Genomic DNA, 475,912 nt, shown 5'->3' with positions numbered 1-475,912 from the left:
CATGTCACTTCCCTTAAGGTGTTCTTTTTATGTGGGAAACCAAGGGAAGAGGTGTTGGGAATTCCTCCTGAATTTTGTAACTCGTGGCTCTACCCTGTTGACAAAGGGTCTTTAATCTATGCAACTCTGTTCTGGGGAGGGAGGGTTAGTGAATTAAGGGGGAAATTGGAACCTGTCCTATTTGTGATATGACTCTTAACAAATTGCTGAACTATGGTGCCTCTTCTTTTCCTGTGAAATGGGTGGGATGTATACCTACCTCATAGGACAGGGGGGGGAAAAACTCATCCACGTGTGTATAATACAGCCTTGTTCTCTTCAAGTCCATTCAAGAAGTTCTTTTGTTCTGTTTATGGCATTTCTGCACCTGAAGTCTCTGTGCATTGTAAGGCTATAATCTTAACTCTAAAGAACGGGTGTCTGTATTACTGGTTTTCAGAGAACAGTTGTCTTTTTCCCCACCACGTGTTAGTTATTGATGAACTGTGTAACTTTATCAGCAGTATTCTGTTGCTGGCAGATAGCTAATGGAAAGATGTATCAAAATATTCATGCAGGAACCATCTCCTTGCTTGTTTGGTGTGCTAGGCTTCCCACTGTAGATTGAGAGGAACTGATACTGAAGTAGTCTTATCAAAGTAGCCTGAATCTCAGAATAGAGAGACGTATTTGTTCTTGGGTAGATGAGTCGTTTATCAATGTAACAATTCTTAAACCCCTTGATCTCCGACTCCTCTAGAATGCTTCTGTACAGTAAGCATGTGGTATTGTGAACACCTGCTCTTGCATTCAGTTGAATGTCTATAGCTGAATAGGAAAGTACATAGGTTCTTAATGTGTTTGCACAAAGCTGAGCAATTGTTAAAGGTCTGATTTTTATCACACTGTTTTATGACTTAACACTGGAATAAAGTTATTTTCCTCTTTGCACAGTTTTAGTGGTATGTATGTTGGCTTGCCTTACTTCATTTGTTGGAAAAATATGAAATAACACCTAATACAGAGATGAGGTAAATACACTGAAACCTTGGTGCTTCTCCAAACTGAGGTTCTTTGTATACCGTGTATATTTTGCTTCTTTTTATATCCTGACATACACACCTACGCCTAAAAAGTTGCTGAACATTGTGCATCTGAGTTGCAAGATTAGCTTTACCTAGAAGCGACACATTTTATATGAACCCCAGTTACTTCAGTCCAAATGCATTGAGTAGCTTATTGTTTTGATGCTAATGCTGCTCTGCCTCCTCCCCCTTTAAAATAATCCTTGCTTGTGTAGGGGCTCTAAAAGTTTACACATTCCAGGTACTGCTGTCTGTCTTTCACTGTCAGCAGACCAAATCATTCCATGTCCTCTCGCCATCCTCGTTTTCCTCCCTAGTGAAACACAATTGCTTAAATAGATGTTCTTACCTCTTTTGGGTGAACAGGGCTGAGCAGGGACCATGGGGAAGGACTTACTCAAGGGATATTTCAATTGTTACTTGACATGTGAGCCATTGCTTACTGGGATTGTTCCTTTATTGTAGTCAGTCCCAAGAAAGCTGGTTTATGCAATGAATTTAGCTTCAAGATGTTAATTTCTGTCACTCACAAGTTGCTTTGTTCCTCTGCTATTGTTGACCATCGTGTAGGATGTGCTAAGGCACAGTGCACACACTGTGCCCCAGTGCTCTCTAGTCAATGGAAAAATCCAAAAATAGTTCCCGAGTCCTTGTTTCTCCCTCCCAGTGCTGTTTTCCCAGCATAGTCCTGAATGCCAGAGCTGGCAGCTCCTGGAGACTTGAGGCAGTGTGGCTGTACAGTGATCCCTCACGGTGGGACTGTGTGTCTGTTCTGGGACGTGCCCAAGGTACAGCTGACCTGGGCCAGCCTTTACCTGTGTCTCCACATGCTTTCAGGAGCTAGCAGTTGACTGTAGGTTTACCTGTGTGCTTAAGGTATAACCCTCTAAGGGACATTCTCCGAGGGCTGTGTATGCAGGCTGGGTTTGAAACACTGCTGCTTTTTTTTTTCTCCCATCTACCAAATCATGCATATAGACTGCCATACTTAAATGCTGTATCGAGTGGTGGTTCTTGCTCTTTCCAAGGTGCAAAGCTTTGGGAAGAAACAACTCTCTATAACCAGAAAGTTTATCCCCCCCCTCCCCCTTTTTTTTTAATAGAACATGTGCCAGAGCAGCATGTGGGGTCCCTGTAGTTCACAGCTTCTTCAGCACAGGGCAACCAGAAGCAAAAGCAAACCTTACAGTGTGCTCTCTTGTTGATCTAACACATTTCTTTGGGCAACCAACCAAGAATGTGGTTGTTTTCAGCAGCATTCAGGGATCTCAGCAAGTCTCCGCAGTTGCTGAGACAGTGAAGGCATGGAGGGAGCCAGCAAGCAGCTACAGGAGAGGGAAACCAGCCCAGAAGCTCGGTGGAGCGATGAGGGCTGTCTGGGAGCGGGGATGCCTGAGGGAAGGTGGGCTGGGGTGCCTGCAGGGCTGGGGGTGCAGATTTGACAAGGTGGAAAGGAAGAACCCAAAACTCAGGTGTGAACAACTGATTTTTATTGTCCAGCTTCTAAAACAAAGGACAGAGAGGCACAGGGTGAGCAGTACCCACAAGCCCAATTCTTTCTACATTTGAATGTATTTTCTGTCTTTGTCCCAGCTTCCTTGTTTCTGAAATCCATTCTAGCAGGTCGCAGTAGTTTCTCAACAGTGGATTTACTGGGCTGTCCCTCTCGTTCCAGTCACATCCTACAGAGTCTGCTAAGGTTGTACTTAAAGAAAAAGCAACAAGATTCTCTCCTAAACTCTTACAGAGGTGGCGTAATTCTCCAGTTTTCTGAGTAAATTTCATGTGTTTTTTTGGGGGTAATGATAAGTTTTTGTAATAAAAATACTTCCAAGAAGTATCTTTATACCTTTTCCCTTCCAGGGAGCAACGGATAAATCAGGAATCCCCTCTTGCTGCCCGATAGATGGTGACCAGTCCCATCTCTTGCTCCTTTATAGCTAGAAACAGCCCTGGTAAAAAAATAACATTGCATTCATGTAGCAAGCAGGAAAGTTTCAAAGCACCATGGTTACAGCAGCCTTCCTAATGCCAAGGGTGAGCAGCAGCTGCCTGTTTCTTTCCTACCCCCTCCTGAGATCTTTTTTCCCCATGCTGCTTGACTGAGGCCTGATTCAGGGGAGCAAGGGGCCCCCTTACATGTCTGGCCCCCCCCCCCAGATTTAAGCAGGGCACTGAGGTGCCGGGGCTGCAGAGCTGCTGCCAGAAAATGACAGCTGATGGCCCTAAGCAAAGCAGAGATATACGATATCATTCATTAACCCACTTCCCAGAGCTCACTGTGGGATGCCACTAAATGATTTACAAGCAGTGCTGGGCTGTTTCTTGGGGAAGGATAATGCTCTAAACTGGCCAGGGAGAAGATAGAGCAGTTTGCTTCCTCCACAACTCCAAGCATCGCAAGAAGCACCCCACACATGCAACCTTTCCTCAAGGCCAGGTGTTCCCCACAGCATTGGAGAGGTGGGATAGAGGGGGGGGGTCAGGCTCCGTGCTGGGGCATTGGCCATGTCCACGGGGCTGGGAGGGTCAGCTCCAGGAGCAGCCTCCCCTGGACATCCTCATCCTCTCCAAATGGCTCTCAAAACACCCTTCCCACCAGTGTGCTTCTCTCCACCTGTGGGGAAAAAAAAAAAAAAAAAAAAACACCAGATTTTTTTTTCTTTCTCTCCCTCCCCCCAATGAAGACTCCAGGAGCTGAGCTCCAAGCACAGCCAGCAGCCATCATCGTGGGCAGGACACAGGGTCTTCACAGGGCTTTAGGAGAGCCCAGGCCCCTCTGGCTGGAGCAGGACCCTCATGTGCATGGCAGAGACGCACCAGCTTCCAAGTGCAGGTGGTGGGTACTTCTGCACATAGTCATAGTTGTACTTTATGGTACTTCTGCACTTCCAAGTGCAGGTGATGGTGCAGGGGATGGGTACTTCTTGTGACTGCTGCCTTCTTGTCCATTAACACACCCTCTATAACTAAGAGCACTCACACAACACAAGCCCATCAACGTTTCACAAGCAGTAAGCAGTCCTGAGTGTTACCTTCTCGTGCCCTGGGTCGGTGCTGGCCACCTCTGCTCCCTCCAGCCAGTGTCAGGCACCTAGGTGAAATACCTGGAGGCCCCCCTGGAAGTCCTCTCTTCAGCGGCGCAGGTGGCAAAGGCCACCTCCTCATCCTCTTCATCCAGCTGGAGGCTGCCAGAGGACAGTCGCACCCGGGCCATGGGTGACCGCAGCACCCGGCCATACAGGGAGCTGTAGTCGGCAGCCAGGAGGTCAGAGTCAGAGTCACTGGACTCAGTGCTGCTGCCCACGTAGCGCTCAGCCGAGCGCCGTGGCCCCGGCGCCAGCCCGTGCTGGGCTGGCACGTGCCGAAAGACACCTGCTTTCCTGCTGCTCAGCGTGGGGCACGGCCCCAGGGGCCTGAACTCGGAGCCGTAGGGGAAGCGGATGGTTTTCATGTCTGACTGGCTCCAAGAACGCTTGGGAGGCTGCTCCTGAAGGCCATAATCGAAGGAGCGAGCCAGCGACCTGCTCGTCCCCGCCAGGGCCACACTCGTGCCCGCTGCCGTGCACGCAGCCTCGCGGTGAAACTCCCCATCCTGGGTCCTGCTCGGGCTCTGCCGGGGGGGTTTTGCAGCTGCGGGGCTGCATCCACTGGCTGTGTCCTCGGCAGGCACCAGTGCATGGCATGGGGGCTGCGTGGGCCTGTCCAAGTAGAAGTGGACCTGCGGGGCTGCGGCGGCCACGGGTGGGGGGCACGGCACATCCGTGTACACCAGCGGCCGGGCGCTCACCTCCTGCATGTTGCCCACTGAGGTGCTTTTACTGTTCCCGGCGAACTGGTGGTGAGGTCGAAAGGAGGTTAAGGGATTCCTGGCACTGAAGAAGTCGGCGGGCTCCCATGCTCGCTCCAGCTCCAGCTCGGCGTAGAGCAGGGGGAAGGCAGACGAGCTTTTGGAGTGGGGCAGGAAGGTGGGGGACCCTTGGGGCTTGGAGCGCTCCAGCTCGGCGGCGAATGTCACCTCCACGGCTGAGCTCCGGCGCCGGCTGTCCAGCGTGGGCTCGGAGGCGTGCACCCCGTTGGCATGGTAGGAGCCCCGGCTGCCGTAGGCCAGGTTCAGCTCCTCCACCTGAGCAAGGGCAGAGGGTGGGTTTGTGGGTGGGTGCCCAGTCCACTGGCAAGCAGAGAGGCAACGCAGGGCAAGCAGGGCCAGCAGTGAGCCCCCAGAGCTGAGGGGCAGGCTTGGACTCCAGCTGGGCTCTGCCAACTGGGGCTGCAATGCCAAGAGCCCCCCAGCTCCTGCGCTACCTCTTGCTGATGCCGAGGGGACGTACCTGCTTGGAGACGTCTGTCAGGAGGTCCGGGGAGGAGCGACACTGCCTCTCATCGTAGCGGGACGCGTAGTGCTTCCTGCAAGGCCAAGAGCATGGGTGGGTGCGTGGCCAGGAGGATCCCGTCCCCCACCACCACCCCTGCACTGCCCCCCCATCCCCATGCTCCCTGGTACCTCTCAAAGGGCAGGCTCTTCATCTTCGCCTTCCTCCCATGCTCCAGCAGCTGCCTCTGTGTCCTCCCGCTGCAGCAAGGGGAGAAAGGCGTGAACATCGCTATCAGCCCCAGCCCCGGACACCCCTGCATCCCAGTGGAGGTGAGGGGATGCAGCAGGACTGCGGCAGCAGTCTCTCCAGGAAAAGTGGCTGTCAGGCATCATCCCTTCGCATCCAGCCAAGGCCAACATAAAGGGGCAGCTCAGAGCCCTCCCCACGCCCTTCCTGGCCCCAGCAGTTTGTTTTTCCCCTGGGACTTTTACCTGTAGCGGAAACTGGAGCCCTTGCTGCACAGAAGGGCTTTGGGCTTTGACTTGGGCTCTTCAGACAGCCTGAAGAAGGCATGGTACTCCACGCACGTCTTCCAGAAAGCCTTGCAGGTGTCCCGGCTTGCCATAGTGAACTCCAGTGTGTCCTTGCACAGCTCCTGCATGGCCAGAGACAAGGGTCAGGGGCGCTGGGCCAGGCTCTGCCGTCTGCCCTCCTGACCCCCCAAAGGATCACACTGGGCTGCTGGCAGCTCCAGGCAGAGCAGCATCACCCTGCTGGGGACACAGGGGTGGCACATGCCATGTTTGGGGTGGGAAGGAGAATCACTCATGAGCAGCAGAAATGGATGTTATTCAAAATCGGGGACTTTGCGTGGCTGATCCTCAGTCCACAGCTGCCTGCTCCTGAGCCTGGCAGCTGCCCGCAGTGCAGTACTTACAGAGATATTTGCATGGAGCTTGATGAGAAAATGCTTCCTTTTGAAACTCAGTTTGCGAATTTTGGACCAGTTGAACGTGTTGATCTTTGTATTGCCCTGCAAGGATGGACACAGCGGTTACAGCAGGATGGGGCAAGTGAGGATTGCAGAAATACAATGGGCCAAGACCTGAGCTTGTAGGACACTACACAAGACCCCGACATGGCTCTCACTGCTGCAGAGGTCTGGGGAAGGGGTGCCGGGATTTGGTGGTTGACCATCAGTTGGTCCCAAAAGTGGGAATTGAGGTTCAGGGCTTAACTCTGCCTCCTGAAGCTATTTGTAAAATTCCAGGATCCAAAGACAACCCTCACAGAGGACAGAGTCCCATCTGTCCCAGCTCAAACATCACATGAGTTAATGCAGAATCAGCCCTCCCAAAAGAAGTAAGACCCTTCCCTCCTTTGCTGGGAAGTGTAGCAGAGCTCAGCTCACTCCCATGCCTTTAGACCCAGCTTAAGCAGGCTGCAAGCGTACCTTACCCCTCGTTATCATTACACATCAATATAGACGCAGACACACAACACTGGTGTTACGGCAGGTCCACATAAAATTGCGTTACTCCGTGCTGTGACACTGAGACCCTCTCAGCTTTCTGGGAGAGCCCAGATTTTAATGGGCTTACAGATGTTCTAATCATGTGTGAGGGGTGTTTATGGCTCTGAATAAATAACCAGGTCTGGCAGCACTGATTACGAACAGCAGACACACAGTTAGGATTTTTTTTTTTTTTTTCAATGCTCTGGCAAGATGTTCCCAGGTTGAAATTAGCTGGTGTGGGAGGCAAGCGCTGCTTCATGCCAGCTGTGAGGAAGTCTGTATTTATTCTGCAGCTACGCTGTGATTACAGCATTATGTGATTGCACAGACGTGAGGCAGCTATTTTTTACTGGAAGATTATATGGTGATCACATGTGATGCGGCCGTGTAACCTGTGGTGCTTAAAAGGCCGCGTTCGCAGTGACAAGAGACAGAGCAGGCATGGTGGCACGCAACCGGCACTGATGGGGATGGTGGGGCTGAGCCCTGCAGCCATGCCCCGGAGCATCACCTCCACACCCGAGCTCTCCTTCTTGTAGGATTTGGGAGGGTTTGGAGCACACAGAGGGGAGAAGGGTCCCCCCAAATTGGATGATGTCCCTGGGGAATTGCCACCCCCGCCTGGGTGCTGGCAGCCCACCCCGAGCCCCAGGCTCACCCGCAGGACCATCACCCCCATGTGCGTCACGGCCAGGTTGATCTGCATCCCCTCGCCATCGCTGGCGGGGTGTGGGCGAATCCCGTACATCTCCAGCTTCCTGGCCACGTCCAGCAGCTGAACATCTGACTCGGCCGGCGTCTTCCCGCTGGAGACACAAACGCACCGGGAAGCAACAAGAGTGAGAAGGCAACTGCTGAAATGGGCTGAAAAAATGCTGTTACGGATGTGAACACACTGGCATCACACCCACAGAATCACAGATCACATAATGGTTGGGGTTGGAAGGGAGCACTGGAGATCATCTAGTCCAACCCCCTGCCAAAGCAGATTCCCCTAGAGGATGTTGCACAGGGTTGCGTCCAGACAGGTTTTGAATATCTCCGGAGAAGGAGACTCCCCACCCTCCCTGGGCAGCCTGTTCCAGTGCTCTGGCACCCCCAAAGTAAAGAAGTTTTTCCTCATATTCAGATGGAACTTCCCGTGTCTCAGTTTGTGCCCGTTGCCCCTTGTCCTGTCGCTGGACACCACTGGGAAGAGTCTGGCCCCATCCCCTTGACACCCGCCCCTAAGGTATTTGTAAGCATTGATAAGATCCCCCTCAGTCTTCTCCAAGCTAAACAGACCCAGCTCCCTCAGCCTTTCCTCATAAGAGAGATGCTTCAGTCCTCCGATCATCTTCGTAGCCCTCCGCTGGACTCTCTCCACCCCACTGCTGGCCCTGCCTGCTAATTGGGACGGCCCTGTCAGCAGGTGCCCATCGGGTGCTTTGGGTGGGTGGCTGTGGCACGGAGCAGCCCTTACCTGTGTCTCCGATGGTAGCGCGTGATCTTGTTGTCCAGGTACTCCTGGTTGGGCAGGTACCTGTGTGTCGCCAGGTGCTGCTGGTCTGTCTCCTCATGGAAGTCACCCAGCTCGGCTACGGGGGACATGGGGAGAGCGGGGTCACTTGCAGGGGGAACCCCTGGCTACACACCAAAGTAAAGCCCCGTTGGTGTCCCCCATCCCCAGGGAGGGGGCACCGGCCCCGCGGGCACTCGCCTGCCCTTACACTGCAGCAGGTGGGAGACGAGCAGCGCCGCGCTCTTGTCACTGCAGGGCAGCTGCCCCAGTGCCAGGTCCTTCTTGATCTGGAGGGTGAAGAGGTACCTGTGGAGGGGGACAGGAGTGTGCCCTGGGAGTGCTGGGCTTAGCAGAGAGCCTGGTGCCAGGCTGAGCCCCGAGGGCTCTGCTGGGGGGGTGATGGCTGCCCCCCCACCTCTCCCTGCACTTGCCCATGTTTCAACCCAAGGGATGCAGGTCTGCAAGGTCACAGGAGGAGCACGCAGCCCCTGCAGAAGGCTGCAGCTGGGCACCACCATGACCGGTATGCCCCTGCCACTGAAACGCCCATTAGTAGGTTTCAGAGTTAACATTCCTTTATGTTTTGGAGGGCATTTGCATCTCTCAGGGTGAATGTTCTGCAGAAGCACTGTCTTAGTTTTATTCTTAGTCCTGTTTGCAATGCTTTCTCTAAAACATAAAAGCTAACAATGTCATTTTTAAAAATAAAATGAAGGTTCTTTCAGAACACAGCTTGAGGCAGGAGCTAGACAGAGCGAAGTCAGACTTGGTGCCCAACTGCTAACACATTTGGCAGTAAGTAAATTGCAGCCTCTTAAGATGGCTGATCCTTAAGTGGATTTTGTTTAAAAACAGAGGTCCAAGAAAAGATACTGTCTTAGTTTTTGATTTGTAAAGTACAGAGCTCTTTCAAGACTTAGAATGACTGCTGCTAGCAGACAGGTTTGGGTGGATGAAGATAAGGAATAAATTGCATGCTTCTCAATTGCAAAAACATAGGGCTGTGTGGTAAGACAGGAATAGAACAGGTACTGTACCTGGTCAGCTCTTCTCTCAGATGGCCGGGGTCCACTGGGAAAAATTTCACCATAAATTTGAAAAGAACCTCCTTAGGATCTTAAAACACAACATCTTCATAAGTTTTCTTTTACGTGTCTATTGAGAACATTTACAACTCTCTTCACACATGCTGCCTCCTTACAGAGCAAATTACTCTGGGCCCTTACAAATCAGGACTGAGCATCAGGGCCTCCATCCTGCCCCCACGAACAGCCTGCCCAGACCCCCAGTGTTACCAATAGAAGCAAACAGGCAGTTGGACGCCTAAATAATACTAAAGGAAAAAATGCCCCAGCATTTATTTAAAGTGCAAAGACCCCTGCCAGGAGGTGGGGTTTCTGTGGAGCGGTGCTAGGTGTGTTTGTCTGGAGCATGGCCAGAGCCCCGGTGCAGTTGCCATCAGCAGGGCTGTACATTAGACACAGCCCTGCAAGCACTTGGGATGCAACAGCTCCGTAGGAGGGTGTTTGGGCAAAGCTTTTTGTGGGATGAGTGAAAGCAAGTGGACAAGCCCAAACCAAAGAGCATGAGGAAGGGAGGCAATTCTGTAGGCAACGACTGTCCCAGGACACCATGGGATAGCTCAGGAGCTCCTGGAGGGACAGGGTCCTGAAAGAGCAGGCCAGAAGGGACATGAAAGAAGAAACTGATGCCTGAACTAATCCCACTTCTGATGCACCTAGAAAGGGGAGGCTCTTTATCAGGCTTTCCCCTTACAGGGATATTCATGCAAATGCTGTACTGCAGCCTCCCCATGACAAATACTGGAGGGTGGTGGCCTCATGCCCTTGACCACCTCCTGGTCATCACGTATTTGGGGAAAATATTTTTTTGGTTCATTGTGGGTGTGGAAACAGGCATAGGCTGAAAGGGGCACTGCATTAGCACTGGTCGTGGCCACAGCAGGGGATGCTGAGCCTGAATTCAGGTCAGGCCCCGCAGCATCACCGGGCAGTGGCATGGGGGAATGCTGGGGGCTGGAGGGGGGTGGCAGAGCCTGCGAGGCACACACCTAACCCTGCTTCACGCAGGGCTCACTACGAGTGCAAAGGTGAAAGGAGGGCAGGCAGGGAGTGGTGCCGGCCACTCTGCCAGCACGGCAACGCACGCTCACGCACGCACGCACGCAGCCGCCCCTGCTCCTCTGCCAAGCTGTCAGGTTCTTAACAGCTCAAGCCTGAAATGGTGCAGACACCAGATTGCAAAGGCAGCGGTATTTCTACAGGCTTTTATACGGACTGTGGTGTCTTTGCAAACAATCCTACCCAGCCTCATGCTATAAAATGAGCTCAGGTAAATGCTGGAAACCAGAGCCCCCATCCCTAAGAAATAAGGGCTGCACAAATGTGCCTGCACTAGTCTGTCACTGGCAGTGATTTAGAAGAATTTTATTCTTGAAATACTTACTTTTGACTTGCTTTGTTATGGGTTTTAGTAGTTCCAACCAGACCTGAAATAAGGCAATAAAGAAGTGGGTGAATAAAGAGCACAAGAGACAGGGGGAATGAAAGCAGCAGCATGCTAGAATGCAACACACAAATGTTGGCCAGCTCGGCTACTGGGACAAGGTGTCCTGCTGAGGCCACCCCACACCTCATGGATGTCTACGGATAAACCCCATGGGCTGTGGCTATCACCAGGGCTTTGACACCTGGCTTGTAGCTCCCCTCTTAACTCCCATTTTCAGGGGGTTTTTGGTGTCTTGGCAAACCTTTCTGTTAAAACTTTCCATCTGGTATTTCAGGGAGGTGCCAGCAAGCCCCGAGCCGTGCGGGCAGTTGCCGCAAGGATGTGGCATGGTGCAGCACCGGGGTCCTGCGCCGCGACCCGCACTCACGTGGTTCCCAGACTGGCTGCGAAACTCCAGCCCGAAGTACTCCTTCTCCACGAGGTTGAGGTGGCTGCAGGTGAGGTTGAACAGCCCTTTTCCACAGGATTTTTGCTAGCAAACAAACAAACACACCATGGAAAGCAGCAGGTTAGGCAATGCCAGCAGCAGTGACGGGATTTCAGTGAGCTGGGGGGAGAAGGTTTGGCTCCCTGCCTTCAGGAAGCTGTGGGATTTTCCTGATTTCTGGTGCATGTGGGACAGGACAACAGCACATTGCATGCCCCTTACCTCTGCTTTTAGAAATCAGATTCCTTCTCATCACGTCTCTCCTTTATTAAGGAGTGTAAACCAGAATGGAAAGGCAGAGGAAAGAAATCCTACTTTTGCCTCACCTTTTGCAACCATCACCGTCCAGGCGGCTCTATCCTTGACAAACCAGTGAGCGATCCCCGGGATGAGCACCTGCCTGACCCAGGGATGGCCATGGCAAACGTGCTTGATTAAGAGCAAATGGGAGCACACCTCAAACCTGCACAGCAAGCCCGTGTGCCCTGACAGCTGACAACTGGATTTCCAGGGACGAGCTACTATTATGGTTAATGGTAATTAATAACAACAGGACCCTGCGGAGATCCTGTGCCTTGGGCCCTGGGTCATCCATGTCCTTTAGCAACATTAATTAAGTGGCACTGCATGCTGATAAGGGAGGCCAGGCTGTAGTTACCCCCAGCGAACAGAAACACTTGGAGGATGTTTTGCTTGACTTGTTACCATGCTGTGTCACACGGCTTGGAAACAACTCAGGAGGCCCCTGACTTTGGAAAATGCTCCAGAAAGCACCAGAAATGAACCTGGCAGTGACCTACCCCAGCAAAAACCCTGCTACTCCTTTATCAGTTCATGAAAAGGAGACCAAAAATGAGTGTGGGTTAGTGCAAAAGCAAGCTGGAGCAGAGAGGCCAGGTTATACAGCTGCTAAATGATGGCATTTCGGGTTATGGGAGGCTGCAGCTCCCCATGCTAGCGGCTGCTCCTGGCAGGGACGGGAGGGACCCCAGCTGCTGGCAGTGATGCACACTAATAACCACCTTTCACGGCTTCTCCTGGGAAGAAATTGCTGGCTCCATGCTGAAAGGCTGCTGAAAAGTGATAGCTTAATAACAGCATTCACTCTGCAGCACTCCCGGTTCTCCTCGAAATTACTGGATCACAAGGGTAATTAAAACAATTATAAATGTTGATTTCCAAGCTAGAATTTTCTAGCATGAAAGGCCTTGGCCTTTGTCAGGCAGCCAGGAAAGACAAGCATTTCTTACTGGATTATTACCCACCACATGTCTGCTGGGAGCGACCTGCTCTCCTCCAAGCCCAGCACTGCCCAGGGCAGTGGAGACGAGTGGCTCCATCCCCAGAAAAAAACCTGCTCACTGGGAGACGCAGCCCTGTGCTGCAGGGGATGGTTTGAAAAGAGAAGCCTTCCTCTGGCAAAGTGGTGCTTGCAGATGCCCCATCCTGGGTTTGTGGGCTACCGAGGCCCCGACCCACGCTGCTGCACGCACCAGGGTACGGCTGTGCTCTGGACAGCATCAGGCAAGAGCAGGGGGCTGTGCCGGAGGAGCACAGCGCGAGGCAGGAGCATGACATTTGGAGCTGGGCACCCCACGTCTGACCCTAAATGTGCCTTCGATGACGTTGCAGAGACGGGTTAACACCCACAGGCAGAAACCCCTGGGGAGAAGATGGTGGAAAGGAGATGCTGCACTCACCCCTCCTCTCCATGGTAGAAGCAGCTGGGCCTATAAGCAGGGTAAGAAAGCAAGAGGCACATCTAGAGGCAGACAGCAATGTGCGTGACATATGGGGACATACACACCCATCCCCAAAGGATGCTCTGGCAGCACTTACGCTCCCACAGCAAAGCCACATTTCTGCAGTGCTCCCCATAGCACAGGCAGCTGCACCCGGGTCTGTGGATTAGGGGGGAGTGACAGCTTGTGGGATTTGGGGTGATCTTTCCCCACCACCTCAGGAGATGTCCCCTGGTCAGTGTCTTCTGCATGGCCACAGCTGGCATGCAATGCCATGCTCCAAAAGCCACCAGCCACGACGCTCCCCGTGCCCTCACTGGACCAGCTCGTGTGCAGCCAGCTCTGCACAGCTCCTCTCAGTGAATTCCCACCTTTATTCATCATAAGGGACATGAGACCACGTGAGACTTTGTCCTTCACTCAGCCCCAGCAATTAGTTGTTCTGAGCTTGGTTGCTTTGCCTGCCTTTTCGTTCTTGTTTTCCTTCCTGCTGAATCTTGCCCTGTAGCAAGTTCCACTAGCAGAGATGCCCAGGGTTTGTCTACCCAGGCTGTGAGGTGGTTCGCCCTTTCTGTGATGCTCTGGGAGGGCTCCTGAGGCTGCCCAGGCTCAGGGCTGTGGTGTTGAAACCCTTTCCAGAGAGAAGAGGAGTGACTTTATGGGCAAGAGCACATGCCAGGTCATAGCTTTAGGTATCCAGAGGGGGAAGGAAGAAGGGAGGCAGCTTTGCAATATCTCCTCTCAGTGCAAGAGAGCCATTACACACTGACCTCTGACTGTTCCTGTGCCTGGGCAGAGGATCCCAGTGTCCTCCCAGTGCAAGGTGCAGGGCTAGCTAGCACGGCCGGCAGCATCCCACAGAGGCCCCGTCCGTGCCACGGCTCAACCCCAGGGTGTTCAGCACAGAGGAGGACATGCGGAGATGTGCCAGGCCCCTGCCTTCCCCTGCCCTGGGGGCTCGGACCTGGCTGGTCAATGCCATCCCAGGAATACCTCCAGCGCCCAGCCGAAGGAAATCCCAGGAGCTCAGCTGCTGCGGGAGGATGCTGGGTCCTGGCTGTCAGAGAGGATGCGAATGGAGGCAGAAGCCTTCCCCGGGGGGAACTCATTCCCATGCAAAGCTGTGCTGGAAATCAGACCTCGCTGCACATGCCAGCGGCTGTGACACCCGCGTGAGGCAGGTATAGATGTACAGGCAGCGTGCGGGCTGGAGCGGGAATCAGACCCGCCGTGTTCTCTCGCTTTTGTCTTTTTCCCTCCCATTATACTGAAGTACTGCACATTCAAAAGAGCTTACAAAGTCAGGAGGGGTTTAGGAAGAGTTGCTTGAAATATCTGCTCAAAACCTAGCCCAGAGCAGTCCTTTTATAATGGAGAAGTCACTAATTCAGCTACTCATTTATCGTACCCATACAGCATCAAATGCATGAAATGCCTAAAAGGGGTTTCCAATACCGTTCCCTACTAAAAAGGAAATGACCAGGAGTTCCTCTAATGGAAGCTATTTGCTGCAATAACATGTCGTGCAGAGCTATAGTGCTGTAAGTGTTTTGGGCAAAAAAGAAAGCAGAGATGAAAAAAAAATACAGCAATATTGTACCAGCAGCATCTTTCAAATTGTTTCTCACTATGCCTTGAGCTAATCAATATGGAAAAAAAGCATTTTTAAGTTACCAGTCTCATTTTTAAGCTGACTCCAGGTCCAGGTTATATTAATAAAACTAAATCAAACAACTTCCATACTGTGCCAAGTGATGGAATTGCTTTACAGTCCTCTTTTGTGCAAAATTGTTATTGCAAAGCAAGCAGTATGTCTGAGCTGGAGCAGTTCTCAGGGTGTGCTATAAAACCAGAGAACAGGACTGGCTAAGAAACGTAACAGAACTTGAAAAAAACAATTTTATATAAAGCACTCTGGTCCCATAGGAGATGCAGGTAAGTGCTAGAAAAAAAATCTACTTGGATTATCTAATTCAATTAGCTACTGTGATTATCAAATCCTAACCAAAAGTAAATGCTCAATCACACTTGTAAAAAGTATAACTCATAGCCAAGATACATCTAGTTTCAGTTATATATATATATATATATATAAATTTAACACCATAGACACCAACACTTAATATTTAAAACCCATTTCAGCAGTCAATATTCAGAGCTAGCATTTATTAAATATGAGTTATTAATGACAGTGTGTTGTGGGACACTGTCATGCAGAAAATAAGATACAGTGAGTTTTTTTGCTCAGCTGCTCTCAAAACCACAGTTTTCTTTTTCAGCTGAATGCTCAGGAGGAGATGCATGCAGATGTTTCTCACCAGGGGTAGTTTGGTTAAATATCCTATTTTTATTCTGTTCCCAGATTTTTCTTCCTTGTTGAATGCTTACACTGGCAGCTAGACAAATGAGAGAAGAACTTGACACTTGTCAAGAGCATCACTTCATATTAGCTGATTTCCAAAAGATGACACCAGATAAGTAAAAGCCATTCCTCCTTCTTTATAAATAATGCCAATAAGAAGGGAGAGCAGGAGTGTGTTGGTGCTGAAAGACACTCAGCAATCAGAACTACAACCTCTTGGTTTGGATTTGAGGGTTTTTTTGCTTTGTCTTTTTATTTGTGTTTTTTTTTAAAGCTGAAAACCAGAAGCTATCAGAGACCATGCAATCCTTCAGAGCAGCAACGACTTCAATAATTAGCCAAAAAAAAACCCAAAACAATAAGAATATGATACCCACTTACATCAACTACAAAGATCTTCTGGGAGTCATCCAGAAACTGGACTTTCAGGTGCAGCATCCTCGAGCTGAGCGTGTGGCAGGCGCGGGAGTCCTAGCGATGTGAGCGGCGTGCCAGGGAAGGAGCCCTGACTCCTCTTGCACACATGATTTCCCTCTCAGCTGGATGGAGAAGGCTGCAGGCACAGCTGTGGAGCGGAGGCTGGAGCAAAGGAACTGAATGCCTAAAAAACAAGTTAAAAAAAAAATACTGATACCTCCCCTGGTTTAAATATCACCGCTGCATTAAAGGATATTTCCCCCCTGTGAATTATGGGTGTATTAATAGGGGAAAGGCTGGGCAGCAGCTCTGTGAGAGTGGCACTGATGGGACTGAGATAAACACAGAGTGTTTGCAGCTGGTGGTGAGCAATGCGAGGGCAAAGGGAGCCCACGCTTCGCACCGCAGGGTCGGGGAAGGAAAGCTGAGCGGCTCTCCTGCCGAAGTCACCGAGCATCGCCTGTTCTTTGCTCTGGTTAAGGTGCACGAAAACACCCGCTGGCCGGCAGCCCTGTGCTCGACCAGTGTGGCGAGTCTCGCGCTTGCTCTGTGAGGTGGGCAGATAAGCTGTTGTCTGCAGAGCAGATGTGTTCGGGCTGGGCAAATGGGCTGATGTACCTCATCGGAGACTGGGAAATGCTTCCAACTGAGCTTGAAACCAGGTGGAGTGCTTCCCAGGGAGGCAGAGGAGGACCTGCTGCTAATTGCCGGCTCATGCCCTGATTTGGCAGCTTGCTGAAGTCTTTCAGTCTCACAAGCCTTTGAGAGAATCTGTTTCCCATTTCACACCTGAAAAGCTCACATTCCCCACAGAATGGCTGGGGTTGGAAGGGACCTCTGGAGATCATCTAGTCCAACCCCCTGCCAAAGCAGGTTCCCCTAGAGCACATTGCACAGGGTTGTGTCCAGGCGGGTTTTGAACATCTCAGAGAAGGAGACTCCACAACCTCCCTGGGCAGCCTGTTCCAGTGCTCTGGCACCCCCAAAGTAAAGAATTTTTTCCTCATATTCAGAAGGAACTTCCCATGTTTCAGTTTGTGCCTGTTGCCCCTTGTCCTGTCTCTGGGCACCACTGAGAAGAGTCTGGTTCCATCCTCTTGACACCTGCCTCTAAGGTGTTTGTAAGCATTGATAAGATCCCCCCTCAGTCTTCTCTTCTCCAGGCTAACCAGACCCAGCTCCCTCAGCCTTTCCTCATAAGAGAGATGCTCCAGTCCTCTGATCGTCTTTGTAGCCCTCCGCTAGACTCTCTCCAGTAGTACCTTATCTTTCTTGAACTGGGGAACCCAGAACTGGACACAGATGGCCCACACATATGCACGCACATGGCTGTGCTGCCGTATCCCAGACGGGCAGCTAACACAGGACCAGCGAGGAACTAACTTATCCTGCAAGCACCAGAGCCAGCTGCCCACCCTCCAAATCCCCCGGGGCTCAGCCCAGGCTGCCTGGTACAGCCTCCCTGCAGCATGGTGGGTGCCTGGGGCTTGCACTCGTGCTGCGTCTCTGCCCCAGCTACTGTGGGGACACGATGAGCTGCCTGACCTCTCTGGCCGCTCTCGTCTGGCAGAGCCCCCCCATCACTGAGCATTCGGATGAAGGCAGCGTTTGGGCTGGAGGCCCCTCTCGCAGAAATAAATGCACTGGGTAGTGCCAAAAGTGCTGTGCTGTCATAGGGCATCGTTACTGCTGCTGCTGGAAAAAGCCACAACCATACACGATCCTGTGGGACCCAGAGCGATGGAAACACATCCCAGCAAACTGAAAAAGCCACATTAAGCGCTGCAGAGATTTTGCTCGCTGCTCCCTTCCCGGTTTCCACTAAAACATCCCCATAAGTCACTCTAGGCCATTTGCTGTGGTCACTCTTACGCTTCCCAAATATTTCTGGGGACGTCAGGACAGAGACGGTCAGGATACACACTTCGCTTGCCACCTGGGCTGCAGAGAGGGAAAACGTAGAACTTAGCTGTAGACAAACTTATTAGTCTTCTATTGACCAGGACAAAAAAAAAAAAAAAAAAATTAAAGCAAATCTGCTTTTCCATGTGAATCTGCTCCACAAAGCAGCTGAGCTCATCTTCTGCCAGCGGCCGGGAGGGGCTGGCTGCACCGGGTGTGCAGGCACCGCTTCCGAGAACCAAACTTCCAGTGCTGCCCTTGGCCCGGGGTCTGAGCTCTTTGTGTCACGGGAGAAGGGCGGCGTCACATACATACAAACCATCTGGGGGGGGCTGAGGGCACTTTCTCTCTGCGGTTTTAAATGTTCCTGCTGTCAAATACTGATGGGCATCAAGAAGAGCAGCACTCCTGTGAGCGGCTCATGCATTGCATGCACAGATCTGCCACAGTGACACTGGGAGCACTGGACTGGCAGGAAGGATACATGGGGGTGCAATGGAGGAGCCCCTAAATCCCAGAAGAAGTCAAGCCTCCCTGCTACAGGCTTTCCTGATACGCCGAGGGCACCGACCCTGGGCTCCATGGATCCTATCAGAAGCCGAGCACTGGCCAAGCCAGGTTGTGGGTTGGAAGAAAAGGTTGTTTGGTTTTTTTTCACTACTGTGGCATGAAGGAAGGAGACTGTGTTGGGTTTATAGAATCCTAGCATGGTTTGAGTTGGAAGGGACCTTAAAGATCATCTATTTCCAACCCCCCTGCCACAGGCAGGGACATCTTTCTTCTAGACCAGGTTGCTCGAAGCCCCATCCAACCTGGCCTTGAACACTGCCAGGGAGGGGGCATCCACAGCTTCTCTGGGCAACCTGGGCCAGTGTCTCACCACCCTCACAGGAAAGAATTTCTTCCTAATGTCTAATCTAAATCTACCCTCTTTCAGTTTAAAACCATTTCCCCCTTGTCCTATCACTCCATGTCCTTGTAAAAAGTCCCTCTCCAGCGTTCCTGTAGCCCCTTCAGGTACTGGAGCCTTCTCTTCTCCAGGCTGAACAGCCCCAACTCTCTCAGCCTCATAGGAGAGGTGCTCCAGTCCTCTGATCATCTTTATGGCCCTTCTCTGGACTCACTCCAACAGCTCCATGTCCTTCTTATGTTGGGGGTCCCAGAGCTGGATGCAGTACTTTAGCCAGGCCCCTAGCCACCCTATAGAGGCATTCGTGCAGACACTGTGGAGTCAGAAGAAGCAAACCAGGTAAATGAGGACGTTTTTTGGGTAGGAGAGTAGGGGATGGCCAGAAGAAATGTGGGACAAGCAAAGCCCACCTGGGACATGAGAATTATTGCTGAGAGCAGAGGAGATCCACCACCTCAGAAGACAAGAGACCCATTTTACTCCCAGCCATCTCCTTCATTCTTCTGGAGGTGACTTTGGGGCCAGCTGGAGCAGGATACATGAGGAACACCAGTGCTCCAGGAGCAATCCTGGCTCCCAGCCTGAGCCAGTGCTGACCTCCAGCCAGGCATGTATGTCCTCCTTATCTGCAGGGGCAAGGAATGATGTGAAAATGGTAAGGCCGAGCACAGCCATACCAGCAGGCAGGGAGGGGACCCCGAGCAGCAGCACCAGAGCACAGTGGGGTCTGACCAGCAGCGTGTTGGAGCAAGTACTGCTTCAGGGCTGTGTGCTCAGCCAGCTCATCCCTTGACTTTTAATACTCTGGACACTGCTACCACCATCCGGCATTGCACCAGCTCTCCCAGGAAGGACTTGTCCACTGAGTGCACCCAACCCCCTACTAGGCTGGATGGTGTTGCCTTGAATCAGGGTTGTCTTCAACCTCTCAAGCCCCCTGGTGTTTGTCAGGATGGACTGAGCAGAGCACGAAACAAGAAGCCTCCTTCCTCCCAAACCCTGTTGCCCCTTTTCAAGGTGAATTTTTACACTGGTCTTTAGGGTTTGCTCGTTTGTTCCCCTGTTGGCCCCAGAAGCAGTACCATGCAGGACGTCCGACAGAGAGCTGAGTCACTGTGGTTACGCTCCACAGAGCCTCCCGAAATGGTGAGCCACCAGCACCGGGCAGCGAGCGAGTTCAGCTGCCTTCCTGCAAAAGGGCTCACTTTGGGCTCTGGGGGTGGGCAAGGAAATGCCCCAAACCTCCCCAGTCCCTCCCTGAGCCACTCCTGAGAGAGGAGCAGGCTCTGAGCAAACTCCAGCAGAGAAGAGATGGAACATGCTCCCCCCACATCACTGCAGCTCTGCGCATGGCTGTACCATGTGCTTTGTCATGCTTATCTTCAAATTCAGTTTACGAAATTTCAGCTTACGTACTAGTTGCTTTAAATTTTTTGTAAAATATGCCTCAAAAAAGGTATTTGCAAAAAACAAAGCTGGAAAGAACTGTGTTTGTTTGGCTTAAAGAGAGAACAACAAAGGACTCCTGATACACACAGCAGCCACTCCAGAAGGATATATAGGCTGTGCTCCCAAGCTATGGGGGCAACAAAGAAATTGCTGGAAGTTGCAGAGATGATCTGAGTGTAGGTCCTAGGAAAGACCTTAAACTCTGAGGCAGGAGAAATACTGGAGCAGGCTGGAAAAGCCAGGGGTGACTCAGACACACGTCTGTTATGGACGGTCCAGGCACACTTGGTCCTGCCTTTAAACCTTTAACAATAACTATCATTTTTCATTGACTTCACAAGTCATATTATATCTTGAGCACATCTCAACAGTCACAGTTGACTAACCGAGTCCTGCCCTATTAAAAACTTCTGCCCCAGAACCATTCTATTTATTGAATATAATAAACAACAATACGTTTGCATTTCCATCAAATTTTACTTGCCAAACATCAGCTAAATAGTCCGACATCACTGTGCTGTAACTCACCACTCATAAGCAAGTGCTGGGAAAATGGAAATTACTGCATTTTTAATTTTGTGGTTTAGGTGGGTTTTGCCCATTAGCTTCCAACTGCAGAATCAGGCTTCTCTGACCAGCACTTTGTTTTGATAACAGAAGGTGACATTACACAGCAACATCTTTTCTCCAGTTTGTCCCAACCTACCCAAGAACAACCTACCGTGGTGCCTCCTCACCTCGCTAACGTTCCTGCTGAGACCTGTACTTACGGCAATGCAACATCACAGGTATTATCCACTGAAAGCAGCTCCACAGACACCCTGGTGTTCATCAGCATTGATAACTTGTCTGCAAAACTGGATGAGACGAACGGAGGGGAGCAGCTTCTGCGCATGAACATGGCCAGGAGAAGTGAAGGTGAACACCCCTAGCATCAGACTGGAAATTAAGACAAGTTTAAAGAAGAATTGCACTGTCTGACAGTCTCACACCGGTGGTTCCAGTGCAGGTGATGACACAATTACACAATGATTTATATCAGCGTTCAGCTCGTAAGGACTACAAGATAAACAGGGACAGGGGTTCCGGGAGCGGTTTGGGTGCTGTGCAGGCAGCTCTCCTGCAGGCAGGCACCCCAGTAAAACCAGCAGACCCCAGCTCAGTACAACTTGCAGGCACATGTGTGGGAGCGGTGTGCCCCTGACGTGGTGAGAAGCACGGTGCCATTTCAGCTGCAGGACCTGGCTACAATAATAATACAAAAAGAAGTAGGTTTAGCTGAATTTAAGCACTAAGCCAAATTAAAAGTCAGTCGCCTGACTCGCCCTGATTTATTTGTTTTTTAGTAACAGTTTCTGATGCTCAAGGAAGCAGAGTCATATCAAATCTTATTCTTGTGATTATATTTTTATTTTGGCTTCAGCATCTGAGGTAAATGGCTCTTTTTACCTCCCTGTAATAACAGAGTAGGAAACCATAAATAGCCTCGATTATGCACAAAAGTCTCCCAAATACGATTGCAAATGCAATTCCAAACCCGACAGACAAATTAACTGGAAGTGCAAAACTTTCTTTGAAGTCCTATTAAGATATACTCACGCCACGCTAGCGAAGTCCTGAAATATATAATTTATTTCCATTTCTCTCCTGTTTTCAACCTGTGCATAACCGTGTTTGACTCCCAGGGACAGAGCACAGCCCCGCTCTGAGGACTCTTGCCAGGACGAAGCAGATCTTGGCTGCCCGGCTCCCTCTCGTGGTGCTTGTCCCCAACGACAAACACAGGTGACAGTTTGCAGGGATGAGCAGCTCAGTACAGCAATAACACACTATTGTGCATCGATGTCTCTTGTTGACTTCCCTTCCTTTTTCAGGTTTATATGCTATCTAAAAATTATGGCCAGGCACTGAAGAAAGCAGTTTGCTGTAAGCAAATGATAGCACAAGCTATAAAAGAAACCTAAATAACAGCCTGACTCTGGTATTATCCAGAAGACATTATCTCATTTTTAATCTGTCAATTGCGCTCTCTTGTTGGCACAGCTATATAAAAAGCACCCAGTGATGTTTAATTCAAACATCATTTCGAAGACACGAGAAAGCAATTTATACAGAAAAAGAAAGCCTCATGAATGTAGCAAGCCAAAGGAGCACTGATACTTCCAAAGACTCCAGCACCTCTTAGTGTTCAGTCATTTCTAGCTAGGGAGATGCATCTCACTACATCTACATAGCAGTACAACGGGCAGGACTTGCATATGCTGTCCTTAATTCGTTACAAGTATGAGCTGTTCCTGGTCCCCTTGGACATCCCCACGCCAACTAGATAAAAGCAGTGTAAGCATACCTGCAATCCAGCAGGACCTGCAATTCAACAGTCCTGCGATGAGGTCTCCAGGTGCCCAAGCTCTCTGTCTTCACAAGCGCTGTCAGGAAGTCAAACCAATCAACCCCCTCCCTAAGGCTCTCCAGGAGTTGTGTGCAGATCTTTCCTAGGTTATGGCCCAAGACAAAAATCAGAGACCCTATGTACCACACCACAGACATCTGGCAACGGAGAGTTACGAGACTAGAAGCAGCAGCAACTCTTCAGAAGGGAATTAAAGGCCAGGATGGTGAAAACCTTTGCTGAGCATCATCAGGAAGGATCCTACAGCCAAAGGCTTCATCTGAGGAAGCTGCTAACTTGAGTCTGCAATGCCGGGTGAAGAGACTGAATCCTAATGGAAAGGATGGAGTCCTAAGGAACTATATTGCTTATTTTCATGACAGATGTGGTTTCCCTCTTGGCTCAAGACAACTAGCTCTGGTTGAGTAAGCTTTGATTACATCTAGACAAAGAAATGCACTTGTTCTCTGGGTGCCTCCAGGCCAATGGATTAGACTCATCTCACTATACGGATCTTGATCCTGAGTTTTGTTAATGTGTTTCCCTCCCAGGTAGCCTCTCTTCCCCTACTCCCTTCTTTTCCTTTTATTCTTCCTCAAAAGACCCTTATCACACTTCGGTCCTATCAAGGCCTGCCAAATTCCAAGTATATAGCTCAAAGCAGAGCTAAGGTTGTGTCAAAGCCGTTCTCCATAGCAGGCAGTGGAGGACAATCGAGTAGCATGCATCTGAGGCTGGGAGCTTGGTACATAGTAATCAAAGGTAATCCCTGTCTCATGGTTCCTCTTCCAGGGTCTTCTGGCAGATGGTGGTAGCTATGAGACAGACATGTTTCAAAGAACAGGAAGTATTCCTACATCATGACTGGCCCAAGGTTTCAGGGGTAAAAACCTGAAATTCATAAAACCTTTCTAAATTATTAATTTGGGCCCTGAGATGAAATAATTCGGATGGCCTGAGATACTGTGCTGACAGCTAAGAGAGAAACAACTCAGATAGTTGAAAGGAACACAGCTGGACTCCAAAATACTTCTAACCACAATCTGACACTGGACAGGCCTGAAGCTAAAATGTTTCTTCTAACCTATTAAAAAATATATCTGCATTACTGAGATTAGACATAGGGCGTCTGGCAAGTCTGTGCTAACTCCTGGAACATTGAATGGAAACCAATGCCAGGATCAGTAATGTGACTGCAGCCACAGAGACACGAGGCTGCAAGGGACCTCAAGAGACCACATGACAACCCAACATAGAGAGGCAGGAACTGTACATGCCACACACGCTCCTTCCTCCAGCAGTGGTTATCCAATGTCACCTTTGAAAATTTGCCACCAGTTCCACATAACTGCAGCTTGCAGCAGTCCAGCTGTGCTCTGTGAGCAGCTTTCTCTTTTCCAACATAAACCAGCTCTGCTGAAAATTCAGTTTATTTCTTGTTTTCCCATGGCAGCCATGCTGTTGCAGATTACACGACCATTATTAATTTGCTTTTAAGAAAAAGGGTCTAAGGTCTATTACAGCAGTAGGATGAATCCCAAGCTGATGATTAATCATCCTATCTGTCAGTTCCCAAATAACAAATAGCCCTTAAGGAATGTCACAAACAGCAAATACATTTTCTCTTTTCTGTGCTGACCAGATAATTTAAATCTAATATCAAGGCAGATCTTCTGAGGACATAAAACTGGATGAAATAGTAAGCCTAGAAGCAGGAAAAAAAAGAATAAAAATTAACTTGAAGAGCCAGAAATTTCCCAGGAAGCTGATTGTTTGGTTTACTGAGTTGCAGTCATTATCAGTTATACCTTTTAAGTAGAAGCAAAAGAAGTCTAAGTCTGAACCAGTTACATTATAGTATCACAAACGTATGAACGATACTAACGCTTTTCATATATCTGAGAAATGTTTAACTTTGGTTTTTTTAGGTTCTAGCCCACTTATTTATTCACATGCATGAAGTCTGATTTCAAAATTATTCTGTGGTGCTGGTGCATCTGATTCCAGGTAAGTCCAAGCACGTCCCCATCTTTAACACAGCCTTCCACATTATGCCCCAGGAGGGAAGTGCTACGATTACCATTTTTCTTCCAAGGCAAGAACAATTGAGGTCACCCAGTAACTGGCAGCATCCCCGAGTCTCAAGTCCCACGCAAGCCTCATCACTGGAAATACGATTTGGAGGAAGTAAGTCGCTGTTAGAAAGCTGTCACAGCACACTCAGGCAGAACCAGCAGAACACCACGGAGCACAGACACATCACGAACCAAACATAAACAGCAAAGCCTGCTCATCAGTGAATATTTTGCAGGTTCCTGCAACATGAGAGACTCTTCTCCATCAATTATTGCAGTTACAGCAATTATTGCTCCAGACCTTCTGGAGTGACTTGAAGAGAACATCAGCTTAGAAAGAGAGCACCAGAGGCAAGTAAATTGATTGCATACTAAATACACTGTTTCCATGGAGAACAACAAATTTCATCCCCTACAATCTTGTAATCGAACTGTACCATCGCTGCCAGCCAAGCTGTCCTAAGCTCAATGCTGCCCTCAGCAGAGCCAACAAACTACTACAGGGGGGAAATGACCTCTGAATTGAACAACGCTGCTGCTGATTTACAGCTGAAAGTCTGTCTCCTCTGCTCCTCGCAGCTGTGTTGACCAGGCAGAGATAAAAGTGGCTACTTAAAAAAAAAACAAAAGCCACGTTATTTCACTCTGAGTGCAGAGCACAGGGCCACCTCATCTCTTGACAGAGCTCACCCGCAGCTACAGTAGCTCCACACACACTTCCTCCAGCTGCTGAGTAAGTGCGCAGTGACTCACCAAACTGAAGCACCCACCAGCAAACCAAGCTACCAGGGCTGCTGACTTTCCACACGAGGTAACTTAAACAGATCAACCTATACTGTTTTAGAACCCATATCTCATTTTAATTAAGACTAGACACTTCCACCTAGCTTCAAACTGTAATTACAGCCGAGCCTATGAGGGCAGATGACAGCGTACTGCACACACGAGGTGTGGCCGGTGCTTCACTCTCCACCCACGCAGGGTATCTCGTGTGCTTCCTCCTAGGTCTGTCCCCACTGCAGGGTTCACACAGTGTGTGGTTCACACCTGAGCGCAGCCAGCCAGGCTGCAAGGCCCACCTCTGCCCTCCTGAGCAACTCATTTACATGTTGCCCATGCAACATGGGGGAGCAGGGTGGGGAAGTGACCTCTAGTGCTGTGGTTAGCTCCTGCTCTCCAAACACACTGCGGGGACATACCTGTCCTCTGGCTGCACAGGGGAAGTGAGACACTGGGGAGATTTCTGCACGGCTTGTGCACTTTTATAGCAGGAACTGTGAAACCAAAGAAAAAGCTGTCTCTGAAACCCTATCTATACAACCAGCCTGAGTTTAAAGCAACATGACGCTATCACACCTATTTTACAAAGGACACTACTCAACCATTTGTGCAGCAGCACTGTTCGCTCTCAGCACCGAGGCTTTTGAAAGATAATGGCCTTAAACATAAATCTTGTGTGCTTCCTTAAAACCCCCAACCCAGACTACGTTGTACTGTCACTTGGAAACAAACCAGTGGCGTAGTCACAGGGACTCCCTGGCTGTACTTGCATTCACTTCCCAGCCTCTCAGTGGGAAGAGGAAGGAGCTCGCTTAGTTACACTGAGGGCTACAAGGAATCAGGAATATTATTGCTCAATTACGATTTCTTTTAAACCGCGTGAGAAATCCGACTCAGACAGTGATCAACCCACTGTTACATCTCAAAACAGACCAGTCCTAATGTGTCAGCCACCACCCTCACTGACACTAGTGAGAACAGGGCGTGCTTCACTCCCAGCCTCCTGGGGAGGAGGTTAAGGGAAGTGTGTATTTCATCAAAGATCACTTAGAAGTGCAGTCTGCCCTTCTTTGTCATTTTCCTCTCGAGAAGGCAACTACTCCTCCATCTCAGCGAAAGAAGTGTGAGCAGGAAGAAGAAACAGCATAGAAACCTACCATCAAGATAAGGCCAACGCTGTTTTAGCTGGAGGAGGGGTAAGCATGCTAGGTGGTTTTGCCTATTGACACATCACTGAGGACTGCAGGTACTAAGGTAGCAAGTTTTTCTAAAGTTTAAATCACATTTTACATTAACAGATGGTTTTAGTTACAAATGCATTATTAAAGGTCAGTACCAAGACTGTAAGTTCTGAGGAAGATGCACTTTTTGTTATAGGGCCCAAACGACAATCACTGACTTTGCAAACTCAAGGCTTTTACTGAGCATTTAAGATAATTGTTATCAAGTTGCTTTGGGTACGCTCAGCTGGAAGGTTTTCTAGAAAAATCTTCTGCTTCTCCTGAGGCAGAGCTCCAAGAGCGCTTACTTTGCTAGTGTGGTGGAAAGATGCCAGTTCTGGATTACTGTGGTGGAGAGCAGCTACAGAGACACTGTAAGATGATGTCAGGACTCTCAGCCATCTTCACACACACAAAAGCCTATATGAAAAATAAGAACATTAAATACTTGGACAAGACAAACACAAGATACTACTTTTAACAAAGCTTCATCATACTGGCCTGTGAGGAGGGACACCATCACTGCTTTGAACAGGCTCCCCAGCTCACAGAGGAGTCCCACAGCTCCTAACAGAGACCACCTTGCACAGGAAGATTAATGCATGGCCCTTGCTCCCCATCCTCTCTACTCAGAGCACCTGAGACTTAGCTTTACACCCACTCTAGGCATAGTTGTACACCCAGTTTCCCCTGAGCCGGAAGGAGTAATTCATGACAATTCAGATGTGGTTACTATGTTTAGAAAAAAAAAAAAAAAAAAAAAAGCAGCAGCTTGCCACTTCAGCCCACTTTAGAAGAAGAAACTGAACACAGACTAGTCACCCCAGTTTGGTAATACAGGTATCTATTTTATTAAAAAAGTTACAAACAGGTGGACTGTAGGGTTGTCTTACAAAATGACAAGAATGAATTCTACTGGAAAAAACTTTTTACAAAGCATTATAGGTAATTGTTCCATTTTTGCACTTGTTATTCCAGATTTCACCTATCACTGATAAAGATACAGTACATTAGATACATGATGTTAGGTTACATTTTTATTTGTAGAGCCCTACTGCAGTGATTTGAACAACTCCTAAACAGATGCCATAGTAAAGACAATACATATTGCATTTATTATTAGCTTCTTACTCTAATAAGCAACTTCACATGCAATCTATTGAGGAAGCCTAAAATAACTTTTGGTCCCTTTTTCCCCCCAAAGTGTGCTGAAGAAACCATCTCTCGTTTTCCCAGTCCTGTCACTCTAAGCTAGTTCAAGTTTTTAAAGGGTTTTTTTTCTTTTTTTCTTTTTGTTTTGCGCTGAGGTCAATGAAAATGAACACTGGTTTGATAACTACCCATAGGAATGAACAACAGATTAATATTAACCAACTTTTTCCCCCTTAGACAAAGGAAAACTAAGATCTTTACGAGTTATTTTTATTTCCTATTACTTCCTTACAACCTACAAAAAAGATGAACAACCACCACTTGAAAAAAAAAATCTACTTTGAATACAAGGTTTGGTTTAATTCTGATATTAAAGTGCAAACCTAAGTATTAGCCTCAGCCTGTTTATAAAGTTTGTACAAACAGGGGGAAAAAAAAAAAATTCAAGTAACCCCACAGGAAAAAAAAAAAAAAATCAGGTGTTTTGATACCCAAGCAGAAAACCTGGTGTCCTCTTCTTTTCAGGATTCAAATTCAACACTGAATGTAGACTCAGAATCTTTATTTCTGCTAACACTGTAAAGTCAGCCTGCAGTACTACCAATAAAACACATTAAGGTTATGATACTGTACCGGTGATCTTTTATTGTTTTAAATGCCATCATCCACAATATAATTCGTGAGTTTTCAACTGCTTAACCTCATATATCCATCACTGCTTTTACTGGAGCTTTTCTCGAAGTTATTTAACTATTACAGGGAAAAAAAATGTACATTTCTAGAAGCACGTTCAAATGACTAAAGCTGGGCTCCTAAAAACCTAGAACTTTGGTGCAGTAGGTGAGCTGCAGTTATTAAATTTCTGCAAAAAAAATTTACACATTTTAAACCACTGCTAGAAAAAGCTCTCATGTATGCAAGATGTTAATAAAACCGAACAAAAAGATTTCATCTGTTCTTTGTACATTTTCATTCTGCTCTTTATACCTGTGTTATTGTTAAAATTTTCAAGTATTCAGAGAAAATGTTGATCAGGTAAACAATAAGGAAGGCAATGGCTGTTTAAAGCACGCTTGCAGTTAGTATCACTGAAACCTGGTGCTTTTCCCCTTGTTACACCAACTTGTCTCTAATATTAAACTTGTTTATTGGGAAAAAAAAACAACCAAACAAACAAACTAAAAAGCAACTTGTGACAGTGCAAGAAAAACTTCAACAAATATTGCTTTAAAATACTATTCAGAAAGACAAATATTAGGAACTATAAAACGTAAAGTGATCTTATTTGCATTAGATTTACATGTGCAGAGGTCTACTAGATGTCTCTTAATGTGCCAGGCAAAGCTGAGCTGACTGACGAGGCATACAGCCCATTTTGAAGGATACATTATCCCTTTTCAAAGGCATAAGAAGCTATTTGTAAACAAGCAAGTTCAGAAACTCAGTAGAAGGAAAAGCGTGCTGCCATTTTTCAATGCTACAATTATCATTTTTGATTAAATGAGTTTAAGAAACCCATGACTGCAAGAAAAGAAACAGCTGGAGACTTTACATCTCATTCCGAGTAATCCCTATTGTCAAATCGGACCAGTTACAAACACAATATCACAGCTACATTTGCCAAGTAAAGGGATACTACATCCATACAACAGAGGTGCCTTCAGTATCTTTTCAGGACACTGTCACACGTAAACAAAAAGTCTCAAAAAATGACCAACTACATTGTATGAGAAAACTTTGCAAATAGAAGTAAGCACTGATGCGAGGTAATATACAGGAGTAACCATTTGTTTAAGGCTCAATTTATTCTCCATTAAAACTCTCTTCTTTCAAAAGGCATTGAGTAGGTAATACTGAGTTTAAGTATTTAATAAATACAGTTCAGAAATTGATTAAAGAAATCAATTAAAATACTAAAAATGAACTCTTGCATATTAGCCATTATATGAACTTAGAAAGCTATAAAAGAACTGATAGATAAAGAACAGATTTTCAAACTTATGGTAAACATGCTAAGCATTCTGATTAAGGTGTGTGGATCCTGGAGGCCACCAACCTTATGCACTTAGATGTATGGCAATGTGCTGTAATAGAGACAGGTTTACCAAGGCTCAGCTCTGCAACCTGGGCTGAAAGTTCTCCAAAGCAGCATCTGTGCAAGTTTCCTCTGAGTTTTATCTGCAATTTAAACAAAATAACTAATGAAAGCCATATTCAATACACATTCAAAGTGAACTCAGCTTCTCCCAGTGCGGAACAGCTAGTTTTCCATACTGAGCCCCAAAGCACTGCTTTACACAGGGACATAACAACTTACTGCTATGAACTTTGTAACAACTGCACTGTGGGATACTAAATTGCTCCTGAAGATCTGAAACAGGTAGGAAATTTAAGTTCCCTACAGCGATACATGCACTAGGCTTTGCACTGGTGGTGAGCAGGTACCACATCACACAGTAACATGAAGCAGTAGCATTTTGCACAAGTTCTGGAAACAGGTAGATGAGCCCACGAATTCAGTTTTGACATCTGAGTTCTCAGCATTCAGATCCTCTAAATTACTACTAAAAAGAAATCCCTTCTCATTCATCAGATTTAGCCTCAGCAGGGACAGAACTGCATGCCACTGTTCTTGATCAAGCACACAAATATAAGTAGTGTTACCAATGTGACCAATACATCTTTGTATTTCTGAAAACTTGCCTGCACTTCACAAGATTTATCTGCAGATACCCTGAAAGACTCGGTCAAAGCTCAAAGTCTGTAGAAACCTGTCCTTCAAATGCACATGCATGTACTTCATTGAAGCCTGATGCTTGGCTTTTCAGGGATTTTGATGAGTCTTTTCTATTCTTGAAGTCATTTCTTCGTAGGAGTCAGGACCTTACGTTTCCTACTGTACCGTTTTTCAGCTGTTGATTTGCTCTCAATTAAGTTTGTGCTCTGACATATTCAGGGTTCCCCTTCTTGCCTAACAGCTAGTCACCCCCGACATTCAAGAGCAGTTGCCCCCGACAGGAGCAAACAGCCAGGTTTTCCTTGCTTGCTTGTTTGTCTTCCAGCTAACAGTAATTCTCACCCAGTCTGGTGAGCACATGTGCCCCCACACACTGTGGCTGGTCCGGGAGTTTTAGATGAAGAGGTCAACACTGCAAACAAACATTTACCTTTTAATGGGGATGGATCAGACCTGCTTAATAGGTGTTTTATCTTTGCTTAGAGCACAGGAGAGGCAAACCATTTACAGTGCAGCTCCTCCTCATACCAGAGTTTAAATCCACCCCAAAATTTCACCTAAATCCAGCATCCAGTGCTGTGGCCAGCAAAGAATTACTGGGGATAGTAAGAACAGAGAAAGCAAGTAATGGTATTTTCCTCCACATGCTCTTTCAGCAACCCTATATTTGCAGGTTAGGGACCTCCCAATTCAGATTTGTCATCTTTCCATTTAACTTGTGCTTAGTGACTACAACTAGCACGATATAGTACCTTATCTGACTTCATTTGCCCATGAAATTTCTATAGCACTTTCTAGTCTCTTCTATGAGCAGGCAGGACAGAAGATGTCAGACAACCTAGTAGGATGGATTTGGCTGTGTTGCATAGCCACACAGACCAGAAGACAGTATACTTTCAGTTTTTATTCCGAGAGAATAGTACTCTTCCTTCAGTGCTTGCTAATATCAGTGACTCATGAATGGAGGGGACAGAAATCACTAATCAGCATCAGTCTTTCACCCCGATATTAAGGTGTTCTCAATCCGACCAGTACCTCTACAGAAAACCTTTAACACACCAGCACTGTAACAGGTGCCATATGTTACAGAAGATGTAAAATACGAAACACTATCACACTGAAAACTCAAGAGAAATACTAAAGCAAGGAACAGAGAGTGGCTACTGGAAATCTCCCATCTCTGAAAGCAATAATGAAATGACAGAAGACCACTGCAGAAGCAGGAAAGGGGAGTGGGGGAAAACAGGATGCAAGAACAACGCACATTTTTAAAAAGAACTATGGGTAATCCCGATTCTGTAGTTATGTTCCATCTTTCATTTCACCCAAGGTGGGTGACTGGAACAGTAATTCAAGCAAGTGCTACTCAGAAATGTCATGAAAGAACCTACACATCATCATACTTGACAGATATGTTGAGGTATCAGTACCAAAAATAGGTAATTGGTACCTGCTAGTTAAAACTGACACTGAAACAGCCTTAGATAAAACCAGGTCCAGCACATAATCCACCCCCCACCCCTCCCATTGGTTTCTCCATCAGAACTGCAGAGACACAAACTGTTCCTACGTACTTCGTTCTGAAATGACTCAGTCCTAAGTCCCAGACACAGACAGGCAAGAGAACTCCAAGGTGATGAAGATTATGCTAGGACACAGCTATAGCTCAAGCCCACTTTCTAAACACAGGTTTTCAGACAGCTGGTGCCACTTCCTCAGTGTCACTTTACCTAGGAGGGGTCACTGCTAAAGCCGACATTTGAGAATCAGCAATTGTTCCCTGGATCACAGATAAGCAGAAGAATTACACAGCTGATTACAGCTATCACAAGACACCATCAGCAGCTCTCCTACACTAGAGCACATCAGACAGAAATTAGCAGGCGGCAAAGGCTTATCATAAAGTTAATGACATCCTACACCTACTCAAATCAAAGAACAAGGATAGAGTGGGAGCCAGGAAAAAGAAAATATCCCTAAAGTGTGAGGTTGAAATAAAAGATAGGGAACATGAAGCCTGTGGAGAGCCAGGACTAGTAATAGAAGTTCCAGATATGGTGAGATCTGGATTGAATATGAAGCTGCTTAGAAAGGAAAGACTTGTTTGGCACAGGTGAAAAGACTACACTGGGCACAAGCAGCATCTCCTAGAAGCAAGGAAGTATTTTGCTGCTAGAGGCTTGATGTGACATTATGAGCTAGGCAGAATGAAGGAGAGGAAATCTGTATTACAGAAGCTTAGTATCCCCTATCTCAAGAGATCACAAAGACACAAGAATACAGATGTTTTTTCCGAAGCAAGAGCATGCTTTGCTTAGGAAACTCATCAAATCTAGGCATAGGTTAGGACTGAAAGGAATAACATACAGCACCTTTAAGATGAAACTTGATATTCAATGCTAAATCCAGAACCCACCAGGTTACGAAGAAGCCTCCCTTAGAAGTAACCAATTCTGGAAGTATAAATTTCACGGATAAAAGGCCTGATTTTGTCAAGAGTTGAAGACAGCAACCTGTACAAGATGAACCACTAGTAACTGAGGGCATTTCTGTAACCTTTGGCATGATACTTTAAGTCCAGATACTCTTATTTGTGAGGCTGCCTTAGAACTAGCTGAAACTTTGTATTACTGTAAATGACTCAAGATACTAACCCTGTAAGCACTCAGTTAACAAAGCTGTAATTCCTTTGATTTACTCCTTCCTATAACCCTACAAGGTTCTGCAGGTGTTAGGGATTAGCGTACAAGGAAAGACTTCATTTGTGTTTTTCTCTGCTCTAATACAAGCAGTTTGCTCACCTTTCAGCAAGCAAATCTTGAACTTACACACACCTCTTACACAGTGACAGCAGCCTTTCCTTACTTCACAGCACTGGAGATAAAAACATCGTGTATTATCTTTAGTATGACAGCGTTAGGGTCATGAGTATATCAAATTTTACATTCACAAAGCACTTGATAACAATCTCAAAGACAAGCTTTGAGACTTCACTCTCTGACCTTGCACTCAAGATTAAAGAGGATACATAGTCCAAAGCTTCCAGTAATAACCTATTTTCCCTCGTCACTCGGACACAAAAAGCTCCTTTGACTCAAGCAAGAGTTACTAACACGGCAGTCAGAGCCTCAGCCTCAGCCGGTGCAGCTGTCAAGAGGGGCAGTTCTTTCCCGTGAATTTTCATGTCCTTCCTCATCCCTGCTCTTGCCCTCAGAGATCCCATCAAGCTGTTTGCCAAGACAGGTCCAACAGACAACAGAAGGGCTGAAGGACCAGCTGGCTGCACGCAGAGTGTACCAATGATGTAGAAGAGCCCTTTTCAGTAACATCGATTCAAGCCAATGGTGAAACTAGACCTGCAAGGGCTATGAGGAAAAACAAGGGCAGGGGGAGCCCAGAACCACCTCGCACAGGAGTAACGGCGCTGCTGCGTGCAGGGGAGGAGCAGATCCATTTACACAAGCAGGTGAAAAAGGTACAGAAAAAGACCACCACATGTGTGAAGGGCCAAGAGCAGCTATCCTTGTGGAAAAAAATAAAAATCAAAGCAATACCCGAGAGAGGGGAAGCTTTATTAGAGGCCCCTCTGAACACTGCACTCTTGCCACACCTCTTATGAGTCACTGGGAAAGAGTCGTGCATTGAGAAGCCATTTTAGAGTGTATTCTCTGCTCTGGAGATTTTAGATGAAGAGTACTTCGCACACATCCTTGACTAGCACACACGGGCTTCAAGCCTCTCCTCACAGCTCAGGGTGGTTCTCTTTTAAACTTATTTCACTAATAATGCAGAAACGTATACTAAGTACATTCACTTTCTGTACCATAGTTTGTTTTTTTTCAAAAGAAGCTCAAAGTCTTCTCAGCAAAACTATTGGGAAACTTGGTCACAATAATCCCATTGAACTCCAAGGTAATTCCCATTACCTGAAAATAATTCAGATACCAACTATAACCAATAACAAAACCCACTGCAACATCACAAAAAATTATTAAGGATAAGGTAATGTCAAATACAGCACTGACAGTCAAAACAGAGATGATGAGATCATATAATTTGTCTCATTGTAAAATTACTGCAACTAAATGCAATGTTCCCTGACTAACCCTACTGAAGTTAATGCAAGAAGTCCATTTGACTCAAGTAATCATGCGTAACCGAACGCACAAGCTTCCATCTCCTTTGGAGGAAGGACACCTCCAGGTTAGAATACTTGATTTCAGACTCCCCGTGACACTTTATCTTCTTACTTAAGCAGCATGCTTATACACTTCAATCAGTTATGACTGTTCTACCAACCTGCTCTGTATGGCCATGATTGAGGTTTTTCTTATTTTCTCTCACTGGACGATGCAAGTTGTACAACACTGGTCTTGTTTTTCAGGCAGGGAGGCATAGTTCATTTGCCTGACGATCTCAGCAAACAGTTCATCCACCATTGTTTTGCTCTTGGCTGATGTCTCCATGAAGGGACAGCCCCACTCCTGAGCCAGGGCTCTGCCTTCTGCAGATAAGACCTCCCTCTCCGATTCCAGATCCACTTTATTCCCCACTAGGATCAGAGGAACTTTCTCGTATCTCTTCACCCGGACAATCTGGTCTCTCATAGGCTTGATGTCCTGATCAAACAATCCAACTGGTTAGTACGTGTAAGTAATCACATGAAATTGCTATATAACCACTACAGAAGCACATTTTAATAACCCTCACATGCAACTGAGCATTCAAAATACATCAGAAGCCTTCTTAAATTCATGCGGATCTAGAACTTGGAGGAAGTTCACTACCCATCTTTAACAGAAGGGTTTTTTAAAATTATTTTATATAAATGCATACACATTTTATAAAACACATGCATATATACAAATAGAAAGTGACCAAGAGAGACTTTTGGTTCAGCCAGAGTATACAGTATAGCTGCTTTGAAAGGTGATTTCAGTTTTCTGAAAAAATTGTCTCAAGTCTGACTACCTGTACCATTAGCAGGGGCATGCCATTACACAATCATTTAGGAAGCCTGTGTTTAGTTTACAACTTGAGAAAGGTAGTAATTTAAATAAAGTCTTCTCACTTCTGGCATGCTTAGAATAATTCATTGTGAACACACTTAATCACATGTAAGTAACCAAATTAGATGCTGTAAAGAGATTTTATTACCTAGAGATGCATTTATTCAAGTCTGAGCTAACATGGGCAGTTTACACCTGAAAGTCTGAGTCAGCCTCCTCTGCCTCCTGAGTGTTTTAAGTTACTATCAGCACTACTAAGTTCTACAAATTCTTGCATAGTTCTGAGACAAAGCAAGTTAAGCTTTTGAAGTTACCACTGTGTAAAAGAACTGCAGAGAGTGGTTTACACCTACAGGCTTCAGAGTAAACATGCTCTAGACAGACTAGAATAATTAAGTATTAACAGGGTGGATTACTAACTGTATGCCCATTCCTCAAGTCCAGTCCCCAAAATCAGCGAAAACAATGGGAGAAGCATCCCAATGTCATTGCTGTTGTTTTCCAAAGCAAGCAGGCCTTCAGCTTGTACTCAGGATACACAGAGGCCTCTGCTAAGATAAAGTTTAGCCTTCAGCAGAAGCAAACATACTGCTTCAGTGGGGGTGTGCAAGGTTTTGCCAAGCAGCTGGAATACACCCAACTCATCAACTGAAGCCAACGCAGTAGCTGCAAATCCCTCTGCCGCATGCAGTGCTGCTAAACCCACTTACTCCCCACAAATAAAGCCTCATTTCTAGAGGCAGCTTGGACCAGTTAATGGCTGAGATATTTCCAGTTTTTTGGAGAGTTTTAATAGTAGAAATGAAATCCAGACCCGTAAATTGTCACACATGGCTTGCTTCTCCTCCTCTGTACACCACCTACGCTGTGAAAGCATCGAGCTTATGCTGGACAGGAATATATTTTGGGGGGAGGGGGCGGAAAATAGCAGCTTACTTAACAAGTCACAACTGCAAAAGAGTAAGACTCTCTTCAAGATCAACTGAAGACACACGTCTTTTAAGAAGAAGAGGGAAAAGAAAAAGGGGAAGTCTCAATGTTAATATCGAGTGATTTCTTCATAAAAGGGGATTGCCAAAAGACTTCTATGGGGGAAGTGTGAGCGGGTCATTGTTCTCCAACGCTGCGTGGGATTTAACAATGGTGGCAGCCTGATAAGTACCTGCAAAGCAAGCAGTTTTCCATCAGGAAGCAGGGCTGGTAAATGCACTTCCAAGCGGGGCATTTTCACTTTTGCCCCTTCAGAGATAAAGAGCTTATACGCACACACAGTTAACCCTAAAACTTCCTTCTCCACCCAGCGTCTTCCCCGGGGCAGGAACGGCTGCGGCCCAAAGAGGGATGCCGGGGCCAGCCGCCTCCCCGCCCCACCGAGCTGCCGCCCCCGCCCAGGGCCCGGGCGAGGTTACCTGGAAGGACTGCTGGTTGACCAGGCTGTAGACGAGGATGAAACCCTGCCCGTTTTTGATGTAGAGATCGCGCATGGAGGCGAACTGCTCGGTACCCGCCGTGTCGAGGATCTCCAGCACCGAGGGGGACGAGTCCACCTCGATCTCCTTGCGGTAGAAGTCCTCAATGGTGGGGTCGTACTTCTCGATGAAGGTCCCGGTGACGAACTGCACCGTCAGGGCGGACTTCCCCACCCCCCCACTGCCCAGCACCACCACCTTGTACTCCCGCATCGGGCCCCGCAGCCGCTCGCCACTCCCCCGCCGGGCCCGCCGCCGCGGGCCAGGCCTAGGGCAGGCGGCAGCGCGGCCCTCGCATAGCCCCGGCCCGCCTGAGGAGAAGGGCGAGGCCCCGCTGCTCCCGCGCCGCCCTGATGGGGAGAGACAGCCGTTAGGGCCCGGCCGGGCTCGGCCCCGCCGCCGCCCGCCGCCGCGCTCCTTACCGCCGCGCCTCACTCCATCGCGCCGCGCCTCAGCCGCGGGAACCGCCCGGCAGCGGCCGCCCCCGCCCGGAAGGGTTATGCTGCGGCACCCGGAGGCGCGCCCCTCCCCGCCGCTCTTCCTGTCACTTCCGGCAGCGCAGGTCGGGCACGCCCCGCGACGTGCTGCGTCACCGCCCGCGCTAACAGGGCCCGGACGCTTTATGCGGCGGAGACGTGCCGCGGGGGGGTCAGGTTTGAGCGTGGCACCGAGGCAGCCCCACCGACTCCGGTCGTGGGGGGACGGATTTGCGTGTGGCACCGAGGCGTCCTCCTGGGTGGGACTCCACGCCAACATGGCGGCTGCCAGCAGGGAGCCCTGCCCGGGCCTGGGGGCAGGAGGTACCCGGGCAGGCTGTCCCCGAGCTGTGCGGCCACACACGCTTCCTCGGTGTCCCCTCACGCCAGGCCCGGGAGGGCCGGACGAGCCCGCGGGGTGAGCGCAGGTCCCGCGGACGATCGGGCCCGGTTCAGCCGCCTGCTGTGAGGCCGAGCTGCTCCCGGGCTCCGGCGGCACCGGAGCGTTATTGGAGCCTTCCTGCATGTAAATAATGCTTAATCACGGCAAAAGTTACACAAAAAGACAGTTTTCTTTATGCTCGGCACGCACTGACTTGAGAAAAACTGAGCGCCCGGCCGGGAAGAGGCCTCCTGGCTTTGCTGATGAGGAGGGCGGGGGGCGAGGCGGGGTGCGGCCCTGCGGGGAAGGGGAGATGGCCTGGGGCACCGGCAGCGACCGGCGGGGAGGGCAGAGGGAGAAAGGACACCGTCATCGTGATTTTACGTGCCTGAAAGCGTCCTGTAGATAATGTGGGCTTATAAAAGACGTTCTCTGCTTAGAAGCTTTGTCCAGCAAGGCGCCAGGTCTCACAGCGTGGCTGTCGCGTACTTTCGCAGAGGCTTGGGGCTCTTTCTTCCTGTTTTCTTTCCCTCGGAGCCCTTTGCATGAAAAGCCTCCCAGAACCGGCACTAACTCTTCCAAACAACGAGTGTGTGGTGGCTGCGGGATGCTCGGTCGCGTGGGTGGCTTCATCCCTGCTGCCGGCCGACAGCAGGTGTCAGCAAGGGACCGAATGCAGGAGCAGAACCCCAGGCTGCCGGGGTGAGCTCCGGGAAGCGGCGGCGTCTGGACCCACCCAGATGCATCCCCGGGCACTTTAGGAATTGGCCCTGACGTTTCCCCCATCAATGATTCTTTCCCGTTGTTAAGAGGAAGTAACTAAAAAGAATAAGCAGCTGTTTTCTTTCTGAAATAAAATCCTCAGTCACTTCAGACATGACTCGATCATTTGCACGAGGCATTCCCACCCGCAGGAGAAGCTGCCCTCTAACATAACCAAGATTGTTTCTGGACACAGATCGCTGCTTCTCGGTCTGAAGAATTTCAGCAGACACGTGTGAGGCGCAGGATTTGTCCCTTTCACCTTTGTGATTGCAAGTCTGAGGCAGACACTGCCGTCTGTCCATGTTGTGTCCGTCCTGTGCTTCCAGCAGGCCCTAGAGAGATGCCTGGTCAAGGCTAAGCATTGTCCAAAGACGCAGATAAGGCACTGTGAGGTGGCTCTGCTTGTGGCTGGTTTTGCAAATAGCATTATTTTATTCACTTTCTTTCTATAAAGAGAATATGTCCATTAAGGGGGAAAGCTCAGTGCAGACTTCTAGCCCCCAGAACAAGTCTTATATGTTATACCAAATTTGAGTCACTCTTCTTTATTACATGTAAGTAATAACCCCTCTCCTTCCTTTGCCATTGCTGCCAAAACTGTTTTGTCAAGTGAATTGTTGGCCTGAGGTAGACATGCCTGGATGGAAGATATTCATGTGGCTGGTGAATCAGCTCGAAAATGTTAAAAGGTGAGCGTTAAAACAGGCTGCCTCCTACTTCAACACTATTATGAGTAGTTGCAAAGCACCTAATGCACTCGAGGTGCTCAGGATAAAGGAAAGATGCTTGCAGAGGAGCTTCCCGTCTAATTTTAACCATGACACAATCAGCGACAGTGACAAATGGCGGGGAGGGAGAAAAGGGGCAAGGGAGGATGAGGTTGACAATAATGACATTACACGGTCACTTAGGTTCATTATGTGCATGTCTTTGTGGCACTGCTGGCCCATTATGTTTGCGATGGGTGGAGGAATGACTAAGGCAGAGGAATTGGGGCAAAGAGCACGGTGATGGGGCAAGGGGAAGAAAAAAAAAATACGTTTTGGTGCGATTTGACTTAACCAGTGATGCCTCCCTCCTGGGCTGGGTGGACAGCCCGAGCGGGTGGGTGTGGGATTGGAAACCTGGATTGTTTTTTTTTTTTCTCGAGGTCCTTGGTGTATAATCAGTATCAGTTTGGATTCCCAGAGATTTATTTGCCAACTCACAGCACTTTATACCTGGCCTTACATGTCTACAGCTGAAAAAAATAAAAGGCTGATCTCAAAGTGCACCGGACTGTTCATTATCCTTAAGGCGAGTCATTCCCTTCATTAAACAGTTTGTGCAGCTATGTCACTGCCTTGTAGGCTACTGCGTGCTTGGAGCCACCAAAATAGCTTGTGATGTAAAAGGTTTTGAAATTCCAGATGGGAATAGCTGCTGCTGCCATAAATGGCCAAGCCCTGAGCCAGCCACACAGGGCACCTCCTGCCCGTACCGCTGCTCTGCCACTCCCTCGCCATCACCACCTCCGTACCGGTGAGGTGCGGCACATCCCAGGTCGAAGGCCTGATTTAATCTCTGCTGCCAATTTCTCCCTGGCTCCTGCCAAGGAGAAAGGCGCAGGGCTCAGCTCTCGATGCTGCCCCAGGAGGGTTTGCCCTCTCTCAGCAAAACAAACCTTCCAAATGAGCATCTGGGCAGGATTTGATTGCTGCCAGAGCAGCTCTGTGCTGTAGATGGACTCAGCTGCTCTGTGCCATGCCCACAGCCAGCAACAATAAAGCAGGCTCTTATTAAATTAACCTGCTAAGACACAGAACCTGCAGGGATGTTCGGAGAATGGACAGATGGCATAAGCAGGGGCCAGGAATAATTGCAATCCCCATCTCACCAACGTGAGAGACGGATCCTGCCCGGTGCCATGTCCGGCAGGGAGGCAGGAGGGAGGGCGGGCAGTACCTTGTCCTGCAGAGCCAGCCCTGAGAGGTGGCAGAGGAGCATCCCCAAGCTCTGGAGGGAGTGAGGAATCTGGAGCACCTCCTAGGGATGCCAGCATGGGATTGTACCACCTTCCACCCCAGCCACGGCGTGGGTGCTGTCCGGCTGCTGCCGCTGCCTCTTGCAGGCTGTCCGCGCTGTAATTACTGACCAGCTCACTGCTGTGACTCACTGTATCTGCCCGAGCTGTAAACCAGGCTCTTCTCTGCCAGGAAGCCTGCAGCAAGCTGCCGAGCGAAGGCGGCTGGGTAGATACGCGGCACGGATAGCCTGGGTTTCACCTAAGTTACCATCTAGCTTGGCGCATCATTTGCATAAATATATGCAAAACCAGCTTAAGACCAAGTGTCATTTCTTCTCCACCTCTTCCAGCAGTTGTGCTAATCCCCTTATTGTGCCTGATGGTGTTCAGCATGTAAGCTGCAGGGTAGGGACTGGCTCCTCCAGGCTCGTATGGCTGCCGGAGCACTGGGGGCTGCTCTCACATGTGGCTCTTTCGAGGCGGTCCTGTCATACCGGTCGTGTAAGTGTGATGGCAGATTTCGATTTCAGCTCCATCAGATCACAGTGAAATACGTCTTAAGGGCTGGATGTGTTCACCTGGCCCAGACTCCTAATTCTGAGGCTGTTTAGGCAGTACAACCTGCAGAGACACTTTTCTTCTTCACGAGCTTTTCCTGACAACATAGAGATGACTCAAAGGCAAATTCTGAGAACCTTGCTCAGAAATTTCTTATTTTCTGCCATCCATCAGCTTTTAGCCATTACTTTAGTAGCAACAAAAGGCATGCTGGCACTTAAAAAAAGGTAAAGGACATTTTCGAAAGCAATTACTGATTCTGGAGCAGAAGTGGGGCTGCACTGAATTATAATTGATACAAGGAGGTTATTTGGATTTCCGGGAGGAGAAGCATCTCTCTGGTCCCCAGGTATGGTACCAGATCACCAACTGTTCAGAAAAGCTTGGCTCAGGAGCTGCTGATGAGCAGCACCGCAGGGGAAGATGCTGTTGCTACACCCTGCCAGGCTCACAGCCTGCAGCCCCTCACCCCCGCACCAGCCCTCTCTCCCGGTTATCCCCTCTGATGCTGCACCTCCTGCCTGCAAGATCATGCGAGGACACTGGTGGCGCAGCAAACGAGCTGGTTTCACAGGACGCTCCTCTTCCTATTTTCTTCAGACATGGAGCTATCTCCTCATTGCCCTTTGCGGTCCGAGCTGATATAATCTGTACCGCAGTGGCTGGGAGGCACCTCCAGCTGTCACTCACCGTACCCGTGTTGGGCTCATGCCCAGACGCAGCTCCATGGCTCCCAAAAAGTGGCCCATCCTCCACGCATACGACATGGTGCCAGCACAGCACGCTCTCCTTGGGTACCAGCTTCCACGAGTTTCTGCAAAGCTGAGGCGACGGGGCTGTCCTCAGACTTGACCTTGTCAAATCACCACCACATGTGACAGTCTCTCCCTAGAAATATATGCACATACATATTTTAAAGTTTCTAGCTAACATTGTAGTAGAGTAAAACTGAAAATACAGCTCCTTAAGGCTCAAAAGCCAGAAGGCAACAGTGAACACATAAGCCAAACCTGTTACTTTAAACCCCAAACAAAAAGAAAGGAAGAGGGGGAAGGTAAATACTCTGGCAAGATATATTTTTAAGATTTGTGAAAATAAAGCAATTTTAAACTGATGTCTAACAGAAGAGTTCCCATTCGCTTTTAACATTCCATGGGTTTTTCTTTTTTTTTAATCATATCCCTGCAGCATTTGCAATTCAAATGCTACAGAAATGTGCAGACTTGTGCATGAAACGCACTAGCAAAACGATGCAGCCAACAATTAATTAGAGTGAAACCCTCTGCTTTAGTCCCATTGGAGAGAAAGAGAGAGAGAAAATGTAAAGTTCAACCCAAATGGGGTATTGAGAAAATGCTTTAATATGATGTTAATCTTAATAAGCAAAAACATTTCTTTCTTCTTTTTAATAAATTACTTTTCACTTGATAATTCCCTCAAAGCAAAGTGACAAGTATTATCCTGAATCGTTAATTCCTCCGTGCGGATTCCAGCACTGAGCTCATTAAAGTGCACTGAGTCCCCGGGTAGGAGCTGCCAGGTCGCGCTCCCATCCAGCGTGATGACCTGAGACCATCACAACCCCTGCGCAGCCTCATCCGCAGCCCTGGCACAGGCGGTGTTGCCGACATGGCCAAGCACCTCACAGAATCACAGACTGGTTGGAGTTGGAAGGGACCTCTGGAGATCATCTAGTCCAACCCCCTGCCAAAGCAGGTTCCCCTAGAGCAGGTTGCACAAGGTCACGTCCAGGCAGGTTTTGAATATCTCCAGAGAAGGAGACTCCACAACCTCCCTGGGCAGCCTGTTCCAGGGCTCTCTCACCCCCAAAGTAAAGAAGTTTTTCCTCATATTCAGATGGAACTTCCCGTGTTTCAGTTTGTGCCTGTTGCCCCTTGTCCTGTCGCTGGGCACCACTGAGAAGAGTCTGGCCCCCTCCTCTTGACACTCACCGCTAAGGTATTTGTAAGTGTTGATAAGATTTCCCCCCCCAGTCTTCTCTTCTCCAAGCTAAACAGCCCCAGCTCCCTCAGCCTTTCCTCATAAGAGAGATGCTCCAGTCCTCTGACCATCTTTGTAGCCCTCCGCTGCACTCTCTCCAGTAGTTCCTTGTCTTTCTTGAACTGGGGGGCTCAGAACTGGACACACTCACTCTAGGTGTGGCCTCACTAGGGCTGTGTAAAGGGGGAGGACAACCTCCCTCGACCTGCTGGCCGCACTCTTCCTAATGCACCCCAGGACACCATTGGCCTTCCTGGCCCCAAGGGCACATTGTTGGCTCATGGTGAACTTGTCCACCAGAACTCCCAGGTCTTTCTCCGCAGAGCTGCTTTCCAGCAGGTCAGCCCCCAGCCTGTACTGCTACATGGGGTAGCAGTACTGTTACATTCCTCCCTGTACTGCTACATTCCTCCCTAGGTGCAGAACCCTACACTTGCCTTTGTTGAACTTCATGAGGTTCTCTGACCAGCAATCTAGCTTGTCCAGGTCTTGCTGAATGGCAGCACAGCCACTCCTCCCAGTTTTGTGTCGTCAGCAAACTTGCTGAGTGTATACTCAGTCCTTTTGTCCAGATCATTGATGAATGATCTCACTTCCTGGCAGCACCTGGGTGCCTCAATTTGGTGACATGAGGATGTTTCTGCTGAAATACTGGTGCTTCTTTCCTGGGGCAACGTGGAGCATCCCTCCTGGCTGGGACGGGATGCAGACACACATGAAAACCGGGTCCTGGCAGCACTCATGGCAAATGGGAGCTATGTTTCCCAGGTGGGTGATGCCACTGTCACCAGCTGTGGTGGGCTGGCACATCCACATGGCATGGCCTCACTCACCCGCTGACGGCACTCACTTTCCCACCCATTGCTTTTTCCCAGCCGCAGCTGAAGACACACATACACAGCAAAGTCACCGGAGAGTCCACGTGTCAGGCGCATGTGTCCAGAGCGTAACACTGCATGTGGCTCTCATGAGGGTGGAGGCAGGTCATGGGCTGAGATGCTTCTGGAGGACATCAACCCGAGGCTGGAGGAAAAGGCTTTCCAGACACATGCATTGGCAGAGCCGTGAGTGATGGCCAGCCAGGCAGAGCTTCTCCCCAGACTGAGTTTGCAAAACGCTAACAAAACTGCCTGTGAGGTGAGAACACGGCCAGCTCATTACGAGATGCTTTATGAGCCTTCCTGGCAAGGGAGGCCGACAGTGCAAAGCTGCATGTCCTCCATGCCAGCGCCTGTCGGCTCCTCTGGAAACGACACCTGCCTGCTTGGAGGCAATCCAGGCACCAGCAAGGGTCTTCGCAACACCCTGGAAAGCTGCAGCCTGGATAACGTGTAGCATCTGTCATCGTCATCCAAGGGAGCTGAACCTCAGAGGCCGGCTGCTCCAGGAGCCTGGCACGGGAGCTGAGGGGTTAAAGTGCTCGGCCGGGGAAGGTCCTTGGAGGAGAAAAACACCAAAATTGCTTAATTAGAGGATTCAAATTGGATGGGTTTGCAAAGCAGTTAATTTCTCAACTTGAAAAAAACAGAATTAATATTTGCCAGCTGGGATCAGAAGCAACAGCGGCCGTCAACAGCCTTGCTGGGCCTCCCCAGGCTGGGGAGGGCTCCAGAGGTCCCTGCCGTAATTGCCCACAGCCCACAATATTTTGTTCTGCAGTTTAAGAACTTGCTCGAGTTAATTTTGTGGATAAAAGCCGGTGCTCCAAACCCCAGCTGTATCTCTGCCTTCAGCAGCGAGGGGCTGCTGCCTGGTTTGTGTTTGCAGAGCGGCGCTCCGTTGTGTCAAAGAATTTCCTAATTTGTGCAGTTTGGAGAGAATCAAACCTGTGGCTGGTGAAAGCAAGCATGACTCTGACGGGGCTGGCACTCCCTCCCAGCCTCTGAGGCAGCCAGCCGTCTCGCTGTCCCTGCACAGACAGACAGAGCCCTGCACGAATGGAGCCACTGCTGACACCAAGGGTCCAAAGCCTTCTTCATCCACAGCCACGGGCATCTTGGCATCAGCAGCCCCCGGGCGAGCCCAGCTGTGCAGGTGCCAGGGAGAGGATGCTCTGCCTTGTGCCACGGCAGAGCTGGAGGCAGGTCCAGTGTGGGGATGTGGGCTCGGGATGCTGCGGGGAGAGCGCTGAGGCTCGTCCCTGGGCTAGTCCTCGTCTACGGGCTGGCAGTGCTCCTTGAGCTGGTCTGTCTGCCTCATCCCTCAGGATTTCCTCATCTCCTGCTTTTTGCTTTTCTAATCTTGTCCCCAATATTTAATCCCACGCCAAACTCTTCCCCATCCTCTTAAAATTCTTAATTTTTTTTTAGCTTGGCTGTGTAATTGCGAAGTGTTTCGCATCCCTCTGTGTTTAGTCTTCATACCTTGTGCCACCACTATGTTCTGATCACTTAAACATGAGGTCCTTGCATATTATACCTGCTTGACACAAAGTTTTGCATGTTCCCTAGAAAGAAAATCATCCTCCGTTAGCCAGTGCTTTGGGGTGAATGAGAAAGGACGGCACAGCAGGAGCAGAGGCAGCAGTTGAGGGTCATAGAATCACAGAATCATTTTGGTTGGAAAGGACCTTTGAGATCATCAAGTCCAACCATTAACCTGACACTGCCAAGTCCACCACTAAACCTGTCCCTAAGCACCACATCTACTTGTCTTTTAAATCCCTCCAGGGATGGTGACTCCACCACTTCCCTGGGCAGTCTGTGCCAATGTTTCATAACACTTTCAGTGAAGAAATTGTCCCTGATATCCAATCTAAACCTCCCCTGGCGCAACTTGAGGCCATTTCCTCTCGTCCTATCGCTTGTTACCTGGGAGAAGAGACAGACCCCCACCTGGCTACGACCTCCTTTCAGGTAGCTGTAGAGAGTGATAAGGTCTCCCCTGAGCCTCCTTTTCTCCAGGCTAAACACCCCCAGTTCCCTCAGCCACTCCTCATAAGACTTGTGCCCCACACTCTTCACCCACCCTTCTTTGGACCCTGTGCTGCGCCTCGAAAGTGATGCCGATGTCTGAGCTGAGCTGGGATTTCTTTCTTGGCAGTATCTAGTTGCTCATCAGTGGCCGCAAGCGAAAGGTTTTGACACCCTCCATCAGCACCGCACCAGGCGAGGGCTGGTGCGTGGCCGGGCTGTGTAGCTCTGCGGGGTCCCTTGTTGCCCTCCCGTCGGCGAGGCGGCCGCCACTGTCCCTGGCATCACCCACTGAGTCTCAGCACGATGGGAAGGGGGAGAAAAAAGCTGCTTCCCCGTGCACAGAGATGTTGCACCAAGAGCAGAGAAAATTGATCTCTGGCTGCTGAGCCTCCCTAGCACTTCGTGCTGCCGAAGGGAATAATCAAGCCCAGCCCTGGAGAAGACAAAGACAGAAAGAAAATAAAAGCTTTCCCCATCAGGCTGATTTCAGCCTGGGGTTGGGGCCCTCCCCAGGGACCCCAGTGGTGGTTTTGGGAGAGGATGCACTGGGGCTGCTCTTGCTCCTGGGGCTGGTTCAGCAGTGGCTGCCGTGAGCACTGGATCTGTGAGGATCCTGCAAATATTTGGTTTTCCTGCTCTCTCTGGAGGGAAGGGGAAAGGGGCCGGTGGCTGCTGAGGCCTCCAGCTGCAGGGCTGCCACATGCTTTCGCGCCAGGCTTGACCAGGGAACATTGCTGGATCCACAACCACAACTTGTCTCCTGTCCTTTTTGAAACAGCCACATCTGGTGCAAAAAATTGGCTTTCCCAGGGCCAGGGCCCTCACACGGCTGCACGGGTTGGAATTATGAGACAAGGTGCAAAGTGCCAATGTGCCACTTGTGGGGCAGAGGGGGGAGAGGTCTCGAGGGCTCCTGACCCACCCGCTAATGCAAGCCAAGGGTTGAGCTTTGCCCTCCGCAGGAGCATGGGACATTTGCCACAGGCACCACCACCACAAACTCGAAATCTGGATTTAATGCTCCATCGCCTCAATGATTACCAGATTAAAGGGAAAACCCACAGCAAAAAGGAGAGTCCGGAGGCTCCTCCTGCTCAAGCAGCACACCCTGAGCTGGCCCAGCCCCAGCTTCAGCTACTCGCAGTCCGGGGGACACATGTTTCGGCAGGCAGCCCCTAGCCCCACCCTTGCTGATCTGTCCGGCAGCGGTGGGCAGAGCTGTGGCAGTGCCGGGCACATGCAAGCAGGTGTACAGGGGCACCCCCGCAGCCCCACGCTGGAGCAGGGGAGCGGGGCTGTCACCCCAGCCCTAGGCGAGCGCTGCCAGAGGGTTGCTCCATCACTGGTGTCCTGTGGAAGATGCAGGTCGATGAAGCCGGAGGTGGGGAGAGGTAGAGGAGGAGCGAGGCAGCTTGGGCTGGAGCAGCTCTTCTCTCCCCATTCCTGCCTGTGCGCTGCAGCCCTGTGCCAGGACCAGCCAGCTGGGCTGGCTGGATAGCAGTGGGCTTTCGTGACTCATTATCCCTGATCACCATCCGATGACACATTTACTGTCAGCGGGATGGGCCTCCTGCCAGCACAGCAGCCCCAGAGCCTAGCGGGAGGGTGGCTGGGCTCTGCCACTGGCTGGGCCGATGCAGACGGGCTGGGAGGTCACCGGCCACAGCCCCGGGATGCACAACCCCATGGGCAGCCCCGGCTGGGTGGGTAATGGGAGAAGACCAGGTCCCTCTGTCCTGGCAGCAAGTGCCCCGATGCTGCGTGGGCAGCACCTGGCAGGAGACAGGCACAGGACAGGGAGGGGACAGGCAGGCCAGGGCCAAGTGTGGCAGGTCGGGGAGCCAGCCCCACACCCTCACCTCCCACAGCACCCATCCCGCTCGCCCCAGCATCCTGGCTCACGGCGCTGGTCCCACGAAGACAAATGCCTTTAAAACACTTAATAAAGTGAGAAATCGAACTCCGCTCCCCATGCCAAGCCCTAATACAGTGCAGACCTAAATAAAGCACTAATGCGAAAGCTTAAAGGATTTCCCATAATTGAGCAAAGCTAGCAGAGGGGCGAGAGCCTGCTGGGGGGAACTGCAGCCCACCTCCCTCCCTGGCACGGGCCACCCTCTGCCCAACCCTGCTGGTCCAAATCCAGCCGCAGCTCCCACCCTTGGACTGCATGACGTGGGGAATTAAAAAGTCTTCCATGGCCTCATCCTGCCTAGCCTAGAGCCTCAACTCACACTCATTACCCTCTCCAAATCCCCCTGTTTTATGCAATAGCACAAGTAGTGTTTCCACGTGTGAATTCCCAGCTCCCCGAGTCACCCCCCATTCTCCTACTGCAGGTGCTGCTGGGGTGCCCTGCCTGTCCCTGCCCACCCTGAGACCCCGCTGTGGGGCATGACAGGGCTGTGGGGAGCAGGACCGGCACACCCAGCTCCCAAAGCCTGAAGGATGCTCAGAGCAGTGGAGCTGCCGAGCCAGCGCCCGCTCCTCCCACACACCCCGACATCACGGGGCTGGGGTGGCTGCCAGCACCCTGCACTGCAGCAGATACACGGACTTACCTTTGCATTGCCCCTGCCTCGGCGCTGCTGCACACCAGCTCTGAGAACAGTGATGGTTTAATGGGCAACGTTCCATGGCTCCTTACCGGTGTGGCAGAGCGTGACTCTCGGGCAGGCTCACCCCGCAGGGTGAGATGGGTACCGGCTTTACGTCAGGCTTGTGTTTCTGCAGGGGAAAGCAAACAGTGTTTTTCTTCAGCAGGAGTTTTCCAGAAGCTTTGCAAAGCACCCACAAGCACCTTTGCTTTGGCACAGACACGTGCACCCCAAAACACCACCCAACACCCCTTGGCACCCCGGTGCAATGACCAGGAGCTGATTGCCAGCAGGAGCCCTTGCAGGCATCCAGCCATCACCGCACCGCAAGGCATGGGGACAAAACAGGGCTGGCGGGGCTGCGGGGCAAGCAGGGACACCAGCGGGGACACGGCCACAAAGCCCTCTGCCAGCTCTCGTGGGGAGTGCGGGACGTACAGGAACTGCAGCAGAAACACCACCACGGAGATGAGCTGAATTAGGGTGGCATAAAGCGTTAAAGCAGAAGCCACATCGATCATAAACGCAGGCTTTGAGCACGCGATGGCTGCAGAGGGGAGGAAGGCAGCAGCTCCCTGGGGAAGGCGCAGATAACAAGTTACGAGCAAATAATTTACACGCACCGTGGAGCAAAGCAGGAGCACCTCTGCACAACCCAGCTGCAAAGAGATAAACGGTGCGGCAGCATCGTACCACAGCCTCCTGCCTGGCTGCGGTGGTCCTCGCTGCAGCAGCCAGCACGGGTGTCGCAGTGCCGTTGCCTCGGGGCTGGATTTACACATTGGCAGCCAGGGCAAGGGCAGCGGGAACAGCCGGGGAGAGGATGGAGAGTGCTGCTACTAAAGGGACCGGCAGAGCCACCCTGAAAAGGCAAAATGAAGAGGAAAGGGTAAAGGCATTTGCAGAAAACATCTTCCAGCTGAGGTAAGCCCAGCCAGGACTCTGTCAGAGCCAACTTGCTGGGCACCTGCTCCTCCAAGCCTGTCCTTGTGGCCTTCAGGCTCGGCTCTTCCCACATCCGTGCAGGTCCCTCTGCCCGCAGACACCCCAGAGGACTTCCAGACCCTTCACAGCGATCGCTGTTCGGGATGTGCTGCCATGTTGGAGATGGGCTCGAGGCAGGGTCCCACCTGGGCTGGAAGGGGCACGTTGGTCAATCGTCTGCAGCAACAGCTCAGAGCAGAGTGAGAGGGGACGGGCTACTCCTCGTGCTGCAACACGCTCTGACATGACCCTTCCTGGGAAGGGTTAACCGGCTGCTTGCACTGGAAGAAGGTATTTTAGACCCAGCTCATCAGGGATTAGCCAAACATTTCTTCCTTCAGTCTCCTTTTTCTCCTAACAAATAGACGAATGTTCTCTATTTATCCAGTACTAAATCCAGATTGAATAAAAACTGGCTTTGGACTACAGAGGCCCATCTGAATATGGAGCAAGCCTTGAAAAATAGATTTTTCTTCCCCCATGTTTCCCACCGAAGCTTCAACAGCCAAAGAGCTAAACTGAGATTTTGATTAGACTTCACTTTCCTGCACAAATGTGCCCCAGTGGAGAGGAAGATAAGACAGGCCGGGTGCTGCAATATTTCCTAATAACACGGGCTGTAAATACAGTATCACGTATAGTTTGCTCAGACCCTTTAATCCAACTTCATCTATAAGGCAGTTTGCAGCAGCTCCTCCCATGACTCCTGCAAATGGGCCGCAGGTGAAATCCCACATCCCTGGCCCAGGGATCCTGTTCAGCCTTGAAACACAACTTAAAGTCTCTTGTTAACAGGCCACCCTTGAATTTCAGTGCTAGTGCGGGACTCACATCCCCAACCTTCCCCACAGGGGATGCTTCTCTTGAGTGAAGCTGGTGTCCCCAAGCAGCCAAGGCTCAGCCGTTCCCATGGCTCTGAGGAAAGCATCCCCTGCAAGTCCCCATCCCCTTCCCGCTGAGGAAGCCAACCCAGAGGAAAGCTGGTAATAAAAACTCGTAACAATTCAGGAAGGATCCCACACCACGACCGGCACACCACAACATCTACTGCTTAGAAAAGTTTCAGTTCCCTGTTTTTTGGTTTTAGGAACAATTCAGACATTTAATTGTGCCATCAGATGAGGCAGGAGTAATTTATAGAAAAAAGCTGCAAGTGGCCTTGACACACAAATGGAGTCAATTAACCTGCGAGGAAAAGTCAGGGAACCAGGCTGAGGAAAAAGACACAGTTATATAATTTGTGCTGGGCTCGGTCTGTCTTTTCTCAAAGTCAATGACTTGTCCTACTAAGGGTGATGGGGAGGAGTGGTGTCAGCACAGCCTCCTCCTGCAGCGTGCCTCCTCGCCGTGCCTGCCCCCAAGCAGCTCTAGCAAACCTGCATCCCCTGAAAATACTTAAATTTTCAAACTCCTGTTTCCACCCCCACCCCCCTACTCCCCGACTCAGATTCTTGAACTCCTTTGGGTAAACAACCGATGATCCCCCCCCGTGCTGCACTCCTGTTGGCATCAAACCCCTCTCATTGCACCCTCTGGGCTCGCCTGTCACCTTGGTGTCCCCCGTGCGGCTGCAGCCTGGGTGCTGAGGCCAGAACACCACTCAGACGGTAGCAGAGTTACTCACATCTTCAGGGGCTTCCCAACATAGTCTTCTGCTGTCCCTGAGATGAGTGACGCTGCAGCCCGGCCCGGCCACGCTCCTCAGCTTGGTGCCTCCTCCAGCTGGACCCAACGTGTTGAGACCGGCCGGTAAAAGCTAAAGCATTTAGGTATCGACTGACAATCTCCAGCCAGTTTAAGGGTAAAAGACCCCTTTTAGGGCAATGCTCTTGGCACGTGGGTGGCAACCGAGGTGACAATGCCTCCGAGCAATTTTCTTACCTCTAAAACTATGCGACATTACAGAAGGGACAAACAAACTCGCCAAGAAGCAATATTCTCTTGCAGAAGTCTAGACCAAGCTCAGCTGCAGTCGCTCTGGGCCGCGGCGAGAGGCATCCCCACGGCCAGAGGTGTGAGCCCGGGGCTGAGCCGGGCACTCGGAGGAGAGCTGGGGACTCCGGGCCGCTGCCAAAGGGAGCTTAGTGTTGTATTACTGCAGTGGGACGTTCAAAACGGTATGTGACACAAACACTGAAAGAGAAAAATTAACACACACACCACTGTGCTACAAAAGCTGCAGGCCTTTGAATGATAGTCAATTTATTCTTCACGGTTATCTTCAAATGCACAGCTCTGATCTCCTCTCTAATCACATCACAGCTAGGGTCAGGAAGGAAGCATGGAAAAATACAAACCAAGCATACTGTATCACGTGTGTCTCGAAGGTCTAAGGCACAAGAGAAACCAAAAGGCAGCATCTGGAAAGTTTTACTTTTTATTTTTTCTAAAATACAAATGTCTTTCTTGTGTTAGTAACTTTAATAGGACAGGCCGAATGCATCCGAGAAAAAGGAGGCACTGGCTACAGAATTCAAAATACTGAAGGTATTTTCTGGAAAGGAATTTATTCCCTCGTTCTACACTTTAGAGATAACATTGAATCAAATTCATTAGTTATTATCTTTACATCAGAATCTTTAAAGTTTGGGACTAATAAACTAGAACTTGAAAAGTTTTTAAAGTAAACTCCTATTAATGTGTCGATATGGATCCATAAAAAACATAACCAAGAATTTTATACACTTTATTAAAAGATCAAAAAATAAACAATAACAATATAGAAGTAACATACTAAAATGAGTAGCATTATGCACATTTCTAAAGCACGTACAAGCACTACAGCAATATAACGTGGCAAAAAGAAAAAGAAATTCAAAGCGTACACCCTGTCGGTAGCAGTTGAGGGAATGAACTATCGTGTTATGGAACTGAAATATTGCATTAGCCTACGCTTGTCTGCATCCAATGATATTTTAATTTCTTACAATTCCACAGGGCTAACTGTAATTGTTTGTATATATTTTCTAAACTATACCATTAAATTGATATCTAACATTTCCCTTACTTTGTTTTACCAGAAATGCCTATGAAAGAAGAATGTGCTTCAAAGATCTACTTTACACAGTACAGTATAAATGTTTTTTATATATGTAAATTAAAAATTTACAACTGAGGAGAACACTGTCTCTTTGATTTTAGTGATTGCCTAAAATACAATTCGCTATTTATAGAAAAAAAAAAAGTGATCTGTTGTCAGGTGATATAATAAAGAGTGTGGGGAGTCTTGGTTTGTTTTCATGATTTTAAATAAAATTTAATTAAAACAAAGCTAATTGGGAAGAAAAAAAAAATCCCATAATCCAATATAAGAATGGTCTTATCATCCCCTCATCTGCTAGGATACAAAAGCCATGGCAACAAAATCATTTGGCTTCCACCACTATCAAATAGCATCTGTGTACAGTAATAAAGAACTGGAACCTTGTAATTCGGTGTCAGGTAATTCTCTCTGTTGTGTGTTTGGAAAAATAACTTCATTTTATTTAATAGTTGTGTTATTTTTGCATGTTTAAGTATCTCATTTGAGAGGCATACAGAGTTATTTTTGATGATAGAGGATGTCAGTAAAGATCACTAGCAAAGATTTTAGCAGTGTTGTCATGATCATGCTCATACCCCAGCGAAAAGAAGTTTGACCAGCTACAATTCATTTCACATAGTGCAAAATACTTGTCTCCCATAATCCTATAAATGAGAAAGAGCTCGATTACAAAAACTGATTACGGCAAAGGGAAGCGTTAATAGAATTAGCTGATGATTTCGTATTAAAATCTAGGTTATTATAACATCCATGAAGAGAGGCAACATCTGATATTTTTTCCCCGTTAAAGACACTGGGACCACATGATGCTACAGCTCTGATTCAGCAAACCACCCGTCTACACAAACCCCGTGGTGCCATGCAGGCTGGCTGGGCACTCGCTGCCCTCTGAGGAGGCAGAAACCTCCGAGATGCCAGCAGCGCTGGCCAAAGAGCAGGTCCTGCACTTGGCAGGGACACCTGAGCCCCCGACCCTGGAACAGGCAGGAAAGGGAGACAGTGACATCAGGTGCCACCACCCACCGGTTCTGCTCTGGGGTGCTTGACTCATCACTTGAGCTGGGACCAGCCTCGCGGCAAGACCAACGACCTTTCTGAAGCAAATCTGGGGCTTGGGTTTTGCAAAAAAAAAAACAAAAAACAAAAAACACTGACTTGTTCCAATCAAAAATAAACGGGTCAACACAGGCGCTTCGGCTTCTCCAAAATCCCCCGGCCCTGCAGAGCCCTGGCAGTACCACCAACACGGTGGGAAGGGAACTGAGAGGCTGCTCAGCAGGCTGGGGGGTCACCAAGGCTGTGCTCTCCTTTGGTGGCAACTCAATGGGGCTTGTTAATCCCAGCCAGAAGCACCACGCTGGCCATGCTGCTACGACCAGCCTCCACCTCCCTGCCCCACCATCCACCAGCCAGCGCTGCCACGTGGCCAGAACCTCTGGCTCCCTCAAACGAACACCACGGCTGTTGAACACTGGCAGAGGAAGCCAGCCCAAGACAACCCCAAACCAGCCCCATCCTTCCACTGCTCATCAGTCCCTTTCATTGTGTTACCTTGCCCCAAAAGGGTACAAAAAAAAAAAAAAAAAAAAAAAAAAAATCAGGACGTTGCAACATTACCAATTCCCTCTGGGGCTTAAAACACTCGCTGCAATGACAGCCAGCTCTAACAGATAAACACTTCCAGCTAGAAATAGGATCAGGTGCTAGGAACAATGTCTGTATGCCGCCATGGATCTATGAGTCCTAACAGGATTCACTGAGAACACAACCTATCAGATACACAACACAGGGTGCGTTTGAAAATGTAGGCCGATTAAAAAAGAAAAAAAGTAACTGAAATCTTTGCTAGTGACCTTACTAATTAATTACGCACTGTTTCCCATTTCTCTGTGCTGCAGGTTGGAGCTGACCTGTTATCAGTCTGCTGTATAATAAGCTATGGCAAACTACAAAGCTTTTACAACAGCAAAGCAACATCATGCTTTCAGATAAGTTTTATAGCAAAAAACTCCTCCTTTTCAAAGCCTTAGTAATACCTATCTCTTTTACAAACTTCTCCTGTATTATTACAGACTTTTTATATTCAAAATAAGTTCCAAGGATTTCTTTCGTGGACTATGTACATAAGTGCAAAAAAGGTGTGTCTCACACATTCGTACACTAACTGAATCAGTTTAACTGCAGCATATTTGTATCTTCAACACTGTTACGGGGTCATTCCACAATATTTTTTTTTTCTTATGTACAGTTTTTGCTAATATAAATTAGTATTAAAATAGTTATATGCTTAATTATTTAGCCCTGATTGTAACATAATCGCGTGAGTGCTCAATTTCTGGAGAAAAGAAAATTGCAGGCAGAGCTACAGTACTGAAACAGATTAATTCTGAATTCCCACTGTGTGAATGGATGTGAAATGAAAGCAAGACCGGTCACTACACCATAAATACAGGCTGTCGTTGTTTTCGAAGTGAAAATACTGTGGAATAACCCTTGCCACACAACAATTTCTACAAGCTATAAAACCTGACTCTAAATCCATGTGTTGTAAACTTCTTGACTGAAAAAGTGACGTTAAAGACACAAATTCAGCGTTCACATGGGACTTTGGGATTTTAAAAATATTCAATCATATCTTTATCTGACAGTATCGAACTGTACCTTTAACAAGCTCATACTGTTACACATCACTTTTAATTTACATGTGAAAATTTCACAAATAATGTATACAAAGGTAGCCATGTTGTAGTTTTGTTGCCATAGCAACAACAACTTAATATAATTAGTTAACAATGAATCTATCATTGTAGGAGTTACATACAAAGTTAATTTTGTTCTTAAACTGTAAACTATACAAACTAGTTATGGACTGTATTCTATACCTTACCATGCTTCAGTGTTGGTTTAGAATATAACTAAATGGGCTGAATACATGTATTAAAAATGTTAAACTTTCTCTAACTCTCCTTCAAAATTAAATTCATTAGTTACTAAAGATACCAAAAAAAGCAATAATGAAAACCTTAAAAACTAATGGTAGAGAAATGAAAATATATGACATGAATTAATGCGTTGTAGCCTAGTAACAATGTGTCATAGCTATATTTACATTTGGATTAGGCTATCAACTATTTTTTTTTTTTAAAGTTATTACAGTCTTTAACATACAGTATATACTCTAAGGCCTTCAACAGGCACGTGGTAAAATCAGGTCAATATCAAACTAAATCCATTCAACAGGAATGGGAAATTAGATTTTCCTCATAAATTTCACCTTTTTCAATTTTCATGTGTGTGAAATGTACAAGGGATAAACAAAACGAGGACTCCAGTTTCTCAATCATTGTGTACCCGCGTGTCCTAGAGCTACCCTACCCTGTCAGCCCGCAGCTCGCAAGCTGGAGGAGAAGACGTCTTGCCCGGCACACATATCTCCTCCTCTGGCCAGCTGCACCCACAAGACACGTACCCATGTCCATCGCCGCCTCCACGGTGGTGGCCCAGCGCCGGTGGGACGTCCATCGCCACCAGCACGTCGCGAGGACCCCGCTGTGGGAAGCCGGAGCGCCGGTGTGGCTGCGGCTGGTGGCCAGCCCGGCGGCGACGCTGTTCGGGACCACTCTTGAGTGCAGTGCGACATGGCAAGGATGGATGGCAGAAAGGAAAAGCGCTCCGGAGTGCTCGGGAAGGGGCTGGCACGGGCTGGCCAGGGAGGTAACGGGTTCCAGAACATCACGATGCAAAAATACATGGTCAAAAATCATCAGCTAGAAATTTCCAGCTAAAAAACATGGCTGATTGTGAAATCATGTTCCAAATTACTAAAACCACTGTATTTAACAAAAATAATCTTAATAGTTTTATGAATCCATTTTATTTTAAATCCCTCTTTTATTGTCTGCTTATGTTACAGTTTAGTAGCAGTACTTTTTATCGAAACTACTAACAACCTTTTTCCGTGAAAATGATCAATCTCAGCTTTCATTTTCCCTCTGCATGACCCGTTTTATCCAAGTTTCAGCATTTCTTGCATATTGTTTGCATAAGGCTGAGAGAAATGGACAAAGAGAAATAACTTTGGATAAATAAAAAATATAGGTTCATGGAAAGTGGGAAGCTTATAAAAATGTTACTAAAATTATATCGATTTAAACAAACTTACATACATCTCTTGTCAAATAAAGGATGATATTCATGCTTTTATGACATTGTTTAGAGTCACTAACTAGCTCGGTGACTTTGTAATAGTCTATTTAGGAAATTTATAGTCTGGCGACTTTTTTTTTCTTTTCTTTCTTGAACAAAGAAAATTAGAGCAAGTCATTGCACAACTAGTTTAAATAGTGCTACCTCAAAATGGCATTTTTGCCGAGATTGTTTTGAATTTGGTGAAGTTTAGTGCTTCAAGCTTTTCCTTCCTTAAACTCATTTACAAATTAACTCTAAATTTGCCAGCAATATAAAAACTGTTGTGGCACCTAATATAACTACCCTGAACATCCCTCATTGGACCTCTTTAATAAAAAATAATCCTTAAATGCTTTTTTTTTTTCAGTGCTTTAAATGTGACATGAAAACAGCTGTATTCTAGGTTTACATTCTATGCACATCTATGCCAGATGTTTAAGTCGATAAATAAAATAGGAGGTTACATCAAAGTGTCAAGATATACAAAAACCCATTTAGCACTGAAAAAATTCCAACCTCCTCAAACTCATAAAGCCATACAAGCTTGAATGCATCCTTTCTGGCTTAAGAAGATCAGCTCTGTTCTTTGTTGAGGCACTGGCACAGGTTGTGCAAAACCCATTTTTGATACACAAATAATTTCAAACAGGAAGTACTCAAATCCACTTTTTCCACTAACAATGTTATGGTTTTGGGAAACAGAAACTCAGTGGTGAAAAGAACAGGTAACGCGGTCGCCAACATAAATGAGAGTCACTGATTCCAGGCAATGCTGCTGCTTGTGAATGCTGATGGCTGGGGAACATCTATGGACACAAGTGACTGCCAAAACATGGGGTTCATAAAGGAGGGTCCTGGGAGGAGGGCGGGGGGGAATGTTTTTTCCCCTCTCTCAGGGTTTGGTTCAAAGCCTGCTGAAATGAATGGAGAGACTCCTTCCAGCTCAAGGCCTTTTTCAGCTGGGCTCTTCAAAGGTTCTTGCTATGAATGAGTCTCCATGGGCAGACGGTCAGAGCCTGCTCTGGAACGCACTGGTTGTGCGCTAGATGACCCCCCATCACTTGTGGTCCATGGAGATACACATCTAGCAAACTATCTGCACTCACACTGGAGGAGAGGGGGCAAGGAAAGTCTCTAACCAAGGCCAACGAACTTGGAAAAGAAAAGAAAACCTGGTTGTCAGAATTTGGCACCCTACAGAACCACTGTGAGCTGGCCTCTTGCTTGGTTTCAATAATGATTCTTCTTGTATGGAGTTCATGGATTTACAGCAGCAAATCCATCTCCTCCATAATGCCAATGATACTGTAGAGCTATGACAGGGATGAATTTGGCTGTATCCTCAACCAAAATGCATTCTGCAGCCAGATTGTTCAGCAACGCAGCGTAATGACAGGCTGGGCTGCCCAGGGTGCACGGGCTGGAAATCGTTTTATTCGTGCGTACTAAAAGGAGGTATTGAGAACTAGCCCTTGTTGTGCGGCGAACACTGCTCTTGATCAAATAGAAGGTACCAAAATAAATCCACTGACCTACAGGAGCTCCATTAAGATGAATGTTTATCTACGGTAGAAAGCTTATGCTTAGCTTTTTCCTGCTTTGTTACTGCTGTGTTTACTTTAAAGGGCCAGAGATCACAGGGACAAAAATCACCCACTTACGGAAAATGGTGATTAAATAACTGGTGCATGCTGACAGAATTTCAAGAGCCACGTAAAATTTTAGGCTGAAATGTTTCAGCATGCTTAGTGGAGGGAGACAAGCCCCTGGACACAGTATTACCCAGCTTGGGCTATGTCATGGCTATGGGTCCCCTCCAGCTACCGGCTGGCATTTGCTCCTCTCCAACACACAGAGTCTTTGCCCAACCGAAGCCATTTCACTACACCACCTATTTTTGTTTTGTTTTGACTGCATGATGAGAACAGCAAGAGAGATTGTGCGCCGTTTGCAGCTGAGAATGCACTTCAATGGACAACAGAACTGCAGAAATCCCTTGATGCTTACCGCTGTCTGAGCAAATCATTCCTGTCCCCTTACTGAGCCTGGGCTTTTGTGGGTTTTTTCCCAAAAGTTTCCAGAATCAGCTCATTGTATTGAAAGAAATACCCTGAGCTGGACTAAAATGACAGCTGTCCTTTTATATCACTTGTACTAAAAATTTGGAGACTATCTGAAGGCAAATTTTAAATTATAAAAGGAGCATTTAACACAAGCAACTTTAAGCTGACATTAACAGCAAAATCCAGCCAAGGGCAGAACATTCCTGTGTCGTGTTTTTCAAGCACATAATTCCTGTTTCCCACCATAACATTTTTAGTAAAAAACAAAACCCCATAAAACCTACAGTATATGAAAACTTAAGACATAACAATAATGAAAAAATGGTATTGAGTATACTTGATAATGATGTACACTTTAAAACAAATCAATAGACTATGATGTAAACAAAACAGTAAGATAACACTTTAAAAACAAGACAAACATTTATCCATCGATAGTATACAGTAAACCAACAGTCCGCTGTGCAGATGCACTTATCAGGATGGTAGTCATAAAATGATTAAGTGTGTTAAAGTAATGTGTTATAAAAGTCTATTATAATTTCCTACTTGTATATCTCATATAACAGAGCGCTGTTTGTTAATTGTTTCTATAGTGCTTTTTTTTTTTTCTTTTTTTTTTTCTTTTTTTGACATTCCCATTGATCAGTTTTTGGTTAACATGTAGGCTGCAACAGGCTTACTGTAGAGGTGGTAGAGAACGATAGAGGGAAGAGGGGATATATACAGAAAGGCCATGCGCAGCTTCCCACCAAGAAGTCCTGGTGCTCCACAATTTTACTGTTCAGAATTTCAACATGGTCTGCTGCAGGGGAAAGAACAACAAAGAAAGAGTGAGAAGTTAGAGTGAGATATCTCTATATTTTAATAAAAGTCACTCTAATTTACGTCCTCACTGTGTTGCCCAAGAGGTTGCCATTAGTATGCTGCAGAGAGAAAACATTTTATTCTCTTAATTTTCTGATGTAGGGTGAAATTGCTAATAACACACTTGGCATCTTCTTTAATCTGCACTTAGGGCTTTCCATTTCCAGTGCGCTTCACACACACCGACAAGACAATTAGTGAAAGAGGGAGGTGGGCGAATAATAGTCTTATTTTCAGACAGGATGGCAGGTAGAGAGTGACTAAGGAGAGGACCGAAAGAATCCCTGACCCCTGTTTCCTTTGAAGAGAGCTACAGATAGTCACCTTAAAATCTGACCCTAAGGAGCCACGAGCCAAAGGCGAATCGGGCCCAGAGACAAAAAAAAAGACACAGAAACCCTGTGCTCACAGGACCCTCTTCTGGGAGCAAATCGCCTCTCTTGGGATGTACTCATGAAAACCCTCCCCTGAAGGACCCAACACTCGTCTCCTACTAGGACCTCGTCAACCATGGAGAAGAAGAAAAACATCTGCGAGAGCAGCAAGTGTTTCAATTACCCAATTCCTACTCAGGGCAGCTTTGGGAATTGCCCCTCAGAACTGCAGAGTGCCAACCACGGTCCTTATCTGGCAAAACACTGGAGCACACGCACAATTCCACATGCTCAGGTGGTAGCACAAAACAATGTGTCCTCAGGAGATTTGCTTGCCTTTAAGTTATGCACGGATGCAGGGGATAACAACCCACGAATGGGATCAAAACACACATGCTGCTGCATGAAAATGGTCGCTGGTGGGTCTGTGAGCACTGGGGATGCTGGGGGACATATCCCTTTCTATTAGCCTCCAAAGGTGGATTATGTCCCGTGGCTGCAAGGTGTTAAGAAGACAAGTGCTTCTGGCAGAGCAGTGGCTCATGCATGTGCTCACACTGCCCTTGTGAAGAACAGGCTCCTTATCTGACCCAGACCCAGACCCTCTCCATGCCCAGTAGTCTGATCCCTTAGAAATCCCATCAAATTAAATATGTCGACCCTACTCCTTTCAAGCAAGGGGTTTTCATGGTCCTTAACAGCACAACTGATACTTCATTTAGACAGACTGTGACATGCTCCCTATTTGCTAAAGAAATAAACCCCATGGAAGTTCCTTGCCTAGTCTGAAATCACTATTGACAGTGTGAATTTAAGCACACACACACGTAAAAGTGAAAAGAATTAATAAAAAAAGAAGTTTCCTGAAATAAATGCTGAAAACAATCTCAAAGAGTTCAAGAATGAGGCTCTGCCAATGCAAATGATCTCTTTATCAGGTGGAACAGGCTGTTTTGCATGTGTTATGAAAATGGGTTAACATGTCAGGTGTCACGTCTGTCTGTCTGTCGTTTGGGGGAGCAGCACGCTGCGTAATACAGAACATTTTCACTAATGGGGATAGCTCAGTGTTCACCCCTAGACTAACAGGGGTCCATGGCCACAGTTAGTGGGCCATTTATACATACAGTAGTTTATTTAGGTCAGCAGAGATAAGGGCCACCACCAATATGAGTAACTTCTGTTGATTGCTAAGATATCAGTAGCGAATTGCTTGCCAAATTAATTTCCAGTATTTAAGTACTTGCCTGCAATACGTGACCTAAGGAAGAAACGAGTTGCCTATCTGTGTATACTAAATGGTCTGCATTGGGAGAACCTGGTGACCTCTTGCTGAATTGGCTGAACCGCTCTTTACTCTCTTGATGTAAGAAAATACAGTGATGAACTGAAACCCTCAAAGGATTTTCTCTCATGAACATCAGCGAACACTCACAAAGAAAAGCAATGGAAAAATGACACCACTGCTACAGCTGTAAAATAATACCCTGTAAGTCAAAGAGAAGGACAAACTCCTCCATCATTCCCACTCAGAGAAACCCAGCAGCCTAGGGAAGCCCAAGATCTGCAGGTAGGGTGAAGGATATGCTGCTTGTGGCATTCGTCCTGGTCTTAAACACATCCAAGGACCTCTGAAGAAACCCACCATGATCCAAGGCTGAACAGCAGATCCCTGCTCTGACCAAGCCAGCCTTGCAGATGCACACAGCAGCTGATGATGACCCAATCCTGCTTACCCCAGGAAAGGAAATATGCCACTAACAGCAACAGAGAAGTTACACCTTTTCAGCTGACTCATTACCAGAGCAGTCTTTGCCATCAATAGAGCAAATCCCTGAGGCATCTGCAGGCAGCTGGGAGCCGTGCAGAGCGAGAGTAACCTGTAAACACAGCCATCGGACTCAGGGGGATGAAAGAAGGGAGGCTGCAAACACCATAAACCAGGTATTTTGACACAAGGAAACATTGCTTGTTATAAACCATAGGGCTGGTCCGTATCTGTGCTGCAGCTGCTGAACTTCTGTTGAGCTGGCAGAGTGCGAAGCCACTGGAGTCCTGCAGGCTTGGTCCCTCTGCGCAAGCCAGCCCCCCTTTTTGGGGGATGCAGTGCCCTTGTACAAAGCAATCCACCGTAAAGAGAAATACTGAAAAGGAACTTACTGTTCTATCGGGAACTTCTACATCTGTGAAACAAACATGCTGCTACTCAGTTCATCTACTGATAACTGGGATATCTACAGGAAAAAAACAAAGAACACAACACATTAAAACATTGTCTTGAGATCGGGCTGCTCATTCTGTCTTCAGTATCAGGTTAGTAAGTACATCAGTGTCTTATAAAAAACAGGATCCATTCCCAAGATGTCTTTATTTTGCCACACATTAAGTACAACATAGCTGCCTCACTACTGATGCCTCATGGATTACGTGGTGATTGTACTGGGATTTTAACTCCATACACTACAAGTAAGACAGAAATGCCCTGAAACTATCTGGCTGAAGCAGGACTCATACAGCCACAGAGCAACACTGCACAGGAATTTCTGCTTTCTTCTCATGACCAAAACAAGTATGAGTAAGACCTGCTCTACCCGAAAATCACAACAAAGCACAGAAAAAGACTAGCAATCCCTACTGCGAGCAGTAAAACACTGCCTAGGACTTCTGCGGGCAAAACTTCTACTGAAAGCCTCGTGACCTCACACTAGCAAAAGACTAGAGGATGCCCCCTGAGATATTACTGACATTCAGCATGGCTAACAGCTTCCTACAGAACAAAGTGACACCCCTTTTTCTTTGCGATAGCTCTAAACCTGAGAGCATGACAAATAAAAATGCTAAAACTAGTATTGGGGAAAAAAAAATTAAAAAAAGTGTTTGAAATGTCTCTGGTCTAACTGGGGAAGGTTGTGGCACACCAAATTATCAGGAAGCATCGCTAGGACAGGTTGTGCATATACAGTTCAGGACTGGTGCGGAAGCAGCCATCACAACTCAGTATCTTCAGAGGAAAGTTTTGGAGAGAATTATGGCTCGGCAGACATGCATGAAATCCTGTACACTTATGGCAGTGCTACAACGGCACGTACTGCACATCCAGAGTCATTTCTGTAGGGATGGGTGACATTACTGGTGTAAATAAGCTTCAAACTTCATAGCCTCAACCCTGATTTTTTGGGTTTTGGTTGGTTTTTTTGGTTGTTTTTGGTTGTTTTTAGAGTCCAATCTTGCAGTGGGGGGAGGCCGCTTTGGGTTTTCACTTCCACTTTGCAGCCAGGAGAGGACATGCCAAAATACCACAGGGAAGGATGCTCGGGGTGGTATTTCTGCTTGAGGCTGAAAGCAGAAGTGCTGCAGGTCTTGCGCAACAGTACGGTCGGAGGTTTTATAGCCTGTTTTTTCAGGACCCGGGGGGATGTTTTTGGAGAAGCACCTGCACCCCTGCCAATCGCCCATCCCTACACTCCGGCCGGGCTCGCCGCCCATCCCACACACGGCAGGACCGGCCGGTGCCCCCTCGCTGATCCCCGGACACACACACACACACACACACACACACACACACGCTGCCTCTGCACGCCCAAGCCTGCGCCGAGCCGAGCGGGTCGGGAAGGCGCTCAGCTCCACGCAGGATCCGGCCCTCGCCCAGTCCTCGAGATCTGAACACGTGAAAGAAAGCCATTGAAAGGGCCAAACCTGATTGGCGGTAGCTGTTGCAGCGAAGGGGACGCTGGTGGCAGGAGTTGTTGCTGCAGACACAGTGGTGGGCGTAGCACCGTGCATCATGGGCACTTTCGGAAGGGAACCATGGAAGCGACATACGGGAGGGTGGAGCGTATATATATATTTTTTTTTAATGTAACCATGGCAACATGTGGTGGATTTGGGGGCGTGGCAGGAATCACAGCAACAAGCCATGTGACATCGTCATGAAGGACACATCGGGGCGCAGCATGCAATCACAGTGCAAAGCAAGACAGCGTTGGGAAAAAAAATAAACAAGAGAGAAGGGGAAAAGCCAATTACAATTATAATTAAGGAAAAAACCAAAACATTCTCAACACTTAGTACATTTATAAGCAGAACAATGATGTATTAGACTCTGAGGGTCAAATTTCCAAAGGGGGGAGAGGGCGGGTGTGCTAGCAAAAGCCCACGTCAGCTCGCACCCGTGGGGAGTTAGACACAGCCAGTGCACGTTCCTTTGGGTGGGGACATTTTGGCAAGCGCACCCTCCCACCCGCCTGGGAAAGCTGGTCCCCTTCCCTCCCCACCCCGTCCCCGCCAGCAACCAGAGGTACATGATGCACTTTGCAGCGGCCGCCGCAGCCCTTTCACCAGGTTTCCTTGCCTCTCTCTAGCGGGGATGATGTTTTGGCACGGGACAGAGCTGGAGGCATGGCAAACGAGCGGCTGGCAGCCCGAGCTCTCTCCGTACAAATTCAGCATGCTTCCTTTCCACCCTAATTCTAGAAGATTTGGCAAAACTCCCTTCTTGCGGGGTGGAGGGGTGATGGAGAGGGGAGAGGGCCAAGAGGGAAAAATACACAAATGCATCTGAACAGCTACAATTTGCAGAAAGAGCATCCAAAAGGACAATACGGCAGCAGGGAGCTCAGCAGCCTCCTGAAGCTGTGCGTCCTGCAGAGCACAGTGCCGGAGGGGATGCTCTGGGGCACACACAGGCATCCCCAAACTCAGCGGGGGTTTGTGGGGCTGGGGAGCCCACAGGAAGGCCCGGCCATCCCCGCAAACATGTGGTGGGGAAACAGACTTGCCTTACCCTCCACCCCAGTAGACACGCCAGCCATGGCGGGGAGCATCCATGCCTGCGGGCTGGGCACACTCCAGCCATGGGATGTTGGAGCATGTGGGTTGGAGTTTCCTACAGGCAGAGGTGTGTTTGAAGGGCTCAGCTCCCTGTCATGCAAGCGTCATATCCTCCCTGCACTACAGGGGTGGGGAGGTTCGAGAGCAGGGTGTTCAGCCATTCCTGCCAAAGCTTTCAGAGCTGCTCCCCAAAAGCCTTGCACCCTTCCCAGGGCTCCTGCTCCCACCTCTCTCCCTCTGGCTGAAGCAGGCACACACCTGGACGCTGGTAGTCCTGTATAACCTTGGTTGGAGGATGAAAGCTCAGCTTTCACCCATCCTGCCGTGCCCAGCAGCTGTCAACAGAGGAGAAGGTCCCTCAAAGACCTACACAGGTTCCCAGTAAGACTCAGATGCTGAGCCTGAACATACCGTATCCCTGCAGCAGCAACAAGCACGTACAACGAGCACAGTCCTGTTGCCTCACTGCATCCCACGTGCACCAGCAGCAGGACCTCCCTACGGCCCCTTGTACCTGCACAGCTGACACTTCACTAAAGAGATGAATCTTCAGCCAGTCCACAGTTTAAGCCCTGCTTCTCTCGCTGCCCTGCTCTGGCAGAGGGGCTGACCCCAGATGTGTTCCTCCTTAGTGCCTTTATTAAACCAGTCTCCTAACATGTCCTCAGAAGGACAATCAAAAATCCAAACTCTAATCCACCTAATGCCTGATACAAAAAAATAAACCAACAGGATCCTCCCATTGCTATTGCCTTTTGCTGGGTGACTTAAATGGGTTGTAAAGACATTTAAGTGACAAATTGTTGTTTCTAGTTGTGGAACTAAATAGGGGTGTGAACACATCACCTTGGATTCTCTTATTAGTCACACGAAACACTGCACTGCACAGAAATTAAAAGGTATACAACCATTTAAGCCTCAAAGAAGACAGCGGATAGACAGTCACACCACTCAGCCACCCAGGTTCTCACTGATGCATACTAACTTGCTGTCTCTTTCAGATTAGGAAAAGTTGAGAAGTTTGTGTAGAAAAACCTACCAACGCTTGCAGTGGGTGTCATGCACAGAACTGACCCTGCACACCATGCATTGAAGCGTGGAAAGATGAACAAAAGGGATATTTCATTAGTGAAGCTTCAGTGTTAGAAATCATTTTTAACTAAAACGCAGGTATTCTCTTTGCAGCATTCAGTATTTAAGCACATGCAAACAGATTCTGCATATTGGTACATAAATAGTATAAACTCAGTCTTAAGAGATCACAGCAAACCAAATTAATTCTTGAATTCTTGGGTAGTAGAGAATATATTTCCTCTCCTACCCTGGTATTAAATTATATGACCTATCCTAGAAATCAGGGTTGTTTGGGTTTGTGTTTTTTTTTTTTAATTGGGTATGTTGATTTCTTTCTGATCATGTCAGCAGAAAACAAAATGCCCTTAGAGGAACAACACACTCATGTTAAAACTAACTTTCCAAAAGCAATTTACTCCTGCAAGCAGAGACCGGGATTCAAAGTCTCCAGTTTAAACTGAAAGAGGCAGGTTTTTTCTGAACTTGAAACTATTGTAGTGATGATGCCATTTTCAATAGACACCCTGACTTTCCCCCCATGGCAACCTGGGATACTGATCTCTCAATAACCGAACAGGAGGAACTAAGAAAAGCAACGGCTGCTTCCCCTCCCCACAGCACGAGCTGCTACGTGCCACTTCTCTGCTTCGCCTTCCACAGCGCTGCAAAGGCTGAGACCAGGTCTGCAGTCTGACGCGTAAGGGAAAATGGGCATGCGTAAAGTAAATTAACCAGAGATTCATCCTCTGACTGGAAATTCGCTGCTCTGCCCAGCATTAGTGTCCTCAGATGAGAGCAGGTGCCAGCAAACAGACCTGTTACGCATCAGCCCTGCATGTAATTTCATTGCCATGAGACAGGGCACAACAGCACAGTGAGAGCGCTGGGTAAAAGCTAATTCATGGTGCTCACATCAGAAATGCGTGTCCTTATGTCAACTTTGGCAACTGTGACCTCGAGGAAGAGGAGCGTGTAGACAGCTCGGGGACTTGGCATTCTCAAAAGTATCAGTGTTTCCTGAAGAATTATTTCGCTTGGCACCTAACAGAGTGCAGCAAGGTCAGCTCAGCCCATCCCCTCCAAGAGCACTTTGCAGAGGACACACAGGGGAGGCTCCTACCCGAGTCCCTCCCTCTGTCTCTCTGTACAAGACTCCACTTCCCTGGAAGAACATCTTGGCAGCTGCCAAGTTCTGAGTGTCTCCAACTGCTCTCAGAACAGGAAAGCCACACGAGCACAGGGTTTAGCTCTCAGCTCCCTGGACCTGTGCTCACACCTGAGACACAGTTTGGTCTCAGTATAGGACTGTCTCTAAAGCTTTTTCTCTGACCCCAAGGAACGGCAAGGCCAAGGTGCAGGTCCGCTGCATTTTCACCTCAAGGGGCCAGCCCAGAGAAACACTTCATAAATTTTTGTAAATATAATCTGGCAAGTGAATACAGCATTAAACATGAAAAACACTGGGTGTTCATTTTCTTATGATGCTCTGCAACGATAATAATGATACTAAAAAACGAGCTATCAACTCCAGAATATTCCTAATTCAGCCACTTATAATGCTACTCTAAGCAGGTTTTGTTTTTCATTTGGCCGGAGCAAATAGAGGTTAACTGGTAGTCTGCAGTCACATCTGCCACATCAATATTTTGAGTCCTATATGAATTACTGAACTGCATCTTTCAATTTTACTCTGGGACCTTAAAGGTACAATAAAAGCTGGGAGTTAAATTGCTTTTAAAAAGCTTAGGCTATCGTACTGGTCAAAAGACAAGCAAGAGGGAAATATATGCCTTTAAAGAGGATTACGTAATTTGTATTTACTAAAGAACTGTTCCCTCTATAAACATCATGGCTGCTGGAATATGTAGGTCACTGAGACAGAAGCTCAGAAAGATACCTGCAGCTTCAAGTGAGCAGGCACAGAGGTCCACAAGACATTTTAACATGAGTCCGTAAGAGTGCTACGCAAGAGTCAAAGAATTAATTTGGGATTAACCAGTTGAACCATTAGGAGAAGAAACAGAAAGTATGAATTCAAGAAACATGCAGATATTTTTCTTAGTTCGACTGCTTAAAAAAGCCCAAAACCAAACAAAAAAAGGCTAAGAAGGGATCTTTACAAGTGAAAAGCTCTGAATTGTAGTAGGTGAAGGAAAAAAAAGCCAAACAACAAACGTTAACTTTGCATCCATTTTTAACACAAAACTACACACTGATACTATTTTGCTAAGGACTGTTACAAATCTGCTCATTAGCTCAATGCCTAGGTCATAAAAAAGACAACTACGATGCTGGGGAAAGCAGGGAGACACTTACCTGTAGGGATGAACGTAGGCTGTTGCAACTGCATGTTGGCTAGAGCCTGTTGGTAGTGGAAAACGCTTGGGTTAAAGACTGTGGTGGCACCATTGTTTTTTTCAAGTGCTGGCCTCTTTGGTAAAGGTTGAAGTGCACCAGGCGGCAGGGCCTGTGGATAAGGGAGTCATTAAAGACAAGTGGAGTAAAAAAAGGGGCCCAGATGTAGATTGAGCATGCAAAAAATAATAGGGGGTCTTGGCCGCAAATCACCTGCAACTGTATCAACTTAGCGAGACAGGAAAGAGAAGAGCAACTAAATCACAGTAGAAGTAGTAGGTGAAACCAGAACTTCACTAAGTAAGCAGGTGGTAAATGCACTAGGAGAAGAGGCAGAGTCCAGAAGGAGGAGGGATGCTAAGGAAGCTTGTCAGCTGGACTGACTTGGGCACACAAGAGAAAAAAGCACGAGGAGAAGGAAGGGGAGAGGTCATCACCTGGACAGGATACTACGAAGAGTAGTTGCAGGCAACAAGCATTTAAAGAAAAAATACTGGGTCAGAGAAATATAGTCGATGACTACTTAAAAACAAGAAGATTAGCATAAGAAACAAATGCCATGGAAAAAAAAGAGATGCTTGCCTCTGCCTGTTCCAACACCTGCCTACATGTATGTACACACGTGTGGAAGCATGCACACTCATATGCAGTTGACCCACATGTCCAGGCGGTAAAGCAGAAGCTGTTGCCAATTACACCCATAACGTTACACTCATAGTAAAACGCATTTCCAGTTGTCAGTAGAGAGGCTGAGCAAAGGGTCAAGAACAGGCCTGATTCTTCACTGCTCGCACCAGCGGCAGAGATCACCGCCAGCAGATCTGGACCTGCTCCCAATCTCTAGAAGGTGGCCTCCAACAGTTAAATACTGATCGCTCGTTATTAACAGTGGAAAAAGCCATTGACAGATCTGGTGTTCGAACAAGATCTGGGTGGGCCTGGCTACCAGGCAAATCCTCTCTTTTTGTTCTATCACACCACTGGGCTTCTTCCAGCCTGTCAAACCTGTTTCATGATCAGACTTGGTAAAAAGCATTAACCCAACTCAGGAACTTTTCTTGGTGAATTACTCATCATTCACCCAAGCATGTCTCAACAGCGAAGTAGTATGTCAGGTTCTCAGGAGACAGGAATGTTTCTAATGATTTACAGCGTTTCATTGTACCCAAGTAGAAACCAAATTTTTTTTTCTCCACATTGTGATAGAAAAGGGTCCTTTTTTAATTATGCCCTGCAGTCCTTTTGCACGTAACGCTCCCATTGACGTCAATGAGATTTACGCATATGGAAGTCATGCAGAATCAGGTCATTTCTGCTTAGTTGTGTTAGCCTATATCATGTAGCAAAGCAATGGCTGAAAAATAGGGTTATCACTCCTATTTTTTTTTACTAGGTGACAGTGAAGGGTAGGGAATGGAGGAGGTTTAGCTAATGAAGGGTTAAGGCTACAAACACACTGTACTCGGAAGAAAGGACACAAGTAAAGAGATTTTAAAGCATTATGAAGATCAACACACAACAGAATGTAAGGGAAAGCTTGCAACAGTTTGTCACCATCTAGAAACAGGTTTCACTTTAAATTTAATTTGCTACAGAAGACTGCTCATCTGAGAAATGTTAAGCAAGATACTTCCAGGCAAAACATTACTCCATCCTACCTCTGTTCACACAGTGACTTTCGGGTGGTTTTAATATTAAAAAAAGAAAATTAGAAGAAGAAATCACATTTGCAAAACTGCCCTCAGACATGCACACATCCTCTGCTAATGCCAGCAGGCATCCAGTGCCAGCATTAGGACTTAATCTTTCCAGATTTCTTCTGGCTAGTATCAAAAGACAGTGGTCAAACACGGGACAACATTCTCAGACACAGACACCAAAATCTTTTGCTTAAGATCCATATTTTAAGATGAGATCTTTTAGGTAAACATCTATGAGTCTCCACTTCTAGCGAAGCCCTCACTGGTATCTATGTTAAATCTGACTGTATCTACATCTCACCTATTTAATGATGGCTACGTCACAGTACAGTTCTGCAGCTTGGAGAGACTGGAGTAGCTCCACTTACATCAAAGGTGTTTCACAGATCTACAGTGACTGAAGAACTTGCTGCTTAAATTCATGCTCCTTACTGTGTATGATTGCAAAACATTCTTTTCCAAAATCTGCCTCAGAAAAAAAATTACTAATTACAACAAAGCAACTGTGCCAGGCACATAATGGACTTTTGACTCCGTGCTTCTTGGCCAAAGACTGTCACCACCCCAAAATGCCCATTATCCCATAATGGCAGTGCCAAAAGCAGAACAGCTGAAGTCTTTGAGACCTCGCCATGATGTCCTGGGTCTTTACAGGACAAGTCCTGAGCCCAGTGTTGCTGTCAGAGGGAACATACAAACACCAACAGGCCATAGGGATGTCAATGCACAATGGTCTACCCCATCATCTCTCGAACATCACCCTTCCTCCTACCCTGCTACAGCTGCTTGGTAGCAAGGGAGAGAAAGGAGCTCTGGCAGTCCCATTACTGCTCCCTGAACAACACCTGGGTGGAGAAACCCAAATAAATGCAACATTTCCAGAGTCTTCTAAAGAAATAAGCCCACTGCAGCAGCTGCTGTGCAACCTGAAGGCCAGCTCTGCCACGTGGGCTCTGTGAGCACAGGAGCCAGGAGCCCATCTCGGTCTGCTTCTGGTTTGACAGAGCCTTCTGGGTCACCTCTCCCACCCCAGCAGCTGGAGGAGCATCCATACAGGAGCATGCCCTGAAGACGTGCTCCTCTTGTTGCCAACCTGCCTAATTTCAGATATCAAGGTGCAAGAGGGCCCAGGGGGACAGAAGGATCTGGCTTCCCCACTTCTTCAGCCCTTGCATTGAGGTAAGAGCCCCAAGTCAGGAACACACTTGCTGAAAGGTCTATCTACAAATGCCCAGGAAAGCTGTCTAAAATTGCATGAGATGAAGTTGGGCCAATACAGCTCCTGCACAGGGATCTAGCAGGGACACTGGAACAAACAAGCGTGTCTCATTTGAAACAGGCCAGCATTTCTGTAACAGTCTCAGGACCTGCAGGAACTGTAACAGCTCATGGGGAGACATTTCTATCTTGCACCACGTCCTGTTTCTGAAGAAATCCCCCAAGCATGTCCTCCAGCCCCTACAAAAGGCAACGGGAGACTCCTCACCATATTTTGACCTTACTGAATTCTGTAGCAAGTGCCTCCTCGCTGCAGGACAGGAGCTAGACTAAACCCTCGTAGCAAAGAACTGACTTGGTGAGTTTACTTTATCCTGCTGCTTGTGGTGTCCCTCTGGACAAGCTCTGACCATCTCAGATGTAACAGTAGCCTTTGACAGTAACTTTTTCAAGCTTTCTTTTTTGCCTGTGTGTTTGTGTGCACACGTGGGTATGCAACCAATGTGAAATGATCAGACCATCTGCACTGGTGAAAGGGTTAATTCAGTTCAGTACCCATGTGATAGCCCACACTGATCCCAATGAACAATTCCCACTACAAAAATGTCAGGCAGCCTCCCATTTTTGGGCTGGGAAAGTCACATTCCTCCTGGAACACGAGCATCTGAACAAAGAGGTTTGTGCCACTTCTCTGCATGGCATGGCAAGCAGCAGTCCTTCAGCATGACTGACAGATGAAAACGCACTGCATGCCAAAGTCAAAATTTCCCACGTGCTGGTTAACAACCTTCTCTTGTTATTTTTTGCAAGACAAGAACTGGATTAAATCTTTGCCACAAACAATTTAATTGCACCTCAAAGTTCCTCTCAGATCACTATCTCCTGGGAGCAGATCACACTCTCGCTCCTTTGCACTTAGCAAAGAGGGGCTGGGTCTGCATCTGGCTTGTTGCTTCAGTCCAAGGCACAACAAATACAGAATTACCTGAGAGAGGGCAGAGGTAGTGCCCATTCCCCAGCAAGCAGCAGAAGCAAGCTGAGCACTTTCCTCTGAAGATTATACATGCTCTTATCACCACTGTGAATCCTTCTCTGGCACAGCTTTCCCCAAGGGTTCAGAGGAAGCGACATATTCTAACGCCATTGCAAGCCTTCAGATGTTTCGGAGCAGGAAGACTATTAAAAGTAACTTATCTGATGGGGTTTTGTTCAGTGGGGGAGGTCAGGAGGGTAGGGGAGTTAAAGGGCTTTCCATTCTCTGCCAGACTGCGTCTCCTTGGAGAGGAGGCTCTTGGAGAGGGCAGCAAGGCACCATGCAGGTCACTGCCTGCGCTGGCTTTGGGGCTGCATCTGTGCCAGCTGTGAGCAGCAGGGAGTGAGAGGCTGTTATGTCATTTACAGCGTAATTCCAAGACTGCTGGTGGAAGCTGGTCCCTAGCAAGGTTTCCTATTGCTGTCTCAAACTCTGATAAGGAAGCCTCCTGACTACTTAAAAAAACCCTAAAACAAGTCTTCAGAGAGGAAGGGGAGCAGATCAGCCTCTGCTTCTTCGCTCTAGGAATGAGAAGCAACACCATCTTGAAGGTTTCAGGGCTCCTCTGTGTCCACTCTTCCCTTTCCCCCCTAGAGCTGGGCGACAGGAGATGGTTTTTTTTAGGATGTATTGGATCCCTCATTATTTGGGGTGAAGGGCAAGGAGTTGTCTTTTATGAAGCCACAACTGACAGCAGACTGTGAGGATGGCTTTTGCCTTGCTATGAGTGTCATGAAAACTGGTTAAAACATATTTGAGACTCAGAAGATAATCAAAGGTAGCTTATATGAAGACAGCTTGCAGACAGAAGCCTGGGGAGCAGATCCTGTGCCTGAGACTGAAGGAAAAGGCACCTGGAGCAAGATCCCTTTGCTGACACTGTCCCACTGGGGTATGAGGGGAGGAACCAGAGATGGAGCCAGCTGCAGCGGCAGACACCTCCCCAGCTTACCGAACACGCGACCCAAGTCCTGCACTGCACCTGCTTCAGTTCCCAGCACAGATCTCCGAGGGTGCTGCTTAGCTCTCTTCTCCTAAATGTGAGCTGTGCCCATTGCACAGAACACCCTCCTGCGTGACACTGCCAGGCAAGGCTGTGCTGTTAGGCATACCACAAAAGGCTGCTGGATCTGTCCTGCACCATCCAGTCCTCTGGCATATCCAGCACACTGCAGACCTAATGAGTTAAATTCCCATTGAAACGACGTCTTGCAACTCCAAAGCTGCCGCTGTTTGGGAAAACACTTCAAAGCCAGAGCTGCCTCCCCCCAAGATTATTCACTGCCTCCAAAACGCATTCAGGCTTCAGGAGGCAAAGCTCAGATGGTTAATGGATGGCGTGTGTGGTTCAGGACTGGCACGTCTGAATGCACACTGCAACATTTCTGGCCGCGATGGGCAGTCTCCCCAGGCACTACCACAACAGACCAAGCGCGGAAGGCTTTCATGCAGAGTAAGATGGTTACGTGCAAAGCCAGAAGGTGAAAGGTCCAAGTACCAGGTCAAAGGTTGCCTCGAGCGGTCGCTTCAGTGATCTGACAGCTGGCTGAGTCTTAATTAGCAGGCAGCGAGCACATGATGGCAATGGGCGGGGGAGGGGGGTCAAGCACAGTAACAAAAACAGCAAGCAGAGGTATGTCAAGAAAGAGCAACATTTTGGGGAGGCGAAGAGAAAAAAAAATAAAAAACAAATGCATTATACAATATATTAAAAAGACGAAGCATGCAAAACGTGGGGTAGCTAAGTAATTACCTGGGCTTGTGGCTAGTCAGCTATTTTGCCTCAGTAAGTTTTAGAAGTAAAGAGATGTCATCGTGGGACACGTGCGCTAGAGCATCTTCACTGCAGCTGGCACAGCAGGTCAGGAGCGCTCAGGGATTAGCACCTGCAGGTCAACCTGCGCTGAGCTTCAGCCCTAATTCTGCAGCTACACGCCATGCAGAGGTCAGCAGGAGGGCTTGTGGCAAGGGAAGGACCACCAGTAAAGAAGAGAAGTTCAAGCACATGCTTAAGCGCCATCCTGAACCGGGGACTGAGCCTGACCCAGTTCATCTGACTGTGCTGCACTGACTTCAGCCAAGCAGGAGTGAGTAAAGATACTACTTGTGCATGTTAAGTAACTGCAGGGTTGGGTCCCTCAGAAATATCTTCTGAATTTGGATTTGAAGTCATTCCAAATCTATTTTAGAAGGTACACCCATTTGTCTGGCATATGTTTTTTGATCCAAGAAAACTGGGCACCATTCTTCCCTTTAATAAAGTCTTATTTCTCAACAGGTACAGTAAATGCATCAAACCTTGAAAAGTCAATGAATAATGCAAGCTGTTTTGGTAGCAGGGGTGACGCGACAAGCGATCAATAAATATTTTAAAGATTCTAGTTAACAGCATACAAGGTTAATTACTTTTTTAAGAGAAGCCAGCAGCATGAATAAAACACGCACTGGCTTTGGTTAAGTAGCAGTGTCCTAGATAATTAGTGAAAAAGTAAAGATTCAATTGTAAAAAACACAGAAGAGTTTCATTTCAGAAGGTTCTTTTTCAGGAGACCTGGGCTGTTGTTTCAACAATAATAAAAATAGTAAGAAGTCTAATACATAAACTCTGTAGGACAAAAATACTGCAGTATAAATTTCTTCTTCAAATTACACTCCAGGTAATACTGATGCTACAAGGAGGGCAGTTGTTTTAATTTCTAGAATCTTCCCAGTTTTGCATTACGTTTCGCCATGAATGAAAAGCAAGATCATCTACTGTCTTGAAAAAAAAAGGTATTCAGAAAAATTTTAGTAGCCTTACTTGTAAATCAAAAAGGAGCCAAGAACCTTTTTAATATTAGTTATAAAAATAAAAATAAAAAAAAAAAATTACAGAATGGATGAGGTTGGAAGGGACCTCTGGAGATCATCTAGTCCAACACCCTGCTCAAAGCAGGGTCAGATAAAGCAGCTTGCTCAGGACTGCATCCAGGAAGGTTCCGAGCACCTCCAAGGATGGAACAACCTGTTGCCGTGTTTGATCACCCTCATGGTAAATAATTTTTTCTTATGTTTAAATGTAATTTCCTGTATTTCATTTTGTGCCCATTGCCTCTTCTCCTTTCACTGGGCACCACAGAGAAGAGTCTGCCTCCGTCTTCTTTACTTCCCCCATCAGGAATTTATACACATGGGTAAGATCCCCCAAGCCTCTTCTTCCCTCCCCAGGCTGAACATCCCAGCTCTCTCATCTCTGGAATAAATAGGTGCCATTAAACCAAATTCAACAGAATGGCAAACATTTATTCCAGCTAGGAATTCGATCTGGTAAGTCTTCCTTGACTCGTTTTCAGAACTGTAAGTATGAGAAGTCACAATTCAAATTAAAATGCAGGTGGGACCATCTCTACCAGGTCCAAAGTATCAAACAGGCCAGGAAGTCCTCCTTGGTTTGAGTCTTGTCATTTGACTAAGTGTTGACAAAGGTATCAGGCACAAGTTTGCTAAGCTTGAACAACGGATATCTTGTCTGCTTTTAAGTCAGTGGAAATTTTGCTACTGACTTCAACAGGCCAGGATCTCCCTGCAAAGGATGTATTATGGGATGGGCAGTCTTTGCTTTCACTGCGTACTGAGGAAGCTAAACTGACTTAAACCTACGACTTAACCAGGGAAGGTGTTGGTTCCAGGTGCTGTTGTACTTGCGTTCATGTCACCTCATGATGTCATGTCAGAAAATCACAGGGTTTGCCACCATGTCCCTAACTGGCGAGATGTGCTGCGCCACTCAGGGCTTCATGCTATAGTGAGCACATGAAAAGGATGAAGAGGTGGGATTCATATTGCACATGCTCTCAGCTCTCTAGTCAGCCATTTACAAAGCACTCTACTTTTCCACAAATAATACACAACACAAATGAGATCTCTTAGCAATGGAAATACATCTTGATAAGAGCTCTACTTACCATTGCAGCTGCAGCTGTCTGGTTCACCTGGTGTTGAGCTGCCTTGATTTTGGCTTGCAGGTGTGCAGGGGGATGAAAGTACTTGCATTTCTCCCTAGAGCATCGACCTTTGATGTAATCCATGCAAACTGTAACAGTATTTTCATTTGTGTCTATCATTGCAATATCTACAGGGTGAGCATAGCGGCAATCATTTTCACCACGTGTGCAATTTCCACGCTGAAACTCTCGACAAACCTTAAAAGAAAGTCACATTGTTGAGCAGAACATCCAGTTACTCTTCATTCAGTATTTTCAACACAGAATATCAGTTCAGTTGGCCACATTAAACTATGTATGTACTCTAAATCCATGCTCATCTTGAGTAGCACAAATACCAACAGTAGCAGGGGCAACTGGTGCTACTCACAACTGGTTCAGGGTACGAAAAAAACCACAGCGTTACCAAGGCCAATTACCAAATGCAAGTTAACTACAGAATTTGTGCAGAACGGAAAGTGACCCCAGGAATTTAATGTCATTTTGTCAAAATTTCTGGAGCTCAGGATTCCTCCCCCGCTTCTAAAGCTTAAATGTTAATAACTCTGCTGTTTGTATCTCAGCTGGATTATGTATTTGTTACGAAGCATACTCTCGGACAGGACATTTAATTCTAAAAGTTACGTGTTGCTGTTATTTGCAGCAAGTACCTTTTCTTCAATATGAGGAGCCTCTTTCACAAAAATAGTCTCACTGCCCTCCACAATAAAACTCTGACCCTGGCGTTACATGACAGTATGTGTTCATAAGGTGTTATCAAAATTGCTAGCTTTACTAAGATCCTGCAGATCCTCGTACGTTATGAGCACTGAAGCATCAAAGGCAGGGGAAAAGGTTTCACAAAATGGATCTGCAAGTTTTCCTTGTCTCAGGAACTACGAGAAATTGTTGAGGACTATAGCTGGTGGTGTAGATCACGTACCAGTGCACTATCAGACCAAGTGTGGGGAAAGGTGAGACGTTACATGAGAAGGGAAGCAACCAGCAAGGCAATACAAAGTACACAACACAAAACAATGTGTTTTGAAATTACACCCTTCTCCACTACCTTCCTGTGTTATAATTTACACCTGCAGGAACCTCAGAATTCAGGTCCTCAGCCCTTATCTCCTGCAGAGCCTCTGCTTAGGGTCTGAAAGACATTTACAACTCCTCCAACACCAAGTCCCAGCATGCCCAGCCAACTAAGGAGTGGGGAGGAGACATCTTTCCAATGCCCTGTACCCAGCATTCCCAACAGTGTAATGCTTAAAGCCTTCTGTAAAAGCTCAATAAGCCCAACTCAAGACAAGGGAAGTATCTGTTACTTCCAAAACATCTCCCACTCAAGTCAGTGAGATGGTAGACCATGCACTTGCATTTTTCAAGTGTGGCAGACCACACACAGAAAGCAACAATCTCAAGCCCTGCTCTAACACCCACTGAAATCAGAAGAGCGAGTGCTCCCAAATTTCCAGTGCCTTCCAAGGATTTGGGATCAGGTAGAAACCAGCAGCCCTGTGTTAGGAAAGCTGCAAGTTAAACTCTGTGCTGTGCTGCATCAGGTCGTTCTAGCAGAGAGCAACAGCTGGGCCCACATGCCCTGTTCATTCCCATTAGCAGTATCATATCAGACGTCCAAATACCTCCAGTTTATCTGTACGCATCAGTTTCTGCCCAGCAGAGCCTCCTGGTACTGTAACAGTAGGATTTCCGGAAACCAGGACAGGAGTATTTGGTAAAAGCTCTGCAGGAACCAAGCCCATCCCAGGAGAAACGTGACTCAGGTAGGGACTAAAAGCCATCGTGGGGCTTGTTGCAAGCGATGGAGTCACAGGAAACGTTGTCTGTGTATAGAAAGAGGAAAACCAAAATATTAGTTAAAGAGCTTTGTCTTGGATTACCCATCAAAGCCTTGCAGCACTTCAATCCTTTCAGCCAATTTGATTAGCAACATCAAAATGCTGTGCTGTCCAATCTACTCATTTATCGCCATTTTCTTACGATCCATTCGTTTCTCCTGACTCACAGATTTGTGACTCATCCTGAACACAAGGCATCTATATTTGCCAGATCAAAGCATATTGATGATATTTATAGTTTAATGACACAGTTAAGGACTTCATGTTAGCAATTAAGGCAGGCCCAAATTAAACAGACTTCTCATTCCCAAATAAATGCCTCAGCTTCTGCATGTCTACACCACAATGCTATACAGACACCTCAAGGTAAGCTGCAGCTTCAGGACCTGGAAGCACGTAACTCCACCAGCTATGTGGAGAGATTCACTATCAGCCTGCACTGAGATCCATGTTATCATGGCCAGTGCAGATCAGGTAGACAAACGGCATCATTTACAGTCAGGCGAGGCATCTCTGCTATAGTACGCTTGGAGGTCTAGCATTCTGAACATCTGGGGTTTGTTTCAGACTGCCAACAGCCTTCAGACAAAAGCAATTTTGTAGGAGTATCCCAAACCTATGTTCCAGGTGAATGGCAGCAAGAGGCCACCAAACTCAGCAGTGTTACAATGTGCCAGATCTCACAGCTCTGGCAAGAGCAGGTGCGTCACGGGCTTGGAAGAGCCATGGACAGAGCGTATCAGATGAGATGGCCTAGGTGGGCCAGCACAAGGTCTGGGACCCCACTATGCTGTGAGGAGTGATGTCCCCATGAGGAGACAGAACAACAAGCCATAAAGATCTTTACTGCTTCTGATCCCTGAATCGTGTTTGGCAGGCCCTGCAAATGCAGCAGAGCTTCAGCACCGGTGGCCAGAGCAGCTCCCCGGCCTGAACTGCTCCAGCAGCACTGGTCTGGGAAAGGAGCTGCCGTTCTGCAGGCAGGCGAGATCACACAAAGCTCCTAAGCAGGTGCTCCGTTTAAAATCTGTGAATAGCCCCTAGAGTCATGGAGTTTGTGAGACTTTAAAGCACAAGATCCGAGGTGCATCTGGGAATGAAACCAATTCCAGCTCTGCCCACCCCGAAGACCAGAGCCTGCAAGGCAGCACTCCTGCTCCTGTAGCAGGGGCTCAAGCAGCCCTCAAGGAAAGAAGCCTGTGACTTGCAGCTACTTTTATTTTCCCCTCTGTCACCTGCTCCACTGTGAACTCTGGGTTACAGTTAAACCTGCTCACATCTGCAGGCGTACATGATGCCATCCTCAGTAGCCAGAGCCTCTACTCGGCAATAAATGCAAACGTGCTTACAAAATGGCCTGAGTGTTTTTTTGGCCACGCACATCATCCCCTCCTTGCTTTTATTTTTGCACCTCTAGTCCTGTGGGCTTCTAAAAGAAAAAACACATGGACAGTGTTTCTCGACAGCATCTTCATCCCCCTACTTTCCTAAGCTGGGAGACCCTTCGCTGCTTGTGATCTGGAAGAAGCTAGCCCACAGTGACACCAGCCAAGCTGCCCTAACCTACATTTAGCTTAATGATGCCCCCTTCCTAAGGTCAGAGTGACAGCAAGCAGCTCCTGAGCTGATGGGAAAGGGGATGACAGGTCACTGCCAGCACACGTCCCACTTTCTCCTCCACACAAGGAGACACGGCCTCCCGAACCAGCAGCCCTGGGTGCTTTAAGTGTAGCAGAACCAAATAATCCTCTCTGTGAGTGATTTCCAATTTTCTTTCTTTTGAGTCTAAGTCAAGCCCTGCTTCAGCTGATGGGAGACTTCACCCATTAAACCCAGAGATCCTCCACTCCACAGCCCTTTATTAAATCATTTTCTTCTCTTTCAATTCTCTGTGGCTCCCAGACATTTTATACCTTTTGCTGCTAGAAAAGCTCTTTAAGGATGTTCAAATGCTGTGACTCCCTGAACACTTTAGTGAGAAGGCAGCATCCACTAGCTTGTTTTCTTTTGTGTGAGCACCAGTAATTACAGTGGCATCTGCTGAACTTCTGCCACCATTCGCACTGTAAATGCTATTTTAAGAGTTTCTCCAGCCTGATCAGTCTGCACAGGGTTATGCTGGGGTCCAACACATGTTGTCAGCACTTATTTTGTGGCTTTCACAAATGTGTGGGTAGATGTACCCTATGTGTTTCCAGCACCCAGTACAGCAGGAGTCCTGGGTATCCTGACAGAGCAGGTGTGGCACAGACATTGCTCCAAAATCTCAGGAGATCCTTTAAGGCAGGCTTCCCCTGCCTGGACTCGAACACAACCAGGAGCCAGACCGAGGATGTAGCTGGTTTCTGAGACAAAGGGGAGATGTTCCTCCCACTGCTCAAGCAGAGGATGACACGGCATTTGTGCAGCCAGGGAGGAAGGCTGGGGGCTTAGAATGCCTCCCACTGAGTGAATTCACCAGAAACTGGTGGGAACAGGTACGAAACATTTGCAAAGAGATTTCATACCAGCTCCTCCACTAAAGCCACTACAAACTGGGAGTCAGGTCTTGCTCCCTGAAACACAGCCCCCATCTCCAAGGCTGTTCCCTCAAGGGCAGTGCCTCTCCTCACTGGGAACAACTGGCAAGGGCTAAGGGATCTGAACCCAAGCTGAACAGCGGAGGAAGGATGTCCATGAAGAGCAACTAAGGATCAACCCGTGATCCTGGAGACCTGCAGAGGGGTACACGAAGGAGCAGGGTGGGTTTTTATCGCTGCCACTGGTTGTTCACCCATTTCCATGCCCTGGCATCTGCTGCGGCGTTCCCAACGTTTCACTACTGCTTCTTCTGCCTGCCTGAACCATGTGCCCGGTGCCGCTGACTGAAAGGGGCAGCTCTGCTCCACACCCTGCCTGCGGGCAGGGGACTGACACTTGGCAGCCATGCAGGCGTTTTCAGCAGATGCATAGCCAGAGAACGAGCAGACCTTGCTCAACACGTTAAACCTAGAAGCGCTGGGGTTTTTCAGTCTGAAGTGTGCTAAGCACACTGAAAACTGCTCCTTTGTAAGCTGGCATCAGGGAGCTCTGTATTTATTGTGGCTGATGAGGGGAAAAGATGGCTGTGCTCACTGCCAGCCCCAACTGCCTGTCTTGGATTGGGAAATCCAGTCTGGCTCATGCATCAGTACCAGTAATAAAGATGCTGCCAGCCAAATCTCTCCTCCCTTTAACGTCTGTGCAGGTCCCCCGTGCCAGGCCTGTCCTGAGGGAATTCGAGCAAGTTTCTTACTTGCAGCCAGAACCCAACTGTAATTTTTAATCCAAACAGCACTGCTCTCCTCAACATGCCTCCCCATCCACCTCTTGTGACTGCACCAAGCCAGGAGACCTGACAGATCAGTATCATGACTGTACACTAAAAGAAAAAGTCTCAACTTTTCCTGGTGTGCTCTAGGGCAAAACAGCCAGATTGGACATGTCAACACTTACCCCTGCTGCCCCCCTTAAAGCTCTTACAAATTCAGGAAATACAGGGGCAGGTTTCCCTGCAAACTACCTTTTATTAACCATAGCACATGCAGACACTACAAGTAACTCCTGAGCAGAGGGAAACAGGTTACAGTGCAGTAGCAGAGGGGTTCAGACCAGTAACAGCTCACAAGACTGGTTTACTGAGTATTAAAATGCTTGTAAGAATAAAAAAGAAAAAAAAAAGAAAGAAGCTGAAATGACTGTTGTGAGAACACATCTCGGGGGCAGAGCTGCCAAAGATTCCGACAGCTCTGAGCTCCTCACAGACCCTAAGCACAGGAGGAGCTGTTGGGTTGAAGGTATTAGCAGAGAGAAGGGACTGTCCCAGTGAGAGGCATTTGTCACCACTGGTGGTGGCAGAAGCTGGAACACCTGATTTTGTTAACAAACGAGAAGTTGCATTCAATTTGCCTAGCAGAAATTGTGCTAAAGCTAGAGAAGAAACACAGAGTGGGTGTGAAGAGGAAGGCAGAGGAGCGGCTGGTGTTTTGTTGAACACAAGCACTGTCTCAGCCGGGAAGTGTTGGTTCTGAGTTACCTCAGACCCTGAAAAGGGAAAGCCTGATAATGAGAGACCCAGTATAAATACAGAGGTGTTGATGGCCTGAAGGAGAGGAGACAGCTTGCTGCTAAGCAGCTACACATGGAAAGCACATAAAAAAAGCAGCAGCAGCTTTTATTACAGTCTGGTGATAGAAACGTAGAAGATAAAGATCTCTTACTGACAAGGCTGAAGACCCTGATATTGAAAATATAATTGATGCTGTTCAGAAAAAGCAAAAAAAAGAGGAGTGTTCCCCTCCAATGCAACTGCATGGGGCTGGCTGTAAAACCACCCCTGTAATGTGAAGGCTGAGCGCGCTGGAGTGAATCCAACCAGCCAAAGCATCCAGCAACCTACCACCACAGATGCTCATTTCCCCAATCAGACCACAAAGACACACTCCTAGCTCAAAGGATATCTCATTTGTGGGCTGCTGTAGTGTAAAAGTCAGGTGTTAATGCCCCACAGCACTGTCTCTTGGCAGACACCAGCTCCTGAGTGGGCCAGGGTACATGTGTTTACTCCTAGTGTGCCTTTGACTAGAGGCTGAGATATAGATCAGGTTTTTGCTGCATGGAACAAACGCATGTCCAAAACATCTGCTGAAATCTGCTCCAGCACTTGTTCCAAGCATCACTGGCCAAGCGAGTTGGTCACCGTGTGCTTTAACCCCTCCCCATCAGCACCAAGGGGCGGCAGCAGGGTCCTGCTGCCCCAGGAGGGAACGCACGGCTGGGTTAAAGTCTGAGTTGTCTTCAGGGGCATGGGTGACTCAGAGCTAGCAAGATAGTCCTGGCTACAAAGACCTTGATAGGAAGAAAAGATGAAGAGCTCGGAAACAAAGAGAGCTCAGAGAGAGGAAATGATGTCCCAGGGCAGCAGCAAAGGCAGCGTCAGGGCAGGAGAGGGGAGGCAGGTGTGTCAACACTGCCATGCTCCATCCAACTGCCTGTTCAGACACAGCTAACGGGGCAGCACCAGGCAAGCCACTGCCCTGCTCAATTCGAAGCTGGTGCTGAAGCACCTCCATGGCCAGCTGCAAAAGTGTGTCTTGCGCTGCTGCAAAGGGACAACGCAGAATGGAGAGGGTAGGGATCAGGCCTAGGGTGCAGCACTTTTTGGGTGGTCTTACTTTGGCACACACATGGCTCAAAGTGACTGTATCTGAGAAACCAGACACAGCATTGAATAAAATTACTCTCCATGTCAATGGCAGAGCCCAACTCTATCCTCCTTCAACCTGACTTTTATGCAGTCTAACAGAGACAGAGGCGTAAAATCAGCCCAGAGAGCTTCAGCACAGCTCAACCAAAGCCAGCATTCAAGGTGAATCTGGACTTTCAAAAGTCAAAAGTTTACTAGAGTCTTTCCTACTTGGCACCTACACATTCTCTCCAAGGTCTCTCCCAGACAAATACACCATGATGAGCAAATAGTCTGCGCCATGTCCTTGCTTGACTTGTTTTAAAGTGCTGTACAAAGCAGTCTGCTTAAAACTGCATAACAGGCACCAAACATTCATGTGATTCTCAGCTTTGCACGAACGGTTAGCAGCAACATCAGAGAGCAACCACAGACTTCAGAGAAATAAGCTCACAATAGCAACCATTAATTCACACTTAGTAGACTTCTGTGAGCAGCGTGCAAGCAGGCAGCCCACCTGGGACACAGTTCTTCTCCAAGCAGCACCTTCATTAAACAGCCATCATCAGGGTCCTGGCTCTTGGTTCAACAGGAAGATCAGCGCTTGCTGGATGTCAGCCGTGGTGCAAGAAGATCTGGCAGTGAATGTTCAGATGCAAGCTCACAGACAGACACATTCAATGCCATTTCAGGAAGCCTGGTGAAAAGCTGCTATGTCAAGTACTGGATTGTTGTGTTTGGTCTCTTTTTTTTTTTAAACACAGTAGCTTTTCTGGTGAAAACGCACTTTAAAATGTCTAAGCATTCAGCTATTGTTTGGAGCTATTAAAGCATGCTGTTCCAAATCTTGTCTCTGGCAAGCATCCCAATTAAGCAGGCATCCCGTTGATCAGCTTTCTGATCACATGGGATTTGTTCTGCTGCATCTGATATAATACTTTCTGCTTTGAAGAATTTCATGTGTAGCTAGAAGGAGGCCCCACCCTTCTCATTTAGAGAGAAAAAAAATTCTCAAAGCCTGCTTCCACTGGCAGCATCTTCAGGAAATCAAAGGCAGGTGAAAGAGCAATCTCTTGTTTGTCCTGAAATTGGTGTGGAGCAAGTCGGGCAGCAGGAATTAGACCAAGAGCTCATTTACTCTGAGCAAAGTGTGGGAAAGCAGGAAGGGAGCAGTCATTGCAGAATAAATTTTTATTTTTCTTCTTTGCCCATGTCGCTCTCATGGCACAATTTAGAAACCAGGGACCTTTCTCATCAGCTAAGGTTACCTCTGAAATGAGAGCACTAACCAGACTAACAGACAGATTCAGTCTCAGAGGCAATTTAAAAGGTAGGAATGAAATTGCAGGAGGAGTGAACTGGACCTGCAAGATTGCAAAATGGGAAGATGGGAACTTCCCAAAGAGGAAATCCCAAAGATGTTTTGAATAGCCAGCCAAAGAGCGTCCACTGTGAATTCCCCACAGAGGAAAACCCCAAACAGGAAAGGTTTGCTTTTGGTACAGGGCTAAGAAGCCAGTACTACCATTTTGTGGGAATTCAGGATTTCCTTCTCATGCGCACATACTTTCGTGAAAAGCGAACTCCACAAAAAGAAGTGCAAAGATTACAGCAGATTAGAATTTAAGACACAGAGAAACTAAAGACTTTTTCTGTGGCCCATTTTCTCTTCTGCCTCACTTTTCCATCTTCAAAATGGGAAGAATGAACAGCATCTCCCTAGCTTACACAACAGGGTGAAGATAAAGCTGCTAACACACACGCAGAATGACCAGAGTGAGGGTGAACAAGGAAGAGCCTTCACAAGACAGGAAGAACACGCCAGTGGGGAAATGCCCCACTACAGTGGCAGATCACCATCATGGAGGGACACTGGCCAGCTTTCCCTCCTGAAACACAGCATTGTTGCACACTCTTACACCAAACAGCACAACAGCATCCAGCAAGGAAGAACCCTCCACCGGTCTCTTGTGAGGATAAACCAGAGACACTCCTGCTTGTCAAAGCTGGGGTGACAGCTGCTGAGTCTGAAGCCTCATTTGGGCAGAGAAGCAAGGCGCTGTAGGTGGGACACCAAGAGGCCAAGTGCAGGTTGGTTCACAGGCTCGCACATCTTCAGGCTTGAAGAGTCTGTCCTAGGGATCCAGCCAGACCTCCTGTGTGGCACAGCACAGGGAACCTCACCCAACAACTGCACATCAAGTGCACGTTGCCCCAGAAAAGACATTCAGCCCCAACTTTAGATGGAGAATTCCTAATTAGGCTGTTGGTTAAAAATGTGCAGCTTATTTATGTCAGCAACAAAGAGCTGCTTCAAGACCCGTGATATTTCTTAAAATATACATAGTGACAGACTCAAACTCAGCTGACAAATGTCACCCCATCCCAGATACACCAGCCCGCAGACACAAGCCATCCTCTCCCTGGCGTAACAGGGTTCTCCAGCCTGAAAACCTGTTTTAACCAACAGGCTACAGCAGGGACAAGCAGTGAAGGCTTCTCCGAACTATCTGCTCCACAAACACCCATCTCTCACAGGCTTCCCTCCCTACCTGAAGAGAAGCAAATCTTTCCTGCTGTTAGCATAAAACAGCATTACTGTGAAAAACAAGTGACAGGGCTGTGACATTAGCACAACTCTCTGCTGGGACAACTGTAGTGAAATGAGTCTCACTCCCAGCCATAAAAACATATTAAGGTCTGGGTAGAATTCACCTTCCCCAATTTTAGCCCATCAGTACAGTGCATCTAGTCCAAGGGAGTCAACTGGCCTCTTGCCACAGTGTGGGAGAACTCCAGCATCTTCACCCCAGTGTAAAACAGCTATCCAAAAGAGGATCCATTGGAACTGAGCTACTTGGGACTTCTGTGATGTACACGAATTAACTGGTCAGATATCCACTTGGTGGTGAGACCCTTCCACTTGATGCCCTGAATCTCACAGCTCCTTAGTTATCAGAGGAAAGGGAAGCCACAGCTTGCAAGAAGATGCAGAGGTAGCATCAGACAACCCTCTGGAAGATGCTGCCCAACTCCGTGCAGCACAGACAACCGCCTGAGCAAAGGCACAGGGCTAGGGCCTCTGTGAACGAACAGGAAAGAAACACGGAGCAGCGTGAACCCAATTCATTGCTGTAACTTACAATCGGCTGTAGCTGCGCGCCTGGCAGCATGAACTGCATCTGCTGAGCAAACATGGCTGCGGCTGTCTTCTGCTGGATCAGGTTGTTGCGTCCATTTATTTCAAGTTGTGTTTTTAAGTGCGGGGGAGGGTGGAGATATTTGCAGTTCTCTCGGGTACATCGGCCCTAAAAAACATAATGAAACAGTATTTCAGTGAATGTAACACTCAGGGCAGCCAGAGATATTGTTTGGGTTACTGTAACCACACAATCATCTAGGCAGAGGCAGCTTGGTAGCTACTGTGCCTCTTTTGTGATTTTTCCATAGCAGTGCAATACTTAGGTGAAGAGAAGAGCAAACTGACTTCTTCTGCCATAACACTAACTGAATACTATCAAGCTAAACCCAAAAGTTAGGCTTCTTGATGTTAAAATGATTGTTGAAAAAAAAAAAAAAAAAGAAAAACTAACAGAAATACCAGTACTTTCAAAAGTTAGTGGTAACAGCTCCAGCAACAACAAAAATTCCCCATTTTCTTATGTGGGTTGTTTTTCCCCTCCCTCCCAACACCAGACCACTTAATTGGCTCTGACAACCAGACAGCGAGAAACAAAACTGTCTCCACCACTTCCCCAGCTGTGCTGGGTGAAACATTAAGAGGACAGCTCTGTAAAGCAGCACCTCTGATCTTCAACATGCATGTAACTGAGATGCTGAGAACTGGCAGCCACAGGAGGAAGAACTGAAACAATTTCCCCTTCGTCTTTTCATTTGTTAAAAGCCACAGTATGTTGCATCACTGACTACTTCCCCCACAAATAAACCTAAGCACTAGGGAAGTCAGTGGCTCCTAAAAAGCCAAGGACCACTAATGTTACACATCACCTCAAATCAACTGAGACCATCACTTTTAAAAAACATCTATAAACTGTGCCTTGCTTTAATAGGGTTTGCAAGCAGACATAGGAAGATAAATACCAATAGTTCACTGAACACAGAAAACTAGTAACAAATTTTGTCATTAAGATGAAATAATGCTTGAAAAATAGGGTGGTTTTCCCCTTTCTCCGTGTATTCCCTCCTCAAGAAACAGAGGCATACAGAATACAAGAAACATTGTATGCAACTTTATGCATAAATTTTATAAATAACTTATGGTGAATTTTTTTGAGGAAGGAATTCTTCTGTAGCTATTCCGAGCCCAATAAAACAGGGCCAGGCCTGGGGACCACATAGCTGTTGCAAGGCATATAACTAATACTTGTTCCTGCAGCCAGCAAAGGGGCAGGACCATCCATTACCTGGCCTGACCCTGGCACTCTCGTCAAGGTCTGGACGCTGAGTTCTCAGTCTCAATATAATTGTTTGCTCTCAAAAAAGGGGCACATGGGGTGACCCCACATATCTGCTCCTGTTGGCAGGATCACACGCAGCAGAGCCGTAACCCCATAACCAGGTCCACCTATTACACACCACTGCACCCATAGCACGGACTGGTGGAAAGCCCCTGGGATGATGGGATGGGCTACCTGCCTGCATCCAGGATCCTCGCCTGAGGATTTTTAAGACCTGTCTCTGCCTGTACAAATGTATGGGTGGAATCACTGGACAGCCTGGATACCACTGCACAAAGCCAACCACCGTGACCCACTGCAGGGGCTGCTTTTGAACCCCCAGCCATGCTTCTCAGCATGCCGAGAGAGGGGCAGGTCACTGGAGAGCAGCCGAAGACCTGCAAGCTTTATGTGTGCTTTTCTCTGCCCCCTTTCCTGGTGGGGATAATGGCTTCACTGGGGAAAGGGCTGCAGAGCTCGTCTGTGGCATGAAAAGGGTTGTACGATGGAGCATCGTGAGAAACAGGCTCCTCTCATCTGCTCCAAGAGTTAAACAAAACTCCCTGTTGTACTTAGAGGCAAATAATTAAATGCAAGAAGTGATGGGCTAAACCTGCTGGGACAGGAAAAAACACTCCCAAACTTCAGCAGCCTGCCTTTGCGGAGTGAAACTCTCTGCCCTGCTCCTAGAAGAGACCAGTGGCTCCTGACAACCCAACTCAAAAAGAAAGAGGCTTTTTAATGCCATTGTTTTGGCTTCTCAGCAATCCAACAGCTTCAGATCCCCAGCAGCGAGTTAATTGCTCACAGGCCCCAAGGACATGAATCTTCATCACCAGACACTTTCTTACATCTGTGTAAAGTGAGGGTAAAAATGGCACCACACAGCTGGCTGGTGTTCAGGCAACCCAGCACTACTACAAGGTAAATAACTGCATTAATCTGGAAGGAGAAGGAGACTCATCAAGCACCAGGTAGGTTTGGGTCATCCATCTCATGGCATCTTTCCAGCTGCATGGGAGCAGGTCCCTCCACAGCCCTTCCCATCACCTGGGACCCAACAGAAGCCCAGCATTCCAGCTCAGAGCATATCTGCAGCATCCCACCTCCACATCTTCTGTGGGGCCGCTCAGGTTGCTGCAGACCAGGAGCAGACCCCGCAGAGCAGAGGGTTGTGGATGGCGGGGCAGCTGCTCTATTCTAAGCTCCAGCCTTCGAGGGCTTACACATCAGCCTTAGAAATTCCTCCTGGTTGAAACTTGGCACGAGTGCTTTGGGTTGGGAAAACACTAATTTCTACCAAATTTGGAATAAATCTGTGTAGATGTTTCTACACTGCAGGAATGGAGAAGATGAAAAAAAGAGCTACTGTTTTTTGTAAACAATACTTACATGGCCTTCTTCAACTTGAAAAGGACTTTGCTACTACAACTGAAATTTTGCATGTCATTGATACCAGCCACCCCAGCTTGGCGTGAAGCTTTGTTCTACTTTTTTTTCTCAAAACACGAGTTTAATTCCAACAGGGGGTTCTACAAACAGAACGTTTTTATTACCAACAAAAAAAAAAACCCATACAGCACAAGGCCTTGATCCTGCACAGCTGTGAGCAGAAACCAGTGTCCACACAGAGTGTTACTGGTTTCAATGAGGATGTGTATTTGCAAGGAACTGAGAGCTGTGCAGATGCTGCTGCAGAGCAAACGCTGTGAAGTGCAGCATGGCTGTTAGTCAGGCCTTCTAGGTCTCCAGGAAGACTAAATGAATCACCACTGCGCTCAGATTCAAAACCACACCTTCAGCCTAGCTCCTCCTTGCCATCATTTTGATCCTGAGCATCATCAACCACTGCATTTCACCAGGACGGGTTAGAAGCCACAGCTGAGTCAAGTTGCTCTCTCCAACACCACAGTAGGTTCTTCATCTCTCAGACAATGAATTTTAGGAACGGATAATATGACTGAGAGTGACACAAAATGTTCCCAGTTTAGACATCCAGCTATGAAACAACTTTCAAGATGTCTCGCTCTAAAGCGATGGACACCTCTAGTATCTCCTGAACTCCAACACTGTTAGGGGTGATCCCTTCTTCGACACTTCCATCACAATGCCCACAGCTCTCGGTACTTCTCAGCAACACATACACTCTTCAAGACCAATTTTAGCTCTATGAAAGCCGCCAGAAGGACAAAGGAACTGCCATTATTCACTCCTCAGTACCAGCTGCAACACAGCAGGGAAAACAACAGGGAACTGGTAGCAAATCTGCTGTGTGGATACTGGGCTGGGGACAACTCCATGTTATACCTGGGTGGCCTAGGAATACAATATGAGAAAATACAACAGGACTCAGGCGCCTAAGTTTCAGATGAGCATCTTTATGCTGTAAGGCACCATTCTGCTGCAGTGACTAGCCATGGCTCCAGTACACTGAATGCTCAGCACAGGGCACAGGACAGTCCCAGTGCCTGGCAGAGACCTGCTGAGACACTCTCCAAGCTGAGCATTGCACCCAAAGCACCATCCCAGCACCTGGAGTGGGTCACTGCATGTGTCAGGAAAGGACACGGTGCTCAGGGGCTGACCTGTGTCAGCAAGTGGCATGCTGAGCCTGCTGGGACCAATGCAGCCGTCCTGTTGTACCGGGAGGAGTCTGTTGCTGTTAATTTAGCATGTGTATTGACTCCAGCGAAGGCGCATTCCCACCCTGTCCCGGGTGGCACACGAGCCTGCAGCCAGGGAATCACCACCCAGCAACAGACTCTGCTGCTGGCCTTGGTAATAAGCTAAATATAGCTGTATTTTCTGGCTCCTTGCGAAATGGAAGGAGTCTGAGGGACCATACTTGTCAGCTTCTTTGCCAACTACAGCCAGGAGGGAAAAGCATATGGGCAGCACTTCCCAAGGCTTGAAAAACAGATATTAAAAATAAATCATTAAAAGATTTTATGAGAGTACCTTCTCCCCCTTTCTTCCCACACACTCCCTCACTCTTACAGTAGGCTGCTGGCATGTGATTGACTCTGTGTTGCCAACTTAAGTCATGCTGTGATGGCGCATACTGTAACTGGCTGGCATCTGACACTAGCTAATGTGACAGCAGCTTGCAGTGCAACAAAGCCAGCTGTTTCAAGTGCAGCGCTGACGGCAGCACACTTAAATCCAGCAGAAAAACCTGCATTACACCTGTCTGTTTGGAGTCTGCTGGGCTGCACCTTGTCATCTGCATCCCAGCTCAGAGGGATGCAAGTAAGAGCACGCTGGGTACCGCACCAGGCTGGATGAACCTACCCTGCTCACGCTGCACAAATTCTCTGCTCGCTGGCTGCTGAGAGCTGAACTGTGCTGCAGAAACAAGGCTTCCAGCACAAACTCAAGGCTTGCTCACATTTGCACCAGTAATGCAGTTTGTTACAGTCTCTTAAACTCTGGATGCCAGCAAGGGGTTCCAGAGCAGACACACACTTCTGTTTTTATGACTGCACTGTATGTCCTGTCAATCACCAGCAGTTCTCATGTGAAAATCTTTAAGCTAATGTTGCTTTTCACACACTGGAGGCTGCAGTAGGCTTGTGCCCTGACTGTGCTGTCTCCTCCACAGACACTGATGACATGTGCAATAACTGACAGCAAAAAGAATGAAAAGAGACCAGGCAGGAAAGGATTTCCATGTTTTGCGCAAAACCAGGCACCAAAACACAGCTTGTCTACATAACTTTTCCCTGCATAAAGCAGCAGATTTCCACCCTGCAAGAGGAACTCAGTGGGGAGGCACATTCAGAGATGTGATGGCCCTGCTTACTCAGTGCCTGTCGCTCCAGCACTGAGGCACGAAGCGCTCTCTGCTTTCCATCCCACTCAGCACATGCACACGAAGGCCTTCTCCCGTCTGGCGATCCTCACCCCTGCCAGAGCCTTGCATGGCTTTCACATATGCAATACAACCGCAACCTCCACAGTGTCTGCACCCACCTCTGGAGGGCACGCAGAGACCAGGCTGCAGAACTGCCCACAAAGTGTGAATTGCCATGCAACAGTGGGAGGCAGAAACAGGGGGAACTGGGCTTCATCCCTGTGTCCAAACAGCACAGCTAAGAACATGTTCTGAGCAGCACATGCTGCTCCAGGCCTACCCCTACTGCCACCTGCTCTCTAGGAAAAGAGAGATACTGGGAGGCAGACTTGGTATCTGGTAATGCCCAAGCTCCAAGTCCTTCGCCCACCCTATAGGGACTTGCAGCTTCAAAGTTACCTTTCCAGGAAAGCAAACCACCAGGGTGTTGGGAACACTGTCCATCCACCATCCCAACTCAAGTGCTTTGTGCTCGCTACGGCTTGTCCCTAAGCAATCTGCTCCAGGGCTGAGCAACTGGCACGCTGGCTGGATTGCGTGGCTCATCCTGCCACCTCCAACGCTGCATCACACTCCTCTCTCTGCACAGGTAGACAGCTGCGCTGGACAGAGGAAGGGAGATGGCTGTCCATCTCACTGCTGGAGCAAACGTCTTCTGCTTGCAAACAACACCGAATAGCATGGAAATAGCATGTTTTCAACTGCAAAACAAAGGAGGCTGGAGCCAACAAGTCAGCCTGATCATTACTGAGTGTTACTTCTCATGGATAAGGTGTTCATGTAGCCAAGCTGTCAGTCGCTGCAGTTCAAAGCCTAGCTCTGTACATACCTTATCTGCAACTCTCTTATACAGCCTAACAAAATGTTAAAAGTTATGCTGCCAACCGAGACAGTGCGAAGTACAACCTTGCAGCCTCCCCTGATCATTGACCCTAGCACAGTACATCAGATAACTTCTGCTTAATAGCAACGCTTTTCTCCTCGCAGTGTTGGAGCAGCTCACTTTTACAGAGAGGTTTTAAAGTGTAATTATGTACAATGCACTCTTCAAATGTGGTCTCCTGTAAGGCTGTTAGCCCACCTACAAGGATCCTAAGAACCAGCTCTGGAAGAATGCAGAGAAGTGACACATCACCCCTAGGCCTACCCAGATCAATTTCATCTATTTTCTCTGTACCTATTACTTGTCTATTTCCCAGACGAGGGACTCCAACACATCACTCCCCCTGCAGCTGTAAAACTCTTCCTGATTCTCAACTGCAGTTTTGCTCCTCCTGCAACTGAAACCTAAAACGTGTCTTACCCCAGAGGGCCAGAACAGGAATTATTGCCTTCCTCTTTGAGGAAGGGCCCATACCTAAAGGCTGCAGTCACATCTCTCCCCCTTCCTCAGACCTCTCTGCTCTAGACTACACAAGCCATGCTCTTACAAGTTCGTGAGCATGGTCTCTGAGCCTTTCATTAGGCTGCTCCCCCAGTCAGCCTGCACCCCTGCGGACGTGTGTGCATGCACGGGGCACTGCGCTTCAGCTAACCCCTTACCAGTGCTGTGCAGGGAGGGAGATTTTTTTCACATGTCCTGCAGATAACATTGCTGCTTACACATCCCTGCAGGACATTTTCTTTCCTTCTAACAGTGTAAGATTTTTTATTCACTTGCAACAAACCTTTCCCAGAACTACCACCTGCCCAGCTATGCTGCATCCTGTATCATCCAGCTGATTCACTTAAATGCAGTATTTCGTACTGCTTTTATTGAACTCATACCCCTTTTTTATGGACAGTTTTTCCAACCTGTCAAGATTATCTGCAATTCCATATCTGGTTCTCTGAAGCATCTGTAGTTCCTCCCAGCTCAGAGCACCCTACCAATTTAACAAGCATACTCTCCTGTTCCAGCATTCACGTTCATCAGAACAAACCAAACCAAAACTGAACAGACTTGCCAAGCACATCCTTCCAGACTGCCACTGAGCTCAGTTTTCCAAGCTGTTGTGGTTTGTCACGTAGAAGTTTCTCCTATGCTTTGTTCCCCGTCTTCTTTGGAAACTGACTGGTGCCACGTCAAAGACTCCCAAATCTAATCTAATGCCAACACTCCATCCTCCCCATCTCTCTGAAATAATCCATCTCAAAGGCTTTACAGTTCTAGTGCTTTTTCTGCTCCTCTCAGGACACTTGTAGGGATGATGGAGAGTTAGTGCTCTGCACTCCTGTGCCACCACTCCTACTTGCCATCAAGCATGCATTTGTACACAGCGCTGGGTACAAAGAAGCTGGTGGCCTGAAGTAACTTGTAACAGCAATAAAAAAACCACACAGCACAGCCAGTTGCTGACATTTTTCAAACACAGGTATAACACCCATTTACAGAGAGCCCAAACACTGCTGTTATGGTGCGGATCCTGCTGTGAACAAATCACAGCTGAAAGGAAAAAGCAAAACATATCTTCTAGTTAGCATTACCAGATGGCAGTCAGCCTCGAAGGGAAGGGAATCAGTGTAGACTTCCTATCATACAGAAGTTTCAATTTCAATCTGTGTGGATAAAAATGCTAGAAGTTAAGGTTCATCTGGTAGCTTCCAGGTATGGTGATATAGACCCTGTGAAATGCATCTTCTAGCTAGGAACAAGTACAGTGCACAAATACATAATTTGCTGGAAATAGGATTCAAACAGCCCATAAAAAACACAAACCACAGTTTTGCAATGTCGCTAGGATGAGCGTCGCCTAACTTCTTTGAACTTTCCACCTCTGGGTCCAGAGAGCCACCTCCCTGAGCCTGCACACACAGATGAGAAGAAAAACTGCTAAAAACACCCCAGGTGTTATTTTGGCCCAGCTCAGCTCCTCTGCAGTCACTCAAGAAACCTCTTCAGATTTTATGCTGTTCTGAACAATGCTCTGAGCTGCAGCAGCAGCGTGTCAGCTCTGACCCAGGGCTGCTCAGGCGAACAGGGACATGTCTTGTCAGAGTACAGAGGACAAGAGTCAGACCTGCCTTTCCACAGAGCTTCAGTGGAAAAACCTGAATATCTATCGCAAGCTCCCAGGGCTACCAACGCTCCCAGCACTCTCAAGGCAGCCCCAGCCTGTCGCTAAAACAGCAACTGAATTTCATGGCTTCAATGAATGTCAGGTCAAGCCCTTTCTGAGCAAGCCTAGACTTGACTTTGACTGAAATGAGTGAACCTTGATGTTTTGCATGATTTCAAATGAAAGCAGGTGACATTCGGCAGCTATGACAAGAGTTTTGGGTCCTTTTGAACTGGGAGCTCAAAGCAAAGTTTCAGTGGCATGTGCAAGTGCAAGGCAGCTAGAAAGCCCTCAGGCAAAGCAAGCAGCTGTGCTGAAGTGAGGCTGGTGCATACTGCACAGTCCCAGTCTGCCCAGTTCTCCTCTCCCTACAGCTATGGGACAGAGCCCTGGGAGGCCAACCAGAAGGTAAACAAGTAACTGTAGGTGTTTGGGCTTCAAAAAAAAGTTATACTCCCCTGCAACTTTACCAAAGCAGGTCAGACAAACACGGCCACTTCAGTCCAGGTAGGGTCTAACTCACTTCATGTCCAGCGAGTTAGAAAAATGCAGAAGGATGGGAAGCAGAGACAAAAATCCCCGCTCTAGGACATTGGTGCTGCTTTTCAGCCTCCGCTTCTCACCCATGTGACTGCTCTGCTGGGATATTTTTGCTTTGCAGGGAGATGGAAGGAAGGACAGGAGGAAGAAAAACGTCAGCATCATTTTTGCAAATGTATTCAAGTGCAGACAAAAGCTGCCAACAGCCAGCTGAGGGGACTGCTGAACAAACACTGCTAGAGACCCGTAACACCTCCATCTCTCTGTCATTCCTGCCTTTGTCTCTGAAAGCCAACCTCTGTCACAGACACAACCAGGGCTGAAGGGGCTGTGCCCCTGTGTGCCACTGGCTCAGGGGAATACGCTGTGCCTCTCCTCCACCTCAGGACTGGAAAGCAAAGCTGCCCCTCGCCATCAGACACATACCCGCTGTGGCACGTGGCCCAGCTGACGGGGCTTTGGTCATCTACCTACTGTACAACCGGACAGGTCTCCATCAACAGCCATTATGTGAGGAACAGCAGCACTTTGCCCAAGCAGAGGACATACTTCCCCTCATGTGGCACAAACAGTTTAGCAGCTGAACGATTTCACCAGTATATAAAAAACCCAGAAGCATACTGAGCACATAACATTGCATCACTCACACCAGGGTAAGAGACAGTCATTAGATGCAAAATGCTGGGAACAAATAGATGCACAGCATGGACAAACCCTACTGCAGATGCCAGTCCTTTCAAATAGTGTGTATAAAAAGGCAAAGCACTTGGACAGGGGGGTTCTCGAGATCAGATGCACTCTGCTGGGATTCAAACATGCTTATCTAGGACTCACTTACAAAGTCTGCAGCCTCAAAACATTTGTCAAGCTTGTTTTTATTACACAGCTCAAATCAGAGCAGGAAAGAAAAACAGCAGAGACAGCAGCATTTCTACATCCTCGTCTCCCTTTTTGGTATCACCTTAACCACTGACAGTTACTCACAGCTATTGCCAAGAACTTCAAACCACTGAACTCAGCAGGCAAATCCAGCTCCATACAGAAAGGATGGTTCGTTAGCATGGAGCTCAAGTATTTAAACAAGTACCATCACCCCCACCATTTTTTAAAATTTTAATTAGAAAGAGGGGGGGGACATGAAACTACTATATTCCAGTAGACTCTAAGCAGCCACAGGCACCGGCTTAAACTCCCAAATCCTCATTCACCTGGCAATTAGGGAAACCGAGAGCTGCTGTGAGTGAAGTTTCACTTTTGCACATTGCTGAATACAGCAATGTTCTGCTGAATTTCCCCAGGACAGCACAAAGAGGTCGTGGCTGTCCTTGTGCTTTCACGCAGGATTTTCATTCCAAGCTGTTTGTTATACTTGAAGGTTCTTACAAACTCGGAGCAGTTATTTTGTTGGGGTAAAGCCCTGTAGCCCCTCTATTATATTTTTACATCTTGACAACTCTTTCCAGCTCTGTTCTCCTGCCAAGCTCTCTTCATTCAGGCCAATGGTATGCTCTGTTATGCTCAATGAAAAACGTGTATTGATTTTAATGTTTTTGGTTTGTGGAACAGTTTTGCTTGCTCCAAGCAATAGACAATGTTTACCAAGTCTAAGAAATATACATTAAAAGAATACAGCACTGTCCAAGTACATTTTTAGGAGCTGTAGAGCCACAGAGCAGAAAAACATGTTTCTCTGAGAGATTACTACTTGCAATGAACAGCAATCTCATTCCACAAAAGGGAATAATAAAGACTTCATCGAGCTCTTTTCTTTTGCATCTGCCAATACATTTGGATTAGGCTACGTTTTGTGAACCGTATCAGTCTGTTACGACCACATATCTGAAATGAGGTTAAAACAGAAGTATATCATCCATTTAGAGTTCTGAACTGATGATTTTTAATGTCTTCCAAGTGTTATTCGACTACTCTCCCAGGTTCAGGAATGTTAAAAGCACAATAAAAATAGGTTTCTTTAATGCAGTATCAAATACAGGCTCTCTCCAAGCGAAATAAGCTTTTACAGACATCCCTGGCCACAGGACTGCTCCAACGACCGATCGATAACAATTACGCAGGAATGCATTTAGCGCCCGGTGAAGAGAGCGCCTGGAGAAGCACGTTTAGCCCTGAGATCACTGCATGTATTTAGAGCAGGAGGCGAAGCAGTTGACATCCTGCAACGTTAATATTCCTGCAGGTGAATGTTTCAGTGTGGGACTATTTGTAAGTAAAGAAATCAATTCTGCCTGGAAGATAGAAACACTGGCATGTCATTGATTTTTCTTGTGTAATAATTTACAAAAAACCATGCCAGCCGCTGGAACACTATTGCACAAGCACTGTATTAAAAAAACACCACAAAACCCCACAGAAAAACAAACAAAATAAAACTTCTAATACGCCTTCCACCTTTCATCTCCCTCAGTTCTGTCCCTCCTGTTTGCTATTACACCAGGCCAGCTTTTGAAAATACCAAGCGTAGTTTCTCTTGTCCTTTAAACCACTTTTTCATTGCAAATCCCATAATCCAATTCTACAACTTTCACCAGCTGATTGAGTCTGTCAAGGTCATATGGAAAGTTGATGCTTCTGACCTTCCTCTACCTACAGCGTCTGTTGAATATTACAGTTGCAGCAGGCAAACCACACGTAGACAGAATGAAGCAAAGTACATTAAAGCCCAGGAGAATAAATGTTAAAGCACTGTGTTCATGAATACAAATATGGGACGCGTGACCACCTCTGGCAGCCTCGCTCCTGGAGTTTACACAAGGGAGAAGGCAAACAGGGAAGCACAGAGACTGGTTACTAAGTGTCCGACCCAAACTCTCCCTCCTGTCCTGCAGAGGGCAAAGCCATGCTCAGAACACCTCATTCTCACTGTGTTTTGGAAAGCAAAATGAAACTGCAATTAAAAGGAGATTTGTGGGTGGCTGGGTTTTGGATTTTTTTTTTTCCCCAGAACTTGGCACAATATAACAATTTACCAACTGAGGATTATCCCAATTTTTATTTGTGTTGTTGCTTTGCTCAGAAAGCAACAGCTTAATGGGTATAAACAAATTCCTGGTTTTCAAAAAATAATGAAAAAAAACTTTATAAAAATATTAATTCCATCTGGGCTGACAACTCCCAGGGAGAATCTTCAGTCTGGAAAAATATAACTCTGCAGGATGTGCTTCAGCCTCAGCTACTGAGGGGCTGCCAGGGGGTAACGCAGCAGCACCCGGAGCAGGGTCGGATGCTGGCTAGGCTCTGCTAAGCATGCTGATGACTCCTGCAGGGGCACAGCGTGGCACTGCCACCCCAGCTTTCCACCCTTTGGCTGGAAACACCAAGAGATGTCAGAACAGGACACGATAGTCCCTCTGTGCATTAGCTTAAGCCACTGAAGGAGGTGACTGCAGCAGAAGGTGATGCCGTCAGTTGCCACTTGTAAGCCAAGATTTGCTCCCAGACATCCGTCAGAGCCCAGGGCTCTGATGCTCCAAGGCAGAGGACACCTTTCTGCTCTCGGCCAAGATCTGCCCAACAGCAGACAGGCAGAGAGCAAAGCCAGCTCCCCCTGCCCCTCACCCTTATGGCCGCCCACAGATGTCCCCAGTTCCTCTCCTACTCTCACCCCTCTCTGTCCCATTGCTTGGCTCCCTTCACTGCTTCCCATTCGTCTCTTCCCTGCTGCACATCGAAGCCCACCCCTCCAGCCACTTCCTCCCATAGCGATGCCTCTCTGCCTGCAGTTAGGTCCACCAAAGATTGAGCTGTGGCCTCGTGCTCCTGTTTCAGCCAGACATGCTGGGCAGGTTTGTGCACAGCATCCCACCTCCCCTTCACTCCAGCTCAGTGGAGAAGCTACCAGACCACCAGAAGAAGGGCTGACCACGTGCCACCAACTCCACGTGCTCTCACTCATCTTTCTGGTTCATGCCAGGCCTCAGATTTCACACCCATGGTATAATGAACTTGCTGCTGGTCAGAGGATTAAAGATGCAGATACAAAAAGCACCTTCAGAAGAGCTCTTGCAGGGCTGCTAAGCACAACAGGCCAGGACCACACATCTCACACGGGCCCTGGCTTCCAAAGAGGGCATCCAGGCCAAGTAACATTGAATCACAGCCCTCCTTCATCTAGGAGGCAGCAAGGCTCGAAGAGAAAGGAAGGAAAAAAAATAAAGAAAAAAAAACAAACAAAAAGAAAAAGAAAGCCTGCCTTGCCCTAAGCAAGTATTTCACCCTGGTTCGCTTTTGCAGACTGATCTATTTTAGCATGTTGTTTAGTACAGCCAGTAACATATGCACATTTAAGTCACAGAGGGGATTTTTCTTTCAAGAAAACACCTTCAGAAGTGCTCTTTAAGTGCCTGGCACTAGAAAGCAGATATGTGACCCATCTTTGCTACCATCTCAAGGGAAAGGGAGGTTAAGGCGGTATAAATATTTGTTAGGACTTGAGCCCACGAAGCAGAGCAGTAAGCTGCAGTGGCAACAGGACAGGCCTTTTTCCATGGAGATAAACACGACAGGCTTGCAATGCCAAAGATAATGCACTGCCACCTCTATGGGCAAAAGGAGGATTTTGCAATAACACAGTTCTGGGCTAAAACTGCAAGCAGTGGGACATATTTAACCGCAGTTCACATGCACTAGTCATTAGGGGCAGTCAACATGGCTTCACCGAGGGGAAGTCATGCTTAACCAACCTGATAGCCTTTTATGAGGACATAACCCGGTGGATAGATGATGGTAAAGCAGTGGATGTGACACAGGGCCCAAAGACCCCAAAATGTAGAAACAGAGTTCTGCTTTCTCCACGCAATGCCAGGAATGAGGATTAATAGACAATGCATTTTGTAGAAGCCATGATTTCAGATGCTGAAAGGTTAATTCAATGTAGCCTCTGATTAGATCTGTTCCCTCTCCTGTAACAAGAGCTGTAGGACAGGGCACTGAAAAGGCTGTGCAGTCTTACTGGGTGGATGTATCCGCTTTCTCCTGCAGGATGCAGCTTTTGCCCTGCCAGAAATCCTGACCTAAATTCTCCTCTGAGTGGCACTGGTGTAAGTGCCAGAACAGCTAAGAAAGGAATGTTTCATGTGTGTGTGCATGCATGTGTGTCCGTTCGTCCATCTGTCCCAGCAGATGAACAGGAATGGAACCGATCAGGGCTTTCGTTTCATTTGCTTGGGTTTTTGGAGTTTGTGTTTTTAATAACTGCCAGATTCACTTATTTAGGTTTGAGAGCACAAGAGAAGAGCTGGGGAAGGTAAAAGCAACTAAAGCATATCCATGTGGACACGCTTGCTTAGTCAGGCTTCAGTCACAAAGAGCAAACTGATCAAATTACTGTGGGGTTTTTCTGCCCTTTCCGTATTACTGCTCTGCTTTCCAAACTCCTGCCCTGAACTACTCTGAGCTGCTTATCCTTGTCCTGGTCACCGGTGCAGTACAGATCGCCTGATGCTCAACCTTTTGTAGACAAGGAGGAATGCAAGGATTAGCTTTTAAAGACTGTTTTCTATTAGAAAGCAATCTCAACAACATGCCTTCCTTAGGCAGGCAGGCAGACACCTGATCTCACATATTCTGCTTCTGCCACTGACAAGAGATACCTTCAGACACAGCACAATCCCTTCCTAAAAGGGCAACAAGAAAAAGACCTTTCACTGCCCTGATCAGGAGCCAGGATGAGTCAGCTGTGATGCAGTCATTTGCTCTTAGGTGAGATGGCCACAGAGTGGATCGGGCTAGCAGGGATTTTTTCTGCAAGGAGAGTGACCTTTCCTGAGGACATCTGCAGCCCCTCCACCACGTGAGAGGAGTAGCTGCAAAGAAGCTCCAGTGTCATTAGTCCAGAGTCTGGAATGCAGCACGACCGGTGCAGATGTCAGCGAACACCCGTCAGTGAACACACCAACACCCGGCTGGAAAAAATGCTCTCACTCGCTAAAACCGAGACAGATGGACTTCTGACAGGGCCCCGGCAGGAATCCCAGTGCAAACTTTTGTGCAAGTCCCTCTGATACAAAGAAAGAAAGAATATTAAGGAAAGTGCTAATGCTCTTCCTCTGGCTGCGCTAAGCTCTGAAGGATGCTTAAAATCATTCTCTGAGAATTAACACAACCAAAACAACAACAAAAAAATTTTCAGTGGTGTTTCTGTCCTAGCTAATGTGAGCTCTATTCTGAGCAAAGATTTCTAAAGATTTTACATTACCATGGACTCTCCAAAAAACCCATGCAGAGAAATACAAAACAACAACAATGAAAATCCTCTTAATTCAATCTGTGTTTTATCGCACAAGGCCACAGCAGGGGATTTTTGGCTGTAGGAATACAAATACTCATCGATGCTACAGCTCAGGATCCTGCTCCAATTGCTACCCAAACACAGAACAAGATGGTCCCAGCCTGAAGAGTTTTCAATCTAAAAATACCAGGCTTGGTGGAAAAGCCACAGGTGGCTCGGGGAAGCCTCAGCACCACTGACACTGCATGCCAGCCCCTCTGTGCTGGAGCAGCTGTGGAGCTGCAGCTGCGATGCCCTTGCTGCTCTCTGAGCTCCTGCCTCCCGGAGCAGGCAGCCTGCCCTTCCCATCTCTCGCTAAAAGCCATCCTGCCCGTTTGCCTCTCAGCCCCCAAGGGACTTTCTCCCCCACCTCAACTCTCCCAACCGTGGCGCAGGAGCAGTGGGTGGGCTCCGGTGACAGAAGAGTGATGCGGAGCTGGCAGGGAAGCTGTGCTGGTGCTGCGGGGTAACCTGCGCCCTGCTGCGCCAGCCCACGGATGCTGATAAACCCGACAGTGCCGGGTGGCAGGGGTCCTTGCCACATCCCTAAGCTCCCCAGCCCTGCAGGAGTGCCCTGGGGAGCCGCTCTGCTCCTCCCCGGAGTCACCCCCGCCTCCTTCCCTTGCAGTCCATCTGGGTGAAGGTTTCAGACATCCCTGTCCTGCTTTTATCAGCCCTCCTGCTCCGAGCACCTCTGAGTCACTCAGCCTGCTCGCCTTGCTCCAGCTCCCACCCTGCAGCATGCCACGGAGGCTTTACAGGCAACATGACTGACACAGCAGGGAGCCAAAGTCTGCGGGGAGGTAACCATGATGATTACTTCTTCATTTGCAAGCACACTAGATGCACCGAAAACCAAAAATGACTGCTGAAGCAACAGGAGAGGCAGGGGGCAAGAGATTTCCCAGGTTGCCTTGGTCAGTCCCTGCAGACACCACACCTAAGGACAGGGTTGGAGAGGACAGGGGAACTGCAGGAGGGCTCGGGGACAAAGAAGCCCCAAGGGGAGGAGGAAACAGAGCAGAAAGGAGAAACAGGGCATAAGGCTGCAAGTCTTGCACCATGGGAGCAAGATTTGGGAGGGCTCCTGCAGAAAGCACCAGGTGTATCTTTAACACCTTCCCCTACAGCATTTGGGAAGGAGCAACATCCCCTCCAAAGACAACTCTCCATCTTGGAAATCTGCTGTTTTATGAAACAAGATTCCCTCCAGAGAAGAAAGTGCTTTCCTTCCTACAGCTGACCTCGAACACCATCACCATATCTGGATGACCTTCCAAGCCCTCCCTGAAGGCTCATCTACATGTCTGGCTTTCAACTCCCCACTGCCCTGGCTACTCAAGTGCCACTGCATGGTCTGAAATGTCCAACCCTGTGAGGCTCTCGCTTCCTCCTGCCAAACTCATCCAGCGCTTGGTATCTGTAGCACCACATGGAAGAGACCCCGGGAGCAAAGCCTAAGCACTGCACGCAGAGCAATGCTGCATGAATCGACCATGTGGGATCAAGCATCACGTAACAGCGAGAAAGCAAGCTTTACTCGTGCTCTGATCCTTCAGGAGCTGACAGCAAGAGGAAGAAACGCCGGTCAGCAGGATCGGCCAGCACGGTTGGGATTACACACTGAGGTTTTGTTTTCAATCTTTGCTCAATTGTGGCAGGGCTCTTTAAGGACCTAATCTCCGTGTGACTGTTCCCAGCACCAGCCATGCCCCTGCGGATAATACGGACTTAGGGAAGCACTGTCTAATGATGGCTGCGCTCTCAGGCAGGCTGGCTGCTGCTCCACCGTGTCTGTGCTGCCCCAGCCATCTCCTCCGCCCCAGCTAGATACTCCATGCTTCCCCAACTGCCCCTCTGTTTGAGAGCTGTTTCCTCTCAATAAACACCCAGAGCTCCTCATAGCACCCCAGAGCTGCTCACTCAAAGGAGAAGTAAGGAGACAAATAGAGTTAAAGCAGCACATTTTGGGCTAATGGCTTAAATCCTCATCAGAACCTGGTGTGGGTACTGCTGTGCAGAGATGTGGACATCACTAATACAACTCAGCTGATCCTGACACTCCTGTCTGTAGTGGTTGTTTTGGGGCTTTTTTTGACACCAGTGTAGGAGAGACCAGCTAAAAGTAAGTGCTACGTTAATGCAGAGTATGTTCAGAGGTATGATAAAGCTCAGTGCACACCGCTAACCGGGCATCTGGCTGGGCAATGCCTTGTGATACCATACCCGTTCTGCTGGACTAGCTAAACTGCTCCCAGTTCCTATTCTTGAGATTGTTAATTAAAGCAGAATTTGTCTCCACTTCGCAATGATGCTCCGTGCACCTTCCTCAGTGAGGGCTGGGGGCCAGCAGCATCCCCAGCATCCCCGCAGCAGGCACGCTGGGCTGGGCAGTGAGTCTTTCTCTCTACTGCGCAGCCAGGTTAATACACAAAGGAGCTTGTTCTAAACATCCGCATTCCACGCCTGTAGGAGAAAAACTTCTCGACGAGAGTACAGGCTGCCACCTTTCAAACAAGGTCAGACACCGACCTCCTCCCCCACCACCAATGACCTTATTAGCACTGATCATGGTTCTAATAATACCCTGCGCTGTAAGCGGGCCATCTGCTCTAACATTTCACTACAAACTTAGGGAATTGCTTGGTTTGAGTACGCTCACATCCCAGCAAGCCAATTGTCCCCGCTCAGGAATATGCACCTTCTCCACAGCTTTAAGCTAAACGTTGCAGAAAGGCACTGCCAGCTCCCAGCTTTCCAGCTCGGAGCTCAAGCATGCAGAGAACAGCACAGAGACACATCCAAGTGCTGGCTTCAGACAGAGGAGGTAAAAAAGCAGAGATGGAGGTTAAAAATCCATCACTCCAGCATCAACAGCCTCCAACTCCTCTGACGGTGGGGACACCAAGTAACCCCATCACCGAAACCCAAAACCAAGGCCAAACACTAACCAGATGTTCAGAGAGTCAGAAGTGCAGTGCCAAGGCTGCAGAGAGCAGAGGCCAGCGTTACTTTTGTGCCACATACTTTCTACTGCGTGGACAGCAGAAAGATTTTATTACCCTAACATGTTAGCTATGGTTAAGCTGAATATTTTCACTGCCATTACAGGAAAGGGGGCTTTCGTAATAGACAGGTAAACTTGCAGAAGAACTAACCATGTTTGATAGCTATTCATTTAGAAGGAGCCACAGTTTGAAATGCTTACTCAGTTAGGACATCTGTCTAAAACACCCGAAGTCTTGTTACTACAGTAGCTCAGCTCCATTCAGTCTTCAAAGGCATTTTCCTTGTACTGCTCCTGTGAGGTTAAAAAGTGCCATTAGGCAGAGGGACTGACATTGCAACAGTTTAAACCAGCCTGCATCATTGCAAGGCTTTGAAAGCTGGCTTTCCAAATCCTTGGCCTTTCCTCTAATCAAAAGGTCATCATCGGACATGGCACAAGAGGCTACATGGGGCAAGGAAGGGGGTCAGTGCCTGGTTCTCTGCTGTTTTACAAACAGCAATAGAACAACATTAATAAGCCATACGTAAAACTGTGCCTGTATGGGGCAACATTCACCCAAGTGTCTCAAAGTATTTATTTTAATACTAGCATAACAATATTTATAGTGGCAGATTTTCAAAGAGCTCAGCTCCTCACTTGGAAATCTAACCACTTATTTAAATGTTCTGTGGGAGATGTCAGATGATGGGCTCTCCCAAAAGCCTGGCACATCTTACTCATATTTGTTTTAAAGCTTCCAAACAGCTCAATTACATAAACGCATGTTACTGAACCCTCGTTCAGATGGGTGAACCAAGTGGCAGAAAGCTACTGTCAGCAAAGGGATTACATCAAACTGATGCTACACCACTGAAGAAATCCACCGACTCCACATGCTCATTCAGTCATTCTCCTTAAAGGCATCTTCCACTGCCTTTCCCTCAGTTAGCTTTGCTGGGCTAATGCAATCATGAGCAAGAGAAGTAGCCAGGTAGCTTCACTGACACAGCAGCAAGTCAGGACACCTTGACCAAGTGTGGCTCCATGTTTACAAGGATCCTCTTTGCCCCAACCTCTCTCCATGGACAGGGACTTGCAGGTTTAGGGTGTCCATTTGAATCCCAGTGTTAGCTACTGCTACAGATCAGGGCTGGAAGATGTAAAGCTTTAACTTCCTTCCCCACATGGATCTGGCAGTGCCACAGCTTGTAGCACGGCACCCGTTGAGGTGTCAGAGCTCACTGTACAAACACACAACCCTCCGTGCTCCCTTGGCCAACTTCTGACTCACAGCCATGCAAGAGTAAACACAAGAGCTGTTGCAGCTTGCTAGCTGGGCTTCAGCGACCCATCTCCCTCCTTCTAGTGCAGAAGAAACCCTTGGGGCTTGCAGAGCATTTGCACTGGGTCACAGGCACAGAGCTTGTGCTTGCAGATCCAAGCTCTTTACTGCCCACAGGAATTCTACAGTGCTTAAAATCAGGCTTAAGTATTTTGCAGAACTGAAACCTCAATCTGGAGAGCTTTGCCCTTAAAAAAGGAAAGTAAGCCTCAGGAGCAGGAGGTGGCATGCCATGGCCCGTGCAACATTGCAATATGTCCATAAAAGGTTTCAAAATGTATCTGCTTAAGTGCACAGCAGCTCAGAAGGGTTTAGAATCACATCCCAAAAGAATTTCTCTGCTGCTTTTTTAGGCAAGTGTGAGCAGCAGTCAGCACTTTACCATCATCTTTCCAACCAGAAAACCAAGGTTACTTTTGGCTGATACTAATAATGTAAATGCTGCTGCCTTTATCCTTTGAGGATGGTGGTTTGCTTGCTCCATAGGGAGAAGACCAGGGCAACATGAGCAGCAGACAGGAGTGGAGGCCCTGCACTGCCAGGGCTGGCTGGTGAAGAGAGGAGAGGCTGGCAGCAAAATGCCACTGCTGAATTTGCTTGGCCTGCTTTCCTAAAGAGGCTGGCCTCCAAAGTGCAGTCTCAGGACAAAATTGTAGCCACCTCCCTGCTTTCCAACATGTTCAAGGGAAAATGCACATAAGTCTGAGGCCCAAGGAAAAGCTGTAATAAAATTAATTCATGAGCTGCAGGAAGAAAGAAAAGGACAGTGGTCCTGTGCCTGCTCCTTGCACCAAGACTGCCTCCCGACATAAAAGCCTCTAGAACCTGACCCAGGGACACCACGCATGAGGCTGGCACCACCAAACATTGGGTAACAGCAAAGGCATCTGCCCATTGGCAGGCAATCCCCCAGGAGATACGTGGGGTCAGGAGGTCTGGGGCACAGACAGTGCCCTCCATGTTCAGAAACAGGAGAACTTTAGAGGACGCTTCCACAAACATAAGGCTGGACCTGGTGTAACCCTGTGACCGTGCACTGCCACAGAGAGGAGATCCAATCAGCATCCCCCTGATGGGACAAACCTGGTCTCGCCCCAGTGGGGGCTGCTGACCCCTCAGGCACCCCAGGAGGGCTGCCAAGACACCCCGCTTATGGGTATCCATGGGAGACCAGAAGAAGAATCCCAATGAATTCACTTTGCAGCACAAGATGGGCACCAAAGACCCACCAGGGTCCCTCCCCACTGATGCTTTGATACTCATCAGGCCAGAGGCACCCCAAGGGCAAGACGACCACCTTGGAGACTCTCACTTCCAGGCCTGGCTTCAGCAATGCCACAAACTGGTCAGGGGGACAGTCACATTGCCTTGTGCCATCAAAGGAGTCCGATGTGGGACAATGCCAGACATCTACCAGAGGTGGAAGAGGATGGCAGGAAGAGACATACTCCTCTCCACAGGAAAACATGGCAGACAGGGAGAAAAGTGCTCAGAAGTTACTTTTACTGTTACTGATATTAGTTGATTAATGTCTCCATGTTAACCAAGCCTGTACAACAGCCCTACAGCTCCACATGCGGAAAGCAACACAGATGCTTAGATTGGACAAGCACCCATGCAAAGCAAATACGCAAATTCATCTAGCTGCACCCTCCACACGAGTAAGAGTCTGAGGTCTCTTAGGTAGGCCAATCTGGCCAATGAGGGACTAGCATTTTCAGGAGGAAGTTGCACAAGCCTAATCAATTAAGAAAATGTGAACAAGTATTTAACTACTGCTACTACAAGTGTCACACTGGTAGCTTTGGAGGGCGTTTCCCTTTCAGACAACTCCCTGCAAGCTTTCTCACAGGCTTTTAACATCCACATTTGTACTGATGGCAGCAACCTCTGTTCTGACTGATTGGCAGTTAACAGTGTGGACCCTCCAGCTCACATCTCCAGGAACCCCCAAGAAGCCCTCTATGCTGGGATGGGCCTCACTTCTCACAGTTTCCATCAGAGCTACACAGTACAGCCAGGATTTTTTCCATTCTTCCAGCAATAAGCTAATAAGGGAGCACCCCTCCAGGGTAGCACCAAAACTAGGCTATGCACCAGGAAGCCAATGGACATCCCCTCTTTCTTGCCATGTTACCGCTGGAGAACACCAGAAGGACATAATGGAGATAAGCATAGAGCCAATCCCTTCTCCCTCCACAGCATGCCACAAAAAAATCACCTGCTTGCTTTAAAGCACAGACAAGGTGTTCCTGCCAAGGACTCTGCCTTACATCTGTGCAAATAGCTGCAATGAATAAAACCTTCCTGCCCCTTGTTGACTATTGCTGTCCCTGCAGTAGAGTCACCAGGTAACACCAGCTTGTTTCCAGTTACGTGCATTCATCACCCAGCACCTTCATACAGAGCCAGGACCAAGGCGATTTCAGCTTAGATGCTGGACTTCATGTTCAGCATCTAAGGCACTCTGTCCTCCCACTAATCCTGCTGTAGAGGCAGTAACCCTCAATGGAGAAGCAAAGGGACAGCTCAGGGCAGCAACCTTTTAAACCACGATAGCAAGATTCACCAGTGCTCATCTGTCATGGTTCAGCTGTCAAAAGTCACAGATAAATGAATTGAGACTGCTGGGACATCAGAGAAACCTACGGATAATGCTAAAAAAAAAAAAAAAAAAATCAAACATGCTCTGCACAGACCTCTGTCCTACAAAAAGGTAAGTTAGGCAGATTAAGGCAACAAGGTATACCTTTCCCTGGAAAGTTCAACATGCCTAGGGAGGTCACACACCATCCAAGTAACCAGCCCGACCCCAACGGAGAGCATCTGCAGTCCAGGCACTGGGGCAGGCTTCAGAGATGCTCAGCCACAGGCATCGCCAGTTCAGCTTTCCCAGCAGTAGTCTCCATCCCACTGCTGTGCCAAAAACCTTCCGGAGGCATCGCAGAGAGTATACACAGCACATGTGCCAATTAAATTACGCTGCAAAAACATGGAGCTTGTTGCAACCCATGCACAAGAAGGGATCAGACCTAAATACTGTTTTTTCATTTAAGCTCTCTTATTCTCCTTGAAGTACCACTCTACTTTAAGAGAAATACAACAGCAAGAAGTCTTATAAATAAGTCTAAATACATTTTTCACCACTTTTAGATATTCAGGAGTTATAAAAAGCACTTACGATGTGCCGGGCATCCAGACAAGACAGAAAGCTGCTACAAATCTACTTCTCATCACCAAATGCTGTCACTACACAGGTAAGTGCCTTAATGACTGAGGGAAAGTAAAGGTTTCTCATAAAGGTGACATGGCTCAAGACTGTTCATCTGGTTTATCTGCATCTCCATTACACTGAGCTGAGACACGCAGTCAGAATGTCTCCAAAAATATCTCTATGGCTTTGTTTGCTTTCTTCTTCCTCTGTAAGAGCGTAACCATATGCTAAGTTTAGTGGGTGTTTTTAGTTGTTTCCTAGTTTGGAGTTTATTTAAATTTTAAAAAAATAGATTTGATTGCAAACCAGTAACAGCCAGAAATAATTCTAGTGAAGTCAGCATAAAACAGGTACAAATTAGCATGAAAACTACAAGCAACAGCCTCAGGTACACCAGTTTCAAGATCATATGGGACATTTATTGCCCAAGCACAGTGAACTTTGTAGACTGCCGTGGGACTTTGAATACTATTACCAGATAATAACACTTCTTTTAGAAAACAGACAATTTAGACAAAACTGTATTTTTAATTCCTGATTTTATGCCTGTTCACACACAACTTGCCTTTTTTTTATGTAGAACTGCTTTGAAACACTAAGTAGCTTAACAATGTTTTTTAAATTAGACCTCCCAAAGTCAAAACTCGTACCCCTGAAATTTTCACCACACTATTTTCTGTCTTTCAAAATGTTTTGCAAAACTTTGATTTGCATATGGAAACATTTACATTCATAAAGCAAATTTTAAAAAAACCCCCCACACCCCACAAAGCTGGGCTTGTGATTTTTTTATAAACCATGAGTCCACAGCGCAGATACCCAAAGTGTGAGCAGTGTAAATCAAAGCCCCTGTGAACACCTGGTGTGCATTACCTGCATATTTTTATATAATACATCACCATCTCCTAATACCCGTCTCTCAGCTTGCAGCTCAATTAGTGTTTCTAGTGACTAAAGAAGGTGCTTTTTTCCTTCCTTCGGTTTCTAAAGATGTCAGAACACAACTAAGGATTTGCTGGCCAGGGAATTAAGAATCAGACAGGCTCATAGCACGTCTGCCTGATCCTGCCTGAATAGGAAGGTTAATGACCTAATGAGCGCTTGCAGACAGCCCACCGCAGTGCCACAAGCCTTTGTACCAATTGCCACGAGCCAGCAAACCATGTCCTGACCCTTGCAAAAAGCACCAGCTACGCACGGGACCGTGCACACCAAGGCCGGGAGGGAAGCCAATGAATGAACCCAAAGGCCATCTGGGCTTACAGGAATGACAGCACACTCCTCTCCTTTCCTCAAAACATCTCAGAGGTGCCACGGAACTTGCCTACGAGGTACCGCAGAGCATCAGCCCAGCAGCCCTTGTGGTCACTTCTGGAAGGCGGGTGGCCCAGCGGTGGCCGGCTCTCGTGCCTCTGGACCGCCGTCCACCAAGCAGTGCAGCTTGCCCTTCCATTCACACAAATTAATTCAGACAACACTGTTCTTCCAGAATAACGAGGGAGGAAGCGCGAGTAGAGAGTGAGAGCTCTCTTGGCATCCAATTCAAATCTGTGAACAGCTTCTCGCAATCTTGAGAAAGGTTCCTTCTGCTGCCTACAAATGTGCAAACTCCCCCTTCGAAGACCCACAGCTCTGGACAGCAAGATCCAGCCCCACCCTTGCAACCTAATCAAGATTCAGTATTTCATGACCAAAGCACTGCACAACGATACAATGCTCCTGCAAAGCACGCCCTGGTGAACCCCACTTAAGCATCAGTGAAGGCCCCCTGACTACCTTTAGGAGTCCTGTGTGCTCTTCACAAGCTTACAGGAAGCACACATTCACCCATGAAACAACCCACACTGAGGCAGCCTGCCTGCCTCTGGAAGCATTAGTGCTCTTACCACTGCAACAGAGGCAGAACCGCTCTATGAGATTGAGGGGAAATAAAAAAAGAAAAAAGTGGGATGCAGCAAGCGTACAGATGCTGCGCATGACCTGACCAGCGAGGTGAAACCATTGTACACCGAGTTATCAGAAGTTCCTGTATGAAGGCATTGTTCAGGCTTAAGAGGTCTGTGGGGAAAAAAACAAGGAACAGCGCTACACCATGGGTGAAGATAAGCAACCTCTGACCAAAGCCCTGGGCGACTGCAAGACAAGGGGGAAAACTTATTAGCTGCAAGTATCCTATATCCTGTCTCCAGTAAAGCAACACAGATGTTCTGCTAATGCAGGGCGTGAAAAGATGAAAAGAGCACCAAGCAGCTATCAAGCCCTCTGCAGGAGAGAGGGCCAGTGTTCAACAGCTGTTGGGAGGGAAACAGTGGCTGAGTGCACAAACATGTCTGCACGATAGGCAAGAAAAGCCGCTTCTTAACAGGTCTAAGAATGTGACAACTCTCTCTTCACCAGCAAGGGAGGTCACTGTTACAACCACAAGCCCCTCGATACCATTGCAAACAGGGCTTGGCAAGCCCAGCTCCAGCCCAAGAACAGAAACACCATTGTTCGAGAGTTTAGTCACCGGGGCGGTTATCTCCACTAGGAAATGCAAGGTGTACACAGACACAGGCTGCGGCGTTGGGGACTGCACCTCTCCATGGCACAGCAGAACAGGGGCTCTGCCCAGCGAGCAACCGGAGCCATGGGGCTGGAGGAAGGAAGGGCTTCAAGACCCACTTCTTGTTTGAGAAGTGGGGTGCAGAAACAGCCCCACCATCAACCCTTGGCCACGTGCTCTGCATAGTCTGACCTCTCCTCCTGGTGTACTTCCCAAAGGCAGAGCTGGCGGTCCTCCACGAGGCTTTCCTAAGCCTGAAAAATCTGGAAATTCTGTTCCCTAGAAAATTCAGGCCACTTAACTAGCACACACTGGGCATCAGCTACTATGTCAAGAGGAAACTGCAACGAGAACATTAGTTAACAAGCCAGTTACACAGGAAACCCGCTGAGCTGTAGAACATCATATTCTACTCCTCTGACATTTTTTTGCTTTCTCAGCATGGTGTTCCCCATCCCATTCCCCACTGCTGAAGCAGGAGAAGTGTTTGCTCATGCCAATGGGTGGGATTTGAACCGCAGCTGCTCATACACTTGGTCCTGCTCATCTCACTCCCCAGCTCTGCAGAGAACCCAGGCGTGCTGCAGACACTGCACCTCACACATGGGGAAGCATCACCCACTGGATGACACTGGACTACAGCGCAGCTCAGAGCCAACCCAAGCTGGGTGGCTGCACAGGGGATACCTCCCCAAGGCGCTGCAAACATCAGGTAAGCTCTGCAAGGGGCATGGTACTACCCTGCACGGCATGACAGCACTCCTTTCAGTTCACAAATAAATGATATAAAACATAAACATATTAATCTCTTCATTCAAAGTATCTGCACTGCCACTGGCTACAATTCAAAAGTTTCAAGGGCATAAAGAACATGACTTTTTCTCCCTCCAATAGAAATATTTTTGTCTCTTGCTGTCAGCAAACCAGCAATGTAAATGAACATTTGAAAGTCACTGTATAACTAAGAGTCATTGCATGTAATCAGATTAAAAAGAGCAAAACCCAATGCAAAGAGGAAGCTTGAACTTCTTGGTAAAAGGGAACAGAAGTGAAAATACGAAGAAGCCACAAACAGTAATAAAATGGGTAAACGTGTGTTAGACTGGATCCAGCCCCAGTCTGAAACTGTGCATATGTAATTCCACCAGTTGTGTTACTCATTATGTTCATAAAAATAAACCCAAATCTTTTCAAGCAACAGTTGAAGTTCAAGGGAAAACTTTTAAGCTTGTAAAGTTTATTAGATTACTTCCAGAAACTCGAACAGGTTAATTACTCTGATCAAAACATTAAACACAATGTCAAGAGTCCTCAAAAGCAATCAGTTACCTGTATATCCCAGGCTTTTTACCAACCTATTTAAAATACCTTTTGAGGAGCCACATTTTTGGGCAAAAGGGAAAGAAGAAAGTGGATGTTCCTTTCCTGAGAATTGCGGTGAAGCGATCCCGAACAGAGATGCCCATCTCCCCTTCTGCGTGTCCCATGTCCCCCACCCCGACTCAGACCCCCGGTATTTAGTAAATTTTGAAAGTCACCCCTGGAGCTCCAGCAGTGACAAGCAACCAAGAGCCATTTACTGCCTGCAAAATCGACTCTGCAAAGACAAGCACCAGCAAAAAGGCTCAGCTGTAACTCGGACAGGCCTAGCAGAGCCATCATGTTTGCATGTCTCTTGCAGAAAGCATTTTCCCAATGCCCATTTTTCTGGGAGTGCTGCTCTCCAAATATTTTGGCTGTTCCTCATCTACAGGACGGCATTAGAATGCATCTGCAACTCTGTCTCCAGGAAATACACACAAAGCTGATTCATTATCTTAAAATGCTGCTTTCATTTCTGCTCATTAAAAGCACATTTCAGATCCCTGCGCTGAATGTGCAACCTATGTGCTCTGGACACAAATTAAAGCACTGGGTTTCAGTTCTCTACTTTTCTCATTTCAGTTTCATTTGCTGCCCACAACGTGCATTCTCCATTTCAAGGACAGCTACATCAGACGTGAGCTACCATTGGAAAACGCTCCGGATAAAATCCTCTCTCTCCCTTGTGATGCCTGGCACTCCAGGCAATTGCACTTGATGTCAGACCCAACCTAGATTTCAGGAGCTACATCGTGAACCAGCAGCATCCTCCCTGAAGAAAACAAAGCAATAAACAGTTGTTCTGCACATTCCACACCCCGGCACGTCAAGCCATTTGGAAGAGAAGGAAAAGCAAAGTGAGCTTAGGTAATGCACGCGTTAGGCAGTCCTCACCTTTAGGGAGTCAAAGCAGGCAATAACTCGACCATTTTCCACATGGCAACTCCGTGACGGATGGGCGAACTTGCACTCTGCATCAGACCGAGAACAAGTACCTCTCTGAAACTCTCGACACACTTCTAATGTCAGCCATTTTGTATCACGAACCAGGGAAACGTTTACAGCCATATTAAAAACCAAAAATTAAAATGCAAGCAATCACACCCTTCTTCAGGGCAATATTTACTGCTGATCTTTTTTCTTCTTTTTCTTTTAAAAAAAGGGTAAAAAAGTGAATTCAAGTCAAACGTGAAGAAATAACTAACTTGTTGCTTTGGTAGAACTCCTATTCATCAGCACTTAGGTTTTCATTTAAGTCAAATCGTGTTTGTTTAAACAAGAATTAAACATAAAGCCAATCATAAAATAGAAATCTTATCAGAACAACTGAAAATCAAATTAGAGGCCAGCTCCTGAAAGTGCAATTGTAGAAGTTAAAATATAAGTGTTATATTTTGTGCCACTGCCGAAGTTACTTGCAAATAACTGGCAGACTTTCAAAAGAATTCTGTGCTCTCCAGTTAATGGTTTCAATTATTCTTGCAAAAAGCATATGCTGCTGGCAGCACTTCAGTTTGTGGAATGGTCTCGGTCCTTGGGGAGAAAACTTCGGGGTGTTTTTTTTTTTTTTCCTTCTATTTCTTGCTTCTAAAAATTACGGTTCGTGAGCATCAAAACGAGCAAAAGGACGTCTGAATTTTCTTTCTTTCTTTCTTTTCTTTTAAGTATTTGCTACATACTCAGGAAAGGAAAAAAAAAATAAAATGGCTGAGCAAACTGCGTGTAAACGGGGAGCAAAAAAAAAAAAAACGAAGGACAAGGCTGGAGGAGTTGCCGTCAGGGCACGAACCGCAAGCAACGCCGAATTAAAAAGAGAGGGGGGCGAGGGGCAGAGAGAGGCAGCCCTAGACAGAAATCCAAGCAGCGGTGGCTTCAGGAAAGGCACTTTTCAGCAACCTGCAGGAAAAAGAGAAATAGAATCAGCCAGGAGCCGAGCGCCGGCCCCGCTCAGGCGGGCGCGGGGCTGCCCGGCCCGGCCCCGGCCGCCATTGTCGATACCGGAGGGGCATTTCCCGCACCAAGCTGCGCATGGGAGGAGGAAGCGACCAATGGCGTTTACCGTTGCAGCAGCAAGCCCGGGCAGCCGACCAATAACAGAGACCGTTTCATAGCGGCCCAGGCTGGTAGAGGCTGGGGTTCGTGCCCGCCGCACACGGAAAAGCGCCCCAGCCCCGCGGCCCGGCCTGCGCGGCGGCCCCAGGCCGCAGGCCCCGGCCGCGACGGGCCGCGCCCACCCTCTGCCCAGGCTGGTGCCCCGGCCAGCTCGGCACGGCGTCCCGCAGGGCCGGCAGCGCGGGGGGCTGCATCCACCACGCAGCTCGCCCAGACTAGGGAAGGGTATTTTGCTCGTTAGTCTTTTTAATTTTTTTTTTTTTTTTCATTAACACGCCCCCCCCTTTTCTGTAGGAAACGTTCAGGCAGGAAGAGCAGGCGGTGGCTTTCTTGTATACAAAGCAGAAGGAGCTGTCACAGCTCAGCCCCGAAACCCCATCGCATTTTTAAGGTGTTTTATTTAACCCACGGCTAGCTGCAGAGCTGTTCCAGCAGAAGCCTGGGATGGCACATGGAAGACAAACGACTGGTTCACAGTCACTCCTCTGGATTCAGAGCCTACAAAACTAAAAGCAAACCCGACAAGGAAACCTAAGCCACACACACGGAAAAAATTTAACTCATTGCTCACAGCTGTAGTTTTCCACCAGACTACAAGCAACTCGAATTACTCTGACTCCAGCAGCTCGTGTTATACAACAAGCAACTTTCAATGCATTCCTATTCAAGGCTTCCTTGGCATCCGCTACAACGTTAAGCTGTCCCTAGAGTTTCCCATTCTAATATTAGTTGTACCAATGCCGCCTGACAGGATTGGGCTGTTTCCAAGTTCCCAAAATCCAGCCCTTTATCTCCCTGAAGTACAGCCACCCAGTTTTGCAAACACTTGACAGGCACGGGATGTTGCTCGTGTGACTGCTATTAAGACTTCAAGCTTTTGCAGGAGAAGAGCCTTCAACTACAAGAAAAGGAAGCTTAAATTCCTCTTTTGTTATTGGTGTGTTACTGCAATTACACTGATCAGTAACTGAAACCTACTGGAGCTGGAACAGTCAAACAATGCTACCAAGGAAGAAATGTGGGAAGAGGCTGTCAGCAGCAGCAGGGGATGGGGCACAGAGGCTGTCTGATTCACAGATCAAATTATTTCACATTTAAAAAAACCCCCAACATCCATTAAACCTATGTTGCAAGTATTTTCTAGGCTAATTAGAGTCAAGTTCATAACAAAAACTACCGAGATCCTTGCAATCCAGCTTGCAGCACCAGCACAAAGGTTAGTCTGACCCATGATTCTGGAAGGACCTTTGCATTTTTGCACATCAGGTGGGGAACAGAGACTGCAAACGTTAGATTTGCTAAGCATGTTTTAAGCTTCAAAGGGAAGGGGAAAAAGCACATCTAGCCACACTCGTGTCTTCTGGGTTTCGTAAGGAACAGAGATGCTCTAAATCAATGCCAATTTTGCAAACAGGGCAAATTTATACAGGAATCCCATTCACTGATGTGTGGGCTCCCTGTCCAAATGAGCTCAGCGAGCAGGAAAAGATGTGCGGAAACCTTCTGCAGGGAGCTAAGGACTGGCTGGGCGCAGCTCTTAAAAAACGAGCTGGAACAGGTCAGATATGGGTGGGGATTAGAAAGAATGCTCTCTCAGAAGCTGCTCCGAGAAGACTGAAATACAACCATCTTGTGGATTAAGTACCTATTCCACAGCTTCAGACTCCCAGGGAAGCGAGGGTCTGTTAACACTGGGGCCTGAATATGATGGGCTTGAACTTAACACATGGTTATACCAAGATGCACAAACAGTGTAGTAACATTCACCGCTTCCCAGCCCTTCTATCTTAAGAAATCCCAAAGAATGTAACAAACAAAACGTTCGTCTTGCTGTCACCCGTGTAGCTCAGGAACACATATGTGCACACATAGACAGACAGGTAACACGCCTGCACTAAGCTGCTTGGTCCTCCAGATGAAGGGAATCAAGTTAATGGAAGATGAGTCAAATGAATCCTACAAAACATTGAACTACAAATATCAGGACATTCAGATACATGTAACGTGGTTGATATTTTTCTTTTACAACTCTTGGGGGGGGGGGGGGGGGGAAACAAACAGAAAACTCTGAAGAAATACTTGCCAATGTCCTGCTGATGGAAATGGAGACCCCCTGCCCCACAGCCTGCAGAAGGGCACACTCGTCTGTTCAGCGCACAAGAACGAGACACAAGGAATATTCTGTGCTACGGAAACAACCCACCTTCCTGCAGAAGGACAGACTATCATCTCAGACCCCAGGGATCCTGTACTGGGGGGAGCCAAATAAATGAATAATTTTTTAATACCAGGGGCCTCAATTCTGCAGCCTGCGTGCCAACCGGCAGAGCACAGCAGCAGCATACACTGCCCCCATCACTTGCTTGCTGTGCGCTTAGGACAGCACTTAAGCACATGCTTAACTTTAAGCATGCTGACAGTCTTACTGGAAAGAAGAAAACCTGAAGCATGTACTTGAGTGCTTTGCTGAATCAGGGCCTAAATAAATGAATCTGCTTCACAGGTTTATCAAGGCTGGGAGGCCAGCAAGCACAGGCAGCAGTCATCGTGTTTCGGCTTACATGATCGCAGCCCAGAGGAGCACGAGTTAGGCTTTTCTGCAAGTCAACAAATACAGTTCTGTCAATGTTTAGACTGCTGCAAATTCCCTCTCCGTGTGGCCACAGGGAAAGCCAAAAATGCGTGCACGCAGGGCTGACATCACCCCCAGCGCTGTACAATGCTGCAGCGAGGCTCTGGCGCACGCCATCAAAGGGTAACACATTGAACAGGAACCCACCACTAACACCATAAAGCTTCAGTTCTCCATGTTTCAACTCCTGGCAGCAAACAACTGTAACCATTCTCACCACGATGCATCCTTACACTTCCCTTGTGTTACCCTTTTTTGGGGGGGGGCTGAGAACTGGCACTTTATTCACTTTGTTCTCCTGCTTAATTCTAATGAGAGGAATAAAAGTATCCAAGCCAAAAGCAACATATAGCAAGGCTAAAAAGTAGCTCCAGAAAACAGGGGTATGCAGGAAAAACAACCAAGGGTAGGTGCTGCCTTTTGAACCCTTCTCAGCAAGGCAGATCCATCCGGCAGAGCTCATCCCCTGTGCTACCAGATATCTCATTTCAATAGCAGTGGCATCAAAGCTGGAGAAATCAGCAGAGCAGAGAGAAAAGCCTGTGGCCTTTATCCCTGTAAGGAAACTATAATATCCCCGAAGCCCCGGCTCCAGGGCTACTTGCTGGGCCAGGCTCTAATTGCCTGAGATGCAGAAGGATGGGGCTTGCTCCAGATGTCAGACCCAGGATTGCAGCTACTGAAGTGACGGGAATAAGGGCAGTCTGAGGAGCGAAGGTCACGCCAGGGCTCGCCTCTGGCAGGACTGCGATGCCCTCGCTGTTTGAGGTAATGTGAGGACGAGCGTATTCACTCGATGCTTGAATTCCTCCTGCTTTCCACGAAACTGATCCCCCTCCACTGACAACCCCCCATGGATGTCAGCTCTTGAGGATGCTTCCTGACAGCCGAGTTCAGAGATGGTAATTTATGTGACAGAGTGGATTCAAGCAGCTCCCAAGTGTAAACGGTGCTCTTTAAAGAGATTTTTTTTTTGGTGAAGAACAAAAATGACTCAGTAGAAGCAGCAAGGTGGGTTCCATATTTATTGTTCCTCAAGGATTTCCGGGTCACGACTGCTCAGATGAGAAGCAAAAGTGCTGTTGCCCTAACTGACAGTCCTGGTGAGTGAGAACAGCAGCTATTCCCCTTCACCTGATGTGGAATAGGGACAGTGAGGGGACACTGGAGCTTTCCCAAAGCCAAGTTTCAGCTGTGCCCTTTCTTTAGCATATGTGAATCTGTCCATGCTCCTCTCCTCAACACAAACCACCAGCACATGACAGAGGAACCACAGACCTGCTCTCCTGAGTCCAACCTCACCCTGTCCTGCCAGGCTGCAGCATCCTTTACCCAGTTGTGCAAGTTATGGTCGATGAAAGCTCAGACCCAGCCAGTCAGGATGGACAGACGCCCTGGAGGCACAGCAATAGAGAAACTGTGCTCTTAAGCTTGCAAAATTCAGACCTCAAATCTTTTACCAATTCCACCACAACTTACAGCCGACCTCTGAACTATTAATGTTCTCTGAGTGTCTAGATATTGTCGAAGCCAAAAAAGACTTTTTTTTTTTTTTATGGCCTTTCCTCAAAGCACTAAATTCAGCTGGCAGCACAAATGACACTTTCACTCATCAGTCTTTGCACCTTTGAGGCGATTCTGTAACCTCAGCTTTTCATTGCACCTTAATGGGTATGGAAGAGTTTGGTGCACCCATCACCCTCTCCTCAATATGCCAGAATGGAGGAACTCCTCACTCAAACAGCAGTGAGATGTTTCCACTATCAAAAAATCTGCCAAATAAATGCTGTGTTCCTGGAAACACTGCACAGCAAAGAAAAATGGGAACAATGAAAACAGCACATTGAACTGTTTTGGTCTGAAAGAGAAACAAAAGTCTTTAGGAGAATACCACCACTTTCACATTCCCATGGAAAACCAAGTCTGAGCATCTTCCCCAGTCCATCCTTTCTCCTCCACTTTCACAGCAGTAATAAAGAAGAACACATGAAGCTGCTTTCTTGCTCTTCAAAGGAAGCAAAAAGTCAAGGGCAGGATTTCACTGGAGAGTGTTCTACCAGTACATTTATAGGCAGCAATGCATAAGAAAAGATAACCTACATTTGTGGGGACCTTTCAGTCAGGGGTGGGGTGTGGGGGCAGAATCATCTAGGACCCACCGAGCCAGGAACGTGATGACATTAGTTCAGTTGGGTGACTAATATTAGAGAAGCTCATTTTGGGCCTCACAAAAGCCCAAGGCAAGTTAGGTGCTGCCATGATCGGATCACAGGGTAGCTCTGCTTCGCTTGGGACTGGTTCAAAAGCAGAACTAGCAAGACTGTACAGCAGCAAAAGCAACCACAAAAATAACACCCGTAAGGTCAAGGTGTGGATCCTCCACTGCTGAAGTCCTGATTAGCAGGGCTCTTACCCTGTATCACATACAACCCAGCAGCGCTCAGATTCCTATAGACTCCAATTCCTCTGCTGTTGCAACGCTGACAGTTTGCACGCAGCAGGGCTGCCTCCAGCGTGGGCCGGCTCCCACCCCCCGCGCTCACACGGGCTGTGCACTTGGGACAGGAGCCATCTCTGCAAACGGCAGCTTCTCCATAGCTTCTCATTGCCTGTGCACTTAATGGGCTGCAGTACCAAGCCCAAAGAAGGTCAATTTATTTTCTGCCACCTGTAAGAGGTATTTTTGCTCTCAAATTAGAAAATAATATTCTATTTTTCCACTCTGGCCCTCATACTCTAAAGCAAACACTTTAGGGACGCGGTAGAAACTTTGAATATTTCCTTTGTGAACATTCTGTACCTGGACATTTTCTCCCTCAGGGAAGAGTTTACTTAATTTAAGGCAGACCTTTACAGCTAGGAGAAAATAAACCTTATTTTATTCTTCTACCGCTTACTCAGAAAAAGAGGTTTCCTCTACCGTGGCCACGCATGAAAAGTTTCTGTTCAAGGTCTAATCGCAGATGTTGGGGGCCATCAATAACCAGGGATCACCGTGTGCCGAAGAGTCAACTCAGCCCAAAGTACTGTCCGTTCAGAAGAGGATGGCAGAACCCAGAAGCCACACGTGCAAATAAATAACCTCCCGTACCTGCTGCAATGGAAAATCCTCGCTGGCAGGACACCAACCCACTACAGAAGTGGCTGCGTGCACAAGGTGGATGTTGGGGCATGCAAATACCACACATCTCTGTGCTGAAGGAGCCACTAACACTCATCCGTCTTCCCCCATGCTTGCTCATGCCGCTGGCTTAGAGCGACTCTGCAGAGTGTGGGTTCCTGGTTGTGACCTCTGTGGAAAGAGCAGCACAAGAAAAATCCTCCCACTCCTCCGTGGGGACAGCTGAAGTCGCACATACTGCGTCCCACCTCTTATGAAGCTCGCCAACTTTGCTAAAGCTCCTGGATTTATGGCACCCCAGAAGATAGCTGTGGGGCTCTGCGGGGACAGCAGTGCTGCCGCCCTTGGGAAAATGGATCGTCCATCCCTCATCTCTGGGCACTCCCCACTGCTCTTAGCTGCCCTGGCATGACCTAGGCATCTCTCTTACCTGGAGAGGTGGCAGCTGAGGAACCGAGGGGGGGAAAAAAAAAAAAAAAAAACAACCCCAAAAGAGAAAGAAGATAAGATAAAGCACTGTGAGGGAAGGAAGGCCTTCACTGCAGAGAAACAAAAAAAGTACAAATAAACTTGGGGAACTTTATCCTCCCTTGCATACATGCAATTCTCCACGTTTACACTCTGCAGCAAACAATCACAGGAAAAATAAATGCCAAGTTTAAGGAAATATTTGAAAAAATCCCTTTGTTTTTGAAATCTACCATTCTTCACTGTGCTCCTATTCCCTCAGCCGCCTGAAATCTTCACAACGTGTTTTCCTTCTTCATCAACCTCCACCACCTCTTGTCCACCAAAGTTCAAAGAACTCCTCTCCCCTTTGGTCCTGCAGGATTAAGCTCTTCTCCAAAACGCGTCCACAGGCAAATGGCTGGGAGCTATTTGCCACTATCTGCTGGGGATTTCTAAGCCAAAAATGCATTACAAAAACAGTGCAATTTAAGGAGCTTTTTTTGTTTATTTGTTTGTCTTTGAACAAAGTCACAGAAGCTGCTGTGCTGGACCCACACACGTGCCTCAGCAGAACAAATGCCTTTCCATAGGGTGTTCCAGGGCAGCATGCGGTGCGGTGCTTCAAAGGGAACTTCCCTGTTTTGCTGAATAGATTTGTTGTTAGAATAACCACACACGCACATTTTTGTTCTTTTGGGCTTTTGATTTCCTGCCATCAGCTTATTTGGGACCAGTTAGAGGACAAGACCCCTTTTCCTGCTCCAGCTCTCTGCTAGGTGCGATGATGACCCGCTGTGATCCCACACCTGCGGGATATGGGTGTTCCTGGGGGATGCTCTGCTGATCAGGCAGCCAAGAGGGAGTTCAGCTTGAGCCAGGCTCCAGCACAGCACCCATCGCTCCCCAGGCACAGATACATAGAGAAGGATGCTCCCTTCTACTGGGACCCATCTGGCAAATCCCTTCTAGCCTCCTATGGAAGGCAGCTTCCTGGTGCCAAGGGCCAGGGAGCTGCATCAGAGCAGGGTGGCTAACCTGAAAGAAGCATTTCCTCTGCGGTGCAGAAGCAGCTACTGCGCTGCTGTGAGGCAGTGCTAAAATCCCCTCCAGCGCCAGCACCGCTTGGGAGGGGTTAGGACCACAATTACACCAGCTGCAAACACAAAAGGGAAAAAAAAAAGTTGGCAGGGATCTCTGGAGGTCAGCTAATCCAAACCCCGTCTCAAAGCACAGCCAGCTTCAGAGGTGGATGCTTCCATCTCCAAGCACAAAGAAAGCTGTCTCACACAAAGAGAGCTCAATTGAGTCAAACAAATTTACAGAGGAGACAGGAAAGGCCAAGGCTCATTAAGGCTTGTTCCCCACCACGTAATTGTAAGAAATAGGATCAAGCAGATGTATCCCACAATCTATCTGATTATCCTGCTCAGTGTTCAAGAAACCCCCAAGGTCTTTGCCAACCAGATAAGTGTCCGCGCGTGTTTCAGAGGGCCGACGGGAACAAATGAGGGGAGGGAATGCCTTTACCCAACTGCCCTTCATGGGATTCTGCTGGCAGGAACAACCTATGGCCCCTCTCCTAAGCTCCAAGCATGGCCCTAGCCCTCAAGCCAGGCAATATACTCCATCAAGCAGGAGAAATACTGAAATAGAAGCCTAGCTCAGCCATTCATCGTGCTACAGAGGAGGCCTGGGGCTTTTGGGAGGTATCAGACTTGCTGCATACGCAGAGGAGACCTGCTCAGCTCTGGAGCTTCATAGGTGCCTTCTGGAGCTTCATAGGTGCCTCTGCCTGTGCGCACGTACTTGTGGCTGGAAAATTCCCACCGCAGGCTTCTCAATCACAGAGCCAGCTGCTCACAAAGACAAATTTTCTCCAACAGGAATGCATTTTCCATTCAGGTCCCATACTACGTATCCTCAAAGCTCGTATGTGCTCCTACACGCACACTACGGTTTCATACACTCACATGTTAGCTGTCCCACCTGGTGACCACAGGCCTGCAGAAAGAGGAGACAGCATTTGGACAGTGGTTTGAATTCTTTCTCAGCTGGAAGAATTCACAGAAAACAAAAATAGTTTTTCTTTTAACATTCTTTGTACTGAGTGCTTGGATAAGACATAAGTAACTTGGCAGCAAACCAGTTTGGTACAAACACAGAACACCAGAACACAATGCAGTCATCACAAAGCCACCGCTCTGGGCCAGACAGTAATTTTCCCCTTTGCACAGGGCAGGCCTCCAAAGTCTTTATGCTACTACATTCAAGTCCATCTGAATTACACGATGTGTTAAAAATGAGGACTCATGCACAATAACGAAAACACCAATCATTTATGGGCTACACGGAAGGGCATACTGTGCACAAAGGTACTCTAGAAACATTTGTGAAATGATTCAGGACTCGGAAAAAGGGAAGCCTTGACTTATTCCTCAACTCTGACCTCTAACAGCATACTCAGGTTGCAAATCAAATATATGATGGCATAAGGAGACTGAATGATTAGTAACAAAAGCATCCAACGTATTTAGGATCATTTCTTTCAGGATTAAAAGGAAGAAGTTAGAACATGAAGGAAATCAGGAAAAACAAACATAGCAACAACTGAGAACTTATTTTCCACTTCCATATGCCAGTGGAAATCCAGAGCAGCCTAGTCCCAAACCCCAAAGGCATTATTGTCATGCAGGTAGCTGCTGCAGGTCCCCACTTACACAGGAAAGATGTTCTAGTCCATAAGTGCCAGGCTGGGACCCTGGAAACACGGGCTCAAACCCTGCTGCAGCCACAGTGGCACAGTGACAAGTCGCTTAATCCCTCTGCAAACGGGGGCCATTACGTCCCTATTTCTCAGTGATGTCTGGCGGATAAAACCCAGGAACGGCAATCAGGCATTGAGAAACTACTATAGTAAAGGCTGTATTAAGGACTAGATGAATAGATCTGTCTCAGACCCCACAGCCATTACAGTATGAAATAGGAAACAGGATGGGGAGCAGAAAGCATGCACACACACATATATCTGCCCCATTAATCCAGCAGGCTGCAACAGGATGAAAGGCATGTCCAACAACTCCAATCTTGCTTGCGCAGCAATAAGCACCCTCCCAGTGTGGAAGGGAGGCACTGCTGTAGTACATGCCAGGAAGCACCTGAGCCAAGAGGCACCTGGAAGGTGTAAGGGCCAGTTCTGGCAGTGTCCTTTGGCACCAAGTGCCACCCGCTCAGCTAGTGGCCAGGGGCTGTCTGCCTGGTGCCCCTGTGGGACACAGAGGGGTTGGGGATGCACGCGGAGAGGAGCCAACACAGCTAATCCTTGAAAAAGGCAAGGGGAAGTCAAAGTTGCCCTTGAGGCACTTCCCAAGCCATTCAGAATTAGTGTGTTGGCCTCTCCTGCCTTCCACACACCCCGAAATCTGTTATTCATTGCTCTTCATCTCACTGCCAGGTGGATGAATCAACTTTTCAGGGACTGAACATCCTCTGTTCTCCCTGAGATGCCTGAGTCACAGATGCCAACTGAAGTCCTCAGATCTTCAATTCCCTCCTTACCTTCCTGCATTTATAACATGACAGCCTCCAACTTCTCTCTCCTGTGGAAGTCTTAGTGACCTGAATTACTTCCAATTTCCCACTTAAGGCCTGTGGCACGCTTTTCTTCCAGAAAGCATCTGACTCATCATGAAACTACTGAATCAAAACCTGAGAAGCCTGAGAGCCTGAGAAGGTGGGCTCTAGCTAGCAGATGTACAGATGAACAGCGCCTTCCATGTGCCCCATCCTTCCTGCCACCACCCCGCAGCCCCCAGCCACTCATGGCCAGAAATATGCAAACACACAAGCACCCACCCCTGCCTGGTTGGGTGTCTGTTCAAGCTGACTTTTAAAGCAGCAAGCAAAAAAACCGAATAGGTATCTATTCCCTCAAAACTTAGGCGTGCGCTGTGAACCACCATCCATCAATGCACTTATCTGCCCCCCACCCAAGGGAAGGGGCTTGGGTGATGGCAGAGGGAAGAGGGGATAGATGGCAAGTGGAGTCTTTGTTTTAATTGGCTGCTGTTAAGAACATTAGAAGGATGTTTGAAGGAGAATGATTATGGGCAGAGTGCAGAGGAGGTAATCAAAGCTGTCCGACAAACTGAATTTATGATGTGGCTCAGCAATCCATCACCTGGCTATCATTCCTACATACAGGCACATACATAAGGCTCAAAATATATTTAGCTCAGGGGGGTCTAGAAAAAAGTGGCTGTTCTTGCAACCCCAGCTAACAGCATTTTGCTCCTTATAACACTACAGAAGCAACTTATTTCAAATCGGGGAGGGAAATCAGTTCAGATATAAAGGATAAATTGTTTTAAATTCTTCTGAGTGTGAAGACAACTTTGTTTACTAAATGCATACGAGGGAACGTATGTGTACAGCACATTCTCAGGAGTGAAAATCTGGCTGCCTGCAATTCGCTGTGATATAGATGCATTTTGTCCAGAGGAAGTCCAATGGCCTTGTTTGTTTTCACTGCTAATAGAGGAGTTCAATGAAATTTTCTATTGGGAAAGCCTAATGAGGTCAGAATAATAGAACAGAGTAACTAGGAAGGAATGTCCTTGCATTTTATTTTTAGAATAAGGATATAGGTGGGGCCTTGCAAGAGGCAGGGTATGGGTCTGTTTCGGCACACACGGCCAGGGTGGAATGCTTGGTCCTGTGAGCTTGAGGGGGTTTTGAGCTTATTTTTGCAACAGCGAATCCCTTGCTGAAATCAGCAACAAGAGGGTGGAAGTGTCCAGCTGGGAGAAGAGCAGAGCGATGCTTGGGGGCACACGGACAGCTGGGCCAACAGCGGCCCCGGGGACCGACTGCAGCTGGGCAGCTCTTAGCCACGCTCCCCTCAACCTGTTTCCCTTTCTTTCCTGGGAAGATGAACACCTTCAGCAGCTCCGCTGAACTGGAGAGCTCTACTTCTGCACATTAAAGGGAATCCAAGCGTTGTGGAGGGAATCAAGAGCAAGAAGAGCCCGATGCAGCAGGACAGGGGAGGCACGCAGCGCTGCAAAGGGAGCAGCCAGCAGTACGACAGGGAACAGGATTTACTCTGTTGTTAAGGCTGGATGTCAAAACCCAGCGAGACAGCCTCGGGGAGAGAAGAGACGGGCCAGAGTAAGGCTGTGAAAATGAAAAGGAAGGAACAAAGCTAAATAAAAGAATGGAGGTGGAGCGGGAAGTGTCTGGACTGGGATAAACAGGTAAGGAGGAAAAAGGGTGCATTCAAGAGCAAGCAGGCCGTGGTCTGTTTCCTGGCACCAGCTAATCTGATTGGCACAGAGATACAAGAAACAGAGGCTTATATAGCTCATGGGAGCAGATCTTCAGCTAGGGAGAGCCATCATCACTCAGCAATTAACTCCCTCACAGGCTCTGCCCCTAAGCCCAAAGCGCAGAGCTGGCCCTGCCGAGCACAGCCAACGCAGAACAAAGGAGAACAAGACGAAGTGTCTTTGTAAGGGTTAACAGACAGCAGAGAACAAGCTGTTCCACGCATTCAGGTCATGAAAAACAGGACTGGGACTTGACACAGGCACCATGCACACGTTGCTCTGCCAGGATCACCAGAGCTCAAACGGAGGAGCAGCCAACTGCCCACTACGAATGAGAATGCAAAGAGCTTCACCTTAAAATCTGCAAGGACCAAGTTAACCGAGGGATATCTGGTGAGGGTATAGGTTAGGGAGCATCAAGACATCCAACGAGACCAGAGGCTAGCATCTCTGCTCTGCTCCTTGATATTCTCTCTAGGAAAGGAGTAAGGCTAAGTAGGGGGAAAGTGCACAGGACAAGGTGCAAAGCACCCTCTGATCCCTCCTGTGCTGCCCAGTGCTGCAGGTCTCCTACTGGTGCTGAAGATGTAGGTGGAAACAATCCAGCAGACTAGAACTAGAACCACAGGAATGGTTCAGGGAGGGCAAGAAAATGCTCCAGCAGGTAGTCACAGGAGGCAAGACTTGCTCTCCAGCATGCAGGTCCTCAAACACAATGTTCTGGAGTGGTATGTAGCCCATGAGCCCTTCCGCTGCTCCCATCCGCAGTCTGGTGCAGGCAGTGAGGGCAAACCCCCGAGCAGCAGGATAGTGGAGGAACAACCCTCCTTCCACCTGAAGCCCAGCTGGAGACAAGGAGCAGGCAGGACCCACAGATGCCCAAGAGCAAGGCAGATATGTACAATCTCCCGCCCCAAGGCTCTCCAGCGTCCCACTATTTCTAACTCTGAGGACTTCCTGAGCCTGCTGTGGTTTGCCCATTCACTATTCCCCAAACAACTCCTCGCTTAGTACTTACCCAGTCTCCCCAGCGCTTGCGCAACCTTCATGCACCCACAACACCCTTTGACAATGACCTCCACAGCTCCACCATGCCTCACGTGAAGGAGGAAGATCTCCGCTGGAGTCCTTGGCCACAAACACTCCCTCATCTCCCTGCCTTCCCCCTGGTTGGTTTTATGATATGCTGCAGACTGAGCATCAGCCTCTTCCCAAAGACACATCCTTTTAGGGACTTATAGTATTAGCGATGAAGTTAAAATCTATGTACAGCAGTTTACAAAGCTTATTTTCCTCTTAGATAAAAGGGAGGGTCAGGGTGACACAGAGTAATCGCGGGATGAAATGCCACAATTTCCAACCCTTTCTGGGAGCTCGACCCAACAAGTCTCATTTGCGACCCCAGACTTGGGCACAAGCTTGCAATTAAAAAAATTAACAGTGACTTTGAATACAAGGGCTACAATTTAACTAACCCGCATTCAGGCTTCGTTAATAAAGAAGCTCTTCTGTAGGCTACAGCACAAAGGCACTTTTCCAAAGATCAGGTTACCTGTGCCCAGCTATGCCACTGTGGAAATTTTAGCGAGCTTTATATAAAAGCTCAAAGAGTGCTCGTCTCTGGACACCTCCCTGCCCGCTCTTCACCCTCCACTCTGCTAGGAGCAGGCTAAGCTGGAGCCTGGCTCAGTCCATGGGTAAGGCAGGGCTTGCAATTAAGCAATAATGATCGCAATCACAATGCATTTTCAAGGGACCGATGACCAGCTGGGTGGGGTTACATTACAATCCATTAACCTAGTCAGCATTTAAAGCTCCAGAACTGCACAGCAGAGGCTGGCACCGGTACTATAAAACAAAATGAGAACATACTCTTAAAACATGCGTCTTTTGAGGCTCTGTAGAGCCTTACAGCTACGTCTTCACAGATAATCACATCACAGGTACAGGACAAGGTTAGCAACTAAGTGCCCACAGCTAATGAGCCAGTTTATTCATCTTACCTAGCAGAGAAGTGTTTTTCCCCTCCCTCCCATGGTAATGTTACCTCGACAGGTACAGTGCCCGCAGTAAATACTGGGTCTGTCCCATATTCTGGATTACCTCTTTAGGGATAAGAGCAAAGATACATACTTGGGGAACAGGTGCTTCCTACAGCCTCCTGCACAGCTCACAGCATGAGAAAATTAAGCTGACTGGAAAAGCAAAGCCTTCTGCTGCCCCCAAAGCAGAACTCGTTTGGTATCATTACTCATAGGCCAGTTAAACTAGGGAGTTGCTACTCTGGAGCCTTTTGTGCTTATTTCTCTACAGATCCTAAAGCAAGGGAAAAGCACAAACTTCAAAGAAATGTCCTGGAAATGCCACATGCCCTAGGACACCCCATATATCCCACTGGCAGTAGTGCTGAGCCTAACTTTACCCCTCTCCTTAATTGCCACTCTACCTCTTAACAAAACATCTATTGCATACCTTTGCTCCTATCGACTAGCTGGGATATCACCGAAACATGGTGGCGGTTGGTAATTAATATTTTTAACTCTTAGCAAGTCTTTGGTATGGCAGCACTTCCTGGTGGGGTGGGTTTTAACATGCTGTCCTCAGTCCTCCGGAAGGCTGACTTGCCAACAAGAGGACCTCAGGTGTAGATGTATGTGCACATGGATGGACCAAGGTCTCAGAAGTGCTATCAGACTACAAGGGACCTATGAGGACAAAACGGTCTCATCTCCATCCAGGCAGATACTCACCACTGCAGCATGGATTTTGCAGTTTTCCCATTCTTCTCTTTTTAGCAACTCTGGTTTCAGTTGCTAGTTCGGTACCTCTCCCATGCTCCACACCATTTCTGCCCAGCCGAGGGCTCTGACTGCAGACAGGAGGGCTCTTTTTGTCTGGATCTTTGTTCTTTCAACATCATCTAACTATCACTCCCTTAGCACCTGATTTAATATTTCAGCCCCTTTAATTACACACACTGGAGATTTTATCGGAAATCTGATTATTGTTTGAAAGTCTGAGCATTTCATCCCAGCCTCAGAATTGATCTATCGACTGCTTTTAAATCTCCCATTTTAATTTAACATTTAACACTTTATACCCGCATTAATTACATTTCCCATGATCAATATCAACAAACACCATCTCTGGCCCTCTCCTGATAGAGACGCCTTGGAGACCTTTATCTGCCAAAACTCTCAAGATAGCTTTGCTCTTGAACATGGGCGTTTACGGGGCTAATCTCTCCAGTGGGAGAGGAAGAGAAAGAAAAACCCATGAAAAACAGTGGTACTGAGTAAGTAGCAAGGTTTAGTAAGCAACACCACCGACAGAGATGCGCAGGTGCGGACCTGGCCCCAGCGGTGGCACGGGGACTGGCCTGGCCCCAGGACGTGCAGAGTAGAGACTTCAGCCAGCTTGGCATCCATCTGTCCCACCCCCGTCTCGGCCGGAGGGGGACCGGGCTCTGATGCAGGGAGCCACTGTGCACAGGCTCCATCGTAACTCCTGCCCACGCTGAGCAGCGGGTGACCTGGGCTTGGCCTGTCCAAGAGCCGCACACAAATACCAGGGCACGGGAAATGCTGATGGGTCCATCAGGGAAAGCAAAGCTTTACCGGCTCAGTGTCTCCCGGCATTTAACACACACCATGCTTGCGCCAGCCTGCAGGTCGAGGTCCCTCTGCTTGCCTCACCACAGCACAACATGGAGAGCAAAGCACTTCCCACAGCACTTCTCTGGTCCCTGAGTGAAGCAGATCTCTTGTTAGCAGACACAAACTGCACAGACTAATTCAGGAAGACATCCATCGCGCTGCCTTTATATCCAGCCACTGCCAGCTCTCAAAGGTAGCTGCTATAAGGCACTGGAAGGGTCCAGCTTCACCAGGAGGACAGTACCAGATTTCCTTCTCCAGACCACTGGAAGCAGAAGTGGAAGTGCTTGAGGGGGGTCAGCCGCTCCTCTTACCCTGTCTGCAATGCATTTGTGTTTCTGTGTTGCAACTAGAGATGGAAGAAGATAGCGTCCCCAGTGCTGCAGAAAACAGGAATATTTGTCCCTGAATAATTTCTCTAGGATATTAAGCACAAGTCATTCTTATGCAAAGGCTGCCCTGTACAGCTGCCAAGGTCACTAAGACCTTGCTTTATTTGCTGCATAAGGGCTGGCTGCACAAGTTTTACCTTGAATATATTTTTTCCGTGTGTTCTCTTGTCTTAGATTTCCCTGCTGCTAGTGCCTATGCATCTTACTGTCTGTTCAGTAGGTCACACTACCTTCTCTGGCTGTTGGTAGTTACTACCCAATATCCAGTCCTCCAGAACAGTCAAAATTCCAGCAAACCGATTCTTACAGTATGTTTAATTCAAAAGACACCAAAGACAATATTGAATAACAATTTTCAAGGAAAACATGCTCCACAGCTTTTGCTAACAACTTCAATATGTTTCTATTTTCAGGGGGTCTTGACCCACTATCCACTCACACAGCCACCACCACTGTTCACATTCTAGTATCTATCAAATATCTAGTACCAATATACACATGATTTTTTGTGCAAGGACTGCACTCAACCAAATGGCACTGCCTGCACACACAAGCTCCGGATTACAATACCAGTGATTTCAGGAAACAGCCAAGTACTGAACAGCCTGGATCTAAATAGATGCCAGGGCCTGAAAATAAGGCCCTGTGCTTTTTTAAACTGCAGACACATTCTTACAGACTACAACCAACGGTTATACCTAGACTAAGGACTGTCCCTCTCCCCAGTTTACTAAATCCTGTGACATTGCAGGGGCAACCGTCAAATTTAGATATTTGCACAAGGAAGAAAAATAGTATTTTCAAACTGTAGAACATCATGATACTGCTAAGGACGCAAATGTCAAGAAATTTTAATCCAAGCAGTCCCTTGTAGGAAAACTTCACAACAGCCTGCCCCGCTCAGGAAGCATGCTGCCCTGCCCCAGCCTCTAAACCCAAATCAATGGAGAGATGGCAAGAAAAATGTCCAACATCTCCCCTGATCTGCCAGGAGCAGTGCAGCAGAGTCCCCCAGTGACAGCAGTTCTTCTTTCTTGCTGGTTTATTTCAAGCTACACCTCACCATACCTGATCTACCACAGCAGCATTTGGTGATGAGCTCTTGCTTATCAGTGTCTGATGCAAACAAGCTTCCCGCCAGCAAGGAGATCTGGTCTAGTGGGAACAGCAAGCCAGGACTCCAGAGGAGGGCTCACACATCCTTCTTCCAGCCCAGCAACCAAGCCGTCCCACTTTGCCCCTCTGACACTGCTTGAACCTGGTTCACAAGTCACGGTCAATAACACTAATGTCACATCGCCCTGAGTATCTGCCCTGAGGGCTACAAGCTCCTCAGGGTAGAAGCCCTCTCCCCCTTTCTTCTGCAGCAGACTCTGACCTCGGTAGGGCCCCGCAGCTATTGCCATAACACACCCATCATTCAAGCTTAGAACACGTACTGGTGCCAGAAGTCTCAACTGGAGAACAGCAGCATTGCAGTGGGGCTGCGCAGAGGGGTTAAGAAGCACTGCTGAAAAGGGATGCAAACAAGGACTTCGGGCTCTGAGCAAGCACTCTGCCATACATGCAGCTCAAAAGATCCACATCACTTGTGAGCAAGAACTGTCTGGCGGCCTGTACTGCCTTTGTTAACTGAGAATGGCTGCATGATCGAGTGGGCTAATTAACTGCATTTTACTTTGGGGGCCCCAGGCTTAAATCCTGGCTCTTGTCACAGCTGAGAATGAATTTAGGGACTACAATGAGAGCTGAGATCATTTCTTTTCCACAAAATCATCAAATAATTGCCAGTCTCCTGACAGAGAGACCCAGAACTCTATGCAAGGACACCAGTGCTTATGCTGTTATTTCCTCAAGTATAAAAGTTACTAATGGATTGATGTGAGCGGTCATCACAGCTATCGGCGCTGCTCAGCCGGAATGAGCACCCGAATGAAGAACCTCGCCATGCAACATGGGGTGTGCTTCATGATGAGGTGCCATGCAGACTGCATGTCCTACAGGGAGGGAAGACGTGCCTGACAGGATATAAATTCAAATTTTCATATGGATTCATATATCCCTTAAATTTAGAGGGCAAAGCACAGCCCTGGTGTAACTCTAGTTACTACACTGAAAAACCACCAGGGCTGGTCGCGGTCCAAGGGAGCTGAGGGTAATTTCCCCACTTCCTCACGGCTGAAGGCCACCCAGCAGAGCCAGCAGGGAAGTGAGTACTTTTCCCAGAAAGTAATTCTCTATTCTTATCTTGCTAAGAAAGTTTGTCATTTAGAAACTAAAACTCCTGCTTCAGGGAGAAGCCCAGCACCCTTTTCCTTTCAGATTTTTACCACTTCAGTTTTCATCTAATCAAATAAGACATTTTGCCACTGAACGGAATCATCGTGGAAAAAACAGAACAGCAGACCAGCCCCTGAAGATCTCCAAGCAAGAAGTACAGATAAATTGCATCCCTGACTGGCAGCAGCATGCTCCTTCATACTACTGTTTGCAGTGTCACCTCACCGCTCTGTGCCTCAGGTCGCCCATCCCAAATGATGGGGATCCTCAGTGTCACAGCACTTCTGAGAGCAACGTGCTCAATGTGTAAGTTAAGCAGCAGCTAGTGATCGTGAACCAGAGTTTTGGACACAATATGCTGCTCTACTAAAGCACAGGGGTAATTGCTTCTGAAGTGTCATCATCTTCCTCTTTCCTCCTCTCTCAGCAGAGAGTCTCCAGCATCGTCAGCTACCAGCACAACTGAAGGCAGACAGGAAGATGCAACAGAGGTCAAAAGGAGCACAGAAACGTTTTCTGAAGCAGCCTCTGGCACATAACGCTCAGCAACACAGCACGGCTCAGCGATGCAGCACCTTTCATCTGCACCAAGCCAGCGACCTGGACAATTAACCCTGTAACGCAACAAAGTGAGGGGTGGGTGTTGTCTTCACTATAGGGTTTTACAACAAGCCAAACACTTGTGTGGAAGGCTTCCCTTGAACAACAGAAGAGGAAAGCTTAAGTCAGACTTCTATCCAAAAAGTCAGACTCGTGGGGAAGGGATCGGTCAGAAGACACCCATGAACGGGGGAAGAAGGGAGCAGCAGCCACAGTGCTCTGGGGGCTGATGAAGAATGCAGGGGCCATGCTCTCCCTGCTCCCAGGCTGGCTGAGATTCCCAAGGCCAAACCAAATTCTGCAAGTAAGGGCCATGCGTCTCCCCCTGCCGTTATCTTTAAATCCTCTTTATTCCATGGAGCTATTCTCCACCCTCCTTCCCTTTTAATCAAGGCTTGACCTACAGATGTCAGCCTCATTTCGGCTAAGTCAACACAACTGCCACATCTAGGATGCTGCTACAGGAAAAACCTTACTTACACTCTTGGCCAGATTCCAGAATCTACTTCTTGGTCTAAACCTGACCTCATTCCTCTTCTGCAAGCTTAATCCTTTACCTTAAGGGCACAGAAAACACACAGGGACTCCAACATGGGCCTGTCTACAGCCAGTCTCCCCTTCAGCCTGCAGAGCCAGGAGACTCTTTTGATCATGCTGCACAAACACTAGTGATTATTGACAGGAGGCTCCCTCAGAACTGCATGTTCTTCAAAAACACACATACATTCAAGAGTCAAAAAGCAAACATGAAACACACACTTTACGTTCTGGAAGGTAAACCCCTACGCTAGAGCTCACCCAACAGGACACGAATCCTCAATCAACAGTCCCTGAAATTTCCTCAGATGCAGCCCTAGCCTTGCACTAAAACCACAGCCAAGTTGATACATCCAGCTTCATCTAAAGGTTAGAATAGAAGAGTTTGGGTTGGAAGGGACCTTAAAAATCATCTAGTTCCAAGCCCCCTGCAATGGGCAGGGACACCTTCCACTAGATCAGGTTGCTCAAAGCCCCATCCAACCTGGCCTTGAGCACTTATTCATCCTTCAGCAGAAACACAAGACATCAATACAGGACACTAATTGAAGACAAAGGACTTCAACCAGCATCACGACACTCTCCAACAGTACTTTACCAGGCACAGCCCAGTGACTTCCTGCAACACTACGGTCAAAGTTAGAGCCAGCTTATGGCTCTTCCAGTACATCACACCTGGCCTGTTCCTTGCTGCCCCCACCCTGCATGGCCAACATGCAGCAGTCACAGGCTGGAGATGGATGGACAACAGCTTGCCTTGTCTTGCCCAAACACATCATATAAACAGGGTATCAAGACTGAGCAGGATCTGGCTCATGCATTCCGCCTCGTGACCCAAAAAACTCAACCCCAGTCACATATCAATAGCAGCAGTGGAAATATCAACTCGCGAATGAGATATTAGCAACTAATCTGTTATCAGCTTATTCCAAGAAGACAGCTAGTTGTGAATTCAACCTTCAGGCAACAACACAGGCATTTCTTGGCTCTCAAAGACATTTGCACGGTGTTTTCTGTGTTTGTGGGGGATGTTCAAAACTCCAGTTATCTGTATCTGACAAATGCTGAACAAATACTCTCCTGGTTCACAGGAGCTGTAAAAACAAAACCCCGCTGAGGCTAGGAGGAGCCTCCGGATCAAATTCTCTGAGCTCCAAAACAGTCCTTGAATGTGTCCTGCAAGAAATCCTCCATACAGACATACCTTTCATATCACAGGAGGAGGAGGGGAGGGAGAGGAAAAGAGACTAAAAACAAGATTAATAACAGCCAGATCCTCAGGTAACAGAAAAATCAGAGATGCTCCCTCAGTTCACACTACCATGGATTTGAGCCAAAGGTGCTTTTAAAGTCCTTTTATGAAATATTTTAATCTGCCTTTCTATCTGCTATGAGTGCAAGGTAGGCAGTGCTTTTCAGAGAAATTATTTATTCAGTTTTACAGTGACTAACCTGTATTTCCAGACTGCTTCAAAGGAAAACTGAAGCATTCCTTTACAAAAGGCAAGGAGCATTAGGCTTCTTCCCCCCCTTGTTCTTCCTCTTCTTTTTTCTTCCACCCCTCAGCTGAAACATCTCTACTCTCATCTAATAAATAAACAAACTACGTATCTTTCCACCCCAAAAATGCTCTTCCCTTCACCTCCATGCCAAAAATGTGCTGACAATTTTTTCAGGGTTTTTTGCTGAAGCCATCCAAAGTGGAATAAATTCCTTTTTTTTTAAATTTTAAATTGATTTTTCAGTTTAGCCATCTACTTGAAAAAACAGCTAGCCTTACATTGCTGGCTGCAGTCTTACAACCTGGAATAAACCCAACATGAAGCTGAAAGCGTGGGATTACCACTGGCTTGGCATTAGTGGGGCACCCTACGAAAAACATCTACCATCAAAAGCAAATTACAGGGTCAGGGAAAGTAGCCACTGTTCCATGAACTGCCTCAATGTTACTTCCCAGATTGAAGAACAGAAAGTAGCAGCACAAACCTTAAATTAAATACAACTAAGGCTCTAATCCAACTCCATCAAATTAAGGATCAGTTCCAGAAGGCAAGGACTCACCGGGATGCACTTCTGGCACCCAGAGGAGGTGTCCTGGGGACGGGGAGCTCAGGCAGCACACACCTACCTTCATCGAGGCGCCTACTACGTGCCTGCCGCAGGGGAAGCAATGTCACACACAGCGGGTCCCGTTTAAGGCAAGGTTTAGGGCCCTTACAGCTACATTTCATCACGAGCAAGCTCTAATTCTGGAAGGCAGAGGGCAGATGTGCATTTTCCTGCATGGAGATGCCCTCTACTCAACCCAGCCTAAGACCTTCACTTAGGCAAGGCTGTGATTAGGGGATTCAGGTCATGAGCAAGCAGATCTCACACTTTAATTCTCTGTCTCGTTTCGGTTGCCTGAATCTCCAGGATGAGCAACATCACATTCTTGCAGAAACCTAAGCAAACTTGCATGCACCAGCTCCCTCCCTCAGAACAGAGAGGCGCATGAAGTCGATTGTGATAACCTCCCACCCACAGGTGCCGGATGCTGTTGCAGTGCCTTGCCGCTCTCTCCCCACATTAAAGGCTCAAACAACAATCCTAAGGCCAGTCTCACCTCTTTGTCTCCTTACTGCATCAAGTACATCAACGCTGTTGCATTTGTATCTCCCCTCCAGTACTCCTCCCAGAAAGATGTACAACGAAAAATACAGCAGCCTGCACCCTCTCTCGCTCTCCCAGCTAGCAGGCTTCCTCCCAAGACCACCCTGCTGAGGACCACTTTGGCAACACACGGGTTTAAGACCATCCTAAAAAAATCCATGCACCCAATATCAGACCGAAGCCCTAGTTCCATCCTACCGTAAGCATCACGCAGGATCAGACCCTCGCTAAGTGATCTGGGACTGCAGTAACACACTTCTAGCACTACTATTTAGTTGTGGCAGCTTTCACTACCTGCAGATGCTGTCCAAAAGTACAGAAGAAAAATGTGTGCTCTTGGGGAGCTCATAGTCGAAAGGCAGAGGTCAAGCGAAACACTCTGTTCTTATTAATGCAGTTATATGGAGAGGGGGGAAAAAAAAAGTCAAGCCTGTATGCTTCTCAGAAGCAGATTATGGCTAATACTACTGACATTAAATGAATTTAAATTAATTCTTCTATCATTCAGAATATTAAGTTTTACTTTCCTCCCAGTATCGCTCCCATTTGTAGTCAGCTTCACTTTCTGCCTATCACAAAGATGTTACATTTGGACTATAATTGCCATAATGGACTTCTCCACCTCGGCAGTTTTATTGTACTAGGTGTCATAAAGAAAAAGCATTTGTAGTGTTAATTTAACAAGCATCCTATCTTCCCCCCCCCTTTTTTTTTTTAAGGTAATTGCTGCATAACCGTGCAAACAAGTTCTGCAGTCCTAATGGCTTTTTTTGCCTATCAACAGGCAAGGGGAAAGTCTCAGCAGCGCAGCAGTGTGTTACTCACAGAGCTCTGCTGGGGACAGGGAGCCGACAGCACTCTCCAGCTCGGCCATGCCACAGCATCAGTGCATGTTGCAGCCAAAGGGAACCAGCAAAAAGTGTCTGTCACTGGTGACCAAAATTCAATTTTAAATACGGGTTGCTCCTCGTGAATGTTCAGGCTCGAAGTGAAGACAGTGCTCTCTCTAGGAATTAAACATTTTTAAAGCCAGCACCGGCAAACTGAAGATGCAGCACAGTAACAGGAGCAAAGTCAGGCACACGTTTACTCTCAGGCGGAAAAACTCCTTTTGAAACTTAGAAGTTCCAGTTCAGCTGTAGGATCCCTCTCCCCAAACATCCTATTGACAAACAAGTATCTAAAAATGCTTAAAAGAAAGCCGTCAGTCAAGCAAATCACCAGCCACGTGCTCGCTGCCGAACATCATGAATGTTCCCAATAAAAGCTGCTCACGTTTGCATCCACGTTTTACTGAAAGAAAGGGAACTTCACAGCAAACAAACTGCTCGTTCCTGCCCTTCAGCCCCAAATCTGGAGTGCTTGGCTGGGCGGTGGCTGCAGCCCTGAGCTCCAGCCCTCCCCACTTGCTCTCCTGGTCTGCACATCGGGAAGGCAAGCCAACCCACCCCCAACCCTACAGAGCAGGGATCAGTCAGCAGTTACCTGAAACGTAGTTTGCGGTGAATTCCCCTTGCACGGGATCAGTCCAACTCAACTGTCTGGTCCTTCTGTTTCAAAAAGGGAGCTACTGCTGGTAAAAGGCACCTGCCTCAGCTCATGGCCTTATGCAATGGCTGTATTAACCACTATTCTTATTAATCAGTACATAACTATAATAGTTAGCATTTTATTGTATTTTAAAAAAAAAAACAGCACCTTACAAAAAGCCATCAGTGACCAGCTCAGCCCCACCTGTGCAGACACTCTCCTGCAGCCCTGGGTGTCCTCCAGCTCCAATTCCACCACCATTTCCAGCTGATCCAAGTACAGGCTGCATCAGCCAGGGCAGCTCTGCCCTCCCATAGGGCCCAGGCCTCATTCCTGCCCTCTCCCTTGGCCAGGACAAGCATTCATGAGACCAAGCACAAGGCAGAGGAACAAGGACAGCAGCAGGAAGGAAAGAGAGTGCACCTTTCAGTGCCAAAACCCATTTGAAGGGCATAAAGTGGCGCTGCCCGGGAGCTCGAGCAGCCAATGGCTCTGCCTCAGCAATGCCCGTCTCTCAAAAGGCTTCCCCAATTTCCCCAAATACACACGTTCCCCACAAGTTTGCTTCTCTCCTTGTGTGCACTGACAGCCATATACATTAGAAACACAGAGGAGGAGCTGTGTGCAGACCCTATGACAAGGACGAATCCCGCAGTATTGTGTAACCAAACACTCTTCCCATCCAGAAATCGCCAGGTACTGCATCTCCTAGGCTGGCTGAGCAGCTGGAGATGCTCCAAGACCTGGGGGAGAAACTGTTTCTCATGTAAGCTGGCATGCAAAGTGGTGTAATTGCCCAGCTAAGGGCATCTAGGACACACTCCACGGGCGGGCTGAATTTACAAATCCTGGTATCTCTAGAGGAACAAGATGGTGGCACTGTACATAAAATAAACAGATGTGTTGTTAGACACACCAGAAACTTCCCTGTACCTTATGAACGGATCTCGTGGCCTTGTCAAAAGGATAACCTTCAACCTACCATAGGAAACACAGGACACAGAATGAATTTGCCTTTCAGCAGCAGCATCCTCATTCCAACCTTGGTATCTGAGCATCTGCTACTGCATGTGTTGTATTACGACACACTCACCAGGGCTGGAAAGTCCCCAACCCAGCAGGTCTCCCCGTTCAGCAAGGCTGATATAACCTCATGCAGAATCCGCCCTGCATGCCCTCATCTCCCCAGTCTCAGAAGAAACATGGATCATAGCTACCCAACTGACTGCTCTGGAGACCCTGAAAATCATAGTGCATGGGGTCAGTCCTGGGTGACAGCCACCCAAGCCAGCTGCCCTGGGCAGACTGGTCCAAGAGGGTGCGCAGAGCAGGCAGGGGAGGAGTGGGGACAACCTGCCTGCACTTCTGAGCAAGGCGGAGGAGGCTTGTGGCATCCAGAGGCAGCAGGGGAAGTGTCACCTCACTGCAGATACGCAGGAAGGAAGGGACTCGCCACTCCTCCTGCAGGAGAGCAGCCCACTCTGGCTGGCCTCATTTACCTGACCTGTAGCATCACTTCCTCAAGCACCATATGAAAGGTGCTGCTGCTGCGTTAGCCAGACCACACCTGGGCGCCCGGGGCACAGCTGACATTAGCTCATTACCAAGGCTATGCTCAACAAATGGCACCATGGTTGTCATACTGAGAGCTTCACTGAGTCAATTAACTCAAGCCAGAGGATTCACAGGTGGTGGACTGGGTCTGGGGACAAGACAAGGACCTAAGACAGAGGCATTTGATTGTGGATCCAGTAGTCAAGTGCAAAAGCAAGGTGGAGATGCCAGTGCCAAAGCCTGGGCAGTATGTCCGAGGGCATGGAGGCACTCCACAAGACACCTCTATGACCCAGCTTCCTCAAGTCAGATACAACACCAGCATCTCGAGGCTTCAGAAAGACGAGGAGAGACCCCCTGTAATCCTATTGATGGTGCCACACTACTGTTTCTTTTTGAACCTCAAAAATAACTTTACTGAAATGTATCTGAAGATGCAACACAAGACACCTGGGCCAGCACTGCTCATTACCATTTATTTAAAAACATTCAGACTGTATTTAGAAGGATCCCACTGATACCTGCTATGGCTATAAAAAGATCTCTCCATCTTGACCTGCTCGCTTGTAGACAGGGTAGGAGATCCTACAATCGAGAGGCTTGATTAAGAGCGAACAGCACTGATGAAGAGTTTTGACCAGATTTTGGGGAGAGAAACCAGATGCCTTTTTGCTGCCCAGCCCAGCCAGGGAAGGGCTCAACCCTCTCTTCTCCAACAGTTTTGTATCTTACTATGGCCTGCGGTAACACTTTGCATGCTGTGGAGTAACCCAGCGTTCTGGAGAACAACTCCCAGCAGCAGCCCGGCAGCCAGCCATGGCTCAGAGCAGGAGATACTCTTCCGCAGGAGCCGGTTTTCCTTTAAGGGGCAGGTTTCCCCATCAGCGAGCTGGGGACATTTGACAGCTTGCCATTCCAGCCTTTAGGACTGCTTTAAGGACCGGTTCATCAACCCACATGCGTCCCTCCCAGCATTACAGCCCTGTGCAGCACAACCACCACCACCCACCGCAGTCCCAGGACCTTCCACTAAAAGATCATCAAATGCTTCACAAACATTAATGAATTAAGTCTCAGCATCCCAATTAACTCTGGCAGCATTATTCCCTTGTGACCAAGGAGTGCAGAAGCAGGCTGAGGTGTCCTCGTCTCCCCATGAGCCTGTTGAAGAGCCAGCCATGGCATCGAGACCTGCCCGCTCCCTCCCTCTGCTCACCTACAGACCTGCGAGCTATTTCAAAGGCTTTTTCCAAAATAGAAAGAAAAAAAACCAGCTTTCTGTTTTCCTTGAAAAGCAGGTCTATGCAACAAAAAAAGGTACAAATAAAAGTTTCACCATCCCAATTAAAAGTCAAAGGCAGCAATAAAAAGTCTCTGAAATATTAGAAACGTTGTGCGTGGTGTGAAATTTATTGCTGCCTTGCAGAATGAAGCCAAACATCTTAATATGGAAAAACACCGCTACTTTTGACCCAAACAGACTGGGAACAGGAAGTAAAAACAAATTACCCAGCCGCGGCCTCCCCACATTACGAGCAGCAGCAGCAGTGGAACCAGCGTTTCCTGCCCGCGCTCGCCCCGTCCATGGCCCGGGGTCTGCATGCCGTTTCCCAGGGGCCAATCCCACCTAAACCAGTCAGAGTTTGTTACCAAAGCTCTCGCAGGCAAGATCAGGCCTTTATCAAAGGGGAATCATCTGGGGAGAGCCAGGGAAACAGGGACTGCAGGAATCGCCCCAAATGCTGCACCCATTTGCAAACCGCCCAGGGCCAGGCTCCCCCGTGAGGGATTCCCCTTCTTTCGGTAGCTCGCTTGGTTTTCCCCAGCCAAATTCCTGACTCAGGACAGGCGTATTTCAGGAGTTAATTTTGGTTTTACTGCATCATCACCAGCAAACCATGAGAAATTAAGTCAAGCCTCAATTGGCCCAAAACATAATTGCATTTCTTTTAAATAATAGCTTTGCATTACTTCGGGTTTTGTCAGGTTTTTTTTTTCTTTTTTAGCTTGTGCATATTACATCCTAATTATATTTTCAAGCTTTCATTTGCAGCTGCAGGAATAACCCAGAAAGACATACAGACGAGCTAATTTTCAAATCATCACTTGAGTAAGGAGTTGGAGCTTTAAAACAAAAATGACAGGTAGACCAAGGGACCTGCAAGAAAAAAGCAGCATGCAAAACTCACAGTCCAGTATATTTTTTTGTTAAAACTGGTAACTCAATGCCAAAGACAATGGCTTTAAGACCTCAGCGTAGCAAACACTGAATATGCACACGTAATGCAACAGAAAATGCCATTTACACAAATGCTATACACTAAACAGCAGCTCAGAACCTGATATTTTGAGTAAAACTCTGCTTTCAGAAAATCTTATAAGCATCATTTTTACCAGCTCAAGTAGGTTTTTTCCTACAAGATTTTAAAAGATCACATGCCGAATGCAGAATACTTCATAAAGCAGAATAAGATTTTTGACTCGTGAATTTTTTTACAAAATAACAGCAACCAGCAAATTACAGCCAATAGTACAACACTGCCTTCGCAGCAGATTTAGGCCAGCATTACCGAAAGCAGAATTTCACCCAACAACACTTCTGGGTAATACAGACATCTGCAGAACCGAGGGGAAAAAAAGCACACAAACACGCACAACCACGCATTTTGTGCATTACCATCCAAGACACATACAAGGATGGGTATTTTGTGTCACTATTTTGCAAGAAAGTACCCTGAGCACACCCACAAGTGCAGCAACCTCCAGTCCTACCTCATATTCTTCTAAATCCATCACCTTCATGCTCCTAAATGCTGCTTTGGCAGAGGGGTTGCACTGTGAGGAAGGAAACTCCCCCCGCATGCCTGTTATCATGCTGCATGAAATCCTCCCTCTGCCTCAGCAACCTCCCAGCAAAAAAAAAAAAAGTCCAAGTTTATCACGCCAAGGCAAGAACAGTAAGTAGGAGTCCAAAAAGGCAGTCAGAAGTGCCGCCAAAAAATCGGAGCTTTCTCAAAAAAAGGCCCTCCCTTAGGAAGCGTGCCAGTCAAACCCGATCACGAGGCTGTTTGCCGAGGGTGAATAGAGTCCTTATTGACACAGCTTATGTCTGCAGCACGCAGCCCTCCGCAAGGCTTTCAAGAGCAGATCCGATTTCACACACACGTTCTCGCTGATTTTATGCATTCAGAAGCCCTCAGACATAAAATACGCAGCTCTGAAGGCCACCGGTTTTTCAGCTTGCTATCGGCCTACGTGTTTTTACAAAAAAAAAAAAAAAAAAGCAGGCGAGGAGATCCTGGCACCTTTACTGGGGCTCCAGAAGACCTCACCCTTGCTGAGCAGGGCCATATAATTTGGAGGCCAAGCCACAGATTTGCTCCATGGGAGTAATAGGAGACGAGTCACTCTCATGGTGGGTACTTGGCATCAGGACAGGAGAAAAAAACAGATATCTGCTGATACCACTTAAAATGGGGAAGGATAACATTGTTCTGGGTAGACAACCCTTCCTGGAAGATAGCATGGGAAAAGGGGAGGACACACACCTTTTAAAAGAACAACACGCCCTGCCCCAGCTTAACAGGCAAGAGGTGCCCAACTGCAAAAGCATCGCAAGCAAAGATTCAAACATATGATCTATCCAGGAGCAGCAGTTTGTGCACACACACAGAGAACTAGAGAAAACAAACTAAAAGGATCAATTTATACAGTTTCTATACTTAGGGGGCACAATGAGGACCTCCATTCCTGGAGCAGACGTGTACAAAGTCTGGGGTACCTGTGATACTGCATTAAAGGTGAACAGACAATTACAAAATGTTTTGTTACTACAAATGCTCCAGCTTAAAGACTGCATTTCAGCAAGAGAGACAAGTCTGTGCTTAAATTACCTGACAAATTAGGACCTGAGCATCGCCCTAGAGAAGGACACACGCACTGCCCAGAGGTCTGGAATACACTCATTAAAAAGAAACTCACAAAACAGTCTAATAAGCAAACCAGTGTGTTACACACAAGTAACTGGTTCTCTATCACCTAAAAGGGAACAAGTCCTGCATCAACTCACACCCATCAAATTGAAACTTCTCACTGAAATATTACATATGGCAAATGCAGCAAATCAAGCAAGCTTGAACTTCAGAGCTTTTAAGGGATTTTAAGAGCAAACACACACTGTTCAATAGACATCCTCTCCTCCTCCCCTTCCAAGATGCAATCACCCCCCAACTAAGTGTTTCTACCCTGTTTCAAAATATTTTTCTCACATTTTTCCTGCTGGATGCTCAGAGGCTGGACCTGAGTAACCCAAATGTGGGGTGCCATGTCTGTCTGTGGTGGCAGTTCCTCTTTGGCTGGATGTTTGCACTGTTTTCACAGCACAGCAACAGAGTCATAGCTCCTATGAGTCCCTTTGGAAACCGAGATCTAAGCAAACTCCACTTTTCAGTGCACAGCCTCCCTTTCAATGAGCAGCCTCGTGTTTCTAGTACTCACTTTAGTTTCCACATGTGACTTCTAGTATGTTCACAGTCAGAAAAGCCTGCTCCTATGAAGGCTGCATACTCTCTCCCAACATGTCTGAGTCACACAATGGTTTGCTCCACTGCCAAAGCCAAGCTCTCACCACGGGCACGGCATGGGTGTCCTGCTGCAGGCATCAGTCACCAAACCCTGACTGCAGATTCATCATCATCACCTGTGCCTGCATTAGCCACAAAGAAAATCTTCATTTGCTTTCAGGCTCCTGACTAAGCTACAGGCACTGGTGACTAGGAAAGCCATGGTTTGACTTGTGCATGAAGAAAGATCCATTTGCAAGACACTAGCAACGCAGTTTTGCCATCAGTTTAACTCGGCATAAGCCAGTGCTGCTAATAAAAGCAGCAGTCCAGCCTCACCCTGTCCTGCCTGTGCACCCCAGGTCCTTGTGCCAACACAACTGTTTCTGTGGCCACATGGAGAAGTGAACCAAGGAAGCAGTGATGGCTAAAACGAGCATCGCTTTCTTTCTTGTTATTCTGCAAGGTTATTCTTAATCCACAAGGATGGTGAAGAGGCTGGAGCAAAGGGCTGGAAGCAGGACCACTTTTTCCACCACAGCATCAGCTTCAAAACGGATTTGCAAGCTGTACTGCCAAACTCCCCTTGCTTTGCAGTCACAAGTTTTTAAGTCTCACTTTGAGATTCCCTTAAATGTGCAGAACAGCCTCTCAAACCTCCCTTCTGGTGGCAGCACAAGTGCCAAACTCTAAGGTCCATATATTCATCTTCCTAAGATGGGGTAAGCACAGGAGAAAACTTCTAGGTCTGTAAAAATCGAAGAATTAACATTTAAGCCTCATGCCAGCCATTCCCTAACAGAGAAGGAAGAGGCAGAGGAGGCCACCGCTGCTCATGAACTGGAACAGAGCATGAAAACCATTCTAAAATCCTCTATGTGGATGCAACACCCCAACTAGACAACTGCCCAGCATCCCTGCTCATCAGTAACCTTCCTGTGGCATGTAGGCCAGCACCAGGAGGGAGGAATGGCAGCCCAGATCCGCTCCCTCATTCTTTGTGGGGATCCCTCCTCCATGGCAATGGAAAGGATGTGGATCCCTGTCTTCTCCTGGCCTGGCCAGATGCTGCAGGAGGCTGAGCAGCACAGGGGTTACAGCACCAAGAGGCTAATTTCCTCACTGACCATCAGGTCTGCTTGTGGACCCTGCCAGTATATCCCTAACCACCTGGAAGATAGCACTGGACCTACTACACACATAAAGCTGTACACATGCTGAACCAGGTGCACACGTAAAACTCAGCCGCATCTGGGAAGGCTGACTGCACCCGAGAGCAGACTGCACCTTCTCCTGCTGTCAGCGCATCCCGTAATACCTAGAAGCTTCTGCACAGTCCATTGTCTTTCAAAGAGAAAACACTCAAACGCTGAAATAGCTCTCAAACTTTTCTGGGCCACCACTCCTTTAAAATGACTTCATTTAAATATGTACCATGTCTATATATATACCCACACGCACACACCAAGGGAAATCAGCGCCCGCAAGAAGGGCTGGTGCCCACACATCCTAACTGCGCACAGCCTCCCAGGTTTGCATGACTGTACCACCACGGCTCTGCACTACTACAACCCTACAGCGAACCAGAGCCACTCGAGAGCCCCACGAGGATCCTGCCCCACTGGCGGGAGCGCTGGAAAGACCACAGGTTACAGGCTCTCCACCACGCCACTTGCTAACACACATCTTTTTTGGGGTATAGAGGGAGGTGGGGGCAGGGAAGTCTTAAGACCAAATCACAGAGTCCTTTAAATCCTTCAGTTCTGCACAAAGCTAAACCCTTAAGTCCTGCCTTCAGGAGTTTCCCCCCGCTGCCCAGGGCTGAGATGCATGATTTGGACCTTTAATTTGTAAATAAAGCTCCAAGGAGCAGGACTGTGCCAAGTAAGGCGTTTCTCCAACCTGGAGAGCCGCACCATCACAGCCTCCACGTACTACCTTAAAAGCAAAATACCCGCAAGGAGGACCCATAGGGGGAAAACATCTCTGCAACCCCCTGGAAGCTGCTGTATGGAAACTTTAACTGCGTTACTTCTGCTTCTGCATAATCCCAGAAGAACTAGCTTAATTCACACTCATCCAACTCAGACCCTCGATAGTTTCAACACGGTATAGACTATTACCTTGCTCTAATTACAGGATCACGTTACATGTCCAACAACTGCTGCAATTTAGTCCTGCCTGATACACCCCTGGCTCATCCCACCTCTAACTCCCATACTTTTTGGCATCCTTTGAATAAAGGCAGGGATACCTAGCGACATTTCAGTATCTAGCACACACGCACCCCAAGTCCCCCAAAGGTAAAGTCATTATTTCCTTGCGGTAATGAAGGCAACGACTTTCACCAGGGCAGAACAAACTAGTTTCAGGTGAATAGCACGGACACGACACAACCGCTCACATGCTTGTCTGTGCAAACGCATTACAGGATTACTGCTAATAGCCACGGCTGCACAGTACCACGAATCCGCACATCACTCCCCGAGCCAGGTGTTGATCTCGCATGTAGACTATCTGTGCAAGAAAGGAGTTTTCAGAGAAGCAAAAGCTGCAGGATCAGGCCCCTCGGAGTTTCACTACCTCAAAAGCAGGGGACATTCCTTACAGCAGCACACGTCTTGCCTTTGAGCTCAAAACCGCATCCACAGCTCCCACTGCCATGAAAGGGAAAGGTTTATCTCCCTGCAACCGTTCGCCCACGCCTGAGCCGAATGCCAACAGGTCTCTTGCTTGCGTCTCACCTCGCCGCCGCCTCATGCTCTACAGGGGAATATTTTGTTCCCCGAGCGGACGAGCTGTCCGGCCATCGCTCCACGATGATTCAGCAAAGGGGTGGCTCCCCGTTGGAAGGCACACCTACTGCGAACTGTCATACCATGGGGCTGGGTGAAAATGGGAGAAGTTGCTCTATCTGTCATGGCTGCACTTTCCGAAATGCGTAGACCTGGCCTGGTAGGGTCGAGGAGGGCGAAGGGTGGGGGGGGGTTTCCATCAGCAGGCACATGGAAATAATTCAAGGAAATATCTCGAGGCTTTTAACTATGGTGTAAGTAAATGAGGTAAAAAAAAAAAGCCAGACACTTTCAGAGCCAGCATCAACTTCGCCAGGCTGTGTTCTTTGTTTCTAGGCAGACTCCAGTGCGGTGGCAAGAATGAACGAATGCGCATGTCTTCATAAGACTCCAAAAAAAAAAAAAAAGAGGGGAAAAAAAATATCCCCCCTGGCTCAGGCCCCTCTCCCCTTGCTGCAGCGGTACGGGAGCGCTCCGGAGAGTTCGTGCTGCTTTTTCAAAAGTGAAAGCCCGCTCCCACCCCGCTCTGAGCGGGCATTTCGCTGCGCTACGAGGCGTTCACGGGTGCGAGCGCCTGGAACACTTTGGGCTGCAAAAACTAGTTTCGGTGCCGGGTTTTTTACGTTGTTTTGTTTTTGGTTTTTTTTTTTTTTTTTTTTAAAGAACGAAACGACACCCCAGCAGTGCCCCGCGACGCGCCGGCCACCCTCCGCAGACGCTCCCGCCGCCGGCCGGCCCGCCCGCCGCCAGCAGACAAAGGAGCCGCGCCGGCACCCCTGAGCCAGCCCGCCGCCGCGCCCGGGACAACCGCCAGCCCTGCCGAGCGCCGGCCGCGGGACGAGCCGCCCCGCCGCCGCCACCGCCACAGACATGCCCGCCGCTCCCCCCCGCCCCCGCCCCGCTGCGCGCCAGACCCGGCCCCGGGCGCCCCGCGGCTCGGCGGGGGCAGCCGGAGCCCCCGGCCGGGCCCGGCCTTACCTCAGCAGCGGCGGCAGCGGCGCGAGCAGGCAGCGGGCGGCCGCACCGTGCCACGCGCGGCGGCACGGGGCGAGCCACGGGGGCCGGTTTAGCGCGGGGGCCGGCTGCGCGCCGCCATTTTAACGCCTCCCGCCCGCCCTCCGCCCCCCACCCCTCCTTCCCCGCGGCGGGCGGCCACGCGCGGCGTGGAAATGCCACTCAGCGGCGCTCCCCCCCCCCTTCCCCTCCGCCCCGCCGCCGCCGCCGTTACATTGACGCAGCGGCTCCTGGTCGCCAGGCCCGCCGTGGCGGAGCTAGCAGGGCAGCAGCAGCCGCCGCCGTCGTGGCCCCTCCGCCGCCTCCCGCCGCCGGGCGCACATGGTACGCTCCGGGGCCGCGCCGCGCCCCGCCGGCCGCGCGCGCCGCCTGGCTGCTGCCATGGCAACCGGCCGGCCGCGCCGAGCAGGCCCGGCCCGACCCGGCGCCCCCCGGGCCCAGCGCATCCGCCGCCGGAGCGGGGCGAGCGGCGGACCCCCGTGCGGCGGCGCTCCGGGGCCCCGCGGAGGCTCTCCCTATCGGTTTTGGCCCCTCCGGGATCTCGGACAGCTTGTTTCGCAGCTGCGGGGTTGCCGCTGCCGCCCGCTGCCTGCACACGCGTGACACGGGCACCCGCCGGCGTACCGGGAAGGGAGCCGGGCCCAGCACCCGCACCTCTTCCCGGCTGCAGGACACAAAGCCAGCGCCACACCCCCCCCACCGAATCCACCCTGTCCCCAAAGCCACCACCACAGCCACGTGCTGAGGGGCTGCATCCCCACTGTCCCCAAAGCCACCATCACACCTCCACCCTGTCCCCAAAGCCACCATCACATCCATCTGCTGATGGACTGCATCCCCACTGTCCCCAAAGTCACCATCACACCTTCCCACTCTGTCCCTGCTGTTCCCAAAGCCACCATCACATCTCCTCACTGTGTCCACCCTGTCCCCAAAACCACCATCACATCCCCCCACTGTGTCCCCACTGTCCCCAAAGCCACCCTCACATCCCCCCACTGAGCCCACCCTTATGCCCAAAGTCATCACTGCATCCCCTCGCTGAGGGCTTGTATCCCTTGTCCCCCAAGCAACCATCACATCCCTCCAGCTGCATCTCATCTGTCTTCAAAGCCACCATCACATCCCCTCTCTGGCTCCCGTCCGTCCCCAGACCTATTGTCACTCCTCCCCCCCCAGCGGGACTGTGTCCCTGCCAGGCTTGGCCACCCTTACCTGGGTAGTGGCACAGCTCTTCCACACTGCAGCGCTCATTTTCACTCCTGTTTTGCAACAGAAAATTGCGTACGCCAGGACAGTCGCGAGGGAAAAGAGGCGCAATGTGAAGCGGATGAGAGAGTAAATCATAAAGCCGTTGTACATGTTCTGCATACTGCAAACGAGGAGCTAATTTCCTGGCAGCCGTCTTCAGGATGCTTCAAGTCAGTCTTCGCCAATGTGGCCCTTAAAAACCTCACAGTGCTCGACTGCAAGAAACCTGACTCATTTCTGACTTTAGCATCTAATTCCCACAAATACAGATATTTTAATCATGCATTTTGTTAGGATGAGCTGAAAACAGCCAGCAACTACCAGATCACTGAAGAAAACAAAGTCAATCACATATTTCTTTTAAAAATCAGCTTTTTACGGGGTTCGACAACATTTGCTACATTTTGTTGAGCCTGAGCTCAACCAGAAGGAGAAAGATTCAGCTGAGGGCTGTTTATTGCATGGAGAGCAGCCCGCCCTGACAGCAGCGCTAACGGAAATGGCTGTAATAAAACTGCTGGTGTTCGTGGTCTGAGCAGCAAAGTGGGAGCCCTGATTTCTGCACCCTGTTCTGACAACTGCTTTCTCAGTGCCCGGGAGCAGATCGCTTTGCCTCTCTTCCTAGTTACCGCCACTGATTCATAGTTGAGATCAATTAGTTAATGTTTGCAAAGTCAGTTGAAGATGAAAAAGCATTACATACTGCTAATAAAACTATAACAATCCTACCATTAAACATTAAACACACGATGATGTGTAAAAACAAACAAACAAAAAATGACATTTATGGAAAATTCCTTTTGCTGCAAGGACAAAGGACTAGCTCCTAAAAAAGGATGAGCTCAAGCTTGCATCACAGGGCTGTGTCTCAGGGGTCTGGCTTCTGTTTAGGTCTCTGCTACCGATTTTCTGTGTGGCCATGGGCACATCACTTGGACCAGCAGTTGCTGAAGCGGCCGACGGGCTGATCCACCTGAAAGTGCCAAGTTAACCCAGAACTAGCCAAAAATCACCGGACACTTTTGGAAAATGCTGGTCCTGGTCATTTTGTGCCTTCGCTTCCCCATCTGCTTAAACAGGATGAGAATTGTAGCTGCACAGCCTGATTTTTGCAGGCAAGGTAATAAAGCAACGAGCAAACCCTGGCAACGTGGTCCTTAAAAGCCAGGAGAGCTGTGCTGCTTGCAAGACGCTCACATCACACCACGGTGAGAGGAATAAAAGTGGGCGTGTGGGACTTTCTAGGAGATGTTTTCTTGGCAAGGATTCTCGCTTTAGACGTAAAACCAGTAGCTGTGACACTGTTTGGGCTCTGAGTCTTCGTATGTAGAGTGATGCATGTCTGGTGCTCCGACCTACAGGCAAGGAGGAGGAGAGGAACCAGGAAAACCACGTTCGTCTGTACCTTTGGGCCTGCACAGGGCCACATTCATGGTGATGAGGCACCGGTGTTTCTGGCAGGGCAGAAGCCATGGGTGGGGATTCGCACAACAGAAGCTCCAGGCACAGTGATCCCAGAGAGGAGAACTCCTCTCCAAAAAGAGCAGCCCTTTGACAAGTTATCCCTCGTTTCCTCAATCAAACTGCCCTTTGCAAGGAGCATCCCTGAGCTGCAACAGCCTATTGCATCTTCCGCCTGAAATCTGATGCTACCCTGCTTTGATGGGGATCAGTTGTTGACTGAAGAAAAGCTGAATCATGAAACAGAGGTTATAAACAAGGTTATTTTTAACAAAGGAAACCAATCCCACATCATGCAGAAGTCGGAGCAAGGCACTGTCAGCAAGGGCTCACAGGTCTCACTCCTGCCCCGATACTCTCCATGTCCTGAAGCAAATTACAATCTCTCTAACCTTTAATTTACTCACTTGTAACATGGACAAAACAGCAGACTCCAGTGTCCTTTGTACAGCGAAGCTCCAGGTGTAACAGTAAAGAGGTGCTGGGAGCTGTGCAATGCCAGGGGCTGGCTTTCACTGTCACCCAGCACCTCGTAGAGCTATTTTCAGCCATGCAAAATGCTCACACAGTATTTCAACAACGTTCATAGAGGTTTTGAATGCAGAGAGAGACTACCCTGTCTGATTCCCCTCTCTCATATTTCATGGTCTTACATTTCAATTCCCACATGCAGCCCGGTAACTTCTGCTTCATTTTGCTCACTGAAAACTCAAAATATACAAGTTTTGTAGCCCAGAGTCTCCTGTTACATCCTTCAGGCACCAGAGTATTGCAGAGTGTGTTGTAGATACCCAGCCCAGGGAGAGGGAAGATGAGCCTGGTACACGTACAGCTAACTGAGCAATTTCCTGATCATGCCACTTCTTCTCTCTCTCTCACACTTAAATTCTTCTCAGAAAAGCATCTTTCATCTTCCCTAGGAAAGATGCCTTGACTCAGGGAAGCAGGGGACTGAGGCTGGGACTGGCCAGGCTTCCATGCGCTGCCCGAGGAATACGAACAACCCCACGTACAGATCCTTGCGAACCTGTCTTCCGTGCTCCGTGCCCTAGTTAACAAGTGCTTTGGGTGTGTCTCCAACTTTATATAGATAACTACTAAGGTTAATCTAGCTTTTTAAAAAATATTTTGTAAATATATATATTTTATATACACACACACATAAATTAATGAAAACTTCAGGAGACTGGAAGCTTTCCTGCCATGCTTTATTTACAACCCTGCTAGGGCTCTGTGCTGCTGGGAGGGCTTACCTTTCTCACTCAAGTTTGCTTCGAGCTAAATAGTGATTTCCACATAGAAAATATCAAATAAAAGCCAAGGCATCGATGGATTGGATCCAGAGTGGGTTCTGCTCCTGCTGTCCATTCACTGCTGCAAAGCCCTGGTCCATCTTCACCTGCCTGCTGTGGAAGCAGACACCAAACCTCCTGCTCACGCTTGGGACACACACCAGCACCTTGGCACAGGTGCCCGGGCACCTCCAGCGTGGCCGTGAGAAGTAGAACAGGACCAGACTCGCAAGCCAGTTCCCTCTTGCAGGTGCCTGCAAGGACACGTGGCCGCATGCCAGCAGATGGAATAACCATCGCCCCGTGCTAGTTATGGGGCAGGGATGCTGCAAGGCTGTGTTAATTAGTGCTTGAGATGCCTCTGTGATCTGTAGATGAAAGGTGATTTACAGCTGCAAATTATTGCTCTTCTTCATGTGAAGTCTATTATTTTCTGGTGTCCCTCATTTTGACTCACACCACGTCCTGTATTTGGCGCAGGGCAGGCTCCTCTCTCTGGGTAGCCACATAGGTGTTTTACATCTCCAGCTCGCTGCACGCTGTAGAAGCGTGAGATCTGCTCACACCATCCATTCGAGGCAGCCAAGTGCCCATGCTTGGGTGACCTGGGCTGGGATTTGCACAAAACTCCAGCACTTCAGCAGGTTGCTTAGCTGGTGGTTTTAGAAGGCTGATATTCGAGGCTGGATGCTCAGCTGGGTTGTGCACTCAACTCTCTGAACAAGCAGAGGACCAACTGGGTGAACCTTAAATCCTGCCACAGAAGGGAGAAACAGGAATATCCTGGACCTCTGTGCTTGGGGCTGCTCCAGGGAAAGGAAGGAAGCCAGAGAGGACCAGACTGGGGCCCCTCACTGTACGGCTTCTCATCTGTGTCCCAAACCTCCTGGGCAGGAACTACAAAGCAGGAGAGGTTTGTGTCTTTGGCAGGCGTCTGCAGGGAAGGGATATTGGGTGTTTTTGTGAATAGCCCATGGACAGCAGAAGGAGCAGGTAGACTCACTATCCTTCCTGCATTATGCACCACGGCACGCTCACCCCATCAGACTGCAGCAAACAAGCGATCTTTTGCTCTTTACTGCTAAATAAAACAGCAGAAATAGCACGTGGTGTAAGGTAGTTGTAATGATGGAGGAAGAAATATCCCTGATACTCTGCACTGCACAGGGCTGCCAAGCACACACATGTGGGAGGGCAGGACTGGTGGCACTGGGAGGGCATGGCTGTCCGGGCACCAGAGAAATTAGCGTCTGCAAACACCGTGATGCAGAGCAGTTCCAGCATGGAGCGGGATTTCCTTCCATTGCACTCACCGTGCAGCTCTCTAGCTGGGAAGTAAATGACCACTCACATAAACCAGCACAAGGCAGTCACAGATTTTTACAGTTGGAAGAGATCTCCTAACTCCTGTCTAGCCCACACGAGTTTTCCCCTTCTCCCCCAAGGTCCATGAGATTTTAAACTCCTTCAAGTGATAAGAATCCCAGGTAGCTTCACATACCAGTGAACAAGGAGGACCAGTGTCATCGTGGCCATCACCCTGTCCCCGTGTCTCCACCAAATGCTCCCAGCAGCTGTTTGCCTACACAGTGAGCTGGTCTGGGGCCGCCATTACCCTCCCCATAGACACAATAGTCACGCTCTAATCCCAGCTTTGGCTTGCTCCCAACAAACCCATTTGGGTCCCATTTTCACGAGCAGCGGCTGCAGCACAGAAGGGCACAAGCCACATTGCCCACGCCAGCAGCTGGGTTCCCACGCTCCCTGAAACTCAGGCTGTTGCCAACTCTCGCGTGTCCCTGCCATGTCCTTGGGGGCCAGCCATGGCAATGGCCCTGCTTGCCCTCTGCAAAGCCCTGCTGACATGCCCATGGATGCAAAATGTGAACAAATAAGTGCACAGAGCAGAAAAAAGGCTGCAGAGCTGCACCCAGGTGGCAATGTATATACATATAGAAAGATACTACTTCAGAAGCGTTTGGGCCAAGAGGACTAATGAAGGCTGCAGTCGTTCTCTGGGCCAGTGTCACCTTCACACCCGCTTGCAGATCGCCTTGTGGGGCCGTGAGACCCAGCGCTCCTCTGCATCCCATGCTGGAAGGACCTGGTGCTTCACGATGATGCTCTGACACTCCCCTGTTCCATGTTCTTGTGGTACTGTGAATCCTCTGAGGGACTAAGCAAGTTACAAGCTAATTCCTTTTCTTGCTGTTAAAGGCTGCAAGACAATCAACAATCAACAGAGTGAGCCAAACACTGCTATGGGGAGCACCAGGAGGTAACTCATTCGAGCTCCCACCCCTGCTGCGATAAGCCCCAAGGAAAACAGGAAAAGAAAGTGTGTGGAGAAGAAGATCCACCCTCACCCCCACCATAAAGTCCCGCCCTGGTCTCTAACCTGCTGTTGTGTTTCATTTTCTTGCTGCAAAGTTTTCTTCAGAAGGTTTTGTCCTGAATTCCTCAATGTGCCAGGGCAGAGGGGCTCTGAGTTCACCGTCGCTCTGCACATCACTCATCTGCGCAGCAGCGAAACCCAGTGTTTGCTGTGAGCGGGTCCCGCACTGCATTCCTGTGCTGACTACGGGAATTGCTGAAAAGAAGTCTGCGACACCTCACCCCACTCGAGCAGAAGTTGCTTTTAATGGTCACAGCTGAATATTACCCTTACACGTGTCACCGAGGTGTAAGCAGAGACGCAGGCCATGAGCATGGCTTAGAAAAACAATGTTTTACATAAAAGGTAGACATGCCACGATCAGTTTGACACCTTCAATAAGAGATATCCTGGTAGAGTATTAGAGATCTTTTGTTTTTAGCAGGTGAATGTTGGCAAATAACTGTTTTTAATAACCACGAATGACAATATCAAACTGCCACACCCCAAACTGAAATAATCACTCATGGCTTCTGTCAGGTAGGGAGGGATTTCTCAGCTTTCCTCCTCCTTTTAAACAACCACTGATTCAAAGACACTAGAAGGTGGAAAAAACACACAATCTCACGTGGTGGTGACATTGACAGATGTGATGGTACAGGCTGTACATGACGTTGTGATTTTTTATTAATAACTCTGCACTGCAGAGCTCAGTTAGGAAAAGAAGGAGCACCTGAGTGCGTGGGGAGGACAGCTTTGTTCTTTGGACTTGCAAGAGAAGGAATGTAACATTGAAAGTAGAAACACCGAAGGGGAACAAGGGCTCACAAGGGAAGCAATGAGCTGTGGGTGGTTGTGAGCATCAGGTACATGCAGCAAACAAGACCCCAACTATCGGGTATTCAGGCTTTTAAATGAGCTGACTTGGATCAGCAACAAGATGGCAGGAAAAGACGCTCTCAATTTGTGGGAGCAGATAAGGGAAGTCCAGATGTTTTAAACAAAAGGATTTGGGAATTTTTCTTTGCTGACTGATGCGGTGGGATACCCACAGGACAATGCTTGGTCCCTTCCTCCAGGAAAAGGGCGCTCCTGTCCCCCCCGGCCCACACAAGTCACCCACGTAGAGATGTGCAGAGCCAGGCAAGATGGGGAAGGAGGGCTTGCTCCTTCGCTGCAGCCTGCAAAAGGACGTGGCTGCCCCGTTCACCCCTCTCCTAAGCAGCCATAGAGGAGCCACTCTGCAGGGAGGACACGGGCGGCTGCAGAAGCAGTCAGGGACAGCCCCGCAGAAAGCGAGAGTGCCAGCATGAGATGAACACGCTGTCCCCAGTCACGTCGCTGCACTGCCGAGGGGAAGGAAACCAAGCTTCAAAGGGAGGGGAGGCAGGAGGGGCCCGAGTTTCCGGGGGCGGCTGCTCCCCAGTGTTTGTCATCATCCGAAGGAAGAGTGAAAGTTTTTGCTCTTGGGATAATTATTAAAGACATTTGGGTTTTGCTTTCACATGCCCTCTCCTATTTTTTTTTTTTAAATTAACTGTAAACCCCATCCTGGCTGTTAAACAGGGCTCTGCAGCACTGAAGCTTGTATCAACGTAGTGATTTATGTTTCTCTGGAAGTGAACTGGCATTTCTGAGGAACCCCACCCAAGCCTAGCAAACACCGAGGGAGCGCACTGACTCACCGCCTGCTGGCACCGCTCCTCTCCCTCGATGGCTGGAGCCTGAAGCCAATTTGGGCACACAGGAGACAGTCGTGGTAAAGGAACCCCCAGTCCCCAGCGACACTACCTTCACCAGAGAAGTGCCTGCCAAAACCTCTGGCTCCCAGGAGATTCTCGGATAGGAAGAGCACCAGCACTGCAAGGCTGAGTCAAGCTGTAATCACCGGAGCGATGAGCTAAAGGAACCGGAGTGTTGGCCCAGCCTCTGCCTCCAGCAAGGGCTAATAACCTGCTGCCAATTCACAAGAGTTCAAGTCACCTGAAGGCAGAGGAGACCCCTGCAGAGCAGCCAGCCTGGCAAGCCTTGGCAGAAGCCCCTTTGCTTTGCTACACCATGAGAGCAGCTGGGAGGGTAGGTGAGCTCAAGGAAGCTCTCAAAAATCCAGTGCTTATTGCAGAGGGATCAGCCAAGGAAGCACTCACCCCCTGAGCACCTGACACAGATGAGCCCGAATTACAGAAATTGGTTCAGCCATTTGCAGGTGTGATCTTAGATAAAAAAAAAAAGGCGTTACCACGTTGTTAAAATGGCCCCTGCCTGCTCAGCTGCCTGCTCCCTCGCATTAATGCAGTCATGTTTGATGACTTGAGGGAAAAAAGTCCCTTTTGATTGCAGTGCTCCCGCGAGCTGTGCAGAGCCAGCCTCGCAGGCTGGTTCTTGCCTGGCTCATGGGGCGTCTCCCAGCACTCGCACACGTCCCGTATACATGAGGCTCCCCCAGGACTGCCAGCTCGCTAACCCACCTGCCTGCACGCTCTGCCCTGAAGAAGACCCCCATCCCACACACTCGCAGATAGCAGCATCATCTGTGGGGGCACCTGGGCTGTGTTCGCCTGGAAGAGTGTGCGCTGAGCTCCTTCAGTTCCCAAACATCTGAAAGCCAACCAGCTGGGCTGGTCTTCCCCTGCTTTTTCTTCCGCTAGCTACCCATCCAATATCTACTGTAATAAAAAAGGCAAAGCAGAAAACAATGCAGTCTGTTTGTGTGTTGTAAACGGGGAGAACAGCTGCTACTCCTGGGCTAAATGGGAAGCCTTGCTACAAGAGCCATAAAAAGCCGAGTTTCTACTTTCAGTCGCTGCACCATATTGCAGAGTGGCTTCTGTCAGCCTTACTGCCTTTTTTCTAGCTAAACTAGGTACAGTAGTGGGGAACAACGCACAGGGCACAACTCAGCACTCAGCTGTGCCTTCAGGGAGTCTGAGATACAACCGAGAAGGAGAAAAATTGTTTCCCAATATGCCCAGTGACTGTGATCCTGCAGATCACAGCACCGACAGATACCGTGTCTGCTGTGTATTTTAGATCACATTGGAATAACGTCTCCGGCTCTGATTTAAATAAACCTCCCTGGGCTGTTGGTGGACTCAGGATGTGGCTGATGCTAAGGGGGTATTCTCCCTTTCCCAGATGGGTCTCCATTGCTTCCTCCAGTGTCACCACTCCAGGCAGAGGCGCATGTCAGGCTTCACCAGAAGCTAAAGGCTGCTCTAAATTTGACCTTGGGCCAGGCTGCGCAGCGCAGCCCGCATACTCCCCACTGTACCAAAACACACAGATGCTTTGTTTAAACATTACTCAGCTAATAGTTTTTTCCCTGTGATTTACAAGAGGTGCACTAATCACTGTGGGAGAGTGGAAGAGGTCGGGAAGGATTGCCACTCCTGGCACCACTGCGGCTCAAACCCCGTGGTCCTCAAAATGGGATGGTGTGCGTATCCCACCCGCCAAGCCGTGCATCCACTGCCATGCCACGGTGCAGCTGAAATCCTGGAAACCCTTCCTGACTACTTAGCTAGTGTCTGCTTCTTTCTCCCAGCCTGTTACTGGATTTCTTCATCCCCAGTGCCATGTCTCTTGAGGAACTGCAGCGTCAGACCCAGAGCCCCTTTGAAACTTCACACAGCTGGGGACACAAAAAAAGCAGAGGAGCAAGAGGAAATAAATAAATATGAGATGTCTGCTCTTTTAATCCTGTTTGATGGGAGAAAACTTTTGTCCTATTTTCTGTTTTATCCGCGGAACAGCACTTGACAAGACCACTGCTTGGCTGTTTTTTTCTTGTCGTTCAGAAGGAAATATTTCTGCCTTAACAGAGATGATGTTTCCTTACAGACGGAGAAGCAGCCCTTACTCGAGCTGCAGCCTAGACAGCTCATCAAAGCTGCAACAAAGATGCCGTTGTACTGTGACACAGCAAAGCAAACAGCCAGCGCCTGTTATCGCTCAGGCCTCACATACACAGCACTGTAACAACCAGTAATAACAGCATGGGCTGAATTCTCATACCTCTGCACTGCTTTCTGCCTTGTTCCGGTAACAGCCCCACTTTTCTTCCATAAAGCCGTCAGTGCAAGTCGTGACTGTGACAATACAGCCCTTGGAGCAGCTGTATGGCATGTCCTGGCCTCGCATTAACCTCCTCAAGGCTCCACCAGTGTGTGGGGATTATATCTCCAGTTCCTAATATTAGCTTCCAAAGGAGGGGAAAAAAAAAATTACCTGCATTTCTGCCATCGTAATTCAGCCTTTATAAATAAGCATCATATAACTGGGGAAAACTGGGGCCTGGGAGGCCGTTGGAAGCTGGGACTCTTCTGGTGAGCTGGGAGATCCCATTCCCTGTTGCCCAACACAAAGAGGGATCAGGCAGAAGAAAAGCAAAGGAGCTCCCTCTCCCCCAGTCCCAAGGACTCCTCTCCGTGGGAAGCTGCAGATATTGGGAGCACAAGGGATTTTAAGAAGAGATTAGGCAAATTTGTGGGTGATGTGCACATGGGGACCACGGTGGTCCACTCCTGCTCCTGGGCTGGAAAGCAAAGATGCTGGAAGCAGAAGAAAAAGATGGAATTTCAGATGAAACAAGGTTGCAAAAATAATTTCCAGTCCCCTGAAACATTTTATTTGGGTCCTGGATACCTTCAACAGTGGCAATTTGTCCTCCCCAGAGCGGTATATTGTGTAAAAGCATTTCCCAGCTGTATGCACAATGTTTCAGCACGGAGCAGGAATACAGGGTCAACATCCAAAAGGACGAACGTCCCCTAATCAGGGACATTCTCAAAATGAACATTTTGATGTGATGGAAATAAAAGCCTTTTTCCCATCGAAAACTTTTGACAAACATGAGCATATTCAAGCAATACACTTTACTTTCACCAAAACTGCTCCTCCAACATCCCCAAACAGCTATTTTTCAGGATTTGTGCCTAAAAGACACCTATTCTCCCAACGGAGAGGGCAGGAGCAGCCAGGGGCCAGGGCTTTGGGGAGAAGGGCAGGAGCCTGGCAGCAGCCGGGGGATTAGTTTTTCCATAGCTCCCTCTAGTGTGTACAGTCCAAAATGTGATTTAATGCATACATTGAGTTTTATGGACTTGACGCAATTGAAAGTAGATTTAATACAACAGGCACTTCAAATGTATTTCTAGAAAAAAGGTTTGGGCTAGTAGAAATTCCATCATTTTGCACAGAAAAACAGCTATTGGGGCGGCACGGCCGGCTGGCTGCATTTTGCAAGCTCCCAGAGTCTGATTTCCCATGGTTTTGAACCAAAAATTAAAAGGTCAGAAAGACTCTTCTGTAATAACAGATCTGGCCTATTTTTCACCTATTGCTTTTTCATTTATTCCTACCTTCCTCAGGGACTAATCTACCTATTAGCATAATAAGGTTATTTTCTGAGTCTAATCTAAGAAAATAAATTAAAAAGTCTAAACCTTTCATTAGATCTGAGAGAGACAGAATTTCTCGGTCAAGGAGAGCTGAGACACTGAGGAATAGCTGTCCAGCAAATAACATTTATTAATTATGCATATGCATACCCACAGCCACGGACGGCAGGCAGCCTCCACAAGCAGGCTCACAGAAGGCTGCCTGCAAACTAATGTGTTAAGTAAATAGCTCTTTTATTGGTCTAAGTAGTCACGTAGAAAAGGAGCTCACATTCCCAAGTATCTGTGGAGCAAAATAATAGAAAAGCTATTAAAATCCAGAGAAAGATAGATTGCATTATATTGCCTAAATTAAAGCCTAAATTGGTACAGATGTAAACATTAAGGTTCCTACTTTCTTCCAGTTCTGAATACCAAGCAGAACTTGGCCAGCACGTATAAATCCTTTCAATAAATGCTTTTTTTTCCCCCCTGTAATTTTTTTTTGATCTTAGCACGTATTCTAAGGCCAAAAGCATGACTGCAGTGGAAAGAACAGGTCCATTATGGCTTCAAGTAAATAACGTGCCAGTGGTAGCTCACCTCTCCCCTGCCTGCCAGCCAGGAGCAGCTGAAGGACCCCATGTCTGATGCTCAGCACCTCCAAGCTCAGACCTCCACCTTGGAGCTCAGATGGGGCCAAGGAGGAGGAGACTTTGTCCCCAAGGGCAGAGGTCCCAGCAGTGGGACCTTTAGATCTTAAGCAGTCATCTTTAGATCTTAATTTCTAGTGTTGCCTCTGCAATCTTTGATTTGTGTTTCATTTTTGTATGGAAGCAACAGAAAAGCAGCCAGGTCAAATGGGCTGGTTGGGTTAGGATTTAGGGCATGGGCTGTCAGATTTAGCAAAGAACCAGCAGGCAGGAGTGTGCCGGGCCCAGTCCCCTTTTATCACAGCTCATGGCCTGTGTCTTATAAATCTCTACCCCAGGCAGCGATGTCTTGTCTGCTGCCCAGGTGGCTTGGGAGGAAAAACTCTGCCAGCAAAGCGTGTTCAGCGAGCCCCATCCTGCTCAAGAGCTGAGCACCACTGGGGGAAATTTGAGAGTCAGGCGCTTCAGCTCCGATCTCCCTTTGCACATCCAAAATCTGCCCCACCGCTCACAGAAAATCGGTGCAGCCCAACAAGACAACGCTGCCCCTCTGCCCTGCCGTGGGGAAAAAGAGAGAGATCGGCTTTGACAAATGCATAGGGCCACAGAAAGGGCACTGCCTTAAAGAGCCATCAAAGTAATTTTAAAAGCAACGTGATGTTTGACAAAGAGCCTGCATGACCCCCTCCAGACGGGCAGTGACATCCCAAAAGGCCCTGGGAGAGAGTTAAAATTCTGCAGGCAGCACTTTGCATGTGCTGATGCCGATGCAGCATTTTCTCAGCAAGGCCATAAAAAAGAAAAAACAAAAAAAAAGCAAGGAAAAAAAAAAGCATTGCAATAGTGTGACCCAGCAACGAGGGGAAGCTGCACCACAGCGCGTGAGTCAGCACCGCGTCCCTGCAGAGCCAGTCCCACGCACGCCATCGGCACGGCTGGCCAGGCACCTGTGGTGCGTGGCGTGCTCTGAAGGGCACCCGAGGAAGGCAGGCCATCATCAGCTTTAATTTGTGTTCTCTCCATGATGGAGCTTGAGGACATGGCAGAAGGGAGCAGCCCTGTTCTTGCTGCCATGAAATCTGTGACTGCTTGAGAAAGCTGCTGTTGCAAACCTTGTCCCCTCAGCCTGCTTTGGCAACGGCACTGCCTCCCCGGCACGCCAAATCGGCCCCAGCATCCAGAGTTATTTCGTCAGAGCCTGGTGCACGTGGCCTCCCTGGGCAGGATTCAGCACAGCGCTGAGCCGTGGAGGGACCCCGTGAGCAACCCCAGCATGGAGGTTGTAGCGAGGTGGGTGTCAGTCTCTTCTCCCAGGTAGCAAGTGATAAGACAAGAGGAAACAGCCTCAAGTTGCACCAGGGGAGGTTTAGATTGGAGATCAGGAAAAATTTCTTCACCGAAAGGGTCGTCAAGCATTGGAACAGGCTGCCCAGGGAAGTGGTGGAGTCACCATCCCTGGAGGTATTTAAACAACGAGTAGATGCGGTGATGAGGGACATGGCTTAGTGGTGGACTTGGCAGTGCCAGGTTAACGGTTGGACTTGATGATCTTAAAGGTCCTTTCCAACCAAAACAATTCTATGATTCTATGGAGGCAGCCGAAATGCAGCGGTGCTGCCCAAAGTGCAGCAGGGCAGAAGGGCATGGGGCTGTGCCAAGGACCCATCACAGCCACCATCCTTCTCTGTGCGCCCACTCACCTGCCTTGAGCAGTCCCAGCACCGCCGCTCTGCACCAGCAGCAGGGGGGTCCCTGCTCCCACGCGTGCTCCTCTGAGGAGAGGACTAGCACGCTTGCAGCTCACCAACTCATGCTGTCTTCTAGGGTATCTCCGTTTAGCCTGCACCTGGAGCTAAACAATAACCACTTATTCCACCACCTAATCTCCCCTCCCTGACCAAGAAAGGGAACTGGGAAATGGAGGGAGACTCATGGGTTAAAATTTAAACAGATTTAATAAAATAAGAAAACCAATATCGATACAAATACAAAAGACACAAAATTATACTTAGCTTGTAGAGTGGTGGCAAGTGCCTCCAGGGATCACAACCATCGAGATGAGCAGAAAAACAAGGACAGCAGAGCAAAAAGCGCCCCCCACCCCCAGCAGCTTTCCCATTTATAGTGAACGTGACGTTAATGTTATCAGATACACCTGTGGGCCAGCCTGGGGCAGCTGCCCTGGCTTACTGCTAACGGCCTTGGTCACCACACCACACCTGGCCACAAACTGAAACAAAACGTAACAGAAAAGTGATTCTCTACATTTTATCCCTGCAAAACCAGGACACGGGGTGACGGTCACGTCCCGGCCTCCTTGGCGAGGGCAAGAGCTCTCCACTGTTCCCCTCGGCAGTAACGGCCCGCATGTCACCTCTTGGCTTAGCTGCCTGTCAGGGACAGAGCGGGCACCGCACCGGCTGTAGGGATGCCTGACGGTACCCGGCACTGCCTGGGCCACCTCCAGGTGTGAGTCCTCCACGTGCAAACTCAGACACTGGAGCACAGGACCTGAGGGAAACAGTTCTGTGATTCCCTCCCCATTATTCCCATACATTTGTACTGTAAGAATATATTTTTCTATATTTAAAAAATTCAGCATATTGCTGCTTTTTATTCACAAATCATTACTCCCAGGAAGCACCTGTAACTTTCATATATATAAATAAACAATCCAGCCCCATTCATCTTGCACAGCTTAAGATTCAGCTTTATGTTCTTTAATCTGGGGTGAAACGCCGGCTTGCACAGCCTCCCTGCTCCCCCATCTCCACCTTGTGCTGCCCTGAGAGGACAGGCAGCTTTTCGCCCCAGCTCCAGACACCCTTCGCCCCCATTGCAGGGAAGACAGCGTTGCTTGCGAATCCTCGGCATGAACAATTTTGAACTGATATAAAACACCCTTTTCCAACACCTACTACCGATCTCTCCAGGGGCAAAGAACCGCTTGTAAAGAGAGATCAGAGAAATTTGTTTGCCTGTTATTGCTCTTTCATCTGCAGGTATTCAGAAACCAAAGGAACTGCCATTTGAAAGAGGGTGACGGTGGGACAGCCAAAGGGAGACGGGAGCCTCAGAGCCACCCTCGAGCCGAAGGGACCTGCTCACTGCACTCATCTGTCCACTGAGCAATTAGCCCGTCTTGATCTGGGGGGCAGACAATGTATTTTTCTACTGAATCAAAATAAATACATGACCGTAAAAAACTCTAAGGATTACAACAAATGCAGCAGCAAACGCACTTCCCAGCAGTAGCACAGGTTATTCCCCGGCATCGCCATACCCACAGCACTGGGCACAGAGGAAAGGGGAGTTTCTAACATCATCCTTCAACCCCAGCAGCAGGAGTTATTCCAGGTGTGGCAGTTCTCCAGAGAACGCAAAGATCCCGGTAATGACTGTAAATCTGTGGCTGGTCTCTGCAAACAGCTCTGGGGGGCACAACCGTGGGGCACACTGGGCACCAGACAGTGGCACATGGGGACAATCGGCACGTGGTGGCTTCTACCCACTGTGGCAACGGACCCCTGCGCTGTTGCACGTAACAGGGGATTGACTTCAAAGTGCTGGAGCAGCTGATGCTGCTGAGGGTGCTGCAGCCATTCAGACAGCTTTATTCATTAGTAATTAGGCAGGCGTTGTCTGGCATCTAGATTAATCCCACTTTTAATTATTTTGAAACTGTGTGAGATTTCCCAGGCATTAAAGATTACGTACGTGCTTGCTGATTCCGCAGCAATTATTCTAATGTAATGATGTCTATTAATACGCTTCCCAGCTTGCCATGCCCAGAGGGGAAATTCCCAGTTTCCCCCTGTAGAGCACACATCTCCCACGTGGCATCACCCCCCTATCCACCTGCTTATATTGTGCAAAAGAATACTTTCCATGTGCTTCACCTAATATTAACAACCTTACAGAGCTGTTGCGATACCAGGCACCAGGATACCAGGCACCAGGATTGCAAAGAGGGAGAGAGACCCCCCCAAGGCTCTGTGTCCCCTCGCAGCCACAGAGCAGCAGCTCCTGCTGCGGGGATGGGAGCAGAGACCCCGCCAGAAAAGCCAGAGCATCCTTCCCTCCCCAGGAAACTGCCCCAGGGCTCACACCCAGCTGCAGCCCACCCAAAAATAAAGCAGCTTATATTCTAGGGCTTTTTGAAAGGAAAAGGTCGCAACATTTCCATCCCAGGTCGGGCTAAACCATTTGACCTGAAATGAAAGGTTTAATTCAGCTCGTGGATCATTTCAACTCTTTACTGATTGCCTTTACAAGTTAAAGACAGTATTTAAAAGAAGGTAATTTCAAAGAAGAACAATGAAGTGTGAGCTGAGAACCTCCAAACAGAACGAGGGCTGGAGTAAATGTGCCAGAAGTCATTTGCAGCCGTCTGTCCATGAATGCCCACCAGAAAATAAATATATTTGATGTAAATCTCTATAGTTTATATAGTTTATGTAGAGGTTTATGTCAACAACTGCTGGTGAACATCCTTGCAAGTGAAAACCTTATTTGCAGTCATATGAGGGAAAACACAAATTCAAAAAGCTGAGAATACCAAAAGGCGGCAGTCATGTTGTCCTGAAAACGAACACTCAGCCCCCACTATAAATATTCTGATTGCTTTGCATATATATTGTTTCAGCATTTCATTGCTCCCAAAACAAAAAGCGATATCACCTCACCTGCCCGGCCTAATGCATCCTCGCAGAGCGAAACTGCATGACAAAGCTTCTGCGCAGAGACCACAGGTAATTTGGCTGATAGATCCTCTTGAAGCTTAGAGCCAAATTCGATTTCAGGTCTAAACTCATCACTCCGTCTCTAGAGATAGCAGCAGCGATATTAGCATGATGGCAACGCGGTTGACTCTGAACTCAAGAAATGGATTAAATGAAATTACGCTCTTCCCTGATAATGCTGGTGGAACAAGGAGATGGCTTTAGGAAATCCAGAATTGAATTTAGCAGGGAAGAGTTCAGACGTTGTGCTATTTGCTCAGGAAGGTTTTGTGCAGGTTGTTCCTCCTCGCCGCGCAGGAGCCACGTCTGGCAGCGGGGTGGGAAGGACAGACGGTGACGCTGCCTCCAGAGCTAAACGAACCAACCCATTCCCTTTAACATTACATATTCCTGCTTCACATCTCCATCTCCAAAGCAGCCCCCAGCTCTGCACCAACTGCCCTGGGCTGATGCTGGCAGCACCAGTGCTGCTGACATCCCTATCTGGCAGAAACTTAAGAGACATCTCAGTGCTCAGAAGGGTTTTCTTAACACGTATCCGGGCTTTTCAAAACTTACCGGAGAGTTTGAGTGTGACCTGATTCATTGCTGTAGCTTCTCAGCTTCTGAAGTGAAGTTTGTCTGTCCAACACCCCACCCTGCTTTACCCTTCCTCTCCTGCAGTAAAAGAGTTTTCTCCATGTCAAAGTACTCCTCTCAAAAGGCAACCCCAACGCCTTTTACACCAGACTTCACTGCTGGGTCTTTTTAGTTGCAGGGAAGCATCTTCCATGACCTCTGTCCCATTAGCAGCTCCACCAGCAGCTTTTTCAGTGCATTAATTGACCTGTATTATAAAGCCATAGGAACAATCCCTTAATAATGCTGCAGACCATTGACAATCATATTTAAAATCAGCAGAAACCACAGCCGGTTTCTCTGAGGACTGCTCAGAAAAGCAGTCAAAACCTCTGCAACAACTCCTGAACCAAAGAAAGGTCGAAGTGATTTTTCCCTTGAATGCTGAAGTTTAAATACACCTCAGAAAAGCTGTGATTTGAAACTCTCATACTCACCTGTCAACTGCTATTTCATTCGTGTCAAAATGACCGTTCATTCTGAACTGCGCGATTCCCAACTCGTCGTCAGATAAATAAATAATCGCAGGAAAATCAGAAGACTGTAGTTAAGTTTTATTTATCAGTTCTATTGTTAAATTACACAATCAAAGTCAGTGGATCGGCCTGTAAATCTACACAAGAAGACAGCGTCTACAGTGGAAATCAGTAGAATTTGATATGGTTATGACAAAACGGCATCCTTATATTCGTACATCCCCTATATACAATAAACAGTATACACAAAGAAAATGCAACTAGTGTCTGTAAACCATGCACACCACAGCATAAAAACAAAACGCACCTTCTGCAACAGGCCCTCCAGCTTGCCCACAGTTGAGTCCTGTTTACAGCAGTGCCTTTCAGTTTTAAGAGCGAATTATTTTCCCCCGTAGAAACCAAAATACGACCGAGACATCATATTGGCAACTGCAGTTCTTATTTAAAAAAAAAAAATAAAATTGCTGTACATGAAGTTATTCTCTTTTCCAAGCTGCTAATGCAGGGTATTGGCTTGCTGCTGCTTTGCTCTCTGCTTGCCCCCGGCAGGACTGCTGCCCCCCCGGGCCATAATACAATGTCAGATGTAAAACAACTTTCACATAACTCAGGCGTGGAGCCGTGAGATGTCTTTAAAGCCTTCTGCCTCGTTTTCTGCCCCCCCTGCCCTCTTGGTGTATAGAATATTACAGGCAAAAGGCAATAGTGCAAGTGAGCCTTGTAAGCGTCGTGTACATCGGGGCAAACCCGCCCTTTTCGGGTACCTCCGTCGCCGTGCACCCGCACCGAGAGATTGCCATTTAGTGCCGAGCTCGGGAGCAGCGCAGGCTACGGACAAAACTGAACTTGCTCAATGTCTAGCACAAGCCTGGCAGAGGTTTGTGTTTTGTTTTTTTTTTTTGCATAGAAATTTATAGGAGCCCCTCAACATCTCCTGCCCCGTCCCCTCTCCCGGTCGGTCTTGGGGCGGCTGAAGGGCTGCGGGTGAGCCCGGTCGAGCTCCAGCTCCGCACCCCGCGCCCCAGCACAGCCTGCTCAGGAGCGCGCTGCTCCGTCCCCGCGCACCACGCAACCTCCCATCCCGTACAACTATGGCTATGGTAAAATTGGTTTCCATCATTTTTAGTCATCGTTCATCCGTCATCGCTAAGAAGGGCTCAAGAGCATAGAAAAAAACCAGCCCTGTTCTTATCTGGTGTAGCAGAGATTTACTGGAAGTAAATCCTAATTCAAGTGTAAATCTTCTTCTTCCATTGAGCAATTCTCTTCATCATATTGCTGGGATTAGAGAGTTTTATGATGTTTTTAAAGACATTACACAAATATCCTCAACATAATTTAATCTAGTTTATACCACCAATTATTAAGGAATGATAAATTCAGCATTATGTATTCTAACGGGTAAGAAAGTCTTAAAATTAGACACTGTCACAGGACTGTAATTAGGAAAAGCCTTTATGAAACATGAAGATGTGCTGTAACTTCTCCAGAATGGTTAAAATCATACTGCCCTGAAAAATTCTGGAAACAGTGTCTTTAACATTGGCATTGAGTTCAGAAAAGTATGTATGTCTTTTTTTTTTTTCTTTTTTTTTTAATATGAGATAGACCAAGCTTAAAACTCTAAACAGCAGTAGGTAGAAAAAGTTTAAAACTTTAAATATTTATATAACTAGAGAAATTACTTCTATTCCTTTTAAAAGCCAATATTATACATAAAACTAGTCGTATTTTTTCTAGACCTTTATTGTTCCCTTCATTGACCATTCATTAACTTCGTAAATATCATAAGCAGTTGGTGCCCTTGAAAACGTATTATTAAAATAAAATTAAGATAAAATCAAAGGGAAAAGGTTTTGCTCATATACTGTATTGTGAGAGTATGCTAAATGCTCATTATTAGGAAATGAGTTTGCTTCCTAGATAGATTTCAGCCGAGCATCATAAACGTTTTCCAGCTTCCCATCTTGTACTCATAACTAATTTACGGATCTTTTTTTTCTTTCCTTTTAAACAAACGTCCAAGCAACCATTTCCGATGAGCCTACTTGGCTCCCAAACTTCATAAATAACCCAACAAACCTAAAAAGGACAATTTAATTACACGCCAAGATGAAGTGTTCCACGTACAGTACAACATTTACTGCAAAGGCAACTGCAAAGGCAACATTTTAACCTCTTTTTGCTTCAAACCCTTGAGAAGCGTAATTCGTCTGGACTGCTCCGTCGTCTCCGATGTGTGGGTTCTGCTTGGCTTTGGGTGTCCGGCGAGCCCCCCCCACGACCCACTACCGCCGCCACCGCTCCACGTTCCCCACGTAGTCAGTGCTGGAGCCGTTCTCGCCCTGCTCTCTCAGGCGCGCTTGCTTCGCCCTCAAAATCTTACGCTGCTCCTGGCGTTTCCGCCGCGCTTCCTGGTGCTCCTTCTGCCGCATGTACTGGTACCGCTGCAAAAACAGGTCTTTTGCATAATCGTACAACTCCATGTCTAAAAAATTGAGGGCCTCGATGCGCCGCTGAGTCTGCTCGTCTATCTCCACACTGGAGGCCCTTGTGCTATTGTACTGCGTGAACGGCGAGATGAAGTTCATGTTGAAAGTCTTCTCAAAGAGATATTGAGTCTTCCGCTGAAATTCGGTCAGGCCGAAGAAGGCCATCCGCTTCAGGTTCTCCTTGGCACTGTCTAGCAGAACCTTATTTCTCTGCTCCTCGGGCATGACCGACAGGTTGTAACACCCCACCAGGCTGAGGTCGGACAGCATGCGGACCTGGCGGTTGTTGGCGAGGTTGTAGGGGCAATCCATGAACTCCTGCAGGGAACAGCCCGACCAGTCGTCCCCTGTGTAGCAGCTGGGCAACTCCTCAGTGGTTGGGGACCGGCCATCGCAGACGTGCAGGGACGCCTTCCACGTCGCTCCTCGCTGGACGTGGCGCCATTCGCTCAGGTATCGGGAGACGGGGTCACGCAGGATGGTGATATAGTAGAAATTCCTGCCAAGGGGAGAGGAAGGCAGAGTGTTTAGTCCCGTGTGTCTCCAGCACATGGTGCATTAACGTTCAAAATCAATAGAAACTTGGAGATGCACTTAAGAGGCTTTCAGGAGCCCTGCTGCAGAGTGCTCCTCTGCGTGCTCTCCTCCCCAGGGTGAAGGGCGGCTGAACAAACTGCCTGGGGGCAGTGGGAATGGTCATATCTACCAGCACGTGCCTGGCTGTGCTTACCAGGTTTTGCCTCTACAGAGGTGGAAAGGAACCCCAAATTTCCCCACGTAGCTGCCCGTGTGGCAACGTGCTCCTGCTAGGTGCCTCAATTGATGCTTCCCCACACCTTGGGGAGAATAATCAAAACATCTCCCAGGGTGGAAGACTCAATCCCAGGGGGGCACAGGTAGCTCTGGCTTTTTTATTCTCCTTGTACAACAGAGCTGGACTGACAAGTTTATGTAGTTTGCAAATGGCTCCTTGTGCTACCTTTCCTGCTGAGCTGCCGTGGGTCTCGGCTGCATGAGCCCCAGCACATCGTTACACCTACAAGGAAGACATTTCCTACACGACATTTCCTTTTGCAGGTCAGATAAATGGGGTGTGCCCAGAAGCCCCAACCCACTTGCACTGAAACGAGGATCTGGGAAAAGCCCACGCAAATCCCGTTTCATCCTCCTGCCTTCACCTGATACAGGACTGCAATGATGAGAGAGGAGAGGTAAGCGAGTAACAGGAAATTAAAGGATGCGTTACAGCATTTTGTAAGAGAAAACCTTTCCAAGTGAGGTGCTGGCTTTGGTTTGGAGCAACAGAAGGGTGGCACATGAGGGGGACATGCTGCTGCAGCAGGGAACCCCATCAGGCCACCAGCTGGAAAAGCTGCAAGCTCAACCTCATGTATACCATGAAGAGATCACTCTGGGTCGCACATTAATATCGACCGTCAAACACTATGTTTTCCACCATCGGCAGCCTGAAGCCATACACACCGAGCTCTTCACATCTCCTTTAATATGACCATGACCTCAGCGATGATGCCGGAGGGACTCTGTCAGAATATCAGCGATCTGCTTAAGTAAATGGAATTAAAGTAGCTCAAGAAGCAAATTGTCCTGCCAGGGAAGGTCATTCATAGAATCATAGAATCCTAGCATGGTTGGAGTTGGAAAGGACCTTAAAGAGCATCTATTTCCAACCCCCTGCCACGGGCAGGGACACCTTCCACTAGACCAGGTTGCTCCAAGCCCCATCCATCCTGGCCTTGAACACTGCCAGGGAGGGGGCAGCCACAGCTTCTCTGGGCAACCTGTGCCAGTGTCTCACCACCCTCACAGGGAAGAATTTCTTCCTAATATCTAATCTAATTCTACCCTCTTTCAGTTTAAAACTGTTCCCCCTTGATCTATTACTACATGCCATTGTAAAAAGTCCCTCTCCAGCTTTCCTCCAGGACAAGGACACTGAGAAGTGTATGCGTGGGAGCCCCAAGCCCCCGGGGTGTGATCGCCATGTCCTCGGTGCTGTGTAAGGAGTAGAAGGGACGTTCATTTGCTGTCCCGAGTGGCATCATGACTGGCCACCCTGCAGCCAATCTTTTGTTCCCTATCGTTTCCTTTGGCAGAAAAGCCACTAGATGTCAATGTTTTACAGAAAATTGTCTCTGGGTGGACTAAACAGTGAATCCCAAGCACGGAAAGCATCCAACAGCACAGGCGAAAGGGAACCTGGAGAGTCGCCATTCTTCTTCCCACTTAGAGCATCCAAGCTCATAAATAATTAAACAAAGTACAATAAATTTGCAAACCCAAATAAAGCCAAGGAGCCCGGTACAGCATCAGCGGCCGGACACAATGGCACCTCATGCTTGGAGAGCTGGGACACTGCAATCAGCAGTGGAGCTGTTCCCTGCGTGATTATGGGGAGGACCTCGAGTCTCCCCTGGCACTTTGCCCGGCTAGCTCAGTCGGTAGAACATGAGACTCTTAATCTCAGGTTTAATAGCCAGCCCAGCTTTAAACCGTGACAACTATCACCGTCCCCATGCTCGCCCTGGCACTGCTGCTGTCCTCCCCAGCTCCCAGGGCTTTGGACACAGGTTCACACAGGTGAAGGGAGCCAAAGCCCCTGCCACAACCCTGAGGAAGGTACTTTTTCCTAAAAGTGCCATTAAAACTATTTCATAGTGAGAGCTGGAGTTACGAGGGAGCAAGGACAAAGCTGACTTTCATGTTGTGCGCCCAGAGCGGCAGCTGCCAACCTCACATTGTCCCTTGCAAAGATGGAAGAGTTTCGCTCTGTGTCATCTCAGCAGGTCTCTGGAGAACCGAATGTGTCAAAGGGAAGGGGCTTTCCACAAGCACCATCATCCCAACCAGCCACTGCCCCTCGTCATGCTTCCGTGCCAGGTTCCTTTGATGCAGCAACAACACAGCCTCCGACATGGGCAAAGGGAGCATCTCTGGGGCAAACTCAAGCCCCTTCTTTAACTCCTGCCAGGACTCCTTGCCCTTGGATCCAGCTTATTGGGATACTGCACTAAAACAATGACTGACCCTTAACCAATAACAAGTCAGTGCCATATAGCACTAACCTCTACACTAACTATAGCAACTAACATGTAGCAACAAACCTCTGACGACCGAGGAGGTGAAAGAAAAGCTCCGCTTGCCCCAGAGCACCTTGTACAAACCATCCCACCAGTGGTTCAGTGGGGCTGGGAGGGGAGCAGGCTGCGGCCACGGGGGTGCCGCCGGCTGAGGGAGAAGGCCAACAAAGCCGTACGCTCTAAGGTCATCCCAGCAATCGATGGGGAGTTAATGCAAGAAGGGAAACAAATCCTGAGCCCAGATCGATACAGCAAGCATTTTATCATAGCTCAAACTCTTCAGCTGCACTCCCTTTGTGCTCCTTGGTCACAGGTGGTGACAAACCGCCTCCCTTGGCCGCTGTTGTATAAACAAAAGAATGAATAAAAACTTGTATGTTGGCGAAAGAAACTGTGCCGTAACAGATCACCGTCATCCCCGGTGGCCTCAGCTGGGCAGATATCTCCATCAGGGGAAAAGGTTGCAGTCGAGAGACACTGGGGAAAGGAGGCTGAGTGAACGTGCTCACGGGCTCTGCAGCGAGCGTGGAGGTCTCTGGGCTCCCTCCAGCCAGCCCATCAGTGGGGATCCTTATGCGATGCCCCAGAAGGAGCCCATATCCTACCTGGCCTGATCACAGCAGCTCCAGAAAAGCAGCCGTGCTGCTCTGCGTTCATCTGAACTGAGCTTCAAAAAGTCACAAAAGCTCTAATGCATTATCAGGTCAGAGCTGTGCCAGAGATGGATTCGGCCATCAGCGCTTAGAGCGTCCTTCTGCTGCAACTGGCAGGAAAACTCAAAGCTTTGCAATTATTTTTAGCTCTGTACGTAACAGCTTGTTCTTTCTGTTATCTTAACAAGGGGATGTTGAGCTCTTGCCCATTCCTTGAAGCTTGTACTTCAGAGCCTGAGACAACACGTTTGCAGGTAGAGCTCAAACTTTACTGTGAATCATCCCTCCGACTTAAAGAGCTGCACGCATCAGAAACACAGGCTTTGTAATAAAGTTGAGCTGGATGACTGTGAAGCAGAGAACAAAAGGAGCTCGTGGGCAACTCAGAAAGTAGGTTGACCCTGGAGCCATCAGGAATGCGAGATGGTGTGACAGTCACTTGCTCTTGGTATCTCCCTGCACACAGCTATTCTCAGAGGAACGCGAGGACCCAACAGTCCCACAACACTGAGTTTGCTCCCCACGCTGCATCATCTGCTCTGCTGATCACATCACAGCACGGCTGAAGCCAGAGCATTTCCAGGAGCCGTGAATTATTTGTGCATGATCCATTACCGCAGAGAAGCTCAGGAAAGGTCAGAAGCTCCCCTCAGATAAACGCCCAGCTAACAGCTCGCATCGCCTGCTGGGGTGTGAAAGGTGGGCTTTCTTGGAGCTTTGACATTTCTACCCATGGGTGGGACAAGGAAAATGGCAAAATAGCAGAGACAGGTAGGGCGACATGCTGGAGGCCAGGGATGGAGAGAGGAGAGACGGCTCATGTCAGCATCCCAGAGACCCCACACAGGAGTGACACATGCCAGGTTGGGGGCACAGCGCAAGCCCCCGCCTGACACTTCTGCTATGAGATGACTTTTGCTAAGATAATTTTTTTGTTGAAAGGCACCAAGAAACGTGTGTCAGTGGACGGACCTGCTTTCAGCTCTCTGGTTCCTCAGCCCAGAGCAGCCCCCTCTCTCCTTCCTGCACAGTCCCTGGAGAAAATACGAAGCAAACTGAAACCTCAAAGACCTCCACGAATTTTTCTGAGGGGTTTATTGAGACTGAGCCATCTGCTCATTTTGAAGGATAATTCTGCGGTCACACAGTGCATCTGTGCCAGCCCCTTCCCCATCTCTGCCCAGCACAGCAGCCAAATGAGAATCCTTTTTTCCAATCTAATGATTTTTTTTTAAAAGCATCCTTGTAGCAAGCTTCTAAAGGCAACATTAAAGAAAAAAAAATAAACTGAAGTCAAAGTGAGGAGGTGTGAAACCCCAGGGGATGACAGCACTGAGTAAAGCCAGAGACTTCAGAGCCCGGAGGAGCTGCCAGGGAAAGGATATGCATCTACCCACACCTCAGTGCTCGGGAGGCTAATCGCGTGCAGAGCTGCTCTGCTGGGATGAGGTGAGGAAGGGCTGAGGTTGCTTAAGCATCAAAATGGGTCAGAACCTCCCGAAGTACGAGTACATCTCGTTCCAACCCAACGGCCCCGGCTGTGCAAAGCAGGACTGCAAAGCAGCAACAACCCAGGTGACGCAGAGAGAAAGGGTTCAGTGACCTGACACTGCTGTGGGCAGGCTCCCGCGCTCCTCCCTCACCCTGCACCACTCGCAAAACATCTCCGCTTGGGGTAACTTGACAGCAAAGTCGCAGACAATGATGGAAGGTCAGGAACGCAAACGGCACGAGACTCACGTTTCTTGCTCTGCTCTTAGAAACTCTCCCTGCGCAGCTCTGAAGCTCCTGATAGATTTTAACCTTCAGCAGAGGGTCTCCCCACCGATCAATCATGCCCACCACGTTTCTACGAGAAGTCAACCTCAATCATGCCACCCTGGGCGCTGCGAGTGCTTCGTTCCCAGTAGGTGAGGTTAATTCCCATCAAGAGTGGCCCACTGAGAATTTGATTTGCTAATACTGCAAATTGTTCCTCCAAGAGGAATACCCCTGCTGCCTTATTTGTTGGAGGCAGGCATCTGTTTGGAGATCGCTCAGAGAGAGGCAAAACATTCATTTAATACTGTGACTCATCCTGATTCTTAACGAACTTTCTCACCTAGAGACACAATTAAAAGGACAGGGGTGAGCATCCTGGTGACAGCTTCTCCTGCCTCAACCACGCACGCTTGGCAACACCCCCGAAATGAGAATACCTCTTCCCTGCCAAGAGGTGCTCCCGCAGCACAGCTCGCAGAGACGAGGCCAAAACACTTGGCAAGCTCACTGACGCAGCGCTGGGAATCACATGTTTGCATCTACTCCAGATCGGTTCCAGATGCTTCGCATCACTGATGTGGATGGCAATGACAGCAGTCGAGAAGCACCACTCATGGGCTTCCCGCAGTGCTCCTCTCTGCTCCCAACCCCACAGACAAGGGCAACGGGCCCCATCTCTGAGCGGGAGAGGAGCAAGGGGGGCTGTTGTGAATTGGAAAAGCGGATTCATGCCCGGTGTGCAATGAACCAACCTCACACGCTCAGGAGAGATACTGCATTTATTCTGCGCAGGGTGCTCTTTGGGATCGCCCACAAACCAAGCACACCTGCTGCGAATCCCAACACCTTTTTATACACAAAGAATTGCATGAAATCATCCCTCTATTTGCATAATATACTTTTCATTGGTTAATTTATCTGATTACAATTAACATAAATGCTTAGTTATTCTTACATGATCTACGCATGCTCAGGGGAAGGGTCTTCACATGGGCAAGGGTCTTTTTGACCTGTGGGCATGATTTTTAGTACTATAATGAAGGTAGTTCAGCTAAGGTCACTTAAATCCCTGCTTTCTTTGCCAAGTTGACCACCTGCACAAGAAAGCTTATATCTTTGTTCTGGACTTGACATTCCAGAACTCACTTTACATTTTCTTGGTCTTAACTTGGCAATTGTTTATTGTCTTCCAAATTAGCTCACCTGCAAAAGCCATGGTTAACTTTTAACTCAGCAATAAGCACTAGGTAATTGATATCAGCGGCGCTTGCAAGGAGGCGAGCATGGAGCAGGGCTACTGGAGCAGGTCTGCTCCCCTTCTCCTCTCCTCTCCCCAATGGCCTCAATGCAGCGCCTGCCAAGCAAACAGACCCAGGGCTGTGTCGTACTTGTTCCTACGAGGCCTCTTTTCATTCAATCATTTAAATGAAACTAAACTTCCAGCTCCGCCTCATCAAAAATTAAAAGTATAGCAAAATCCAGATGAACAAATGACTTCTTCATTAAAGAAGTGAAGTACAAAGATTACAGGGAGGAAGAGAAGGAGGAATAAACACCACTTATCTCTGCAGCAGCCTGCAAAATTACAGGCACGTGGACTATATATTCCTTTACTCTGGGTCTCAGGGTGGCACAGGAGAACCATGCCTCAGCTCCAAACAAGGGCCTCAGAGGAAAGGAGATAAGTACTTCAGAACCATGAATTAAAGCCGTTAGCAAATGTAAATTTACATTTCCTCTAAGTAGTCATTATGTTTTCACTTCTATCAGCACCCAATGAATCACAGAGATGTTTTGTCTAGAAACCCTAATGGTGGGGGTAGGAAGCCAGCAGCCTACCCACAGTAACAGCAGCAGGAGAAAAGTGCCAGAGGAACCCATAAAAAGGAGCTGGATTTTGCAAGAACGGCAATTACACCAGCCCATCATTGCCCGTGAAATTACCAACTAGGAAAGATCTGCAAAAAAGCAGCATTTCAGGCACCGAGGAAGACAGCGAGTTAAGATTTTGCAGCTCAAGGTACATGTTCATATATGTGCAGGCATGGTTCATTCACACAAAGATAATGAAAATAAGGCTTTAAATAAGTAAAAAATATGCAGCCTCACACAGGCACATGCTCCCAGCCACCCTCACGCACAAACTAATTGTCCACAGCATTGCCTGCAGAGGGGAGAGTGGCCCTGCAGATTTGCCAGAGTGGTATTAATTTCATAATTGCCTGTATTATTAAGATCTCTGCAGGATACTCTTGCTCACAACCAATTCAGCAAGAACAGGGGCCTTTTTATTTATTTTCTTTTTTTTTTTAGCAGTGCATAAAAAGAGAAGCAAGTTTCCGTTTTTAGACTCAGCAAATAGAAGAGTGACTCAGCCGCTGGAGCCGGTCCCGAATCCACCACCGCCACCCCAGAGTCGGGCACAGGAAAGAGTGGCAACGCCGGGCAGATGGGCCCAGGCCCATCCCACCCACCCGACCTGCTGGGAAAAGGACTGAACTGCCCTTTGGAAACACCCATCTCCCACCACGACCCACTCAGAGCAGCAAAACTTCCCACCTCGTTAGCTTAATTACATGATAGAGGCATCTGGATGGAAGGTAGCAGTGGTGCCAAGACTCCCGCATGTGCACGCGGGAGGTAAGACTCAAGGAAATGAGAGAGAAGGTGGCAGAGGAGCATCAGCATAAGAGTGTGTCACGCTTTCTTCTTGCTAGATCACAGAATCAGCTAGGTTGGAAGAGACCTCTGGGATCATCGAGTCCAAGCTTTGACCTAACACCACTGTATCAACTAGACCATGGCACTAAGTGCCACATCCAGTCTTTTCTTAAACACCTCCAGGGATGGTGACTCCACCACCTCCCTGGGTAGCCCATTCCAATGTCTAATAACCCTTTCTGAGAAGAAATTTTTCCTAATGTCTAGCCTGAACCTCCCCTGGCGCTGTTTGAGGCTATGTCCTCTTGTCCTATCGCTAGTTGCCTGGGAGAAGAGGCCGACTCCCACTCCACTACAACCTCCTTTCAGGTAGTTGCAGAGAGCAACAAGGTCTCCCCTGAGCTTTCTTTTCTCCAGGCTAAACAATCCCAGTTCCCTCAGCCACTCCTCATAGGACTTACACTCTAGACCCTTCACCAGCTTTGTTGCCCTTCTCTGGACTCTCTCCAGCACCTCAATGTCTTTCTTGAAGTGAGGGGCCCAGAACTGAACTCAGTACTCGAGGTGCGGCCTCACCAGTGCCGAGTACAGGGGGACAATCACTTCCCTTGCCCTGCTGGCCACACTATTTCTGATACAAGCCAGGATGCCATTGGCCTTCTTGGCCACCTGGGCACACTGCTGGCTCATGTTCAGCCGGCTGTCCACCAATACCCCCAGGTCCTTTTCCACCGGGCCGCTTTCCAACCATTCCTCCCCCAGCCTATAGCACTGTATGGGGTTGTTGTGGCCAAAGTGTAGGACCCAGCACTTGGTGTTGTGGAACTTCATGCCATTGGTCTCGGCCCATCTATCTCACCTGTCCAGATTCCTCTGCAGAGCCTTCCTACCCTTAGGCAGATCAACACTCCCACCCAACTTGGTGTCGTCTGCGAACTTACTCACGGTGCACTTGATACCCTCAGTAAATACTCGAAACTCATGGATAGATGATGAGCTGCAGTACAGGTGATGCTGGATTTGTGACACTAGCCTTGGCAGCACGCAAGGTCCTGGCTTTGGAAAGTGCCTTTTTTTTGCTAAGGGCGAGTATCCCTTAAAAAAACAGGATGCAGAGCTGAATTTTACCCTTAATACATGCTACGAAAAGCCAAGGTGTGAATGATACCTTTTGAAAAATCAAGCTCTGAAGCCCACAGAGTACCAGGAGTACCTTCCTACTCCCGGCGCGAGGAACCACCCCTGTCCCCAGGAGCTCACATCTGCGGCACACAGCATCTCCCAGGCATGGCACCGCACCTCCCCATTCACAGAGCTCTCTCATGGCTTCATTAAAAGGCACGGCAGACCTCCCAGAGCGAAAAGGAGGCCACTGCAAAAGAGCTGGTGAACAACTGCAGGATACTGCTATAAATCAGCTATTTACAACAGTATTTACCCTATCTAAATGCTGTTGCAGAAATTCGTTTCAACTCGTAACTGATATTTCGGTGGTGGAGAAGATAAGAGGTTTGCAAAGTCTACACTCCATAAGCAGCAGTTTACAGAGAGGGAATAGTGGCAGTTTTTCATTTTCCAGAGTCCACTCACCCTTCCAAGAATCTTAATGCCTCATTGATTCATAATACCGTACACAAAGATTTCATTTTTTGCTGCACACAGTGATCTATTATGCAGGCAATCTATTTTGCCACTGAAAAGTTTGCTTAGTAGAAAAATTTGGAGTTTTGACATTCAGGAAATTACAGTCATCTGTAAAGCACGATTGATACGCCAAGGCTAACATTTTCATTGCACTTATGGAGCCAGAATAACTATGCTAAAATATTTATTATATTCAAAAAAAAAAATTCAGGTTCTTGTTCATAAAAAGCATATTTTTAGTATTAAAGAAAAAAGCTTTATCCTTATATCCATATGTATTTTAGCTATGTCTTAAATGCACTAAGCCACACATAGTCTCTGACCAGATGAAAATGCTTTTAATAATTTAATAAAACCAATACTTCAGACAGCCTCTGCTGTGCCCAGAGCATGCAAGCAGAGGGCAGGAGCTGAAGGCACAGCCCTGCGGAGCCACACAAAAGCAGAGACGGGGGCTGCTGCAACAAACCTGCCCGATGTCCCCCCGGGCTGTGGACACTCGTCCTGCCACCCACCAGCCACCCAAGGGTGCACGTGAAGCAGAAGATGACTGAACCGTGGGCACTTCACTTGCAAATTTTGTTGTTAATACAATATAGAAGCAAGAGGGTGCAGAGGGCTCCTGTCTCAGCTTGACACATACATATGTCTTTTTAATGAACATGAATCTGTATTTAGAAGTGGTGATTTATCGTATTTCCTGAGCACTCATTGCAATTTCTTCATCGCTGCTTGAATCATAGTAATGCGCCTCCCAACTCCTTCATATATACGAGTATGTACTATCGAACATCCCTGCCTCAATGCTGCAGTAATCTTGGAGCTCTCAAGAAAAAGATCACACGATCAGCAAAAAGAGCTCTGCGTATCCCACAATGGGGAATTAACTCCAGAGAGGTATTTATAAAATCATTTGTTACTATATCAGAGCTCAATCAATTTTCTTCAATAATACATAAAAGGGGGAAGTTTGGTTCATGGGGAAAAAATGTAAGGCTGGTGTGAATTCCTTCACAAGCCATTTGCAGATAATCTTCCCTACACTGGTTAATATATCCCACGATAGGTTACACAAAAGTGCTTTTAAAAGCTAAAGCGAGCATATATAGTGTATAAAAAAAGCACACTAATGCAACCTACAGTTTGCTTATCTCAATCATTGGGCATATACAAATCTGAGGAAAATCCTTCCCAGGCTTTCTAAAATTTTGTCAAAGGCAGGCATCTATTGAAAATGTCTTTGAAATGTAATTAATGAACTGATACTAATACATTCTCAGCTTATCGCTAAAAGTGGGACTGAGGAACGGACAACGTATTTACAGCTGCAACTTGCTCCAGTTTTAATTTCAGCTTTCATTGATTTCATTTAGCACCACGAGACTGTGTAATGAAGAAATCTGTATCAATTGAAAATACCAAGTGTGCTCCTGCCCCACTAGGGCACTTCAGTAATATAATGTAATGGAAGGGGATTCTCATTTAATTGAATTGGAAATGAAACACATATTAGCTAAGAAAACTTAATCAGTGCAATAATATTAAAATGGGCTACTCAGACAAACTATACTGATTAAGTCACTTGCAAACATTTCCGTAATCATCACTGAGACTTGTGCCGTTAATGATTTAAACTCACTTTTCTACTCCAGGGAACAAAACTGTAATTTCATAGCAGACAATTAGAATATTTTAAACCCTCTCTCACACGTTACAATACAGTCTCCTAGCAGAGGAGAGCAGGACCTGATCCTGCAAGGATATGTCTTGAGCTTTGAGTACCTGAAGGACTGCGTGGATGCTGGGATGTCACCAAAATGTTTGGTTTAAGCTAGGAGACAGCCCAGAAAGCACCTCGCTGGCTGGGGAGCATTGCTGAAGGACTCGCTGCAGTTCCTCCGCAGACTTCATCTTTAATCTTGACTAGTTACTGATAGCACACGCCGATGCACTGTAAAGCTGTGAGCTTCAAATGTCTCCCAGCAGACCAGGGTTTTTAAAATCTTACTCAGACATAGCTGACATAACTGGATTTAAAATTTTCATGGAATAGCAGAGTGCATTCCTAATAAAACTCCGCAGATGTATTTGTTGTGTCAAAGCTCAGCTGGGAGGGGTTTTACATCAGCTAAGTAAGCAAGACTTTGCTAACATTACAAGATGTGCAGAGCATCCCGTTTCCCATGTCTGCCAGTTCCACCCCATACATATAGCAAAAGCATATTTTACATAGTCTGAATTAGGATGATGCCCTTAGACAGCCATGTTTACGGAAAATGCCACTTTTACCTGTTATCCAACCCTGAACCAATGCAGGGATGTGTCCATCACGTTGTGCTTAGAGCAGGACCGTCTACACAGTCCAAGCGTGTGATGTGCCTGGGAACCAGAGACTGAGCTGGCAGAACCTCATCAGATGCTTTCCAGGGGGTCAGCCACAGCGTGTTCAGCACAGGTATCAGCTAGGACACATCGCGTGTTTATGGATTTCAGATGCCTTCTATATTGTTAATTAATCTGTAGCATTAAGATGTCCAAAATCCTATTTTCAGACAGCCAAAAGCAAGTTCAATTTTTGCATATTTTCAGTGCCACGAAGCAAACTTCAGCCAAATTGGCAGCTGAACTGAGGCCACCACAAAGAGGAGACGCAGGAACCTGGGCTAGGCAAGGAGAGGAGCCCAGCTCCCCTCTGCACCAGCTGAAGGGGTGAGGGCTGGCATCACTGTGCCAAAAGCACTCGATTCCACTGCCCATGAAAAGCACTGCTGGCTTCGCGCTTTGCTCTGGTTCCCTCGCAGTGAAGGTAACACAAGCGTGGGTCAAGACCTGACCTTCCTCTGAGCAGCTTCTTGCTGTGGTCCTTGAACCCTGAGCCTGCTGCTCAGAGGGGCTGAGCTCCTGGTGCTCACCATCCACAGCCAGCCAAACAGACAGCCCTTTGAACCCTCGGCCAGACCAGTGGGAGGAAGAGTCTTGCTTAAGTTGGCCAAGATACCCTTAAAACCAAGCTGACTGCAGCTGAAGCCAAAGCTATCCTACCACTGCCAGAAGAAAACCAGGAGAGGCACCACCAGCCCAGCCCCAGCACGACCAACCACAAACAAAATAAACCATGTTATATCCAGGGTTATTCACTGAGATTTACAGCTCCTTCCAAAAGGATCTGCCATTGTTCCCATCCCTCCACCCTCCTCCTCAAAATATATATTAAAAAAAAAAAAAAAAGGCAAAGCGCTCTTCTCTATGAGCAGCGGGAAATGGTTCAAAACAGCATCATTCCTATCTGCAAGCATCTCTTGAATGATTTTCAGAAGACACAGTTCTCCTCCTCCATGGATTATTCTGGCTAAAAATGTGTGTGACATTTTAATTATCAAGTACAAATGTTACTGCAAGCAAGCAATGAAACAGATGGTGTCCTGAATTTTACAGTACAGCCACATTTTCCAGCTCAAATTTACAGTTCACCAAACAGCAAGCTTCAAGTCCTGCCTCTAATGCACCTCCCCGACCCATCTGAACCGCCGCAACCCTTTTGATGCTGGGAGCGCAGCTTTGGGAGTAGAAACTCAATGGAAGTTGTCCTCCTCCAAGCAAACGCACAGCATGTTTCCAATGAGGAAACAAAACGGACCACAACTCTATACACCCCAAAAGCATGGCAGGTATGAAGTGGGAGAGCATTCTTGCCTTGGAAAAAGGATGAAGGGATCAAAGGTGGTTAAAGAGGAACTGCTCTATTCAAGGGAGCAAAGAGGTGACTTTGCTACCTCCATCTCAATGAAGGACTTAATTTCTTTATCTCAGCATCTTCCTCAGCGAATCCCACCCATATCAGTCATAACCCCCCCAGATTTCCTTTTCTTCCCCTCTGGTGTCCTCTGCAGTCCTCCCAGAGGGTGTCCCCAAGGGGAAGGGACAGGATGGGATGAGTGTCCCTTTAGGACCCGTCAGTGCAGAGTCCCACATCACTGGAGGATGATGCTTTTCCATTCATCCTTGCTGGTCCTGACAAAAAAAAAGAGCATCCATCACTGGAGTTGCACTTTCATGTGTTTATTTCCCCCGCTTATAAAAATAAAACATAAATTGAGAAACAGGACCCACACAGGAGAACATCATCACAAGTGTCACACAATGCGGAGAAGGACAAGAAGAACCTGAGGCCACCTTCAGCTGCCCACAGCTCCACATGCATCTTCAGACACCGGAGCATCATCCACTAATGGACGTAGCTGCAGCCTAGAGGAGACCCAGCTCGGGCTGGGACCGACCTGTAGTTGGCACATTTCTTCTGTAAACCTCACGCTGAACACCATGAAATGGGTGAATGCTCATCTCCTGGGTTTACAGCACCATGGCAAACGTGGTTCTTGCTTTGAGGAGCTTATAATCCAGTTCAGACAATGCACCAGGAAATGGCGTTGGTCCAGCGACTGCTGGGGGAGAGCTGCAGCAGCATCCCTGGAGTTCAAGCAACAAACAGGGTGAGCTTTCCGCTGTCACCCCCTGCTCCGCGCCGCTGGGCTATGCCCCGATGGGATGAGGAGCACATGACGCCCTCACTGAACAGCCTCTTGCTTTAACAGGCTATGGCCAAACTGAATCCCAGAGAGCTTTCCTGACACTCCACTCCATTCATCTCCACTACCGCGAAGTGGAGCCACTGGCGGGGCTTATGGCATCAGTGCTGTAATTACCGCAAGGAACTGGGAAAGTGTCCCAGAATATAATAAGCTGAACATTTCCTCTCGTCGCTCTCAGCACCAATAACCTCTTCTCTCAACGTCAGCACCAGGCTGGCTTCCAGCTAGGTCTGCAAGGGTGGGCACCCCTCCCGTCATACCCCCACACAGGCACAGCGCTGGTTACACCAGCTCTGCTCTCACGATTCACCCTCGTGCAGACATCCCTGGGACGTGGAAGTACTCGTGCAAAGACCAGACATGGGGAGATGCTGCACGGGCCAAGGTACAGCCCCTTTGTGCCCCAAACTTTTCCCATTTTGTTTTTAATCACAGCCAGGAGTGGAGCTTCAGAGGTAGAGGGTTGACACCAGCTTTGCAAACAGCCAGTGATGCTTGGCTCACCTCACTAGCCAGAAAAGCATTTGCCACGTGGGCTTTGACTCTTGCATGCAGATTTTCTTGCTGTCACTTAATCCACCGACACGTTGGCATCCAGAGGTGCAGACGGTGAGATCCGTGGCGGTCCTCTGAGCCTCCCTGGGGAATCTCTTCCTAAAGGGAGCCAAACTGGGTGCTTGCAGAGCTGGAGGGACCCAAGGGCAGAGCTTGCCTTGGAGCACAGGTGCCTTCACAAACACTGAACACCCAGGGAAACCTGCCTGGGTATTTGGTTCCCAGGGAGAGAAGGAAAAGCCCTGGCCGATGCCACCGATGCTGGGGTGCCCAGCCTGGTTTGCAGCAGATCGATGCTTTCTCATTTGAACTCGGCAAACGGGTGCTCCAGAGCACGATGAAGCGTATCGCAGTGGCGCAGGTTCTGCTCTCAGCCACACCAGCAGCCAGATTGCTGCGATAAATAAACCTGAAAATCAACTGTCTGAGCGACAACAGCCTCTTCCTAGGTATCCATCCCTGGAGGGGTTAACCTAAACCAATCTAATTTCCTCCCAAATTGCCCAAAACCCAATAAGCGCCAGGCAGTGGTGTCTTTTCCCATTTAGCAGATTAAGAAACTCTCGCTCTACCAAATTTATCTGAAAAATTCATTCCCATGAAATTACACTGGGTTTTGAACTTGAGGGTGATATACTCCATTCTATCTGCAGGCTGAGCCATCCACCGAGGGGTTAGATTAATGCACGGCCAAATGCCACCCGAGCAGGGCTTTCTGGCAAAGCATCCGTGCAGGGACGTGGACAAGTGCAGGGGGTGCGAAAGGGCTCACGACAGTGGCGATTTGGAGCAGGGCTCAGACACAGCAGCAGCATCTTTAGCTACATCTCCACCACCCTGTCATTAAAAGAGCAGCACCCCCATAACTTATTTCAACATACTGAGACTGGGCTTCTCTTCACATTATTTTAAACAAAATGACCCTTTCTCTAGACACTTAAATGCATCCTAGTCCCATCACATCAACGGAGGAAGCATATTTTTCCTGTTTATGTGAAAGGTGATATTGGATGCATCATACATTGAAATCGTTTGCTGGCTTCCTCTCTCAACATAAATAAGGGGAAAGAAAGTCAGAGAAGATAGATTTTAAAGATATATATGCATGCATACCTATTTTCTAACCTAGAACATTATTAAATTCTTTCATATATTCATGTGAGAACTGCAAAAGATGGTGAAAGTAGAGATGCTGTCACTCATACTTTCCCAGAGCAAGGATGAGGGAGCTTTTATTCTTAATAAAATCTATATATTTAAACAATATCTGTTTGGCCAAGCCCTAGTTAGCACTGGCCAACAGAGGTGGGGTGTACAGCTCACATCCTGACTTTGTGGAACAGACCTACCTGCAGGTCCAACCCAACCAGGGCAAGATCGAGCAAGATATCTCTTATGGTTGTCAGAGCTTTGACCTTTTTACAGCTATTAAATGTCTTCAAATGACTGCAGGTTCCATAGGTGTAAGCATCCTCCACCAAAAACACATCCCACGTGCCCCATCCAGCCCCATCCCAGCCCTCGGAGAGCTGAGCCCAGCCAAGCCCTGTCTGAGCTATGTTACCCACAGGCGTTGCGGAAATCTTCTGGCTTGCAAGTGATGCTAAATTCATCTAAACAGCTTTATCTATGAGTAGGGTTACATCCCGCTTCTTGTGTAGACAGATCTGCCACTAGAATTGCCTTTTCCTGCCTGCACCAACATTACACAATTATTTTAAAGACATTATTTGCATAGCGCTATGGTAATGTGTATGTACACCAACCCCAGTCCCGCAGAATTTGCATAGCAGAATTTTTTATCATGCTTCTTAAAGATTAATAATTTAAAGCAAGTTGTAACTGTGCTAAGATTTAGTCTTACGTTTTCATCACTGCTTTCTATTCTCATAAATATCCAACATTCCCAAGTATATAGGAATCTGAGATGGTATTCAAGAGGAAAAACTGCACCCAATATATCTTCCATTTATGGAACCAAATATAAGATCATATTCAAAGTGCTGCATTTACTGTCTGATTTTGAATACATAAAATATATAGCCATTACAAATTCACCTTTCATTGCACAGCTTTGTTCTTGCAGTGACATAACTTATTGCCAGATTAGAGCCCTAAGTACCACTAGACCGTTTTTCATCCTCTCCATTCCCACAAACACGACTGGGAGAGACAGGTCGTGCTCTCTATCAAAGTTGTGCTTACCACACAGCAATATTGCAACACGTCCCATTAGAGTTATGTCTGCCGAGCCTGTGAGCACAGACTTGGCTGGAGGCACCTCCTAATGGAATTACATAATTGGAGGCATGTCATCTAAATCTGAACAAATTGGATTCCCTTGTCATGCACTATTGAATCCAAACGGAAAGAACACTCCATGCTGTTATCTATGGTAAACCAACGACAGCAAATCCGGCGTCACTAATATCTTGATAATGTGACGTTTATTAAAAATGGGGGAAGGAAAAAAAAAAAGAGAAAGGTTTCACGTAAGGCGTGCCAAAATCACGTTGCACGCAAAAATGAGCTCATTCGAGTTCGGTTTCAGACTGGGCTTCATGTTAATGGTTTAGGATGGCTGAGATGTAAAGATGTCCCTACAGGAAAGCTGGAGAGGGACTTTTTACAAGGATATGTAGTGACAGGACAAGGGGTAATGGTTTTAAACTGAAAGAGAGGAGATTTAGATTAGATACTAGGAAGAAATTCTCTACTGTGAGGGTGGTGAGACACTGGCACAGGTTGCCCAGAGAAGCTGTGGATGCCCCCTTCTCTGGCAGTGTTCAAGGCCGGGTTGGATGGGGCTTTGAGCAACCTGGTCTAGTGGAAGGTGTCCCTGCCCGTGGCAGGGGGTTGGAACTGGATGGTCTTTAAGGTCCCTTCCAACCCAAACCGTTCTGTGATTCTATGTAACAGCAGAACTGTGTGAAGCTGGTTGCCTGTAGCAGCCAGGGAAGTGGAGACGAGGACTTCAGCCAGGCCCTTCCACCAGCTCTGCATCTGGAAGAAGTGACACCCACCAAGGTGTTTGCTCTGCTGCCAGTCCCTCTCCTGCCCAGCCCACGGTGGTTCGGCTGCATTAACATTCACATCTTGCAACCACATTCTCCAGCCCTTGTAATTCACAAGCATGCCCTGCTTTTCATTTACAAGTACATCAACTTTAATTTGGAATTACTGAAGGAATCATAACTAGGGAGCAATAACTTTGAGCTTACTGAACTGTGCATTCAGGGCAAATTTTCACTGAGCGCTCAGCTCGACCTCCAGCTCTGCACGTATGAAAGAACAGAGGCATTAATTACATTACCAGAATCACTAATCAGCTCATTGCATCTTTACATTTCATCAGCTAACTACTGGTGCAAAATGAAAGGCTTTTTTTTGCTTTAATTCAGCTCTTCAAGACTCATCAGGATATTTCCACGCACACAGGGAACACACTCATTAACAAAAACAACAGAAAAGAAACTAGGAAAAAAGAGAATTCTGATGCATTATAGAACTAGTGGTTCTCCTAGTTAATTAATTGCGGGCTGACTTTGGCTACTCCATCCACACCGGGCCATTACAGCGTCTCAAGGATGGAGCTGGGACATCTGAGGCAGCAGCGTGCAGCGAGCAGGGGAGCAGAGCATCCCACCCACGGTCCAGCCCAAGGCACACAGGGGTTCGGGTGACCGGCCAGCGGTCCGTGACAGCAGGAGGGGGCTATCTGCAGTTTGACTCTAACGTGGCTAGCGCACTGCAGAAATTGCCTATTTATATTTGGTGTGAGGGAGAAACGCCGTCAAATCACCAAATTACCTCGAATTGTGAGAGCACACAGCAGGGAGAAAAGCGTTACCCGCCTAGCCTCCGCCTGTAGATCAACACTGAGAGCAGCCAGCTAAATATTTACTTTGTGCTCCCTGAGTCTGAGCATTTTCCCGAGTCGCAGTGCAGCATCACAGCACCAGGCAGCCCCGCGCCCGCCCAGCTCCAGAAACTCCAGAAAGCTCCAGAAAGGTCCTGGCTCTGCAGCCCCTTGCGGAAGAGACCCCCAAAAAGTTGTACCTACAAGCCTGTGCAATTGCCAGCTAGTCTAAAGGGCCAATAATCGACGTAGATGAAAGAACTGCATGAACAACAAACGCTCCTTGGGGTTGCCCAGCACTGTGTTTTCAAGTGGGTTTCCCCTGTCCCACGGATGGGAGCGATGCCATCTCACCAGGTTCCGTCAGCAACTGCACCATGGAAAGTGATAAACATGGTGGGAACAGGGCAGCTTCCCATGGTAGGGAAAGCAGCAACGACAGGAGAGCCCATGCTCCAACTGGGACCGTCCCACCACTTCTTTAACACCACCACGTGGTCCTGCTTTGATGGCTCATCCAGTCCAAAACAGTGCACTAATATTTAGTGACATTTCTAGATTTAAAGTGAGGGAGAGGGAAAAGGAACATCACCAACCAGCTCAGTGTTATGCAAGAGCTGGCAATGCCTGGCACACCTTAAATCTAAAGATTACCGAATTACACTGACACTGCTTATCTCTAAGCGTCCTTGGGATTAAAGCCGAGCAGTTTAACCATCTCCGAGAGGAGCACTGGCTGTGCAGACTGCCCACCCCGGCACTGCCCTGCAGGAACACGGCGGGGAGCTACGCCCGAACGCCCCGCTCCCACGGCTCTCTGCTCGGCTCACATCTCGGAAGCTGTTGCTAAATAAATTGCAAAGGATGTCTACCTGCTCCTATCAGGCCCAGAGTATCGCAGGGGAGTCAACTGGCCACAGCGTAAACAAAACCAAGTGGGATTACTGACTGCAGCACCCCCAATTCTTTTATCAAACCATCTTTTGTTAATCTGCAGCTTCAGCCTTTTCTGTTACCAAGTTGTGACCTTCCTCCCCACGCACCCATCTCCATAGAGACGAGCTCTGCTCCTTGATGGCAGTGCTTTGCTCTCATTGACCAAAGAGATCCTCCTAAGTGACTGTGGCATACGCAAAAGATCTGAAAGACAGCCTAAATTACATGATACATCCTTACATCTTCACATCAAGCGCCAGCCTGTCTTAAAGCCTTAGCACGTCTGGTTGCACAAATGACCTCAACCACATTGCTAACGCTGAGTCTTTGCAGGGCTCAATGCCACTGTGCTAATATCCTCGAGTGACATGACTGACGCCACCAGACAACACGCACTCGGCACTGCCATGTCGCAGAGAGGCTGCTGTTTTGGTTAACAAACCAGGGACTGAACGGGGGACCTCTGGGATGGGCAACAACAGATTTGCTCTTTGCATTAGAGCAGGAAACTGGAGCTGATGCAGACGTTTTATCTGATATGGCTTAGAAGGAGCCACGGCAAACATCCCCTGGGGCAGTTACATGGAGTCAGGGCGACTCACTGCCTTCTGCAACACGAGTTGCAGAGTTGAGTTGCAGAATCATAGAATTATCTTGGTTGGGAAGGACCTTTAAGATCATCAAGTCCAACCGTTAACCTGGCACTACCAAGTCCACCACTAAAACATGTCCCTAAGCATCACATCTACATGGCTTTTAAATACCTCCAGGGATGGTGACTCCACCACTCCCCTGGGCAGCTTGTTCCAATGTTTGATAACCCTTTTGGTGAAGAAATTTTGCAGACCCCTGAAGCCACCCAAGAGCCGGCAGCCTGGGCTCACCATGGCACATGGCTTTACACCAACATGGACAAAGTCCGCAGAGCACTGCAGCCAGGGAGGGGAGGTGGGAAGGGCACACTGGGATGCTGAGCAACAGCAGTGTCCTCAACACAAGGGCAAAAAACAATGCCGACATCCACCCAGCTGGAAGACACTGGCACACCAGCCATGACCCTGTGCACCCACAAAACATCATTAAAACTGGTATTTTACCTCCCGGATTGTACGATGCTCCTGCTAGCAGTAACGAACATAGCCACATTCATTACCTGGCAGGCATAACCACAACTCTCCAGGGCAGCTCCAAAATTCAAAAAACCCTACTCATCCACAAACAGAGAGGTTATTAAGCTCATTCTTGCACTCAGACTCCTTTATGTTAGAAGTATCAGCTCATAATTAATACAGCACAACTAATTAATATCACTAATTAATGAATCAGAGCAAGGGCAGGGAGCTAGGAGAACATTGTTTTTGATAGCTATGAAATGCACTAACAAGAGCCAGCTTGGAAATGACTCCTCTCTTTCGGGAGTTTTTACTAGTCTGATTTTCAATCAAAAAAGCTCTTGTGAAGATTTAAAGAAAAAATTATTATAAGAATAGAGGGAAAAAAATTCTGCCCAATGCCCCCAGTGCCACCCATCCTTCCCCCAGGGCGATGCTGTCAGGCTTTACTGGAGACTTTACTGGAGGGGATCCACCTGGGAGAGGGATGGCACGTGCTTCAATTAGTGCTCACACCTCCTTAAAAATCAATCTACCACAAGACATAAATCCCCTGGAAAGCAGGTCCTGGTGGTGCTCATGGGGATGGTTTGCCTAGAAAGGGCCATGCTGGAGTGGGGATCCATGCACTGGCGCGATGCTGAGCTGGGGAAGGAAACCCTGGGAAACACCCCCAGAGTCGTGTCCCCCCACCTCCATGGGGCCAGGGGGAACCTCATTTTCCCCCCTTATGGCCAGGGCAGCCTTGGTGCCTCCCTCAGACGCTAATTTGGGGATGCTGGTCACCCAGTCAGTAGTGATGCCGTGGCTGGAAGCACAGCCAGAACCCAGACCTGAGACAGCCTGGGGCTGGGGAGGGGGGTGTGCACATGTGTATGTGGGGGGGGGTTACACAGTAATAACAGCTGGTCGGAATAATAAATTAGCACCTAATTAACAGGAGTGTTGGCTGCAAAACACTGAGTTAATGGAATAGAAAAAAAGAAGGCAAAGAGCTGCTGCTGTGAAATGAGGAGGTTGCTTTAGAAGCTGCTGCGTCAAGGACGTGTCTTGGAAGTTGAGGGCTTAAAAGCTGAAGGAAGAAAAGTGCTGTTGTGGGGGGAAACTTCCCCAGTCCTTCCCCAAGGTCAGGATTTGTTTCCCAGGCAGGCATTAGCCCACAGCACTGGTGGGTGATTAAGCCCAGAGTCTCCCTATCAGGCAGAAGAAGGGGCTGTACTGTCTTGAAGCTGCACAAAAAAGGACAAGGTAAGCATTTTGGATGCAGATAATACAGTCAGGACAAATATTTATTGGGTCAGTAGTTGCTGGTGAGAAAGAGAAGCTATAAAGTGGAGATAACAAGGAATAATGCTGCCACAATGGGAAAGTGCACTAATGACTTAACAGCTCTTTGCACCTCTCCATAAAAACCTCCTAAGGGAAATCTCTTATTCAGTGCCGAGCAAATGGTGGTGTAAATCTGCTCTCCACTACATCTGACCCCCCGGCACTCACAGCAGCTGCCAGACCAGCTCCCTCCTTGGCTTACTGCTCTTCTACCCTGTTTTTGCCTCCCTCCTCCACGCAAGCTGCCATAAATACTCTCCCTCAGCTTCACGGCAAGTTCCAGCAGCCCCGGTGGAGCAGGGCAGGAGGAGAGACCCCTCACCACCCTCCCATGAGCTCGGGGACTGTCCCAACAGGGACATCAGGACTGGCAGAGGCAGCAAGGGTGACCTGTGCCCTCCCACACCAGCAGCACTCCCCCAAACCACAGCCCGCGCTTGCCACGGGACTACGCACGCAAGGCAAATGCAGAATACGTGTGTCTGCCAGGTAGGAGACACTAAGGACACAGTTCAAAAAAAAAATGCCGTTTAACTGTCTGTAATTAATATTCCAAACTACGGGTAAGCCTTTAACACACAGCAGGATCACGGTGAAAGATTTATGAGATTGGTTCACCTTTCGCGAGCGCTGCCTTGGGTCATCAGCACAATCTTATCGTCAAGCCCCTGTGCCGGTGGAGAGCTTGAGCGAGAGGGGAAGGGTAACATCTGCACGAATATGATGTGACCTACTTTTACAGTAATTTGAATGCATATCTGGGAAAAAAAAGCCCACCCTCTAAAATTTTAAGGGAGAATTATAAATCAAGGCATGACAGTAAACAAGTAATTTGTGAAGTCATACTGTCTACTTAGTACAAACAAGAGATTCATCAAATAATAAAATACTACTTTAGAAGAAAACAAGCACAATTATTTTATAATTATGGCTGCTCTAGTTTTCTGAGGGCAGGAAACCTTCCTACCTCCATAGAATCATAATCAAGACTCATCAAAGTCCTGTAAAAGCAAATCAATATCTGTTCTTGGCAGGACAAGTTAATTAATACGGGAGTGCTCTTCTGCACGCCTTCCTGGCTGTCAGTCTGAAGGCGCTAAGTACAGCTCTTCCTAAATGCTCCATTAAAAAAGCACCTAGCACCACTGTGGCTCTGGGTGACAAAGGATGCTGCATCCCCGCGTGTCTGGATGTACGGGTACCGCGGGCTGTACTCCTCTTCATAAAGGACACAGACATCCAGGCGTTTAAAATCAGTAAAATGCAATCGGCTCCGCGCTTCTCCAGATCCTTATCTCCATCAAACAAAAGGCTTGGGGGGAGATGACTCAGGCAGCACCAGGCAGCTAATTTTCTGGTTTATCTATCACCACATATACAGGGAAATCAAAGCCACATCCTTTTCACCTCTGCCATACTGGCGGAGCCGGCCCCCGGTTACGCACGGCTATCGAAGGTGCTGCAGCATCCCACATCAGACACACTGCACGAGAGCTGGTTGTTATCACATAACTGACCCTGCCGCCAGCAGCCGGGGTTAATACTCTGCCAGAGACTTCGGAGATGCCACTTCAAATATTGGCAATCAGAGCGTAAGCTTTCATCCTGCCACGGCAGATCCACTGGAGCTCTGTGCCATTTACTGCATGCCTCTTCCTTTTTTTTTCCCTTCCTATAAGACCTTTAAAACGGAGGTCTTGTCTGCCCTCTGTGATTAGCAAAGATCTCGCAGCCTGCCTGAAAGAGCAGGAAAATTACAGCCAAGAACATGACAGCAGATAGATGCCCAGAGCAGGCAGGAGTGAGACGCACTCAGCAGATTGCTTTGAAGCAAAAGCTCAGTAAAACATTATTAAACTTATTTTTAGCCTCATTTCCTAAAGAAATCAACCTCTCATGAACACACTGTCCATCTCTCTCCACCCGTGCCAGCCTCCTAATAATTTTTTAATCAGTTCTTTTATCTGAGACTCTGCTGTCGAATTTGGGTGGAAGATAAATAAGCATTTATAAGGGGTGTAGAGGAAAACACCCGGCTGGCGAAGGGAAGCAGGCATCGATGGAGAGCAGGCATTCCTGGGAGCCGCAGCCGCCTCGATGGCCCAAGTGCCTCCCAGCTCCCGTGCTCGAGACGAGATGGAGACGCACGGTGATTTTTAGCACAGAAAGCTGGCAGATGCAGCAGGGGCAGAACGCAGAGGTACCACTCGATGGCTTTGCTCAACAGCAGCATTCACCACATCCCAAGAGTGCCAGTGATGCTTCACAGACCTCCTGCCAAGAGGGGCCAACGCATCATCTCAAATCAGGCATAAAAATGGGACAAAGATGAAAAAAAGCCAGAAGAGTAAGAAAAGCCTGTTCTGCCAAGCACTGCTGCTGATGTACTTTTATTGTTGTTTAATAGTTTTCTTGGATCAAGCAATGGGGAAGATCCAAGTGTGCAGAGAGAACTGCATGTTCCCGTCTGCAGGAAAAGGCATAAAGCACAGAGGAGCAGTTCAGCAACAGAAATACACGGGCTAGAAGAATACATAAACAAGAGAAATGGGCGAGAAAACAGGCTGTAGGGCAACAGGGGTGCAGAAACAGAGATGCCTGTGGGGACAGTGCCTGCTGGGGCAGGGACTAAGCCGTAGATGCTAGCATTTGGCTGGGAGAAACAGTTTTTCTTCACCTAGTTAACACAGACTTCACCTTTGTCTGTGTTTTTACTGAGGATGGGGAGAGATTGCAGGCTATTAGGTTTCCACAGGGCTAAGTGGTATTAAAACCCATCGCTGGAGTTCAGGTAAGTGCCTGGGTAAATGCGCTTCCCGGCCTGACGCCGCTGGGTCCATTAGCCGGTGCTGCCATGGGCGGAAAGTGGAGGGGAGTGCGATCCACGCAGGTGCCGGTGTTTATAAGCTGGCTCTCATTTCAGTGCAGTCGGTATCTGAGCACATTGCTCAGTGACGGTGCCAGATCTCTGCCCCAGCAGCTGCCCAGGCGAAGCGGATGGTCAGGGAAAGGCTCCTTGGGAAGAGGCTTTGCCCTTTAAATCCTGCTATCCCTTTCCTTCCACGTGCCTGTTCCCTCAGGGAGCAGACAAGGACAGGCACTTTGTATACTCAGAGACCGGCTTCAGCTTATTCCATCCCCTTCCCTGCCACTCCTTGGGCTTTGTTCTGTTCTGGAATTTAAGTAAAAACTAAAAAAATAAACACAACCTCCTCAAACCTTTCAGGAACAGTGAGGGCAGCCAGCCACCACGAGCACCCGGCACACACGCATCCACAGCCTTTCTGTTCTCCAAAGCGGGTTCCCAGCACAGCCATCCAGGCTCCCCGCTACTTCTGCCCGAGGGATGCGCAGCAGACATCACCACACCATTTAGCATCTGTTAGGGATTTTGCTTCAAACTCTTTGGCAGATCTGGCCAAGAGGCTCACGTTATCCAAGAGAGAGAAACCTAAAGAGCTTGGGTGCAGTTTGGTCACCAACAGGTAGCTGAGCACCCCAGTGCACAGCTGGCTGAGCCAAGACAGTTTGCTCCTGTGTGCTGTTTTCTGTCCCAAATAAACCTCTCCATGCACCCCACACCCGGCCAGGGGGTCTGGATACATCCTTCACCCCCCGCGGGGTGAGCAGAGGGGGTGTCCCCACAGGTACCTGCACCAGGCAGATCACGAGGGATAAACCATGCTGTAGGCTCAAGGCTTATTTCAGAAGATGCTCTGTGCATCCATGGCTCTGTGGTGCCCCAGCAGCCAAAAGCAGTAGGAAAGCTGCCCCTGTGCAGCTCCAGTCTGGTAAACAGAAACCTCCAGCCTCTTCTAGGTCAGTGCATACAGAGATACCCATTCACTTTCAAAAACAAATTTTGCATGAGTCTACAGAGCAAGGGCAACATTTTTTGCTTTCTGGGCATCTTCCTTGTCTCTGCTTTAGGGAAACAACAGCTAGAGCAAGCTGGAGAAATGGAATGGCACAGGGCAAGCACACTTTCATCAAAGCTGGGTTACCAGAGCAGTGGGGCTCGGCTTGGTCCTGGGCAGCCCCAGGGTGGGATTAGCCATGAGGAGCCATGAGTAGGGGAAGGACCCCTGCTCCCCTTGGGGCTGGTGCAGGCTCCTTGCAAGCTTGCCAGTCAAGCAGACTTCCAACCAGGCCGTCACGTCTCAGGGACAGGCTTGGTGTCCCAAGTCGAGGCCCTGCAACAGAGCAGCGCCTCACAAAACCGTGTTCACACCGGAGGAAATGATCTGATTTTTTTCATATCAGACAAAATATCTCTCAACAGTCAAAAGGCTTCTTCGAGCACCTCACTTTCCTCTGTATCCAGCGCTTCTATCGCTGCCGAAGGAGGCTCTGAGAATGGGAAATGCCGTAGACATTCATCTTTTGCAAGTCTCATCTTTCCTGTGGATTTGGCAATTATTGCAAACAACACAGGACGAGCTCAATAGTAGGTGAGTGAAAAATTGGATCTGACAGCCCTAATTGAGCCTGAAGTCCCATTTACTGAAAATGATCTGGCATAATTAAAAATTCACAACTGGAGACCAGTTGTGGTGAACACTATACATTATGGGTTCTCTGAATTACTCCAGGAAACACACACTCTCCAGGCTTCAGCCTTGCAGCCAAAACAGCTCAAGCCACATTGACGGAGTCATTTGAGAGGAGCAATTCTGGGTTTCAGGGAGGGGGGAAACAGCCCTTCATGCTCAGCAGCCACCACCCATCACAGCAAGAGGGTGGCTGTGCCGAACTTGCACCAAGCACAGGTTTGCAAATATTCCCTTCTGCTTCTAAAATTTCTTTTGATGCAGTTTGTTGCCATCTCTACATCTTGAGGATACTCTCTTCACTATTTTGTTAAGGCAATAACAGGACAGCTGCTGTTTTTCTATTTTATTTCACGTCTTTTGTGTTATCTCAGTATAAAACAAAGGGACAAACACTCTTGCAAGCACTAACGGGAGCAGCTCCGCACACACAAGGGCTCTCTGAAACCTCTGCCCTGTGCCATGCCTGCTGCGAACACGCAACGTCCCCAGTGCCCCAGCACAGACCCACGTGCAACTTTGCAACTGCTTTCTCCTTATTAACGTAATTGGGATTTAATTCCAGCACACCATTTGCAAGCTTCACTTAGCCTGAGATAACTTAGGGGAATGCGATTGGAAATATCTTTGTTTCTGCTTTTAACAAACCACCAAGATATCTCCAGTAAACAGAATATTTGAATAAACACAGGCCAGTTTTCAGCAGGGCGGGGTGTGCAATGTGGCACGTTAATTCCCTTGCGGTATGTTCATACGGAAATAAAAGCCTCAATGAACAAAGCACATTCTGTTTAGCACACAAACATACCAAGCACAGCTAAGTAACAGACCATGGATCATTTATAATAACACATAACTTTCCATTTACAAGTGATTTTAGGAACAGCCCTCAAACAGGAGATTTAACCGAGCTGTGCACCGAAGGTACTAACCAACTGCTCTGCCTCTGCATCTCACTCTACAGGCAGGGTGCTTGTGGGACAGAATGATTACTTAATCGTTAGCATTTTTGAAAGCTCCCATATCCACAGCGGTAACACCACTGTATTTTTATCTAGACTAGTGTACTGATCCTCCCATCCTATACCTAAGGCTGCAATAGATGTAACAGGCCGTTCAGTCCTCCATCCTACCAGGTTTTGTTGTGGGGTGGTTTTTTTTTTCCCCTTCTCCCTGTCAGCTGCTGAGAACCAGCACGACACCCCAAAGTTCCCAACACATCACAGAGGCAGTGACTCATTTAAACCCTTCGCTTCAGAGGAACAGCAAGGTGTCATCTTCTCAGCGGCACCACAGCACTCATTAGTAAAGCAACGCTGCTTTTCCGAGGCACATCACCTGTGCTGGAAGCCAAAAATAGCCCATCCCAAAATAGGCCGTTGGGGCTGGAGAGGGAACCGAGCTGCACATGCAGGAGTTTCCAACAGGTAATGCAAAACCTACGGCCTGCCCAGGCTGAAGGAAAAAAAAAACCAAACAGTTCTGGCCCCTGGTTAATTCTCAGGGCATCTGGACCTTCTGAGCCCTGCTGTGATCCTAATTTGAGCATCTAAGTGTGAGACGAGCATTTACGTACACGTGTGCCCATCTGCTGCTGGAGAAGAGCCCACGGCAGTGCACGCCTTGCCACCATACCGTGCTGCAGCAGGACGAGGGCTGGAGCTGGGCAGGTCTCCACGTGCTGCTGCGGCAGATATGGGGCCACTGGAGAGGGCCTCATCGTGGTGGGGGACAGCAGAGCATCCCCAGGGTCCAACACTCAACTTGGGTTTTGGTCCAGCTGTGAAAAACCAGACCCAGCTTTGCCCCTCATTTAACCAGGGACAACTGCAAGTGGATTCAGGTTCCCTGATGGCACTCTGGGATCAAACATTTTTTAGCAAGGAAACCTCAAACTCCCCAACCCTTTTTCCCTGTGCAACAAATCATGAAGGGAAAAAACAATTGCAAGCCTTCCTGTTCAACTAATGCCTTTTCACCTTTCTTTTGTTTTTTTTTTTGACATCACCATCTAAGGGCACCCCAAGACACAGTGGCAAGTTGAAGAGAAAGGAGCAGGGCTTACATCCTCCCAGGGCCTGTGAAAGGATTTAGGAGGAGGTAGCAATCTGTTAAACTCACTAAATTTTCAGGAATCCCACCCATTCCCTGGGCTCTCTGCGGGCTCTGCAAAGACAGATGAACCAGAAGCACCTCTGCCTGCCAAGTCTGCAAAAGCCCATCCTCCAACTGCCTAGGTCTACTGGTGAGCAAGGCACAAGCAAGTCCAGAAGACGCAGAAAAATAGAAATCTGGAGGAAAAAACGACACCCAGCACAAACTACTCTCCCTCTGCTGCTTTCAACTACAGAATTTCATTACATTTGCTGCTGTCTTGCTGATTTTCTGGCACAACATCCAGGACACTGGAACAGACTATTTTGCACAGCTTCTGCCATTATCAAGAGACTCTGCAGTCTGCAAACTTGCACACCGTTTATTGCCCATATTCCTTCCCTGCACAACCTCTCCTTAGCTTTATATAGAAAGCCTTTGCAGCAAGCCTGCTTTGATGCTGTCTCTACAAATTGTGAGTACAGAACGATCTCTAACCCCTGTCCCCAAACAGCGGCACTTTGGATGCTTTTATTTTTTTTCCTAATTTGATTAAAAAAGAGGTGTCACAAAGCTGCAAAACAAACAAACAAACAAAAAAATCTCCTCCTGACTGAGGTTACTACTGCCCTTCGCCGAGCTTTCGTGTTGTCCTTTAAGGTGTCAGCAGACACTGACAGCAAAATATTCTCCCGGGATCACACACAGCCTGTCCTCATAAATCGCTGGCAAAGATGCTTCTAAGTTTGCCTGAGAAGCATCTTGCCTCAAACAAATCTATATTTATAGGCTCCAGATATATTTTTCATCTCGGGTTTATTTATTACAACCAAAGCCAATAAACGAAGAAAATTTAGTTCTATGCGTTCACTGGATTCAATGAAGAGAGCAAAATTTGCATAACTTTGAAGCATAATCTTCCACAGCAACAACTAATCTGCCAGTGATTATTTTTCTGTTTGCTTATCGTTGTCTGTACTGGTGGGGAGATGAAACACGACAGCACCGCATTAGCAGAGGGGAAGCCACGCGAGAGTTCAAACAATCTGGAGCTAAGGCAGGTATCCACGTGTTTGTTTTCAGTTAGGCTAAAAGTTACTCTCTCTCAAATACCTGGCCTTTCCCAAGCTGCTGGATCCCAGAGTATTTTACCGCCTCGGACGACTCTCCAGGGTGTCGGTTCAGCTGCCAAGTGATCAACTTTCTATCTATTAAACATCTGAAACGAGCTCAAATCTGGCGAGATGCCACTTCACAAACCCACAGAATAACAAGCTCATTGTAATTCCTTGTAACATGGATTAATTGGTGCACAGAGCCAGCAGTGTGAAGAGGGCAAAAAACCCAATCACCCCCAGCCACCCCTCGGAAAAGGCAGAAAGCTCATCAAATTTCATTTGCTCCGGATACCGGGCGAGTAGAGACTTCCATGCTACGTCACCAGGCACAAGCTGTCAGTGAGCCTGGCTTCAGATGTGCATCACCCTGTTTCTCTGCTGCTATTTTAACATTTCCTGCCATTCCAGTGGTTGTTTGAGAGAGGAAAGAAATTAAAAAAGCATCTGGAAACACTGCAGCTATCATCAAGGTAATTAAATGAAAGGAAAACAGCCCAAAGTGCATCTGTGAAGAAAGGAAACCAGAAAACACGAAGTTTTGCTCCCGGTTGCGCTGGCCAAGCCCTCTGGCTCTGCGCTCTCCATCTGCCTCGCACGTTAAGAAAAGAGCATTAATAGTATCTTAACGCACTGCAGGGACACAGGGAGGAGTTTTATTTAACACAAGGTTAGGGTGCTGTCACTAAGAGTTTTTTTTAAAGTACTTGCATGGGGTTCTGGCTGTCACTAATCTGTTAAGAATATCACTGGTGTTAAGTTAAAGGCAGGAGTTAGTTTCTGCGAATCACTGAATCCACCTCCTTTTCCCTACACCCTCCAGGATGCACTTGCTATTTTCCAGCCTGGATTTGGCCATGTAAGTATCTTAGCCCAGGAGATTGCATCCAGCCAGGCAGATCTGCAGTGCGCAAACCTAGGGCGGAGGGTTGGGTCACGTTTTTTGGACGCACAGAAGCCCCCAGTGCGTTAGTACGAGCAGCGTACGACGCGTGTGATCCCAGCGAGCATCGGAGAGGAGCAAGAACTATGATGAGAAACAGGACGAACATTTTGACATCCCGAGATGCATTTTTCCTGACAGTTCACTGGGCAAAGGACAGTCAAAGGATTGTGTTGTCTAATGAATCAATACTTTTTGGAGAGAATTTCATTAGCTGTGACACCTCTTCCCGATACAGGGGTAACTGGAAGTCATTCAAGTCACCAGACCCCGTGATAGTATCTGCATACTGATGGAGTGCTAATTGTATTTGGGACATCAAAAGGTCATAAATCAAACTGGCGTCTCCCTGGGAATACAATAACTCGATTCATACACGAAGGATTTTAAAATTTAAACTCATGATCAAACAGGGAACTACATTTATTAACATTTCTTCCACAGCGTTTCAACCCCTCAGTCAAGTGGCTGAATTGTCCAAATGGGCTTAAAACTACAGTTAATCAATATCGAATGTGTTATTAAGCAGCATGCAGCCAGAAAACTGCCTGCTGGTTTGTGTCAGCCCTTTCTTCTTCCAAAGACCAAACGATAAAGGCAGTCCCTTTATTCCAAGTAGATGCCTGCAAAAACGAAGCACCAAACCTCAGCTGATTTTACACCTCTGCCTGCCTTAACATTTCTCTCCTGGTAGAAACTAAAAGCCTTGCTACACACCAGCTGGGCCAAAAGAGCTTGTGGTGCTGGTGGCCTCCTTCCATCCAGAAGGCATCACAGGTACCGTAAGGCATTGCTCCAAAACCAACATGCGCCAGCATTTATTAACTCAATATAAAATTCACTTTCACTTCGCCTAGATGACAATTAAAAGTAGTAGGTGCAAAGGAAAATAAAGAGGAAATACTTGAATGCTAAATGGATGACAACATGCAAACTTGTGTGCTGCTCTGCAGTATAAAATCACTGGAGAAATTAACAAAATCACAAAGAAAAATCAGCCACGTTAGTGTAAAAGAACACGAATTTGTCAGTAATACATATTCACGGCGGAGCCAACCTCAGCTCTAAGTGCAGAAAATGCACTGCCACTTCAGAGGGCTCCATGGGCTGGGGAGGATAATCTCGTACCCTTATCATCTGGGCATTTTGCAATCAGACCACGACTTAGTGCTCTGCTCACTGACCCGCGGCCACTAACAGAAGTGAGCTTTAAGCAAAGCCAGCCCATCACAGCAAGCTGCCACGATGCTCAGAGGGCCAGAGGAGGAGCACCACCTCACCGCCCAGGGTGCTCGTATGCCCTCGGTCATGTGGCACCGAATGATGCCCGTGGGCAGGCATACCACTAACCGGGACACTGATGGATTGCCTAGGGATGAGGAGGAACTTCTGGCCTTTGACATTTCTAAGACATTTCATAGAATCATGAGTTTGAGTTGGAAGGGACCTTAAAGATCATCTAGTTCCAATCCCCCTGCCATGGGCAGGGACACTTTCCACTAGACCAGGTTATTCAAAGCCCCATCCAACCTGGCCTTAAACACTGCCAGGGAGGGGGCAGCCACAGCTTCTCTGGGCAACCTGTGCCAGTGTCTCACCACCCTCACAGGAAAGAATTTCTTCCTAATATCTAATTAAATCTCCCTCTTTCAGTTTAAAACCATTACCCCATATCCTATCACTACTTGTCCTCGTAAAAAGTCCCTCTCACGCTTTCCTGTAGCCCCTTCAGGTACTGGAAGGCTGCTATAAGGTCTCCCTGGAGCCTTCTCTTCTCCAGGCTGAACAGCCCCAACTCTCTCAGCCTGTCTTCATACGACAGTATTTTTGTCCTATGTGTTTCTTAGCATATCAAGGATGGCAAAGGCAGAGGAGAGCCGGCCTTGGACAAGAGAAGACAGGAAGAAACTCAGGTCTCTAGTGAAGCACATGCAGTTTTAAAATAAAGCAAAAACTGCGCACAAGGCAGCCTTTTTAGTATGCAAACTTCCTTGCTCACGTGCTTTGGAAAAAGACCCTCCTGCTGAAAAACACGTCCCGATAATTGGCTTTTGCACAGCATCGGCTCTGCAGTTGCCTCCCTCCCTTGTTGGTGTCTGCACCGTCAGCAAGCGGCACGTACCCAGCAATATTTGTAACAGCGATCAGAGCAAAGATATACAAGCCTATTGCGCTCTGCATGCTCGGCTGCCCAATTCGGGCTGAATCAGCTGTCATACACTGTCTGTATCACAGATGAGTGCCTTCTCTCGCCTCTTACAGCAATCTCTTTTTCACTATGCTGAGCAGCAAATATAGCCCTAAATACAGCCCCATAAAGGTCCCCTGATCCTCGTCTTGCCTCACAAATCCAAAGGAAAATTCCCACACTCTAACGACAGCTTGTGCAATTCACCCTCCTGCAGTTAGCTAAGCGGGAGTGAATTAACTCTTGTGGGGTTACGCAGAACAGGGCTTTGCAAGCACAGCATGTCAAAGCCAGCTCAATTCTTGCCCTGCTTAAGAGCGGACAATGAGCGCAGCCCTGGAGACCACTGCGCAGAGAAGGAGATTTCAGGAGCTTCTAGTAGGAGCTTCGAGGAGCTTCTGCTCTGGACCAGAGGGCAGGATGCCTCCCTCCTACCCTAACACATCGCTGTTAGCGGCTCAAGTGCAGGGCAGTCTTCTAGGCTTATTTCTGGAAGACAAGGGGGAAGGAGAAAGGAATTAGCTTTTAGACAACTACATTCCTCCCTCCTTTTCTGCAAGGGAAGCCTCGCTCACGTAGGCTTTAAATTCCAAGCAATTTTTAGACATCTGAAAGATCGAGGAGATGAACTCCCTCCTGCTGACCCCAGACTGACTCAGGAGTAATCATGTTTAACAGAAGCGCTGCAAAAGTGAACTTGCAGGCAGAGACTGTGACACCCGTGAAGACTAGCAAGTACGAGAGGGAAGATGTCTGCGTTTCTTCAGCTCAGCCTCATTTTGCAAGCAAGGGGCGGACACAGAGGGACACGAGGCTGGGAAGAGGAGCTGTGTCCAGAAAGGTGAATGCCCAGAGCTGCTGAGCCTAGCGAGTCCCTGAGCCTTTGAAAGCTCTTTATTTGCACACTTAGGGCATGGTGCAGCCACGACACAAGCAATAAGATGCACGAAAGCCAACACCCCTGCCTCCAACACAGAGGCACCTGGGTGTCCCTTAGGGACCTCCCCCCACGGTGCAGGTGACTGCACATGGGGACACGCCATCAGGTACGCCACTGGCAACAAGCTGTTTTCGCTTCTGACACATATATATGTATTCTGATCTATATATCCTGTACAGATTGTATTAAAGGATCTGATAAACCTTTTCTGGCAGCTGCTTTATTTCAAATTCCAGGTGATTTCTCTTCTTCCTCTTTGTATTTTTAATTAAATCAAACTCACACAATCTAAATGGCAATGTAATAAACATTCATACAAACGGCTGCTTCTCAATGTCGATCTATGCAATGACAAACCCCCTACAAGAATATTATTTGGGTATTCCCAGGCTATCCCTCTGCGTTTGTAACAGCCGGGGTAGTCAGTGGAGCATGAAATTATTATTTTAATGGGTTCTAAATGTGCAGGTGTTAATTTTGAAAACTATGATCAGATAGAGGGTGGAGAAGCTGCAGGTGCATTTATTTAAATGGCTCATTTCCAACTTCTCCCTCTGTTTTGGGAACTTCATCCTGCTGAAGAGGATGGGAAGGAGTGACCACAGCAAAAGGCAGGGTGGGCTCGCATGACCAGCTCTCCTGCCAGGATACAGCCATTCTCACACAGGATACATAGCACAAGGGGCATCGCTTTCAGCGTGGTCACTTGGATGCTGCGTCTCGCATTTACTACTTGAAACGCTGCCTGCTTTTATTCCACTGCCTTATTCCTTCCGTCACCCTCCAAGTCCTGTAAGATCAAAGCATCACCCGACATCGATGAGCTACAAGACACTAAGCTCACACGATGCCTTCAGCATTTGTAGACTGATAAGGTTAAAGAATAAATGGCTGGGCTTTTTTCGGGCAATCCGCGGAGAGCCCTGCTGAGATGAGACACCGGCTTATGAGGCTCATTACGATCATACTGCAGCAGTGACCTTCAGCGCGCAGCAAAGGAAAGCAGGATTTAGTGTTCATGTCAACAGCATAATGAAACAACTCAGGGGAAGGCCAGCCTCAGCCACAACTTTCATCCTGCGAAAGAACTTGCAAATCCACGGCAGCGAGAGGGAGTTTGCAGACAAAAACAAAAGGAAGCCTTCAGCCTTTTCATCCCAGGCTCCTGCATTACGGAAGAAGTCATAAATAAGGCAACAAAACATTTTGCTGGATAAAAAGCCATTAGAGGAAGCAATTCTCAGCTTTTCATCTGGAGTTTTCCTGGCAGCGACCATCCAGATGAGATCAGCCTCCCCGGGGGCAAGAGGCACGTGCCGGCGGGGCTCATCGGAAACTCAGCCCCGGCCAGCGCCTGCGGCTTAGCACACGGAGGTGAGCTGCCGTGAACAGGGCTGGCTTCAACTGCCCTCTGCAAAGAGGAGCACTTCTATTCAGATATCGCTGCCAACATCGCCAGCTCCCAGCAAAACCCTTCATGCACTTCTTTTTAGAGGCCGATCGAGCTACAACACCCTTTGCAACCTCTCGCCGCACCCTGAAAGCAACACGGTGGAACTGGTGCACACAGTCGAAGTCAGCAAGAAGAGGACAAATTACTCCGTTCTTCCTATAGCTCTTGGGTTTTTTCTCCCCCCGCTTCTTTTCTTTTTGCCAGCTCTACTCTTTTGGGTTTATACCTTGGGTACCTGCGTGATTTCTGGTAGCACAGTCTCAGAGTACCCACGTCTCATTTACACTGTCCCCAAGACCTTCTGCAGTAAGGAACTGTCACTGCCCCTGGATTTAGGTGAGCACATGGACAGATTTCCCCTCAACAACTTTTCATCCTGCTAGTGAGTAAACACCGTGCAACAAGCCAAAAGGTACTTGAAAGCCCTTCCTGACCCTCTCGCACCACGTGTGCTCTGCTGCAGCGGCTGAAGTGTCAGACAATAATTTATTTTCCATATGATTTAGCCAGCTTGCAATTATAAATTTGATTGACTTACTGGAAATCCCAGAAGACCTGTACCAGTTGGAGAGTCACCCCCTTCGACTTCAAATTAGTACCCAGATTAATCAACCCTTATATAGTGATTTCACTAATTTGATGAATTACCATCAACACTGCGTTGCTGATTTCCTCTGGCTTTGATACTAACTTGATAAGCATATTGCTTTGTTGCTGTTCTAACACTGTTGGCAGGACTGGGGGGACATCTCTTTCTCAGAAATGCGTTCAAACATTTGGTAAAGACAGTGATGCACATTTATATTGATAAACTGCACGTGAGCTGGGAAGGAGCAGAACAAAGGTTTGAGCAAGGAATGTGGGCTTGCCTCTCCTTATGCACTCCCCCATCGGGGTGCAACTTGTCTGCTCTGCACCCCTCGAGCAGACCAGGACAGGAACCAGAGTTTTGGGTGATGAGAACGATGCTCCTCTCACCCTTCAGCTCCTCCAGCCGCCACGTCTGCCAGATGGGGCAGAACAAGGTCACCCTAGGACTGGCTGCTGAGAAATTACAGTATTTTCTTCAGCTCCTTACTCAGGTAGGTCCAGTAATGACCGGATCATTCAGAGCTGAGAAGCAGAACAAGAAGAGACAGAAGATGACAGCTTTTCCTCCTCTGTCAGTTTATGAATAACAATAAGATGTGAGAAGATGGAAATTGCTTGCTCGTCTTGGAAGGACGTGATGACCAGATACCACCAGGTTTGACTGTAACTGTGGGTAATATTTCCTTTCCCAGTCAATGTTGAATGCAAGAAAAAAAATGTTTCAAGAAACTTGCTAGTTTTCCTATATATCCTCTACCTTTGAGTTACTTAGTCAATTAATACCAAATTCTAAAAAGTGACTTGCTAGAATGTTTCTTTCAACCCAGCTACAACTCAAGGCAAATTGTGAATCAAAAATAAAACCTAGCAATTAGCTGCAAAGGTAACGTGAGGGGACCCAGGTTAGCTGGAGGTACCAAACAATCGGACCAATCCTCCCTTCAGGGAGACAACCAGCACACGCAAACGGAACAAAAAGAAAAAAAAGAAACATCGATTATTTAAACCCTCGGTGCTGCTTGGCAATGCAAATCACAATTGCAATCAGGAATTTAACAACTGCTTTCGATTTAAGACCAGTTCATTGGGGTGGATGATAAATGCTTGCTTACTTGCGGGGTGGCTGTATTGGGGGAAAATCAAGCTGCAGCCCGTTCCTTTTGCTGCGGCTCCAAGGGACGCGCTCCACGTGCCGGGGGAGCAGGAGGCCTCAGAGCACATCAAGGCCAGGTCCCTATGCCAGGTTTAGCAGTAAGGAAGGATCTTTAAGTATCTGCCAAAGTAACAGCAGCAAAGCTGCAACTGAACAATGACCCAAGCAGTGTTTTTTAATTATACAGACGACACAGTCCAAGTCTTAAGTAGTTTTAAACATTTGCCTTGGCTGTTTCTCCTTTTGCATCATGAGAATCTGCCACTGAAATAGCAAATATTTTATTGGAAAAAAACCCAAAAAACACCAACCCAGAAACCCTAAACTGCTGTGTTTTAGTGGCTGGTGAAAACTGTGCAGCCAACAGGCTTCCCAGAAGATAAAGATGTATAAAAAAGAAGCCTAACAGGCAAAAGAATATCTTTATCATCTCATCCATGGTCCTTTATAAGTGATTCTTGGAAAAATATACAAGACCCCACAGGGCTCTTAACATCTTTGTCTCTACATAAAGGTGGACTTAAAAGCTACCAGTGTTGTTTCATAAACCTGCAATGCTGGTGTATCTGTGAGGATGCCCATGCGCTCGCAGGCTTGGCTTTGCTCTTTCTGCCTGGTGAACTTTCCTGGGAAGAGAGAAAAAGCCATCCGTGCCAGGACAGGCTCAGGAGAAACAGCTTCTAAAACTGGGAAAGCTGATGGACAGGCTCCAGCTCTTCTTCACACAAAAATTTTGTTGCATCTCACATGTTTAAGGATCCCAACCATCCTGAACCCTCAACTGCTGGGCAGGTTTGAACTCAGGTCCCTGGAGACTGCAGGTCCAACACACTAGAAGGGCTGGGATTACAGGGCCTGATCCTGCCTTTCACCAATAATTCCCATAGCCACAAAGTCACACAGGCACCCACAGCTCCTTGCAAGGAAACACTGGTTTGCCTCCTGTGTCCCCAAGCACCACCAAACAGGTCCTCGTCTTTGCAGAAGGCTGCAAGTGCTTCTTTAGCAGACATGAAAATCCAGTTAATGTTCCCTTTCAGTTTGATTAACATGCTTTAATGCAATCCAATTAACAAAGTATTATGGTTTCTAACATCATAGCTTTTATATCCTTTTCTAACCAGGAAAAATCTATGACATATGATACAGCCATTAGAAAGGAGCAGATAGCTTTCACTCAAAAGGCTCCATAGCATCTGATCCAAAGCCAGATAGGGTCAGCAGAAAGACATTTGCTGACTGCAGCAGGTCATGGATCAGGCATTAGAGAGTAAAATCTATAAATGCCCTTTCACTGGGGAAGTCACATTACTGAAGTCCATGAATTATGTGGGGGGAAAAAAAAATCCCAGCTAAGAACCGCAGTATTTACAGTGCTGTCTCAGCTGTAAAAACCTTTCCTGAGATCGGAGGTTGGGGAGCGGGGACTGCAAAGGACTTGTGAGAATTACGATCAGACGGATTAGCCGAGCATCAACAGGCCAAAGCTGCACAGAAACATTAGACAAGGAGCATTTGAAAGCCAGCACAAAGTCTTTCCAGGATTAAGTCCTTCCACTGTTCTTCCTTTCAAAATAAGTAAAAACAAGGTAAGATGAATTCCTGGCCAAGCCCACGAAGAACAGACTCCAGCATAGAAATAAACACAAATTGAATTTACTCTGGTGGCTTCAGATAGGTCACATCAAGCCGGAATAATGCAGTATTGACCCGCTCTTACTCTACACTACATAACAAAGCAGCAAACAGTACTGCAGGCACGGTGAGTTCATTTCATTTAATATCGCCTGAAAGTTAGCCTGGGATACAGGCTGCATTCAAGAGGCACCCATCTATCAGCGGGAAACAGGACGAATACGAAAAGTTGGATGCTTAAGCGCCATCTGAGAGAGACCAACACCTGCGTTACTCACCGCGGCCCGGCTGCAGGAGCCTGCACGCAGCCTGTCGCCCACGCCACCGCTCTTACCAACAAAAGCCTTGACAAGACAGCCAAAGTGAAAAGGCAGCAGTCTGCCTTTCTGAAAACCCACGCTGCAGGCACTCAGTATACGTTTTGAAGCCACACAAAGCTGCCCAAATGTGAGTAGCGCAGCCACCAAAAGCAAACCCCATCCTGTGCAGAGCCAGGTTTTGCAGTGCTGGTAAGAGGCCCCCACGGTGCATCTCCTGCAGATGCTGCCAAGTTTTCATCCGTCTCTGCAGCCCTCAATGGGAACCAGTTGCAGTCAAGAGCTGTGCTGAGAACCCTCCTCTCTTACATCCTGGGGAGACTGGGGGATCCAGGTCTGATGTTTCATTTATTGATTTCCACGCAAGGCAAGGCACACGCAGTGAAAGATCCACAAGAACAAAGCATGAAGCAGTATCAAGATGACACCGTAAGAAACTTTTGAAACAATCTCCCATCCTCCCTGCCCTTGTACTGAAGATGACATTACACAGATCACACAAAAAAATCTCAGAATAAAATATTTATTGTATTCTCCTTTAATGCAAGCATGTAGCTGTTAATGTAAATGCCACACAAACTTCAGAATCACCCTTCCATACCAGATGGAGCTAAGTGAACATGCACCTTCCCTGCTCTTCCATCGGACCAGGGCATTAGTCTCTCCTCTCTGCAATTAATTATCATTAGCCACATAACGGAATGGAAACCGGTGTGAAAAGAATAACGCACCGATAAACACAGCTACCGTGAGATCTATAACGTGCCCACGTCATTGTGTACTTTAGATTGATGCTTATAAATTAATTTCTGCCAGCTATAATTCCATCAGGCAGTCCCTGAGACTGCGGGTTGCCCCCACTTGTTAATGCAATCTTGGGAACCATCAAAGAGTCACTCCCACAACTTACTCACAACCACAGCTGCTTCTGATGGGAGTTGCACGATACATCAAAGGGCAAAATAAATCAAGCCTGCTTGTGCAAATAAGGGAGAAGTAAGACCAAGGGTGTGTGTTACTAAGAAGTTTCCATCAGAATGTTTTTGAAGGAAAATTGGGTTTTTGACAAAACTGTTTATCAGGAAGGGTTCCTTTTCCTCAGGGAGCTTCCGTGGATCGGGAAGGTAAACATTTGAGACAAAACGATCAAAAAGCTTCCAGCCAAGAAGAGAAGCTATGCTGCCCCATCTCACTGGGCAGCCTTAGAGCTGCTTTTTCCCTGCATTTTCCTCTTCCTGGACAAGCTTCCCCAGCTTGGGCTGCACCTCTCACCGCACACTGCAGCAGCTGAGCAAGAGGGGCCATGCAGCACATGCTGGGAGAGATCTTCTGGGCCCTGCACGCGGTCAGGACACAACAGGCAAATGGTGCAGGACTAAATGTGCTCCTGCTGCAATGCAATGAGAATGCAAAGCCTCTCTGCAATTCCTGTTTTTTTATTTTCTCCTTGATAAAAGCTAAATTTCCAGCAGGAAGCCCACAATCATTTCTTACCTGCCCTAGCTAATGCTATCCTACAATGCTAGAAGTGCATCAAGTAGATGTGGTGCTTAGGGATATTGTTTAGTGGTTGACTTGGTAGTATTGGGTTGATGGTTGGACTTTATTATCTTAAAGGCCGTTTCCAACCAAGACGATTCTGTGCTCATTTCTTGCCTTTCCTGAGTTAAAAACTCCCAGTTGGAAACAGGGAACACTCCAATAAGCAACTTTCATTTCATCCTTATTCAATCTGTAACCCCTGTATCCCCTCCAGAAAGCACATCTGTTTGGGGACTCAACCTTGTAGGGAAAATGGCTCCACAAAATGAGAGAAAAATAAAAAAGGACTAAAAACATTCAGCCTTGTACAGGAGCCCTGAGGATGTCTTCCCCTTTCCCTGCGATGATTTATGCCCAACTCTTCTCCTCCTTGCATGTCCATGTATTACTCATATTACCCGATGGCTGGAGGGACAGATGAGTGCAAGAGAGACTGGAAAACATCAGCAATAAGCATCTCCAAGACCTCTCTTCCCCTTCACAAGCAGTTTGACTTCTAAGTTCCCACTGAACAGAGAAACACTGATTATGCCCCAAAATACCTGTTTCAACCTATGCAGGCAGAGCAAGACCTTGTTTCAGAGGAAATTGTGACAGGAATGCTCCAGAAGACCATCCTTGCAGCCAGGCAGAAAACCCGCCTGATGAACTAACTAAATACTTTGCTGAGTCGGTTGCTGATCAGCATTGCAAATAAACGCTGCCTTGCACAGCCCAGGCTCCAGGAAGGGATGACAGACCCACTCACACAGCTTTACACTTCATGCCTCTAAGCAAGCATTATTTATAGCCTCACACTCACCCTGCAATAAATGTGAATCAGATTAAAAACCCGTTAATAGTTCATATTTATTAGCAGTGCATGGAAGATCCTCATAAAAATAAGTAAATTATATTGGTGCAAGACTGCACATTCACTTCTTTAAATGAGATTTTGGGTTCATTGCATATTAAATCATTTGGCTCTTGGATTACACAGTATCATCTTGTTTCAAGCAAGTTCTCTAAAGATACTGTTCTGCACTTTTAGCTAGCATGCTTTAGGGCCACCATTTAAGAGTACTCTCAACCCTGTACCTACGGCCCCATGATTTCAGCGGCATGTGCTTCAGAGCTTTCCTACAACCATTGCTTCTCTTCATCTAGATGTTGTAAATGTTGGCCACCACATATGACACATGTTCCACAAGCAAATTTTTTCCAGTATTATTTATGCAGAAAAAGCTACAGCCTGGTACAGGAAAAGACCTTTAACAGATCTCATGTTTCAGGATTGTCACCAAAAACTTCAAAGGACCTGCTCACGCAGCCACTTTTCAGTTGCTCTACGCCACTCACACCTTTCTTGCAGCTCATCACTGCATGGACTCAACCACAGGCTCTGCAGACCTCGCTTCTCACCTGGGCACAAACCAACGCCTGCCACACAGAGAAAGGCTCTTTCCTGAACACCAAAGAGAAAGTGGCCACACAGCCCTACAACGCCGAGCTGTGCAGAAGAGGTACGTGGTGAAACGTCCACTGTCTGCCGCCCCATTTCAGGCTCAGAAAAAAACACAGAATTTGTGTTTTTGTCAGGATTCATGAGCTTCCCAAGGAAGAGCTGTGTACTTTTTAAAATTCCCAAATAAAGACTATTGCAGCTTAAGAGTCAGCGGGCATTCAAAAATTGGAAAATTCCCAGAGTTCAGGTCTTTGCCAGCCTATCCTTTGCTCCATCTTACTCACCCAGGTCTACATCGAACTCAGGCTATGTGGCACAAAACAGTACTCACCTAAGAACTACGCTTAACTGGCTTTCTAAAGAAATGCTGCCCGCAGAGGTAGATTTCCCAGCTCCCATGATTTCCACACTACACAAGTGAAAATAAAGCCATCATTTTGTACGGGGTCAGTCTGGTCCTTCACGCAGGCAAGACCAGCTTCGCACCCAGGTTTCAAAAATCACAGCCACATATGCAAAGTCCCTCTTCCAAGCGTATATTTTATCTTCTGGAGCGTAGAAGCAGATGGACAGGTAAAGCCAGAAAGCAAAGGCGGGTCTCATCTCCTGGCACTTGCTAGGCAGGAATGCTCCAGCAACAAGCAGGTACCCAAGGTATTGCCGGTACCTCGGCTGAGCCCTCGCTTCATATGACAACAGCAGATACAAGGATCCATTGTTTGGAGACTGAAACGAAGCCCTGACTACATATATTTACATACATTTCATCGCTTAGACAGAAGCTTGGGAAAAGACAAGACTATCGCAAACGCTACATTGCAAACACAACAAATATAATCTGGTTACAACCGACTGCAGACCTTATGATACCGCTGGCTATGGGGAAAAAGAGAGAGAGCGGCACTCTGAGAATTAATGTTCTTCCAGTCTATAGAGAAACAAATGAGTTTCTGGTGCTGAACAATTAGTACTCCTGTTAATTATGCGTGCGGGTTAGAAATAACACCAAGCGTTTGGGACTGCTTCCATTTCGATTGTTTTCTTTCTGCACTGGATAACAAAAATATATTCAGACAGCTAAATAAATCCTTCATAACACTGATGGGACTTCTTGTTCACAGCAAGCAGTTATGCAAATTGCTAATTATGAGGCAGAGATAATCATAATCTAGCACATTTATGCAACCGCATGTACAACAGGGATAGCTAAAGCAATAGGTGCCTTATTGTCCTCACTGCATTTTTTAAAGTCACGCCGATGGGTTGGCTCACCGCACGGCATCGCAGCCTGGGAAGAGGGTATTGCAGCCCAGGAGCTGCCACGTGCCCCCGGGACGCAGGAGGGCCATAAAATAGAAGGTTTAATATACTGGAAAATAACACAGTCCCAGGAATAAAAAGTCCAGGTACCCCTGAGAAAAATAAATGGGAGAGCGGGTGTCAAAGCATCCCCACTGGTTTTAAATTGTCCCTTGCCAACCAGCTGCACCCCAAGCTCACGCAGGTGCTCAGCCACTTCTCCATGGTGCTAGGCTTCAAACCCCAGGCTCTCAGGGCACAACAGGACTACTGGGTCAGGTCTGATCTGCCCCAAACCCACTCAAAATCCTGACCTGGTGTGTTGGGGATATAAGTGCAAGAGATGGTAGGGATTCCCAAAGGGTCCATTTTCTGGGATGAACTCCCTGGGTTGAAAAGAAAAAGATTCAAAGCCTCACAAAAGTATGATCCTGTTAATGCTTATAAAGCAGACACATGTTATCTGAGCTGCAATGCTTACCCCAAATCTCATTTAATAAAACGTATCCGCTTCAGGGATGTCCTGTTGCTTCAGACTGAGGGACACCGATTTAAACACCAGTCACAAAAAAGCCATGAGTGAGAAGGAAGACTGCAACACAAACACAAACCTTCCCAACCTAGAGCAGCTCCTGCCCATTTGCTGGCACACACTCGCCTCGCTATTTCTGTCCGGTTTCCCAGGCCAGTTATTCCAGCTCAATAAAACCAGCATTGCGTTATCAATTTTACTTAAGGCTCTAAATTCAGAAGCTTCTACCACTTACTGCAAAAAAAAAAAAAATTGAGGTACGAGCACAAAGTGCTGCAATGCTGGGGCAAACGCATGGTAACACTGCAAAAAACAGCCTGGAAGATGGCCTGCTTCTGCCCTAATTAGCTATCGTTTTGGCAAATGCAAGGGAAATGCAGTGAAAACAACCCTGTGACTTCACATACCCAAAACACGGAGAGCAGCTCTGGATGGGCTCTGAACTGGAAATGATGGATGTGGCTCACTTGCGCTGTAATTAAATCTCCTTCCACAAAATAAGAACAGTGATCTCTGTCCTGATGGAAAAACCTGCTGCATCATGGCAATGGAAAAGACTGATCGGGCAGACCTGTGAAGAACTGCCAAGGAATTTTTTTGCTTGTTGGTGAGATATTAAACTCAGAGAAAGAAAGAAACAGCTTGCTCAGACCTGGCTGCCGCTGCTGGGTGAGCGACTAGAGCAGTGCAGCGGGAGAGAGGGGTCCTGCTCTGCATCGTGGCTGGAGAGCCACGAAAGCAGCCATGACACCTGGGTGCTGCTCAGCATGGGCCTCTGCTTGCAAGGAGCTGGAGGTGACCGGGTAAGCGAGTAAATTTGTGCAGGGCTGGGTTCCTGTTCATATTGTGCTAACCAGCCTGGCACTGCCCGTTACCTGGTGGTGCTGGCAAACACACCACCCTGCGCCAGCACACACCGGACCCAGCGCATCAGAGCTGGTCCTGGCACCTTGCCTCCTGGCACCCACCCATCTGAGGTCCTCCTGGTGCCCATGGGACCATGTCACCACCTTGCAGAGGGTGTAGAGCAACAGCAGGGAAAAGCTGCACCTAAGCACGGATGCTGGCCAACTAACAGTAGTAGCTTTCCAGAAGTGTGTAAGAGAGCAACTCAAGAGTAGCAACCAGAGGCAATCCAGGATCGAGCCTTCAAAACCTGAGCAAAGCCCTGAGAATCCTTGAGCTATAAAGAAAAAAAATCACCTATGCTTGGTTACTTGTATTTGACTTCTGCTCTCAGAGCATTTAGGTTCTTGTCTTCAAGCTGTCCTTAGGAGCTAGAGGATTAGAAACCTAGTTTGTTCCTGCCAGAAGAATGATACAAGTAAAATCTTAATACCTAGAGAGGAACCATCAAAAAGCCCCCACCGATTTCAAGACATGATCCTGAGTGCTGGAAACATTTGGCAGGCATTATGTTGTGTTTGATGCTTTAACATGGCGCACCAAATTCAATGTTACCCTGGCTGGTGAGCATTTTGCGGCAGTGATATCTAATCCTTGGTGACAGAATGGAATATACTACAGGCCAACCAGTCCCCATTGCTGGCAATTTCTCCCCCCAAAATGTAATGTAAAACCTAGGCTAGAACAAAGATACAGATCCAAGTAGTTTCAATAAAAACAGGCTTACCTTCAAGTAGGAATTTCCAGAAGAGTTGTGATGAAGAATGGAAAATGCCCAATATCCAGCCATTTCCAGCGTTCAGATCATCGCAGGTGAAAGGCATTATAATAGAAACAAAAGGATATTGATTAGCATAACAAATACGGTGTTTGCAGCACATACTTTTAACACACTAATTGCACTTGTAATTCCACTAAAAACCAAGAGTTCTCATCCCAGCTTTCGTTTAAAGGATTTGCTTATACTTGAGATAGGATTTATACAATTTTTCAGAAGGCCGGGCTCCATCTTACGGTCCTCACGCAGGCAAAGCTCTCACAACAGCCATGGAACTGCAGACTAAGACAAGGAAAGCTTTGCAAAGCTTGCCCAGCTGTGAAAAAAACAAAACCCGCAAGAAAAGACGCAGTAAGGGGACAGCTGTAATTTATACCCTGTGGCAAGCAGAACTTCCAGTTCAGAATTTGCTCTGCTTTTAACAAGATTTCTGTCTGCAGCTGGAAGGTGCATTTCAAATTCATTCTTTTTCCTTGTGGAAATCAAAACAAAGCCATAAGAACTTCATTTCAGCACCAGTCTGTTTGTTGCCTATATAACTTTATGTGATCAAGCCTCACATAACCGTAATAAAAAGAACTCTGTAAAACATCAGTTTTATAATACTCAAGCACGCATTTCCACAGCTGAGGAGTCCCTCCAACCTGAGGGAGCGAACCGCTTTCCATCTCCTCCCAGAGACTGCACATTTCAGATGGCTTTCACAGCTCCTTAGTGGCTCGCATTTTTCCCTGGCGGGTAGATGGAAACTCACAGGGCAGTGAGCTATAACTGACCTGGCTCAGAGAGAAGGAGAAATTCTCATCTGAGCAGTAGGAAGAATCGTCTACCTTGGCAGTGCATCCTCAGGAAAGGACGGGCTGGGGGTTGCTACATGGAAATTCCACTTAGAATTTGTAATCTTTTTGTTGTTGGTTTTGTTTTTCCCTCCTCCTCCTCCTTTAAAAATGAAGGAAAATATGTGAACTTGTATTTCAAAGATAAAATAAGAAATACAGGACAAACAGATAGTTCCTTACAGTATTGCTAACTCTTTACATTTGATTATGCACTGGACAACCCTAGCTCCTGGAATCATGCGAAATCAGAATCTGAACTGCTGTGAAAAAAATATTAATAATTTCTACTCCTTGATTACTAGGAAAAGCTTGAAAACATGATCCCTACAGGCTTGGTATAAGCAAATAAAGAAAACCTAAGTTTGGCTCTGATCCTGCAAAGCACTTAAGCACATGCTTGGCTCTGCAAAATCAATGGGACTTTGTGAGCTTCTAGAGAACTCCAAGCACATGAGAGATTTGTAGGATCAAATCAGGAAAAAAAAATCTTAAGGTCTTAAGCCTTAACCTAATGGTATTTCAGCATCTCTAAAGTCTGGCTCATGGCTTTTAATTTAAACACTGAGGACTGAGCTTAATGTGTTTGCACAAAAATATTTACTCAGCAGTCTTTAGAAAGGTGGAAGGTCTTTGCAGACCTTCAGCGGGTGAAGGGATCTAACAGGGCAGCTATTGACTGCCACCACTCCAGTGTCCCCAGGCGAGAATCTGGAAGGGCAGCAGCCCCAAAAAATTAAGAGACACCCCCACAATCCCTATTTGCCTCTCTCTTAATTGCAGCACTTTTCCCAGTACCTTCAACATAAACATTAGTTCCATGCCTGCGCCACCTCAAGTCTGCAAGGCTTAAAATGGAAAAAACCCTACAAACTTGCTATTGCACTTCACCCCAAACCATTACAGCCTCAGTTACAACCTTGAAAAGCAAAATAACAGGAGCTGTCTACATTTTGAAGCTTTTGGAAAAAAAAAAAAATTAAAAGGATTTCGCTCAAATGTTTACAGGGCACTAAATGGCCCAATGAGTCTTCAACCAACGTATTTGCTCATATCAGCTAAGCACAATCTCAGAATTAGCTTAATACTGCTTATTTTTTATATCAAATCATAGAATCCTCAAGACTGACCTGCTTCTGATGGGAATTCACTGTTTTAGCATCACCCTACAGGTCATTTCAAGCAGATACTGACAATGGGAAAATCAATGCCACACTCAACATCACCACCTTCTTCTTCCACTACTTCTTGTTTTTAATGAGACTGAACTGGCAAGTCAGTGGGAGCTGCCTGATGACAGGTAACAGCCCTGACAGTCGCTGCGAGCACAGGACGACAGCAAAGGGAAAGGCAGTGCTCCTCTCCCACCCAAAGCACCCATCATACCACGATGGCTCTTTTTTTCCAAAGAACTCAACAAAACGTCTTAGCAGATCAAATGGGAGCCGATACAGTACAAGAAAAACAATGAAACCGCGACTGCACAGAATTAAAGAAGAGAGGAAGAAAAACCAAACAAAGAAATGTTGTATTGTAAAGCAAGCTAAAGTGCTTTCCAGCCAGTAATGAAGTAGACTAAACCTCTGCTAGCCCCCCTTTTTAAACCTGACCATTTGCAATCAAAAGCAGGAGAGAGAAGATGCTTAAAAGCCATTAACAAACTACATTTTGAATTATTCCTTTATAGTAGCTGCTAAAGCATAAACACGCATTCTACTGATGCTCATTTCTCATGTTTCCCCCCCAAATGTTATTTTTACTGCTGGATTGCAATGATAAACACCAGCGACTCCAATATTTCTTCCACTTCCTTTGAGAACGAAGGCGCGTTCCCCCAGCAATGTATTCACCAAGGCACCAATCACATTTTTTAAAGTAAGTGGATTTGATGATGAGAACTGCTGAACAAATCTTCAGCAAATGGTGTTTATTGCCTATGCGAATGTTAACCATGCCACGCCAGCTGATATACAGGTTCTTAAAGCACTCAGCTCCCTGTATTTATAGGTATAGCTCTCCCGCTCCGGAGCGCGAATTAGCTGAGCGAAGCCTGGCCATTTCCATACCCTCCTGCCACCCTCCAGTGCCGCCACAATTTGCATTGCAGACTCACACGCTCATCCGAGTGCACCTTCCCTGTAAAATACATTCCTGCCTGAAGCTTTGCAAAGATTAAAAAGCCTTACGTTCTGCAGTTAGTTTTCCAGAAGTGCTTCCTGATTACCTCAGAAAGGGACCTTTCTAAGCAGGAGGGTTTAGATAATTTCCTCCTGATGACAGGTTAAGTGATGAGTGTTTTGCCCAAGCGTGGGACGTCCACGTGCACGTGTGGATTTTCCCCCGAAAGCAGAAATCACCTTGCAGTTCCTGTAGGCCACCTGATTCGACTTTGAAGCTGGCCCTGCTACAAGAAAAGGGTTGCAAAAGAGATGGCCAGAGACCCTTCCAACCTACCCCAGTCCCTGACTCCACCCTGACACCGATGTATCAGCAGACAGTCCGAACCAGCATGCAGAAACCACAGCCCAGAAATGCAGATGTGCAATTCTCTGCATGACGGCACCATCCCAAGGAAGCTACAGAGCGCTCCAACACTACAAACAGCGTAATATTCCCATTTTAGAGGCAGGCTCCCCTGATACAGATCATTTATTTTGCCATCTCTGCAGCCTCTGTGGCACACCATGTCCCCCCTAGCAGGGACACTAAGCCAAAACGGCTCTGGATTCACCCGCTGTCACTCTTGCTTTGGGCACTGGACAGAGCTTGTGCTCACTTACCTCTGTAAAATCAGTTTCTCCAGAAGCATAAACTTGGCATACCACAAGGCAGGAGGAAAAAAAATATTAAAAGAAAATCTGAATATTAAGAATTTTAAAGAGTTATTCACTGAATACTGTAGTCTAAACTAATTTTTAATAGCCTGAATCCTATTCAAGTTGACCATTTTTCTCAGTCAAGAGCCTGCGCTTGCAGCGATCTTGAGAAAATGGAGAAATCATGCACACAGCAAAACCAGAGCAAGTCAAGGACACCAATACAACCCTTACCGTTGATTTGGATTTTGCAAGATTCCTAGAGATATTTTTGTTCAGTCAAGCTGATTAATGCTATTTTAACGTGCAATATTTTGTGTTTAATAACCCCAGCCTTGCTTCTGAAAGGAGGAAAGGGTTTTACAGTTCAGGGTTTTACAGTCAAGTTTTGCAAAGGGCTACCACTAGCTGCAACCATAATTTTTTATGCTGCCACCTCTGACAGGAGATGGCAAACTGCCAAGGTGGAGTCCAACCGCTTGCCTGAAACAGTAATGTTTTGGGGCACAAAACATGGCTGCAAAAAGAAGAAATGTAAAAAAAAAAAAAAAAAATTAAAAAAAAAAGGCAAAGTAACATCATCTGGCCAGGGCTGCTAATAGGAATTACCCAAGCATGTATTTATTTCAGAAATGGCCATCCCTTCTGTACTCCTCAATCAGGGAAAAAAAAAGAAAGAAACCTTTCACTCCCTCCCCAGTCATTGCCCATCCCAGCCAGAGATTATTTGCACTAATAAAAGCAAGATGGAAAGAATATTAAACGTGACGAAAAGCATTCAGGGTCAGTCTCCTGCATCGTTTCTGTGCAAAAGGAGCTGAAGGCGAGGAGGCGAGAGCTGCCCCAGGAGAGCCGCGGTGTGCCTGCCGCGGGTGCTCCCAGGAGAGAGGGGCTACTGAGGGCAAAACCCCCCCGCAAGGGAGACGGCCAATTCCTGCTCCACCACCTCCTGCAGACAGTGATGTCCAGACCCAAAGCCAGTCCTAAAACACACCCGAGAAACCTGCTGTGCTAAAAATGGCTGGCTTTATTCAACGCATCTTTGCTTCTCCAAGGAGCTAAGAGCTCAGGTTCTATTAGGATAAATTCCTTCCATAGGAAGGGCTTCACTTGTAATTCCACCATTTTAAGGTTATAAATTGTTTTCTGGCTCTTATACATAATTAAATATAGATGTTCTCTGAGCTTAATGTCAGTTCAAATTCCAGGCCAGAGCAAGTAGTTTGTTTGCATGTTCAACGAACAAACCATTTCTTGCAGGTTTCAAAGAACTGTGCTCATGCATCATGTATAAAGGTTGCCTTTCTCCAAGCTGAAAGGTCAAGCAATGCAGACCTGAAATTACACTTGGCCCTCTAAGGAGGAAGTGAGGGCCCCTAAAAACCAGAAATCAAACTTTCGATCTTCCTGTCTTGAAAACCTAATAGTTCCAAATTTTCCAGGCCAGCTAATGCCCGAGTTGCCACCGTGATCTCAAATGCTCCCTCGCTGGCTTGTGCCAACGCAAGCCTCACAGCAGGCCAACGATGCACAGCTACTGGGGCAACTGTGCAAGGATTTGGAATTACACTCCCTGGGGTCATTTAAATAGACACCGATTGTCCTGGTTTGGACTAGGAGAGAACCAATCTTTCTTTCAGTGATTTTTCCTTTCAGTTTCTTCTAAGTAACTACACTTTCTGAAGATGACTACATGTTTTTTAGACAGTGTCCGCTTCTAGGATTGGTAACACTTGAAGTTTATAGTTATTAATAAGGTAACAGTATGAATGGTATGCAGAAAGGCTCTTGCTTATGTCTGTTCCTACAGAAACCAAGGTCACTGCTAAGTTTCTTATGGTCCACAAGTAAACGGCCATAAAAGAGCTGCACTTTAACAGCCAGCCCAGCTTTAAACCTTGACACCAATGGCAAGCCCCAGTCCAGGAGAGACCATCAGACTAGATGTAAAAATGCATGTAAAATAAACATCCACGCTTCCCAACCTCTGCACCATTGATGTTTGCTCAACTACAGCGGATTAAAATCGCTAGCCAGAGACTTGTGAGAAATGAGCTGATGAGGACAATTCACAGGGGGGAGTGTGGGCTCTCCTGGCCTCAGGGCTCCCGGCTGAGCTCTGTGGGGCGGACGGCAGTGGGACGTCACGTGAATGCCCACATCCCACACGTGCAGCTGGGCTGCTGGGCAGGCAGCCCCTGAGTAAGGCACTTGGCCACCCCCAGGCTATGCTGAACCAGCAGCCAGATTGCAACCCTCCTGCAAAAAACTGGCTTAAACCAACCTTGGTCTTTCAAAAATGAGATCTTTAACCTTTTTCCTAACAGCCATGCAACTAAATCAGGCCCAGGTTATTTGGCTTCCAACCTCTGGCTCTTGCTACGGATCCTCCAGTAGATACAGAGCTCTTTAATAGATGTAACTTTCTTTGCAGGAAGCTATCTGTACACTAACCACATCCCCTCAGCCACCTTCATGGTAACTTGAAAACACGCTTGAAGCCTGGGAAAGATGCCTGCGTACCCCTCTGGTGCTCGCTTTGGGTATCTTTTTTTAAGGAGCTGGTCCCCGTAACACCGTGACATGAATGGTGGGATAACGCCGTGGCCGGTGGGGCCACACACCTCCCCACTGCCCAGCAAGCCCCGGCTCTCAGCAACTGCCACGCCTCGTCCTTTGCATCATCCTCAGCACAGGGCACAGTGGGGGAAAGACTGATGCTGGGGGGCAAGCGGAGACTCTCACCCTGTGCAAAAACAAATGGGGATTCGGTCAGGTGATTTTCTTCTTCTCACTCAACATTTTCTGTGCTAAAATAACTGCTGAAGGCAGTTGGCCTCCTCTCCTCTCCAGCCAGGCTGCTGCCCACCAAGGCTGCCCCGAGCACCAGCCAGGCACACCTGCAGCACTGCGGTCAGGTGTTCTGAACAGATGGGAAATGAATAAAAAATAAAGAAAAAAAAAAATCTCCTGATAAGTTTCTTCAACCTATTTGCTTGTTTTTTTTTAAAGTGAGTATTTCCCAATCAGCTGCACAATAAATTATTTGCCATGTCATTAATTATGCATTATTGACTTAATACATGGTAATTTATGTTGACGATGGCAATATTTCTCTCTGCTGGATGCTGACTAGTCACCAAGAAAGATGCTACTACCTAGGCTGAAAAAATGCTTCACCGCCATTAAAGACATCAGTAGTTTAGATGCTAATGTTGAGGACATCTAGGAAATGGCAGAACTGCCTAAAACATCCTACTAAAATTTCTCTTCACTGAGGCATTTCAGAACCTACTTCCTTGTAGGAGCGACAGGGTTTGGCACTACTTGATCATCTGGGGTTAAAAGGGAGAGGATGGAGGAAGGCAAGTGACAGTCATACAGGAAACTCCATATTTCGCTATCAATAGTTAATCTACTGTGTCACATTTCTTAGAGAACTAAATGAAATGCAGTGAGCACCGTGTAAAATTGGAGCTAGGGAGCAAAATGATTTTGTAGAGCAAATAACTATCTCATACTGGCTGTTTTATGCCCTATTGAACAACCAGCAGTTTATGAAAACAAAGTTTCATAAATATCGGTGGAGATTTCCTTCCCATGCAGGAAAAACTGTGGATTTACAGGGCTCAAACAAGAGCAGGCAGCACAACCCAAGAGCTGGGGAGCAGGTCCCCACCCAGCGCTGGCTGGGTCTGGTCTAGGGAGCAGCAAAAAGTGTGGGGCAGGGGGGCTCCTCCCAGAGCAGCATTGCTGCTTCGCTCAGCACGGCCACAGCTGGAGAGGTTCAGGAGCTGGATCAGCCACAGGAGCCTAAGGAAACCCAGCGATGGGGGTGTTGAGCATGGGGGTCCACTGTAGCCTTGCTGCTGCTGGCCAAGACCCCAGCACCGCCAGAGCACAGCGCTCAGCACATGGATGCAAGTGCAACAGGGTAAAAAGGGTAGCTTTTGGTGCTCTCCTGGTCAGTTCCTAGAAGGGATGAAGGAAAACTGCTGGGATTGCCTCCCGTGACTGGGAAAAGTAAGAGGGTTTTTTCAGAAAGACTGCAGGGAAATCAAAAACACCCCATGCAAAGCACAGACAGGTTTACTGAGGCTTCTTATCACAAGCCAGGGCTCATCCAGGAGGAGAAAACATGTGGAGTCTTATATAGCATTTAAGATTCAAACAGAAGCAGCCCTGCCATTAAACCACCTGGCATTGCTGTAACACACGGCTGTTTGCATTATTAAGAGTCATTTCCACGTACAAGTCTCAAGCCTTTACCCAGCTTCAAGTGCTGACCCTTCTCTTTAGACCTGCCTTTGTACAAGTTGCCGTATCACCCACAGCGTATTACCTCGGGCCACAGCGTTACCTGGGAGGACTCGATAGAGACACGAAAACGTATTACCTTCATCTCAAATAGAAACCTGTCACCTCCATGACTCAACATCACCTACAGCATAGGAGTAAGTCTGACTTTACTTACAAAGCCAGGATTGCTGCCAGATGTTATCACAATTAGAAATTCTATTTTTAACACCTCAAGTAAGGCAATTTGTTTTTTGAAGTTAAATCATGGTGAATCTAAATTAACTTCTATTAAATGAGTCGGGAACAAACACTTAATACAGCAATCAAATATTTCCCTCTGTTGCCCTCTATCACTCCTCACCTCCAAAAACAACTAACAGCATCAGCACAACACACAGACACAGGCCAGCTTTGTTTATAGGATGCTCCAAGATACACAAAACAACTTTTGTTTTGTGGATTTCCCAAGGATAAGCAGAGTTGAAGAAAAACATACAATTACCATGAACCATGTTGGAAATGTTTCAGATAACCTATGGCCAGGCAAGAAATCTGGATTGAAGAATTATGGACCCTCTCTGAAAGCCGTTTCACTGCGGGAAAAACACAATCCGAGCGTCACTGGGTCTGAGGAGAAGTGCTAACTCCCAAAGTATCAAGGCCCTGAAAGCAACTCAATAAAATCTAGGTTTTATGAAGTTTCCTTGCAAGAAGCCTCCATCAGTTACAGCCCCCACAGGAAGCAACAGACGGCTACCACCAAGGGCCGCGTTTTTGCCATCATGTGCTAATGCCGGTTATATTTCATACCTCCCTGGACAATGCCACAGCACCCCAGCCCTCTGCTCTGCAGGATGTAAGGCTGAGATGGAGCATACCATCATTTTCAAGCCTCCATTCATCCCTCTGCTTGAGCTACACCACAAAACTCACCCCGCACCCCTCTCCCCTCCCCATGGCTCTGCCGGGCTCCATCAGCAGGGGATCTGCCTTGCCTTTGGATGCGGTCTGCCAGCACGGCTGGTGTGAGAGAGGGCGAGTGAAGGAGAAGGGTGCTGTCAGCAGCTGACTTTCCTGGGCTGACCCTTTGATAGCTTTTTTTATTATGTTTAAATGCTGTGATAAAAATCAGCAAGGAATTATGCAGCATCAATTGATAAGTCCAGCCTCAGTTCTTGAGAAGCCCATTTTAAAGTTAAATTGGAGTTTGATCCTTTATAGCAACGCTTTAATAAACTAAAGCAAGCCGTGTGCTGCACTCTCCACCGAATCGCCCTCCGACAGGCTGGGGTGCCCTGTCCCTGCCCATCCCCGAGAGGACGGGAGGCCCGGGAGCTCTCACAGCAACCCTGCCCTCCCGCACAAGAACAGCACCTGCAAAACAAAGGTCTTGCCCTTCCCTGTGCTGCAAGCAGGCAAATTAGCAGTCAAGTTTCTTCTACCTAATAGGTAAACAGCAACCTTGCAGATAGCTCACCCTCACTGGCAGCATGGAGGGGGAAACACCCATCACCAGTGCTGTCATACAGCACCCCTACAAGCTGTCACCTAGAGAAGAGCAACAGTTTTTCCTCGGCCTTTGCTCAGTTTCTGTCTTTTCCAAGACATCTTCACTGCGTCTGTAAGTCGGGAAGTCTTGCATCTGATTTTCATCTTAGCTTAGCAGAGTTTAACCTAGAAAGCATCCCTGGTCCTACCCCAACACTGCTCTCCTACTCTTGGACGGTGATGACTGCCTAACTGATCCCAGGGCAGCTGGCCATTCTCTCCTGTGTGGATTCAACAGCAAGAAAAATGGCTGTGGCCATTAACAGGACAAGTATTTTGATGGATGAACTATCATAACACTGCTTGCTGCAACATTTCATACTGCAGCCATCTCCTCTCTTGCCAAATGATGGAAGACCAAATCAGCAAAAGTGAGGGTTTTTTGTTTGTCCATCTGTTTTCCCCACTCTGGGCAGCAATTTTAAGGATTCCAGCCATGAATACTTTAGTGGAGAGGCTAAACAGACACCCTTCTGAAATGTTAACCACAGTTCAGGTTTCCAGACTTCTGGGGCCTGCCCTGTGAGGACCTTTTGGAGATGCTGCTGAACATCTAGCAACTCAGATGTCTGGGCAAGGAGGTAAGATGAGCAATACCAATGCAACAGTAATGCTGCTTTCTGGTTTCATATAAAAATGTACTATAAAGGAGATAAGAGGCCTAAGAGACGTCACACACAAAGACAGTCTCTGCCCCAAAAAAGCTGGCCTTAATGAGCTTGAGCCTCATTACAGCTTCTGCTCTTGCAGCACTGGACAAGGCACATGGTGAACCAGCATCCCATTGCACATCCCGCTGCGCACACTTCAAAAGGACTCAAGAAAGCTGGGGGGCAACGTGCACGCCCAGAGCGGGATGCAACAGCGAGAGGGGGTGCAAGGGGTGACGTGCAAGATCCCCAGGATCCCAGCATCCAGCAACGCAGCACGGGAGATGCCAAGCTCAAATATCACCTTCTGGAAGTTGAGCAGATCACTGCTGCGGGATCATTTCCCATTCGAGAGTCTGGGAAAAAAGGACACCAAACAGCACGAATCCAAATGTGCAGAACGGGAAAACTTGACCTGGCCCCACTGCAGAGCTACAGCCTTAATAGAGCCACTACAGAGGGAAAAGCAGCAACATGTACCTCTAACAAAAGCTTTTATAAAGCATTAAAAGGCTGCGAGCTGCGTCAGCCCGCTCCACTCCAGGTCCTGACGTCCTGTGCCTTGCCTGTGACGTAACCAAAATGGACAATTTAATTGATTAAATTAAAATGCATTAAGCGATCCAGCAGGAAGGCAGGGCTGCCTATTTCAGTTCTTCTGAAGTACCAATTATTACAGCGGGGGGAAAGCAAACAGCCATCATCATAGCCCCGGTGACATTAAAAAATAAAATCCAGGGGAAAAAATAAGCGCGAGCAACAGCGAAGCACAATGTGCAATGGTGGCCCAGTAAGAACTGGGAACAAGAACAGCTGCTGCAGAGAAAAACGGGCAGGGACAAGAGCGAAGCAGGCAAGCCTGCCCGCTCCCTGCCATCACTCCAGGGCAGCCCCAAACCAGTAGCAGCAAAAGGCACGCTATACCCACCCACGGACCGTGCCGGACAGCCAAGCCACAAATCCCCAAAAGGAGCCAGTCTCTCCTTAATTTGAAGCCAAATGGGAACGCAACGTGGCCTGGGGAAGGGATCAGTCTCCCTCATTAAGAGAATTCATCCCTACGCCACCAGCATTTTTATGGAGGAGGATACCCTTGGAAATGCCAGGGTACGAGAGCACTCGCATCCCAGCTGGAGTACCTGAGCACCACCACCACCACCAAGCCTAATGTCTGGCCTGGTGACTGACATGAACATCAAACACATCCTTGTCAACTGATGCTGCATGTAGGAGGAAATTCACTGTCCCCACAGGAAACAGCCTTCAAATTAAAGCCAATGCCTTGTACAAGCTGTTTCTTCCTTTATCTAAGGCAGCCTTCAGTGCCCCTGAAGGTACGGGGACATTGTCACCAAAGGAGAAAATCTCTTATTGAACACACTAGTGCAACTCCTTTGAGCTCCTAACAAATAAAAATTGAATTGCTCCCAATTTGACTTGCTCCCAACAAATAAAAGTTGACCTGCTCCCAAGCTGACTTGCTCCCAACAAATAAAACAAACAAAATAAACAAACAATAAAATATTCCCCCAGAAGGGGGTTTGGTTGGAAGTTGGCCCCTGGCTTTGTCCACAGCGTGTTGTGTAACTGGCCCACACACTACATGTTGGTACCTTCCCTCGCCAAGCGGGGGCCACCCACCTTGATTCCACAGGTCAGCGCATGGTTTGAGCCAGTCGTCACAGCCAGGTTGCAGCATCCAGACCCAAGTAAGGCCTGATTCTGCAATGATGGCTACAGCCATCCTCAACCGAGAGCGGGAAGAAGCACCAGGGGACAGCTATAGACATCTCCCAAGGAGAGCATCTTCCAGTGGGACCCCTACTGCAGCAGTCCTCCAAAGCCAATGCAATGCCATGCTCCCCTACTGAGCCTCCCAAGCTTCAGCAGGGCCATGGTAAGGCAGAAGGCTGTTCTGCTTTTATTAAACTCTGAGCTCCCCTGCCATGCCCAGAGATCTAGACACGCAGCATCTGTTATTAGAGCATTTATCTTCTGGTACAAGGTGTGTCATACATATACCCCCACGAGCCACAGGCGAGAGATGTGGGCATCAGGTTGAAATAGCTTGCTGATATTTTACTTTTGCAAATAAAACCAGAGAAGGGATTGCAGGCGCGGGATGCCAAGCAGATAGCTGAAAGGACTGATCTGGATCGACAGCTATGGGTTCCTGCAGCCTCAGGAGAGAGGTTCAGACAGAAAAATGTTCCCATAAAATACCAGTTTATCATAGCCAGCTACACCGGTCCTCCCTCATCTTTTCACAACAATAATAATAAACGGTTTCTCCATTATTTCCCTGTTTCCCATCCTGCACAGAGCAAGTACAACCGCCAAGATCAAAAAGTTCTTGCAACAGATCACAAGCCTGATTCCTCTCCCATGTCCTGTGGACTTCTGAAGGAACCTGCAGAGCCATTATCAGTGCCAGCTCCCATCAATAAGCCTTTCATGTGCTAAAGCCTCATATTGACACTCATTTATAGCAACTGCACTGCACCATTCATTTAAACACATCAGCATTTGTGAATAAAAGATAAAGTGGACTTTGAAGCATCGGCCTTAGAACACACCAGCCAGAAACAGAAGACAAAGCTTTCTAAAGGTGAAGCTGTAATCGGTTATCGTCCCTCAGCTCCCTGCGACCTGACCTGTACCTGCAGAGGATGCATCTCCATTCTCCAAGCCCCCCTCTTTCCAGCCAACCTGAACAGCACCAAAAGGCTGCAAGGACTCCAGTATTTCTTGGCTTCGGCCAACTCACCTTTAAAGGACAACTGCTCTTAATTATTTCTTTTGATTTAGTACATTCCAGGTACAAAATACCTGCCTCAGATCTTTGCCATCATGTTGAGTGTCAGCTGTCAACATTTCCATTACCATCATCATTCTATTTAACCATCACCTCTCACTGAGACTTACTAGCAGAAAAAGAACAGAACTATTCACAACTCTACTCCAAAGAGCAAACCAGCTGAAGGGAGAGAAGAAAAAGGGCTCTAATCCCTTCCAGCTGCAGCCAACATAACTTTAAGTTACAAGAGTGCAAGGGTAAGCCAAAAACACTGAGAAAATCCAGGGACAATATGAAAGATTTAGCGACCACGGTCTGAGGTGCTGGTGCTTTTCATTTCAGATCACGCATTGGTGAGGTCAATTTTTAATTAAGCGAAAACCAACGACGGAACTCCAAGCCTGGATCCGAGTGGCAGAAGAGAAAGATTGATACCAAAGAAACTGGGATGCAGATGACAGCATCAAAGAGTGTGGCCTTTTCAATCCCCTCCGCAAACATGAGAGCCTACTCAGGACCAAAACAGCCCAATTCAGGGCCCATCTCATGCCAGCCTAAAGCAGCAAAACCAGGGTTAATCTGGATTTAAGTGAGTGTAAAGGAGAAGAAAATCAAGCCTCCAGGAATCAGCATTGACATTCACGTGGCTTTATGACATAACTCAACAATATTTTATATTCTTACGGTTTCAGCTTTTGGCATCTGGGTTTTCAGTTATAAAACCTTTGGGTCTTTGTCATTCTGGAAGTGAATAATAAGAAAACAACCAAAAATTCAATGTGATCCAAATGCATCCAAAAAGCTCAAGATAGAAAAGAAGTTGGTGCTCCCTTGGTCTTGTGATTTTAATGTTTCAGTCAAACATATTTCACGGGGAGAATCTGCTGCATGCGAGCTCAGGTCATGGCTGCTGCTACATGGAGCATCACACACACATTATTAGCCATGCAAACAGTGATGCAATTTGAGCTTAAATCCTCACAGAACTCAAATCTCTTTGAGAATAGTCCAAGAGCTCAATTAAGTAAGAGGCCGAATTTCAACTTGGCCGAGCCCATTAACAGATGACCATCAGGCACCTCCAACATGCTCCTGCAAACCCTGCACTGGGTAGATCTCAACTCACGGGACTCCAGTGGGAACACTCTCCCACACAGCTCTCCACGCTGCAATAAACACTCCAGCATCCAGATGTGCACGAGCAGGTATTTATGACCCAGTATTATTAGGTACACCTTATTTTAGCCATATTTTTCTGGACAACTTCAAGATCACAACCAAAGGGAAGCATATTCTACAGCAAAGAAACCTAAGCATTGTTTTTTTAAAAACCTTTATCTTGTGTTGTTTTTGGTTTTGGTTTTGTTTTTTTTTTTTGCTTCTAAAAAAAAATCAGAAGCACAAGCAGGGGAAAAAACAGAAGCAACATTGTGTGTGAACCACAGGAGATGTCTGTCATCTCCAGGTGCACAGACCCCAGCCTTACACGCTGTCTGGCTCTATCACCGCATCTGGGTGAGTGTCACTGATGTAACATGCGAGGAACAGTTGATTAGGATCAATCTTTGCACATAAAACAGCATAATGGCAATGTTTATAACCACTGCTTTTGATCAGTCTGGTTCACATCAGCTGCCTGCCTTAATTATGCCAAGGACCCGCACGGGCCAGGGAAGCGCCTCTGTCTCTCTTAACCCCTTTACGACCATCCTATTCTTTTATGTCTCTGGTACCTGGCCATAGCAGGATGCCTGACCCACTTTCACAAATAACAAAATCCTGCATTTAGTTGGTTAATTATAAGGAGGAAAACATTATTTTTTTCCCCCTGCAGCACCACAATATGTGATAAAATGCTACACTTTAAAAAGAAGATAGACTTCATTGGAAACAGTATCTTTTTCAGCCCAGGGAGGGCAGGTAAACACTCCCTTTCCGTGGGGAGGGCTTTCTACAGGAGTAGAGTAGGTTTGAGATAACCTGCTTTACTCTGCACTGGGATGAACAGCGCTCTGGCAGCCAGCATGAGGGGCTACAAAGTGATGCAGCAGCTCCGATGGTCTTACCTGGCACAGAAAAAATACAGATCTTTCCTTTAAACATTTTCTGAAACTTCTCTCCCACAAGTGAATTAACAGTCTGCAGGAAACAGCCCAGTTTGCTCAGCAGTAAGTGCACACTTTTGCGCTAATGCACAATTGTGGGTCCGCAGGAGCACCACACTCCTGTGGCCAGGCAGAGCAGGCAACCGCTGCTGGAATCAATATTGCTTATCAATGAAGGGGAAAATACATCCAAGCCTTTGAAGACTTCTAAGCTCGTTGTAACGAAGCTTCCTGCTCTAAATCTAGCCTGTGCACACAACAAAACCAGCCAAGCTTCTGTTTGCAATTCCCGCATTTTAAATAATTCACAAAGAAATCAGAAGAGCTTATCACGGCGCACCAGGAATCGCAGCAGACGCCGTTTCACTGCAGTGCTCCTCCCTGGGATGCCTGTTGCTCGCGGTTCTGCAGAACAACACCTCCCCTCGTCCCACAAACATCCCAGGAACAGCCCAGGACAAAGGAGCACTCAGGTAGCTGGAAAGACACCTGAACCCCCTGCTCCAGATGTTCTCTGCAGACTTCTCCCACCATTTGGGGAAACACTGAGATTTCATACAGTAGACGAGTCTAGTGAAAGAGCAGTGCTGGAAAATAAAGTGAGGTCTTTGTTAGCCAAAGCAGAGGCAGAAGACCTTGGTGTACCAAGTCAGGCCTTGCAGGGTTTTGCATCCCCCTGGGAGCACACCACTTGTGGAGACCTCCTCGGTGGAGGGGGCCGCAGGACCTCCATGTCAAGCAGGGTGCAGCCACCCCCAGCACTGTATCCCCCTGGGGTACCATGGGGTTGACCTCCCACAAGCCATGACAGATGCAGCAGAGTCCTGATCGCTGCCAGCAGCCCTGCTCCATCCTCAGCCCAGGCCAGGCAAGCAGGGCTGCCCAGGCGAGGACATGCCTTGGAAGAACAGAAAGCACACAACGTTGGTGGATGGGTACATGTGTGGGTACACATGTGGGAACAGGAGGGAAGACCAGGAACCCCCCCCAGGGAGACACAGCTTGACACCACAGCGAGAACACATCTTCAGCATGATGTTTTCCCTTTTCCCTTGTTCTCTTACGCTTCAGCATTTCCACTCAACCATGGCCAGCCAAGCTGCTGTTACTGGCCGCAGCACTGCTGCCCCCAGGGCTGAATTAGTGCTTCTTCTACAGCCAGCTCCGCTCTTGCCTTAAGGGCTGCCAGAGAGGGGGTGGAAGAAGGCTCCTTCCAGCAGCCACCCTCCCGGCGTGGACGTGCAGTACTTGGATAATTCACTTTGAAGTTCCCAGCCTCCGGGCATGAATCAGCAACCAACATACAGTCAATCTCTGTAAACACCTAATCAACAGACAGTGTTTCTCAGCACTTGCATCTTCCCTGGTGGGTTTGTAAACATCAGAACTGCTTCATCCTCCTCAAGGAATGGCTTTTTTGGAGGTGAGAAGGTAGCAACCCTTTCCCTAGGTCAGATGCCTATACAGCCGGTGGTCCAGCATCCCACAGAGGCAGGTGCTGCTGGAAGCGATGGGATGCCTGGCACACATCTGCTGCAGCTTCATCTCTTGCACCTTTATGTTTTGCTTTCACATGACATGTGCTTACTGCCAGCAGCTATTTTTCTTCTTCCAGTTTTACTTTTAAAAAACAGGAAAAAGTGAGCTTGCATTCCTGATAAAATTTGGGAAGCCTGAGAAGGAACTTAGCCTAAAGGACCTGTTTTGCAAATGAAGAACTGGGGGAAATTGTTTCCACCAGAGCAGCTCACTTGTCTTGGAAGCAACTCTCTGGTTGCTTTTTCCCCAGAAACCTCCCTGAGTGAATATGTTCATCAGCCACATGGCAGGAACCCAGCCAAAAACACAGAGCTACCTCTGCAGGGGCTCATCTACCTGCAACCTCTCCCCTGAGCCCCCCAGTGCTCCCAGTTCTCAGCCCACCTGGAGAACTGAGTGCAGCCAAGAGGCATCACTGCTCAGCACTGGGCTACGGCCCAGATCTCACAAAGGACCACAAACAACTCATTTCTCCCCAAACTGCTTGTGTAGCTGCCTCCAACCCACAGACCGCACCATGTCCCTAATGCCCCTTATGCATTTCTGGGACCACGGAGGATGAAGAGTGGATGGTGCCATGAGAGGGCTCCTGGAGCAGACGCGAGCAGCTGGGTGAAAGAAGCGAGTATCCCACACACGAGGCACGAGCCAGCCCGCTGCAGAGCCTCCGCCTCTGCCAAGACTTCGACAGCGGGACGAGCAAATCCCCAGAGAAAGCTGCTAACGCTCTGCAGCCCATTTACGTAAATCTAGTACGTTTTCCCCTCCCCTGAGAGCTACAGCACTTCTTGGCCCCAGCCTTTTAATCTGATGCTCGCATTTAAGCGTTGTGCTAATTAAACAATCCATTGCAAAGCCTCCCTCTTCCTCGCACCCCCCTCGCCGGAGCAGGGCAGCACTATGGAGTGATGCCAGTGGCCTGTTGGCACTAACAGCTTTGGGAATAAGATGGCATCAGCCCCAGAGAGCACCAAACCCCCACAGCTTGGGGATTATGTTACACTTCAAGTTGTCATCCATCAAAACCCAGAAACGGATCTCACCCAGTGGAAGAAAAATTGATAGCCTTCTCTTTCAACACCAGGGGATGTATTTTGTCTCCTCTCCCAGGGTCTTAATCAAGGTACATGATCTCAGATAATGTATCAGTGATGGTTTTGTAGCAGCTAAGGACATCTGGCACATCACAGCAGGTTTTAGCCATGGGCCACTTCTCTGGGTCAAAATTCATTCCTGCCAAGAGGCTGAGGTTCAATCACAGCATTAGATGGACCAACATAGGTCAAGCCATGCAGGGCAGTGCCAGAAGGACAGCGCCATATACTCCAGGAGCTGAGCTGGAGACAGCACTAGTGAAAATTTGGGTTCTGACGAACGGTAGCCCAGCAGCATCCCTATGTCAGCAGGACACTTCATCTTGCACGAACATGGCTGTACGCCTGCAACGTCCATGAGATGAGGTGCAGGAGCACTACAGCACCCAGGAGCATCAGGAGGGGAGGCTGAAGACGCAGAGTACTTCTTGGCAGGAAGAACGAACTCATAACCTATCACTGAACACCCTGCCGAGGCTAATTGCTACATTAGACATCTGAACAAACAACACTAATCACCACGTTAAACAGCTACAATTAATGCTGTGCTGACAAGCACAGTGCCACGCCGCACGCAACGCCTCCAACTTCGGTGCTCTGCACAACCACCCCTACACCAGGTCAGCCGCAGAGTCTGAACCTAGTCCCACCAGCTCTGGATGCTCCTACTAACCAAACCCATCGTGGGACCACTTCCCTGACTGTCCATGAACAGAGCAACAGCATGCAGCATCAGTGACCTGGCTTTCCTTCTTTTGGCATGTCCTTTACAGAACATCTGTAAAGTGGGCAGAGATAAAATCATAGAATTGTTTTGGTTGGAAAGGACCTTTAAGATCATCGAGTCCAACTGTTAACCTGGCACTGCCAAGTCCACCACTAAACCATGTCCCTCAGCACCACATCTACTCGTCTTCTAAATAGAGATGGTGACTCCACCGCTTCCCTGGGCAGCCTGTGACAATGTTTGACAACCCTTTTGGTGAAGAAATTTTCCCTGATATCCAATCTAAACCTCCCCTGGCACAACTTGAGGCCGTTTCCTCTCGTCCTATCACTTGTTACCTGGGAGAAGAGATCAACACCCTCCTTGCTACAACCTCCTTTCAGGTAGTTGTAGAAAGCGATAAGGTCTCCCCTAAGCCTCCTCTTCTCCAGGCTAAACAACCCCAGTTCCCTCAGCCACTCCTCATCAGAACCAGCTTCGTTCCCTTCTCTGGACTTGCTCCAGCACCTCAATGTCTTTCTTCAAGTGAGGGGCCCAAAACTGAACACAGTACACGGAGATGCAGCCTCACCAGTGCCGAGTACAGAGGGACGATCCCTGCCCTAGTTCTGCTGGCCACACTATTGCTGATACAAGCCAGGATGCTGTTGGCCTTCTGGGCCACCTGGGCACACTGCTGGCTCATATTCAGCCGGCCATCGATCAACACCCCCAGATCCTTTTCCCCCAAGCCTGTAGCGGTGCGTGGGTTTGTTGTGCCCTGAGTGCAGGATCTGATACTTGGCCTTGTTGAACCTCATACAGTTGTCCTCGGCCCATCGATCCAGCCTGTTTAGGTCCCTCTGCAGAGCGTTCTTACCCTCAAGCTGATCAACACTCCCACCCAGCTTAGTGTTGTCTGCGAACTTCCTGAGGGTGCACTCAATCCCCTCGTCCAGATCATTGATAAAGACATCAAACAGAACTGGCCCCAATACTGAGCCCTGGGGAACACCTGGAGATGTGTTACTGAGTAGCACTTTGCTCTTAAAAGCCTTTTGCATTTTGCTCCCCTCTTCCAGAGCAGGCAGGGAATACTCGGGAAGGGAAAGGTGTTTTAGCACTGTGGTAGGTTCCGAGCTCCTGACGGAAGCGCAGTGACAAAGGACAGCCAGGGACACGACAGCGCTTTCGGTCCTGACACCGCACGCAGTGCCAGATCCTGCTCCCACGCCACACAGTGCCTGAGGCAGCTCACCGACAGCCCCATAACTCTGCCGGGACCAGCCAGCACAGCCGAGCCTCCCACCAACTGGGAGACACTAGGGAGAGCTGGGCTGGTTTTAGAGCCTCTGGCTCAGCAATGAATTTCATTTCGTTTATTTACAAAAACAGCATTTTTGTGGCAAGGTCGGGTTAAAAGCATAAATAAAACATTTTATGTCGCCACTGGATTTTCACACAAGGAATCAATAGGGTTTTGATTTAGTAATAATGAGCAGAGAGCCCTGTTTATTACCTGTCAGAAGGGCAAAAAAAGCACAAAAGGGTCTCACTTGCCCTCGGCACTTCCAAGCAGCTGCTTCGTGCTGGCCTTGCCCCCGGTGCAGGGAGCAGCCTGTGGTACCCTAGGAGAACACCCCAAACCAGGCAGGCAGACACAGCTTGCTCTTACAATTCTTCCCCTTTAACTTTTCCCCACACCTTCGCTGGTTTGGGATCTCTAGGCCTTTCCCATCACAGTTTCCCTGTGCTCAGCTTGAGGGGGTTTGCATTAAAAGCAGCACCTATGTCTGAAGCATCTTTGCTCCACGCACGGGAGCTGCAGCCAGGGATGGTGGGGGACAGCCCAGCTGCCCCAAGTCCCACAGCCTGGGCATGCTGCCTTCTCCCTGCGCCTCCCCTACTGTCCTCCACAGCATCTGCAAAACCCCACGTCCAAGGCTGAAAGCCATGCTGCCAACTAGCAAAGGGCCACCGGAGACAGCTAGACTGCAGAGCTGCTAACTTCTGCCTTTGTCTTCCCCCAAAAAACCATCCCAAGTTGACCGATGCTGAACCCAACAGAGAAACAAGGCAGTAGCTTTCCAGGAACAGATTATGGGGACCACGGGGTGCTGCTAGGACAGGGGGCCACTGAACCCTCTGCCTCTCAGCACCCAACTCCACCGTCATGCTGCAACTGGAAGGCAGGAGAAGCGGAAAAACCATGCCTGTGCCGGAGGAGGTCTCGCTGCTAATTAGACCTGAAGCACAGCTCTGCCTCGCCGCGGCCCTGGCAGACGTCACCTGGTGTGGCCCGGGCGCAGGGGAGCATGGATTGAGTCAGGCACTGTCTCATTAATGCAGACCAAGTCCAAGCCCTGCTACATCCTCCTACCCAGGCGGCAGCTTTTGGCTCCCACTGGATCCTTGTCACTGGGATGGGAAAACTAGACCTGTTTGCTAATTTGTTCATCTGTATGTTCCCAGGTTAGGATGATGAGGGTCACCCCGAGCCTGGAATGGCACTGAGCCCCTGCTTGGGGCTGTCGCCTCTGCAGCCAAGGAAGCAGGAGCCCATGGGAGAAGAAACCCCTCCCATGCCTCTCTCCACGACATCGAGTGATTTGCAAATCAAGTCTGCTCACGTAGTCATCATCAGGTACCTGGGACTTCCAGTTAATTAGTTTCTAATGTTATTAATTACCTGTCTTGCAAGCATTTTACATCAGACACGCAATGTTTCATTTCATACAGAAGAACCCAGAGCACTCAACTTCCAATATTAATTGGGAGGACTGTTTTTAATGCCCATCTCATTTTCACAGCACTATACTAGTACTTACATGAGAAAAGCTCTGCTACATCCCATCATCTGGCACTCAGTTATCGTCAAGAAGCACAAGAACCACATGCTGTTGCTTAATTAAGTCCCTGTAGCACAGGGGTCTATGGAGGGGGTGTGTGTTTTGTTTTTCGTTAAGAAAAAGACCCCCTGGGTGCTCAGCTCGCCCAGCACCGTTCCTGCGGCGCCCCGAGCCCCTCCGCAGAGCGCAGCCCTCGGGACTCACCAGGCAGCTTTTTTATTTTCCTCAGATGTTTGGATTGGGGTTTGCGCTCGCTGCCTGCCCTGGAACAGGCTGCTTCACAGTTTATTTTGGGAGGCTGAATATTGCACTTGGAGCACGTTTCACAAAATGCTTATACTCCCCTGTGTCACGGAGCTGCGTGCTGCTTCCTTCATTGATCGCTCCCCCCGAGCCTGAAGGGAGGCAGGGGAGAAAGGGTGGGTGTGGGAAAACATGTTCTAGCACTGTCTGTAAAATACATGGGCACATCTCTCCGTGGGTGCATCTGCATAGAGAAAATGCCCAGCCTTATTTGCATATAGTGATAATGACCACAGCCATTAATGCTGTGAGTCACAGGCACTGTGCCCAGAGGAGCTGTGTTCCTTGCAGAGTTCCTTGCAGAGGGCAGTCCTGGGGACCGAGGGAGCCATCACCAAGCCCGCATTCCAAGCTGGCCCAGCCGAGCAGCCCACCCTCCGCTCAGGGTGGACCAGCAGCACCCAGGGGGGTCCCGGCCCTTGCGGCACTGCACCTGCACTTCCCAAAGCGAAAGCACCCATGGTTGCCCTGTGCTAGACACTAACTTCAGGCCAGCTGGGTGTTATCTTTGCTAACTTGCACGGAAAACCCTCACGATACTCCAGGCAAGGGCTCTCAGCTGCTTAAAACAGCTCTACAACTGGGTGAAGTAGGAGAGAGTACTGGCACAACTCCGATGATGAGGTGCTGTAGAAACTATGTTTCTATGGCAACACCGTATTACAAAGCTATTTGGATATTCATTAGGGTTTTAAAATTCTCCTAAACCTGCTCAGTCCATAATTCCCATTTATTCCCAGATCATCTGTGTGATCTGTGCGACCCTCTGCAAACTGCATGGCAGACCCTTGCTTTGAAAGAGCTCTGCTTGCTCACCCCCCCAGGAAGGAGACCTTCACTCCAGATGTGCCAAAGGCCATGGTATCTGCAGATGGAAGTGCAAGATTATGCTCTGTATCTCGGTTAAAGGAGTCAAGAAAATAACGGCATTCTGCGATGCTCTGTGAAACTGCCATCGTGGCACGCGGAACAATTTAAGCCTTAAAATAGACTGAGAACAAAAGGCTAAGACTGTTAACAAAAAAAACAGACAGTAAAAAGGTTCACAAGCATAAATCAAGAGAACAGAAGAAGAATGCTTGCCAAATCAACACCACCTCATTTAGACAATTACCAGACGACAGAGCACAGCCATCTGCTAGAACACAGGTCCCATAAAGCGACAGGGCAAACGCAGCACTGCTTATGCAAGATAAAAGTCTTTGCTTTAAGAAAAATGCGTGCAATGTCATCAAAGTACTGTCCCTTACACCACATCACCCCCACAGGCACAATCTCCTGAACACGGGGTTTCTTATGAACCCCACCTCCCCGAGGAGAAGGAGGTCCTTCCCCATCACAACCAGGGAAGGAGCTGCACACACTGAATTCACCAGAAGAGCAACTAAAAATTATGTCCCTGCTCTCCAGGGCACAGAGTCCCTTCTCCAGCCCCTCTTCTACCACCTTCCCCCTTGCAAAGAGCCCAGACTGAAAGAGCAGCCTCGGGGGCCATCCACAGGCATCCTGCTCAGTCCTCAGCACCTCGGGTGATGGCAGCAATGAGGTCAGCTAGGAGCAACTACAGCCCTGAAATAGCAACCTGCTTTTAAAAAATAGTAAGGAAAAAAAAAAACCACCTCCTTTTCCCTCCTTGCAGCACAAAAGGTTACAGTGGAACACGATGCTGCAAGCAGAGAGGAGGCAGGGATGCCAGCAGGTCTGAGAGAAGGACCTGCCGCCTGCGGGCATCACCAGGATCACTGGGTTTGCCACAAAATCCAATATTCTGTGGAACAAAGAACATGGTTTCAGACCTTGTACGTAACTTCACCCACCTCAGTTTAGATTATGGTCTATCTGCACTTTCCTCTGAAGTACCGTTTAGCAATTCTTCCTTTTACTGCTGGGCAGGCACAGGGACTGTCCCATTTACACCTTGAAAACGGGTATAAAAAGCCCAAAAGATTCAAACATTGAACTATAGGCTACTTTAGAAAATACACAATGTTATTCTGGAAACTCCACAGACAGGCATCAAGACCACTTCGGTGGTTTACTTAAGGTATAAAGACTTCATCCCCAGTGCTCGCTCTTTCCTATCAGACCCATGGCCGTATCAGCAGCACCATCTGCAACTCCATCTGAGCTTGTAAGCTAAGCCATGCTGGGCACGGTGCTTTCAGCTAGAGAAGCTGCTCTCCGCTTCCCCCATCGTGCAATGCCAATGACAACAAATTGTGGCTGTATATTACATCCCAGAAATGGCCCCACTGCAGTACCAGAGGTTACTTACAGTTAAATCTAATGTAACACACACTTAAACATGCACGCACTAAAAATCAATGTGGCACTTTAGGCACAAGTATTACTGAGTCTAGATGTCCATTGCCAATTTAAGGTATTGGTTTAAGAACAGCTATAAAAATTACCTCTGCAAACAAACTGTCCATCGCTACTAATCTTGCCAAACGTGAAAAATTTATGGCGTACTACAGTTACATTTCCAAAGTTAGAGGAATCACCATGTGAGGCGAGAGCTCACAAGATGCCACAGAAACCTGTCACCACAGGAACACATTTCTGCTGGAGCAGACTGATGGAAAGATGTTGGCTTATTTTTAGCCTCTAGAGGTCACAGCCTCACAGTTAAATCCCTGAAGTCAGACAAGCAGTCTCTATTTTTGCTCCAATACATCATTTATAAGACATTGCAATCTTTTAAACAGCCCAATTTAAGGTCTCAATTTTGGGGAAATCAAAAGAAACTTTGTGTAGTCTTTACAGCTCTATATAACCCGTGGGCTGAGCGCAGGAAGAGTGTCTGCAGAAATGCTTCGGCTTCTGCAAGTTGCATGGGTCCCATTCGTGACCCGCGGTGCTGAGACGACAGAAGCGGGCAGAACTGCCGAAGCATGAAATTGGTTTAAAATGATGAAGTGAAGATCTGTTTTTCTTTGAGATCAAACCACACCTGAGACCACTGACAGCAGCCTATTTAATTCCCCTGAAATCTGATCCACACCATTGTTTTTTCATCCCCTTATTTTCCCGTTCAGAAGCCAACACTGACGTATGCTATACTATTACCTGTGAGTTTTTCACTTGACCAAATGTCACCAGGCAGTTTGGCAATAAGTTCTTGAAATGGAGAGGAAGAAATGCCTCCCTCCCAATTCCTCCAGACTGTGAGAGATAAAGCACAGTGATACACGCTGTGCCACTCTGGAGATGCTCCCAAAGCTGCTGTGACACGGGACCACCCACCAGTAGCCGAGCCGACCAAGCAGAGCAACATTTCTGGCAGTGATAGACACCTCAGTCCAGCCACAGCTGACCTCTTGTTTGGCCCAAGCATGGCAACCACTTGGAGCCATTTTAACATAGCATGAAATAGCCAAAGGCTGCATGTCCTCCTGGGGAGTACGGAGGAAGAGGAGGATGCTCATATGATGATGGATGCTGGTCTCCGCTGGCACCAGATGCTTTACTCAGACACTTGGGTGCCAGATCCACGCTGCCACCCCAGCTAGACTTTTCATTATCAGAATACACACCATAAAAGCATGTTCCAAGACCTTAAAAGGGCCTTCTTCCAGAGACAAACAAGCCCTCTCTTTTCACACTGTTCCTTGTTTATAAATAGTTCTAACTCATTAATAACTTAAAAGCAGGTGATGCTTGGTGCGGTTCAATTACAGCTGCAGCATTTAGTGTATTACCACTCTTTAGCATGCCTCCGCCACGTATTATCTTGTAACTGGATAGCTGGCATCCCCATAGGGAGCAAAACCTTGACTTCCAAGCAAACAAACTGGTTTTTGTCTAAACCAGAAGTTTTCACATGAAAGCACTGCTGCAGGTTCTCCTTCTGGACACAGAAAAGCTGTGTCAGAAACGCAGAAGCCCGGAGCAAAGCTGCATGTACAACATGAGGTCCCTATTTTGCAGATAACACCAGTTAAGCAGTCAACCTATTCCTCTCCCTCCCTTCTGCCCCAGTGACTGCCTGCCCCCACTGAAAGCCATCGACAGAAAAGCCAGACTTCAAATAAAATAACACATTAAAGGACCCGTCCGAGCCCTTGTACCCATGTTCTGCTATATCCAAATTTCGCTGGGGCCATGAACAAACATTAGCAACTCAGATCATTAAAGCATACAGCAGCAGCACCTGCATATAACTTCAACAAGGCATTTTCATTTAAAAGCTGACTTTCCTGAAATCCTTTCCCCCATCCTCATTCCTACAGTAGGCAGAGCTGATTCAGGCAAGACAGTCCTAAAGAACCCAGACAACGCCTGGGAACAGCAGCCAAGAAAACATCCTGAAGGAATAAAAATCAGCCTCCTCCTGCCCCCCTCCAAACATTATATTTTATTGTTTGGCTGTTAAAAAAAAAAAAACCATAACACAACACCAAACACACAGGCATCTGCCAAGCACTTCTGCTTCACTTCAAAATTCACTGCTGGGAACGAGCTGTTTACTGCTCCCTCCCGTACAAATCACGGTGAGGTCCCCGTCCCGCTGGGCAGCGCGCCCTTCCCTCTGTCCCCAGGCTCTCCCAGGAGGCACCCACCTCAGCACCCACCGCTGGGCATCCTTCACAAACCCTGGCTCTACCACCAGCAAACATCTTCCCTTGGAAAACGGGATCTGGAGCAAGAAGAGATATTACTTGCAATTAGCTGATAACCATGCTCTTGCCACAATGTGACCACAGGCCAAAAAGAAGAGAAAAATTACAGCCTACCACAACCTGTGACACCCCACAGAAACCACAGAGGCAACAGCTTCGACTGGGGAAACTATTAATATCAGAGGACACATTCTGGATCCTTTAAGGTAGCTGAATTTGAAGCCTGGCAAAGCACAAATAGCATCCTCTTAACAACATACCTGCACTTCAAACTGCTTTAATAAAAGATGTGTAAATGTAGGCAAAGTAGACACATTTATCTCTGTTTGTGACAGATCAGATTTCCAAAATTTAGCTCAGCATTTCTAAATGCAGAGGTGGATTTCCTACTGAAACCAGCTGTAGTTCCATACATGATTTGATTAGGTGCTCACTGCGACTGCTCCAGGAGTCAATGTACTTATTCCCACATTGCAGATGGGACTCTGCTCCTCCTGGATCCCAGAGCCTGGGGTCATGTCTTCTGCTGCTCATTTTTATTTCTAAAAGGCTGTGAGAAGGGGCTGGAGGAGGAATATTCATCACCACCAATTCCCTCTTTTTTTCCCAGCTCCCAAACAATTTCTCAACTTCAAACAAAGAAATCCAAACTAGAAAATATTCTCTCTGCACCTGTTGGCTGAGTGGACAAAGGTAATTAAGGCAATTGGATCTCCAGTACAAAAGGAACAGAACATACTCTGCCTCCATCGTCTCTATAAACATGGTCATGCAAAACATCATATTAGCACCGGTCCCTGTATCTGCACCCAAGGAACGCCACTCTGAAATATAACCTGTAACAATTCTGCACCTGATGGTCCAGCCAGTTCTTCCCCCAGCTTGCAGTCCACCCATCCAGTCTGTATCTCCCCAGTTTGGCTACAAGGATGCTACAGAAGACTACAGTCTAGCTGGTATCAAGGTGGTCCAAATTCCCCACAAGAGTCCAGACTGCAACTAGAAGTCTTCCTGGTATTAGAGCAAGCTTCATCCATCTCCTCCTCTTCAGCCTCTGCTTACTACTGGCATCCCCTTGTTGTCTCAACTTCTGATCCTGATCCATCAGCTCCCAGCAAACATGTATACAACCATAAAAACCAGCATAACCCATAGCAGAGACTGAAAATAACAGATATCTACATCTGCACAAGACATTTACCTTTACACAGTTTGAGCTGGCCTAGAAATATATCCATCTTTTTTCCCCCTGAATCACTGTTTAATTAAAAAGCAGTACCCCCATGTCAGGCCCACAAAAAGGGTACAGCAAAGCTGTATGATGTTTGCTTAAATCCATTTGGAAGACTGCATTCAGCTCAAGCCTGTCAACATCTAACTGAGCTGGGCTGGGGGGTTGTTTCTTTGGGGGTTGGTGGTGGGTTTTTTGTTAATGTTTTTAAGAAAATATACATTAAAACCTCTATTAATAGCCACATAACAGAAATTGCCAATAGCTATGAGGTGGGTTTTTTTTAAAAAAAAAAAAATGTACTTTGATACAAATAACCTTTAAAAACATGAATCACCTGCCTGCTATCGTTTTGAGCGCAATTGCTACTATTTTTGAACCCTCAGGTGAATCAGTGCTCATACGTGTACTTAAGGTGAAAGCTGGAAGAACTGCATCAGGACAGACTTTTGGGAACATTGTAACTGCAGATTCATCAAATTGTGCCTCAAAACCAAAACATCACTCTGCTAAAAATTCCTCAATTGTACAGCTCTGTTCAATTGGAAGGACGATGCTATTGTTAGGAAAACGCGCTAATTAGGATTCCTGTGCTAGTTTCAGGCTGAGTTTCTCTTCAAAATCTGCCTCTAGCAAATGCTGAATCCATTGCTTTTGTTTAACTAAAACAGGCTTATCATTTCTTTCCTTTAGTATATTTTACAGCTCAGATTTTGAGTAAGAGTTTCCGTTTAGAAACGAAAGAGCCCTTGCCAAGAATACATTCCTGTAACACTGCAATTTGATGGTTTGTTTTACTATTTTTTCCCCCACTTGGATGTTTATTTGCCAATGATTAACCATGCTATATATGCACACGACGCAAGTTAGTGGTTTTCATCTATTCTTTGTCTGCAAGGGCTTAGCTACCACGAGCCAACCTGCATATTTAATGTATTTTAAACCAGTTGTATTTGCTGCATTATTGCTGCGGAGTTTTGGACGACATCCAAGCCTACTAAGTTTAGCTACAAAACTGGCTCTTTTAAAATAATTTCCTTGTTAAGAAGCTGACTGCAGAGCCTCCGGCCGCTGCTTGGCACCATGGAACGATAAGCTGAGTGCTGCCAGCGCTGGGAGAAGGCAGCAATCCGTGGGCACCTGTGGCGTTTCCCCCTTGGGTGGCACAGGACATCCCAGCCGGTGCATCCGAGGGGAAAAGCCCCGCTGCCCGCTCCCTGCCCCTGCTCTTTGATGAAGCAGCCAGCACAGATCACACCACCGCCTGCATGGCTCTGACACAGCGATTTACTGCTGGGCAGCTCGAGTGAACTGAAATCCACCTCCCCTGTGCCTGGAAAGCCATTTTAGTCACATAACAAATGGTAAAGGGGAAGAAAAACTTCCTACAAGTGCTCCTGTGTCCCTCCCTGCACATCTGCACACTTGCTGGAACAAGCGTGTACAGTGGGGATGGCACGATGGCGTGGGGGGGTGGCACGATGGCAGAGAGCCTCCTCCTCCTCCTCCTCTTGGCTGTCAGTTCAGGTGTACACCACCCACGAAGCCCCTCAGGGCTGGGATGCTGGGGGCCATCCCTCTGGAGCATCCCCTGGGCTTACTGCAAGCAAAGACAGGTCAGTGGAGGGTCACCCGACAGCTCCAGCAGACCCTCACTTTCTGAGAGGCCGTAAACCAGTCCTAGCCAAAGGATTAAGTGTGAACAGACCTGACACTTCTCTCTGGCAGACCTCTTTGATGGACCTCCATACACTGCACAGAGATGCTGAAGGAAGCATGCCCACACCATACGGATACCCTAGGCTCTTCTCCAAGATTTAACTGGATTCAAAAGAACCAATAATTTATAAGATAGTATACAGCTGCATTAAGAAAAATATAGATTTTTCCATAATGAATTACACAGTATTATCTTTATTATTATTTCTTTTAAGGTTTCTGATTTAAATTAGTGATATTGAGAAAATGCCCCCTTTCCACCCTTTCTCAAACATGAGTGCCAGAAACAGAAGTGGTTTCAAGACTTGTCAAAGGCTCACATTTAGGGTCATCTGCAAAGACCTCAGTAGCTTGACATCATCTCAGCACAGCTGTAACACCACTCCAGATGAGATGGCCTCTTAAAATATTACATTCAGTTCTTTGCCCTCTGCAAAAATACATGGCACATTTGCTTCCCTGGCCTCTGTGTAGAAGGTTTCTTTCACTGACTTAAAACCAGCTTTTATGAACACATTTATAACTACATTTAACTTTTATACAATATCATCCTCTACAAGGAAAACTGAACGTTGTACTAATCCCAATTAGATCTGAGAGCAAGAATAGCCTATCTATCTCTTTATAATTATTATGAGAATGTATTCAATTTGCTACTTTCATCTAACAGCAATTACAACTGTTTACCAGTTCTAAAGCACATCTTTTAGGAAGCCATGAGTCATATTTCATGCTAATCACTGTTTATTTGGTATTCTCTTCTGAAAATAAAGGGATCAGTTCACAAACCCTTAAACAGAAATGATAAGAAAGAGAAAAAAAATCAAATGAAGTGGTGCATCAGAAAGAGATTAAAAAAACTAAGATCTTCCACACGCTAAATAGTTTTACAAAGCACCCATTGTAAAAATCCATCCCTAGGACAAATGCTGACTGCAAGTAAGACTGCTCCAGGCTTAGAAAAAATCAGCAGCCTAGTGGCATTACAAAAAAATCTCCCTTCAAGGAGATTTAAGCTAAGTTTTAGAAGAGGAAATACTCCAGCAAAGAGAGATGAGATAGCCAAGAACAGACCACTAATGAATGCACTGGATCTCCTGGGCTACAAAACAAGCCTGTCTGCTCCTGTCTGGCAAAGTTTGGGGGTGACGATTGTGCTCACACAGCACACAAATCCCCTCCTGCTTCCGACGTCCTGGGGCACGGCAGGCTGACAGGACTGCTTTACCTTCAGCTTGTCTCCTGCTCTCCTTGCAGCCCCTCCAATAGCAAATTTTTTGACAACGTCCTTAATGCCAGAAACATACACGGCATTTTTATAGAATCACAGAATGGTTTGGGTTGGAAGGGACCTTAAAGATCATCTAGTTCCAACCTCCCCTCCACGGACAGGGACACCTTCCACTAGACCAGGTTGCTCAGAGCCCCATCCAGCCTGGCCTTGAACACTGCCAGGGAGGGGGCACCCACAGCTTCTCTGGGCAACCTGCGCCAGTGTCTCACCACCCTCACAGGAAAGAACTTCTTCCTAATATCTAACCTAAATCTCCCCTCTCATTTTTTTTGTAGTTTGTAGACATAAAAATATTACAGAACCTGAGTAAGATAAATATATTATCACCAATGATTAGTACGGAGAGAAAGGGCCCGTACAGGTTGTACATCTCAAGAAATGACATCGTAGTCAACTCGAAGCGCCCACCATTTACACACAAATAAGGAAACCGATAGCTGATGGGTGAGCAGTGGATGGCAGCCCCCCAAACAGCTCCATGCAGCACTTCGCACACACAGAACAGGCCAAAGTCAAGCTCCATCTATTTGTATTGGCTAATCTAAAACTAACGGGAAGCAAATTCCAGCTTAATCCAATTATTTGTGCTAAATTAAAATCCCTCACTAATCCTTCATCAATGCCTGGTTATTTTACAGAAGAGAGAAGCCAAGGGTTTCTGTAACTGATGGGAAGCTGCATAAGGTAATGCAAGCACGGGACCTCCTGCACGAAAGCCTGCAAACCAGCGAGGAACCCCTGGGCTCCACGGGCAGCATGTCCCCATCACAGAGCAGCTGGATCCCTCCTCTGCAGACTGCACAACTGGTCACGCCAGGGACAAACAAGTGAAGGGGAAACCATGCTGCCCTTTAGGCTTCCATATGCTATTTGGAGATGTGTGGTCTGTGTGGCACGCACAGGGCACGAGTGCCTTAAATAAATGATAGTGGCTGCATCGTAAGATCATGAGGAATCTCAGCACACTGCAGACATAAATAAAATCTCTGTTCTTGCCCCTCCCCCAGACAGACCTGATGCAAGTAGCTCCAACAGGAACCATATGTCCAGACTGGGATCTGACACCCCATCCTTGGGGTCCCAGCACGCTGCTCATTCCCTCTTCCCTTAGGCCATCTGTCCCCAACTCCTCCCAACCGCCTGCGCATGCAGCCCGGGACGACCTGGCAGGGGAGAGGCAGCATCCCCACAACCGCTGCCCACAGTGCACTTGCTGTCCAGACACAGAGCCGTCAGTCTCGGTGCTGCCATCTCAACAGGCTTCACAAGACTCCCATTCACACCAGCACAACCCCGCCGACAGCCACTGCCTACATCTTTCCCAAAGCACCAAAATAAACTCATTCATGAGAACATTTGACAGCATTTTCCCCATAGAGGAAGATGCACGGAGGCTTCTTCTGAAAGCAGCATTATTCGGTGCTCAAGTTGCTATTTATTTGTTAGATGATGAAAAAGAAAAGGAGACATCGACGTACAACAGACTTCTTGAGCAAAGCGTGAGTTTATTCAGAATGCACACGATAGCAGGGCAAAGCCACGGGGTGCTTCTCAAACAATGGCGGTGCAGAAAACCCCACTTTCTGTGGCTCCAAGGCCCAGCAGATTTCCAAGCAGACTCCCTCGCTGGGTCACAGAGACCTCGCAGTCCACAAGCGCTTCCCTCATCCACCCACGCTGATGAATGGCCAAGGGCAGCAAGGCAACGCAAACCATGGGAACAACTCCAGAAACACAGTGGCATTTTTGCTGGAATAAGGCAAAGATCAAGCTTTCCTAAACTGCACCTTTCTAAAAGGGGAAGAAAAAAATCCTTCAGTGACTACTAAAAATTAATGTGAGTTACATTTACCATGTGTAGCCAAAAAGGGCTCTTCTACTTTAGGAGATGTCAGCAAGGACGTGACCTTTAATGCTGTGATTAGAGCAGGGGGTGGATTTAATGTCAAAGGATCATCTCCCGTGGAAAGAAGTAACTACAGCAGAAACCCACTTCATGGGGAGTTTTATTCAAGGAAAGGTTTCAAAATATAAACCAAGAGGTGCTGCTGTTAACTACAAGCCTTATAAAATATCTGGAGATTTTGCTCTGATGACCGTAGGTGTGTTTGGAATTAAGAAATTGTCTTTCAGTTCATAAACAAACCAACAGCCCAGATCAGCCTGTAGTAAAAGTGACTCATAAAATGGTTATTAACCAAACTAGGGGGAAAAAAGAAATTCTTATCTTTTAGTCATCAGTAAAGGAAGGTTTTGAAAGGTCATGGGGTAAAACCCGAAAGTTAAAATGAGATCTCAAAAAAACACCAAGGAGAACCATTAGAAATCTATGCATTCATCCCTCTCTGAAAACATGCTTCTCGCTGGCTTGCAGACATCAGATATCAAGGCATTGGCTCCAACAGCTCATCTCTCCCCTCCATACATCTCATATTTGTGACATTCATAATTCAAGCTCCATAAATCTCAAAATTAAATTGTTTTCTTAATAAGCTACACATCATGCACTTCTTCTAAAGGGCTTCTTTTTGAAAGGTTTAATAAACCTTAAATAAATAAATAAATAAAACACTGTGCACCAAGAAGTCATAAAGTTCAAATACGATAACCTTGAATTTAGTTTCCTGCACATGGTAATGAAGCTCCAGAGTATTGGAAATTCCTGCTGCTGTGGAGAAAAATAAATTGGGCAGCTGCGGTGAGCGCTACCCCTTAGTACAAATAACATAAACAAGACGCAAGAATGCAAAGCCAGCATGTGCGGCCAGCTATAATTTTCTGTGATTAGAGACTAAAATGAAATGTAAAACAACATCCCAGAGTGTCAAATTAGTGAAAAGAGTCATGAACATAAAAAGAGAATTTTTGAAAGTCTTACAACTCCCTATAAAAATGGTGAAAACCAAAAGCAGATTCATCTTGGTATTCAAATGAGCTTTCTCCTTAGCTTCCCCTTGCACCCACCGTTCGATTTTGTAAGAGGAGGCTCGGTGGGGTTTGTGAGGAGCAGGCAGGGCCCCAGGCAGCTCCCCCCGGGATAAGGTGCCCAGCAGCACAGCACCCGCAGCCCTTGGCCAGGGCTGCCTCCCGCGCCAGCCCTCAGCAGCATCCAAAAGCAAGCAGGGACGCACAACTGAAGGGTTTTCAGACAGGAAGCGTTGCAAGGTAAGTACTCACCAAGAGCAATAAACCAATATACCACAAAATATTAAAAGCGCTTTAAAGGAGACCTCCAGGAAAATAATTTGGGGCTAGCGAGTGTTCCTTCGTCCAAACCCAGATATCCCAGCGGACGTTACTGCAGTGGTCTGGCTGAGGTCACCAGGAGCAACACCACACTCGCAAGAGGTGACACAGTACCTGGTCTGCACATGCAATTTGTTTTCCAACAAGAACAAGCCATGTCCAAGGCCAGAAGTATATGATGAATTCAAAGAGGAGCCAGGCTCACCTATAGGGAGTGATCAGTCAAAAAGGAACCATCTTCTAAAATGCAGGGGTCAACATAACCTCCTCAAACTCTAGTAGATGGAGAGCACAGACAGATGTGTACATACTACACATGCAAGTCCTCATTCTACTCGACCCCTCTGCAGCCACAAACGTGCACAGCAATGCAATAACCCTAGCCAAGATGCACTGCTGCAGCAGGGCATGGAGCAGTACAGGCAAAATACCTCCCCAGGGAAACAGGAGACATATCACTGGCTTATCTGTACCATGTCATAATAAAAAAGAATCACTTGGCACGCACTTTTACCTTACTTGAAGAGAAGCCTGACAATCAAAGAAGCCTGCGAGGTTTGGGACAAGAGCAATTCCCTCATTGCCCTGAAGAACGTCCTTGTTTCTGAATCTCATTCTGCCCCAGACGCTGTAGCAAGGCTGGGATATAAGCCTAGAAACATCTCCATACACTGAGCTCTCTCCCAGGCAGCCACATGGCTTCATCCCCGCTCCTAAGGCTAAGCAAGATCTATCCTGGAAATAAACAGGATTTGTCTTCCCCAGGAGGCTGCGAACAACTTCTTGCTCTAATGAACATTTCACCCTACTCAATTCCTAGCCAAAATGTGTTTCTGGCCAGCTCGTCCCCACAGCAATACACTGTCCATAAGCATTCAGTTTCAGGTTTGGACCCTTGCTAGCAGATGAAGATGCATCTGCTTCCCTGCAGATAAACAACTCTGCTGAGGAGGCTCCAGACAACACATTAATCCTTCTAAAGTCAGTTGTAATTTAAGGTCATTAAACAAGTTTAAATTTAACAAACTCCATGCGGAAAGCTGGTGTAAGGGGTTCCTATGGACTGTCACATCTATCAGCACATCTGTGCATCAGGCTGCTTCCCCAACACGGTTCTTCATTATCCCAAGATCTAGAGAAAGAAGCCATTGAGCTCTGGAGTCAGCCAAGGAGAAGTGGTATGAAGAGATGGGTGCTCTCCTTCTTCCCTTCCATCACACGTGTCCCCTTTTGCAGGACAAGTGGTAGGGCACCCACACAGCCAGACCTTACGCCACTGATTTCTGATCCTTCAGCGAAGTATTTGCCTGTGAGTCCCCGGTGAAGAGTCTAATTGGAAGCAACAAGTACAGAGATGAAAATGCACTGTCACGATAAAGACCAAACAAAGCAAAGGAGGCGACTTTTCATTTAAACACTGGAAGAGTCACTATTAGGCTAAAGTTGTTCCTGGGAAGCAGATGCCTGGGGCAGTGGGTCCCACAGCAGAGGAGAGGTGTTATTCTGCCTTGGCTCAGATGGGTACATGATGGCTCAAGACTCAAGAGCTCAAAGGGAAGCAGCACAGAGCACACGACTTCATCAACAAGGGTAGCTAGGAAGCAGGAGACAGCACAATACCAGGAGCCAAATCCAGTTTTCTACAGAAACGTTACTCAACCAAAGGACTTGGAAACTTTTGCCTCATTTTGAAAAGATGCTCCAAGGCCAGCAACCTGTGTACCTATACATTCATGCCTGTCCCTAAAACAGCTTGTCCTCCCATGCCCCTTCCCTAGTGACACCAAAGAGCTACAACAGCTTTTGCACATGCCCACCTATAACCAGCCTCAGTGATACCATAGCTATGTTTTGAGTCCATATCTCTTCACGCACCAAGGACAGACTAACTGCGTGTGAAGCAGTTCCTCATTTACACTGGCTGAACTGGTATCAGAGTGGAGATTTCAGAGCATGTGGAGCTGAAGAAAGTGTCTGAAGCCTCAAAGGAAAGATCCCATCTCTCTTCATCCCTTTCATCTTTGCTTCCGGCTGCCAAGGTAACTTTTGTTGGCTTACCACCTTCAGAGGGCAAGAGCACGCAGTATAGAAAGAAATGAGTCTAGAACTGAGATCACACCCTACCCAGGCCGCAAAGCCTCTCATTAAAGGTAGAAGCAACCTCCAGCAGAAAATCAGAGAAGATAGGGCTGAAGAATCTCATGAGGCTGTTTGACTTGCTGACCTGTTAATGCTTAAGCCTAGGGCAATTCTTAGCCTTCCCTACTCAAGTGTACCTCTCAATTGCTAACACTTTCTGTTTTAGCTGACAGTCTCTCCTTGTTTCTTAACCTTTCACCCAGCAGCAATATCAGTAATTACAGATTTCTCTTATAAGACATTCAGCTCCAGTACATTCGAAGGGGAATCAAAGTGGGAGGTTATGAAACCCGGCTCAAGTCACAGCAAGTGTCTGAACATATTTTCCTGCAGCCACAAGACTTTGATACGAGCTTTTCTAGGAGAGAAATACTGGAGGTCTAGACAAAAAGCACAATGCAAGAGCCCTGCACCATGCTCTTGGACCTGGCACCAGCATCCTCTATGAATTTTTTATAAATATGTAAAGGGCAAGTGTCAAGAGGATGGAGCCAGGCTCTTCTCAGTGACATCCCTTGACAGGACAAGGGGCAATGGGTGCAAGCTGGAGCACAGGAGGTTCCACTTAAATTTGAGGAAAAACTTCTTTACTGTAAGGGTGACTGAACACTGGAACAGGCTGCCCAGAGAGGTTGTGGAGTCTCCTTCTCTGGAGACATTCAAAACCCGCCTGGACGCGTTCCTGTGTGATATGGTCTAGGCAATCCTGCCCCGGCAGGGGGATTGGACTAGATGATCTTTCGAGGTCCCTTCCAATCCCTAACATTCTGTGATTCTGTGTGATTCTGTGATTCTGTAATTCTTTTCAGGATGGACGCCCTGAGGACAAACCAAGCTTTGAAGAGACACCACAATTCCAGAGCATTGCTGTGCAAAAATCACAAATGCACCTCTTGGCATCCCGGGGTTTGCCCAGGAGGCTGAACATCAAAGTCACAGCTTGCCTCTCTTGAAGCAGGATTCAGGTAAGAGCACAGCTGGTTTCAGCAGCAAGAGAGTAAGGCCTCTTTAAAACATAAGGGCTGTGATACTCACTTAGGCCAAAGATCTCTCTAGCCCAGCGTTCTAAGGTGAATTTGACCAGTCTTCGAGCTCATACAGACTTTGAGTACCCACAGTGATGTGGAGTCATCAGGAACCACCTCCCACAGGTTGTTTGAAGTCAATGCCTGCTGGCCCTTGTACTGTGAGAGACAGCAAACAGTCATCCTCTGTTCGGTCCCTCCAAGCCACACAGGGTTTTGCAGGTTTTGATCATACCCTCGCACCCCATCACTGGTTTTCCAGGAAGCATGAGCTCTCTTTTGTGTACATCTCTAAAGCCCAGCCCTGCTGCTGGCGGTACGGCTGCTCCCCGTGGGGTGTTACCCATGCAGAGAGGGACCAACATGGTCCTGGGAGGGACAGGAGATTCAGGCGTCAAAAGAAGTTGCCTCATTAACTAAAAGAGTCTTAAGCTGATAATGGTTAGATGCAAAAAAATAATTAACCTATGAGTAAATTTTTTCATCCTTTCTTATTTTAGCTGCCTAATGGAGGCCCAAAGAAATGGCTGTATGAGATCCTCAGCAACACTGTGGGAGGGGTAGAAGCAGCACGGTTGTAACCTGTCCTTCAGGCTGTCTACTATGAGGAAAGTTTCATACTCTCAGACATGAATTCCATAGATTACTTCACACACTCATGCTCTGGCACCAAACCTGAGTCCTTATGAAAACAAAGCTGGTGGGACAGATTAGCATGCTCCAGCTTTGGAGGCTGGACCAGGCAGAGAAGCCAGCAGGTCGCACTTACCTGTGGCATTTGCTGGGGTGTCTCTCAGCCTGACCTGCAGCCATCACGCAGAGGGAACTACCGCAAACATCCCCCGAGGTAGAAGGCAACAGGTTTATAAAGCTCAAAGGCTTTATATGGAAGAGATAATGCCAGGCAGCAAAGTCGTACTCCAGAAAAGTTGCTCACAGTCCAATGCTTTCATCAGAAAATGGAAGACTATTTTCTGCTCAGATAGTGAGTAAATAGAGAGTGGTGGGAAGAAAAGTTTTAAAGAGGATTTTCCACTAATGACTTGGTCTTTATCATCTCCATTTTTCCACCTCTGCAGGAACACCGTCCCACAGCCAGAGGGAATGAGGGGCAGCCCACAGCCTCTCCCAGGAAGCATTGCACGATGGTGCTCACACAGCGCCTGGTAGGGTAGAAAGTCCGATCCCAGCTAAGCTCTCGGCACATTACTCTTTATAAATACAAACTTAATTTGGAACTATAAATATCCCTAATTTACAATTTTGTTAAAAAAATAAAATATCTTGAAAGACTTTCACCAGATAGTATTTTGCCCCCTTTTTTTCTTTTGTGCAATTTGAAAGTCTTCACAGTGGTTATTCCTTCTCTTTTCCTTACAACAGAAAGTCTTCCTCAGCCCCCAGGAAATCCCTCTACATAGAATTGCAAGAAAAAAGGAAAATGCTTCATGGGCAAAAAAAGCAGAGCACTACAGAAGCTTTTTTATATTCTCTTAATCAAGAAGAATTTAAGTACTAACAAGCTACAAATGTTAGAGAACTAATTTCACACACTTTTCTTTCCTCCAAATTAGGCTCTGTTAATCTTTCAAATAGAAAAAAAAAAAATAGCATTTTGCATTGTAAATTACTTCCACTGCTGTGCCTTGAAGCCTCAACAAGCTACACTGAAATCCTCCAGCCAGCCGGACTGCAGAAACATCTTTAACACAAAAAATCTACTTTGCCGTGAGCTTGACTATACTCTCCTCCTTTCAAGCCAAAGTTACATTCCTTGTAATTCAGTGGGATTTTTAAAATGACATTTTGAGCGTGAAAATCCAGCAGCTTATTCCTGGCAGAAGGGCAAGGAGGGAAAAGATGTGTGTGCACCAACCTTCTGAATTAATTGGGGTCCGATGCCACACGGAGCCATGCAGCACGCGAGGAGAGCCGTATGGGTGACCAATTAGCAGTTCCCCTTGTTCCCCGGTGTCGGTAACGGCAGCAGCAAGCGCTCTGCAAAGCCACCCGCGCAGCACGCTGAACCGACAGCTCGCTTAATTAATACACCGCCGCGCAGTGGCAAGGATTTCACAGGGTATTTTGACAAGCAAAGGAGGTAGGAACCCACAGTATTGTGCAATTTCAGCTTTACTTTCACTGCAACCCGTATAAATGTGTCCCTCGTGGCACTGTCTTTTTAAAATCATATATCAAGAAACTCTACATGGAAGACCTACACTCATGGAAAATAGGTTTAAACTCAGGTATAATCCCATCCCGAGCTACCTAGAAGAGAATAGCCAGCAGCCTCCTTTTCTGCAATGGATACCTCGGGATTTACTCTCCTTTTATGGGGTCAGGTGCTTAAGGCAGGCCAGAATTGAAGATTGAGAGGATTTACAGAGAGGAAATATTTTCACGCTGGCACATCCCACCTCTTGAGTCAAACAGGTGTGCAACTTACATTTTATACAAAAGCTTTGCATATTCCGCAAAATGCCCATTTCTTTACAGGAAAATACCCCAAGATCACCCGATTAGCACAGTGGGTACCACACGCACATCATCCCAGGAAAAATTCTCATTCATCAAGTATTTTCTTCAACCTCAAAGACGCACCTTTGCCACAGACACCTTCAATGGCAGCACTGTACATTGTCAGTGAAAATCAGTGTTGACATCTACACTTTTAAGTTTAAAAAAAAAAAAGCAATTTACATACTTCCAGATGAAAGAAATCTAGTTATCTTTTATGAAAGCAATTATTTAAGCTATCAGAAATAAAACAAAGCAGCAACATGTCTGACAAGTGACATGTCCCAAAACTGATGAAACAGAAAGCACATAATACCTTTTTTTCCACAAGCCTACGTTAAAGAGGAGCGAGAGGAAGGGGAGGGAGAAAAGCCCCCATCTATTCGGGCATAAATTAAATTGACACGTTCAGTATCATCTGCATTAGGAGTCCAACACTTTAACTGACAAACAAGTCAAGCTACAAGAGAGCCCTTCCCACTTCCCTGGTGCTCAGAAAGGCGCGTTAATACCGGGACGGCGACAAAATGCCGCGATGCTCCTTATCCAGTAGCTTAGCAACTGTTTTTATTTCTTAAGGCTTGTCTGAGAAAGAGGGGCAAGGGGGATAAAACAGCATGGAGGAAGTGAATGTCATGTTTGGTTTCCTTCTGAGGGGCTGACGAGAGGGGCTAAGGACACATTGTCATTACGGCTGGGAAGGATGAGGTGCTCACAGAGGGGCTGGGGCACTGGCGGGTGGCAATCCCGACCCAGCAGCTTCGCTGCCCCCCTGTCCTCAAAGGCATGGAGAAATCTCACCACGTCTAGAGCACAGCCAAAGTAGAGCGAATGCATTATTTATTGCCAGAAGCTTGGGAAAAAAAAAAAAGATGCTCAGAAACTCCTTCCTCCCTGTAGCTCTCCAGTTCTTTGGCCACATCAAAATTCCTCCTGCTTAATCTCTGTTGCCTGCTTGAGAGGGAAAGAAAAGCCTGACTAACAAAAGCCAGAGTTTGCCCAGGTCCAACAAGGCTCTGCTTCCTCGGCGCAGAGGGCTGTCAGGCTTGCCGCCAGCACGGCAGCCCACAACCGCCCCGTCTCACTTCGAAAGATATACATATTATTACCAGAATACTTCACCTGAATAGCCATAATAAAATACGAGGGGATATTAACTAAGCTGTAAAAATCTATTAAAATTCTGCTTTACAAGAGATATTTACCTATGAATCAGCAGTTGGGTTAATTCATTATTCAGTAGGCTTGTTATTTACAGTGTATTACAGCTTTGTAAATTATTTATATGTGCTTGTCTCTGTCTGTGCATGATTTTCCCTTAAGAGATGAGAAATGTTTATTATCTCCCACACAGGGAGGTTGTTTCAGTCAGAGATAGGATATTAAAGCATCTGATGCTCTGCTCCGGCTTTCTTCTCATCTATGTCCTGTTGTGCCATCATGTACAGATGCAAACAGACCGAGCACCGGGATCCCAGGGAAACCCACCCCAGCGGCTGGGAGCCTTCAACTCGAACACACAGCTTTTTTGCACCATGTAGGCGAGCACCCATCTAGACAGAAGGTCTCCCGGGGCCACCGCCAGCCGCAGCTCTGGGAGGAAAAGAAAGTTCAAATTTTGTTTCACGTCAAAGTGTGAAAACCCACCATCAAATCACATTCTTAACAGGGAACTTTTTAGCTGCTAATGGTAGGTCAGGTTTTAAAATCTGCTGCCTAAATCAGCAAGCACATGAATTTTATGTAGCAGATGCCAAGAAAACCATCGGAGGAACCTGGTCTCCGTGCCTTCAGGCAGAGAGCTGGACCATATGTACGGAAAAGCCATCAAACGCACGAGCTCCGCAGCATCGCCGTCCAGGGCCAGCTGCTTTGAGCACCCGGCATGAACCACGGAAACATTAAAAGCTCTCTTAGAGTCAAACAGCGTCAACAGGAGCTCAGTGGATTTTTACAAGCATCCTAAAATTGGTCGGCCACCCAGCTCCCCCTGGTACCAACTGCAGATGAGTACTGCACAGTCCTCACGTAGCTGTAAACAAATAGGGCTTGACACCCATGGCCCTTGAAAAGTGACTCCGGTGACCCACCTGATCCCATCTTTCCTTGCTTAGTAAATCAGCAGAAAATAATGTTTAAACATGTTTTTTTAAGGCATCCAGCACACTTAAGACCTTTCATCAATAAAAAAAAAAGCCCATGTTTCTGTATTAACTAAATTCCAATCCCCATGCAAATGCAACTTGGTGCCCATCCAAGATAAGCAGTTTATAGTAAACATGAGCCATGGCATTTGCTGTTCCCAACATAAAAATACCTGCAGATGGACGTGTGCTAAGCCACACCATTAGCTCGGAGCGTGCCTGCCTGCCCAGCAAGTATAACAACAAATTTAGAGCAGGAATGCTAACAACTGTAAACAGCACGTTTTACTACTTCTACCCACTGATAAAAGTGAATTACTTCAAAAAAAAAAAAAAAAAAAAAATCAATCTAACCTGGGAAGTTTGAAAAGACAGATTCAAAACATCTCTGTTGCTGATTTAAGTAGTGATGAAAGACCTCAAAAAACTGAGTGAATGGGAGAAAAAAGGGGCGGATGAGCTTCAGTGCAAATAAAGGTACCACAAAGGTACCATCGAGGTAGGGAGGAGCAGCCGAAAGGACTGACGGGGCAGAGCAGAGACGCAAAGGGCCAGACCATTACTGTGACCCCATGCGGCATCTCTAATGGTGGCAGCAATCAAAGATCAAATTTGCTTGACCAAATAGCTAGAGGACCAGGACTTGACAGCTCCAGAGAGCCGGACGAGCCCTTTCAGAGCCAGGGACAGGCTAGGGCCAGCTTGCATTGTGCTGGCACGTGCCACGGCAGCTTTGCAAGGTCTCACACCACCGCTGTCTGCAAGTGTTTACGTTAGGGTGGAAAATTAAGTCATAAAAGAAAATAACCAAAGCTGTGTTTAACTTGATTAAATATTAAGAACATTTCTATGTAAAGTCAGCATTAAATCACTTTAATCACATTACCAATTTTTAAAATACTATTGGCAATGTCAGGCTTAAGTTATGTCAATCCACACCAACAAAGAACTATCCCACTTTCTATTCCCACTAAAACTACAAAACTTCTGACCTCAAACAAGTCTGTCACACAGTTACTGTTTCTTTTTCACAATCTACTGATCATGAAAAGTTAATGAAACTGCTTATAGGTAGGATGAAAAAATAACTTTCTCCCTTTTGAATGAAGTTAATGCATTTCCCTCCTGTATCAGAAACCACAGCAGCCCAGAGATGGCCAATTCTTCGCTCCCACAATCAGAGTTCCTATCTTTAGGTCTTAGAGAACATTGGTTTGTTGTCTTGTCATCTTTTCCTTAGTAAATGCTCAAAATGCGATTTATTTATTTTTACACATTTTGACAATGCGACAGTTTCTCCATTCATAACTGACTTTCCAAGATAACAAAAGATTCTTATTAACAGAAGCTTGCTTTTCCCTCAGCTGGCTGAAAAGTAAATTTATTACAAAACCTTTCAGGGGCTCAAAGCCTACACTTACATGTGGGCAACAAATTTTTCAGTGGGGCTCCTGCATGAAAGCAATACAGCTGTAAGACCAAGACAAGAATTTGAAGAAATAATTTGTTGGGAATCTGCAGTGCTATTTTTTTTAAACAAGAAACACTATTCTAAAACCACATCATAAATACATTTTCTTACTCTCTCACTATTAGCTGAAGATCCCAAATACTTCTGTTCATTATTTGTTAGCCAATGGGATTTTAGCCTTCCTTTTAAAGAGAAAACCTTTTTATAAAAGGCTTGGTGTCAAAGGTTTACAGGCATTCAAGCCACTGAACTGAACTAAGAAGGTGACTTCTGCACACAGGAGCTCAGCAGATCCACCCTGCAAGAAGGTACCGCACTAGTCCCAGGCTTTTTCAAACACCTTCATTCTCTCGGACTTGAAAAACTAACTGGAATTAGATAAAGAGGGAACTTACTTGAGTTTTCTTGCTTATGAAGAAACAATGAGATCTACTAATCCTCAGATCTTTAGCAGCATGGTAAGAACAGGCAATCAGTCCAGATTTTTCCCATTCTGAACTTCCTCATTAGAAGAGCAGTTCTAATGCAAAGGGCTTTTCAGTATTTCTTGTGTGCATCCGATACGCTTCAGATAATTATATTTCAGTAGAGCTTTGCATATTCTGTTTTTGTGCACAGTAACTGAATTCCAGTTTCTTTCCAAAGAGAGTTTGAGACAAAAATCACAAACAAAACAACAGTAATTAATATATCAAGAATGCTACAAATGCTAACACACACATATAAATCTACACAACTTATTAAATATGTATGCACGGACACTGGATTTTTTCCTGGCTAAGAAAGAAGGAACACCAAATCTGATGCAACACAGCCACTCTTCCCCAGTATATTTTATGGCTAGCAGCCCATGAGAATCACTTTAATAAATATAAATGCAAACAACAAGATTCAAGTCAATTATTTAAATGAAGGCTGTTGCTTGCTGATCTAAATCGTGACTAAACCCGCTGGTTTAAATCAATCAAGCCTAATGCACTTAAGAGGTCTGACGCAAGCCTGCCCATCACTAGCCCATCGTTGCTGTGCTTTCCTTGCCTTACTGATTTTAAGTAAAAGAGGTAAAATCCTAACTCTGGTGAGATTTTCACCATCCTTTTTTATGCCCATTGCATAAGTAAAGTAAAGTAAAATAGTGCTTTTCTCTCTGCCTTCCCTCCCCACACCTACCCCCGCCATGTCTAACACCCCGTTCCTTGCAGATCCCTTCCTGGGACCCGTTTCAGCATTTAAGCTCTGGCTCAGCTTTGGTGTCTCACTGGTAACAAGAATTGTTCAACTGTCCTCGGAGAAAACCTGGTTTCCCAGCTGTGTGTATCGACCGGGTATCTGCAGTGCAGAATACTCTGTAAGCAAACAGAGAACGATGCCAGCTCTTCCCCCTACAATCTGGTCCCTATTAATTTAAAATTATTTGAAAACTCCAATGAAATATTGAATTAAAATGTAATTGCAGGGGTTGGGGAAGGTTGTGGCACTAAAGCTCTTACGGAGCTGCTTCATCTATACGACATTTTGGCAGCACTTACTGCCAGCTGTGCGATTTAAGTGTGGAAGCTGACAGCCAAGGGGAGAAAGACCCTAAACCTGCACATTTTGGAGCGTCACCCCACACAAAGATAACCATGCAGAGCACCATGCAGAGCCAGGACACCTCAATATACCAGTCTTAAGCCTCCCCCTCAGTGTAAGACACTTCATACAAAGCAAGAGGCATTCTGGCAACAGCAAAAAAACAGGGTAAAAAACAGAAAAACTGCTCTTGGTTGGTTTCAACATGCTGTCTAAGACTCAGCGTGTGCAATGTTCTTGCTTCGCCCCTGTGGGCACGTTTTGGTGAGCATTTCTCGGAGAGGTCCGGTGTGCCATAACCACACTCTCTCCTTCAGCTCGGTTATTTTTACCCCGCGTTGACTCCCCAGCCTGGCTCCCCACACAGCCACCACGAGGAGAGCGGTGGAGCAGAGGCAGCTTCAGCTGACGGAGAGAAATGCTCTTTAAGCCACGGTCTGAAACAGCGTGGGCAGACACTGAGTTAGATCCATGTCCTCCCGCTCCTATTTCATATTCATCACCATCCAGCAGCAGCCACCAACGCACTCCCCGCACTCTTTTGGAGCTCAGCCATGCAGGGCCATTCGCTCCCTCCTTGGCACGTGGCATTTCCCCTTGCTGGGCTGTGCCTAAACCTGCTCTGTGCCCACGACGGAGCACGGCTGCAGGAACAACCCCACGCTACAGCCGCACATCCCTTTTCCTACAGCTCGTCGCAGCCGTCCCTCTCCGGCGGGTGCCGTGCCATTAAAGGTGGGTACTCTGGTGCATCTAGGTCACATCCTGCATGTGCTGCGGCAAGAGTGAGTGACAGGACAGCACATATATCACATACTACGCACAGCCCCAGTCTGGGAACGCAGAGCATTTCTGACCTCCCCAGTATCCATCTGGCTGTTTCACATCAGCACAGACAATAGCTCGCGCAGAAGCCCGAGAGCTTTCACACGCCCACCATCAGCCGCGTGTATAGAGAGAGACTTGCCTGCTCAACAGACATCGAATCTCAAAGTAACTCAATATCCTCCCACCACACCACCAGCCTCTCCCTCAGACACCCATATAAAGATGCCTTTGCAGGCATCTTTAAAAAAAAAATAAATTCCCACAACTCTGGCAGAGCAGAAGCAAGTTGTAAGTCAGCAGATCCCACAGGAGTCTCACGTTTCAAGCAGGATGCTCTGCCCACAGCTCCCTCCTGGCATCTCCGCTGCTAAAGTGGGACACAGGGAACCAGCCAGACTCCTATGCCACTTAGTCACATCCCTAAATAATCCTCATCACCAATCAGCATCTCACTGGAAGGCAGCAGGGTGCCACTGTGACATGTGGATCCGTCAAGCAGAGGGGTCAGGGAAGCACTGCTCCGGGATTGCCCTGCTCCCAAACCTGTTTCTGTGCACGAAGATGGGCGCTGGGCTCAACCAACTGGTGGACCCCGGTCACAGGGATGAGTCCCGCACACACTGCTGCTCCTCAACACACAAGATGAGTTGGCCGCAACTTGTCTTTCACGCACATTTGCCAGTAACACCACGGCTGTTGTTTTATTCAGCCTTAAGGAATGCAAAGACATTTGCCAAAGACATGGCAAACACACTGCTTGTCCAGCTAAATATACTGTCTTGTATCTCTTCAGGAAAAAGCAGATCCAGAACTCAAATTAATCAAAGTCTATCAAGCTCCTAAACAACAAGGGCTCCCCTCTCAGCCCCCAGCTCTCCACCAGCCCAGGAAGGATGGAGAAGTCTTCAGAGATGGATCTTTATTTATAGACACAGATTAGCATAGAGGACTTCACTGTACAAGAAGTCCCCATGAGACAGAGTCCGAGGCGACACCAGCCACAGACAGTTATTGATTACAAGTCAAAATGAAGAACGGTCTGTTTTGAACCAAACAATTTTATTACAGTCTTTGCTACCAAGACACAGTGGCTCTGAAGACCGGCTTCAGTAAACAAATCTCCAGGCTGTCAAAGGCAATGCCAGCGTATTATTCTGTGGGGTTATTCAAGTGACCTTAAAGCAACTGTACGGACCTCTGATATTTGTGCAGGTCAAAGACTGTCTTCATACATTCTGAAGACGTATAGTAGATATATGGCATTGTGTTAAAAGATGAATTTTTTTTTTTTCTAACTAAAGCCTTTTAGATCATTTAGTCATCAAGAACATGGGAAGCTTCTAGTTGAAAAGTACCGAGACGCCATGAATCTTACTTAAATGTTTGTGCTTTCTACACCCACAAAGAAGTTACCCGACTTCACGGCAAATACCTTCCAGAGCCCAGTACCCTCTCACTCTCCAAAGCTGGTTATTTCACTTGGCTGGGCACTAATATCAGCTTCATCAGACAAGTATCATGTTCCAGAGTTAAACTGAATTCCCAACAGGACATGGAAACTAAAAATAATGAACTAACGGCCATATATCACCGCTGCTGCTGGTGCATAACTACAGGTTTTAACAACTTGCCTCTGTGCATCATTAGCACAACAGCTCAGTTTCGGCCCTTCGTTCTCATGTCTAGGGCATTTATTTAATGTCTTTCTTATCTGCTTTTCTTGGTCCATATCCACCCATACTAACAGATTTCTGCACAGCACAAAGTAGTGGTTTTCTGCTAACCTGTCAGCTTTCCAGGCAGCAGTTATACCCAGGTAAGCAATAAAGCCGCGACTCTGCTCACCAAGAATGCTTCCCACCTGTCAACAGATGCTTCCAGCAACATGATGAATATCGCACAACCAACTTGTGCACCAACATTCAGCTAAGCAGCCGCTTCTTGCCCTTCTAATAAAGAAGGCAATAAAAAAAAAAAAAGTAGTTTATACCTTTCTGGATCTGATGGCAAATAACAGTGAGTACTCCAAATATGCAGCTTTCTACATAATACACCCACTATGTTGTCAAAATACTTCAGCAGAAAAATAATCGTGTTCATTGAAAATCTTGCAGGCTTAACCCCAAGCCGTTGCCCCACGCAGGTGAGGGAACACATGGACCTGCAAAGGCTGGGATCTGTCTCACAGCTGAGATCACAGCAAGCGCATCCTCACTCGTGGGATAAATAACATCCCAGGAGCATTTCCCACAGCAGAGGGTCAGGTGAGCAGCCTTCATCCTCCCAAGGAACCGACAAGGAGGGTGCAAGCATAACTTATTCCCAAAAGGGAAATTCCCACAACTAACTTATCTTGCAAATGCACACATATATCTACCTGTTTCTGTCTATGACTACCTGGCAATTTGGTATTTGGAGGAAACCAGCACTGCGATTAGCACTTGGAGCTCTGAAAGGCTGTTGCGTGAACTCTGCACAAAGGACCTACAGGGGTGCACGGCTTTCTTGCTTAACCAGCACATTCGCTTTTCAAGTTCTTCACTTGTGAACCTTACCCAAACTAATTTGATAATTCAATTTTTCTTCTTTGTTTGTTTCTCCCTAACATTGATTTTCACTTTCTCACTCATGACTGAGCACGTTTAAAAAAAAAAAAAAAGATAAAATAACAATCCATCAGCCATAAGAAATATACTGTTGTTTTGTTTCTGCAGTTCCCAACTGGTACCTTCTCCTTCTTCAACTACCCACCATATTCAGAAAAGCGGATGGCATCATCCAAAAAAAAAAATCAAAATAGATAAGAGCATGCTAACTTTTTAATGCCTTATGACAATCAATCATCTTTATGATTTTGATTCAAAAGTGCAAAAACTATGGCAGATCCAAGGTAGTATAAAGGGTGTCATGGGAAAAGGATTAACAAACATCCTTCCACTCCTACAGTGAATGCAGATTCCACTACGGTTTTGCAAACCTATAGTCTTAATATTAATGGGACTGAGGTTGGCCACAGTTTGGAAAAAGAGAATTTCCTTTTGCAGCAAACATTGAGGGTCCATGCATTTATGTCCGATGATGTGCACACAGCAGGTGAAAGTGTGCAGCACAAACGTACACCAGTCTGCATTACAAAATCCTACAGCCAAGGTGCCTTGCAAAAATTCCCATGCACTTGTGGGTGAGGGGGTACTGTATGTGCATTTTAAAAAAAATATTTCGCTAGAACTGTTTTTACCAACACAGCAGTCAACACTGTGCGCAATGAAGAGATGGACAGACTGTGGCACTTTCACCCCTCCAATATCCTGAAAAAAAAAGAGAGGCAAGGGTGGGTAGGGATCAAGAGAGAAACCTCTCCAGTTCAGAGAAGAAATTAACCCCTTTCTGAAGTCTCCTGTAACACCAATGCCACCAAAGGTGTGTTTGTATGGCTGGGTGCACCTGGTCCTCAGACCGGAGGTGTCCATCCCACACCAGGTGCCATCGTAAGGGGTCTTCATGGCCCCGCGATCATGCTCGCAGCCCATCCATGTGTCACCCAACAAACGACTGCAGCCTGCAGAGAAGGCACTGCAGGTGTTTGTTTTTCCAGTAACAGGGAAGTGGAGAAAGGAAAAGACTCAAAGTTACTGCAAAGGCACATCTGAGAACGCAGCTTTGCTCAGAGATGTTACGATACGTGGAAAGCAGACGAACTCATTTCTGAAAGCCTTTTTCCTCCTTCTAAAGGCTCTGCTGCTGCCACCCTGGCAAAGTGTACCCTTGTCAGTCAGTGGCTAACCTTGTCAAGGGGAAGAAAAGGCTGGGAAGTGACAGGTTTGACAACCTGTCGGATGCCCGGTGCTCTGCTCTCCTCCTGATCTGATCACTATCAAACATTAAATCCCTGTTCCTCCACACAGGAGCGCAATTTGATGCTTGCAAGCCTCAGCCAAGAAAGATAGATAGTGAGGCTGGTGAGCTGCCAAGATCCTTGCTTTGTCCCTTCCTCGCATGTTCTAGACTTCTCTTTTATGATCTGATCACTGAATGTGTCACACCAGGAGCAGTCCCATAAGAGTCCTAAATAGGTCACTGAAATTGCCATTGGTTTTCAGGAAAAGGAGTACTAGAGGTGGGTGATGCAAGTGTAACATCTGAAAGGTGAGACATGGGTGACAACTGCCTGGTTGCCAGTCTGCACAATCTAGCTTGCAAATCAAATTCCAAACTCAGAGAAACCCCAGATGGACCAAAATCTCCCCATTCCTTCAGAAATGAAAAAAAGCCCACTCCCATGCCACATCTACTGAAAACCCAGCACACTGCACATCATTCACTCAGTCTTTAGACACCCACTGAATGAGATCATCTAAACATAAGGACTCTCTTTCTCTGTGTTCAGGAGGGGATAGAATATTTGAGTTCATCTCTTTCCTCCACACACAAAACCTCAGCTTTTCCGGCGTAGCTTTCAGGATTCTCGAGCAAAAGCAGCAAGTACTGGCTGTAAAACCCCGGTCTTTATGCTCTTCAATTCCACTGGCACTGCAAGAGTCGAAGGCTGAATAGTCAGGAGGAAAAAGCATTCTGCAATCAGGAGCTTAGCTACAGCTAAGTGAAGTTGGTGGTGTAGTGTATATTTGAAGAGGCCATTTAGCCAACAGATGCCAAGGTCAGACTACAAGTAGCACTTACATTGTTCTTTCATAGTGTTTATATTTAACTTACGGCAAGATGGTCTGCTATCTTCCTAGTTCCCAGTGGGCTTAAGTCAAAACTTGCATCTGTTTAATGTTAATTTGTTTCATGAAGACCTTCTCAGCAGCAAAAGCAAGGTGCCTGCTGCAAAGCCCAGATGCTTCAAATCGGTGTTGCCATCTAACAGTCAAGTTGGCTTAAGCAAAAGACAACTTGGGGGCTTCCTCAAGTCTGAGGAGTCTTGTGAACTCTTCACAATCTTCTCTGTTAAAATACAATTGCAAATGCAAAGCAGGCAGAGAACAATACCCCCCAAAAATAGTCCTCAAGTTGCACCACAAAGGCAAGAGAAGGCACGACTGGACTTCCACAGCGCTCAAAGCATGGCCTTGCCCAACCCACCTTCAGAGATCTGAAGTGGGGCAGCAGGTCAGTGGCTTGCTGCCTGGGTATGACTGCTGCCTCCAAAACACCGACTTGATGTTTAAAATGGACAGAAGTGCATGCACCCACACGGCTGCAGCACCCGTGGGGCAGCCCCTGCTCTCAGGCACTGTCAGGTAATGAGAAGCGACAGGTTTTGAAGCAGAGAGACCTGTTGAGTGGGAGCAGTGGTGCTGCTGTGTGAAGCCACAGGACAGCAAGGCAGGCTCTGTAGGGAGCTGTTGTCCTTTAGATAAGGCCAAACAATCTAACTCAAAATACCAGACAAGCTTTCAGGAATAGATAAACCCTTTTTCAGGTCTTTGTGGCTTGTTTGACTGAGAACTTATCCGTTGGATTTTTTTTTTCCCAAAACTGAACACAAGACTTCCAAACACATTCACCTATGACTGCTGTTTCAATACTCCAGCTCCTGCAGCCCAGGACATCACCCACAGGCAGGCAGGGCGAAGCTGCCCCTTCCTCCTCACCTCCGCTCCCCACTGCAAACGCCGTACACAGATGCACAGAGACCCCACACCACAACACTCGTCCGCCTGCCGTGTTTCACCGTTCTGAATAGAGACAAAAAACAAGCTTGCACGAAGTTTAGAATTCAGCTAAGGATCGGAGGGACAAAGTACAACTGTGTGAATATTTTTCTCTTTAAAAACCAAAATGTTACATCTCAGATCACTTACGGACTTTCAGGGTGGCTCCCTTGCAACAGACAGCTCACTGCTTTAAGGCTCCTCCTTCTCTTTTTACACTCCAAGGAAAGGTTTCTTTTTAAACAAATGAAAACTAAGGCTTTTTAAGACTAATTTCCCTTTTCAAGGCAGTAAGGAAATGGATTCCTTTTAGCATGCTTCATGCTTGAAAAGGTTACAGTGGCCTTTCAAAATACCACACGCTGTGCATTCTGTATAGCATTAATGACTCGGAGGATGCTCTGATACTTTCTAGTACATCTTAACCTTTCAAAATTGGGCCTTCATTGTCTTACCTTAATAAGCAGTTTGTTCACCTTATGTCATTTATGTCTCGCAAAGGCCACCCTGGTGGAAAATATACATTAGATGTAAAACCACTTGTCTCCTGTGCGTAGTTTAGTGCACATAACAGCGAAGAAACGGCATCAAAAAAAAAATATACTTATCCTCTCCTCCCATTATTTCTCTCCACTGTGACTAAAGCTTCCCAATAATCCCAGAGGAGCAGCTCCCTGGCTCTTCGCTGCAATCCTTCGAACCGCAGGGCAAGAGGGTACCAACAAAGGTGTAAGATTTTATTCACTGCACAAAAGCTGACCGGCCGGTGCAAGCACACCGGCTCGCTGGGAAAAGGGGAGGGCAGGAATCGATAAGAAATCAACAGCGATTAATGCTGTTTGACAATCTTTTACATTAATCATGTTTCCACACTCTGGAGAATGCGAAGTGGAAAAATCTATAGTCATAAAAGTGTAATTGGGAACACTCTTCCTACTCACACTGAAATGAGGAAGAGAAAATCTTAAAAAAAAAAATGTTTAATTATTAAATGTCTAATTTTAAGTGATGCACACAACAGAGCTTTCTTATTCAAAGAAAACCTGGAGAGCAAGTAGAAGATCAGGCATTCTCCCTGCCTCCTGCAAGCAAGCCCTGCCAGTTTAGACAACAATTTCTTTGTCTGATCCCTCAACTCCACCATTAACAACCTGATAAAAAATTCATAAAAACACACACCTAGCAGAAGTTAAAGTACAGCCACAACAAAGAGTCAATCACTCTTTCTGGAGAGCAAGCTACGAGATGCCACGGAAAGCAATGATGTCTTCGTTAGCTATTACAGTAAACATCCCTCTTGGAAAGCAGCCTTTATGATCCACCAAGGGCAATAAAGATGTCTTTGCAAATTGATGAGACAAATAGTTTAGAGGTATAGTTTCCTCCAGAGCTAGTGCGAAACAGAAGATAATACCATTCTCTAAAATCACGTAGAGGAGAAAAATTATTCATCCTTATTATGGCAAGTTCAAACCTGTAACAAAATTAGGGTCAAGCACAAAAAGAGCTTTAAGCACATCAGCAAAGACTGAGGAGAGTTTCTGCCCAGTGAAGGCAGACCAAGGTGCCTGGAGGGGAACGTCCAGTTGGCACAGGGTGAGCTAGATACCCCCATCCAGCTGTACTCTGGAGTCTCAGCTATAACCATAAGGTCCATGCTCTGCAACAGCTTTTCACCATTAATTTGGGGGAGTTCCCGAGTGATACAACAAAGGAGAGGAGAGGAAAATAGAAAGAAAACAACGAGCATCTGATACACAACAGAGCTGGTCTGAGATTCTCCTCACACTAATCAGATACGACACTGACAAACCACATTATACAGAAAAGCCATTTTTGAGCAAGGACTGAGTTACCAGAAGCTAAAGAAATTAAATTTCCAGGTCTAAACCTGCAGTCTTAAAATTGAATTTTATCCAAGGCAAGAGACCTCTGGTAGCATGGAAATACAAAATGCCTCTAAAGGAAATGTATGTAGGAATAAGGAGCTCAAGAAGGATACCTCTGTTATGAAAAGCACAAGTGCTTTGAAAAACAACACTGGAAGCAACTGGAAACCAGCAGACAGGTACAACTGGGGACAGACGAGCAAAACAAAACAAAATTCCTTCCTTGCCTTTTCTTGCTCCAACTATGTTGGTCTTGTTATGGATGTTTCCAAACCACATTTTGGTGCACCTGGACCATCTGGGACTAAGCCTCAGGGACAGGCAGGCCTGGCAGCAGCAATGCCTACCGCAAAGCCTTGCCACCCCCGGAGCTGGCTGCAGCCCGGGACTGCACCGGCAGCGTTTGTTGAGCAGGGAACCCAAGCGAAAGGACTAGGTGAAGAACTTGTCACTGTTTCTGTTACAGCTTTGCTGCCAAAGGAAGTACACTGCACCCTAAAACGTGACACTTCTCACAAAATCAACTCTTTTGAGTATAACCTTTATAGAGAGGAATGGATTCACCTCAGCAGCCCTCCCTTGCGAGGATCCAGAAGGCTCGTACGCTCTCCTGTACCTTTCCTGCCACACTCCACACGCACTGGATGAGCCAATCCAGTTTTGCAAGATGTATTGCTTAATTAATAACTTTGATGTTGGCAATTAAGGTGTATTTGAAAGAAGATAATGAATATTTTTTCACATGAAAGCACCACCTTTTTAGTCTAGCAAACCCCTGTGCAAACTATAATTGATAGTTTGGTTTAAAGTGGAATATTCCTGCTGCAATTTTGGGGTTTTATTGCTCTATGTTACTGCACTTTGCAGAAAAAATATTTTCATTATCATAAATTCCTTTGCTAGCAGACTGCTTAGCATGGGAGCAGAAACGAGCATCAGCTTCTCCAGTGCTGGAAATCTCAGCTTATTCCTTGCAATACAGCAACGGAGGAGCTCTCATATGAGACGGTTGTGCCTGGGACATCTGCAAGGGCACCGCACAGCTCCCCGCTCCAAGGCACTGCAGATCTGCTTGTACCTTATACAGAGAAGAAAAAAAGCAGGAGATCTTTCTATGAGGAAGAGAGAGTGTACACTATTTACCACAAGACACAGGTGTTTTGCTGAGGAGGTGAGGTTCAAAGCCTCCCAGAAGTGCCTTCAGACCACCCTTTGCTCCAGGGACCCCCAAGGAGCAACAGTCTGCCCATGAGGCAAGGAGAGGCAGTGCTCACCAGGATGCTGCTCAGCCTGTCCTGACGCTATCCCACAGGCAAAGCAACAAGATCTCAGCTCCAGGGTATCGACGGCTATTCCCTGGACTGGAAATGCTAACTGAAGCAGGTTTTTCAGCTCACTGCCAGATCAGCTTCTGTCTTAGCTCCAGGAATGAGCCTGCAAGGAAGCAGAGCAGTACCAGCTTCCTCTGTACCCCAGCACACATCCTGGGGCTACCACACTCTTTGGCTGGCTAGCAGGTCTCCAAAGGCATCATTAATTCTTTCTCTGCAGTAGCCCAAGGTACACTGCGAGTTACTGTTCATGGCAGGAGACATCTTCCCCTTCCCTTGGAAAAACACCATTTCTCAGACCAAAACTACACAGCACTGCACTACCTGGCTCTCCCACAGCCGCAGCATGGTGCCAAACAGGATTCCCATCTTATCCGTGGCTCCCACATGTAAAATGGGAAAGTAGCTCTGCAGGACAGCAGGGTCTTGCAGGAAGCCAGCTCTCTGGCTTCCTAACCCCTAGGCCAGCTCTCCAAGGGATGATCCTGTAACGACAGGCCACACGTTCCCACTGAGTCATTGGATAGGGACACTGTGATCCCTCCACCACCACGGCCATGTGGCAGTACCTCTTCTGAGACCGCTAATGACTTCCTGTCATATCCTCTGCCAAGACCAAACCATTGCTAACTGGAAAATGCCTTGTCCAGATCCAACAGAAGTTATTATCTGCTCTCAGGAGAGAAGACACTTACTTAGGTTAAAGAGGAGAAAATACAAGAAAGCTCAGAAAGTCTCAGGGTTTAGACGTGGCACCAAATATTTTCTGGAGCTCCTTCTGTGCTGCTACAAAGCCCATTCTTGAGCTAAGGCTCATAATCCACCCTCTGCATGCCCAGCACTGTACGTTCACCACCTCCCCAGCTTAGAAAGAGGATCTACCAATCGAGAGTTGCAGCCTGTGCTCTAATCCAGAAAGCAAAACCACAGGAACCAGGGTTTCTCAGCATGAGGTTTACACCAAGTTATTTTAATACCAGAGAGTTCCCCAAGGAAGCAGAGCCCTGTGCTCCAGCTGCACTTTGCCACCCTACCAGGACCAGGAGCAGCAGGAAGGCTAGTACAGCCATCACAGCTTCTGCAGGACCACCCCAAAGCAGGCTGAGGAAGCAGAGCGCTTGCTCAGCCACACATTGACAGAGCCCCGCATTAACTTGCCCAGCCTAAGCAGTATGAAAGCACTTGAACATGAGGTGTGCAAAGCTGCTAAACAAGTCAGATAGACTTGCTCTAAAATAAGCCTCGGAGGAAATGCCAAACTTCACTTTATTAGCGCTCAAATAAATTCAAAGCTATCTATAGTTGCAGCTCTAACTATAGCTACAGCTGAGCAACCCTCCAGAGTTGCATTTTAAGACATTCCTTAACTAGAAACAATTTGCATCAAGCTGCGTAAGGTGCTGCTTCTTACCAAGAACAGAAAGGTAATTTGCGCTTTCCCCCTCCTCGTACAGTTTAATTTCCTAGGAGGTTAAAAGGCTCACCTGGCCATTAATATACCACCACCACTATGTTTGCAGAATTGCTGTAGACCACGATCATTAGAGCAGCTGTGACGGAAGTACAACTTTCTATAGTGCTGTCCCAAACCTCTGCACACCTAGAAAAGTACTATGAAATAATCTCCTGCACATCCACGCATCCTGGGAAGGATGATTTCTTTTCAAATGCTCTTTTCCACATTATGCTTGCTGCAGCAGCAGCCCAACTACAATTTTCCTACAGTGAATTGGGCCCTAATTACTGAACAGTTTGTGAACAACTGCCCTTAAAATGTTAACAGCTGAAATGATGATAACAATAATTCTGTTTGCAGTTATAATGGCCCCTCATTAGAGCCGCTTAATTAAATATTTTCCAAAACTATCCCAGAAAAAAAAAGAGTCTGCTCTCTCAACTGTAAAAGCAGAAGCCAAAGCAGCCGCAAGGAAACGGTGGCTTTTTCCAGTTGAAGTATTTCCTACGGCCAACCATGAGGAGTGACCTCACACATGTCCCCAACACAGCAGAATTTGCCATCATTAATCCATTCACTCAATAGGAAAAGATGCTGCAGGTCTTGGTGAGCACATTCCCGTGAGTGCCTTGCCATAAATTAGAAATACTTAAATCTTTTACACTTATTTAGCCTTTATGCTCTCTCTCCACCTCGTTCACCAAGTGCCTTTGTAGGATAAAGCAATAATTTAACATTCTCCCACAACCAAGTCAAAAGGAACAAATGTGCTTCCTTCAACATATGCACAGCAGAATAAAGAGGGAGTTTTCTTTTATAGAAATGTTTACGGCATAAGTGATGCTATGGCACACGTCATCCCACCTTCCCAGCTCCCTGCACCTTCTCAAAGCCACATCTAATCCTCTTAACCACACACCAACAAACAGAAGTCCTCACACTGCCTTTCACCCCATGCAAACGAGACTCAATAGATATCCTGTAACACATTACCATTTGTTACCTAATTAAGATTTAACAGCAAACCATGATTAGTTTACTCCAACACAACCAGCTGTTTACAAGCAGAGAACTGGCCTAGAAAAGCAAACACACACTCATGATCTTGCCATTCATCTCTAAAAATATCTTGAGTCCCACTGATGAAAATCAGACAATTCTTGCCATTAAACACATAAAAAGGCACTTTAGCGATGCCTTACAGCCTACACTGGGTTGCTGACTTCTGTCATGTATAGAAAGGACAATATCTAGATTACTTTTTATGCTTGTCCCCAAGCATCTGCTGTTAGGGCTGGACAGGTCTTTGGTCTGACCTGGCAGATGTGCAGACAGTATCACATGGATTTACCTTTGCTGTATCAATGCACTTGGCAATTGATCGAGGTCACGAGAGAACAGCTGTGCCTCCCAGACACGAGCATCCCTGGCACATACTGCTGGCATAAGACTTCACCTTAGTGCTCTTGTAGAAAAAAAACAGGTTCAGGGACCTGGAAGACTAACAGATGACACATACACCCTTTTTTTCTTCTTTTATTGGTGCACTGATTCATGCCATGGCACGCAGTAAGCTGGGGAGATGGCTTAATAGAAGGACACAGCGGGAGTCTATGGAGAACTAACACTGCTTGGACTCCCCAGGAAAAGGCTGTGCAGGTTGCAGGGAGGAGAAATAGATATTATCTGACTCAGTCATTCGTAGGATGCATTTCTTTGGCATTTCTATTTTAAACTCATGCTATTTCCAAATCTGTACAATATAAAAGTTGGAACTAGATGATCTTTAAGGTCCCTTCCAACCCAAACCATTCTCTGATTCTATAAGTGGGCAAACTCAAGTGAAAACTGCCCGAGCTGGCTCTAGGAGCATTGCATCTTCAGTAGCCCGCAGTTGTTCTTGTATGAATTCACCCTGCTCTTCCTTTTTGGGGTGAACTCAACCCCAAATGAGTTGTAGTACTCCTGGCACATGAGGTTTCATCACTGCAGTTGCCAGAATCACAATGTCTTCCCAGTCAATCCGTGATGTTCCTTGTTCTCCCAGGCACCCTTCCTTTCCTTCAGGTCTTTGCAAAGCTGTTGTTAAAATCCATTTTTATGAATGAATGCTTTCCAAAGTGCTATAGATAGCAGCAGGGTTAAAGCATCCAAAGAATCCTCGGCTAGGCGTTTAGAAGCAATATGCAAAACGTACCATAATCCCTGAAGGGGATTACATTTTTGCCGTCTGTCTCAAAACAAGTTTCCAACTTGATTACGCATCACAAAAAGGTCCATCCTGCTCTACTAATCTGAGAAAAAAAATAAACAGACCAGTTTGGACAGGTCTGAATTAATTTTTATTTCTTCTCCAAATACAACTTCAAAATATTTAGGGCCTTTCTGCCACCTACATAAGAATAAGACATAATCAACTGCGACTTTTCAAAAGCCATGTTATTATCTTGAATTCAAACTTCAAATTAAAGCTGTTTTAATACTCAAAAATTGTCAAAGCTTCAACATAAAATACTTTTAAAGCAAAAAAACATCTAGTTGGGAATTTAAATGGAAGGACATTCAGCCAGGGCCAAAAGGTCAGAACCAGTACCTTCACTGAGATTTGATTTTGGCAAGATCTACGTTAAAAGCCTTCACTGAAACCAGTAATAACTTCCTTAAGTACAAGCAAGAAACACAGAGCCACGAGCCAGAAAACCTAAAGCGAAGGTACTACAAAAAAAAAAAAGGAGGTCTCTAGAACAGGAAGACCGGAGAGGAGAGAAAGCTGTTGGGACAGGGATGAGGAAGGGCTTTGCAGCTAGCCCAGCACCAGGACCAGACTCCACGCAAAACGCACCCAGAGGTGCCGTACATCACACACCGCAAAGCCCACAGAGATGGGAGGGGGTCCCAGAAGCCTGCACGAGACAGACAGCTGTTAACACCTCCCCCTGAATTCGGGGCACAGACACACACATCAGCACTAACCCGATCTGAGCAGCACTGCTGCTCCTGCAGACTCTGTCAGGCAAACATCTGCCAGAACGTCTCAGTTGTTTAATCACATAAAATGTTTCCTCTTCATTTTTGGCACCTTATACTGAAATAGTCTATCACAAGATGTCTGTAACATGCTCTATCGGTGTAACGCAAAAGAAAAGCTGTTTATAAATAAAGGAGGCACAGTTTGAGTCAGATATTGGATTTTCATGTGCTTGCTAGCAGCCAAACGTACGTAACAGCAGAGTAATTGCAAATAAAGCGTGAGCATATGCATGGTCCAGGGAAAGAAGCCCTGAGCAGTTCCGCACTGCGCTTTAATTTCCTCAAACATTATCTTTCTAATGAGCTGAGAGCATGATGAATGATCACCTTCCTCCGTCCAGCCATGCTAGGCTATTTCAACTGCTCTCTGATGTTTACTCTTTCTGACCACCTGAATGTCAATTTTTTCAAAACAGCACTTATTCAATACCCATCCTAACACAGAAAAAAAAAAAAAAAAAAAGGTGTAGAAGAAGGGAGAAATGCATCCATGCATCCCCCCCCCCTTATTACTACTGCAGCTTTTCGCCTTCAACTCAAGAGCAATTCTTTGACAGATTATATATATATTGAAGATCCTGCCAAGAACCAATTTAATGGATAAACTAACAGGAAAGCAGTGAACAATCCCCCTTGCTCCTACAACTCCTATGCAGAATTTGAGATGGGAAACCACAGAAGAGCTCAGTCTCAATAGCACTGGTAAAATAAACCAACACCAAGTGGCTTCACTATTACACCATCAAGTTCTTCTACAAGCTGCTTCTCAAAGAGTTATAGTAAATGGGGTTACATCAGGCTGACAACCGGACACTAGTGGGGTTCCTCAGGGATCCATCTTGGTGCCAGTGCTCTTCAATATCTTTATGAACAATTTGGACGCAGGACTTGAAGGACTACTATCCAAGTTCGCCAATGACACAAAATTGGGAGGAGCTGTTGACACTCCCGAGGGCAGAGAGGCCCTGCAGAGAGACCTACATAAATTAGAAAGGTGGGCGAACACCAACCGCATGAAGTTTAACGAGGGAAAGTGCCGGATTTTGCACCTGGGACATGGCAACCCTGATGTACATACAGACTGGGAAACGAGAGGCTAGAGAGCAGCCCCGCAGAAAGGGATCTGGGGGTTCTGGTTGACAGCAAGTTGAACATGAGCCAACAGTGTGACCTGGCAGCCAAGAGGGCCAACCGTGTCCTGGGGTGCATCAGGCACAGCATGCTAGCCGGTCGAGAGAGGTGATTGTCCCGCTCTGCTCTGCACTGGTGCGGCATCACCTTGAGTACTGTGTGCAGTTTTGGGTGCCTCAGTATAAAAAGGATATGAAGATACTGGAAAGTGTTCAGAAGAGAGACACAAAGATGGTGAAGGGTTTAGAGGGGAAGCCGTACAAGGAGTGGCTGAAGTCACTGGGTCTGTTCAGCTTGGAGAAGGGAAGACTGAGGGAAGACCTCACTGCAGTCTACAACTTCCTCACAAGGGGCAGTGGAGGAGTAGGTATGACCTCTTCACCCTGGCGACCAGTGACAAAACTCAAGGGAATGGCAGGAAGATATGCCAGGGGAGGTTTAGGTTGGATATTAGGAAAAGGTTCTTCACCCAGAGGGTGGTGGAGCACTGGAACAGGCTCCCCAGGAAAGCAGTCACGGTGCCAAGCCTGACAGCATTCAAGAAGCATTTGGACAATGCCTTCAGGCACACGGTGTGAATTCTGGGGTTGTGCTATGCTGGGACAGGAGTTGAACTTGATGATCCTTGTGGGTCCCTTCCAACTCAGGACATTCTATGAAAGTTTAATTGGAGGTTGAAAGCAGGACGTGGGGAGGAAGAGCTGGTTACAACCCGGGGGCGCTGATTTGGTTTTCCAAGGAGCATCTCTTTGCTAAAGACTCCTTCTCCTAACGCCCGCCCACCCCAGCTGTAGTCACAGCCAGAAATTAGCTCCAAAATAACTGCAAGACAAATGGATCACAATATCTTCTTCTTCCTCCCTTATTTAAAGCTTATTTAAAGCTCTACTAAAATTCAGCAAACCGGTGGGAGGGAACAAGCAGAAGACTGACAATGGGCCAAATTATCATCATTGTTTAACACTTGCCTTTCTTCCAGCTTTTTGTACAAGCACCCTACACCCTCAACAGCAAAGTAGCATTCAGATTTTTATTTCTTTAGGTAGCACATTATTTCTCCAGGTCCATCACCAGAAATGCAAAGCACTGAGGAGCCACGCTGTACCCAGAGTGATGAACTCCAACACCTGTGACCCCCCAGTTCCCCTCTGCCCACCCTCTCATCACGATCACCCTGCACACAGGCTTTTCTCTCCCAGGTTCGAATGCACTTGTCTGTCCAGCTATCTCCCCATCTTCTCTTTACCTCTACACTCATCGAACATGCTTTTAACAAACCACTTGAGATCCTCACTGCCAGGCTGTATCTAAGGTTTGCTGATTCTTTCTGCATCAGATTTAAAGAACAGCCTTTCCTACCCAGCTACAAGCAGCTGCTCCCATCCAAGGACCACTCATCTCACAATTCAATTACAGCACATTCCTCAACCTTGACAAAGGCACCTTGCCCTGCTGATACCCACTCAGAAAGCTGAGGAGAAGGGTCCTTCTGCTAGCCAGCATGTTTGACTACATCTTGATCCATATATTCCTCCATATCTGCTTCTCTACCAAACCAGCTGTTTGGCTTCAGATTCAGGACCCTTCCCACCCATTCCTGACTGCCACCTCACAACCTTGACAGGAAGAGCTGATTCCCACCTCCAAGCTGCCCACATCATCCATAAGCCAAGTAAACCAACCAGCCTCTGCGCTTTCTTCCGTAGCAAGCCCCTCCACAAAGTTAAAGGAAAGAATCTGGAAAGTAGCTCCCCTCCTTGTACAAAAACAATTTTAAGAGTGCTTTGAGGTGTCTACAAGAACCACCAGTCTCCAGCTCCTCAGGTCTCTGCTGATGGTGCCAACAGACATGGTTGCCCTGGGCCCTCCTGCGCCAACTGATGTCTCTTTGGAGATGGGACCATCACGCACCTTGGAGCACCTCTGTGGTACACGCTTCCAAAAACAATGGGAAGAATAGCTGGATCCCAAGGCTTGCACTGCTTTTTAACAGTAAAAAAAGCAAAGACCACTTGAAAAAAATATGCATTGTAGAGGAACTCTGCCAGATAAGCCAGCTTTGAAGATAAGCACTATTTTTTACACAACCCACTACTCTGTACAAAACTGGACCTTTGTGCATTTTCCACTGCAGAGTGTTTCTGGAGGTGGCAGGAGGAAGGAAGGATACGGCACACCCTGTGCTGCCCAAGAACAGCCCAAAACACTCAAGTTTTGCTATTTCATTAGGGCTCCAGCAAAACTACTTACAAGCAATTCATAGCAATAGAGTGGTCTTCATCCAGGGATCCTAGAGTAATTTGCAAATGTGAAATGATGCATTACTTGCATATATTAGTAGACATGAACTCAAAGTCAATGATGATACAAGAGGGCTTGTAAGCACTCCTTCCCACCACGTACATGGTTCCCACAGCCAGCCTATTTCTTCTCCTTTCTTAGAAGCCCATTTGCTGCGTGCACACACTGGCACAGAAATTTGTCAGTCCCCATCCTGGCAGCTTGCTTAGGATGTGGCTGGTCAATCACATTCCACAGCAGTGATTGAACACGACCAGTTGCACATTGTGAACAGTAGCGTCTGAATCAGCTCACAGGTCTGCTTTATCAACAGTCTGCTTAATTACAACAGAAAGGCTCATTTATTATTCCCTTTTCAAACGTAACTTTCCCACTTTTGTAGGTTTTTTACCTTAAAACATTAGTATAACTGGGTTAACAACCATAAAGAATAGGCAGTTAGTTTTATGGATGAGATTAGCTAACAAGCTTGAACAGGTTTTATGTTTGACTTTCAGCTGATCTGGACTCGTTAAGTCATTTACCTGGTCTCTGCTGCAAGACACTCATTACCTCACTGCGTGCAATTCCTTGGATTTCTTTTCTTTTTTTTTTTCCAAAGTCATACCTGAAATACCCCTTAATTATTTGTGGTCTGGCAGAAGCTGTAATACTAACCTATTAATGTTAATGAGAAATACAGCATGCACAATAATGATCTGCCACTTTATGTGCACTGAAATGAAAGTGAGCAGGTTAACTTAAGCCTGAAAGACTGTTTAAACTCTAAATTTGAAAATAGAATTTGATGGTGCATGATTAAACCTCAAATTCTGCAATTCACGCAGGCATTATTGGAACAAGAGTATGTTAACTTTATAACAGCAGGAAGGTTTATGAAATCTTCCTTGGAAAAAAAAAAAAAAAAAAATCAAGCTTAAAAAAAAAGCACTCGCTATAAAACACCGTTTTGCTCTTCTTCTACAAATCTTTATGATTTACTTTTGAGTCAATAACTCACTAAAATTAACAAGATTAAATTATGTTTTGACAAGTTCCAGTGCTGATGAACAGATTTTCAAATCACGAATCCAGCTTCACCTCATTTTTCCACCACAGCTGACAGTGGAGAAGTGAATCATTCATTCCTTCTGGCTTTTGTGTATTTTATCAAATGCTACAGGGAACAACTGACTTCCATTCCCTCAAGTAATTTCATAAAATGCCAAACTTAATGTTCTTTCACACTTTAATAAAACTAAGTTCTATAGGAAAGAAAACATCCGTCTAGCCAAGCTCACCCATTTTGGCCATATGCTGCCATCAGATCAACCTAACCAAAACAGATCTACTATACATAATTCTGCCACTCAGAATGCATATAAAATATGCCTCTGGATAAGCTTTCCACCGTTCCTTGGCAGCATACAAGGTCATCTTCTGCACAAGGCTTGGGTCCTACCTCACCAAACAGATGGGTGTGACAGCTACGCATCATTTAGGATAAATAAAGGAGCTTATTTGTCCCCAGAGCCAAGGAGCTGAAGCAATCACAATACACCCAGAGGACAGATATATGCAAGTAGCACATGTCCAAAATTTAGTGGAATCCACACAGAAGAGCTTTGCAAGGCTTCTGAAAGAGGTTGAACAACCAGGACAACAGCAAGAGCAGTCCCAGAAGACACAGACCTGAGACTCCAAGGGAAGAAAAAGCAAGGACCATTTCTAGGTTGAACGCTAATTAGAAACAGTGAGCGAGGAAATTGTTCCCCCCGATCAATTCTCTCCCGTGTTGAGGAAAGGACACACAGAGATCTCTAGCTTTACTGTCAATCTCCCTTCCTCAGCCACACAGCTGAGAGGACCCCAGATTCTGGGTAACTGGTCAAAAAGGAAGTCACTCCCTGTGGGCAGAAGTCAGATAACCATAAGCTTCTGTTTTTTTCCCAGTAAAACAGAGTTGTCACAATGCCCGCAAGCTCTGGGAAAAATAAACACCAAATTTTCATCACAGCCATTGACAATCTTAAGTAACTACCAAAGTCAATGGGCCTGTGGCAAACAGAGAACATGATCCCTGTGATAATACACCAAATCCATAAACCCTCTGTTTTTGTGTACAGACTGGATGTTTTTAAAGTGTTTAAACATGGCACCCGGGGTACTATCCCAGCCCTGCTGAAGTCAGCAGGCTCCACCAGCTCCTGCACCCCACAGGGACATCATCCAAGGTCATGCACCATGTGAGCTTGAAGGATGTATCCTCCTCCCAAAAACTGAGCATCCTCTCCCCTCATGCCTCTCCCAGGAACAGCACCTACTGGAGGCATCCCAGAGTCAAAGAGGCTGCTCTATGTGCAGCTGCAAACGTTTTATTTATTCTGAAAAATTCAACCAACACAGCTGTGCGATCTATGACTCAGTGGAGCTAGCGTCTTACTGCAGGCAATCACATTTATTATAATAAATAACTATAAATAAATAATGAGGTTGCTTAACAGGGACATGGGTAACCTGTCTAGACAATCGCGGAGGTGACATACTCTGCACTGGAATGTCCTCCAGATTTCAACAATAAGTCTTTAAAAATACCACAGTCTGCTTCTCAGCATCACCAGCACACACTTGGCACGTTTAGCTAGTAACATCTCGCTCTCTAGCAAACCTTCACCAGAGCAGACCTTTAGAAAGATCAGGCAAACAATCCAACATGCAGAACTTCTCATAATTTACTGCCACATAAAATAAATTCTCCTATTTGGAGCAGCAAACAATACTGCTCCATCAACAGGCTGCCCTACCCACGGCTCAACAGCACCTTGCGACCATCACCCGGGTCTCACGGTGGTGCTCTGTGGAGGGGAGAACCCCTCTTCCCCTGCCCTGGCATTTCACTGCCTGCTTAATGGAGAAAAGCACTGGCCAAACTAATAGCTGGGACATGTGACCTTAATTAATTAGCAGAGCTAGTGGAAAATGCCAACTCTGCATTGTCACTGCCTGCTTTCAAGGACCCTCTGCCTGCGTCAGCAGTACAGAGACGCTGGGTCCATTAACGTTCGCTCCTGGATAAGGACAGATGATGCAAGAGTGGCTTTAGCAACCTGGTACAAGAGAGGCGAGGTCTGAGATAAAGGAGTAACCTCCTGTGAATCGGTTTGTGGTGAAGGTCTTCCCTCTCCATAAATGCTTCTCTGACTACTCTGTGATGGGCTCTAGGAGAAACCACCAAGAACAAAGCTAAGGTCAACTGGAAAGGATCAGGAGAGCGAGCAGATGGCCGCCTGCCACCTCACCCACCAGCAAAATCATTCACTTCAACTGCACCATGAAATATTTCCTCATTTCTTCCTCTCTCCCTCTAGCTGCCTTCTTTCATCCATGAGCTGCATCTATTTAGGTTACAAGACCCATTTAGCACGTACTGGGGAACAGCTGGGAAAGCAAACAAAAAAAAAAAATCAGACCAGTGCCTCCCCCAATGACTCCAAAATCCTAGAGGCAGCTGCAACAAGCAATAGTCCTCTGGGAGCAACAGAAAAAAAAATTCTTATTCTATAAAAATCTCTCTTGCTCTCAAACAGGCCTGCAGTTATAATCAATTTCAATAATAAACTTTATCAATACTGGGCACCACTCTTCAGGAAAAGATCTCCCTTTGTCCCCTAAGCCGTGCATCTGCCCTTGGAGGAAAATCCCAGTGCTCTGAACTTTACAGAAGTAAATTCTGCAAGCAGCAGCTCTGCTAATGTTTGCAGGACAGCCGTGAGGAGCTCGATCAAGGCTTAGACACATATCTGGCTTGCAGGACAGATGCATGTTCACATGGGCACTGTTTCGTCAGTCAGGTCCTAACGTTTGCTGAAAATCTTGTGCATCGCAGATATGAAAAACCACAATCACAGCTGCTCGTTGGGATTTCCATTTTTATTTCCCTGGGTCATATTAGGGAATGAAATATCTTGTAGTTTAGCAACTAAATTTATGCCTTTTTTTTTTTAAAAAAAAAAGTACTGTTATTGTTACCACCTCTAAACCATTAAGACATGTCCAGATGCTGTGTTAAGTATGTTTTGGATACCTGTAATAAATAAAAAAACTAAATCCCAAATGGACTACACTTTTTCAGGGGACACGACCTTACCAATTTCAGCTCCTCCAGCACCACAGGCAGCCTTGCAATTTAAACCTGAATTCTCCCTCCAATTTCCCAGATTTTTTTTTTTAAAGATCAAGTTCCATCAGTATCCACCGCACGTTGGATTTATAATGCTAATCAAACTTCTCCCGGTAGAGGTAAAGTTTATAAATTAATTCTGGGTAAAATAAATACATCAGCCAGTCTTGGTACAAACATTCCTGCCTCTGATTAAGCTGAATTCCAGGACTGTGCGGCATGCATTTCAAAAGGGCAAAGTGGCAGGAAAGATGCACGCTCTGCCCAGCATCCAGCACAGCATATTTGCATCAATGTGACCTCAAAGCGACAATGCCTGGGCAGCTGGCAGGATGAGACTCGGAGTTATTATGCAAAAGTGCAACTCGCTTTGCTGTTCCTTCATGCCTCCTTACCCACGCAGCGAGCTCCAGGTGCACGGCGGCGGTGCTTGCTGAAGGCAGGGCTAGAGGTTTCAGCTCTGAACGACCTGGCCCAGGCGCTGGGATCAGAAACAGTGTGGCCAGCAGGACTAGGGCAGAGATCGTCCCCCTGTACTCAGCACCTCGAATCCTGGGTTCAGTTTTGGGCCCCTCACTACAAGAAAGACATTGAGGTGCTGGAGAGAGTCCAGAGAAGGGCAACAAAGCTGGTGAAGGGTCTGGGGCACAAGTCTTATGAGGAGCGGCTGAGGGAACCGGGGGTGTTTAGCCTGGAGAAAAGGAAGCTCAGGGGAAACCTTATCACTCTCTACAGCTACCTGAAGGAGGGTGTAGCGAGGTGGGGGTCAGTCTCTTCTCCCATGTAACAAGCAAGACGATGAGAGGAAACGGCCTCAAGTTGTGCCAGGGGAGGTTTAGATTGGATATCAGGGAAAATTTCTTCACCAAAAGGGTTGTCAAACATTGGCACAGGCTGCCCAGGGAAATGGTGGAGTCACCATCTCTGGAGGTATTTAAAAGACGAGTAGATGTGGTGCTTAGGGACATGGTTTAGTGATGGACTTGGCAGTGTTAGGTTAACAGTTGGACTCGATGACCTTAAAGGTCCTTTCCAGCCAAAACGATTCTATGATTCTATGATGACTTGAGTACACAGCCGAAGCTGAGGGGTCCAAACTGCGCCTTCCGAGGCGCCTTGGATGCTCTGAGATATTTATAAATCAGTGCCCACAATACAAGTTGTACTTTCCTGTTTTATGCTAACTACAGGCACCTATAAGAAGCGATCAATAGTAGTCTGTGCCATACCCTAAGAACCCTAAAATATTAAGTGCAGGAACCATCACAGACAAGACATTATGGCATTTATACCGGCTGAACTCCTATATCAAAAGCTATTTATACACTATCTCAGCAGAGCTGAAGTGTTCATCCGCTAACAAAATTGTCTGGGTGGTTTAAACAGGACCCAGGGCAAGAAGCTGGCAAAAGTATGAGCAGCCATGCTGCCCAGCTTCAGGTGTAGCTCTACACCGATCCAGCTCCCAGTGCAAACAGTGCAAAGAAAATGCATGAAAGCTGCATCTAAGCATTCATGCATGGAGAATATAAGGGCAGCAAGGGCATCTCAACCCACTGGGAAGAAGAAATTTCTAACCTTGAAATCATCTTGATTATACCCATTTTGCTGCAGTGTTAACGCCAGGTTGACCAGCTTGCTGTGCAAAGCCCACGGGCACAGAAGAGGGCACAGAGCTGTCCACCAGCCAAGGTGAGACCCTTCTCACCCACCTACTTGGGCGCCCGAGGAGCAAAGGCTCCTCTGACCACATCCCTACCACCCATGGCAGCCCACACCCACCATGATGCCAGCACCAACCTTCCTCCTCGGCTGTGCCATGGCACAAAGTCTTGATTAGTTGCCATCAAAGCCCCAATTTATCATTCTTTAAAGAGAGAGTTGAAGTGTATATGATATACCTGATAGGGTTCACTTAAGCAGACACCATTTGTTATTGTAGTAGGTACAGTTTAAAGAGTAGTACGAAGTACTGTCCTCATTAAATGAAAACACAGTGGTCCAAATCTCTGCCTTCAATTCCACAGTGAAATTCCCTCTCTTCCACCATGGACGTGGTATGATTGCCAATTAAAAAGTGAAATCAGAATGCAATGCAATACTAAAGCAATTAAACTGGAAAAAAGTCATGAGAGCAGGATGAACACAGTCTACTGGGGAAAAAAAAAAAAATTAGTCCTTTAAAAGCAACAGTAAAAACCTGTAGGTACCAGATTTGATTTTAAGAAAACGTTAGCAATGATACATATGCTCACAGTTGAGTTGCCAAGAGGAATTAGTTTAAAAGAAAAAAAAAAAAAGTTTAAAAAATACACTTAGAAAGCAACAATATAGTTCTGGATTATGTACTGTCACTCCCGTATGCTGCTGCATTACAGAATGCTTCAGAGATCACAAAATGCTCTCCCCATCACCAAAATGAAGCCAAGCAAATTGCTAATGATAACAGTTAAAGCAAGATGTGGAAACTCAGTTCTAGAAATGAAGAGTGTCAAAAACTGCAGACTTGTTTAACAGCCCGGGCCAGGCAGCCCAGTGCTGCTCACAAGCTTGTCCTCCCAGCAGACTGCTCCCAAGAGCTAGGGCAAATCAGGAATCACTAATTACGAGTGTTTAAGGAGGATGCAGTGACATTCCTTTGTAAGGCTGGAGCACTTTGTAGGTAGGACACTGACTTTTAACCTCTCGTCCCATCATACAATTCTAATGAGTTTTGTGGTCCCAGCATTAACCGCGTGGAAAACAGCTGACGCTGCAAAAACCCAGCTCTTATCATTAAAGCTAGCCGGATCCTGTTCTTCATCCAATTTTAAGAGAGAGCTGGTGTGGGGCATGAATTATCTCCTTCCCAGGCAGGCCATCCCTCTGGGGAATGGGGTCCTCATTCAATCAACGGGATGAGCACTGTTGTCTCTAACAGGGACGCGTTGGGCCACGAGAGCATCACCCCTGCAAAGCCCAGGGCATACACGATGGTGAGTGTGCAAATTCTGGCTACGCAGCAGCCAGGTTGAGCAGCACCGGAGATCAAGCCAAGACCAAACCTGGCAGCACCCCAGGACACAGAAGACAGGCAGCATGGACCCACCCCAGGTCACAGCATCCACTTTGACATTTTCAATGCCCTTCAGATGCCTCCAAGAGCAAGCTGAGGATGAGCTGCTGAAGGCACAACAGCAAGTACAAACACCTTCCCCAGGTAGTTCAGACTCCTGGTGACCTTGCTGCTGTGCTGCAGCTCCCAGAAAACTCTTAATTTCAACACAAAACTGAAGTCCTCTAATGTTACCTCCTCTAAAAGCTTATCTTGTGCTCATGAATGAAAGTAATTCTCAACCAAAGGGAACGAAAGGGTTAGATGATCTGTGGGCGACACAGGTTTTAGACTGTTCAAATTTCTGGGCAGCTGGTAAGAAGGGGGGGGTCTGACCTGAATTAGCTAAAAATGCCTAGATGTTTTACAAAGCTTTACTAGTAAACTCAGCTATCGATCAGGGCACTGACCCTTTCAAGTCTGCACAAACCTAGAATTTCAATGTCTCCTCCAGGTATCAAGAAGGAACTTCAAACCAAGGCCAAGTCTAAACTATCACAAGTAATGTTATTTTTAAAATGTGCTATTAAATCATTGCTATTTAAACATTGACAGTGAAGCACTTTCTGGTATCTTGCAGGCACCTCTAGGACTAACCACTGCAGAAACAAGTATGCTCAGACAAACACACACATCTGAGGAGCATTGGGATGCCCAACTGCACAAGCTCGTCCCTTAGTTCAGATTTTGTTCTGAGACTCTAAGACACAGAAATTTAATGGGATTTACTTGCTCATTCTTTATATCTCAGGTTTATGGATTTCATTTTGACAGCCTCCATCCTGGGCTTAAAACCTGCAACACTGAGTGCTACAACAGTCTTCAGATGAACTCGCTTTCAACTCACAAGCTGAGAGCAAGGAAACACACAGCCCTGCAGGTCATAAAACCTCTGCTCAGCAAAGAAAAACCAGCAAGATGCAGGTCGCTCAATTCAGAGCAATAATTTCCACCTCAGGAGGTTGGAGAAGGGGCAGCTCAAGACACTGCACACAACTCTCGTTGGGCTGGACGCGGGAACGGGCAGCCAACTGCAACAAGCAGGTAGTTATTTCGGGGAAAACGTGGTATTCCGAAAGCTAAACAGAGGCAACAGCTTCCACTCGCAGGCTGTGGTTAAAACACGTGCCTATATATAGTTACAGTAAGTAAAAATGTCTGTTGATACTTCTGTTATGCAAAAGTTGCTCTATTTATTAGCTACAGCTCTATAGCCTACGGTGCCTTCTTCAACGAACCTGCAGGAACATCTCCACTAGCATTAACAAAATCACCAGTGTAGATCTTGAGGAGACCAGCTCTTTGCCACCCAGGAGCCGGCGGCTGTCCCGCAGCAGGAGCCGAAGCCCTGCAGCTTGTGCTGCTGCAGGAAGATCTGGGCTTGCAGCACACAGGACTGTCCTGCTCCAGCTCCATCAGTCACTGCCTCCACCTGCATCTCCAGCAGGAAGGGGAATGAACACACCAACCCACTGCCACCACCAACCTTCTGGATTTTAATTAAGTAGAAATAAAAAGTCTAAAACTCTACGGGGAAGAACTGGCTGCTGGCTTGCTTCTTACAGTGAGTCGTTCCTCCAGCATCTGCCTGTCCCCTCCAAATTGCTTTTGTATCTTGCTGTACCAAATGTCTTTTTCTTCTTTGGGACACTGGAGGGGCATCTCACAGGAAGGGTGACCAGATTTCACAATAGATGGTTTTGAAGGCTGGTGTTAAATTTGACACTGTAGCTCCAAAGTAATTGTGACTAACCACTAAATCACCACGTGTAATGGATTCCTCCAAACATTTATAGCTAACAGTTCCATTATGCTTTAATCTGGAAAACATCTAAACGACTCTCCACAAAAAATTAGAGGGGAACATAAACATCTTGATAAAAACAAGATTCCACAGATACTCCACTTAACCACAGTGACTTCTATAATATAATGTCTAGTGCAATAACATCCATTACAGTGCAGTCGTTTGCTATTTGATTTTTAAACCCACACTTCAAGACATCAATCTAGAGAGCATTGAGTCTACGTGAAAGGTGAAACAATCAAGAACAAACTTCTAGGACAGTGCTGGAAGCTGCAAGGAGGAGTGAGTAGTAGCAAGGGAGCTGAGCAGCATCACAAGGCTGCTTGGCACCTGTGGATAGAAGCTGCCTCTCCCTATCGCCAAATGAGAAACTCAAAGTTGCCCTTGTGCTCCTGGATGCTCATTCCTGCACATCATTTGAATCAAAAACCCTCAGCCCATAGTAAAACACTGCACTGTAAGAAATGTCTGTCTGCCCTCATTCAGCTTCACCCTCTTCCTAAATCCCTGATTTCTAAACTCTGAAGGTCTGGGGGCAACACAGCCCTGGAGGGAGAAGCACCACCTTAGAGATCCTGGCTGTCCTCTTCTGTCTGGAGAACAATGCCAGTTTGGTGGGGACAGAAGGTGGCCTTTATGCAATGAAAACCCACAATAAAAAAAACACAATTAGCTAAGCACACAAGAAGCAAAAGAGGGAAGCATTACTGATTCATTCCCCTTTCCTGGAAAAGCCTGAACTGTGGTTAAGTGGAGGACAAGTTGAAATTTTCCATTAGTGGGGAAAAAAAAAAAAAGCTTGTTTAAAGAGAGAAGGGGAAAAAATCCCTCAGGTTAGTGTTCAAGTACAGCAACAATAAATTTTACCAGAAAATCTCTGCTAGGCAGATACTCACCCTGCTCCCAGCCCAAGGAGCAGTGGAGCTTGCAAAAAGGCTGCTCTTGTTTACCACAAAAACTGTGTAGAAAACAAAAACCAGTAAGAGAATCCCAGTCTTCAAACAGGGAAGGGAACAGACAGCCTCCCAGCAATTTTTCCTCCAGTTTCCCTGCCTGGGGGGCACACGAGGAGGGAAAGCAGGTGGTAAGGGAAGAGCTGGCTGGTCTGTGTGCACCAGGGGATGCAACTGCTGTAAGTGACCCCGAAGAGCTTGACGGCGCTTGCAGCCTGCAGTGATCTTAACTTCCTCTGGGCCAGGGACACGGGCATCAGTCTAGACCAGGGACATAAAACCACTTCACCACCACACCTTCCTGAGTTGTGCTGTGCACTCCTACACCACAACCAAGGATCAAAGCCAAGCAATGCAATAAGTGACTGCAGCACATCCCAGCCCTGGTACCTGCATTAAAGTGGAGGCTTTTGCTTTTGTTCTTAACAGAAAGGGATGTTTCATCTCAGCTGCTCAAGCAAAGAAGAAAAACAACTTGTAAAATAAAAGGATGTTGTCCACATGAGCTAAAAAGCCTGTGCTCTGCTCCCCCCTTCTCCAGGCATCCCAAACTGACTCTCATCAGCTAGCAGATTTTAGGATCACTTACGCTAGCACAGGTCATGCCCTAGGGACACAACATCCTCTTCAGCATCTAAAAATCCTACCACAACCCTCTTCCAAAAGACAGTGTGTCTCCCAAGTCCTGTAACAGTGCCCAACAAAAACTCCCACAAATACAAAAAGGCAACGACTTCGGGCAGCCCAGAACTCCAGCTGCTGCCTTTATACCACACCCCAGATGCCCTCTTTCCCTTTCCGTGGAAAACTAAGTCAGTCCTCTACTGTAACCAAAACGATTAGCCGGACTGTAAAAGATGTAGCCCTAGACAGGCAAGCCATCTGCAAATGCTCACATGTCCAATGACTTCTACCTGCTCTGTGTTTGGAGGGAGGAGACCAGGTTTCCACCCCAAAGCTGTCCTCAATAAGGAAACAGGTTCTATGTAAGTTGAATACGCAGAGGTGAAGGTCACAGGAAAGCAGTTTGGTAATGCCTGCTGCCAAAAATGAGCAACTTGCCTCACAGACTGTTTTAGTTTCTCCTGATGATCAGATTTCAGCTTGAGTATCCATAATCACGAGATGCCAGACTTCAGGTTTAACCAACCTACCCTCTATTATAAGCAACAGGTACAAGTACTAGGATTCCAATATGTACTGTCATAATATCCTTAAATACCGACATAAATATCCTTAAAAAGATCTTTTAATCACAGGAGTAAAGAGACCAGAATTCCACTTATCTTGAAGCAGGAAGCAATTCACCTTCATGACTTCAGGTGATACATAAGGAAAAGCAGAAGCAAAACTGTGTGGCTAATTCCAGAAAAATAACATGACGGGAAAAGCAAAACCAACCCTTTAGACAAGAAACAAGAGAGCCTTAGATTCCTTAAAAAAGCCTGTATTTGCAGTCTCCAAAGTACAGTTAATTTGCAGCATTTAATACACAAGTTGTCATACGCCTTAAACCTCAATTTCCAGACCTCAGCTGTACCTGGGAGAGCAGCAGGACGGGCTGAGCACACGATCAAATCCTCTGGCACGACTGCTGAGCCACCGCAGCCGAGGCAGAGAATCTGCTTATATATTTTACAAATAACCGGATCCTTCCATAATCCAGGCTCTGAGAAATTTTTATCTCGCCATGAGCTCAGCTGTTCTTAAGTCCTTTCTGTGTTGGTTTTTTTTTTTTTCTCTGTGCTGCCTGATACACTGACCAATTTATAAAAGGGATTGGCTGATGGGAGGTCTGGATTCAGGGTCAGACAGAGCTGGCCCTTCCAGTATACTCTCCCAGATGCTGGTGGAAGAGAGGTTTAAAACTCCCCCTCTTTCCCCTACACCCTCAAACCAAACCTGCCCAGGAAAGGCATCTACTCCTACAGCCTTCTCCTGCAGAGGCCTGGCTGTCATGCAGAGTCTGAAACAGCTGCTGCTTCTGGTTCTGCAGGTCCCCAACCCAAACCTGATATACTAGCCAGGACAGACACCGTCACACGGACGCATCAACTTACCCAAGCTGTTCTCTACATCTTTGGGTCTTGTAACAGGGAATCTCAATTTTCACTTGTCTCAGCAAGTTTCCAGACCCTACACCCTCTGCTCGTCCTGGTACACACGCAGCTGCAGCACTGACCAGTTCCAAGTTGTAGGAAAAGGAGAATTACAGCAGGGAAAGCTGGCACCCCACAGGAGAGCAAAGACACATGAAATCCCAACTCTGCAGAGCAGGAAACTTCACCACCCCAGAGCACCAAAAGGTGCTCACACCATTAGATGGACCCTTGTTCTGGAAAGCGCTTAGCAATACATTTAAACACTTTAAGTATATGCTTAAGCAATATATTTAAGTACTTTTGTTCACACAATATAGTTCAGGCTTGACAAGATATAGTTTGTGTGCATCTTAAACCCAGTGATGCACAACCTCCTTCCGATCCCTTCTCCAGAAATATTGTTCTCAGTTATGTGCCTTCACTTAAATGTCGCGATAAATAAATTTAAAAAGATTTAGGGCAGATTTTCACAAAACCTGTACTGTACCAAACCTCACGTCCAACACACTTAGCCATGCTCACAGACAAGGATAGCTATTCACACACTTTTGTCCTTGCAAGCAACAAAAGAGCTCAGCAATCCAAACATAAGGCAGTGTTCACGCATTTCCCGTGCAACATTTTCTGCTGACTGTACTTCTAGAAAAACTGCAGTTTCTTCTTGCTTGTGGTAGCATGTGGAATATGCCGCAAAACACTGGGTGATAAGACAGCTTGCAGAACTATTCCCCAGCCAAAATTCATCCCTAGCCATCACCCTCCTCTTCAATTGTTCTGCATCACTGCTAACAAGGTGCGATCTCCAAACTCCAGCAGATATTATCAGCTGAACCTCAGCACTACCCCTTAAATCTAACTCAGTGAGGAAGTTGCCTCTATCCATAAAAATTCTGGGAGTGCTCATATTCCAACCCAGAACACTACTGGCATCCAAAACACAAATAGCAGCGTGGAAACTGAGCCAGTAGCTTCTCAGGAGAAGCAGCTGCAGGTGCAACTACTCTTTTCATTTGTTTTCTCTACTTCTCCTCTGGAAAATGGATGAAAAAAGGCATTTATAACTCTACTTTGCAAAATGCATCAGTTATATTCAAGAACATGGGCTTACCTGGGGTCTATCTGACCTGTTCCAGGAGCAGAACTGGTTTAAATATCTATATAGGATAGTTTTGCAAACTAACCGTGTTCAAGAGACACAAGTAACTGACTGCAGCTTCTCCTAGGTCTCTGCCACCACTGCCTTCTGATGGTCCATTCCTCTCCACTCTGAGCAGATGGAGCCTTAACAGTCACCCATTGCAACCACACAAAGCAAAAGCTTAAAGCAGAGCAGCAATGTTTCATTCCATGACTTTGGTCAGGACATCTGGTGTTAGATACCCAATGTGTCCTATTCAGGAGAGCAAGTCCCAGCTTTTCTCACTATGCTTTTCTATGAGCCACAGAACTGGGCTCACAGACATACCTTTAGGGCATGCTTAGACCATATTTTAGGACAACTGGACCAGACTTCTGATCTTCCCAAGTCATTCCTTCTGAAGAGTGAAGTCAGAGACTGCTTCATCCATAAAAAGGGGGTGAAAACTAGATTGTGCAAGAGCTCTGGCATGAAAGCACTGAGCAGTGTGACCACACACCAGCAGCTACATCATCAGGAAGCTTTCCTCTTCCCTTCCTGGGAAGAGAACGAACACCACAGCCCCCACAGGACACCAGCACGGGGCAGTGTACATGGCAGGCTGGAGTCACCTGTCACTACAGTACATTGGGTTTATATTTAAAAACTACAGCTTCCCTGAATTCAAACTAAACACTTACTTAAAAATACTTCCAGTGCCTTTACCTAAGATTAGTCATGTATAGGCAGCAGAGCTACTATATGCAGTCAGGCCAGGAAGTCCAACATCCTTTATGCTACACACACACGGAAAGATAACCTGATGCAAAGAGATGAATTACATAGACAAGGTAGAGGCCGAGAGGAAGAGGACAGGCACGGTGATGGATACAGGACTCATCCCAGGTGTAAAGTCCTGGCTTCTCAAATCCCACTCACATGTTTAGCCACCACTTTTCTCCCATGCACACCAGAGCCAAGACAACAGACCTCAGCAGCAACCCACTGCCAGAAAGCCAAACAGCTGACCTTTAAGTCAGCTTTATTTGAAAGCCAAAACTCTACTCCACATTTTATCGACCTAAAGTTATTGGAAATCACCAAAATGAAAAAAAAACCTATTGAAGTTTCAGCTAAAGAGGCACAGTTAGGAAAAGAGAAAATATAACAGTGAGACCATGCCAACACAAAAGCTTTTTCTCTTACCAGTGACTGATTTGCAGCACACAAGAACTGAAGGAGTTAAAGCCTAATTTATGCCATTTATGTTTTTCCAATCACTCAGCTATCATCAGGCAGACACATCCTGTTGTGTCTGACATTTCCTTGAGCACTTTTGTCTTACTTCTCTGTGCTACCACTGTACCCATTAGATCCAACAGCCCCACAGAAAAACAAACAGCTCTGTGAAAGGCAGAAGCCACACAGCCATCTTCCTCCCCATCTGCATGGCAACATCAGTTCCACGAGGAACGAAGCCTGCTGCTCTGCTGGGAGCATCGCACGGACAGATGCCTCCACCCACATCCAGCCCCATATTCAAGTCCTCTGTGGGCAATGAGTACTGTGGGAGGATGACTCCCACAGCATCTTCCCTATCAAGATGAGTTAGCTGCTGCTAAAAAAAGGGAGAAAGTTAGTACCTGGTAGGTTTTGCTCAAGCAGGACACAAGCACATTCCCAGTAACTTTCCCTGAGCCTGCAAGAAAAAAACACAACCTCAGAACAGCTTGGGAATGCTCCAGGGAATAGCTTTCCCACAGGCAAAAGGAAATGCTCTCCCCTCAGCTACCCTGAAAAAGCAAATCTCAAAAGCAGCTTCTCTGGCTTTGACCAAGGAAACATTGTTTTTCTGAACACAAGGAAGCTTGGAGAAAATAATCAGTCACAAAGAGTGCTTTACTCACTTCATTTGGCTGTTTGCTGAAGGATCCCACAGTCCAAACAGCACTCTGAATGAGCAGGTTCCCATTGTTGGGAGCCTTGCAATGTTTTAGTTTACCCAACACAAAACGGAGTAAAGGAAGAACTGATCTTCCAGCTACTTGGACCTCTAAGAGCATCAGAGGTTCACAGTCCTTTTGATTATGGGAAATTAGGAGCATTTGCTACAAGGATCTCAGGAAAGGCATAGCATCCTTCATGCTTCTATGGAGATGTGCAAAATCATTTAATGCTGCAAGATTATTTCCCTCATAGCTGCATATATTTAGTTGTATCACATCAAAAGTTTGGCTCCTTCAGAGTTGGATAAGCAGCTGAGAACCAAGAAGTAACATGATTTGAGTCTCACCCCTAATGGATCTTATGACTTACAGGTCTCTAAAGACTAATGATTTTTTTCAAGACTAAATAAATGGAGATTTCACTCAAAGCTGTATATAAGCAATGTCTTAAATGGATTCTGTTTTTAACAGCATGAATAGCTGAGGACGAAGGCTAGAGTCAGGGAAGAGGAAAAAAGCTGGTCCTAACTGCCACTCTTTCAAAAACATTATCTTGTTATATGCATATATATGCTACTCACCCAGAGATGCATGAGTGGATGGACACTGCAACAGCGAGTGAAGTGTTACTTTTTATTTCAACAAAAAACACCCCGCTGGATGTTAAACACAGGTCCCACCCAACAAAAACATATTGAAGGAATTAGACATTCCCTGTTTACATCAGCAATGTGAACTTGAACTCAAAAAAATAGACTGCTTTGGCTTCTTAGTCTCACATTAGCAAATGCAATTATCTTTCATTAATTTTTACAGAGTGTTCACAGTAGAAATTAAATCATTTCTTCATGTCTGTTTAAGACAAACTTTACTATGTTAATTATTCATAAATACCAAAGTCTGCTACTTATTACTCATCACAAATGGGATTCATTTCAATAATGCCTGAATAACTCGGTGCTACCCTATTAGTCCCAGAACACACTGTACAATTGCCAGCATCAGCAAATCAATCACAAGCAACAATCCACGCTCGCTCTCCAGTGCCAGCTGCCAAGGAAGAAGAGGAAGAGGAGGAGGAAGGCAGGAGCAGCACTGCCTCCCCACCCTGGTCACCATGCTGCCTTCATCCTCCCACACAAAAACACCGTCCCTCATGTCCTGTTCGCTTTGCTTCCATCCAAGATGCTGCAAACTTCCACAGGCGCTGCTTGGGTGAGTGTCCCAGTCCCAAACTGGGAGCAGGGAACTGGGCTCTGGAGGGAGGAAGGCAGTGGCTGGGGATGCTCCATCGCTTTGCTTCCCTGCAGGTTTACATCTGGGCAGGCAGCTGCCCAGCAATGGGAATTAGCCGATCGAGAAGGGGAGGGGAAATTAACCCTTGCAAGTATGTAAGAAGCCTACAAGGATAATTCCAAAAAAGGCTGAGTCGTGAGGGCTGCTCGGCCACAGTAATCCCCGCAGAGCGAAACAAAGCCCAGGCGCCATTTCTGCAGCGAAGTGGTTAAATAAGGAATTACTCAGAGGTGCCGCTGCTCTGCAAGGACAGAGCCAGCCCAACGCGACTGCACCAAAGATTGGACCTTACCGGGAGGGGAAGAGGGGACTGAAAAGTTACTACAGCAAGCAATAAAATATGCGTGAATCTGCTGGAGTTACAGGGTTTTGTACTGTTCCCTCGGTCATTTTAAAAAACATACCTGGCCACACCAAAAAAAAAAAAAAAATCTCAAAGTTGCACCAAATTACAAATATATATATTATTTTCCCCATAATAAAGTCAATAAATCATCAGTACTGTGGACACAATTCACTCCTCCTTACCCTCAGTCGGTGCTCGCAGGGGGCAAACAGGGCACACAGACAGCCCCTCACTGGGTCCAGCCACCGTGGGCTCCAGCCCTGTGGTCCTGAGGCACCCATGTCCTCTCACAAAGATCCATTCCCGCACCCCATTTTCAGCCACGTATTAATTATTTTGCTTTCTAGCAAGTTATGTGAGCTCATTTGGGCTGACACCGTACAGAAACGCTGCCTTTATTATTACAGTTGTGGAGAAAGTAAATTAATGCAAAGGATTGCACACAGAGGCCTAATCCATTTGAGGTAAATCAATGCATTGCCCATTTAAATTGCTCTGCTTTCCTTCAGAAAAGTACATTGAAGTGATTCATTAGGCACTGAACTGTTCACAAGAAACAGACCAATTCTCTTAGGCATGCCAGTGCATCTCTGCTAGTTAAATTTAAAAAGCAATCAAATCTACTAATAAGTCCTTTTTGCCGACATTTACATCAGTAGAGAACATGATCCCTGACAATTCAGATTAAATAAATGAGGGAGAAATTAATCTCAGTTAATATGCCTCAGAACTGATGCTCAACTTGTAAAACTTAAAAATCTGTCTTTTAATAAAAATAAATAACCTATTGGCGATGCTTGACTTCCGAGCGCCTTTGATAACCTTTATTAAAGGTTATAAAGTTATGAAGAGGAATCACAAGGCACAATCTGTGTCTATTTTAATACAGCTGACGCAGGTATTTATAGTTTAATTTAAATATTTATTAATTCCCAGAAAAAATTAGCAGAAAGGCACCTTTTCAAGAAAAAGTAATCACATCTTAGTAGAACAGCACCATGCCACAGTGTTTATATTCCCACTCCCTTCTTTACGGAGGACCAATGGTGATAACAAATGCAATAAATAGTGCAAGGAATTCTTGCTCTACTGCAATCACTGGAATTTATTTTTGCAACAGCTAATATCTTCTCTCTACCAATAAAAAAGTTCTCTGAATTTAAAGTAAAAGGCAGTAGGAAACATATACTTTTAAATAACTAAAAGTCAATTTGCACTTTTATTAAAGATTGCACTTTTATTAAAGATTCAGGAGAACTGAAGAGACTTAATATGGTAAATGATTTTTAATCCCTTTAAGAAGTCCTTTAAAAAGTCCAACACTTTATCTGTAAAACCAGTGATATCAATTTAGAGAGCTTTGTAAGTCTTATACTCCAAAATTAAAAAAAAAACCATGAACTTAAATTTACAACCAAGACCCTGTAATGGGATTAGGTGAAAGAACTACTTGTACTTATGAAAAGAATCCCCTGCCCTTCCCCTCAAAGCCCCATTTTTGCTCTGCAGGCTGTCCCACTGCTTCCAACACCCCAAAACTAGACCCAGTTTCAGTTCCACCAGGTGCCAGGCGGGGAAATTCAGCTGCTGCAGACACACATTTGCAGGTGGCAAGGTGATGTTCTCCTCCTGCAGCCGCAGCAGCCACCACACCAAAATGAGCAGGGTCATTAGGAAATCCCGCTGATAAATGAAGCGGCCCAGAGCTGCTCAGGCCTGGCAGCATCTCTGCAAACGCTTTGTTATTTTTTTTTTTTTTCAGCTTTATAATTGTTGCAGAGTTTTTCGCGGGGAGTTTCACCGATGTGGATTTCAAGGGCAGGCAGGCACCGTCCTGGTGCTCTGGCCAGGACCCAAGAGACAGCAGGTCACCCCATCTGCTCACTCACAGCCTCCAGCTCAGCCATGCTGGTGCCCTTCTCTCCCCGAGCAGCACCCCTGGCCAGGCTTCACCCCCAAAGCAGCAGCGCTGAGCTGGGGGACCCCATTCTTGGAAGTGGTGTCTGCTCCATCAGCATCAGTCCACCTGCTGACGAAGCCTTTGTTATCTACCGGAAGCCTTGGGGCACCGTGGGACTCTACAGCATCTCTCCAGCCTACAAGGGGTTTAGTGCCTATTTACAGGGTTTAACCATTCCCAAATTCCACCACTACAGGTGAAACAACAGAGCTCATCCCCTTGCACAGCTATATATCACCTTTGCTGTATCAATAGCAGCTCAGGCCTCTCCCTAAGAAGCAAACCCCCTTCAAGTGATTTTTCTCTCCCTGGCAGCACTACATGACTTTTTTTTCCCCGTCCATACAGAAATAGCTTACTGGGAAAACCCACACACAGGGCCCAGCATGCTCCATCAGGATCCCAGCTCACTCTAGGGCCGATGGCAATGCTTGCTGCAGCAAAGCCACCTCCTTCCCGGTGCTCTGCCAGCGGTCTGGCTGGCAAGGAGTCGGGCACACCACAGGGGACCACAGAGCAGATGAGATTTGCAGATGCAAATCCTACCACATTTCCAAGAGCACGATGATTAATCTGTTCAGCCAACGGAACCACACACAGTTTGCTGGGAAATGTTTTAAAGCATCTTTTCTTTAGATTTTCGTAAGACTTATGTGAGAAGAGTTTCACTAACATGTAGGGACAAGACAAGAACATCCACGCACTGCCAGGGGCTTCTGTTCCACATCACAACAACATGGTGCCAGGCCTCCCAAGAGCCAGTAGGCACCATCCCTGGTCCTGGTCCAACAGGCTTGTACCAGCAGCGTAAAATTTCTTCCAACCTCAGACTTCCTGGCTCCGGAGGCAGTTCTGCAAGCTCGTTCTCCTCTCAACAGAGGATGTCTCTTCCCTTTAATGCTAGCCAGGAGGGACACCAAACAGCCACATCTCTCACCCAACAAGGGTACAAAGCCACGACACCACTTCAGAATGTGGGTATCTATATTTGCTGCCATGTCTCACTACATTTTCCAGTCTAACCCCACAGCCTTTTGTTTCTTGCAGTGGTGCCATTGGATTTATTGCTATAGACAACTTCGGTAGACACTTCCCATAATAATTAGCTAAAGCCAAGCGAAATCTCAGTTCTGTGATGCTCTCACGCACAGTTACTTTGGATGCGGCCTTAGCTCAGTGTGCCAAAAGCTTTGAGGCTTCCACAATCAATCACGTGACCCAAGTCAGTCACTCATGACTAGGAAAAGGCACATTTCTCCTTTCTCACCGCCAACGAACTTCTGCAAGCTCGTTCTCCTCTCAACAGAGGATGTCTCTTCCCTTTAATGCTAGCCAGGAGGGACACCAAACAGCCACATCTCTCACCCAACAAGGGTACAAAGCCACGACACCACTTCAGAATGTGGGTATCTATATTTGCTGCCATGTCTCACTACATTTTCCAGTCTAACCCCACAGCCTTTTGTTTCTTGCAGTGGTGCCATTGGATTTATTGCTATAGACAACTTCGGTAGACACTTCCCATAATAATTAGCTAAAGCCAAGCGAAATCTCAGTTCTGTGATGCTCTCACGCACAGTTACTTTGGATGCGGCCTTAGCTCAGTGTGCCAAAAGCTTTGAGGCTTCCACAATCAATCAAGTGACCCAAGTCAGTCACTCATGACTAGGAAAAGGCACATTTCTCCTTTCTCACCGCCAATGCCAACCAGCTGAGACAACCCCCCTCCTTTCTGCCACCACCATCAGCCCATTCCACCAACCTCCCAAGCAGCAAATCCAGAGCACTCAAAGCACCAGCTGTGCCTGCACCTTCCCTCTCCCAAGATTTCCAGATGCCGCAGTGGTGAGCAGCGCTGGTGGAACAGGAGACAAGCAGGAATGGGGGAATACAGAACATGTACCCCAATGGGACCCAAGGAGGAAAAGAAATAAAATCCCTCTCCCCACACCCAGAGATTCATGTTCCTCTAGGGGAAGGAAGGACCAAAGGAGAAGAGGGAGATCTATTTAGCTACTTACTACTTATTAAGGAGCACAGGCCAGCACTAAAAAGGCAAGCAAGTTTTGGGAACCTATATGCTCGTAGACAGGAAAGCATCACTGTGCTAAATCCAAAACAAACAAACAAAATATATAACAACAACCATCCTGAGTATTTCTACTGCTCCAGTGCAGGAATCTGTCCTCCAAACCTGCAATTCCCATAGAAAACAGAGGCAGACTAGTGATGGGATTAAGAGCAGAGGTTGGAGGATGAATGCTGCAGGCAATAAGGTTCTTCATGAGCACAGCATCCAGGCTGACCCCATCATATCAGATCACAGTGATGATCCCATCAGATCATCACAGTGATGTTCTGTACCTCGTGCTGAGCACTAAGGCCCAGGACAGGGTATCCTCCAGATTAACAAAGGCTCAGCTTTTAAACAAAAGGCCCCTACAGAAGAGCCCAGCTACCCAGCAATCTGACAAGGAGACCCTCCATGCCCCTCAAGGCAAACCTCTTGTGCAATCACACATAGGTGCAAACTAAAAATTTTCCTGGAACAACGACCACTCATTTGGCTGTTGCCAGACAAGGCTACACACCCCAAAGACACTAACTACAGATTGCATTATGCAGCTGCCAAGCACTTCAAATCACTCACAGCAGGTCTCACATTTTTAATCACCTCGACTATAAAGGCAGGAATTCCCCCCTTGTCAAGCCACACTTAACCTGAGGAAATCATCCTCTGCTCCTGACTGAATCCTGCTCCCTGCCCCAACAATGTTCCCCAAACAGGCCTTGCACTCCTCCAAGTCTCTCCCTGCTCTCTCAGGATTTGCACACCAAGGCTGTGCCCCTCCTTCCCTCCTCGCCAGTGCTAACCCAGCACAAACCACCCAGGACGATCAGGCCTCCCCCCAAAATCCCAGTGCAGGAACAGCCAGGCCGGCCCCGCTCAGAGCCAGTGAGGCTCCTCTGCTCAGACAACCTCATCCCACACCTACCGCTGCTCTGAAAGCGGCTATTATCTGTCCAGAAAGGGCTTAGATTAGAGTCTGTTACTGGCACTAGGAATAGGCCCCAACTGACTAGTCCTCAGCTGAATGTTGCTAAATCGAGAACGCAAAACAAAATTAAAGACAAGGTATTACAATGGGCAGGAAGACTTGAAGGGACTATTGTTCATTTTAGAACTTCTCTTCCTGTATTTTTAAACATTTAGAAGTTGCAGTCCAAATAATTGCTTGTCAAGACATTATTTGGGAGAATATCTGTAGCTATTAAGCAAGCTGTGTAATTAGGTTATTAAAAACATAACGTAATTTCAAAGCCTGTTAGAGAGTAGACCTCTACTTAACACAAAATCATCACAGCTTCATTTTCCTCCCTCTCTCCTGGCTTCAATCCCGAGTCACAGCAACCTCTTAGAAGTCAGCTATGATGATGTACACGGTTTGCGGGACAAGTAACCATCGCTCTGAACCTTTTGTCAAGTACACGAAATGCTTCTGTTTCAACTCAAAAAAAGCATGTTTGGCAATCCAAAAAAAACCCACACACAAACCCAAAAGCTACAGACAAAAACTCCGCTTTCCAAGCCTGGCGTTCCCTTCTGCCTAAGGTGGTGGGTTCACGACAAGGAGTCTCTCGGTTTTCCGTAGGGCACGACTAACCCTGACCTGTCCCTGGGGAAGGAAGGGAATCCGCACCCAACAGCTACAACTCTGCAGGCAAACCCATCTCTGGGGTAAGAGAAAGAAAGATCACTGGAAGCTGTTCAGCAAAACAGAGAGGACGTTATGCAATTTCCATTTCTGCTGACAAACAACGTATTTATAGGACAGGTAAAATAAACTACGTAGCCTAGAAGGCTCAGCAGCCTGAAACTGGGAAGCTAATAGACCCATAGGGCAAGGAATTATTTCCTGATGGTTGCAAATGGGATGTCACAAAAATGAGACAATTAAATTTTAAAGCAGTAGGGAAAACAAAAGAGCAGGAATCACAATAGCCAAGTCTCATAAAGAGCTGCTTCCTGGGTACAGGAAGATAATGATGCTAACCATTTTTCTACTAGATGGCAGTGTAGTGTCACACTATATAAAAGGAATTCTAGAAAGAAATTGCTTTCTATTTCAAGTGAATCTGTGCTCAGACTTGACTTCAGATAGCATGATATATAACAGTACCCCCAATGTAACGGGACCTGCCGTTAGTCTAACGGTGCAATAGGAGTGATACCCTAGTTTCTAATTTCCCAGCGAAGCAATGTGAAAAGACACTAAAATCCTGGGCTGTTCTGCAACACGGTACAGCTGCACGCACAGCTGCGGACAAGCTACTCGGTCTGTTACCACTGAAGGCAGGCTGTAATCAAACTGCTCCAGGAGCAGAGGAAGCAGGTCCTTGCTGCTCAGGAGGAGAAGCAAGCTGGGCTTTTCAAAGGCAGGGGCAGCATTTAGGCAACCACCTGGCTACGGTCAGGCAAGGCTTAGCAACTTCAAAGGAAGGCACAGAGAGGAAGAGAGCAGTGTCACTAAAATTCAAAATGCAAACACAAAACAAACAAGGTTAGGGCTGAAGGACGATGCAAATATTTGCAGGTAATATTCAGCCATAAGAGTAACCTTTACTTTGCAAGGCTGTGATCCACATAAGCTAAACTTCAGATGTAAAGAGATGCAGCGGCTCACAAACACTCCTAAAACCAGCATTAATTCCTGGTGTACACAGGAGCTACAGCCTGTGTACCCGGGGAGCTTAGTACAACGAGGGGGTTCGCCAGAGATGGCAAAGCTCTGGGGGAAGGCTGCAGGCAGCTGGAGGCCCCTCGCTTCTGCGTGAGCTGCGGAAGAGCCGCACCGGGGGGGCCCCGAGCCGCGGGGCTGCCAGGCCCGTTCGTGTGACATCGTGCACGGTGCTCGCTGCCGCTAAGGACCGGGCTCTGCAACTCCTGGGCTCTCCCCCTAGCAGTTACAATCGCGACAGCCTGCGGGACATCATTTCCAACGCTCCACTCGCAGCAGAGCAGCGGTCAGGTTTTGCTTGCTCCGCAGAGCCCAAGGCACGCTGCACTCACCGCGGCAGCCCCGGGCCGCTCTGGCTCCCGGAGCCCTCGCTGCACCCCAGTTCGCAGTCTGCTCCGTGCCGGGGTGCTCGGTACCGACCGGGCTCACAACACCCCAACCCCCCCCGGCCCCGCAGCGGCACCCCAGCGGGCCCGCCGGCCACCCCGCCGCCCTGCCACCGCCACCAGCCGGGGCGGGGGGCTCGGGGTCCTCGGGGAGCTCCCCGGGGAAGGCTCGGGGCTCCCGCACGGCCTCACCTGGAGGGCCGGAGCCGCACCTCCTTCTTGCTGTCCACCACGGAGGGGACGCAGTTGGTGAGCTCGGTCCAGTCGGCGTGCAGCCCGCAGCTCCAGCCGGTGGAGAAGCGGGAGAAGAGCCAGGTCTCCCGCTTACCGGGCCGGTGGCAGGTGCACTTCTTCTGCCCGGCGCGGCACTCGCAGGGCTGCTCCAGCTGGATGTTGCGGACCAGGTGGCGGCCGAAGGTGGTGCCGCCCGTCTTCTGGATGTGCAGGAAGACGATCAGGTCGTCCCCCTTGATGTTGAAGTCCACCCGCCGCAGCAAGTCGTCGGCGGAGAAATTGAAACGGGGAACAAAACGCGCCGGCGTCTCGTCCTCCGCCCGGTACGGGTCGGCGGCGGCGGCGGGGCTGAGGGCGCGGAGTCGCAGGAGCTGGCACTCGGTGCCCGGGCAGACGTACTGCAGCACGATCACGGCGAAGAGGAAAAGCATCACCAGCGCCAGCAGCACCTTGTGGGACCGGTCCTCCATCGTCACCGGGAGCGCCGCGCATCGCCGCCGCCACCGCCGTCGCTCACAGCCGCCGCCGCAGCCGCCGCCACCGCGGGGGGCCGCCCCGGCCGCGCTCCGCCGCCATCGCCCCGCTGCCGCCGACGGCCCTTCCCGGCAGCCCCCGCGCCGCCTCCCCTCAGCGCGGCCCCGCTCCGCCCCGCCCCGCCTCCGCTCCGCCTCGGCCACGCCCCCTTCTCCGGGCCACGCCCTCTCCACCGGCGCCGCCGCCGGGGCTCTCCGGTGAGGGCGCGTGCTACCGTGCGCACGTGCCCGAGCCGCGCTGCGCCGGGACCGGGACGCTGCGGTACCAGAGCGGGAGGCCGCCGCTGCAGCAGGGAACAGCCCGTTCCGTGGCAGCAGCACGGCTGCGGTGCCACCATACAGCCCGTCCCTCCCGCACGCCGCCGTGGCGGGCCCCGCCGGGCACCGAGCTGGGCTTTCTCCCCCCAACACACACTCACCCCCGGGATTCGGCAGAGGGGAGGAGCGCACTGAGTGCTCTTCTTGACGCCCCGAGTGGTTTCAGTTGGTTCAGGTATCAAATACACGTGCTGTCTCTGTCAGCATATTTTGAAACTCCTCTGCACCGTGAGAGTGTTCTGTAAATAAAACAATCAACAAGGACTCTGTGGGTTTATCTCTGATTAAATCATAGAATCACAGAATGGTTTGGGTTGGAAGGGACCTTAAAGACCATCTAGTTCCAACCCCTCTGCCACAGGCAGGGACACCTTCCACCAGACCAGGTTGCTCCAAGCCCCATCCAACCTGGCCTTGAACACTGCCAGGGAGGGGGCATCCACAACAAAGTCCTTTGTATATTCATATGCACGTTATGTTCAGCCCTCCGGCTCCTGGCCTGCTGTCAATGAGGCCCGGTGGATGGGAGCACACCGGGTGTGCTGTGAGCGTGGCTGCAAAGCCACGGGTCACCATGCCGTTCTGCAGGACCCGCTGCGTGCCAACCTCCAGCAGGGCCAGGGAGCACAGCGCAGCAAGTGAGCCTGGGTTGGATTTTTTTCTTTCCCTCTTGGGTGTAACTGATGTTGTGGCAATTAATATTTGGGAAAACTGCAGCCTTGCAAGTGACTTAGAAAAATCAAATATGAGGCTTCTGGCTAAAGGAGGTTTTCACCCCATCCCCAGTGTCCTTCCAAGGAGAAGCAGCCGGGACAGGACCTGGGGTTTGGCCGCCCCCAGTTTGATGTGCTCCAATGTTTAACTGGTGGGCTCAGCTGCAGGCGTTACACAGAGGTGCTGCATCTTGCAACAGTCCTTTCCTCTCACTAATCTCTGATTTTGGGTAGGGCTGGAAATGCCCGAGCTTCTCCTTTTCCTCCGGAGCAGGTGGAAGGAACAGTCCTCCCCAGCGCATCACCTCAGCTTTTGCTGTCCTATTACTTGTGATGCCTTCGTTTCCCTGCCTGGCCAATCATCCAGGAGCTGAATTTTCTAATATACACAGCAGACAGCAAAGAAAATAATTTGAAAACACTCTCCCAGACCTTTATCCATCATAAAAAGAGAAAAAGAAATTAAAAAATGGCCTGCTTCCGTTCTCCTCTCACAGTGCTCCTGCAATTCACTTTAAGTAATTTCACCAGGTATATGCAGTATTTGGAGGGGATATCTTTATGGTTTTCATCCTTGAGCAACCTATCCTGTCTTTCCTATTTTTTTCCAGTTGTCTCTCATATTTAGAAAACATTTACACTCACAATAATGGGCAATTTTATCACAAAGATTCTAGGCATGAGAACTACTGAGTTAATTTGCTTCTGTTTATATCTGTCTCTCCAAAATGAATGGATTGCACCATTTAATGAAAACGCTGTGTTCTGAAATTCAAGCCTTAAAATTATAAAGATGTTTCTGTGCTTTATATCCATCACTCTCTCACAGTCATTTATATAAAAAAAAATACATTTGCCTCTAGCTTTATTTATTTTACAATATGAAATAAAGAAGATGTGTGCTGGGTTAAAACTGATCTTGCATGCTAATACATGAGAATTAACAGGAGGGAATAATGATGGCCTAATGTCTACACTAAATTAATATATATTGTAAAAGATATGATGCATACTGGGTTGGTGTTCCCAGCAGAGCCATTATTTTGGAATGGGCTAAACAAACAATGATCATCCTTTCACTGATGAGTGATGGTCTCCAGTCTGCTGCCTTCTCACCCACAGTATGTAAATGATGCTCCCTAGCTTTGATCCAGGGATACAAAATATTTACTTAGGCACTAAAGAAACAAAAATTGCCCTGAATGAGATAAAAGCAGGACATAGCAGAGCTGTTAAGGTTTTACAGCATGGGCAAGTTTTGACTGCTGGTGCGGCAGCTGGTTTAAGTTAAGAGGTCAAGCCAAAGTGCCGAGCGCCTAATAACGCCAGTGGAAAAAAAATCTCTGCCTTCTTCCTGGCACATGGTATCCCCCAGACCCCAAACACACAGACCCTGTTCCCGCTCCCCACACGCTACCATTCTCCTCTGCTGACACAGGGGATGCCCCCCACCTCCGTGTGTGCGTTCATGGCCATGCCCAGACGAGCACATGGCTATGGCCACTGCTCCTCTTCTCTCCCACCTATGAGCATCCTCTCCCACTGGCTGGTCCCCTCTGTCCCCCTCCCCATCAGCATCTGCCCCCACAGCACAGCCTCCCCCAGCGCCTCCAGTCCCAGCCCCTTCCTGCTGCTGCAGATGCAACAGCAGGGTCAAGCTGAGCTGGTGCAGGATCTCATCTGGGGCTGAACCCCCCTTATTTACCCACAGAAACATTCAGAAAGGTGAGGGTTTGTGTGCAAAGGCACCAGGTATTTGCCCAGAGACAGATCAATAGAACACCTCATGCCTCAAGCCCTAAATTGATCTTTGCAGCTTTAGGAAACTATTGTTAGCTCTTCACACAGGACTGATCATCACATCCCTGTCTATTTTCTAAAGACCTTTATTTCCGCAGCATCTGAATTCCACCTCTGCATTTGGCTGGCAAACGGTGACTGCTTGGCCCTAACAAAAAGAAAACACACATCAGCTTTGAGGTAAGCGGGCTGTTGGTGTGTAAAACTGAGCTTTATTAGGCATTAACGCCTCCAGCTTACTGAAAGGCTTGAGGTTTCATGTCGGTTCAACCAGCTCCCGCTGCTCCACAGAGGTAGGGGCAGGGGTGCAGGCAGCTGTGAACCCCCTGGGCAGAGAGGCAGGACTGGGCTGTGGCAACCTCAGCCAGGGCTGGGGTAACCCCAACTGCTGGGGCACCTGCGGCTGCTGGCAGGATGAGGTCTTTTTCAAATCAGAGGGGAAACTATATTTGCACAATAGCACAATTAGAATAACTTGATTAAAAGAAATGCAAACGAGCCATTAACTTTGCTTTGCTAAATCTCCTCGTAATGTGATTCTTCTTACAGTACCTGTGCAGGAAGGGGGAGAAGATAAATGAAATAACTACAGAAAAGCCTCCCATGTCATGAAAATAGCATTTTTATGAAAATAACAAACACAACCATCACCAGCACAACTGCTGCAGCTTTCTTTTATGGAATTTCTCTTGGCTGGAGCAGCTGATGGCTGAATAGGTTTGTGGCCAGGGCATTCAAAACCACCCTTCCCATCATGGGTCCTTAAAGTGGTAGAGTGGATGCTCCAGCCTTGTCCTCCACTGCCCCAGAAGGACCTCTCCCCCCACCACTTCCATAAGACCTGTGCAAACCCAGTACTTTGATAGTTTTACTTCTCTGTTGAGGCTGGGGTACAACTGGATTATGAAGACAAAAGATATCACTGTGGGACAAACAGCATGAAGATACCACCCTGTTCCCTGAGGAAACGGGGATTAGAAAGAGTGGAAAAGCACAGAGCAATGAGATGGTCATTGCACAGGAGAAGCAGGACAGAGAGCAAGGAAACGTCCAGCAAAGGACCAAGAAAATGCTGCGGTGAGAGAGGGACAGAAGCTCTGCTAGCACCTCACAGAATAAGGCCTTTATCGAGAAAAAGGGTATGCAAATGAGCAAAGGCATGGAACAGCGGGGTGATGAGTAAAACTAATTAGAAAATGAGGCTTGATTATTCATGGACTTGACATATCAGAGAACAGCTAATCAAAGGAATAATGCAAGTTTGCATATTCTTTGTAATGTGGACATCAAGGCCTTGCTTCTTGTCACTACGGCATCACCGCCGCTCATTCCTAAAACCAAGCACACTGGATGCGAGCATAGCATCTCTCTCCAGATCACGCGATGGGTCTTGGAGACCCTGAGGTGTCCAAAAGCACCTCTGTTTTTTTCCAGCTATTGAACTGATCTAGCAGTTATCTCTACTTATAGATCTTGACTTCCTGAATACAAACATTGCCTGAAGCTCTTTGGGTGTGTGGGAAACTGGGCAGCCTTTAAAAGCTTGAGCCAAAGACCTGGAAACTCAAGGGACACACCTTGCAAGATAATCCCTTACAGTTTCATTTTGCTGCTGACTGATCGCTAAATAAACTTTGTAGAAATCACATACAGGAAGACGGACTTGCTGGGAGGTATTTGCTGGGTGCAGGAAGCTTTCAGAAGTACCTCCTTCCCAACACATGCCATCAGAAACCATCCATCCAGGCTGTTTATTGAGGCAAATCTTGGATTTTCACCATCAGTTGGAGCCAGACGAAAGTCAGGCTAGCTTTCAAGTTATGAAGCATCAGCAGTATTTCCATTTCACACATAGATCTCGGTCCTGTGAAAGGTTTTATTAGGAGGACCTGATGTGGGGCTGGCATCTGGATGGGTACCAAGCTTCTAGGCAACAGTCAAAGAGGGAATAAATGATATTATCCCATCACCATTGATTCTTATCCCAGCATGAAATTGGCTGAGAAAGTGCTGAAACATCAAATTCCCTTTTGATGAGGGACAGCCTGGGACAACTCCAGGGAACAGGATCCATGGGGATGAAAGGACTCTTTCAAGTATGTCTCTGAATCAGTGGGAAAAGGGAGAAGTTGGGACTGCTCCTGCCGCTGTTTGCTTGTCTGAATAATTACAGTGATGGGTATATTAATACCATCTGGCATTAGAGCCAAAGAGCAACCAGGCATTGAAAGAGATTACTGGTGAGGTGCATGAAGCACCCTTTTGGAGGTGCTTATGAGGAGATTAGGAGGAATTAGAAAGGATGTGAGCCAGAAAAGCCCAGGGCTGCAGGCCATATGATCCAAGGGACATTTTCTGCCCACTTCCAAGATATATAATGCAAACCTGGTGTATCTGACCTACCTCAGAACAAAACCTGCAGTATTTGTCCAATTAAGGCAGGTAAGAGACTAACTCAGAGTATTTAGAGTGATCCTCAGCAGTGGTTTCACGCTGGAGAGAAAGGCTGTTAATGGACTCATACAAATATTTGTTGCATCTTCCTAAAACCAAGGGGGAAATCATTTCACATGTCCCTGAAAGGAACAGTGGGAAAAGACACAGTATTACCTAATGCTGTCTCGATAGGTCATCCTGTGTGTAGTAAATACAGTGGGGTTTAGTCCAAAGGCACGCAAGAAATCTGAAAGGTGAAATCTGCCCTTCACAGTGAAAATATTCCAGTTTAATTACACTGGTTTTGAAATAGATTTACTTAAACTTTTGCCTGGACACTCTTCAATCCTAGAGTAGTTATTATCGATTTAGCTTAATTTGGTGTCATTCTGTGTACAGACTGCGTTTCGGATGCTGTATAAATATTTGCTTACTGAAATTGATGCTGAATTCAGGCAACAGTCTTGTGGGATTAACCTGTGTGAGAGGGGATCAGATACAGGAGTAAAAAAAATATATATCACAGGAAAAGGTCTTAAATTTCCACAGATGAGTTCATGCAATTACCTAATTTGTAAAATGAATGAAAGAATAAATGAAGGTGAAGCAAAAAGAACCCCAAGCATTGCCAAATAATTAAAAAAAAAAGGAAGCTTTGAGGCCAGCTTCTTCCCAGAGCCTCCGGAGCATCAGGGCTGATGAATCTTCAGGGAGCGATCTTGTAGTCCAGTGAAACAAAGAAACGCTCATTTCACAGTGAGATTTTGCTAAAGCAGATTTACCAGGGACAGCAAATAAATAATTCACATGTTCTGAAGACGTGAGGGTAAATTTTCTTTCCTTCATTTCAAATATAGTTCTGCCAGTTGCAAAAGGCCTGCAGCAAACCTCCCCCTACAAAATAAAAATGAGGGACAAAGCAAGAGTTTCACTTCGCAGTTATGTGTAAAAGGACTCCTAAAAAAGAAAAATCTCACCTTTCTCTGTAGCCCCCTCCGCCACAAGTCTATAGGGAAACAGAATATTTGTGTTACATTAGACTGAAACTTCTGGAATAAGAAAACAAAAATCAACATTTAAAATCTAGATGTCACCACAACAGAATTCAGTAGACAATCCCCAGCTGGGCTGGATGTAAATAAAGAATACTGAGCACAGCAATTTTTTGTTGTTTCCCAAAAATGCTTAATATTCATAGCATTACAACACTTTGCAGTCACTAAAAGAAGACCAGGGCAGTATGAATTTATACCTCCCAATCCTAAATTGTAGCTGTTGGGTCACTTGGCGTGGGGCCATGCTTTCCCAGGGCACTCATGGCCAGCCCTGCATTTGCATTACTAAAGGCACAGGCTGCTCTTTGAATCCCGACTTTGTGGGAGATGCTGCCAGTCCTGCATGTGCCTTAGCTGCCGCTTCACCAGATTAAAATAGTAGCAGCTATTTTAATCCGCTGCTGGAATACATCTGAAGAAATTCCTTTTCTTCTCTTCCCAGCTGACACAGAGCTGCGTGGCAGGGAGCGCACGTGTGGTTGGTGTCTACTGGTCAGATGCATCCTGGCCTTGGACAGGAGGTGGATGTGGGGATGTGGGGGTACCTGCTCCATGCTGTGAGCACCCCTTCGGCTGGCGAGGGCTGAGCAGCACGGACTGGCCCCATCGGTGTCCGAGCCTTCTGCTCAGCGCTTTGGAGTAGGTTTGGGATGCTGCAGGGCCCTGGAAGGGATGGCTGGGGACCAGCAGCAGCCTCACCACAGCCTCAGCTTCGCCTCGCCCATCTGATGCCAGTAGGAGCTCTTCATCCTCCCATGTAGACTGTAAAATCTAGTCCAACACTGCTTAAATAAGAGAGGCTAACAGATGACCTCTTCTTTGTCTTGAACCTTTGTTAATTGCTAATTGATCTAATCGGAAAATAAGTGGGCAGAGGGTTAATGCTTTTGTTCCTGCCCTGTCACAAGTGGCAGGGTCCGCTGCTGTTATGTGTACGCTCCGTTATACACAGATGTTGTGCATGCACTAGATTACCATAGCAAAAATTACCTGTGCAAAGAGATGATAAAGACAGCTGTTATTTTAATGCATGGGGCTGATTCCACTCCTTTTCCTGCTCATCTTTCTCTATTAAAGATAAGCAACACAGAACAATATGGTCCTACACAATAAGGGGTAAATGACAGCACCTCTCAGCATCAAAATTCAGCTGATCTCGTACGAGGAAATGCATCCTCCAATTGCACAGAGATTTTTATGGACCTGCCTAGATCCCAAACGATATTTTTATATAGCAGTGGTAAATTCTTGCAGTTGTTTGTGTCTGAAAATACTCGGGAACAAATTGATACATTTCTATAGACTCTTCCGTCCTGCCTGATTGATGCCTGCTCATATTTTTAGCAGGCTGATCCTGGGACAGCTTCAGACCCAGGGTCCAGCCTCAGAGATGGAGCTCCCAAAGCAGAGTCTGCTGCAGCTATCCCTGTGGGGGAACCTTGATGCAGGACAGGTTCTCCTTGAGTCTGTCCAGCCCAGGATTACTCACCCTGCCCCATAGGACTTTCACCAAAATGCATTTCCCCAACAGACCTGCACCTTTACACATTTTTGGGAGCAATCCACCATCATTCTCCATTAACTAAAAGATTAAAACAAACATTGGGTTATAAACTTCATCATGTATTTGCTTGCAGTCCCTACCTAGCAAAAATCTCTTGGCCAAGGAGACTATCTCCACTTGCCACCGGCTGTTGGACCAGCTCTGTGGGTTTACATGAGCTGAGGAGTTCCAGGAGCTCCCTCTAACTCCTAATTTTCGAGAGACTCTGGATAAATTAATCTGCCAGAGACCTGGGACTGCCAGTGGGAGGCTGTGACACTACGCAGAACACTGTAACAACCAGAAGAAAAATAACTTATCAAAAATATTATTTTCCTTCATGCAAGGAGTCAAACTTTAAATGATCCCATCTGTCACTTTCATCTGCACCCTGTTCAATTGGCTGGATTTTGCTCATTAAGATAAATTTCAAGCCAGCAGATCATTTTTACCTTCAGGGCTTTGATGAAATGCGGTGTTTGGGACTCCCTCCCCTCCTCCATTTTTGACAGCTGTGACAGAGGAATAAGTGTATTTCTCTTATGCAGCTTTGCAATTGTATGGAATGGCTTTGACCTTCCAAAAAGGAAAAACACTACATTCAATTTCCTCTTCCTTTCCCCCATGGGACTAGGAGCTGGCCAAGCCCCTCGAATAAAAGTTTCCCATTCGACCTTGCATCGTAAAACCCTTTTTTCTTTATTACTCCCTCTCCTTGAAGCTTCCCCAGCAAACCTCTAACCCTTTCAAGACATGGGCTGGAGAACATCTATGCTGTGCAAATCCTTCAAACATCTTTGTTTCTTCCCTGAAAAGACGTAAGAGAGATTTGTTGGATTCCTTACCTCATAACCAAACATAACTGTATACCATGTACTTTGCATGTTATGGCTCCCCATGCTTTCAGCCCCAAGGACTTATTTTACTGGAAGTGTAATTATGCATTGGAGCGGTTTCTTGAGGGATGTGATAAATCATCCGCCGCTTCAAGTCTTTAAATCAAGACTGGGTGTTTTCAGAGGGGTCCTGCTCCGTGTGTGGAGCACACAGAGGCTCTCAGTGCATTTACAGGAGGGTATATAATCACACGGTCATGGTCAGCCATGGTATTGAGGAATTAGGGGATGGGCGGGATGGCCTTTGTCATACAGGATGTAGGATTAGTTGGACTTAATGGTCTGTTTTGGCCTTTAAATCTATGAATAGGGAAAAGGAAAGAGAAAAAAACAAAAAAAGAACAAAAGTCCCTATTATAGCCAGCATGTTTCTGCCTTCTGAAAGCAAAGCCAGAGGGACTGCAGGCAGCTGGGGCTGGAAATGAGTGCCAAGGAAAACCAAGGGCACCCCTGTGCACTGGCCCCTGAACCCAGAACCCCCACAAATCCCCCAGCCTCTTGCAAGCAAACCCACGAGCCCAAACCCACTGGGATTTGCTGACGTCTTGCAGAAAACAGCAGATGTGAGGACATGTATGATGCTCAACTGATTTTCAGTTTTTCCCCACCCCTTGAGGTCATTTTAGGTGTTCCAGAACTAGAAATCTAATGCTTTTTCTACTTCTAAATTAAGCTAATTAAAATTTTAATCTGGTGGACATTATCTTATTGCATAATTAGAAGAGCTTATAGCGCAGTGGTTTGGTTGGTACCAATCCTTTTTGCTTTCAATCGTGTTTCATTAATTGAACAGAGCTTAGATAGGTGCTTACAAGGTAATAAGCGAACTATCTGTTCTTAACAAAATACTCCATTTTCCCTTGCAACCGTACCTGCTCTGAGCCTGCACGCTTTATGCTATAATAGTTTTCCTTAGCAAAGCATGGGTGATTACACCCGTGATCTGCACGGGAAGTTCAGGGATTATGGGCACCCCTCGTAGACACTGGTGCAGGGTGACTCCACATAGCAAACACAAAGGATCCTCTTTGGAAAACTGCAAATCCAAACTCTACCCACCGACTGGCCGGTATCATCTGCTTAACCATGGGTTATTGCATAATTAATTACTCTCAGGTCTTTATTAAGTCCCAAAGACTCTTTCTATAGACTAGGCTAGTATTACTCTGCCATACATTTTAAAGAGATTACTGTTAATTAATTTAACTCGTCTGCATACCTAAAACTCAGCTAAACCCTCTATTGTGCCATCTGCTGTCATTTCAGACGTGTAGGACTTCCAAACTCCCGTAGAAATAGAAACGGATTAAAACCATCCACTCAGATATAAAACAATTTAAGGAATAAGTTGCTTTTGAACACCTCCCACAGTGCCCCGTGGAGAGCGGGACAGGGGCGCTGGCAGAGCCCTTCCCGCAGGTTAGCTATCCCAGCAGGAGTCAGCTTCCCTCTGGGACTATCGACCCGAAGCTTTCCAAAGGCACTAAATTCCCTGAAAGCGTAAATGAAACGTTAAACCACAATTTATCTACTCCTGGGGCTAAGGCACCTGTACCCGTGAATGTAAATCATTGGAAATATTTATGATCTACTGACACATTTCCCTCCTCAAATAGGAGCCCAACACATGTAAATCCTCACAAATGCTTCTCCAGAGCAGAGCAGAGCAGCAGCACAGCTGACATAGTCCATAGTCCACACTGTGCACGTGGGGGCACGAAGGATGCTTGCCAAAAACAGGGTGCCATCGCCATCCCCGGACACGGTCACCAAATCTGCACGGGAACCTGCACGATACCTAAGAGCAATAGGCCCATCGCTGCCACAAACAAAGCAGTAAATAATTACATTGATAATAGGCCAGACCTTCCACTTGGCCAAGTCACAGTAACCAGAGTATTTTTTGTCAGTAAACAATTTAAAGGAAAAAAAAAAAAAAAAAAGCAACTTTTTGTCAAAAACAAACAGCTCTATGCAGCAAGCATCTCCTTGATAAAAATGGCAACTTTTTTCCATAAGAAAAGCAGAAAGCAATCCAGGTATAAAAATTCTGGTTTTCTGCAAAACACACACAAAAACCCTCACAAGAGGGTTTGAAAACACTGTTTGTTCATTCCTCAGGTAGCAGCTGCTTCTGAAAATATGGAGATTTTTAGTAGAATGTTACAACTAAGGTTAAAAACAAAAAGAGCTATTTCCACCCATCTCTATTGTCAGCTCACCTTCATGAGCTGGTTTGGGATTAATGGCATGACAGCAGCTGCCTGCCACCCCGCAGGTTTCTGGCAGAGGCTTGTCTCCCTGGAGCATCCTCCTCCCTGGGGTGCTGGGCCATGGCAGCGGGGGAGGCAGGTACACACACGTGGTGCTGGTCCAGGCAGGCAGAGGTGAGCTGTGCAGCACCATGGTCTGTGTCAGGGCCAGATCCGCTGCCCTGCATCGCTGCTGTCGGATGCATCACCCAGTAGACCAGCTTTGTCCAATCGTCATATTGCAAAAAACTCTAAGAGCTGCCCAGACCGCAGACACAGACCTCTGTCCGTAGGAGATCTGGAACCAGTTAATGCAGCCGAACTGTCCACGCAGGAGCAGGAGCTCCATGCCCTGCAGCCCTCTCAGCTAGCAGAGAGCCATTTGAGCCTGCAGGGAGGTGGAGCTCACACCATGGAAGCGAGTCATGCTCAGCATGCCCAGAGCGAGCCTGCAGATTGCGGTGCTGATTTAGGTAGGGTGCGTTGCTGGAAGCTGGGGAAGGTCCAAGGAGCTGCCGTCTCACAAAGCTGAGCTCAGGCGCTCACCTGCTCTTTCAGGTCTTGTTTGGAAATCAGCACAAAATTGCTCCACTGCTCCAAAACCGGCAGCGCTTAAGCAGAATCAGTTTCCTAACCAATAATTCATTTCCAGAGTAGTCAATAACTCTGTGCGAGGTGAATCCCAGCAGCCCTCTCTCAGTTTAATTTGCACGCTGGTTTTGTTCAGGACGCGGTCCCTGCATTGCCACCTCTCCAACACTGGCATTTTCCAGGCTGGCAGCCAAAGGGATGCTTAGGCAGACATTCACACAGACAGAAAGCTAAAGCTGGTCTGCATTAGATGTGCTCCAAGAGGGGCTGGTTGGAGGGCAGTGGTTTGCATCTAGGCAAGGGGTCTGAGCCAACACATCACTCAGACATCGAGTTTGTTTGCAATGAGTGTACTGTTATGCTCATGGTAGGGAATGGTCTCTGCTGATACCAGACCCTCCACCTCCCTGCCAGCCTAGGCGCAGCTCTAAGTAAGGTGATGAGGGATCAGTCTGCGCTTTCTTGACAGTCAAAACCCAAGGTGTACTCGCTATGAAGGGAGTGCTTCACACCCCATCATATCACCCTTGTTGAATACCTTTTCAGGGGTACTGAAGCATGGGATCACAGCAGTGTCAGAGCCTCTCATCCATCCTCCCCCTCAAAGCAGGGCTATCACCAGCACTTGATGAGCTTGGCCATGGCTTTGTCTAGCCAGGGCATGAAAACCTCCCAGGATGAAGATGCCACAACCCCAGCAGGTGACCAGGGATGCATCTCTCTCACAGGGAAGAAATCCTTCCTGATGTCCAGTTTCAGCATCTCAAGCTGCTGCTGCCCCTTCTAAGACCATTTGCCTTTACCAAGAAGAGTTTGGCTCCATCATTTCTTCAGCTTCCCTGCAGGTAGCTGTAGGCTGCTGTTAACTCGCCCCTTCACCAGTCCAAACCAGCCCAGCCCCATCACCCAGAGCCTTGCAGGGTAGGCATCCCAAGCCCCTGAACATCTCCATAGCCCTCCTCTCCAGTTTCTCCAGTTAAACGGGGGTCTGCCAGATCTGGTACATCCCACTCCCTCAGAGCCAGCCAAGCAAGGACTGCCCCAGGCCACCACTGAGAGTGGCACAGAGACCTCCTACACATCTTCTCTGACAGAAGTGCTGAGCCACCCAAGTTAAGCAGGCAGAAAAGAGAAACCATTCAGTTATGATGGCTCAGGGGAGACCTTATTGCTCTCAACAACTACCTGAAAGGAGGTTGTAGTGAGGTGAGTGCTGGTCTCTTCTCCCAGGTAACAAGTGATAGGACGAGAGGAAATGGCCTCAAGTTGCACCAGGGGAGGTTTAGATTGGATATCAGGGACAATTTCTTCACTGAAAGGGTTGTCAAGCATTGGAACAGGCTGCCCAGGGAAGTGTTGGAGTCACCGTCCCTGGAGGTGTTTAAAAGATGTGTTGATGTGGTGCCTAGGGTCATGGTTTAGTGGTGGACTTGGGAGTGTTGGGTTAACAGTTGGACTTGGTGATCTTAAAAGTCCTTTCCAACCAAAACGATTCTATGATTCTACAATTTATCCCATTCACTGAGTTGACTGAAAGCTGCAGCTTGGGCAGGCATTAAAGCAGCTATGGTGTCGGTGGCTCAGCAGATGTTCACTATTTGGTAGCATCCAGCTATGTCCTAAAGCCTTCACAGCCTCCAGCCTGAGTAAAGTCCTCCCTCTCCACTTAACTGCTTAGTTCACATGGCGAAACAACTCTCCCAAATATTCTTGCAGCACACCAAACAATCTTGCTGTCAGGCCTCAAATTTCAGTGTGACTGGTAATCAGTGCATCAGCCATCAGAAGTGGGTTATTAAAATATCTGTCATGGTGAACAACGTAAAATAACTGCAGATAAATTGTATTACTCTGGGTCATTTAGCTTTAAGTGTGGCAGCCTCCGTGGTTTTTGCCACTTAAGTGATATGCAGCATGAAACAGCACAAATAAATACAGATGTAGATAACGTTAGATACACTTTGTAAGAGCAAATTATGCACGTTCACATTTCATTCTGGTTAGATGAAAATTAGATGATTTTCCTCCATTATCTCAGTGGATACACTAAAAGCCAGTGATTTATGAAAGAAACCAGTGTGAATACCATTATAATTGATTAACCTAAGAGACTGGTGACCTACTTATAGGTATACAAATATGATTATAATTGTGCAGTAAGTAATTGAATGTTCCGCAGGACTTCTTTATAATGTGACTGTAATGCATAAAAACAAGAGGGAGACAAAAGGTTTCAACCCTGTGCAATGTGCTGAGATCCTACGAGAGGTGCTGAGTGCCTCCTGCTCCTGTCAAGGTGAATAGGTATTGAGACCTTGCAGAATCAACCTCCTCCTGAACAGCAGCGTTTCCCATAAATAGACTATCGCTTGGACAAAAGAGCTCACTGTGGCTGGGATAACTTTCAACACACTGAGCAGATCTCATCATCTGGGAGATGCTGCACGCAGACCGCTCCCAATTCACCACTGCTGGAGCACCTTCTCAAGGACTATAGAGGGGGAGAGGCAGATCCAGGTTAGAAACTGTGCAGCTACAAAATGAAGCTATGGGTCCCTATTTCTGAACAACCCCTTTGCAGCACGACTCAGCACCGCTGCAGTGGGTTTGGGAATCTCCCAGACCTCAGGTCTCTACCAGCTGTGACTGAGAGTTCACCACTGCTGCTGTGTCTGCTCATGGGTACAAGTGTCTGTGCTGCCTGTGTTACAGCCACAGGCAGGACACAGCAAAGAGCAAGAGCATCTCACTGCCTCCACATACAGCACAGGGGGCAACATGTAGACAGTCCCTGAGTGCTGGAAGCTCATGGGTTGAAGCCCGAAGACCTTACCTAGACCATGCAAATGGCTCTAACCCCGCAATCTCAGGCAATGCTCTTTGCTAAGTCTCCCAACGCCTCGGCAGCGTGCATCCTGCTGGACCACGTACCAGCATCACCCAGCCCACAGTTGCCTAGAGGCTCTCACAGCATTATTATGTGTCACAGATTTTCCTGTATCTTTTGCTGCCAGTCACTTCCTCTAACTTAATTTGTCTGAACTCCTCTGCATGGATACGGGCAGCAGAGCTAACCTCTGACAATGACACACACAGCTCTCTGCAGAGCACAATTCTAGATTCCTAATTTGAATGACTAAATATACTGAAGCCCAGTGATGAATTACTTAGAATCTATAAAAATTCTGATGCTACACACTGAATTAGAGACTTGAATGCAATCTCTGCAATCATTAATCCCTCTGCCTATAGCTCCATCATGGAAAAGCATCCATTTAAACCCCCTGGGATCAATGATCTGTTACAATTCCCTGGACTGGAAACCCTGGAGATGATGTGGGAGCCAGGACTTACTAGGATGGGATTGAGTTAATTAGCACTGTGTCTGAGGAGTGCTGTAACAGCATAATGAAACAAATAGAATAAAAGCAGTCTAAAGTGACTCCAGTGGATTGGTGGGCGCTTGCTGCTGACTGTGGTAGGTCAGGATTGGACCCATGTGTGCAGGGCGATGTATTTATCATACATTGCTCATGCTGGCGGAGATGGATGGAGAAGAGGGTGCTGGCAGGGTCATTACAGCCCTGCAAGAGCTTTCTTGCAGGACGTGTGCTCAGGGCAGAAAGGTGGGAACCATTGCTGGCAGCCTCTTTCTGCCACAGCAAACCTGGCTCAGTGTCAGCCCTGCTCATGGAGAGCCAAAGCCACCAACCCCTAAATCCTCATGTGGGGTGGGGTGAGGTCCAGCGCACACAGCTCCTGCAGAAGCTGCATTCAGGAATGCACTGTAGCACTGGGAACACCTGGCTCCCCAAGGACAACCCTACACCCAGCTCCTGCATCAGCTGAAGGTGTCCCACTGCTGGTGAGGGCTTATGGGACTCCTGTCCCTGCTGCACTCTGCCCCAGCCTCTTGTCAAGCACATGCTGGCAACAGCCCCACTTTACCCCGCAGGAGAGCGGCACGTCCACTCAACTGCAAAGCCAGACATTTATGGCCCATCCTGGAGAAGAATTTGCATCCCACCTCCCGAGGTGTTACCTTTAAGCTGTGCACACCAGTGACTGGATGAAGACGGCCGTGGCTGACTTCTGCATCCATCCTTTCCGATGCTGACAGCTGCCGAGGGATGACTGACAGGTTCTGCTTTTTCAGCGTGTTTTGCATTCTTTTCCATATTCAGTTGTCTGGAAGAGGAATACGTTGGCCCTGGCAATGCTGCATTTGAGAGAGGTGCTGGCTTCTTCTGAGTAAATAGTTCAGGGTATTTTTACAGTTGGCATAAAAATACTGACACTGCCTGTATGGAAAGCTCTGTTATTGTGCCTGGGGCCAATAAAGAAAGTGTAAGGAAAAAAAAGAAAGCCACAAGTTAAACCCATACTTTACAGCAATCAGACTCTTCCTTTTAATTTTTAAACTTCTCAAATTCTAGCTTACACCAAAATGAACCAGTAAAGGATAAACAGAGCTGCCAAGTTGCACTATTTTGAAGTAGAGATATGACTCCCACCTTGGCCAACTATTCCGACAACCAAATGTAATATATACTAAAATGACAAAGGATAACAACACAAAAGACCACATACTATCTTCAGTTCATATACAGCCCTGTATCTATCTCTGCCTCAGGGAACTGGAGCTCTCACCAGCAGTTGTATCTAGTCCTGGGCATTGCCTATCTACCAAAAACTAGAGAGAACTGCTGGGGACAGACAGCGGCTATTAGCTGAGCTGTGACACCTGCAGTTTTGCTTAAACAAGAGGAGCATAAAAAAACCCAGCCTGGCTTTCTCCACAGCCAAAATCCCCATTGCTGCTGCAGAAGCATTTCTGTCATGGCTTTACCCAACCCACTCTTGCTCAAAGCAGGAACAAGCCCAACCCACACGAACCCCATAGGAATTTCATAACTCCAGCACCATGACACATGTCTTTCTGCACAGCTTTTCCTCACCACTACCAGCAGCAGCTGGGATCAACCCCCCAGCTTCTGTTTACCCCCTTCACTTCAGACCTCTCCTCCTTTCCATTGCAGCCCTACAAACCCAAGTGCAGGGACAAGCCCGCTAATATAAACTGTGGGGCCAAACGAATCCCTATGGGTGGCACCTGTGCCCCTCTCATTCCCCCCACGTGCATCAGCTGCTCTTCCTTCCTAAGTATTGCATGGAGTGAAGAGAGTCCTGTAGTGAAATAATCCCAGCTTCAAGCCTGTTGCAGAAATTAAAAATTCCTTGCTTCTAGTTGGATGCAAGGCTTACTAATTACACACCAGCATTTGGGTGGCAAGTTTGCCACATGAATAATTGCATGCCCACAAAAGTGTCCACTAGTAAGGTTATTAGCAGGAAAACAGGAATTCAGTTGGAAAACATTAATAAACCTTGAAGACAACAGCTATTATGGTGATTGATCAACTATCCAAGTGTACACAACTCATGCAGGATGGAGGAGCAGAGGTTATTGCACAGGGAGAGTGTGCTGAGAGGTGGGGAGGAAGGCAGGGTTCTTGTAGAGGTCAGGGATAAAAATTGGTACTGTCAGGTTCAAAAGTGTTTAAAAACCCCATGCATCTTTTCCAAAGCTGACTCAAAATTAGATTATTTTAGTAATCTGTAGCATTTTCTACTTAGACTGTTGCTTGCTTTCTGTTATCAAACATGGGCAATGGAAGTAGAAGAGGTCTGCGTGTGTCACAGGGCAATTTCTGTGTTCAGTCCCCAGGACCAGCGGATGCTGCAACGCAGAGACTGCAGACGCCCCAAGGAACAGACCCAAATGTGCCCAATGCACCCGTGCCTCCTCCTGAGGGCTGAAAGAAGGATTAAGGAGAGAGCCGAGTTGCTCACTGTAATGCCAGGAATTTCTGGCCCAGCATACTGGGGCTGCCACAGTGCTCTCTTGCCCATGAGTAGTTGCACATTGGGACTATCTCTCCTTTCTCCTTGTGTGCATCAGGGCTTTGTCCTTTGGCACCCACTGGAGTAAGTTTTCAGTCTGTCTGGGTAATGATGCTGGTAATAAAAGGAGAAGGTGAACCTAAGCTGGCTTGTCTGGCATGTTAGGAACACGCACACATGAAGCATCGTGCTCTTCTGCAGCTCCCTTTGCCTCCCTGGACACATCCCTTTCTGCAGGGATATCGCATCCCATCCCAGCAGTACTGCCTTTGCAAGGGTTGAATAGAAAAACCTATGGCCACAGGGGAGACAGAGCACTGGGAATTCAGGTCCCTCCACCCAGGACCACCACCGGGGCTGGATGCAGTCGGTGATCCACCCCAAACTGTTCACATCACGATGTTACAGTTCATGCCAACTGCACTATAGAGTGTTGAGCTCACTGCAGTATTTTTCCTTCCGAAAGGAAACAAAACCAGATCTTGCCAGTTTATTATTTCAGCTAATTATATGAACCAACAGTATTTCATCCAAACCATTTTAGGAAAATAATTGGAGAACGTTTGCAAAACCCAAGCAACCATTTTTCTCCTGCCAGGGTGGCAGATGCAAACATAAAGAGTAACATGTCCATACATCTCCAATCTCAACTTCTTATGAAACAAAATAAAAGCAATCTGGTTGTGAACTGATCCAAAGCAAATACAATATTTCAGAACACTCCACATTTAGTTGGTGGGGCTGATTTATATGATGCAATCTAAAGACCAGTGCACAAATATGGAGGGGAAGACTATTTCCCCTTCACACTTTCTTACCTCGCAGACGTCGTTTTTGTTCTGCATGCAAGTGAGGAGCCCTTGGCCTATGCAGCAGCCGCCTGTGAAGGATGAGCACTTGACAGGTTTCTCTGGCACTTCTGAAAAGGGTTGTTTTACAAGCCAGAGGTTCCCTTTGTCATATATAACACTTCGCCATTTATTGTGTGATCCGTGGGATCGTCGTGCAGTGGTCTTCAAAATAAGCGTTGCTGAAAGCATTCCCCCACCAGAACACAGCCATGACTTGATGATTTGAATTTGCAAAGGCACTTTGTTTCTTGTGGAAGTCATATTATCAGTGCAAAATAGCCCCTTCTTATTCATAACAAAGAGGCCTGTTCTTCTCCAAATGAAAATGTGAATGTTTCCATAATTACACACTGACCTGTGTTGAACAAGCCAGTTCAAATGCTATTTTAGCTCTGAGTGGCCAGACTTTATCAGATTTATTCTATCCAGAGGAAGTAGTATCACAAATAAATAACTTCAGTGGTACATTGGAGTGTTTGAAAAGCAAATTATTTGGCAAGTATTACCCCTTTCTTCTCCTCCTTATTCACCTGGTTTACAGTGCCATTAATGAATGCACCCTGGGCTAAAATCCAGCCTTAGAAATGATGAGACAACCTCACCGCTCTTCCACTTCATGAAGTGTTATTTTGAGTCCCTTTTTCCTCTTGTCCTCATGCACTACGACATTTTCTGAGTCGCTGCTGCCAGCCCAGGAAGGTGGCCAGGAGATGAGCTCCTTGCTAGGTGGAAGGACTTTATTTGGTGCCTTCCCTGAAGGACAACAGCTCCTTGCTGTAACTACAGTTCTTCTTGTGCATCGCTGACACCTCACCTCCTTGCACGCACCCTCCTGCCACCCCTCCTTGCCCCCAAAGCTCTGCCACGGTGGCTCCGTCCGGCAGTGGATCTGGTTGCAGGTAGGAAGAGCGATGATGCCCTCTTGGATGGGTCAGCATGGGCACTGGCTCTCCCTGCAAGGTTGCTTTTTTCATTGCCCTGGTCCCTTCTTGCTGCAAGCATGACAAATGCCAGCGCTCTTCAGCCATTTTCCTCGAGGAGAATTAAAGTTTTAATGATTAGCCTTTATAATTTACAACAGCAATGCTCTAAATAATAAATAGTTTCTGGCCAGGTCTAGCCCTCTGAGCTATTATTCTCCAGCATGATATGCTGAGCCCCCATCTGCATTTATTTTCCATACTGTATTCAAGTCCTCTTATGTCATTGAGATAAGCAGTCAGGAGATATGTGTTTTCCAAAATGATGTCCTCATTTATCATTTCTTCCTCGCTGCTCAGCCTGATTACATTTAATTCAAGAAGAAAGAAGCCTTGCCTGGGCCCACTGAGCATATAAGGTTAAAAAAGCAATGCAAATGAAGCAGCGGCTTCCTGGAGAAATGGCTACAGAACACAAAATAACAGCATCCCTTATCAGCATCGGGGCTGTGTACTCTCCTCCTCATTTCCAGAGGAAACTCAGGGCACAAATGACCCATTCATCAAAATCAGCAGGTACAACTCTGCTTTAAACACATATGCACAACAGCAACCACCCTCTCCATTAATCGGGAATGAGCTTTGAGCATTAATTTCATCTGATATTAATGCAAAGTTTAATTACAAATAGAGATAGGGGAGTGAAAACTTACTGCAGCCTGAACCCTTTCCAGTGACTCTTGGCTTAGGGAGAAATATCTTTTGGTTCTACAAGTTCTTCTCTGTCGCAGTATTTGGCCACTCCAGGATGCAGCAGGGAGAAATAATGCCAAAATGTGTCTATGCAGAATGTGAGCAGCGGCTTTCCAAGCCTGATGAAGGATTCATTGTGACTTTGCACACTCACCCTCTCCATGGCTGCCGGGGATGCAGCCTCCAGGTGCGTGGAGCCTCCTCAATGAGCAGTGGGGGAGAGGCAGCCCCAACCAGAAATGCTTGCTCATCTTCTGCAGGGATGCAGCCACTGAGTTGCTCGTCACCAGCCTGCGCAGCCTGCTCCAGCTCTGAGCCAGGGAGCCCTGCTCTGCCCTGGGTCTGGTGTGCCGATCCTGCACCCTCTTGGGTGCCAGCACAGCCACTGCTTGTCCCCGCATTGCTCAACGGCAAAGCTGATGCTGTTGGGAAGACCTGTGTGGTGCAGGCGATGGTTCAGCCCCACGTGGGAGTTCACACACGATGCCCGTGGGAAGGGGCATTGCGGATCCTGGCTGGTGCATGGCTCTGTGGGGCGGCAGCAACAATCCCCCCCAAGCCCGCTCCCCTGGACAAGCTGGGCTGGCTGCTCCAGAGCCAGGCTGGCACCCTCGTGTCTGCAGAAGGAATTTCCCACTAGGAAAGGCGATTTGCATATTTCTCTAATCAGACTTCAAAGAAATGCCAAAGGAGCCAGGGAAATGAAACACATACGGAGCCAGGCGAACAGGCAAATAAACACAGGCAAAAAACCAGAGTCTCTGACCAAATGAACTCAGACCAAAACTCTGGATTTAAAATGAAAATTTGAAGGGTCTTAAAGAACTGCGTGGCTTCCCAGCATGTTCAGAGGGCAGCAGATCCACAGCTCCAAGCTTTGCCCCGCAGCCACAGCACCAGCGCAAGTGTGGAGCAGCTCCGGGGCAGGGCAGCCGCTCATCCCCCCCCTCCAAGGGGAGAGGGGCTACGGAGGCACTGGGCTCCCAGCTCCCACTGCCTCACCGGGGTTCAACTTTTTTTTTTTTTTTTTTTTTTTTTTTAGAGAAGTTGATGTTTTCTGTAGAAAAATCTTTAATAATTTTTGGTAGCTATTCTGAACAAAAACCCCCTCCTCCCACATATGTTTTGATCAACACTGATTTGAAGAGTCCACTGTAACTCAGTCTGCATTAAATGCAAATAATCAGAGGCAGTTCTTAGCACTGGGACTGTTCTGCCACATGTGCATCCGAAAATACCTAGCTGAGATATCCTGGGTTTCTTAAAGCTCCCCCCCCAAGGCTACAAGCCAACAAACGGTGCCAGCTGCACTGCCCAGTTTCATGATGTTTTGCTCACAGTGCCCCATGAATGCTTTTGAAACACATCCTCAAAGGGACAGAGACACCTAATACCCACCAAGGCAGCTCTGAAGAATAATTCAGCCCAATGTTTCCTCTCCCTCAGCGTGGTTCAAACACTGGCTAAGCTATTTATAGGTTTAGGGTTTAACTCAACAGCTCTGGCACTCACTGGAAGTAGTTCCATTGCCTTCAGTGGATGTTGGATCCTGACCCATAACTTGCATTTAAAAGTGTCCTCCTAGGAGCTAATGCAACTGGCTCTCCAAAAGGTTACGGAGAGCAGACAGACACCTCCTAGATACAGGTGCAAGAGACAAACATGCAAAAGGTTAGTAAAGAGTCATTCTCCTCCACCTGGAGCTGATGGGCATGTTATTTGGGTCGATTGTGTGGCTGTAAAAAAAACTCAAAACATAATAAAAATAGAAGTGCAATAGCAGGAAGGCACCTGTTATTCAGGCCCTTATAGTACAAGTGGTTATGGGCTGAATGGAAAACCAAGATTGTGTATCAGAAGATTTTTGTAGCAGAGCTGTGTCCAGAAGCAAGAAAAGCCAGTGAGATACCAGCAAATCACCCAAAGGGTCTTTTTGCAGCAAGCAGCAGAGTTACTGGGCATGCAGTGAGTGCACAGACTGGGGGCTTCTGGCATAGAAACACAAGACTCTTTCTATGGACCCAAAAAAGCAAACGGAGTTGGGAAAGAAGCAGCCCATGACCTGTCTCTCCCAGAGTCTTCCTGGGCCAAGCAAACCCACGTTCAACCTGTCCTGGCAGAGGAACCCCCACACATGGATGGGGGAGCAGGACAGCCGGCACCCCTGCCCTGTACGACAGGCTGGGACAGCAAGGGAGGGAAGTTGTATTATCCCTTTGAAGCTACAAAAGCAGGCAAAATGTAATTATAATCACCCAAACTGGAGTTCTGCCAGGACATCAGGGCTAATGGTCTTGCTCTTGCAAGAAGTGTCATGGGATTTTTTCTAATGATCACAAGTGGTCAAGACCTCAGTTTCACATCTCATTTGGAAGATAATGAAGAAGTCTCCCATTTATTTTTGGTCTGAAGGGAGGTAAGGACAAATTGACTATGTCAAAGGTCACAAGGACTTAGAAATGTAGATTCTTTTACTTGAGATGTGACTGGGAGCTGAGAGCCAGGAGGGATGGCAGAGGGAAAACAAGAAGCAAGGAGGAAGCGCATGTGATTTTATACAACTCCTGTTAGTACTTCAGCTTTTTCTGAATCTGCTGTGACTCCAGTGACATTGCTGAAAGGAAGGTGAATCTTTTTTCATATGAGTTATTCCCGCTGTAAAATATATTTGGAGGGAATGAGTTTATAAAGCTATCTCTGAGATAATTGGCAAGGATACTCCACTCTCCCATGAAGGTTATGAGTGGGTTATAAGAGGGTCTTCACTTTAAACTCAGAGCAGTGAGAAACTAATAGATCTTGCAGTGTCAGTCCCAAGGCAGAGGATCATGATAAACTGGAAACAGGGAGAGATGCTCTCTTTAAGTCACGGGGTGGGGGGGAAGAGAGACGTATCAGACCCCTGGGAGTCAGACAAATTCAGAGTGACACCTCTGCTGAACAAGCGTGGTGATCACCAATAAAAGGTCAGTGCAGTTGCAGAGGACAGATATTGCCTTACCCTCCGAGGAGAAGCAAGCGTGGCATCTCCAGAGACCCCATCTGTTGCTTGCCTGGAATAGGGAGCTCTGACCTGGGAAGCTGCACGTTGGGCAAGTGCTGCCTTTTAAAGTGAAAGCTGCAGTATGTATAGAGAATGATTTTCCTCTTTCCAGCCATGATTATTTCCATAGCTAGACCCCTTGCATGGCCTGCATCGCCCCTTTTCTTCTGCTAGGAACATAAGAAAAAGTGATCACACCCTAGAAAACTGTAGAGAAGGGTTTGGACAAGAGGAAGAATTGGCAAGAGCTGTTCTGGAAGGTCATTACGTGGGTATTGGCTGTTATACAGATGGAGCTGCCGGAGTGGAGAAAGAACTGGCTGTGATATTGATGAGAACGAGTAGTTAAATGAAAGCAGTTTGAGTTGCAAAATATAGACTGCCATTGAGATCAATACTGGAATCAGTTTAATTAATTTGTATGATCAATAACCTGGAAAGATGAAGGCACAGACCAACAATGCAATTTGTTCGTGGTACAAAACAATCACGCAGGAGCTGTCAGCATGCAGGACGATGCTCTCCGGCTCGGACTGGGATCTCAGTGATCTCACACAACAAAAGAGAGACTAATAATGAGTAAAGCTCAGCCCTCAAGCACAGCACTTGACCACAGGGAGCACGAGAGGCACATCTCAAGGGTGTGCCAAAGGGAGCTCAGCCAGAGGTGGAAGGGATGCTGGTGTCAGTAGGGAAATGGGCAAATCCTGCAGCACTTTCTTTGTATGGGGAATAGCACAAGCGACACATCGAAGGTAAGGAGAGCTCACAAATTTAGACATGTTTCCATGGAGCAGAGACTGAGCAGTGAGGATGAGCTGCCCCAGGATCCGGCACGGCAGCTGGGAGACCACCCTATGAGGACATGGGTCTCAGAGATGGGATAGACAGGGCACGGTGCTGGCAGAGGAGGGAGAACTGGGCGTCGTGCTCCTCCTTTGGGTCCAAGAGTATCCTGCATTTTGGCCTTCAGGTGAGCAGGGACACGATGTAAGCTGAAAGCACCAGTGGCAGGGTTGTCTGTGACTATACCATGCTGTTGAGGGGCTGTAGGAGAGCCCTTCGGAGAAGGGCTGATGCTGGTTAGATTAATTTCTCAAAAGACTTTGGGTAAAACTCTGATAAAACAAATTCTCTCATTTTTTTTGTTCGTCCTTACCCGCCCAGGGGGGAAGCGTGGCTTCCCCTGACTGGAGGAGCCATATGCACGTCTCCTGTCAGCACTCATGCACAAGCCACTCAGGGCTGGAGCCCACGCTGGAGCTGTGATGTGCCAGCCAAGCCGTGCAGCGATGGCAAAGGGGGGGTCTCACAAACACCATCCCATTGCTGGGGCTGGCAGCGAGGGGAACGCGCCTCGGCCGTGAGCAGGGGACATCAGTGTGGCTCCTATTTCTGGAGGAAAGGAAAGGGAGAGAGAGTACAGGAAGGTAAGGACATAAATGTCGGTCCTTGGGGAGAGAGGCTGAGAATTCCCTTGTGTTTGCTGATCTGCAAACCTTGTCAGAGGCTTTCGATTCTCTTGGAGCAGAGAAAGGAAGAGACAGATGCTGAGATAATTACTACCCTGGCAAAGAACTTATTCTTGTATCCAGAAGGAGAGTTACGGCTCACAGCTGTCTTCAGGGTAGAGTGAAAGCATTTTTTCCATGGTACATTGCAATGGCAATTAATTTTCTTGATAAGCTTAAACTAACCTTTATTTTAAAAAGGAAGATAACTTGTTGTATGAAGCATCTTCTAACCTGGCATTTACCAAGGACAATGGGATAATAATTTGAAAAGCAATTAAAGGTACCTTTTTTTTTTTTTAAGCTTCCCAGTGCCTTTTTAAGGTGCTGCAGAGCCTATGGCCCCTCTTGCTCAGGATGACTCAGTGTTTCTCCTTCCACAGCACATTTGCAAATGCTCAGGTCCTCTCAGAGCCCAGCCTTTGGGGCCAAACCTTGGCACAGGCTCTCTAAAACAGGAAACTATTTCTCCTGGAGGTTTGATCAGAGTGTTGGACCATGTTCCTGCATAGCAGCCATATGAAACAGGTCAAGTTCTTCTCTTCTAAACAAAATTAGTTGGGAAGCCTTTTTGAAGAGTTCCAGCCTTTCAGCAGAAAATGATGAAATGTTAAATTCTGAGAGCTCTCCCCTTGACCCCAGTGCTCTCTTCCAGTTTTTGTAGAAGACATTTTCCCTAGATTAACTTTGCTAAAGTGCTTTGAAGAGGAAGAATATCATATAAATGCTCAACGGCATTCTATTATACTAAATAATCCCTTTATCTTAATGGAAACAATATTTGGACCATTTTAAATAATGCATTCTAGCTTTTTAATCAACAAAACCTTTGTAATAATACACATGTAATTATTGCCAAGAACATGACAATAATAATTCTAAATTACAATAGAGGAGGCAGCAATGAGCCGAAATGTACAGTTCATGGAAAAACTATCAGCGTGGCCTTTCTGGTGCTTTTCTTATGAAGCATTTAGTCAGGATTTAGCATACAAGTGTGACCTGCTCCAAAATAAAAGAAGGCTTCCCTGCAAGGGCACTGAGGTGGGAGCCTCTGGGATCAACACTATGCATTTAGCAGACCCCCCCATTGGAAAGTACCTGAGCCATGGACTGCCCTCTTTTTCTTTATTCCAGATACTGGAAATGAGCTCATGCCAGAAGGAAACCTGATATGGGTAACACAGAGCAAGGCTGCCTTGCCTGCAGGCACTTGTCCAGCTTGCAGCTGGGTACTGAGGGCCCTGAGATGAAAAACCCTCTTCACTTGCACACTTGCATTGCCCTGCCAGAAGAAGATATGCTGGGAAGTACCGTCAGGTGATCCCAAGGTGGCCTCAGGCAGAGCCGCTCTGGACTGCACAGGCTCAGCGTGCACATGGCGGGTGCAACGTGTGCCAACGTGGCGATGCTGTTCCCAGGGGTGACACAATCTGGGCTTTCGCCCAGGGCTGAAACACAGGTAGCTTTTACCTGCCATTGCCTGAGCTGGCTTGGGTCCAGAACAGAGCGTCCCAGCCCTGGGAGCTCCAGGTGACAGGGAACACCTCTCCTGCCATCGCTCCAGAGACATACATGTCCTGGACACCATAGCTACTATGCGTTGTGAAGCTCCTTGACTCACTTGACCTGCTGCACCAGCCTTGCCCTTGAAATCAAAACAACATGCAAAGAAAATATTGCCATAAAGGCAGAAATACAACATTTTACTTCCAACGCAAATGAGCACAGGGCGTGCTAGCAAGGAGAGAACCAGTCCCACCGCAGTAAGGCTTGAGCGCAGTGACATATCAAAGGAAGGGACACCAAGGCAAATCAAGCAAATATTTCAGGAAAGTCATTTGCTGCATTTTGCAGCCCCATGTGCCCTTGGTCCAAATTCTCCTGTCACTAAAAGGATTTTCCTAAACAATTTGCTGTAGCTCAAAGCAGACAGATAAAGTTTTTAAGAGCCCCAACCTCATCTGGTACAAGCCAGCCTCCATCCAGGCAGTGGGAGGAGGAAGGGAAGGAAATCAGGCAGGTTACTCCAGCGGTAACCACTAGCCCTGAAAGCATTGTTTATTTTAAAGTTTTCCTACCTCCATGTCTTTGACATGTAGCACACACAGCAACATGATAAAATATCTCCCATCCCACCTAATTGTTTTGTGGGGAGACCTGTCAAAGCATAATTAGATCATTCCGTGCATCGTTGTTACGGGGAAGCTTTGTGATCCTTGAATGTCAAGCTGTCACGGAGATAACCTAACCTTTGAAATACCAGTACGTTAAAATCAGGGGTTATTTATTATTGGCAATGCTCTTTACATGCCGTTAGTGTAGAAGCACTGCAAGGGAATGGCAAATCAAAAATCCAAGACATGATAATGACAGTGTGCAGCAATAATTACAAACACGCAGCAAAATGGGATCTGATAACATAGTCACTGCAGAAGTCAGCAGCACTGCAGAGAGCTTCAGAAGCCCTCATGGAGCACCATACCTCACCCTGACCCGTCTGCTTTAATATTTGATCTCCTGTGCTGGTTTCAGCTTCTCCAGCATGATATCTTGGGGCCTCAGATCTCTCAAAACTATGCTGCTGGATTTCAGATGAATGCAGAAAGTCTGGATAAGACTGCTTGCCAGAGGGAATTAGGTTACAGTATTACTTTAGGAAGAGAGACCTATAGGAAAAGAAATTGTTTTATATGAAAAACTCCTGCAAAAGTGTAAGGGGGGGCTGGGATGAGTTGATAAGAAAAAACAAATTGCATGCAAACAGATGTTTTAACAGACAAAAAAACCCTAGCAGTCAAATCGGCCAATGAAGTGACCAGAGAGGTATCAAACATACCGAGAGACACGAAGCAGGGTAGGCTAATGCACACTGACAGCAGCACACACCAAGGGCTGATCCCGGCCACACCACCCCACGTCCCAGATAACCCGCCCGTGCCCCTCTGCATGCCTCTGTGGCACGGCTGCCATCCTACGCGGCGATTATGTTGTGTAGCAGGTGTGTCAGTTGGGTTGGTCAGCAGCTAGGACACCAGGTTCCTGCAACCCACTGTGGCCACAGACATTAGGAGTCCTGGGAGAGCAGCATACATATATTTGAAAAAAACCAGCCTGGTTATTAAGATCTCCAGTGGTGGAGAACTTACAGCCATTGCAACGGGTCTTTGCCCTGTCTGTCAAAAATTTGCAATTTATTTTCCACCTGAATTTATCTGTCTTAGAGATGGAAGAACTCTGCTGCACCACCCAGCTGCCCTCCTCCAACACGTTCATCAACTGTGATTTAAAGTACTCCTTAACCTTCAGTTTGATAAATGAAATGAGGCAACTCTCACAAACTCCACAGGACAGTTTCTCAACAGTTTGATCATTCTTGTGTCTCTCCTCCAACATTTCACAATTTTGTCTCCGTACTTTCTGAAATGCGGACACCAGCAATGAGCACAGCACCCAGCAGCTGTGCACCAGTGCCAAACCCGGAGGTAATACAACCTCCCTACTCCTACTGCCTACTATACTTAACCATACACCCGGGGAATCTTACTGGTCTTTCAGTTGCAACCACAAGTGGGAAGTCATATGCATTTAGTTTTCCACCATCCCCTTCCTGAGTTTTTCCTTCCTGAGACAGTCTCCTCCTCCACAAGCCTGGCCTACATTCTTTCTTTCTAAATGCTTGACCTTGTATTTGCATGTCTTGAAATGCGTATTTGTCTGCTTGCCCTTGGCTTAGCTAGCTGCCCAGGTTGTATATCAGCGAGTCTTTCCTTGTTTACCACATTTCCAGTCTTCAAATTACTTAGGAACCTTATCAGTGCTTTCAGAATGTTTTTTTCCATACTGTAGATAAAAATATTACCAAAAGCATAGGAACAAGAGCTGATCTTTAGGAACAAGAAATTAGATAAACAGCTTTCATTTTGGACATCGGCTGGCCACTCTTTAAACCATTTAATGTGTGCCCTAATGGCTAAATATCATTCTTGATCAATAGTAAAAATTTGCAAAATCATAAATGCTTACAGACATCTACGTATACTAGATCAATACTATTGCTTTTATTGATGCCAGGTGTAATCTAGTGAGAAAACAACATCATGTTAATGTTCTCACAGCCCTGCACTGACTGATATGAATTATCTCACCTTCCTTCGACACTTTATTCACCAGAATCTGCCCTTTTATTACTTGACCCAATGTCATGACCCAGTCCGTGTCACTCACCTTCCCTTATGCCTTGGTCAAGCACAAGAAATTTGGCTTAGTGCAAGACTCAGTGAGGGGACCCTCCTCTCCCTAGGATTTCTAGGCCAGACCAAACTATCAGAGAGGTCTCACCAGATGCAAAGCCCAAGCATCTTTCAAGCTTACCTACCTATTGAACAGGGCTTCCAGACAGTTCACATCAAGTCACACTGTTCTTCCTTTCCTCATACATTGCATTCCTTCTAAACCTCTGTTTTCACAGGGTCAGTGATTTCGTTTGCCTCTTCATGACACTTGTAGTGTACAAGACCTACAAATGGTCAGCAGCTGGTGTTTCTCTTGCCCTCTGCACACGCAGCAACAAGGCTATGACTTTGTGCCACGTTTTTCAGCCAGGAGGTTATTGATATTTATAACAGTGATACAGCAGATCATTTGGACATGGAAAAGAGACAGGAAATCAATTAGCATCAATACATATCTCCAGACTGTTAACTTTCTCATACAAATACAAACGACCTTCCCTCTCAACACCCCGTGGTGCTCAGGATGGGAACAGACCCTGACCATCCCACAAACGGATTTGGAAAACAGGAGGAATCACAAATGGGAACTTCTGGAAGAAAATAGCAATTTCTTTGCATGCAATATGGAGTGTGATAGCCTCGCTAAGCACTAAACAGAACTAACAAAGCACGAGCAGAATAACAACAGAGCAAAAACATTAAAACTGAGCCATAAAACAGGCATTACCAATTCATGTGGTAAGCACAGCTTTTCTCCCACCCTTCTGCTCTGCCAGGGATGCATACAGTGGGCAAGATGCAACACCCTGCCTGGCTCTTCTAAGCCCACTGCAACCAGACATCTTGTAACCACTGTCCCACAGTGAGCCTCATTCTCTGACCCAGGAAAGGCAAAATCTCCTGCCCCTAGGAACTCAGAACCCCAAGCCAAAATTCTCGTATAATCAAGGTGAGGGCTGCGATGGTGGCAGAATCTCCACTACACAGGCACTGGGAGATGCTAAAGCTCCCTAGATGCCCCTTGCCATCACGCTGCATGTCATATGTATGGCACGCGTGTGGTCATCTCTGCTGCCATAGCATGGCAGTGCTTGGTGCCCGGATACTCCAACAGGCTTTTTGATAGAAAACATTCTGATCTGGGAGAGTAGGAAGGTGAGATTTACTGGTCGTTTTCTTGCAGATAAATCTAGGCTTTCTAGAAGCTGTAAGGCTCTGCAGCTAAGCTCAGGGAGCTGCAAAAAGCAAACCACCAAGGAGCTGCGTCATATGATATGAAACCTGTTCCTTTTTAATATTATCTAAGAGTGAGACCATTCCCACTGGAGCTATGTGCAGATGAAGGAACTGGTCCATACGGGAAGGAGAAGCACAGCAGAGCAAGCAAACAATATTCCTGTGCCATGATACCCACAGATGTCACTGGGACATGCCGGCACCCCACCTCCTGCTGGGCATCCCAGCACCCTGAGCTGGAAGAAGAATGGACAATCTGAGCAGAGCATGGCCAAGGGTTGTCATCTTCCTGGGTGGACCCAGTGGGTGGTGAGAGTAACCCACACCCACAGCAATTTGGGTATCACCTTCCAGTCCAGGCTTTTTGCCTTAGCAAGTCCATCCCTGCTTCCCCAAGGCTCTTTCCTTCATGAGCACAATCCCTCCCCATCAGGTGAGGCATCTCACAGCCCCTGTGGGAAAGCCCATGCTTACACGTTCAGACTAAATCCCTTTTTATTTGGGAGCCAAGGCAGATCTCAGCAGGAGACTCGGCGAGACACAGGCATACGCTGCCGTGCTCTGTGCTGCCGGGCTTCCCCAGGGGCAGAGATGCATCTCACAGGGGCTGAGTCACAACAGAGGCACGTTCATGTCTGCCGACTCTCACCTTGGCTCTTGCTCTCCAAAGCTAAAACAAGCCCTTGCTGAGATCCTAGTCCCACTCGATCCCCCCCTCCCAGATGTAGGTAGTGGCACAGAGCCACGCCATTTGGCCTGGAGCAGAAAGAGGGCAGAGTCCCAGCAGGAATAGAGCTGTGCAGCTGTGGGGTGTGCGCAGGCACCAGGCTGCTCTGCACACACCAAGGAGCTCAGGGAGAGATGGGATGTCTGCTTTGCCTGAGCTTCTTCAGGCCACTGCTCCTGTCATCTCCACCAAGTGCTGGGGCTTGCAACCAACCTGCTCCCCTCTCCCTGCAGGCACTGCACCCACACACTTCAAATGGGCTGTCCTCTAAAAATGCAGTCCACCATGTCTTGAGCTGCCTGTCCCCAAACCAACAGACTTTTTTTTTTAAAAAAAAAAAGCAAACATCTGAAGGATGCTGTGGTCCAGGACCAAGATGCTTCTCATGGCTACCTTCCTGCACCCAATCCCTTCAGGGCTGTGCAGCCTCGGTTCAAACCAAGCATCTCATCATCCCCAGCGTCTGGTGACTCACCAGCCTGAGCGCACGCTGGGCAATTCTGCATACGTCTGCTGTTCCTGTCAATCTGTCTCCCTGTGTACAGACAGAGAGAGCGAGCAGAGATCTCTGACAGTGGGCAGATTAATAATGCATTTATTTTCTCCATACATCATGAGGAAGAGGAAAAGCCGTAATTCAAGAGTCTCCCTGAGAGTTTTGCAAATTCTTCATGATAAGAGACAAGAGCAGAAAAGGAGCTTTTGTGCTTCAACTCTTTAAAGTTGGTGCCACTCTGTATTCTAATGTAACATTTAAAAGGCGCACAAAGAACTGCATGTACCATAAATATAAAGTGAAGATACTAAACCAGTTGATACAACCAGGTCATCATTTTTCATAATCTCCCAGGATCAGGAGACAGACAGCAGCAAAATGTGTGTGTCTCTGACTTTGACGGCTCCTCAATATCCTTAAGGATATTGAGCACCCATAAGGGGTCTAAATTGGAGCTCATCTCCATGGGGAAACCACCACGGCACTGCAGAGCGGGGCTGGTCTGTGGCACTAGGGAAGGTCGGGTTCTCCTGCCCTGCCCTTCTCATGGAGAAGCATCTGCTTGGCGAGCGAAACACGCGCTTTGTTTAAGGAGAAATGCTAGGCCTAAACAGCCAAGGCGGAAATCTGATAACGCCAGAAATAACTGGCATTATTTCAAAGCTTGCAGGCAGGAGTGTGGCAGCTCCTGCCTGCCCATGCAGTGCCCTCTGCTGCCTTTCCCACCAGCGAGGAGCTCCCCGACGCCTCCCAGCTCTCCCTTCCAAGATGGGTTTCTGTTCCCATCTCCTTTTTGGTTCTTATTTTCCTAAAGTTTCCCCAATGCCTGGATGAAAAGGATGAGGCAGGGAGAGTACACACTGCATTTCTTTTACACTCAAACATTGGCGTTCCTGTTTAGGGAAGGAAATTGTTATTTAAAAAGCCAAAGCTATTTCTCACATTTTTTTTATATATCCTACCTCATTTGCACATTCACTACTTTCAAACAAAGGGAAGAAGATGATGAGATTTTCTGATATTTGCGCTGCTTTACATATCTGACGGTAGGTACAAAACAGGGCGATAATGAAGGTATGTTGGCGTGTATTAATCAGAAGCACACACAGAAAGACACAGGCTGAGACTAGTAATTTATATGTCTCTTTCTTCACACAAAGAGGAAAATGTAGAGAAATCAGAATAAAAATTACCATCAGATATCTGCATTTCAGAGAGCAGGTCTCCCCGGGCACACCAGCCCTGTGAGGTCACGGTTTCCTTAGGGCCACGCAAACTGGACTAGAACCAGACAACTAGAGCAAAAACACAAAATGAGATATGCAGACCAGGATGAGCTGGGAAAAGCTGAGCTTCTGGCTTGGCCAAGAGGCCCTCAAGCTAACTTGGCCAAGAAGCTGTCTTTCTAATACACAGTTTGGCCAAGAGGTTGTGGGTAGAGGGTAGTATGGAGAACGCTCTTGTCTTTCCTAATGGCCAGCTACTGACCTGAGACCACAGACAGTGTCCGTAGAAATACAAAAATCCCTTTTCTTTCTAAAACTACTGATAAAAATGACAGCACAGGCTAATGCTGTTTTACCAAGAGGCCCCATAATCCACACCGATAACCTACAAAAGACAACCCCTGAAGTACATTTGACCTCATGGGACAGTTTGAGTCCTTATGGTATCACGCAGAAACCAGGTGCCACAAGGATGATGAAAAACAATTTTAAAGGAACTGAATTTAGCCAAGAGTGTAAGCCATAGTTTTCAACCTGCCCGCATTGTCAGGAACTCTTACGATCATGACATAGCATTATGCAGCCTCGTATATGCTTATGTTAGATACTGTTAGGTCATCATTTGAGTCAGTAGAGCTGCTGTTCCATCAGCATTTCAATTATAAAACTCCTTTGCAGAGATTAATAACATAGCTCATGCTTTAAGCCAAGAAGCAATTTTTTCCCCCTTCAAAATTTCATTAAAGTCTGCTGATAGAGCAAAAAGCACAGTGATTTTTTTTGTAGTTTCAGATGCTACTTCCATACTCTCTCACTATAGAGAAATTTTGCCTCAGGCAATTAGTCCTTAGCTGGGACTAGTCATTCCTGACCTCTAACTTTTCAAAGAAAACACAGATCCTACATAGCCTAAATGCCACTGCAAGAAGTCTGTGCAGCAACAGCGATTCTCCCACTATAGTAATGGCTGTAGTCTATACGCCAGGCCTGTCTGTATTACTCTCAATATTGACCACTTCTCATGCTGGTTACAGCCAATTCCCAGTGAAATAACATACTAAGGCTGAATTCTGCAAATGTCTATGTGTGTGTTTATAGATATGAGCTACACTGTGGGGTTGGATGGGTCTAAGATGCTACCCCTAAGCATGTCGGACCACTGCATTCCCTGCCTGGTTTCCATCAAAGTAATGGCTACAGACTATGAGCAAAACATGTTGCTACACCACTTCACATCAGTCCATTATTCCAACTGAGCATCACTGTGATTTACTACCTCCAGTGTGTTCAAAATGGTGGAAAGAAAACATCATTTGTGAGAAAGAGATATTTCTAGCAGGTCATGGAGCAGTAACTGAAGTCATGTCAGGGAATCACCTCCCAGCCTCTGTCCCCATCACACCTTCTTCCCAAAGCCCCCTCCCTACACAGGCCATGCTGGTATGGGGCCAGATCCACATGGGATAACCCTGGTCCAGCAAACAGCCAGCAGCAGGGATGGGGTTAGCAGCCTGGTCTCAGCTAACACGTTCCCAGCACGAGTTTAACCCCTCAATCTATAAAGAGTTTTGCTGTTGTATGATGCCCTTTACAAAGACACCAACCTCAGGGAGATGCCACCAATGTTATTTGCAGACTCTGCTGTCTTGTGCTCAAGGGCTGCTGTCCCTTAAAGACATACCTGTGTGTCTTCCAAGCCCAATTTATCAGGTGGATTTGGAATATTCTCCCAGCTTTGATTTTTTCTCCCATATCTCTGTCTTCCCTCCCTCTGAGTTTTTTCCTGGGCTTCAGTGAGCCAAGCAGCAGGATTGCGGAAACAATCATCTTTACCTGAAGAGAACTGAATCATAACGTTATAGGATTTCCATCCATAAGCATTCAGTTCTCAATTTCAGCTTGTTTTGTCTTGCTTTGCCTTAACGGTCAACAGAAAGATTCCCTAAGACCTTGATAGGATAGAAGAAAACTTGTTAACATAATAACAGCATCTCTGGGGATTCATTGCGAAGCCGCCGAGGGCTTTCTGCTCCTTCCAAGCTGCCTCAGCGGCTTAGTCCTGAGTGCTGCTGGCAAAGATGACATCTCATTTTCCCAACAGAGTCCTGGAGGATGGGTCCAGAGCCATCTGTAAATCAGAGATTAACATTATTAGGTGAAAAGATGGCTGCATACACACAAAAACACACCTGCTTCTGTTATTAACAAAAATCTGCAAAACACAGCACAAAGGTCAAAGACAGAGATAAAATGCCAGACCCTTTATAACTCCCAGGGCTGGCAACATGTGTTTGTCCCACCTATACAGTGCAGGCTTTTAGACAACACCTCACCTTGGCGTATCTTTAATTAGTGCTCCAGAATAGCAGCAAAAATTTGCATTTTTGCATTTCCCATCCCCAGGGCAAGAGCTGTCAAAAAGTGAAGCATTTTGCTTTAGAAAGATCAGGAGTCAAACTGGTCTTTGCGGGAGGAGTGGAGAGCTGAGGTTTGTGATGTTCCTCAGGTGCCAGGAAGCTCACACCCTTGTTTTGCAGAAGCTCACCAGAAAGCCGGGCTTCTGGTACAGGTCGTGCAGTGCTGCTGCAGTGGGTGTCAGTGCTCCCCAGCACGTGGGTCCCAACGTCTTTCTGGTGAAAATGCAAATCCCAGGATAGGGAATTTAAGCCTAGCTTTTGTTGGCTGCTTTGCATGGACTCCTGGGAATGACCCATAGACGTCCAGAGGGTGGCCTGAACCACAGCATGAAGATCCAGTGGCTCTATGCAAGAGAGCCATCATCTGCAGCCCTCACATCTGACGTTTCCATGACCTTTTAAGCAATACGGGTGCTAGGAAAGGATGCTAAAGGCCAAGACAATGAACTCCCTTTTTTTCTGTGACAAGAAGCCTAAAGCAGAGAGCCAACACATCTATCATGGTTTGCAACAGGCTGTGGCACAGCTCAGCCTCACCAGTGCAATCCAGCCCAGCTTTAGCAAAGGCAAAAACACGTTATTAAATCACAACCTGAGTGTACTTTCAAAAGTACAGTAGCTAGTTGTTTGGCTAATTAAACTATTAAATTATGTTGGAAAATAAACATTTGGAAGTTTCAAGCAAGACAAAGCCATGAATACTAAGAACTCCCCAACTTGGTGTGATTGATTACACAAACAAACCGTATGTATTGAAGAAGTGTTACGAAAAAACATCGATTTAATAAAATTTTAAGCGAACAGTTGTAGAGTGGGGAGGGGGAAATTAATTAATTACAGCCTGAAACATTTTACTGATTGAATCCATGACCCCAGCAGTTGTAAGGTCGTCAAATGATAGATTAGTGCTGCACAGAGTATCACAAATGGCATTTGCTCTCGGAAGCTCATTATATGAGACGTCAGGTCATGTAAATCATAAGAAACAAATACAAACATCCATCAGAAAAATGCAGATAGTCATTACAGGCAGCAGAGAGGAGCTGAATTACTATGCAAAATTTATTTTGACTATTAAAATACAAAGAGGTGACACAAAATTGTCCTTTAAACAAACATAAACTACAAGCACTCTGACAGGAGGTTTTGTTTATAAATGTTTCATCTCCTGAGTATACTATGGCTGTAAACAGTACCTGAAAAACAAAGGAGGGGGGGAACAACAATGATCCAATATTTGAATCTTCAGATCTTTTCTTTTATTTGAGAGAGAACTAGTCTTTCTCTATCTGAATAATCAAAGCAAGATAGGAAGAAATAGAGTGTAATTACTGCATGCAAGTAATTTGTTACAGATCCTGTCTGCTCGAAGAGAAAGGAAGCGAGTACTGCTTCTTGACATGCAATTTTTTTTTTAGTGAGATGCACTAAACCGTTTGGCAGAAATATGCAGGTGCTCAAGAAGAGAAAACCAAACAGCAGGAGGTACTAAACCAGGGGAGCTATCACCACCCTCCAAATGGCCAGACAGGAACCCACTCACCTCTTCCCAGTACCATCTACGACTGCAGGAGGTGGACCAGCTTCTGCTGGAGTTCATTTCCTTGCTCATTAAAATAAATCCTTGAGTGTCCCTCCTATTTCTTTTTCCTTTGCTCGATGAAGCCCAATTCATACCTGTTAACAGGACAGATGAAAGTATTTTTGGTTTCTCCACCAGGGAATCAAGTTCTTTCTTAAGTCCAGATACAGCAGCTGAGCACTTGAACCATAACTAATATTGATAATTTTGAAGCACCATAAATTACAACCAAAGTATAATTTCCCCATGTTGAATGCAAATAAAAGTATCTTTTTCACTTTTGAAAATCTCAGTGACACCACATTTAAAGGACACCATTTTAGAGCAACACCATAAAGAAGACTAGTGGGTCAGAAAGGATTTTTGGGAGCCTTCACCCTGAATTTCTTAGTGGGTTTTATACAAGGTAAAAGCAGGGCTGGTGGGTCATGTTTTCAGGTGGAACACAGACATTTGGTGCTGAAACCCCTCAAAGGTATGTCTAAATCCCCTAGACCGCTTTGGAAAATCACAGCACATCTTCCTGAGCAACGCAGGTTCCTTCCAACAGCCACAGGATAATGTCTAATGAGTCACATCTCCTCCTAGTCTTGTTCCATCTCTCAGTATTGTAAATCACTCTAATCTCATTTTATGAACACCACATAAGAAGGCAGGCACTGAAAATTACAAATAATAGGTCAAACTATGATTTGTGAATAGCGAATACACTATCCCTTCCATTACCTGGAAGTTGTTTGAATGATGGAAAGGAAGAACTGCACCTTACAATGAAACAAAATAAAGCAGATTTATTGGATCTTTTACCATCTTAAAAAATGTTTACAGTGTTACTAATGTAAGACTGATTGATACCAACTGTACGGTTTTTCTATTGCTGCTCTGTGGTGGGATAAATTAGTATGTTCTGAATTTTCCTTGGGTAACAAGCCGTGAGTGCTCGACCACTGCCAATCTCGGTACATTCAGTGCTGCCAACATAAATTGCCTAGTCCCTTTGCAACCAGATAAATGGAGACAATTCCAGTAAAATAAACATGATTCCAGCACTGAAAGAAATTGCATCTGCTGGTGATGTCTCTTCTGCCAAAGCACAAAAGGGGGTTGTAACAAGGAGCTAAACTCAGTTGTTAGAGATGCAATGAGCAGTTCTCGAGTTCACCCAGAGACAGAGAAGAAGAAAAATATTGTGGGATCCAGTTCCTCCTGGCCATGTTTTTGGAAAATGTTGTGACTACAGCTTTCACAGGGAGCCTGGTTAGTACCTGGGAAAGCCCTTGGCCTGGTGTCTACTGAGTCCAGCAAGTGTGTGCCAGCACCTGCAGGTAGATGATGTGCTTGCAGAAATGCTGACAAAGGAAAATGAGAACAGTACAATACAAATGGGAGGGGAACAATTAAAATCAATGCCATCAGCTGCTGTGACATTTTGTATCAGGAAAGGCTCCCAACCTTGTTAGAGATGATGACCTTGAAAAACCATGAACCCTGGTGAGTGAGGCTGAGTGGGACAAAGTACCTCCAAGCTCAAAACAAGGGCAGGTTGATGTAGGTCTGGTTACACGCTGGGTATTTTGATTACCAGACCTACCTCTGAACCTCCTGGCGCAGGACCACCATGGGGAGCACTTGTGCCCCAGGGCAGTATTTAGGATTAAGTCTTCATAGAGGCTCTTGCGAGAGAGCAGATAGTGTGATCCACCTCTGGGAAGCGGTGCCTGGCACAGCCCTTCCCGGGGTGCCAGCACAGCCCAGATTCCCCCCCCAGATCCCCCCCCAGCTCCCTATGGCTGAACGCTGTCACGGACACCCCCGCACACCTGTGATGCGTGGCTTAGATAGATGGCACTGCCCCATGGGGGCTATATAGTGTCTCGATGCTACATCATGGCATGGCTTAATATATAACCCTAGAGGAGCTCACCTGGTGACATCTTTATCTTGAAAGCAGCAGCAGCCGGTGTGTGCTATTTTCAGCTTGCAGGCTTGTTTTGAGCATCTCCCTCGTTGTTTCTTGAGTTGAAGTCCCAGACAAGTTCATCCCAAAGGGAAAAACAGCAATGCCTTGGGTGAGCACACAGGAATGTGTCCAGAGCAGGGAAGGAGCCTGCTAGTCTGTCCCAACCCCTACCCAAACACCAGCTGGGAGACAGGACCACCAGCCCCTTACCTGGTCCTGTAGCCCTCATCCCTTTGGATGGGCAGGGGTTGTCCCTGTTTGTGATGGGGATAATGCCAGGCTCAGTACCACAGCACCCTGCCCCATGCCTGCTCTTCTAGCCCCGGACACACACTAGAGATAAACTATTGCCATATTATTTTAAACAGGGGAGGCTTATCAGAGCCTCCTGTAAATCAGGTCTTGAAATTACCACTGTGGTTTCTCAATAAGCCTGAGTCCTGCTGTACAGCTCACGCAGCTTCTGGTTGAAATTCCTCTTTTGAAACCACTTTTGTGGCTCCCCCATGAAAGCAGCTCCATTTGTAGCTGTACACCGCGGCGCAGCGTGGCCCGCCAAGCCGGGAGAGGCTCTTTCCCTTTAATGACACCCATCTGCAGGTTCCTATAACTTAGCAAAGTTTGCAGCTATGATTTATGGAGGGTGCTTAGCTTTACGGTATAATCTTTACTATTTTACAGGGTTCCCTTTTTCTCCGTTAAATGTTGTTTTCTGAATAATTTCAAGCTGCCAGTAGGTTTACATAGGAGAAAAGTGGAATGAATCTCTCCTTGCTTTTATTTACTCCTATCTGAGTACTGTGTTTCTGCATCCATTTTGGAGATTTACAATGGTATTAAGGTTGCTTCCTTCACCCTCATTTTATAGATTTCTGCTGCAATCATTTTCAAAACCAGAAAGCTGACAGGAAAATTAGGAAATTAGATAGCATGTTCCTATTCCCTCCAGTTCCCTGTTAAAGAAGGGGAGAGGAAAAAGAAACTGAAGGCCTAATAAATAACACTATATACCCCGGAGTCCCCTTGCCAATGCTGGCACCTCCTCTAGGTATCCCACCACATCCCAACCCATGAGCGCTGCTCTGACCTGGGGAAACGCCGGGTTGTACAGCGGCTGCGGGAGGCTCCTGCGGCGGCTGGCAAGGCAGCAGTGGTCCGAGTGCCAAGTTCACAGGCTAATTGTTTATCTAATTTTAATTGCTAATGGTGGCCTGTGATGCAGCGGCTCCCTGCACTGAAGTTACCTCAGCCAAGTGTTTGAGTTTATTGAAAATAATCACCCCAGAAAGAGAGGAGTGATGGCGGTGACCACAGGATTTGGGGATGGTGGTGGGGTGGTTTACCATAAATGATGTGAAACATCATCACCCGCTCCCTGTGACTCCCCTCTGAGGGCAGAGGAGTCTTATAAGCATGACAAGCTGGACTCATCATCACACCAGGCATTGGGAGAGCTGCAGATGCTGCTGCTACAAACAGCATTTTTGCTTTCGCCTGAGCTGCAGTCAGAGGTGGCCACGGTGGCAAAGTACTGCGGTGCTGGGAGGACACCAGGCACAAACCCTCTTGCAGCTCGCTGTACACAGGAGCTGCACTAACTTGCTCCAGCACCACCAGGTCACCAGGAAAACAACCTCCAAATCAACTTTTCAAATCACTCACGTGACTGTATGGACCAAACTTAAGCCTTTCAAATCAAAATAAGCAGGCGGGGACTTGCAAAGCAGTTGCTTACCTAGTGATGAGCGAGGGCTGGTTAACTCGTGAGAGCTGGTACCACCTGCAGCCAGTGACAACCTCCTCCATGGCATCGGCACTATTCATCCAGGTGCAGGTTTCTGCTCTGTTGTAGCTGGGAGTTGCTGCAGGCAAAACAAAAATGCTGGAAATCATCCCAGGTCACAGAGTTACCTATTTCTTCTCATTTCTTCCCATCTCGGACTACAAAGATGGGTATTTTACATAGCTTATCCTGCTCCCATATACAGTGATGTGCTGACTAGGGAAGGGGTTTTGCTTGCTCATTTTACCCCAGATATGGCTGTTTTTCCACCTACCTTTAAAATCTAACTCAGCCATTTTGTGTGGTGCATTAGCCTTGATCCAGGTTAAGAACAGGTATTTTCAATTTAAACAGAGAGAACATCCAGTCCGTGTTTCCTGCTCTTTATGGAAACATCTGTGAAATGCGGCAACTAAACACAGCAAAATGCTGAAATTGCCCAGGGAGTGAAATTCTGAAATTGTGTCCTACAAAAACACCATTTCCATTTAGCCCAGTGAGTTAGAAAGAGATTCAAATATAACATATCATTTTGTCTTCTCAGACTCAACCTTTGTGCAACATAAAATATAATTTTATATTAATATATGATACAGTATACAAATGAAAATAAACCCCACTTTTTACTGTACATATTTTTTACATTTATATATTTTTATAGCTTAAAATGCATGTTTAAAACTCGCTTAAATTATAATATAAATTATTCTCACTGTGTGACTTGTACTTTGATTTGACACCTGATGTTCCGATAGGCAACAAGGGATTTTCTAATGCTGTAAGCACATTGGATATAAAATATAAAGATGAAAATGGAGGAAAATAATGCAATATAAATAGAACAACGGCACAGTAAAGAAAAATCAAATGGGTGGCTGGATGCGGTGCGGGGGCCCAGCTGTCCCAGGGAGCCAGCCAGCTGGGCAGCCGGCAAGGAGGCCGGGCAGATGTCTGGCTTCTGCTGACGGCTTTGATGGCATTGACATGTTCCCACAGAGCATCTTGATACCATCGAATCAGCATTTTCCAATAGAAAGTGGTTCGGAAAACTGTTCTGCTGGAAAATTGTTGACCCGCTCTACTGGCGGCTGATCATTCAGCGATACAGCTGAGTGTCACACTTCAAAATGAATTAATAAAGAAACAAGCCTTCTTCTCCCCAAACCAGGAGTTTGGCACTCTCCCTCTTGCATTACAAGCAACGCTCATCCCCATTCACCTTCACATCACTTATGGTGGCACAGACCTCTACCCTTTTCCCTTCAATCATGCCCTTTCCAAGCAAGAGCCCTAAACATATTTATCTTTTCCTATCGCAGAGGCTGGTGCCCATGTCTAATGAGATTTGTTGCCTTCCCCGTACCTTTGCTTGTTCTCCTGCAGCCTTTCTGCAATGGGCAACCAGACCTGCACGCAGGATCGGAGGTATGGGTGTGCAGGGATTTAACCTTGGCACAGTGATGTCCCTTGTTCTTGGGGCCTTCTTCCCCATGGCCATGGGGATGGTGCCAGCATTTGGAGAGGAGCGGCCGCAAAGGCTCCAGCACATTTTCTTGCTTAAGGGTAAGTGCTAATTCAAAGCCCATCATTCTGTATATGTAGGTAGACCTTTTAACAAGGGCATTAATTTGCACTTATCAGCACTGAATTTCACCTGCCAGTTTATATCGCCCAGTCACTTATTTCTCTAAGATCCTTCTGCAAACCTCTGCTTTAGGCCTAGCTACCCTGGACAAATACGTGTCACCTGCAAACTTCACCACCTCACCACTCACCTCTTTTTCCAGATCGTTTCTGAATATGCTCACAGTGCCCAACACAGGTACCTGCAGGATTTCTACTCTAATTTCCAACCACTGTAAAAACTGACATAGGACTTTATTCCTAGTCCTGCTTTCCTACCTGTTACCAGTCCACAGAAGATTAAGCTTATGAAAGCCTAGTCCCATTAAGTCCTTTTGGTGATTCCCTTCTGTCATTCAGCCCTGGTGACTTGCTTTCTGGTGCATTTGCATGCTTTTGGTAAACATCAAGTGAGCAATCTCTGCTTGTAGGTACCATTGAGGCATCTTTTCTTTCTCTTTTGAACTTTTTAATTCAATTCCTTATAATTTCTTCTTAAGCTGCTTCCTCATACTCCTCTAGCTTCTTTGTTTAACATGAAATATGGCTGTGGTAGGATGTTTTTTCCATAGGGATGCTGAATTTGATAACAAGTCACTACTAGAGAGGAGCTCATCAGTACTTACATCTTGAATGAGGTCCTCAGGAGTAAATCAAGAGCTGCTTCTCTTCACCTGGGCTCTCTAATTGTTTAAAAATAAGGTCACTTATGGTGTTTCCAAACCTGGCCTGTGTGCCATGCCCCCACAAGACATCACCCACTCTTTATGGGGAAAACTGATGTCTCCCTTATTACCAAGGGGACACATTTCTTTGCATGAACTCTGAAAGTTTGTAGAATTTTAAAGATATTCAGAAAAGCCCTGGCAAAAGGAAGATGGGAAGGAGATTTCAAAGCTCCCATAAAGGGGTTTCAGCCTTGGCAAACCCAAATGACCCCCCGCACTGGGGAGGGCAGGCAGGACAGTCCCATGGGTGAGCGTGCAGCATCCATCTCCTGGCCGGCACACCGGGGCCACTCTGTATCGACCCATTTGGAATGAGAATTGATTTTCATAGAATCACATTGTTAATCCTTTTGGATCACCGAACTGTTGCGTCACTTTCTTCTTTGGCTGCTTGTGTGCTCCTCAGCAAAGCTGGAGCTTTCTCCACCGAGTGTTCAGCTGTATCCAGAATTCTCACTAGCGGGCTGGGAGAGATGGGGAAGGGGCTGCCAGCACTGGGAAGCAGGCAATGAAATACTATACAAATCCTTTCTAGTAAATCAGATTTAATACTTTTATGCTATTACAAGCTCCATTGAAAACAGTACAAAAACTCTCGGTATATCTGTCCCCTAGGTGCCTTATGTCTGTATTTATTCTGTCTTTTGAAATTCATTCATTTACTCAGTTCAGTTTTTGCTTCTGGGTGTTAGTTTTTATCCAACATGATTTAATTTTATACTTAGGATTGGGTTTAAAGCTTGCACCATGATATCTAAATAAGTTCATTAAATGCTCTAAGTTTCTCTGGTTACAAGTACAAATTCATCAGCATGGAAATAATGACATCTTAAGCCTATTAAATTTAAAATATCTTTATGCTCAACCCCAGAGCTCAGATATGCCAGCCAATGATAATCAAATGCCACCCAACCACTCAAAAATTCCAGGGAAGAGAAAATGAGCTGGTTTGAGGATGCCTGCAAGGCAAATCAGGCTGTCAAAATCCTATCATTCTTGGGAGGAATTTACATAGCTCATATTAAACTCACCAGAGCGACTGGAAACCTGGAGTAATTAAATGCTGGGGGGGAGGCAGGATGCTGGATGCACCTTAGCCAGGAGGTCCCTACAAAAGACGGAGGTGCAGGAGGGGTCCCTAGAGGGAACTGGGGTGCCCTGGGGGCTGGGGAAGTGCTGAGCTGGGCTCCCACGAAGGGGAGAGGAACGGCATCGCAGGGTCCCCACCGCGGCTTGTCAGGGTGGTGGCTGGACGGACGGCCGAGGGATAAAGGTGGAAATCACATTTCTCTCTAGTTTCAGAGAGAAAGTGCTCTGCCTTATTTCCATAAAGAGGGCTGGAAGCTGCCCCCCAGCCCCCTGATTTGCTCCTTTCTCCATAGCAGATGGTTCCAGCTCCGGCCGCCCCTGGCCCAGGAGCAGGTGGGCCCGGGGAGGGGCTGGAGTCCGAGCGCAGCCACTGATTTGCACAATCATCCTTGGGTTGCAATAAATTAAAGCAGAAGCAGCCACCTCTCTCCAAATTGCCGGTCCCCAGCCCCAGAGCACAACTGCACTGCAGGGTTTTTTCAAAGGCGATCGCTTTTGTTTAATGCCGCTTTGCAGCAGATAGACTCTGTCACTGCACCAAGGGTAAGGGACTTTAATCCTCCTCTCACTGACATGACATATCGTAATGGCTTCTTTGGTTACCTATCAAGTTACTGTGTACTTAGAAAGCTTTAATCTGTAGATTATTTACTCAATAGACTGTAACGGCTTCGCATAATAGCCCATAACAGCTTCCAGCAGTTATGGCCTATTGTGTCACAGGGAGTTTGTGTTGATTTTTCTCTTCTTAAATCTAACACAGAGCATCTAAGATAATATACGATATTGTGCTGGCCTAATAAGAAGTGCTTAAACTCTCACTTTGTTATTTTTTTTTTCTTTAAAAAAGTCAATATCGAGAATAGCGTTTCTTTTCCAAAAACAGCAAGAAGAAAAATAGAACCCCCTCCCTGCCCAGAACTGGATTGCATCCACCGCCTCCCTTCTCTGATCTCACCTTGCTCCATCTCCCTTCAGCGCCGGCACTCATTTGGGCTCCCTCTCTTTCCCAGCTGTGGATTTTCACAATACCTGTAAGAATTTTGTAATTCTTGAAACTTCCATCCCACTACACAATGTGGCCAAAAGAGAGCAAAAGCTCAGAGATGCTGGAGACTGAGCGTAAAATAACAATCATAGAACCATGGAATGGGTTGGGTTGGAAGGGACCTTAAAGATCATCTAGTTCCAACCCCCTGCCATGGGCAGGGACACCTTCCACTAGACCAGGTTGCTCCAAGCCTCATCCAGCCTGGCCTTGAACACTGCCAGGGAGGGGGCAGCCACAGCTTCTCTGGGCAACCCGGGCCAGTGTCTCACCACCCTCACAGTAAAGAATTTCTTCCTAATATCTAATTAAACCTACCCTCTTTCAGTTTAAAACCATTACCCCTCATCCTATCACTCCATGCCCTTGTAAAAAGCCCCTCTCCAGCTTTCCTGTAGCCCCTTCAGATACTGGAAGGCTGCTATGAGGTTTCCCTGGTGCCTTCTCTTCTCTAGGCTGAAGAGCCCCAACTCTCCCAGCCTGTCTTCATAGGAGAGATGCTCCAGCCCTCTGACCATCTTCATGGCCTCCTCTGGACTCGCTCCAACAGCTCCATGTCCTTCTTACGTTGGAGGCCCCAGAGCTAGATGCAGTACTGCAGGTGGAGTCTCACAAGAGTGGAGTAGAACTCGTTCAGCGATCACATTAATGACATGCAAGCTAACCTATTTGCCCACTTTCCTTATTTACCTGTTAGTGTAAGGGCTACGTTGCACCATGAGAAGTTGTAATAAAAAGGCAAACCAGTATATTCAAGACCCCATAAGCCAGGTTTGACATGGGTTCTGGGCACTGCATGTCTAGAAGATGTTGTGTAAACGCTGGCTGTAGCATACATAGACTAAAAGGCTCTAATTTAGACATACTGTTGTTACAGCAATTGCAGTAATGCCAGATCATCAGAATACTGGCCATTCTCTGGGTAAATGGGAAAAGGAAAGAGAACCATATGGATGCAATTTCTTAAAGGCATTTTTAATTTTCATTGTCTTTAAGATGTTCAGAATTTGAAGGACATTTCCCACCAGGTGAAAACAACTTTAATTTTGAGCCTAACTGCTCCAAATTGATTTGATTTCATTTAAAACCTAACTAATTAATTAAAACCACTTGACAATGCCCCTTTAATGTTTAACCAAAGAGCCCATCATACTCCAGCTGAGCTGCTACATGTTTATGTCTTGTTAGCAGCCTTCCCAAAGCTTGGAGAAAAGGATTTCCGTGCAAGTTCTCACCCCATCTTTTAATTACACCTAAACAACTCAGCTCATTATAATTCTACGACAAACTTTGCTTACAAGAGCATCCTGCAACACGCGTTTCGCAGATACCAACAATACCGACCCTCACACTCGTACTCATGCATCTCTCTGCGTTTTTAAGTGGAAATTCCCCAGCTGAAGACCTCAGAAAGTCACCCTGCTCCATTTCTGGCACAGCGAGCACTTTGGAATTAATTGCAAAATATGACATAAATACACTGTGAAGATATGCATTAAAAGCAAGTTATAATGAAGCAATATGGAGATTTGCAGCCAGTAGTCAATAAGCTCAGGGAACTTGCAAGTAGCTGGGGCTGTGGGCGGTGTGGGGTGAGGGTGTGAACGGCTCTCCCTCGTGGGGTGTTTCACCATATGCTTCTCCCCATTTTCCCCCGTAAAAGCTGTGTGCGCACCAGAGAGCTGCGCCGGCTGAAAGCTGGCTGGGCGCTGCGGGTACCCCCGCGGAGCTCGCCTCTTCCAGCCACCCTCCCCGTGTTCGGGTTTCTACCTCCACTCCAGCGCTTTCCCCATCCCACTCCAGCGTCACCCCACGCCTGCACCTCTCTGCAGCTCCCACCCAAGGGCTTCAAAGTAGGGAGCGGAGCCCTTAGGGCCACACCTCTACGGCTCTCTGGCTGCAGGGCTGAGATGCAAGTACCACTCTGAAAGACAAGGGTGGGGATGGACTTCGAGCATCTCCCGTGGTATTTTTCCACAATAACAGATTCCTCCCAACTTGCAGTTGGTTAGTCATCCGGAGCAGAAATAACATCAAATTCAGTCTTCAGGCGTCGTCAGATGGGGCCTCCCTTCTTAACTCAACCTGGGGGCTGGGATGATAATTTGCCTGCACTTAAGGAGTGATTTTTGAAAACATAAACAACATCTTGCTATTTGCTGGCCTTTTGCTGTTTACTGGGTTTGATTTCACGCCTGAAAAAAAGCCCGTTGCGACATCCTGGTGGAGGGATTCCGCGAGAAAGTATTGGCTGAGTGAGTAAAATCATTAATGCCAGCTCACGAGTCCTAATTTCCCCAAATGAGTTACAAGCTAAAATCGTCTGGCCCAGTTATTAGCAACCACCATACCCGTAAGAGCTTGGCATGGCAGCACGGAGGGAAGGCTGCATGCGAGATGCAGTTCTCAACCTTCTCCCTTTCCCCATTGCTTTTCTAAACAACTCCATCAGGATTTATACTGTCAATGTGGGATTATTCCCTATACTTCTATTTCTTGTTCAAATGTATAGAAATTAATTTTCTGGTCATAATTTCAGTACCTCTGGGACATTAGCAGGCTGGAAGTAAAAATAGAACATCATTACAGTGTCAGGTAATGCGGATGAGTGTGACTAATAACCTGAGTGTCATTGATTTAATAATCTAATAACGTCTCTGCACACTCAGCGCTCAGACTCACCGATTGCAGATAAAGATTTAAACCCGGCTGCAGCTGCAGATTAGAATCAGCACCTCGGCTTTAGGGATCAGAAGCGATGATAAGCAACCCATGGCCAGTATCCAAAAAATTAAAGCAGAGGAAGGAGCCGGCTGGTATCTTGCAGCTCACGCCGCAGACGAGGCAGGTTTTCCATTCCCCGGGGTGACAGCAGCGGGAGGTCACAGCTCCCCAGAGGAGACATTCCTCAAGCTCAAAGAGAATGGCTCACCAGCTAGCAAAGGTCTGGCAGCGTTCAAATAGCCACTGGCCGGACAACAGCTTGGTCTAAAGTGGTCTAAAACACAAAGGAAAAGCGTATTAAGGTCAATTATGACACCAACCTGGAAAGGTCCGATCCACAGCCTTGGAACGAGAGGGTGGGGAGGATGAAGCGAGCAGGCTTTGAATCGGGACACAAATCTTCTGACTTGAGATAATCTGGGTTATTCGTTTGAAGAAAAGCTACCACAATAGTCCCCAAGCTCCTTGCAGAAAGCTGCCAGGGAAAGACCTCCTTCCCCTTCGAGCATGCCTTTAGAAGTCCCATCCCTCACCCCTGCTTTCGGGAGCGCAGCCCCCTCCGAGCAGCGATGCCGGGTCTGGCCCTGCCATGCCACCGTCGGATGGGTGGTAAAGGTGCTGCTTCCCCCTGACAGCCCCAGGATGAGCTGGGAGATGGACCTCACACACAGGGTATGAAACCACGCAGAGACACCTGCTAATGAGACGCGACACCAGGTTTCTTATAATTCAGTTGGAATGGGAACTATCAATCTTCTCAAACTGCCTGTGAAAATCCCATTCCCTGACAAGGCAACTCCAGGCTTGGCCGTTGGGGCTCCGTATGCTTTATTATTAACGCAGCAAAATTCACCTTTACCTGGGACTGTGCTGGCACCAGGGAGGGCAAATGCACTTTAGGCAAAACCTTTGACCGCAGGAGCTTCAAGCCCCTTCCAGGGGGGGTTCCCTGCAAACAATTCAACTTTTGTTCAGACCATGCTCTGAAGGCCACATCAGTCCTCTCCGACACCACTTCATCTCAAGCATATTTACTTGTTTCCAGTTAACTTCACCCAGATAACAGGAAAACTCCCCGGGGAGTTGCCATAGAAACACCCAATGGAGACAAGGCAAGATTAGGTCAGCGAAGATACCGTTAAGATTGAGAGAGATTTAGTTCCTGCTCTGTAGGTATCATTCCCCTGGAAAAGGAGCAAAAATAAGAGTTAAAATGGAAAATGTCCTGCATGGTTAGTGATGGAGTGACTGCTGATAGCTCCATCCCCCTGGGGAGATTCACCACCACGAAGGAGCGAAAAAGCTTTTCCAGAGGTCTTCTCCGAAGGTTTCCAACCTCAGCGATGCTTTGCTGAATTTCAATAGGACATGTGAGTGCCATTTGCAAAAAAGGTGTTTAAAACGTACCCAGATCTTTTCCATTGCCTGGCAACATTGATAACCCTTTAAGCAAAGCAGTGTCCTGCATAATGGACTGAGAAGGATAGGATTAAAGGCAAGAAAGAAATATAACAAGAAGTCAAGGAGCTACCTACCATTAGCAGCTATTCGAGTGTCAAGCAATCTGGTTTTGGGTGATTTACCAGCGCTTTTGTTCAAGCCAGTCATTCAACAAAACACTATTATGAAAATAGATGTTATTAAAAGCACTTTTTAATATATAAAATATTCTTTTTTTGCTAATCCACAGTATACTCAACTCCATTTTTCTGTTAAATTCTGTTAAATGTCCTAAAGTTCAAACAGAAAGCCCCAACAATAAGAAATTGATGTCCTGGTCTTCTGCATAAGCCAAATTTTTGGGACAGTTACTGTGCTTCCTCCTATTTGATGCTCATATACACAGATACCAAGGGTTATGAGAAACTAATTATCCTTAACTGTAAAGTAGGAGGGGATTCATCAACTATATTGATTTTTCATGTGTGTGTGTAGCTCCTTTGGCAATTAGTCATTGAATAAACTGCTGTTTCAGTCCTGTGAACCAAATTTTGGTTGCAGAGTTTTCTTTATTCTAACAGCAAGCTTTCCTTTGCGCTATTTTTCCTCATGCGGCTTGTCAGCCTGGATTTGCAGGCATATTTCTCTTGCAGCCAACAGGGTGGTTAACTAACATGTACTCCATCAGTCAAAGGTGGAGCTGATGGGGGAGCTTAAAGAAAACAAGATCTTTGTCAGGAATGGATGTGCGCCTGCTCGGGAGCTCAGGGATGGACAGCCTTTAGGAGACAGCTAAAAATACATGCAAACTCAGAAAACTCCCACGGTAAGGAAAAAACCAATTGGTGCACACCAAACACCTAAAAAATTTGGAAGAAAAATAAAAAAAAAAACAAGGAAAAGAAAAAACATAAATTCTTTAGAAAAGGCACATACTATAGCCAAAAATTCACCTCTCTCACTCTAATCGTAAGCTGGGAGGTTGGCAGGGCTGGGTGCAATCCGTTGGGGGTTTTGTGAGTACATTTATCTTAATTGCATTCATGTTGTTGTGGGGTTATTTGATTTGATCTTGAGATAATTGATGTCTGATTTTTATGTGCGCTTCTGACAGGCGTGAATGACGCCCAGAGCAAGGAAGGGATTGTACCTATGCTCGAAGTTGTGGAAAATGTTCATAATGCTAAAACAAAGTCACGTATTAAATCTCATAAAGAAACAGGCAAATTCTGCTTCTAACTTACCATGTAAATTTGTAGTCAGAGTAGATGATATCAATTTCTGTGGTTTATGAGCACCAGAGAGACGCTTCATAAAAGGAAGAATAATATGATTAAAATTAATGTAAAATACCACAGGAAGCATAACTTTTAAGTTTCATTTTTCCGATACTGGGACTTCTAGAACTAGTTAGAATGCAATAATCTCAGAGTTTATTGGTTTCCACTGTAACTACACACACAGAAGTTAATGCTCCTAGAAACTAGCATTTTCCTGAACAACAAAACCATAATTGATCACCAACCAGCTTCATCATCCGAGTAAACACTCAGCCAAATCAGTCAGCTGCTCCGGGTTCATCACTTGCTGTGCTAACGACCTACGCAATAAACACAACAAGTGAAATATGGAATTACTCTAACCACAGAATCATTACTAATTGGTAATCCGCAGCATAGCAAGATTGAGGGAAGAAACACCACTTTGAATAGCAAATGTCTGCCAAGTTACTCCTGGATGGTCTTTCAGGTCTGCATCCTCCCTGCCACAGAGGAGCGGGAGCTCAGCGCTGCCTTGGCAAATCTCCCTTCCTCTGGTACGCAATCTGCTCGGTGAGGTCACTTGGACTGCTCTTCCCATTCATCACGACTCATCTGTCCTGAGTTTTATCATTCCATGCTATATTCAGTCATTTCCATTTCGTGAACTGATTTGCAAAATTTTATCTTGATTCTATTTCCCCATAGATTATTTATCCTTAAATTCCATGTTGATCCATAATAATGGTCTAAAACATGATGCAGCCAAACTCTTCAATTCTACATTGGCCAAACCACACAGATTATTATGGAAAACATAGCTTAAACAATGCTTAAGTTATTCTAATTAACCCATTTACGGGTTGTCTTGCTCTTACCTTAATTTTCTTATCACATGCAAAAGAACTTGAGAATTTAAGAAACTGTTTCCAGTTTTGCATTGCAGTTCAGATTGCACCATTTCTCCCATGCACAGCCCCTGCCATATATTGTTTAATCGTTTTGAGGATGAGGTGGTTGCATCAGTGACCCATGAGGGCTCGTCAAGCAACGTCACATTTGCAAACCCCTGTATCTTCTATAAAGCAGAGTCCCCAAACCTGCTCTTACATATTCTGAAAAGAATTGCTGCACTTCGTGCCTCCCGTCAGAGCCATTATTTAATTTCCAACTGGATGTAAATTAACACATTTTATTAAAAAATAAATTCTTCTGGCTTTGCTCATGAACAGGAGCAGATCTTTTTACTGTCCTAGACATGCTCAGAGGCTAACGAAGACAAAGCCCAAGAGAAGTGCATGCAAAAGGACAAAAATATTCTTCCACGTATTAGCTATAAAAATGCAGCTTACATAGTGCAGTGTTCCAGGCACCAATGAAGTCAAATTACCAGCAGAGTTAATCTCAGTGTAAAGTGTCTTAATGTTAACAATATAAAAAGACAAATTAGCCACACATGTGTGTTGGACAGGATATTGGAGTCTGGCTCGATAGGGCAGTATATAATTCTCCCATTCTCACTGAAAGGTAAAAAGCCTCACACTACAGCTCATTCAGAAACTGCTGACAAAATTTCATCTCTCTTTCCTGCTCCCATTATTGCTCACATTGGAGAAAAAAAAAAAAAAGGAGTTGAAATGAAAACTTTTCACAGTGACGGGCAAGATCTGGGTGACTGTTCCAGCACAAAGGGTGCCGGTTCTGCAGGGGCACAGTCCTGCCAGCACAGCCTGGGACTCCAGGTCTGACCTCTCTGGACCACCCAGGTCCATAACCCCCAGCGTCCATGGCTTTCTCTCTGTCCTTTAAAAAATATATTTCCTTATGGTAGATTGTTTTTTTGTCTGCTGTTACCCATTTGACTGTGTTCCTCACATGAACCATCCCTTCTAGTTTTCAGATTTAAAAGGCACAGAGAGGCTGCTGGCTCAGCACTGTTAATTTGATATAGCAATGTTTTCCTTAAGCAAACATCAGCACACCAGGTAAGAAATAATCCTTAGAAATGCATGGCCTTTGATTAAGCTTTTTCCTTGACAGACCATAGGAAGAGCCCCTGCCAGCCCTGCAGCTACATACCAGCATTCCCAGTCCAGGGCACGCGTGTGGTCCAGTGTCTCTGAGCTGGAGGGCTCAGCACAAGCCTGTTCCCCCCATCCTAAAGAAACTGCTATCCTAAGAGCTGAGAAGTCTTGTAGGAGCTGCTGTTACCTTTTAATTTACCAAAGCAGCTGGCACTGGTCCTTCGCCATGTGATAAGCGGCTTCCCTGAGGGTCTGCCACACCTGGGGTCTCCAGCTGCAGCCTCGGCCCCAGGGAGCCATCATGCTGGTTGATGAAGTTGTCACCATCGTGGCTCTCAGTGAAGTGACAGGAATTGCATACATCTCTGTTCTCCCCTGCCAGGACCACCTATTGCTGGTTTTGGAAACACAAAGTGAAAACATAGTTAATGCAGTTCCCCAGGAGTCTGGGGCTCCCCCACATCTTCTGAATTAGAATAATATCAAATCATAAAGTGTTTGGGGGTTTTGCATGCACCTGCTTTCATGGATGCCCATCAATCCTAAATACAGGCATGGGACCTTGTGTTTGACTGATTTCAGCTCTGGTCTGATTAAGTGTTTAGGAGGGTCACCAGAATCCCAAGATCTTTATCCTCGTAAACCTTCCGGATTTAATAGTGACAACTTCTACTGGGCAAATTAGGCAAGTCAATTTTATAGCAAAGACAAGTCAAATATGCTATAGTTAATTCAAATTAACACACCCCCAAGCTCCTGAAGCCTATCATCAGTAAGGTGTCATTTCAGGGATGCCTGCAGAAACATTCAAATACAAGTCATTATTAAGGACCTTAAGACTAAGCATTTCACAGGAAACCAGAAATAACCTGCACAAAAGCAGGCTGCATTACGGAAACTCAGATGTTATCTTCCTGCAGAACTTTATTATTAACATGGGCAACAAAGCAAAACACTTCCCTGTAAATCTGATTCTTTAACATTACATTTAACCGTTCAATATTAAGCCTCTGTGGAGAATTACTGGAGTGTATCCCATGCTACATATGGTCTACGATAGGAAACGACACCTCTGAAACTGTGAACAGCACGATGCCATTCAGGAAATGAGAAAGGATTGTGGTTTGCAGTTACAGCCTTCACTTGTTGCTTGCTGATTTTTTTTTCCGTTACAAAAATCAGTGTCCAGCATGGATATTTAACATGATCAGGTGCTTGTGAGAGAAAATATCAAAGCAAGAGCTGTAAGGCCAAAAATGCTTATCTTGAGACAACAAAAGTATTATTTAGATGCAGAAAAATTTTGATGTTAGAATGAGAACACGGTCCAATCACTTCAGCTCTTTATTTCATGTGCTGGACAAGGATGTTGGAAATGGGGGCCAGGGAGTGATTTTGGAGTGTCAAGTTGTGGAACAGGCTCATAGACCATCGCTGGACCACAATCAGGCTTTTCTGAGCTGTCAAATGTTAAATAGTTAACTGTATGGAGAGGGACAATAGCCAGAAAAATGTTGCTAGGCGCAGAGGAGGTTATTGCTGGTGTTCTGACAGCCTAAATACTGTGCGTACTACCCTGATGCAGTCTTGGACCGAGCTGGGGTAGATCTTGTCTGCAGCACGGCACGGATGCTTGGCACCGACTCGCCACTGCAAGAATATAGCTTTGGGTTTGATGTTCACGTGAGAAATTTACCTCTAATACAACAAAAATGGCCACATTTGCCGCTATCCCAAAAAAAAGTTGTGGCTTCGTTTGGTGATGAAGTCCTGCCAGAAGTCGGGAGAGGCAGCAAGACAGAAATGAAATGGGATGCTGAGCGTCCAGAAAACCCTGGTGAGAAACAGGGAAACTTTGTCAGCAGATAAAGCACAGCAGCCACATGCCGATGTTACCACCGTTTAGTCCACTGAAAGAAACAGGCTATTTAAGCAGAGATTCACCTGAGAAAAAATATGCTGGTGTGTTGAGGCTGGACACACAGCTCTGCTCGCTGCCAGCCCTGCATCAGCCATCGTTTCTCCTCCCCATCCCTGGGGCAGAAACCAGTGGTTCAGCAAAAGCAGGAGGATGCTCCCACTGCACAGTGAGCATCTCTGCACTGACACTCCAGACAGGAGCGGAGGAGGCAGGTTTCCTCGGGCTGGGTGAACCGAGGCTGCTCTGGAGATGCTCTGCATTAGATGAGACTCTGCAAGCACAGGAACGCCCACTGGCACAGCAGGACTGGGCAGGCAGACACGCGTGACAGAGGAGGGAGGCTGAGCAAAAAGGGACACATTTTCTACAGGCTCTCTTCAGACGTAAACGGCACTTCTATAAGCGACACTAAATGACACCACCCTCCCTCCACCCCTCGTTCCCAGTTGCCTACTTACATTAGCATTTGCCAGCTGTCGAGCTCTTGCTCAGTTCCAGTGAAACCTCCTGGATTTTCTCTGCTTTCAGTGATTGTGTCAAACCGCTGGGATCAGCTCCTGCTGACACTGGAATTGCCAAATCACCCTCTGCTTTTTTTTATGTCTTCTTTTTTTCCCCCCCTTCTCCTTACTAACTTGTACCAGTGCAGACGCCAGCACAGTCACAATGCTCTCTAGCAGGAGACACGACTGAGTGCCAGCCCCCTCAGGACTGTCTCCTAATGGAGAGCTGAGGTTCTTTGTAACAGAAACAGCTCTCAGAGACACTGAGAGCTCACATCACTTACAGAAGAGATGATATGGACTTAACATCTTCAAGTGCTGCCTAAAACAGAGATGAAAACAAGTCATCTCCTGCTTTATGAGAATGGCCAGGCTGGCTCAAATGAGAAGTCACTCTAGCCCGGTACCTCATCTCTAACACCAAGTAGTTGTAGATGTCTACAGAAAAGATTAAGAACAGGACAAACACACGACGATAATGGCCCAGGGTGCTTTGATGGTCCCCAGTGATCTGGACTCCGAGACTTTCTGAGCCAGAAGCAGTCTCTCGGTGTGTAACAGCTCTTGCTGCATCACTCTGCCATGAACTCATCTAATTGGTTTTTGCACCATTTAAGCTTTTGGCCACCACAGCCTCCCACAGCAATGAGTGCCACAGTCGAACAACATGTTGGGAGAGGAGACAGCTTCCTCGCTTGTGCTGACAAGGTCTCAAGCTGCAGCTGAGTTAGCTCTCTTCCACAAAAGCCCCGTGCACTCAGCCAAGGCACCACTTGCCTTGCTAGCCTCCAAGCTCCAAAGCAAGCCCAGCCTCGGGGTCTCACCCATATCTACAGGCTCCAGTTCCACCTTCTAACAGGCAGAAATAATCATTAGAGGGCAGAATGAGACCTGGACCCCAAAGTGACTCATAATAAATACGAATGATTAAAAATTAGGCATGGTTGAAGATTCACTTTCTCATAGCTCAGCAGCTGTGTTTGGACAAGCCTTCAAACATCTGGCTTACCTGAATGCCTTTGAGCCACCCTGGGCTTTAGATCAGAAAAATTTTAGCAAGAAAGCAGGCATGTAGATGCGAGAATGTATGTAGGCACGTAGACATCCCTTTGTTCCACTCATGAGGTTTTTAAAAATCATTTTCTCCTAAAGCCCAATTTAGCAACTGCAGTAGAGACTTGGTGTTTTTATGCAAATTCTCAAATTTACAGGAGTGCTGAGCTGAACTGGGATTTGAAGTGAAGGCTTCCTTGCTATTCCTCCTGCCATTTAAACACCAAGCAGGGGTACACTGGTAGAGGTGGCCAGAAATAGATCTGAAACTTCAAACGTGTCAAAATTGAATCCTGATGAACTGGGGATTGAGAGCGAGCCAGCCAGCACAGCCGGGGTCTCAGAAGTCTGAGCACTCACCCAGGGCTTCAGAAAATAAGGTTTAGATAATAAAGTCATCGCTGGTGAATGCCATAACCCTTGTGCTTTGCTGGAGCTAGTATTCTCTGCCAAAAGTTTTGGGCTGGATAAACTAACATTTTCTGATGAGAAATTGTTTTGCTGGAAGTTTCTGACTAGCTCTCTGTATCACGGAGCGCCCAGATGTGGGATCACAGCCTTTGCCAGATAACACATTTCTGCACCGTGACACTCAGCCCGGGCCAGGCTGCAAAAGTTAATTTACTGTAAGTTACTGATAGTGTCATTGATGGTTTATCATTCCCAGATGGGTATGTCTTTACTCTGATTTAAGCTGCTAACAGTTTGGATCTCATTTTTAATTGCAGTTTGAGTAGAGGTGTCTGGTTATCTGTATAGGCAAAACTATGGTGTGCCAATCAGGTCATAAACCATCACTCAGATTATAGAGAGGAACAGCTAATATGCCATGTATGTTACAGTCACAAGCATCACTCCTAATAATCATGTACTCCATGAAATATAATTTTTAGCAAGTTGTGTTTTAAAAACAGATTGCATTTCTGATATGCCTTGCCAACAAGGTATCTAACAGAGCTGCACTGGCTCTAATATCCCTCTCTTGCATCCTTTCAGGGACAAGAATAGATACATCACCATCATGACATTAGCAAACGTGGAGACTGCAGACACTTCATGAAATAAATTGGGAATGGCAGGCTAAGTACCTGAATTGACGATGCAGGAACCACCGGGCCTGTCACACCGTTGCTGGGAGAATCGACAATGAACCTCGCTGTCTTCAGCATTAATGACTGCAGCTCTGTCGGCTGTGTGAGCTGGGAGTACAGCTGCAACATCACCTCCACGCAGCCCAGGTGAGGCAAAATTAAGAAGCTACAGCCATGCCTTCGTACGTGATATTACAGACCTGCTCCCATCCTGCTACTCAGCCTGGCGTGCACTTCACCTGCTACTTTAAATGTGTTTTTTCTCTCTAAATGCCTCAAACACGCTGTGCCGTCAACCTGTCAGAGTGCCTTCATGAACAGATTGACCTGTCAGCCATAAAGCTCTTGACCTGATCTCAGACTTGATGAAAGAATGGTGGGGAAAAAAAAAAAAAAAGAAAAAGCTTACATTAAGGACTAAAAATAAAATATATAAGAAGAATGACTTAATTTAAACAAGAAAGTGAATAAATAGGCAATCTATTAATAAATTTCTAATCCAGGAGTCAGGAAGAGAGTGGCATTTCCAGATATTATATGTAAGCCGTGAAACAGAGCGAATCAGAAGGAAGGACAACCTTGACACTTGGCAGACACAGGCTGCAGATCCAGAGCACAGTCTCCTCCACGAGTGACCACCACCAGGTCTAACCCACTGGCATGGTGTGCTGTTACCACATCCACCTTTTCTGCTGTTAGAGGTGCAGGCTCTGAAGCTCACCCAGAAGCATCAAGTCTCTGAGTTTCCACAGAGGATGATGCCCCATGGCCATGCAGGAGGCACCTCGGGAGGCACAGACCCACAGACAAACCATCGCCTGCAAAAAGATTGGGTAAAAAAAACAAACACTACGTGTGTAGTCTGACAATAAGAAGGTGGCAAACAACCTACAGATTTCCCAAGCTAATCACAGCAAACCAATTTGTCAGGATAATTAGCATGGAGGCAAAGGGGAGCGGTAGATGTGATACATCTTGGCTCAGGAAGCCTCTTGACACCATCCCATTTAACTTCCATGTGAGTAAAATGAGGAAATGGAAGCTAAATGAAAATTTACCGCAAATCTATGCTCTCAAAATGATTATGTGCAGCTCACCATCAAACACAGCCCTGTCCTGTAGGCCTTCTTTTTGCTAGCAGAATGGATAGTTCACCTACCAAACTGCAAAAGCATGGCTGTAAGGGGGCACGTCACTCTGGGCAACAGGATCACAGTTCAAGATGATCTTCCCAGATGGGAGAACTGGCCCAGCATCACAATGGTGAAGGTCAACAAAGCCATTTATGGAACACTACAACCGAGCAAGTAGGTTGAGACTCTCCTAAAGCCATCTCTGGAGGAAGAGAGAGTGCCTTTCCTTGTGAAACCTTCTGCTGAGCCTGACTTGAGAGCTTCTCCTTGCACTTAAAACAAAGAGAGCATTTCCAGCAACAGCTGGGTTTCATCCATGCCTCATTTAGAGATGAATAGCAGTGTGCCTCTCTCCTGCCCTAGTGCTGCTGCTTTCTGAGGGACCTGGGTGCTTACCTTCATCCCCAAGCTTGGACCACAAGCCTTTAAGTGACTTTTGCAAGAGAGACCAAATCCCGCCCCGCCCCCCCCAAAAAAAAAAATCTAAGTTCTTTTCCAAATTTTGACCCTACCCTTAAGTTTTTTCCATTTTTAGTGGGTGCATTTTTACCTTTTAGCATGAAATTGCCTTTAAAACACCACAAACAACATTTCAATAGATAAATAGTTTAAAGAAAAGAAAATAGATGCTTTATCAGTGTCCCCAGCTGTTCAGCCATCCAGCAGGGCTTACTAGACTGGGGATAGTCAAGGGCTGTGTGTAGACCTGATTGCCCATTAAAGAGGCACACATCTCACAATGCCGCAATCAAAGCTCTCTGGAGAATTAAGCTTTGTGCCCACATGTAATATGTCAGTTATTTGCCAGCAAGGGAAACACTGTAAGAAGTGAATGAGTTTTCCTCTGTTCAGTGACATTACTAATGATTCATGCAGGATTATGGGTAACAAACCTTTGAAATGAGAGGTTGAGTTGTACACTACATTATACATCTGAATTTCATGGTATATTAGTGACAGTGATTGGTAATACAATATGATGGGAAATTGCTAACATCAGAGAGAAGTTAATACAATGCGCTGCAATTTCTCAGAGAGTCCCATACTTTTTCTAGCGCCACCCATAATCTGCTCATTACGGTTTGGCAAAGAGCAATCTCTCTCGTGGAGTGAGGGGCACCAGCGCTCTGACAGCTGGTCATAAATTTGAATAGAAGATACGCAATCTGAAACGTTCATGTTTCCATGGATCGTTACCCAATTGTATCTCCTCTATGAAGCAGGTGATTTTTTTAACATCCTGCGACAGTGTGTTTCTGCCGATATTTTCTCTCTCCAGATAAATCTGATGCCAGCTCGTGTCTTATAGCATTTCTTCCCTTTCTTGTTCTATTAAAATGGCTGATACAGTCTACACACACATTAACTTAACACCAGTTAATGGAGCGTAACTAAGAAGAATTAATATATTTACAAAAAGAAAGGTACTTCTAGGCCATTAAAATAAATGTAAAATGTCTCACATAAGGCATTAAAATTACAAACATGACCACAGATTTATGTTTACCGACTCTGGCAAACCCCATGGCCACATGTGCCCCCTCAGTCACTCCTGTTCCAAGCAGTATAAGCAAATGTTTGAACTCTACTTGATAATAACCTGGAATATTCTGTGGCTGTTTTAGGAGGCCAGTAAATACCCATCTCACCTTCTCCATTTCTAGAAGATCTGGGGTTTCCTGCAGGAATAGCCCATGAATAGAAGAGTGTCCTGGACTAATGGCCCTGAAGACCAAACCCCACATACCTATGTAGCAGGTGCACTAAGAGCATCACCTTCACGAGGAACTTGAAATGGGGAGACATCCCCAGGACAAGGTGAGAACACCAGTCTCCATGCCTTGTCTGTAGTCACACCAAAGCCACCATTGCTGACATTCATTTCTTCTCTTCTGTTTGCATTCCTAGAGGTGGCCATGTGCAAATGTTTCTGGCTATTTTGAGGTTATTTCTGAGCCCAGCCATCAGTGTGCAGAAACGCTCCAGGTTTTAACAGAAGAATGGCTCGTTTTTATGGTTCACTCATCACTGACACTCACCTGCTGACCAGTAGCAGAAATCTCTGCTCTTGTATTGCCCTGTGGAGCTCAAGGGATGAACAAAGGGTCATTTATAAGCTTCACTACCATCAAGTGCCTCAGTGCTTGCGTACATCAAATATGCCTAGGACCACGGGGCTGATCAAGTAAGATATTGAGGTCAATGGGTCTGAGGCTGAAGCAAAGTCACCCTTGCACAGTCACCTACTCCTCCATGTATCTGCTCTTCTACCACTGGTCTGTTCTGTGCATCCGCACTTCAGCTGACCAAACATCTCCCAGACCTGTTCACACAAAGTCTCTAACACAAAGGAATCTTCAGCTCTCCTAGAGGCCCCTGGTGATACCTTGAGATAGGTAAAAGACAAGAATTACACATCCTGCCACTGATACAGCTCAGCTCCCATGCCAAAGCAATGGGTTTAAAGACTGCATTATTTGATTTAATCCTGTTTTTGCTGGAGAAGCTCTTGGAGGGAGGCCCAAAACACTTTGTGTGGCAAGTCCATTGAAAATGATAGCCAAGATCCCATCAGCAGGTAGGACAGGAACTGGATGGTAATTATGATGAGTGAATGGAAGACAGTATCTCCCTCCAGCATTAAATTCAAGCCCTGACCTTTTCCAACATAATGACTAACTCAACCTTTACATAATAATGTGTGTGATATTTGGAGAGTATAACATATGTGTCATTTTAATTAATTGAACAGAAATAGATTCACAGAAAAATGAATTAACCAATCAGCAATCACCTTTCTATCTATTTGATGTCAGAATAATTAGTTTATTCTCCTAATCTCTTGACCCCTCTAGAAATCATAACCTTGCTGACCTCCATGAGAACAGGAGCACATTTGAATAGCACTATAATTGTGCTCTGGGTGCATTATCATCTAGTTTCATTTTTATTAAGGTAATCTTATCCCTTCTTATTACGTCTCTCTCTGAAAGGCTGACCCAAACCCTGGGAAAGAGTGCAGGACTTTTTGCTCAATAACATCAGTCTGCTTTGGATCAAGACAATAGCCAGCAGAATCCTTCCTCCTAGAAGATGGGCTGGTTTTGTTAGCTGGAGGATCAGCAATAATTTTACTGCCGTTCTGTCTGTGGACGGCTATATTCAGATATGTTTCCTGACATTGGCAGTTGCAGACTGTTACCAACTAGCGAATGCTTAAACAAGATCACAATTTGTTCCAGAGTGATAAAATGACCCTACGAAGTGAATTACACTGTGAAAAATAAATGTAAAATACTGTGTAGATGCACAAATGATTATTTCATTATCTGGCAAATGTATGAACGACAGATACAAATTGTTCCAATCACAGAATGATGAAAGAGTAATGAACAATGGGTTCTTGAATGAGCACAGGAAGAAAATAATGAATTGCACTTTAAATGAAATCAGGAGTCAATGGACTGGATCACAGACTGTCCTTCAGATATAGGAATTCTGCATTAGTTAAACGCTGTCATTTGGAGAAACATCCTTTAAGAGGAAGGAATCTAAATGGATCAGAGAAAGAAACAAACATGATGAGCCTGGCCTCTGGGTTGCTTTTAGCAAGCTGGACTGGAGCATTCCCATTCCTGCTCCTTGGCTAATTCACACCGTGATCTACTACAAATGAGCAGCTTGCACTCTGCAAAGTTAACAGTCCACTTGTACTTTTGCCTTTTCCCTATTTTAACCTTGCTCTTCCTCTACTATTCAATTACTTTAAGGCGACATCTGACGAGATCTCTTACACATAATTTGGGCATACAATGAAGACCAAGACACCAAAAGCTTCTGTGAAAGAAAGCATCAGTTATGTAGAAATAACATATGTGGCAAAAGCTCACGTATTTTTTTTTGTTGGAAAACTTTCTGTAATAAACAGATTTATCTTCTTTTGTTTCATACCAATAAAACAAGAATAAACCAAGGATTTCTAATGTTATTTTCAAAGAAATGGGTCACATTTCGTGTATCATATCTATCCATCACATTGCACTGCATCTTGTTAGATCTGTACTGAAGCTACATTTCACTCAGGAGTGCAGGACACCTGACCATTTTAGCTTGCTGTACACTCTTTACATTCTACAAAGACATCTTAGAAACCAGCAGAAACTAGCTGGTTTCATGGGCAGGGCTCAAAGAGTCTCATAAACCAGCTCACTGCTGATCTGCCCCTGCTACAGCCAGGGCCCACGCTGTTCCCCAGCATCTGCCCTCCTGCCCCTCACACAATAGCAAGCACAAAAGCAAGAGAGTGCTTTGAGCCTTACATGCCTCAGTAAAGGACATGGTGCTCTGGGCATCCCTGAGGGAAAGGTCATCTTTCATCACCTGGTGCTCAATATCCTCAGGACATTTGAAAACAAGAAAGTCCCAAATCCAGCAAGCGTGAGCACCATCAAAAGCCAGAGAGTGATGGCAACAAAGTGAAAAGCAGCGAAAACCAGGGTTTTTTTTCTTGCCTTGTGGACAGAAATAAATATTTGTTGGATAAAAAACTAAAGGAGAAAGTGGCATCTCTCCTGTGGAAGTGCCTGAAAGGCCACCTGCGTCTGCCTACATTCAATGACATCTTCTGTGAAGGGCCTCTCCTCTGTGAGGTCCGGGTAAACTTCATGTGCCTGCTATGTATGTGTGAGACAATGTCCATAAAACACTATCCATTGGTATATGTAGGCAGCCTGTCCATGCAGAGTCAGACCACAACCAGCACCACTTACAGCCCCTCACTCTCCATCTAATCAGATTTATGTTTCAACAGACCCTGATTGTAAGCACATGAGCCCCTCAGCAAACTTCCCTGCAACTCCATAAGAGTGCCCAGAGGTGCTGAAATACAGGTCAAGACAACCAGCCCACCACACCACAGGCAGCCTACGGAGCTATAGGGCACCATTAATGTATAGAGAGCAGGGATAAAATACTTTCTTGAGGCTTTATCCTGGATATTCAATCCAGGAAAAAACTTTCCTCATTGACTCAGAGAGACAGAATTCTCCTCGTCTGGCAGATAAGTTTTACAAAACATAATGGAGATTGCAGACCCCAGACTATTTCAGTACCCCCCAAGCCTGGTACAGGGATAAAACTGCACTGCAGCTCTGTGGAGCAGGAGGGAGAGCTGAGGACGGGCTCTCCTCTCCTGCTGCACCTGCCTCTGGAGAGGTGCTTTAAGGCACAGCCACCTCCACCTCCTCCTGTCCCGGGGGCCTTTCCCACATGAAAAACACATACAGCTCTGCCACTGATAAGGGTCTCAAAACAAGGGGACCCCATTCCCCTGGAGTTGATAAATATTCCCTTATTAAGTCATTCAGCAGAAAACCCCAGCATTAGACCCAAAATCAAGCTGATTCAATGCATTGTTATCACCGACTTGCTGTTGGACCTCCTAGCTGATTTTAGGTCTCAGGTCATCTATGGCATAGTACAACATGACCCCTCACAGTCTCCTCCAAGCCAACCTAGTGTCAGCAATTCATTCAGCCAAGTGAAACCGCAGTTCAAACATCTGACTCTAAAGAGCCACCCAGCCACCACCTTGGATTTGAAACTAAACTCAAAATATTCCCTGGTGCACGCTGTGGAGAGCCCTGCTCCTGTCCAATAGTCAGATCACCTCTGTGCAAAGATACACGGCACCCTGCCTGGGTGACCAGAGAAGCCAAGGACAGACACAGGCATGCGGAAGGATGGAAGGACGTTCCCCACTCCCCCGGCGCCAGCTCCAGTCCCTGCCATCTGGTTTGATATTAATCAACACAGCTTTGGTCTCAAGGAGGCTTGGGCTTCGAAAGGCTTCAGTCAGGCTAAGCGCTGCTTCAGGGTGGAAATTGTGAGCAACAGCGGCAGTGCTGGTTTTTAGACGGGAAAACAAAATGCAGTCTCGAGATGTGATCTGGCACGGGCTCCAAAGACAACTGGGATAGCCCGGGCAGATCGTGTAAATAGTTCAGAGCCCCGAGACAAGGCGAGATGGCAGCTCCGTCGCCCGCAGCGTGGCTGCTGCTGCTGCCGGCTGGCTGCGGGGAGCCCTCGCCCCGCGCTGCGGAGGAGGCAGATCTGCCTGGCCGGCATTCCCACATGGCAGCAATATCATCCTGCGAAGCGCAACAGCCCCGAGGTGCTGCAGGGGCTCTCCACAAACAAACCACAGTGCAAATCACGGAAAAGATACCCACTGCGCTAGAAGGGGTGTGCTCCAGCCCAGGCTCTGGGGTGACTGAGTCGTGCCTCCCCAGCAGAACAACTGTGTCACCAGAGGATGTCAGCACAGCCCGGTTAGCACCAGCAACAGCAGCAGCAAATGCTTAACGTGGGCTAGCAGCTAGTGCCCAGCTCAGACCTGACTTGTTTTCAGGCCCACGCTCTGTCGGCTTCACCACTTTTGATATCCCAGTACTTTGATGACACCAGGAGAGGGACTGTCACCTGCGGAGCAGTGCTGTGAGCTGCACACTCACCCTGCGAGCCCAAAGCCCTCTGCCAGCTGGGCTCTCACCAGAGCCGTATCCAACATGCCTCCCTGGCGCAGTGTTCAGGCACTGCTGAACTTCCAGCAGGACGGTCGCAGGCGGGATGGACAAACAGCCAAGTCCCAGAGGTGAGTGGTGCCCTCCCGCTGCAGGGCTGGACTCTGCCGGCTGCACAGACAGACTCAACTGAGACAGCGGGCAGGTCAGAGCATCCCAGCCAGCGTAACTCCATCAAGGTGCTGCTGCTCACAGCGTGCATGCAGCAGCTGCCAGATGTTAACCTGCAACATCTCCACCTGGCACTGAGCAGCATCGCTGCCCGGAAACCTGGGCAAGTTTTGAGCGAGACCCAAACACTCCAGCCCAGGGCCCACCTCTTGTGCTGCTCAGACCTGGGAGTTGAAAGCAAACTGATAAAAACTGTGAGTCTCACAGCCAGCCACCCAATCTGTGTCACCAGCCCCCCTGGCTGGCCGAATTCCCAAGCTCGCCAGCTTCAGAAATACCTCGACAGGCAGGAGCTGCTTGCCAAAGGGCTGGTCATACCTCCTCACTGCCCTCCATCATTACAGATTTTGGAAATAACCACAAATGCCTCCTTGCTTTGCTAACAGTGAGTGAGTGCTGTAACAGCAGGCTGCCGGGAGCAGTGAGGTGATGGTGCAAGTTGCAAGACTGTACAGGAGGGAGGGGGTGAGCGACAGGAGCCAGTCTCTTTGCTAAGAGTAATCCACAGCAGGAAAATGCCTGGAAAACAGTGCGCTATACATCACCCGGGAATAAAAGCCAGAAAAGCTGGTGCACACAGCTGGAGAACACAGCATCGCTCCTGCCCGGCGGTACGGGGAGCAGTGAGCACTGGGAGGGGGAAGGTTTGCAGGCTGTGCCTTACGGATGTGCCTGGGTACCACAGGGCTCGCTGTGCGTGCATGTTTGCTGGGCTGGGTTTGCTCTGTCCTTGCCTCGGCGTGCATAGCTGCACAGGTAATGAATGCGCCTATTACAATCCAGCCAGAACATTTGTCTCTGTAGCTGGCAGAGAGGCTTCCACACCTCCGTGATACGCCGCATTTCTTTGTATTTGCTCTGAACGCTCCACGCACTCAGCTCAGTGTTTTTAGACTCCGAGGCAGAGGCACTGGATTGATTTCTAATGTAACTCCCATAGCTACCTATGCTTTGTAATGGTCTCAATGCAAACACACGAAGGAGATTGGGAGGCTCAGACTTTGCTGCGTTACACCAGGGCTTCCCACCTACTTTACGTGGTTCCAGAGCACAGTGCCTCATTCCGGGTTAATAATCGACAAAGAGGAGCTTCAATGACCCAACGGTACATCAAAGGACAAATACACCATCAGTAAGTTGGACTCGATGATCTTAAAGGTCCTTTCCAACCAAAACGATTCTACGATTCTATGATTCTATAAGTGGGCACAGCGTCACTGAAGTCATTACTGGTTACATCGCAGTCACTTGGTTTTCAGTGTTACGTTTGATTAACTATTTCACACAAACTTGGCTGGTTAAGCAAAACTCACATGAGATTTCAAAGTCTCATCAGAAAAAAAAACAATAACAAATGTGCACTGTTCTCGGTGCTTGACGAGTCCAGCATGGCCTTCATCATCTGAAGGGCTGTTAATGCAGAAGTTAGTTAGAGATGTTCAGAGTGGGCTTGCAGCACCCAGCATTTCCTGACTCCTACATGTTTGTTTTTCCTTTCTTATCATTACATTAACACTTTTGTGTTATGGAATATTTATGATGCACACCGCATGCTTAATGGATTTCCTCCTTTATTTGCAGCTAGCCTGCATTAGTCCCAGACTCACAGTATTCAATCTGAAATCCATCAAGGATTCCTGGGCTTAATATCACCACTGCTTTTAATGAGAAAGGAAATCTGTAAATCAAACTTGCAAAAGCAAAAACAAAGGCTGCATGTGAGCAGCAAAGCAGGTCGACAGCATCCCTCACATTAAAAGCATCTGGAAGTAAACTCCTGTTAATTGAACTGGTTCTAAAGCTGTGAATTACAAAGTAACTCTCTGCCCTAAATCATAGCCATAGCTCCCCAAAATTGCTGCCATCACACCATCATGCATTCCTCTCCCTATTGGCTATCCTGCAATGCAGGGATCCATGAGCAAGGTGAGCGGTAAGATGGATTAGAGCTGGCCTCGGGACTCCAGTGGTACCCAAAACACTCATATTTATATACTCTCGTGGGAGTAAGAAATCAGCTGAAGATCAGGCATGCATTATGGTCTTTGCTTAGATCTCATTTGCTGGGCATGAGTTGCTTGGCCTTGTGCTGTCAGCACAATTAGATGCAGATGAATACCCACCATTCCTCAGCCCTGTCATGTCTTAGTGCACCAGTAAACCTCTTCTGCGCACGTTCATGGCGTAAGGGGTTGTGTCGCTGGGGGCAATGTGGACCATCCGCAGCAAGGGAATGCTCTGCCCAGCGTGACTGATCAGCTATTGCTGCTGGCTGCTGTGATTTCCCAGAGTTCTCAGAGATGTTTGTGTTTATAAAGTCATTCTTCCCTATCAACATTTTCACGTTATTATCTTCTATGCACATACACACAAAAGTTAACCCTGAGTATTAACAGAAGTGACAAATCTTGCTCCTAATGAGACCACTGCCACCCCATATAAATCAATCCAATTGCTTGAAGTAACAGCACAACATTTAGTGCCATTTAGCTGCAAGACGTGCACTGAAAATAAACACGAATGTGCAAAGACAAGTTGATGTTTTGCAGGTTGAAAAAAAAAAATCAGTATGTGGAACTTTCATGAAAGGCCTCTAGAAGCCCTCAGGGCCAGACCTTCCTGGATATACCTTAGCGCAGACACAACAGGGTCAGCAGAACACCTCAAATTTTTCCAGGGGCGGAACTAACCCTGTGTACTTACCCTCTGTTAATGGCAAGTGTGTTTGAGCTGGTGTTTGGAAAGGAACCTCAGCACCACCTCCCATGCACACCCACTTCTCCAGCTACTTAAAGCAAAGTCTCAGCAGAAGTAACAGCAAATTTGAGCTCCTCGTACTTATTCTGTTTTCAGGCTCTGTTTCATCAAGGGACCTCAGGACATGACTGAGTTCCAGCTACAGCTCTCTCCCTTTGAAGATAATGGGGTAATCACGCATTTAAAGTTAGATGTCTCTCCCTCCTTTGGTAAAAGGGGTCCTCAATACCTCCGTGTTCAAAGGAAGATCTTGCAATATTTCTATTCATCATCATGCAAAGGGCAGAAGTTGCAGATTTAAGAGTGGAAGGTAATTTCCCCTTCTGCACTCAGCAACAAAGAATAGTGCTGTAGGCTTTCCAATAGCCAATCCATTTTGGTACTTCACTGGCAAGGTTAAAACAGTTAGAAATATATTGTGCCACACTTGGAGCAGAGGTTTTTTTCTCATACATATCTAATTTCTACTGAGATGTTGGTTAAGGAAAAAGCATTTGATAATCTGAGTTTGTAACCAGTGGCAGAGTCACCAGGTGGGAAGCAGAAGGAATTCAAACATGGGTTAATTTGCTATTTGCCAAGAATTTGATTTCCAAAGAAACAAACACATTCAACAAATCAAAGCAAACCTGAGGGTGCAGGAGCAGAGCTGGGGGACAGCACATCGCTCCCAGGGTGCATTCAGGAGAGAAACGGGGACTAAGGGGATGTCACAGGCTGGAGACAAACTACCCTGAGACATCTCTGCTCTCCTCTGTAAATCCTGGGTGCACAACTGGTCGGAAATGGGATGCCATCAACTCCAAAAACACATCCCAGACATCTCTAGTTCTGCACTTACCTGGGTGCCTGCAGGTCCTCTCCGCAGAGCTGACACAGTCTGCAGCTCATTGCTATTCCATGGTGTGACACTGATGGGGAACGGTACCCAGCGTCTGACTGAATCCAGATGGGAGGCTGAGATAAACTACAAAGGAAACCCGATGTCTAAATCAGCACATGAAAAGAAGCAACCAGAAATAAACAGATTAGTCTGCACTATGGTGTTTCTGCTCAAAAATAGGAAAGGCTGCTGCAAACTTAGACCCGAGGTGAGAGAAAAGCCCTTAGGAAAGCAGAGGGGCTCAGAACCACCACCTGGAATGGCCCCTGCCTCTCCATAAAGAAAACACACGCCAGGTTTTGACGAAAAGCAGCTCCAGCAGAAGGTATCTCGGCAGGATGGGCTCCCAGCAGCACGCTGCGAGGAGTCCCCTGCCAGCACCGTGCCGCCCGCATCCAGCGCTTGGCTCCAGCCCCACTGCAGCATCCCATCTGCAAAGCACAGATAATGCTCCCGTGGCCGCCTGCCCGCCCAGCGCTTTGAACTCGAGGCTTGTGGCAGCACAAATCACCTCGTGCGCAGGGACCCCCCACCGGGCCAACCCCTGGGGTGCCAGCACCATCACCCTGAGCAGCGGGTACCACCAACTGCGCCCGGACAAGCTGTGACCTGTCCCAGTCCCTGGCTAAACCCATGCCGAGGCTATCCCGCAGGGCTGGAAGCGGCACAAGTTTGGGCTGGAAACATTCATCTTCTGGAGAAAACAACACCTGAAATCTCACAGCTTCCTGAGCCCCTCCGGGGGAGCCCGGCTCACGTGCCTGGGCACATCTTGCGCACTCAGCCAAACTTTTGCATATGTTTTAAAAAACTTAACATTTTGAAGCAAGGTTAATATTTTTTCCTCCTGCCCCTCCAAAGATAAAATAATGGTAGCAGCTGAAAACATGGTCACTTGGTGTGACCTTTGGAAAAAATAGTAGGAACTAGCAGCCTGGGCAGATTTTGAAACGGCTGGTCCCTTTTTGGTTGCTTGTAGTAATTAGCTCATACAGGAGCAGTGCCCTTGCAGACCCCCAGCCCTGCGTGTAACTTACACCAGCGAAACAAGGTACGGCATCGAGAAGGGGAGGAAGGTATAAGGGAGCCTGTTGAATGAATATCGATCCCACAAAGAGTGTTTAAGCTCCACCACCAAGTGCAGAGCAGGGGTTACCTCCCACCGCAAGCGTACCATGTGTGTGCCAGCATCCAGAGGTGGTGAGATCCGAGGGAGCGAGCTCAGCCCTGTGTGGGGAAAAGAAGAGGGAAAACAAGCCTCAGAAAGGCTCTCAATCAGCACAGATCCCAGGGCAAAGCGGTGCATGGCTGGTGCTGCCACCTCCCCAGGAGACTTCCCACACAAAGATGCTCTGGGAAGGGGGAAATCACATCTGATGGGGGAATGCTCAGGACCACCCCAAGAAAACCTGCCCGAGGGGAGACTACAAACCACCCCGCACCTATGTGAGCTCGCTGCTCTGGCTCACCGTTGGCCCAGCACGGGCTGCGCCGCTGTATCCCAAACATCTTCCATCCACATTGCTATCAGCTCCACTGCAGCATCTCCTGGAAGTCTCCAGGACCCACACGCCGTGGATGACTCAGGGCTGCCTCCTTGGCTTCAAGACTGATGTCGCATCTGTAAGGACAATTTAAGTGTGGGTCAGAAAAACTACAAGCAGAACCAGCATTTGCAATGCTGAATTTTGGCTGGCCTTCGTTGAAATTCAGCAGGTCCGCACCATCAGATTCTGCTGGTGGCTGAGACAGACCTCCCCCGGCATTTTCAGATGACTTTGTGATAGTTATCTTCCCTTTCTACTATTTGCTTTATGCTTTAAAAAAAAAAAAATTGTTATCTCAGTAGTCCTTTGAACATTAAAATTTATGCCGTGCATGCTACTTTCTTCAAATATTTTAAAATATTCAAAACGTAAGGATCTCGGCACAGTGCCCGGGATCCTGTCTTTTCGGATAAAAGTTTCAGATAACTGACACTTCCAATTACCATTTCTCCCTGAAGAGGTCATCTCCACTTTGGCTCCAGAGCAGAGTAGGGGAGATACCAGAGGTCCCCGAATTTCACAAAAGGGTAAAAAAAAATCTGCACGATTGCTAATTAAAGCCAACGCACTCTGTGTCTGACCTAGTTCTGCCTTGTTTTCAGGAGGCTTTACCTGAGTATCTTTCAAACTACTTAAAAATTAAAATGGTTAATAATGCATCAGAGCCAAACATTGCCCAGGAGCTCGCTACGTGGGGAATCTTAGTTTTGCTCGAGGATGGCATAGTTCGTAGTTCCTGTGAGTAGGGAACACCACCGGCCTGATTCTCCGCCTTTACTCCAACCATGCCCACCTTTATGTCACTTATCGATGCCCCAAACCTATGTTGGCTGATTTTGGTAAATGTTGAATAGCACGTTGGCCAAATCAGGAGGCAGAAGTTGCCTGAACTGTTCCTCTGGTCCCCAACGCACCCGTCTGCACACTCAGCTTCTCCTAAGAAAAACCTTTACGTACTCCTACAATCTCTGCTGTTGCCGTCTGCTCCCGAGGTTTAATTTCCCAGGGTAAACAGCAGGGCATTGCTGAGCTCAGGAACTAGGGCTTGGAAATTTTCGTTTTGCTTCAGATAAAATATTTCTTCAGGAAAGTTTCATTTTACTATATTTTTTACTTGACTGCCACTTAGTGGCAATGTAAAGCAATAGCTCGGGGAGGTGCACCAGCAAACCCACAGCCCTGCAAATCAAGCTGGTATTTCAGTGACTCTTCCCAGAGGTGTGGGGCAGGTTACTTGCTCAGTAATTCAGCTTTCATTCAACGCATTTTCCACAGATTATGAAGAACGTTATGAAATCCCATCTTGTTAAAAAATATAAAGGCCATTATGAAGGCAACGTCCATCTCGCGGAGCTTTTCATTCATAAGGTGGCTGGCGGTGTCCACCAGAACAGACATAGAAGGGACTTTCAGAGGTCAGGGCTGGAAGTGTTCAAATGTCCATCAACCCCCCTGGTAAGGCAGATGCAGCATCGCAGGTGGGTCTGCTGCTGTCGCACCCCATGAGAGGGGTCTGTCTTCTGTGGGGAAAAAATATGTACATGTTTCTTGCTGAAAAACCAAAGTTCTGGAAAGTGAAGCAAGCCATTTCAGACACCCTAGCACCATATCTCATGGGAATTCCCAGTGCAAGAGGAGGACACGTCCAAGCTCCCACGTGCCTGCAGTGTTGCAACTGCTCTTCTGAAGTGAAAACATTGGGTTGTCAAATTTCTGCTGAAATGTCCACGTTTTCTATGGAAACACTGAAAATAAATCATGGCATTGTGATTTTACAGGGGCAATAACAGCAACACAGTAATTATCACACCAGGGCAGAACTTTAAAAAGCCAAGTGAGGTTTTCTGGAGAGGGAGCTTGCACGCTTTCTGTGGAGGCTCTGCGCTTGAAGCCTGACGTCCCTGAGATGTAGCAACTTTCATTTCCATAAGTTTCATTTCTATCTCCATAATTGCACTGGAGATGTCGAAAAAGAACATTTCTTTTTTTGGTATCCTCCATGGAGGTGGAAGGAAAGGGGCTGAAATTACAGCATACTGGAGCCTTCACATTGCAAATGCTTTAAGTTTCTCTTTTTACTTTTTTGGTTTTTAACCTGCATTGATTAATGTCAAGACAAATTTCTTGGTGTGAAATAGAGGTAAGTCCTTGTAACCAGACCCTGAACTCAAAGTGGCAGTCACATTACCTAATTTAAAAAAAAAAAAAAGAAATAAAAGTCAGCTAAGCTAAAAAAAAAAACAATGGTGATATTCAAACCTCACCCAAGCCCTCAATTTCACCTCCCACTCTAATCACAGCTCCCGTAGTAGCACAGTCTTGCAAAGTCACCCGAAGGGCTCTCCGGCACCTGGCGAGCATCACCGCTCGCCAGCATCCCTTGCACACTAACCTGGCACACACCAGAGCACCGGCAGCAGCCCTTGCAGGAGGGGGTGGCAATATCTATTGCCTTTCGCTCTCACACCGAACAGATAAGAGACGCCTTAACTCCCTTTCCTCGCCGTATCTGAACTCATTTGGAGACCTGGTCACCCCGGGACCAGGTTGCAGCTCTGCTTTGCCCTGCATAGCTTAAAATGTCATCCTGAGGAGCGGACAAGCAGCTCCCCCAGCCCATGCACAGAGGTGCTCTGGACCTCTAGGTCCTGCTCTCAGCATGCGCATGGGCCCCTCGTCTTGCCCATGGGGACCACAGCAGCACCCCAACACAGCAAGCTCAGAAATAGGTCAAAAGAAGCCATTTTTTTGTGTTGTGGATTTCTTTGTTATGAATTTAATGGTACTTCAGATTAGTTCAGCTGCTGAGAGTGCTTTGCATCCCATCTGAACAGCTCTACCTGCGTTGGCATTGAGATGAAATGTTTACTTTCCATATGACTGCGCTTTAAGCTGTGCTGCGGGAATGCAGCTTTTCAAAGCTTGAGCCTGCCTAGGAATTTAGATCCCTTTTCATCCGCTTTATCAATTGTCTCCTCGAGGAAACATTTTGCCAACGCTGCAGACGACTAAAGGCTCAGAAGCACGTGCCAAGAGACAGCGGGGAGTGCTCTGCCACGGGAACATCCCCCAGCAAACACAACGGGACCCGAAGCAGGGTGACTTTGTGCTGTTGCCATTTCTAATGGGAAACCACTGCAGGTGCAGGGAGACCCTCAACTGGCAGCAGCAGGGGAGGCAGGGGCTGCTCTCCTGCTGCCAGCACAGTCGGCTGCTGATGTCCCTCCCCGGGAGACAATGTTTTGCTCAGTGTGCCTCGAAAAGCCCCATTTCATCTGGCACTTGTTGGTGGTCAGCTCATAACAATCCCACCCCTCCCAGCCTGTTTGCAGCATGGTGAAGCTGGAGGAAGAGCTGGGCTCTGGTGGACATTTCTTCTGACCGGTGATAAAGCACACAGTAACATCTAGCAGAGCAATTTGCTGATAAAGGATGCAGCCTCCACAGCTCCCATGACTCTGACTTTGCTGGGCTCATTTCCAACATATTTTACTTACTTTGAACCATAAGAAAGACTCAGATGGAGTGTCTTGGCTTGTGGTGGACACAGCGTCACAGCCAGCTATACCTAAGAGAAAGCAGGGTAACTAACGGTTTTGCCAACAACTACATGTCGTTTATCAGGTCTAGGAAGAGCCACCTATAACAGGCAGCTGCAGGAGCACATCACATTTCGATCACTCCTTGACAAGAAAGAGATGATAGTAATAACATGGAATCAAGGAATATCAAAGAATCATAGAATCGTTTTGGTTGGAAAGGACCTTTAAGATCATTCAGTCCAGCCATTAACCTAACACTGCCAAGTCCACCACTAAACCATGTCCCTAAGTACCACATCTACTAGTCTTTTAAATATAAATGCACACAGTAAAAATAAATCACCCAAATGGGATGAAACACAAGAAAGTTGTCTGTGGTGGAGATTCAAACTCATAACATTTAAGGCACAACTGGTTCTTGGGGGCTCTCTTGATCTAAAGATATTTTGCTTTCTTTGGGAAGATACTTTAAAACACCCACAGGCCTTGGTAACTTTTGCTTGCCCGTACGCAGCGAGGGCCAGAGGCAATGGGACCCCCTGGGAACGTACTTGCAATGCCCGTTTCATGCTCCCAATACAAAGTTCACTTTGTAGGTGGGAGAGATTCCCCTCACCAGCATCCCGGAGTGATGGGCTCAGCAGGATGGTGCTTTTCCCTTTGAGATAATATTTTAGGGGAAATGGGATAACTGCATATTTGTCAAAAGGGCAGCGTTAAAATTCTGCGGTGCTAGCCTGCCTTGCCCAAGGCAAGTAATTTTTTTGACAGGTGAATAAAATATCATTAGTTTCTCCACTGTCATCAATCATCAAAGTGAAGGCTGGGCGAATAACCTCTCCAGACAGTCCTGGGGATGGCATTAGCCCCTGGTTTCTAAAGAAGCAGAGAGGGGCCGAGACGAGAGGCTTCCTTTCTATCTAAATGCATGGGAGGCACACAGCTCAAACCTCTTCCCATCTCTGACTTTCTTCCCTAAGTGTTAGAAGCTGACAATGGCATAGAAATGGAGATTTCACGTTGTCACTCCAGCCTTGTCCAGCTATTTGTGGCCAGGTAGCCCAAGCTGGGCTATATATTGTATTGGGGCATTGCTGAGAGCTGCGGCATAAGTTAGGGAGAGAGAATGACAAATCTGAAGCTTTTGTGTAAAGGTCACACACTTGATGCTTCTTTCGCATTTGTGTGAGTTAATTTACTTTAAAAAAAAAGAAAAAATCTTCACAACAAAGAAAAATGAACAGAAATCTGTCCCTGAGACTGCCGTGGCCGTGAACTTCCAAAGCTATTGTGATTTCAATAGAAGAATAGGAGACACTGCCATCGAAAATGCCATTGATATCGTAACAGATCATCGCCTAAATAGACCATAACAGCCCCATTTCAATGGTTACTGAGAAACGCGTTAACCCCTTCCCATCTGAGCGCCTGCACAATCTCTGCGTGACACATCAAAGGAGACACACCAGATAGTACGAATTTCACACCCTTTTTCTGCCTCTGTCAGCTCCTCTGAGCTTCCCCGTCCCTTTCCTTTTCCACACCACATCAGAGCCAGCCGCGAGGGCAAATCCTTTTAAGCGCAGGCAGAAAACCTGGGGTTTTGTCTCACTCCCCCAGCCCCACTCCCCAAACCACCCAGGAGAAGGCAAAGCCTTCCCCCAAGGTCTCCGTCTCAGTGGCAGTTAAAGTGCCAACACTTTACAAAAAGGATATATATACTTTTAATATGTTTTAATTCTCAGTGGACCAAGCCCCAAACCTTCCCAACTCTGAAAGGGATTTCAAGGAAAAATTAAAAACTAGCAAAGAAATAAACAAACAAAACCCAATACTGCTTTTTTGAACTATGGCTCTTCTCTTCCAGACCCAGAGAGGCTACTGCAGTAGACCCCCGTTAAGCTCCTCTTTGAGGCTGCTCGTTTAGCTTGTTCTTAAACACTTTGCCATGTCCCACCACTGAGACCTCCTGAAATATTAAGCTAAACACCTTTCAAAATGCGTCGTGTTTCCCTGTCACCTTGATTTACAGATCCTGGGGAAGCAAAGAATGAAAGCAGGTTACTTTGGGAAAAAAAAAAAAAAAAAGGCTATTTCCATAATGCTCCACAATAATTGAATCTCAGTCCTTTAATTCTTTACTAATTGAATCTGGGACCATGTTTACCATGACCTAGCACAGGACAGATGTTAGGCTAACCAGTGCTGGCTACACAGAGCATCCTCCTACCTTTCCTGTGCCATGCTCTGGGCAAACACCACTCTGGATTTGTGACATGCTTTCATCTCTTCGCAGGCATGTACACATAGGTGTTACCTATACATGTATATGAATAAATATGAATGTAAAGCATGCAAAAAAAACCTAAACTAATTTCCCCTCTTATTCAGTTGTTCATCTCGAGTTTCGCCAGGCTGATTATTTTCCACTAAACACTACCCTGTTACACTCCAGCTGTTTGCTGTTTCATGAGTTTAAAAGCTCCTTGCTACAGTCCTACAGTCTCTTCTCCAGAGGAATACGAGTAAGAAATGCACAAGAAGTGCCCCAGCTTTCCACAAAGCGAGTGTACCTGGCCCCAAGCCAGGACCCTTCTTCCTGCTGGAAGCCCACGGCCGCGGGCCCAAGTCCCTGCTCAGCAATTTACTATCCAAAAGCTCCACAGGGCCACCAGCCGCAGAGGTACAGGGACTTTCCTGGAGCTTCTAGCCATTACCAGACAGCTTTGAATTAAGAGATGATTGCAAAAAGTAAATACACTTTTTGGTGAGTCCTACAGGCAATGGATGTCCTTGGGGGGGACACCCCTTGGACCACGGGTTCATTAATCCTGCACAGTTCAGATTCCTCAGGCCCTCATGAGGAGCTTCTCAGCTCCTTCGGACATCCCAGGGAGAAATCCACCCTGTGTGGAGCCTCCAGCAAAGAAAGCCCCAGGCACATCCCCCAAAGGGGCTGCTATGGGATCAAAGTGCTTTGCAGACAGGCACAGCTGGACCAGCGGCTGCTTTGGGAGGTGCCACAGGGGCAGCAAGGATGCTCTTGGTGCCTGGCAGGGATGAATGCAGCACCCATGTTTCAGCCCACTTTGCTGCTAAGGTCTGAGCAAGGTGTGCCTCGATAAGATGCCAACTAGGACATTATTCGTTTCTCAGCCATTTCTGAGAAGAAGGTGGCTATATTTTCATTTCAATCCCATTATTTTTGAGCCTTAATTACTTTTACTTTTCCAGAAGATTCAGAGGCAAATAGCCATAACAGCGTCCTCTCCCTGCAAACAAAAAGGCAACCGGTTCACAGAGTTGCCACAAAATGACTCCTATAACCCCCTGTCCTGTTTCATGGAGGCCTTTGGGAGATCCCAGTACAATGAAAAATAAAGCTACACTTTGCAGGGCTTCAGTGGCAATTTCCTCCCCATATGTTTCTCAAGACACTCTCTTAATTTAGTTTGCCTATAGTGAATTCTGTCATTATTCCAAACATTCATTCTCATGACCTAGTCTTATAGCATATCACCACAAAGTATCTTTTTTTGGCTATACAATCTCCCCGGGGAACTGAAAATTGTCTCTGTCTGCAGCACAACTATGCTGGGGAGCAGCCTGGAAAACAGATCCAAGATTATTCCTTTCTGTGTCAGTCATTTAAGCCTCTTTGTGTTAAAGTTGACATTTGTCTCGATGCTGTCTCAATAGGCTGGGTTTCATTCAGCGCTTTGAGCCGGGAAGGGGGGAGAACTTGCCTCTTGTTTTACTTTCAGGCCATTATTGTGCCAAAGCGTGAAGGGAGGGAGCTGAATAACCACAAACAGGTGAGGCGGGGAGAGGCTTTCTGTCTCCTCTCTCAGCTTGCGAGAGCTGAGCTCTTTGGATGCCTTTCAAAGCCAGGAGAAGCCAAAAGCAATAATCTCTGCCATGGGAGCAGGCAGGAAGGAAGGGGATCTGGTGTTGGCCAGAGATGTCCCAGCGCAGGGGAAGCGCATTCCCGTGCGGTGACATCGTGGTGAGCCAGGGTAGCCTCGGCGGGGCCAGAAACACAGAATTTGAAAAACATCCAAGCTCCACACCCAGCTTGACGGGAGCTGCAGAGGAGCAGGGCGGCGAGGGATGCTTTTTAAGTCTATGCATGTGAAACAGCTGCTGAGAGTAAGGGGTCTTTTCATTAGCCACCGCTGCCTCTGCCTGCCCCCGTCAGCAATCTGTAGGTGTCAGATGTAGGCTTTTTGGCAAACCACGACCATTTTTCTTCCCTTCTCCTCCCTACTCCTGCTTTCATTTAATCAGCCTTACAAAAAGAGCTATTATTTTTGCCTGACCTTCACACGGCTGCAGGCTGGCTGGCAGTGGGGGCGTGCCAACGGGAAGCGCAGGGAGCATCCTCCGGATGCGGAGCTCCTGCCACTCGTGGCCTTGTCTTCACCATGCTGTGCTTTCATATGGACATCTTCATCACCAAACCAAGAAGGTGGCATTTTCCTGAGGCATACCAAAAGCACCCTCTCCAAACTCTAACCAGAGCTTCTCAGAGCTCCCCAGGAGCAGGAAAAGCACATGCGTGCTCTTGGAGGCAAACAGGATCAACTGGTATTCTCCCTCCCTGTTCCAGCCACCCTTGAATTTCAGCAATGGCTTCAGGAGGAAGGTTTGTCTCCTGCAGTCACCCTGTTCAGGGCTCTCCAAGGGGAAAGCTCTCCAAGGGGAAGGCTCTCCAAGGCAGGGCAAAGCATCCCCCCTTTGGAGAAACACAATTAGGCACCTGTAGTAACACTCCAGCAATATCTGCATCCCTGCCCCCGATGGTGTTCTGGCTCCATCCCAGCCCACGCTCGCTCACTTCAGGCTCCATGTCCTGGGGAAGTGTAAGATGTTACACCAGCATCGCTCTGTAAAGAGAGAGAGGGAACAAGAGCGTGTTGTTTGGTAGCATCAGGCTTTAGCCCCTGCAATTGTGTGAGCTAATCAGCGGTATTATACACGTGTCTCTCGTGCGACTTCAGACATCTCACCCCAAAAGCTCCTGTAACAAGGGATTAGGGAAGAAGCTGGGGAAGTTAATAACTCTCCACTGGAAGCTTTTTTCAAGATGTTTACAGCCAGCTCCTGTTCAGAAAAGAGGGTGCTTTGTCTATGCTTTACTTCACGAGCCCAAGGACTGTGCGTGCTCTGGGCGTGCTGCTGAATGGCAAACACCAGTGCCCCACTCTCACCAAACAGTCCTGTGAAGATAAAAGCCACCAGCAGGAATGTGGTACCCCAGGTTGAACGCGTGCCAGGTTGAGGACAAAGCATCTCTACACATCTTGTTGTCTCATGGTAAAAGTCCCGGTTTAATTCAGACAGTGGCACAGGCATGCAGGATCCCTCGGCACAGGAACACCCCCAGAAAGCTTTGTATGATGGAAACAAGCCCATTCCCTTTGAAATATCCAGGGGCCACAGTCACTGACTAGGGGTATTGGAGGCAATATCCCTGACTAGGCTCGAAGGCATCACCTATCCCCAGCCCAAAATCGAAGTATTGCATGAAGCAGAATGAATATTCAGGACTTAAGTGAAAAGGTGACTAACGTTTTCAAAAAGGGAAGGAAAATATCAGCAGAGGCTGTTCACATCATGGTTATATGGGCAAATTAACACCTGTAGGTTTGGTCTGAGCAGATAACTCAAGCAGCCCAGTGCCCACACTGGCCCGTGCAGGTCTCTGGAGGTTAACCAGAGCCTTCACTCAGCATCACTTCTGGTTACTCCACAGATCCCAAGCCCTTGGGGATCCTCATTCAGCTCTTTCTCAGCTGCGCTTACCTTTTTAGTGTTTAAGCTCTCTGGGACAGAGCACCCACAGCACCTCGACCACCGGCACCCACGGCATGGTTGCACGGTGCATCCGTCTCATGAGCAGGCACGGAACACCACCAGCACTCCCAGCTGGGACCTCCTTGTCACAGTCACAACGGGTTTAGAAATGTTTGTGATCGAAACTGCGGTTTCTCTTCTAAGGGCCCACTTTGGATGGATGCATGAAAGAAAAGGTTTCCCAGCCAACATTAGCTGGCAGAACTGGTTCATAATCAGCCAGGATAGATGGGAACACACAATGCCTTGAACCCAATCAAGAAAACATCTCAGGAATGCCTGTTAATGCAAACCTTTAGAGGGGTAAAATCGAGAGCAGGATGATTGATTCCAACTTAAGAGAAAAGCACAAATCAAACTGATTCCTATCCAGGGGAAAAAAAAACCCAAATGGTTTAATCTGAAGCAAGGCTTGACAGCAGTTGAATTCAAATTTTTTCAGCTTCCAAGATAAACTAATACACTGAAAATCTGGATGCACAGGCACTGAGGAACACTGTATTAGTAAGTCCCATTTATGTATTTTGCAAAACCAACCAAAGGGTTACACTCAAACTACCATGGGCATCGCTTTCCCCCCAGGAAGCATCCTTTGCTTCCTTGGCTTTACCTGTAAATCGCATTTACCCCCAGGTGACAGCATTTACCCCCAGGTGTGTCACCGTGGCAGTAAATAAGAGCTGTCCACTTGGAATAGTTTGGGCAGCGGCACCGGTTCGTGTGAGAGGTCACCTCCTCTTCTTAAAATTTCCCTCCAATGCAAAATTATAATCTCATGTGTCAGTATGCATTTTGGTTTATAAAACAGGCATGCAACACATCTAGAAGAAAAATTGCACCTGTCAAACGCCCTACCCCACGAAATAAACCTGCGCAATTTCACTTTTCACCTAGTAAATACCCAAGCTCTCTCCAGAGCGGCCCCTTCCAATATTCAAATCTGTTTCCATTAATATTAGAAGTTAGGAGGGTTTGGGAGAAAAGGAAGGAATTGATTAAAAGCAGATGGTATTCATTATCTTGCTAATCACAATCCTGCAGGGTTTTTACAAAGAAAAAAGAGACAGAAAAAGCAACATCAAGAAAAGGTCATGCTAGGACTTTTCAAATAAAACATTAGAAAAATAACACTTCCAAGGATTTACTCCCCTCTCATGAGAAAATCAGCTTGTTTCATATCACAGCTCAGCCACGCTGGGAACATGCCTTTGTGATACAGACATCATTCTCACATTTTGTGCTGGGACTGTGAACCTTCGTCGAACATCTGAGAAAAAAAACCTGTTGAAAGGGTCATTACTGTGTGCACCATCCCACAGCCTCCGGTGGCACTGCTCTGCCTCCCAGCCTTTTTTTTTTTCCCCCTAAAGGGAAGTCACAAATAAGCAAATAAAGCAAACAAAACCGAATAGAAATAAAACAAGCAGTTTGTTGGCCAGAACCAGCGTAGTGGGAAAACCCAAGGATGGATTATGTTCAAGCTGACTGGCTCAAGTTCACTAAGAACAATTTTCTTGGGAGGATTTTCGCTCTCGGTATCTGATCTTGTTCCCATTAAAGTCAATGAAAATGTTGTTATTAACCATTCATAGCACTGCGAGAGGGAGAGATGCCTATAACAAAGTCCTTGGCACTTTTTCACGTTATAAAGTCACCCGATTCAAACGGGTCACATTCAGCTTTGCTTCAGGACAGCAGAGCACGATGCCATTCACAAGGAGGTGGCTTGCGAAAGAAAATCCCAGTGGTGTTTTTCAACTGCAGGAGCACAAGTGTTTGCTCGTTCACCACCACACCCTCCTCTGCCTTTTCAAAATCCACCAGTCCTTCACAAAAACAACCCAGAAAGCCCCTCTGTTGTTAAACCAAACCTGTGGGTGCTGCTGATCACCGCGTGCCTCTGGGTAGCCGGGGCAGGGGGTACCGGTCCCCCCAAGGCAGCAGCAGCTCAGGGTGGGTTCAGTGAAGACAAGATGTAAAATCCAGTCAGGATATGCTCAGCCTCTTGGAACGAGAGGCACTAGGAAACCACCAGCAGTTGCCATTGACAATAGGCTTTATTCTTTTCTTATGATTTCTTTTTTTAAATAGGAAGCGGTTTTACGACATGCGGCCAAAGTGTTCCACACGTCGACATGGTGCTGCATAGGCCACAAAAGCTATGTGCTGGTGAGATTTTGTGGTCTTGGGGCTCAGATTCCTAAGCAGCTATTTATATGATAATTTATTTTTTAAACCACAATGACTCAAGACTGCCCTGAGCGGCAGCAGATTCATTGTTAACTGTCTGTCTGTGCCATCTCGAAAGGTACTAAATAGCTCAGCGACAACTGCATCCCAAATATGCCTCAACGTCACTCCTGCTCCCTGGCTGGGGATGCACAGCACATCTATGATAATATTTAAGCTTGACTTAAAGTTTTCTTTCAACTACCCCCAGATTCTCCTGCTGTCATTTTCTTACTTTCAGGTCAGCCCTTTTGCAAGACAAGGGTCTTGCCTGCAACGCGTTTCATTTTCAAGATGGGGTGAAAAAGTGTGAAACTGAAAGAGAAAAAGACAGATGTAGATCTTGTTTGCAGGCACACATACAAGAAAAACAAGCAGACCTGGGAACAGTTAAACTTAGGAAACCCAGTTTTCTGCAGGTTTCGCCTGTGGGTTTTCTGAAGAAAACTAACCGAGGCTGAGACTCACGCTACAACCTTTTTCTCAAAGGGACCACCTTGAGTCCTCTGCCGCCACACTGCTACTTGTTTTTATGAAACCTGGCAAAGCTTCATCTATTTGGGGTACTGACCTGCATGTCAAACAGGGCTGGAATCAGGCAATCGGGTCAAAACCTTTTCCTCTTTTTACCTAAGCACTGTTTTCTTATGAAACCAAATGAAAACCCCAAGGCGATTCCTTGGAGGAGGCAGCATGCTGTATCTTCATGGAGTTACAGCTGGTCTCTGCATCCCGTGTGCATGTGGAGCTGCTGCACAGCCTGCACGGAGCCCACAACACCCAGCAGCCGGGCCGCAGAGGTCAGTCCCCGCTGCAGTGAAGAGCACCAGCAGCTGAGCACCATGTCAGGGCTTGGCTCTCACTGGGAAGTGGGTGGTTTGGGAGGCAGAAGACACCTGCATGGATCTGGACCATCACTGCTCACATGGAGTGCTGCTCCAGCACTGCATTTAACACACATCTTTTCAGGCCCAAGCTTTGAGCGCTCCCACCATGGGATAGAAATAAAACCAGAGCAAAGCTGGGTCAGTGTGAGAAACAAGAAAATATGTGACTATAGCACCTCCCAAGGAGCTCAGCAACATTAAGAGCTGTAGTCTCCAATATCCCAGTGGTGCAAGAGCCTGCTCCCCAGCCCAGAAGGTTAAAGCCCAACCGTGCCTGCAGCAGGGCGTTGCAGGCAATGGCTCACCATTCCCCTGAGCTTTTGCTTGCCCGTTATCTAGCCTGCAAGTCCAAGTCTCTGTGGTATTTGTGAGAGGAAAGCCGGAAAGCATCTATTTCTGGTTAGCACTTATTAAATAAAAAGATCCCAGATAAAAGAAAGGAATATTGTACTAACGCTGACACCGCGGAAAGATAAACAGCAGCCTGGAGTCCTCCAGGGCTCTCAGTTATCTAGTTAAATAAAACGCCCCACCTCGTGCGCTGAGAACAAAGTGGGGTACGTGGTCATGGCGGGCTGCGCGGTGACCGCCGGGCAGTGAGCTCAGCCTGACACCCCGCCAAAAGAGACCACCACACCCAAGAGAAGCAAAACCCCTCCACGAAACGTGATTCTCCTCCATCAGTTTTTGTTTTAATAATTTTGTTTTACTTCTTCCATTTAACTTCCTTGACCTACAAGCAATGCTGCTGGGACAATCTTCTGTTTGCCCAAAGCCACCAGCCAAAAGCTCCCCCTTCTCTCTCCCCCTTTCTCCCTCCATATGTATAGATGTACTTAAAGTGGAAAAAAAACCCATACCACAAGACATCTTTCATTTTAACTTAACTTCATAGTCAGCATCACGCACAGCTAGTTTGGAAAAGCCCAAGGAAATACCCTGCTCCTCATGCCTTTGCCGCTGGAGCCCATTTCTGTCCCTCTCGAGCTGAACACCATGAGCTGCCGGAGTCACACAATGTGCGTGATCCTTTGGTGGAGCCAAAAACGGAGTCACCTGGGTAGAGGCAGAGGAAATGCAAAACATCCCGATAACGCTCCCAGTCTGGCTGGGCTTTCAGGCTGGAGATGGGTGCCTGAGTCCGGTGGGCTCCTTGATGGCCCCAGCTGCAAACATTTCCATGCATTAGTCTTTCTCCCTCACCCAAGTCACTTGGCTGGCTGGATTCAGACTAGATCTTTAAATAATAATCTTTTGGCCTAGGACCAAATACAGCAAAACTTCAGCCAAAAAGGCCAGCTTTTCAAAGGAAAGCCTGCTTCCCGGGATAGGTGCAGGCGGTCACAGAGGGATGAGGGACATTTATTCATCACCCACAGAGGGGCCATTGAAATTTAGCTGGAGGGGGCTGCCTTGGCTTGGAGAGACACCACCAGCCAAAACAAATGCTAAACATATTCCTTGCAATACTTCTTAAATTTTTGGTTTTTCATGGTGATTTGGGGGCGAGGGGGAGGTTTGCTGGCTGATGTCCTTGGGGACTTTAGCCCTGGGAATCCACCAGCATTACTCCTGCACGTGTGGCACAACATAACCACATTATCCATGCCTGGGGAGATCACCCCTGAGCCCCCAGCACACAGAGCGAGGAGCAGCCATGGGAACTTCCAGCAGCTCCCTGGGCCTCAGGAGAGAGGCTCTGCAGGGAAGGGCTCCAGCTGAGCACATGAGATTTTCCCCAAGACAAAATGCCTTTCTTAATTTTCTTTTTTCCCCCTCCTCACTAAGCTGATGGGAAACTGTTTGCAAAACTACAAATATCCCCTATGGAAAAGTCTGAAAGAATCCAAAAAGAGTGAAATAGCTGCATTCTTTAAAAGTCACTGGAGTGGGATTTGATGGAAGGTAAGATCTTCTCCATAGTGTTTTCTAATGCCTTTAAGAATTCGGTGGCAGAGATCTAATTTTCTGTTAAGTTCCACAAGACAGTTACGAAGAAAATCCATCAAGCTAAAACCTGCTGTTTCAGTACCGTACACTTCAGGTTTTTTTCTTTCTTTCTTCCTAGATAATCAAACCTTCACCTAGACACTAAACTGCAGAGGTTTAGCTGTAATTTTGAGATAGAGCTCACAAGCTGAAAGACAGATCATGTCTCCAGCATATTCTGAAACATACTTTTAGGTATTAATTCTCTTATGAAAGCACCAACATCAGCCCCCAACTTTAAACAGAGCTAGCTCTGCACTTACAGCAGTTAATCCCACTGATACACGTGAAAACCGCAGCAGACCTTCTCCAGGCATACAGCACCAGGAGCCTACTACTAGTTTACAAGCTGGACTCACAGGTTTGCTGGTCACTGGGATAATTTGGAAGTTATTACCTCATTTTTGGACATTGCCTTTAGAAATAGATAGTTCGTGATCAGGCTGCCTTTTGCCCTGGTTTATTTTAGTGCCAGAAGAGCACAGACCTGCTCTAGCTCCTCCATTCAGAAACCCTAAGTATAAGTGTAGGAGGGATTGGAAGGGGATGTTGTTTAGCAGAAAATGGACACCATCCCTTCCACACAAAATTGTCTCCATAACAAATGCAATGAAACTTTTTTACAATCTGAGAATGTGCCAGTTTTACACCCTCTCAGAATAGCAGAAATGTAACACATGAGTAAAAATCAGTATAAGTAAGCCTAAGCCACTGTGCTACTGTTCCTGAACAGTGGTGCAAGGAGGCATAATTTGGAATCCTATAAGTTTCAATGTCTCTGCTTGAATTTCTTTCAACTTCTAATGCCTGCCTCTACCTGCAAACATACCCTATGGTATTCATATGTGGACTGAGCACCAACCTAAGGTAGTTCATAAGCAGGGGGAAAAGGGCTCAGCTTGAGCAACTGGAGTCATCCCTAGTTTGTCATCACAGGTAGCGCAGAAATTACTTTAGATTTCACGAATGGCACGTCCCATGGAGCCAAAGGAATTGCTCCTAGGACTGGAGAGAAACCAAACCCCAAAAGCACGCAGCCCAGAAGTATCATGTGCTGAACTGCTCGGAGATGTGTCAGGGTCGCAAGCTGCTCAGCACAGCGGAAAACAAACAGACACACCACTGACACCACAGTGCAGAGCTTACCATCGTGATGCACATCACCATTTTGGTAGTCGATCTCCAGCTGATGTTTGAGTTGGAAAGGCCATGGTCCGTGTTTCAATGAAGTCCTGTAGCACTGGGAACTCCACTGCAATGGGCTGCAAATGCTGCTCGGACCTCCCCTGGCTGCCACCACGCACTCTGAGCATGGGATGGTGGGATGGTGCAAGAGCCACCAGCAATAACGCAGGTGGGAGGATGTATCACTGCACAACGTCTGGCCCTGGCTGGGAAAGCCTTTACTGGGCATTGTCTGAGGTAAATGGGAAGCCTTGGGTCAGACCTTTGGGGAGAGTTTCTAACCTGCTTTTCCAAATGAAGTCACCATATGGTCCTGCAGCCTCCGAGGCAGGTCTTGTCAAGAGACTTTCTCACAACACTGACTGCCTTTATGAGTAATGTGCAATGAGAGTAGTCAAGCCTGGCAGAGTGAGGGCCAGCTGAATACTCGTGCAATTTAAGTCATAAATACGAGTATCTCACTGTTATTTACCTAGCAGATGAACACCACTCGGAGTGACTGGTGCAATCATAATATTTGGACGCTGGCACTCCATGCACATGCATGTGCACAAGTGGCTGCTTTAATAAAGCTGAAGACTTTGACACACTCTTTTACCCTCCTTTTACAGTCACTTATGCTTACAGTAGTCTCTAGGACTATGTCCATACATACGCTTCCTAATTCATACATTAAGGACATTACAGATGCTGCTGCTTTATTTTCATTGCCTTAAAGATACAGGCTGTGCTGCTTGAGGCCTGGTTTTTGCAGAGAGCTGCGATGGTTCAGCACAACCCACGCCCTGGTCTCATGGACTGTGTCAGCAGCTCTGGGGTGCCCAGGCACCAGCACCCTGGAGCCAGCTCGCGTCAGACACTGCAGCTGTATCTCACTCACAGAAGCTTAAAAATAAAAATCACAAATTATCACCAACAGCACTGCTGACGCGCAGAGCACGCAAAAGCTTGGATCTGTGCAAATCATGCCCCTTTCTGGACACTCACCCAGCACTACCCAAAAAGATGCTCTTAGAGTGGGCAGCGGTGCCAGCGAGCGCAGGGGGCTGCAGCCCCTTGCCCACAGCCCCACCAAAGCCCCCTCCCTTAGCTAAGTTGGCAATGCCATCTAGTGCATAGAGGCAGAAATAGCACAGTGTCCACGGGTGGGCAGGCGTGCACAGCGCCAGATGTGCAGGCCAGATGTGCTCTCAGCCAGGGCACTGGAGGTGGAGAGGGGCACCAGGCTCTGGCTGTGGCCCCTGGGTACCACTGCCCCTGCTGCACTCACAGCCCTTGCGATGCACATCATGCAGGCTGATACATCGCCTGCCCTGGATCTTTCCCACCAAAGAATTTGGTGGGAAAAAGGCCCAGATTTCTGGCCTTATCCAGAAATCCCCACTTTCCTTGAGAGGGAGGGAAAATCCTCCCCTTTCCCCAAAGGGTTTCAGTTGAATCGTTCCAGCTTCATCACCCTGTGGTCTTCACGGCCAATATAGCTCAACATTTTGGCTCTCTGGCGTCACTTGAATGTAAAACTTCTCCCACAGAAACATTTTTTTTTCACGCAAGGCAAACACTCTCTCAGTAACAAGAAACATTTTTCTTAAGACATGAACAAAGGGTGAGGTTTTTTCAGACAAAGGAACCAATGGTTTCCTTTTATTGAGAGCATTCTCTGACGCAAACTGAAATCTTTTGAGTTTTGGGGTTGGGGTTTTTTTCGGAGCACCAGCTTTTTCCAAAAATATACCTAGGCTGACTATGATTTTCTTCTTGTGCAGCTTTTCTGTAATTTCACCAGTGATTTAAAACATTTTTTTTTGAAAATGGAAATAATTTGGCTTTTAAAAATATTTTTAACTAAAAAAAATACGTCTTCCATTAAGAATGTGTGACCTCTACAAGCAAAATATTTCAACAGCTATTGAAAACAGATATTTTTGTTAAGAAAATAATGAGTTATGAACTTTTTGTTTTGTTGAAAAACGGGTCCATTTCTAGCTTGATAAGATGCAGCTTTATCTCCAACTGTTTTCCTAAGCTGTTCTTCAACCTGATTTAAAGGAGACCATGTTTTTTTTAAAGCTTTCCATTTTTTCCATACCTTTAACAAAACATTCAAGAAGACTCTGTTCCTCATTACAAACTCTTTGCCTTACAAGCACTTTATACATTTAATAGGCACAAAAAGTCAGAGGAGGGAGGGGAAATTGGTCTACCTGGGCTTGATTTAGAAATATATATAGTTTAATATATAGACCAGGTTCACCCCACTTGTCGCTGCTGAAGGTTATGGGTGTAAAAGCCAGGCTGGCTCCTCACTGTATACTGAATTAGCTGAATGATGTGGAGGGGATATTTCATGGTGGCTACTGGCATGCTCCAAGAGCTAAATCCACCTTGGCCATGCAGGCACCAGCAAAGTCTCTCTCTAGATGAAGCCGTCTCAGGGCTGGATGAAGCGGGACCGGAGCAGGTTCAATCCGACTGCTGCTGGAGTCAGCGGGAGCTGCTTGGCAGGCTTGGAGCTAAGTCAGGGCTTAAGTAGCAACTGGAAGGATAAAAGCTTGTGGGATCAGGCCTTAAACCAACAGCTCCCGACTCGGTACAGCCTCAGAGAATGTCTAAAATAACCAATATCATTATAGACCCACATGTTAAAATAAATGAAAATCAATAAAGTTAGTAGACATTAATTCATGCTAATAGAATCACTGCTCCAAAAGCAGAGTTAATAAGCCCAGCTAGACCACTACCACTGTCTACATATTAAAAAGATCCAAAACATTTAAATATTGACCACATTCCTTTGAAATTAATAGTATTTCCTTTGGATTACGCATTGATCTCTGCTGAGCCATGCTTGACATCTGGAGCAGTTAAAATAGTAACCTGAACAGTCATAGTCTGCCACTAATTTTGAAAGGAGAAAACCAATTTTAACTTATGTGCTCTCATTAAAACCACTCTGCTGTCTCAGTGCTGGGCCCAGCAGAGCCATGAATCCACCGCCTGCAGATCAGCTGAGCCATGGCTGCTGCCGGCGCTGGAGGCGGCTGCACCACCGCACCCCGGCTTGCCTGAGCTTAAGCCCCAAGGCTGCTTACATGGATCCCCAAAATCCCTGTTCTTCCTGGAGGAAAGGCCCCTTGCACAGAGCCCTGTTTCTCACTCCCACAGCGGAGACATCATTTACTTACTTTCACATAAGGAGTTTGGATTCACGATGGCCAGGACTGTTCCTGTGCTCAGCTCAGTGTCATGGTCCTGCCTGTCCCCAGGGGACATGGACCTTTGGCACAACCTTCATCACTGCAAACTCCTAGGAAGCCTCCCAGCATTGCCTCACCCAACCAGCGTGCACGTAGCAGTGGGGCTGGAGGGGTTTTGGGTGTTGGTGGGGTTTTTCCCCCTTTAACACTTTTGAAAAACAAAGGATGGAATCCATTGCTTTCTCCATCCATCAAGACAGGACAAAAATACAAGTTTGCTCATAGTTTTACTCAAGTTTTCCACACACCTCACAACCGTATATGTTTAGCAACTCCTCACAGCTGGGGTTCCTGCTTCTTTAGTGCTCCAGGTGTGAGCAGCAAAGGCATGAAAATGAGGAAGGGAGCAACCCACACTTTGCAATGCAATAGGCACAAATCCTGCCAGAGGAGGTTTTCTCCTCCGGAAGCCTCAAATTCTTCTGGTTCCCGCAATCGCCTGGAGGGTGCAGCTCAAAACCCGTGTACAAACCTGGCTCCTGCACCCTGCTGCCAGCTGCATCGCCCTCCCATCCGAGCTGCAAACGAAATGCTCTCGCCCTGCAGCGGGGTTCAAACACCGCCTTAAGCAGCACGCATGGGGTGAGCACGGCTGTTGGGAGGGTGGTCAGCGAGAGCCCCTGCAATGCCTTTGGCAAAGGTGGCCAACAAGAGAGGGAACCTGGGAAACGCTGCAGCCCCGCTGCCTTTTGATGGAGAGCGCGCCGTGTCGCAGAGAAAACCACCACGGGAGCGGGGTCACAAGGAGCTACTGCCAGCCTCTCGCGGGCAAGCAGCTGCTAATGCAACACTGCAAGGCTGACCTCCAATTAATGCACTTCAAATAACAGAGTGAAAGAAAGGACAGGAAGCAAGTAGGTGTCAGGGAGGCAGCTCAAGCACTGCCCAAGGCACTCATCTCGTGTCTCCCTCTCGTTTCCAACCATCCTTTGTCAGCCCCACAACACTGGGAGCTCCTGGATGAGCCTCGACTCACCCCGTGCCGTGCCTGCACCTATGTGATGGAGCACACCTTCAAGGAAGGGCATTTTTACCCCTTTTCTAGTCACCAGTTTGCACGCTTGCACCAGGACAGCTCTGCCCACCCACCATCCCGCTGGCCACCAGCTCCCCAGGAACCTCATCCCCATCCCTCAGGCTCCCTGACAGCTTCTCCTGCCGTTATTATCTGTGCAAAGCACAGCCCTGCCCGTCTCCTCCATAGGTGCTCCCTCCAGGCGGGCAGGGGTGTTGCGGGGACGGCGGACAAAAGACCAGCTGAGCTATCTGCTGTGTGTACGTTATCCCTTTCGCTAGGACGCCAAATGTCACAATTATTTAGCATGAAACACATAGGGAATAGAACACACCTAATTTATTTGGCTAATTATTTTCAGACAACGAGGCTCCGGAAGACCTCGATCAAAGACAACAGCCTCTTTGTAATACTGACTCTCCTGGCCTCTGGCTAGCCCAGAGCCCTCGCTCTCCCACACAAACACTGTTCCCCGACTGTCCCTACTCAAATCTGAAAATCCCACCACTATTTTGTAACAACAAATTCTTATTCAATCCTGAAGTGTTTTTGAATGCACAAACAACCGAAGAACTTCACAATGAATAAACAGTGATTATGTATTTAAAATCTTTTCCAAATTTGTTTGTTTGTTTTTTTCCTATGGGAACAGCAAAAGTAGCAAAGCCATGATGCACCAGCCAAAGTTCCCACTTGTGGGACACGGAAGTGCTGGAGCCTCTCCGTACTCAGCGCCTCATCTCATTCCCTGAGACACTTTACCTGAAGCATCCTCATGAAAGCAGCATGGTCTGTGCTAGCGCAGGGGAAATTCAGAGCAAACGACAAAGTCATTTAGGACTGTTTGAGTGAGAGACACTTTTTCTTACTCCACTACCCCATGCACATATCATGCTGCCCAGCTCCTCACCTGCAAATAGAGCAGAGCAGCCGCTCACCCCAAAATCAGAGGGACAGTGTGAAGACACATACATTGAAAGCTGCCTCCAGAGCCCTGCAATACAGGCAGATTTATCCATGATTGAGCATCCCAGCTCTGATACAAATACACTGTTACAGGGATTCGTACGAAGGCAGCCATAAAACAAAAAAAAAAGAAAAAGGCTCTTGGTTAAATCAGAATAGCTTTTCTACTGCAACAACCCAGCTGATACACATCCGTGACCTTGCCTCCCTAAAAGAGTCCCTGGAAATGCAGATGCACCTCCCGTTAACGTCAGTGAAAGGCCTCCTGCAGACTTAACCATCCTCGGATCTGCTTCTTGCACAAGGCAGCAAGCGCGTGTGTGGTACTGGTGTGGGGGAAATGGCTGAGCATGTACAACAATTAGCTTTAAAAATGTTAAGATTTCGGCTATTGTTTTAGTTGCCTGTCCCTGGGGATCCTCTGCATTACTGTGCTATTGATGATGCTAAATGGGGTTTTCAACAAAGCTGGTTTGAAGGCTTGTGAATGCCAAAACAGCATTTCAACCCATTAAACTTCACAGACGAAACAATTTCTTCTAAAAATAATCGTCAGTTCTTCCCACCAGAAAAAATAAAAGCCTGGCCAACTCCTAATGTGCCAAGTTTTCAGGCAGGCCTGATTTTTTTATGGCCGAGCTGATAAAGCTCTGAAGAAAAGCAGGTTTATAATGGAAACACCAACAGAGCTGAGTGGTAGGTGAAGAGCAGCCACCCTACACAACAGGGCTGCCGGCAAACACATCCCACCTTGCTAATCCTGAATTTCCCCGTTCAGAGGAAAAGATGAGATGTCTTAACTCCTGCTAACATCCTCACCATTATGTCGATGCAAATAGTCACGAAGCAATTACCAGCCCAGCCAAGGGCCAGCCATTGTGGGGCTGACAATAGCTTGCAGAGCCCTTCGGCGGAGAAACAAATACCCTCAACCTTCTCCAAGATTTTACGTCTCATTAGTATAAATCAGTAACCCAATTAATGAGGGATTTAGCATATTGATTTGCATCAGATGACATGAATTAATGACACACGTAGAGGGAGACAATGCAGCAGGACATGCTGGGAAGATGAACAGCTACGTAGGGCAATTGTATTGCCATAGTACGTGAAAGAGGGGCATGGGTACCCCAGATTTTGTGATGGGGATGAAGCTGCTCCTGCTCAGCTCCTACACGGCCATCAGGGAGACATTACCTGGCTGTCGAAATGGCTAAAAACCTAAGGCAGGTTCACGAACGTAAATTTTAAGGGCTGCTTTTTAAATAAAAACTCCTGCTTTAAGGGTTGCAGCAAGGTGTAGTTGGGAGCTAAATGGAGATGGCCTCCAGGAGAGACCACAAAGGTCCATGGGTGAGACACGTTCCTGCTCTGCTCCTGCTGGGACATGGGATCCACCACAAAGAACAAAGATTTGGGAAAAAAGCAGCCAGGGAAGCACGGGAACATGGGGCAAAGCCATTGGGAGAGGGCTGAAAGGAGCCCAAAAGGGCAGAGGCCAATAAGGCAGAGCAGGTTCAAGGAGGAAAAGCAGCTCCACCAGCTCCCCATCAGCACACGAATAGTAAACAGACGAAGGCAACACAATGTTAGATGTGCTGTCAGCACCCTCCAAAACCTGCCAGGTTTAGCAGAAGCCTCTCCTCAACGGCTGCCTGCCCCTTCTGCGCCTGGCAGGGTCCCCCCACTCTCGCCAGGCTGCTTAGCCCGAAGAACCAAAAAGGATGGTCCTCCTTTCAGAGGAGAGGGACAAAGGGACTGGGCCGTGCCCAGGATGCCTTCCCCTCCTCCCGGGGCGGGCAGCCCCTCCTTGCTCCAGTAGTTATAAAAGGGTTCTCAATCCATGTAATCCATTAGATACAAATTACAGCAATTTAAGCACACTTGACCCAGAACTACAGTAAACCCATAAAGAGCTGCGCCTTCCCAGGCGATTTACACTGTTACTCAAACAAACCACAGCGGAGGATTAAAAAACAACTAAAAGACAACAAAAAAGCAAACCAAACCCAGAAAACACAATGCTTGAAACAGCATTATCAAGGAATGAAAACCATTACTAGAGCTAGTTCATATTGAGGTGGTCCCAAAACCACCAGTATTGCATGATCTCTAACCAACGTGTGTCTTGCAGCTACCTTAAACCATCAAATCATGGCCACAGGAAAGAAGATGCCACGAAGCACAGCGCTACATAGCCATTCAGGATGGGGACGGCAACCCCCAGCCCTGAGGACACAGGCAGGAGGGACAGCGCTGACCCAGTGGCCACTTGCCCTCCCAGGGTGGCTCCTGGCTGCAAGTCCCCCTTGTAGCACCTCAGGTCAGCACAGATCCCACCAGCCAGGAGAGGGGGATTGCAATGTTTCTACATCAATTTTCACCCTCTTCTAAGCATTTTTTAATTTAAATTTCTCCTAGCCCTAGATGGCATCCCAACGAAGAGAAGTAGGAGAGGACAGGCCACCCTCCTGCCAACCCTGCAGGCACTGCACTGTTGGTTTAGGGGCCACCGCAGGCAGGTGGCCACTGGCCATCACATCAGGCAGACTTGAGGCAGCAACAGTCTGCAGTTATCTTAGATACTCAGTCTGTTACATGGAAAAATAAAACAATCAGCATTAAAAAAAAGGTGCAAGTTATTGTCTTCCAACAGTGGGAGATGGATACATCTAGGTTTGGGTTTTCTACAGCAGCCATGGCCACCAGCTTTCACACACACTATCCATGGTCCCCAGGATGCTCCAGCACTGCCTGCGCCAGCAAGACCTGCGTGTCCACCACTCCTAGCTGTGGAGATGTGCTGGTGGCATGGGCCTTCACGGGGACAAGAAGAAACGCTGCCGTTTTGTGCTGGCAAGCAAAGGGCATGAGCAGGGCAGCAGCCCCCAGCGCCAGCTGTCACTGACCTGGTTGCCCATGTCACCATGGAGGGACACTGTCACATTCACACAGGGGGCTGCATGAAGGTAGGAGGGAAGAGGAGGGAGGCTTTGGGGTGAGTGTGACAAAGAGGGCCAGCAGGTACCATGGGACACGTGATAATTCCAAACAGATGGAAGGGATTTTTATGTGCCTTGCTCTGCAACGTCTGACACCAGATGCTGCCATGAGAGAGGAGCCAGGACCACGCCAGAGATCTTACCTGCTCCAGCAAGTCTTACATCCAGCTAAAGCAATTAGAGGATGGCGACAGAAACTTCAGTACCATCAGGTTTAAGGAATAACCGAAGTACTGAGAGGTTGCACCTTCCAGAATTAAGACACCAACTTGCCCATGAGGACAAAAGTCAGGCTGGCTCAGCCGGGGGGCAGGACCCTGCCCAGGGGTGCAGGAGGACTCTTGTTGCCCTGGTCACTTGTACCGACTTATGGCCACATCACCCACCAGAGCACAAAACAAGAGACACTCTGACTACAAGAGTCCCATTATTTGCTTTCCCTTTCCCCCTTCAAGGGCTGTATTTTTTTATTCCAGCTCTTTGGGAGACAACACCTCACATGCCGCCAAGAGCACCACCTCTCTGGTTCATTTGCACTTGAAGCTTGTTACAGATTCCATTAATTTTAATTATTAATTCTATGTATGGGAATTTTTCTTTAAAACACTATCATAATGGCAACAGTTATGTGAAAAAAAAAAAAAAAAAAAAAGAAATACTTGAAAGAATGGAGCACATGCCTTCCTCAAAGCCAGCAGCATGCCTCATCCCCACCCGTATGGTTTAGTTTACAAGCTCATGTCAGCGAGCCGATTTCACACACAAACACAAAATAAAAGCAGGAACACAACTTTTGATCATCCTACATTGATGTTTACTCTCGTTTCCTGTAGCCCCAGGTGACAAATCTGTCCTTTATACAGCAGAGGATCGTTGTGCTGTTAACAAAGTCAACTGGACACGCTTAAAACTCACGGCAGGTCTTTGCATTGTTGGCTTGTACCAAACTAAGGAATAAGAATTAGTAAGCCATTAGATGTAAAACGATAAATATAAATTCAGAAATGTTTTTCTGAGCAGAAACGCTTGACAGAAGGAGAATTTACAAGCAGCTTTCTTACATATGAACACTTATGCCAAGAAGGGAGATGTTGGAGGAGTCAGCCCCTCCGAACACAAGGGCTTTTGTTTCACCATTCTCTGAGCTCTGAAGAAGTTTAATTTATTTTTTTTTTTTTTCATATAACTTTGCCGGCCTGCCAGCTGGGTATAAGCCAGAAGGGTTATCCAGTCAGACCTTACTGCGATATATTTACAATGGTAGTGCATCTAAGGTTTGTTTATTTCAGGATTAAAATTCAAATGGCTAGAACCATTTAAATAATTAAAGGGCAATCAGAAAATGCCATGAAACCAAACAAATCAGGAAAAGTCATGGAAACCATCAGCAATATTTAATTCAGAAATTCTCTTTGTTAGGGAACTTAGCTGAAAGAAAACAGCTGGATGTAGTTCAACCCTCTAAATTAAAAACAATCTAACAAGGTCTATAGGGATAACTCTTTCAGCTACATATTGGAGACCAGATTCACTTCTACCAAGTAAATGTAATAGCACTCAAAGCTAGAAAGGAAATTCCTCAGAACTGAGGTAGTTTCTAAGTATCAGCACATTTTCCAATTCCTCGCAAGGCAACTTAGCTATTTACAATCCATTTTTTCCCACACATAAATTTATAACTTTTGTAATTTTATGCTTCCATGATTTATTTTCTAAAGAAAAATAATCTAGCCAGAATATCCCTACTCTACTAACATCATGTTTTAATAAATAACTGGCTACTTCTAGTAAAATTAAGCCTCCAGGATTGTTTATACCAGCCAAGAATATTCTGTCTTTATAGCTTTGCAGAAATTTGGTGTGAAAATAAAGTTGAATATAACGCTGACCCTGAGCTAACAAGTAATTAATGCTTCAATATAAAAATAGAAAATTATCCTTACAACACAAGGGTGGAATATAGCAAACCCTCTCTCTCTGGATTGCTCTCCTGGCCGGATCCCAGCGTCCAGCCAGACCTAAAAGCTACGTCAAGCAGGAGGAGATGTGCAGAATAATTTTGAGTCTTTCCAAAGACTTTGCTTTCCTTAAACTCTTTTAAAAAATTATTTCATCTCTTTTCTTAAAAATATACATTTCTTTTATTAATGAGTTGCCGTTCACCGCAACACTGTTCCAACTGCAAAAGCACAGGTAGAAAGTGTCTTGGGTAGTGTCAAAAAGCTACAGCCACTTGGCACCAGCTCCCTGGAGACCAAACACACCAAAAAGGGGTATTTCATGTTTTCAGCCCTGCCAGCTCCTGCCTGCTCCTACTCCCATCAGCCTGCAACAGTGCCGCGGGGTGCTGCCCGCCTGCTCCTTCCCATTTACCCGATCGCAGAGGAAACAAAACTCTTGCAAAAACAAACCTGACACCTCCCCGCCTCCCCTCCCACAAAGTATTCCTTAAAAACAAACAACAACAACAACAAAATTAATCCAGCATTCATCTAACAAACTTGCAGACAAGACACGTGTTGGCATTTGGATCTGCGACACGACAAGTTGCTTCCAACTGACCAAGTTTAATGCCTTATTCCCATGGGGGATGCACGTCAGGAACTGACCTACAGGAGTTACAGCTAATTGCAAGGATCCCAGGGAACAAACGACAACTCTTCTTAGCGTCTGCAGAACTGGAACTCTCTGGTTTTTCTTCCAATATAACCAAACCTCCTGTAAAGAAAGTACAGCCTGCTCCTGGCATTAACGCCCTATGCAAACAGGGCACTTGGCACACTGACCAGCTCTGCCTTCACCTTCTGTTTGACCGCATAATAAAGACAAATTACTTCCACTTCTTTCCAGATAAGGCAACTAACATAATGTGGATAAATGGGAAGTTAACTACATGAAACATGTTTTCTGCTTGTTGGGCAATTATTTTTTCCCTGTAAGATAACATGATAAATAAAACCTGCTTCTGTACAGATATTTCTCATTTCAGAAATGCATACTTGTTACAGGCCAAGAGATGACCCTGGGGATTTTTTGTTTTCGTAAGAAATATGGTAAAATAAAATAAAAAAAAAAAAGAAAAGTGATAAAGACACAAATGCAGAGCTAACTACAGGCTTGTATATACATTTTTGTTATCCACCTCTAACATGGACTCTTGGTGAACGGGACAGACTGGTAGACCCCGTTCCTGTTATTCCCAGAATAGCAAGGGAAACAAAAATAATCAGTATCTTAAAACCAGTGGCAACATAGTAAAAACTGTACACGGTTGTCCATTAACTTAAAAAGCAAAGTCCCTAGATGGTATAAAAGTGAAAGCAGGTGCCTTCTAACTTTGATAATAAAAGTCTTTTTTTTCCCCTCCCCTACACTGCACAATTATCTCCATTGTCTTTGCATGGCCAAGAACAAAATGCTAAGGAGCAAGGCTGCTTGTGATAAACTGCTCCTGGTAGCGGCAGAAGTGTTCACGTTCTTATCGCTCTTGTTGGAGTTCCCAGTGACTTCGGTGGCGTTGAACTCGAACTCCGGGGAGCACTGCTGGAGCTCGCAGCCGCTGCCGCTCTCCTCCCCGCTGCTCTCCTCACCTGCGGGAGACAAACACACGGGTTGTCCTCCTCTGCCGTCTGCAGCGCGAGGCTTCACTTGCAGAAGGCAGCGAGGGGGGGAAAAAATGCAAGCACGGGCATCTTTTGACATTTTAATTTTTTAATGCGACTTTTGCGTGCCGTTCGTCACACCCATCCGTGCTGGTGGATGAAAAGCTGGACATGAGCTGGCAATGTGCACTCGCAGCCCAGAAGGCCAACCGTATCCTGGGCTGCATCAAAAGCAGCGTGGCCAGCAGGTCGAGGGAGGTGATTCTGCCCCTTTGCCCCTTGTGAGGCCCCACCTGCAGTGCTGCATCCAGCTCTGGGGTCCTCAGCACAGGAAAGACATGGGCCTGTTGGAGCAGGTCCAGGGGAGTGACACAAAAAATGATCAGAGTGCTGGAGCACCTCTCCTATGAGGACAGACTGAGAGTTGGGGGGTGTTCAGCCTGGAGAAGAGAAGGCTCCGGGAAGACCTTATTGCGGCCTTTCAATACTTAAAGAGGGCTTATGAGAAAGATGGGGACAAACTATTTAATAGGACCTGTTGCATTAGGACAAGGGCTAATAGCTTTAAACTAAATGAGGGTAGATTCAGACTAGATATAAGGAAGAACTTTTTTACAATGAAGGTGGTGAAACACTGGAACAGGTTGCCCTGGTAGATGCCCCATCCCTGGAAACATTCAAGGTCAGGCTGGACAGGGCTCTGTGTAACCTGATCAAGTTGAAGGTGTCCCTGCTTATTGCAGGGAGGTTGGACTAGATGACCTCTAAAGGTCCCTTCCAACCCAAACCGTTCTATGATTCTATGGGAACAACCCACCTCACACAGCCAGTCAGCGATGCTGGTTCCCACCCTCTTTACTAACACGCTTATGCACAGCTGAAGCTTAACCAGCTACCCCATGTTAGCATGAAATCCAATTTAAAAGGGAAAAAGAAAAAGCAAAAGGCAAACAACAGCAAACATACTTATGTCAATGAAGTCGACATCGTTCCCACTGTACGCATTCTTCAGCTTGTTGGTCATCACCCGCAGAGCCATGATTTGCCGGCGAATCACCATGTCTGGCTTGGTAATGTCAACTTCTACCTCCGGGTTATTCACTTGGCTTGCTAAGCCGTTTCCAGTCACCGCAAAGTCATACCTGAAAAGAAACCGTTCCTGCTGGTACCGGAGCTGCAGCTCGGTGGGGTCCTGCGCCGAAGTGTGACAGCATGGGAACTCAGCAATGCCACCCCCATTTCCAGCCTGGGTGATATTCTGAGTCCAACGTGATCTTCCCACATGCCCACAAGCCCTTCTCCGGCTTCTTATGCCATCTCCCCTCTCTGCGGCATGTGGAATTAAACACTGTTTTCATATACCCAGTGCCACAAAGGCAGGGGAAAGACAATTTTCTCCTCAACTGGAAAAGAGAAGGAGGATGTGGGGTTTATAATAATAATGGCTTACAACAGCATAAATCAGCTGGCTGCAGGCAACAGAGCAAAAAAAGCTGCTGAGATGCCTTGACGCCCAGTTAGATGACACTTTCGGGAAAACAACCTCTGGGGCCATAGTTATCCCAGAGAAACCTATAGTAACTGTTGGAGGCAAGAGTGTCATTCTGGCTTTGCATAATGCACCTTAACCATCAAGCTGGGGTATTAAATGTGTACTTCTCAACACGCAGACATGAGATGCAACTTCCCTAATAATCCCAGCAGGAGAAACACCTGTGATGTTGAAGATGAGATAATGTAACCCCACGCATCAAAGCAGAGGAGAGCTGAGCTGCTCGGCCTGAGTAGGTGTGCGTGCTCAGGTCTGAACACACATATGGCCTCTTTGTTTAAAAGAGAGACTGAGCAACAAAACCCAACTAAATACATCTCCTGAAACAGGTATTTGGATTATCGTCTTATAGAGAAGGGATACATAACTTTTTTCCCCTCCTCCAATTACCTGACTTGCAAGAAAAATCACTGTTTAACAGAATAAAACATTACTTTTCTTAGTTATGGTGCCAACATCAGTATCACGAGAGAGAGAAAAGCCTTTAGCACAATCTACTAATCCTGGAGACCAGGCAGTGAGATATAAGCATACATCTGAAGGGCATGCTCAAACTCTGTCCTATATATGGGAGAGGTTACTATTATTATTATTACTAGTGGTGGTTTTTTTATTATTTGTGATCAATATTATATGTTTCAAAGAAGTCAGAGAGAGACCAAAGCATGGAAGACTACTGAACTTTTAGCTTATTGGAGCCACAGAGAAAATAGTAACAGCAAAGCAAAATATGCTGCACAACGCACATCGGATGTCCAGCCTCCCCTCTGTCTCCTTGCCCAGTGCTGCCAAGTCTCCGTCTCCCCTCCTTACTGGAGCCAGCCCTTGCGTGCACTGGGGAAATCTGCTGTGAAAAGCCCTGTACAAGCTGCTGATAAACAAGACCTCAGGAGGGCAGAGCCGTTGCTTGTCACCAAGACCCAAACCATCACCCTGGCCAAGCGAGGCAGAGTTTCAGGCACACAAAAAATAATGCAAGATTTATGCAGCACGGCTCATTCCCGTGCCCCAAAAATATTAAGGGCAAGAACTGCTATTACTTAGAAAAACTGCTGGAAAACCCTGGACAAGTATTTTTTTTTAATGGAACATCTTGGATTTTGCTTCTTTCCTCAGTAAGCAAACAGAAAAAAAGAAACTTCTATTTCCAAAATAAAAGTTAAACAGTTACATAAACCATATGACACAAAACTTTTGGCTTATTCATGTGTTGTTAATTTCTTCCTTACAAGAAAAAGAAGGGGGGAAAAAAAAGTTTTGTAACTATTTTTCCATAAAAAAAAAAATGTATGAAAACCACTGGCCTCCTCATGCCACTGACCTCAGCAGCAGAGAAGAGGACCTTTCACCAGCCTCCATCTCCCCTGCCCTTGCAGGTTCAACAAGGAACCCAGCAATAGCTCCTGGTAGAAACACCAACTGGGGACACTGGGGCAACACCGCTGCCAGACACCACGAGCATCCCTGCTCTGCGGCCGTGATACAGGATTTTGTACAAATCATCTCCCCAAACCCAGGAGGAACCAGTAAGAAGTTTAAGTCCAAGGAGAGATGCCGTATCTGGGTATCTAGAGTCACTTCCCTCCTTTAAAACAAGCCACCACGTAGAGCTTGGACAACCCGTTAGCTTTGCGTTCAAGCTCTCCCATCTAAAAAAAAAAAAAAAAAAAAAAGGGGGGGGGTAATGGCAGCAGCCTGTCTCGGGGAGCTGGGGTCACTCCTGTATGAGAAGAGGGCTCAGGGAGAGGGGCCAGCACGCCAGGAAAGGCTGGGGCGAGAGGGAGAGAGTTAACCGGGGCAGCAGCATCGCCAAACCTGCTCTTGGCGCTCCCGTTCCAGCACTCGTTCTCATTGACAGCGCCTACAGACATCTTTTCATCATTGCAAATGTTGCCAGGGAGAGATGACCAAAATTTTTTGGCTTGCTTCAGCTTCTCTTTCACATCAGTAACCTATTAAAGAAAAGAAAAAAAAAAAACACAGGACATAATCAAGAATACCAAACACTCATTAAAAGTGAAGCTGGAAAGGTATTTTTTTATCACCACAGACGTGTAGAGGCCAGATCTTCAGGCTGCGTGTTTTGATGGTTGATTTACTTTTTTAATACAAAAGTAAACACCGCTCTTCAAACACATATTACTCATAAGCCAAGCCTTTAAAACAGGCACTTTTCTGACATAGAAGCATTGAGGTAATTCATGTCTAGAGCCACGGGCAGGTTACACCCCTCAGAGAGTTTAAGACAGCCAAGGAATATTAAGAAACCCTGTAAATTACAAATGGAAAATTATACGCTGCAGTACACTGGTGCGAAGCGCCTGCACAGCCCCGGCAGGACCAGGCACTCACCAGTCGGTCCAAGCTTGTGCCGGCGGCCGTAGTCGGCCGCTCCTCCGGGTTGTAGGGTCTGAAACGAGCGCTGAAACCACCTTCGGAGACAGAGCGGGCAGTCCGGCCCTGGGCAAGCGTTTTTGGCTGGCCGCATCCCTGGAAAACCTATGTGAGAGAAGGAAAGGGTTTTATGAAATGGGAGGTCACAAGAACCTCCCTTCTCCAGGCTCCAACCCAGCACCTACCCAAAATAATACATCAGCTTTATATATACTTGAAAGGGCATTAAAGAAAAAAACCATATTGACGAGAATAGGGAAATAAACCACATTGGATAAATAAAGCCCAAGTGTCCTCTTGGCCCACTTACCTTCTGAGACACCTGCATGCTGTTCTCCTGCATGTTCATGATCGCATCCGAAATCTTCACATCGATGGGGTCCATAACGGACTCGATGTTGAAGGGACCCTCCAGCCTCTCTGCTACCAGCAGCATTGAATCTAACACAACGAGAGAAACAAAGACTTTTAATGGAAGAGCTTCAAGGATAACAGATATAACAAGGGTAACAGGACATGGAGCTGTTAGAGCGAGTCCAGAGGAGGGCCACAAAGATGATCAGAGGGCTGGAGCACCTCTCCTATGAAGATGGGCTGAGAGAGTTGAGGTTGTTCAGCCTGGAGAAGAGAAGGCTCTGGGGAGACCTTACAGCAGCCTTTCAGTACCTGAAGGGGCTACAGGAAAGCTGGAGAGGGGCTTTTTACAAGGGCATGTGGTGATAGGATGAGGGGGAACAGTTTTAAACTGAAAGAGGGGAGATTTAGATTAGATATTAGGAAGAAATTCTTTACTGTGAGGGTGGGGAGGCACTGGCACAGGTTGCCCAGAGAAGCTGTGGGTGCCCCCTCCCTGGCAGTGTTTAAGGCCAGGCTGGATAGGGCTTTGAGCAACCTGGTCTAGGGGAAGGTGTCCCTGCCCGTGGCAGGGGGGTTGGAAATAGATGATCTTTAAGGTCCCTTCCAACCCAAACCATCCTATGATTCTATGAACGGACTGAGCACACAGACATTAACCTCTGCAATGTCGCTTCTGACCAGCACACATCTCCAGGAAACATTTTGCTCTGTTCCCAGAGCCTACAACTTCACCAAGCACTTACAGGCTGCCAGCACCAAGCCGTGGGCTCATATACATCAAAAGCTGCATTAAACGAAGGAGAGCCATCACAGCCTGCCAACAAGCAGCTTGTAATCAGCTCCTCCCATCAGAACAAGCATTACTAACACCCTCCTCTCCATGCTCGTTTATTAAAGGTTGCCTTGTGTCATTTGTTTTTCAAGACTGCTTTCAAAGCCACCGGCTTCTTCATGCTAGTCCTGAATGCCAAGACACCAATGCAGAAGGGCCCAAGATGATCATCGCCACCATCTCTCCCTTGTGGAAAGCTAGAGGCTTTGCCGTGCCTGGGGAAGCCGAGGGATTGTACCTTCTGGCATTACATGGACAACTTGCATGAGGGAGACTGCATGAGACCAGGGTAACCGCTGTGCACTAATGATATATTTGGCACATCTCTAGGCAAGGGGAGATGGAAAAGCACCTCAGCCAACACCAGGTTACTCCTCCTGTGCCGACATGCACGTCCTCATCATTAAACATAGCAGCTACTGAACATCCACTACTTCCTCTGGGAAATTATTACTGGCATTAAAGCTTTCACCCTGCATTACATTTAAGCCCTCTCTCTGTACTCCCCTAGAAGGTGCCTCCAGGTACGCGCCTGGTGCTAAGCACTAGGCTCTTCTCGCCCATCGCAACCTTTATTTAACGTTAGTTTTCACTGTGGTCCCTCAATCCTAAAGCGCCCCATTTCCTCTCCCATGTCACTTCAAGATGTTCTGCCACAAACTCGTAATTTTCCAGTTGCATTTGATTCTTCAGTTTTTCCTAGCCTGCATGACGTGGGAGGCCCGGGCACAACGGCCCCTCCAGCCCCGAGGAAACCTTCTCCTGAGGAGCTCCTCCACACTCCCAAGGATACGCCTGTTCTCTTTCATTAAGGAGAAATGGGTGTTTCACAGTCAGGCTATTAATATCTCTTGAAAAGTGTTTCTCGTGACATCCATCCTCCTCCTAAGCGCTGAAGGTACTTTCAACAAGCAGAAAACTTCCGCGAGATCCGGCTACCTGTTAAAGCCCTATAAAGATATTCCACACACTGAACAATTCAGTAATAGCCCTGCCTTAGTGCCCAAGTCATGTTAAACTATGCTAAAAAAACATAAGCTGATGATAAATATACAAATAAGCTATTTGTTATTTAAATAACAATAATGGTAATAATAATAATAATAATAATAATAATAATAATAATAATAATAAATCCAACACCAAACCTCCCACATGAATTGCAGATGTCTTCCTAGCCTGTAAATCCACTTTTTAAAGGCAGTTCAGTATTGCAAAGGTTTGCTGGGTGTTAGTTAAGGGTCAAACACTCAATCAACCCATCCTAAAAACCACGTCATCCGGGACTCGTGCAGCTCTGCCACGGTGCAGGTGCTTAGGGAGTGAACCCCGGGCAGAGCTGGAGCCCCCAGGAAAGCCCCTCGCCCCACAGGCACACACCACCAGCACCATGTCTGGAATTTAGTCAGGGACTACAAACAGGTCCGAACTAAATGCATTTTTTTGTTTAAAAAAAAAAAAAAAGAAAAAAAAAGAAGGTAATAACAAACGAAACAAAGAGTCTCAGACTGTATTGTGGTGGGCTCCAATAAAGTGATGCTTCAAATCTCTGAGTAATGACTGCTAGCATGAATATACCATTGTGCTAGAGGGGAGAAAAATGCTTTTGATGTGCTACCAAATGGAGACTTTTGTAAACAAGTGGAGCACAACTTAAATGTGTTCGTCATTGTCAAAGCTTTTGGGGTTTTTCACGCGCATAAAGAACATCCCAGCGCAGTTTGCAGGAAGCCACTCATTTCAGATAAAAATATTATGAATAGACAGATAATAAAACACACAAAATGCATAGTTTAAAAAAAAAAAAAAAAAAAGAAAAATCATTCTATTTTGTAACTACTTAATTCTCTGAGTGGCCAGGAAAGGCCGCAGATCAATAAAGTGTTTGTGAAAGACTGAAAGGAAACATAAACCCCAATTCTTCTGGCTGTTTGGCGTCTTTGTAAACTTTGAGCCGGGCAGGCCATCCACAAGACCATGGGAATGTAGAGCGAATTGGGTCCTTTGTTAGTGGGGGTGCCACGGCGTTACATGTATCACAGCCCAGGAATGCAGCCTCCGCTTTGACTGCCCAGAGAGAAAATGCATTCGGCCTCCAGCAGAGCTGCCAAAGCTGGCGAGAAAAGATAAGGAAAGTAATAATCGCCCTTGGAGAAGATATTCAACTGGAGCTCTTCAGGAGCTGGGATTGATACTGGCAAGGAGCACTAAATGAAATAAACTTTCATTAAAAAGGCAAAAAAAAAAAAAAAAAAAAGGGCGGTGGGGGCTCTACCTCATCCACAGTTTTGATTTTGGGGGCATCCTGCAAACCTTCACCTCCCACCAGCAGCAATCCCCTCTGGCAGCCACATTTGACATTAAGAGGGTTGGCTGGGGTTCAAGATAACGCTAGCACGTTGAGAGGGAAGGCTCACCACACTGAACCCAGACATGAAGCTTTGGTGCAACTCGTCTCCCAAAAAGATTTTCCGTTATTGGGAGAGAGGTGTTGATTATAAATATTAATTCTTTTGCCCCATCTCTGGTGCAAAATAATTGGTATTTATAAGCCACGGTGAGGTGGCTCAGATCTGCTTCCCCCCCCCCCAAAAAAAAAAAAAAAAAAGAAAATATGGCAGAGTGAAAAATGTACCCTGGGCACTTATTACAAACACACAGCGTGACAAAGACTGTCTCTCCTCCCTGTGATGGGGAGACAGAAGTGGATTTTGTGGAGGGGGGGGTGGGGTGGAGAAAACCCCAACCCACACCATATAGCGCCAACCCTTAAAGACCCTTTTCCTCCTGCATACATTTGTCCTTGCTACTGGCATTGAGACAATCCTTGGCGACAAAGCACCTCGCTCTCATGAAGGAAAGCAATTCTTTCGCATTGTGCCACCGATAATCAGAAACCCACATCTTCAGCCTCACTGTCTGACTTGAGGAACAAAAGGCAGTTTTCAGTCTTAACCCCAAGATCTGATTTAAAAGGGGAGGGAAGGAGGGGGAAGACCTTGACCATTCATTAATAACAATCTTTTTTTTTTTTTTTTTTTTAAAGGGGGAAAAAATTCTTTGCACACAAAGTAGTACTCAGATATGTATATGGAGCCTGAATCCGACATCTTTGAGCAGAGTTAAACCTTTGTGGGGAAAAAAAAAAATATAATGAAAAGGCACTGAAGATTAACACTGTTCATTCAGGAAAGCTCCAACCCCCCCCAACAGCTTGCTTGAAACAAAGTATACCCCTGTCTAATTGGTGTACAATTGTTTCAGGAATGGAGGGTGAAATAATTTAAAGATAGTTAAATGGGAGACAAGAGTACAATTCGGACATTATTTCATATGCCGCAACTTTAAATGGTACTTTGAAAAAGTAAGGAAGTATGAAGTCCTCTTGCCTCAAAAAACCTACAAACTTTACATCCCAGTTTGGAAAAGCTTTACATAAGTGACTTACATATAGACCCGCTAACACATGTGCACGCGTATTTCCTAGGCACATGCACCCAAATACTTGCAGCATTTTTTGCAAGTTCTCCCATTTAACTATCTTTATTTCGATAGGTTCAAAATCTGGTTTTGACACGTAATAAATCATTGCCATAACTTAGTACTTAAACCTGAGAGCAAAATAGCATTGAGCCTATGCAGGTGGGGATTTTCTTTTGTTGGGGGGTGGTTTTGGGGGGGGTTGGTTTTTTATTTATTTATTTAAACTTTTAAACACACACACACAGAGGATATTTGTGATATATGCCCTGCCCCAAACACCAGATCTATCCAACTTAATTTGCCTCAAGTGGCAAACTGAGATAGAAACCAAAATCTGGAACACAACCAGCACCTGTTCAGTTATTAAACTGTCTAAAGAAAGAACAGCTGAAGTTTCCAGTATCCATATTCCACTGCAAGAATCAACCCAGAGTGCAAGAACCAAGCAAATACTGCCAATAAATGTAACGAGGCTTAATACCTACTTAAGTAATGAGTGGGCAAGAAGCCCCTTGGGGATGAAACACTGCAAGAAGAAAGCTTTGCTTCCAACCTGGAATCGCATTTATTTATTTTGTCTTGTTTAATAATCGTAATTATTGTATGCAGTCCCTGATCAGTCTCGTGTGACAGGGCTCGCTGCCTTCCCCTGAGATTCGTTTTTAGCTGCATACCACCTACAGCAATTAGCTGCTTGTGCTTTTGTCTGTTTTCTGGCATTATGCCCTTCCCTTTCATGGGATTCCTCTTTTCTACTTGGACTAGATGTTTGCAAGTCTCCTGGCTTTGAGCTATTTCAGCAACAATTGTAGCTGAAATACTTAATATTCTCATGAGAAAGACGGCTGGGAGGAATGGTGGGGGGTGTCAGCCTGCCAGAGAATGACTTGGAAACCCAGTTTAGCGTCACATTTAACTCCCTATATGGAATACCCATGCAAAAAAATACCTTCTGAAAATAATACCCTGCACACATCCAGTTGGCATAGGCAGTGAAGCGAAAGGCCAGCGTGCAAAACACGGGAAAACAAGTTCTAAGGTTTAAATCTAGCCTGAAATGCCAATTATAAGTAATTTCCCTTTTTTATGTCATAGTTTAACGAAAGGGAAATCTTTGCTTTCTAGCAGTCTTTTTTTTTTTTCCACGAGTGGGATGGGAAGAGTACCGCAAGCCTTGTCAGTAGTGGCAGATACTTTACATGTGCACTTCATCACACGTTAACTGCAATGAAGCGACTGCTCCCAAAGGATGCTCGTTCACAGATAAATCAAGCTTCCTGGAAAAGGAGCACAAATGAAAACATTTAACACTATCTATTGCCTGTGTCCCTAAAACGTGATACATTGCCAGTTCTGCTGAGCCTTGACCCAAGGTAGAATTTAACATTTCAGTCTAAATTTCGTATATCGAATAATACCCTTTATAAGCACGGAAGAGAAATAACAAACAGGAGGAAAAGGATGGCAAAAGCACTTGCACAGTGTCACGTAAGGCCTATCAACATTTCAAAAGGATGGTGGCCAAGCGCCAAATGAGCTGTTTAAAAACAGATTCGGACACATGTCCCATTCAATTTTTTTAATGTAAAATACAGGCCTACAGCTTTTCCCAAAGCTCACTGCAGCTGACAGGGAGACTCCTGAGACTAAGCCAGAAAATTGGCTTTGGGAAGGACAGATATATGGCAACAACAATGTACAAGAAGTTGTATGGAAAAAACAGCTTGCACACACACATGCTCCAGCAAGAAGAGATGCTCCAAGCCTACAAGTATATGGCAGCTCCATCCTCCTAAAGCTCGCTGCGACACAGGTCACCGGCACAACAAGAGTCTCATTTATTTAGAGATTAACGTGAACTGCAAAAGGTGTGCTGTAAACAAAGATGTGGAAGGGAAAGATACACATCACAGACACCTAAATAACCTGCTGTAGCTCAGCACAGTCACTCACAAAAGCTCTTCAGGCGAGGGACGCAGTATCAATATATACTCACATGCAGCTTCAACCCATATTGCCTTACCCATAAAGATATTCCACTCAGCATCCAAGTCCCCTTGGTTGGCCAAGCAGCCTCTCATGACGTTAAAGCAGTAGTTGTAACAGGGCTTCACCGACACCAGACCTCGGCAGTACGGGCAGTACATCATTTTCAGCAGCGCTCGCGTACCCTGCGGCGTGGGGTTCACCTTTAAAAGAGAAAAAAAGAGGAAAGGAGAAGAAAATTAGCCCTCAGTCACTAAAGCAAAAAAAAACCCACATATTTACCCCAGGGCTGGTGGGAACAGAGCTGTGCAAAGGAGATGCGATGGGGTCAGACACCACCATCCGGTCAGAGCTCCCCACTTATGTGGTCCAGGGACCTGGGGCGCAGATGAAGGGGTTTGGCTCACCTCCGTGGGTGTATCTGCCACTCCAGGGGACATGGACGATCCCCATCTCTGCAAAACGTTATCTGCACTGAAATACACCTTATGTATCGTGGGACCCATCCCTGGGCTCCGAGGACAGGAACCCCGAGGGGACATGCAGCACTCCAGCTCGGGGAAGGCAGTAAAAAGTGACCAAGCCAAGAGGTGTAACACAAGGCTGTGCTACCCAAGCCCCGCTGCAAACACACACTGAAGAAGAACGATGCCAGGATTTCCTGGGAAGAAGCAGCCCGGGTGGGATGCCTCCCACTGTCCCCGCACCAAACCCGCCGGGAGCGTGCCCTCCTCCTCCGCGGCTCGGCTCCTCCAGGACAATCGCCCAGCGGGGCTCTCCGGCAGAGAGACCAGCTCCTTTATCTTACATTCAACTCCTGCAACACAGCATTTACATGACAGATACCCAGGTTCATTTACACTCAGCACCCACCACGCTAAGTAATGCCATTCCCCACAACCGAAGGAGGTGGAAGCTACAGCCCCGCAGCCGAGGACAAGCTGGGAGGACCCTCGAAGCCAACGTGCAACCGCTGGGTGTGCAAGCGGAGCTATCTGCAGCAGGCACATCACCCCCCGAGCCCTCAACAGGGCTATGTGCCAAAGTGACTCATGGTCACTCATGATGTTTGATTCACTCTCTGGCCCAGCTTCAAAACATTCATTGAAACCATTTCCCCCCCAGCCGGTCTGAGGAACATTAGCTCCAGCACCACGTACTAGTGCCGACCACGTGGTGGGTCTGTCTAAAGCACTGAATGGAGAAGCTCCCTCAGGAGCAATTTTTAAGTGTTAATTAGCCACATATGAAAATGGAAAATTAAGATGTGATCAGAGGTATGCTGACAAAATAGAAGCGGTCTCTGGTGTTCTAAGCGATACTCTTGAGACTTCTTGTAAGGCATTTAGGGAGAGCGCTTTAAATAGTTTATGATCCAAGATCGTGCTGAAGAAGGAGACACACACGCAGCCTTGAGGAAGAGAGAAGTCATTCAAGACACATGGCTGGAGATATGGACGGCCTCCAGATCTCATCTGCTGGAGGTCTGGAAACCAACTTCATGGCAGAGAGGATGACAAGACTGAATGGAGATGAGTGTACGCAAGGAAGACCTGGTACCACACATACGCTGAGGACCTTACTATGGCAAAGCCCATCTCAGCACAAGGGCTATGGAGAAACTGAACGTGATCTTCTGGTGCAAGAACGAGCTGGCAGCACATGAAACTAGGAGGCAACCGATTTTAACCAAAACAAACCAGAAAACAAAAAAACTCACTACATAATCAGGCTGGCTTTGTGAATAACATCAGCAGTTTTTTAAACCCTCTTTTCTTATGAAAAGAGACGAGAGATGAAAATCCGTTGTGTTTCTGACAACTCCAGAAAGACCACGGTTTCTCTTCAGTAGGCAAGAAAACTGGTTAGAAAGACAGAAGGACAATCTTATGCCGTTGATGAAGCTCAGTCCTGGATTTTGGCTGGCCAGCAATGTTCATTCAGACATCGCTCTACCCCTCTTTTGCCATCTTTACCCCTCTTTTGTCTGCAAGGAGCCTGTTTGGCTGAGCAAAAGCAGACTTGATGTAGAAAGCTATTTGTAGTGGTGGAAGAATCCAATTCCGACGCTTCAGAGCATTATATACATATATATATATACATTTGAAAGGCACAGCGGGAGCGGGAGCCCCAGCAGAAAGCTCCCTATCAGTGCAGCCTGGCTTTAAAGCAGAGCTAGTTCAAACACTGGGAAGAGCTCAAGCAACAGAAACCAGCTAAATCAGATGATTTATAGTAGGAAAACTGAAAACAGACAAATGTAAAGGTATCATCTGCCATCCAGATGGTGCAGTCCTCGCATAACAAAAAAGTTGCAGGGTGGGGGGAGGAAGAGGGAACTAAACAACATCTCACACCCAGAGACAGAGCTCTGAAGGATACCCCAGTTTAATAGTTTAGTCATTTCTCTGATAAAAATCTCTTCCCATGACGCTCGGCGGAAGGTGCCAGGACCTCCACGCCTAGTCCTGAGGCTTATCAGCAGATCCTGGCCATCCTAACACTGCTGGTCCTCAAAGAAGCACTCTGAATCCTCCTCAGATGAAAGAAGAAGAAAATTAGAAAGAAAGAAGAAAATGAGGAAAAGGTTGATAGCACCAGCCAGGTGCTAGAGCAGTTTGGAGCAGGACAAGGAGCTGGACACTTCCCCAACCCTATCATGGAAAGCTGCGGCTTTATTAAAGAGAGCAGATGGCAGCCTGTTGCAAAAAATGACCCGCACAGCAGCGACCCAGGAAGCACCTTCCCATCTTAGGTTTCCAGCTCACCCCACGAGCACTGAGCGGCTGCAATCCTGCAGCATCCACCCTGCTTTGATATTTCATAAGGGCTGATCTTTATGAATCCCAGCAGATGCAGGGAAAACTGAAGCTGCGTTCCCACGTTCCACGGCAGACGACATGGGATGGACACTTGGATTAGGTCCTTTGAACAAAGACCCAGGATGATATTAAAAGCAAACGGCGTTTTGCTTCCTTCCTTATGTACGTTTGTGGCTCTGAGCCCTACACAGAGCTGATCAGAGGGTGATGGCAAAGGGGACGATGAAAAGACAACCCCAGTCTGCAGTGACTGCCGAACCGAGCCCCAACTAGTGATGGACGTAACCCACAGGGAAGCTGTTGGTTTACAATGTAGTTGGAGGTGAAGAGGAAGACAAAGGCAAAATTCATCAGTCAAGATCTGGCATTTTAAGGTGTCAGAAAGCAACAGAAAGGCACTAGCAGAGATCACCTCTGACAGAGTTTTGAGGAAGACGATGAACAATTGCGCCTTGTTACAACAGTGATAGATGCTGAACTGATGCAAGTGGCTGCAAAGAGAACCTTAACCCCTGGCAAGGGGCCCGTTCCCGGTCCAGATCAGCTCTGGATCTGTCAGGGGGCTGTGCCATATGTTGCACTGGCAATTCTTCACAAGCTTTTCATGCTCGCTCTGCCATGCCAGGTGCAAGCTCTTAAAACACCATTGTATGTAACAGTAAACCCAGATATGCTTTGTTCTGGGGTTGTGTTTATCTTGGAAAGCAACTCAAGTTCATTCAAACTCTACTCTAGAATGACCCTCAAAAACCAAATAATCTCCTTTCTAATAAAGCAGAGTCCTAAAGAAAGCTTTATTTGCTGAAGAGGATTTACTCTAGTAGATTTGAGCCCAGGTAGCAGCACACTGTAGTGCACGTACCCTGTAAAAGCTTATAATAGAAGTAAATGCACTCCAACCCCTTCCTTTTATCTTGTGAAATTTATTTCCTTTCTGCGACGTTCCACGTCACTGCAGCAATCCATCACCCTGCGGTTTCATCATGTAAATTACAATTTGTCCATGTCTATACGCTTTGTCAAATGTGAAGATTAAAAGCTGCTAACAGATGCGTTTTGGCACCAATCTTCACATTCGTATCAAACTTTCTCCTTAAAAATAGAGATTTGCACACAATCCACAAGAACTAAGTGAAAAGCAAACAGGTCTGGGCTTTTTGAGCTTAAATAAGCTCAAAGGCTTCATATTATATTTGTTGAGGCACCCCCCCAACTTACATTTACTGATGAAGCTACAATCATGTTCTTGTAAAAATAACGCACTCTTGGTAAAATAAAAACTGGTTTTTGTTGGTACCTTGTCACACCCACCCCTTTTCAGAGTCTTACATAAGGGAAACAGTTTGCCCTAGATCCTTAGCCTTTTCCAACTCACTGGCAATTGCATCTGGATGCATACGTCTGGTAGAAACTTCACCATGAAAGCACACACCTACCAAGCGAAATGCCTTGTTAACAGCCTACTAAAAAGCCACCAAAACTCAAGAACAATCTGTGTGAGCAAATGAAGTTCAGAGAAGCAACTGGTTTCTTTTTCCCCTCCTTCCCAAGGCAAGGAATAGCTGAGGAAGGATGACAGAGCTCCAACCATGGACGGTCCTGTGGGAAGCTCCCACCAGTTGCCAGACAGGCAGAGCTACATTTTATTCTCTCACTCTACCCTCAAGTTAACATTTAAAATGTTAATAACAACATCTAATATCCTGCCAGCCTTAATAACTATTTATAATAATACTGATAACTCAGGCTTTCTTATTTTCCAAGCTTGCACAACAGCAGCGTTGCCATGCCAGCAGCACAGCCACCAGAAAACATAAAAATCCAACAATTTGAAAATAAATGTGGTGAAATTACTTTTGATTTATTCCAGGTTTCCTTGCAAAAAAACTGAATTAGGGCAATACTGCATAAAAAATACTGAAGGAGTAATTTCTCAGTGACACAGAAAGATGATTTCACTACTTCAAAAACTAACTCCAAAGCTGACTGAAGGACTGTGGGATGCTCCAGGTGAGCAGCCAATTTAGACAAGTGAAGCATCATCGATTTTTGGGACCAAACACAACCTTACTTGCATCATTTTTTCCTTCCCTCAGTGTTGTGCAAGAGCATCATCTTGGCACATGCCGGTCCAGACATTCTGCTCACTGTGAAGCAGATCATTCGGGCAGCTCTTGGTTTGCTTCCCGACCCCAAATATTCCAATGAAAGTGTTGTGGAATTAACTACGCATTTAACCAATTTTGCTGGCCCGGTGCTAGCACATGAATAATTTAGAAAGCATCTGGTTCAACCACAGATTTGGGCCTCCGAGGTCTTACACAAGGGAGCGCATTTAGGAGCGATACTTGGGAACTGCACGGTCAGTACTCACTACCTGTGGCGATGTCTGCTGCAGCTTTATCTTGTGCAAGGAAAAGTTCAAGAGTACATTTATGCTCGATTCCTTACTTATAGCTTGCTTTTTCCCCTCCCCAGATGTGACACTGCCAGAGAGAAACACGCGGATGCCTCTTCCACCGAACGCTTATGGAGTGACACCAGGGTCAGCATCTCCTACTCTCTGTGTCCTCAGGATGAACGCGCCTTTCAAACAAAGCTTATTCTCCAAAGCACCTGCCTTGCCCCGACCCAGAGACACAGCAGATAATTAGTGTTCTGTTTGCTTTAATGAGCAGTGAGAACATTTATCTTGGCAGCTACACCCAAAAATATCCTTAGTTATCCCTCACATTGTTTTCAAAATTAGCAGCAGAACCACAGTGTGAGGGGAGGCAAAGAAAGAAAAAAATCCAGTGGGCTGAAATGTCCCTGTGTGATGCCATCAGCTCCAAACCGAGAGCCACATCCACGCGCGCTCTCAGCACGTTAAATCTGCAATGATTGCCGCTCCAGCATGCTTTGAAGGCTACGCCTAACACAGCCCCTCAGCTGGCTGGAGCTGCAGCAGATGCAGGCACATTCTTGGCAGGTCTTCTCAGGGTCATCTTTGATGTGGAGAAGTGCTTGGTATTGTTTTCTGCATTGATGTTTGCCCTTGGCACATGGAAGGCAACGTCCTTGTGCACAGTGGCCCCTCGGTCTGGCCCCACTGCTTGCAACTTGCTGCCTGGACAGCACTGCTTCTTCAGAGGCCCCTTGGCAACACTAAAAGGGCTCCTTGGCTCTTCTGGCTGGTTCTCGGTTGCAGCATTCGGCCCCCTTCTCCTCTCAATGCATTCAAGGAACACGTTCCATTTCTATCACTTCCCTGGGAGGGTTTGCTCTTGCTTGAAGGCTGCCCAGCTTTGTTGGATATAGGAACATCACAGAATCACAGAATCACAGGATGTTAGGGATTGGAAGGGACCTCGAAAGATCATTTAGTCCAATCCCCCTGCCGGGGCAGGATTACCTAGACCATATCACACAGGAACGCGTCCAGGCGGGTTTTGAATGTCTCCAGAGAAGGAGACTCCACAACCTCTCTGGGCAGCCTGTTCCAGTGTTCAGTCACCCTCACCGTAAAGAAGTTTTTCCTCGTATTTAAGTGGAACCTCCTGTGCTCCAGCTTGCACCCATTGCCCCTTGTCCTGTCAAGGGATGTCACTGAGAAGAGCCTGGCTCCATCCTCTTGACACTCGCCCTTTTACATATTTATAAACATTAATGAGGTCACCCCTCAGTCTCCTCTTCTCCAAGCTAAAGAGACCCAGCTCCCTCAGCCTCTCCTCATAAGGGAGATGTTCCACTCCCTTAATCATCTTCGTGGCTCTGCGCTGGACTCTCTGTAGCAGTTCCCTGTCCTTCTTGAACTGAGGGGCCCAGAACTGGACACAATACTCCAGATGCGGCCTCACCAGGGCAGAGTAGAGGGGGAGGAGAACCTCTCTCGACCTGCTGACCACACCCCTTCTAATACACCCCAGGATGCCATTGGCCTTCTTGGCCACAAGGGCACACTGCTGGCTCATGGTCATCCTGTTGTCCACTAGGACCCCCGGGTCCCTTTCCCCTCCGCTGCTCTCCAACAGGTCTGCCCCCAACTTGTACTGGTACATGGGGTTGTTCTTGCCCAGATGCAGGACTCTACACTTGCCCTTGTTATATTTCATTAAATTTCTCCCCGCCCAACTCTCCAGCCTGTCCAGGTCCCTCTGAATGGCTGCGCAGCCTTCCGGCACGTCAGCCACTCCTCCCAGTTTTGTGTCATCAGCGAACTTGCTGACAGCGCACTCTAAAAACATGAACCTCTTCCTGAAGAATGATTAAGGTCACACTCCACTTAAGTCAAACCAAGGGCAAAGACCACATGAAGGGAGATTGGACTTTTGATCTCTGACTAAACTTTTAGATCCTCAAATGGTAATTACCAGGGGCACAACATTTACTGAAATGGGAGCTCAGTGCCCCAATATTTTGATGATAGAGGCCTTAATTCTTATTCATTCATTGTTTTATTACTTTCATCACTGCTTCTCCTAAGATAATGTCTGGTCCACATTCAGCATCCATGCCAAAAATGGCAGGAGCCATGGTTCCGGAGACGCAGCTGGAGGTAAGTGAGCTCACACAGGCCAGCCGTAGGTTGGTTTATGCAAGTTCAGAGTGTCACCTCGTGCTCCATAGATGCCTCATCAGAGACGAGGCAGCTCAAAGCAAAAGGGGTTAAAAACCTACAGCGCTCCGGTTCCAGCTTTGGAGCGCCTGTGGGAAGGCAATCACCTGCTCCCTCCGCAATTCTCTTCCATAAACAGTTTGAAGAGAATTCCCTCCTTGGCTGCTACCATCACACTTCATTAGGGAAGAAATGCTGATACCAAGGAAGCTGAGCCTCCTCCATCCCCCAGGAACATCTCCAGCAGCTTCCTCTCGGCTGTTAATGTCTCCTGAGGACAGCAGGTGAGGAGGTAGGTGTATTTCTCATATGAAGCTGTGCATTATTTCATACAGCTCATATCTGTGCTTCCAAATTAAACACCATTTCTTGCATACGACTGAAGTTGTTGCCTGTCCTGGACAAAACAGACAGGGTTCCCAAGGACAGGCTGGAAGCCCCTTTCCAGCAGCCCATCTGCTTTGGTGGCAACTGCACCTCGTACGGCTTTCAGCACGCAAATGTTTGTTGGGGAGGTGATTCAGGAGTCTCCAGAGCTCTCAGCAGTTCCTCAAACGATCAGACACCAGAGTAAGCAGGAAAAGTAGTGAAGGAACCCCAAAACAACAGTTCATCAGCATAAATCTCCTGGGGGGCTGCAGAAAACTCTCACCACCACTGCAACTGCAGCGATGTCCCATCCATATGTCCCTGCCTGCAGCTCTGCAGAGAGACAGTGACGCAAATGCAGGGAGTTGATGTCACACGGCTGCACGCTTCATCCTTCACGCGCCTCCGCTGCTGACCTCCAGCCAGACCTCCCCTCCCAGCCCTTGGGTCAAGCAGGCTCCTCCCAACCCTACAAAACAGGCAGGGGTCTCAGTCCTGGACTTTACCATCCTCTCCCCTACACTGGGGACCTCCATCCCATACCTGTAGTTGACCTGCACCCAACAAGCCCCTGGGCACTTTGCCCTCAAAGGTGTCATGACCCTGGCCTGGGATGCAGGTTTAATCACATGTAACTAATTAAAGGAACATCTCTTCAGCTTGAGAACCGCCCAGTTGTAGGTTCTCACCCTTTTTCGGTCACTCTGGGCTCTGGCTTGGTTTTGCTCCTTTTTTCCACCCCTGGCTGGGGCAGGAAATGTCACTGCTGGCAGTAATTTAACCCAGCTCATTTTAGTGCTTGTTGAGGGCTAAGTAGCAAGGGAGCGATTAGGGGATGGGCAGATTTCCGTCTCCCGAAGGCGAGGGCAGGAAGGTCAGAGAGAAAGCACCAGGCGTCAGCAGGCGACAGAGGGAAGCGCTGGAGGCCCCCAGCCCCTCGCAGCCCACCTCAGATGCAGGACACATCTCCAGTAGGCAGAAACGGCATCCTGGGTTTTCTTCTCGAATCTGCTGTTCAGGATGGATCTGGAGAATTTTGTACCTTTTAGGTCCAAAGGAGGGAATTTGAGGGGTGAAGACTTGAGCATCAAAATTGTGGTTTTTAGACACAGTTTGAAAAAAGTCCATGCTTTCTCTCCATTGTATGTTTGGGCAGCAGCACACAGCTTCTGATCCATCCAATGCTGAATTGAAGTTATTTCCTAGCATTCTGGCTCAGAAATCAAGCATACTTGCAGCTTTTCAATATTCTCTCTTTTTTTCCCCCCTTTACTCCCAAACTCCCACAAGAACAATACCTTCCTAAATGCATCTCCCTAGTGAAGATATAAAAATATATAGGATCATTAAAAAGCCATCAAGGTTGTTGGACTGTAAAGTGCTCTTTGCTCTCCTGATAGCACCCTGGGAAAGTAAAAAGCACCCAAGTCTTGCAGTAGAGTTTGTATTTCTCTTCCTGAGGATTTTCAAGTAAACAGTTTTAACTCACTTGTTACAAAATGCATTAAAAGTAAAACTCATTTGCATTACTTTGGACATTTTTTTCATAAAGAAGAATAGAAGATTTATCCTTCAAGTTAATCCCTGGTATAAGCAGTCATCCCACTACAACTCCTGAGTAAAAATAATAAAGCAGCAAAGTCAATAGAGTCATTATATAGAGCTCACTAAAGCCAGGCTAATCTATATGTAATGTGGGAAGCCCCAAAACACAACCGCAAAGCAGCGGGCATAAAAATATCAGCTTTTAAACTCACATATAGAATTTCACATTATGTCTTGCAGAAACGTGATGTCAGATTTCCACTGAATGAGATTAAAATACTATAGGAAAGATTATTATTCCTTCCACTGTTGCAACTAAAACTTAGGTATTCAGCAGCAGGAACTTCTGCCACCACTTTGAAAAGTCAATCTGTTGCAGGATTTCCAGCATAACTTGTGAAACTGAAGTGGAAATTGCGGTAACTGCGATCGTCCACGGCACGTGAGCTATTTTTGCAGCTGAGTGGGTCTCTGGGTAACCTTCCACACTTGAGCAATTAATTCTAGAGTTGAAGGCAACTCTACACTCAAGGATCTTCAAAAGGGAAGGAGAAATCATGATGCCACCTTGGGTTCACGACTCTGATTTGTAACAGATGCGGGGACCATAGCCCTCGTGGTCCCGTGTCAAGTCTGGAGACATTTTGATGAATTCTGAGCAGATGGAGCATAAACACGATCCCTCATCCATGCACGTTTCACCCTATCAAGTGATTGCACATTCCCAAAAACTGTACTGGGGCTTAGTGGATGGACCTCCCACCCGAATACTTCATCCACATGCTCCAGCAGTGAAAAACCCTTTTTCCCTTTCTTTCTGACCACAATATCTACCACAACACTACACAGACAGAAACAAGAGTTACCAATTTGAAACCCCAGCCAAGAGGCCGGCACGCTTGGCCAGTGACCTGACATGGAGACACAATGCCTGGCCTCATCCAGCACCCACACTCCCTCCCACATCTCCTTCCCACCGCAGGACAGCGTCCCTGAGGCTGGAGGATTTTATGGTCTCGTAAGAGGGACCCCACATGTCACCCATGGAGCTCCACAACACCCATCCTCAACCAGCAGCACGCAGACAGGTCTAACACAAGAGTCGTCACTATTAAATGGGGATTCAAGGTGCCCAAGGACCTAAACCTGCCACTGCTAACTTACAACTTGCTGCTGGAGCCTGGATATATGAGTATGGCAGCTCTTTCCTTGCTAATATTCTCTGCCCTATCGCACACATACAGGCTTATCGCAGGCTGTTTTTCTCATTTCTCTTCAAGAAAAACTAACATGGAAGCAGATTTTTTTTCTTTCCAGAGAGACAGTATTTTAATATTACCCCTGCAAGTCAAAGCAATTTGAATGATTATCTCACTGAACGATGCTGCTTGTGCTGCCTCCAAAATTGCATTCTGCTTCCAAGAGTACCTGAACAACTATTCTTTTCTGGTTTACTACTCTTTTTTATTTTTCTTTCTTTTCCTGGCACTTAGGGTGATTCAAACTACTGCCTGCCCTTTCAGTCTGGCATTTTATTACTCTGTAACCAGATAGAGAGAAAGTAAGCCTCTCTCATTAAATGATTATACTAAATCTTCTATAGCCCACAGGAAATGAGTTGAGTTTGTTAAAAGAAAATCTCTAATATTTGTTATCTCACACAATCACTTTAAGGGGATTATTGACTACACCTGTTCCCTACACCACACAACTCGGACTAAGTTACAGACAAATGTCACGTCAAAGAAAAAAAAAAGTCACCCCACTTAAACCACTCCAAAGCAGTTGTAAGAAGAGGGAGGTAAACATTTAAGTGTCCAACACATCACATCTGTTTGACACCCCCAAAAAGTGACTTTACCACAGAAGCCTGAGGTCCAACTCATGCTGTGTGTATGGCACCAAGCACAACCGGCTTCTGCCCCGTGCATATGGCTCCAGCTTACTGTTATCATAAAAGTACTGTCTGCTCATGCTAACAGCCTCTCCCCATGCCTGGGAGCAAGGAGCAAATCATCAGCTGCTCCATAACAGATACCCATAGCACCCATGACTCGCTGTAATTTGAAGGCAATATTAAGATGAAGATAACAACACAAGCAAACATGGTTATTTCCACTGCAGAAGGTATTTAATTTCCTGCTCGTTGCTGTTCCCTAGACAGAAGGACAGTATCAGCCTGGGGAACATCCCTGCTGCTGGGCTGCAGCACTGGATGGTGGTGTCCCCAGAATGTGACTCTACCACACAACAGCACAGTGTACACAGATGGAGTTTGGTCCCACCTGCACTCAACTACCACTACCTTTAGGTACCTAGTCAGGACAACAGGGAAAGATGCTACCCATCATGGGTCCACGGGACATGGGAATAATCACGAGATGGAGCTCACCGCGGAGACTTTGCTCACAACGTCCCTTGCGACCGCAAGGCCCTGCGCGAAGGTGCGGGCAGCCACGAACGCTCGCGTCACTTGTAGCTTGAGCTTCCTTGGCACGTCCCCGAAGGGCTTCAGCTGCTCAGTGTACTTGCTGACGCACTCAAGGTACTCGTCTGTGAAGTGGTACTGGGGGTTGACCAGCCGGAACATGCGCTCCAGCAAGCGCGCCCAGAACTCGTTGAGCATCTCCTCCAGGTTGACGTTGCCGCCCACGTAGTACCGCTTCAGCTCCACGAAGAGATCCTTGAACAGCTCCGAGTTCTGCATATACAAACGGCCGTACGTCCGCACGAACATGTCGTTCAGCGACTTCTCGGCGTTTTCAAGAAGTTCTTTGAAGAACTCTAGAAAAAAGGAAGAGAAGATACGATAAGCATGGCACTGGATTGTGTGTTCACACGCTTCTACGACCACTGCTATTGCTTAACTGGAAAATTCAGCACAATGAGACCATCACCCAAATGAAACAGAAGGTTAAAGGGCTCCCTAAAAATCTTCAAACAATTTGTAGATCTCAAAATTTTTGATTACTCTTCATAAAGCAATCCCCCCAACCTCTCTCCAGATCAGAACACTTGCACGAAGGAAATCTCTTTTGATGCAAATCTGAATACCATGACAAACGTCAGCAAAAAGAAAAAAGAAAAGCCAGTTTCTTATGTTACCATTCAGCCATCTTAAAAGAAATCATTTCAAAGCACAAGACTATAGGAAAACAAAAAGAAAAAAAGGTGGGTTTTTTTTTGTTAAACAGACGTTTTGCACAAATGGGTCTTTCTTTTCAGTTCTTGTCAAATCATTTTCTGAAATGATCATAAACCAGCCTCAAAAATAAACAAATTTTAATACATTTTAAAGACAAACCCAAAAATCTGCCTGCGGGTTCTTTCTCCTGTCTTGCAAGTTTGTCAGCTCCTGGGGCAGGGCCTGTCTCTAATTACCTAATTGGTCCTGATTGTAGATGGGGCTTCAGATGTTTGTGGCAGTATAAAAAAAAAACCCCAATTAAGCCAGAATTTGCTCAGAATCCAAAGGCTAAACACTTGGCACAAGAACGACGAGATTTTTTCAGATGACAAAGGACAGACAGGAGCCCTTGGGTTTCTTCACTTTCTAAAAGCAAATCCCCACTTCGGTTCACCCTCCAAGAGCACCAGACAGCCCGGTGCCGGAGAGCAGCCGCTGCCGAAGCGCCGTCACCACATCTTGGCAGTGCCACATACATTTCCTATGCCAATAACGAGCTGACCTGACAACATCTGACACGTCAGATGCATCTGCGAGGTCAGCTTAAAGAACATCCCGCGCCAAGCCAGTGCCACCAAAGCCCGGCACGTGGGTCCAAGCAAAGACCGCCCTACTGCAAAGCCTTTGCCTTGGAGATTTGGTGTAAATGAATTAAATTAAAATAAAAAATAGGGGAGGGGTCCATAAAGTCAACTGCATTTGGGGCATTTTGGAACAAAACTCCACGCTACGTGGCCTTGGGAAGGAGCTAAGGAGAGCAAGAGTAGGTGTCGCCAGGACAAACCACCACGTGCCGGCAGTGCTCGCGCCAGGCTGCCGCCCGTTTGCTCCAGCCCCGTGGGGCACGCCGGCACCCCGGGGTGCGGGCACAGCCTCTCCACCACCACGCACGGCACAGGCGAGGGAGCGTGTTATTTTATGCATGCCACCAGCAATTGAGGATTCTGACCTCTGCTTTTCTGTGACTCATATTCAATAAATATTTTTTAATAAAACATGCCTCTGTGGTTTTTTTAATCCTCAAAGGAGTAATGTTTAGAGCCAGAAATTGTTAGAAGGAGCGAGGGGGGAAATAATTTGGCCCAGTGTGAATTTAAACCTTGTTAAAACGTATTACAAGTATGCTGAAGTTCAGATTTTCGTCTTCAAAGTGCTCCAGTACAAACAAAGCCTAACACAGAAAACATTTTCTGGAAAAACTGAAACATTCTTTGAGTTCCTGATGAACAAAGTCATGGGGCTTGGGGCCTGACACGGCTGTATATAATGCAGCCTCTTAGGAGCACAAGAGAAATGATCCAGGGAAGAAGAGATTGATTTCAAACACCCGACACGTCCTCTGTCCAATATCAGCAGGAACCTCCACTTTCGTTCCCATGACTGGCATTTCCTCTCCAGGAAGATTTTTTTCTGTTGAGTTTATACTATAGAGATTAGCTTGGTGTATATTAATTTCTAATTCACTTAATCATTTTGAAGGCTCACTTCCTTCCTTTGCTCAGACCTTTTAGTACCACCAAATAAGTTGTTTATTTAAATATACTTTTGTGCCAGGCACAAGAGCTGGCAGATGCAACAGCAAACTCTTCAAATTAGATTTTGAAATTATATTGATAGGAAATCTATTAAATACTTCTAACCACCAGGCTAATAGAACCCAAAGCAATGTTTTAAGCCAGGAAAGTTATCTCAAGTAATACATCCACATTACCACAATCAATTTATTCTCCTGCCCCAACTCATTTTATTGGTTACACTCCAAAGTGGAAGTTGAATAAACTGTATCCAGGCTTTAGAGCACTTCATCTCTTTGCAATTTTTCATGCAGGCTAGAACCAGGTCTGTTCATTAATTATCCTGAAAAAAAAATGCAACCTAATTAGCAGCAAATACCTATGCACCTGCAGTCTTCCAGCCAGCAGCTTTTCCTTGCCTGAAAGGAAGGTAAATAAAGGAAATGAAAACTTCCCACAAAAGCAGCCACTGCTAAAACCTCACCACAGCCCTGCTGAAGGAGGCACCACGTACGCACAAAGCCAGAGTCTCTGGCTCGAGCTCCAGACAGCGTTTTCATCGGCAGAAAACACCTTTTCTCAAGCGCCACTTTCCAAATAAGAAGGGGAGGAGGACAGGGGAGGCTGCCTCTGCAGTCCAGAGTCAGCACCCACCCTCCCACCCCGCAAAGCTTCTCCACCAGTATGCGTCTGCATCCCCAAACCACACCGAACGCGATGCCCTGGTGACTGGTGCTGGTGGCTTGGCCCATGGGTGGCCTCGCTGGCACCTTGAGGCTCCTGGGGTGAGGGTGAGGTTGGGAAGGTGGAGAAGAGGGATGCCAAGCCCAGCACCGAGGGCAAGGAGCCACCCTATGCCAGCAAGCAGGGATGGACCCCGCAGCGGGATGTGCATGGAGACATTTTCCTCCATGCAATGCATAGCACTCTTAACTTGGTCAGCAGCAGGGATTAAATGAGATATATATTTTATATATATGTTTTACTCTAGCTGTTGGCATACTGTAAGTCTGCATCCTCAGTTTCTGTCTCCCCTTAAAGAAATCACCTTGGGCACAGGAAGGAACGTTAAGCTTTTCTTTGTGCAAACCACGGGCACAGACGTCTGCAACAACGAGAAAAAAGCCCAAAAGTCCTTTTTATGACTTAAATGCTAATCTGACTAGTAACTCTCTACATCTAATTAGATATTAATTCTCCCCTTCACAGAAACAAGCTGATTAGCAAACACCAACGTAACCCAGCATTAACCTTGCCACCACAAGAAGAAAAATGGCAGGTTCCTCTCTTAACGTCTTGACTGTTTGCTGGGTAAAATAAATGACCACCTTTCATTTGTATTAGAAGTTGACTTGTTCTCAAACAAAGCAAACACACAAAGGCCTCCGCTGCTTATTTTACAGCACTGTAAAAGCACGTTTTACAGCTGTGTTGCAAGCAATCTGTACTCATTAAATTATCACTCTGACAGGCTTCCTGTGAAAAGCTGTCAAACGCCAACATTTTTCACAGACGACAAATCATACTTTGCCAGTGCTCTCCGAGACGCCGCTATCCGGAGGGATGGCAGGATCTCCCCTTTCCCTACCAGTTATCTTGTTTAAACTCCCAGAACAAGGGCTGGCCCCTCTGTCCACAAACAGGCCACAGCACACACACACAACGCTGGGAAGGGCTTCACAAACTGACCCGCGGGAGCAGCACGTGGCTTCAAGGTCTCCCTGGTTCTTCGAGCTAAGAGCAGAGCACAGAGAGATGTCTGGGTTACGCGGAGAGGATGGACCACGGACAAGGTGCTGGGCTAACAAGGCTCAGCCAGCTCTGGGCCAACCTGATACAGGAGCGAGTCCACGTTTTACTGCTTTACCCCATCCCAGCTAAGCCCTGCTGATGCAAAGTCACCTTGGGGTGATGCTCAGGAGGACGAGCACAGGGGCGAGGGTACCAGCGCTGCCATCCCCAGAGCACAGCCAAGCTGCCCCGTGGGACCAGAGCCACAAAACCTTTCCTAACACCAAGAAGAAAGTTTAAAATTTGCCCGTATTGCAAAATAAATCCTGTGGACACTACGGATTTCATTGCCCAAAGCAAGATGACATTTCCAATGCAATTAACTTTGAGAGATAGAAAAGGCAGTAATCTGCAGTCAGGCAATCTACAGCTCTGGGCTCTGTTTATTCTTTTAACATGTTTGAATTTCAGGGTAGAATTTCAATGGCCAACATTCGAGGAAAGCCCAGAGATGTCATTAAATGGTAAGAAAGACTGGATGTGACATATCTGGTATTTCTTCAATAAGAAACCTGGGACAAGAAAAAAAAAAAAATCTCTGCTTTTGAACAAACCCTTCCATAAAAGTGTACAGTGGGAAACATAACCACACTTGCTTGGCAATTCCCTTTTTTTCAGGTAATGAGATGTATTACCTATTTGCAGCTTGAGGGCAGACCAGCCCTGCCAGTAACCCAGCAGAGGAGAGCACCACACCTCCCCAAGGTGCTTCCACGTGACATCAGTTTCCACCGCCAGAATAATTCAAAACAACCTTTCTTCCAAATTGTGGATACATGAGGTACTTGAAAAAACACAATCACTCCACCCACTGCGAGGCACAGGGCAAATCCCACCTCCAGACAACACATGCACTTCCTTGGATTTTTGTACCTAATATTATTTTTTTTATCTTGGGTTCATAGGTCTCATCTGAAAATATCCTTTTTTTTAAGTACGAAGGGATGCAACATTTTCCTATTCCTTGTGCTAACATTTTCGGATATATTAAGAGTGGGATTCTCATACAAGAGGGCTTTTGATGAGGAGAGCCTGCTGCTGTAGGGCACAGTCCTACCTAAATCAAAGACAGCTCCCAGAAATTAGATGAACACATCAAAGGTTCCCCTTCACCCACAGGCAGGTCTGGCATTTTCCTATGAAAGCTGGTGACAAAGGAAGAAGCAGAAAAACTCCTGCCACCACTGGTACAGTCAGCCCATCAAGCAGGACCGAAGCACCGGTGTCCTCTGCCCCTCCAGCCGCGCCCCAGGCAGGGAGTCCTTAGGGCTCAACCCATAGCTGACCACCGTAAGAGTGCAAAGTTTTGCCTTGAATTTCCTGATGTTCACAAATGAAACACATTTATTTCAGAGAATAATTTCACACAGAGAAGCACAGCGCTCTACGACATCCCACTTGTTCCTCTTCCAACAACTGCAAAGAGTCAAACCGTAAGCGACCCAAGGCTCAGCACCAAAAAAACGCACATTTTATAGAGCAGAAGAAATCTTAACTGCAGTGCAAAAAAAAAAAGGCAGAGAGTCTTATCCAAGAGCTCAGCAAGGCCGTTGAGCCAACGTGCTCTCTACAGCTGCCCATATGTTGGCCATGTTTGGGTATTCTGGTGTCCTTCCAAAAGGAGACCCGGGCTACCATGCACCTCTCTGCTCCCAAAGGCCACCAGACGTGCTACATTTCCCACGCACCAGGTTTGCTTTGTTTAGAGCTGTGTTTTCAACTTGCCTTATTCTGATTGAGGTTACCAAATTAACCATGCAAACAGATACCAGGTAGACATGCAATTACTCAACACACCTTAAAAACCAAATAAAACCAGGCTCAACCATGCAGAGGGAACATGCTGAATTTTTATGGGCACAATTAATTAGTTTCAGATAATTTGCCACCCAGCTTTTTGGGTATACTCTTAATACGTTGTCCAGATTATGATTAATTAAGGAACGTCTGTCTCACCGAAACCTTTAATTTGCTTGTCTGTATAGACAATTATGCTTTCTAGTGCATGCAGGAGAACACTGCCACAAAGAGATTAATTATAACTTCTCATAAAATGGTTTACTCATAAAATGTCCACAACAGCAAGATGGATTCCCAGACGGATACTCTCGCCCGAGCCACAGCCGCCGGCACCGTCCCAGCGCTTTCGCAGAGGTGCATCTGTGGATGCAGACTCCACCCTGCAGCTGCTCTCTACCATGCGAAGCAAAATTCAATCCAGACAGATAAAAGGAATTTAGAGGAAAAGAGACGAATGTTTCACAGCTCTTTTCACCTCGAAGGTGAAGCCATCCGTAGCCATGCCACCAAAGGAAAAAGAGGGGTTTTTTTTCCCTAAATGTGCCTCATTACTTTTAATATACTTTCACTTCCTTTATTGCATATACCGCATTTGTAATTTCCACCAGGGAAAAACAAACCATGGCTTAACAACCTTTTTCCAGAAGTGTTGAGAAACCGATGAATACATAGTGTTAACACATTTATTGAATATGAACTCAGGAAGGGCAGGGCAAATCCACAAGCTGTTTCTCTGTCCTGTTTTCAAACATGTGTTAGCACTTACTGACATGGGAAGAACTCTTCCATGGAGTTTGAAGAAGTACAGGCTTAAATCACACCAGTGTCACAGCAACAGCCCCAACACGTGAACCCTGAAGAGCTGGAAGGCACAACAACATCTCCCCAAACTTTGCTTGATTAGTGAAAGGTTTCAAGACAATAACAATTGGGCTGTAGCCTCACAGAGAAGAAACAACCAACCACAAAAAAACCCCCAGGATTTCTAGAACTTGTTTCTGGAGGGCCTGAGAGCCTAATCTTCATCTGCACCCTGGGGCTGGCAGGAGCCCAGAAGAGCAGGGCAGGAGATAACACACAGCATGAGATCACCACCATCACACCGAGACAGAGATTGTTAAAAGAATAAGAAGCAATGAATGAGAAAGAAAAAACAGTGTGGAGATTGCTGTCTGTGATTCAAGAAGCAAATAGCAGCACATTGCATCCTGCTGCATGTAGCAGTCATCCCACGAATTAGGAAAGCAGCGACAGCAGAAATGCCCCTGGTCCCCTCTTGGTCCATCCCACGCAGCAGGACCAGCCCAGCCTTCACAGCTTCCTCGTCCCTACTTCCAGGGACCATCACTGCTCACACATCCTGTTCTGGGTCAGCTATAGCGGGTTTCTCCTGCTGCTCCCACCCTGCCTGCTCCCTGAGCAGCAGGTCCTTCATTCCCAGCCCTTCCATCCTCCTCGTGACCAACAGCCATCTTCCCCAATGCACCTCCCTTGCTGCTGCTGCTTCTTCTGCCTCCATTTGCCTGCTCTTCCCTCCACTTCCCCTGCTCCATGTCTAATTTTCACTGCACCTATTCCTCAGCCTCAACTGACCTTGCAAACACATCTATTATTTCTCAGCTGCTTCAGCCTGCTGACCCACGTCCATTTGGTACCAACACACCAACTTCCCACCCCAAACAGCAAACATAATCTGCAAAATCTGAAAGTGAGTTCCTTCAGGTTGCCTCCCACATACCCCCCATTCAGAGAAGCTTTCTGGGACACTCACTAAGGTATTTCACACATACGTATTTTTCCAAGCCTCCCTTCCTACTGCTGTTAAAGAGCTTGAGGAGGATCTGTGCTGCTGAACAGTGGGGATGGCTCTCTTGTTCCCGTTACCTCAGTTCCCCTCATCTCATTATATTTGGACAGAGAGCTCTTCCAGCTAGGGCCACCTCTCTTATTTGTTCATCCACAGATAAACACTAAGACATTACAGTACATTCAACACTAACAAAATAGCTCCAGCTCTGCACTGGTGGAATATCACACCCCCAAACCCACCACAGGACCCTAAAACACCACCAACTCAACGGGCATCCAGGGGAGCAGCTCCCAGGACTATCCAAGCAATCTGAGCCCGCACATTGGCTAGGTGGCTCCTTTGTGCAGGAAGAAGGAAGAGAGAGTTAATTTTAAACAGACAAACAATAGCTCATTGACTGGTTGACAGCAATTAGTAACCAGAGAGCACCAGGCACGTTTCCTGTAGCCAAGTATAAGGCGTGCTGCCCACATCTTTGCTTTTGGAAAAAAAAAAAAAAAAAAAAAAAAAGGGTAAAAGCAGTTTCCCCGTGATCTTAACAGCAGAACTGCTTGGACCTGAGATGGCAGAAGACCCTCTGATCCCTCCAAGCCCATACACAAAGTGGTTTAGCCCACTGCTGAAGTCTTTGCTCAGTTACAAAATCTTGTCTCTTTTTTCCACCCCCGCAACCTACAAGGCAGGAGCCTCCCCGCTTTGAGATCTCCTCCTTCTGGGATGACTTGACCTCAGGATCTTTCTGAGCCACCTATAACAGAGGTCTGATCCCCCATTGTCAGAGGAGCATCACCCTTCCCAATGAACAAGACTAAAAGTCACAGCAGTTTATGTACCTCCTTAAAAATCTCCAGATGGAGAGGAGACGGTTAAATGAAAACAAAGAATAAACAAACTTCCACTGTACAGACAGCAGACAATTTGTTTCATTATTGTTGCAGTGAGTGGGAAAGCACAAACAAAAGCCCACAAGTGGGATTTTCTAAATGAAGCGTGTTGGTGGTCGCTCCCTCTTGCTTCTCCTAAATCACTCCATCCTTACCCCAGGTAAGCACAGGTCCGAAACCAAGTCTGTCTGAAGGACTGGCTGTCAGCAACCGTGTCTTCAGCAAAATTTGAGGGATCTTCCCACTGCTTTCTGCCCTGGTTGGTATAAGGTTTGGTACCATCCCTTTCTGGAGAGGGAAGAACAAGGCTGACTTCATCTAGACGTGAGTGGCAGCAGATAGACAAAACCCCTCTATTATTTGTACGTTAATGACACAGTCATCATCAGCACGCTCACCAGAGGATGGGTTGTAATGGTAGAGCTCTCCCCACCACACAGATTTATTCAGAAGCACAAACACCATGCGGCTCTGGCACAGCAAGCATCAAAGGTCCACCTTGTCTCTACCCTCAGCACTCCTGCTGTGCCACAACACCTGGAGCTGCCTCCCGCAGAGATAAATGTGCCAGCAGCGAGGACCAGCCCCACGGTCCTGGGTGCCACAGATACGGGGGACCCTGGCACGTGAGCAGGATGAGGCCCCGGATCTCTGCTCTTGCAGGCAGTTTCCAATAAAAGAGTTAATGCGAGATGAAGGCCCCCAAAGGGCAGTTATTTCGGTAAGGCAGAGCGCCCCGATGCTCTGCCAAATTCTAACTATAGGAGCAGTCGGCTGGGCACCTGCGGGGCTCATCTTTCACCGTTTGCCTCCGCACTGCCTGGAGCAGCCAAGAGGAGACCACCGAAAACCTTCCCTCGTCCCTTCTGACTCATTCCCAGTTATTAATACTTCCCGCCCATGTGTCCCGCTGTCCCAGCACACCTCCCTGCTAACTCCTACCTGGAGACAGCGGCTGGAAGCCAAGGGTTATCCGAACAACAAAAACTACATTCAGAAATGAAATTCTGATGCCACCAAGCTGTGTGGTGTAGTTGACATGCTGGAGGGAAGGGATGCTATCCAGATGGACCTTGACAGCCTTCAGAGGCGGGCCCATGCAAACCGCATGAAGTTCAACAAGGCCAAGTGCAAGGTCCTGCACGTGGGTTGAGGCAATCTGAAGCACAAATACAGGCTGGGCAGAGAATGGATTGAGAGCAGCCCTGAGAAGAAGGACTTGGGGGTGACAGTTGATGAGAAGCTCAACATGAGCCAGCAATGTCCACCTGCAACCCAGAAGGCCAACTGTATCCTGGGCTGCATCACAAGCAGCATGGCCAGCAGGTCGAGGGAGGTGATTCTGACCCTCTACTCCACTCTTGTGAGACCCCCACCTGCAGTACTGCATCCAGCTCTGGGGCCCCCAACATAAGAAGGGCATGGAGCTGTTGGAGCGAGTCCAGAGGAGGCCACGAAGATGATCAGAGGGCTGGAGCACCTCTCCTATGAAGACAGGCTGAGAGAGTTGGGGCTGTTCAGCCTGGACAGGAGAAGGCTCTGGGGAGACCTCATAGCAGCCTTCCAGAACATGAAGGGGCTACAGGAAAGCGGGAGAGGGGCTTTTTATAAGGGCACGTAGTGATAGGACAAGGGAGAATGGTTTTAAACTGAAAGAGGGGAGATGTAGATTAGATATTAGGATGAAATTCTTTACTATGAGGGCAGTGAGACACTGGCACAGGTTGCCCAGAGAAGCTGTGGGTGCCCCCTCCCTGGCAGTGTTCAAGGCCAGGTTGGATGGGGCTTTGAGCAACCTGGTCTAGTGGAAGGTGTCCCTGCCTATGGCAGGGGGGTTGGAACTAGATGATCTTTAAGGTCCCTTCCAACCCAAACCATCCTATGACTGCAGGGTTTTTTCCCCAGTTCCATCAGAGTTTGGTAGGTATTTGGCCAATGCCCCCCCAACCAGTCACTTGGACTCAGCCACAAGCCAGGTACTGGACATAACTCACGCACCCAAGAGTAACAGAGGGTTCGCACTAGAAGATCAAGGGCACCCTGGGATGCTTCAAAGATGCACGGCACGATTGTGCTTTATACCTGTGGCTACTCTGCCCAACACAGACACGGAGCCCACAAACACGGGTCCCTCTCCAACCCCTCTTCCCGGTCCCTGCGCAGCAGAGGGGTGGGCGCACCACGGTCTCAGGGACCCCTGGCCGGCTCCTGCTGTTTGGATTTGGTTTCTTTCCGCTCATTGTCCCCAAGGGGTTTCGTTTTACACTTCTGTATTTGTTTTATCTTAAACGCTAATGGAAAAGTCAGGGGGAGAGGATCAGAAACAGAACTCTTGGCATTTAACAGCTTCCCAGATGCTGGCTCGGGCTGTACGGTTTTGTACAAATCCTTCTGTCGCTTGGGCATTGGGAACAGCAAACCTACTGCCAGCCCAGACAGGGACAGACCATCTCACGTTCGTCTCCTGTACAACAAGGGTTGCAGAAGCTTGCTTGCCTTCCCTAAATCCAAAGCGCACAAAAAAGGACAACACTCGGTTTAAGTGCAACAGCACAAGTGCTTGTGAAACGCAGGGGCAGGAGAACAAGCAGCCGCTTGCCGGACTCGGCCCCGCAGGGCAAAGCCTCAGCAGCCCCTCTGCTCACAGGGGCTTGGGGTCTGCTCTCCCCCATCACTCTGCAACCAGCCTACAAAAATAATTTGTCCCCCTAGAAAAGGCCCGGCACTACAGTTACGTCTTCCAAGAGATTCAGGAGGTGTCTTTAATAAGAAAAAACTAAGAATATATCTTATCTAGGAAGTAACAGAATAGCAGAAATGCTGAAGAGTTATGGGCTATGTCTTGTCCCTGCTCCAACTCCTCAAAACAGCTGAGCAATTTCCCCAAAGCACTGCTTGGCTAGCACAGACCCCAGAGTGGAAAACTTCAGCCTGAAAGGGCAAAAGAGGTGAAAGTTCAAGTTTAATAAATGGGACCGAGCTTTTATGCAGTCTTAATGTCACCATTAATCCTATTAATGTTATTAATCCCTGGGAGAGGGAAGGGGAGGGCACTAACTGGTGAAGATGAGGAAAGGCAAAGGAGATTTAAAAAAAAAAAAAAAAAAGGGAGGGTACGGTTTAAAGCCCTGACTACTATAGCTGCTTCTGTGGCATGAGATGTCACCACACTCACACAGCTTTGTGGCTTTCCCATGGCTGTCATTGTCATGGAGGGAGACGCTTACATGGCCAGAGAATCTCACCCGCTAATTTCTCAATGAAGCCCATAAACATATCTGAGATCACGTATGCCAGAAAAAACAGCATATCCTCACTTCTAAAAACATCTAGTAATGGGGAATCTGACAACCCCCAAAGTATTTTTTATTTTATCAAAAAAGCATTTCCCTTACTGCGGAAAATATATACCTTACTGCTACGCTGGGATCAGGCTAGGGGTTTAAATTACAAACAGGAGAGATCCCCACGAGCATACTGAGCTGTACTGTAAGCAAATATTTAGACAGGATATATAAAATGTGGGGACTCCAAAGCTTCAGTCTTCTCACAGTGTCTGCAAACCGAACACATGAAGGAGGACCTGACGCTGTCACATTACGCTTTAGGAGCTGGAATGACTTCTGCTCAGCCCTTTGGGGACGGACAATCATCAGCTTGTTCCATGTTCCCGATTAAGAGGAGATAATCCATTTCTGTAAGGCTTTGGTGTCAGATCAGAGCAATTCTGGCAACGGTTCCAACAGCACACAGCACTCCGGCAACAGCTGATGCAAACACTCCACAAGCCATGGGGCACCCCAGCCTCCACCCAAAGGACGTGCCGCCACTTTGACCATGCTTTTGCAGCAGCAACTGCTGCAAAGGTCAAGCACATAACGAAGGCAGCACGGGTTTGCCTCTCCTCTCGGACCTGAATGTCAAGGTTGAGAGATTAGCAGCCAGAGAACCCGCAACAAAGCTTTTCAAAGAGCTGGAGGACACGGTTTGCTGCTTGAGCTGCATCCTGGAGCGGCCTTTTGCCGAACGGGGATGTATCACCCTGCAAGAGGGGTGTTCGGCCCATTTGCTGGGAGACCAGTTAAGTGAAGTGAATTTGGTCTCTGCAATAACTGACCTTGCCTGCTCAGTCCCTCTACACAGCTGTAGCACAGAGGATTTCTTGTTAAACAGAGGAAGGTGCACAGCTCCTTTTGTGTCAGCTGTATTTTCATTTGAATGGATTTAGCTACTGGTAACGAGGCAACCCCAAAGAGCTGCAAACACTAAAATCAGAGCATGGGCCCATGCAAAGGAAGAGCTCTGGAAGGGATCGCGTGCTTTTGCAATCTCATTCCTAGATGTCGGGACAAACATATGGGTCTTGATTGCCTCTCCTTACTGCAGTTTGGGCATGTTACATCAAAAAGTGTGGGAAGAATTATGTTGGGCAAGGAGAACTCAAATGAGCAAGGCCACAGTTGACCTGATGACCACAGCAGACCTGATGACCAAGCACTAGGACCAAAGGAAGGAAACACCACACCACAAGCAGCCAATCCCTCAACAGCAGGCTCTTAAACAAAACTACCACAGCAGTCTAGGGCACGTCACCCCAAAATTTTTGCAGAAGAGTCCAAGGACTTCAGAGCGGAGACTTCTCAACCTGCCCCAGCCACCAGCAAGACTGCTGCTGCAGAGGGGGTGCCTTCAGACTCCAGGTGACTGGACTGGAGGGAGAGAGGCAGTCATGATTAAAAGTATTCCAACAGGTAAATGATGGAGGACAGTAATCAGTTAATCTCTGCTTCCACCCCAGGTAAGATTAAAGAAAATCCCTAAATCAGCTCTGTCTGCAGCAAATGAAGATTGAGATCTGATATTAGCAAACGTTCAAAGACAGGGCCCATTAGGCTTTGGGACAAGCCGAGGAGGTTGCTAATTCTCCTTCATTAGTTTCATACAGGGCAGAGAAACGCCCTTCAGGGACAGGCTGGGTACAGTAAATCCAGATTCCAGGAACGGGATCACACCATCCCCTTCCAGATTTGCCTGTCAAGGACTCCCAGGGCTAAGATCAGGATGAGACCAGCACAGGGCACACTGCAAGCGGCTGACGGAAGAACCACTCAGCACAAACAAAACAGCTCGTACAGGGCTCCCTATCAAAGCTTACCCATTTTGAAGCCTCCTGCTTTGAAAGGTATCCAGCTCAGCTTAGCTTAGCTTAAATAACCCCCGCCATCCCGCAGCCCTGCAGCCATCTCTCACCCTGAGGACACACCTAGCAATACGTCTGCACCACGTCAGGGATGCTAATACAGCGAACCGTGCATGCTCTTTGTTTTCAATGCAGTGTTTTAAAAAGCCTCATCGTTCATTTGAGGTGAAGCAGATGCTGTTCCTCTGGTCTCTTTGAAATGGGCTTATCTATGGGCTGGATTTCATTAAGTGTCTTGTTCTACAGTTAATAAGCTTGCAAGTCTAGACACTTTGGTTCTCTCTCTATCACCCCTTTGGTGTACCAGCAGGTAGAGAGAACAGAGGTTAAGAGGGAAATATTTAGCTAGCAGATTTAGATGCTATCGAGATGATTGCGTAATTCCACTCTGACTCACTGCAGTTTCATACCCAGGGACTTTTTCGCTCACCCGAGTGCCAATCCCTTTGAAAGAAAAGGGCTGATACCTGCTGTACTGGTGTAGAAGAGGTCCCTGGGAGGTTCAAGGCACAGATTTTGAGATACTAGTAGAAAATCCATGTTGAACCACTGACTAAACAAGGGAGAAAAAGGTCCAGAGGAGCTCTGCGGTGGAATCGCCCTCTACTACTAGACAGCAATGATAATGTTCGAGCAGAACAAAAGTCTCAGCAACCCAGTCCACCTTACTCTTCAGATATTTCCATGTGCAACTGGATGTCACCTCATTCCCACAGTCAACAAGGATAACCCAGGCAGGAGCCTGATGCCCTGCTCCTCCCTCCTGGGGATGCCCAGGTGCAGGGGCCACAGCGACCAGGAGCACCGAGGCACCTGCAGAGCCCTGTGGGAACTGCCACGACCAAGAGCTCAGCAGCAAAACCAAGAGATGCAGCTCGGACCTCAGATGGGTGCTGTGCCCAATGCCTGGGCATCGACTTCAGCTGTTTGTAAGACTGATGTACCAAGGCATTCTCGAAAGAAGCGTCTGGCTGCAAGGTGGGCAAGGCTGGAAGGGTATGTGCCAGCTGCTTCCAGAGGGAGTTTCTTCCTGCAGCTCCCATGAGCTGGGCATACCCTATGGAGACCCAGTCTGACGGGACACTGCTGCGGATCCGAGGGCAATGATGAGACCAGTCATTTGCTTATCAGTCAGCAGTTAGCTTCACTCGAGCAATGGGAACTCAGCCAAGACTTTGTTCATTTTGCTTCTGACCCTGCATCACACTTGAACCCTCAGCCTCTGCACAAAACCAGCTCTGTATTTATCTGCTGCTCTGCTTAGCCCCAAAGGCTGAGATGGATACAAACCTTGTTGGTTCACAACACGCTGGGTAAGATCAGCATTTTTGTGGATCGGGGCTGCAAGATGCGCAACGTTACAATTACACGCGCTGCAGGGATGTACTAACAAAACTAACTGCAAACTTACATTAAGTGCAAAACGGTTTTTCAAAAGATTTATCAGAAAGAATGATCTCTCTCTCTGGGAAACAAGCAGCCGTAATAAGCAAATATTTGTCTCTCACAAGATTGCAAAACAAGGCATACTCTGCCCTTCAAGCCGTGAGTCATGAACTTCACCAGAAAAGGGGGAGACACAGCAGAACAACTGCATGAAGAACAACAGGATGGGGATTTTTTACATTTTATCCCAAGGAGAGCAAGTTCAAGGTCTTTGCACTCACCATCAAACTTCTTGTATCGGGAACTAAACATGGTTTGTAAGTGATTGCTAAGCTCTACGACGGCGTTTCGGAAGTCATGTTTACTCTGCTGACTGTACTTCTCCTCCATTTCTTGAGAGCAGCATGTGTAGCCTTGCGAGCAGACTTTCAAGTGGTCACCTGAAAAGCAGAGAAGAAAATATCCAGAGTTAAAAGGATGCTCTATGCAAGGACAAAGAGGTCGGCTTGCGAGGCATGGGGGTGCGAGGACCAGCAGCATCAACTCCTCCCAAGGAGACCCTCCCTCACTGCAAGCACTGGACCAGGCATATCAAAACCCGATTCTGTAAAGAAACACATGGAAATACCATGCCTTGTCTTTCTGCAAGAACATTAAAAAGTGTCCTTTTATTTATTCAGTTAATAAACTGAATAAACAGATACTCTTCTTGCACAGTATAATTTGAAGAACCAACAAATTGATCTGTATATACTGTGGTATCTTTCATGAAGCTTTTGCTGAGTATTTTAATTACTTCTAATTCATTCAGTTAATACACACCACAACATCAATGGCAATGGTCCTTTTTGTACAGATAAATCCTTTTTTCTTCACCCCTCCACCTCCAGTTATCACAGGACAAGTAATCTCTCTCAGCAGCACAATTATTACTGATATTAAAATATATTTATACCATGCAATGGCTCATGAAAAAAGCCTTGTATTTTCCAGCTCCTAATTTTACAGTTTTCTGTCATCATCCTGGGCTAAATTTGGTGTTTGTTTTTGGAGAATTCAAACAGATTTTTCTTCCTTCACCCTGAAAGATAATTCTCTCCTAAACATCATCCGTCTCAAGCTGACTTGGTCAGAGGAATCATAAGTGCTTCAGTATCTATCATAGCTCCGTTTCAGAATTTCACAGACAATATGGGCACAGGATCTGGCCCCTATAACCTGCTTTGAGAGCATCTCATTGCAGTGCAGGATGAGGTTGTCCTCTTCTAGCACCACCAATAAAACACTGCTGTCAGGTTTTGTGGGCCAAGATAAACCCTTTGCGTAGCAATCCTTGGCTCCAGCTTCTCTGACAGGTCCCACAACGCAGCACCATCACAGGCAGGTGGGCTGACTTGGGCAAATTGTGCAAATCTTTGTCATTGCTGAAGATATGATCAAAACAAGTAGTTAGGATGAGAAACTCATCCTTCCAAGTCAGATGGTATTTTAAAAGGCACGGCCTACATGTAAGCTGCTGCCTTCTCTCCCATTTCACACCCGTTGCCAAACCTTATCCTTCAGCCTGAGGAAGCAGTTGGAAAAGCAAAGGCTCTTCCCTACCTGCTCACACCATGGAAGCCACCAACCTCCAACCACCACTGAGGTTCAGAGACTCGCGGCAAGAGCTGCAAAGGGCTTGTCAGCCCCCTTGCACAGAAAATAACCTCTTCACGACAGGCTGTGAACCATGCACTTACTGAAGAGCCATCCTACCTCCTACAGCATCAAAAGTGGGTTTAGAGAAACAAAAGCAGGTTTTGCACGGTGCCAAACAAAGCCTGCCCGTGACTAACACAAGTGGTTGCTTCTCTGCCCGCTTTGTGCAAGCTCTCATAACAACATCATTTGCCCATCTCTTGAACATTTGCATCACTTTGCATGGCTTTCTAGCCCAGAAATGTTAGTATCTCTCCTTTCAGACACTTAAGGACCATTTTAAAATAAGACAAAAATATTTACTTATTTCTGTATATATAAATAAATAATTCCCAAGAACCCCCTCTCCTAAATTTATTTTCCTTTTGCTCTGCAGGGTTTGTTTGTTTTCCCTGGCATTACAGAGAGACTTTGACCAACAGATAATTCTGCCACAGCTAATTTATTGCACAAGACCATCCGCTGCCCTTGAATTATGGAAAGCTCAAAGTCTGTTATGGGAAGGAGCACTGCTTGGGCACAGCCTTCAGAAAACACACAAAAATCTCGCTGTCTCCTTACACATATATTTTTCTTTCATGAACTCTATTTCTTTCTGTCTCAGAGGACACCTCCAGTGGCAAATACACAGCATGAAGTGGTGCAGCACCGAGGGATGCAGCTCCATATAGCCTGATAAGTCACTTAAAACAGAGGAAGAGGTGCACCCAGGATTTTTGGATCCTGCCCACCAAATCCATCCTGGAGCACACCTGGGGACTCCTCCATGAGCCTGCCTGACTAGCAACCATTAAAACAAGAAAGTGCCCAAGCACCATTGCTTTATTTCACTTTGAATCTCTTTGCTCTGATTCCAATACAGGACTAAGGCTCTTTGACACAATGGGAAACAAATAAACAGCAGCAAAGTGATAATTACAGCTAGAGCGACAGCTAGGTTCACTGTGTCATGATAATTTAATTTCAAAAGTCTTGAAATAGGCTTTTTTTTCTAAATTTCTTACGGAGAGAGAGTAGGTTGGAAATATTTTACCTGAAATGCACTTCATGATTTCAGTACTGTTTCCATGATGCATGCCTGCCTTTGGTGGTTACAGCTTTCCATCCTTTTGTGTTGGAGGGGTAAGCCTCTACCCTACTTGGCAAATTCAAACCTACTGATAGTGGCATTTCTTTTCCTAGTTACACTTTACAAACACTTCTGTAGTTGTCCGCAGATGCCCTGGGATCCCTAAAAGAGTGGTTTTAACAACCACTCCAATTTATTTATGATAAAAAAATAAAAGCCTGATTTATTTCACAAATAAAAGTAACAGTTTTATATCTATTTATACAATTAAACTAAAGTTACCATCCCACTCAACACTACAAAGAAAAATCATTTTTCTTTGATCCCCCTTGTCCCAGATTTGCATGATGCCTCCCCAGGACACACATGCAAAGCCGAGCAAGGAGAACACTACTGATAGTAAATCAAGCTTGCACAAATCCCATTTGGTTGATCGTTAAGAAATTATGCTCCAAAATGCAACTCAGACATTCAAAAATGAATGACCAAGCAATCTAATTATGGAAGATACTTCTCAGTCATGTCAACACTATGTGATCTTGGCTTGTGATCAAGAATTAGCTCTGTCTGGAGCTGAGGAGCTCTGGCTACTCAGTGCTAAATCGGATGCACTATTACCCAATGTTAAAAAACAAAGTTTAGGGCTGTGGGATGCTTTTCTTGCAGTTTTCTTGTGCCACAGTGGGAGATACTAGTGGAAAGTCACTGGAAGGCACTGGGGCCCCTGTTTTCCTGTTGTCCTTGGCACCTCCACATCCCATATCCTCACTTGAGCAAAGCAACAGGCACTGACATGGTTTGCAAGAAATCTCAAGTCTAGCCTTTGTTTTGAATCAGCTAGCAGAGATGATCCGTTCAGCATCCATCCACAGGAATCATCCCACACCTGAGTTTGCAGGGAAAGCAACACAACCTCCCAGCATCGCATTGCCTGCCTAGGTGACGGATCCATCGCCTGCCCCTTCAGCGGGTGGCTGCGGTGGTGGGAACCGCTTACGCCTCCATGGACAGAGCCCCCGAGGCACGGCGTCGTCAGACAACAGCTTCAGAACACAACAGTGCTACAACCACGGCATGCAGGGGAGTGGAAACGAAGCCTGGAAAGCAGCCGCTGCCAGTGGTCCACGTGAGCATGGACCAGTTATGCACGTGCAAAACACCGACCTAGAGCCAAGACCAAAGACAATGCTCTTTGTTTTTCCAACTTGCACTGAACTCCTCTAAGGAAAAGCAGTGAAAAATATGAGTATTTAGGTCCACTTAAACAGAGATCTAATGTTTATATATATTATGTAAAGAACACTCATGGTGTGCGCTTGCTGTCAAGGACACATTCAGCAATAATTACTTCCCAAGCTAAAACTCATCAAACAATGCCCATACAAGGCAACTCTTCATCTACTGTTGAGTGTTAAAGACTCGGCAGCTTCTGTAATTTATCACCATGTGAGTACAGCGAAAATATAACTCTGCCACAGCTTCCTTTCAAGTCAGGCCTTTTATTGAATTGTTTGGCAGGGTGTGCAATCATCACGTCGGGGGCTGCATGGCAAAAAAGAGCTTAAGTAGCAAAGAACGACTCCAAATATCTACCGCATATGCACACCATCGCTGCAACTTGTCATGGATTTGCAGCAGATCTTTCCCATGGCCTGCTGCAGCAAGACCTACTCTCTATTATATATTCCATATGAATACATAGAGAGAAACGAGGGTGCAAAATCACAAAAGACGCTTGCTCCTTGGCTAGTTAACAGCACACCTCTGGGGAATGGAGGTGGCAATTTAAAGACAGAAATGCAATGGTACACGATGTTACCATCCGTACATCCAAGGAAACGTGCTCAGCAAGGTAATCTTGCAAAATTATGATTTAAGCCATTACAGAAACACCACATTTAGCAGACTCCAGGCACACGGAGTTTCTTCCAAATCAAGTAACTGTTTTGCAACGTGCCGGTAAACAAGTTTTCATCAAATGAGTAAGTGTGCAGCACAAACTCAGGGGTTCCGTGATCTTGAAAAGCAGTTCCCTTCACCAAACAATTTTCCAAGACCTTTTCAAAATGTTGTTTCTGGATGTCTAACACACCTTCCCAGCCTGCTTCTCCTCACCTTGACCAAGTTCATACTTTAAGTATACCTAGCTGCAAAACTAGCTAAACTTTCAGGAGTGGTTCGCTGGGAGGCGGGGGTATTTCTTTAAAACACTCCTGTACACAGTCTAGCCCTTCACTGCAGTTCGGGAAACAAGCCAAAAGCAGTTCATGGTCTGAGATGTTACTGTTGGACTTTGCTCCCCTGTGAGAAAACAGGCTGTGGTAAGCTGGGCTGGTGGAGGAGCTGGAGGCGAATGCTGCTGGGAGACCAGCGAGCAGGGCCACCACTTCGGCCTCACGCTCTGCCTCTTCCCTCTAGCACACATCAGCTTGTGTCATCCTTAGAAGAGTTTTATGACTTCCTCTGAACCAACTACCAAAGGAATCCTGGACTGTAATGCCGGGCTCTAATCCCATTTTACACTAGACTTGCCTTCTAATTATCACAGAATATTAGGCTTCCACCCATCATATATAATTGACATGCTACCGAGGCTTTACAAAACCCCCAACAAAGATGACAAGAAACACTAGCATTACCCCTGAGCACAGTGCCGCTGCTCCAGCCCCACGTTAACAAGGGGCGAGGAGAAGAAAGAAAAGCATGAGCTTGTGATCGGCTCCAGTGGAGTCATCGAGGCAGACAAGGCTACCAAACCGTCCACCCAATCCAATCACCTTTAATTGTACCCAAAATACCAAAACCTGCCCAGTTTTCCTGGCTATAAAGTGAGCCGGGGATGCTCAGCACCCTCAGGAATGGCCCATGAGCTCTCACCCATCTGCAATGGTGCTGCCGTGATCCATAGGTGCCATTGGCACGACCACACATCTCACTGCCACAACAGTCCTTGTCCCCAAGGCAAGGCTGGGTCAGCCTAATCACTGCTTATGCTGCTTTTAGATATTTGCTAACGAAGAGCACTACAGAAATGCAGATAGTGTCTTGGCATATAAATATTTCCAGGTGAAATGAAACTAAGCTGCAAATACCAAAGGAAGGAGAAAAAGCGACCCTACTGCCTCCTCCCCAGCTGTCCCACACACATGCTGCTTGAAGGTGTGCTTTTTGCCTGGCATAAGCAGCAAACTTGAATTTTTAGTTGATGGCTCTTATCAGAGTACTCCTTTTTCACCGGGTGGTCAGTCTTCTCTGCTTGCTTTAAAGTGATGCTGCTGTGGAATTTGTGTTTATCTTACTGAAGAGAATACTCCTGGGGAGATGGTCGTGTGCCAGGAGGCAAGATATGCAAAACAGCACTGAGGTCCTGCTAACGGAGGCGATGTGTCCACGAAGGGCAGCAGAGTCAGAAGTTTCTAAGTTCATATCCTGCAAGCAATACAGTGCTGCTGGTACCCTGTGGTCAGAGCGGGTCAAACCGGGTTGGGACACCTGGAGCTGTACCTCCTGTGATGCTCCTGAGAGCACGGTGCTATTTCCAGCCCAAACCACTATTTCAACTGCACACTTCCAGAAGCGCATCGTGCAGCCTCCTCCCTACATCTTCCACCATCAGGCATAAAATGACATACCCCATTTCCAACACAAATAATTTCCCATCCTAAAGGCCATCATCACATAACCAGAGTCAGCTTTCCTTCCTTCCCTCCTCAAAACATTTACAATTCTCATTGGGATCTCAAACCCAAAAAGCAGCAAAAGAGGGAGAGCACCCCACGTATCCAAACCCAGGTCCTTACTGTGGAGGTCGGCGGCCAGCACTGGCCTCCAGCGGGGCACGTGGATACCAGCCCTTTCACAGCCACAGGAGCCCTGGTCCTCAATTCAACCATCACGGATGTTTATCCCCACCTGAACCCCTTTTTTCCAACCACCCGGGATTTTTTAAACCAGAAGACATCCTCAGATGCAGCTGGCTCCCAAAGCTGACTGGGAGGGTTATGGAAGTACCGCAATTTGGCAGTGTGTGCCAACGTGCAGCATATTTAACATCCCACTCAATTAGCAACCATTTCATATAAATGGTTTATTTGCCTTATTAATGTTAAAGCCACTTGTTTCCCCCGCACTTCCACTTAGGTTATTAATCAACGTGCGTTTCAGTTTCTTGCTGATTACTCTAATGGCACAGAAAAATTCCCCAGACTCACAGAGAAAGCTTATAATACTGAAATGATTTTTCTTTTTTTTTTAGCAAACTTGTCAAGCAGTCAAAATACGCTCTTTGATACCCAAACCAAAGCCCTTTCACCTACGCTTAACAACAGTGAACTATTTTCAGTCAAGCTTTACTGCATCTGTTAACTCAGCTGCTAATCCATCTTGCAGGCGTGGGGAATGCCGGCACACACAATACCTCAGTGACATACCTCCCTTCAACACAACAAATAATCCTAATTATTTCCATAGCGCGTACCTACAGTTACTTAAAATATCGTACACAACCGAGGTCTGTCTGGCTTCTATTTTTCCATTTTGCTTTGTTGACAGCTTTGGGTTCCCAAATTTACTGCCAAGAGGGTCAGGGACTGAAGAGAACAAGAGAGATTTATATCCATGTGTGTACATTAAGCCAAGCGCACATTAGGAACCTTAATTTTCTACTGGAAAGAGCAACTTAGGACACAAAGAAGTCTCTTGCCTTCCACCCATCCAAGTCCAAATTACTACCGCAAAGCTTGTCTTCCAACCGATGACAGAGCCAGGTCCCTGAAGGACCAAGTCCAGGCAAACGCTGCCCACTGAGGCCAACCGGACCTATTTTGGGACATCCCCCCAGGCTGAGGACAGACCAGGAGAGCCCTTCCCAGTCTCCTAATACAGCTCTTCAGCCTCAAGAGACAAAGAACTGTCTCCGCCCTCTGTGGCACCCCGGAGAAGCATCACTAGTCAGCTGAGGTCCTCTCCTGCCCAGTTCTCCCGTTGAGGCTGGGGCAATGGAGATCGCCAAGGACCAAACCCAAAACCTCTCTACAGCACATCTGAGCCTGGGACTGCGCCCTTTGCAGGTAATGTCCAAGCGAGATGGATGGAGGATCTCACCTTCAGCAGGGTTTTAAGAGTTCATTTAAAGCTAAAACCCTGCTCACCTGAGGAAAAATACCATCACCACTTCATTTCCACAGCACAACCAACAACTTCCTTCCTGACAGGGTGGCCCGAATACTGCGAGGTTTTACACCCTGGAAAAATATGCCACAGTGGAGCACACTTTCATTCCAACAAACAGGATATTGAGTCAATTAGTGGCACACCAAACGCAAACCAGACAGATGAAGATAATGCATTTCTGCAAACATCAAAAGAGAGAGAAACCACACAAAGACCTGAATATACAAATAAGGCAAGGAAAAAAAAAGAATGCTACACAATTAAACTTCTTATTTAAGGAAGCCTGAAGAGTAAAATAGCTCTGGTTAACTAGAGGATTCTCCCTGGCTCTAGCTAAGACAGAAACCTTCAATGAAAACCAAGAGTTGTTTCTTAATTAAAAAAAAACAAAACCAAAAAAACCCTACTTGACATTGCTGAGTGAGAACTTAGGAAATGCAAATTCTCTTTATTACCACTGAATTCCTTAGGCGTGAAATAGTTTTCATAATGTGCCTCTGCCTACGTGCCCTGAGTGTGAGGTGTTACACAATGGACAAGTTACGCTGAAAATTATCTTTGTTTTTTTTTTCCCACTTCTCTGGTGAGGATGGATACACAAGGTGCACAAGAGACCCATCTCCAGGACAGCTGAGACAGGTAGTACCCCTGTGCCTCCGTCAGCCACCAAAGAACAGCTAGAAAGCCCAACACTTGTAGTCAGTAATTCAAAGTACACATAAAGGTAAAAATAAAACAGTTGTGATAAAACCCATCAAAAAACAGCCAGAGGTCAGACTTCAGAATTCAAGAGAAATTTTCCAGCAGATTTTACAGGGGTAACCTGAAAAACACCAAGTATAATTTCATTGAAATAAGGAAAAGAAAAAAAAAAGGTAAAAAAAAATAATCCATTGGGAACAGCAAATACACGGAATTACTTGAAGCCTCAGGCACAAGGAACAGTAAAAAGAAGAGATCTGGCTAGGACACAGTTACTTTCTTTGTGAGACTTCTCATTTTTTTTTTCCTCAAATTCCCCATTAAGAAGGCAAAACAAAGCCCCAAAAACTGCCTGTTTGCTTTTTTTTCCCTCCATAAAGCTTCGGGCTATTTGCCAAAAAAGAGGCTTTTAACCAAAACTGATTCTGCCACAAACACTGTCATTCGAACTGGAATATTTTTCCTTCTTAACAACATTTTCCCCTTCCACCTCTGGTCCCTCCCCCTCTGCTCTCTCAGACCCTCTGCCAGGCACCTCAACAGTGCAGGACGGCACCACACATGGGCAGGCAGAAGAAACGGGTACGCCACTGGCGACCGCTTCCCCAGTAATTTTATTTTTCTTTTTCCTTTTCCAACATAGCCGATTCCAGCATCAATGCACAAAAACACGTTTCAGAGCTGCACAGTAGTTTCTTGTGAGATTTGCCCAGGCTCACCTGTCTGTGCCAGCAGATCGGTCATCTGCTGGCGAGTCCCAGCCTTGGCAGTAGATGACCCTCGAAAGTTTCAGCAATGTGTTGAGATCGTACAGCCCTAGTGATTCTGGGGATCACGCTTTGTTTGGAAAAAACCCAAACAAATGACCAAAAAAATCCAAGAAAGAAGGTGTTGATGGCTTTGTGGAGGCACTCTGTCTGATAAAGATCTCCCCAGCTGAGAGCTGCACAACCGTGGAAAGCCGCAGCAATCCCAAATGGTGGCACCAGCACGTTTCAAGGCAAGGATCATGGTCCTGATGTGCTGGTATTGTGGCCGTGCAACAACCTCCCTGAACATCCCACCTTTCCAACGTTGCCAGCTACACAGGGGCTCGACAGAAGTGAAGTTTTCCTGCTTGCAAAAGCAAAAACAAGCGTGTGCCATCGCACAAAGCGGAGCTACCATTTCCACGTGTTAAAAGCACACCAACGGGCATAAAACTACTAAGGGCATGTGAACTGGCAGCTGTGACCCAAGTGAAAATTTTAAAAAGCCCCAAAACCTAAAGATGTTTTTAATTCCTTAAATAAGAAACAAAGCTCATGAAATTCAGCCACGATTTCCTGTTTTCAACTTAAAATAAAACTAAAAAAAAATATTCCTGGCTTTATACAAACAATAATCAATCTATAAATTAGAATGCGAGAGAGAGATGTTAATTAACTTCCAGGGAGATTAATTCTCTATCGCGGGATCCAAAATAGGCACTGCGGAACCTGCTGCACTTCTGAGACCAACTTTACACAGAAGGGAAGGGAAAAAAAAACAACACACCAAAACACAACACCAAGTTGCAAACAACTGTATTGAAAGACAGTGTACAAATAAATACACAAATATCTGGAAAGTAGCAGGGTGATTTTTTCATCCATAAGGACAAGCTCCTTCCCCCTGCCTTGGGTGGTTTCAGGTAGGGAGGACAGCAAGCAGCGTGCAGGGGCTCAGTGGAGAGCCAGGACCAGCCAGGGCCACCCAAAAGGCCTAGGTGACAGGGATAGGAGGTCTACTCTTGCTCCCGTTGCTTTGACGGCAAAACCCATGCAAGTCCCTTGCTCCACGCAGCTACCAACTGCAGGGCTTACTTCCCACCCGGACTTTGGACCAGAGCACCAGCTCCTCATCTCCTTCCTCCTGCCACCCCACATGCCACCGGCCACCCCTGCCGCAGCACCCAGTGCCACCCATCCCCAGGGACCCTGCTCGGGGCAGGAGTGAAAGTGAACCAGAGCTCTGCAGCAAGAAGAAACACTCCATCTTCTCACTTTGCAAGAGTATCACTCGCTTGGGGTTTTTGGGGTCAGGAGTTATAACTTCTGGCAACTGAAAGTATAAACAAAAATAAGAAAAGCTTCAAGGGTTCATGTGTAGCAAAGTCCAGCAACAGTCTAACAGTCCGCTCGTGCCAGCAAATCGGGCTCCCTCCCCTGCCTCTGCACATCCCCGTTGGCCCCAAAGGCATTTCACAAAAGACAGAAAACTCTGGGCTCTGGACTGCTATCAGGAACGGCCAAAACGAGGGCCGGGGAAGCGTGATTTTGCTCAGGCACATTGCCTATCCACATCTGCCGAGAGCCACGGGCAAGTGCCACCCCATGACCCTGCCCAGCAGACCCCACCAGCACCGATTCCCTTCCCTCACCACCAAGGCAAATAACAAGGGGTTTGCCAGGCTGGCAAGTGTCTGATGCCAGCGTTTAGATGAGAGCAACCAGGTGCTATGTTCTTCGCAGGTCTGGTTTGGAAGAGATCAGTTTTCACCCGGCAGTACAACGTGATCGCTCAGAGCCCTACCCTTGCCCCATCCGCCCTTGCCGCTGCGCTTTCCAGCCCGGAGGGTCCTGCTGCTACCCAAAGCGCTGACGGGCATCGTCCCTCCATCCTCTGGCTGGGCCACATGCAAACTTTGCTTTCTTCCAGGCAGGGACAAATCTTCCACAGAGCATGGAAATATAATGCGATTAACTCTTTCGGTCTGGCTGCCCAGCTCCTTCAGGTCCCACTTGATGGACGGTTGGCTCCAGTCAGCATTTCACACCACTTTGGCTCACTGAGGACCAACCCTGAGGGTCTTTGCTCCCCAAATCCCCCATTATTCAAGCCGAGGGATACCATGGCCTTTCTGCAAGACCTGAGTAACAGCCTGACCTGCAAGGGGAGGCAAGGTCCCCAAAACACTTCCAACAGCATCACGCCGTTTCTCAAAACAAACTCACTGGCACACAAAGTCCTGCAGTAAGAGGCCTCCCACCAGCCTGAGCTCAGCCCCAGGACGAGGGTTCAGCAAGTTGGGGGATGTCAGCTCCCCGCACAAAGCAACAGTTGTGCAACACCAGCAAAAACAGAGCCCAGGCACGGTGAGAACCATTCATTTGTAGGAAGTTTCCCATCAACTACAGAAATAGTTGTACCAACAGCCTTGAAGTCTTTAAGAAAGAACTTGACTTTTTTTTTTTTTTTTTTTCCTTTCCAATCCACTATTTTCCATTTCTCCACACAGCAACTAAGCCAACCAAACCTACCCAAGTCCTCTACAAATAGACCCTAACTCCAGGACCTTCCTCTTGCAGAACATGCTCCCCCCATGGCCACATCCTGCTGCCCCTCACAGGAATGGCGCAGACAATTAGCCTTAATCCTCGTTAGTTCTGTACGTTTCCTTTAAATCCTGTTACCACATTCCTCCGTGCAGTCGAGCGCGGCTCAGCCAGCCTCCGCCGCCTCGGCGGTGACGGTGACCCCACGGTGCCTCCCGGCTCCTGACCCACCAGAGCTGCACTGGTCCCAAGGGCTGCAACGCTCCCGGACTCATCTATCTTCACTGATTAGCTCTTAATCAGGAAGGCAGATGTGAACGAAGGGTGCAGATGAAAAGAGAAAGGGGGAAGGGGGCCGAATAGGAAAAAAAAAAAAAAAGAAAAAAAGAAGATTTTCATCAAGGAAAGGTTCCCCTTTGCTGCTTTAGGAGACAACTACAAAAACTTTGTCCAAAAGCAGCGTTTGTAGTCGAGCTATTTTCATATTTATAACGTTTGAGTCACTCCAGAAAACCTCCGCCAAAGCAGACCGAGTTGGACTACTACCTTCATTTATTTTGGAAGTTTATCCAAGCCTTTGGTTAAAGATAAACAACGTGCCTGAATGTGAAAGAACATCAGAGCTGGGCTGCCAGAGCGGCAGGGAGCTTCCACCCGCTTTGATAGTGCCAAGGCAGGAGATGGTATCAGCGTGACCCAAAATGTACTTACTCCTTCCTGGAGAGGCACGGCAAAAGCCTTGGGAAGTTATTCCTTGTCTTTGGGAGGCATTCTTGCCATACTAATATTATGCAAAGGATTCAGCTTAGAAATCTCAGGCACAATCAAGGCATTTAGACCTGACCCATTAATGGCCAACAGTTAATAGGCTGGAGCTGTAATTCCTCTGACTGGGGGCTTGGGGGTGCTTCAGCCAAATCTGTAAAAAATATATATATTACAGCTGCTCTATTGATCTTCTACTGAAGGCAGGAAGCACCTCCCAGACCAAAACACCCTGAAAACCAAAAGTAAAACCAGACTTTATCAGGTCTCCACCGATTCCCAAAACCAGTAAGTGCATCACTATTCCTATACCTGTTTCCAGGAGGGCCATGGAAAAACGATGATCAGTACACCTCTTAACGCTCAGTACTCTTTAACACACCCAAGGAAAACTCTCCACAAAACAAAAATTTTACAGGGCATAAGTCTCTCAAGAGCAGCACCTGCATGTCAAGATGACATATTAGTCTTTGCAGCCTGCCACCCTCTTCAATTTAAAGTTTTAAGGCAACACCAACACACCAAAAAACAGGGTCTTTCTTATGAAAAGCTGACCTCAAAACACATGGTTAACATATTGCCAAATTTGAGAGACACCCCGAAAAGAGCGACGATGCGAACTTTTGGGACTTCAAATAAACAAATTTGAACTAATCAATCTGGAAAGTCTGTTTTCTATTTGTGGCTTTGGGTTTGCTGTTTTATGTTTCTTTTTTTGTCTTCGCTGTTTGTTTGCTTTCAATTACCCAGACCCCTCCTTATCCTAACCTCTAAAATTCCCTGCGCCGTGCCGGCAGGGAGGCGGGCAGCAAGACACCATAGTCATGCAATTGCAAATGTGAGCTGGAGGATGCTCCTTCTTCAAAAGCTGCTGGGTTTGCTCTCAAATGAACTTTTTTTGGTGTGTCCCCTCCATGGCAAGGGTATGGCACCAGCAGTTTGGCGTCCTCTCCTCTGGAGCGGGGTCTCTGCTGTTCTACAGGTCATCAGGAGGTAGCAAGCAAAGCTTACCAGATGTGGGTTTTATCACCTCAAGTGGAACTACTATTTTCTTTATGGGAACCTCTGGTTTTTAAGGTTTTATCAGATCGCTGCCATTACAAAAGCTTCACTTACATGCTCAAAAGCTCCTATAAAACCTCTAGTTCAAGGTTTATTTGGTCTAGGTGGTTTTCAACTCAGAGGAATGACTTGCAGACATAAGTAATTTGTCCTATAAGCTTTGACTGACCAGTCGCTTGGTGCACTCGAACCGCGCCTGCCTTCTGAGCAAAATTCCATCAACTCACTGACCAAAAGATGTTCTTTTAAGAATATTTAAAAAGAGAGAGAGGGGAAAAAAAAAAAAAAAGAGCTTGCAGCAAAAAGGAAGTTTCAATTACTTTGTGAAATCAAGCAGAAAAATTAAGATCCAAGCAAACTTTATTAGCTCCGACAAGCAAATGCTGATGCCTTTGTTTCTGATGTGCGCAGAACTTTTACTACGAGGGGTGTGTGTGTTTTGGTGTTTGATTTTGATTCTTTTTGAGCTGCAGAAATATACCTTTTTTTTTTTCTTTTTTTTTTTTTCCCCAACGTACTTTGCTACAACGGGGTTTTGTAAAGATATTCAAACGAAGGAACTGGCACGGAGCTATCACAAAGCAGCTGATTCTTCTCTAAGCATCCACCACCATTTCCATGTGTCAATAGTACTTCTCAACCACACTTATCTATGTTAAAACCCACATTAATAAGCCCTTCCCCTGCCTGCAGAGCTTGCCAAGCAGAGTAACAGTGCAGATAACTTAAGAATTCAGAGCGGGTTAAGAGACTCCAGAAGAAGATATACAAAAGGCCAGATTCTGAAATGCATTTTGCATCCACATTTTTTCAAGACAGTTTGGCTCTTATTAAGCATTTCATATTCAGTTCGTGGTCTGCGGTCCGGGGGCGACTGGAGGGGTCCATGAAAGCACACACACATCAGCAGCAGTCTGAAGCTTGCAAAGTAGGGGGCTGTGGACCCCAGGAAATTAATTTTTAGAGAGCTCACAAACTAAGACAGTTTCAGAGAGCTGTGCTATCCACTGCCCCGCTCAGCCCTATGCTGCTCCTGCGGAACAAACCATCTCCTCTGCCAGAAGCCCCCACTGGCCCCCGGCTACCAGCTCCCTGAGGGCAGGGGGGCTGCAAGTTGGTGGAGCAGTTATTTTCCCCCACCTCAAGGACCAAAAAGTCTCCCTTGCTTAGAAAATAAAATTCAGTCCAAGAGCAGGTCCTGGGCAGACATAAATGAGACTTCAGTTATAGCGGAAAGTTTTCCACAAGACATTTTCATAGCAACACGGAGGCCGTGTTGGCACCAAAGGGAGGGCAGAGCACTCGCCCTGCTCCATGCTTACAGCTCCCCGGTTGTCCCCCCAGTTCAGGTCAGTGCAGGATGACCTTCTCAGCCCAGACACAGGCAAAGCCCTTTCCACAGCAATACAGTTTTGGGACCAATATTTCAGTCAGGAATGTCCCATTACAGAGCAGCTTTCCAGAATAGGAGTCTGGAGGAACCACTGCCATCGACCCAGAGATTCTTCTCCAGAGCATCACAGCCACAACTCAGTTTTGAGCTTATCTGCAGGAACCCACATTTCTTCTCACTGTGTAGCTACACACCACTAACACCCAGTAAAGCAGCAAGGTTGTGGCACGCTGCGTTTTTCAGCCTTGCCCACAAAAGCACGCAAAGGCTTTTCTTGCTTCACCGGTGACCCCAGTGATGCTGCCAACCCCTTGCTCCAGCCTGCCTTCCCGGCAAGGAAGGTGATACTGCTCTGCCCTACATCTTTCCTCTGCTCATGACTGTAGAAATAATTTCCCAGAAGAGGCACCAATTAAAGCGGTTTCAGAAATAATTAGCTCGCATCAATCTGATGCAAACCAGGGTTGAGGAAACAAGCCCAGATGAAGGGCTCTGGGAGGGATGGCCGGCAGAGCTCGATCTCACAGCAACTCTCCTAGCGCAGCTGGCGGGTCAAGGCATGCACATGTGCTTCCCAGCTCGCCCCCTCCCACGGTCAGAGCTACCAGGGGCTATCGGGACATACAATGGACTCTCTGTGGCTAACAGGTCCTGACTTGCCAGGCCATCAGAAGAAAGGTTACATGGGAAATTAAGGAGCAATCCGTGTATATGATATTGTGCAGGAAAAAATAATTTAAAAAAATAATATGCTGCTGTCTGCAGCAGGATATCAGGATTTGACATGACTTTCCAACTTTAAAGGTTAAAAAACTCACACCACGTACCATTGCAAAAGGCAGGAAAGAACATGTTGCTCAAAGGGGATGCCAGCACCGAAAACAAGGAGGTGGGTCAGATTTAAATCTAAACAGGTCCACCGCACATCCATCCTAGGGCCACTGTTTATAAGCAGAGAAAGGCAACTTTATACACAGAGATCACACACCAGCAGTTCCTGGCTGTTCCCAGGAAGAAAAGCTGCTTTTCAGCTGAACTTTCCGAGAACTGTTCGTGTAAATAAGACAACCCTCCAGAAAAGCACACAGCTGAGCCCAAAGCATTGCATGGAGAAAGGCAAATAAGTGGCGCAACCAGAGACAGGGGAAGACCAGCGCCAAAAACCCCAAGGTGCAGCTTTCCCAACACCTTTGAAACGCCCCTGAAACTGGGCCACCGTGCACAGCTAAAAGCCAGGGGAGGGAAGGGAGAAGCTGCCAGTGGAAATCCTCCCTCCAGCAAGCGGCGCAGCCCTGGGTTTAGCCCCCCTGGAAAAAAAGGGGTGCAGATCCCTTCCAAGCCACAGAGAAGCAGGAGGCATCAACCCCAGCTTTGCCTCATCCCAGGCACAACAGGCAGGATGTCCGCCAGCAGATGCCACCGCAGCGGAGCCCGATGCCAGGGTCACTGCCTCCTCACCTGGGGGCATTTACTGGGAGCAGCGGAGCTGGGACAGGAGCCCAGCTCCCCCAGTAGTGGTGACGGTCTGAACCATCCCCCTACACCTTCCACATCTCAACTTTATCTCCCCTTAAACAAGCCACCTCAGAGCTAAGACCACAGCTGAGTTTGTAAATAAGATTTTTTACTTGAAAAATGTGCTTTTAAGCCTTTCCCTGCTATTCCCACCAAGTGTTACTTCTCTAACAGCCCAGGCATCCGTTGCAGAAGCCACCCAGCTCACACAAGCAGCGCACTGTGCTCAGCCAGCTCAACAGGACCTACGTCCGAAAACCCATCCTGCCGCTGGAACAGACTCCCAATGTGTTCCTCGAGTCTGGAACCAGCAGCCTGCCAGTATCTGTGGAAAAGGCAAGGCTGAGCAGTTTAACATAGCCTGGAAGAGGCGAGGAGAGGAGGTGGGACAGAGGGGAGAAAGGATTAAGATAAGGGTATCGCAAAATTAAAAATTCCTCCTTCTCCCCCGCCGCCCCGACACTATCTGCCCCGCTCTCCTCAGCGCAGCTGTGAACACCGGCCTTATCTACCGGCAGGTTCACACGGGCACTCCTCCTCCTCACGTTAGCATTGATAAATCCCAACATCTTTTCAACAATTTGCAAGCCAACTTCTGCGCCACAGTCTGTTTGAGCAAAATCCTCCCAGGAGAGACAGCAGCGTCCCAGATGAAAGAGGCGGCTGCAGAGGACAACTGCCCGCAGGGAGGGCTGGAGGGCACAGGAGGCCACTTCAGCCTTTTAAGACCATCTTTTTGGTTTCTCTACCCTCCTTTCAAACACATTTCACAGCACAGGCATGCAACTCCTCGGTGAGGAGCCGGCAGTGGCAACTGCAGCAGGAACGGGGCTGGCCGTGGTGCTCTGCACGGGAACACGGCACCTTTCCTTCCCCACATCTGAGGTGGCTTTGCCCATCCCACATGTTGGATGGCTTGTGCTGCCCATGCAAGCTGAGCCCTACTTTTGCAGAAACCTTTACTTAGTCTGAAAAGGGACCCGAAGCTTGGATCTGCCCTGCAGCCAGCAGCAGACCCTACACCCGCACAGGAAGGTCTCCTCCCCTCTATCCAACACAAGGTCACATTTTCTGAGGTATTTTGGAAAAAGTAAGTTTGGGAGACCTCAGCCCCAGGTATCACAGAGACTGTCCACCTGCAGAGCCAAATTTTGATCCCCTCTCATGCACAGCAGCTGGGCTTGTGCAAACAGCTTCGGTGGGGTGGAAAAACACCACACCCGGCTGAAAGCACCTTATCATGCCAGAGGACAATTGCATTGAGGGTTTTGCTGGCAGACATCGAAGGGGTTTATTTTGCCTTTTTAAGCATGGCCCTGAGCAGCCTGGGGGGAGGAGCAAGTGCAAACAGGACCTTTGCCATCCACCTCCCAGGCCATACCATCCCAAATCCACGGCTGGGAAGGCAAACAGCCCCGGGCATGCTGTGAGCCCCAGGGAAGGGATGGTTGATTAGAAGGATGGGATGCATTTACCAGTTGTGTTAGTCCTTCCCAAGCAGGGAGAGGGGCTCCCACCCTCCCCGCCGCTGCTGCTGCACCATCCCTGCACCCTCTGTCAGCAAAAACACTCTATAAATATAAAGTTTGCGGCTAAAAAAAGCCTGGAGGAGACGGGCAGTCCCCACAGTAAGGAGGAATTCAACGACCCACAGGCGACACAACGCCACGCTAGCAGGGCTGAGACAAGGCTTTATCACAGGGGCTGCTGTTCATGGCACTCCCACGTGGGCCAGGTGTCTCCAGTGGGTGACCGGGCTGTGACCAGAGCAGCTTCCCACTATGGGGATGAACCTGTCCTGCAGATGCACGAGGACAAGACAGGCCAAGATGCATCTAGAGAAGCACCCACAGCAAAGCTGTGAGGGGCCACGCTGGCTCAAATCCACGTGGTCGGTGCAGAACCATACGGATAAACACAGGAACAGGGCAAAAAGCACATGGAGGGGAAAGAATCAGAAGCCAGCAACTCTCCCGTGAGAGCCCAAGTGCTGACCGTGACCAGGTTTCACGTGCTTTCACTGCAGCCAGCCATCAGCATTTCTGCCCATCAGTCAAGACTTTCCTTATTTTAAACTCTCCTTTTTTTTTTTTTTTTAAAAATGGAGTAAAGTTTCCCATCCTTCATCCCCGAAGGGAGAGGCAGGGATGGGAGAAGCGTAGCCTGCCAGCCTGCACACCCTGGGACAAAAGTCCAAGCTAACACTGAAGCCTTGAAGGTTCACCCCAGCCCCCAGGTAAGAGGAGCATTTTCAAGACTGACACAGGCTTAGGAACAGCTCCCCTCCTGCTCTCATGCTATTTTCAAACAATGACATTTTTTTCCAAAACAAAGTGTTTTGCAATCCTTGAGCAATCCTTTCCTTTTCCAATAAAAAGTGAAATTCTCTTCATTCTCCACCAGTCGAGACGCACAACCACAGGCACAACCACCAGCTCCAAATCCACCCAGCCCGCAGACGGCCACGTCAGAGCCCTCTCCCCAGGCTTCTGCGCTGGGCTGGCACCAGGCAGGTCTTGCTGTACCATGAGCTGCTCACAGAAGATTGGGGAACGGTTAAATTTTAACTTGAAACTCTTGCCCTGAACAGCTTGACTTGTCTTCTGAACCTAGCTCCTGTAATTGAGGGATTTCACTTAATCTATTTAACTTCCAAGCATGCTTCTTCTGCCATAACTTGTTTCCCCAAAAAGAAATTGCTTAATGTCTCAGAATATTAATATATATATATGTTACTGAAAAGCCATAGAGCTGAAGATGACCTATTTCTCATAGCAATATAAATATTTCTGGGTCCTAACAAAGGCACAGGAAAAGTAGCTCTACATCAAAAAGTAACTGAAGCCAATAAAGAGATTTGCTCTGAAATAAATTAATATGAATCAAATCCCAAGGAAGCAGATTTCATGGCACAATCCTCCTATGTTAACTGCCCCATAGTCTCCCAAACTGCCAGTCCAAAGGCAACATACAGTAAAATTTACATTCCATGGTCACTCAGACACACATCTGGTGCAAAGGCTCGTGCTTTAAAATAAAAACCCACTGAAAACATTTCTGGAAGAGCTTTGTAGTTTAAAAATGATACCAAGGAACTAACTGGGACTGAGCAATTTACTCCCAGAGGACACACAGGGGATCCCACCGCACATCCCCGGATTCAGCTGGGAGAACACAAGGAGTTAAAACTCACGGTGGGCTCAAGAAGCAGGAGCATGAAGGGCCTATTTAAAAAGAAGAATGAGAAATAAGGAATTTTGCCAGTTTTTACCCCTGATAAATCCGCATTCCAGTCTGTCAGCTATCTTGTTATCCCCAGAGCTGCTGAAGTGTCTTTGGCTGTAACTATGCATGACTCTGGCTCTGAGTAATGGAAATAAAGTGTGTGCGTTGCAACTGCAGCATTCCTTCCCCAACCCCAGAAAAAAAGAAAGGCAGAGTAGGAGAAGATCCTAGAGCAGCTCAGGGATTTTGGACGGAGAAGTTGGAACGTTGCTCGCACCCTACGTTGGCTGCTCACCTCACCGAACCTGCCTGGGGAAGGATGCCTAGAAGTTTTAAAGGAGATGCCAAGTTTTAGCTTAATATAGCAGCTTTTATTGTCTGCAATAACAAACAAATAAATACTCTTCCAGATTCACAAGTCCGGTTTAGCTGGCAATTCATACCCAGCAAACATTTGGAAGCAGTATTGTAAAATTAAACAAAGCTATCATTTACAGGAAACCCTGCCTCGAGTACAAATTATAGAGTTGTTAAGTTTATCTGGCAATGCCTTGCCCCTGAGTGCTATATAATTATTCCTAAATTTTTCAGGAAAGAATGCAAATATTTTTAAGCCATAATTCATTGACAAGGAGGAAGTCTCGTTTAACCTTTTGTGCATATTTTGATACCTAGAAATTAACCCCTACTCGCCACAACTATTTTTCAGTATCTTATTGAGCTGGCTGGCTGGCGAGCGGGATCGTCCCGGGTTTCGGCAAGGCTGGCAAAGGCTGGCCGGGAGCACCAGGCTCGCCTGGCATCCTCACCCGCTCACAGACTGTGTTTTCAGAGCAGCTTCGGGGCTGGTTTGGAGCAGCACCGTGCCAGCCAGGCTGCTCCGCGTGGGAGCCTTCCCAGTAAGGGAGGTTTCAGGCTGCTGAAAAGGCTGGCTGTTCTCACAGGGGTTACGGCTAAAAAAGTGGTATAAAGGAGCCTTTAATAAAGCGGAGGGCTGAGTTATGCGGAGTTTTGCTAGTTGGGCGCCTGCCACCGGCATCTCCACGTCCCTTTGGCAGGCTGGATTCAAACAGCCCTGAGCACCATCCCTTCCAGCCTCCTCTACCCACCAAGACACGGCTCTCCAGCCAGCCCCAATTAACCCATATTAATTAGCAGAAGCCACGTGGCCGAGAGCAGTGCCACCTTCCCCAACCCAAAAAGAGTTCCGTTTTGCAAAGGAGAAGGTCAACTCATCCTCTGCCCGGGCCCTCCCTCCAGCAGCCGAGCCCTTATCTACCACCAGCAGCAAATCGTTTGGTGTATATTTCTAAAGAAACGGTCACTTGCAGCCGAAGGGGAGAGGGCATGCATCCCCCAGGACAGGCAAGCGGCATCTGCAAAGCCACACACACAGCCCCCAACCCTCCTGACAGCACCCACTGCGTGAGCACCCACTGCCCTGCGGGGACTCATCCTGCTCCGGAGCAGTGCTGCGCCCGTGGGGTCAGCCATGCCGACCATGCCCTGCCTGCCCGCACTCAGCTCTGCCGTCAGGGCTGCTCGGAAACCACACTGCACCCGCTATTAAGCTCAAAAGGGAAAAAAAAAACACACCACCCAACCTTACCTTTTCAAAAGGTAGTGCTCACACTATTGTCTTCTCCTCTCAGTGACATTATTTATTAACTAAGAGCTCAGCAATGGGTGTTATCCCCAGCGCTATCCGGCAGTTTCTCGGCACCGCTGCTCAGACAGCGGGATGCTGCGGGAGGCAGGCGCTGGCAGCCTGTCCTACAGCAACGCCACGGCTCACGACTGCTCAGACACGGGAAGCGAACAAGTGCTGCATCAACGGTAGGCTGCAGCAGTTACTCCAGTAGCTTCGTGTACACCAGCAATATCCGGGATGCACATCAACCGTCACAGATCAGTGTTTCTGATACGTGGATCTTGGAGGCAAAAGGACCTTCCTTGCCAAGAGTTTTAGCTATAAGCACAGTACTGAGAAATTACCCAAAATGGATTTAAACCCAGCTCACTAAGGTGCTACAATATTCCAAATCGCTACGATGCTTCAAACTGCTGACCTGGGTCTTTCAGAAGTTGCCCCAACAATACAAGCCCCTTCTCCTCCTCTCCTTTGCAATGACAAGTTGTGAGCTTTCCTCCGTGCCCGGAGCTAGGGAAGGGAGCCAGGCCAGGCTTAAAGCCCTCGCGTTCCCTCCTCGCCCCAGCGTGAGCCCAATGCCATGCTCAGGGAGCGGAGAGGCAGGAGTGTGTAAAACTGAACTAGCAAGCGATTTCACTAGAAGAAAGCAATATCACTGTGAGAGCTAATGAAAGCAAACCACAATTATTGTGTAAACACTGCTGAATCATTAGCAAACGCTATCAAAGCCATTTTTCCTCCCATTGAGAAAAAAAGCATATGGTCCTATGGCACCCTCAGCTCCATCTCTGAACTGAGCCAAAACTCAGGAGGAAGCCTGTTTGTTTTCCTCCAGCCCCAATCAACCCAGTGGCTCCGACCCCTGATCTGCACGCCGGGTTTCTGCCAGCCGCCCGCTCCCGGTGCCTCTCCCTGGCATTGACGCCGGTGCCTCACCGCCTCGTCCCACTGGGCACCCTGTGCTCCCCCAAAACTGCCAGCCACCACACTTGAGAAACCCAAAGGTTGGCAGGTGGGCAAAAAATATCCACCCCACACTACTCTGAGCAAAGGTAAAGCCTGCCCAGGTGCCCATGCGTACCTGGCAAGGGAATTATTTACCATCATGCTTCTAACTGTGCTGGTTTCTTTGATCACATAAATGCCCTGTCCTCCCAAGGGAACAGGCCAAGGAAAGCAAGGGAGGGTGCAGTAGGTTATTTTTTCCCCCTTAGTGCTATCATGCAAAGTCTCTCCCTATCACAAATTTATATTTAGTAGCACCCACCAGAGCTGGGCAAAGCTGCTTGCTCTTTAATCTTCCAGGGGGCAAAGTTACCTTCAAAACAAACAAGTAAGCAAGCTCCCTGGTAAAGAGGACACTGCCAACCAGTTGGCTATAAAGACACTACAACAAGATCCTCATGTTTGTAGGAGAAACAAAAAAATTGTGTTTCAGCCCAGTAAAAATCCCGGCTCCATCTTTATGTTCCAAGAATGCTGAATCAAAACAGGCTCCGCTCTTTAAGAAGAGGAGAGTACAAAGAAGCAAAAAGTTTGTATTAAAACCCATGTAATCTTTCTAAAACACCATTATTAGAACCTGTAGCACCAGCCAAGAGTGATTTATCACCCCCTGTCATCACAGCCTGCAACACAGAGCTTTTTATACCAAACTGTCAATGCTACCAAGCTAAAGCCCCAGCTCATAATTTCTTAAAGCTGGCCCTCCGCTGCCAGCAAATCTCCTGAATACCGGGGATTTGGGGGTCCGGGGCACTGCTGCTCCTCCATGAGAGCCGCTGCCAGGGACGAGCCACGCGGGGCGATGCGACCCAGCACCGAGCATCCAGCACGGGCTGTGAACAGTGCTTCGAAGCAGAAGGATGTTGTAAGTCAACACAGGTAAACAATTCGCCAAGGGTTATTTATTTTGGCTTCTTTCAAAAGGAAAGTCAACGGGCCGTAAAGGCTTTAACTACATTTTCCGACGCGAGCACGTCTCTTCGAGGGACGTACCGCGAGGTGCCCAGTTTTCATGGGGCGAGCGGTCAGAGCTCTCTGAAAACCAGACACCCTGACATTTGGGGTTTTCCTGTGAAGTTGTTACTCTAACACACCCCAAATCACCAGTAATTTCTAGAATAGCACTACAAACCACAAGAGGTTAAACCGACTACACATTACTTCAACTAACCTAAGTGTGACCCCTGGAAAGGAACAGCTATTGGATGTTGTGGTTCTGGAGAAACTCAATTACCAAAGCCAATTTCCTATGAGCATTTTAAAAAAAGAAGGAAGGGGGGAAAAAAAAAGGCAGCAACAATGCTGACAATGTGTAAGGGCCACATACTTTCACCTCCCAAAAACTGCAGCCTAGCCTGTATAAGAACAGTTCCTATTCCCACAAAAATGTTGAAACATATTTTAAACATTTCATCATGGTTTGCTCCCATCTGAATTCGCTTAAAATCCAGACAATTCTCAACTTCTAAATTAGAAACATTAAGAGAAACACTCCTTTGAAATCCTTCACTCAGGGCAGCTCCTCTCTGCTGACCAGGCACCTTTCCTCCACCAAAACCAGACGAGTGAGGAGTCCCTCACAGGGAACTCACATACGTCCAAGTCCAGCAGCCACCGGCTGCATAAACCACAGAAAATACGAGTAGAAAGACTGGAAATGAGCAGAGTTTATTGTTTTGCTTAAAAGATGAAAAAAAAAAATTATTTCTAAGAGTGCTTTTTGGGGAGGAAGGAGAAATCAGGCAATGCTTTACATTAGGAAAAAGGCACTACAATCCTAATTCCACATTAAAATCAACATTGGCCAGCCCTTACCAAAGACCAATCCCACACGGTTGGGACCCACACACACACTTTTTAAGCACCGTCTCCATCCCTTCAAGCAACACACTTTGCCAGCAAGGTGATGCACTCCTGCCCTTGGGTACTACCACCCCTTCCCCATCCCATCTCGCCCCTCTCCCAGGCCCCACAGGGACATGAGATGTGCCAGACTGCAAGGCATGAACCAGTGGGGAAGCAGGGCAGATGTCTGCACCAGCCAGAGCTGTTTGCAAACGGAAAACAGCATCCTAAGAAAACCAGTGTAGCTGCATCATCATGCGGCAAAGCCTGATGAAAGCCCATGCGGCTGCCACCAGCCCCATGGCTGCCACCAGCCCCACACACGAAGTCTCCGATGCCTCCTCATCAGCTCCCCTCTTCCCAACACGCTGCTTTTATCCAGGCATTGCTCCTGGACCAGAAAGATGTAAACAAGAAGAAAATCACAAAGGAATAAAGACGGTGCTTCAGCCGCAGCCTCCGCAGGGCTGCACGGGCAAAGAAAACCACAAATGGCCTAAAATCTCTGCTAGAAAAGCAAAATAGTTTCGTGAAACACTAAGGAAAAGTCTTTAACAAACCAGGAAGCAGGTAAGATGGGCTACAACAAAGTCGTTCTCTTCATTAAAATGCTTGGCAACTAAAAAAATAACCCAAGCAGCATTCTCCCCAAGATGCACAAATCCCAGCGAGCAGCACGAACTGCCCCTTCCAGGGCACCAGAGGGGTTTGCTATGGGGCATCTTGGAGCACACAAGGTAATTCAGGGAGCAAGGGGGAAATTTAAGAGTTTTCCAGGGGCCCTCATATCCCTTAGCAATGGGAGAAGGAAGTTATCTTCATAATCTCAAAAGAAAGAGAAAGCAGGAGGAATGTGAGGAATGCGAGGAGGTTATTGCCCCAGAGACCAGGGCTGGCAGCCCGCTCTTGGCCCCCCCCCCGCCCCGGCTGCCGGGGAGGGGATGCACACCCTGACCTCTTTGGCTAACAAGAATTCCTTGCCCCACCACCACCACCCGTCAGAAAGAAAAAAAAAAAAAGGCGGAACAAAAGCGAGGAATCAGACCCGGAGGGTCGCTCCTCTTCTGGAAGGAGGCGAAGAATTTGGAGCAGACAGGATAATCCTGATGCTCCATGCCATGGTTTGGGGAGCGAGATGTGAAGGATTGAGCCCTGGCAACCGCACAAGTGTACATCCATAGAAGTCCCATGGTGAGTACCCCTCTGCTTAACGGGGAGACAGCTATGGGTGGAGGGGACGGGAGGCGAGAACCACGCATCTGACACCTCTCGAGAAGCGCTGGCAGCCCTCCTCTATCCACGCAGGCTGTGGGGCACTGCCAGAATTGGCAACCCACTGCACATAACCAGGACGGTGGGATCTGCACAAGCCACCAGCCAACACCACAGAGCAGGCTAAGACCATAGACATCCCCACCCCGAATAACCTGGGACCCTTCCAGCCTCCTGACAGAGGTCCCAGCCTTGCGGGGCAGATGCTACCTGCACCTCCGAGACAGAAGATACTCGTCTGGGACCTTCTCCCATCAGAGCCATCTCATACCCATTACTCGCACGCAGCAGCGATGCTTCAGCCTGAACTTCTTTGCCTTCGCAGGTATCAAGGATAAATACTGTAGCAGAGGGGAGAGGCAGAGAGCTGGGGCAAACCCAGTGCCCCGCTGCCGTGCCAGCCTTGCTCTGCTGCCGTTTTAGCAAGAATAAAAAGTCTGTTGACATTCGAAAGCCACAGAAAATCTCCCTGAAACTACAAAACAGTACTGAAAACATTGTGCAGCTCAGGCCTCCTGCACAATGTACACACGTCTATTCAGCCTCTTAAAAAACAGCTACATGTCTAAGGAAACATCTGATAATTAAGGCAATTTTAACAATAGATAATAATTTGACTATGAATTGTATGGAATGTAATGACTGCTTATTCTGGCAGAAAAAACAGAACTTTCTATGAAGTGTCTGCCAAGGAAAACTATACTCCCACTCAGCCCGGACCACTGCGAGCAGTTGCTGCTAACCACATGTTTCACGCTGCCGGCTGCTAGGACACAGCGCGCCACTGCGCTCGAACAAAACCCCGCGCTGCAGATTCACAGGGAGAAAGGAGAGTCCCAGGCAAGCGGCAGCCGGAGCCGTGAGTCACCCAGGGGCTGCCGCCAGCTCTCCCTGAGCCACCGAGCCGCCAGCACTGGGTGACGGGTGCTCGCCAGTGGCCTGCAGGCGGCTTGCGTGCTGCCAGCTCCCCCCTCTCGCTGTTTCCAGTTGTTAAATGACATTAGAAGCAGCTAAAAATACTTCAAGCGATTCTCTCGTTTACTTTTCCATGCCAGAACTTGCATTTGCCGCAAGGATGTTCTCCAACGGTCACTTCCCCACCCATGGGTGGTCAGGCAGTTTCTCCACGAATGAACACCAGGCAGGAGAAACCACCCTGCCCACCAAGGACCACTGCTTTCGCTGGACAAGAGTCACTGCAAATGGTTACAGCTGGTGACCAGGTAGCTCTACACCTTCGAACGGATGGCGAGGAGGACCTGGTATTACCTGATACTTCTCATAACCCATCAAGCCCAGGAGCTGTCTCGTGCAAACTGACTGCAACAGGCTCAGCAGTGCCAGACAGCACGAGTAGCACCGTCCTGGACAAGCTCCAGAAACCGTTTCTCAGTTGGAAGAAGTCGCATGGAAGAGAAGCGTGCAAAAAACTAAAAACACATCTGCTGAACTTTATACATAAACCAGCAACGCCAACAAAGCTGCCTGCCCGATCGACCAAGGCGGCACACCTGGGTGATGCATTGGTGACAGCACCTGGCTGACAGCCATACACACTCCGGGGACAAGCGAGCAGCAGGACATCGGGGCACCCCTGCCTAAGTCACTTTGGCCAAAATCCCGTGAGTCCAAAATCAAGGGCCAAGTGATTTCCTCTGTCACGGTGAAAGAACCGCTCTCCATCTCTCCCAAACAAATGAATGCAGCTATTCCATTAATCTGGTTTAAACAGAGACAAAGGTCACACCGAGCATCTTTACTAAGACTGAACACTAAGAGTACTGCTTGCACCCAGCTCCCTGCAAAGGCAGGCTCCAGGCTCGCTCTGTGCTCCCCAACAAGGCGTCTTTCACTACAGCCTACCTCCACGCCACCACGAAATCCTCACAAGAAAATAGGACAGCGGTGCCAGCAAGGGAAGGCATTACACCTCTGCAGGAAATTCGCAGGTTAACCCATAAGCCTTTCAATCAGCAGGCAAGATTTTTCTTTTTTTCCTTTTCAATGCAGGAAAAGAAACATCTATTTCTTCCAATTAGCAGGAAAGAGGAAGGAATTTCCATCTGTTTAACACCTGAGGGCAAGAAGGAGCCTCTTGAAAGAAAGGTTGGGGTTTTCTGTTTTCAAATCACAGCCACCCACTGTGGGTCTCCGGATGCCAATGACACCAGCTCACTCTGCATCTCGCTCTGCAGCCCTGCAGCCACACCAGACCAACCAGCGTAAGCAGCCCCTGCAGACAGTCACTCCCAGGGAGTTTTGCTCCATCACCACCACAGCCCAAGACACATGAGTTCAATAAGGAATGATACTTCCCAGGTAGCGTTTAACAAAGTGAGCAGCTACAGGCTGTAGGACCGAGACCTTCCTGAGATGCGCCCTTCCCCAGGAAGCTTTAAAGTAATCTCAAAACCAGTTACAGGCTGGTGCTCTCCCCACACCACTGACTATCTAGACATTATCAAGAGTCAAGTTTCACAAGCCAACCATCTACATCAGCTCTAGGCAAACGCTGATCTCTCCACCAACTGCAGCAAGATTGCACCTCCCCACTGCTGTGTGCTTTGTGACATACACATCACAGGGCTGTCTATAGGTGCAGAAGACCAAAGGTCACTCGGATACAAGGCAGTACCAAAGGGCCATGAGTTAGGAAATGCTTCCATGCAGATTTCTAGCAGTAGCCTGTCTTTATACCTCTAACACGAAGTTAACATAAAAGGAAACAATTTCTACATGTTCCACACTACAAATAACACATTATACACCTCTTATCAAGCAAGCAATGAGCCGACCAGCTGTGCACTTCTTCCAGAAATGCTTATGTACCCCAGCAAGATATAACCTGCAATTTATGCATATTCTAATTACATCCTAAAGCTAGTCTAAACAGATATTAAATTGAACTCCTAGGTAATTATGGCCAAGCAATAGCCATTTAATGTGTCTGAAATAGCAATAATACAGATAAAAAGATTGCTGGAATGGGCCCTTTCTTGAAAGAAGAGTTGCACTCACCTACTGCTCCAGGAGAAGATAAACATGGCAAAAAAAGTCCATGTGAGATGCTGCTAAACCTCAAATGACTCCTGTGCTCATCCAGTGAGGATGAGCTTCACCTGCTGACACACAGCCCAGTGCAGGGGCACATCTCCCCATGCTGCCCAGCTGCTTCACTGCAACGATTCAAGGCCAACGTTTTGTAGGATCAGTAATCCCTGCTCTGACAGTAAAGAAGTCACTACACTTAGAGAAGCTAATCTGCCACAGCTTTTAGGACGCCTTTTTGGAAAGGTGATCGGAAGTTTCTGCCTGTGTACTGTGATCTAAAGAAATTCTGTAAGAGAACAGGAGAATAAAGCACAATCCACCAAACTGGTACAAAAATCTAAAGAACTTGATAGACTTCGGACTTGAGTTCACGCCAGTAACAACCATGTTTCCGTACCTTATCACGGCACATTGAACCCTCTCCAGCCTGTTCTCCACCACAGTTTAGTGAGCAGAGGGGTGCTATCAAGCAGAAATCACCAGTTTCCACCATCAGCCCAATGGGATACTCGTCCAAACACACAGCTCTTTCCCACACACATTTATCTCATTCCCACTGATTAGCCAGGCTCCCAGGCAACTGCCTTTCCAATTCACTTACTCACCTGAAGGAAAACACACCACAATCACCTGAAACACCGACTGAAATCAAAGGTTTGGCAAGTGACTCGTTTTTCAAGACACAACACACACCACGGCCCTTTTGTCCTGGTGTCAGACCTCAGCCTCCAGCACTATCCCGGGCAGTATTTCCCACCCAGCTCACAGCACACCGGCTCCCTGTGCTGACCCCGCAAAGGCAATGGCGGGTGAAGCACCGCCTGCCCAGAAAGCTAAAAACCAGCAGCAGGGTGAGCCGTTACCACTTGCATACACCAGCTGTGCAGCAACACACACCAAAACCACGTGAATTTGCAGGGGCAATGTGAAACTGCAGCAGGTGTAGCACCCTACTCCAGGTTTAATTTTAAGTGCAGTCACACTTGAGGTACACCACAATTCCTTTAAAGACTTCCACCATCCTCTCCGAAAGTCCCTGCGGAGCACAATGACACTTAAAATGTAACTTTGCAAGACCTGTTGCTTTCCAAGCAAGGCCAGATGCAGACTCCCCGCACCTCTGGAACAGCGATATAACCCAGGCAATATATCCAGTGTGTCATTGCAGAAAGCCCTTCTTTTGTCAAATAATCTTACCTTGCTCATCACATTTCTCTGACCCCTTATTTCAAAAGCACAGTGTCAAACCCACAACAGCTTTAGAGCCTCAAATGGAAGCCCTGTCAGCATGATCTACTCCCGACATCCTCCAAAGCTCACCAAGTCGTCTTAAACAACAATATATAAAACAAGGACTAGGTCAAACCTTCCCAATACCAGATATACGAGGAAGCCTGCTCACGTCCTGATCCTACACCAATGAGGGCTGGGCTCAAATCAAATCCAAACCTATTTATTAGAGACCACTTTACAAAGCAGGGAGGGTGAAGGGGAGAGAGTATTTTAACTGCAACCAGTCAGACGTTTCTCATTAAAATATTTCTTGGAGAAGTAAACGGGCCCGCAATTTTATTCAAACAGATGTAGGCTGAACGCATATCATTAGTCTGACAATATAAAAACACAACCGACTGAAATCATTTTAGTTTTGTCAGTGAAAAGGACAATGTATGCATATCTGGAGGGCACACCAATGGTAAAGATTACCCCCAGCTTCTATCTTAGCCTTCTAAAGGTATTTACTTGGGGTCTGTCTGTGTTGTGACAGTGTCCGAGACTGAAATGAATGCCTCTAACACTCCACATTTTTGAGCCATTCAGTCATGCATTTTTGTTATTGTTGAAAGTAGTGCGAAATTGCAGTGCATGAGCTGGAGTCCTTGGTGGTCTCCGAGGATTCCAGCTAAAAAGGCACTTCCTTTGTTCCGCGGAGAATGCGGTCCAGTAGGTCATTCAAAAGGGGAAATAAAAGCAGCGGCCCTGGGAGGGAGATGAAGGATGAAACAAAAAGAATAAAATGTTTCGGGTGTGAGCACATTAGCTACCATTTCCTACTGCTGCCGGCTGCGAGCACTCCTGTCCCCTGGATGGGCAAGTACCTCGGGACGAAGGTGGAGGGAAGAAAGGGAAAAAAAAAAAGAAAAAAGAGAAAAAAAAAAAAAGCATGCATTTCTCCGTCCGTTCGCCAGCAGGCCGCCGGGCGAGCGGCACCTGGGGCGGGCCGGGGCCGCCCGCCACCGGGGAGAAAGGCAGCCCAAGGGCAGGCAGCGCCCGCCCCGCCAACCGCCGGCCGGGCGCGGGGAGCGGAGCCGGCAACAGGCGCGGTCCCGCCCGCCGCCCCGGCACGGGAGGGGGGGCCGCGCCGGGCTCCGGGCAGCCGCGCCGGGTCCCACCGCGCGCCCCGGCGGGAGAAGCGCCGAGCTGCAGGGAGGCGAAGCGAGCCGAGCCGGCCGCCCTGAACCGAGCTCCGGGGAGCCGGGCCGGGCAGCGCGTCCTGCTCCGGCCCGGGGGGAGCGCGCACAAAGGCGGCGGCGATAATCGCGACTCACCGCTGATCTCGTGGCTGGGCGCCTCGCTCTGGCTGAAGCCCTTGGCGGCGTAGAGCCTCCGCACTTCGGAGCAACTTTTGGCGCGGGGCTCGGCGGCCAGCAGCAGCGGCAGGCTGAGGGCGGCTAAAGTGCAGAGGAGGGGCGGCAGGCAGCCGCGCCGCCGCGGCATGGTGCGGGCGGGCAGGGGCCGCCGGGGCCGGCCGAGAGAGCCCCGAGGCCGGGGCCGGCCGAGAGAGCCCCGAGGCCGGGGCCGGCCGAGAGAGCCCCGAGGCCGGAGCCGGCCCTCCGCCGAGCCTGCCCCGCCGCGCCGCGCAGGAGCTGCGCCCGCTGCCCTGCACCCCGCTGCCCTGCACCCCGCTCCGCTCCGGCTCCGCTCCGCTGGCCCGGCGTGCGGCGGCGCTCTGCAAACTTGGCTCGGCAGGAAGCACATGGGGTGGTGGAGGAGGAGGAGGAGGAGAAGGAGGGAGGCGGGGAGGGCGGCAGCCAAGCAGGATCGCGCAGGGCCGGGACAAGCCTCTGCAGCCCCCGGGAAAATCAGGAGCTGGGATCCGCCCGCCCAGCGAGGCGGAGCGCAGCCCGGCCCTGCCCGCCCGCCTTCCCCGCCGCCGACCTGGCCCCGGGCGGGCGCCCCCTCCCCCGGGGCGCGCCCCGCTGCGCCCACCGCCCGCGGGGAGCCCGGCCCGGGCCCGCCGTCTCCGGCTGTGCCCGCGGCCAAGTCCCGCCAGCCTGGGGGAACCCCGAGCTCCCCGGCTCCCAGCAGGGCTGGCCGCATCCTGGAGCTGGGTCTGAGCTCCAGGTGGGGAGTTCCCACCTGACATCCGCGCTCCCGCCCGTCCTAGCTCCAAAGCACCCGGCAAGGAAAGGAGAAATTCCCTGTTAGGGGTCGGAAAGGGCTGGGTTGGTTCTTCTTCCTTAGCTGGAGGTGTAGATGGTTCAGCTCTGCTCCAGGTTTAATAGGTTCACTAAGCTGATGGATTTTGACATCGCTGTGACAGGTTTGAACTATGTGCATGAAGACTTGTCAAAACCGACTGTTTTTTTCACTGATCTTTTGTTTCTGAGTGTTTGGCAGGACAGGGGCCTCAGGAACACAGACGCCAAAATGCTCCGGCCACTCCTCCACCTTTGTACCCAGGACGACATGCACACAGACACATGCATAAGTGTAACCAAGCCGCACTAAACCCTTGAACAAGGGATTTGAGCCCAACAGTTGCTGCTTGCTTCTGTTTACTGAAAATCACTGAAATAGTACTGCAAGAATGACAGGCACTGTTGTAACTTCACGGAGCTGTAATGTCACTTAAAGGGCCTGCTCAGGGAGACCTTGCTCCCTGTCTGGCATGGTGAGATCCCGGTGTCCATGTCCCCTGGGTGCAGATACTGTGCAGGCAGCTCTGTCCTGCTGCAGCGTCCATGTGTCTGCCCCCGGTGCTGTGTCTCAGCACGGTGTAATTTGCCCCATGACAGTGTAATGGCCTGGTGACAGCATCATTTAAAAAAAAAAAAGAAATGTGTGTAGTGGTTTACATTTCAATTTGCTCCTCTATTATACTCATTTCTCTCATTGCCACGTTGGGGAAGGACGGACTGAAACAACAGCAGAGGAAGTTGCCAGCTTCACCCCCTTGCTCTCTAGCTTTTGTCAGTGGAACGCTGGGTGGGTCGGGAGGAAAAGACCCTCTATTCATTTCCTCGGTGAGACCACGCCGACAGCAAAGCACAGCCACACTGCCCTGCCGACAGCAAAGCATGGCCACGCTCCCTGCCAGGCACTTCTCGTGGGAACAAGATGCTCGTTCAGCTCGGAGCTTTCCAGCAGTGACGCCGGCAGCTCACCGCAGCCTTGGGGCAGTGCAGGCTGCTGCAGTCAAGGAATTATCCCAAAAGCAAGGGAAAGCCGTGTTACTGCAGCCCAGCCTGGGCCAGCTGCGGTGGAGAGGGTCCTGCTACGGCAGGGCTGTCCCTCTGGCCAGGATGCACGGAGCATCCACTGGCTGTGCGGGAAACGGGCCAAGCCATCCCAAGGGGCAAAGCTGGAGTTTGCTTTATCATGGTTTAAAAAGTCTCCAGGGCCAAATGCAGCCATCCTGCTGGAAAGGGGTGTAGGGGTCTCAGCCACCCTGCCATCCGCCCCAGGCCGCTCACACCAAGCTGGTGAGACAAGCCAGGCCAGAAGTTCTCATAAAGTTATAAAGTGTCCCGAGAGAGAATAATCCTCTAGGATCTGGCCCTGCAATGTATGACTGAGTTCTGGTTTTCAAAGCACTACCTCGCCCTCCCAGCTTTTATTTGAAGAGACAATGTGAATTTTAAAGAGAACTCAGCAGGGAGCACTGCATTTTTTATTCTAAAGTGAGAGAGAAAACGAGAGTGAGAAAGTCTGTGGGGTTAGAGACAGCTTGCCATTTGTTGTTTCTCATAATCCCATACCTCGGCAGGATTTAAGAAACCTCCTGAAAAACACGGAGGGTTTTGTCAAATACTTGATCAAGTAGTTAAATCAAAGGCTGCAGCAAAACAATGGGACTGCCTGAAATTTTTCATTAAAAACTCTTTTTCTTTTTTTTTTTTTAAAGAACAGAAAAGTAGCCTCTCTCAAAAAGGAGATTTTTCTCTGAGTTTTTCATCTTCTCCAGCATTTTCTCACATCTGGCAGAACCTCCCCAGCCCCCTCACCCCAAACTGCTCAAGCAATTCCCCTTCCTCACTTCTCTCCCTTCCCCGGAAGAAAAAGATGGAGAAAAGAGAGGGGAAAACTTGCAGGTTAGTTTTAAAAAGACATTGAGGGTATTTTTCAGGGTTAAAACTTCTGACTTCCCACCTCCCCCAAAACGCTTCTCTCTCCCCATTAGCCCCCAGACTCAGTGTTTCTTTTCCAGTCCTAGAAGACACCACGAGGCCTGCCATGGTGGCACGTGATGCTCTCCAGTGCTGGGGCTAGTGTCCCCATCTCCCCTACCTGTGCAGAGAGCTGAGCCTGTGCTATGTGCAGGGCTTTTGGAGCCGTTTCATCTCTGCCCGCTCACAAAGTTGGCTGTGAGCCTCCTCTGCTATTTGGAGGGACCCCAACGTGTCCCCGCCACCAGTGCAGGCAGAGCCGACTGTGGGGTAGGCCTGCCGGCACAGCCATTGGTGGCCCTGGTGCAGGAGATGGAGACAAGGTGACATCACCTGCATTGCATCTGCATGGAGCCTCTTCCAGCATATGCCACGGGACTTGCACAACTTGGCATTTCACATTCCCGTCATCTCATTAGTGGAAAAATTGCAGCCCTGCCAGCTTTTCGGAGAGAAGGAAAGGGAAGGAAGGAGAAACCAGAGGAGACACGGCTCCTCCGCAGTTCCTCTTCACCTTCCCCCCATGTGCCACCTCTCCTCTCCAGCACAGACCTCCAGCCACGCTGCTCCTGCCCAAGCCTTCGTCCACACATCAAAGTTGTGTCGGTTTAACTAAAACCACTTTGAATCTGCTCTAGAGGAATTGGCACAAACCCTTCATGGGGGTGCGGTTAAATCAGTACAAATCTTACTGCTATCGAGTGAGTCCCCATAGGTGATGCGCTGGCTTACGCTAAAAATCAATACAAGTAATTCCCACCTGCACAGGATTTGCTGGATCGATTTTAACTTCAGGTTGGTGGGAGCAGGGCAGTCCTTGATCACCAACAAATCTTGGCAGCAGAGAGGAACCCCAAGCCCAGCAGCAGCACTGATTACATCCGAAAATCCCACTGGCATCCTATGAGGGCTTAAAGCTTTCGGTCCAATTTAATTCTGGTCCTGGCCAGAGGTCTGCCACAGCCCTGCGGTGTTTCCAGTCATCTGTCAGGGAATTTACTGGGGGCTTGTACTCAAATAAGGATTTCAGATGTAGCCCTTTAGGAAAACCTGGCTGAATGCAATCCTTGGGCTGGCTGTCATTAAGGGTGATTAAATCCTACACTCTGGCAGGAAAGCCTGGGCCACAAGGAGGTTAGAAAGTGTTGAAAGGGAACTGGACAGGCGTGTCTTCCCAGCTCCAGCTCATCAGCAGGAGACGGCTCATTGTAAACCCGAACCAGGCGCCTTCGCTCTCCTGCGGCAGAGGAGTCGGGCCAGAACAAGGAAGGCTTGAGTAGAAACAGTCTCCTTTGATAAAACCCCAAATACCACAAATTCGTGGGGTTTTTAATCCAGGGCATCTGTCACGAGGATGGGGGGATTCTGCTAGTTGCAAAATGAAGCTCTGAATCTGGGTTTCGAATGTCAACAGTCTGATATTTTAGGGCAAGCAGATCCGGTGTTTCGGCATGGGCTGATGTCTCCATTTATTTTTATCGCTTATTTTTATCCCAGGGCTTCTTCCCCCCCTCCAGTGAACAGAAACTTCCCGCAGTAGCTTCTCGGCTCTGGGGTAAGGGATGGGTTAGCTCCTCGTTGCCTTCTCCAGGGGGCTGACGCCAACCGGGCTCTGCCACAGGCAGGGTGCGAGGTGCACACCGAAGCGAGACGGAAAGATGCTAAGAGGGCACGGTGGAACAGGCTGGGCATGCAACGAGGCTGCTGCAAGGGTGTCACTCAGCCTCCCGTGTCTGAACCAGCTTGCGGTACACAGGGCTTGCTGTGCAGAGCTCAAGACCATCTCCATTTTAGGGAATGCAAGAGCTTGTCTCTCCCCCAACAGGACAAGAAGTTGTCCCAGCTCTGTCCCTGGCCACCGTGGGGAGGAAGCTGGGGGACACACAGCTTTGGAGGGCACAGGAATGCACTCACTTTCACAGATTTTTCATGCCTGCACTTCCCAGCTCTCCCAAAAATGACTGTGTGGCAGATGGCTCTGACGTGTAGCACACTCACACCCAGCAGATAAAAATATTCCCCAACAGATTCCCGGCAAGCAAACGTCACTCATCGTCACTCCAGAGCTGGTCACGGCTTCCTCTCCCCCCTGCTCCCCCGCCACGGGGGCACAAAGAGGGTCCCTGGGCTGCGTCTCCCCGATAGCCACCACGTGGCTCACCAGACCGACGCTGGCAGCTGGGCTGGCGTCCTGGATCTGCACCGGCTCACCCTCTCCCCTTCCCACAGCCCAGCATCCCCGGGGACACGTCCCCATCCTTCCCGCCCTGGGTGGCTGTACGTCTCATGCCTGATCAGCTTCCCAACACATCTGGCTGCCGCCGAGGAGGCTGGGTGGCAGGATGAGACCCTGCGTCTGCCTTACACAGGCCTTTCTCGGTGTGAATTACAGCCACAACATTTAATTCTCCATCCACACTCGCATAATCTTCCTATAGACATGAAGGGGGGTGGGAGGGCACAGGGTAGGGTGGGTGGAGGGGGAGCAGGAGAAGATGAACAGCATCATTTGGGGATGACAAAGGAAACAAGCCCACAAGGCGTTCTTGCATTTCCATCCCTTCCAAGCAGCAATCCCTTGCTCAGCCCTCCCCTGGGCGCTCTGGGCTATATTTACAGCAGGCATCACTGCCTGGGCAGCTTTTTGGGGTTTTTTTCCCCTTCTAAGAGTTGGTTCGGTGCCGGTGCCAGCCTGGCACAGGGTGGGCGCTGGCAGGGCAGGTGCAGAGCGAGGTTTGTGGGTGCTGTGAGCAGGGGCATGGCCAGCCCACACCATCCAGCCTGGCCACTCGGGTTAGTCTCGCCCATTAAATGTGCAGTCTCCCGGTCCACAGATAAGCACATCATCCAGCTAGTAGGTTCACAAAGCCCCGGAGCTGCAGAGATTAGGACTGGAAAAAGCTTCAGATACCTGACATCTCCCTCTCTAGCCTGGCAGGACAGACCTCGAGCTGTCCTCTCCCTCTCTGTTCTCAAAAATCCCTCCTCAATCGAGACCGCACAGCCTGTCCCAGCCAGCGACTCGGGATCAACTCGGATCTTGTTGCACAAAAGCATTTCTTAATGGCTAACCTAAACCTTCCTGGCCACAATTCAAGATGGGTAATTTTTTTTTTTTCTCCTGTCTCCTGTACATGGAGAAAACATACCCTGCTCTTGGCAGAGCCAGAGCTCTTGGCACCTGTGGCCAGCACGGCACGGCGGGAGATGGCCCCAGTTGCTGTTGGTGGCCCCGTTGGTCGTGTGGTGTGTGTCCCTGGAGACCTGGGGCAGAGGGGAACAACCCCAAGCACTGTCTGGAGCAGCAGGAGATAATCTCCTACCATGGAAAGGAGAAAGAGGGGGAGAGGCATATTCACAGCAACAGATAACCCAGCCAGTTGGCACTGCTCAAAAATGAGTAATATCTACGTCTTACCTGAGCTCCCTCGTGCCAGCTAAAAACCCCCAGAGCAGAGCCAGGGGAAGTGGGAGCCCGTTGTCAGCAAGGCTGTCCCGGTCCCCTCCAACACTGGGCATCACCATCGGTGGCACTTGCTCCCTCTGGGCACGAGGTTGGGTTCCTCCAGCAGCGCTGGTGCTGTGCTCTGGGTCACACTGTGCCTGTCTGGGGATGGAGCCGCACCGTGATGGTCAGCAGAGAGGTCAAAGTTGGTTTCTTAGAACTTGGCAAGATCCACGTGAGCTTGCGAGGGGGAGCTCCAGAGATCCTAATTACTGCACCCAGCACTTCACCTATGGCCCTTCCTTCCCCTCAAAGCACTTCTACCTGGGCACTGGCGCAGCAAGAGCTTCGTTTGTAGACATCTGCCTCGTTACAGCGGGAATGCACGTCAGCACCTTTGAGGATTTTGCTAGCAGATGAGAGCAGAAGCGGCATAGCCCTTAAATACCACCTGGGACATGGGAGGCAAAATGGGTCAGCAAGAGAGCAGGGTGAGCATGGGCTCCACATGGGACTTGTCCCAGTCCTGTTCTGTGCATGGCTTCAGCATCGACAGTCCTCAGAGCTGATAAAAATAATGATTTTTTTTTTTCCCCTAAGCACTCTCTTCATTCTGTTTAAAGGTTATTTCAAAAGAATTAGTAAACCGAGAGTGAAAAATTGGTGGGAGGAAACAAATCCTGCTTAGAATGACCACCCCTGTGATCAGGAGGTCTTGGCAGTGCACACACCGCTTGCCCTCCGGCTCACTGGGTCGGCAGCAGGGCTGGACGGGCTGATGCGGCTCCTCTCCCTGACAGTGCCATGCCAAAAACAATACCCATGAAGGAGCAGCCCAGATGAACAGGGCACAGGGTAAGTGTCTTCCCAAGTCCCACTGCCTGAGAAGGACTCACCAGACTTCACCTTGGACCAAAACAGCCACAGCTCCCATCCCCATCCCAGATGCGATGCCCATCAGCGGGTGCAACACGGGGCTCGGAGGGTGCAGCCCTCCCCGCTGTCTCAGCCCTGCACGGGTGGCACGGGGCAGCCCGCAGCAGGTCACCATCCATCCCACAGCAGGGATGTGCTGCGGGGCCAGGCACTGCTCCTCCACGAGGAGCACGGGCAGCCCTTGCCTGTGTCACCTCGCACAGCAAACTCTTGGCGTTTGGCTCCATCCCGCCTGCCCGGTGCAGCATGCGGGCTGCCAGACGTTCATGGTTATATTGGTGCTGCTCACAATCCTTATTTTTTAATCTTCTTTTTCAAGCCCTTCCACTCTCACCCCTCACCCCCCGTGGTTTAAAGTTTTCAAATGAAAATATGCGAGTTGTGACTTGCGGGTAGCGAGTCGGGACTTGCAAGGAAAGCCAGGAGGGAGGAGGGAGGCAAAGAAAGAGCGATCTGCTCCAAGTGCCAGCAATTGTTTTTATCCTTTCCAGATGAAGGCAAAAGATCATGTTATTTGTTTGGCGTAAAGTTCCAGATTTTCAGGAATGAAATCTGAGAGCGACATGTCAACAGGCCGTCTCGAGAGCTGGGGTGGATGGCGGCCTTTGTGCTCCCAAACACCAGCGAGGCCGGTACGCTCGGCTGCGGAAAAAAAAGGCCCCATTCTCACACTCTGAAGTGGTGGCATTAGATATCAGCGAGATAATGGGCCCAGGGCCTAGCCCTATTTCTGCTCCCAACCGAACGGCCCCAGGCAGCTGGCTTTGATGTGCTCATTTATTTGCTTTTTTTCTTTTCACAGATGATATTTTCAACCGATATTGCAGTTTGGGCATAGACTGGGGAGAAAAGGGGGTAAAAAAATGAAAGTCATTTTATTGCAATAGTTGATCAGGAGGGAAGAAAATTTTTTTAAAAAAGGAAAAAAATCAGCCATTCGTTACCCTGCAGGTCGGTGTTTCCTGCTGTAAATCAGCCAGGACGTGGCGGTCTCGCAGCTGGAGAGAGCTCCCATATCAGCCCTGGTGAATCTCGAGGTGACCGGTGCTAGGGGCTGCACAAC

General features: G+C 47.3%; 5 protein-coding genes across 13 annotated transcripts; all 5 read right to left on the bottom strand.

Annotated features, from left to right (window-relative positions):
• Positions 1–4,158: 4,158 nt before the first annotated feature.
• FRMD7 (FERM domain containing 7) lies at positions 4,159–15,895 on the bottom strand. Its single transcript, XM_068412062.1, has 12 exons — positions 15,839–15,895; positions 11,294–11,398; positions 10,864–10,906; positions 9,435–9,513; positions 8,606–8,703; positions 8,359–8,473; positions 7,555–7,702; positions 6,318–6,413; positions 5,872–6,035; positions 5,569–5,637; positions 5,396–5,471; positions 4,159–5,190 (listed from the first exon to the last, which is right to left on the bottom strand). Exons 1-12 carry the CDS (start codon positions 15,893–15,895, stop codon positions 4,159–4,161), a joined length of 2,082 nt encoding a protein of 693 aa, XP_068268163.1.
• Positions 15,896–27,438: 11,543 nt separating this feature from the next.
• On the bottom strand, positions 27,439–37,453 carry RAP2C (RAP2C, member of RAS oncogene family). Its single transcript, XM_068411984.1, has 4 exons — positions 37,389–37,453; positions 36,907–37,316; positions 34,788–35,107; positions 27,439–29,929 (listed from the first exon to the last, which is right to left on the bottom strand). The coding sequence occupies exons 2-3, from the start codon at positions 37,177–37,179 to the stop codon at positions 34,829–34,831; spliced, it is 552 nt and encodes a 183-aa protein (XP_068268085.1). The 5' UTR covers positions 37,180–37,316; positions 37,389–37,453; the 3' UTR covers positions 27,439–29,929; positions 34,788–34,828.
• Positions 37,454–52,008: 14,555 nt separating this feature from the next.
• On the bottom strand, positions 52,009–148,549 carry MBNL3 (muscleblind like splicing regulator 3). Of its 8 annotated transcripts, none has more exons than XM_068412088.1 (9): positions 148,473–148,549; positions 113,942–114,943; positions 86,565–86,729; positions 78,003–78,203; positions 76,339–76,575; positions 68,405–68,555; positions 63,881–63,975; positions 62,345–62,418; positions 52,009–59,748 (listed from the first exon to the last, which is right to left on the bottom strand). In XM_068412088.1, exons 2-8 carry the CDS (start codon positions 114,113–114,115, stop codon positions 62,362–62,364), a joined length of 1,080 nt encoding a protein of 359 aa, XP_068268189.1. In that variant the 5' UTR covers positions 114,116–114,943; positions 148,473–148,549; the 3' UTR covers positions 52,009–59,748; positions 62,345–62,361. The 8 variants fall into 8 exon arrangements, 6 of the variants coding, with proteins under 6 accessions (XP_068268189.1, XP_068268188.1, XP_068268193.1 ...); XM_068412087.1 differs by lacking the exon at positions 148,473–148,549 and adding an exon at positions 148,223–148,302; XM_068412092.1 differs by lacking the exon at positions 148,473–148,549 and adding an exon at positions 66,054–66,089 and having other exon boundaries at positions 113,942–115,035.
• An 18,011-nt stretch (positions 148,550–166,560) lies between these two features.
• Positions 166,561–301,511, bottom strand: HS6ST2 (heparan sulfate 6-O-sulfotransferase 2). 2 transcript variants are annotated; one of them, XM_068412096.1, is made up of 2 exons: positions 300,921–301,511; positions 166,561–169,497 (listed from the first exon to the last, which is right to left on the bottom strand). In XM_068412096.1, the coding sequence occupies exons 1-2, from the start codon at positions 301,430–301,432 to the stop codon at positions 168,795–168,797; spliced, it is 1,215 nt and encodes a 404-aa protein (XP_068268197.1). In that variant the 5' UTR covers positions 301,433–301,511; the 3' UTR covers positions 166,561–168,794. The 2 variants fall into 2 exon arrangements, with proteins under 2 accessions (XP_068268197.1, XP_068268198.1); XM_068412097.1 differs by having other exon boundaries at positions 301,057–301,511.
• A 94,526-nt stretch (positions 301,512–396,037) lies between these two features.
• On the bottom strand, positions 396,038–468,093 carry GPC4 (glypican 4). Its single transcript, XM_068411816.1, has 9 exons — positions 467,628–468,093; positions 436,639–436,797; positions 421,178–421,569; positions 409,490–409,655; positions 403,105–403,235; positions 402,753–402,899; positions 402,216–402,352; positions 399,815–399,990; positions 396,038–398,836 (listed from the first exon to the last, which is right to left on the bottom strand). Exons 1-9 carry the CDS (start codon positions 468,055–468,057, stop codon positions 398,628–398,630), a joined length of 1,947 nt encoding a protein of 648 aa, XP_068267917.1. The 5' UTR covers positions 468,058–468,093; the 3' UTR covers positions 396,038–398,627.
• Positions 468,094–475,912: the final 7,819 nt, after the last annotated feature.

The sequence above is a fragment of the Nyctibius grandis genome, chromosome 13, assembly GCF_013368605.1.
Source record: "Nyctibius grandis isolate bNycGra1 chromosome 13, bNycGra1.pri, whole genome shotgun sequence".
Classification (NCBI taxonomy): Eukaryota; Metazoa; Chordata; class Aves; order Nyctibiiformes; family Nyctibiidae; genus Nyctibius; species Nyctibius grandis.
The sequence above is the reverse complement of the archived record's forward strand: the minus strand, read 5'-3'. Positions and strand labels throughout refer to the sequence as shown.

What these genes read in the sequence shown, in the direction of transcription:
- FRMD7 (XM_068412062.1), bottom strand. Translation starts at nt 15,895, where the DNA reads ATGCTGCACCTGAAAGTCCAGTTTCTGGATGACTCCCAGAAGATCTTT. An exon ending in GCAGCCAGTCTGGGAACCAC is followed by an intron (nt 10,907 to 11,293) that starts GTGAGTGCGGGT and finishes GCCTTATTTCAG; the next exon opens with GTCTGGTTGGAACTACTAAA. An exon ending in CGTCTCCCACCTGCTGCAGT is followed by an intron (nt 8,474 to 8,605) that starts GTAAGGGCAGGC and finishes TGTCCCCCGTAG; the next exon opens with CCGAGCTGGGTGACTTCCAT.
- RAP2C (XM_068411984.1), bottom strand. Translation starts at nt 37,179, where the DNA reads ATGCGGGAGTACAAGGTGGTGGTGCTGGGCAGTGGGGGGGTGGGGAAG. An exon ending in TCAACCAGCAGTCCTTCCAG is followed by an intron (nt 35,108 to 36,906) that starts GTAACCTCGCCC and finishes TTGTTTGATCAG; the next exon opens with GACATCAAGCCTATGAGAGA.
- MBNL3 (XM_068412092.1), bottom strand. Translation starts at nt 114,115, where the DNA reads ATGGCTGTAAACGTTTCCCTGGTTCGTGATACAAAATGGCTGACATTA. An exon ending in CCTGCTTTGACTCCCTAAAG is followed by an intron (nt 86,730 to 113,941) that starts GTGAGGACTGCC and finishes TATGTTTTTTAG; the next exon opens with GGCCGATGTACCCGAGAGAA. An exon ending in CAACAGCTACCGCCAATCAG is followed by an intron (nt 62,419 to 63,880) that starts GTTTGGCCCTTT and finishes TTTTTCCTGTAG; the next exon opens with ATATCCCAGTTATCAGTAGA.
- HS6ST2 (XM_068412096.1), bottom strand. Translation starts at nt 301,432, where the DNA reads ATGGAGGACCGGTCCCACAAGGTGCTGCTGGCGCTGGTGATGCTTTTC. An exon ending in GTGCGGCTCCGGCCCTCCAG is followed by an intron (nt 169,498 to 300,920) that starts GTGAGGCCGTGC and finishes TCCCCTTGGCAG; the next exon opens with GAATTTCTACTATATCACCA.
- GPC4 (XM_068411816.1), bottom strand. Translation starts at nt 468,057, where the DNA reads ATGTGCTTCCTGCCGAGCCAAGTTTGCAGAGCGCCGCCGCACGCCGGG. An exon ending in GCACAAGCTTGGACCGACTG is followed by an intron (nt 402,353 to 402,752) that starts GTGAGTGCCTGG and finishes TTTCTTTAATAG; the next exon opens with GTTACTGATGTGAAAGAGAA. An exon ending in TGTCGACTTCATTGACATAA is followed by an intron (nt 398,837 to 399,814) that starts GTATGTTTGCTG and finishes TGTCTCCCGCAG; the next exon opens with GTGAGGAGAGCAGCGGGGAG.